A 576,716-nucleotide genomic window follows, 5' to 3' on the forward strand; every position below is an offset into this window, starting at 1 on the left:
ATTCATATCCCTAAATGGAGAACTTCTCCACTACTTCAATGCTGCAAAGAAGACAGGAGAAAAGAAACATCTCAGTGCAGTAGGATCTTGAGTGAAAGGTCTCAAAATTGAAGCTGGAGATAAGTATCAAGGTGAAATAATTAACATAAGTAGCTGAGTACCTACACCCATACAGTCTCAGCTGTATGGAGCATTAGCCTCTTTCTTGGTATTTCTGAAAGTCTGTATAAGTAAGACATGGTCTTTTGGGTAACTGGTTGGAGTATTTCATATACTTGTGTTTGTAGTTTAGAGATACCATCATATCTAAAGGGTACAAGGACTGTAGTGGAGTGATTTTGGTAGAAATTCAGATTCAAAATTTCTTTATGATCTGCAAATGGAAAATCAATGACAGAAAAGAAGCAGCTTTTGAAGCTTATGCCAAGTTCTGAGCTCTTGATGTATATGGTCTTCCTGTGAACCACCAGAGCATTAGAGAGCCCAAGGGCTCCATTTGGGAATGATGTCTGGGATGCAAAATTAAACAGTGTGGCTTTGCCAAAACATGTTCCAAAGACTAGTATCTGTCACTGTAGACTGAAGAGAGTTTCCAAGGAGGGTGGAGAATACAGGTTTGCACTAGTTCCTGGTAGGACCCAATAAAGTTCTGATCGCAGCTGTCTCAAACCCAAATCTGGCCGGCAAGATGATAAGGGCTAGAGAATCCAATGTAACTGCAGAGTCAGATAAATCAGAGTCAAGGTAAATGCCTGTGCAGCAGTTAAGTCATTGTGATTGTAAGCAGAAAAAAGAAAAAAAAAAAAAAAAGACATCCTCCCAGTCTGAGCAGAGAAACTTGCTGCTTTAGTGCTGGAGAAGAAACCAATGGCACCTTTGAACCTCTCTCTCTGGCTCAGGATCATAAAACCCCAACTGGCTGTAAAAGGCCAAATCTGAAGGCAAGAAGATTTTGTTGCCTCTGAGGTGCTGAGACACATTTTTGAGCTTTTTTAGGTCAACTTGTGGCTGTAAAAAGCAGAAGTAGAAGGAACAGGTGGAGGGGAAGTCCATCCTGAGTGTGGAGGCTGAAGACTGATCAAAATGGGTTGCAGAAAAGCACACTTGAAGGTACCTGAGAGAAACAGGAATGGAGAGTTTGGACTACCCTTCCTGTCTTCAGGGCTTAAGGAGCTGCTATACATGTTCTTTAAGGTGAAAAGTCTGAGCTTGGCACATGGTATGCACACATATCCACAGTAATGTGCACATTGACAGTGTCTCAAAAAATAAGACAGGTTTTCCATTTGCTGCTTTAAGCTATGATTAGACTAAGTTATTCTGATCACTTTGTTTTAAACATAAACAGCTGAAGCACAAACAGCATCACAAGTTGTGTATTACAGATAACATTTGAACATTTCTTCTCAGAGAAAACAATTGCTGTTCTCCATTCAAACTATTTGTGCCATTTCTCATGGCGTCCCTCACTCGTTATTACTGACATGCTAAGTAAGGGAAATAACAACTATATACATTTTCTGAAAATTGTTACTCATATATAATTTCATATTTTATTCTGATATGTGGAATATTAAAAAAATTTAAAGCTTACAGTGACTGACTTTAGCTTGTTTAGAATTTGCTGCCTAGGTATTGCAAGCTATTTTATGTTAACAAGAGCTTCTGTGAGTCTTTTCATAGTGTATCTTATCAGGAACCTGACATTATTGGATTTTATAGCTAGGGATGATATGGAAGATCTCTCAAAACCTTGCAAGACAGGGATAGGTCAGCCTAAATTTTGAAACTGTGATATAGATTTTCAGAAGTGTTGGTGTGCTGGCTCCATTTATCCAGTAATCTACTGTCAAACTGTAGTGTCCACATATTTTCAAGTGAATGAAGAACTCTTTGCACTTAGTCTGAAATGTTTACATACTGATGAGCAGTCACTGCATCCCACCCTGACGCTGGCTCTTCAGTAGGTTTAACTGCAATGCTTCAAGCCTCTGCTCTGTTCAAGAACTGTTTGATCCTTCAGGACTGAATTTGCAATTTGAGGTTATTATCATCCTACTCTCGCTTTCATGATAAGCATTCAACTCTTTTCTTAGACCACTCTTGCTTCCATTCCCCAAGCTTGCAAACCAGTGGGAATTAATTATACCTAGAAATGAGAGAAAGAAACATGATGAAGAACAATTGGCAGAGTCAATTCCTAGGCTGGCTTGTTCATAAAGAGCCTAAGATCAGACACCGTTTGAAAACGTAACAGATTTTGACTCAGTAAATATCTGGACAGTGGGAGGAAGGGCTTGCCATGCCTCATCTCTCCAGGAGGTTATTGCTAGAGGAGCTGTAGGCAGCTGTGTGCTCAGCTTCCACACAAGGTTTGCTGCTCCCACCCCAAGAGCACGGTCCCACCACTGACTGCATGTCGTCTGTGGGTACCCTGTTTCTCTGCCTGGTGAGTTTGAACAGCTGAAGTGGTGGAGCTTTAGCATGACGTGCTCCTGTATTTCTACAGGATGCCAGTAGAGGGCAAAGGTGACTTTAGGCTTGATGTGAGAAATAACACGAGTTGTCCTGTAGAGCCGAAAAATCGCATGAGTTAGGAGAAAATGCAAAAATAAGTGGGAGTTTGAGAAAAAGAGGTGTTCCGGGGCTGCTTTCGTAGCATTTTAACTTGCCTTACACCCGCAAGTTTCCATGCGACAGAGGGAAGCACTCCACAACCCGGGCTCCAGCCTTGCCCATGAGTGGCGGTGGGCAGCCGACAAGCCCCAAGCTGACAGAGCACAAGAGGACCCAAGGGCCATCAGCCCCAGGCCCCAAGCACCCCGTTTGCTCTCAGTATGCCATGCACATGGACAGGACAGGCCCTGCTGGGTGTCTGCTGAGAACAGAGCAGCTCTGTTACCCTGCTCCGGCCCTCGCTTCTCCATCAACTTCCTCTTCGCCTTTCCTGAGCAGCCTTCTTAAGATGGAATACAAGGAAAGGTCTCTCAGCAGTAGCATGTGGTGGCTTGTGGCAGCTGAACAACTACCCCCTTCCCTTTTCTTTAACAGGAAAGCTTACATACAAGAGTAAATAAGGGTTTTTTTGGCTCTAGTCTGGGGAAATGCACTTTGCTGTAATATAAACAATCTTTAAAGGTCTTGTAATCCAAAGAACCCAAGAAATTAAGACTCAGAAATGTAGATCTTGTTAAAATCCTTTCCCCAAGCTGAATAGAACATGATTTAAGTCACGAAGTATTTCAGATAGTCTCTAACATACGTAAGCAAAGCACTTTTTTTCTCTTTTCCCTGAAATTTCATGTCCATTGATTTGTTACTTCATTATAATATGCTACTCTTATATACAATCAAATCCTAGGTTTCTGAGAGGATTGTTTATTCTTCTGCTTCAGAAACAGAAATAGCTTAACATTTTGTAAAATTGTAGAAGTCTGTCTCAGGAACTGATGTAAAACCTTTCACACATAAAAAATAAAAAAAAAAATCAGGGATAAAATTGGAAGTGAATTGTAAATAAGCTCCTTGTTCTTTTTCCTGAGAGAACTGCTTTTATAAAACTTCCCAACAGTCAGAAGTTTTGCCAGTTCTCTCACCCACGAAGAGAGTGACGTTCTTTTCAGATACCAGTTGCTACTTTTTAGCTGTGGCTGTGCAAAGCATCTGTGCTATACCAGACAGCAAAGCCTTTCACAGGATTTGTTACCTCTTTATCCTTCCCTTCTGTTAAACAGTGGGGTAAATGAGTAGGGACCTGCTACACAGCAGTGGAAGGTTACTGAATACAGAATCCAGAGGACTGTAATCAAGACACAACATTTATACAGGCACGATAACTGACGTACAGTACAAACATTTCATCCAACTCAAAAAAAATAGATACATGTGGTTGAAAAGCCATGGAAGCTGAATAAGGACTGAGAAGAAAAACTAGGCAAGGAGGACAAATTGTTCAGGGAGAAGCTGCATGAAGAGAAAAATCCTTGTTTCTTTTCAAGAAGAGAAACATCTGGAATACACTGGCCTAGGCACAACAAACTTAGCCTTAACACTATGATAACCAAACACTCAGCAATGGAAAGGGGAGCCAGGCAATGAACTAGAAAATCCCATACAACATCATTTTCCAGGGGCCTTCACTACAAATGAAGCTCAGGAAGTAGAACTGTAATGATATGAAGTCCCCCCATTTTCTCATTATTTACCAAGTTGTTTTTTTTTTATTTTAGTACACTTGAACCATGTTAGGGCAGCTAGTTGATCTTGGTAAGTGGACAAGAACACTTTATTTCTAAGACACATATGAAATATTGCAGACATCCAGTGTACTGGCTAACACTAATCATAGAATATAAGAATAATGCTACAGAAAGATCAAAGTATAATAGACCTCTTAGAAACTAAATTCAGAAATGTAAAACTGAAAGAGATTACTGAATCTGTCCTTCTGTACCAGGCTCAGTAAATGTAGTAAGACCATCCCTGACAGCTGGGTGCCTAAACTGCTCTCAAATTCTCCAATAGTTTGAAGTCTACATCTAGACAAATGTATTGCTCTTGCAGTTAGAAAACATTTTGTAGTACCAAGCTCAGTCTTGTTTATTGCAGTGTAGACTGATTTCTTATTTTGTCTTTCTCCAGAGTCTTCAGGAAACAATGTAGTTCCCCCCTTAGCACTCTTCAACAGCCTTTTACCTGTCAGAAAATTTATATACCCTAGCAGTTGTCCTTTCTTTTTTTTTTTTTTGTTTCCTAGTCCAAATGAACATTTTCAGCCTTTTCTAACAGTTCTCTCAAAGATCACATTTTTTAAAAACATTCTTCTTGTAGCTGTGATATGGACTTCTCTCATTTTATCTAAATTTCCCTTAGAATCTGATGACCTGAGCACGTATTATATTCTCCCTGTCCTAGAGAGTGAATAATACCTCCCATTTTTTACATATGCTAATTCTGCTCATATATTCCAGGATAGCTCTCATCCTTTTTGAAGTCTTGTTTGGTACTGGATCTCTTATACCTCCCAGGTCATTCCCTGCACTAGTAATTCCGAGCCAGATCTTTTATTTGATTTAACTATCTTTATAGAGTTTCGGATGACTCTCTTTAGGTAGGAGGGTGGGATTTTAAAAATCTCCTTATCTGGGTTCTATCCTGACTCATACTGCTTTTTTTTCTAATTAATTCCGTTTTTAGTTTCTTCATATTTTGCTGTTCAGAGGCCTCTGCACCCAGGGCAGTAAAAAATTAAAATTAAGATGAGAACAGGAACTAATTATTTCTACTTGCTAATGAGGAAAGAAAAAGATCATGAAATTAAACTTCAGAGTGTTGCATATTGCACATAATAATAATTAAACTGGAAAATAAATCTGCCAGTGAAGGTAGTGGAAGCATCACCAGTAGATCTCTCCAAGGCTAAGGCTAACTGGCTACTCGTTGTCAGCACACAGTTGTATGGGTTTGCAAAAAGTCCTAAGTTACAGAGGAAAGAGATCTGCCCATGCTCTTTGGCCTTCCAAGGCTATAAATAGCACTGAATAGGTGAGGAAAAACTATGCTTGTGTTAAGATCCTCCTGTGAAGGAGACCTACCTAGGTTCTGGTCTCATCCTGAGGGAACCAGTACCACTGCCTCCCCTGGGAGAAGGTGGGTGAGTGGAGAAGCAGCAACAAGAGATGAGACACCTCATCATCTGGAGCAACAAGGAACAGGTCATCTCCTCAAGTAAATCTCAGCTGCCCTCCTGAAGACAATCTTCTCCAAAAAAAAAAAAAAAGATTGTACGCTTCTTATGAAGAATATGCACATCAGTTTTGGTTTAAATTTTACATAGTGAAGACCTTCATTCAGAAGATGTAGGTTTAGCTCCTTTTAACCCTTGAAGATCACTGTGCTGGTTGACTGAAAGAGAGGGAACTTTTCTCCCTACTGTTTGCTTCTAGAGAGTAGATACTAATTTTTGCTCTCCAAACTCCTTTCCCACCAGGTGGCATATGGCAGAACATGCTCTGTCCTTCTCCCTTGCCAATTTGTCTTACAGAGCATGACACATCCTTTGTGCAGAGAACCTAGAGTGCGTAGATGCTCAGAAGGGAGGGTCATTCCCCTCTTCTCCTCCTTCTCAAAGCCCTAGATGATGACTTTTACCATCTAGCCCTTCTTCTCATTCCCAGGGTTACAGTTTTGTGTACAAATACAAATGACTTTGCTAGTGTTACCTATCCATAGTACTTAAATATGACTCCTCTGCTTCTGTTTTTGACTAGCCAGCCAAGGGGTATGCAAACTGTGTCAATGCCACTGGTTACTCTTCTGGGTGCCAGAGGCCCCAGATATTCATGATTTCTTCTTCCACATCTGTAGTCAGTTGACTGGCCCCATCTAAAAATGTTCCATTTTTGCTTCATGGCTCCAAATGCACTTGAATTAAGCTATGGTACAAGGTTGCAGCTACACCCATGCTATGTGCTTGTGCTTTCATGCATGACTACTCTTCCATAAAGTCCTTAATAAGACAGATGGTAAATCTATTGATGGGGGCTTCTGTGCAGATGTGATATGAGGGCCTATTCCTGCTCCTGCCCTCTTACTGGCATTTGTGGGCCACTTACACTCAGGTGTTATGAAATACACAAACTGTTCCTGACATTGATCTATGATATTTCTAAAGTTGCAGTTTTGGCATTTATTGGGAATAACTGTAATTGGAAAAGTAGCACATATGGATTTCTCTAGTGTTCAAAAAAATTCCACCGTGGGAGTTTTCTGTACCCTAAAGACTCAAAACGTAGGCTGTCTAGGTTATATTGGTTGCCATCTGGCTCAGTCCCACTCTTTGTTTTCAGTCTCCAGGCCATTATGTCTTTAGTAAATAATCAAACATATTTTGTTCTATTCAATATCTTTTCTTCAGTTGCATTGTTGATTAGGAGCCAAAGGTTTATTTAAACAGGTGATAACTTTTCTGCTTACTTGGTGTTACTGGAACATAGTTTTAGGTCACATCTGCATGACAAATGCAGTCATGTCAAGTAATCTGAACACACAGCAACAAAGTGAAGTGTTTCTAAGGCTTTGAGAGCCTCCTGGAGAGTTCCAGTGAAAGAGGGCTAAGATTTCACTGTGCAGATAGGTTCACAGTTTGTGGTCATGAAGTGGGACCGGGGAGTTTAGGTGTAGTGGTAAAAGGGAAACGGGGTGGGAAGAAGGAGAGGGGCAACACAGAGCTGAAAAGGGTGCAAGTACAACAGCTCACATGAGGCACAGCCTCTCTCTAAAATCTGTTTCGAATTGCAGCCTCATTAACAAGTCTCTGCAAGTATTTAGATAGGCTTGCCTTGCCCACTCAGTGGCCCACTCGGTGCCCTGTGGTGAAGCTCTACCCTTGCTCTTCCCAAACCACATCACTGCAAGGCTAAATCCACAGCAGATGATAAAAATAGCACAGCTGAAAAAGTGCAAAAGCATGAGCTTCTTCACTGAAGCAAGCCATGACCACTCAGCTGGGTGCCTTGGTTGTTCAATCGCTACCTGTCTCTAGCTCAAGCAGCTCGGGCTGGCACTCTTTGAGCCGGGGAAGCAAGATCCATCTCCTGGCTGTCAGCCTGGAATGCCAAGTGATTGCCGTGTCCTGCCTGCAGGCAGCCGTGACGTTCCTAGGGGCCACAGGAATCGTACAGGGTGGATGCAACCGAGCAGAGGAAAGGGAAAATTACGACATACAAGCAAGGAGGAAAGTGGTGGGAGCCAGAGGAGGCAGAGAAAAGGGGTGGAAGTTGTATCCTTCCATGAAAAATGAATTGGGTCATTATTGAGTAGGTTGGAGTAGAAGATTCACGTTGAATCTTGTTGTTGTTTTAAAGAATGGTCGCTTTGCAGTAAATAAACTGCAATAACCCCAAAGCCTTTTCCTCCCTGTCTGTGCCAGAGGAAGCTAAGTTTATCCCGAGTGTTTCCAAAACCACATAGCATTCGAAGGCACAGGAATATATCGTGTCAGAAACTTTTAAATGAAAGTCAGTTAGAGCTTCAATGTCTTTCTACCTTATTTTTTATTTTTATTGCATTCTCTGAAAGAAAAAGTCTGTCTCAAGCCTACACATTTTAACAGGCTGCCAGTTCTTTCCTGCAGCTTTTTCAGCTTTCAAGTATTCATGCCCCCATAACATTACACTTCTTAGTTACTGATAAACATCATAGAACTAAACTCCCTCAGAAAAGTCAGCATCACTTGGCCAGACAACATCTTCAGAAAAGTGTTTAAAATGATTTGCCTGAAAACTTATTTCCTAGTGTTTTAGAGCAAATCTCCAGGTCTCTGAATTCATCCTGCACTTGATCTGAATTGTGTCTTTTGCCCTAAAAAATTGTTCCCAACTCAAAATGCTCACTTTAATTTTGCTTGAACGACATGTACTGGGGTTATCAGAGTGGATGCTGAATACCGGCCTCTCTCCTCCACTTAAGCTGCTGTAAATGATGAAGAACTTGCACCGCAGAACTACAGAGAACTTTGAGCTTGAAGTTTAAAAATAGGTATTCTCTTTATTTTGCCTTTATCTGATACCTATCTATGAGAGTAGCTTGATATTTTACATTAATTTAAAGACTCGGGAGCTTCAGATTCTGAAGAAATGCAGCATGGAAAAAAAAAGATATTAAAGCCTGTCCCGCTTTCCTTTTGTAAATGCCCTCCTTGTAAGCCTTTCTCGCTTTGAGTTAAGCCACCAAATTTCTACCATTTATCTAAAAACTGACAGCCAAGAAAAACAGCCAAAGAGGGAACTGTCCCCCCTCAAATGTCCACAGCAAGCTGCATACTCCTGCTCTTGTGTTCATTTCCCATTCTAATCAGCAATTAAAAAGCAGACCAATTAGCTTGCTATTTTTCCTTCCTTTCCTGTTGTGCCAGAGATGGGGTTGGCAAAAGTCCCAGGCTGAGAGGAATAGAAAATATCAAAAGAGGTTGTCTGTGCCTCAAGTCTTGATTTGTTCCTTTACTTTTCACTAACTGCCAGTGTACCACAGGTAAGAAGCAAATATGAAGGCTGCCAGAGAAGGACAGCACAGCTTTATGAATAAACACTTATCCGCCAGCTTCAGACGTTTGTGGTTTCTATTTCAACCTGAACACGGATGAATTTCACATTCAGGGATGCACATATTTTTCAGTTGTGCTCAGCAACCAGGAGTACTTAGGAACAAGTGCTCCCCTGCACCCAGTTTATTTTGATCAGTGTTAAGTAGGGCCCAACCCACAAACAAGCACACAAAAGGATTTTCGTCTCTGATCTTAACAACATTAGGAATTAATTATGATACTTCCTTATACACCCAGAAACTTAACTAGACAATAAACAAGAATGTGATCAGCAAGAACCCAAAGCTGTAAGTCCATAAACCAGTGCAAAGCCTTCAACAGGATTTTTGTTCTCAGTGCAGGACAATGTTCATTCATACTGTGTGGTCATTCACCTGAAAAGGCGTAGCGTGGTGCCACGTGCCACTCTTACGTTCCAGTAAGATTAAAAGTGTGTGAAAGGACTTGCTTTTTCCTGAATAACTAGTGCATAGATCTAATTGGAAAACACAAGTGCTTCTGTTCAGCATATTTAGGGAACCATCAAAAAGAATTTTCCTACATTTTAGTATGGGAAATTTCAAAAAATGTCTATGGGGAAAAGAAAAAGTTAAGTTTGACATCAGATATCTTGTGTTTTAAACCCCTCACTCTAATTTCAGAATTAGTATATTCAGATTTTTGATGTTCTGTCTCTGTCATTCACAGTCTCACCCTAATTTAGAAAAAAGGGGGGACAAAGCATATTTTCCACAACTTTCTCCTTCTTAAAAAAAAAAAAAAGATAACATGCAAAAGATGAGGAGTGAGTTGTCAACACTTCTACTCTGTCTTATAAGCAGCTAGGAGAAACAATAGGGAGGCAACTTCTGGCACCCCATAAAAATAATCCTAAAAATAAAATCTGAAAATATTCCATTCATGGTTGCTTCAGTTCAGTTTGTAAATTCTGAGTGATTTTTTTTTTAAGTATTTCCATCAGAATATTTATCATATATGAAAAATCTTTTTCATATGTATATATATATACTTAATAAGAAGGAATTCTGGCTACAGGCTGTACTTGGAAACAAGGAGATGAGAGGAAGCCCTTCTCACTAGGATGTGTTACCTGGTTTTCAGAGCCCTGTGATTTGAAATAGCAAATTTCCTTGGCCAGTGAGCTGAAAATTTGAGTGCATTTTGTTTTGGACCTCTGCGCTCCACTCAGTCCTGGTAGTTCTCTGTGCTAGGAGGGCGGTATAATCCAAAATAATCACTACGTGAATTTGGTTTCATTTCAGGACACAAAGCACCTGCTTTGACACATCACTGTGTTCCCACAGAACATCATCCCCCCGCATCACCTCCATCAGTCTAGTTTTTTTGGGAACCAGGGCACAAATCAGGGCAATAAAAGTTGTCAGCACACCTCTGAGCCCTTGCCTGCATGGTGAGAGCTAGCAGATGTTGCTTTAGCTGCATCGCAGCAGAAGGTATCTACCAACATGAAAGTGAAAAGCAATCCCTTAGCAAGCTCTGTAAGTATTTCATGCTGTGCAAGACCTATAGGTGACAAACACGTCTGAGCTGAGAGGTAAACAAGGCATTGGCCTGCCAGGAAAAGGCAAGGCTGAGTGCTCACTATGAGCACATCGGTGAGGTGTGCTGGGAAGAGCAACAAATCCTAATCCTCGACACCCACAGGCTCACTAAGCCCCACTCCTTGTAGGTGCCCCTTTTCTTCCAGTTAACTCCGCTCCTTTCCTGCTCTTTTTTCCCCCACCCTGCAAGGGGACATGTAATAGGACTGCCTGAAAGTTCGCTGTGGGGAGCACGTGGCCGCATGGGTGAGATGTTGGGTGCTGCAGCAGGACTGGGGTTGCTTCCACCCGCCTGCCCCCCGCTCCCCCTTGTTCCTCAGGCATGGAGCAGAAATAAAGCCACAGCCTGCTATAGGGCTCCAAAGCTCTGCAGGGTGTCTGAAGGAAGCATGTCCTCTCCGCTTGCAGGTCAGGAGAATTCTCCATATTTTTTATTTTTTGAACAAAAAGAAGCCAACATCTAATGAACACTGTACTCAGCCCATCATGTTATTCCTAGCTATATAGGAATAGAGTATTAGTTTTCTTACCAAGCTAAAAGGTTGAAGCTAAAAAAGGTTAAAAACAAAAGCACAAAAGACCCTTTCTGAAAGGCACATGGTATAAGTCATGAATTTAAAAGACAATTCTTCCTGCTCAAGCTGCAGAGCAACAGTCCTCCCCCGCCTCCCACTAGATCCTTGCATAAGTGTTGAAAAAGAGATTTTACAGAGTCTTCGGGATTTAAGTCCAGCTATGGGAAGCTGCCCTGAAGAAACTGAAGTAGCACTTTCCTGTATAAAATGGCCCCAAACAGAAGCTCTCTACCTACTGTGCCACTGTCTTCATCTCCCAGAACTAAAGGTTCAAGTTCTGTGTTTCCTTCAGCTACAGATTGCTGGTTATCACGTTGCACCACATATTCTAAAGACTAAATTATAAATAAGTGTTCAGATTTCAGTTTTTCTAAGTGTCAGCTGGTCTGCGATTATATCTATTAAGCTATTGTGTTCAGAGGAACCCACAGCCAGGCATGGACCATAAGAACAGGCGCGTAACAGATACAGGTTTATCCTGTTTTCCTACTTCTTGCTACCCTACCCCCTTGAAATTACTCTCTACCAAAATACCGAGGGCAGTCGGTGAACAATACAATAGTCTGTGGACTCCAGCCTGCTGGGAGCTGATAGAAACGTTATCAGGTGCTTACCAGACTCAGTTATGTCCTACCCTCGGCATCATGAGGGGACACCACCTCCCTGGCTTTGGCTGTTGCAGGCAGCAGCCACCAGCCAGGTACCTCTTCCTCCTCCACCACTTCTGTGAACTCTTCTGGGGAAGGAGGAAGACTGGCTACCCTTACTCAAAGCACGTCAGCCTTCACCTTTCCCTCCTGTGCCTCATGCATCGCCCAATTTTCCTAGCTCACACCTCAGGGATTTCACCCAGTTGCACAGAAGCCAAGGTTCAGTCTCCACTCCCCCAGGTTGAGGCTGTCCCAGTTTCTGCAGATGTCTCCACCTCTATCGTGGGTATCACTGACTCACATTTTGCTACCCATTAAGGCAGGCGGTTATATTTTCTAAGGCATTTTAAGGCAACCACTGTAGTTGAAAGACTGTAAATACTGCTAGACCTCCAGACTATGAGCACTGCTGCTAAAAGTCTTGTGAAAATTCACTAACAGCCACTCAAATATTTCAATAGCTCTGGCATGAGATGCAGACATTAGCTATAAACATCTCTTATTTTATCATAGTACTGATCAATTCTAACACTTCCTGTCTCACTGCATCTTCTTTAAAAATAAACAGCCCCTTGAAAAAACACTGTTGTAGAATAAACTTTTCTACCCCCTTCAACAGCTGTCCCAAATCCTTACCGTATAATATTTTGCTACGCTGTATTTAACTGCAGACTAGATGCTGCTGGTCACCAATACTCCATACAAGTGTTGGCACCTGCTTGCATAAAACAACTCGCTTTATCGGCTCCTTACACCTTCAAGCCCTTTGGAACAGGACCAGCCTCATCTGTGAGATGCATTACAACTATAGGGAGCTGTAAAAAGAAATTTCATTTCTCGACTGAGAGGGTAAATTGTAAAATTTTTATTGCAAAATATTAAAATAAATTACATTTTACAAAGACTTAGCAAATATTTACATACAGTGTGATTCCAGTGACAATCAGCAACAAAGAATAGACAGACAGGCATATTATGGAGTGATAGAGTCAGAACTGTACAAACTTCAAAAGCAATTATGAAAGACAAGCTAATTTTCTAAAAGGTAAATCCATCACAAGTGGAATGAATCCAACGAGGCACAAAAATCACAAGTCTACAACAGAACTCCTGGTTTTCTGTTTAGGTCAACAGACTTGTATATTGCTTTTTGCTCTCCTCATCAGCAACGCTTGTCTGTCTCTACTTGTACTCTCCAAGCTCAGCTGGAGAAAAATATCTCAACATATACAGCTGTGTCACCATGGATCTGTTATCGGTCTCTATGGTTTTATTTCTGCATGTTTTGTGACATCTATTGCCAGCAACAGATTCACAAATCATTAGGTTCAGAAAAATTTAACACATCACTTCTTGTATTTCCTCAGTGATTTCGTACCAGTGTATCAGATGTGTTAGATTACCTGCCATGAGATATGTATCTGAAAACTATGCCCTTCTGGTAAAAACAGGCTTCAATAGCACAAGAAAAAAGCAAGAAGTGTCACAATCACGTCATGAAGGATGGGGTAACCTAGTCTATAACATTTAAAAGGGCCTTTATAGGAATAGATTTTTGTCACATTTCAAGATTTATTTTTCTAGTTTTTGAAGTATTGGCTCATTTTGGCAAAATTAGTAAGTTACTATTGTGAATGCAGACCTATGCTGCACATCATGTGACTGGAAATACAAGCTACTTATAGGCAATAGATAGAAAGAAGAGTTTTCACTTCTACTCCATCTTTTCCTTATATGTGCTTTTAAATTATTTAAAAAAAAAAAAAAAAAAGACTCCCCTTTCCTCTCTTTCCAGTAAGAGATCTGCCTCACCTATAAAAACTAATTACATAGTGTTAAGGGAGCTCCTAACATCACTAGTTAGCCAAATGAGATCTTACATGGCATCCAAAGAAAATGTTTCCAGGTTGACCAGATAACTGAAAAAACTACAAAACCTTACCAAATAGCACTAGGGAATTCATTGAAATTAATCGGAGGCACTTTTGAGGCTGAAAAGCTCAAAATCCAGCCTGGACACCCCTCTAACTCACTTTTCTCAAGACATGGAAGACAGGCAGACAAAAAACTGTCTTGCTTAGCACTTCGGTACTTCTGAGATGGCACCATAATATTAAAACCCTTGGGAAATGGTTCAACTTTTTGGAGAGCCAGCATGAAAATCATGTGCCAACCAAATCCCTCCAGAACACTGAAAACAAGTAGGGCTTAATGAGACCAATTATGTTGGCCCCTGTAAAGATTATTTTTCCCCCCAGTATTAGAACTGCATTAAGGCACATGGTGGGGATGTCTTGAGAACAGTTTTGTGAGGTGTGATCATGTTTCCCAAAAAAAAAGTGGGAATTTTGTACTTTGTTTTAATAAGTTTAAACTATTACTTTAAACCCCATGATGCTGATTATACATACAGTCTATGCTGACTACACTGGGAAAGGCCAAAGAGCTGCATCTAACATGATAATATGAAACAGATCCCATCCATTCTCAGCTCTGGCATACAAGTGCACTTCACAACGGAGAATGGAGAATCTGGGTTCCAGTGTGCAACAACCCTCCCAATCAAAGAAGCCCAGCCAAGTATCTGGGTCGTATTATTTCTGTCTTAAAGAGAAATTTATTCACTTATTATTTTGCAATGAAGATCAGACTTTGACTATGCTTTTCCATTTCATATGATTTCAGCAAGCATTTTCTCTCCTTACTGTCCTGTAGCTTTTTAACTGTTGCTAAAACTTTTGATCTTTGCATCAATAATGGAAGACAAGTCGGAGGACAACAAAAGCTATATGGAGTGCTTTTTCATTTTCTTTCAACCTAATATGAACATTTTTAAATTAAAAAAATGCAGGCTAGACTTGTTACACAAACACCTTGTGTATCAGGTATGCCATCTTACCTAAAATTTCTTAGGGTTACAAGGTACAGCTGTCAACCACAACCCTTCAGATACAAAGAAATAGTTGAAGAAGGGCTTGGAGTCATTTTAAAAAAATGCAGGGGTGGGTGTGTGCACGGTGGGGGAGTCATTTAGAAGTAAGTCAGAATCTTTTTGATAGCACATCTCCCTCTTTTCCTTCAGATGCAATAACATAATGCAATTAGATTTTAAATTAGAATCTCCCCAAATTATCATCAAATACATACTAACTACTGATTTCAATGATGTTGGTTCCACATTTTTGTCGGTATAACAGGCTTGGCCCTAGTTCACTTTCTATTTGAAAAATCTCATATACGTGGAAGATGCTGAAAAGAAATCAATACAGACAATCTCTTATTTCACAGCAGGCAACTTCAATACTTCTTGTCAACAGGACATCCAACCAGACTGCCAGTTTCCAAAGGAGAGGCCGGCAATTGAAGCTGCAGCTCATATTTGTAGTTATTAGAAAAATGCAGTAATTCAAGATTAGCACTGTAAGATTCCATAAGCTCATTTTACAGAGCTAGCAAGTCGGCCAGCATTACACTGAAAATGAGAATTAAACAACTTAACTGTTCACTGAACTTTGAAAACTTGAGGACATACTGGAATGACTTAAACACAGCGAAACTATACAAAATAACAGAACTTGAGATGTTAAGGTTCAAAGGTCTTGGCTATTTTCTGTTCCAAGTAGATTGGATACAACCGAAGTCAGTACCTTTTGCCAATGCATAATCAACAGCCTCATTTGAAAGAGTTCTCCAGGTTAATGCAAGGATACGGAAAAAGAAAAGGAAAAAACATGGTATAATTTTCTTTGCAGCCAAAATGACTTGGGCTTAAACGTTATGAAAAAGACATATTTCCTTCTCAATGAGAAGCCCATTTCCAAGCCACATATAATACTTTCAGGAGCTTAGAGCCAAAGTCCCTTTCAAAAAGTGCTTTATGGCCTTAAGTCACTTGATCACATCTCAGCTTTGCACAAGACTTGACATTGTTCAGCCTTCTTGAAAGTGGGATAGAATAACCATTGTATATGCACATAGATCAGGCTTTAAAACAAAACAAATAAGCAAAGTATAATCAACTGTTTCAAAAATCATCTCTCATTCAAGTCTAGTCTGAAGTACCAAGGCAGGGAGGAACACCAAACAATACTGACTAACACATTGCACAGGTCAGTAGCAGTGCTGCAGGTCCCTTCTGATAGGCATTAGGGCGTTTAGAGAATATCTGCATCTCCAAAGGTGATTTTTTTTCCCCGCAGAAGAGCAGTGTCACTAAAACTTCACCTGTACATAGATACTGTATAAGGTTCATTCAAGTATTTCCTCTAGGAAATGGACAGTGGAAGGACACTTTCAACATTAAGAAAAGTCTGTTGCATCCTGCTTGTGCTCGTACATGCTTTGATCAATAGGTTTTCCAGTCACCTTAATCTTCAACAGTTCTGGGGCTGATGTGCAGTTTAGCAGCCCAATTGGTGAGCTTCATCCCAGAGGATTTTTGCCTTCTCAATCCATTCCTTGGAATTTTTAATTTGAATATTTTGTTCACGAAACTACAACTAAATTTGACAAGCACTGACATATTCCAGACAGATGTTTTAGAAGCTTCCTCCTCTCCTCAGTCTGCCAGTGCACCCCAGCTCAGATCTGTGTGCCTCTGGTATTCCATCTAAAGTTTCTCATTAAGAACCACTAGTGGTTGCACCATTTTTTTTTGTGGTACAAACTTAACAATGGGTAGTAAAACAAAAACAAAACAACACAACACAAAAACAACCCTTGCTTTCATTTTTGATCAAAGCAGGATTCGAATCCAGGTTTTCAGAGTTGAAGGGCTAGTGGAGTAACCGAACACATTTGATGCCCAAACCAGTCTCTTTGCAACAGTATAGTTAAACTCCAAAACTAATTCCTCAATGAAATGCATAAATGTAGAGCAGGTCCAGTGTATTAACTAGTCTTTTCTTGTCTACTTTGTTCAAGAACCATAAAATCCCGAGACTGAGCAGGACTCCTGATTCAACTGTTATTTTACAAGTCTGTTCAGATAAGCAAAGCTGATGGGCTCAGAAACCAACTTAGGATAGGAAAAGGACACTGGAGGTCATTAGTTTGGGTCTTGCTTTTGTTTTCAAAGAGACAGGAGAAGTTGCAAAAACATGCTTTTCTCCTTGCTCCATTAATTTGTTCAATATGCACTGACCATTTTCAGAAAGCCACTGTCCAGCATGCTTCACGTTGCAGCCTTCACATTGCTTACTGTATTATACTCATTCATCAGTTGTTCATAAGGCACAGAAAGTTCTAGCTCGTTGTTGGTAAAGGTAGATTCGTCAGAGGATGGGAATTTTACCAGTTTTTTTGCAGTTTCAGGTTCCTCTACAAGATTATCATCCATGGAGGATTTTGAAGTTTCCTCATCATCTGAGATATCTTCCTCTTCATCATCATCCTCATTTACAAACGTTATATTGGCATTCTCAAATATTAAGGGTCGATAGTCTCTGGAATCCCATACTTCACCTTCTTCTTCACTTATCCTGTCTAGCTGGTTTACAAACATGGTTCCTTCTAGGGGGCTGTCTCCAATACGTTTATCATGCAGGTGTCTGAGTACATGACCATTTTGAATGTCCAGGGAAGACTCCTCATACTCAAATGACTCTGTTTTTGTGTAAGTCACCTGAGCATCTTTACTGGTATTCTGCATATTTTGTTTGGTATTTTCTACTTTGATCATCTTGTCATTGTTTGTCTTCAGGGCCTTCTTCCCAATTTGTTTAATAAGATCATTGTAGGTCTCTTCCTTCTTTGAAAGGAAGCTGAAAATGTTCACATCCTTGGAGGTACCCATTTGAAGGGGTTTTTTAGACCTAGGATGGTTGTCAAAAGACTCTTTTCTTTTTTTCCTCCGTTTCTTGATTGCTTTATGAACCTCCACAAACATACTGACCTTCCAGTTGACAAAGAGTGAAAGCCAAGCTAGTCCCAGATAGATCCATAACTCCACAAAGTATCTGTAAAGGGCATGATAGTTTGCATCTGGATTTACGCCTACAAAGAATTAAAAACAAGAACATTATTGAAAGAGGACTCACAGATGAGAAATTTTAAGTTACTACCCTGAGAAGCACTCCATTCCATACAGTCTGACTGCTGGGCTACAACATAAAATGACAGCACATGCTCCTTGTAAGCTATAAAAGTAACTTTTTTCTTTTTGAAAAGATATAAGCATTCCCCCAGCCCTTAAAGTACAGGTATAGGTACTTTGCTTGAGAAAAGGATCAGCCTCAGAATTCCACTTCCCAAGGACCATCTCCAAAGCCTCAAATAACATAGCAGACTTTAGAGAAAGACAGGATTTATGAGGTAGACACCAGTATGTTCAGCATTTCCTGTTGACTAGTTCTAGACAGCTGCACAGAGAGTATCACATAGCGCTGATGCACTCTGCTTAGGTGATCCCCTTTAAAAATGCTTAACTGTCATAGTGGATAGGAAAGCTCCATGCCTGAAATAGGGACCTGGGGCAGCTGAAAGAATGATCAACTCCAGAATTTGGCTCCAGACTAAGTAAAGGTCTTAGGTATCTAAACTAAGATGGAAGAGCCAGATGCAGTCCATTGGAGCAGTACTCAGATTTTATTGAATCTTATGTTCAGAAAAATGTTTTTAAAAAGCTTAGAAAATAGTTTTTAGAATTAGTTTAGAAACAGAATTGCCACACACTGTGCATGCAGTAAAATAATACATAAAATATAATTACTTACCAGCAACAAAATCTCCAAATCCTATGGTGGTGATAGTGATGAATGAGAAATAGAGGCCTTCAATGTAGTCCCATCCTTCAGTCACCATAAAGACAAAAGGAGGAATAACTAGATGGACCAAGACACCCCAAACAATGAAAATAGCTGTGCATGTAATTTGTGCCTTCCTCTGCAAAGAAAGAAGAAAAAAGTCAGGGAAAAAAAAGTAATTAACTTTTCCTTCCATGGCATAGAGCATCATTTGACAGTATCAGTCATTTCAGAGTTTTGTACTAACAGTTTATCAGCTGTAACTGAAGGTTACTGATTGAAGTGAACACAACTATTTTCTACAACAGTTCATTTGTGCATAGAGGGTCAGGACTGTTTATGTTGCTTCTCTCCTATTTATGCTTCCTACCTTTTGGCACTCATCTAACCTCTGCACAAACCCTGCTTCACAAAGCTGCATACACACGTTTCACCATCATTTTCTGTACCTTCTTGGGTGTTGAACCAAGGCAGTTGTTGCTGTTTCTGAAACTAGGGCCCAAACTAGTCCCACCCTCCTCCATACACTCAGTCCCTGCATTCTCTCCCACCTCTGTGCAGTTAGAACTGAGACAAAACTTGTCCAACACAAAAAAACACCAAGTAAAGTGCTTATGTTAGCACAGAAGCAGGTAGGAACAAAGCAGGACAGCTTATTTCCATGCCAGAGGAGCTTGTAGGGAACGTTTGTGAAACTAGAGCCTCACCTATATTGATCCTATAGGTTTCTCATGTATGGAGATAATATGTCTTCAAAGAAATTACAATATTTATTACCAAATGCTTCTGCAAGACCTCATTTTCTTAAAACTTCTAGCGGAATTGACATACCCAATCCACCTCCCAGTTATTTCATGCAACAACCATTTGGGAAATTCTTATTTGTACAAGTGTTTGTTTATTACCACAATTAGCAGATGAATTAAGCTTATACTTTATGCATCAAAAATACACAGCAGGAGAATAAACAAGCAGAGGACCTTACCAGGCTTACTCCTCTTTTTGTCAGAAACTGGCCTAGCCTCTTTGCACGTCCTCCAAAGAACTTCCCCAGAGCACTGATCCACGTCAAGCAGAGAGGAACTCCAAAGAGCCCATAAAATATGCAAAAGAGACGCCCAGAGGGTGTCTTTGGTGAAACATTTCCGTAACCTAAAAGAGATAAGCATATGCACAGTCTGTCTTTGTTGTATAGAATTCAAGGCAATTCTACCTATACATAAAACAACATTGCATGGCCTTCTGCTGTATCAGATGCTCCTTACTTAGCTGTCTATGAGAACATTAGCCTACTCCAGCTGATCTTCTGAATCTGGATGCCTTCCAGTGCTACTTCAGAAAATGTGTATTCCATTACTGTAGGCTGAGAGGAGTACTACATTTTAAGTGTTCCCTGGATAGTGTGCATCTTTTTCCTTGACAAGATGAGATAAATATGAAATAAAAACTCATCTCAAAACCTCTAATAAGATTCCCCAGCCTTGAACAGTAATGTTAAAAGCTCAAGTTTGAATCAATTTTATGAAATAAAACCTCAAAATTCACCCTGAATTTAGCTTTCCCATGAAAGATCCATTAATGCATATTTACTTTGTGACCTGTTACCTTCCCAGGGTAAGGGTTTGAGAGTTAAATGGAAGGTGAGCTGTGACGCTGCAAGGCATTTTCAATTGAATTTCATCCTTTGCTGATCACAGAACCCAAAAGGACATTACAAACTCAAAATCAGAATCCTTCCTGAACTTGTGCCAGATTTTTTTATTTAGGTTCCTGACTTCGTGTCATAAACTAGATTATAAGATGGGTATTGTGAGTTTCAAATAATGAAAAACACAGTACTGCATATGACCTAACAGCAAGGCTTCCATTTACATGTACCTCCAGCCTTCTCTGGTTATTTTGCATTTCTGTTTATGTTGTAGGTGTAGCCAGGGTGTACCAATACCTTGTAGCAAAGATTACTCCCTAAAAGATGGCAATGTACCCTCTGTATGTCAATGCAAAGGGTTTTATAAGCACAAATCAGTAATAAGATTTAGAAGACAACACTACTTGTTCCTTGTCTTCTTCAACAGTTTAAAAATAGTCTAGATTGTTCTGTAAGCCAAGAACACTGATAATTCAGTAGCTGAAGAGGATGAATGTGAGCAACAGGACAGTTATACAAAAACCTTATATGCATGTGCTTTAAATATTAGTTTAATGAAATGTCTGGTAATGCATTTGGTTAGGGACTTTATGATTTGTTAATTTAAGTGCATGAATGAATGAATAGAACTGGAATGACCCCAGTTATCCCCATCAGCACCTTGACTCGGTTACTTACGAGAACAACACACTCTTACATACACCCATGAGTAAAGTGCCCCAAAACACTTTTCCTCTACAAACCTGTGTATTCTACACAACTCCAGCCATAGCAAGTTTATTCAGTGACTAGCCTGACACAGAAATGGAAAAGTACAAGCACAGTGGCTCATAAGGAAAACTACAGTTAGGACAGTTGATGTAGCAAATGCTTACCGATTGTAGTGATTACAGTAGCAGCAAAGATCACAGCATTAGGCCAGTTCCAGTTGTTGAAAGTGTTGTTCCCAGTGATGGCAACCCCCTGACCAGCAGCATTTGACACAACCTGTAGGAAACAGTTTACAGTCATTCTTGGGAAATCCTGGAAGCCTGAAACAAAAATGTGTCTGTCCCTCTGGGATTTTCTCCCTTTGTTTACACTTGCAAAATGACCACATAAGTTTTTTGTGTGTGTGGGGGGGGGGTTTGTTTGTTTTGTTTTTGCTTTTTTTTTTTTTTTCAAAGGCCAGCCTAGTAAATTAACAATTCTATGAAATATGAAAAATTTGCTTCAGCTAGTAAGAAGTAGTGCAGATGCTCTGACATTTAAATAGGGGCTTTAATCAGATAAGCTCTTACTTGATTTACCAGTTTAACCCAAATGGATCTCTTCCAGATGCACAACACACTCCTCCAGGCTGAACTAGCATTTAACCTTCAGTGTAGTTCCTGAATTTGGTTTAATGTTTGGGACATCATCAGAACTACTACCCATTTCAAAACACTGGTACACGTCCCAGCTTGACTCAGGTATGAACAAGACGTCACAGAATCCCTGGCAAAGAGTGTGTGATTCATGTTAATTCACCTGCTGTACCTGGCAAAGTCAGACCATCTACAAGCCAACGTAACACTGTATTTTCAGTGAAGAAAGACAAATCAACACTTTTCCAAAAAAATTAATGTAACAAGACTAATTGATTTTGAATTTGGTCCCCTTTTCATTCCCCATCTTCCCCCATAGGAAGGGACTCTGAACACAGCCTCCCCTCGCTTTCCAAGACTAGACTGTAGAAAACACACTAATAAAAGAACCTGATGACTTAACACACAAAGTCAAAGCTTCAGATCAACACTGGACATCTTGCTGATTTGGACGTGTATTTCTAGCTCCCTGAAGTGAAAGAGAAGTACAGTTTACCACATTCTCTCCTGAAAGTCCCTAGTTATATAAATCTTTCCTCTGTCACATAATGCTGCTATTAAAGCCTTATTAGCTTGCTCTGCTTTTTTCCCAACTGTAAACCAAGGTGGTCTAACCAAAACTCTAAGGCTACATCCACATACAGAGGTGAAGGTGCCACCAAAAGATGATTCAGAATATTATCTTACTTTCCATATCTCTCCCTTGATAAGTTTGAACACAAAAACTAGCTTGAGCTAAATATCTAAAATTAGGGGTTATATTCATATATATATATATATATATATATATATGAATATAATATATGAATAATATATATATATTAATGAATATATATGAATATATATTAATTAATTATATATATATTATATATATATATATATATAATGCTCATTCTTTTAACATGACAGGTGAGGTTTACCTTAAACTGGTAATAACTTACATAGGGGCCTACAACCAACCCTTCCTTCCTTCATTTGCCCCTTCCTTCCTTCCTACTTGATTAAGATCTGATCTTGGACCTAGCAAAGACTCAACACAAAGTTCAATCACTGTTAAAAACGTACACAAGTTAACACAAGTTTTAATTATTCTTGAGACTTACATATCACCACCCTTCTTCTGTAATAAAAATGCCCTCAAAGTGAATATATTGAGCATATACGAGATGCAAACAATTTAATTAAAAATGCACTTTCAACACACAAGCTATTATGGAAGATAAAAGGAGAAGCACTGAAAGTGAATGAAGGTACAGAACTAGACCTTTCTGCTGGGAAACTGAAGGTGTGCGCAAAGCTGCATGCGGTCTTTCCATAGCCTCCAGGCTCTCACCAGAAAAGGATGCAGAGAGAGTTCTCACCAAGGCAGTCATTTGTCAAAAGAAAATAGCACTTAAGAAATAGCCCTAAAATGGGCAGTTTGACAGCAGGCAAGTAAGCCACCCCCTTCCAAAAAAATATTTGAGGCAGCTATAACAGATCACAAAGTTCAGCTGAACAGAGACCAAAGTAACTTCATTGCTGCCACGCTCTGTAGATGAATCTCCTGAAAGTCCCAAAAGACATCCAAAGCACCCAACAGACACAATCTGTGATCTATCATCCCTGAAAAGATGCCTTGACTTCTTCCACTGTCCAGCAAAACTGCACGAAATGGTAATATCAAACACCAGTTCTCCAGTTATTTTCTGCTGTAAACTCACTTGGATTTTTATTTTTTCTCACAAAGCAACTGATCTCATACGAGACGCACTGAAGTATGTTTCCATTGTCACTGGGCCATTATCTCATTGCATTACTCCACCTTCAGTTCATGAGCACAGTTCCCCACTAAGTATGTACAGTTACTTCAAGGTCTGCCAGTGTTTGAGGTCTGGAGGTGGGAAGGGGGCCCAGATCCGAGGGGAAGAAGCTGCTGGGATGGGTAGCACAGGGCTCCCCTTCACACCCAGTCATCTGGCATTTTGGACAAGATAGCAGCTCTCTGAGCCATATAAACACTTAACATTGGGAATCACAGCTACTCTCCAGCCAAAGCTGCCACCTCCTTCTTGTCCCTGTTAGCACAACTATCTGCTATTAGCATATGATTGTCTGCAATCTTCAGTCTAGCCTTTTCAAGTTACTTTTACTCCCAGCTGCAGGAACAGAGATGGTCACAAAAAGAGCTTTAATAGCTTTGGTGCAGCAGGGAAAAAGTAGCTGCTTTCCAACAAGCAAAACTTTTGCCCATACTGAAATGATTAAATATTTTGGCTTCAACAAATAATACAAGTGGACACTGTACAACTGAACAGCAAATATGTTTGCTTTTTTTTTTTTTTTTTCCCCTTGGTAAATGTTAGGCACTGTCATAGACACCTCTATTATCATAAGCTAGGATACACAATATCCCGGGTTGCCTGCATTGGACTTCTTAAACTACGGAAAATTTACTTTTAAAGGCCTTCACATACAAAAACAGAGGGTGAGGAGGGAGAAGAAGAAGAGAGCAGATTGTTTAAGTGCTCTCAATGCCCGGAGAGATGTCATTTAGAAAACACATTTTAAAGTATGCCCAAATTCAAAAGCTGAAAATGGTTTGCTAACTCGGAATTTACATGTCTCTTTAGACCCCACCTCATGATGGTTTAGTATGGAAAAAGTGAAGAACAACTTATTTTCTGTCAAATGACTTTTGCCTCACATCAGTCAAGCCTCCTCCTCTCCTCCGTCACTCCCCACCACCCCAATTCTGTACTTTGGCAAGCGAAAAAGGAAAATAAGATCGCTTGTCCCTAGAGCTATTGCTGAGAGTAAACAGACATTGCAACTGCAGAGCGATTCTTAAGATGCAAATAAAAGTAATGCATCTTCTGATAACATTACCACAAGCAGAAACCAGGAGGTCATCTGAATATAATCAAGCAGACAATTTGCACATTTGCAGGTACATCCCCAACAGACAAACCCCAGGACTGCTTCACTCCAGCTCTGTGCGTCTCCTGGGTTTGGTGACAGTTTTACAGGCTCTCTGATGATCAACTTTGCTCAAGATTTACCAGAGCACACAAGAACTACTTGTTACATCTCCTGTGTCTCGGGCAAAGGAGAGGAGCATCTCAGATGCTTTGGGAACATACCATTTGCATCCCCCTGTACAAGTAACAACATGACTGAGAAGTTCCCAAAACCAACTTGAACAGAGAGAAAACAGAAAGAAACAGCCTTGACCCACAGAAATATGAATACGTTCCTACCTCTGTTTATTCTGCTACGCCGTTTTCTGCTTGGGGGCAAGCCCAGAACAGCAGCAAAGTCACCCCAAACTGGGAAGCCACATACTAATATATTTCTTCAAGTTGTTTTTCTTCCTAATGGCCTGTCAACATTTGCTAGGGCAAGTCTCTATGGTGGCTTAAAAGTTTGCAATAGTCAGCCAACACATCTTGGTCTTCTGGTCTTTGTAATAGCAGGAGGCATGGTGAGTTTGAAATTTGATCGGTAGCACTACAAGGTAAAATCGGTCACAACAGAATGACATTTAGTCCCTCTAGAAGTAATGTGAGGGTATAAAACTAAAGGAATTGGCAAATTGGAGTCTGTCTGCATGCTCAGGAGGGAGCACTATTGTAGCTATATGGAACGTGCCATTTTACTTCAGCTTCTTACACTTCAGAAGAAAGGAAAATGGGACAGGACTGTCACCTTCTGCCATTTGATGTGTGAAGAAATACACAAATATTTTCTTCTTTCTAGGAAACATGTTTAGCAGGTGGCTTCCATCCAGTAAGAAGTCCCGAGTAAAATGTGAAACCTGTTAAAAGTCAGTTGTACAACTCCATTACAAAAATATGACTTGCAAGTAAATTCTGATCTGAAATCTCTTTAGAGTGGTACCTTTAGTTAAAGATGTTCACCTCTAATAAGAAAGAGATTGTAAAGAAGGCAGCGTACATACACCATTTTCAGACACCAGTACTGATTTTTGAACTAATTCATCATTATCTAAACCCAGTCATATTTCAAATTCAGTCAAGTTGTTAAAGCTGTAGTTCACACAGAATTATCTGAATATGAGTTTGAATGCATTTGACTTTTCTGTCTTAATAAGACAGGAGAGAGATGGATCATAAGACTACCTTTGCTACAGCAAAAAACGACTTCCCCAAGTACTAGCAGTTATTCCTGCAGTCTTTGGCACAGAAGCAATTCCGTACCAGTGCAAGAATCACAGAATGGTTGAGGTGTGAGAGGATCCACGTGTGGTTAGTGATGTTATATTAAGTTAAGGACTGCAGTAAAGCTGTGATACAGATTTTGCATATCAGGTAGGCATAATTTTATATTTGGAGTGAAATCCTAGACACTTTAGTAAGGATTGCCTGAATTTGATAAAAATAAGCAATAGGAAAAAAGAGAACTTCTGGGGTGCTTATGGCCAAATGAGCTAAACACACAGAAAAATAATCAGGCTATATATACTAGAGCAATAGATCCTGCCCACAGGCACCCTATTACATACAAAAAGAACAGCCAGATACTGCTTAGTGCCAGGTCTCCTTTGAAGAGGCTGAAGCCTCTGTGTTATTCAAAGCATTCCCTAGAGATCCGACACATAAGCCTAAGGGTAGCTTTAAAGTTCTCTCAGTGGTATGAACAATTCCCCTTTTCTCCATAAGAAAGGGGATGTGATTGAACCATTAAGCCCGACGTGAGAACCGCTGGCTTTCATTCTACTCAGGAGTATTATCATGTGTTTCCAACAACAACGGCAATCACAACTGTCTGGTGCATCCAAAGCAGAGCATTAAAGCAACAACTGATGTGTCCTTTCAGGTCTCCTGGTCTTTATCCCCACTTCCGAAAGACTGTGAAATCACCTTCCTTCATCTAGGTGTGAGCATTTAATGCACAGATAAACACTGAGCACTACAAATCTACCAAGATGATCTTCCTACAAGGCATAAAGCTTCAGCAGCAATCTCATTTTTCACGTTGACATCCAAATCTTACACAATCTGAATAAGTCAGGAAACTGTGGAGTAGTCATTTAATCACAGGTATATATAATACAGACAATTTAGCCATGCATAATAAAATTGTCCAGGTTTATAGGGTTTAGATTTACAATAATCAGATGAAACTCTATATTGCTGTTCCTTTTTAAGCAGTTTTTTAGTTTTAAAACCAAATTTAGCAGCAAAAGACTAACGTAGCAGGATTCAAGTCTACTGGCAATCACGGCACTTCTGTGTTGCCTTTGATTTACACATGGCATTTTAGCAGAAGAGTGATCTCTTCTGCTAGTCAAAAATGGAAGGAGATCCACACACAGAATGAAAGCTACATCTGCTTATATGTAGATGCCAGTGCCCACCCTGAGATGAGAGAAGTCTAGCCATGGCTCCCAGAACAGAGTCCTGATCAACTTTGCTTTTGGACTTCTGTGCTGGTGAAGTCTCCTTAATAACAGCCTTCCATAAAGGAACCTACAATGTGCAATGCGGTACAGAAGAAAGGCACAACTCCAATAAACAAACCAGAACTAGCACAGAGATCATCCAGCAACCTCCAGAAAGCCCAGTTAAATGCTACATAATACCAACAAAGAAGTATAGGTGACATTCACAGTCTATGTATAAAACGTGTTGAGAGATCACCTCCAGCTACCTGAGAAAAAATAAAGTGGTGCAAGAAGCTGTATGGATATTTTTCACGGCTTACAGAATCAACAGCGAGCTTTGGACTTCTTAAATGACTTTAAAAATGAATAAATAAATAAATAAATCCATATCGTGCAACCTTCACACCTTTCTTAGGCAACAAATTGACTACATTTTTTGCAGCTACCTGGCTTATCTGGCTAGAGCTATAAAGCTACAGTAGCAGTCAGCTGTTTACAATAATCAGATTTTAAATGCAATCAAAACATATTTAGTCGTTGATGTTTATCTTTGCAATATTTTTTTAAAAGTCTCTTTTTTTTCTATGCTTCAAGGCCAGATCTACATTACACAGTTTGGCTGACCTAGATAATATTGTCTTAGGATTACATGTAAATAGAGAAAAGAAGTACACTACATCAGTATTCTTTTTCAAGAGAAAAAAAAACGCCCATGTGTGGTCAGACCTAGACTGACAGAAGAACTTCATCGGACCCCTTGTGCAGGCAGGCAACACAGTCACCATGGCCAGAAATGTCCTGCTCTGCTGGCATATTGCACTTGGACATCTGTTTGCATATTAAAAGCAGCAGAAGCAATTTCACAGGCACAGCCTGAATTTGTAAGTACCGTACAGCTAGATCAAAAGTAGTAGATTCACAGTCAAAATAGGAATATGCCACGAATAAAAAAAACAAACAAACAAACAAACAAAAAACACATAATCTGTTGTTTTGAGTTGTACTGGGGGGGGCGGGGGGGGGGGCGGTGGAATAAAAGAAAAAAGATTCAAGGCAACTGCCTTCCTCCTCCCCTTCCCTGATGTGTCCTGACTGAATGGAGGATAGTGCACGGAGAAAATATTTTCCTCACTAAAGTCTCTTGGCAGCATGGGGTTTGGGTAAGGAAAGGGGAAGGGAAGCCAACTATGCAACTAATGGTTTTACCAATGAGTACGACTCAGAGAAACTTTTTTCCCCCAATCACTTTTCATGTCTGGATATATGAGGTATATACATGTAATGATTTATGAAATTTTTCTGTTTGAATTCTCCAAAACCTTCACATTAACCTATATATTCTTGAAACTACAATATTTCAAGCCAGCCTTTGCTTCCAAAGATAGCTGCACTACTGCTACGAAAACCTTGCTATGCCACGATGCTCGCTTTGGTAGCCAGAGACACAACGTGGCAGAGCTGCAGAAAGACAAGAGAATACATGTAAGTAAGGTTAAATGACTTGATCTAGGTAGCTCAAATGGCAGCTCTTCCAGTGTCATCTTTAGGAGGGCTGCTGTGTACAGAGAAACCAAAGCTCATCACTTCTGGGAGACATATGAAGAAAACCTTCAAGGGAACCAAACCCTATGGCCCAAAATACAAAACAGCAGCACCTTGGTTGGACTGGCACATTTCTGCCAACCACGTGGCATCTGGCAAATTCTGTACGTAATCCACCCAGCTCAGGAGTTCACAGGAAACCATGGCTGTAACTGTCTACCCCTCCAGAAGAGCTCTAAGTCACCAGGAAAGCACAGACCTGTAGTTCCTAGAATCCTTTTTTTCCCCACTCCCATCTCTAATTTAGGACAGGCTTATCCTGATAGCTCACTTGGACTCCTAGTTCCCAGCTGACTGAAATACACTGGCATATGACCAGGGCCAACAGAAAGGGCCAAGAGAACAAGCCTTTCAGACTGCCTTAGCCACTTTACAGTCCACGCAGGACTATGCTAACTAGCAGGACTTTGGATGCTTGACCTTTCATTTCCCTCTCAGCATTATCTGCGTTTGCAATATGAATTTGATGTTTGTCAGGACAAGAACTATGCCAGATGTGAAAAGAAGACTTTTAGCTGAGTCCTGGATTTCCTACTTCACTTCTGTGGGGAATGGTTTGCGACCTTTTTTGTAGAAAGAAAAAAAAGACAAGTGAACCATATTGTCTCGATCTAACAGGCAACACCCTTGTGTCTTGCTAACCTGTCAAAGTTTTACTGTCCTTTACTGACCTATGCAGAGAGTAGAGTTAGAAGGCAGTTGGGGCAAAAGGTGCAGGATATGAGTCAGCAGCACCTGCATGAGAGAAGGATGATGGGGGTGAATAAAACAAGAAAAATTCCACATTTGTTAAAGAGGACATTGCTTAACTGCACAAGTCTGATTCCAGATGAACTGAGCACGTTTAAGTGAATCCTCAGTTAATTCAGCTACTGTGTTTGGCATTTCTTTCAAGCTGTCCTCCATGAAAAGTTGCCAGGTTCTCCAGACTCATGCAGATCCTAGCACTTGTACAGTCTATTTTAATGAGTGTAAGATCCAACATCGAAACAGGAACCTTTTAATAGCATAATGTGATTATGGGCAGTAGCCACCTATCACAAGTCAAAAGTTGAAATTTAGTCAAGCAATGGGAAGTAGTCATTGAGGGAATAATGTCAGCTTACTTCTAAAAGAATAAAAAACACAGCCCTCACATTTGGCGTTGGCAGATGCAAATAATAAACCTAAGCAAAGGCATACATTAACAGCATCTGAAAAGCCAAAGAGACCAATATTAGCATACAAGATTCCTTCCCTCTTATCTATGAATTGAGCTAGAACAAAAATAAAATCAAACTCTGCAAAGCAAGTGTTATTTCCACTGTTTACATTCCTACGTAGAACAACTACAAATAGCAGGGGACACAATTTTTCTCCTTTCTGTCATACGCTGCTTTAAAAAATGGTTTATTAAGTGTTGTTGCAAGTAAAAACATATTTTGCATTTTTTAATCAACAGTTTAATCTTAAAATACTGTTCCCATCAAAGGGCACACTTTTGAAAGTTACAGCTTAAAAACAAAAATCCTGGCAAAATATGGGTTTACATACTTGAGGGGAGGGTTTTCTTTCCAGCAATGCCAAAATTTAAGCCTGAACGAGATGGTATTTTCACACTCCTACTGACACAGTAAATAGAATGTCTTCAGAGAAAGGAAAACTAAGTTCTCCTTAATTCTTCTTCTTACTTGCTTCAACATATCTGTTTTTTTGTTTGTTTGTTTGTTTTTAAAACAAGGCAATCATAAAAGTTATTTAAATTGGCTAAAGGTGATTTTAAATGATCTACCAGTATCTTAGCATACAAAATAGAAAGTTACATATATAGGTCAAATGCACTGTAGGTACCACATTTTAACCAAAAGGATTATTAAAAAAAGATTTAACTTGCTCTGCAGAAAAAGTTTAACTCATCTTGTTGATGCTTCGTTTACCGAAGCAGCTTCTCAGTGTTTCATGCTATTTATGCAATGGTGATTCCTTACGCACATACAAGTTGCAGATCCAAGACACTTTACAGTTATTACTTTCCCTTCATTAGGCTTAACTTTGGTCTGTCAGCAACTTGGACTTCCATCTAAGCATACCTCTTCTTACCCAATAGAGCCTCCAGCACATGCCACTTTATACAGAGCTGTCCCTACATCTAAGCCCAACATTTAAAGAATGCACGTAAATACATGCCTGGTTTTCACTTTGCATAATTCTGTTACATAACAGGACAGCAAACTAAACATTGTTTGCATCTGTTAATATAAAATACAGCACACCCAGAGGGCCCTCTTGATTTACTAATTAGTTTGTTTTGTCACAACTCTTTATTGAAAATACTGGGGAAACTCCTGTTCCTAGACTTCAGTGTGCCTAGCACTAATTCATTTATTTTAGCAGACTTACTGGTTTTATTAGCTGGAGAAAGCACAGCGTGGGCTATGTTGTCATGCATTGGACTTTGAAACCAGACAGATTCCAACGAAAGCCTGTGCTATGAGGAGAGCCGTGGATTACAGCTGCTGATTCCTTTACATCTACTGATCAGCCAGAAAACAGAACAGGCTGTGCAATAAGATCCCTGAAGATCAGTGCTAAACATGGGCATACAAAGTAAAACAACACAGAAATGGCCTTTAGCAGAAGGAAAACACTCTCACCTAAGTGATTGCATTACTCTGCTGTTAAAAAACAAACAAGAAAAAACACATGTATGTCCTTCCAAAGGACATGAATGACTAAGCTTGAAGACTAGAAAGCACTCCGATCTAAGCCCTACATACTGATATGCTAGAAAATGTTGCTATTTAGTGTAACTCTCAGGAAGCTACATGTGAGGTTTATTTAGGTGCTCACAACTGAGGAAGAACACAGAAATATCCCAAAGCAAACAGGGATTGCTGAACAGCAAACATTAAGATGCATCAGAAGCAGCATGGCCAGCAGAGTGAAGGAGGGGATTGTCCCCCTCTGCTCTGCTCTTGTAAGGCCCAACCTGGATCCTTGCGTTCAGCTCTGGACCTCAGCATAAGAAGAACAGGAACCTATTAGAACAAGTCCAAAGGAGGGCCACCAGGATGATCAAGGGGCTGGAACACCTCTCCTATGCAGACAGGCTAAGGGAGCTGGGGTGGGAGATGAGTGGTTAGAAAGCTGCCTGGCAGAGAAGGACCTGAGAGTGTTGGTTGATAGTTGGCTGAATATGAGCCAGCAGTGTGCTCAGGTGGCCAAGAAGGCCAACAGCATCCTGGCTTGTCTAAGAAGCAGTGTGGCCAGCAGGTCTAGGGAAGTAATTGTGCCCCTGTACTCGGCTCTGGTGAGGCCGCACCTCGAGTACTGTGTTCAGTTTTGGGCCCCTCGCTACAAGAAGGACATGGACGTGCTCGAGAGAGTCCAGAGAAGGGTGACGAAGCTGGTGAGGGGTCTGGAGAACAAGTCTTACGAGGAGCGGCTGAGGGAGCAGGGGTTGTTCAGCCTGGAGAAGAGGAGGCTCAGGGGCGACCTCATCGCTCTCTACAGGTACCTTAAAGGAGGCTGTAGCGAGGTGGGGGTTGGTCTATTCTCCCACGTGCCTGGTGACAGGACAAGGGGGAATGGGCTAAAGTTGCACCAGGGGAGATTTAGGTTGGATATTAGGAAGAACTTCTTTACTGAAAGGGTTGTTAGGCACTGAAATGGGCTGCCCAGGGAAGTGGTTCAGTTACCATCCCTGGAGGTCTTTAAGAGACGTTTAGATGTTGAGCTTAGTGATATGGTTTAGTGGAGGACTTGTTAGTGTTAGGTCAGAGGTTGGACTAGGTGATCTTGGAGGTCTCTTCCAACCTAGATGATTCGGTGATGCTGTGATTGTTCAGCCTGGAGAAGAGAAGGCTCCAAGGGAGACCTTAGAGCAGCCTTCCACTACCTAAAGGGGGCCTACAGGAAAGCTGGGGAGGGACTTTTTGTCAAGGGGTGTAGTGATAGGACAAGGGGGAACAGCCTTAATGTAAAAGAAGGGAGGTTTAGATTAGATATTGGGAAGAAGTTCTTTACTCAGATGGTGGTGAGGCACTGGCACAGGCTGCCCAGAGAAGCTGTGGATGCCCCATCCCTGGAGGTGTTCAAGGCCAGGCTGGATGGGGCTTTGGGCAACCTGGTCTGGTGGGAGGTGTCTCTGCCCATGGCAGGGGGTTGGTATTAGATGGTCTTTAAAGTTCTTTCAACCCCAAACCATTCTGTGATTCTAAGATCTCTCTGAGAGACAGTTTGTCAGATAAGCTAATTAATTCCTACTTGCACCTAAGTTATATCAGGTCAGCTGTTCTTTTCAAATTTTACACTGCCCAGCCCCAGAATAACCTGCAAGTATGGAGAGAGTTTAAACAAGAGCATCTTTCCTATGGGCTAGTGCACTATGGCATACAGGCTCCTGGACTTTTCAAGAATTTGAGGAGTGGAGTTTCTCAAAAGCACTTGTGTTTCTATGCAACGCAATCAGAAATAAATCTTAAGAGATAATACTGTTACAGGTCTCTACCTTTATTAGTGTAATGGCCTAAGAATCCATCCTGCCCTTGCAGAAGGGACCTTCCTTCTAACTATTCTCCTAAATAGAAAGTTGTTGTCCCCCCCATCTCCTCCCAAGCACTGATGGCAGGTTTTTCCTCCCCCTGTAGCATTGTTATTTTAACTCACCACCAATTATGCATATTAAACTAGGCAGGAAGTTCTCAGGTAGATTGAGTCTCAAAGGGAACAGAGCACAGACTTACATCTGGGCACTAGATTTTGTTTTACGTTCTTGCAAGTGCAACGTATGTGTGAGAACAGTATGAAAAAGCTAACATTTGTAACAGAGACCAATCATCAAGCATTTTTAAATCCAAAACTACTAGCCCTGAAAGTGTGGAGAAGAGGGGAAATAATTTTCTCAGCCTGCAAAGGACGTTCTCAGTGAAGATAGCACTGCAGGCACAAGCATATTAAGCCACTGTTCTCTTACTCCACACCCTACCTAGCTGGAAAAAAAGACCAGGGTAAAGAATGCACATTTGTCACAGATAGGGACACTTGTTACTTCATTCTTCTAAGTGCTCATTTGTTTTCTTGTTAGCTTACAATTTAACCAGATTAAGTGATCCTTTGAAAAGGCAATCTATTGATTAACCCATATTGTGCAGAACAAGTCATGCTCTTCAAGAACAATCTCAATTTATTAACCAAAAATAGCTCTAATTGGTCAGAGACCGGGAGGGAGGGGAGAGGGAAGAGGTTTATACATGTAAAATTAAAAGATTTATGATTTAGTCTGGCTTCAGCTTGTTATCAGAAGGCCATGCAATAAATCAAGAATTTAGAGGAGACGTAAAGAACATCTTTGTACTTGCTTGAACCTGAAAAACTCATAAAAAATTCAATTGTAGCTAGTATTTATGAGTCCAGAGGCCTCAAGACACAGTCCAGTGGAAACAATTTGTGAGTCTACAGTCAAATTAATTCCACATTATTTCATGGGTATAGAGAAGGTAAGCAATTGTGCCAGCAACTCTCTGCTTGGAAAGATGATCAAAATTAGACAAAGTATGAGCATGATTAAATTCACAGGATACAGAAATAAATAAGTAATATCTTGGACATTTCTATAGTGCCAGCATTAGGTCTTCTGAATATTCCACTTTCCTCCCTCTGTCTGCCCATCCCCAAATTAAAGCCAGATGTTCGTGAGCTGACCATTCCAGTAGTTAATATAGATGTAAATGCTGATCTCTGCACTGAATTCTGCCCTACCTACAGCTAGCCCTTATGTTGCTTCTATGTGAAAAAAGTGAGTCTTAGTATTCCTGTAATGCACTGCAACACTACCTTCTCAACGAGCCTTATTTACCTGGTCAAACAGCATCTTTCACTGCCACCCTGGTAACTAGAACCATCGCCTCTTCACTCCCACCAGGGTGAGCACCAGCTTTGCAAAGTTTATGCTCTGTATGGAAAGTTACAGCTCAGTAATAAATCTAATTGAGAGAGCTTGCCTGAGGACAGGTTGCTTCCCAAGATGCAAGTGCACGCTTGTTTTAACTTTTGTCCTTTGGCATGTGGAACAAGGACTAATAGAGTGTTAAAAGAAATGGAAAATATCCCGGGAAATGATCCCCACTAACATGACAAAAGAATTGTCTCTTATGGGACAAAGAAGTGACCAAGGAATAAATGTACCACTTAACACCCCTGGCTTCCCAACTTCTACAGTACCTGCAAAATAACAGAGAAAGTAGTTCCAGGAAAGGGCATTGATTTAACAGAAACATACACAACATGATCACTTGCCCACAGAAGAGAAACACTGGAAAGTCATCTGATTTGGCTGAATTACATCCTCCCACAAGAGACAGCAGGCTGGCAAAATGCAGTTTAACATTTGTCGAGTTGGTACAAATTCCTTTTCCAGTCTATGCTGTGGACAGAGGCTCTCCTTCAATTAACCTAAAGTAAAAGGAGTGTTCGAAAACTTCTATATCTTGAAATTGGACCTTATTGCCCTTGAAGGCAATATGGGTTTTGTAATTGATTTTATTTAGAGAAGATAAGGTCTTATACAGGTAGAACATGGGCTGCGATAAGCTCCAGCAGTGCTGCAAGCACAGAAGTAATGACATAGAAATAGTGACAGAGCAGTCAGCTGGCAGACTGGCCATATCTTCCACAGTTCCAGTTTCCTGGCAGCATCGCAGTCCTTATAAATGAAAGGTCCAATGCCATCCTTGCTGTTACCTGTGGACTTGGGCACCTGGTAAATCTGGTGACATTAGAGACTTTGACATGCCTTAAATATATAAACACCTTTTTCAGATATTTATTGCATGGCTGATTTGACAGGCCTACAAACAGTCCTGACCAACTGTACACAAGTAAATTGTATTATTTTGTTAGTTTCAAGGAACATATATCTTAATGAAGAACCTTTTTCAAAAAAAAAAAAAAAAGATTTGGTATTTTAAAAGCCTGACTTAAGATGTTCTAGGCACCCACCACAATTTATTCTGCCTTTCCTTTCCCATTCCCTGACATATACCAGGAGCTGTAAATGCAAGGAGAAATACCTGTTTTTCATTACATCTCAGGCACCCAATCGTACATTTTAGGCATCTCAAAAACAGAAACACATCAATAAAGAGAAAAAAACAAGAAGTAAATGCTTGAAATCCCTTTTCCTTGATGTATTACTGTCATTCAGCAGAGCATTGGTGAAACTCTGCTGGCATGATTAGCACACTTCTAGTCATCCACCTTCAAGAAACGGGAGCAGAAGCAGACGGGACAGAATGAGGGGACTCTTGTATGGGCCAGTCAAAGCAATTTGGACTGCAGAAATGTGAGCTGAGAAGGGATGGCAGTGCTGTCTTTGTACTAAATCAGAAACAGGAATGTAAGACAATAAATAAAAAAAGCCATTTAAATGAAAAACAGTGTTGGTAAAAGAACAAAATAAATTGAGCATGATCAAAATTAAACTGTAAATTAAAACAAGTTCTCAACCTAAGTAATAGTTTTTAATCAACTCATTAAGCGTGGTAGTGTAGATGAACTTCCTCATCTAAACCAAGCTCCAGCTTAACAGTGGTTGGTTATGTTTAATGAAAATATTTCTATGATGTGGTGTTGCAGGTAAGATTTCAGATTTGAAATCCTTATTACAATTACAACGCGTTGGGAAGAGTATTATTATCCTACAGTAACATCCTCTTAGTAACAAAGAAAAGGAGTACTTCAGACAGAGGTTATAAGAAAGAGTAAACAATGTCACCCTTTTCTGTGGCACCGTTCAAAGGCATACAGGAGCTTATTCTCAAGGACTGGCATAGGCTGAGATAAAAGCTGAAGAGTAAAACAGGTTACTTGGGAAGAAACAACCATACTGATAATCAGAACAATAAAACTTTAGCAGCACCAGCATGATTTATATTTTTTGTGGAAGACATCTAACAAGCTTTAAAAGTTTCTCAATAAGGCCCAACCAACATAAAATACTTGTTTCCTTTACTGGGTACACTAATGGTTCTACAAGGTGAAGACAACACCTCCCTGATTTTGTAAAGCCTTATCATGAGATCACATTTATGAGAAGCACAAGTCAAGATTACTGATTTTGTAGTGATAATTCACACTTGTTACTTGTACAAAGTGCTACTTTACTGAAGGTTTACAGCCGGCTGTTACGTCCACTGCTATCGGACAAAACACAAGAGCTGTCCTCTTCAGATTAAGCAAATTTTGCATGAAAATATTCCAGCTGATAATGTAAACAGAAGCCTAATCAAGGACTGCAGTGGAAACACTGCACAACTCAAAGAAAAGTGGAGAAGGGTAGGTCTGCATCTTTTTGTTTCATTAAAAGCAAAGCAAGAGTTTCGCTTGCCCTTGCAGCTTTCATTTATAAACAACTATTTTACAAAATAGTAATTTAAAAATAGCCAGCTTCAGAAATTTTCAGTCAAAAGGCATATAAGCACTTTTTTTTGTAAAAAAAAATCACATTGTGTACATGTGTTTGTGGAAACCTACTGTACTTGGTCCAACATGGATTTGGATAACGCTTATTGATTTCATGGTCTGCAACAAGTTCTGTGTTTTGCCTTTTTCTCTGTCCTCATGGAAACTCCCAGTTGTATTCCCAAACTACCTCTAATGAAAGGAATGTCAGCGTCTGAGGCTTCAGTTTTCACACAGCAAATTCAAGAATGAGGCCACAAAAGGAGGTTCAGCCCAAACAAGGCTGGACCTAAGTGCAAGCCTTTTCGTCCTTACCAAGGGGAACGAGGCCAAACAAGCGCTGCTCATGTGACTTTACAGAAAAGCTGTGAGTAGTCAGGTCTTTGGAGATATTTCGTGCTGTTTCCGTGCCTTAAGTGTGTAATAGTGAAGCCTCTTGTGGCTATATCGGCAATTTTCATTTGTAGATTGCATCATGTAACCAAGTCCCTAAGAAAAGCAAAGAAGAACTTAAAGCCACTGTTTGGTCAGAAATCAGGTAGTCTTAAGCTGTTACAGGGTGATTTTTTTTTTTTTTTTTTTAGGCAAATTGAACAGTTATTGTTGAATAGCTAAAGTTTCCCCTCACTACCAATGCCTCTCAAACACAGCATTGTAGAAACTTAGACTCACGTGTCTTTTGCAGGTTTTAAACGGTCCAAATGACTTCATTTGCCAGTCCCAAGGAACTACAGAAGACAACCTTCATGTGCAGAAGTCAGCCAGCAGATCCTGCTGCTAGCCTTCTTTTTGCATTAAGAACTAGCTAGCAGCACTCTTTAATAGTGACCTCCCAGCCCAAATGTGTGAAAAAATGAGACTAAGAGCAACGTATTGTAATGAGAGAGAGAATGAATTCCCCTGCAATAAACCCAAGTTCCATAATATCTTCTATTTTAGCACAAATAAAATCATATTGATACTTAGGTGGTAAGAGCCCGTTAAAAAAAATTGAGCTCTCTTTACTTTCATTCTGCAGTAAAACTAGGTGTTACTGTTTCCTCTGGAAAAAAAGTTCTAATTTGTAGGGATATTAACCTCTTGGAGGCATGTCAATATTTTTACAGCATGCACTGTTTAAGACCTGGTTGTGTATCATGTATAGCATGGACAGTTAATTTTCCTATAAGTCATAATTCATAGGACAAACAATGTGAGGGATATTAATGGAAAGAGATCAACAAGGTTATTTCCTTTTGTGGCTTTCTGCAGAGTTAAATAATAAGTGAAACTCATAATTCAGCAAATTAGTTAACTGGAACGATTTTGTCATAGCAGAATTGAATGCTAAAGCTTACCTAATTGTGATACTTGCAGATCCCATGCTTGAATGAACTAAGTGCTCTTTAACCTTATATCCCCCTTTCACTTATGTGCAATGGACTTAAACACCGACAGTTTTGAAAAGGCAACTGGCATCTTTGAAAGATCATGACTACAAAGTTTGACATTTCATATGGATTTTTTTCCCACTATTAATTTCAGGACTAGATTCCAGTTTAAATGAACTAGTTAATAAACTATTTTGATGAAAAGCACATTCATTGCTTTACCAGCATTCCCTTGCTTTTGTGATTAATACAATTATAGAACTGTTTCCTCTTCACTTTCCCAAGTTCCACATAGACATGTTTTGAAGACAAATTAACTAAAGGTTACTGCTGCATGAGAGCTGCAGCTGTTCTGCAGATGCTGAGTGCCACAACTTTTCTTTGGCCTCAGAAGATTACTGTCATTCAGAAATAAAACATATCAGAGGATTTCATAGCTTTCATTAATACAGTTTAACTTTGAGGGCTCCTGTGCAGATACGGTTATACCACTCCTTTCCTTGGTTGGAAAAAAAGGTATTTAACAACTCTTACACTGCATCTATTGCTTCAAGAAGCTGGAAAGCAGTAATAGCAGATTAGGCTTCCTTCCTATCTGAATACATACATGGTGACTGATGGAGCCAACTCCCCTTTAGAAGGGCTTTGGAAAATGCTGTTGTCCCCATTTTACAGATAAGAAAGTGGAAGCAGAAGAGTCAAGAGTTTAATCTATCCCTCACACCAGTTGGTGACCTGTGTAAGGCAGGGTTAGAACCAGACCGCATTTACATGAGGCTATTGCAACAGAGCTGTTACCGATTGCATAAATAGATGCTAACCCACACAGCAGTCTGAATTTCCAGAATAATGTTTTTCTGCTTAGCTGAAATTAATTTAAGTAGATTTAGGTTAAATCAAAACAATAATCCTAGTGTCAATGAGAACAGTTTATGGAGATTAATTTACTAGCTGGAGAGATGTTGGACCATATCTTTGTAGTGCTGCTTTTTATTTTTATTATTTTCTTTCTACAGGCAAGGCCTCAAGACCTAGAGCAGCAAACAGATCAGTCTCTGCAGATTTTACCCACCTATAAAATGGCATAAACTGCAGTATTGCAACAGAAAAATTTTGATATTTCACAAAAGAAGTAAAAGGGGAAGTTGAGTTTAGAGTGAAGCTTCATTCCCACAGTGCCTTCAGTGTAAGAATAGTTCATTAGTACAAGACAATCATAGGTGATCCAAGCTTGATAATTTTGCCTAAAAATGTTTTTCAACTCATTGAATGAATTGCAGCATAAAGTAATATTGCATTAAGAAGCTTATTATACCATCCCTCTTCCCCCCCCCCTCTTTATAGCCACGTATAAAAACATCCATCAGGTTAAGAAAATCCCAACAGCTTCTAGGATCAAAAGGTTACAGTCTTTTAGATTTCATTCCCCAAATTTCTATACAACATTAAAAGTCTTGCTTCTGTGAAGATAAACTAAGAGGTGCTGCTGGAGAATGCTGGTAGCTTCACACATCTCATTTCCTATTTAATAGTCCATCTTAAGGAAAAAGAAGGAAAAAAGCAGGTTCTGGTAAAACAACTTATGCTAGTCTGACACTTCAGTGAGCATACACATGCTAGAATAAAAATCTTATTTTTCCTTTGACAGCATCAACTCAATGAAACAAAACTAAAAGTGATCAGACTTGGGTGGAGCAGAGCACTAAGTATAATGTCATTTTTTAATCAAGCGGACTTCTGAACTACACAACAGGAGCAAGAGCTGCGCTGTAACACTGCAGACCATTAACTCTTTGGGGGCATAACCTTTACTAACTCACCTCGTTAAGCCAAACAAACAAAAAGGTTTCCAGGGTAGTTTTAAGTCAACCAAAAACTTTACATAACCTCAACCGCACTGATCTCTCTGCCTGTATCATTCCATCAGACAGCAGGAGGAGGTAAGGCAAGCTTCCAACATCAACTTGGACAGGATGCTTTGTAAGAATAGCAAGGTGATGGGTTTATGTTAGAGGAGTAGCAAGGGAAAGAAACTGCCACAGAAACAATATTTGCTTTGAGACTTCTGTTATTATGTATTTAGCTTTATCCATGGCATAACTTAAAACAGAATTTGGTTATGTACTACAAACCCCCCCCATCCATCTCAAAGATCAGTCTTGAGCTAATCTAGCATTGAAGGGAAGGAGAAGAGGCTACTCTGGACAAATGTTTTCAAATATAAATACAGAGATCTGCCAGCACAGTTACGGCAGGATATGAAGAAGCGTGATCAGTAACTAAGATAACTGTGCTGAAGGGGAAGGGCCTGATCTAGACACTCTCAGACCTGTAACAGAGTAAATTCCCGAGCATGTCTTGTTCCATGCGATGGGGGTGTGAATTTGACTGGTAATAACATCACTTTGTTGGTAAGAGCTGCCTAGGCATCAGAATTTTTCTTAAACACTGTTATAACAGCATACATAAAACCTATTTTTGCAGGAATAGCAGAACATCAAAACCACTTGTACACTGGAGCAGTCTTTTCTATTTTATTATGTTCAATGCTACACTGTTATGTACACAGAAGAGGATCTTCCCATGTGAGCCTCCAATCTGTAACTTGGACCAAAACCAAAATAAACAACAAAAAAGAGTACATACAGAACTAAAAGATTATCAATTTTTTTTGAGGTAATATCACATTTAGTTCCTGAGCAAAAACTGATGGCAAAAAAGTCACTACATATATCCTGTATAATGTGTATTGAACAAACAAAGTTTTTCAACTGAAAAATCTTTAAGCAAACTTGTTTCACAGCTTGAATTTAGCTTGAAAGTTCTCAATTGTTTTTGCTGTAATATTAAGCTAGCAGGTCTTGGTGATTAATTAGTCTTCAAATTGAGCTTTAGCAGTACAAAATTTTTTCACGCTGTTTTTAGATTTTTCACTCCCAGCTACCTGAATATCAAGCCAGCTTTGCTTACACTTTGCAGTGGCAGCATCATGCAAGCTAGTTCGTTAACTGTGATAAGGACGTTTGCCATGTCATTACAATGCTGTTTTACATCTTACTACTGAAATCAAAAGGAAGATGGGAAATGCTCTAACAATTACCAAAATGAGAATTTCCCCACTAAAAACACAGAGAAGAAAATGAGTTCATATGATGCAGAACTGAGAAGGTATGGGAGCCCACAAAGCCCAGCTTCAACCATCATCTACACAAGGCATCGGTGACTTTGGAATGAATGAGGACACAGCTATTTCACCTACTGCATTTTACATGTAACAAGTTGTATCCATTATTCACTCAGTTTCAGCAGAATTACTGCACAGAAAAATTCTGCTCATTTGGTACAACTTTAATCCTACCTCACACTCACCATGCCCCCGTTATCAAACTACCAAACTGCACACATCCAGATTGAAAGTTTCCCATATATTTGCAGGTCACTTTGCTGTGGTTTAGCCCCAGCTGGCGGCTCAGCACCACCCCGCCACTTGCTCACTCAGCCCACATGGGATGGGGAAGAGACCTGGAAAGGTAAAGGTGAGAGAACTCAGGGGTTGAGATAAAGAAAGCTTACTAGGTAAAGCAAAAGCTCCGTGGACAAGCAACACAAAACAGGCAATCTATTTGCCACTTCCCATCGGCAGGCAGGTGTTCAGCCACGTCTCGAACAGCAGGGCTCAGCATGCATCATCGTTTCTTGGAAAGAAAATGCCATCACTCTGAACGTCTCCCCCTCCTCCTTTCCCCCTGCTTTTATTACTGAGCCACATGGTGTGGGACATCCCTTTGGTCAGTTGGGGTCAGCTGTCCTGGCTGTGTCCCCTCCCAGCCCCTGGTGCACCCCCAGCCTGTCAGCAGACAGGGCAGCTCGAGGAGCAGGAAAGACCTTGGCCCTGTGGGAGGGAGGTAATAAATAGTCTATGCCCTGTTATTTCTCAACTGCCCCACCCTGGGGATGTACAAAAGCCAAACCACCCTGCTATCTTCTTGCTACTCTATTACGAGAAGAGGATCAGCTTCCCAAGAACTGAAAGCTGTTACCAGTTCCTCAGAAGCTGGAGGCAGAGACACTTGCACTCTGCTAAGCAGAAAAACCTCCAGCTTAAAAGCTGCTTAGCATCCAAAACGCTCAGAAAGCCATCAAAACCACAGGAAAACTTCAGTTACCTTAAATAAGTGAGACAGTTTTCTAAGATGCACAAAATTCAGCTGTAAGTACCTAGTCGACACTCAGTGTGAAACTACTTGATCCTCACTACGAAACAAAAACACAGCTGTGGGGACATCTGCCCAAATTACCAACTGTCTATACTGTAGCAGAGCTGAGCAAACAAAGCCAAGGCACGCTCAAAGTGTGAACTGTTATCTTAGATTTAAGAGGTAAAACAAAGACATCCAGGTTCATTTCACTCATCAAGTTGACAGCTTTAGGACCTTGTGGAGACTATGTAAAAACTTCATGAGAAACTGCCTTTATGCTGCAGATACAGCCAGCTAAGGTAGTACCTTGAAAATCTGGTGCCACCATAGTAAATTACATGGGGACACAACAGTTACCTACTGCCGAGCTGCTCTGATAGAATCAAATTCAAAGTTGCGTCTTCTTCCTTTCCTTCCCCTTCCCTCCACCTCCAAACCCACCAAAAATAAGTTGTAAACACGGAAGTATTATTCTAAAAGGGCAAATTGGCAGTGATCACTCAAAAGAGGCGAAAAGCTTTCAGACTGCACTGATACCAAGGAGAAAGCGTAAATTTCTAAACATGAACTCCAACGCCCTTCAAAAACCCTTGTGCCAAGGTGAACGCTGATTACAGAATTGCCCTCGATGACTCTGCAGTCACGTACGCACCACTTACACAGGCCTGAAGGCTGAAATTCTAACTTAACCAGCAAGTTATCATAGTCCAACTATTTAAGTCGGTTTTAGCATATTAGCACCCCAGTCTGCAAAGCTCCTCAGCAGTAACTGTAACAGCTGCATCTGTAGCAGAGTATTGCAGCCAGACAGCTGCAAGAGAAGCCGTGGAAGAAGTCAGTACCAGCACTAAGACCTCCCTGTTCCTTGGGTGCCTGGAGGAGATTAATTAGCCTCACGTCCCTTGAAGGCCAGAGAAAACATACTTAGAGCTGCTGTGTCTCTGGCAAGGGACCACACATGATTCTTGAGCAACTTTCCTTCAAAGAGTTTTTTTTTTTTTTTTTTTTTTTTACTCCTGTAGAGCAGGTTGGGAATAGGAGCACTTGGAAGTTATGCACAGAACTCATCACGTTACAGCATTAGTGGATAGGGGAAGAGCAACTGACATCATCCACTTGGGCTTATGCAAAGCATAATGCATGATGGACAGCACTGATGGACATTGGGCATGGGCACTGATGCTGTCCGTCATGACATCCTTGTCTCTGAAGGGAAGAGATGCCATCCTGAGGGACCTGAGCAGGCTTGAGGTGGGCCTGTGAGAACCTCGGAAAGTTCAACAAGACCAAGTGCAAAGTCCTGCAGCTGGGGTGCGGAATCCTAAGCATAAATACAGGCTGGGCAGAGACTGGATTGACAGCAGCCCTGAGGAGAAGGCCCTGGGGGTGTTGGTTGATAAGGAGCTCAACATGAGCTGGAAATGTGTGCTTGCAGCCCAAAAAGCCAGCTATATCCTGGGCTGCATCAGAAGCAGGGTAGTCAGCAGGGCAAGGGAGGGGATTCTCCCCCTCTGCTCTGCTCTCATGAGAACCCACCTGGAGCCCTGCGTCCAGATCTGGGGCCTCCAGCACCAGAAGGACATGGATGTATTGAACAAGTCCAGAGGAGGGCCACCAGGATGATCAGAGGGCTGGAGCATCTCACCTATGGAGACAGGATGAGGGAGCTGGGGTTGTTCAGCCTGGAGAAGAGAAGGCTCCAAGGGAGACCTTACAGCATCTAAAGGGGACCTACAGGAAAGCTGGGGAGGGACTCTTTGTCAAGGGGTGTAGTGATAGGACAAGGGGGAACAGCCTTAATGTAAAAAAAAGGGAGGTTTAGATTAGATATTGGGAAGAAGTTCTTTACTCTGAAGGTGGTGAGACACTGGCACAGGCTGCCCAGAGAAGCTGTGGATGCCCCATCCCTGGAGGTGCTCAAGGCCAGGCTGGATGGGGCTTTGGGCAGCCTGGTCTGGTGGGAAGTGTCTCTGCCCATGGCAGGGGGTTGGAACTGAATAGTCTTTAAGGTCCCTTCCAATGCAAAGTATTCTGTAACTCTATGATCACTGATGACTTTGACATTTTAGCCAGGCCACCAAAAATACTGTACCATAAATGACTATTATTTCTACCTCAGGACCTTCACAGAATTACTTTCAGGTTCCATTAGCTATGTCACTTGTAAGCCACCATCATCCAACAACTTCAGGCCTTCCTCTGGAATCCAAACTTCTGTTAAGGAGCGTATACCTTTGCTATTAAAAAGGGTCAGAGTTCAGAGACCTGTGATAGGTCCAGCTGAGACTTCTTTATTTGCACCTGTTGTAACCTCAAAGAGGTTGTTGCTGGGTTTTGTTTCTGAGCAGCTGGAAATTGCTTACACAACATTTGCAAGATGCTGGCACAGAACAAAGTCAATTTAGTATTTGCCAATTTGCTCAATGCTATCTGCTTCAACCTTTCTGCTAAGGCAGAAATATAGTCCTACAGATGGGTACAGCAACAACTGATTCCACAGCGAGGATTAAAGGCAGGTCAATCATGAGAAACACTACCAGTGCCCATGTTGGTAGAAAAGGAACATGCAATGTGATTTCAGACTCAGCAGACACTATGATATACCACTTGTTACTAGTTTCTTGCTCCCTTTTCATCACTCATATTTCTTCCTAAGAAAACAGTGTATGACACTTAAGTTTAAAACATTTCAGAAGCTACTTCACACCCAACAGTTTCTTTGATCCACTGGAACTCACACAACACACACACACACAAACAAAAAGAAAAAAAAATATATAATAATTTCCTTACTCATTTGACTGTAAATGTAGCCGCTAGGGTAAGGCATGCCTGCGAGGGATTTCTCCTGCCTACAATTAAGATGTTGGTAAGTACATAATTAATACTGTAATATCTAAGACCTCTAATATAAAAACATGATAAAGTAAGATGGATGGGAACAGAAAATAAACTGCAAGTCCGAAGTTTCTTGCTAAAGCACCTACTGTTTTACAGAGAATCTAATAATACCAGGTCCTGCTGTTGAGGAACCTGAATCAGAAGACAGGAAACAAAGTAAGACAAAGTTACGCCTACAAACTTATGCCATCCCTTCAACAAACAGATCTAGTAAAGACAAGGAGTACATATCGCATGCTATGCTTTTAGGGGTTTAATCTGACTTCAAGTACAGCTCTCCTGAAGATGTCTGTAGCAGCATAGTGGTATTTTAATTTAGATGAACAATACACAAGAGCACAAGACTCCCAGTTGTCCCCTATCAATGTCACGCTTCTAACTGCGGAACAGGATCAGAGCATATAAGCTGAACTCATTTTGGACCAAACTAGACCTGAAGATATACTCCATGAAGAAATCTAATACATGTGACCTACTTGCTTGTGAGCATTCAATCCATAGGATCATACAAGAGTCAGCAAGAAGTAAAAATCCCTGCAAATACAGACACTCATCATCACGTCCATGGCACCAGACATTTTGTTCTCCGGGTCTGCTCTTATTGAGCTGCACTACCTGCTGATACAGACAAAACTTTAGAGCATTTGGTTTCTAGTTTTTAACAAAAAATCATAATGAGACCTTTTTGAAACACAGAACACAATAAGAACAAAAAGATTATCCCAGTGGCATAAAAACTAAATAGATTTTATAACCTTTCAAAAGCCCTTTCTGGATATAGTTGGTTCAGTTGAATTTTATTATATATATATATTATTATTATGTGTATATGTGTGTATATATATATAATTATACATATATATTATTTCAAGCAGTAGCATTCTTTCTTGCTTCCCAGCTAACCAAACTATTGACTGCCACTTGCAATCTTGGTTCTGGTTTTACACCGCTACATTAACATCTACATGCAGTGCCAGCATGAAATGTGATTGCTTTGAAGGTCAACACCCAAAGAAAAGCACAGCAATTCATTTTGTTTAATTAACATTAATAGCAAAAGCAACAAATTGTTTTAAAATGGAAATCTACACGAAGTCATCATTACACTATTTTCACTGGGTACAGAAGACATCTTGCAATAACAACACGTACAGTATGAAGCAAAGCAGGGGTTTCATGATCTTTTAGGACAACAGGCTGTTGATAATCAACAAATCTACTTGCACACCATGCTCTCTAGAGCAGAGCTTGCCAGAAAACACACCTAGCAGCAGAAGGTAACATGTCAGGTAATACAAACATTCCATCCCCAAAAGGACAGAAGGACAACATACTAGAAGCACTCAAGGATTAAGTCCATAGCAGGAAAACTAGAACTTCTGATTGATTGCTATTGCTCCATCAGCAGAGAGAGTTGCAGCATATGCACTATCATGTTTGTTTAACTATGTTCCAAGAAAGTTTAAACAATGTAATGGTTAAACAGGGAAAAGCCTGGAGGGACAAACAAAACACAACAGACAAGCATGCCTGGTTACATACAACTTTGCATGGAGGTACACAGAGAAAAGCTATGGCATGAAGGACTACTGGCCTGTCCTCAGTTTTCCTCTTCTAATGCTGCAGCAGCAATAACTCACAGGCTGAGATGCCACAGATACACTGTGGGCAGCAGTCCTGCATTTTAATCTCCATTCATCGCTGCTGAACTTAGAGGATGCAGAATTGAAGTTACACATTTGGAAGCATCTGGCAATAGCTATTTCTCAGGCATAAGCCTTAGCTTATACTGTCAAGTTTTCATGTAAGAGGTATTAGGTACTGCTGTTAACAGCTTTGTGGTTAAACATTTTAATTGGCAATCACTTGCCCTTGTCTGGTAGCTGCTCATTTTTACTTCGTTCAGCCCATATGAAAGTCTTTGGAGGACAGATTGTCTGGCATTTCAACCAAGAAATGCAGTATACAATTAGTTTCCTTCACCTTCAATACCTTAGATAGAAGGAATCAGGAAGTAAAAGCCCAAACAAACAAACCCTAGAAGCCTGAAACCTTTCTAATTGTATTTGTGCACCTCCCGAAAAACAGAGGGGAAGGGAAAAATTATTAAAAATATGCCTGCATTAACTTTACACGTGTGACCAAATCACTCTACAAACAATGAGGAAAACCTATTAGTCCCATTATTGAATGTTGAACTAATGAAAAGCATTTCAAACTTAACTTTTTAGAAAACTTGAGTTTGGAAGTGCACCTGTCAGTATTTGCAAGTGGAGAAGATATCATGGCTTTAAAAAAAATCAGAAGAGAAACTACTATTAAGCCACTTGAGGTTATTTCCTTTAGCATAATCCTCCTGTGTGCCAAGTATATCCTAGCAGAAGCTCTCCTTGAAAGTCTTCTAAATGTTTGTTCACAGCACTGGGCTCTAAGTCTAAACATTTAGTTTCCTAAAGCTCTTTGTCAGGCCTGTTTACAGTCATGTATATTTTTCAAATAAAGACCTCAATTATTTGTTCTTATACTCAGTAAGTTTGTGTGCTTCTCCTAAATTAAGCCAGTTTCTTTTTTCTTTTTACTACTTTTTTTTTTTTTTTAAAGTAACCATTTTCACTTCTCTTTAAATTCTTCCCTTTCTTTTCACCAGCCTTGAGGTTTATCAGTGGGAAGCATTTAATTTATTGATGACTGTGGTGGGCCAGTAAAAGAGACTTCCCAGTAAACAAGATGTAGCTCAGTGTTGCAAACCTTTGCTCATATGAATAGTGACATGAGGGTCAAGAGGGCTCCTCCTTGGATGAATAGCTCCTTTATCATTAAGCTGATGTTTCACAATCAGGATGGAGCAATAAAGAGTAAAAGTAAGGAACTAGAGAATAGGGAAACGACTGCATTGTCTTATACTTGCTTCTGTCGTCAAAACTCATTCCTACAGCAGGGTAGGCAAAGGTGTCATCACTGTGGGTCTCACAGCCTTCTTCCTCTTCCTCCTCCCAGAGTCCCAGGACAGACTCTGGGCCACAGCAGCAAGGCAAGGATAAACCATAGACTTATATCAACCAGCCTCTACACAGTCCAGAGTCAGTCACTTTTAACATAATAGTCTAATGTACTCCAATAAGAGTTTAAGGAGTACTTCCATTACACATTACAGTTAGGGTAAGTAATATGGCACTTAAAATAACTGAAAGCAAACTGATTCTTCACATGACTTCTAGGTGCTCTTTTTAAGCTTACTTTTAGACTTTTAGGATTGGGAGAAAAAAGACTTTCTTTCTAGCATATCCTAAAACACTCAGCTTGTGAGCTTTGTGAAAGTGTTTGTTAAACATTTCAATAAAAGTTTATTGCAGTGTATTTGTACTGTAATCAGGTGTTGTGAAATCTTCTATTACAGAATGCAAGCTTTAGACAGTATTTGACATAATACAGCCCCCTTAATAATCACTTGAATTGTTGGTATAAACATACCAGTCCGTACATGAATTGAGAGTCTGTGCTGATAAAAACAAAAACCAAAAACGAGTAGGTTAAGTGGTTAAGATCACCCTAGACATCTAACTTTGCAGCCATTCCACACACTTTCTATTACACTTACAGCTAACATAAGGCTGAGATGAACACATGAGCTAACCTGGGTGGGGAACAAGGGCAGCAGAGAGATCTGTCTCTGAATAAGTCAGTCCTTGTCACCTTTCAGCTTGCTTCTGTAAACAAAATTGAATTGTTAGTTCAAGTTGAACATTTCTTGGCATCGTTGCATTTTACCAACAACCATTTAACGTCTTATATCTGGTGATATTTGCTAAAAAATTTTATCTAGTGTGTTTTAAATTGGGATATTAAAGAGAATATCAGAGAAGTAATTAGAAGAGCTGAATGTGGCTCCACAGAACATTAGTGGGCACCACAAGAAGAGAGATAAAAGGCTTTGAAATGAACTTAAGGCCATGAAACAGGAGGCAAAAGCTGAGAAATGGGTTAAGTCATGCAAAATCTCAGGAACTAGTTCAGGGATTCTATGGAAGAAGCTCAGAGAAGCAAAACAGAAGTGTGGATTAGGAAAAAAAATATATGTTTTAAAATCAACAACATTCTGGATGAATTGTAAGAGAATAAATTTGGAGGGGGTTAATATAAGAGCAGAGTGATCAGGATTTGCCAAAAGAGACAGAGATTTATAATGTTTAAAAGAATTAGCAGAACCCAAGAGAAAAAGCATAGATAGTGCTTGACAAAGCACTGTTACAAATACTATTTACAGTATACTTCACAGCTTATTCAAGTTGAAATCCTGATGCCCTTACATTTTTTTTTCTCCCCTCTTTGTATCAGCTGGGCTAGATTTCACCCTGCCGTTCTCCTCTGTAGGAAACGCTACTTCCCTCCTCACCACTTCTCACACAAAATGAGAACAGCAACAAAAGTACAAGTCTAGATGAAAGCAAGCAGAGAAGTTTCCAGTTACCAACAAGAGTAAAAGAAGAGCGAGCTATGTTTTATGTTTTAGCTAAACTGGGCTTAAGAGGACAACAGAATATCTAAAAGCGATCATCAGACCAGCAAGGTCAGACATGGAAAGTAAGGTATAATTGGAAGCAGTACAGAGACAAAACAGAAATACACCAGGAGCTAACACACTGAAGAGGGAAGGCCCTCCTCACTGAGGTGTACAGAAGTACTCAAAACAAATACTTTGATCTGCCCACAGTTTGCCTTATACTACTTCTCCTCACTAACTCTGCACCCATCACCACTCTACAACATGCTATAGTCCATCCTAATGAACTAATCAATAACTTTTTCCCTGGTCATTTTATATTTTAGGAAAAAAATCTTTCTGCAACTTCAGGATCAGTTGTGATAAAGGTCATGGAAAAACACTAGCTAAATGATTCCCTCATACCAACGTCAATTTCATCCTAAACTGAGCGAGAGTCTGGATTCTGAATGATATCTACAGCAAGTCAAGCACACTAGGTTTAAGGTACACCCCAATCCAAATAAGGTTTTTCTCTCGGGGATCTTGGACAGGTTTAGGATAACCTAGACTAAGATTTCAGTGAGATTCCAGTACAGCAAAGGCATCCTCGAAAGCACAGCACGTCTTTCATTTTCCCGACATCCCTCCACAATTTCAAGCCTCCATCCACCATTCCACTCCATACCACAACACTGTATTTAATGGGGGTACTGAGACGGTAACAACAAGGAAACTGCCAACAGAAAGCTCTGCTATCTGAAGCAGACAGAAAGCAGCCACCAACCGAAGGATGAAGACTTAAACCACAAACTTTTAGAACCAAGAACCATACCCTCTTCTAAGCTTGCACAGTATCAATTACGCCAACAGTCATGAGTCATTTTCCCCATCTTCTGTATTTTAGCATTTTAGTAGACTTTTTAGCGAATTTAAAAATAAAGTTTTTTTAAAAATCCGAAACACAATGAACATGAGGTCTAGTCAATATAAACATCTCTGAAATAAAGTCCCAAAGGACTTATTTCCACTGCTGGAGCCCCGCGTATCTAAGCAGCCTATTTTCCACGGTTCACCGTTGCTGGCCACCATCTTTTAATGGACACCACGTCCATTAAAGGACACTAACCAAGTTTATACTACTCTGCGATTTTATACATACTATTCATTAATAATTAGATTTGAAGAGGCGTTCTGCCAGATAAGAGGGAGAGGACGATTAATCCGCTCCGCATGCTTAGAAAGAGGTCTTTGGGCTGAAGTGGAAGAGGGCTGCAAGCATCCCTGGGTGCGAGGCGCTCATCCCTGGGCGGCCTGAACTTTCCTTCAGCTGCCCCGACTGACCCCTCGGACCTGCACTCAGCGCCCTGACAACTCACAACGAGGGCATTCAGTACGGGGGAGAAAACATGGGAAATAAATAAATAAAGTCCAGCCCAAACAGAAGACGCTCAAGACGCTCGGCTTCACCTTCCCCTCCTCACACACGAGGGAGGGAGCCCCTCCGGGTGGGCCAAGAGCCGCAGCGAGCACCTCGGTGCCGGGCTGGCAGCGAACCGGGGGCTCCCTCCTCGCCCCGATCGCGGGCCCCCGGGGCTCGGAGCTTTCCTCGAGGAGGCTCCGGGCTCGGCGGGGACGGGACCGCCGCTGGCTCTCCCCGGGGAGCCCGGCACTGCCCCTGCCCTGCTCCCGGCCCCGCTCCCGGTCCCGGTCCCGCCCCGGGGCGCCCGGCGGCACCTGCTCCCGCCCGGCCGCCAGCCCGGTACCTGCAGAATCTTGTCCAGCCCCTCCTGGCCCAGGCAGGGGAACTGCTTGAGCAGCTCCGTCTTCTGTCGCTTGTAGTCGTCGGTGGCCGAGCGCCAGTGCGGCTCCTCCAGCACCTCGAAGATCGCCGCCCCGATGGACAGGTAGAAGATGATGGCCGAGGTCAGCAAGGGGCCCCTGTCCACCATGGTGCCGCCAGCGGGGAGGCGAGGAGAGGAGAGAGGAGAGGAAGAAAAGGGCCGGGGAGGGCGGGCGGGCGGAGCGCGGCGGGCGGGCCGGGGAGGCTGCCCCGCGTTGCGGCCGTGGGTGCCCGCGGCCGCCCCTGACACCTCTGCCTTGCCCCGCCGTGCGCCGCGCCGCCTCTCCCGGCCGCTGCCGCTTTCCCTTAGAGCCTTCCACACTCCCCTCCCACTCTCCTCCTCCCTCACTTCTCCTCCTCCGCTCCGCTCCTCTCCTCTCCCCCCGGCTTGCCTCCTTCCCCCGTGGTTTTTTTTTTTTCGTTTTTTTTTTTTTTCTTTCTTTTTTCCCTCCCCTCCCTCCTCAGCAGCGATTTGAATTTGGTGCCCTCCCGCTTCCTCCCCCTCCGCCCAGCCCCAGCGTGCGCATGCGGGGCTGCGGGCGGGGGAGAGGCCGGCGGGGCGCCCCGAGGTGCGGCCTCCGGATGGCCCCGGCTCTGATCTCGGTCCTAACCCCTATCCCCCATCCCCATCCCAGTCCCGGTCCCGGTCCCGGCCCTCACCCGCCCGTGAGGGGCCGCGCCGGGCAGAGGAGGGTGCGCGACCTCCCCGCCGCCGTTGGGAGCGAGTGTGGGGGCCGCTGAGGTGAGCCCGGCCTCGCTTCCCTCAGTGACTTTTTGTTACCGTCGCTGTTACTTGACTCATCCTGCCAGGTTCCCCGGAGGTTTTCGTTTTCGACGCTGGAAGGTTGTGAAATAAGGCGTTCGGCAAAGCGCTGGAGGAGAGGTGGCAGCAGCTCTGAGGAGGACAGAAGAGGGGGCGGCGGGCAGGCTTTGCCCTTGCCCCGGGATGTTGTCCGTGGGTGTTATGGACCCTTCACCACAAGAACAGCATCTCCCTTCCATCATGCATTTTGTAAACTCAATAAAACACACGTTTCTGTATGCACCCATGCGTGTGGGCCTGTGAGTTTCCATGAGATGTTCAAGCTCTCTGGGTGAAGTTCACCAGCTTGCCGTGATCATGGAGCCCTTCCCAGGAGCCTTTCATGGCCACGCTCCTCCACAGTCGTACATCAGGGCTGCTGGAAGTGGAGTTGAATGGTCAGAGAAAGATCAAGTCAGTGACAAGATAGAGCTGTGTGTTACATGACGTGGCAAAGGGCTCCTGGTGTGCATGCAGTTCGTGTTAGGAATGCTGTTATTGTGGCATAACTTAATTCCCCGACTCCCCTAGCCCTCTTCCCCCTGGACAGCAAGAAAATGGTCAAAAATGCAGAGGTGTCCAAAGGATTTTTAGGTGCTTAGGTATGTCAGCTGGAGTCCACACACCAAAGGGCTGAGGTTAGCCTGCTGAAATTCTCATGTGGCCCTAACTGAAATGGGGGGAGGGAAAATGGAGAAAACTGGAAAGAGGAAGGAAACAAGGAGAAAATACACAACAAAGTATGAGAAAGGAAAAAGGAGAACATGTGGAAGGCAAAGGAACTGCCTCGGTTAGGAGGTAGCCAGAGACACCTATCTGTAAAACTTTGACTCATGCCAAATGGATGCTCTTGTGAGACTGCCCACAGAAATTTACATGGCCCTTAAGCAGTCCTTCCTACTAGCTTGTACAGTGCTTGATGAAAATACATCTGCCAGAGGTTCCTGGCAGCTTAAAAAGCAGGACTGGAGAAACCACAAAATCCACAAGCATGTTACGTGATCAGCATCGCTCTTTTTTTGCATGGGATTCCCCAGTTATGTAAAGGCAACATTAAGAAGACAAAAGGATTGCCAAACTGTAGTAGTAAAAAAAAAAAAAAAAAAGTAATTATGTGCTAAAAGAGATCAAGTAGAAGGTGGCATAATACACATTTTAAAAATAATGAATGGAATAGGGAAATTACAATAACTTATTTTAAAGCAAAAGTGGGGGGTGTTTCATGAAGTTGTAAGGCAGAACTCTTAATTAAATGGAAAAGAAGGATTTCATGATGCATGATTTTTGCAGGAAAATTATTCCCAGGTGCTATCATTTGGCCCAAGAGCTTTGCAAAACTTGAAAAGCCATTGGCCATATAAATGAATAATGTGAGCATCCATCATTGCCTTACTTAAGGATTTAAGATTAAAGTTAAAAAGGGTAAGGTATGTAAAAACTCAAAGCAAGTGACTGAAAGCATTAAGCAAGATGTTTCCCATAGGGTGAACTATGATATAATTCTACTTCTGGTGTTCTCGCACCTTCTTCTGAATCACCTGCAAGTGGTTAGGATATTCCAACAGCAGGAACAGTAGTCTGACACGTTATAGCAGTGTTTCACTTGTGTGTTCCTGACCCTGAACATCTGTGCTTCATAACTGGAAGGTATTTGATTAAATTTTGAAAATGTACTCTTCTCCATCTGTCTCCGAGTCTCTAAAGGCCCATTTATACCATTGAAACTCTATCTTAAAGGGATGAGGAACGACACAAATGACCCTGAACCTACTGCAATTATATAAGCATGGATGAGAGCGCTTTCAGGCATTTTATAGGAAGTTTGTTTGCAATTTTGATTCAACATTTCTGCTTTCCACTCTAAACTCTCAATCACTGATTGCTTAATTAGTGCTCTCAGTTACTGAGTCAGTCAGTGTTTAAAAACAAACAAACCTGTAGATCACACACCATTTTTCCCTGTGTTGAAATGCTATTGCACTTGTTAGACTGTCTCCTTGTGTTTCTCCAAGTTCCAAAGAGATGATCCTGGTAAGGATAATACTGTTTAGAAGAATAGTTTATTCCCCAATGAACAGTAGCCAACTACTCCTGCAGTTAGTAGTCATTCTCTCAGTATCAACAAACTTCTTGCAATGAGGTGTTTTACTTCTTTTCTGCAGAGCAAATTACAAGGCATTTTTTCATGCTGCTGTCCAAGCAAGTGCGGCAAGAAAGAATGTTTCTGTAGCTGGCCTCTCTTTGCACCTCCTGATTTAAAATGCCTCTCCTGACCTCATAAAAGATCCCATATCCTTTTATTCATGGCCCTTTTATACTCTCTGTTTCCCTTGGATTAAACAGTACCCCTATTGTTAACCCACAGCACCTGCCACATAGGCCCCACAGCTTTTCATGCTAGCTAAATTAATGAAAAGTCTAGGGTTATTCACTCAAAGGCTTTTAAATCTCATTAAAAACCGGGGGAGAAACAGCAGATAGCACTCTGGTGAGCAATACTACAAGTATCAATCATTTGTAGTATTTGCATAGGTCATTATTCAGGCTGTCCAGTCCAAAAGGAAATCTCTTTCATCCAAGCTGTATGTCTAAGACACATTTGCTGTACAGATGTTTCCTAGAACAGCCCGAAATGAATGAATAAATGTCAAAAAATGTTTTAGATGGAGCAAATAGAAGACATTATTTGGGCAAAGGGAACCTGTCATGTAGTGTCAAAAACTGTGTATTGAACTGAGTACAAACAAGGAAAAACGATTAGGTCTCTTCAAGCCTGTGCTATTTTTCACTTGGAAGTCTATTTTTGGCTCGTCGATGCCCCTGTTCTAAATGATAGCTGTCAACTCTGCATCTTTCGGTTTTCTTCATCCATCACAATTTGGGCACCTCCAACATCGCTTTCAAGTGTTACACATCTAGCCATAGTTTTAAGTAAGCTGAGGGGTGTACTATTGTGACTAGCAGTTCTGTTTCTTTAGTACAGTTGGGTGTGTACAGAAAGGGTAAGGCTGGTGTGCAGATGATACAGAATTTTACGAGACATTTGTAGAAAGTTCAAAATTTTTTCCATGCGTTCATTCACACCTATTGGACTAAATATTTATACATAGCACATTTTGTGCCCATGTGTACCATGAACATACAGTAACATATTCTAAGTACAAAAAAGAATAAAAACCTTACCAAAACAATGCACATACCACTGCAACAGACTTCTTCACCCATGGGCAGATAATGAGTGAACAAACACCACATGACAGATGTTAGTCATACTGCTTAATGAATAACTGGTGATGAGTACAATACCTGTGTGGAATGGCTGTAATGTGTTCAAGGAAAAATACACATTTGGACAGTCTCTTTTGCACTGGGATACCCACAGTGTTCGAGAGAAATGTCTTCATCAGGAAGTCCAGATATTTCAACATTTTTTCGGTGTGTACTTCCTTGACTGCCTTGCTCCTCAGCCATCCACAGCTGTCTTGGGATCTTCACAACTGGATGATGAAACCTCATTTCCTTCAAAATATTTTACAAAGAAAGACTCTGGCCTTGTATTTCGACTTTCCTGTGGCCTGAATCTTGCAGCTGAATGCTGGTAGTACCAAATGCTTCTGATAGTCCTTGACTCGGACATTCATGCCAGTGATGTGGAAAGTTCAGAGTACAGCTTTATAAAAAAAAAGAGCTTGGATAGTTTCAGTTCTGGACAGGGTTTCACCATCACGATACCTGGAGCACGTTAGTATTCTAGATGGTGTGCTCAAGACTGGCTGAGCACCATGGCAACAGATTAATGCAATATTCTGTGATTTTGTTATGTAAAACATCACTGCCGGGTCTTATTTTGGAGTGATTAAGAAGGAGTTAAATTCTATTTGTGTACAGTAATATGGATGTAACATTCCTCTGAGTCTTGCTTCCCAAACCAGTTTAAATTTGCTTGCATCTTGTGTCACAGCACGAAAAGGCTTCTCCTGTGTTATGGTGAATGTACTGGGCAGACCACAGGGCAGAATTCAAGGAGCCGTGGCCTCCCCCGTCCCCCACTGGGGTTGCTCAGTGGCATGTCTGTAAGCCAGCTTGTGCAATGGAGGCCCTTGTGTGGGACCGGGCAGTTCCCACATCCACGCTGGGCTCCATTCTGTGGCCGGCATGTAACCCTCACGTTTTGTTAGTCAACGTTACCACCTGCTACAAGGAGCTGTTCCCACCTACTTCTTCCCTTTATAGAAACAGAAGTTGCCACATTAATTTTAGCAGAGGAAAGGCAGAGAGGTTGATGGCTTTTCTTATCCATCTTGAGCGAATACAATCTTGTAGATAACAAGCGAGGACAGTTATACACCTCAAAAACATTGAAAAGGAGCACATTTTTATCATATATTCTATTTGTTCAAATCCTGCAGCACCAGCTTGTTAGGTTAGCCTGGGTCATAGCTGGGGGAAAAAAAAAAAAAAAAGAAAAAAAAATTTGAATGAGCAAGTGAGAGAGTGGGTTACATGCTGTTAAAGAAATATATATATTTAAGAATTTTTCTGTATGGACATTATTTGTTTTTGTGTGTGGTATCTTGTGATGGAAGAAGGGTCACGACCCATGCTGTCTCTAAGCACGTGCTTCTTCCTTTGAAGCTGAGTCCCTGGCATAGTCTACCTCTGCAACCTATGAACCCCTTCGCTTGTCACATTACATTGTCCTTTCTGATCCCTCCTCCACTATGTGTGGTATCAGAAGAAAAGACAGCAAAGGCTGAACCGTAACACCCACAGCTGTCCTGCATGAGAGTCACAATGCAAGCTGCTTGTGGCTCATAACTTACAGTTTGTAGCCTCCTGGACCATTACCAGGAGACATGAGGAAGTTCTGGAGGGAACTTGGATTTCAGGGTTTGTTGCCCTCCAATGGTGGCTTTCACATGCCAAGACCCAGTGCAGAAGTAGCAAGCAAGCCAGGTCACCAGTAGATATGACTTTAGGGAGGCAACCTAAAGTTAGAACAGCAGGAAAACCTCCACCTGGTTCTAGTGCCTCAGTCAACAACCAGGTTGTTGTCACGGCTGCAGGCAAGAAAGCTGCCTGCAGGCTCTAACTTACACTGGGCCTGGTCTCAAGGTGAACACCATGCTCTAGGCTCTCATTGGCTTTGCCGGGATGCGTTGTGGGGTCACAGTCAATTACAAGATAATCCATGACTGGAGTGGTAAGGCAAGTCAGCTGCTGAAGGTTTTCCTCATTTTGTGTAGCAGTTAGTACTGCTCCGTTCTTCTTTCTATCCAGTGGCCCTGTTGGTCTCAGAGCAGAGCAAAATCTGAGGAAACTGGGAAGCAGTGTGTGAAAGGAAGCAGATTAAAACTGGCCACACTGCTGCATGTGACAGCGGTGTTCCCTTCAGGAGCTCTTGGGGAATTCCTGGTAACTCAGATCGGAACAAGGTGTGGGAGCAATGAGGTGTGGGAGAGGCCTGACAGGAATCAGAGTTGAGGAAAAGCAGAGAGTATGTGAATAGACAACCTTTAACGACACCTAAGGATCTGCTAAAATTGTGAAAATCTTCGGAGCAATTGGTGGGGAAGGGGGAGAGAAGACAAAAGGTGAAGGAAACTTTAAGATGAACTGAGGTGGCGCTCTGTAAGGCACCCAAATGGAGGTGAACACCCGTACCTGCTTCTTTCTCTCAAGAGGAGTGTCTGAGCTGGCCAGAAGACCCCAGCGTATATTGCATTGCCAACAAGGGTTATAGAAACTAATGGTTAGCAGACTGTTAGAGGTTTCACAACTCACTCCCATTGAATATTAGTTATTTATTTTGCCAAAGAGAGAAGGGGAAAAGGGGAGGAGGAGGAAATAAAAACTACATAGCATGGTTCAGTTATTTGAAAGGCTGAGTCAGTAAGGAGATGGGTGAACTCTGTAGAAGGCAATGCTTCAGTCAGGAGAGAAAAGTCAGTGCTTTCCTTGCATGTATTTAAAATTTCTTTGGAACAAGGAATCTACGCAAATAATGTAATCTGTAAACACTTGCACAGTTTATCAGCCTTTGCTCAAAAACTCTCACTGGCAGGGGATACTTGCAACGATAGATTCCCCAGGCTGGGAGCTTGCCTCTTGGTCTGCCTCAGCTTTTCCTCTTGCTTCACTCCCTACTCTCACCCCCAATCTTTTGCAATTCAGTGACAATCACAGTTAATAGAAGGTGTGTCTGTGATCCTATAAAGCAATTTGCATCATCATCTTTTGTGATGAAATTTTCACAGGGGAGGAGGAGCAGCAACATTTTGCCCAAGTTAAGGTTACACTGGCAATATACCAAGCAGCCCGAAGCACTTAATTTTCATGAGAGATCTGATTACAGCAGCCCGTATTTGAGTACAGAAATTTGTCCTGCAGAATCTGCAGCCCCAGTGCTGCTTCCAAGGTAAGCCTAAGTGCAGTCTGGAGCTTAGAGTCTTGCATTACAGCCATTGTGTCACAAGCACATGGACAGGCTAGGGTTGTCTTGCTGAAGTTACTGTACTGCAAGTACAACAGACAACGCGACTGCCACCTCTGCCTTACCACAAACATCATTTTTCTTAGCTGGGTTGAAGAAACTGCATTGCTTTCACTAAACAGAAGCCACCAGAACTTGACGGTTGACGTTAACTGTGTTGTATGTTTTTTCAGTTTGTGTCTATTATAAACAGATGACAATGCAACTCTCATTTTAACTAAAGGAACTGATAATTGACACAGCGCTATTAAAGCATAACAAACATGCAATGTCTCAGCCAGTTGAATACAAGAACTGTCAGAAATGTCTTTCTTCTGCTGGGCCGCCTAGTGCAAATACAGCCTTGCTTATTAAACGAGGCCTCATTTAGTTTTGGGCTTGTCTCAACACTAGTTTTACAAGCACTTGGGACAAGATCATTAAACCCGCATATATCAGCTGAAGACCTGCCTCTCAAATTTCCTCCTAATGCTGGGAAAGGCCCTAGTTACACAATAATATATTAACTAACAAATAATTATTCTCAGCAGTGGGAAGTGAGGTATTTTGCAGCTCTCTGGTGGAGTGTTCAGATACCTTATATGAAATCTACAGAGATTAAATTCCTTAGCCCTTCTTTATAGTTGGACAGCTTGCAGGGCATGCTGCAATGTTGGCATCCAAATCTGCTTGGGGAGCAATGTGGAAAGATTAAAATTGGAATACCCATTATCATGATAATGTGTGGAAATCTGGCATATCTTAACAGAGCAGTGTGGGAAGGACATTATTGGGGCTTATAAGTAAGGCAGAGAACAGATTTTGATACCTAACATCACTAATACAGAAGGGTGGGAAAAGCTGTTATGGTCCTTCATTGGCAAGGCACAGTGGGGATCATGTTATAGCAGGGGATGGCTGGGCATTGTGAAGGAAGATGGCATTGGAGCCTACAGGAAGGGTCGTGCATTGGTGAGAGCTCACACTAGCAGCTTGATAGTTTGCCCAAGCAATATGTACTCTTCAGTTAGTCACTGCACTGAATTATGTTTTCAGTTGTACCTTGTGGAGTGAATAGCAAATAACTTTAGACTATAACACTGTCCAATCTGTTCCCCCATATGCACTCCTCTTCTTTTCCAAAGAATACACCGTACCATGCAGTAATGAGAGCATTCAAATAACAATGGAAAAAATGACTCTGATATTCTGCTGAACTAGCTTGAAAGCTGCATATCCAATTCTCTGCCTTTTTTGGTCAGTCTCTTTACACCATTTATGCCTGGTTTTAAACAGACTGGATACGATAAGAGATTCCAGCACACCTGATCCAATTTTTAAGCTGAGCTCCACAGAAAGGCAGACATTATGCAGTCTCAGAGGGGAAAAAAATAATAGTAGAACTTTCCCTGCTCCCAGCACATTTATATTTCTTAAAACCATCAACATGATACGAGAGTGGGAGGTTATACATGAACAGGAATGCAGGACACAAGAGATCATGTCTTTCTGTAGCACTATTATCTCACATATGGGAGGTCACTTCCAGGCAATATATCAGAACTCACAAACTGTCTTCTAAGCACCTGTGAAAAACCACTGAAACCCGCACAGGCCACCTGCGAAGTGCAAAACCATCAGCCAAAATGCCACATTCACAAAGCTGAGCTATAAAGTCCTCTACAGTCCTCCAGATTCTAAAGGTTTATTGTTCTTCTGGGGTGAGCTTCTGGCACACAACTTATTCCCTTTAAACTCTGAAATGTTCTCATATTCTTTTTCTTTTCACCGTTTCCTGTCTGTGGCCAATCCTGCAGTCAGTTTGCCTTCTGGCTGGATAAACTGCCTCCGCTGTAATCCCAACACTTGCTGGGCCAACGGAAAAGATAGTGGAGCCAGATACATAGGATAAGAATGGTATGGACATTCTCACCACAGGGTTGTGCATAGCACAATACCGAGTGAAGTTCTTCCTTGTGCGCATGGCCATGATACAGTTTATACAGCACTTGAGCTCTACTTAAACCTCAGCTTGGCTGTAGATAACACACAAATCTTGTGTTATACTTCTGCATGTGGAAGAATTTTGATTAAGGATTATTTAGGGGGAGTAGAGATCTTTACTTTTTTTCCTTGCTGGGAAGTACCCCTAAAGCCATTGTGCCCACCGAACTGCAAAGATAAAGAATGGACATTGCAAATACTACAGGAGGGGAAAGCTTTTACATCACTCCTCTGTCCTGTTTAAGTTGTCCGCCTCCATGCATTGTTCCTGCTTGGGCACTGCAGTTTCTATTCAGAAATGTTCCTGCTTGAGAGTTTGCTATGTGCAGCAATAATTAACAGAACATTTGTCATGTTCAGAGCCTGGCATGGTGCATTGTTTTGCCTTTCCAACCTGCCACGAAAGGGCTCAGCTGAGTACAGTGGCTGCAATGACATGGGTCAAGGCTCCCAAGTATGCTCGCTGAAGCAAATGTATTTCTCAAAAAATAGTGCTTCAGAATAGGAGAAGCAGAAAACAGCAAGCATTTCACTGAAAAACAAACTGCCTATAATTCTTTCAGTTTTTTTGTTCTCCTTTTGGTCTACAGAGGAACCTATTTCCTCTGTTGGAAGGAACTCTGTTTATGCAGGGGTCGGGTACAAGTCTTTCATGCCTCTAAAATCTTCCACATCTTATAGATAGACAGGTGTCATCCTGTCTTCTCAGACACTTTTCATCCTTGATGCAAAGCAAATCTCACTCAACCCTTTGCAGACCTCTGAACTGTCAAAGGTCCGGAACAAAGAGACACCCTGGTAATTGCATCACGTGAGTGGGGAGGAGGTCGGAGGGAGTCATCACTCGAGAATGCATGCCCGCATGTCAGCTCCTATACAGGATCTGGCACTGGACATGTTAGATCACGCATGGAGGAGATGCACAGGGCACGCTGCTGCTGGCAGATGCATGCTGCTAAGCAGGGTTGCTTTGAAGGTAAGTCCTGGCAGGGTCTGTTCCACCTGCCCCAGCTCTGGTCTCATTTACCTGTGGGGGTGCCACCAGGAGGGATGAGCACAGTGGAGGAGCAGCAGCAGAAGCAAATCTCACCCTAAACACCTCAGGCTCAGCAGGGCTCCTCTTGCCATCTACCAGTGAACCATCTACCATCTACCATCACAACCACAGAAATAATGACCAAGGTTGACCGTTCCTTTAGAAAATGTAGAGATTTCATTTTGTCATGGACTGAAACACACATCTTGGATGTTATTTCACTTGCCAAATGGCTGTAACCTCTCAGCCTTCAGTTTCTTTTTACCAGATCAACCCAACACCTTCTCTAATACCCTGAATATGCTGTTTTGTGTCTTACTGCTGTAAGGCTAGTCTATTTGTGCTAGAACAGAGTTCTCTTCATGAGAAACCGCTACCATACAGGTTACTAAGTTCCTTGTGGCTTCCTCACAAAGCAAATATTCTTGTCTTTTCCCTAGAAAAACCTTGAAACTGTCAAGGGATTAGTGTACATTAAAGAAGAAAAATATATATATATAGTGAGAAGGTCGGAGAACACAGGCACTCTTTGGGTTCCTGTGTGGCAGAGCCAGAGTACTGAAGAACACTTCTCTTCAGGCTCAAACACATAAACTGTGGCTCTCTGTACTCTCAAAGTGGTGCCAGTAATTGCAGAAGTGTGGAAAGGGAGAGGAAATCTGATGGCATCAGCCAAAGGAAGGAGAGGCATTGAGATGAACAGTGCCTCTTCAACCAGCAAGAAAAAGAGGAACCATCAGCTCTGTTTCTGTGCTCACAGGATGCTCCTCCCAACCTCAACTTCATTTAAACTTGTTTTCTCAGAGAGGTAGTTGCACATATCCAAAGTGAGGATTAATTTGTGCCACAGAAAATGAAAGGAACCCCTGCAGTCAGGAGGAGAGGGACGTGAGAAAGAGCTGAGTTTCACTGCCCTGCATTTTGCTTTGAACTTGATTAAGTCCAGGTACATTCGGAACCAGAGCTTTGGAGCAGACCCATCTCTGTTCTCAACTTGCTGAGACTTTGCTGTTATGGACTGTTTAATCAAAGAATACTGTGTGCAAGATATCACTCAAGGTAAAAATCATAGAAACAAAGACTATCCCAAGCTGGAATAGTCTCACACAAGGATCATCACATCCTACTCCTGTGTGTAGAAATGTAGAAAAAGGAGTTGCAAATGCAGTTAATAATTTCATTGTTTTTAACACTTTAAATAATATGGTTAAGAAAGCTTAACCATAGCTAAAGTGAACTTTAACCATGTAGCTCTGCACACTGGTACAGATAACCATGTCATAAGCTCAAGCACTCTTATGTTAAAGAGGTTAAAACAAGCTGGAATTGTCAGGAACTCTTTAGTTGTGGACAGAATGTATTTCAGCAAGTGGAAAGAAGTACAAAGTGATCAAGGGCTGAAAAAGCTTTTACTCTGCTCTGAGTTTCAAACAGAGCAAAATTTGCCCCAAAAATATACTGTCAGAAGCTCTTTGAAGGAATATAATATTAGAAATGCAATTATGAAATACTTTTATACCTCTTATATATTGGTCCTAAAATAATTTCTAAGCATTATTTAGCACTAACTACAGCTTTGTGTTATGTGAGTGCATTTTCCCAAGCACCTCTGACATGGTCATGTGAATTATCCTACGTCACAAGACTTAGGAAAAAAAAACAAAAAACACACAACAGTATGACAAAAGTGGACAGGAAAGGGGAAGCAAGAGAAGGACTGTGAGAAAAGGGCCAGGGAATCCACCAGGACTGGATTCCGTTTGTGCTGGATAATATTTTCTGTCACCATCATTCTCACTAACTTACCTCACCAGCATGATGTCAGGTTACATATTGTTATGGCTCTACACGATGTCTTTTTTTAAACTGTTAGTCGCCTTCTCTTTGAATGCTCACCAGGTTCACTCAGGGGGGTATTAATGTCTCCCCTCAGAGAAGCCCAAGCTGTATTATAATGCTCTAGGAATAGTTTCTGAACTCAGTGCCAGTTGCTGCTTAGATATTGTAATAGGCTGCATCTGTCAAACCATCCTTTTTAACTTTCCCAAGCAGTGGATGTTTGTGCAGTCTTTTACATGTATATAATTACAATGACACATGATTGAAATATGCTTTAAAAAGTAATTTTATAGTAAGCCTTTGTATTCTTACTCAAGAGAGGTTACTTCAGTTTCTGTCTTGTCACAAGAACCTTCCATATGGGAGATATATGGGTCTTTTCATACGGGAGAAAAATTAGTAAAGGGAACGTTTAACTAAGGAGATGTTGCGAGATGAGTGACCATTAAAGGCTCTGTCTGACAAATCAGGGAAATGATTGCCGACCACTTGTTGCTCTGGGAAAGATGTTCTGAGTTTCCCCACCCAATAAAGGCTGGGTCCGAATATTTGTTGTCAGTTGCTAGAGAGCCTGTAACTTGACATAATCAGGCGCTGATGTCAGGGCTTCATGGCTAATACTGAGCTAAGATCTTGCCAGCATTTATAGTTAACCTGTTTGTACTACAGATTGATAGCATGAAGCAAACTTAAGTCAATGTTTGCCTCTACTGTTAAAAGCGAGGAGAAAGAGAGAGGACAGTTGGTGGCTCAGAGGGCTTGATAGCCAAAGACTAGTGTCCTTGTAAATCTGATAAATAACAGACAGTCCAAATTTTTGTAAGAGCTCCAAGGTTTCCTGTGGGATTCCTTTAGATAAGAATTTGAAGGGCACTGGTCACTTCTGAAGGTACATTCCCCTCTCAAGGTCCAACGTATGAGGAGAAACAACACTTTTTTTAAAAAAAAAAAAGAGAGAGATAAAGGATTTGGCCCCTCATTGCATAGGGATGGACTCTCTACAGTCTCTACAGTAGAAGAAGCATGCCATCAGTGGATGTGTAAAGCAAGAAGAACAATTAAATATGATAGTGGTGAGTAGAAACATAAAAAGCAATGGAACTGGGAGGAAAACAAAACAAAATAAAACACTGCCATAGCCTCCTCACTCAGAATCATGCCCTAAATACACAGTACTGTCTGAAAGTAGTGTGTGTAGTAAAGTATCTAAACACACACTTACTGCATACTTATTAAATACTTTCCAGATCCAGCATAAAATCCTTTAATAGGGAAGAGGTGCCAATCCTGAACCTGTGATCAGAGCTCAGGGTGATTGTCTTAGAGAAGGTTCCTGAAACCTTCTCGCCTCAGGTCCAAAGACTGCTCAAATGTTTAGGCTCAAACTAATCAAGTTTAGTACACTCTTGACAGATTATTTTCTCTCTTTCGTAGCTCTCCCCTGAGGTATATTAGTCAAACTCAGAAGAACACCTACATTGCATCCACACCATTTGAGGTAGATTTTAAAATTGTCCCCCACCTGAGCACATAAACCTAGTAACTGTTCAATTACTTATGCAATTTACATGCATAGATCAATTTTGCATTCATAGATGGATGGGCATGTGTATTAAGGAGGGGAATCTGAAAACAGTTCTATTACATTCATTTCACCTAACAAGATTTTATCATATTAAATTATAACCCTGAGTGTTTATATAAAGTGTATATATATATACAAACAAACACAGAATTTTTCTGTGTTCACTTTACTTCTGAAGCTGTAACAGCGCTTAGCCAATTGAGAATTTGATGGTGGAGATCTGTACAAGACAGTCTTTGCTTGTCACATTTTGGGAAAGTGGGAAAGTGAGTGGGGCAGCAAGACTGACAACTTTTTCAAACTTTTCTGTCCTGTGAAAATGGTTGCTTCCATACTCTGGGTGTTTGCATTTCAGTTCACTCATTACTGCAACTTTTACTCTTTTTTTTTTTTTTTTTTTTTGGTAATACAAATGTTCAGGTTATGCAATGCACTGTTCAGATTTGATATTGTCAGAGTTTAGAAAGGAAATGTGTCACCAGTCCCACTGGCCATTTACTGGCGCTGAGTTGTTAGCAAAGCAATGCATGTGTGCTGAGTTTCTGGCACCAATTTTTTGTATTATTTTTTTAGAGAACAGACAAACACAGTTCTGAGTTTTGCAGCCAAATGTAGGAAAATAAGGCAGCTTAACATTTGAAACTGCCAACTCACTGTCAATACTATCAGTTGCTGTAGTATAATCACAAATGAAAGTACTTTTGCATGATCAGGCCAGGATAAAATTGGGTGGTTACTATAACCAACAATTCACTTCGCCTTAGAGAATTCAACAGTCATTGATGCTTCATGGAAACAGAAATATCTTCCCTACAGTCAGATGCTCTAATTACAATCTTCCTGTTTACAAAGCAGTTCCCCAATATTATTTTCAGTTTCTAAGGCTAAGAACTCCAGAAGAGGTATTTTTAGAAGGTATCCTACATTTCATATTCAGTGGTCAGGTTGAAGTTTAGGTAGCAGTAATGGCACACCTAGACTTTTCAAATTCTTCTTAGGAACCACAGAGCTACTACTAGGAGTTGCGAATGTGGCTTCGTCTATATGCCTGCAGACATGGGTTTATATTATAGGCTTATAGATTTATAGATGTATAGATTGCCTTTCAGATAAAGACCATTACTCAATATAAGATGTTAAGAATTGATCAAACCACTTGACTAATTCTCCAGTGGCATCTCCCCAGTATTGATCTAGTTTTGGATTAAGGGAAATGTATTTAAATCAAATTATGTTACCACATGGCTTTTAAAATCTTAATATCAGGGATTCCCAGCAAATGTTGGGAAAACAAAAAAAGATCTACAAAAAGAACTTCAATCATAATCCCAGAAACATTTCAGTACTTTTTCCTTTTAGAAAAAAGGGCAAAAGTACACCCCCCAAATTAATGGATCCTCTTTGCACACACATACTCATAATAACAGAAATTTAGGAACGATAAAAATTAAAAAAAAAATAAAAATGTACCAGTGAGCAGACACCTGGTGTGGCACTCCAGCCAACTAGCAAAAGGAAACTTGATTAACTGAGGTGATGAGGGCTCTTTTCTGCCTCCTTAGAGCACATTTTCATTGTTTGCAAATTTCCAATTCTAACGCCCTAGAAGGTGTTAGGAGTCAAAAAAGTCTTTGCTAAAGACATTATGTTTCCTTTCCTCCTATACTCTCACATTATTTAATCAGAGACTGATGCCAGTAATCCAAATAAACAGAAATAAATAGCTCACTGTAAAACATCCAAGATGCCCAAAGAGTCCTGAAGGTGAATCAGTCTTAAAACACTAAAGCTGACAATTGCACTTGGCTCCAGAACCTCACAAGAACTAGAAAACTATTGTTTTCCCTTTGTAGATCACTTTAAGGTCAGGGTATGCTACTTCACTTGAAAATTTCAATTCTAAAAAAGGAATTGTCAAAAAGAGTATTAATCTTGCCCACTGATTATTTCAGAAGGAATGCTGTTATGGGTACTCTCTGTCCTTTTCTGGCTTTTGGCTGCTGCTGGCTGCCCTTGCTTTTATTGCTGGGATATAGCTTTATCATAGGAGCTTGCTGTGTTATATTGCTGCTTCCTACTGGTGTGCTCTTCTTTAATGTCTTCAGTTACTGTCTAATGTTTATGCCATTTGCAATATGTGAATGGAAACTGAAACCAGGACATGAAAGACATTGACAGTATAGTTAAAGCTATAAATCTATACTTTCTTTTATTCCCCTACTTCTTCTTTACTATCCTCACGTTTATTTTATTTTGTTACAGCAATGTACTACATTTGTGTTTACCCTGAAAGGGCTTAAAATTTTGGGAACCCTTTTCTTAACTAAGGAAGTAGGAATGCTTTTTTTTTCGGTTTGTTTTGTTGTGTTTTCTTTTTTTTTTCAGGCAGAGCAAGTGTTTTTCCATCCAGCACTATCTTCACAACCTCATGATGTCTTTGACAGATGAGATTATTCATTTCACTGTCTCTGCTAGTGTGGATTACTTAGGTTTATTATGATATTTTGGTCAAAGGCATGACTTTTACCAGCACAACCACATAGCTGAAACCTGTAGGAAGACTGCTACAGAAAAAAAGCATATATCATGTTCTGCTTTTTCTATTGTATTGAAATACTCTGATGTAAACATTTCACTGCCCATATAACTTCATCCACACTTCAGAAGACAGTTGAAGAAGTACAATCTCTGGGTGAAAACTTGGCCCGAATGACTTTTTCATAATTTCTTTTAAACTTAGTTGGCTATCCTGGTAAAGGCACAATTGTGATTCAGTTCCATTATGTATACAGTTTTGTTTAAGTGTTTTCTTAAAAATAAATGTATTTTAAACCCTGAGTTAATTTCAGATTAAGTGCTTTACTGCATAGGAATTTAGGTAAGTGCTTAATAGTTCTGTTGAATCAGAAGCCAGTGAGTTAATGAATCCTTACATGCTTTTATAAGTTCTTCTTTTAGACTACATATTATCCGGCTCAAGAACTACTGATGATTCAGCACAATGATTATGACACTTATTTTTTACCAGGAAATGCATTGAATGATAGCATACATTTAAAATAGAACCTATATTATAAAATCCCCCACTATATGCTAGATGGATAGAATCAAGAAATGGAGTACCCTTGTACTGAGAAGGTAATGGTCTAAAGACAAATGGATAACAATATTCATGGGAAGGGAAATAATATATATATGTATTAACCATAAAATCTCTGGGAGGTGACCTGATACTGAAGGGAAGCATGGCATTAGAACCTAAAAGACAATTTTATCTACTCAGACTTCAAATGAAAAGATTGATGAGAATCTTTGTGAGAGTTACCTTAAATTTTTGATAGTCCTTCTTCCTTGCAAACAATTTTAGGTGATCTTCAAGTAGCAGCAGAGTTAAATTAACATGTTGGGATAAACTATGTGAATATGTAAAAGGTGACTGGGAAAATGTAACTGTTGAGAGTAGTGAGAAATCTACAAAGTAAAAGGGTTTTTTTAGAAAATATATACTCAAAAGACCACAAATATTTCAGCAAAATATTTTCAGTGAGTTTTAGATGGAACACAGGCTGGATCCACTGGCAGCATTTGGATTACTCAGAATCCAACCAGCAGGTCTGCAAAGCAGTCAAGAACTTGGGATTCCAGGTCTTTAACTCCATGCCAGCATCACGTGGCTGGTTCTGCAGCCCTGTGGCTCTGGTTTAGCCTCCAGGCTCCTCCAGATCCCCTGCTATCAGCTCTGCTTTCACATTTTGTTTCAGAACTAGTAGTCTAAGTTTTCCTTACTCCCTGCCTTCCGGGTCAAGTATTTTAAGTCTTGACAGGGACCTTCTCTGAGTGTCACTGCTGGAAATATGGAAGTCTGTAAAATGAGGTCTCTCAGGAGAAAAGGACTTAAGGCTCCCAGAAGTGGTGGGTGATCACATTGTGCCACATCAGTATTCCCATTTTAAAAGTATGTGACACCAAATGATGTCAAAAGCGTTAGATGCCAATGGTATGAATGATCTTGACAGTACCAGTCCTACCTGATCGTGCAGCGTAGGAGAAATTTTGATATTTGTATCTTTAACTTCTTTATTGAGTGTAACCCTTTTCTCTTGCAGAATTTCTTACAGCTAACTCTAGTAGAGAGAGATTGGGGAAACAGGCACTACATATGCAAGTCTAGGCTCTGGTAGATAGAAGGAACAACAATTAAATTAATGAAATGCACGATGATTCAGAAGTTTACTCATTTTCTACTCAACACTTGCTGAAGAACAGAAAGTATAAAGAAGATAATGGGAATTTATCTGTGCTAAGGACTAAGGATTTGTTCCTAGATACAGAGAAACCATCTCAATTGAAACTAAAGTGCGACAGCTACATCTTTCATCCCAAACAGGGTGACAGTGAGATCTAGTATGTGGTTATCAGAGCAAGCTGTTGCTGCCACTTCTCAGCTAAGATAGAAAGAAATTTTACCAAAGAAACCATCCCAGACCACTTAGCTGTAAGCATAAGTGTAGATACTACTTTTATTGTTCCAGGTGGCAAATGCTCACCATGTGTGGACAGTCTGATTGTGTACACTGTGATTTGAAATCAGCTAGACATATCCAAGCCCTCCACCACCACACCCCCCCCCCCCCCAAAAAAAAAGGTGAAAAAGAATTGAGGTCTGGCTGAGCAAACAAGGATTTAAGACTGAGATTTCTCATTTCGATAAGGCATTAGCAATCTGTGTCCAAAATTAATTTTATTCTCCCAAACAGTGGAAATAATTTTGCAACTAATATTCACAAAAATCTAAACATATGTCCTCCCTTGTCCTAACACTTTCCATTTCTTGGAGCAGTTCTTTGCGTAAACCTACATTAACACACCTATAGGTATGTTAGGCAAGTAAGCCTTATATTGCTATAGAAACTGGTGTTAAACCAATGTAATCTGAGTAGACATAGCATTCTCTATGTTGATTTAGCCTCATTTAATTGCCTACTGCCTTAAGCCAAATCCTTGAAGACACTCTTAACTTCTTACGTATTAGGGTATACTCTGTCTAATAATTATACTTTTCTTTTCTGCAAAGAGGCTAAATCTTCAAATGTACCTCGGTGATTTAGAAGCCTAAGACTCCCTTTAGAAACAGCTTGCATGTCTAGCAGCCTCAGTTTTTTTCAGGATGCTAAAACTTAAGCTTATCTTGAAAATACTATCAGCAGTCTTAAAATGGCATGAGTCTGCACCTGCATTATGCAGCTTAAAGCCTTAGATTAGAAAACAAGTCCAAAGTAAATATTTAATTGAGGATAAACAATTAACAGTTCAGAGAGATCAAAGGGAGAATTCACACTTCTGACTATGATTGTTTAAACTTGCCCAGCTGCAGGTTAGGAACAGTGACCACGTCAAGGTTGCCTTCACAGCCAGAAGCGACAGGAACTTTATCATTTAAGCAATCTCAGGTCTCTAGGCATAAGATCTGTGGAGAGACCTGAACTCCATGTTAGCTATACGTTTTCCATGCCTGGGGATTTCTAACATCCCTTTTAATAATGAGCTCCAACCATAAAAGCCAGTGGTATCACAAATTCTTAAACTGTCAGTTATCTGGTATTTGCATCTCTTGTTGAGGGGAAAAAGCAGAGTGTGGAAGGAGGAAAGATGGCATGCAAGGTGATACCAAAGTCAAAGAAAGATCTGCAAACTCAAAGGCTGAAAAGTCAGCTGCTAATCTACCCTTTAACACAGAGACTCAGGAAAAGTTAGGAATGGGGAGATATCTTCTGGCAGTGTCAATACACTGACAAAGCAAAATGTTAACGTGGCTTAAGACTGCTTAATGAGGATAACTCAGCTTCCCTGCCTTATACATTCATTTGATGAATTTAGTATTTTCATCTTTTACCTCACTTGGACATAATGGTATCAGCTCAAAATCTGAGACTCAAAGGTACATCATCATCATACATTCTCTGCTAAACTTAAAGACCTCAATTTGTAACGTGAATAACAACAATTTCAATATTAATCCTAGCTTTCTGAAAAGCAAGTGTTTTTCAAAAGAGATGATTTGAACAGAAAAATCATCTAAACATCTACGTAAGAGACTTACAAGATATCCTTTATCTGTGTCTTGCTACTGGAACGTGGCCAAATGTATCAGGTCTTGCTGATGGACTTGGTGGCCTCACCACAACAACCCTTTATATTGTGTGCCATGAAGCTTTGGAATTCTGTTCAAGGCTCCGGGACAGCTGGGCAATGCTGCTCCAGTTGTTGTTCCTCCCCAGTACACCGCCTCGAAAGTATTAACAGCAACAAGCCACTTCTCTGTCAGTAGCAAGGACAATCACACAATAAAATGACCGTTGAAGGTCCAAAAGACCCCTAGTAGAGTTGAAAGCAAAGACTAACCTGTGTGTGAAACAGTGTGAAAAGTACAGAAATTACGTTTTTGGTTTTTTTTTTAACAGTTCAGAATGGAAAAGTCAGGCCTCCAAAGTCATGATTAATACAAATGTTTGTGTTCTTGTGCATGTTGTACAGTCTTTATTCCTGGTCTCATTCACTCAGCATGTATGCCAGCATGAATGAGAAGACATAGTAGACAGCTCCCATGTTTCCCTAAGATTACAAAGTCTTACTGCACTAAGGCTCTACTTCACATCCAGCATCACTCTCCTGTCTCATTGCCATGGTTCTTGTGACTGCAGGTATTCTTTACCTTTCCTTTTATCTTAGGATAGTTGATGTACATCAGTTACCCTAAGGTTTTTTTTTTTGTTTTTTTTTTTTGTTTTTTTTTAAAGATAGAAAAAGCAGCTTTTAGCACTGAAGACAAGCCCTAAAGGAGATCCTGACAAGCAATCTGTCTTGGGTGTAATTTCCAGATGGATCCAGTGCAGAAACCACATTCCTGAAACTAGTAGATGAAAGCATGGCAGCTGACAAAGCTTAAATTTGTGACTCAGGCAAATCTGTGTTTACCCAGGTAGGATTAATACTCATACCAGCCAGAACTGCAGTCACTTAGTGCCAACGTTAATGGTTCTGGGGTTGTCCATCTAAACTGACTACTTGCTCTGCTGACTGCTATGAATACACCATTGATTTCTTCATTTATTTAAAAAATGGCAAAACAAACACTCCCAATACAATCTGGGCTTTGACTTGCTCGAGGACTGAGCTGGTTCAGTCAGGTTATGGTAATTTGTCTGTTGACATTATTCTGATGGAGAAAATGCCTATTATAAATAGGTTCGTTGCTTCTCCCACTCTAGTGGCCTCTAGCCAAAAGTATGGTCTGATTTGGGCTTTAAGAGTTTGCTCTGCAGATGCAGTGCAGCTCCAAACACTTTCTAAGAGAAAATTAATTGGACATACCACTAAGTAGAACAGGGAATCTTATAAGGTGAAATCTTCCCACAGCTCAGTAGAAGAAATGGGAGACCTGCATCCTTCTGTAGCTGGTGAATTCAAAGCCTATTCTGCCGCATGTGCCACTGGAAAAGGATGCAAATAGTCCATAGACCCACAAGCAGCCTTGGCAGTTTCATAAATAAGTAAATAAATTAATAAATAAATAGACAGGTAAAAATAAAAATAGTTTAAAATTATTATCTTTAAACCAGGTCATTTCACAAAACAGGTCATCTTGCAGACACACAAATATTTGTTCTAACATAAGGAAGAAGAAGGGAATACAAGGCTAGAAAGGAGAGGAGAAGATTAAGATTAAGGCAGCCGAAACTTAAATCATCTCAATGTGCCTGGAACCCTACTCAGAGTTTCAACATATGCTTTGAGACCACTGAAAAATGAACTGAAACTGTGCATCCTTGTTGAGCTGATCTATCTGTAATTTTAATAGTTGTATCAGAGAAGCCAAACCTTATTTATTTACCAGGGTCCCTGTACCCTTCAAGTTACATCTATCGCTAATGAACACCTTACTCAAAACCCCTTTCCATGTTTCTTTACAAACTGTTTTTAGGATCAAAGATTGCAGCAATAAGATGACACATGGTGACAAAAAGGAGCCAGAAAATTCCACCCATCTCCCTGACCCCTCTGCTTACCAGTGGGAACCAAAAGTAGGGAGGCACTCTGCTGTGCCAGGTACCAAGCAGGTTGTCCAGGCATTGAAAAGCATGATAATAAGAATCAGAAACTCTCATGGGAAGAGAGATTGGGAAGACTTATATTTTCACAGAGTAGAGGATGTTACAGGAGAGAGAAAAAAAAAAAGTATGTGTAATAAGGCAAATGATTTGGAAAAGGGAGACTAGGAACTAAATGAAAGACACAGGAGAGTATCTGTGATCTTATACCCCATTATTTAGGCCACTCTGGAGCAGATGGATTTCCATCTGCCTACTACATGCTTCTTCTGCCTGCATAATAAACCGCTGGCCTGACCTCTGTCTCAGGTGGGCTTAGACTAGCTGGATGTTCAATCTGATTTCTCATAGATATTCCAGTGTTCTTCTAATTGAACAAGGCTCTTCACTCAAGGTTCAACTCTGATTGCTGCGGTGATATTTAAACACATGTTTAAATGATTTGTTAAACCAGAGTTTATGTTGGTACCTGTTCAGGGCACTGTAGAAGTTGCACCACTCTTAAGAACAGACCTCTGGCCACTCTGGATGGGAAAAGATGCAGGCACATGACTGTTAGCTCTGCTGGTTTGATTAGCATATGTTAACCACTTGGGTGGATGTTTATATAAAACCATCTGCTCAGTTAATCTGTGTAACTATCTGAAACAACTCCTGAGGTCAGTCTTTTAAACAAAGGGATTGGGCAGATGGTCAGCTTTGCAATGCAGGTGGAGCACTAGAGGTTTGAGGAAGCAGATATAATTCCAATATAAGCTTGAATTACCCACTTTTCTTGCAGTTGTTGGATTGTTAGAGCTATTGCATCAGTTCCCAGGCAGTGCTTCTAATAACCCAACCATATTAATTCATGCTGCTAGTAAGATCTAGTATCTGAGGCCAATCATTGGGGTATGTGAATTTGTAGAATAATTTCACTGCTCAGCTTCCAACTACCACCCCAAAGCTAGTGCCTACTGCCCCTTCAGCTGAAAAAACAACAACAACAAAAAATCACAGAACTATTTGAGTCCCCTTCTAGAGAATGTTTAAATCTCTCTGCTTAATTTGCATTGCTATGTCTGTTATTATGCCTGTGGTCATCTACTGTACCTTAGCTGAAATGGGGTGAAATTAGCCTCTGAAGACTGGTAACTCATGTTGAGCATGAAAATCACAGGAGAAAAGGACAAGCCTCGTATGGATTTTTTTATTATCCTTGAAATCTTACAAGAATGTGGGAGCCAAAGGGAAGGTAAATAGTTAAAAATATTTGTTTGGAAATGAGGTTATCTATTCACAGAAACAGAGAAAATCAGCATGGCTTTTCAGTAATTTTTTTGGTGAGTATTTTCATCAGACACCTCTACTAGATGGCTGTCCAAATAATTGGTTTTGTGGCTTGGCAGTTAAATAAAAATCTGGGGGGAAATTCAGCTGGGATCAAACATAATTCTAATCTTCTTGCCAAACAAAAATTAGAAATTGATTTAATTTGACATGTCATGTTCCAGCTGAGACGAAATATTTCATTTGAAGAACTCATACAGAAGTAGAAATATGGAGAGAAGGAGTAGCTCTAGGAACTGCCTCTAGGGAGGCAGTTCCCCCTTTATTCCGTGTCTCAAGGGCTGTCCCACTTACGTAGGATATGAGCGATTCAGATTCATCTCTGTCCTGTGTCTCCATTACTCATTTCCCAGCTGAGTGGCATAATCAGCACATATGGTTAAAGAGCAGCTCTCCAGTTATGTGCTAATGCACCTTCTCTTTGCTTATTCATAGGAGCAAGGACTGGAGCTCCAGCCTTCCAGGGAGTTTATCACTCACCAGGTGGAAGCACATTCCTGGATACTTTTCTGTGGTCTTCCCTTTGTAATATTTAAAAATTTTATGCAAAGCGGAGTTGTGGTACTAATCCCTGGGTTTCTCACAGCCCAGGCAAATGCTCTACTCCCAGGCTGTCAGATAAATGTGATATTTGTTACATCCTCCTTTATCTTTGTGGTAAAAGAAGAGGAGGATCAGGTTCTGGCCAAGTTATCTAATGATTTCAAACTGAATTTGTAAGTAACCTTAGGATAAATATTCCAAACACACTTTGCTGAAAGTTTGTCTAGCTCCAGTAATTTGTTTGCAAACTCTTGGAGAAAGAATGCCTGCCAGATATATTGTCTGGCATGGGAAAGCTCAGAGGATCCAAGAAGATGGATTGTGGTCAAAACGTTTTAGTTTTAACTTCTTTGAATGTACGCAGTATATAGTAGCCTGCATGAATACAAGACTGTTACACGAATTAGATATAAAATATATTCATGGGCTTGGAAAGACAAATTTAATGTAATATTTGCTTTAAACTAACTGTTACTAGCCATTTATGCACTTCAGATATACAGAGTCATATTTCCTTAAAAAAATATTCACACAAATTTGTTGGAAATACAGTGATGATTCTAGCCTCTAAAATACAACATTTCTGTACTCCTTGTCAACCACAATTGTCATTTAGCTAAATTAAAATTGAAGGAACTGTATAGAGAAGACAAATAGAGGAAATCTTTAAGGGGTTACTTGAAAAAGATCTAAGAAGGCATGCTGTCTCATGTGTTGCTGATGATGCACAAAAAGTCTCTCTGGAAAAGTTCAAGACAGCGTCAAGAATGCTGGCATAATTAGATAAATGACCAGTGCCTTTGGGGCACTGATGTTTTGTTACATAGAAAAAATAGACAAGACCAACACATGCATTCACATGTAGTAGGAATGAGTAAAATATCTAATACTTTCTTAATCTCAAAAATCTAAGCCAGGAGACTTTCTAAAATATGCTGATAGATCACAAGATAAGGAGGGAAAAGGGGAGCTTAGAGTGGCTTTCATCTTTTTTACTATTCCCCAAATCAATCAATCAATAAAATGAAGTTGTATTTTAGACCACACTGGAAAATGACTGCAGTCTACTGCCACCAACCTTAGACACAAGCTGAAACACAAAATCTGCTCAAAAGTCATATCAAGACCTTTCTGCTTGGATGTAACGTTCTAAAGAGAACAAGGGCATAGCTGTATGCTGCATATTCCAGGTGATGAGTGGTGGCTGGAAGAAAAGAAAAACAAAACAAAACAAAAGCATCTTCTGCTTTGTGTATAATTCTAGGTTGCTAACATTATGCTTTGAACAAAATACCAGTGCCAGCAGCTTCCAGCAAATGGAAAGTCACCATAAAAAAAAATGGATATCCAGTCCATTGGCCAGCCAACATACCTGCTCAGCTACAAGCAAGAAAGCCAAGCAGTTGGCCAGTTCCCAAAGAAGCTGGCCAGGCTGTGAGCCCATCAGGCAGTTATACCATTAGCCAGGCAGCCAACTTGACTGACTTCTGACAAAAGCTTTCCAAGTAGCATTGTGTCTCCAGGAAACAACAACAATAATAACAAAACCAAGAAGTTAAAAAAAGTGAAAAAGAGTTATTTTCTGGAAAATGTGTTTTGGTGGAAAAATTGTGATCAGGTCAAGAGCCAATTCCCTCTGAGGTGCTCCAGCAGACTCCATTGCCTGAGGCCTGGAATCATTACAAAATATTGTGGATGCCAAAAGGGAGGTACACACTGGAAATACGGTGCATAGTGTTGAAGGACCAACCCATGAGGTGAGACAGTAGTAGGATCAAAAGGCTAGCCACAGATAATGAACAGAAGCCTACCCTCCCTGCTAATGGTACTCCACTAAATAAGGAAATACTGTTGCTCGTATTCTCATTACCTGCTACTGCTTTTACCCATGAGGCTAAAGCACTTGGGAAATTTTGCCTCTAAATTTACATTCTTGCACATGTAAGGGAAAAAAAAATAAAGAAAAAAAATATTTGCTAATATTTACAAACATATAAATGGTATGTTTGATATAGATCAGGAGTACAGCAGGAATCACATACGTCTTAGGCACAGCTGACTGTCACCACAATCCAAGAGCTGGACATTTTATTTCTGTAAAACAAACCCTGTATTATTACTTACCCTTGGCTTGCACACTTGTGTGTCCTGCATTGACCCTCACTGGGGTGAGTGTTGGATATAAAGCTTCTCTTCTTGTTGGCTTCACCGTCATCTCTTTCTAAATGTTCCTTTTATGGTGACTTTCATAACATCATAAAGATCTAAGAGCTCTCACAAGACCTTTATGGGACTTGATAGCAAGAAATAAAAGGGGCCATTGAACTGTGATGGACTACTTATGGGCCTTGAGTACCTTGTGCACTTCCACTGACAGAAGCCAGCATGAATATACAGCAGAGATAAGACATTTTCTTTGCAGCACAAATCACGCAACCGTGACAAGCTAGACACTAAAGAGCACTGTGTCACTGAGAAATAGAAACTGTAGATTTAAAGAAACTCTTCATAAGTGCTAAATATTATTCCTGCCCTGATCAGAATTCACAAATCCTGCCACATAACCAAAGGCCATCCAGTTTCCAGGTCCCAGAGGGTCTGCAGTTGGCATTGGAGCTTTCATTTTAGCCAGGGCAGACCTTGGCAGTATCCCCATTTTCACAGTTGTGTAATAGAAATACTTTGCATTCTTCTTCCACCTTTTATCAGTGGATTGATCTCCTCTAAAGACAGTAATGAATCAATGTTCATAACGCCAATGTAAATTGGGATTTGTTTTCCTTGTTCTGCAGATGGGAAAGAACGAAGAACAAAGATGATGCAACTTATTTAAAGAAGGCTTGGGAGAGCGAGACAAAGAATTCAGATCTGATATCCAAGCCACTGCCTTAAATTTTCTGTCAATACCCTTTCAACTTCATGCTATGCAATAAACATTCAAGCTGGGCATAAATACAAAGAAAAACTGTAGCTGCTTTTAAAAATGGGTACCTAAGCTCATGTGGTCATAGGTAGACATGAGGTGTACTAAATGTTCAGGACATCTTCAGGCATGTGATTTCACTGTATCTGTGTATTTTTTGATTTTTTTTTCTCATTTTCTAATAAGCACTTCTATGTGGGTATGCTGTGTTTTCCTTCCATGGTAGGCTGAAGTGGAGTTACCTCTAAAAGTTCAGAAAATATATGTGCATTTTTGAAGGTGAACTCCGGGACAGGACATTCAGTGCAGCTGGGCATCGATGAAGTATAATTAGTAAATGGAATTCCAGCCTCACCATTCATAATGTCCAAAGGGACAAGCAGAAATTTACCATCTTGTTAGTTAACTGTGGTAGCTAATTGTAATTCTAGACTATGTATATAGCAAATCCTCATATGGAGAGTGTGAGGTTTGATGTTTGAGTTCTTTTTGTCTAAGATCACTAATGGATTAATTCAAATGTGTTGCCTAAAGATCCCTGTTGAAAATCAAGGAGTGGGAGGTGTTAGGGACAAAATATATGGTTTCTGTTTTGTCAGGCAAGGTTGTGGGACTACTAAGGGACTTAAGTAGCACAGACAGGAATATGCCATTGCTGACATGCAATTATGAGCTACAACTATAACGGATCTTTATACAAATCTGGAACAGTGAACAACACGTCCAAATTTTCCACTCCTTGTTTTTGCATTTGTCAGAGAAATGCTCTTCATAAAGACTAGATTTCTTCTAGCCAAAGTATACAGCAATACTAAGCAAAGACTATCTCAGATAGATCCCTGTAAATACTTGTCTCATCAGAATGATTGTGTCTGCGCTTTTGGTTCTGCAGACACATTTTAATTTTGTTTATCTTAAGGCACATCTACACTAAATAATGGAAAACAGTTCAGCAATTCCTAATTTAGCATGCCCATATGGCTCTGTGCGGAGGACAAATGCTCAAGATAGTTGCTCAGGACCAGAAGCTGAGCGAGTAGGAGCTGAGCAAGCTGCCACAAGAGCAAGGCAGTGGCAGAGCCAGGCTGGGAGACCTAGGGTCTCCTGGGAGACCTGAAGGTAGGAGGGTGGAGGAGCTGGAGCCTGAAGGTGGAAATGGAGGGAGCCATAGGAATGTGAGAGACGTGTGATGATGTGTTGGAAGAGGTTGTTGAGGACTGAGATCTGACAGTTTAACGAGGGATAATTCCAGTGTCCAGAATTTCAGCGGCTGTAAGCACCTGCAGGGTGGCTGAGTGCCCTCCAGCTCCAGACAGCCACAAGCAACAACAGGTCCAGCTCCTTTCCTAGCTCTTTGCCGTGTGCCATGGACATGGCACCCAGATAGCTGCACAAAAACTAGTGGTCCCACTGCAGACACCTGAGACGAGATTTAATGCCATATGTTCCACTCACGAGCCTCACGACATATGTTGTTCACTTATCTGCAGCCTTTCTGCATTCAGCTGGCTATTTGCTAGGTACGTGTGCTTTACCTGCCAGGAATCCAAAGCATTCAGTGGCGTGCCAGCATCTGGGCAATTCCTGCCAAGCTGGAGCTGCCCCTGGCTCTGCTGTTATATCCTGTCTGAACAGCTGCCAGAGCTTTGGTCTTCGCATTCTCTTGATCCATCTCAATTCTCAATATTAGTTAGAAAGTGAGCTGAGGGCACGTCATTCTGTGCCTGTTTGAAAAGGTCTCTGTGCTTCCTATGCACTATGTGATTCTCTTAGTTTCATCCACCAAGTAGCAGTGGTCTTTATGTGACCACATAAGGATGGCTTGAGAAAGCCACCCTAATTTAACTTGAAGAGTAAGTATTGCCCAGGCAAAGCTGTACCACTGTAGTAGGTGGGCCACTGGACATCTGGACACAAGCTCTGGGCAGAAAGAGTGGACACATAGGGGAGGACATGGAAGTATGGAGCTAATAAAACAGATATCTAAGCTAGATGCTTATGTGTGTGTTATTAGGAAGTCTCTGGAGCATAATTCAGCATGCCAATATTGGATGCACTGGTTATGGAATTGCTTCCCTGGGCAGTACTCCCTCTGGGTGTCTACATGAGGAAACTGTATCAAGTTTTTCATTAGCTAATTATATGAAGGTAATGAGAAAAAAATACACCACATAGGCAAGTACTTAGACAAACCATTATCTCTACTTAAATTAACCACCAATATTCTGAAATAAGGTTACCTACATAACCTTTTATGTTGGTACAAAATCTCTTTTAAGTTATATGAGAGTAGCTTTCTCTTGCAAGCAATCCACGAGTTTCATTTTGCAGTATAAATGAGATCCTTTGTGTGGTCTTTTATTGTCATTGGTTTGACATTTTTTTCCTTTACAAGATCTTGAAATCTGCATATTTCCTGATTTAGATTTTAATCTTTGGGGCAGAAATCATGTTTGTGGGTGTTCGTACAGCAGAATTGGGTCTTGCTTTATGGCTGTGGTTTGTAAATGTTACCGCAATATAAATAGTACATTAATCATTAATTATATTGTTGATACATTGCTATGTCCTGCGTGGTGGCACTGTCTATTACTCTTTGGCTCCTCACAGAGATGATGTCAATACATTTCCATAATCAAAACATTTGTCTCAAGTCATGGCTGCACTAGATCCTCCTGGAACAGATTCAGAAACAGAGGCTTTGCATTGTGAACTTCAGATGCCTAAGGTAACACCCATGTCACAGACTGGTAGATTTTTCATAAGGTTAAAAGTACTAGCTGAGGTACGTGCATTAAGCCATGTGCATTTATACACAGTTTGATGCATCTGAGAATCTCCAACTGCTTTGCCAACATTATTTGGCTTCCTATAATGTACAAAAATGTTATAATCTCAGTTTAACTCCAGGATAAACTAGCAAGTTTTGTCAGCACTGTTACAAAAAAATAAGAAAGTAGATAAAAACCTGCCTGCTTGTTGCTTATAAGAAATGAGTAAATGCTGGACTCCACAAATTGAGTACAGATATATAGATATATGCCAATTTTTTGTGATAGCTAATGACTAAAGCATTGAGTTTTTTGACCTGAATTGATGTGATCGTCAAGGTCATGCTGGAAATTTGTGGATACCAAAAACAATATAAAACAAAACCAAAACGAACCCCCCAACCAACCAACCAATCAACCAACCAACCGAAAACCACCAGACCTCCTAACTCAGTAAATTACAATTCCTGAATTACAGCCACTGATGGTGCATTCCACAACAGCATTTAACTATATAAAGAGCAATGTAAGACAATTTCCCAGCTATCTGAGGCAAGTGAGTCAAAGCTTATCCAAACTGCCTAGGGATTAAGAGCTTGGACTCAGTTTTGTAGTGCGGGTTCCTTAATCTCAACAGGAGGATTGGAGGTGTCCACCAGGAATGTCCTTTGCCTGATGACTGGCTGTCCTGCAGAAAGGGAGCCCCAGGTTCAATGGCCCTGAGGCTGAGGATGGCCAGAAACTGACTGTGCAAGTGGTAGCTGCAGGAAGGGGCTGTTCTTCCACTTCATATATTTGTGTTCAAGTGCATGACGGAGATGTCGAAGCTCAAGAGCCAGTTTCAGGTTCTGTCTCACAAAAGCTACCTCCATAGCTGAGTTAAACTACTAAATTAAGAGACAGAACTTCAGACACATCCTTTTTTTCATGGTTTCTTTTCGCATGGCTCAGTGCTTTGTATATTGGGATGCCTGTTGCCAACCTCAAAGTTAAACATCTGCCCCTGCTTGCTTGTTGTGTTGGACACCTAACTCAGCACCAGGGGTTCCTTTCCCAGAGGTGGGTACACACAGTTTAGGTACCAGGCGTCACACATCCCTAAAACTTTTTAGAGAGGGTCTTCTAAGATTCCTCAGAACCACCATAGCTCAGGTATACAAAATCCTTCTTTGATATAGGTCATCTAGAAATGACTTTAATACACAGAGAAGATGCAGCACTTTAATCATCAGGGAAAGCAAGAAGTAGCTGTGGAAGAAATGACTGGACCTTCTGATCAGGGACTCAGAAGACCTTGATTCATGTTATTACTTCTTGCACAGTAAAGTTATAGGCAAATCTTGTCTCAATGCCTCAGCTGACTACTGGTGTGACCCACAAAAAAAGTGTGAAGGATGGGAACAAAGGTCAAAGGCAGAAGCAGTAGTCTGAGTGATTATAATTCAAGTTAAAAGAACTACTCACACACATAAGGAGAAATTACTGCTAACAAGCCCCACCTTGTATAAGGCTTCCTAATTTGTCCAGGCACTGTCATATTACAGCAGTTTATTTGCTTCTGAGAACACACTTGGCAAAATCAGTAGTAAATTCTTTGAGCTTTACAGGGAAAAAGGATCTCCACTCTGGAGCTGCGCCTGTCTGACCCTTTCCTTTCTGACTGTCACGATCATCTGCTACTCTCTGTGCCCCAGTAACACTATGTGGCTTCATATGTAAACCACAGTTCTGACTCACACCACTGTCAGGCTGTCTCCACATCAGGTGTCTCTAGAGCGGAGAGGCCAGGTACAGCTATTTCACGGGTGATGTGAAAATGCTGATCAGCAGAACATTAGGACCTGGATGAATGTTTGATTTCTTTTCCAGTCTTATCAGGCAAATGACTCCAGGACTCTTAAAATCAAGGTGCAAGAGTAATTCCATTGTTTATTCATTATTAGAAATAACCCTCATCATTCAGTAATGTGTTGATGTTTATCAGAACAGGTCAAGTGTGGCCATGTGTCTGGAATGGATTGTAGCATAAGTGTTAGACGTTAGACAACCAGTGAAAGAAATTAAGAAAATGGAGGGAGGGGAGAGGTAGGACAAAGGTGACATTTTTCAGCTGGGCTGCTAAAGAATGTGAATATCTAAGTACTTTTCTTCCATTTTAAAAGTTTGCTTCTGGTAGATAATATTAGAGAAACAAGATTCTGGGAGAGGTCTGGAAGGAAAGATTGCATTCTTAGTAAGTAAGGAGAAGGGGAGGTGTTTCATGGAGGGGGTGGAAAAGAAAACACAAAGGTGAGATCAGCAGAGACTTTTCACCAGTGAGACTTCATTTACAGCATGCAAACTACCAGCTGGCCCTTGCTATTCATTTAGAGGAAACTACAGAACTCTTTAATCACAGTCACCCATTTTATAGTGGTGTCTTAAATTCACATGCTTATCATATGCTGCAAATGTACTAGAAGATAATTAACCAACTCTAATGAACCTTGGCACAATCAAGTATTCTCTTCCAAGATTCAGCTGGGTAAAGGTCACTGATTCTGAAAAATTAACTCCTTGATCTAATAAGACCCTGAATCACCTCTCACTTCAAAGCTGAACTTAAGAAATCCTCAGATATTGTTTATCTATCTGTTATGTAAGAGCAAGTCTATCCTGTCATTTAATTTAAGCTCTTTTGCAGCATCATTTTCAACATAAAAGTCGCCTTATTCCTCATGATAAATCTTAAAAATATCTTCTCTTTCTGCTCCCACAAAATTGGAACATTTAGCATTGAAGTCCTGTAAAGATAAGGTGCTCAATCTTATTATTGGAAATCACAGTGACATTACAGCAGCAGTAGAGCAGCAGCAGCATGCTGGATGCCCAACAGAAAATTCATAAGGGAAAATTCCTACCACCGTGGAGGCTGGAATACACCCAAAAGCAGTGTGTTATGCTGTGCAATCTGGTTTTGCACGCAATCTAACCCTAACCAGTACAGAGAGATGGGATTGCATGGGAAAAGTCTATGGTTTTAAAACATTTAAGAGTACAAAGTAACAGAGGGTGTTCGGGCACTTGAAAGAAGTAGGAGATTTAAGCATAGTTGCAATGAAGGGGGTGAAGCATATGATTAGTATTAGTGGGTAGAATTTAGAAGACCAGAAAAGGATAGACACAAAGGAAGCGCATGAAGAAGAAGCCTAGGATTAGGTGTATGGGAATATCATGGGTTAGCCTGTTCTTTAAAGATGTTCAGACTTGAATTCTTCATATGAGCTACTGGTAGACAGTCCAGACTTGTTTGATACATACCCAGGTGGAAACCCTGATTAATTCTGCCTGTCCCTGACAAGAGCCCTAAAACCCGGACAAGCACAGCAGATCTGGAAGGCCTACAGTCATCAGAATAGCTCTGCTTGAACTAGAGGTGCATTTGTTGCAGGATTTAGCTCAAAGTTTCCAAGTCGTACAGTGGTTATCCCAGCTAGAGTGTATCACTGTCCCTTTAAGGGAAGCAATATCAGCAACCCCAAATATGTCAGCCCCCACTCCTATAAATAACAAAAGAATCACTTGGAGATTGCATAGCTTCCTTCATATTTAACTAGTTGCCATAGCATCTCTGCTGTAAAACTATGATAGCTACAGCTGCCTAATGGGTCTCGAAGCTCTGTCAATTGTGTTTCTCTCTCTGCCTGGAGAAAAGTAGGAAACTAAGCTTCAAAGAATTTTCTTGGAGCATAGCTATGACTATCTGATAATGTCTCGTGCCTTTTTAGAAAGTCTTTAAAGTCTTTAGAAAGTCAGAAAAATACCAACTTATGAAAACCAGGAATGAAGAATTGAGGTACATGTTCAGGCAACCTCTACTCTGCCTGGCTTGCGCAGCCCCCATCACACGAATAGCTCCCATCCCCTGGATGCCTTTGAACCGTGCAGGGGGATGTGGTTGCACTTGCCTTGCAGCCAAATTCCTGGCGCACCTCGCCCCAAGAACACCAGATCTCTTACATTTGATAAGCCCTTTGCCTCTCTTTTATAGTCTGTTCGTCTTTATGCACTTGACGCAATCTAACCCCACGCTCACCTGTCATTAAACATATCATGCACAGACAGCTACCAGCAAGCTGTTGACATCCTCATTTCTACCACCGAGGTGTCTAGGAGCTCTTGAAGGTACACAAGACACACAAAGCCCTCCTTTGATCAAATGAGGGTCCTGTCAAGGAATTTGCTCTCCCACCCCGAGATGGGAATGGTCCATCTGGATGACCTTTCAACACAAGTTGCAGCTGTGTTGAAAGGCTGTGACAAATCCTTCTGGCTAATCACACAGGGAAGGTAGCTGGAAGATTTGCACCTAGCCCCAGTGCTATTGACAGGAAAGGTTATGACTGTCAATGTTTGGTGGAAAAAATCTTCTATTGCCATTTTTTCAGAAGTGGGAGTTAGACCTCAAGGGATGCTTGCTTTCAGTGCATGTAAGATCTGTCAATGAATTTATGAACCTCCCTGATGTGAGAGCCGGGTGAGGATCATGCCTCCCACTCTACAAGTACTAAAATGAGGCAGAAAGTTGAGCTAGGAGATGGTACATCATCAAAACTTCATCCATGTGGTGTAAAGATTAGAATAACGGGGGATCTCAGAATTAGATGTACACATTAATTCTAACTAATACGGTTTGAACCCATAAAGATTCTTTTTCTGCTGATATTTTTTATGAAGATACCTAACCCCCAATAACTCTAAGGTAAACCTTTTCTCAGCACTGTTGTCTGGAAAGAAGTGTTTAATCATCTGTCTCTTAGAAGTATCTTTTTTTTTTTTTTTTGCATAAAAAATAAATCTTTGCATGAGTTTCATACTTTAAAAGTCTAGTAAATACAGAAGAGCATATGTATGTCTCCTGACTACAGTTCAGTTCTTCACTATTTTAGACTTCACCCTGCTTTAGGAGTAATTGCTTTTAAACTCTATGAATGGTAGTTTGGGTTTCCTCTGTATTATGTCAATGAGCACTTTGAAAGCTCTGTCAGCTAAAGAAATTATAAGCAAAACCAACTGTTCAGAACAATAAAAATAGCCTCTTGCTCTGCCTCTGTGTTTCCATCACCTGGTTGCTTGCTGGAGGCCTCTTTCTTATGAGTCACTGTGATCAGAACAGTTTGCTCAGCTGGATTATCTACCAGAGCTCAGGCTATGTTATGAGCAATATAAGTTATAAATTAAATTATAGGCAATGTGATGCAACCAAATATTTGCATACCACTGAGTTATATGCTCTATAAATACATAAATACAAACAGCCATGATGTTTTCTTTGTGGTCACATTGGTTATTTACTATAGTAGGTGTCAGTTTCTAGAACAATTAAGATATCAAGTAAGTTTAGAAATGGCTTGTATTTATTTATGTCGGTCAGATGTGTGGGTAATATTGAGAAGTACCTACCATTAAAGGGCACTAACCAGCATTGCCTTTTCAAAGCTAAGTCTGCTAGATGACAGCAATACCATTCCTGAGTTGTTCTCCTGGTATTTCAATTCTTCGTTGGTACATAAGAGAACATTCAGGAGCTGTTATTTGTTTTCCAGCTGTTGTGGGCACCTAATGAAAAGCAGGAGGAAAACTAAGAAGATCATATGGAAATTGCTAATGAAGTAATATGAGCACCTTTCCAGTAAATATATGTTTGAGTTTAATGCAGCAAACAAACAAAAACCCACAAGAGCCAGGCATTCTTCTGGTCTTTGTTCTCTGATTTGCTGCTAATGCCAAGCAGCCTTGAACAAACCCCTTGCCAGCCTCCTCGGGTGAACTCCTGGCAGCAGGGCACCGTTTTTCTATCTTCATCCACCACGGGTGCATTTCAGAGACACAGGATAGGCTAGTCCTGATTTCTCTGAAGACAAGGTGGTCTGAGGAAAAGAACTGGACAACTACAATGTATTGTTAGAAAAGCAATATGTGGGTGTGCTAACAACTAAGTGTTCAGCTTCTTTGCCCACTCCCCTTTCAACACAACAAAAAAGCAACAAACACGACAGAATCAGCACTAACATCATCACTATAGGGTTATCAGCATCCATGATTTCCTTCCTATTTACCACATTTTGAAGTAGAATCACATTTTAAAGCAATGCATGGAGTTAGTCAGCGGATGAAGTACTTCAAATGATTAAGTCCTAATTGTGTATTAACTACCTAAAATACATTTTAATATCATAAAATCTCATTATGGACTTAATTTTAACGACCCTCCAGCTAGTACCAGAACTGAAAGCACAGCTGTTTTCCCAGCTATCTTCATGGTAACTGGAGCACAATGATAGACTCTTTGGCTGTTGTAAGCTTTTTGTCTGAGATTTTGGTGTGTATCTGAATGCCAGACAAAGATGCAGGCATTGTTATTCTTTTTGAGAACTAGATTGGCCCTTTTTTTTTTCAGTCAAACTGGAAAAAAAATGAAAAAAAAAAAAAAGGCAAATAACCCCCAGTATTTTGTCTGTTTTGAATTACAATACCTGTTTTCCTCTTTGCTTCTGAGGTAAGCTGCAGAGGCAATGTCCTGCAGAAATAATTCACTACCAGTTTGAACCTGCCCTGGGAAAGATTTAAACTTCTCTTTTCAGAAGATGTGTGCCAGCATCTTGTGCTGGTACAGTACAGAAAGAACTGCATAAGCTTAAGCCGGAGATAAATTGGTTGAGCTAAAATGAAATTCTTCAGCTGGATTTTACAGAAGTTAAAGAAGGGAATTGTTGCAATGGCTTCTGCCATCATTATCTATTCATTTGTAAACATGGATTCCTCAAAAGTGTCTAACACTTCCCAGCAGCAAAGATTTAAATCCAAGGGAAGATGAAGCCTTTTATGAGCAAAGCGGGTAAAGACATTCAGGCAGCAGAATGTCCACAGAAATAACTTTCCAGCCCAGTGGCTGGAACACAAAACCCTCATGAAGGAGTGAAAAGGGAATACTTTTAGGATTCCTAACATCTCTCAGTGTCATCCATTCACGAGCTGTGATGTGGCTGACATCTGTCTCTCTTTCCTGAGGTATTGTCCTGTACTACTTCATCAGGTACTACTTCAACATGTACACTGATTTCCAAGCTATGATCTACCATTCACGGCACTTGGACCAACGCTATCTGTAGGGATTATCACATGCAACTGCAATGACATCAAAACAATTATATCTATTTTGTTATTATTAACTATATCTATTATGTAGATATAATTTTATGAAGAAGCAAAAGAATCATGACCAATGTCCTTTGCCTTTGCATTCAAAGCACATGTTTGGTCAAATATCCAAAGCCTGCATGACAGAATAACTGATCCCTTTTCATTCATTCCTAATAAGTTCAAAGCAGCCCATCTGGAGCAATAAAATTTGTAGGGTTGCTTTGGCTTCTGCAGTGGCTTTGTCTCCGTGACTTCACTTGCTAACAAATTTTAACTTACCTCACAAAGCACAGTGGTTCCCTAATAGTAGTGTAAATTGCATGTAGGAGTTATAGAAAGCTTTATAGACTAGTTTTCACTTTTAGATAACTTTCAGATCCTCCTTCTCTTCCAAAACAGAGAAAGGAGGGCAATTATCTTCTTTCACTGGAAGCAAGACAGAGCCCGTGATTAAATTAGGTGTGCTAAGGTAGGTAGAAAGAGTTAGCAAAGCCTACCAAGGCCAACTTGATGCCTGTACTGATGGCAGTATGTGGGGAGGAGGACTACTAAGAAGTCCACAGTGGCAGAGGCTGGGTTGGTGATGCAGGAGTCTGGGAGCACATGAAAAACTTTGAATTTTTTACTACAAATGTGCAGTTTTTAAACGTGAATGCCATCCCTAGCTAAGGATCAGTATATCCCTGCGATTTTTTTTCAAAATACTTTTTTTTTTTCTTTCTGTTTCAAAACACCTACAAAGTCTCCCTTGGCTGCTGTCTGTCTGTCTGTGCAGGGCTGGAGCAACACACTCCTGAGAGCGGTGGCTCAGGCCGAGATGGGGCTGGAGCTGCCAGACCTTCTTCAGAGCTCCAGGATCTGGAGCCAGCAGAGGAGTGTCTGGCAGTGACAGCACAGCATTCAGCTGTGCAACACCCCTATCCTCCTAATGCATTTCACACTCAGCAGATTGAATTGCTTTGGTCGTCTCATTTATTTTTCTTCCAGCAAACAAAACAACTTTTTCCATCCTTTTCCTTGACAAAGAGTTTTGCCATATGCTCCAAATCAATTGCAACCTTTCTGATGCTTTGTTACCGCCCACATCTTGGGCTGCGTTCAAAAAAATGGCAGCTTAAGCATTTCTGTTTCTGCTTCAACCAAACTAAAATTGAAACATCCTGTTCACTAATTCAAGGGTTAATGTGTCTTATCACTCCTCTCTTACTCTGTATATGAGCTGCCTCTTAACTAGAACTGAACCGATTCCACGCTGTAAATAACATCTATCTGACACATTTTTGTCTTTCTGCATGGATAGTTGTCATGAACAGAAAGGAATTTGCTCATATTCATTCACTGATCAGCATTATTTAATGACTTAAGATTCCCTGCTTATCTTTATTTGATTTAAGGCTGCACTTCATGCATTTCTGTCCCTTTCAATGTGCTGCCATCAGTTCTTGTGTATGGACACAGTCGGCTGGACTAGGGGGCTGGTCCGGAAGCAAACAAATCCTCCTTTTTTTTTTTTTGTAGAACTCATTCTGAGCAGGGGCTGCTCCCATGTCTGCTTAGTGAGCACTGCCATGGCCCAAAGGATGGGTCAGAGGTAGAGGAGCCCTCTGCTTTCAGTGGCAATGGGAACTTACATGAGCTTCAGCTTCTGTCCAATTCTGGAAGTATCTCTTGGGCTGTTATCGTTGGAGTTGGGTAGAGCATAAGATATCCACGTACCACACCAGCTGCTAGTGAGGACGTATTTATAACAGCAGAACTGTCCTTCATTCAGGTATGGTCATCCACCTATCAACAAACCCTGCTGCTATAAAGCACTTTGCTCTGTGAATAATTGGGTCAACCCTAGGGTATCTGCTGGCACAGCACATACTGATGAGGAATCATGCCCCTTTCCTCCCCATCTGATAAAAGTAAACACACAGAAATCTGTTGGCTAGTTCAGGATCTGATTTATTTGGTAGGATAGGGAAAAGAAGGCAAATATTCAGAGCATGAAAACTGCTTTAACCCAAGATTTTTATCTCCAGTACCTCAATTCTTTCCTTCCCCCTCTTCTGCAAGAATGCAGGCCACTGGGGAGGTCACCTGTGCCCAGAGATGATTAGAAGCAATGCCAGTGTGGTCCTCCACACCGCACATCTAGCCCTGGTGTACAATGACTATTGCTTTGTAATCCCTAGCTGAATTGTGTTTTACAGGTACCTGGCTACTACTTTTCAACCTGGGTTCACTGAAACTTTACAATTCTTTGATACACTTTTTATTTCAGTGCCTGTGGGCACTCATTAAGTCATTATTCTAGGAATGGAGAGTTGCACTTTCAAGTTCCATATTCTCTCTCTCTCTCTCTCTCTATTTTTTTTTTTACTTATCTGATATTTGCTGCAAATTCACTTTGTTTCTATTAACCCACTTGAATTTGCTGGTGAGAACTTTCAGTAAAAGCAAAATAGAAAGGAAGGAAAAGAGAAGGGATGCAAATGCAGAAGAATAAAAGAAAATCACATCTCTACTGATACATATGCAGTCAAAACAAAATGTGATAAAGAAGGAAAAAAAATTAATTTGGGTGATCTAATTTATTTAATTCAATTAATTAGTTTAGAACTATAAGGTTAATCTCCAATAGGAAGACTGTCGGTATAGCTAACCTAGTACAATTATATTCAGGGACAAAATCAATTACGTTTTTAAATGAAAAGCCAAAGAACATTTTTCCTCTACTACTCCAAGTCTGCTTTTGCAGTATAAGAGCAAAAGCAGCCAAAGTAACCTAACTTAGTTCAATTTACATCATATGATAGAAAAAGTTTCTGTCACATTCTAAATCATAGAAGTTTTTTAATGCTCTTAGTACTTAGCTAAAATACATCAAAAGTTTCCCCTATACTAGTCCTCAAAGATACACCATAGGAATGTTATATGACTGCAAAGAGAAGAAAGCAGTTTTGATGGAAAGAAAGGAAAAAGTGAGCCATTCACTGGAAAATTTGAGAACAGCTGAGTTTGATAGATAACGCCTTGGGAGGAGATGAGAATTCTCCCCACCTCTTCTCTTCAGCTCAACACCCAGCTGATCCCAGCTGATCCAGTGCAGCTAAAACCTACGGAGCAGACTCTGATTATCTTTCCCTTGCTGCCTGGAGTGTCAGGAGTTAAGTTATTGCTGTTTGTATAGTCCTTTGGCTTCTGGAGACACAGGCCCCATAGGAGTATTACCACTTCAAAGAGGCTTAAAAAAATGATGAGCCAAAATGACAGGAGATAGTGGGGTGAATCTGCACTCATCTGGGCGAGCAAAGACAGAGATGATTTGGATTCATTTCAGGTTACTACATTGATAGGGGAGCATTCGTAAGTAAAAAACGCCGTTTAGGTTGATTTCAGTCCAGCATTTGTTTCCAATGGCCATTTTCATACATTTGCCATTGACCAAACATAAAGCCTAAAGATTGAAAGCCAGAACACCTGATTGCATGGATTGAGGTTTACCTTAGTCCTGGAGTTCAGTTCCCTAATGTTTTGTTCCACAAATTTCTCAAGAATTCACTGTCCTTCAGGCAATTTACACATTGTAATTACCAATGGACTACACAAGTGTAATGAGGAAGCTACACTAGGGTTGATCATGCTAGCAAATTTCTAGTTTCAGATTTAGCAATTCTGGTCCACCCTGGACAGGTTATAAATATATAGATCAGAGGTGCAAGGTTTTTTTTTGTTTTGTTTTGTTTTTTTTTACCAGACAAATGTTTATTCCAGTAGAAGCTATTGTTTCTCAAGCCAAGTCTGTATCATTATATTTATGATAAAGCGTGGGGAAAGGTTGCTTGCTTTAACTATACAAATACAGTAAAAGCTGCAAAACAACCCAGCACCAAGAAGCCTTTGCTCGTTGAACCTCCTTTTCCTTGGTGCAATGCTTGTTATGCTGCCAAGATTTTTTTTCTTCAGTGTAGATAAGGCTTTATCATCCTTCTCTTGAGTGCCAAGTGGAGGGGCAATTGCAATTAACCCTTTTGTTGGCTGAAGGCAACTGCAGGGAGTGTCCCTACACTTTCCAGTTTTCATAAGCATCAAAGCTGGAGAAAGAAATGAGTCTCTGCCTGTTCTCTAAGCAATAACAAACATGGAAGAGGAATGCTGTTTATTTGGTGCAGCTGGAAAGAATGAAGATGATCTTCTTCCTTTATCCCTTTCAGGAATTCAGACCGCTGTTAGGTAACAAGAAAGCTATGCTAATAATTTTCCACCTAAGTAAGCAAGCATTTCACCACTGATGCTCCAGTTGGCTTCTCTGCTGCCACCAAGATGCACAGGTAATGGATGAAGCTCGTATAGTGACCACAGATCCACAGAGAAACTTTTCTGCTTAACTGCACTAGAGCGATTAATGCATTTAAAAACACTGAGACGAGGAATATTCAATTCCCTTTTAAATTTATGCATTTTTAACAGGGCTAATATAACTTCAGTGTTTAGATTTAGGACAAGATCCACTGCTAGATTGTTTTCCTTCCCTTGTATGGACTAAATTCCTTTTTAGGTGTAAAACTGAGTTTTCTATTCTTCAGGAAGTGGTGCTAAGAAGTGATGTTTTAAAGTTCTTTGGTCAGCTTTCTGTTTGCATTGGACTCAGGGACCTGGGGCTGGGAGTTGCTCTCAGCATCACAAAAGCTGGACATTAGAGACTGCACAATAAAGTCCCATTTGGCTTTTCAATTTGGCTTTTCCCCACTAGCACTGATGAGGCTGTCTCTAGACAGAATGGTGCAGGCAGTCCCAGGGCTGGTCTGCTTGCTCTCCAAGCTGCCTGGACATGAGCCAGTTCTGGTACAGAAGCAACGGCCTTAGCATGGGACTTGTGTCTGAGCTCAGCCCCTCTGCCTCTCAGCAAGGCTGCTGGTTTGGGCACAGTACCGTGCTAACATCACTGCACGGTTTCAGTTTAGATCTGGCAGCCAGGAGAGACCATGGGGTTAGCAGATGTGTGGATGTTTGCACTGGACTGAAGCTGCGCTTCAGTTTCATCTTATTACCAAAGGGCTTGGGGTTTGGTTTTGGAGAAACCTGGGAAGGCCGACAGTGATATTTGGTTTGGGGCAGGTGGCGAGCAATGTGAATGTATTCCAAACCACAATGTGAAGACGATAATTATGAAAAAGCAGTGATGTGGGGGGTAACGTGCTCAGTAAACCAACCCATGAGCCAGTCATGTGGGCCCCACTATCAGAAGGCTGAGGCGTGGAAGGGAGAGTCTCACAATGAGTTATGTGAGTGCCAGCGGATGTTAATGGAGGTCTGGAAGAAAAGGACCATTGTAAGCAGGAAGTAATACTCCTCATAAAAGGTTCTTTGTCACTCCATAAGATAAAACAGCAATCAAGTTTCAGGAACCTGGGATATTCCTTGTAGCCGTGTCTGTGACGGGTTAGGGCTGGAAGAGAGAAACTGCATGGGGAGACGCTGAAGTGCTCTGTCATTCCCTTTAACATGCAAAAAGAAAAGACTGGTTCAGGGCTAACAACCTCAGTTCAGTGCTTCTGTGATTGCAGGTAACCCTGTAAGACTCCTCTCCTCCAAAAGACTCCACAAGCCATCTGCATCGTGACCTACCACAGACCTTTCTACTCAACCCTATGGCAAACCTCTGCAGAGAAGACCATGACACAAACTGGGCCATAGGAGGACATCAGGGTATCAAAGGGTGTTACTAGTGCCCTGCATTTTTGCCCTAGAAAGTCTATATTCGATAAAAAAATATGATGAAGATTCATGAGTGTGGCCCTATGTTATGGCACTAGACTATAGATAGATAGACAGAGAGAGAGAAAAAAAAAAGCAGAAAACAGTTTTTGGCAGGCTGAACTGAAGGAAAGTTCCTTCCAAACCCCATATTTTGTAAGTGATAGACCTTATTCTCATTCCGGTGGCTCTTAGATTTTCCAGTGCTGGTCCTGCTGGGAGTAATAGTGCGTGCCACTGGCCAACTGGCCAAACTGGGGGTTGCCAGTAGAAGGCAGGGATGTCCTCTAGCCAAGTGACAGAAAGAGGGAAACTTCTGAAATGGGAAAGCTGAGCTGTTATGTTTCAACCTTCAGGAGTCAGTTTACTCCTCTGCAGTGTGGGTAGACATAAGGGAAAAATACAGTATTTTCCATCATCTCGTTCCAACCTTTGATGTACTTGAAATTGGGCCTGTCTTATTCTCTGCTTATAGCTGTTTGGCAAAATGGCATTCTGCTGTTTGTGTTTCTGTAACACAACTCTGTATCACAGTACAGCCATTAAAGCACAAGTCACATTTTCCCTCAGGACCTTTGCCTGATAGACCGTCTCCCTATCATGGGAATAGCCCACATCTTGCCCTTATCTCTGCTGAGTCAATGTGGCCAGCCAGCGGTTCAACACTGACCCGCCAGACCTCGCCTTCAGCTGGAGCCGGGTGTTGGTTCATCAGCACTCTCTGCCCAGGCTGCACTTCCATGCTACGAGGATTTCAGCAATGATCCCATCTGGGAGCTCCTGCCCCCCCATCCCATCCATCTCCAGCTGCTCCTTCACACCAACCCCTCCGCTGTGTCATCACACCGCTGAAATGAACTTCAATAGAAATAGCTCTTTTGGGGAAGGGAAAGGAAGAGAAACACCTATTTACAACTCATCTCTGCCAAGTGGTCTAGTCATGGCATGGCCTCAAGAACAGGGATGTGTAAGGGACCAGTCTGTAGGGACGGGGCTCCCCACACCACCACAGGGCAGGGCCACCTTCACCTAGTGCCGGTGCCAAAGCTCTTACTTTGCTGGATGATGGCCTCTCTTTGTGCTCCTGCTTCTTCCAAAGGCGAGAGGAAGGGGAGGAAGGAAATTGCTAATGGTCATCTTGTCAGCATGTGCGAATTTGTAAGAAAGTCGGAGTTGTCAAGGAACTGTGACGTACTGTTAATTACTTCTTTTTGTTTGACTATAAATAGCCTCAACTCCCATTACCAGGTTAAGGATAATCTCGCACTTCATTATAAGAGGAATGTCTTTGCTCATGGTTTTGTTATGTGGAGGGTTTCATTAAACATGGGCTGAAGTAGTACACAAGGAAAATAAGTAAATCTGGGTGTGAGAGTGGGAAGGGAACAGCCAGCTTCAAACAGGAGGGTGTACAAGTTTAACAAATGGTAGATACTGCAGAGATTCAGTTAAACAGTGCAATTGTGCATAAGGACATTCTGACATTGGCTTATGTCTTGTTTACACTGGATGTATGCCACAGGAGTCAGATATAAACTAAAAGTACATGTCACACCAAAATCATAGCTTCAATTTAAATAAAGCAGCCCCTTTGAAAGACACATGCTTTAATTCTCTTGTATGTCAGGAAACTGCATCTTCTTGTATGATCTGATTCATCTGATTAGTTCTTGATATGGCTAGGACATAACTTGATCTTGCATGAAATATTTTTATGAAGTACCTTTTAGCCAGGTACTTACATCTTAGTGCAGCCATGGTAAAATCTTCATCTACAGAACAGTTTGGGAACATAACTAAAATCAATCTGAAATCTGATTGTGCTGTAACCAGGTTTAGTGCAGTGTGTGAAGTGAATTGAATGTCTGTCAGCTGAAAAATGTTAGAAATTGAACCTACAGTATGGTAGGTTTCTTTGGTCTGTAATTCGCAAGGAAAACATGCGCAAAGCAAAAAAGAGGAAAAAAAAAGTCATAAAGTCACAGCATGTTATTCAGTGGTCAATTAACAAACAAAATCATTTGCTTGGCTGATGGCTGCTGACAGTTCTGTGGTTGCAATAGCTGGGTGGCCCTTTTTAAAAGTATATAAACAAACACTGCACATTCTGATATGGTTGGGCCAGAGTGTCTCATAGCAGAGAATACAGGATGCTTGCTTTGCCAGCAGACATTTCTCAGGCTTGACTTCCCTGAGTTGGTAATTCCACTTTCAGAGTGCATAGCCATGGGTTGAAACAATTGTGGTCTCAGGACGTGAGGCTCTGAACTAATACTTACTGGTTTTGCTGGCTCTAAGAAGTTTTAAGATATTTTGGAGCAGCAGCTCAGCAGGTGAGATCTGCTCTCCTGCAATCAGTTAGGTAGAAATGTTTTCTTGTCCTCACGGCTCATCCATATCAATTGTGCACTACCACACGACCCTGCAGAGCACAGAAACTGGTACTGATGGAGAAGGAACTGCTGCCTCGTCATTTCAGATAAGGTAGAAGATGACAGAGTGCAATTTCCCCTCCTCTGCAGCCCATTGTGCATTTAAATTACTGAAGGGCCATTCTGCTGCAGTATTCAGGGCATAGTAGGAGCTGGGTAAGCAACCTGGAACTTGTGTCACCTTGGAGATGAAATGAGGTTCACAGACTAAGAAAAGTTCACCAAAAGGAAGACAAAAAAACCCATGTAATGGCACACTTTAAAAGACTGTCTACAGTAGGTAGGTAAGGAGATAGGAGCCTATTTTAAACATTGTATAATTTCTGAAAATAAAAGAAATGGAGATGAAAACTGTCTGGGCTGATAGTGGTAGTTATTATTTGGATTCAAGTTTGTTGGCTGCTCAGCATTACAAAAACTCTTTGCGCTCAGGAGTGTGGTTCTGCTGTTTTGGCAGGCTCTTGGCACAAGAATGAAAGTTATTTCCTTAATATGAGGACAGCATGAGGACAAATGCCTGGAATGGTGGAGGTCTGGCTTCAAGTCACTGCTTGCTTTGGGGGTATTTGTGTCATGTAACGCTAAGCACTTCACTGTCTGGGGTCCGCTATAATCAATGACAAGAGATAACAAATCCTGCTCTCCATCACTTTGAAAGAGCTTATCTCTCCCTTGTGACAACAGAGAAAGCCCAAGAAGATGAGCTAACTGACTTCGGCTGCAGTTTTACATTACAAAGCATTTCACAGCTATTCTGGTTTAAAGCATCATCTCCTTCCTCTCCCTACAGACCCCTCCCCAAAGATTTCTTCTCTCATTTACACCCCATCCAGTGGCACGCTATCTCTTCAGCTGTGCAGCTGCATTGTAAACAGCCTTGCGCAACCACTTGACTTAGAAAATAACACAAAGAAAATTATTTTTCGGATGGATTCTTCCAATGTGGTTCCAGAGTGGCCACACAAGCAGCTCTACCAGCACAACTGGTGCACCCTGGTCAGGGGCAGGATAAGGCAGCAGAAGGAAGAAGCAACAGCAGTGGCTGAGGGTACTCATAATGTCACTGCACTCTGAGCTTCTGGAAAACATGTCCACACTCCTGGGGCACGTCCCAAGATGTGTCCAAGCCCCTTTACCAGGGTTAAGCTTGAACAAGCACCAGCCCCTCTCTCTCTATTTCTTGCCATTGTCCTTGTGTTCGTGGGAAAGAAAGACAAAAATCTCTTCTTCCCATCCAAATAATGATATAGAGGCAGAGATGTGTTCCTGTGCAGTGGGGTGGGAGCAAGATCCTCCAGTACCTGCTGTTGAATCTACAGATATCTGTTGTGAGCCAGGTCAAGGGACTAAAATTTAAGTTGAACAATTTCAGTCCTTAGACTTATGTCCTTGGGCAGACATTTGCTTCATAACCTTCTCTTCCCATATCAAACTGGAACAATAACACTTTTGCAACTTTCCAACTCATAGCAAGAGCTGCTATGAGGCCAGAGGCCAGCAGATCTGTGACGAAGTTCAGGCAAACTCGGAAAATCTAGAAGAAGACTGTAGTGTCTTCAATGCCAGATTTGCTGATAACACAGTTCAGAGTAAGCAGGAGCCAATTTCTGCTGGCTTCCTCTCAAAGGCAGCCTCATGACAGAGCTTTCTTGTGATGTGGCTTTACTCTGTAACTGCTGGTTGTCAGCCTCTATTGTAACATCGTTTTGCAGTAAGGCATCTGTTGCTTGGGGGCAACAGAAAATGGATGCTTCTTACAAGTAATAGAAGTGCCATTGATTTTGGTGAGGGCTGTTATATGAATTATAGAAACGTCCCTTCAGACTTGCACACTGGCACATGAGGCAATGAAAATCAAAATTACCCTTTTAACTGCAAACATGTAATGTGCTGGAAAGGGGATCAGAGTAGTGGGAGTCAACTAAAACAACTATGCAGTCATGTTCTGAGATACTGCCAGAAGTAATGTTTGTAGGGGCTTTCAAAAAAAGAAGGGAAGTGATGGCCTGAGATTGATTATAGGCCCAAAATGTATCACAACAAAAGCACCAATTTACAGCAGAACTTTTAACTCCCTGATTATAAAAGAGCACAAAACCCAGTCATAAAGTTTTAAATAGCAACAAAGTCCCATGCTTTCGAATTACTCTGCAATTCAATAGCTACAAAATATGTGTATAAAGTTCTATGATGGGAGGACAGCAACAGATCTTCAAAAAGGCTTCTACAATGTGCACCTTCTCTGCTGCTTGAGCCAGTCACTGGATAAATAGGCATGTACCAGGTGCAAGTTCTTACTTCAGATCAGCTTTATGCAGAGATGTGGTGAAATGCATGCAGAGAGAAGCAGAAAAGGGTGAGCAGCAGTTACCTTTGTGGTTCTTTGTCACTTGACCGCGAATCTGCACACCAGACTGCACTATGCCCATGGAAAGAGCACACGTCTGCACCTTGCTACAGCTGAACAACTTCCCTCCACCAGCAGAAATAAAAGCACAGTAAGCCAGCTAGAGTGGTCTCTACTGAATAGCTGGACTTTTATTTTCTCAGTCTGAAGAGTGAGCTAGTACAAATGTACCCAGCAACACTGGCATTGCAAACAAGCTGGCCAAGAGCACATCCTCTGTGGACATTGGCTTAGACTCAGAAGAAGCCATTCACAATTTGTAGGAATCCTTGCAGCAATGCAGAATTGTCCCACAGCATTGTCTGCCCTTTTTTATGTATGATCGGGAAGCTAAAGGCAGTTCTAATCACACAAGCATCAATACAGAAACAAACACCAGTGATCATCTCTTTTTATTTGGTTCTGAAACACACCCAGATTTACCCCAGGGAGCTAAGACACTGCCACACCACTGTGCAGAGCTGCTGCAGACATTCATCGCCCATCTGGAAGTGACCACCAGAGGGTAGAGGACTTGAAAAGCTATTGCATCCCTGTTGATTTATCTTCTTTTCAAATGGGACTTCTGCTTGTCCAGTTGCCATTTTAAGTTTATTTAATCATAACTAATACATTAGAACTTTTGCCTTAATTTCCTTACAATACCAGTTTCTCACCAGGACCTATAGTCCGGACATCATATTCAATGTGATTGTTTATTTTCATAGGCCAGTTGAATCTATATCTTGCAGCTTCTCACAAATAACTCTTCTTACATAGCTGAAGTTCTCCTCCAGGCTATCGTTATCTCACACCTTGATGATTACTATTTCACCTTTTTCTTTCTTCTTTCTTCTAAAAGCAATTTCTCTTGAGCCTTGCTTAATTCTAGAGTACTAATGGCTTCACCCCTATTTAATGCTACAAGGAGTTCATAGAATCATAGAATCATAGAATATCCCGAGTTGGAAGGGACCCATAAGGATCATCAAGTCCAACCCCTGGCACCGCACAGGTCTGCCCAAAAGTTTAGACCATGTGACTAAGTGCACAGTCCAATCTCTTCTTAAATTCAGACAGGCTTGGTGCAGTGACTGCTTCTCTGGGGAGCCTGTTCCAGCGTGCAACCACCCTCGTGGTGAAGAACCTCTTCCTGATGTCCAGCCTAAACTTCCCCTGCCTCAGCTTAATACCATTCCCGCGGGTCCTGTCACTGGTGATAACGGAGAATAGGTCCCCTGCCTCTCCACCCCCCCTCGCGAGGAAGTTGTAGACTGCGATGAGGTCCCCCCTCAGCCTCCTCTTCTCCAGGCTGAACAGGCCCAGTGACCTCAGCCGTTCCTCACATGTCTTCCCCTCTAGGCCCTTCACCATCTTCATTGCCCTCCTCTGGACACTCTCCAACAGTTTAATGTCCTTTTTGTACTGTGGTGCCCAGAACTGCACACAGTACTCGAGGTGAGGGCGCACCAGCACAGAGTAGAGCGGGACAATCACTTCCCTCGACCGACTAGCAATGCCATAGAGCATGTTGCCTCAGCAGAAACATACCTTATCATGGAAGTGCTCAAAGGACCCATCTCTTACTAGCACTCCAATCCTGAGATGACTTTTGCATATTATGTTTGGATCCGTGCAAGCCTGTGGATTCTGCCTGCTGAGTGGAGTTGCTGCCAGTGTCAGCATGCAGAATCAGTGCTTGAGAAGAGACCATTACAGAGAGTACCCACAGTGGTACCGAGGACTGCAAATAATGATAAAAAAGTGGGACAGAGTTTAGAGAACAATGCAAAAGATCTGATGCTTCTGCTTCTTTCAAGATAGTCTGAAGATATTTTCAAGAAACAAAAGTTCACTGTGAGCTCAAGCGCTCATAGGTTTATATAAGGAACATAGGCACATACTGTCCAGCACATCCCCCTTTGGTTGTGGCCTTGTTACAGCACAAGGATGCCTGCACAGAACACTAGCAGAGTTACTGCAATTGTGTAATTACATTGATAAGGAAATAGCAGTAAATTTTTGCATAGACAACTCCTAGAGTAATCAAATAACAAATGTTCAATCTGTAATGAACCCTAGAGTGAGAATTAAATTGAACATAAGAAATTGCTGCATATGTTGTTGCTTCTGCTTCTTAAAACATCAGATGTTTGGTTTTAATATTGCTTTCTACATCCGTGCCCTTGACTATGTAGGCTGATGTCCAACTTTTTATATATATATATATTATTAAACTCTGTACAGTAGCATAAAAGAGAGAATCATTCAGCCCTTTGGTTGAAAAAGAAGTGTAGGGCTGGAGAGGCTGCTGCATGCAGTGCAAAGCAAGTGGGCTGTCAGCTGAAGCTCTAAGGCTCACTAACATGGTGGGATTGTGCACTCCAGCTCCCGAGTAATGAAGCTGTTGTCTAGTAGTGCACAGGCTGATGAGGGTTTGATACTGATAAACACCAAGAAGTAGTGTGAAGCACTGAAGTTATATGGTGGAGGAGAAGAAATAATAAACAAGGCACCATAGTTTCTATATATCAGAGCCTTCCCCCCACAGAAAAAAACCACCACCACCACCAACAAAACACCCAAGAGAAAACAACAACCTTACAAGAATGGGAATGTGTCAACTACAGAATATGCAATACCAGGGCAACCATCAGAGATGCTGAGGGCATTGCAAGTGAGCTGATAGCTCTTGTTTGTAGCATGAAGTTAATTACAGAAGGGAACCTCTGTCCTAACACCGAGGAAACGGTCCTGTTGGCAGAGGTACCACTTTGCAAGGATGCCCCTTCAAGGACTTTCTTGCTTCAGGGCATCCCCAGATTAGGTGAATGACAATGACATCACCAAAACTTTGATGACCCAATGAGAGCCAAAGCAGAGAGCTCACTGCCATGTGGGAACTTTCAGGTTTCAGGTCTGTGTAATCAAAACTGCGCTGCAGCCAGGAGGGGAGGAAACTGGGCTCTGCTCTAGCATTGCACTGCCAGCCAGCTAAGGACAAAGTCCTAAGCAGCTGTTCTTGTGTAAGACATCTGGGTTTTGGCAGCTTTATATACAAAAAAATATTTGTAGCTAATTTCTGGGCCAAGAGATAAGATGAACAAGAAAAAATTGAATTAACCTTTTATTAGAGAGATTAATCATTACCAGTCCATGAGGCTGCTGAAAGGGGATTTTCTGGACTCAAACCCTAGGGTAGGCTTTGAGGGTATTAATATAAGGTGGAGTACAAGGCGTCATATCATCAGACACGCTGGCAAAGCAGGATGAATCAAAGGATGGGTCAGGGTGTGTGTAAGGGAAGTGCATGGGAGCGGCCCTTTGCGTGAGAGAATATAATGATTTAATATTTTGGGAGCAGATTTAATTCACTGGAACGTGTGGAAGCTAAGGCTGCTTAGTGAGGACTGAATTTGAATTTGGCCAACAGGAAGAAGCGTGGAGGTGAGAAGAATCAGTCTTGGGGGCAGGAAGGTCTTCAGTCACCACGAAGGAGCTAAGGCAAGCTGGCTGCTGCAAGGACTCCCTGCCCCAGCTCCATGGGTGCAGAAGATAAACCTAGCCTGGGTCATCACCTATATCTGCACTGTCATAAAAGGGTGTCCTAAGACCATTCCCGTGCTTTGCAGAGTGCTAGCCAAGAATGACATTCAAAACCCCTGGGAATATACCTGTCACGCCTTTAGTTTGCCACATCCTCCTAGTCCGTAAGACTAGCTGAAACAGGCAAAACTCTCCTAGACACACGAAGGAATTTGGTCCCATTTCACATTCAGAAGGAAACAGACAGTTAGCTTTGCCTTCAGAAAATCAGGCAGTTTCTAGAGAGGTAACTTCTCACTTTTGCACTAGCACTGGTGCAAATGTCATTGTGGCTGAGGGAACACCTGTGTGGTGGCATTTGTCACTGTGTTTAGCTAAGCTGATCATCTAAGCTGGAAAACCTGTGACTGTAAATATGAGACCAAATAGCATATGGATAACAACCATTAATGGACGATTTTGCACTGTGCATGTGTATGCATGTGTTTGTGTGGGTGGTGAGTGCATACAAGATGTTCCTGCAGATTCTTGTAGAACGGAAATTTGAAAGTGGAATTGAAAGTGGTGAAATTGCTGTGTGCTGCATTAAAGTAAAAGAGATGGTGTGCAACCAGATGGTTCTCCCAGAAGTCTTTGCTATAGACTGGTATTGGCCTCAAAATATTAGTAAGATTATGCTTGCTGGTAAATGTCCATACCAAACTGATGATGCATTAAGGAGCAGTGTTTTTAATCAATAAGTGTTTGTTTATCATGTTGATTTTATTCTCCCCAGCATATTCACTGTCATAGTGAAAAGATCCTAAGATGAATGAGCTCCAGCATCAAAAGAAGATGTCAGAAGAATCTTTAGAGTTTAGCATCTTCTTATGTGGATTTGGAGGCTTTAGACACTTGTTAAATTTTGGAGTTAAAAGAGAACAGCTTTGACTGATGATGCAATGTAATGTTGGGATTGCAGGAAAAGAAGTTCCCAGCAGAAGGCCAGCACACAGATGTGTCAGATGATACTGCATTCCACACACTAGAAGTCATGATCTCCTCACTGAGCCATCAGCAGCTTTGCTTCGGACTTCCCTACATTTGAAAGCACTCAGACACACTGGGAGAAGTTCCAGTCATCGTAAATAAATTTAGCCTATTGCTAAAAAGCTAGGAGGTGCCTCAAAATCATAGCACTTTTACAGTAAGTGATAGTACCAGGGCTCTTCACCTAGAATTATATTCTGCCAAACAACATTAAGCTAATTAAAGAATAGAGTCTGGTCTTTTAAAGTAAGTATTTTACATTCTGTGTTTGATTTAACGGGGCAAGGGAACTTATATGTCACTTAACAGTTAAGGGTACTTTCCTGGCTGTTTTGTTCTCTGTTACTCTTTGGAAATACACATAGGTATGAGCCCACGAAAGGCTATCCGGCCCCACACTTAGAGTCACAGAATCACAGATGAAGCCAGGCTGTAAGGCACCCGGAGGCCATTGGGCTGCCTACCTCCTTGTAGCAAGGCCAGCTTCAAAGCTAGGTGAGGTTGCTCAAGGCCTTGCCTGGCTAAGTTTTGAAAATCATCCAGGACTAAGACTCCATTGCCCAAGGCACCTGTTCCAGTGCATAATCACCTTCATGATGAAATTTTCTTTCCTTATATCAAGGCAGAGCTTGCCTTACTGCAGACTGCATCCATTTCCACTCCCACCTTTCCCAGTTCATCTCCAAAAAGAATCTGGTTCCTTCTCCCCTATATTCCACGTGGTAGTGGAAGATGGCAATTAGCTTCTCTTTTCAAGGCTGAACAAACCTTTCCAACTCAGTGTCTCCTCAGTGTCATGTGCCCCAGCCCCTGTCATGATCCTGGCACTCTGCTGGACTCCCTCCCATAAGCTGGGCACAATCCTCCAAACGAAGCCTCATGAATACCAAATAAAGTGAACTGTCTTGCTGGCAAGTTTCTTGCTAAGAAAGATCTTCTTTCATGCCTTTCCTGGCGAGGGGTGTGACATTTGCCTTTCTTCTTGTCATTGGGGACCTCATCCAATTGCCATAATCTTTCAAATATGATAAAACGTGGCCTTGCAATGACATCAGCCAGCCCTCTCATAACCCTTGGATCCATGCCGTCCCGGCCCAAGGACTTGTACATGTCCCCATGCTTATGCTGATGCATTTGTTTATGCAGTCTCTGACTTAATCTTCCTCCACCATTAGCAATATTCATCTCTTCCAAACTCTGCCACAAGGCATACAGGTCTGGGAAGCTGAAGGCAGACTTTGACAGTGAAGACTGAGGAAAAGAAGGAATTGAGATCTGCAGCCTTTTCTGTGTCCCCCGTTCCCAGGTCTTTTGCCCCAAACAGCACAGCATTCTGTCTGGTTTTCCTTTTACTGCCAATTTACCTACAGAGCTTGCACCTTTTATGTTAGGATTGTTCTGATCTGGTAACATTTTCTCCTGGGGAAGTTTGAGCATCCAAGCCCTGCAATAAATTTCTAGTTTTGAAACTCTCGTCTGGTTCTGGCGTTATTTCAATAAAAGTTTTAGTACAATAAAAGAAAGCAGGAGGCTGTGAATATGAAATATCTGCAGAAAAAGATAGCTATGGACCTAAACAGACAGTCTCTTGCTGAGCTGTTACCAGATTATTCCTCACATAATGTTAAATAGTTCCTTTTTAAAAAAAAAAATTTCAAAAAAAAAATCATTATGCACTGAAAAAAAAAACAACCAGCCATCGACTCTTAACTCATTCCCCAGACTGTAGCTCAGCACAAAAAGAAAACACAGATGTTTCATAACACAGCTGTAGAGTGAGCTTTTCCAGGTTTGAGAATTTGGCACCCTCCTGCCTCTTTGGGACCAGAAGTAACGGCTCAGGGTGGATGTGGCAAAGCATGGGTGTTCATGCAGCCCCAACTGCACTGTGGCAATGTCATGGAGATCCGGAGGTAAGGATGACACCCACCAGCAAAAGCTCCTAGGATTCAATAGGGACTGAACTGGAGATAATTTGTGCTGGGGGATTTGATTTTTAGGTTATCCCACAAAATCGTACGTCATTTGCAACTACTTAAGTACTCAATTCACAGCCTTTTACAGGCTACCCAAGTTAGAAATTTGACATAAGGGAATGCACAGGGATTTTTAGCCGTTTAAGCCCTTTGTAGACTATATGTGGTAGAGAATGGGTGCAGCTTTTGCTCAATCTCTTATACATTGGTTGTAATCCATTTGCCTGATGACTGCTGTGACCATTGTTGGTATAGCTGTAAATTATTAATTGCCTCAAGAAAAGGAATAAGGCTACTATTATCCAAATGGATATTACTGAAGCAAATTGCCTTGATCATTCCTTATAGGGCAGTGCTGTAAACATGTATTTCTTCCTGGAGGCAGGTGTATCTAGTGACTGTGGCTGCCCAACACAAGGTTGCTTCATACATGCATTCAGTGATGAGACTGAGAATCTCACTGCTTTACAAAGCATCAATTTCCAAACCCCTTCCATTCCACAACTGCAGGTAACATCTTGTAACCTCCTTCATGTATCAGTTCCTGCAGCTACTTCCTTTTGAATGCAAAACCTGCAGTCTCCCTCCCTACCTCTCCCAACCCACATATGGAATGTAACACAAATTCAAGTTCATGTGCATTTAAACACACTTTTGTCATAGCTAAAAAGACCAGAAAGCTATTTAATAACAGTAACCAACTAAATAAATAAATGGAATAACATTTGCTGTTGAGGGGCAAATTACAACTGTTAGGGTGAATTCTCTTCAGTGTGTTCTTGGAAATTATTAAGACTATTTATCAATTCCCATTGCTCTTCATGAGAATGAAGGATCGTTGATGTTTCATGGTTTCAACCATATGATGTTACAGAACCAAAGTACAAACAAGATTACCTGCTGTACTATGGTACAAAGATTTCCTCTGTGAAGAATTAAGATGAATAGAATTAATGATTTGTAGAAAGGGAGAAACTCCAGTTACCAGGCAGATCCCTTATTCTGTAGCCACTAGAGTTTATGCAAGGAAGCACAGCAATGCACTAAGCTTTCTCCCTTTGGGACCATGGAAATGGATCAGTCTTATCTTTTTAAAGTGCTTTATCCAGATTTGTTTGGCACAACGAATGGATACTTATTGATTTCTTCTGAGCTTACAGTTTTGTCATAATAGGGTCAGATTTTTCACAGGGGATTATTTTGTCTTGAGGGACAGAAGGGGACAAGAAAACAACACAACATTTTTAAGAATTTAAGAATTAAACATTGCTTTTCTGCTACAAGAGAGTGCGATGAAAGCATGTTTGATTTGCTTCTAGAAAATAAGAAGATGAAGAAAAAAAAGGTTTGGATCAAGCAGAAAAGAATGGGATTTGCTGGTAGCAAATAAACAGCATTTTTCACCTCCTAAAATACCTACCATGCAATTTGAAGACGATATGATAATTATGAGCACTGTGTTGGTGCCCAGAGAGTTAGAAGAAAGGAGCCATACTGTCTCTCACTGGATAATTAACCTTCCATTACCATCCAAGAGGGTGGGATGAGATAAGCTGTATATGTGGTAGGTGGGAGGAGCAGAGCAAAGAGGATCAGAGATGTGCGAAGGCAAGAAGCTAATAGGTATGGAAAAATGAGAAATAAAGTTTTACTAAAAAGAAATGCTTCCACTCACTGCCTCCTCTTCTCCCTATGGCAGGACATAGCACTAGAAACTAGGATGTTCTCAGCTCTCCCAGATCTACACATCTTTCTTTAGCAATGCTTATGTTCCAGACCTGTTTATTTCCTAGCAAAATCTTGTCATTGCCCCCAAGGAAATAAGCAGTTCTGATAGCTTCTATCTCACTTGTGGGGTTAACAGAGGCTGAGAATGTAAATGCAGCTACAGAAATCTACCGCCTGATTTTTTCAAAGCACTAAATCATGTGGCTGTTGTTTGATTCAGTAGAAGTTAGACATGAAAAGACTTTAGAAATGTCCACTAACCACGTGCTACCTTTCCAGGCACATATGTGCCTTTAAAAATGAGACACTAGTTCATTTCTAAAAGTGATATGGAAATTTAAGGTTATGCTTTATGGTAGGTCTCCAGGGAGAAAGGTCAGAGGAGTTAGGCTGGGGTCTTTGCAAAACCTTTGTAGGTCTTTCTGACTTGCTTTCATCTTGCCTGGTAGATCAAGTTGGGTGCTGACCAAGAAATCTGAACTTGATTGTTCATTGATGGAAAAGAAAAAAGTCTGACTTGCATAAGACTGCATAACATCCACAACTCAGGGCCCCTGTTTTGTCTAGAGAACAGCCGTGCCACCTCTGACATGGAGTGCTCTACCCAAACTGCCTAAAGGTTTAGTAAGTGTAGAGTAAGGGGAGCAAATATTACAAGGTCCAGATTATGAATAAGAGATGCTACACACAGGAGAACTGATTCATTTTGTCTGGCCACCTCTGTGGACCAGAGGGAGGTCTTTCACAAGGACTCACTTGGCTTGGCTTTGTGTCTTCAGTTTCCCAGGTCTGCTTTATAACAATAAATTCAGGGTCTATATTTTATAAATAACTGCTTTACGTTCAGTATATTAATCCTGTTGAAAGCGCAGATGTCCATTTCTTTAATGGAATTGTAATAATAGCTTGTCTTCCTTAGAGACCGGCAGAGTGGTGTGAATAAAAGAGCTCTGCTAGACAGCAAAGTATGCCAAATGGGCATATTTTACTAGATGAGAAAACAGCTTGTCACTTCTAATTGTTCAAATTATGTGTGATTCAGTTCTTCCTGCGGTTATTTTTAAAATGTTGTTAAGAGGGTATAATGCGCAGCTAAGAATAAAAAGGGTGTGAAATTGCTAGCTCCCCTGGTAGGTGGGTGGTGATAATGAACATTTCATAAAGTTCTTGTTAACAGATAAATCTCTGTAGCTCTCAGGAAGTCTCTCATAGTGTTAATAGTCTCTCACTAAAGTAATGGTTCTTATAGAATACAGGTTCTTATACATGTTTTTATCTGTTGCCTTTTTTTAAAAATGATTTTCTTTTAATTTTCTTTTGCTTAATGATGATTTATAGAACAGAGCTAAAATCAGAATGAGGGGTCAGCAGTCCAGGATATGAACCATTGTGCAGGTGTCTCAAAGTGACATCTGAAACTGCTGGTCAGGGCCCCAGGGCATGGCCCGCAGGTGGCTCACAGGTCATGCTGTGGGCTTGGCCACGTGCCTCTCTCTCACCATGAGAGTAGCTGCAGCAGACACTCCGATTACTGCAGACCCCATAACAAGTCTCATTTTCACAGCTTAGTCCACAAATCCAAATTTTGGGAACTATTGACTTAGATCTTTTCTGGCCTTTTAACTACTGTTGTTCTTACGTGGGTATACAAAAGGGCTGCTAAAGTAGCCAGATTTCTCTGGGATATCAAAGGATGTCAAAGGAAACCAGATCATCCTAACTAAGATGTTGTGCAAGATTATGTACTTATTGCTTATTTATTGAACAACTACAACTGACAGGCAGATCTCAGCCCTAGGCCTCTGCATAGGCAGGGCCTGGAGGGGCAACAGTCCTGAAGCAGGCCGTGTCAGCAGACTCCTCTCATGCCAATGAAGTTTTAGCAGCAGAGCTGTGCTTTGTCAGTAGAGCTTGTCTTGTCTCTGGGACTTCACCTGCTGCTCTTTGACCAGGCCAAGGCCTGGTCATTTCTTCTGTGGTAGAGAAACTGCTGTTTGAAGCAGAGGCTGAAGGAGGGTAAAAAGGAGACAGAAGGAAATGGGATTCCGGAGCGGAAGAAGCAACAGGAACTTCAATTCCACTCAGGCCATCACAGCACCCCTGGAATAAGATGAGCTCTTTGTGTGGACAGGGAGTGAAACCTGTCAATGCTAAGGGGAACACCATGTTCTCACATGCGTGGGTGCTCACAGGGATTTCCTGCACTTCTGACATAGAGGCATTTACAGACGGAGTGTATCAGTCTCGTAAACATGCCCTAGTCTGACTAAAAGGCTTTGTTTGCTGGACTCCTGCATGGCCTTATCCTGCTGACCTTTGTTCTTGTTCAGTTAACTGACATGGTGGATAACCAGAGCTCCTTCAGTCTATGCCATGCCTTGCTTTGCTGGCAGGTATCTTGCAAATCTTGTTACTGGCATAAGTGCAAGATTCCCACAAGCACCAGAGTTTCTGACAGTGGGTCATGCAAGTGGTAACTTTTCCAGAATCCTGTAAACATAATTTCTTCCTGACTTTGGGTCTGGCACTATAGAGTTCACTTCACAGGGTGACCTCCACATTTGTACTCACCTTTTGTGTAGGATCTCATCCTCTGGGGGAGCTTATCTCATTCAACTTTAGATGTTTATGATGTGAATCGCTATCTGAGGTAGTCATGCCAAGCTCACTTTATAGCTAATGGAAATGGATACTCTTATAGTGAGATTTATCTGCAATCTGCACTTTATCTTTTCATCAGCAACGTAAGAATGAAATGAATCATGACTTAGCCATGTCTTTTTTTCTCTCCATTAATTATCAGGACTTGGTACCCTGTTCAGATGTGTCTACATTTAGTTGGTGAATCTTGCCCTTGTGACTCCCTCTGCCAGGTGTCTATAACATCGCCTCGTTGTAATTTAGTTTGCACTGACAAATTCATAACTAAAATTCTCATCAGGTAGGTCTAGCATGAGGTTTAATGAGGAATTTTCTTCCCGTGACCAACTTGTCTGGGTATTGGAATTGATCTGACCTACAAAGCAGACTGAAAGAGTTCTTGGGGCATGGGAGTAGGCTAACATTAAAAAAAAAAAAAAAAAAAAAAGCCACAGCATGTCTCTTTACAGAAATCTGGATCACATGTGTTTGAAAAAAAAAAAATTGCCCTAGGTTTTCCCTGCAGCATGAAAAATGAGTTACAGCAAGGAAGTGTATAGTAAAATGTTAAGACTGGAAGAAATGTCATAGAGGCAGGAGTTTTACTCCTACCTGTGGCATTGACTTTGTGGCCTTTTTCAGATCACTTATAGCCAGCCAGTCTCCCAGGGGATAATGTGTACTTGCAGCAGAGTCAGTAAACAAATAAAATGAATTTTCAGCACCTTGAAAATTAGTCTAATGAAAGTCTTGGGCTTAGTGCAAAACTTTGGTGAAAAACAATTTAGAGAAATAATCTGAGGCTTAATTGTCACAGCCATAAAAGAGTCTGTGATTTACTTAGACAAAGACAAAAAATAGCAAACTCAGTCCTAACCTCACTGATGTCAACAGTTACAGCTAGCATGACTGGAGTATCCAGACTTTGTTTTTAACCATTAGTTATTCCAAGCACCCACAAAATGCAAGGCACCTTATGGACAATTGGATAGATATTCTTATCTTTCTTTTGGAAGAACTCTAGCAGCCTCATACATTGGCAACCTGCCATGCTCTGGGAATGCACCATTCAAGAGCCAGCTACTTGTATATTAAAGGACTTCGGCTCTCCACCCTGTTCTGTAGCAGTCATTCTTGGCATCTGTAATTTTTAATGTGCTAGTAGCACCACACAATCTCTGGTTGGCAGCAGGAAAGGGAGAGGTGTTTATGAGAGTACAAACTGAACAAAATCTACAATATCATTTTTTTACACAGCAACTTGGGAGGAATGAGGAAATAGCGCTTACTTTCCTTAACTCTCTGGTCATCATTCAGGTTCCTGGTTCACACTCCAGATAAGGGTTAAATTATAATCCAGGGGCAAATGACTTTGAAAAGAGTGATTCATTTACTATGCTGAATAACCGATGTTTGTTTCATGGACAGAACACATCACTGGTCAGATTCATATCTCAGATACTTGAGGCCCCTGCTTAATGGTGTCAGGAAACAGCAACGTTTGTGCCCAGATAAAGGGATTCAGGTGGGTACCCCTGTATCTCAACTCATCACCAAAATTGTCATCAACAGAGACAGTTTTAGAGTAGGCAAAGTGAGTAACCTCTTACACCAGCTGAGAAATTAGGGGCAGCAAAAGTGCTAATTTGCAGACATGAAATACTTAATATTCACCAGTAATAACTGTTTATTGACAAAAAACTGCAAAGTGTGAGAGTGATGAATCTTATTCTCTTAAAATATTATTGGAGTGTTAAGAAGAGCATCAGCTGCTGTCCTGCCTTGCCTAGAAAAGAGATTCAAACCACCACCAGTCATGGATGGTTCTTGTCAATCCAAGAACACACAACAAAAGCTGTTCTCAGGAACCGGTTAGCAGCTGGGGATAACTTGAGCTTTATCACTTAATCCAAGCCATGCAAGTGAACTTTTTGCGCACACACAGCAGGGGATTTAAACAAATGCACAAGCAGGAGCACAGTTTAAGACATACCCTGAAACTGTGATTCCATTAACTTGAGTACTCACATCCAGTAACAGGCTGTGAGTGAAACCCATCAATCTGAATAGACAAGATGAACAAAGAGAGGTCCCAGGGTCAGGCAGTGGGTCAAAATGAAAATGGAGAACAGAATCCAGACCTCTCGACTACCAGCCAACCACCCAGCTCACTGGTGTGCACTCATTGTCTTACCACTCGCCTTTGAGGTTAAAAGGAGACATGATCTGCCTCAAGTAATGCAGGCAAAGGAAAAGCTGGGATTTGGTGTACAAATGCAGAACTTTTTGGTGTAGGTTCACGCATAGGCATGCATGCTTTTACAGCTGAAAATATGATCCAAATTGATCATTGGTTTGTGTGTGTTTGCATATTTGAGCAGTCAGTCCCAGCACTCATGAGTGATCCAGGAATAATAAACTAATCCATGGGTAATTCACTGTTCAAGAACAATAAAACCTTCATACTGCCAGTTCTTAAGGGCAGCTCTGTAGTATCAAAAGGGCCTGCATAGCCCAGAATCCCCAAATCACCTAAAGGCAATAAATACGAATAGCTGGTACATATGACTTGCCCACCAACAGCATGACAGCTTGTGCAGTTGCTGTCTCTAACAAGTACCCCTCTCATCCCAGAGTATCCAAAAATTCCCAGCAGAGACAGGAAAAGCCTGGATAAGGTAACTCTACTGTTGCAAGGCTGTGAAAGACTGTAGAAAGCAAAGGGAAAGAAAGTCATGTTGAAGGCCTGCTGCAAACAACATGTTTTGTCCTTGTATCAGAGCTTCTGAGGCCAGTAACAATAAGCAGTGGGATAAGAGCAGGCCTGAGTCTGAGCACAGTAAGTAGAGCAGTGAGGAAAGAGAGCTATGTTTATGGCTGTTGCATGTAAGCCATTCAAAGGAAAACTAAGGATTTTACAGCTTGGATAACGCACACTGCTTGAAGCTATATAATGCTACCACACACCCTCATTTCTTACTCACTTTGTAAACTCTGCAAGAAGTCAAGTTGAATTAGATTTCACCACTGCTTCATCAACACCAATGCACTTTGCCACTGGCGTTACTTGCCTGCTAAGTAGCGATTACCAGACTCTTGCTACACAAAGCATCCTTGGTTGGGAAACCAATGGGTGCTGCAGGGCCTTCAGGGTGTCAGGTGTGGGCTCTGTAATGTCTGGCCTGCCCCAGGGGGAAGCCTGTCCCTGTGAAGCAGAGCAGGCGTTAAGTGACCTGAAGGAGCCTTCAGCAGCCCTATAGTAGCCAAAATCTCAGGACAGGGACTGATTTCAGGCCCCAGGGGAATATCTTGTCTTTTGGTGGGCTGATCAAGAGAAAGGGGTAGATCTAAAAATGTCACTGACATCATGGTTTAATTGGTATCTGTGTGTTTTGCTCCAGATTTTCATTATCATTATCACAACACCGTAAGCCATCACCAGTATCTTTAGTGAATGCTGTCCTATGAGAATATACTCATACAGCAGCTTGCTCCTTTTGTGCTTCCGTCTGGTCAGGTAACCATGACTTCTCTGCTATGCTCAAGTCTTACCCATTAACCTGCTCATTCATCCATCCGCTTCCCAATCTATCCACCTTTAAAATCACTTAGAAACTGACACAAGAGCATTCACTCAGATATTGATGTTAATTTAAATGAATCAATCTGGATCATCCCCTTGGGCCTGACTCTCATTAATATTTAAAATCACATTTCACAGACCCAGGAAATGGAAAATTGGATCTTTCCAATTAAATTGACACTTTCCATTAATGACATTGTTCTGCTGTTATTATTGACAGTTCAGTGCAGCAGCAATCTAACCAGCCCAACATGTTGATTTCTGCCTTTTCCAACACTGTGAAGAAAATAACCTTTAAAGACAAAATATTTTAACTGAAGAAACAGAAGAGGCTGAAGTATTTAATGCATCTATAAAATCTATATATATATTAAAAATAAATAAAACAAACAGAAATAGGACCCACACATAAGGTTATTTACTTTAGTGCCTTATGGTGTTATCTCTGAGCTGATTTTTTTCCTCACCTGCTTTTTTCATCTTTGGCGGTGCTAAAATTGCTATGTCTTTCTTATCTTGTCTTGATTACCCTACACAGAAAAAGTCCATGCTCAAAAGATACTGGATAGTAAAACCTTTCAACAGTCATGGAACATGGTAAACCAAGAAAGAACCAAAACAGGTATATTCCTGTAACTTGTATTTCTACCTTCAAAAAGACCAGGGAAAACAACATAAATCAGGTTTGTCTAGCTTTTTAACAGCTGGGTACTGCATTATATGGTCAGATAAATACACATTTTAAAACCATTTGATTAAAAAAGAGAAACTGCTCAGGGTACAGATAGACTCATCAATGGGTTGGAACTGGCTCTTGGGCTGCCTACGAGCACCCCTGTAATTTAGGATATACTATGCAAATGAGAATGTGCACACCCCATGTGACACATCCCTTGAACATAAGAGCATGGAGCTACTGAACTATTTCAAACAGATAGGTGGTCTTGTCCAGATCTAGTGCCTGCTTTGTGTCACAGGGAGCTGCTTTTGTTTCAAGGAGTGTAGCATCTGCATCAACAAATGAGAAGGAAATGCAGAGGTGTCCCATCTTCATTGGGAATGTGTAAATCACCTCTATTCTTGTCTTGGGGCTTACATGGGAGGAGTCCAGAGCTCCTATTTAGCCTCTGGTATGAGAAAGACTGGACAGCTGTGACTGCCGTGATGTCTAGATGTCTTGTGTTAATGAGTCAACTTCCAATTAAGCTGAAAATGTGATTGTGGGCCTGCATTCTTGGCTGCCATAAATCTGTTCAAATTTACATAATCTTAAAATACTCACAGTCTGCTCAGTTATCCCATCAAGAATCTGGTGTATATTTAGTGTCCTTCCATTATCTTAATCTCTAGAGTTTATAAGGTAAGGGGGAGGAAGCAAGGAGATTGAGTCTGCAAACAACCTCCAAGATAGCCACAGTTTAACTGAAAACTTCACGATGGGAAAGTGGTTGAAGTGATACTTGGCTTTTTAAAACAATTTACGATCAGTGCTGGGTTTAAATCCTCCCTATGATACCTCTTTAGGAATATTAGGTGCACAGGAAGGCTCTTAAGAACAGCACTCTCCATTGAGTGGTAATGAGTGGGGGTGACAGCAGTGTCAAGTGATGCTTGCTGGCATGTCTGCATCACACAGTGCAGCCTGGCTGCAGAGGCACCCTAAACAGCTGGATTGCAGCGAGCAGCACAAGCATATGCACTTTCCAGGAAACCTTACTGCTTTTAAGCCAAATCCGGTTTCTCCAAAAAGCCGCCGTGCATCATACAGACATGCCAGCTTGGGAAAGAACAGGTCACTGTTAGTCCATGTGCCTGCATTGCATGGTATGGACATTACCATGCCTGTTACAGTTCCCCAAATGACCAGCCTGTTAAAGAAGACTTTTAAAAAACTTCTACCTCCTACCAAAACAGAGCACAGAACCACACAAAAATCCCAGGTGAAATGTGGAAAGAGGAGATTTTTGAACACATAGGGGTAGAGGAATAAATAGTTTAAGCACAGAGCTTACATTTTGGAATGGGAAATCAGAAAAAAAATGTTTACAAAACGCATGAGTAAAGAAAAATGTTTGAGTTTTTATCTCTTTGCAAAGAAAGTTATTGGCTTGTATTGAGCCTTTCCCTGGGAGTGTTTGCAAACCAAACATTATGCAGCTGCCAAGTGCCTGAAAACCAAAATGTGAAACTGACCTAAAATAAAAGCAAAAGCGAGTGCTTTATTTTCATCAACACAGAAGAAGAGAAATGAAAGGCCAAGATGCAGGGCGAGTAAAGACCTCTAGGATGTGATTAATGTGCGCAATGCCAAGACCACCTCTACAAGCCACTGAAAGTTATACACACTGTTCAGGTGAAATTTGTCCTACCCTAAAAGTGGGTCAGTCAAATCATATCCCTGAAGTGCCTTTGACCAGATTATATATAAATGCCTAATATTGGATGACATGACTGCTTTGCCTAACCTTTAACATATATCAATCTGCAACACTGTAACGCCCCTTCCAGTTAAACTAAGCATTTCAGAGAAAAGTAGAGAATAAAAAAAGAAAGAAGATGTTAGAGACAGACAAGAGAAGGGAAGGCTGGATCTGTCATGTGTTATCTGTGCAGTGATGGTGATTTCCCAAGTTTCCTGTACACTATGGATTGTACTGAAGCTATGTCACTACCTGTCACTCAGGGCTCATGCCTACAGCCATACACTAGCTAGAGCACACCGTGAAATGCCTGATGAAGTTTCAGGTGTGCTCAGATGTTTTTCCCACAGAAATGAAATAGATGGGAACTAGATTACCTCTGGGAAACTGGCAGTCATGCCACCAGTGTCTCACTTTCTTCCACAGCTGTGTGGATACTGTAACCAGCTGGAGACAACATCTAGCTTACTGAGCTGTGTGGGTGTTCACAGGGTGCTTGCAGTAGTCGGTACATTAGTGGAGCACATTACGGGGCTTATTTCTGAAAATATCACGCAAATCTTAAATAGTGACTTCTCTCAGTATTTCTGGGAGCTACAGAATAGGGATCATTAATTCCATTTTATGACTGGCAAAGTTGAGTTACAGAGAAGTAAAAGTCTAAAGATAGTCTTCACTCTTCCTTCTACGTCTGCCAGCCTAACTATGTTGGTCAGAGATTGAAGGCAGCAGTTATTCCAACAAGATAAGCAACCCTTTATGTCCTTGGGGAAAGTAGTATGAGCTTTATACTCATTAGGAGGGTTTCCTGGTATAACAATACCAATTGGAGTTAACTGGCAAATACTTCCTTGTGCAGATAAGGTTTGAATTATTCCAGAAGCACGTTCCTACAACATGATCATATATTCCCGCCACTCTGCTTCACCGTTTCTCTTATACATAACTTACTGCATTCAAAATCCTTTTCCTACCTTATCGTATGTCCCTGTGTGTCTGTGTGCATGCAGAGTTTCAACACCCCTCATTGCTTGGGTTAGAAGTGCCCTGACCCACAGACAGTTAGCAGACTGCTAAGCCAAGATCTGCAGTAAGCCACCAGTGCTTGTCTGGGCAAAGGGGTCTGGGGCTGCAGACTTGAAAGTTAGCGCCTGTGTTTGTTAGGAAGTGTGAATCAACAGATGATCCCATGCTGAGCAGATCTGAAACCAGATATACGGTCAGTCACACCAGGCCCTGCTTAATCAGCTGGTTTTGCTTGGAAATACGATAAGGGAGGGCAAGGCTGGGAGACGCAGCTCCTATTGGCAGTCTCTGACAGCTCCCTCGTATTGCAAAGCAAGTGGTGTGGAAGATTATAGGTGCGAAACCTGCTCACCCGCCCAGAGACTGCACAGTTTGACTTTTTTTTCCAGCACGTCATTTATTTGTGTAATGCCATTGCACAGTTGTTCCAGCTGTATGTAGAGCTACATTCTTTAAAACAGATCGCTCAGGTCTGATGTAACTTAACCAGACGCAGCAGAGCTCGACCATGCTCTGCAGTTCTACATCACAGCTAGCATCCTGAGGGCCCTCCAGTGGCAACCCCTCCAGAGGTGCCTCGGTCCCCTTGTTTAGAGGCTAGACACCTTCTCAAAATTGCTACTAGCTACTCAGCAGGTACTCACCTGGGATCTGGGGCCAAGCCTCTGCACCTCCTAAGATGCTTGGTACCCCGAGGCATCCTTTTCAAGCTCTGCAGGTACATTTGTAGCATATGGTGCAGCTATTTTACAATCACTGGATCCTAGACACCACATTTTCACGTCCCCAGACCTGCACAAGTGAGCTCTAGAGTCAACCACTGCCTCTCTCTCTTCTATCTCTGCAGTGAGTATTTAGCTCAGGAGGTTGAGAAAGACTTAACTTCTGCCTAGCCTGGGGCCTTAGCTGTGATACAGGTTTCAGTTCCTTGATTTTAATCACACAGAAATATGAACGTGTGTCTCCTTGACCTAAGTGATTTCCCCAACCTTTTGGCTGCTGGCTGTTTTTTGAGGCATCTCTGGTTTCCACAGACAGAAAAGCCACACACAGGTGCCCGTCTCTGCCGAAGGAATCATGGCTGAGCGCTGTGTGGAAATGGGGGCCTGTCTGAGTCAGTCAGTCATTTCTGCACGCAGCATTTTGCTCTTTCCATCTGTATTATTTTGCCAGCTTGCATGGACAATTCCTTGCTAGGACAAGGGAGGTCTCTGGTTATATATGCAAGCATTCCCATATGTTATATGGAGAACATGCATACCTTTCTCAGGGTTAAGGGCTCCACTCTGGGACAAGCCCACCTAATTCCAAGCTTTTACAGTGCCTGAGGACCAACAAGACAACAATATCTGTGAGAGCAATTCCTTACATTGCTGGCTACTGCTATCCAAGCACCGGACTATTCTTTCTCTTCCTATTACAGTCATCTCCTAAGGGCTAAATATGCATAAGGATTTAGGCATGTAGTGATTCACCAAGCAGCAGAGAGGGTAGGTAATAATTCCCAACCTTACGGCCAGGTTAATAATTTATGAACAGTGAAACAGCTTCAAGAGTGGCTGAGATGGCCTGCCCATGAACCTTTGGCAGATGGATTCATGTTGTACTGCTAGCTGCCCTACTTGAGGCAGGGTGCTGACTTGAAAATGGGTCCCTGCTTCCCACATATGACCCCCAATCACTTTTTCATTTTTTCAAAACAAAGCACCAACTTTGCATTTAACATCTGTACATAATCCAGATTAACAGCACTTTACAATGCTTGAGTAAGACTGGGGTCCTGTCCACATAGGTGTTTTTTGTTTGTTTGTTTGTTTGTTTGTTTTGATTGGCTTAGTTAACTCCATTATTTTCCGGCTTCAGTGAATTCCACTGTTAGCTACTCCACGCATAGCAGGGAATATTTGACTGTTACCCTGAGAATGTAAAGTTTTATACAGGGTGATGCAGACAGAGTGGCAAGTACCCATATTTGTGAGACCATGCAAAAATTCTGTGAAAGGTCTCAAATTTTCCAAAGTCCAGTATCATAAGAGGAAAACTGCTCAATACACTCTTTTGTGGCTACTAGTTATCAGTATTCTATTTTGTCACATTGAAAGACATCTTCATATTCAATCCTCATGTCTTCATCTTATTGTTCAGCTGAAACATTCAGTTCTGAGTTCAAGAGGCAACAGTATCATAGAAAAAATAGCAAAAACATCCAGAATTGCTGGATTTCAAGAGAAGTCCCCAGGGAAAGAATATTCCCTGCTCGGTTCCCCAGATCACTCACTGCAGTGCAGTACTTCCTGGATTACTGCAACTAATGCTGTCTCAGAAGAAGACAAACTTGTGTGAATCCATCACCACCACCTTCCTTCAGGCTTTAATGAAGCTCTGAAGTGTTGCCAATTCCTTTCGAATCTCTGTAAATTAAATGAGTTTGAAACATGTCTGCAGCCAACGCCAAAAGCTTCAGCTTTCCAGCAAATTACAACCAACCTGAAACAAGGATAACTGAGACCGTCTGGCTCTCCTCATGGAGAAGACAAGCAGCTCAGAGCTGGTGCAGATAAATGGGGAGATCTCAACCCTCTCCAGGGTCAGGGTCCTGAAGTTAACATCACAGAGAGAAGAGAGCGGGAGTGGGAAATCCTGCAAATCCTCTGCTTTTCACCCTTCTTTGCTTTTTATGCAATGCTGGTCCCAGCATAGCACGGAAGAGGACTCTGCTGCACGCACTTCTTTCTAGCACAGGAGAAGGGTTGGAGCACACAGAGGAAAAGCAAGGGAGCCGGGCTGATTTTAGCCTGGGAGTGGTAAATGAACTCACTCAGGAGCAAGACTGATTAGGCAGAAGCAAGACCAGAAGCAAGGTTGAAGAAGAAATGCTTTATGAAAAGGAAACCATGAGAAATTATCTTTTTTGCTGGCAATAGGTTTGGAGCCATGTGAGGAATGTGTTGTACGAATTAATGGGACCTTAATGTAACTGGGAACACTGGCAGCACCATTTTTTCTTTCTTTCTTTCACACAAACGCGCAGACAACCTATTGTTGTGCATTGCAGTAACAGTTCAAAATTCAAAGAGCAAAAGTCTGACTCAGGACTTTTTAATCTCTGGGCTTGATAGTGCTGTAAGACTTCAAAAGTCCTCTCGTTCCAATGGTGATGATGCTCAAGCCTCCTTATTAAGTGAGATCTGAGATGGGGTATTATTTTGGGTGTACCCAAACTAGTTATGTTCTATTAAAGTATTGACTTACCTTCATTGTCTTCTAAGGAACAATTCTCCTTTATTTTAAAGCCCATAACTTAGTAGTTTCCTCATTTATTAGAGATTTTGGAAACTTATTTTAACTAGCTTAACGTATGTTATCTGTTTATCTCGGAAAACAAAATAAAACAAGACAAAAAACATGTTTCAATCTCAGTCCTGAAAGACAGTAATTTTAACGCCATGAATATTGTTCCATTGTAATCGCCTGTTTTTTTGAGAAACTTTTGAATTTTTGCACATAGCATCACAGTGACAGTTGCCTAGATGTTTGGACTCAAATGCCCTTTTAACTGCAAGTTTCCAAATATTTATATTAAAGAGTAAAAAAATAATAAAAGAACATCTAAACCCAAAAAGGTTCTCAATAATAACCACAAAAATGATCTGTTCTGATGCTACCTCATACACAGCCAGGATTACTGCAAAGGGGAGATACTACCAAGCATGTTTCCCTAAGCCATTCCCTAAGGAATGGTACTGAAAGAGACTTTTTTTTTTTCATTTCCCTCTTCTATCTGCCATAATATTTATTTATGGAGACAGGTACCAAGTTCCTATTATAAAACATAATTACATTAAAATGTTGTTGTAAGTAGCCATCTGTACTAATGTAAGCCTTTAATTTAGAAAGTGTAAATCAAAGCAAGGTACAATTTACCTTACCTGAAGCATGTCAGAGAAGCATTGAATCCTTTTGCTGGAACCTGTAGGCTGTCTTGAAAGTTGAATGTTTCTGGAACAGCACAACGCACTCTAAAGATATGTAAGAGACCTCCCCTCCAACCAATTGCATCTGCTCTGTGCCACCCTTCCTATAAAGCTGTTGTCTGACTGAGATCTCTGCAAAAGAATTAGGCTCTACAAATAGCCCACAGAAATGGGATCTAAATCTTGGTTGATAACTGCAGAGATAAAGGAAAATTCTGCAAATTTCTATGAAAAAAACGTGCTTGAATAGACCACCCCACTAAACTTACTCAGATTGGAAAGATCCATTTCTTCTATGGGCCTATCAAGTCTTCTGTGAATGCAACCTGTACGTTTATGGAGATAATTTGAAGGCAGTGGCAAACCATGGACTCTGAGGAGGAGGGTGGCTTGACCTTGAATGCAGAACGGTTGAGGTTGGAAGGAACTTCTGGAGCTCATCTGGTCCAACACCCCCTGCTCAAGCAGGGTCATCTACAGCCAGTTGCCCAGGGCCACATCTAGGTGACTTCTGAGTATCTCCACGGACAGAGAATCTACCACCTTTCTGAGCAACTTGTGCCGGTGCTCGATCACCCTCACAGTAAAGACGTGTTTCCTGATGTTTAGATGGAACCTCTTGTGCTTCAAGTTTGTGCCCATTGCCTCCTGTCCCATCACTGGGCATCTCTGAAAAGAGCCTGGCTCCATCCTCTTTGCACCCTATCTTCAGAAATTTGTGCACATTGATTAGATGCCCCTGAGTCTTCTCTTTTCCAGGCTAAACAGTTTCAGTTCTAAACAGCTGGGATATCATGTGTAAGATAAGATATCAGTCATTAAGATAAGCTCTCATCAGCCTGCGCTGTGAGAAAACGACATCCTGGATTTTTATTTTTTAACTCAAAGACCAATATGGAAAAAGGTTTTGCCTTTTTTGTTCTAATACAGGGATCTTATAATACTGTAGCCAATTAGATTATTAAAAACTGCACAGTTATTAGCAATCTGTACTATGTTGCTGTAACATCTTATTACATATTTCTCGACATATCTCTCCCCAAGGGATAAACATCTCTTTTGGACTAGCTGAAAGAGCCAGCATGAGAAACAGAGGCTGAAGCCAGGACTTGTCCTTTGAGTTGGGGAATGAAAGAGAGGCCTATTTTCTTGCTTTAAGGGATTCATTTCCTGGGAAACTGTATAAAGGTCAGAAGCGTATTATGCTCTATGCGATTGTGAAAAAGTCTCTGGACACTGATGTTACATAAATATTTACAACTACTATTACTAACCAAACCTGTTTCCAGCCCCTATTCTTCCCAAGGAAAAACAGAGGATAACAGGGAAGAATTGACCTGTGAAGAATAGTAACAGTGAAAGTCTAGCCTGAAATCACTACTGGAAACTGCATGTTTATCTGAACAGGAAGAGACATTATAAAAAAGAATAAAAATCAAGGAGCATCTGTAATTTTCCAATGCAGATTACAGAAGGCTGCAAGTCAGCTGTGATAACAATGATAACAGCACCATGCTTTTGTTTTCTTTATTTTACCCTTGAGCAGATAACCTTTAATATTTTGGTAGAGTAGACACATTGGTGATGATGTTTTTGTGATATTGCAAAACTCCATTTTCTCTTCATCCCTCTGGGAACAAATTCATCCATGTCACTTAACCACAGCACAGCTTTATAAAGAACAGAAAGGCTAGAGGCACAGCAGTTTGTGAGGACTCAGATACAATAATATCTATTGTTTGTATCAAAAGATAGCTGCCAAACTGTCAATAAAAGGATATTCATAAATGACAACATACTAATTTGGTGTCAGAGAACTCCAGCAGAGGTGGTATTTGGCCCATTGATTTTGTATTTTTTAGGTGATCTGGGACACAAACAGGCAACTTGCAGCTCTGGAAGATCAATAAGCAGTTCAGATAAGCCTCCCGTTAAGTATGCTGTATCAGAGAGTTAGTGGCACAACTGTGCTGGTGAAGAGCTGCTGGGCAGCTGTGGAAGGAAGTGAATCAGCATCATTTGCTGGAGCAGATATTGAGTCACTGAGATCCAGCCACATGCTTAGGTTTGTTGATGAACCCTGACGCACAGTGGAAGCACTGAGATTTATGAGGAATTACTGTTTTTTCCTTTTTTTTGGGACTACTCCTAGAGTTCCTCTTCCTTCCAGCTCTCAGAATTGTTAGCTGTCCTAAGGCAACTGTTTGCACTTCGGTGGGACCGGAGTGCCTAAATCTCTAAAGAACTTGTGAATACCTCACCCCCAAACTACAAATACATGAGAGTATTGAAGCAAATCAGATTAATATAACAGACGTTCAAATTGAAGAGAAGAAACTCTTTTCAAGCCAAGCCTTCTTACAGAAGAGCAGAATTGGTAGAAATCCCCAGGGCCTGTGACATTTCAAATTAAACTTGAAATAGATTTAGCATAGTCATTCCCATCGTTTGACAGTAGAAACTCCTACCACCTTCTAGGCATCCGGATTTTATGATACAAATCTATTTGCTGAGTTTTGCACCTGGAAGAAGGTGCAAAAGATATGTATAAAAGGGCATCATATTTTATGCTGTGTGATCTTGATTCACTTACGTTTAAAAAATACACTTTGGCCTTACTGTGGGCCAGCCCATTATGAACTTAATAAAAAATACATTGTGTATCCGTCACTGAAAATAAACAAAACACAGGAGAAACCAAAAAGATCATGCAGAAGGCTGTTAATGAATTACCCAATGTTCAAAAAATTCAGTTGTATTTATTTTGCATTGATTTTCCAACTACAATCTGAGATTTCCACTACCTCCCTTTTGTATCTCTGCTGCCTATTGAAACAGTACTTGAGAGACCATTTATCATTACAGAGTCGGCAAAAGGCTGATGACGAAAAGGCTGACAGACCAAATTTGATCTAGCAGATTCCTTTCCTGCATTTTCTTCTATAATCGGTTCTACCACATACCGACACTCAGACTGGCCTACTCAGGGAACTATTTTTTTCATGATATATGTTCCAGAACTTGTCTTCTTAAAGACTGCAAACTTTTCATTCACTGCATTGCTGGGAATCCAGATATGTATATTTCTAAGTCTTGAGCCCTATACCCCAACAGGCTGTGCTTTCTACCCACTTTTTTCTCTCTGCGTGGAATGTAAGTCCAATGCAGAAGCTTAAGGCTCACCCCAAATACTTCTGGTTTCTTGGGTTCTCACCCAAAACCTTCTTGTTTATTGCTATGGTCAAATTTTCAAAGTTAACACTCTAGGATGCAGGTAGCACAACAGGGCAGCAGAAACACATCACCACCTTTGGCAAGCACATAGGTGATGAAGCACACTTGCAGTCACTGCCAGGTTCTTTAAAATAAGATTCTTCACTGTGCCTTTTGGCAACATAACATTTCCTTCCTGTATTAAATGACGTTTCCTTTTCTAGTTGAGGTATTTGCAAAATGCCCTACATACAATTGGAGGCTTCAAGAACTTTGCACACAAAGAAAAGGACAAGGGGTAGTGCTGGGTACAGATGTCAAAATTTACCTCATATATTGAGATGGGAGGGTAGGTATTATCTATGTAAACCCACTTTTGGTTAACAGTCCTGTTGGTAATTCTTGGTGGTGCTGTAAAAGAAATATTTTGTTACCATTGTTCAATTCAGAATAGAAGCATTTCAGACTCAACAAACAGGTTTGCATCCCTGTGTGATCATCAGGTCAGCTCCATTCCCACATTTCTAAGCAGTGAGCTCTGGTGCACCGAAATATAAGAGACACCAATAGTATGTTTCTTCTCTAAAGTGCTTCTGCAGGAGCTGTGTGGATGTGACATTCATCTGGTCCTTTTGTTTCTCTGTCTTTGTCATTGCAGCTCTCCACATCATGAAGTCCTGTCATACTGTTTTTGCCATCATCCATTAAGTCTTCGGCCAACTCTGTGCTCTTCTTGTTACACTGACAGAAGTCACTGGAGCTCTCCAGTAAGTTGATGCAAAATTTGATAACCAGTGCTAGCCAGGCCATCCCAAAGAGGATCCAAAGAGAGATTACATTCTTGTACCAGCCTGGATAGGTGCGGTCTGGGTTCATCCCTACAACAGAATCACCCAAAACATTTCTACATTGAATCAAGACTACCTCAAAGGAGACATTTCATGTAAAGCAGAGACAGAGGACAGAAATATGACCTAATATTAGTGATTTCTATATAGACCCAAGAACTGTGAAGACTACACATAAAAAAAAAAATTCAAAATTAGAGCTATACTAAAGAGAAATTGTTCACGTATTTAAGTTCATAGTTTCTTTTCTCCATTTATCACTCAGCTTTACAACATTATAGTAGTATGTAACAGGGGCTCCCTTCAAGCAGAGAGGTACGCAGGTTTTATGTACTGGTGTACATACCTTGTTAAGACAGATGTGAGTGAGTGTCTAAGAGAAGTAATGACCCAAACAGTACTAAAATCTGTAACAACAACTGAGCCTTGGAAGACAGCTTGAAATTATGTTACCTCTGCCTGATTGCTCAGTTAAGTAGTCTGTGATCCTCTTGGAGCAGTCATATTTTTGGTTACAGTTCCCCAGTGTTTCGTGCAAAGAGGCTTCTATGGGCTAAACTGGTGACTGTAGTAATATTAAAAATAATAACACAGGCAAAGGAAAGGAATGAGGAATGAGCTTAGTCTTATAAAGTGCCTGAACAGCAGGCTGGGGCACATTAAAAACCAAGGAAAGATACAATGCACAAACTAGAGGCAGCAGAGTCTCTGCATAGGCTTTTTCTCTACTGCTCCTCAAGTCTTGTTATTTATTTTCCTTACCTTAAAAAAGTTTGGCACTTTATAGCTGAATACCTGCAGCATGGCAGATACTACAAAGCACCTGATTCTTTTGGGACAGAGCATGAGGAGTTAACACGTACAACATGGTGCCTCTGTACGCCTGAAAGTCACACCCTGTCCCAAGTTGCAATGAAACTCACACATAGGGCTGGGTTGAAACAGGACATCCACAGAGGCAGGTATTATTTAGGTGTTTATCATCTGTGACCAGTCCTATGTAGTAATCCTATCCTGTCATTCCCTGCACAGACCAGCAGGTCCCAAATTGCGGTCCATGAACTGCTATGGTCTACAAGATTATGATAAGCGGTAACTGGTCAGTGAAGCCACATTAAATTATTTGCATTTGGTATTATTACATAGTACAGAATACATTGTACATATTCTATATACATTGTATGTATTTTCAGTATAATGGAACTGCAAGGCATTTTGAGGTTGTCACTAGCCGCTGATAAATGTTTGGGAGCTACCAACCACTTCTGTGGTAACTACTCTTTGGGCTGCCTTTCTGTATCAAGGTGAATTTCTGCCAGAAGGAGTATTATATTCAACCTTCAAACAAGCACCTTTCATCAATGCTAAATTCAAAGGTATAAAATTTGTTAGTTTCTAAATAATAAATGAAAAAAAGAGAAAGACTATTTGAGTATTCCAAAGAGAATGCTTTATCCACAGAGATCATCTGCTAGGTGCAGGCTTGGGGATGAGAAGATCAGAAGTTTAGGACCTTTGTGGCACAATTATTCTAACAGAAGGACTCACTCAGTGTGTAAATTAATAGAGTTCAGGGCCAGTAAGAGACGCTATAACAATATTACTAAATAAAACAGGCTAGGGACCACTCTGTAACTTCAATTCTAAGTGCCACAGCCTGGCTCATGTTTCTCCAAAAACTGCAGCTGTGTCCAAAGGGAACAACAGGGCATCACTCCTAGCATGTGATATCCCTCAGAATTTACCTGGCCCAGAACAGTGCCAGGAATCACAACAACAGGGAAACAGTGTGACAGTCACAAAATAATGCATGAACTCATGCTCTGGCCTTGCTTATTTTTATGTAGAGACATAAACTACAAACACAAGATTGTAATGCCAAAATGGTCTGGCCTCTACATGCCACAGGTCACAGACATGTATTCACTTATTCCCATATGAACCTCGTTTATCTATGCTGGTATGTTAGTTACAAAGGTACCACAAAGGTGAAGGTATGCCTGGAAGTGAGAAGGTGTACTAGAGAAGAACTTCAAAAGTAGTTATCAGGAACTGAGAGAAATAAACCTGCTGCAGCGCCAAGTTCAGAAGCATCTATAAAATGCTGAAGTGGCTAGCTTCTGTTAAGCTCTGTTTGGATACCCTTACCCAAGATAAATTGATTCAAGCTAGTTAGAGCATGTCTACACAAGCTCTAGTCATAACTTTGACACGTTATAGACAAGTTCTATGGTAACACCACTAAATTGTCTAAGCACCGAGCAAGCACTATGAAGAAATGAAAATTAAGAATCCATAGTAAGGTTTTTACGTCTTTCTGTCTCCCAGGGATTCAAGGGTGCATGTGTTTCTATAATCAATTTCTTGTTAATGAGAAAGTCTTTATCAAAAAGGTGTGTCCTGTGTTTCAGCAAATGCATCAGACGTTCGTCCAAACCCATTTCCTCTGACAAAGTGTTTTGGCAACCAAAACTAGACTGTGCCTGGTGCCTGACAGTCTACACCTAAGTGACTTATGTTGCCTTTTAGAAAGCAGTTGTCTGGGGTTTTGACGAGGGAAATGTTCACTATCTGATAATGGTAATGAAGAGTAGCATCTGCTTAAAACTGAACACCACTGGTGCACTGGTGTGCACCAAGTGCACCATCAGCAACTGCTGTGATTATGAACAGCACTCCAGTCTGGCATTGTACTCATTCAAGAGACAGATCACCTGAATGCTGGAAGATTAGTCATTGATATGGAAATGATTGCTTTGTGCTTTCACATGTGGCATTTCTATCTCAGAAATCATGTCTTCCCCAACCTGTCCAATACTACCACAACAGATTTATCATCAGGTGTGTGGATTGCTAACGATGTAATACTGCCAAGGAGAAAATTTGATAAGCCACACTTTTTGCTTTGATGTTGAGTAGGTGAAAGGAATGAAATTGGAACTACTCACCAATCACATAATCTCCAAACCCAATAGTGCTGAGAGTAATGAAGGAATAGTAGAAACCCTCTTCATAAGTCCAGCCTTCTTTGTCAGAGAACAACAAGGGAGGTAGCAGGAGGAACAATAACAACCCAGATACTAGTGCACAGGTCTTCATCAGCAGGGCAGCTTTTATCTAGTAAAACACAAAGGAAAAAAAAAAAAGACAAGATTTACAAGGTGGCATGGAAAGTAGAGCTCACTTTTTCTGGTTGAAAATGATGTCGGACTCCATAAAACCACACAAACATTCAGCACATTCCACTAGAATAAACAGGATGGCTCTCCCAGTCAACAGAAAGTGGTCATTACTTTCATGAGTCCTAGATTCATGCCATTTTAAAACCTATTTCACAAATGCTCCAGCATAACCTACATATGTAATTCTAACCACAACTGATGATAAACAAACAAGCTATCCCAGAATGGGATATCCGTGAATGGCTCTATGGCTCTGGCAATTCTGTTGCTGTAAGGGAAGCCATTCATCACAAAAGTTCCATCATTTAGTAAATGTCCTTATCTAACACCTTATAGGGCTGTCATAAACTAAATTTATTTATTTCCGGTTATTCCTGAGTATTATTGCCTTTTTGGCCAAGAAGGTAGGCAGGCTGTCCTTGTTAGTCAGAGGATCCCAAATACGAGACAATGCTATTTGTCTCCTGAGCTTCATTGGAGAAGCATACCTGGCCACTGCTTACCTTCCAGTGAAACATCTCCTCCAGGCGATGGGCACAGCGCTGAACCCCCAACAACATCACCTGCCCGATTTCATTCAGGAGGACAAGGTTCAAGGGGATCCCAAACAGCGCAAACAAGATGCAGAAGATTCGGCCAGCCACAGTGCTGGGGCTTAGGTTCCCATAGCCTGGATAGGGAGGAATCAGGTGTTAAATCTACAATGTTCCCTGCTTGCTCTCCTCCCTTAGAGGGGGTGAACCTCCATCTTCTACAAAAGTTAGAGAAGGTCACTGTTCCAAAAGGACCTTTTTTATAAATAACTGTAAACTACATCTATTGTTTGTCATATCCTATTGCAGGCTGGAAAATAACATTTCTTCCCCTGCCAATTTTATTTAGTTCCTTTTCCATTTACCAGTGAATTTCCTCTCCCCTACCCACTGCCCTGGCTAGGATTTGACGTAAATGCAAAACTTCCGTTTAGTTCAGTTTTTCTAAGCATTGTTGGCATCGGGTTTGCTGGTAAATGATCCTGCATGGCTGTCAGATGGTCTCCGAATCAAAACAATACTGTTTTAATAATACCTTTGTCCCACAGGACTACTGAACTTACCACTGCCTCCTTGCTTACAATCCTTTTTGTGCCACAAGTATAAAATACTCCTTATTCTTAAATTATAAAGTTGTTTGCCATGAGCCAATAAAGGCAAAGAATATATATATTTAACCTGAGTAAAATACTTCAATTTCAGACATAAAGGAAAAAGGCATTTGAAAGTTTGGCATTTTTTTTCCAGTTGCACCAATTGATCTAATGGAAGATACCGCCTAGCAAGCATAGCTTTACTTATATCGTGGCTCAGACAACCATGGCTTCAACAACAACGCTGCAATATTTGTCTTTATTCCCCACATTTTCTCTATAAAATATCCTGTAAATCTGTAGACTTACACTTCTGTAATTTCAAGTGTTTTATGCCATGAGGAAAATCAGATCTAATTTTATTTGACAGGATGCTTTAAAGACGAGGAAAGGACTAGCACATAAAGAACACTTGAACAGTGACTTAACCAATTCAGAGACCTTGACTAGATTTCAATATCACCTTCACTCATTAGCAATTTGTGTATCTCCATATACAAGATTGACATAACCCGGCTAAATTTATCTTTTTGCCATGAATAATGCTATGACCTCCCAGCAACACACAGCTTTTGGCTTGGTGGAAACCTGGAGGTGCTCCCAACAGTGATGCCTTACTAACGTGCTTGCAGGTGCTGGAGCTCTGGGACAAACAAGCAGCCCCCAGGAGGGAGAGGTCCAAGGGCTGGGCTCTGTACATGAGAAAAGTGGGCACAAACACCCACCGTTGGCTACACAGGATCCCATTCCTTCATAGAATCATAGAATATCCCGAGTTGGAAGGGACCCATAAGGATCATCAAGTCCAACTCCTGGCACCGCACAGGTCTACCCAAAAGTTTAGACCATGTGACTATATGCACAGTCCAATCTCTTCTTAAATTCAGACAGGCTTGGTGCAGTGACTACTTCTCTGGGGAGCCTGTTCCAGTGTGCAACCACCCTTTCGGTGAAGAACCTCTTCTTGATGTCCAGCCTAAACTTCCCCTGCCTCAGCTTCACACCATTCCCGCGGGTCCTGTCACTGGTGAACTTCAGTAATCTCCACCCCATGCTGACTGCAGTAAGCCACCGACCAGCTACGTAGAAAGACGTGCCACTATGAACTTGTGATTTCTACACATTCTGCACTGAGCTTTGTACTGACAAAATCTCTCACCATAGGCAATTCCACAAACAGTTAATTATGCATATACACTAGCAAACTACCCCCAGAAAAATGTCTGGCAGCAAACTGTTTTTTAGTATGTGTTTTCACCTCTTTCCTATCCCGACAAATTCTAAACTTTACAATCTGAATGGCTTCCCCTCCAATAATTTTAGGTTTGAATATTTTGTAAGTCTCTGTTTTTAACGTACACGGTAATGCACCAAAGCAATGCCTCCAACAGCCTGTGCCTGGGAAGGGGGAGAGCCCCTGGGAAAGAATGGGATGCTGTTACGTAAGTACAGGTTGTTTTGAAATAAAGTCAAACAAAGGGGCTAAATTAAGACCACAAAGCAGCCTTAATTCCAGTGCTGTGTTCTTCACTTACGAGCAACTCTACGCTTTTATGCGCTCCCCCCCTCCATGTAATTGCTGACAGTCATGTCTGCTGGATTTCACCCTTTCTAGACTAACAGGTGTGAGACAACGCAGGCAAGTAAATCAGACAGATGTTCCCGTGAAAATGAATTTGAGGGACGCATGCCTTATGTGATCCGTGCCACACTGACTATGCCACATTTCAGTGGACTGGTTCCAGTTTTCCTCTTTCATGATATTTAGGATGATTTGCAGGTTGGTCTGGACTGACGGGACAGAGCAGGGTTGCATTTACTGTAAGGCTGAAACCTGAAAACAAGTCGCGTACATCTATGGACAGCCTTTCCCAAGGGCTGTTTTCTTCTTCCCCTTCTATATCAAGTTAACAAAGGCTGTGTAAAGGCTTGGGCAGTTCTTTTTACCATAGCTTTCCAGGTTATCCAGCCTCTGGAGAAGAGGAAAAAAATAATAAAAATTCAAGAAAGGGAGGAAGAAAGGTCCATAATCTCATGTCACTGGGTGAAGCACAGGATTCTGGGGACCCCACATAGTGCTAAATAGAGAGCATCTAAGGTTAAGCTGTACATTGCATTTAATTTAGAAGAGCAAATTCAATGATGTAAGAAGATCCAGTGTGTACAAGAAAGTCCAGCACGCCAAACACCAGACCTGTTTTGCATATGATTTATCTAGTGCCCTTGGGCTCAGCGGCTCAAGACAATTTCCTGAAGACTTGGTGAGCAGCTGCTGTAAACATGCCAAAAAATCCACATCCCCTTAGCCTTTTAGACAGGATGCAAGGTTTGATCAAACAGCACAGGAGACTTGAGATTACGTAAAATAGCTAGCAATTTATATCTGGCTGATGATTTACCCTTGCTTTTGGGCTAGACAAACAGGTATGAATATAGCTGTATGTGAACCTTAGTTGTTATAAACCTCAAGCAGGAACGGATAAATGGGAGTTATTCTCTTCAGTAAAGGGAATGAGGGTAATTGGTGTTTTATACTGCTGTGGGCTATACATCAGAAGATCTCCACCAGCTTCAAGGACCAAAACAAACTACACTGTCAGCAGTGTCACATCCCTCACAGACCTGCTACTGGGATCTCACCTCGTGAATGCCTGCCCCAGGGGACACTGAGGGATGCTCACCAACACTACACAGAAATCAAAGTGCAAGCGTTTTCACTGAAGCAGCAGGAGAAAATTCCTGTATAGCTGCTTTCATTTTGAAATAAAGTCCTACTTAATCCTCCTCCTCAGAAGCAAAATAAGAGTGTTTTAATTTCTAAACAATCATATCCGCTTTTACTCATGTGCTTCTGTTACACGCCTTCAGTAAATGCAGCTTCATTTCCTACTACATTCCTGTGCACAAGGGATTCAGAGGCTCTGAGTACTTGTTAAGGGAAAGAGACAGGTGTGATTAATGGAGTATTAGTGAAGTATCTCTAAATTCACAGGACCATATCCCACTTGGAGAGTCCCCAGTTCAGCAGATGCAACTGCTGCTTTCCGCTACTGACAATAGGTGGCTTTTTCGGCTCCTGTTCTCACTGCTCAGCCATAAAGGAATATCTAAAGCAGAAAGCACTTAGACTGAAAAAAAAAAGTGGCTTTTGTCAATTGCAAACAATTTGCAAATTCACCAAATTTCAGCTGGTAAAAAAAACCAGATTGTCACAAAAAATCAAGTGGAAAAGACACTTCTCTAGCCAGTAACTTTATCAGCGGTTTGCGCATTCAAACATGTTTTGGGGGAGACTTTGGTTTAATTCTTTCTCCTACCTGAGCGGATAGAAACCATAACTTCCCAAAGGAGTGTCATGATCTCAAGGTGACAAGATGTTCTTGTGTAGGAGTAGGCAAGCAAAATACTGCCTCACCTGTTGGCAGTATTTTGCTTGGAACACACAAACACTCGGCGAAGCCTGGGAGCCAGGTACCTTGCCTTACATGACTGTCTGATCCACAGGGCTGTTGGGCAGTCCAGTGAGGGATGCCAGTGCTATAATTACATTATTTTGCATTACACATTTAACTACTCTGAGAAAGATGCTCCACTTGGCAGCTGAGATCTCCGGTGAGCCACAATCCTGTTCTCCCAGGCACAGAAGAAAACTCCACACTCTCTCCTACACCCTCAGGTAGCTCTCAAGCCACCAACCTCCTGGCAAGAAGTATACTGCCAGCTCCTCTCCTAATGCTTTTCAGAAGATCTAAACTTTTCTTTCACTTGTGCTCTTTAGAAGTAACCTGAATGTTTTAATTCAGGCTAAATGAGAGTTGTGTTCACGGCAGATTCAAATGTTGCATTGAGTTAAAAATAAATATTAAATCCAGTTTAGATGGAGAAGATGTCAGTGGTGACAGAACCTCGGGAACTGTGTCCAATAAGGGAAACTTCGTTTTAATCCTGGTAGGTTGAACCAGTGGGTATGGGGGAGATGCCCATCACTATTCATTTTACCTGGTGCTGTGATAGAGACCAGTAACTAATACACTAAAAACATGTTTTAGCAGAGTTATTTGGCAGTTTTGGCCCTTTCCGGTTCCAGGCAACAGCAAAAACTGTTTGCAGACTCCTTGAATATGTGACTCAAAACCTTCTGTGAAAGGCCAGGAAAATGCTTGAGATGAGTACTGCAGTCTTCTGTTTGTTATATTCACACTGTGTATACGCTGGAGGCTGTGTAGTATGCTTAGTCCCAACAGAACAAGATGGCATGTGGTCAGGAAAGCAGACTGAATTTGTCGGTTCTCAGGAGATAGCTCAGAGGATGTTTCTGTAAGCCTAATCTCCACATGCCTCGGTGACCTCCCATGGACTGTTGTGTTGCATCGTTACTTGGACGAGCCCCTGCAGCAGCTCTGCTGGTGCTAAGGGCAGGAAAAAGATCAATGCATCAAAGGTGCAGTGTTCTTCAATGAAGAACTCCTCTGCACATAGTTGAGTGTCACAGAGGGTTTAAATGTAAAAAATGTCCCTAGGCTGTTATTCCACATTTTAAAGCATGTTGATGTCTTAAAGTAGTTAACTGGTGGACTAAAGGGCACCCATTCCACAGGAGCTCCATCACATGCTAGGCAGCAGTACAGAAGGTCAAAGTCTTAGAGACAAACTCTTGCTGGCCCAAAGCCCTGTGCTGCTAGGAGTGCCAGGACTTTCCAGCCCTGAACTGGCTGTTCCTCCCCCCCAATAGGAGCCATTCATGCAACATACTAATTATCTGCAACAATATACCCAATATCACCCCTCACTCATCAACTGTCTGCTCCTTGCCTCTTTGCTAGCTCCTTCGGGGGGTTGCTGTGGGGAGCTTTCACACTGTGCTAACCAGAGAAGGGAAGACAGAAGGAAGGTCTTCACTTTCCTTTGTACTGTGAGATGGTTTATTTGCTTTTACTGCTTTGTTTCATGTTTAATTCATACAAATGAGTTTTGCTGTCAGAAAATGGGAAGGCAGCACTAGTTAATAGTATCCACTCACCTAAGATAAAGCGAGACATTCAGGCTATGAGAAAACAATATTCTTCCTTCTCTTAGACTACCACAGGTAACCTCAATCTCATCTCGGTCCTTTCCCTTCCATTTTTTCTGAGATTACACCACCCTGTGGTGGTATGACTTTAGGAACTTTAATCTTGTGCCCCACTCTGAACTGGCTTTAACCTCAGTCCTGGTAGTCCAAGCTAACTAGGAAGAGAGTGAACAGAGAAGAGAGACTGCCAGTAAGGAATAAAGACCTTCGAGGAATAAAAACCAACAGCATATTACCTTCTCTTTCTTTAATTCTGTTTAATAGTACAGCTCTAAAGGAACTAAGATAATTCTCCAAGACATTAAAGAGAAAATTCCTATAGAAAAACCTGCAGAAAATGAGATAATGTACAGGATCTGGAGTGATGTGACAAGCAAATACAGCAATGAAGGATGCACAACAGTGGGGAGAATGAATTGGAGAAGGCCAGGACTGCCAATCCCACATTATCAAAAATTATAAATGCAGTTCCATTCAAGTTATGAAATTGGCCAATAATTATGTAGGCTTTGGGGCACTTTTGTTTCATACACGTCTCTTCTTGGAGCCTTCAGGATTAGAGTACCAAGTATGTCCAGCCTCAGGTCAGAATCTTACTATGCTTTCTAAGCAAAACTCATGTACTGCTTGTAATTGCTACTGGAAATTGATGAGGCTCTGATTTAAATGGAAGAGGGGGATAACATAGCATAGAGAAGACTGCATCCTGAGTCACAGGGATATAAACAGTGTCATGGGGGAAAGCAGCTAGTGTCCCTCAGATGATGTCAATAGGGAAAGAAGCTATCGTCCTTTCCTGTAGCCTAGAGAGAGTTCTGATGAGGACTTCAGAGAAACACGAAAACCTCACCACAACCTTCTCAAGAAAAACTTTTCCACTGTGTCAGCTCCTACATAGCTGTGCCTTCCACATGAAGCTTCTTACTGTGAATCACTCTGCTGAACTTCACTGAGTTTTTGGGAAGGACTTTGTCTCTTTGCTTGACATCACAAACTCAGCCTTATTCTTAAGCCAGGCAGTGATGTCCAGGTCAAGAAGGCTGCACCAGCTATTATCTCCAGAGCTTGTATAAACTTGCAAAGAGGATTGTTAACTTAGACTCAAGGTGAAGGTCTGTGAGGCTGTGTGGGACTCCCTTCTACAGCATACTGTCATCTGCAGAGTGTTAAGACACTAACCTGTACACAGTTAACAATTTAAATTGGAAAACAAAGAAACAAAACCCCAAAATCAAAGGCCCAGTAGTTCAAAGCTATCTGTGTAGAGATGAACAATTGCAAAGTTATTAGCAAAGCCCCTAGAATCACAGTTTAGGCTTTAAAACAGTAAGATACAAGCAGCTATAACATCTGGTATTTTTGCCCCGATATGAAGTTTTCCCACCCCACCACCCTAACTATGGGGGCAAGAAGTCTACTTAAATAAAAAAGGAAAAAGAGCAGCTTAGGCTTTCACAGAGTAACAGCCAGAAATGTTTAGTCCAGATCTTTGCCAACATCACAAAAAGCCCTTATATTTTAACATGACAAATTTGATTCTCCTTAGGTGTGGTTAATTTAAATTAGACAGTTTAGAATTTAATCAGTTTTAACCATGGAGGCAAGCAAAACAGCTCTAAGCAGATGCTGCTTTGTACCGGAGGCCGGAAGGAACTGCCCAGGCTTTATGCTGGAAACCCACAGGCTCTTCAGCCGTCTGATGAGGCTCCACTGCCATCATCTGGTACAACCCGTACCTGGTAGTAAGAAACGCCAAACAGAACAGAATGCATGCAAAAGAGCAGGGCAGAAAGATGCTCTGGATCACGATAATTTTATTTTAAGCAAAGCAAAAAACCACAACATCCTCTGTGTTAGCTGTTGTTTTGGGGCTTAATGTTCTGAAGTCAATGCATCTTCAATAACTATCAGAGATAAATCTAAATAATGCTCTACGTGGGTGCACAAAGAAAGTTCTGAATCTAAAATGTATTTGAAATTGAAGAGAACTGACAGATGTGACGTAAATCAGGAGAACTGATTTTTTTTAATGTATTCAACGACTATCTCACCACATCCTCTTCCCCCATGTTTTTTAAAATACTGTGTGAGAAAACGTTTTATAATACATAGTGAGAAAAGATGTCAGGGCAAGTTATTAATGGTTTTGGGAACTGGTGACATGCACTGTCAATAATTAATAGGTATGGTGTAACCTAATGCAGATACTAAATCCATTTTATTGTTTCCATTCTCTACCTCCCCCATCTCTTCCCATCACTCATTCATAGCTTCACATTACTCATTTGCTTGGAACTTGACTTAACTGAAATGTTTCATTTATCCAACTATGGGACTTCAATCTACACATGCAGGCCCTCAGCCAATACAAGTAGAAATAAGAAAGAATAAATCGTAAATAACACCTCCAAGGATTTAGCATTCAATATTAAGTTTTTCAAAATCCTTCCTTCTTCTTGTAACAGAAAAAGCTCATTTCAATGTACAATTCACCTCCTACCTCTTAGACAGCACTAGGCTTGGGAAAGAGATAGAAAAGTATAGGGAAAGAGGTTGTGGGGTCTCCTTCCTCAAAGATTTTCAAAAGCTGCCAGGACACGGTCCTGGGCAACCTGCTCTGGGTGCTCAAGCAGGGGTTGGACCAGGTGACCTCCAGAGGCCCTTGCCAACCTCAACCACCCTGTGATTCTGTGAGACAGGAAGTATAGGTATTGCAGCACCCTGAAGCGATACTACTTCAGGACCAAAAAATTGAGTAACTTAATAGGGATATGTACTGAGCTAATTATCCCTGCATCTAATTAGAGATCATTACTGCAATGGCAATAACAACGCATTCTTAGTTCTAGGGCTAGTCTATTGCATGCTTACCCATTGCATGACACAGACAAACTATAGAGTGCTATGATATAGACAAGCTATATGAAGTCCCATAAGGCTGGACAGTATCCGATAGTACACGTCCTCATTCCTGCTCCTTTCCCACCTATAAAGCTGCCCTGTGAGTGGGGAACTCTTACCAATGGTGGTTATTGCAGAGATGGAGAAGAAGAAAGACCCACTGAAGTCCCATCTGCCCAGGCTGGTGGTGTTTCCCTGGAGGGTTACACCGCTCTTGTAGGCCTCGATGATACCCTGCAAAGAGACAATAACATGAGATCCCACAAACTCAGAAGAGCCAAAAGCCAGCATACTTACTGTAAGCAAAGGGCATCTACAGAATAACAAAGTTGCATGTGCACATGGTGGATCATACACATAAACGTGGAAGAGACTGGAGGGCAAGAGTTGCCTAGAGAAAGCCTAGCCAGTTAGATAGTTATTGACCACCCTACAGCATACAGGCTAGGGAGAGAAAGTGTTTCCAGATGGCATATTCTAAAGGCAGAACCCTCAGAGCAGCAAGTAAACATGCAAACATAAATGATACATGCTGGATACCTTGTCTACACTGGGGTGGAAAGCATGTAGTGTAACATATGACAGAAACTACACAGAATGGCCAGTCACTAGTATTCAGCAACCTGTCCCCACCCAAGTACTCCAAGTATGAATATATGATTTGGATTAGCAGGATGCTCAATTCTGTTCAAACCACCTGGGAACGACTCAGATGTCATTATGGCAAAGTGTACAGAACTATGCCAAAATAAGGTAACAGACATTTTAGCAGCGCCCACATCTGACTATGCATTCTCACACCAATAAAGTTAATGACATTGATGTGAGTTGTGTTGAAAACAACATCAGTCACAGCACGTACACTAAGCTTTTCACACCCACTGACCAACAATCTTTTGGAGGCGATTTCCTTGAATGCAAAGTGTAGTCAAAAATAAATAAAATTCATCACCTCTGAGAAAGACATGCAGATACCCAATACCGCTATCCCTTCCCTAACTATAAGAATGCTGGTAAAGCTTTCATCATTGCTAATAAAAGGAACCAGTCTCAGGTTAGAGGGCAACAGTTGTAAGTTTTACAAAGAAATTGTGCTTCATGCATCCATCAAGCAAACCAGTGCCTCAAGCCCGCAAAGCAAAGCAGTTTTGTCCCATTTTACTGATGAAGACATACTATGCTGTAAGCAGTTTCTGCTGTCGTACATGGCTGTGAATTAAAAGTAGTTTCCAGAGACCCAGTCAGCATCTTTATTATAAGAACCATTATCTTTTTTCTCCAAAGCTACTAGTTCTTGCACTAAGAAAAAGGAACAGCTCTTAAGATCAACATATATTTTCTTCCAAATAAGAAACACCATTTGATAGTCATTCTCAGACTTATCTTCATTTACTCATAACTGAGGGCAATTTAAACAATTCAGGGTTGCATCATAACCTATTAAAGTCTGACAAAATGTTCTTCTGCTTTTCTCTGCACAAGATAGAGGAGAGAGCCCTTACTCTGAGAAGGGCTAAGGACCAGATGCTGTATTACGTTATGCTTCCTTCAGTGAATTGCTGCCTTGAGTGGAGCAACACATTTTTTAAAAAAAAAAAAAAACAAAAAAGGGGCGGGGGAGGGTGGAGGAAGATGGAGAGAAAGATTTTACATCAGGAAGTCTCCAGCAGCAGGATTTGTTTTGCATAGATTGCATGTAATTTCCACTTCTTCCACAGCCACTATCTGCACTGGGGTTCGTCAGGCTGTCTGGGATGCAGGCTCTGACCTTTCTCTGTTCTCCACCGTCTCTGATGATGTTTGACCTCAGGTTTAAGAGCAGCATAAGCAGTTCTGCAGCCAGGAACCAGGGTGCCCAAGAATATAAAATAACTCCCCAAATAAACCATATAAGAGAGACACTGAAAACTTAAATAGATGACAAACCTGTATTTTCCCTTCTCCCCATGAGAAACTATTGGCTAAATCTTAAGACAAAAAGCTTGTTATTCTCTCAAACTTTCCTTGTGCAGCCTGTCATCTCAGCAGTTCTATATATTTAGCCCTGAAGACGTATATACATGCTGGAATACCAACAGTGTAGCTCTCAGATAAATGATCAGCTTGATTTGATAGATGCATAAAGCCCCTCTGCGTACAGCATTTGTTTTCCATTCTCCCGCCTAATGTCCTGTTGGTACGAGCTCAGAAGCTGACAATATTACATGATATCAAATTTTTAAAGCCAGAAACTTCAGACACCTTAACTCCAGAGAGGATAAGAAACTGTGGCTGAATTGGCCTAGAGAAGTGAAAGTTTCTCCACACAGAAAGCGGAAATCAGCACACTGCACAGGATGTCATGTGAGAAGCAAGTCGCAGGAACCAAGGCATTAAGTGCTTAATTTCACATCACTGCATCACTTCAGTTCTGCATGGTTTAGGACAAGAGACTGCGCAGGCGTAAGCACCCATGCTAGCTTTGCAGTGATTTACAACAGTGAAATGTCTGCGCTGTGTTAACTTCTCCTGAGGTGGTGCTACTGCCAGGAAATACAGAGTTTGTCGCAAGAGTCTGCAGGTAGGTTCAAGTGCTTGAACTGAATGGCACAATGATCCTGCACTCACCTCTGAGGAGCTCACTCAGCTCTGAGGAGCTAACACACAACTCACTCGCTGGCACAAAGCAAGCACTGAGCCTGCAGTGCCCACTGCTTCTGTTCCTGGGGTTGAGGTACTTCACATACTTACAGGAGGTCTTTAAGAGCCTTCAGCAGTAAGCCTCTGGCTAAGTATTTCCGTGTTAAATCTTGTTATCAAACATCCAGATGACATGATAAACCGCAAGGATCACTGTGACTGTCACAACCTGATATGGGGATCACTGAATAATCATGAAAATCAAAACCACTTGAATAAACTGTCACTCCCAGGAGAAATGTCAAGTTGAATACTGGCAGGATAAAAGAGATACTGATGCAACCCTGAACGTGGAGGATTCTCAGAAGGTGGAGAAAACGATATATATATATTTTTTAAGTAAGACTGTTTTATTACAATATTCAGAGTCAACCTCTGATGCACAGCAACAATGTTGGAAAACAAAGATTTATTCTTCTGAGAAGAGCAGAAGTGATGGAGCTTACAGATGTGCCCATATAGGCAGATTTGTGAAAGAAATCCACAGATGGCTATTAATACACAAAAATTACCTCTGGCACAGCAAGTTATCAGATCGCAAACTCCTGGAGGCTGAGGATTCAGAGAAATATCAGTGCATACTTGCCCTAATTTCACAGGCTTCTCTAGACATCTGCTTTTGGTTACTGCTTTTTTTCCACAAAAAAAAAAAATTAAAAGTGGTTTATCATTTTTGATAGAACACACAGGAGAAACCAAGGTAATAAATGATCAAGTAGAACAGCTGGGTTCTCCCAGCTTTTCCCATTGAAAAAGCACTGATATATCTCTGCTGCTGATTAAAAATAACATAAACAAGCCACCACCCAAAAAAACAGAAGTATTGGCCTGTGGATGCAAGACAAAGAATCGAATCACATACATTAGGTGACATCTGCTTGGTCCCTTTAGCCTGGCTTTGAGAACCAGACATTTCCTGCTTTGCTTTACATTGATTTGGGGGAGAAATCCTAAGGGTTTTTCTTTTTCTCTTTATTAGGTTAATCATTTATATGGTGTCTTCTGTAAAATCTGATGCATTAAAAAGTACCTAGTAGAAGTAGGGTTTCAAATCCAGTTTTTGAAGAAGTGCTATCTGCCTGATCTAATATACCAGTCACCGTGAACACAATCCATCTTGAACTTGTGGAGCTTGGGCTTGGTATTTCGGGAACTTGAAAGGTCTTGTGTGTAACTCAGAAGTATAGGAAGGAAGCAGTGGGTGGTTAAAATAGTCAGAAAAAAAACAAAACAAAAACAAAAACCCAGAACTCAGTTCTGCTTTAGTTTCTACAGACAAGCTTCCCCCCTCTAAAATAATAATAACTTGTGGGTCACAGGCTCTACTACAAATACTTTGCTGACAAGTCCTGTATCATATTAAATCTCCTATAGAGGTTTCTATGGAATTGCTATAGGATTTATAAATCAGGAGCTTTGAGATTATTGGGCTTCATGAGTCAATGAAACTTTGGAAGCTGCCACATTTTCTCATAAACTAGGCTGCTCTGTTTCTTGATAGTACCATGCAAAGCCTACTTGCACAGTCAAGTCTTATTGTAGCTGACAATTAGAAAAAAAGGCATGAATTAAATGCAGATGTCTGTCCCATCACCTTTGTGAATAAGCATGCTTTGGGTTACCTACATTTAGCTTCCGCCCTGGTTTTGCTCAACCACGAGCTCTGAAGTTTTCACTGAGGTACATCACAAACTAATGCTTGCAAGTGCACCCTTTATGTTAGATCATTACATCCCACTACAAATTAAAGCCTACCCATCCCACCTACACCATCCCACTACAAATTAAAGCCTATTTTCATGTGTCCTTCTGCAGGGAATTCCCTCCTTTAATTCCAGCCCACTGGTAACTCCATGAGGAAGCTGTAGATTTCTGCTGACTCCCTTGTCTAATGTGTCTCAGACATATCAAACTTATTTTAGAATGGCAATAACCTTCTTTCCTTCTCTATTCAGTTAGAATAACCATTGCTGGTTCTTCCTCCAGGAGCATCCAAAAACAACAGAGTCCTAATTTCCTTATTGCAGTTAAAGAAACACAAATAAAAATATATAAAAATCACCGCTTCATCCTGACTGCCTTTCAGCCCTTTTCAGCTTTGGGGCTGTACTTTCACGAACAACTGACAATGAATGCTTCACTCCTCCTGTAAAACCATTACCACATAGCTTTGCCCCAACAAACTCAATGTAGCTACAGTCATATCAGAAAAATTAAACTACCTGTTTGAATTACACTTCCAAAAGAGTTTTTACTCTTCAGAGAAAAAAAAAAAAGAAACAGTGAGGAATGAGGTAGCCTATTTAAGTACCTCCAGAAGCTTAATACACACAGCCTATGGAGTGTATTTCTCTTTCAAAATTTCTGAGTTACATCTTTTTCTTTCCCAGAAGAATGTAGGTTTATTCATTTTCCATTTTCTGTAGAGTCACTCTTGCCTTCAGCCACATCTTTTTTCTCATTCACCGTGTGTGCTGTGTTATCAGTTCTGGGCAACTCCTGGCTTATTCACTTCCTCTTTTCTAAACCCTCTTATCACACATGGGCCCTTCCACCACCAGCTCGTAGCTACAGCACAGCTTCTGATCAGCAAGGGCTGCAAAATGGAAAAACATTATTTACTCTGACCTCCTTAATGCCAACTGAAAACTTCATTCTTCACCTCTGTGCTGATTCAGGCGAGCTGGGTACAGCTTTCAAAAAAGGCACTTAAAAGTCAGCAATAATGCATGTGTATACGTGAGCCGAGATACTACCTTACCTTGCAATCTTTACCTTCTCCAGAACATTATGCTTCTCTTTCTATAATCTTCACAGCAAAGAATGAAGTTTTATATAAATGATTAATCAGACTGACTCTGATCTATCTGCTGCCCCCCTTCCCCCCACAACCCATAATAAGATATAAAGTGACACGAAGGAACATGAAGCCATGGAAGATGCATGACCATTCAAAGGATGTCCATGAGAATTCCTAACTCTTCCTGGACTATGCTCAAAATTTCTCTCATATTTCTGGGCAAAAACTTTTTACTGGAGGGAAGTATCATGGAAGGAGTCATACAAATGACCCTTTTATAAACTATGGTTCCAGTCACTGTTGTTGTTGTCCTTGTGCTTCTGAACTACAGCATTTTGGCCAGAGTTCACAGTAAACTTTAGATATCTTCGTAGGCAACAGCAGCATTTCCTAATTGCATTTGGAAGCAGTTCTCCATGAAGGCAAAAAAGCAAGAGAAGGGACTGGAGTAAGAAACTTCACTCCCAAGTTTAGTTGAAGCTTACACATTCTTATATAAATCACCTTCTCCAGAGAGTATATGGCCTCCTGAAAGTTGTGTAATTTCAGATTGTAAAGGTGAGGAAGTGTCTATCGATGAGGGAAAGGAGGCATTTCTAAGGCACCAAACTATCATTTAGATTAATGACAAAATATAAACTCACAAGTATTGTGCCTCAGAAATTATGTGTAATGTTTATATATAAACATTCATTTACTTTTCACAGAATACCAGCTGTAATCAGAAGGAAATATAAATGTTAATCTTGTCTCAGATTGTGAGGACAAGGGTCAATTAACTTCAAAATAAATAAATAAATATATTATGGATTACACCATTCCCAGCTATGAGCTCTGATCCCCTGTTCTGGCCTGGAGTGGAAGCTTACTTGAATTCTGACCAAAAGAAAAGCAGGCACAAGATTAATTACGGATGCTGGATTATAGACTCCAGCTGCTTTCTTTAGACTTTTACTGTCAGTGCTGGGTCTGCACTAAGGTTTCTAGAACCCACATAGGCTTACTCTTCTAAGGGGAAGGATCGAGAGATGCAGTAAAGAACAACAGTGCTACAATCAATGCTACCCTGAACCACTAACACTTTTTCTGAAAATTAAGCTTTTATATCTAGGAAGACTGTGCAGCATGATTCAAGGGCCAAAGCACTGTTATTGCTTCCCAAATCCAACAACACAAGTGACTCAAGAGCTGAGATGCAACAGAACTAAATAGGACCTGGTGCATTGCACTGCCTATGTAACCTACAGGACAGAGCACAGCAGGTTGTGTTACGTCATCTGTGTAAAATTGAGAAGTTCTTTCTCTAGTAGTTATTTTCCTTTTAGTTGCTTTAAAAAGGATGGGGATGGACTATCATGGACAAGTAACTCTAAGAGTAACCTGCATCTTTGAACAGCTGAGAAGATGTAACATCTCTGATAGGCACCCCCAGTATTTCGATTGCTGCTAGCATGGTGTCCCAAATCCACCTTTTTAAATACAGGTACTTGACATTACATAATTGACCAGAAGACCTAAGAGTGAGTCAACTCACCAGAAACAATGGTGCATCCGTAGATTTTCTCCTTACCTTTCAAGAAGTCCAACAATGTACCACTAGCCTATTGCCCATCCTGCTTTATACAAGTTTCCTACAAATTTTTCTCTAAAAACTTCTGTCAAAGGTTAGCAGATAATGTAAGCACTGAATGCAAAATGCGCATACTCTTAGTAACATAACCACTGCTCTTGTTAATTAACAGTTAATTTCCTTCTTGGATATGGGTCTGGGCAAAAGTGTACTGGCTATAACTTAATCAAAACTGTAACACATTTTGATAAGAAGGTAATGAGAAAGAGCAATTATGGAGGATTGACCTGTGACAAGCCAATGGAAATTTTGACTACAGTGGGTCCTATAAAATTATCACTACTCCACAAGACAAGGATCCAATGCTGCTCCATACAGTCCCTTATCACTAACTGGTGATCTCTGCTGCTCACGCCTTAATGGTCAACCAGTGCCACATCATCTGTGGACAAGACGACTTCAGTAAACTGCATTTGCAGGTTTTTATTTCCTGACAGCTGGCACAAAACTCTGCTGGTTCAATGTCAGCATAATCCAAAGTATTGATGAGGATCTTCCAGTCACATGGGAGCTAGTTGCTCTTTTAATCATGAAATTCATATGATTCTAGATGTTGACTCTGGAGATAACAGTATCTAGGTCCACCTGCAGGCTTTTAGTTTATGGCCTGCCCTTTAGAATTAGGTCCTTTCCACTACACCTTCAATCTTGCCAGGCAAGAGTATTTTTAGTTTAGCTCACCTTTGATTTTTTCCTTCCCAATTTATGTAAATGACATGGCTTAATTAGCCTCTTGCATCTATAACAATAGAAAGTGGGTAGAATAATATAATACAGGAAATAGCTGTATTAGGGGATAAGGTTACAGGAAAAAAAAAGCAAGGACAGCATGAAAAGGATATCCCAGTAACAGGCCAACACAGCAAACACAGTGCTGCAAGTCTGGCCCTATGCACAATCTTCTGACAAAAGAGATGTGGAAAAGCACAGTGCCTATAGCTACATCAGTGTTTGCAACCACTGACAATGCTGCAGGAAGAAGAGCATGTTCGGGGGACAGCTCAGCTGCAGCAGTGCTATGTATACTCCTCCTAGGCAGTAAAACAGAGAAACGCATCAAGCTGGGCAGTGTGCCTAAGACCTCTCCCCCACAAAGGTTAGAATGGCTCTCAGCTCCACAAGATGCGACAAAGCAGAAAGTGCCTTCTTTCTGTGCAGCCTCACTCATTGGACACTTCTGGAAGGGTTCTCAAATCTGGAATCAATATCATTCTTACCTGGACTGCAACTCTTGGATAACTTTTTTTCTCCCCCAGTGGAGTCCAGTTACTGTTCTTCACTGTACTGAGGGTTCATAATCTGAAATCTGCTTTATTACATCCGTTTCCACCTTCTGCAAACCATGTAATTTGGAGCTTCCTTTGATGTGATCTCACATTTTGCCACATAAAGACCACCACCACATTTACAGTAACAAGTCAGATATTGCCCACTTTGTATGTTGCCTAACGTCTCTCGAGGAACTGTTTACTTTTGTTCTTGGTGAACAAGTGGTTGTATCATAGACTTTGCTTACAGTGTCAGAAAAATGGCCTAGGGTTAGGTAGGTCAAACCCAAACATGTTTTCCCTGAGCAGATGTTATTGGGTGCACAGTAGAGGGACATGGGGCTGGAGTCTCTCTGTTCTCCTTTATGCTGTCCTTACTCTAGGCATAAATAATGAAAGCCAAGAAAAATGCAAATCAGTCTTCCCCATATGCACACACACAGACATTCATGTATGTACATAGCAACACGCATGCATGAATTTTTTTGTGTGGTTATACATAAACCAGTTGCACGTGCTACCCTCAGTTATTTAGAAAATGCAGAACTGCAGAGCCCTGCAGGGGAGGAGCCAGACAGAAAAAATAGCTGTGGGAAGCATGGACCTACCACTACAGAGATCACACACACTGTTCTAACGCTCTCTCCTCTGCTGTTCAGTTTTTGTTGTTGGTCTGCTATCTCCAGCTCCTTCTCTCTTTTGTTTTGCTAATTCGAAAATTGCTTCCAGCCCAGAAAGATCTAAGCCACCGAAATAACAGGATGAGTTTGCTAGTTTAGCCACCACGGCATGGTTTGTTTGCCTTTCCTCCTGCCCATCCTCACACAATGCTCTCATGCAAGCTCCTCAAGGCAGGAGCTCTCTGCTGCTCTCCATCTGCACAAGGGCTGGACGAGTAGATCTCCAGTTGCGGCTGGTAACTAGGAACTAAGCAATAAATAGGTTGTAAAATGATGTTTGTACATTGCTTCAGCAAACTGGGATTTTATTCCATATTGGCTACTATGCACTTTAAAATAAACATAGAGTTTAGAATTATCTATGATGAAAAGCCATATGAAAATAAGAAGGAACTGCCAGTAATGTCAAAGCAATTAAAATTCACTCACTGCTTTATGTTTTCACACTCTTTATATGTCTTTCTTATTTGCAAATAATCAGCTGTGTATCTAGAATACAAATTTGTTATCTGAAGAGGGTTATTGATGCATTGCCTGATAAACTCTGTATTAAGCAATTTACTGTACAGGGATTTTTTTTTTTCCTGAGCACACACAGTAAACGAGCAACGTGTCATAGGAAATTAAAAAAGAGCACAGGAAAGAAGCAATCCTGTGGATTACCTATTTAAGATAAATTTCTGACTGTGAAGGTTACTGAAAATAGCACACAAAGCCATTCAAATGGACTACAGCTTCTCAAAGGAAGAATGCATGCACAGACATTCTATATAAAATGAAACAAAACTTTCTACTAATGTCCTCATCCAGGGCTTGCTCAGATCACAATTAAATACTCACATGGCACAATAAAGCAGTGGCTGGTCTAAAGGGATTTGGGTGGCTGTCCTAATCTCTTGCCTACCAGACAGTATCAAGAATTAGTAGAGGTCATCTTGCAGTGAAACAAACCATCAGAATGACATTGGAAAGACCTTTCTACCTACTCAGTTGAGACTACTTTCCCTACTACTATCACCTCGTTACTCTCATTCACCCGGGGAAACCCCTTGCAGCCCCATAGGCCAGCACAGAGTGAAACTCAGTCTGGAGCTGCCTCCATGGAATGCCAGGCTGGTCTGCTCTGATGCATTTCTCACACCTCCCAGATGAATTATTTCAAAAGGCTATCTATATTCCTCAGCTGGAGCTGTACACATCAGACAATATAAACAAGTACCATAGTACCTTTCAAGGGGTACCATAGTAGCTTTCAAGGGGCCAAATTTGAAGACCGATGACGTGATCTGCACTTTCACTCTGCTACTGACTGCCGTCGAGGATTTACCACCTAGAAAGTCAAAGGATGAGAGCCTGACACAGGTTCTCAGCACAGTTTTGTCTTACTGAAACTCCTGGTAAGATTATCTGCTTGCTGTGTTTCTAGTTTATTTATTTATCTCTGCTGGAAAAATAAAATAAAGTGGTGGAAATATTTATCTTTTAGGTCCTTTGAGCTCTGGTGACCAGCTACCATGCTTCCAGCCACTACCAAACACCGCTGGCACCCTCCACCCCACTTTTTGTTTTTCAGTGCCTATTCGAGGTAGGCAGCAACCAAAAGAAGCAGCATATAACCAACTACCAGAACCCACTGATCTAGAATGGTTTAGGAATATATTTATGACATTTCAATATTATAGGCTTTTCTTTTTTTCAAACAGAGAGTGAACACAAAGGCCATTTTGCTTGTTTCACTCATTTCTGTACCACAGGATGTAGCTGCTTGTACTTCGGTGAGATTGCATTTGGTCCACCTTCGTATTTTGCAGCCATCCTTAAAACATCCCCAGAAACTTTTCTAAGGTTACGTCTGTGCTGCATTACCAGGATTTTTTCACTTCCCTTTAATTAACAGGTAGAAAACTGATGGAGGAGGGGGGAGAAGGTTTGACACCAACACAAAACCCAATCCAATTTACCACACCAAAGCCTTTCCGTTAGAACTCATCGCTTGGAAGCTGCCACAGGGTATACATAACTCATTCTTAATTACTTCACCAGCGAGCCTGAACCACTTGCAATTAACACCAGGTCCTATCCCACCACCACCACCACCACCTTCCTCCTGCCACTTAAACCCCAACCAAAGGCGGCGGGGCCGAGAGAAGCTCCCCTGGTAGCCCCCCTCTTGGTGGCCCGCCTGGTGGCCTAGCTCGGCGAGGGCAGGGGCTCACCTGGATGAGGCGCTGCAGGGCGGCCCCCCGCAGGCAGGTGTGGTTGGCGAGCAGCTCCCAGTGCTGCTGGAGGAGCCGCCGGGCCGCCTGCACCTCGGCCGGCCTCTCCAGGGCCTGCAGCACGCCGGCCCCCAGCCCCACGTAGCCCACATAGGCCACCAGCAGCACCGGCACCCCCAAGCGCCGCCGCCGAGCCTCCGCCGCCCCCATGGCTGCCGCCGCCGAGCCGCCGCGGGGCTGAAGAAGCCGAGGGCGGGAGGAGGCCGCGCCCGGCCGGCCCACGGCGCCTCCCCGACCTCCGCCTCCTCGCCGGGCGGCCTCGGAGCTCCCTGGCCCCGGAGGTTCCTGCCCCAAGGCCGGCTGTGCCCCGAGGGAAGGCGGCCCGGTAGTAAACGGGTCCCTGATAACGGCTCTGCCGTACAGGCGATGGGAGGTGCCGCCCGGTTCTCCCGCGGGGAGCAGCAATCCCTGTGGGTGTGTGAAAAGTTTGTAGTTCACCTGTTTTGGTGCAGTGTGGAAGCTGAGGGGGAATAAACGCACTAAATTTCTGAGTAGGGTGCCGTGATGTGCCGTCTAAAATCTTCCTACGCTGCCCTGCGATTTTCTTGTTAGTGGAGTGTTTGTGCTGTCACAAGTAAGGCAGCGTTCAAGCAGGCTCAGTACACCACTGACTGGTTCTGGTAACGTGCTAACATTTTTTTTTTTTTTTTTGGGGGGGGTGGGAGATGCTTTAAGCTCATGATTTTACTGACAAGATGCAGAATTGCACATGCAAACCTCTGCCAGCGTGAAACTGGCGATGTTTTGCTAGCCCAACTCCTGCTTAGAGACTTCATCCTACACGTTCATAAAAAACAACCAACCAACCAACCTTGTGCTGCTCATTGCTCAGTCTTAACTCTACCTTTTCAAAGTATTCTTCACTGAATGATGTTTAAACTGAAAAAAGAAGTCGTAATATATCACAGAAAGAAAAGATATTAAAAATGTACATACTCAGTTTTCTTTCATTTAAGATACAGAAATAGACACATGAGCTGCACTTTCACATTATAAACATTAAAATCAGACAGTTTGTACAAAGCACACTACTAAATATAACCCTGTTGAAACATTGCTGACTAGTCATAGAGCATTTAATGTTTACACTCAAATTATGTTAAACAAATTACTGGTGAGGCACAGGGTTTGTAACTACAAGCAAGACTGCATGCAAACCCAGGGCATCAAGCATGTGCTTGCTAGAAGGAGTTTGGGGAGGAAGAGATTAAAATTCACAACAAATCTTTGAAGAATCTTGTAATATTTTAACAAACTGACTGGCTCATATTCCTGAATATTCTCTGCAATGTCACTTTGCAATCAGAAATAAAGTGTTGTACACCTGAGGAGGATATGTATATATCAGCCTTCTATTTTAAATCTCCAGAGAGACTGGCTCAGATATTTGCAGATGATGTTCTGGTGTTGTCTGGAAGGTACCAAAATTTTGGAGGATGAGAAAGGGCTTGCTGAGTGAGGTTAAAGGGTAAGTGTAAGCCTGGAAGAAGGTTTGGTTCTCGCCTTGCTCTGGGCTGCTCATGATAGCTCAGGACAACGTGCTGCTACTCTACTTCACAGATGGGATGTGGACACTGCTGGGACACTGCTTCTGCCAGAGGCTGCAGAGCTGAGTTCACGTCCTTCAGAAGTGCTGTCTTCTGCGCGGCCAGGCTGAGCATCTTGTAGCTGGTTGTGTGGGCTCCATTCTGCGCAGGGTTTCACTGGTAAAACAGGCTATTAAGAGTCCCTTTGTGCACTCCTCTGGCTCCTTGTAAGCTGTCATGACCGCACAATTCTTCCAGATTATTTTTCTTAGCTGGTCAGTTGATAATTGTTGACCAGCTTTTTGTTAGAGGAATAGTACTAAGAAGCACTTGATCCATCCATGCACAAGAACTGGGCCAGTGCTGCCAGTGTGTAGCTCAAAATAAGCTTTATTACAAATGTACATGACCTTTAGGAACTTCTTAAGATCTTGAAAAATTGACAAAGAGAGAAAGCAATTTCTATTACTTGTATAACAGAGGGGAGGTCATCAGTATCTTTTTCTTCTCTTTTCCAGTATGGCCAGATGTTTGATTTGAGTTTTTTGTTTGTTTATTTTGAGTCTTCTGGCAGGCAGCTTGAGAACTGCTGCAGCTACTGTCAGCCTTACTAAAAGCAGCAGGAGCAAAAATTTCAGAAAATAGTCTCGCTGTGCTGCTATTTTGTAAATCAGTATCAGATACAGGGATAATTTTGTGGACTGAGGTAAAAGCAACCCAAACTCCCTGTGGTCAGATGTCAAGTAAGAAAGATTTTAACAAACACTTTGCCAGTAAGTAGTGTATGCATGCTTTTTATCCCTCATAAACCTCGTTATCACTTTTTATAGCATGCAACATAGTGTAAAACAGTTTATATCATCACCTTTACACTACTGAATGTTTTATGGCTGGCTGTGACTAGATAAAGCAAGGCAGCATGGAAAAAGCGAAGCGAAGGAAACCGACTGGTTATAAATTCAGTAGAACTTTGGCTTTGTCTTTCATACAAACAGACCAGAAATGTCTTACAGTGTTGTCACAAGACAGGTACAGAGTATAGCAAAGGTGATGATGTTATGAAGTGCATATACAAATGTTATGTCCAAGAAGAGAGAATCCTGAAAGAGTATGTTTCTCAAGTGGTTTGCAAAGATCCAAAAACCCAGACAGGATAGAGGTGTCAGTGACAGAGGTTACAAAAAAAATTCTTGCAGAAATTCATGGGAATGACTAAGGAAGATCAACGCAGAGACCAAGGAGATAGAATCTGTGAGGTAGGTAGGGGTAAGACATCAGGAAAATCTCAGTTGGGATAAGCATTGGAAAACTCATTTTTTAAATGAGTAAACTACAGATGGCTTTCTTACATGCCAGCATTTCAGATTTGACAGCCAGGCTGCGCTATTCAGGAGTCAGCAATGAACACCAAAGAAAGAAATAAAGAAAGCACTAAGTCAGATGCAAGAGCAAGCATCTGTTGGACTCTCCTTAGAAGTCAAAGTCTAGGACAGAAAGTATGTGAGAAGAGATTTGTAACTTACACACAAGTATTTACATGTTTTAGGGACACTTCCCCAAAATGAAATATCAAAGTAGCTGCTGAAAAGCTGACATTTGATATTACTGTAGCCTGCCAGCCATAGATTAGCCTGGGCCTGGTCTGCATGCCCAGTCATATTTCACTCACACTTTAACATTAAAGTTCCATTTGTAAATGAGTTTTAAAAGAATTAGTTGGTGGTTAATACGAGTTACAAACATACTGAACAAATAGCAGTGTGTACATAATTGTGAGCATATCCATAGAATGTGTTAGTGATGGTTATAAACAATCTAGTATGGTACTCTGGGTGAATGAATAATTGTTTAATCAAGTTTCTGTAGTTTACTTTAACATGAAGTGTGACTATAGTTTTCTGTCTCAGTGACAAGCCTGCTATAAGGTGTTTGGATGACCTCCTTTGGCTTTTCTGCCTCTTTGGAGGTGGCTGCTGCTACTTTTGTCTTGCAATAACTGCGATAAAGTCAAACTCCCTGTTCCACTGCTAGTGCACCATGCACGACTGAGGGTCAGATTTAACACAAGAGCCTATCAGCCTTGTTTAGAGGTAAATGGACAGCATCAGTTCTGTACAGTGCACGGTAGTTCTTCAATGAACTGGCCCAAAGCAAATGACAGACTCTAGTAATATTTGTAGTCTGGCTGGAAATAAGGAAATCTGCTTGCATTGAGATTTAGTTTAAAGTGCTCGTTTTGGGTGGCTGTGAAATGAACTTGATAAGGACTGCTCTGAGCCGTCAGTTCTCTTTAAACAGAATTGTAACAGTCCAGACAGTGCTGGATAGACATAAAATTTGAGAGAAACATTTTAGCCCCGGAACTAAAGAAATGTTATCATTTTATATAAAAGCTGCTAATTTCAGATGATATCAAATAAATCTTAATTGGATGGATGCCATTAAGCAGGTGGACATTACTGTTGGTATTTCTTTGGGGTTTTGTTTGCTTTCTGCTTGGAAATGAAGAAGGATTTCTGTACCTGACTTTTTCCACTGGCGATTCTTGGTGACAGCACTTCTTATTGGAGCTGGGAGGCAGTCACCCTGGATTCCTTGAATACAAATGGCTATGAGAACTGAACTGAATTCTAATAGAAAAAAAGAAAGGATAGCAATTGCTTACTGCAGGAGAAGGTGCCTTTGTTGAGTGAGAAGTGCAAGATGAATCCTGGAACAGTTTTACCATGTGTGCTACTTCTCTGAAGGTTTTAATTGGCTCATGCCCTGATGAAAGGTGCTCTTTCAAGACTTCTCTCTGTGTACCTTGCTCAGGTAGGTATGTGGATTCTAGGCTGCTCAGGTTCATCTTCCAGTTTGGTTGTGTCTCCTTCTGCCAAGCTTAAGTCGGGCTTGTGCCACTTCAGCTGAAGGAATTTTTCCATCAAGTCAGCTCCCACGTTGAAGACCAGAGCCAGCCAGGCCAAGCCAAAAACAATCCAAATTGCAGTTAGGCTCCTGTATAGTGGGATATAGTGCTTGTTGGGGTTTGTGCCTGAAAAATCCATGAAACTTCAAGTATTAATCTTGACTGCTTTGGACAACATACATAGTCATAACCTCCCCTCCTCTCCCCCGCAGGTGTGCATGTTTACCAAGTTTGTGTGATCTATGGGCATTTTTTATCAATTATTATTATTATTTTCTTTTTCTTTTTTGTTCAAATTTCAGGTTAAGATTTGAACAGTTGGCACCAAATCTCTGAAATTGAGGCTATATAATAAAAATAGTCACATCTACAGTTATTAGGTCTGAACAAAACCGAGTGTTCCCAGCTGCTGACAAAAGACAAACATTGTCTTGGAATCACACTGCTGAATCCATATTAGCCAAATTTTACTCAAGAGACACACAGGGGATCTCATCTGATTTCTGAAGGTACGGTTTACTACCTCAGTGATATAGTGATTTCTTTTTGTAGTGTGACATACTTTGGTAACCAGGGTTCAAAATCACTTGGAGAATATTATTTGGGAAATGCAGCCATTTTAAGTGTTTATGAAAATCTTAACCCCTAGTTTGGTATTTCCACGAAATGAGCAGTTGGTGCAGCTGATACAGATGCACAACAGCACTGTAGCCATCCATTTAGTCTCTGTCATCCAGGTCATTGTGAAGTTCCATAGTGTCCATGGTCAGGGTGGGATGGGTTTTTCTCCCTTTCTCTCCTTTCAGGACATAGTTATGACTTCTAGGGTAAGAGAACTACCCCTTATGAAGTAACCGATCCTTTTTCTTTGTTTGTTTGTTTGATTTTTTGTTTGTTTGTTTTTAAATAAGCATACTATATGTACTGTGTTAAGAGCATTTATTCAAATAAGTGGACAGAAAGGCAGCCCCTCACATGTTTCTATTGCTATGCTTCAGCCTAAATCTTTAAAGACTACGTACTCTCACAAGTTTTTTATTATTATTATTATTATTATTATTAATTATTATTATTATTATTATTTTTATTTCTTCCACAGCTGTCCTGTGTTTGTTAGCAATATTATCCATACTGTAAGTACTTAGCATTTTATATCTGACAGGATTTTGTATTGGGAATGGTAGGCAATTGCTGAAACAGATCACTATTAGGAGAGCATGGCTCAAAGTCTTAATACTGACAATGAGATTTCATTTATATTCCACCTATCACATGTGGTTTACATTCATACCAGCCTCAACTTAGTCACTGCTGAATTGTTTGTTCAGTGGCATACATGAAATGAGTTTGGTGACTCTCAGCTTAGCTGCCAAGAGAAAAATGTCCATGTCATAAATCATCTCATTACTATCAGCTCTCTTTCTCATACCATATTTATAGTGGAATCTATGCTCTCTGTACTTAAGCTTATACTACAGTACCAAATCTCAGCAAAGCACCTCCCAGCGAGGTGAGAATACAGGTAGACAGATAAAATTTACCCATGTTAATCCTTATTATTACCTACTACGTAGTCGCCAAATCCAATGGTGCTCAGGGTGATGAAGGTGAAGTAAAAGCCTTCTCCATAGCTCCAGCCTTCTACGTAACTGAAAACCAGTGGTGGGAACACCAGAAATAGCAAGGTCCCTGTAGTCAGGAAGACACCCACTGCCAGTGTTTGAACTACCTGAAAGATAAAGGGAAGACGGCAGCTAAATAACAGTGAGCATCTGTTTAGTGGAAATTGCTGTTTTGCTCTTAATCACAAACCTGCTCCTGCTGGGAGCAATGTCCAAACAGGGAAGGATAAACCAATGCTTCTGTGCACTGCAGGCTGACCTTGCTGTTTATCCTGCACACAGATATTGTACCTAACCACAAATCCAAAACAATCTCAGAATTAGGAAAAAAAAAAAAAAGATTTTTTTAAAGCTTTTTGCAACGAGTTTTTAAGTACACTCAAGTTATATTTTCAAAATTACTATAGCAACCATAGGAATGAAATGCTCACTTTATATTTCCATTCAAATGGAGATGCTCTTGTAATCACTTGGATCCAGTCTTTTAGGAAAAGCACCAAGTATTGCATAACTCATGATACAAAGATTGGCAAGAACAAATTAGGGTTCTCTTTACTGTGACTGCTTCCAAAGATTTATAAAGTGGCTTGCAAGAGCTCAGCCAAAAATATGTTTGGATGAAATTTGAGTGAAGTCAGTTTGCCTGCTTTTATTTTAAACTTAGAAGCATTCAGAGCAGAACTGTTTTCTGTCAGCACGGGGTAGATCTGTGTCTCTCATTACAAACTGCCTTTTGGGAAATGTTAAGGCCAGCTAAGTTACAGCATATGTGGCTGCACCAGATAGATACACAGAAAGGTCTGCGGATGGGTTGTGACAGGGGAATGGCCCAGTGGTTTGATCTAAGAATTGAGGATCAGAAACTCATGGGTTGCCAGGGAACACAGTCATGGCTCTGGTGAACTTTTGACTAGTGCTGTATAGTCTGATGCAAACTCATTGCAATCGTTTAAAAATGCCCTCAAGGGCATTCAAACCAGAGCAGGATTTTCTATGCATGTGCCTACTGTGACATGATGAAAAGCCAAACCACTTTGTTTATAAAATGGAAGATCCAGGTATCTTTTTATTTATTTATTTATTTATTTATTACCTCACTCTGTATTATCCCACATATAAAACAGTTTGCTGAGCTCAAACTAGGGAAACTTGGCATGAGGCTACTGGGTGACTTTGACAAATCACTTCTGCATTATGTACCATGTCTCTCCAGCTGTATAATAATCCTGACCTCATTTGTGAAGCATTTTGAGAATGACTTATCGACATGTTATAGTTGATTTCTGTTCTCATTTAGTTCATTCCAGAAGTGTGATAGTATTTAATTAGATAATAAAGATCATATAAAACTCTATACTGAAATTCACACTATTACTTTTTACCCTGGCTTTTAAGAGCTTTCTGGTACCAACATATAAGGTAGAGGAAGTAAGTCAGGAATGAGGAAGAATTTATTTTAATTAATTTCCCAAGGCACGATTAAATTGTGGTTAAAAGGAGATTAAACAATTTCTTGGGAGAGGCTTTTCGTAGTGAAGAAGCAGATAAAGGTCCAAAGCTTTATCTGTTCATAGGAGGTACCCCTCATTGCCAACAATGAGGTGATGATTCAGTTGTAGGTAAAAAAAAAAATAAAAGAAAAGATCACATCCCTGAATTGCCATTGAAAATATCAGGAAAGATCTAGCTAATCTAGCTATAGTAGCATGAAAGTTCTTCTGGTGGAAGAGCTGCATGTATTTGAGGAACAGGCATACGTTAAGTCAGCTAAGGAACTTCTTGCTCATATAAATTAACTTTGCATTTGGAGGTACCTATATGGCTTCACCAGAAAATCTTTCCCAGTGTAGGTAGAAACTCTGAAATGTTTCAACATATCTAACACATCTAGTCTCCCTTTTTGGTAACTAAAGGGGTCAATACATTGAACTTTTACTCAGAAACATGCATTAACTTTGTTACAATTGAGCTTCACATATTTTATATTATCAGTGTTTCCCTTATTCCAATACATCTGGACCAGTTCAGTGACTCACCAATAAATTATAGCTAAAGAGAAGGACGATTTATTTACATTTCAAAAAAAAAAAAAAAAAAAGGAAGGAAGTGCTAAATTACTGGCACAATCAGGGAAGGTAATTCAGCCAGATTAGCAGGCCAATAAAAATAGTTTGTCTTTGCACAATGCAGACCTAGATTCTGAGATAGATACCAGCATAGGCAAGATAATAAGGGCTTGATTCAGCAATGCATGTATGTGGACGTTTTCTGCTAGAGTCACCACAACTTAAAAACCCGGCTCAAAATTGAGGCCACGCTTGCTTAACAGTTTTGCTGAATCAGGGTCTAAAAAGGCAAATCTGGAGTCCCTCAGGCAAAAGGAAATTACTTTAAAGCTATCATATATAAATACAGTATATCAATTTTCTGATATAGAGGGCAATGTAATTGCTGCAGTTCAAAAAGATGTAAGCACTCTCCAGGAGACCCAACCTAGCAGCCTTACTACTATCTAAAAAACAGTTTTTACTAGTTTTGAAACAGTGGAAAAAAAAGATAGATTGATTCATGCTGTACCTGGGCACGGCCTGGCTTTTGCACCCATCTTTCCAGCATCATCAGATGAGCATTGAGGCCTTTCCCCAACTGATTAAGGAAGGCCAGGTTGAGCGGCACCCCGAATAAGGCATAAAACACACAGAAAACTTGTCCTGCCACGGTGCTGGGGGACCGGTTACCATAACCTGGAACAAAAAAAGGAAACGGCTACATCAAAAGACTTCACAGTCAGGCTGCAGGCCATCATGGCAATTTCCTAGGCTTGGAAGCTTACTTCTATTAAGCTTCAGGGACCTGGAGGCCTGTGATTTTCCACAATGAAATCTGCCTACAAATTGCCATAGCTTATGATAGACCCCTGTGCATTTACTACTACTAACAGAACATTTAACAAGGAAAATATTACCCTTAGCAAGTACTGCGACTTTCTTTAGGTCTCTGATTTTGTAGTAAGTGCAACTGAGTGCTTTAAAGCAACCTCAGGAGGTACTCTGCATGTACAATATCATATTGCCTGTGCCAAAGAGGTACTTGGCTGTTTTTGCAGGTGTAATATGCTGGATAAACAAGCATAACAGGTATAATATAAAACTGATAGCAAAACATAATCCATAGTAGTCAAGTTGGTCTTAGAGGTGTATTCTGTCCTCCAATTTTATTTTTCTGTGGGCTTTACAGGACAGATGGAGGAGCCCCCAGCTTATAAGAAAAAAAGAGTTCCTCACCTATAGTGGTGACAACAGTTCCTGCAAAAAAGAAGGAGTTGCTGAAGTCCCAGTTACTGGGATTTGTAGAGTTTCCTTCTGGGTTGACCCCTTTTTCCCATGCTTCCATAAGGACCTAAGGCAGAAGAGGTTAAAGGAGCAAAGATGAGCAACACATTAGAGCAGATCAGGAAAAATGTCTGGAAAAAAAAACCAGCAGAGAAGTAAATGCTGCTTTCCATCTTGAGCAAACAGAGCAATAAATTGTGCAGATAACTGAGTAGAGTGACTAAAATGACCTGAGAGAGGTCTTATGCTGACATGGTAAAACACTGAAATAGAGCTGGCCAGGAACTAGAACTCTTATCAATGGAGAACTGGCCTTTGAAGTAGGATTGATTCCACAACTACTTGAAGGCTAAGGGGAGGGGAATGGAGGGTGTCCCCAGACACATCAAACTGGGAAAATTAAGTGAAGTTATGCCATAAAAAATACAGACAGTTTCTCTCCTTTCCTTCCTAGCATAGTCATTGCACTCCAATTTTAAATTTGGGCACATGTAAATTCATGCTTGTACCTGAGGGGAAGGGCATGGGGAGCATGCTCATTTCTATTTCCAGCATGTAAGTACTAGTGAGGATGGATTACTTTTTTAGCTATGGCTTCCCAGTAATTTTCAGCTGATACCAGGCTTCTCCTGGTTTGGAGATTAGCTAATGAAATATACTTTGCCATTCCAGATAGCTCTTACCAGATGATAAAACTACTATGTGCAAAAAAAGATCCAGCTCCTATTTGTCTATCAAATACCTTATAAGCTGCCTTAGTGAAGAATGTGTTCCTTTGTTCTCCCTGAGGATACTCTGTATGAAACAGGTTGCCTTCTGCTCACGGGCTGGAGTTTCAAGAATCCTTTTTTGTTACATACCAATTTTAAGTCCAGGTCACAGACTTCATCATCTTGCCAAATGCCTGAAGGACTTGTGAATTCACACTCTTGCTTCCATGGAATGTTTTATGAAGCAGGACATGAACAGAATTCAACAGCAGCTCCAGCCTTAGATGGTTCCATGAGCATTAGACCAAAGATGTTCTTTCTTGATTCAAATATTGACTACTGCCAGAAAGATTGGTTATCTGATGAATGTATCCATGACAAGGTAACTGATTTTGCATTGGTTTGGCAATATTAGCTTATATTATCTGTGCTGGTGGATTGGGGATCCTAAATTTAATAGCTAATGTTATTCTTCGTTAACAGCATTGTTCAAGTCCATCAGATAGGCCGGCTAGGCATCATCGTATGTGATCTCATGATTGAAGAGCCAGAAGAATTTCTTTTCAGTATGACAAAGAACTTATCCATTAAAGGCCTGGTTTCAGAATGGGAAGAACTTGACACATGGTGGTAAGTCTATTACTAGTGATAATTGATATGGAAATAGGAAATGTGGGTTGATTCTCAGATTCCAGGATTTAGTTTTTAAAAAGTGGAAATAAGGAAGTACAAATTTGTCAGCTGAGTGGACTGAATCTAGTGGCTGTGTCTATGAATACTGTCACGCTTTTTAGGCTGGAACTTCTGACATTATGAACCGGCTTCCTTGACCATACAGATAAAATGTACAGTGAGACGATTGCTTCCCTGCACTAGTTTTAGAGTTAGAAATTTCATCTGGAAAGAATTCTATTCCCTACTATTTGTAAGAGCTGGACTAATTTCTTAACAGGGGTTATAAATGACACGTGAGTCATTTATAGGCAGAAGACTATTGTTGAATACTCTGAAGCTTGGTGCATTGTAGCTGATAATTTGGCGCCCTCAACCGGTTTTGTTTGGAACAGCTGACGTGTGAAAATGTATCTAACTCAGCTGAGAGGCAGCAAAATGTGATTGTCTGAGAGGCCCAGCAGTCTAAGGAAGCTCCACGGGAGCCAGAGAGGAGGATCTGGGCATCCATGAACCCTCCCTAAGGTTTGTAGGGTACCAGAGATTTAACTAAGCCTTTTAACCCTATAAATTATCCCAATTCGGTTTAGAATGAGATTCAGGGTCTTCTTCTCTACTGTTGTTACCACAGAGCCAAGGGAAAAGTGGGTAATACCACTAACTGGTGTAGCTGAGCTGGAAGAAAAGCAGACTTTTCAGGCATGTAAGCTTTTGAAAACTCCAGTCATTTCCTGGAGAAAGCCAAATGTTCCCCAAAAACATGTCACAGTATTAGTCATCATCAAAACATTGTCCTTGTAGACAGAGTTCAGGCACCTTCTGTTCCCTTTTTGATCTGAACTTCACTGTTTGCTTACACCCGTTTATAGAATCTAGGTTTTTATGTTGATCTGAAGCATGTGCCTTGGTGGAAATCCTCTGATTCAGACAGTGCAATCTTGCATCCTGTTCAGTGTTTCTGTCAGCTTTAATGACCTGAGAGATAGAGTTCAAACCATTTAGGCACCTAGCTCTGTGTCTGGAGAAATTTTGAGCATGAAGAAAGTGATAATTCAAGGATTTTTGCCCATTTCTTACAATACTAGAATGACAGGATTTGTCCATAAATAATTTGAGGAATAGATTAAAATGTAATTGAAGATGTCATTGATAAGTCATATTGAATAAGAGCTCTTTAGCACTTATTATAAATGATAAATAACACAGCTTATGATGGCTGACTTCATCTTTTGTTTAGAGGCCTGGAAGTGCAGGACTGCCTTCAAGTGCAATAGATGATTTCTGGTAGTAAAGAAGGGCAAAATCTGTGCAAGTTTGGGCTGAAGTACCTTGGCAGGGCAACCTACTTCTTGTAACGTTTTTGTCCCCATGCATAATCTCCATGCAATAATTACTGTGGGAGCTACAAAACATGAAGCTGAAGGTATTATAAGGTAACAAAAAGGTTCATTAGCCGTTTTGCAGCTTTTGGGTGTTCATGAATAGATCAAAATAAAGTGGTATGGGAAGGGGCTTGAGAAACCACTGCCTTTCTCTTGTACAGTTAGTCCTCCAATGTTGTGTTTAGCAGATCAATTTATGACATGTTTGGCCAAAACAGTATAATTACTTCTAACAAAAATAATGCTTGAGCCAAAATCATGGGAGCCTGTTCCTCTTACCTGTACGAACTGCTCCAGGGCTTGCCTATCCAAGCATGTGTAGTTCTGCAGGAATTTGAGCTTCTCCAGCTGAAACTGGTCTCGAGAGTGGGTCTCTGCCTGCTTTTCCAGCAGCTGGAACACCATAGCACCGAGGAGGAGGTAAAAGAGATACCCCAGTACCAGCAGTGGAGTCCAGCTGTTCTGCCAGTTGGGTACTGTGAGAAAGGGCATGCTGCTGCTGCTGCGAGTCCCTGCTTAGTACTTACTAGGTTACTGTCCCAAGATCTGCACTACCCCAGGCACCCTGAAATCACACACTGGTGTTCCCAACAACGGTGCCAGAGATTTTTCTAACAAAATATGGGTATCATGCCTATACAAAATGAGACTAACAGGTAAATTTTATCCCTCCACATACTTTCTCTATCCAGAACAAAAGGAGAGCACTTATAGCTTAATAAGAATGTGAATCATAGCATTTTCCTCTTACAAAAACAACTTTTATCCAAAGATCTCAATGAAATTAATGAAGCCTGACACAAACCCTCTGAGATGGGCACTGTTTTGCAGGCTGGGAAGCTGAAATAAAACTGGCTTAATGACTTACCCAGGGTCATATGAATGTAGAGCCACAAATAGACTCTGAAAATCTTCACAAGTAAAGCCTTACTCTAAACACTAGACTTCTGTACAAGAAAACACTATAAACTCTCTAATTACAACAGACTCCCCAGAACTAAGAAGACTATGGAGCTGAATAAATGGAAAAGTCAATAGCTGCCGTCTGTACCATAAAAACATTGCTGGTACCAGTGAAAGCAGCGTGATGAAGCTCAAAAACATCCTGAATTCAGCCTGGTCCCAAGACAGAGCTTCTCTTTCTTTCTTAACCAGAAAAAGATCAGCCCCTCACTGCCTTGCCTGCTGGTCCTGGACTCTTTGTCAGATGATTCCACACTTCAACACCCCTTAGTCCACACAGTTAGAGAAGGAATCACTCATGCCTGCTGCTTTCAGTCTCTGTATTGTCCTTTTATGTCCAAATGCATAAGGGGGAAGGAGAGCTTCAGGTTAATCGTTAGCTAAAAAAGTATCAGAGACTCACTCCTGGGAGCACTGATGATTATCACGCACTGAAAATGAGCAGGACTTGCATATTTTTCTGTAGGAAGACCCTTATGGCTAGAGTCATCCACGCCAGACTGCTTCTGAAAAAAAACTCTTACACAGAGCGAGAAGGCCATGTGGCTAGAGCTGCAATTTTGTTCAACTCTTTCCCATTAAAATGTTCTGGGTACAGACATCCCCTTTGCTTAGTATTAAGAATTGTTTTCCACCTACCTTCGAACAAGAAGTAGTGCTCAGAGAAAAACAATGAAAAAATGTTTTCCTTCATATCCTTATCAGGGAAATCCCTGCCCCTTCCACGTGAACTGTGCTCCTAGCCTGCAGCCAGCCCCCACCCAGAAGAGGATGACCGATTGGCAACAGAAAGCTTCTTGGCACTGTGGGAAGCAAAGAGTATTGTGGAAAACTCCCAGAAGAACATCTTGGACTTTGTTTGGGACCGCTCTGTTGCTGTGACTGGGGGACAGGAAGCAATCAGTAGAGATGTGCAAAATGTAAGGACGCAGAGCTTTGGTGCTCTGGCATGGATTTTTTAGCTGAACTGACGCACGATAGCTAGAAGTTACAGTTGCATTGATATTGCCAAGCACAACAACATTATGAACCAAACTGCTCTGATGCAACCGAGATATCCAATTTACTTATCACTGATGGAAGACCTTCTCATAGCCTGTGCTGAGGATGACTGGCAATTTTACATCTGGAGTATCTAGCAAGAACTAGATACTGTCTTCCATAATTAAAAGGTACAGCTTGTTGTTCCGTGCCTTGTGAAATATTATGGGTAAATGAGCCTGGGATGTTGCACAACTGCCTATAAGACTAGCAGGGCTGTCTCTGGTGAGAGATCCAGATGTTTGTTGCGTTACAGTTTGGAAGACCTACTTCTGCCATTCCAAGAGAATGCTAGCCTACTGGTTTTCTGGAATGGATGCAAACATATGCACGTAGCTGGGCTGAGACAGATTCCCACAGTTGAAGTAGATTTCACAATTAAAGGTACTAAACTATTCAGTTATTAATGATCAGATAAAGCACTGAACCTTTATTATGTCCCATTCTGCTCTATTCAGTTCAGTTCAATAAAGCATTCTAGCTGCTACACTTAGAAGTCTAAAGTATTATGCCTTAAGAAAAAAATGTCTGCCTAGACTTAGTTTTAGGATCTTAATTTTCTGAAAGCTTTGGAAATTAGTCACTAAAATTTTCAAGTTGTGCTTACTGCTAATCATAGAAGTTTGGATATTCCTACTTAAAGTATTTCAACATTAGCAGTGTTGGACAAATGAAATGATTTCTAATAAGCTTTCAGAGGAGGTGTTCTCATCTTTACCATGGCTATTTGAAGAGCACTTAAAAAAATAAAAATCAATTAATGGGAAATAAACAGCTGGAGAGAACTTTGAGAGGCACATGGAATATGTGATAAGATGTGTCCTGGAGATGATGTAGAAAGCTCTGCTTCTGCAGACAGAAGCAAAAAATAAAAATAAAAAATCGATTATATGTGCACTAGAAACTGAAGAGTAAATATGCAGTTAGGGATGAACAACTTCATAGCTGAATGACCATATAGATAAATGCAAGAGCAAAATCACAAGCACATGTTTAAGAAAGTATTTTCACAAACTTGCACAGTTCCACAGAGGTAAAAAGAATAGAATAGCATGTTCTGAAAATGTGAAAGGTAACAGTCTGTAAGTCACTGATGTTGCCATATTTACTCCCACTGAAAAGCTAAAGAAATATGTATCTGTAGATTTCAAGTTATGGAAATCATCAATATTCTGTCTGCAAAACTTTTTTTCTTTCTTTCTTTCTTCCTAATTTTAGGTTACCACATTGGAATAAAACAAGATTCTGTGCAGTAGCCCAGAAGTTATGTCTTGTCGCAGGTAAAAAGAAACTCAAATATATAAAATTGAAATTAAAGAGAAAACTCATGGTTTCTGAGTGAGTTCTAAATCCAGAAGAGTGAGCTCAGCATGCCTTACCACATTGGAAATGAAATTTGGCTTCCAGGTAGAAAGACTAATAAATAGTATACCAAAGTAATAGTGTTAGCAGATCCCTTTTGATGATGGGATGGCAAAGCACCGTGTCTAATCTAACTTCTCTTATGGTTCTATAATAGTCTTCTGACTAAAAATAAGTAAAAATCGAGTCCACAAACTTTAGAAATAAAAATTCATGACAGAAAAAAAAATGTTCTTGACTGTAGCTAAACTTGGAAGTTGACTGTTACTCAAAGGTCCTACTGTTCCAGTGCTCCCTGCCAATGCTAAACACAAGAGTGCATTTAGTCTCAAAGCTACGGAATGAATTCTCACAAAATGTATTTTGAATCCAGATCTGAATCTGACCTCCTTGATTAGTTCTTCAGTTTTCCTATCTTCCTCCCTCAATGCTATTGTAATAGATGACTTTCCCCAGAGAAAATCTGAGCCCTCTGGAAAGGACAGGTACCAAAATGACACCCTGGCCTACAATCAAGGTCATGAATGACCTTATATATATTACATGGAGCAAAACAAAGGATTCAGAGTTCTCCAATTACTTCACCTATTGTTGTTACAGTTCCTAACAATTCTTAAACATGTACAGATAATAAATAAAATTAGGCCTAAAATAAATGACATAGTTTCCTCACTCTATGTTTCAAAAGCCAGAAAAAAATGCCATTGTGATCAATAGGAGAATAATTTATATAGATACAAATAAGATTTTCTAAAATAAGTAATTCAGTGTTTGAAAGATACCTTGGTTGAATCTGTCATCCTCAAAAATCTGATGAAGGATGACTTTTAGGACTAGTTTTCCTGAAAGAAACTTCTCTGAACAGAACTAGATGACAAACTGGATGCAAAGATCCAGGGACCCATTCTTCTTCAGGTTATGCACTACAGCTTGAACAACTCATACATGGAAATACTGAATTGTTTTGAACTCGTCTTGCTCCTTGAATGATTTATGACAAGTGCTAAGGAAATTATTTAGGACCATGTTAAATATAAATAGCAGTAACTTAGTGCATTTCTTCAGGCATGTCACTGCCATCTGGCAAGTTTCTACTTCTGATTTTGTTCCCACTCCAAATTTAAGCCAGTAATTTTGACTTACTGATTTACACTCACATAGGTGAAAACATGGAGCATTTTCAGATAAAGGTTGCCTTATTGGTGAGGTTTCAAAGCAAACATTACAGGAAGTGAAACAGAAAATAATATCGGAAGATCATTTAACATTGATTTAAACAACAATAAAAGTGATTACTATGAAATAATCTAAAAATAGAAGTACAATTATTGTGGTTATTAACAATGAACTTTGAAAAGACAAACAAATTCTGTACAGAGCTACCAAAAAAGCTATATCTAGCAAGGCATTCCCAGATTTTCATCTTATTGACATCATTTCACCAGATGGATATTTGGTACAGGTTGCACTTACAAGATCTTAACACTTAATTCTGATGAAGTGCTCTGAATTTATACTACTAACATAAAACACTTGCATCTTATAATTTATCAAACCAATAAACCCTCTCCATGGGAAGATATTACAATATATACTTACCCTGTTAATGTGTGTGAACCTCATTATTCCACTTCAAAGCCTCTTTCATAACAAATACAGAAGTGAAAACAGGAGATTGAATTGGGTGTGTCCATCTTCCAAGCAAAATAAACTCAACATAAGGTTATGTCATTTTCTCAAAACTGGTGAGCTCAAGGGTTTCACTAACATGGCACCAGACTGGGCATAGCTCCCTGGCAGATTCAGCATGAATGAGAACAGGCCCTTTAGCCTTCATTACAAATCTACATCATAACCTGTCCCTCCCAGAAACTATATTGTTGTAGGAGATGTCAGTGGATGTCTATCCTCTCCTATAATAAACCATATGGAAAGATTGAAAATGCCTTGAAATGAGAAATGAGATGAACCACAATGTCTGGCATGAATTAATCCTGGAAGTATCTGTATGACATCCAGCACTGTACCACTACTGCCCCAAGAAATTTCCACAAACAAGACTGGTTGGATTTGCTCTGGTTGAAGATAATAAACATATTGTATTTACCATATAAACATTTAAACAACCAGCAACTAGTTATCACTGTGAATAGACAGGAGTTGGCCATGTATGAGAATCTCTATACTTTGTGACAGTATTTTAAAGGTGGCTTAGGCAAGACTCAGGTCCATTATAAAAGTGGGCCACAGACTATTTCTTCAGCATGGTAAATGCTAAGGTTATTTCCAATTAATCTAGACATTATATGAAGATAGATTATTAAAACAAGTAACTTTGTTAATCTGTGGACAAACAGACTTTCTTGAAGCAATGAATTCTTTCATGAAGAGAAAAGGACAAAAGGACTTGTAGGGGAACCCAGTTGCCTTCTGACAGCTATAAGGCCATCAAGAAGATGGAGCCAGGCTTCTCACAGCGTGGCATAATGGGAGGCAGAGACAATAGCCATTACTTTAAATAAGACAAGTTCAGACTGGACATATGGATTTTTATTTATTTATTTATTTATTTATTTATTTATTTATTTATTTATTTATTTTTGGTGGTGAAATCATTGGAACAGATTGCTTAGAAAGGTTGTGCAGTGTCCATCCTTGGAGGCTTTCAAGTTCAGAATGAACAAAGCCCTCAAGAGATTGGTTTGCTGTCATAGCTGATGATGCTTTCAGCAAGTATGTTTTTTAGCTTGTGATATCCCTTCCAACCTGAATCTTCTTATGGACCTAAAAGATAATCTTTGAAGAGTAGAAGCATTTTTTCAAAAAAAATGTATGCTTTATTTCTTAAGACTATTATGTATGAATCAACAAACTTTTCCTTCCACAGGATACTATGGAAATATTCAAAAGAAGCAAGAAAAGGTTTCTGCATTTGTATTTATTTATATTGTTTTCTATTATTATTTTTTCTATTTTGGATGCATTCTTGCTGAAGCTCTTATTATATATTTATGTGTATAGTCTTAATCTCAGAGCAAAATCAGGCATTGCAATCTCTCCGCAAATCAGGCATGACTTTGCTGATAGTGATTAAATTTCACATTGATTTTACAATATTGTAAAAAAGAAAAACAACCAAACAGAAAAATACAGGTGAGCAAACACCTTAGGTGTGGCAAACTGAGAACAAAAGACTGGATATGTAATAATCAAGAAACAGCAGTGTAACATTGGTCTTACCAGGATAATACTGAGATTGTTCTCTTAACCAGTTACTGAAAGCTCTTGGAAATGCTTCAATGTCAAAATAAATGGGCTATTGTACCAGTAATACTCCTTTGGCCACCTCCAAAAAAATTCACTGTAATGGAGATTTTACTGAAATGAGGAAAAGACAGCTACTTCACCCAGCAATGGTTTGGAACCTCTGGTTGGTTCTTCTTTAGCTTGCTGGGTTAGATGGAGGCAGGATGGTGGTCCTTAATGAAGCTATATAAAAATGAATTCAGTATGTATATAATGGAATGTGTATCTATAATAGAATGACCTCTGAAGAAGAAAAATAAAGACAAACTTCCTGGCAGAATTTGGGCAGTATAATAAAACCTCCAGCAAAGCAGACATATGAAAGGGGGAGATCAAATCCTCAACTCTCTCTTCTTTTCTCAAAGCAACAGTAGATCTGACTTTCATCTCACCTTGTACATCCTACAGGCTGCATAAAGTTTACCAATTTATGTGGTAGTAGTGCTTATTTTTACAGAAAATTGAAATGCAGAAAAAAGTATAACTTCAATATTTCTTTATTGATTTCATCTTAGTTGTTAATTTGATGGATATCTTCTGTAGGTTTGAACACATCAATTCATGATGTACTTCTTAATAACTATAAATTTGCCACCGAATTCAGTGTCAGCAACTTGAGGACATACATCTTTGAGATTGATATGAGACTTCTGCCAGTATACTCTTGTGTTTTTATATGACCAACCTAACCCCTTCCAAATGGGTGACTGTAAGCTTATTGATAGCATGAAAAACAGCAGTTTCAGTCTGAAAGTATGTATATCTCAGAAGAATTGACTCTGTTTTGCGTTGCATTTTTGAACTTGTTTTGGCTTGAAGAGTAAAATAAGTTATTGCGTAACCAGGTATTATGCAATAAAGTAATATTGAGTCAATAGTGAAGTTATGTTGTATACAATATATAAATGAACTTAGATTTTCACATCTCATCTTGTTATGTTTTATTTGTACAATTATTTATTTGTACAATTTATTATGTACAATTATTTGTTCATTTTTGCTATAAGCCCATCAAGTGTCACTGTTTAGTCTGAAATCTGGATATTTTGGGAAGGTTTATATTTTGAATAACAGTGTATTCAAACGGAAGAAAAACATTTTGGAAAATTTAAAATGTAGAATTTATTTCCAATAAAAATGAATGTTCATATTAAAGTACAATATCAGTATTTTAATATCAGTATTTTAATAATCAGATATGAAAATTATTATTTATTGGGGAAAAAATAAAAAGCAGAAAAAGGTCCAAAAGGAATTTTGTAGGATTTTGTAACTACTATTTTTTCAGACATCTCTAGATGCCAACTAGATGTAAGCAACAAAGCTTTATGCAAATCCAGAGACAAAACAAGTCAATTTCACCTGAATTTCTTCTCAAGTTTCCAGTGCACAAAGGAGAAAAATACCAATCCATCAGTAACAATAAAAGTTCCCCAGACTACAGATGTAATGCTCTTATTAGATAATTTTAACTTTTAGAAAGCATTAACACATTAGATAATTTTAGTATTGAGAAAACTAATAATAAATTCCCAATAAATAAACATATTCAGCAAACTCCCGATCAGTTTTAGTTTTGCTTAATTTTAATGCAAGCTGAAGATACTGAGTGCAAATTTTCTGATATCATTCCCTTGAGAAATGGATTTCACTGTCAAATACAAGTCACTCCTATTCACTTTCTTACCAGTTAAATCTGTACATCCAAAGTAGTCATTTGTACCTATTTCTAAACAGAAGAGGAAGGTAAATAATAAAGGTCTTTAACAGATTCTAAAAGGAAATTGTGGACTGCAACAAGAACTTCATTTGTTCCCCAAGCCTGAAAGGAGATAAAGAATACTTTAGATTATATTACAGGATGTGTTATCAGTTTTAAAAAGAACTTCACAAATGCAAAACAAAAGAATGGAAAAATAAGGTATTTTAAAACTTCTAAGTTTTAAACTTTTAAAACTTTTAAGGCAAAAAAAAAACACAAAACAACAACAACAAAAAACATCTACTCTTCTGCATTTTCATTTCTCTACTTCAAGACTGACCAAGGCAAAAAAAATCATATATTTGCAGAGTACTTCTTTCTAAAAAGCTTTCCAATTTTGTTGTTACAATGCTTTACCAATCTCAGCAAGCCCCTGTGAGTGTACCTGCTTTAATTCATCTCTGGTTAGAAAACAAATGGTAACAAACTACAAACTGAGCTAATCTTCCCTGAGACCTCTCATTATCTCCTTTACATTACTGTCACTAAGGATATTGAGCATTCCCATGCTTTCTGTTTATGAAACGTATTTTCCACTCCATTGGCTTCTGCACACATTTATCCTCTTTTATTTATTTCTTTTTTTTCAGCTAATGCAAAGTGGGGCCCTCAGTTTGCTTCTAAGATATTGATATAACTGTTTGTAAGAGTCAGGATCAATAAAGGAAGAGCAAAGGAAAGAGCAATATGTTGACATTTTTTAGACCTAGTGGACTTTGGTTTGGCTGAACTTATGCCTTCTCACTTTGTTTCCTACATGGCACACTGTGTAATAATCATGCAAGGTGTACATACATTTGTGTGTTAATGCAGAAATTCTTATTGAACAACTCAGCTGCAGAGAGCTGGACTAGGAGTCAGCACACAGCTTCTGTACAAAGCTGTCTGACTAAACTCAATGGCTCTGGCACAATTATTTCTTTCCGTTTTATCTTGTAGATGTTTGAGATTTATTGAGGAAAAGTTCTGTTTGAGACCAATAATACTTTATTTTTCTTTTTTTCTCACTGTATTTGCTCTTCTTCTACCCATCCTCCCTACTTATCTGCACTTTACCTATTTTTTATATATATATATATATATATTATAAACAAAACCAAGTCCCCATCCCCACCTCACTGGAAAAAAAAAAAAAAAGAAAAAAAAAGTACGACCCTCAAGTTCTCATTTGCTTTGGATGCAACTATTATTGGAAATTTCTTGTAGCATACAACCCTAAAGAAGTTATTGTGACTCTCTTCTCCTTTTAGTCTAGGAGTCTGGAAACAGGTCAAGGAAGAGTGAAGTGATGACAGACAGAAAGAATAGCCGAGAAGAGGCAGTTAAGCAGTGTTTGAGACAAGCTCAGAACCTTGCTTGAGATGAAGCAAGAAGTCTTGTAGTTAAATACACCCCATGTGAAACTTTTGTCCCTTTAATTTCATGGAAGATCAGAGGAGAAAGTGGTGAGCAGTCTGAAACCTTGGGGACTCTACCCGGTCGTATCCTTTACTCCGTATATTGTGCCAGGCTGTGCACACAGGAAAAGGGAACATGTAGCACTATTAGAGATATGGGAGTAGGGGAGGCAGTCACTTAGACCATTTTCTTATCCCAGTTAGAAAAGCTACCTCAGCACTTCATAAATATCCTCAGGTTTCATCGTGGTGCTGAACAGCAAAGTACTTCCTTAGCGGTCCTGGTCCCTTCATCTTGCTACATCAGAATTAACAAACTTTTTGATCAATGGCTCCTGCTCCATTTTTCAGATCAGGGAAGTCTTCCTTTCAGTCCAGTAAAAGAAGCCTTTAATCTGCCAGGTTGACTCTAAATCCTTCTCAGAACTTGCTGCTGAGCTGTTTCATATCTATGACACATCAGGTCCCCAAGTGTTTATAATATGCAGGTCATATTTATGAATCCTCTTTACTCTTTCCCCCCTGCTTAGTGACTGGTTGCGCCATTCAGCTCTGCACTACCAGGATTGTCAGAATAAGTCAGAACTTCAGAAGAATTTCTGAAATTAAGTCAGAAAATAAGTCAGAACTTCAGAACTTCAGAAGGATTTTTAAAGTGTTGACCCTCCTTTGTTCTGCAAGAATACTATTCATGACCTTCAGGCCAGATAGTTGTCAATGTAGATAATGCCTAGTCCCTTCTGAAACTGATGTATGATGTTAGGTAATAGCCTGTGGCTGAAAAGCAAGCAGGATGGAAAAGGCATTTGAGAGAGATGTTCCTAATATGGTATGATTTAGGAGATAGATGATCACAGGACAAGATGTGCTTGATAGATTACTGTATACAAAATGGATCAGATCTGGACACTCTAAAGGCCTGAAATGTTTGTTGTAAGACACTTATCTCTAACCTATTTCTGGTGAGCTGCCTATAAATTCAACTTAATTTCATTTGCAGAAGAAACTTGACAACAGCTTTTCTAAATAAAGACAAAAGGGAACCCAAAGCCTAAGTGTGTTAAGTGTTTGCTTTGGATGAGTGTAAGGGGGCTGTTTTTTCAGCCACTGTGTGTTTACCTGACAGTTTTACCTGATAAGCAGTGTGATAACAAAACCCCACTTTGTGACAGTGCTAACACCATCTGCCAGGTGCTGATAGCTTACTGAATAATGCTGTCATCAGCGCTCAAGTGCTGATGGAAAGTTATTGCTTCACTAGCCACTATTGCTTTAATCTTCTGTCTAATTGGTTGCTGCAACTAAAAACTATTACTCAAAAAAAAAAAAGAAAAAAAAAGAAAATCACAGATTGCTTTTCTTTATAATAATGAATTTCTTTCAGGCTACCTTGCAGCACCACTATTGTGTATTTAGTGCTTTCTGCTTCCTGCCAATTTTACTAATCATACTGTAGAGTGAGCTAACTTTATTGCCTGCCTATGATTTCTCTTAGTAACTGATTTGGTGACAAATATCCATAGAAAGTTTTACTAGACCTTGATATAATGAAATATCCTTTAATAATATACTCTGTTAGACACAGCGGGCTAGTCTGCTTGATGAAGTAGGGTGCAATGAAATCATTTGCATAATCTTTATTTGTTGTTAATTATTACAGCTAAATTAGTACCAGCTGAAAACCAGGCCAGATAGTAAACAAAGATTTGGAGGTATTTAAATTACTGAGAAACCACATTCAAGTGCATTTTCAAGTGTAAATAAATACACCGTGCTGGCAGCACAGACACGCATGATGGTGGTTGGTTAAAACAGGCAGCCTTCATAGTTTTAGGTTGCAGCATTGAGCTACTAAAATAAATACATGTGAAGAACCTCAAGGGTTTAGAATGGCTGAGGATGTAATGTAATATAACTTAAGCCAGAATCAGTTCTCACTTGTGTCAGTGTAAATGTGGACTAAAGCTATTTTGGCTTTAAAATGCTCTACTGGAGATTTTTGTTTGGCCTCCTATTTGTTTTGGCAGGATTTACCTTTCTTTTGCAGGATGTTCTGTCTTGCTTTAATAAAAGCTAGGATGTCAGCATCAGTCTGGCTGTCTCCAGTTAGAGGAATAGGTGTATTTGAACTTGGTGAGGTCCTGAAATGAGAAAGAGTATTTGTGGTTTTAACTGAGTAAGGTTATTTTTCTGTTGCTTTATCTCTCTTCTTCAACATGGAGGACTTTGTTTTCCAACTAGAGATGTATAGATGTTAGAGAGGGCATGGTTCAAAGTAAAATCAAGCTCAGGACACCTAAATGCTCTTATGTAGGCTCCTAAGATCAATTAATAGCTTTTTAATTTGCTAGGGCTACATGCTGATTGGTTATAAAACATCTCACAAAGGATTAAAAATATTTTACTGCTGAGTCAAAGACTTACCACCAAGTGGAAAGGCCTTGCATAGTGAGTTTACCAAAGAAATGATACAACATGCCATATGTTTGTTTGTTTCAGGAAAAAAGGCAGCTATTTATTTGAACAGATAATTAGTATCTTTGCCTACTGTAAGGGAATTAAGGTTTCATCCATACATGGCAGTAAACAAGCACATGATATTCACGACATTTGCTGACAGAGGCAACTTCTTTGTGCTGTTAAGTCTCTGGCCCGGACCAAGCCCTTGTATCTATGCAGTTAAATCACTGACTTACATCTGCTTTTGGATAGACCCTCTGGTGGTATAAGATGATGTAGTACAAAGAAGCTATTTTAATCAGCTAAGAATTTGGCCTGGTGTCTTTAGCCTTGTGTAAACATCAATGTTAGAATCAGAAATATAGTGATAAAAACTACAATGTGAAAGCACAAGTGGAATTAAAGGGAGAAAAAATATTTTCACATACCCCACCTTTCTAATTATAGTTACTTCTGATGTTTCTTACTGTCTATTGCAGTAAAAAGTAATTGTGCCTAGCACAAAACAGAAGTCTGACATCCTTGTCTTTGTGCTACTAATTAAGTCCTCAGTCACTGAATTTGTGAACCAAAACAGAAAAAAATGCAGAAATAACAAATGATCTCAATAAAATATCTCTGATGTAATGTACAAGGAGAACTCAAAATACCAGCAAAGGAGCAATAATACATAAATAAAAAATATACAATGTATTTGAGAAAATGCTGTCTAAATTCCATTTTAACTTCCTTTCTTCTGTTTTTTTATAAGCATAAATGCAATTTTAAAATGCTATATTTGGGGGGATGAACTCTTCCATATTTTTTGGTGTTTTGGAAAATGAATGAAAAAAAACAACACCTTGTTGTTTGTTCTTACTTCTGCAGTTGGAAAAATAGTAACTTATCCATATTTTCCTAAGGGCATTAATAGACCTGTTGAGCACAATGAGAATGTAACTTCTGGAAGTATACTGATTTGGTATGATGTTTTGGTGGGAGAAAAGAACATGGAAATGAGCACGTTAGAAAAAAACTAAGAGCTGTCAAAGAAAAAAAAAAGGGAGAGAGAGTAGTTTCCACTTAACTGCTAAGCTAATTTTCACAAAGCGGTATGTCTTTTGAAAAAAACATGATGTTATTTTTGCTGAGCCTGACACACCCAGGCTGCTGCTATAATTTTATTATACTAGAATAATTTGTAGGAGGGAAACTCAAAATATTTTAAGGATACACAGGAAAACTTATCTAAAATTTTACAAAAATTTCAAAAGGACAAAATCATGAGAATGAAAATTTTCTACACAGACATTGCATTCCGTGATAGTTATATACTCTGATCTCTCTTTCTTTCAACTGTTTATATTTACTCTTTCAGTCTCTTTCTCTTGCAGGAGAAGAAACAGTCATGAGGATTCATGATCTCATGGGGGTGAATACCTCAGGCCAAAAAGAACCCATTTCTTTCCTATTGATAATGCACCTATGTGTGTAAAGCTATGGGACAGCTTGTGTTGTTTTGGAAGTTGGAGGAAAACCTGCTATTTCCACCTTTTTGTGTGTGTGTGGTTTAAAGAGACTGTTTTTACAGAGAGTGATAGAGGCTTATCCAGGTGTTGTATTACTGGTTTGCATTTTCCTCTGAATAACCTTTCTTACCTTGTTTTTGAAGTTGAGTTATTAAAATTACTTGAATTGTTTTTCCCAGATGTCTCTTCATTAAAGCTGGCTCTTGTGGTCTCTGAAAAGCTGGAATGGGAGCAGAAATGAAAGGTAGAATATAATCCTTGTAGAGGGAATGTTAGTACATGCTAAGTAACCACAAAGAAAAGTGTTTTTCAAGCTTTTTTTTTTTTTTGCCTATATTTTTTGTCTATATAAAACTCTTGTTTACTGGAAGAAAGAGTGCTTTCATTTGAAGCCATGTGACGATTAGGTTTATGTAGGGAATGTGACTACTAAGGAATGACACATAAACTCATAAAGATTATGCTTTTAGTATTTGCTTTCTAAGCAGGGCTTGTAAAGCACTTTGATGTGCCTGATGGAGATACAGTTTGTAGAGGTATATTTAGTTCTCAAACTTACTATTAGCCAAGTGAGGCCTTAGCTCATTTTCCATTCTTTCTTTACTCAAGCAAAACTATTACTGAAATTGGTGGGAGACTGAATAAAAACTCAGTGAGGACTTGTTGATGATAGCCAAATATATTGCAAACGGCTGTTGTGCATTTCTGTCCCTGCAGATACCATTATCAAGGAATCTCTCAACTAGGAAGGAAGATTTCTGCCGTGGGATATCAGGGACACTCTCTCTCCGGGTGTTTGTGAACACTGCTGTATCTGGTGACAACCCTATGAGAGTAGAAACGGAATTACTCAGTTTTAGGATTTTTCCAGTAGATGGCAGGATTGTCAAGTTCTTGCTTTTCAAATTCTGCAGTAGTTTGTTCATTGTTGGCGGATGAATTGATATTTCTGGCACAGAACTTGAAAAAGGAAAGAAATTTATTACTAAAATTTTACTGTATTACACTGTGCCAGGTTCACTTTTGCAGAAGATATTGTGCCCAAGAGTATAAGTCATTTTCAAATGAACAGCTTTAGGTTTAGTGAATGTTTCTCTTTAACTCCTCAAGTCCCATACCATTCACACCTGCCTAAGTGGATTAAATAACATCAAGACTCAGTCTAATTCAAGTAAAGAAATATCATATTTAATGTTAATAACATTCCAGACTTTATTATGTGTACATATTACAAGAGCTAGGAAGGATGTGTGATGTTACTACCTACTATGCGGTTTAACAATATCTGGGAACTCCAGATTGTAGTTCTGCTTTAGGATTTCCTGATTTTTTTTTTTCCACTGATTTGGCAGTTCTTACAAATGAAGTGATCTAGGGCCTTAAATTCCATTTTCTATAAGGGCTCTGTGTCTGTGCCCTTAGATACCTACGTATGATGGTTTAATAAATCTTAACACATCATCTTTGTCAGGGAGTGTAGTGTTAGGACAAGGAGTAATGGCTTTAAGCTGAAAGAGGGTAGGTTTAGATTAGATATAAGGAGGAAATTCTTTACTCTGAGGGAGGTGAGGCACTGGGACAGGTTGCTCACAGAAGCCATGGATGTCTCATCCCTGGAAGTGTTCAAGACCAAGTTGGATTGGGCCAAGTTGTCCCTGCCCATGGTAGAAAAGTTGGAAGCAGATGATCTTTAAGTTCCCTTCCAACCCAAACCATTCTGTGATTCTATGATCTGACCCACGGCAACCATCCATGATTGTGTTCTTTGCCTGCAACAAATGTAATGTGTAATGTGACTTAGCGTGATTCTTTTTCATTGCCATAAGCTTCTTTGCTTTTTATTTGCCATGAACTGAATGTGTAAGTTTATAAATACCGTGATACATCAGCTGATGTAAGTAATTTTTATGCTGCGGTAATTTATATGTCTGAACTCATGTCTCATTCATTGAATTCATTGAGTTTCAATGAAAATTCTTCTCCAAAATTGTTAAATCACTTTTTTAAAATGGTAATATTAAAAAAAAAAAAAGACACTAGAAGTCTGACAAGGTTTAACCTCTAAGGATCTCACTTTCTTTCAGCTGGACTCCTTGACCCAGGACAATATACCAAAACTTGCCTTAAAGAGCTCTGGGAGAACAAGGCACCCAAGGAAGCTGATATTTAAAAATTAAACTAAATATATATATATATATATATATATATAAAATTTGATTGATTGAGGTGATGCCCTGAACCAGGAAATTAATATTACTGTGTTCAGAGATGGTCCTGCTATTCTGTCTAGGGAGTGGTTACAGCCAGACATTTGTCTGTGGGATCCAAACTCTTATCCTGCAAGTTAAGGAAGCTTTTTAATGACTTGAGATGTTGCTTCCATGTAAGAGGTTAATTATAAGAGTACTAATCTAACAAATGAGTCTTTTAGCTCGGCAGAACTCAAAGCCTTTTTTACATATCATAGTGATTGCTCTAAGCCTTAGGTTAGAGGGATGGTCTGTATGGGGATAATCTGCACCCTTCATTCTGAAGCTGTGACAATTTTTCCATGGCATTGCAAGATAGGTTGAATAAAAAGGGGATGAAAGAGCGTAATTTCCTTGTGCAGTAGTTTGTATGCTCAGATTCAGTAACATTTAGGGTGTGCAACTTCCTCCTAAACTCTTTTCAGAAGCCAGTACTCTCCTCTTTAATCTGAGTATTAGATGCTTTTCCAGTGATGAGAAAAGGGGAAATTTTGCTAATACTGCTCCAAATTGAATGGAAATCCATTATGACAGATTTGGGTGGGGGCAATGCGTTAAGCCTGAAGGACTGGGCATCACGGGAGTCTTAGGTGTTGATGTCTTTGCATGAAAACTACTTTTCTAGCTGCTAAATCTGAGAAAATTTTGCATTGGCAAAGAGGTGAAACTGAAGGTGTTAAGGAAAACTGAAAGTAAGAAGTGTTTGGTGACTCAATTTTCAAATGCAGTCAGCACTTCTTGAGTCTGGGTGCTTGACAAAGCCAGAGAAAACCATAGGTGACCTAATTTACTGTGATGATAGTCCTTCAAGCAAGAGGTCGGTGTAGAGATCTCTAGAGGTGTCTTCCAACTAACATTTCTGTAATGTGTAACTTGGCACTCCTGACTCACAGTTTTGGATTTAGATGGACATATGAGCTGTAGAAATGCAGTCTCTATATCTGGCTCCTAAGCTCTAACATTATTCAGGTTCTTTTGACAATGTATAATTCCATTTTTCATTCTGAATCTTTTTTTTTTTTTCTTGAGCCGAATTCAAGCTGTCTCAAATCCCTGTTTCCGTACTGTTTCAGTAAATTTCATGCTTTTTCTGGAGATTACAGATAGTTGACAGATTTCTCGATTTTTTTTTTTTTTTTAAAATCTTAGTAGATGAAGTTTCACCCAGTGGGTGACTTGCTTTTCCTGTTTGGGTCATCTGTTGGGAAGGCATATGTCTGGGTTGGGCATGGGGCAGCAGCTGGAGAGATGTACACAGTGCTGCTGTAGTGTCTCCCTTGCTGTGGGATCCCAAGGGCCAGAGGCAGCTGTCCTCTGAGCTGATCAACTCCATCTAGCACTCAGGGTGGAGAAGCTGGAAAGATGATGTGTGTCATTGTATGAATGCTTGATTTGCCAGTGCAGCACTGAATAAAATGGAGAATGAGTGTTAACTTCAAAGATATGCAACCTCTGCATTGTTAAAAACAAATCAGCTGCAGTTCTCCAGTCATCTGAGCCTTGGAAGTGAAGGGAACAGATGTTCTGTTTAAAGGCAGACAAAATATATTTAGCAAGATTAAAGATGCTTAAAATCGGAGCATTTCTGTATTCGGTTACAAAATCAAATTTGGCTTCACTTGGAAATTCTTAGATAAATTGTTTGAGTTAAATTGTTACCAACATTTGAAAACCTTTGAAATGTCATTAATCAAACATGTTATTCCCACATTATATTTTATCATCATGTAACACTGCAGAAAATTGGCAGGAATGAAAAACAAACAAGATAGAAAATGCTGCAAAAAGTGCAAATGTTTCAATTTTTTTCACACAGCACTAATATAGGGAGTAAATTTTGCAATCCTAAAGTATTGTTCAGGACAATAATACTAAAACAACTGGTGGTAGAAGTCACCAAAGAATGTGAAGTGTTGTCTGAAAATATCTTCATGTCACTCTGGGGTTTGCTGGAACAGGACAAGTGAGATCAAGTAAAAGGGAATGACTGAGGTTAGAATATCAGTGAATTGAAAAGGAATGGATTCCTTCCGAGAGAAGAAAACAATCCAAAATTTTTAGATTTGAGTAAGTATCCAACATTTGCTTGATTGAAGGGAAGTACAAGAACAGTTCAACACTAGTGAAATTAAACATTCAGCAAGAGAAGTAACTTGAACAGAAAAGGTTCTGATAAACTTCTTAAATGAAAGACAACATGTTAGAGGAATGTGCAAGGATGAACAAAGACTTTTTGCAGACTTGACAGGAAGCCACTGAGAGACATAAACATATATACAGTGTGAGTTGCAGTTAATACCACAGCTTTATGGTAGAGATGGTAGAGAGAACATGGACAAGTAGGGTATATTTGGAATGGGTTGCCCAGGGAGGTGGCGGAAAGGAAAGGTTGGACCTAGTGCTTACGGACATGGTTTAGTGGGTGATATTGGTGGTAGGGGTATAGTTGGACCAGATGATCTTGGAAGTCTTTTCCAACCTTAATGATTCTATAATTCTATTCTTTTTCAAGTTCGAAGGTGTTCCTTTTGGATAAAATTCTTGATTATTTTATTCCTCTTCATTTCTCTTTGTCCTGTGACCCTGGGATTGCTGGTTAGACACTTTTCTATGTGGAATATAAAGATGGGTCATTCTTTCTGTACTTTGCACAGTTGTTCTCCTTTTTAAGTAATATTTTCAGAAAAGATGAGATTTAATATTTCTACAAGCTTCATATGAAGTATATGCAAAGATAAATATAATCTGGAAACCTGTTGAATCTATTCAACAGGTTAATGAACATGAGCCTATTAGCTTCTATACATATATACAAACTATTGGTTTCAGCTATTTTATGTATATCAGATTTAGTAACAGGATTAACCTGTTCAATAAATGTCCTTTCTTATGCAGACATGTTTTTTCTCATCCCAAAACCCACTGATGTCACCCTACTCACTACTTCAGAACTGTGGTCACTGAAATCAGTGAGGTTTTTCTTCTTACTCTAGTGGGAGTAGGATCAATCCAACGGTTTTCAAAGCTTACCAAGGCAGAAATGCTGTTTAACTCCTTTATAACAAACTCATTTTGACACTTAACAATTCAGCCCCCCCCCCCCACCCCCTTTTTCTTTTTCTCAAATGAAAAAGAGACAAGTTTGGGCATGGATTGAATGCCTTTTATATGTGTGTATCCTTCTTAAGCCTCACAAGGATTACTAGCTTCCCCTCTCTGTTATTTTAGTTATAAATTGATTTAATATAAAATATAATTTGAGGCTATCTCATTCCCTTCCCAAGGCTTAATAACATAACCAAGGTGTGCCATACAATAACAATCCATAAGAATTAGGCACTAGAAGGTGATCAAAAGATTTTGTTCAAACAGACATAAATCTCAAGAAAGATTATGACATATACTTGTATCCTTGATGTGCTGAAATAGAAAATTTATTACTTCTAATCCTAAAGTCTGTATTTATATCCATTCACACTAAGAAGTATGTCTGAGTAGTTTTACTGCATACTTATTCTGTCAACAGCAATCCTAGATTTCTGACGTGCAGCCCAGTTTTAGATCTTGTATCTATTGAACACACCTGTGAACTAAATTCCTTCTTGGAAATAGGTTTTATTTACACATTATATTGTATATAATTTATGTTGGTCTCTGCTTTTGTGATCAGTTATTCTGCTAGGTGAAGATAGCAATATCATTTCAGAAAGAGACTGTTGATTTAAGGTGAATTAGAAACAAAGAGCCATTTGTGTCTTGGGACTATGTAACAGAGAGGAGAAATTGTAGCCTAGACTCATCCTACATAATCATGGGAGCTGGTAAGTAAAGTTCCTGTGTCGACTGGGGTCAAAGAAATCCTTGGAAAATAAATATTTTACTGTTTTATACTCTTAGAGCCCATGAAATTGGAAACTGCTACTCTAAAATGTTATTGCCTCAAGTAGGGGGAAAAGTAAAATTTCATGCACAGTAGGATGTTAAGCCTGCAGCTCTGCCTCACAAAAAGCAGAAATAGTACTTCTAATTCCATATACATCATAATTGGAAATGTACCTGTGTAAAATATGTTTAAACAAACAAAATAAGATTGGTTCTCTGGAACTGTAAGAAGGAAAGATCAGTTAGCTTTGAAGGATCATTGCAAGAATGCTGATAGAAATGGTATTAGATACGGGAAAACAAAACTATATACTTCCTGACTCTTTCTACAATTTCAGTTCAAGAAGATGAATGCTCTGGGTCTGTGATACCTATGTAAGGACCAGTCAGCCAGTATCACTGAACACATCCATTACTTAAACACAGAAAAACTGTTTAAAGAACATGAGAGTTTTTCTAAGAGACCATGTGGGACACTACAGGACTCTGAAATAAGCTCGGCAGTTTAAAGGCACGAGACATTTTCCCCTGTTCTATTCCAAATACCAGATAACCTTTTCTGAGATCTGTCCCCCAGTAATAAACACAAACGATCAAGGCATTTGAAGGAAAAGTTTAAAATAAAAATATACAGGAACCAATTATGCAATTTTGCTTCTGAGATGGAGCGAGGATGTTGGAAGAAGAAAGCACCACTCATGGAGGGCAGTCTCCCATCGCACTGAAAAGCTCCTGAGGCATTATCATATGCTCTTTTTGATTCTAGCTTAAACTGCAGAAGATATCACTGACCTGAGCAATGCAGTAGTACACCAATGAGAAGTTGTTGTTCCCAAGAACAACAAGGCAAAGAGGTTGTGCAAGAAGTCCTTAGTTTAATTCAGTATGAAGTTAAAGAGTTCAAATGACAGTCATGGATTGTTTGAGCTAACTTGGCTGGCTTTGTGCTGAGCTAGACTAAAAATGCTTTCACATTCTGTTCCATCAGCTTTGCTGTGGGACTAGTAACCTTCAGCCTAAAACCAGAAATGAACAGCTCAAATTTGGTCTTAAACCATGTCATGCAAAGCAAATAGCATCTAAATCTTTAGAGAACACAGAATAAGAATTGAAGCAAAGTCAAAAAAACTAGAGTTGGTTTTCATCAGCTTGAGACATTTGAAAATGCCTTCTTAGACATCCTTAGAGGATTATTTGTTTCATTCTCTCTCTGCACTGATTATGGGGAAATTACTGTAGATATACAGGAGTTTACAATAAAAATTAAAATGTATTTTAGTTTTAGGCAAATCAAAAAGTATTCATTATTTAATGGCATGTAGGATATATTATGTTTGCTGCAAAGCAGGAAATATCATTTGAGTATTGTTATAAAAATATAGGTAAAGCTACACGTCAGAGAAAGATAAACAATATAATGAGAAGGAGGGAGAGAGAGGCAGAAAGTGAAAAGGAAGGAGATTGTCCATGAGCATAGAAACCTGCATAGTCTGGTATGCATTTTCTCATACTCTGCCTTGCTTGAAGGCTATGAAGGATCTGTTACTGCAAATTTAAATTAGATATTTTGAAATCCAAAGTGATCAATGATGAAACAACTGACATAATTACATTTTTGTACTGCAGAGGACGCACTAGTGTTTTACAATATCACATGCAATATCATTGTGGAACAATATGCTGCATAAGTGTAGCACCAGGACATCTTTTTAAGAACAAATCTAGGCTATATATAAAGTCTATTAATTAATTAATTTTGATTTGCAGGCTCCTGTATACCTTTCAAAGGACATATAGCCTCCTTGTGCAGCAAAACTGACTAATAACAGTCTTTATTTTCCTAGTAATCTGTCATGGGATCCTTGGTGATAGGTTTCCAGGGTCCCAAGACCAACAACTCAAAAGGACTCAGTTACAATAAGCTACCTTAAATATGACTGCAAAACAACTGAATGATAAAAATTCATTTTCTACACAGTCATTTTTCTTGTAACTGGAAATATAATTTCTGAGTGTGATATTTGCAAAGCATTCTGGTGTACTGCAGTTCTAGTAAAACTACATTTTCTTACAAGTAAGCAAGGAAGAGAAAAATGACCAATTTACCTGTTAGTTGGTAGAGACTGTGAAGATTTGATAAACTGAGGATAAACTGTTGTGCTATTCGGTGAGCTGACCAACTCTGTTTTTCCCTGATGGACCTAGATTGAAAAATAAAATTATGTAGGATAGGATTATTTTAGAGCACTTAATATTGGACTACAGGTCTCAGCAATACCAAGGCAGGTCAATGACTCATTCAAAAAACACAGTCTGAATCACATAGTATTTTCTTCGCTTGAGCAAACACTTCTGAACAAAGAGAAAAGTGTTTAGGATTGGTTCAAGTATTTTTAAGCTCAAGTTACAGGTTTTTAATATGTAACAGCACATGCTCTCTGATTTGAGTTTCTTAGCGAGCTCAGATATATAGACAGGTCAAGATCCAAGATATCACAGATTCACAGATTTCTCTAGGTTGGAAGAGACCTCAAGATCATCGAGTCCAACCTCCGACCTAACACTAAGTACTCCACTAAACCATATCCCTAAGCTCTACATCTAAACGTCTTTTAAAGACCTCCAGGGATGGTGACTCCACCACCTCCCTGGGCAGCCCGTTCCAATGCTTAATAACCCGTTCGGTAAAGAAGTACTTCCTAACATCCAACCTAAAACTCCCCTGTCGCAACTTTAGCCCATTCCCCCTCGTCCTGTCACTAGGCACGTGGGAGAATAGACCAACCCCCACCTCTCTACAGCCTCCTTTCAGGTAACTGTAGAGAGCGATGAGGTCGCCCCTGAGCCTCCTCTTCTCCAGGCTGAACAAGCCCAGCTCCCTCAGCCGCTCCTCGTAAGACTTGTTCTCCAGACCCCTCACAAGCTTGGTCGCCCTTCTCTGGACTCGCTCGAGCACGTCCATGTCCTTCCTGTAGCGAGGGGCCCAAAACTGAACACAGTACTCGAGGTGCGGCCTCACCAGAGCCGAGTACAGGGGCACAATCACTTCCCTCGACCTGCTGGCCACACTGCTTCTTATACAGGCCAGGATGCCGTTGGCCTTCTTGGCCACCTGAGCACACTGCTGGCTCATATTCAGCCGACTATCCACCAATACTCCCAGGTCCTTCTCGGCCAGGCAGCTTTCCAGCCACTCATCTCCCAGCCTGTAGCTCTGCTTGGGGTTGTTGCAGCCCAGGTGCAGGACCCAGCACTTGGCCTTGTTGAACTTCATGCAGTTGACCTCAGCCCATCGCTCCAGCCTATCCAGATCCTCCTGCAGAGCCTTCCTGCCCTCGAGCAGATCGACACACGCACTTAGCTTGGTGTCATCTGCAAACTTACTGAGGGTGCACTGGACGCCCTCATCCAGATCATCAATAAAGATATTAAAGAGGACCGGCCCCAGTACCGAGCCCTGGGGGACTCCACTAGTGACCGGCCTCCAACCAGATTTGACTCCATTCACCACAACTCTCTGGGCCCGGCCATCCAGCCAGTTTCTAACCCAGCGAAGCGTACGCCAGTCCAAGCCCCGAGCAGCCAGTTTCTTGAGGAGAATGTTGTGGGGAATGGTGTCAAAAGCCTTACTGAGGTCAACGTAGACCACGTCCACAGCCTTTCCCTCATCCACCAAGCGCGTCACTTGGTCATAGAAGGAGATCAGGTTCGTCAAGCAGGACCTGCCTTTCATAAACCCATGCTGACTGGGCCTGATCGCCTGCTTGCCCTGCAAGAGCCGCGTGATGACCCTCAAGATAATCTGCTCCATGAGCTTCCCCGGCACTGAGGTCAAACTGACAGGCCTAATATCAATCCCATTTTTTTTCCCCAGTTTTTAATCTTCTACTGGTAAATCATGAGAAGCTAAATCCTGGACCTCCCCTGTTAGAGGACAGTGGACATTGTGTTCCAGTGGATTCAAGATTATTACTTTCAGTGATTTTCAAAATCTAAATTTTTAGACAGGAGGGTCACTGAAATATTCTCTTTGCCACTAATACGGTTGGGGATTTAAATTTGAAAAGTACTTTGTAATATTAGCTTGAATTTAAGCTAGTTTGATGGTGCTTTATGGATAACTAAGTTCCTCATGTTAAGTCTGGTATTTATTTTAGACTATTTTCTTAAAAGTAGTTTAAATTTTTTACTCAATGAAATTAAATAAAATACTGACTAAACACTTATTTGTTTATAACAACTTTTCACCCAGGAGTAAATATTTTCTTCCAGTTAATAATGTGATATGGATGGATTGCACTTAACAGTCTTTTTCATTAGGCTGATGTGCATCTCATGGCAATGCTGTCCTGTGAGATGCCATGTCACTGCTTCGAAGTCATTAGAAAAAGTGTCTGAAGGGAAGCTCTTAAGAAAGTTATGTTGTTTCGGTTCTTCCCCCTCCAGACCCTCTGTACTGTCCCCTGTGTTTGTGAAACTGTGTTGCTGTCTCACTGTGTTATGAACTTCACATACACTACATCTCTTACAGAAGTGATTAAATTAGATCACAGTTTCTGCTAGGTTCTTAAACAGGCAATCGTGGTCATGGTGGGGCTCAGTTAGATGGCAAGAGCACACATGCTCTGCGCTGACAGTTGGTGATCTGGGAACTTAAAGCTGAAAGATTACAAGAGACTGAAATATTGCTTAAAAAAAAAGAAAAAAAAGATTATATTTGTTGGGTTTTGTCCATATTACAACTATGACTGCCATTTTCTAATATACATGTCATAAACCTGATGAAATCATAGTTTTGCTAGGATTGAGAAGGTTCTATTTTCCAATCTCTTCTATTCATGTTATGTTCCTTCATAGTCTTTGGCATTTTTGGGACCATTCTTGGCTTTTATTCAAGTTGTTTGGGAGGATGTCAGAACAGAAAATAGAACAGAAAGCGAGGGTTTTGCTTTGTTTGTGTGAACTTCATACAGGCATAATTCACATTAGCTTTGTCTGGTTTACATTGGAATGAGTAGAGGTGAATCAGGCCCCAAATCTCATCCTTCATACTGCTTTCTATCTAGTCAATTAAGTATTTCTTTAAGAAATGATTGAAGATGTCACATTTATGTGAAAATAGAAGAAATACAAAAGTGACTTTATACCTGTAGATTTGCCGCCTCTTCAGACCACCAGACTTCAAAGTCTTTTTGCAGCTTCACCTTTGCTTTTTCCATGAGAAGTTGTAGGTGCTCAATCTCTACCTTCAGCCCTTTCAAGCGATTGTACATTGTTTTATAACTAATTTAAGAAGAAGAAAGGTTATTGAAGATTTTCCAACACATCTCATATTTTATGACAGCTTCACTAGACAGTAGGTACAAGAAATTTATCCAGAAAAAAATTATTTCATTGAAAAAAATTACTGAAGTTCTAGTGTGACCAAAATTGATCAACAATTAAATACAGGTTCAAATATGTCAAGCTATGCCTTGATTCCCCGTCCAAACAGAAACTAATATGTAGTCAAAGATTTGCTGTAGTATGAAACAGCCAGAAGCTTCCTCATAGGTCACACCTAACATAAATGATAGCAAATTACTTAGAACTGATATCCTTGCATCTATTTTCCTTTTATCCTCTTAGCTACAGCTACATTAAAACAAACAGAAGGATTGGTTGACTAATTCATATTCTGTATATTATTTACACTTACTTAGTCCTGTATAGACAAAAGGTTTTCCTTGGGTCAAGGAAGGCGAGACATTCATGAATCTACAAAGATGTTTCATAGTACATTTGGATTCAAAGAACAAAGTTTTAATACTAATCCTCAAGAGGGACATAAAGTCATTTTATTAATTTTTGACCTTTAGCCCTATCATAAAGGTTTTCCATTCGCTTACTGTGGCATCTTACAGACAAACCAACAGAATATACATAAATTTAAAAGCTACCTGTGCACCACAAAGCTAACATTTTTTAATATGTCAGAGAAAACCTTGAGGTTAACTGTATGTATAAAACTGTAATATAATATCAGTATACTTTATCTTCTGAAGGATGATTTGAGGCAAAAGTAATACCTTTTTTTCTCTTCCTCAATTTGGGTTCGAAGTTTCTCTTCCACTGGGTCAAGCGTATTTAGATCTTCAGAAGGATTAGACACAGCTAGAGAAGAAATGACCAGAGCAATGAGCATTTGATTTCTAAAGAAACAACTTCAAATTAGAATACAAGCTGGTTTTAAGAGGTAGGTAATGAAATAGAGGTCTATAGCAGTTTTTCTCTTCTGGAAGTGTTTTTTCAAATTCTTTGTTTAGGCCTTACTTAATTTAAGAAAGACTCGATAACTTTAGTGATTTACATTGTTTTGATTTTTTTGAATATTTATTTTAGGTATGAATAAAAATGATTTTGCCAGTCCATTTAAAAAGTTTGGCTTTGACATAAAACCCTAAATGAATGCATTTAACCTGATAGTTATGCAGACAAGTAGGAAGATTCAGCAGTAGCTGTGCTAGTGCCTGGAAACAGAGAAACATAAAGAAAAGACAAACACTGGAGATGTAACTTTGGTAAACAATAAATGAAGTAATTTTGATAAGCAATAAATTCAGACAATTTATGTGAAAAAGAAAAATAGCCTGAAACTGTGTCCGAGAAATTTTTCAAGGCAGAGGAGAACTGCATAAATACTCCAAGATAATTTAGCCCAAGTTAATCTAAGAAAGCCGCTCAGGATTTCCCTGTCCCACAACAGAGCTAGTTAGCATGCAAAACACAACACGGTTCTTCTGAAAGACAGCAAAACAGCCTTTCCATCGTGCATTGTATGAACTGGGTTTATTTCAGCAGTGAAAGGAAATGTATAATTACCTACTAGTATTACAACAGTTTCTATTTCTAGAATGAATGAGAATAGTTTAAGGTTCCCAAGAAAACATATTTAACCTTTTTAACTGAAGAAAAATGAAAGAAACAAAAGATTTGCTGTACAATACATGCACGTTTCCATCCCAACCGCTATTTCTGCCAAGAAAATAAATTCTATGTCAACCTGTCATTAGGCCTAAGGAGTGCAGCCTTTCTTCGAGGAATGGAATCCGTCTGGAACAAGAGGGCAGCAATGACCCCTCTCTGCCTGTCAGCACGCCAGCTATAGCCATTAATCTTTTGTTGTAGCACCCTGTAGCCTAGTACAAATGAAACCGAAAAGCATTTTATTTCATTTAGAGTACTTAGGTCAAGCATGTTAAAACAGACAGCCAAGATGGACAAAGTCCATGCACACTTCTTGTTTCATACAGCTAAAGGCTTTGCTGGATGTGCAGACTACAAAAGAACGATAGGGAGAAGACATTTTGGTAGAGATGGTACCCTCAGAAGATTAAAAAATAAACTGGAATGTTAAAATGAATACAGAAGTCAGGAGATACAAACAACATGGCAGAGGACATGCTAGAAAAAAGGCATTATATCATGTAGTATAACTGAACACAACAGATGATGAGAAGGCCTTAATAATCATGCCAGAAACTTCAAGGAAAGCAGTAAACCTATCAATGATTTCAGGGCATTGGTATTTTCTGATTTGTCATCCTCAGGAAGAAGGCGTAAAGCAGCAAGGCACAGAGCTACGCAAGATGCTCGAGGGAAGACAAGCCCTGCAGAGCTCCTGAGGGCTGACATTTGGTCTGCCCTTCATGAACACGCAGCATCCAGGCTTGAGAGAAATGTGCTCTCGTGGAACAAGCCAAAATGATTTAGGGAGTTACTGCCTCCCAGATGAGCCATGCTCACAGACCATGTGAGCATCCTTAATGCATTCCATCACGAAGCCAGCCAGGCTGAGCTCGAGCAGTGGTTGAAAGGGACTCTCCTGGGCACGCTGAAGTGCATTTGTCTTATTCACACAGTCTGCCAGGGTGTCTGAGTTCAGGAGGTGAGACTCCCCTATAATGAAGAGAGATAATTTAGTGTGAAAGACAGAAGCAACTTAAAATGTCAGTGCTGTTTTTGAAGGGTGAACTTCCCTACCTGAAAGCATCAGCAAATTCTGCTAGTCATTACAGAGCAATGCAGGACCATAATATTGTGGCTTTTCCTCCCTGATTTATTTGAACATTGTTGTGGTTTAACCCCAACAGGCAGCTAACAGCCCCTTGCTCACTCTCTCTCTGGGTGTGATGCTGGAGAGAATTGGAAAAGTAGAAGTGCAAGAACTCATGGGCTGAGATAAAGACAACTCACTAGGTAAAGCAAAGCTAAGCTACATGGCCCAGCAAAGCAAAACAAGGAATCCATTCGCTACTTCCCATCATCAGGCAGGTGTTCAGCTGCTTCCAGGAAAGCAGGGCTCAGCACACGTAACTTTGAGTACTTGGAAAAATATTTTTGTACTGGATCTCAAAGGGCAGCCTTAGGCAGAATTTGGTGACGTATATAAAAACACCAAGAAAAATATTTTGCTGATGATGATTATACTCTGTAGAAGGGATTATTAGGTTGTAAGTTATCTGCAGAAATTGTAATAAAGCCTTTTATGAACAAATAAAGTACCTCTGTGATGCAAAGGCCTCACCATTCTCAATCCCGAGTGTAGCTACGCATGTTCCCTCTAGGAAAATGTTGGTGATGAAAACAAGAAATACAGCTGTGGACAAGGTGAGCTGTCCAAAGTTTTGTATACATACACAATAGAAAGAGATGAGTACACTGCAAGCTGATGTGGCCCTGGCAGCAAGAGAAAGCACTGGATATTTCATCAAGCAAAGGGCTAAAACTTATATGTCCATCAGTGTGTTCCAGTCACAAGAGCAGAACAGATCTGATTGCAGTGTCAGGTGAAGAAGTCCTGTGGTAAGTCAAGTCCCAGGACATGCCTATTTGGGCGCTGCTTTTTAAGTTCTCTGATGCATTTTCCCATTCTATTGCAGTCTCCAGGTCAGTTTTTTGTCATGCCTGCTCATTGCAGCAACATGCTTGTGAACTGAAGGGCATTCACTCTAGAGACAAGACATTTTTGAAACTGCCTACTGTAATATACATCAATGAACACGTGGATCTTTCCTGATGTTCCAAGCAAAGGAGATCTATGGTCTGGTGCAGTGTTTTTCAACCCTCTTGTTTGCTGCTGCTTCCCTGCTACTTCTTTCGTCCCCCTCACTTTCCTGAATCCATGCTTTTGGCCTCTTTGCGCACCTGGGCTCCTGCTGCTGACACCTCGCAGCCCTCTCCTCCCACCAGCAATATCAGCTACAGCTCAAGCTAGGAAGCTAAGGCAGAGGTTACTGGCTCAGGTTGTGCTCTGTATCTCACATCTAAATAGTAGCATTCCTCAATAGGCAGGCTCAGATATTTAAAATAATACAAGAGAGACAAATGAGTGACTAGACAGTAAAATGCACAAAGCGTAGTATTTGCTTAAACATAGAAAATAGATAACTAAGAAGAATTTATTTTTGCTACAGGTTTTTCTTCCTCTAAAGAGCTTCCTTTTTATTATATATCTCCCTGTCTATATAGAAACAGAAAAAGTGTATTAAAACATCAAATCATTTTATCTAGGTTTCAGACCCATGTTTCAGGGATGTAGAGGATGCATAGTGTACATGTTTAGAAAAATATTGCCTGTGTATATGCAAGGGGCTTCTGCTGGCTTACTTCTATACAATTCTGTACAACAGAGTTATTTTAGCAGAAGTCAGCAGCGTACTCCTGAGGAGTATTAGTTCCTCTACATTAGTGTAACTAGACATACAACTGAGAGGCAAAGCTTATGAATCCTACATTCGGGGTCTTTTATTAACTGAGTACTGAGTAACACAATGCAGGGAAGAGGTTTTGACAGTGCAACATTTGGTAGCAAAACAGCTAGCAATATATGTATTTATCTTTAGGTTAACTGCTCTTGTTCTGTCTTCAAATAAAACCCATTTGGCAGAATGGACACAGGACACAACTGATACCAGCTGCCTACTTAAAGAGGAAGGTGAACCCTGCATGAGTTGACAATTCATGGCATAAAGATTTTTTTTTTTTTTTTCACAAACAATATTGTAAGAGGCATATTAATTTATAATGTTTTTACTTGAATGAGAGGGCCAATTCTGGAGCAAAAGAAGCAGTGAATTTTACAACACTTTCCACATTACCAAATCACACAGTACCAGAAAGAAATGATAGCACCTGCTAACAATCTGTCTGTTTCAAAGCATTATAGAAAGCATGGATGAAAAACATTATTTCCAGTATGAGATACCAAGTGTAATCACCATAGTTTACTGCAAGCAGGCAACAACTTGAAATACTCTGACAGATTCTTGTCTACAGTCACAAAATTTTGCAAGAAACTCTCTGTGACCTTGAACTTTATATTCTCTGGGGCACTCATATATTTCTCAACCTGAGTATATCCTGGAAGTCAGACTCCTAGGGATTTATTGTCCTTGTGCCTCAAATAACATTGTGCCCTGCCCTCCATCTGTACTTTTGCAGTCAAAGATTTTCATTTTTTCACTGGATAGTCTTGTGTTTATCTACTTAAATTTATAGTCACTTGAAGTAACCAAATTTAGAATTGACTTCAGTGTCCAGTTAATATTTTTATTGCTTTATTTATCAGCTTTGCAGCTTTTGGCAAACTCAGGCTTCAGTTCTTTCAAACTGCAGCATATGTTGTCATTTTAGCTTTTTAAAGAGCTACCCTTCGGTTGCTATTCAGGATCATCTTGCAAGCAATTCTCCTGTTCTTTTTTCTTATTCCTCTCCTAGGACATGTCAACCTATGTTTGTCACCAGGCACTACCATGTGTACCTTATACAAAAGCAAAGATGGGTATGCACAGTGAAACTCATGTGCAAATGGAAAATATCCTAATGTCTGGAAGAGTTTATGTTGTGGGTTTTAGAGCACTTTACCCTTAATCCTAATGTAATAGATTTTTAAAATTTTGGCCAGGTGGTCCTAAGCATACCTTGGAATAAACTGTCTCATTTTCGGTGTTTTATAAATGTGTGTGTGTAGGGGGGGGATTAAAGTATGTGTATTTTGTTTATTCTTATTTTTATTTTAGTCACTGAATTTAGAAAAAGGATCCATCGCTATGCTCTTCTCTATGTGCCATTGTATTGTTTACTGTTTTACTGGCTTAAGATTGGCTCAAGCAAATTGACTTCCAATGCACACCTGGAAAGTAGAGATTTTTTTTTTCCAGTCTCTTTGAGCTCTTTTGTGTAAATACAGACTCACACTTCAATTCCCTTAAGTCTCTTTTTTGAAACTAGTCATCTGTGTATTTGCTCCTGAAAATACAGGACACATGAAACAGAAGGCGTTGCCTACACTTCAGCTGCACTCAAGCCATGAAGGTTTCTGAAACCATTGTGGCTAAAAGTTCCCTGTTGGTTTCCAAATATACAAGTGCAATTTACTGTGAAGAAAGAAAGAAAGAAAAAAAAAAAGCTTCAAGTTTAATTTGTTCCATAAACATCACTTGATTTAGTGGAATAGTAATGTAGCTGGGTCATAGTCTGGAAACCCCTACTAATTCAGATTCTTGCCTAAATGCATTTTTCCATTAGATTACATAAGATTATTGTTGCATCACTTATGTTGTTCATAGTATTAGACAAAGGGATAACCGATATTTGAGGTGGAGACAGCAGTTATTAAACAGCACCATAACTATTGCAAAAAGAATGAGAAATACCTAAAGGTGATAAAGGTATAGTCATCCTGAGTGTCACAGCACGTAGTAGAGATACTGAAGCTTGGTGTGCCCATGTGTTTTGCTGAGAACCCTCAGATAAGCAGATGTACAATTCTCAGTTCTGGTAAGAGCCAGACTTGCTGTGAATGAGCAATATGCATATGCATGCACAGTAAATCCTATGCTTGCACATAACATTTAGGAATGCAGTGCACACAGTAACTGTGTTATCAATTCAGTAGGTCCAACATTTTCTAAAACTAGTGGGTATTTAACGTGCATTCTGCGTGGAACTCCAGCCATGTTTGTCAGTACAAACACTTATAACAATGCACAAAAGCACCTATTTGGGGCTGTACATTGAATTTATAGCAGCAATGTCATTCACAAAAAAAAAAAAAAAAGGAAAAATAAGCATACATGTTCTATACTTAATTGCTTCTGTTTAAGCTGTGTATGGGTAGATGGGTCAAGCAACTGACATGTCACTTCAATTCACAAAAAAGAGGTTGATTCAAGTGTCAATACTCTGAAATGTGTAAGGAATCAAATCAAAGTAGTATCAGCCTGAACAAGTTTCATCTTTCTGCTACAAGGTATTAGTAGAAAACATTTCATCTGCAAGAGAGAAGTAAAATGGAAAAAAAGCACAGCATTGTTAATAAAATCAATATATCATGACCTGAATTTAGTAAAGTATGCAATAAAGACCAAAGTACTGCAGAAGTTTTGTTTCCACTCTCCAATTTAGCTAAAAGAAGCCCTCTAAAAAAGTTTCACAAATCCTTTTGTAAATGTTGGTATGAAGTGGAAGTTTTCTCAAAAATTTCTGAAGCCACAACCATAGGACTTCATGTCAGCAGAAACATTATTCTTAGAGATTCATGCTGATATTTTTCAGTGTTCTGGCACGTGTACTAGACTAGAGCTATATACAGCTTGCACAGTTTGGGGGACCAGAATATGTTTCTGGGACCCTCTATCCCTGTTGTCCACCTTCATACTTCACGCCAAGTGCCACACTTTTGCTAGTACTTCCATGCATATATCCATCAGCTGTAGGAGCTGAACAGTGAGGCTCTCAGTGCTGGGCTACAAGATGAAGAAGGTGCAAGAAAAAATATATAAATATTTACTCATTTCTCATCACTCAAACAGGTCTTTTGTATGAAGGAAAGGACATTGTGTTTAATTAAAATGTCCTGGTAGTTGTCAGCTGACTTATACTGTACTGCATATGAGGAGACAATCCTGACATTCAGAAACAATTATAGTTCATCCAAAAGATTTTTATCTGGAGAAGTATATGCAATCTCTGCATGTTTGTGGGATATTATCATCATCAGTAACTACTTGTTGCAAGTCATTATTTTCTTTTGATCTTAAAAATTTGAAAAATTTTGGGTAAAGAAATAGTGAATTTATTTCTTCTGGCCATTACAACAAAACAAAAAATGGAAGAAGTTTTGCATCAGATTTGTAGCTTGATCTGAAACACTGAATACCCCATTAACACTGATATTTGTCATTCACGCCTTTGTCACATGATTTACTTGATCAAGTAAAGTTGCTATTGCCTTTACATTTACCCTTAAAAAATCAAAGCAAATACAGATGTGAAAATAGCTTCATTGGTTGTTTACAGTTCATTAGATTACAAAACTGTTTGTTACATGGACAAAGAGCTCTCAGAGCAAACCTTTACTGGTACCGAACTAGCCTGCTGCCCAACAACCCACAGGACATGGCCTTTAACGTACAAACTCAACTTTATGTAATCAGAAGGAAGAAGTTTGCAGCTCCTTAACTTGTAAGTTACTCACAGTTGTTCTACCAGAGCCAACAGGGAGAGACTACTTCAAGGTGTATTGGAGCAAAACTAACTTAGGCATAGAATCAGTAGACAGTGCAAAAAAAACATTTTTTTTTTCACTTGGTCACCTCAAGTCATATCTTAGAATCACCAAAACACTCTGGTTGGGAGGGACTTTGGGAGGCTGTTGCCTCAAAGTTGGGTGAAAACTGAATCAGACTTGGTTGTCTAAACACGTCTTGAAAAGTCTGAGGATGGAAATCCTGCAAACCTCTCTGAGGACCCCTTTTAACGCATATAACTATCCTCATAGCATCTTTTTCCTAATACTTTAATTTTGGTAGACTAATTAGAGAATCAAGAGCTTCATCTCCAGATTCTGTCTCTTTACCTACTAGTCACCTAAAGGAGTCTCTAAATTATAATGCAATTCCCTCTGAACTCATTAGTGTTTTGGAAGAAATATTTATTGCAAGAAAACTTAGAGACTGCAAGCTGTCCTAACAACAGCGAAATCTTAAAGTCGGTGTCAATAAAACTCAGAACCGTATTGCTGTGCTACAAGTTCATGACTCTTAATAAAAATATCACTTGATCCAAAGATGTCTTCTATTCTTTTTTGAGATCTGATAAACTGAAGCTGAGTAGGTCATGTGGAATAGAATATGTGTTCCTTAATAGGAACACAAAAACAATCTCAGAATTTTCTCTGACAGTTCAGAACAACATTCTTGCAAAGATTTCCCGTAAAGATGCAGTGCTCTCTTCCTTGAGGACACAATGAAAGAGAAAACTCATGGCTGCCTCTAGAATTTAGCACTGCAGCTAGTAAAACCTGATAAAAAGAGTAACAGAAATACAAAGAAGCAAACAAAACTAGAAAACAACCTAGAAACAGCTAAAGAGAAACCTACTGAAAGAAAGGTCTGGGTGGGCTTGAGGCCTGAAGGGCCAGGTTTAAGAAGAATTTTCTTATTATAATACACTTGTACAGTTTTGAAAATTCATTCCTACATAACACTGGGAAAAACAAAGAAACAAACAAACAAAAAACCATAACACCTGACAACAAACGTCAAGTACTATGGCATGGGATCCACTGCCACTTGTCTAGCTGCTGCTTCAAAACCCTGTTTCTTTTTCTGGATTGTGATCATCTTCACAGAAGAACTTAGTACGTACAAAAATACAAAAGCTCTGCAAGAGCTCCTTGTATTAGGCATAGATGGCACTGAAACTAAGCCCAAAAAAAGAATGTGAGTCTGAGAGAGTAAGTCTGTTATGGTGTGTAACTTCACAGTTATCCGAAGCCAAATTCTATGCTGTTTTCCTGTGGGACACACCTGGAATAATTGCAATGACTTAGCTACACTACAGTAACAAGAAGCTACAAAGAACCTCTAATCTACTTAAAATATCCTGTGTAATGACTTAAATATGTATTCAAAATTCATTGTCCATTAGCATTACAAGTATTTGCCTAAAAACTTATTTAGCAAATATTTCTAAAGACATTTAATATGTTGCAATAATTAAACAAAGCAAATTCAAGAAGATCCTTATCATCAGCAGAGTAAATCTTTCCTTTTTAAGAAAGAAAAGAGGCAATGTTTTCTGAATTTTCAGCCAGCTTTGCTATTTATATCTTTGTCCTAGTAATTGTGAAAAATGATCATTTTCAACAAGCACAATTTTACCAACATTGTCAGAAACAGAAAACCAAAAATAAACCTTAATGCAAAGCATCTCTGATTGTTTTCCTTTGAAATAATAGAAAGACCTAAGAAATCCATCACTAAAAAGAGTGGCTTTGGAACCACTAGAGGACACCCTAGGAATAAAATCAGTGCCCTCCACGCACAGGAGCAGTGAACTTTTACAATAAAAGCACTGCTGTTGGTTGAGATTTCAAGCACAAGTACTTGAAGAACACAACACACTTAAATATTATGCATAACAAAATTGTGAATTTCTAAGAGAAATCTTTCCTGTATTCAGAGACCACTGGAAACTGACTATACTTTCTTTTCCTATTTTTATCCCTAAAAATAGCATATTTTATGGGTTGAAAATACATGAACAGACCCACACGGTTATCTCTTGTCACAAAACAAAACAAAAACCCTTAAAATTCTGGACTTCAGACAAACTGAATATTTCTCCAAAGGTCTTTTTTTAGACTATATATAAGATACCATTTTTCAGTGCCAGGAATGATGGCCTTAAAGCAGGCCATCTATTATTTTCCATGGATTGCATTGGACTTGTGTGGGAAAACACAGACTGCCACTTTTCTCAGCTTCTGTCATTTTGTGATTGAAAACACTTGTGCCTCCTCATTTCATGGCATTAGGACAGATCAAGACTCTGCTTCACATGAACAAAGTTAAATGGCTTCTCAGTTACAAGATGTAAAGCAGTGCAAGAAACAGAGCTCATTTTATTTAAATATGGATTTATTTAAATAAGAGATTAACTCTGATGCAAACCAGCAATTTGGAAGTGCTATATGCTTTCCATTCACACAGATCACAGAAGATGAGTTCAGGACTGTTATTGATTATTAGTCTAGTCAACTTTATATATGTCTGTGGGATGCTTCAATGGTTGCAGGGAGGATTTTCATACAGTTCCTAAGCATCCCCTATACACTTACCAGATATAAACCATGGTGGCACAACCTTTCTAACGACATGCACTATGCCTCATGTGGGACAAGTGGGAGCAGCAGTTCCTGATTCTAACAATCCTGGTTCTGATAATGCTGTTCTTTCACTTCTAATCAAAGAAAGGCAAGGAAGTATTTGAGACTCTAAACCAAATGCTAGTATGCATTTTTCTGGGATTGAAATGTATGTTATTTTTGACTCACCTAGTCATTTTATTTTTCATGAAGAATATTTTTTTTTTTCCCTCCCTAAGGAAGTTTGTTCAAAAATGGTCTTGGGAATAGGTCTTCCAATAACAGAAGAAATATATGTTCTTACTTCTAAAAACAAAGTTACAAAACCTGGAAAACATACTTTTTTTTTTTAAATAAAATGTTGATAAAACTGGGCCTTGATGCTGAAATCGTTACTAAGGTTGCAGATTCCTTACAAAGACCCACATTTATCATCTTTATCCATGTTAGATATTGCGTTTTTTTTCCCAAATAGCTCTACAGAGAATGATGGAGTTGTGCAGAAAGAGAGAGATTAATTTGGTCCCAACAAATTTCTCCAGACACCAAAAGGTGTTGCCCCTTCAGGATATTTTCAGGGGAATCCCAAAAGAACTAATAGGTTGCTAACAGTTTCAAAACTTTTATTAAAAAAAAAAAAAAAGAAAAAAAGGAGGCTAATGGAGAAAGAGACTGATAGGAAAAACATTTGAAATGGAAAGCTGCAAAACTGCATTTCAATTAAGCTCAGAAAGTAATTGTGATTATTGCTAAAGAGGGGCATGATATGCTGAAGATGATGCATCATTTCACCTTGATTTAGGAAATGTTTCAGGCTGCACATTATGAAATTTCTGTGTATGAAACTCTGTCAAGATCTGTTTGAAGCTGACAGAAAAGCTGTGGGACTTGCAGATTTAGTAAACATTTCTGTTGATATGGGCACATGAGCCAAGTGTATATTCATGAGTCCTTTCTAACTTCCAGAGTTAACACAACAGAGGCCTCCACTTGAGATGCAGTTGAATATACAAATCTTTATTAGTCTCAGTACAGTTGTTTCTGTTATGGAAAGTTACTGTACAAAACATGCCTTTGCCAGCATGCATCCCAATAGGACTGTGTTCCCAGTACGGTATGTCATAGGTTTTCCTGGGTAATCAGATGGTTCCAGTTTAGGATTCAGTCTCCTCCCACTGCTGGTGAATGATGTTACATTAGCCTAATTGTCTATTTGCAATCACATTCAATCAATGTAACACCAGAATAAGATAATGAAGAACCAGGTCCTTATTTTATTGAAGTGCTAGTTTAAAGTATCTTCAGATAATGATATAATAAAAAACACACAATTGCATTCTAAACCATTGCAAACCCAGAGGAAGCTTTTATTTCCAATCTTTTCTTCCACCTTTTCCAACCAGAGGCATCCTGGTGACTCACTGTTTTTGCTCTGTCAGTACTTCAGTGCTGTGCACATTATTTCATTCTAAATACTACCTAAAAATGCAGTTAAACATGCAGAAGAAGTGAAAAGGCAGAGGAAAGAATCATACAAGCCTTTAAAGAAGGAAAATTCAGAAGTGAATGATATTGTGGAGGGAAAAACTTGAGAGAAGACAGAAAAGGGGAGGAATGGAAGAATGGGGGGAAAATTAAGGCAGGAGGAATTAGGAAAAGTGAAAGAGGAGATCAATGAGAAGGTGGAAAGGGAAGTAAAGAACAGCAGAAAGAATATGAAAAGAGAGAAAAAAAAGTATCATAATTTTGGACTCAATCTTGCCAATTCTTACCCCTTCAGACCGTATGTTACTCTGAAAGGTCTTACTGAATAAAAGAAGGTATTTGCATAATGAGGTATTCTTGTCATTAATAAAGATGGAAGTGACACTGAGAGTGAATCCTTGCAATTTTACACAAAGTATTCAATTGTTTCTGGTTGTGTACTGAAAAACATGGAGTACTCTCTTGCCTCCAGTGAAACCTCCCATCTATTTGTGTCCTTTGTTAACTTCCAGCATATGGTGTTATAAAAAAGAGAGCACTAAGAACAATGGATAAGTAGTGGAGTTATCCTTCAATGAGAAATTCACATCTTAAGCACAGCCATCGGGGAAACAGATCTACACTGTTTAAAATCCAACTAAAATAGCTTCTTAAAGCATTTTAACTATAAAATGCTTTAAGTTAAGGAAAAAAAAAAAAGGCAGCTGGAAGATGTTAACTTAGTTTCTAATTGAAACAATGGTGTGTTTTATTTCATGTTGGGATTTCAACAGACTCTTAATTAGCCTTTTTACCAGACAGTTTTCATTTAAAAATATCTTGATGACATTCTGGTCATCAAGAAAGATCTTGGGAGACTTGACACCTGTTACTCCTTGGAAGAATATTCATCCAAATACGCAGGCAGGCAAATAGTACTCTCCCAACTCATAGAATAAATATTAAGTCAAAATATCCAGAGCATTTAAAAGAATGAATAGCGAAGGGGAAACAAAAGTCTGCAAAATACTTTGTGTGGTCCAGACTTAGTGATGATAAACAGATAGCAATGTTCAAAACAAAAGCCAAAAATGCATGTGTTGCCTGCTACGTTATGGAATACTAAGAGAATATTTACAATGTGAATGTATAGCTGATAAAGTCACTACTATGTCATTTCCTAAACACATGAAAAAATTATGCTTACCCGCTTTATGAAAACCAGCTTAGATAGTTATTCAAAACAGCATTTGCAACACAAATGTCTATATATTAAGAAATCAGTATATAAGACATACAAGATGTCATCATGCAGATTGAAACATGCAGAAAGTATATCACTTCTTATTTTTTGGAAACATCGAATAAGGAATTCTAATAAACAGCATTGCTATGATTCATCTTGGTGTAACTTCTCAATGTGACATCATGAATAAATAATATTAAAAACAGTGAATTAAACAAAGAATTCCATGTGATAATAAATTTACCACTTTCAGGCTGAACTTCAGACACTGATCAAAATAATTTGAGTTTGACTTTTGGGCTTTATTGACATGGGTAGCATTAGTTTTCAGTGCTGATTTTTACATAAAATTAAAAAAGAAAAAGCGTATAAAATACTAACATCAACAGAGCTTGACATGTACATGGATAAATTAGAAAGAGAAAGGGGAAACTACTTTATTATTTTGCAGTAATTTGTTTTCCTGACTTTTGTGAGGAAAGCAAGCACCCAAATTTCCTCTCTCTAATTAAGAGAAAAATATTATTTCCTGTGTTATGTATACCATTGAAATAAAACCATAAAATGCATTCAGGTCTGAGTTAGCTCCATCTTTTACATGAAGAAGGTCCATGACATCATTTTAAGGGGTTCTTTTATGGATCTAATTGAGGTGGGCTTAACTTGTTCTTGCCCCCAGGAGGTGTTTTTTTTTTTTTTTTTTTTTTTCTGTTACATTTTAGCTGCAGTTTACTGTTCCAGAAGTGGTCTGATATGGACACTCCTAGGCTGTTTCAGTACAAAGTCAGTGGAGTCCACTTAAAGCACCTTAAACCAAATTTGGATGAGTTTACTCTTATGTGAACAACTTACGTAGACACTTATAGCTTCACAGCTGTGTCAACAGAAGCTGCAAGGAATAACTTTTCAACTTCTATAACTAGATGTAAAAGAAATGACCTGTATATGCCTTCAGTCACTCTTGGAATGAGGAAAATTTAAAAAGATGTTAGATTGATGGCTAACTAGAGGCTCAGTTTTAGGACAAATCAATATCTGTTAGTGGGAATCCAAGAGTCATCACAAAGGATATAAACACACACAAATAAATTTAAAAAATGCAGGGATATTAGACCTCTCTGTTCTTGTTTTGGTCACCCTGGTAAGATTGCTTTTACAGTTAGAAGAAAACAAAACAAAAACACCAAACCAAAGCTTTTTCACCATTTTTTTCTCACCACATATAAAAGAAGATGCCTTTTGAGCCAAATCTCTGGCAAAGTTCACAGACTCCATGTTCTTTAAGGTATTGGCTATTGTTGCAACATTGTGGCATAAACTGTTGTTAAAAGTACAACCTGCCCAACAAAAAGATTAAGCCAAAGGAGATAACTTGTGATCCCTGTTGCTTCCAAGTGTTTCAGTCTTACCTAGAACAGCTCTTTGAATATGCCTCTGGGTTAGCTCTCCTTTCAGATGGTCTGCAAAAGACAAAAATGCAAACAGAATTTTAAAATGTCAAAAATTAATGAAGTCATTGCTTATTTTCCACCATTTGAAATCCCACGTGCAGTTGGCCAGTTTAAGGGGATTTCGTTTGATCCATAGGACAAGTGCTTTTCTGAGCTCTCCTTGCTGCAAGTAAGCAGGTAGGCACAATTTGGCTCTATGTACCCTAAATTTAATTTTGTCCAATATGAAAGACTGAAAATGAAGCTATTTACTGTCAAGCACTTTCACAGGATAATGAGCTCCTGCTGCTCCTGCTACAAAAGAAGTCCAAGTGAGGTTAGAAGACATACAGAATTCCAAGTATTTGTTTAAACAGACTTGTAGACGCTAGCAGTAGAAATGAGATATTAGGTCATCCAGTCCACCTCATTGCCAGTGAAAAATTGGTTCCCTACAATCCATTTTTTTTCATGTTTGTTCAACTCAGTTTTAAATATCACATGTGCTAGAGCTTCTGCAAGTTCCACTGCTCAGTGGAACTCACTGTACAGATATCACTGGTGTTTGATGGAAACTTGACTTAATTTCATTATCTCATTATTCCTAGCTAGGATCTCATGCCCTGTATAATTCACCTTTACCCTTTTATTAATTTCCTCCTTGATCTATGACACTGTTCCAGTTCACCAATTATTTCAAACCATAATTAGATTACCCCATGGGAAGACATTATTCATTGATATTAATGTAAACAATAAAGGAAAAACATAACCCTTAATGTGCAGCTTCAGAGTATATGTGTTCTGGGGGGGAATGGATTATGTCTTTTAAGGTTTGAAATTAAAACAATTGCTAAGCAGAGACTTGTTCACAGTCTTTACTAATCTATACATCTGGATACTAGGAATAGAAAAAAATATCCATGATGGATTCATTTTTTTTTTCCAGTTTGATGACTATGTGCATCATATTAGCATGTATTCTGAACTAAAAACATCTTTATTTATTAGTGAAGACTTATAAAGTAAGCTAATCAGAGCAAATTAAGTCATTAAGTGCTGTCAAATGCTTAAACGGAGAATGGAAAAAAAAAGACTTCACAGGTCATGAGGATTAGACTGCTTTATAAGTACTAAAGAACTATGAATAATTAACCTTCTCTAAAGAATTAAGAGAATAATTCTTAAGTATTCAGCAGCATTGTGAACAGGTATTGTATGCAATACATTACAATATAACAGCCAAGTTATTTTGTTTTGTATGGTTTTAGAAAACAACCCCCCCCCCCCCGAAAACAAACAAACAAACAAAACTACCTACTCATAACCTCACTACCTACTATAAAAGAGATATTGCAGATTCCCATTTTGCTGCACAGTGAGCTTTATTCTTTTCAATTAGTTCTAGTCTTCTCTATTAGTTCTTTAAACTAGTGAATTCTTCTCTATATAAAGTTATCTGTAATATTAAGAAAAGCCTTCAGCTACTGAGAAACAGATTAACTGAAAGAACTAACCTCACATACCCCAGCTAACCAAATAAATCCTGTCTCAGCTCTAACACAACCAAAAAAAAGGCATTCAGTTAAGTAAGTTCCTGATTTCTGTAACAAAACAAACAAAAAAAGAAAACTTGATTAATCATTTTTACAGATGAAGCTTATTTAAATTATCAACACTTATATTATTTGTGCTTTGAAAGCTTTATAAAGCAACAAGACTGAAGTCAATACTCACTGAAAAGTAATTAAACATAATTTTTTACTCGCATTGCTTTTTGTTATTCTGGATATTTAGATCCTTGTATTGTACTGTATCAGACATGGTGATGTTACTCACTCTATATTGAACCATGAGTCAGTTATGAAAATTCATAGCAATCTTGTGATTCATCTCAATGGATTGACCTTAACTTAGGTTTCTCAGAATGCCAACTATACATGTAACCTCGTGTAAGCCAACTGAAAATGAAGGTGACTTATACATGAAGTTCTCTATCTTGTCAATATGCAATTTCAATAGAGTTATTTCTCTTCCTTTAACCTTGCTAGAAACAGATCTGCAACAATCCAAATGTTTTGCATAAACTTCTGTCAAGCAGCAATGAGGTCAACTGAAAAAAAGCAAGTAAAACAAGTCAATGAAAGTAAGGCTGAACTACAAACTGATATATAACAGTCTTCAGTCAACACAAATACATGGAAACAGAAGAATATAGGAGCTGTTTCTTTTAAATGATTATAGCCAAGAGGCTTCACTTTCAATTACCAAGAATTTACCAGTACAGAGACAGCTGGGACAGAGAGCACAGAGGCTGCAGAAGCCCTACGTTTATGGCAAACTATTTGTTAGCCAGCCAACAGTGTGAAACTGTCCCAAATGCTCCTCCCTCCTTTCCTTCTAGCCTTCATACACTTCTGCTCCATCCATGACATGGACCATAACATGTAAGACATCTTGTCCTTCTTATATTTGGCGACTTTATGAAAAAAAAAAGAGAAGTTGGAACCAGACCACCTATAATCATAGGGGAACCAAAGAAAACTTCTTTGGCTAGGAAAATTTCAGTCTTACCATTCTTATAGCAAAACAATTTTCTTTTTTCTTCTATAGAAATAGAAAGGTCACATTTGTCTGAATCACATAGTCCAAACTGCTTATTCAGGGAGCAGAAACTGAACTTCATTTCACAGAAAAATTCCTGAGGAAGAACTATAATCGTATTTCAGGAAAAGCAGCCCAAATAGGAATTTTGGTCAAAAGATATGATGTTATAATGAGGCACCTGACTATAATTCCATACCAAGACTTAGCCAGATATGACTTAATCTTTCAATTTGTTTTAATCCAATTTGAAATTTGACTATTTAGATTTCCTTTGGGGAAAAACAAAACAAAATAAAACAAAAATACCCACACCTCTTGTTTACATAGAAGCTCTTATTTTTAACAAAAAAGTTAACATTTTCTGTCTATGCTTTTGATTAGAATAATCTTGTTCTGTTTGTACTACAAATACTTGTGGAGGAGAATGAATGTTCCTGACCTGCTCTACTTTTCTCTCTCTGAGAACACCATCACCCCAACGCAAGTTTTGAAGTTCATAAGTGACAGAATTAGGGGATGATTCCAGTACTCTTGCCTTCCCATATAAACAAATGGAAGATTTCAATCTTTAGTACTGCCAGTTCTAAAACCTTCATAAACAGAAATATTTATCCAAAGAAATATGAAGAATCACATTCTCATTTAAAAACAAACAAACAAAAAAAATCTTCTGATTCCAACAGTGTAAAGTTGTGGACAAGGTAGTGCTCAAATGTGGTCTGCAAAAATTGAATTTAAGACTTGGCGAACATCTCACAACATATGGCTAATTATGTTTCCTGAAGTTTCACCAAACAAGAAGTTAAAAATAGGTCTGCAGCTGATATAAAATATTTTTTTTCCAGTGGAGTCATTCTTCATTTGGAGATAACAGTCCCAATAAAATGTTGAATGCTGCAACTCCACATGTTTTGGCAAAAAGGTAGTTTGGGGGAATTTAAGAATTCACTCAGCATGCAGCCAGCTGTCATTAAGGCTGTGATGAATCTGTTCGTTTTGGCCTGTGTTTCTGGACACATGTACCATCCTGAGGTGTAGTAAAGAGATGAACTGGTAACGCAGAACTTCAGCTTTGTGACAGAAGACAAAAGCAAGGAGGGAAATGGAGAAGACAAAATGGAATAGGGCAGTCTAATTAGGAGTGATGTAAAGCAGAGGAAAGTATCCTATATGCTAACTAAATGTCAGAATCACTAACTTGAATAATATGCTTCTCCTGTAACTTTTTGTCTTTGTATTCCTCCAGACTATTTCCAGGAGCTAGAATTATCTTCCAATTTATTTCAGACAATGAATGCTTTGACAATACTGAATACAATTCAAGCCAATACAAAAATTAGTATGTAGCAATTAAAAAAAATATTGATTTAAAAATGTACATTTTTTCAGCTTCACTTGAGTCCACCTTACAGGTTTTAAAGCTTCTCTTATGTTTAATCAGACATTTAATATAATACTGTAATTTTTCAAAGACTGCTAACTTAAAGGATAAAATATGGGACAAGCTAAGAGTACACATACTACCCCAACTTCCTCCCTTTGGGAATATTGGTATCTACTATTGTGGGTAGACCTTTCACTTGTTGCATGGTCTCTTCTGACTTAGCTTTTGACAGGCTGGAGCCTTAGTCAATAATCTATCATCTCCTGTTTTATTTCTTAAGCCTTTGATATAATTTTACAACATTTTCCAAGTCTGTGTTTAGCTTAACTTCCTGGAGATCCTGAAATCTTCACACCTTAGTGAGGGTACTGTATCTTTTTCTTTCTTCATCTTTAAATCTTTGTTGTCGTTACACAAAATATCTAGCAGAACATCTTCCTATGCACTCAAGGAACCTCCCATTCCTGGAGATTATCCACCCACCTAGGACTTTTGGGGCTCCTAATGATGCTCTGAGGCCCTAAGCGTTAGATCTATGTTTAGTCTCTAACAGTCATAACAACTGTTTAATTCAACTGAGGTTATATTTTCAAGGCACAGTGCAGAGCTATGTATATCTGAGTCACAGCTGACTAGCTGGCCGAAACACTAACACAACTTTCACCCATGACAAAGCCACGCTGAGAGAGGACTGTTTTGAGAGTTTCTGCATAATGTTCTAGTGTAATTAGACCAGTAGAGAGTGCATTTTTCTTTCACTGTCTAGTGGTTGTCCTGGATAGCTTGCACAGACCCACAAATCTCTAAGTGGTTCAGACGTTAGTAGGACAAAATAAGCCACAACATATAAACAAGTGTTGTACTGTCTCTTGGCCTGCAGAAGTAGGCAGGTTCACTGTTAGTAATGCAAGGTCCCTACATATGCAGTTAGACCTACTCTAGGATCTGTGAAGACCTACTCTAGGATCTGGATCAATTGCATTTGATTAATAAAGTTGTATGCACCCACTTGAGGAGGACAAGGAATCTTGCTGAATGAGAACATATTGAAGCTGTATATTCAGCAAATCATCTATGAGGAAGGTTTTAGAGATGGAGAAGCAGGGTACTCATATAACTTCCATAAGCCCTGTAGGGAAATATTTTCAACTGAACTTGAGGCCGGAGTTTTAACAGCTTACAAAGGATTTCTAAAATATCTTATCTCTACTCAGGCATTTGACTTGGAGACACTGAACTCAAATGGAGATACTTGAATGAAGTAATTTCTCAAACGAGGAAACTTCAAATGGAGATAGTTATTGGAAATCTTATCAGATGTATTAGATACTTTTGAAAATCTGGTGCTGAAATTTTATAAGAACACAACATATGGTAGTAAGTATCTGTCAAGAAAAGTCATGGAAGAACAACAAAAACATCTATTTTATCTTAGCATCCCACAACAGTAACAGTAGGCAAGCTGTTCAGCCTTTTTCTGAGCCAGAGAAATATTTGGGGCAAATTCTGACTCTTCTTTATATCACTTGTCCTGCTCCAATGGAAAAAAAAAAAAAAGGGTCAAATAGTTCTTTGAGGACAACTTGGGAAGGCAAAATAGTCTGCACTAGCAACCTGACTCAACACTGTTTCTGAGGCAAGTGATCTATTCTGGAATACAAGGTTGGCCAAATCTCCGTGTACGCTGACAAGCCGTAACTTTCAGAAAGTCTCTGTGGCATCAGGAAAGAAAAATCACTACTGAAGCACTCAGGGTCTTCTAACAATAGCCAACATATTTTTCAAGGTAAGATGAGGCTCATTAGTATTAAAAATATATTAATGACAGTACTTGAGCAACATATCATAAAGTATAACCCGCGGCAGCAGATTTCTGCCTTTTGTTCACAGAAGAAATATCTGCAGCAGTCTAAGATTTAACTGGCTTTCCTTTCTCCTTCCGCCCCCCTTTTCTCCCCTCCCAAGGTTTGCTATCAAAGGTTTCTGACCCCAAAATAGAGGAGGTAGAAGCAAGAATGTGCCTGTGTTCTGGCTATTCCAGCACAGTTTGGCAACTCAGCAGAAGCATATCTTCATTGGCAATTTAAGCTGTGACATTATCAAGTTAACTGGAACACGTGAAATACTACTAAACAGTCTTTTGCAGGCTGTGCTAGTCACAAAGGAGTAGAAACAGTAAATGCCAGCAAAGAGATTGGGCAGACCACTAAGAGCAAGGTAAATGATGGTATTTAGTAGAACTCATCAGTCAGAGAACCCCAGAAAGACAACAGGTTCAGAATTGGAAGTACAACTTCCACCAAATCCATGGTTTCAAAACACAGTCTACACTCAGCACATAAACAAACACATTTGGAAATGTACAATTCTCCTAACGTACTCTCATTCTTTGAAATTTATCTATCACAGATTCAAATGCGTACATTTTATTATGGTGTAGGCTACTGCACGTTTTGAGATTATTATTTAAAATGTCTGACTGGGATATGGTCCCTTCCTTGCAGTACTCAGCATAGACAGTAACAGTTTATATCAACAGATTTAATACCTTCAAGCATAAAATAATCTACAAACAGAAAGCTTCTTATGAGATAGTCCTCTCTGCCACACGTTGCTGTAGGATAACACTGCACTTGACTTCACTGATTGTTTCTTGAGCTGCTCAAGATATAGTACTCTAAATTTTGCTCCAACTCCATTTCTAACCTCCAGACTAACTCCCCTGCCTCCCCGTTTCCTACATGTTCTTGTTAGTTCTGGCCAGATTACATCATAATTATTTTTCTTACTAAAATGGGTGCTTACACTTTCTGATTGATGGGCATTTCTGTAACTGTTCATTGTTTGGTCTGCATTTCCATAATGACCTTTATTCCACATTTTTTTTCTCCTTTTTTTCTGGCAGCCTTTTGTACCTCCTGGTTGGTACACAAAAATGTTTTGATAGGGCTACATAGCAAACCTGTACAGAAACTGTATTTTTCTCATCATAGCATTTGGGACCTCTCTTTTCCTTTTAGTACAGATTGTCATAGGCTCTGTAGGCCTGGCCTACATCCCAGCCAGACCCAGTACAATTGTTGAGGTGTACTCCAAGTCCCTTTCATCTAAACAGGGGGAATGCTAGAATGTACCACAGACCCATTTACCCAAAGGCATAGGAAGCGATATGGAAAGTGCACATAAATTCATAACAGTATGCATATACAATACTGGGATATCTAGGCTAACCAACAGAAAACAGTAAGTGCTCTGGAATGCAGTTCAGCATCTCCTTGAAACCGGAATTCAGAACTTGGATGCCTTCTGAGTTTAGAAACAATTGCTCAGAACTGTATACTATCATCCCAAAGTTGGCTGTCACTACTCATGTGTTTTCCTTTTTTTTTTTTTTTTTTTTTTTTTAAGTTGAATTCAATGCTGCCAAGCATTTTTAGCCAAGCATGGGTGTTTATCAAAAAGTACTCTCCAGGAGACTTCAGCAGCAGAACATGTAATTTCTGGATTCTCTATGGATAGGAGATAGGCACCTGGACAGTCAGCTCAGTCAGTATAGCAGTACTTCTGTATGCACTAGCAAAGGCAGTTTGTTGTATTTCAGGAATAAAAGTGGACTAGAATCTTTTTTAGTTTCTCGATAGCTCTCCTGAATCCAGGTGTCTGAATTTCCTTTAAGCTATACCTTGAATGTCAGAGTTTTTTTTACGTGTTGTCCAAAGTTAAGAAATATTCTGTGCATCTATCTTTTCTTGTATGCTGGAAAGGAGTCAGAAATGATGCACATCTGGAAGCTGTTGCTCTGTTGTTTATCACATCTATTTGTTCAGGAATTAAATATTAATCTGGCCCCAAAAGCATGACTGAAAAGCAATGCCATATGGATAAGAAATCATGATCTGTGAATTAGTGCTGTGGATGCTCATCTATATGACTAACTACAAGTTATCTCTTGATTATTTCTGAGAAATTAATGTGAAGATAAAGAATGATGAAAATAAAGTCAGAGGAACAGCTTTGTATATGGGTCTTTTTGTTGTTTTTTTTTTTTTCTTTTTACCAAATGTCTAAATTTAAGAAGCTTGAAAATAAGTAATAGGTCTTAGAGCATGAACAGGCAAATTCAAAGACAAGATATTTTACCCCATGCAAGTTTTCTGATAATTATACCTCAGGCTTAATTAATATTTTGAACAGAGAGTGAACATACCCAGATAGAAGATAGGCACATTTAAAAAAAAATAAAAAAATATTTATTTATTTATTATTATTATTATAGTACCTTTGTGGCTTTGTGATTTCTGTGCACTAACTCGATGTCCAGTTTCATTCTGTGATATTTTTTCTGGCCAGGGCTTTCCAACAGAAAAAATAAGTTCAGCAGTCCAGGCTTCACTATATACCTTCACATCACTTTTCAATGTTACTACCTTACCCAAGCAATTGCCCTGGAATTGAGCTCACATTGCTGTGAGACTTCTGTTCAGATGAGACACACCTAGACTGAAGCTAGGATCAGAGCAGATATGTCAGAAAATTCAAAATAAAATACATATAATACAATTACGGTGCTGGAGCTGCTTAGCTATGCTATCATGTTTTGAGGGCATGTCAGGTTTTCAAAGTGATGGAGACAAGGTCAGAGTAGAAGTGGGTGTGTGACAGTTTTTTAATGCTTATTTATTGTGATAAATACACCAAGCTCTTGAATGGTTTTTATTTGATTGGTTTGTTTTTTGGGCAGGATGTGTGGGGGTGTATTAGAAGCATATTAACACCCTAGTAAAACCTGGAATAGCTTTCTGCAAAAATATTTTATATATTTAGTGTTTTGGATGAGCCTAACCCTGCTTCTTTAATTGCTCAGCAATTTAAAATGCATCCTGATTGTATATAACTTGCAGAATGACATCATCAGCTCTGAACAGAAGTCTTCCTTCAGCTTTAAGAAAAGTGCATGAGAACATTTTCATAATACAACTATTCACTGTTGATTGCACTCCTCCTGCAACATTCACAACCAGCTGTGGCGACATCACTAGTTCTACATGATTTAAGAACTAGGTTGACTGGGAAAAAAGCTATTGTATTTCAGTACATGTAAGTATGTATGCATATACTGCAAATCTGCATCAATGCTGGCCAGATGTGTAAATGAATCACAGGATCCTATGAAACACAATTTTCTATTTCAGTGCTCATGAAGGAGAATCATTCTTCGACAGCGTAACTCTGAATGAGCTAATGGGTCTACCATCTCCAGAGTTTGAGGGACTGATTCCTCATTTCTAAATTCTCAGAATACCCAGTACTAAATAAAGACACTATTAAGGGAAACTTTGTGTACAAAAGAATGTTGGAATATTTTAAAAATTATAATATAGTGATCTAACCTCTTCTCTCTTAAAGAGGAAATTTAAAAAACTGACAGTGTCAGAACTTATTAGCCTAATAAAGTAGCAAAATGGAGCATAGCAATCCAGCAATACTAACTATTTTCAGTCTGTAGACATACTACAACCAGAAAATCTGTTACTGAGAGGTACTTTTCCAAGTATATAGTCACGGCAGTTCATAACTTGATTGAGTCCAATGAGCTCGGTCCATTTGGTTTTAGTTATTCCAGTGAAAACCCTAAGTAAAAAGTGTTTACTTAGGTTCTTCCTGAGCATAATTTTTTCCCCTGAAAATACTTCTCCTTCTAAAGAACAGAACATCATTTGTAATAATTATAAAATGAAAATGTTTCCTACATATGTAGATTCCAACATAGTTCCAAAGAAAACATTAGCATCTTAGGCCTGGAGTGACTGTTACACTAATAAGGTTCCTCTGTTTAAAGAATAGCACATCAGGGGAGCATAATAGAGCTGTTCAAATTAATTCATTCAGTTTGGTATTTTCTGAATAAGTCATTTGACAAATCATGTTTTCTCATTCTAAGGACCCATTCAGCCTATGCACTGTTACCCAGGAGCATTGCCTATTGTTTGAAAGTAAAAAAAACACATATGTAAGCTACACTGAAACAATGGACAATATTTTGCATTGGCATAAACATATGTATTACCCCCTGAAGCCAGAAGACTTGTACCTTCCAAAACAATTTCATTTTTAAAATTTCCTAAGTGCTGCTGCAAGGACTATTTTGCATTACTGAAGATAGTATCCTCTCTCCTCTTTTTACAGGGATAAGCAGAAAAAGGAGCAAGGCTGTCATAAGGCTGCTAGGGCTCCTTAATTCTCTTTTCAGCCTCAGATCCAGCAGATCAGGGGAGACAAATCCTGCACTAACAAAGGACTGACAGACGGATAGCAATAACATCGTTCCTTCTGTCTCCTCTGACACCTACCCACGCATGACCTGGTGCTGGAGCAGTGGCAGCGCAGACAGCTCTGGTACAGCTGCCATCAATCTAGGTGCTCCTGAAGTGAGACAAGAATTAGACCTATGATATTTACATTGCCTACAGTAAGTGTAACAAAGATGGATTGTCTCGCCTGTTTACAGAAAGGCAAACTGTTACTTCACAGGCTACGATAATGGACTTTGTATTCTTGTCTGGTTTCCTTCCTTGTTTGCTCATCTTACTATCAGTTTTCTGGGGACTGTCATTCAGCTAAAGGTATTACTTTATTGTTCATTGCTTAATCGTTGGTGTTAAGAATTACATTAATCAAACATAACCTCACTACTCCAACACAGTATGAGTTGCTGCTCCTATGCTACTTTGCAGTGATTTCTCTTGAGATTCTAGGCACAAGCTCTCACATAAATTAAAAATATGATTTGTTGATTACAAACACAGCAGTTCATTGACTACTCTGATTCACTACGAACACTGAAAGAACGACAACAACAAAAGTATTAACATGAACCTTTAACTAATGAGAAAGAAAAATATACTCCTGTCACCCACCACTTTATATTATGAGCCAACTGGCTGCTCCTAAAACAAGAAAATAGATTATGGAGATTTTCATCACAGCTCTAAGTCTGCCCAAGATGGTAGTAACCAGCTACCATTTTGTAGCCAGGCCTGTGGGAAATTCATGACACCTATTCTACCTGCATGGCACCTTGAGAAAGGAGATCATATCAAAGATGCTGAGAGAGATCACAGGATTTATGTATTGTGCTCTACAGGTTACTGGCTGAACTGAGACATAGAAATCATGCCTGAAGTGAGCTGAACATCAGCAGAAAAAGAACTTTAGTGTAATTGGGGCAAAAGTAAGTTATACTTTATTATGGAAAGAAGGAAATAAATTGAAATGGAAGGATTTGTAATCAAATGGAAAAATAAGAAGTAGCATCCTGTAAAGCAAAGTAAATCACATTTCTAACAAAGAATGAACTGCAGATGGTGACAAGGTGGTTAAGAAATAAAATCTGCAGAAAATCATCTGTCTTTCTGTATTTTTAATTCCACATTTCCAAAAACCAAAATATAATGTTTAAAAAATAGATTCCAAAATGCAGTCATAATGGCAAGATGATCAGATATTTATTCAGAACAAACACACATAGGAACTATGTTTTTTCAGCTTTATGTTGCAAAACAATTGGGCCAAGAAATTAAGGAGAAAGAATCTGGTGACTGTGTCAGCCATGCCGAATGGCTTCAGCTTTAACAGCTACTGCTATTTTTGGTGGACACATAAACATGCCTGGTTTATTACAAAACTACTTTGAAACTGACCTGGAGATCAGAAACAGGCTGAGGCTTCTAGGCACTGAGCCACATTGAATAACATCCCAGCTGGGAAATTACAGCTGGGGGACTGTTTGTCCCTGTGGCCTGTTTTCTCTTTTGTTTTTCTCACAGATGGCTGCAGGTTTTGCAGAGCTAATGTGCTTCGTTATGTTAGTCAGAAGGGACATCCCTCTGCAGTTTATAGCATAGCTGCGCACCCGAGATTAAGTATGGTAGAAACACTACTTGTGTTGCTTTTTCTGACAGAACTTCTGTGTCCTGAGAGCAAGACTGACTCTCTCTCTGTTAAGCAGCAGAGGACATCTGCAACATGCAGACAGCTTCCCAAGAGAGAAGAAATCCATGGCGACTAAATGTACTGAGGCTTTATTTTTCCGTGTATATCCATCCCATTGCTCGAAGAGAAGTGGTGAAACAGTAAGCAGGCAATCTCCCTTTTCAGAGAGCTTCCATTCTCCACTGATGTGTACTTGTCACATCTACTACTTCTTATGGTGAGCTACTGTTTTGGCTTGTTCTAGATCACTGATTTGGCTGTTTGTCCAGAATTTCTCAGGTACTCGGCAGTCCAGCTGGGGTAGCAGCTGCCAGGCAGCCAGAAATCCTGGACACATAACCATCACACATGCAGCATGACACTGAGCAGACTTTGTAGGAGCCAGCTGGGCACATACAGTCAGTTTGACACCTACAGGTGGTGCTTGATGGGTTGCCCTGTGTTTGCTGCACGAGTGCCCAGTTGCACATGCCCAACATATTCTGAGCATTACAGATTTACTGCACTGCTCAGATTTCTGCCTGAAGAATGTCTGGGGCCTTTAGCTTTTAAGTACCAAGCATTGAGTTCCCTTGGGTCCCAGGGAGCTTCTCCATACCAAGAACGGACTCTAATCAAAGAACAAGGTAAACGGCAAATTCTCTTACTGTTCATGCAAGTTTTTCTCTAGTGACACAGAACTCTGTGTAATGTTTAAAGGCACTACACAATACTTCTGTAAGGTGAAATACTTGCTGGTAAAATAAGGAAAAGTACTGGAAAAACCATGCTATACCTGCTGTATCATTCCTGAATACCAGCTGAGCTAATTCTGAAGAATTAAGATGTTAGGAAAGATTTTATTATTTAAAATACTTCATCCTTCTCTTTTGCTGCAATGCCTCCTGACATATACATTTTTACAAGTTGATTCCTATACCTAATGAGCCACACCTTTTATCAAATACAAAATCACTTCCAGTCCACAGAGACTCCTTCAGAGACTCCTTGTGTTTGGACATTGCACAAGACAAGCCACTGATGGATGTTGGAAATTTGCTAAATAGATCCATTGTTTAGACCACATACTCTGTAATATAATTTTTTAGCTAGCTTATAATATTTTTTATACTTATCTTCTTTTTACAGGGAAACTATAGCACTCTTTTAATTTTTTTTTTTTTTTTTTTTCTTTTTAATACCTATGTATGAAACAGCTTCTTCTTTGCTCCTCTTAAAGACCATGGTCACAACCAACATGCCTCTTAGGCATCCTTAAAAAAAGCTCAGACTCCTGAGACTAACTTCTCCTAATTGCTGAGTATCCTCTGCAAATAGCCTCACTACTTAACCATTCTTTTAAATTATTCAACATAACAGATGCTTGTGATAAACATCATGGAAGTCAAGGACATCAATTAAAAACATACCATAAAATTGGCCTATTCTTCCCACTGATGTTGGATTATTATACCCCTATTGTAGAGCAAGAGGACAGATTTTCTTCATGAGAAACAGAATGAAAGGATAAACAAAAGAAACAAAGACGATTAGAACCAGAAAGAATGGCTACCTATGTATGACTGCTTTTCCTTGACATGTACAGTCTACATTCATATGATTGCACGTCTTGCCTCAGCCAACTTGTGCAGCACACATACAATTTTTGTTCCCCTGTCGGTCTCAGAATACCTGAAAATCCCTCAGAAACTTTGGCAGGAAAAATAGGAGGACAAATTCTGACTGCATATATGAGCATGTCTTAAAGAACAACTAACAGACAACTTTTTTTCCTTTGGATGTTTGTACTTCACAATGAATAGTAATAGCAGTTCACAGTAGTAGTCCTCACTGCACCTTTTAAAGAGAGGGCAGTCCCAAAATGACTGGTTGAGTGCACAATCATAGATCGCTCTCAAAACCAGCAGAAGGACAAGCAGCCTCAGTGATATAAAGCTTGGTGAACTTGTGAGTGTGATTCAAGGAGGCAGCTTTGGAGATCTCAAAGGTGGACTATATTGCAACATATTTCATAATATGAGCAATTTAATTTGACTCTTTATATTACTGTCATATCTAATGCTTGTTGTCCTTTATCAACTGGAACAACAACAATAAAGTCAAACATGGAAGTATTTTCAGAATCTTCTTTTCAATCCTTACACCAGTAGAACTCAAACTGCCCTCAGCTAGAGTTTTTCTTGAATGAAGATTTCAAGATTTCAAGTTCTGTGGACTTTAAAGGTCTCTGCTAAGAACAGCAATTCATACTAAGCTACCTGAAGAATCAAACACTGTGGAATGATATTATTGTGTTATCTATTCGTTAAATCTTAATGGTGAATTCATTTATTTATGAGCTGTTTGCATCTCATTTGAATCAGATTTGCCTGTGGAATGGTGAAATGTAACCTTTTGTTTTGTTTTGTTTTTTTTCTCTGCAATTTTTCAGACCTGTGTTGAAACCACTCCTGCTATTTTACCTCTGCACTAGTTATTTCCAGTAAAACCCACTGAATATATATATAACTGATGTAAGACTGTGTAAGTACTTGATAAGTTCTGGAATTAAACTAGAACAGTGAATTATACTAATCAGCAGTTCTGAAGTCTCAATGTTCATTTCTATAAAAGAATAAGTATTTCAAATTGTTACACTGAAGAATGGAACGCATTTCAAAGCACAGTAATTTCTCTCTTATTACAGCCTCACTTCATTCATAGCTGATACAATGTCCAGTGACCTAACGTTCTGACTCAGAACATTTACATTAATATGAAATTAACAGATAATGCCACTTATAATATAGACTTAAAGAAAGCAACATGTTGATTTTGATTAAGTTTCTTTTTATACAGCAAATCATGGCAACGTATTCATTTAATTTAGGTTCCATGCAAAGAATGGATTTTTTGTCAACAGAAGAGTTATATCTTAAAAATGCTGTTTTGTTCGTGCATGACTTCTCTCAACTCTTTCAATCCATATAATCATAGACTAAAATATGCATTACATTCCTACAGTCATCCTTGGGATTAGAGTTCTTCAGTAATTGTTCTCCTTTCTCAAAGTAAGTAATTTATTCCAGCAAGTGAAGCAAGTGAAATACTGAAGATATACAACATAGACAACAGAGTGCTCCCTGACCACCTCTACCTGAAAACATCACTTTACCTTATTTCAGTTCTTATCTATGCAAAAAGCGGTTTTCAGTTCATTTCATAAAGCAGTGTAAGGTTAAAGAAAAACCTTACATAAAATATTCTTGCTTTGCAATTAAAAGTAGATCCATTTTGCTTATCTCCATGGGGATGAAGAATGACCATAAGAAAATAACTTTTTAAAAGAGAATTTCTTGCAGGCAGTAAGATGAGACTACCATCATTACTGTCTTTTCATTTGTGCTATGGCATGTAGTAAAATTTCATCAATTATTAAAATGTGCCAAGTATGTGGAAGTAGAGGTGTTAATCAATGAAGCATTTATTTACAGAGGAAGATATCAAAAACTAAAAGTTTTGCAATGGCTAGTAATATAGCTGTGCAACTATATTTCCATTACTCTGTGTTTTGTCATTTTTTTGTATTTTTGTGCTTGTCTTAATTGCTCTTCAGATAAATTATTAATATGCTTACTGCTTGCTGCTATTGCTGCTAAAAACAGTGGATTTTTTTTCAGCTGTTTCATGTGCCATATAGAAAGAAGAGCCTGATTTTTTAACAATATACAGACTGTTAAAAGCATGTGAGGGTATCTGTCCTTGATTTTTCTTTAGAAAAGGTGTATTTACGTGTATATGACAATAAGAAACAGGCTATGGAAGAAGAAAGAGAAAATACTAGATGATCAAAGTAAGGAAATTGTGTCTGTATGAGGAAGAACTCATTTACTAAATGAACACCAAGTTTTAGGTTTATTGCTGTCCATCCCTAATTCAGAATACTGCTGTTTCCCAGAAGTTTTCAGACAGAAAACATTACATATTGCAATACAAAAATGATGAAGCAGGAATAGCAGCTGTAATCAGAGATTATAAATCTTCAAATTAAAACCTTGTCAGCAGTGGGCTCCTTTTATACCATCATTTTAATTCTCAACTCTACAACCTGACTGCTCATTTTAAATTAAAGTTAAAATAAATTTTAAATTAAATTTAAATACAGTTTCTTTGTTGTATACACTAAATCTCTGCTATTCTCATGAGTAAGAAATTGCAAGTGAGATTTTTTTCTCTCTTCCATAGTATGTATACATACATACAGTCTTGCATGTAGAGAAAAAGGTGTTTATAAATGAAGGTTTTACATTATTTAGGTTCTAGTTAGGTTTTACATTTACTTTGCATTCACAGAAATAACAGTGCAAGCTATAAGACAGTGAGTTGGGATCAATATTGTCCTTGAGCACTGTTACACCTTGTCCTCACTCTACTTCAGTCCTTAATATTTCAGTGAAGATCTCAATGAACTGTGATGTAAAAGGACAATTTTTTGAATAATTTGCAAGAAAATTCGATGAAGACCCTTCAATAATATCGCTTTGCAATACAAGGACATGCCCTCATTAAAGACTGCCATTGGTTTTGGTATCCTATGATCTTGTGCACTAAAATCCAAGGTTGAAATGAGGCAGAGTAGTGCAACATCTCAGCATTCCTGTGGGTATAGCTGCATCATCAACATCATGTGCACATAATCCACCCACCTACCCTTTCTCATTCCAAGAGTGCCTGTTTCCTCACACAGTTATTACTCCCACATGACTTTGCCCTTTCTCTCTCAGCTTCAATTATAACATTAGCCGATTTCTGGACAGACTAAAAACAACAGCTGCTTTCCTTTGGGCATTAAATACCATTTAGTACACTTTTTTTCCTTAGGAAAAAACTAACCTTACTAGTGGTATAAATACTCCAAAACAGACATTTACAGGGATGAACTGGAAACGTTTACTAATCTTAAATGCTTCTAATATGTGGCACAATTTTGTGTATGAGAAACATTTGTAGTCACTAAATTCTGAATGAATGCATTGTTTTAACCTACATGGAAAACAGTGTTTTTAATGTCCCCAATTCTTCCTTGCTCTATGATCCATATAGTAGCACTTTTTGTTGTTATTTAATGATTTGCAATTTGTTCAGATGTCGACTTTTTCTCCTTACTGTCAGAACTTTCACATAATGCTTTCAGTAATGGTATAAAAACAACTTGTTGATAACTGTGTCCTAGAAATAAAACTGTTAACCCTGACAAGGGAGATGCTATATTTCCATATCACTTTATTCTCAAGTATTGTCCCATACATGCATTTTTTGGCATTTATTGCATATTGACCTCCTGAGCAGTTTGGAAAACCTACTCTCTGAAAACCATCTAATGACATCAGTAATATTAGTTATGTTCCTCACACTTAGCTGAATCACCTCATAAATCTGTGATACCACATTACCAAGAGCTCAAACTGGATTAATGGCAGACTGTTGATGTCTGTGGTAGCCAGCTTCCAAACTGCAACAGCTAGTTGCTTCCAGACTTGTCCACAGACTGGATTCTGGTCAGTGTAAACTCTTTATATAGATTCATAGAGGTCATTGCCCTCCTGCTGGTCAAACTGGCCATCATGACAGCAAAAATCCATTCTACTATGCTGGTCGTCTTGCTGCAGAAGGGTAAATATGCATGCACTGAATCTGACCATGGTGGCAAAAACGAAGTGTTAAAACATTTTCTTTGCTGTCAGTATAAAACATAGACTGTAAGAATTACTACCCTTGCTTTCCAAAGAAGGGAAAGTGACACCATCTCAATTCCTCATCAACAGATCTCAAAAGCAGCACCGCAACAACCTGGAAAAGCTCTTCCAAACTTTCCCTTGGCTATGACTGGACCAGGCGAAACAAACAACCAGAGCCAAAAGAGATATGACTAGATGTCCCAGCAGTTTAGGAAGGTTTCTTTACAGCAAACCAGCAATACAAAAATGTTTGCAGTGACACAGCATACTTTTTTCATGAGAAAATATCTTTTTTTTTTGCTTTTTATTTTCTTAGCCAGTGAAATACACATTTTAGAGTTTTTAATATTACACTAGAAAGACAAAAGTGTATTTGCATGTCAGTACTGGCCCACTGTCAATTTCTTCTCCTATGTTGGTTATAGAGTCCCCATTAGTTCCCTGACCTCTCAGTTATTTCTTTCCAGTTTTACTTATGTTGATTCAATTTTGATGATTCTGTATTTGCAATTTAAAGTTTACTCCTTGGTTACATTCCATGGTCATATGTAAACAATTCTGAATATTTCACTCAAACTGATCCAGACACATCTACATAGCCCAAATCCAGTCTTAATTTCTCTGCCTTTTGATGGTGCATTTATGCAGTATACTGATTTGGAAAAGAACTGCCCACCATCCTGCTCCTCAGTGCTTGCACCAAAGCACTTTGCTCCTTTATTTGAGCCTATGGAAATGTTGTGTGACAATGTAGTAAACTGATTCACCAAAATGAATGATTAAAATGACCTGGGTTAGAAACATTTTCCCCTTCCTTTTTTTTTTTTTTTTTTTTTTTAAGTATCACAAGAGGAAAACTTTCATCCTACAAGAAAATTTACCTTCTTATTTCTAGGAGGTCATAGTGAAAAGTAAGCATGATGAAAAATCTGATACATAAATATTATTTTCCATAAAAATAATTTAAAAATCTCTACATTCTTCTATTAACATAAAAGGAAGCAGAATCCAGGAATATGTGGTATAGAAGCAAAGGCGTGTGGTAACCACGTCTCATGTTACAGTTGCTTTGCTCTTAAACTGCAGCTTACATCTAGACTCTGTGTTCCTTAATCCTTTTATGCAAGCTACAACACCAGAAAAGCCTATCATGAAAATCTTATTCCAGATTACTTTTTCCAGCTCTAATGTTCTGATGTGTTTTTGAGATGCTAATGTAACTGAGAAGTGGTTGGAGTATTCTGTGTACTTTTTACTGAAAAACACTAATATTTCCAGTCAGAATGAAAGGATATTTATGACATACAAGTTACAGCCAACTACTGTCACTATCTCAGTATATAATCAGATTTCATGAAATGTGCTCTATAACCTCTGTGGTGCATAGCTTTATACTATTAAGTGTAGCTCAGAAATAACAGAAACTGATATTGATGGGATCTGTTCTTGATTGTGCACAAGGCAGCCAGGAATGCTTTGGGAAACCAAAATAACAATAAAAGTAAACGAAAGATCTAGTTGCAGGCTGCGGATGGCTCTTATTCTTCCTGCCACATTTTCAGTAAAAATTTGGCAGCTTAATAGCCTTACTTAGCATCTTTAATGTTATGTATACTATGATGAACAAGACAAATGAAAGTTTTTTTCAGGCAGCTAAACTATGTTAACCAGTGTAATTGCATTTGGTAAGCTGAGTAAGCCAGAAAGTGTTGTTCTTCATGTAAAGTTTTAATTTTCAGAGAGGTGCTAATAGGCAGACTTATTTACGACTATGATCAAAAGAATGCTGGACAGGAGGAAAGAATAGCAGAATAAAAACCAGTAAGCATGTCAACCAGAGTGCTAATTTTCATATGCAGCATAACGTTACACAGAAAGAATTCAAGGAAGGACTGTATGATATGATCACTCTCAAGCCTCAAACATCGGTATTTAAAAACCATCCACAAAGTACTGCATAATCTGCAGAGATCAGCATATCCATATGGAATCTGCATGTCCTGGATGGAATTTGTTATTTATACAATAAGATTACAGTATGAACTAAATGAAAAGAATATTCTTCCATTTTACGGCCAGAATTGGAAAAATGGAGACTAATGAAATACAAGGTGTATGGAAGGTGGCTGCTAGGTTCCTATCCCCAAGCAGCGCTATCACAGCTCCTGGCACTAAGCATGATGTGTTAGTGTGTGACTACTTACTGCTGGTGTATATTTGGTGTATATTTTGTATACTTATTGCCTGCTTTCAAATGGATTTCAACTTCAGCAAGAGAAAGAAGTTTGACACCCACTGCTGACTTTGGCTCTACCTCAATCTAGGCCAAGAAATAATTTGGGCTTCCTATCATAGATGAGTAAATCCAGGAGACAGAATTAAATCAGGATAATGCAGACTTCAAGATGGAAGCAGAGGAAAAGAAAAGGTTGTATCCTGATCTAATGGTTCATGTTCACACCTTGGTACAGTGATATCCAAAAGCTACTGGCATTATTCAATTATTCACCTTGGTGATACTTCCTGTTACATGATGGATAACATTCATTGTCATCCACAGCAGGTTTAACCTGCTTTTCCAAGTTCATGAGGGGAATAAGCCAACTGACTGATGTTGCTAAGAAATAGTTTGACCAACTTGTGTCAGGTTTCCCTTGCTACCAACCTGTGCAGTTTACAACTGTGGAAAATGTGGATTTGGGAGTCACGTACAGAGCTACAGAACCCAGACCAAGCTCAATATGACTAGTGTTTTGGGGACCTAAGAGTATTACTGTCACCTAAATCAGCTTCTTGTAATTTTTTGAGAGATTACAATAAAACAGAGAAGACGGATAGACTGTGTGACTGCAATGGCAGGGTTTAAGTGAGCTTATATGGACACTGGAGAGACTTGTATTTGCAAGGTGGATATTGAAATTCTACTGGCACTGGCCAATCTTGGGACGTCCATGCACGAGGTCTGTATTGAGGTATGTTCTATCCAATCTGGAGGAGATAATTACGCCTACTGAGAGAAGGCAGATTTATTAAAATGCCATACCTTGTTGAAACAACCCAATATTCAGAATGCTAGCTCAGCACCTGATGTCTATGGTTCTAAATCCCTTCAAAATATCCTTTGTGCAGTGTTTTTAACACACAGTGACAACATAGCTGAGGTTTTCCACATAGCTCACATAATTTGAAATAACATTTATGATAACATCTCTGAGCAGAAATTATGGTGTACCTGAAGTTTCTTGGGAGTAGAATCTGGCAGCAGCTACCCTTCATGACCATGGAGAATATAATCATGAATATGGTGAAAGTACAGAGCAATCATCAGAAGAGCCTTGAGATTTTTGTCCTTTCCCAGCAGTCAACTGCTGTTACAAGAAGTGATGACACTGGATGCTAAATTGCTTTTAAAATTAGTCCCTCACAGTCTATAACTGTAATCTTGAAGAGATTTGGTTCACCTGAACATCAGCGTACACAGACTTGGTTCAGCTGAATGTCAGCATACAGGTCAAGGACCTGATCTCCAAAGACTTCAGTGATAGACAACAAAACTGTTTCACACCGGACATAGAGCCTGGATAGCCAATTGTTAGGAAAGAGATCACAGATTGGGGATCAACAGAACTCAGAAATCACCTAGGAACATATAAAGGTCTGGTAGGAGGATTGGATAAGACCTAGCTTCAGGTTGAATATATCTTTAGGTGACTTGGCTTTGAATAATTTGAACCTGGAAGCCAAACATATGATGTCGGGGCCCTAAAACAAAATACGAAGAACCCCCGTGCCAAGCTGATGGACTCCTCAGAGTCTCTCTAATTAATCTGTATAAAGGAAGTGCAGAGGAATAATTCAACAATGAAACCTTATTGTATCAAAAGCTATATGAATTTACAGATAAAGTATAGTCCTTAATCCATTGATTACACAACTTGGAACAAAGTTTTTTGGATCATTTTATCCTACAGTGAAATTCAGGAAGTCCAATGTTAATACCTTAACTTCTCCTTTTGCTAAATTTCAGGTCTCATTTCAAGTAAAGAGCTGAGCTGTTTTTCACATTATTTGTAATAATTATGTTATTTGGAATAATAATGTTTGCACATTATTTGAGAAAAAACAGAATTGATACATAAAATGATTACTCTTATCATCAGTTAACAATTTATCTCTTTGGAAATATTAATAAAGAATTGATTCATTTATTTTAGAAAATAATTCTCTTTTTGTATCCTCTGAATTCTGCAATTTCATCAGCTATAGATGTAAAATGAAGCTGAAATGGACTCACTTATTTTATTTCGCACTTCATGTATTTTTTCTCCAAGGCATTTAGCTTCAGCAAACCTGTCAATGCAAGCATAATGATACAGGATTATTCAAAAGCATAACTAGTGAAACTATTTGTTCACAATAAAATACTGAATTCTTCATGACATTTTTTTTCTCTGTAAGTAGAACTGGTAGGAAACAATTTTCCATCAAAAAAGATAGTTTGGTCTAAAAGAAACAATTCCGAAAGCAACTAATAGGTTTATAAGACAGACTAAATAAATTTGTAGCTATAAATTTTAAAAAATATGTTATTTCAATTCTAAGAATTGGATTCTCTTATATACTCATATTAGGCTATGATATTAATTTTAATATGCTAAATTACTTGCAATGTATTAACATACAGCTATATAAATATAGAAAGAGAAAAAATCCAAAGTAAAAACAAAATTAGAACATTTGCTCACCAGGAAATTTCAGATTTAAGCATGTAATTTACACATTGCTGATAATCAGTTTGTGATGTGTGAACACGTATGCCCCTGTCACCAAGAAACCTCTCAACAGAAAAATAACAAAGTGTGACAAAACTAAATTATTTTGATCTTCTACAGCTAGTCCTTATGTGAATGCAGCTATTCAAATTATATCCACAAAATCAATTAATCAGGCTTTGGAAAGTCCCTTTTTGTAGTATTCAAGTAACTGGACCTCGAAACAAAACTGGAAATGTGAAGTTTCCCTTGATGTATTTCATGGTAGAGGAATGTAATCATTGTAAATAAAGGACAGATACAGACTAACTTGTGTGTTTTCCTTTGAGAAAATTACTAATTGCCTTTTGTAATTCACAAGATTTGTTTTACTTAATATGCCACATTTTTATCATCCTAGCATAAAGTGAGGCCTTCCATCTTGGGGTAGTGTTTTGACAGGAAAAATTAACTCAGTCATTTCTTGAAGGAGAGACCAAGGGGAGCTCAGCATGTTGCAGGACGTGTTGCTCGTGACTCAGTAGGTGGTTCTCCTCTCAGAACGTTTACAGCACTAATCTACTCACATATTTCTTGAGTGTGCTGTAAAAGAAAATCACCTGTGGCAATCAAATATCACTTGTCCCTTTCTACAAAGGTAGTGATATTAACTCTGGTGGCCTAGATGAGTCTAGTGCTGGTAATTATATTTCTCCTGCAAATATCCATTTTTAGTTTTAAGTCCCCAACTACTGCTGAAAATTACTTTTATATGCCTTTTCACTGTATTTTTTTCTGCCATAACTGGTTGAATTTAAGTAGCAAATTATTCATAGTAAGAAATGTTCATCTGAGATTGTACTTGATAAGAGGTAATGCAACGATCACTTTTTACAACCTTACATTCCCAAAACACCAAATAACATCAGTGAAAGAATCTTCAAAGCATTCTTGAGTGCAAAGTATTATTAGAGAAATTTTTAAAAAGGGCAAACTGAGATACAGCGAGATTAAGTGACTTGAAGAATGTCAAAAATTGCATTCCCATGCAAAATATTTTGAATCACAGCACAGACATCTATCCAAAATTGTTAAGACTGGAATAATATAAACCACGTACACCCAGGCAAAGTATCTTGCCCATCTGCATGCTGGGTGATACTGCAAGCTCTTGGGGAGACAATGTTTCTTATATTTGGACAATACTGACTATAATTGCATCCTAGTCCATGACTAGGATGTTTTAAGATGTTAGTTATGAAAATAAGTAATCATTTCACAGCCAAAAATGTCATTTTATAAAAATTGACTACAGTGCTTAAAAATTTCCAGTAGGTATGTGTATAAACCAATTTACTGATAACTTCCTGATTATATTCAAATCAGCAAATCTTCATGTGGTATGCAAAATATTCTAATGATCAGAATTTTCTTTTTTAGCTTGCAACATGATGTTGCAGTGATGCTCACTTCAGTGTTATTAAGTATTCTGCTCACTGTATGTCTTGCTCCTTAGTAAATGTGTGATATCTAGGTATTTCATTAAAAAGCAGCTGCCTACCAAGCAGAATGAATGCATTTTTATCCTCTACATTCCCTATAGCCTGCTAGAACTTGAGGTTTTATCCTTTTATCACTTTTTTTTCCTCCTATCAGTTTTCTGATATTTTATAGCAGTTGTTGACATCATTACTACGCTTATTTAACTCAGTACTATATAAAGCTGTTTAGGAAAAATGGCATCTAGATCAGGCATTCAAATGCCAAATGGATTTTGCTGTAAGAATCATGACAATCAATTCAATGTACAATGGCGATGTCTGAACCGAGGTTTGTTCAAGGAAGTATCCATTGTAATAGTTTAAAGTGTAGAAGAATGATTTGCTGCATTGTGACCTTTGTTGTAAGCCATTAGGCTTGACATGAAATTCTGAATTGTTATTTCAATGTGTGTGAATGGACCCTTGCTGAATGTGGAGGAAAATTGTAATACTTAATAGTTGAGTCTTCAGCTAATTTGGATGAGTGTTGGTCTAGCCAAAGTAACCCAGGAAATCCGCAAACTGTATTTTTGTCTAACTCAAATAGTGGCAAAACTTAGTCAAGAAATATAACTTTCACCTGGGAAGGCGGGGCTTGGAAAACTGCCCATTCTCAATTAGTCCATTCCCTGTAAAACTGGAAAGAGATGGAATTTCATGTGACCGCATTCAGAACTGCTCATGAACACTTGTTTTCAAGGCTGAAATCAACATGGCTAAATAGCTCCAGCTGGCATGTTCCTCAGCACTTACTATATCTCGCATAAGGAAGGCAGAAGCCTTCAAAGCATCTGTGAGAATGTTATATAATCCTTTCCCACTTAGAACTTGTTTTGACATAAAACACCAAAGCAGGTATGGAAGATTGTGTGAAGATCTAATGGGAACACTCCAAAGTACCTCTTTCTTTCCTCCATATCCCATAGACCAAATACTAAGCTCATCAATTACTTAGAAATTATTGAGGCAAAAGTCCTGTGGACTCTGATTCATGTTCAATGATAGATTTAGCTGGACAAGTTGAAGCCAGATGTCTACCCAGACCTTATTCATAGCTTGCTGCCTTCAAAATAGGAATAGCTGAATGAGTCATGCATCTGTTTCTCAAACACCACAGTTTATAAGCTAGCACTATAACCTAAACTAAAATTTGGCATTCATTTATAACAGACCAAGAAATTCCATCTCTGACTATGAATCATAGTCAAACAAAATAAACAAGATAAACACATAAGATTTGATTCTAATATTGGAAGAAAAAAGGCTACTTTTGATACTGCTCTAATATAAAGTCTGGCATAAAGCTGATATCAGCATGAACAGTGATGAGTGATTGATTATATTGTTATCTCCAAAGAGTCCATGAGCGTCCTCTATGACCGGAGACTGCTCTGTAGGAAGGCTGAATCACGGCTTCTAGTATCTACGAGGTGAAATATTCTGGTATGAAAACGCCAGAATGAATTTGGACACTAACTGTTGTGGAACAAGAATTTTGCCAAGATTTAACTCTTTGAACATAAATATCAGTAACAAAAAATTTAACACTTTGAAAAGCAAATATCTACCTCATAAAGTAAAACAAGACAAATTCAGAGGCTATCAAATGAGAGAATGAGGATATTTAGTGAAATACACAAACATTCACTCATTTCTAATTAGAAGTTATGAGTGACCTAAGTGAAACTCATCCTTTCCATGAAACTCATCCATAGCTACTTAAAAACCAAGTTAGCTGCTAACTAGCTGAGACACAGAAAGCAGGAAAAGAAGAAAGTGGAAAAAAAGTAATGGAGAACAACAAAATGGAAACTAGATTTACATCACATCTGTAAGCTCAGTAGAATTTTACTTCTGGAAATACTGACTAGGATGGGATTTAAAAGGCTTAGTGCAGTATACAATATTGCAGTGGAGTGGCTTAGCTGGGAAGATTTCTTGCTAGTATATTTCACCAGAAAAACACATTTTTCTCCACCTTAGAAAAATAATGCTAAGAGAACACTGTTGTATTGAGGAACAGGACATTACTAAGTTCTCTGGAAGTCAAGTATAGGATGTCCAAATTCCAGAAGTCTGATTCTGTCTGGGCATAAACACAGATTCTTAAGCAGGGCTGCAGTTACTGTTGTACAGAAGAAAAATGAGAAAGAGTTGTTTTTTATTAACTGCAAGCTAAGCTGTAAAAGATCACCTTTTCTATTTTACAAAGCCAATTTCTTAGTACTTCCCATAGGTAACTCTACTAATGGGATAGCCTGAATCTATTGTCTTTCACTCAGACCATAAGTCAGTAAATGAGCTTCAGAGAGAAATTATCCTTAACTAAATAAGCTTCCCTGTTTTTTATTTTTTTATTTTTTATTTTTTTTTAATCCAGGGATGGTACTGAGTTACAATACTGAGTTACATCCCCTGTAAAGATCTCTGAAGTGGTAGATGAAAAGTTTTATGTTTGAAACAGTATTTCTTTTATCCTTTTTTTTTTTTTTTTTAAGACAAAGCAAATATTTTCAGTATTTGATTCAATCAGTTGATTACATTTGATTATTTATACACAGGCAGTTACAGAAAAAAAAAATTGTATATTTACAAATATGTATATTAAAAGAATCACAGAATGGGTGAGGTTGGAATTGACCTCTGGAGGTTATCTGGTCCAACCCCCTACTCAAACAAGGCCACCTAAGAGCAGGTTACCTAGGACCATGTCCAGGAGGCTTTTAAAGATCTCCAAGGAGGGAGACTCCATAATTCATATAGATTCACATCCATGTGAATAATTTCACAGCCCAAGCAACAGCTGTGACCCTCACAGTCAAACTTTCAACTAGGCTCACTGAAGTTCACCATTCAATTAATACAAGAATGGTATAATTAGAAAGCCAAGAGAATCTACCCAAAATACCCAAAGGAAAAAAATATGACAGCTAAAAATAAGTAAGTTGTGAACCAAATACTGCTTGTGGTATGACAGAAGTGGTTATGTAACTGTACACAAAAATATTAACATGAGAGGGCTACATGTAAAGGGAAGTTATGGTAACCTTTAAACATGCGGTGTCCACACACTTCTTCCTGTGCAATTTGAACACTGGCTGGGTAACTGAGTTTTAGTGCAACTGGTGGCTCAGAGACTGCATTCCAAATTACAGACTGGACTTGATACAAATCCAGTTTAATGAACTCAGTAAACTTGGAGCTACAGGCATCTTTACTAAAATCCACTGAAAATGGCAGGGGAAAATTGTCTTGCTCTGAGGTATGAACATTCACAGCATCGATTTCAGCAATCAGCTGCTGCATATTATAGAGGGGCTCTCCAAGGCATGAGTCTGAATCAATTTGTCCTTCAGGGAAAGTAAATCTGGTGTCAGTTTGTGGGTTCTGCCCATCTCTATTACATGTTCTGAAACCAGAAGGAAATACTGGTTTGCTTCATAGTAATAACTATCAGAGAAAATATGGCAAAATTGTTCAACTAGAGGAAATTCTGGACATGGCTCCGAAGTGCTGTGCTCCCATGATCACACTGTAACCATGAAGTGTTCTCTCAATAGACAGCAATGTCAGAAATGACTGCAGTGCAAGTTACACGTGGCATCATCTGATCTATTGATCAGAAGAAAGACATTATTAAATATCCAGTTTACGTGGATAAAACTTTATGTACTTCTAATGTCTCGGCAATTTGTGTCCCTGTGGCTACAAGTCACAGACCTGGGTGGAAAATGAACCAGTTCACAAAAGTGGTAAATAGCAAGATCTTGAATAAACCATAGAGACACGGAGCAGATAATTTCTTGCCTGAATTTCACTGAAGTAAATATGTATAAAATTCACTGACCCTGAAAACAACACCTTTAATGCCTGTTAAGTAGGAGAATTGTTCTATTAACAAAGCAGAAAAAAGCAGACAAAACATGGAGAAGGAAGAGATCCCAGGAGAAAAAAAAAAAAAAAAGAAAAGAAAAAAGGGTTAAGGGGAATATTAGAAGGGTACCTTTGAGAGATCTGCTTTTGACATATCTGATCTAAAAACATTATACTTCTCTTACAGTACAAAGAGGGTTAACACTTGTAAAACTGACAGTGAAAACTACTTTTCTACAATCAACATGATAAAGTCTTGGTGGTTTAATTTTTGAGATGCTTAAAGTCCACTTTATTAAAATTCATGTTTTTAATATTTCACCATTCTCATCATCTTCACCAGAAGATTTTGAAGTGCTTTGCTAGCATTAACAATAAATGTGGAGGGAGAAAGTATTATTTCTGTTTTAGAGCGCAATACTGGAAGAGAGAAGCTAAAGTCACTTGGCAAACAAGATAGGAGCAAGACAAAAGCATCTGTTAAACATCTCCAATTTACTGTCCAATTTGGTGCTGAAGCCAGTAAAGCATTTTTGACAATGGAAATTACAGTAATCAGTTTAGTCACATGAATCTAACTTCCTCTAGATAATTCCTGATTGTGAATGCCATTTACCACATTGCTTTAATAGGGCTATGAAGATAAGATGAATAAAGCCTGTGGAAAGATGCACTGAGATCGCTCATGCCATTTTCATATTCTGTTCAGACTTTCCCTCCATCACCTCTTAGTGCCTTCCAAATATGAAATATCCCCTGTAAGAAAAGGCCAAGTTTCTATACCAACACCTTAACAGAAGCCTAGAATGTTTAGTGTAAAACTACATGTTCCTATCCAGGCTCATAATGAACTCTCAGATGTCTGTCTCCAGCTGTACTGTTGTGACACTCACTCACCTCTGTTTTAGAAGCTGTTTGTTGTCCTCAATGGTTATACTGTCAGCATGGTCCCACTTGAAAACTTCAAAAGCCTCTTGACATCCAAGGGACATCTTTCCTCCTGCCCCAAGAAAAAAAAAAAAAAAAGGAACTATTTCAAAATAAACAAGAGACAGACATTTCATGTTTATTTAACTCCTTTTTAGACAAATAGAGCAAATCAGCCCAAGGGTCTTAAAAAAAACACAATAGACTATGTTCCGTAGTCCACCAACAGGAAAGCATATTTGACAAAAGATCTCTTACATGACAAATTAATTTGTTTTCACTTAATTTCTCTAAAGCCTGAATATTAGTGTTGTATAATTTCTCAAGACAACTTACATTTTTCATAAATAAAACCAAAATGTGAATTTTGTAAGTATGTGAAATATTCTTAAGTATAAGAATATGAGGTATTTTTACAATAGCAAGCTGCACTTTGCTTCTGTATTTCTTTTATTCTTCTACTATATTTGCCCCAAGACATGACTTGAATATTTTCAGTGCTCTAAGAAGAAAAAACATTGGGCTTCTTTTAATTACTGTTTCATGCCTCTCAGTGAACGTCACCTCCTTTTAGTGAATCAGATATTCAGATATTGTACCTACAAAAATGGCTGGTTCTTGCCTTTTAGACTTTCAGCTTGGTATATGTTTTCTTTTGTGCACCAAAAGTTCAAGACCTATTTGCCTGTTTTTTTTTTTTTCAGGATTACTCCAGAAAAGTATGATAGTCTGTATTATTTACCAGTTATCACTGCTGAATGATCTACAGATACAAGAAATCACGTATCTGTATTATTATTAACAAAAAAATTCAAAGGCTACTCACAAGTATGCCTTCCTGCTTCAGAGCTATCAAGAGCCCAACATCCATTGTGTAAACTTTCCTGGGATTTTGCTGTGCAAGAGTTTTCTATATGGTTTGTGCCAATGGACCAATGTTACCAATAACATGTAATGTTTGCAAATTATTTTCCTGGTTACCTACTTTGCAATTTTTGTGTAAGCAGGGATGACATGTATTAACAAAGCATACATAAACTGATGTTGGGCTATGCAATACTAGCTTGCTACACCTTGTTGGAGTCCAGCTGAGTTCGCATGAAAAAAACTGCATTGTATAGTCACTCCAGAATATATTCTGCTGCCCCTCATTGTACTTTTCCTGTAAGATACTGTTTACAGTGAAGGCTGGTAACACAGACTAGCAGTTAGGGTTCAATAATCAGTAAAAGTTTTAAAAACTCTTTATTCAAAATATAGCAGAAAAAATTGTCCTCTGTTTCAGTCAAAAGAATCAACACATCTGTTACTAATTTAAAAATTTTGAGTTGAAAATAGAACCACCAGGAATGTTTGAATGGCAAAGCATGCAGAAACGCTCCACCCTTTTTGAATAAGAAAATCAAAGAAAGATACAGTGCAGTTTTGCTGCTGTGTGATCCAAAAGAGCAAGAGGATTTAGGAAAATATATTTTTCTGTGATAATGACCTGAGAAGATAATGTTCATATTTTATGCTTGCCTTGAAGAAAAATAAGTCAGCTTTGGAAGCAGAATTTTATAGTACATACACCCCATCACTAGCACTAATTTTAATATGCAGCCTGAGCTGACCCTCTAGAATTATTTTTTTTTCCAGAAAAAGTTTGTATTAAGTGCAGAAAGCCATAATGAAATTCACAGCTGAGCTTAAAATAAACAGCGAAACAACCTTATTCATACGTAATACTGCAATGTAAAGTATTTAACCCTTCTGACAATGCTTTGCCTTTAAGTAAGAATTGGAATTAAGTTTGGAAAACAAAAACTTTTATGGTGCTTACAGCTTCTTCCAGGCAGAAATGCATTAACTAAAATTAAAGGTAATCTGATAACAGTTTTCCCCTATTACATTAAGCGGCAGCAGAACTGAACAGGTACAGTTTAACAAAGCAATCAAAAATAGATCTCCAGAATTCTTTGGAAGGGCAAATTTTCCAGTGTATACAGTCCATTTTAAGAAAATACTGAAGTATATGGAACAGCAAACAATCACATTCTGAAAATGGTATCTCAGGAAAGGAGCTTAAAAAGAACCATTAAGTTTTTATCTCAGCATAATACGAGCATAAAACAGCTACAGAACAAATGCTGCAGCCTGTGGATAATGATGGAGACATTTAGGATGATAATAAGGGAATATAGTAATGTTAATAGTAAAAGACTGCAAGAAACATTGGAAGCTTGATGGAGTGGTGGTGTTTTCATCCTGCTCAGTAAAGATTATTCCTTCTGCATGCTTAATGTATTTTCAATCATGCTGTTTACATTTCCTTAAGTGACCTATAATTTCATAAAGTAATGTTGTCTTCTTTCAGATGGCCTCCAAGTGCAAACATGTACTAAAATTATTGGCATGCTGTCTCTCCTAAGCCTAATTCAAAACAAATAAGCTACTTTTTTTTTTTTTTAAACAAGGCTCTGTTGACTTAAGTTTTTCTCTAGCTGTAAACTGATATATATTTATAACACTATATGTAATAATGATATGAATAAAAGCAGAATTGAGAGAAGAAAACATTGATGATAGCACATTGTTGGCAAGGTTCTCAAACAGTTCAGCTAAAACTATTAGTCTCATAGAAAACATTTTCATTTGCTCTTACGGGCCAAATAATTTCTCCTCTCCTTTAACACTGTAGCATAGTGTTACAAAATAAATGTTTGAAAATTCTTATCTAAGGAAGAATCATCATATCCTACAGGGAGAGAACCAGGAAACACATGTCATCAAGTCATTACAATGTGAACTGGAATAATCATTATCATTAAAATAATTCAGACAATCAGAAAAAAAACTTTTTTTCTTCACATTCATGAAATCCCAGTTGGCAGGGTTGCATTAAAAAGTGATATATTTTGCATTTTTTTATTTTTTACACTTTACTGTCAAATTGTGTAAATTTGCTTTAATGTTCAAACACTCAAAAATGTGAAATCTACAGCAAACTCATCATTCACTGCAAATTAAGGAGTACAAATTTGGAGAAAATTCATATTTGATCCACATCCTGAATTTGAACGTTTAAGAATGTTCTCATTAAAGGTTTAATTTCAGTCTGTACTCCTATTCAGTGTACTACCCCAAACTGTATATTAAACAAAACACTTCATTGCAAGGGGTTTCTCCTGGAAAACGTGCAAATTACAGTTGTCCCACTGACCCTGGTAAGTCAGAGAGCAGAATCACAATGACTGCTTACAAGCACTGACCTAGAGCAACAAGAGCTGAAATTACCAAGAAATAGAAAGCATATTGTAGTATTCATTAATGGGCTAAACACTTGAAATTAGTAATAATTCAAAACTGAGCAGAAATGTAATAATTTTGGAGGTGACATAAAAAGATCAAAGGGATTCCAAGACTCAGTCATACACCTATGGCAGTTATAAGCCTACATATCACCAAAGACCCTGGCAAACGTTATGCACCTTCTTCTATCACTAGGGTAATTTATTTTACACTGTTACATATACAAATGCTATTTACAGCCATCCTAAACAACACTCAAAGCCTCTCAAACTCTAAATGGGAAAATAAGTAAAAGGAACATGTAGGGTATAGTGCGGCACAAATGCTCAAATGCCAGGAGAGAAATTATCCCAATTTATAAGTACTGGACTATTTTTAAAGACTTTATTTTAGTGATTTTTTCATAAAGCTTTCAAGAGTACCCTATCTAGAAGTCGCACTTCGAGAGTGCTAGTCTAGACACCTTTTCTTTTTGGTTTGTTTGTTGGAAAATATCTTATTGCTTAAAGGGAGAAGAACTACATAAAATTTAGTGCATAAAACCCACAGAAAATATTTATATCACTCTTTAGTTAAGTCTGGAAAAATGTATCACACTAGTATGAAATTGGTATCTTCTGTGATAGAAGATACCTTATCTGTCAGAAAGCAGAATCACAGTATCCCCTCACAACCCCAACTTGTAGCCAGATTTTGGTCCTGGTATGAGAGTTTCAAGGGAATTGTAGTGGCCCTTATGGCACAGGCTGTCAGTTTAACCTGCAAAAAGAATTAGAAACAACTCTCCAGGAGAGAAGAATCAAAGCTGCAATTTGAGCTGTTCCGAGGGAGGAACATTAAGACTGTGTTAACAAAAGCAAACTCTTAGGAATAGCTGTTCTGACTCTTCACAGACCATGTATTCTGATGAGAAAGGCATCTGTCCACTTTTCTGCCCACATATCTGTTTTGTAAAAACTACTCTTTCACAGTAGAAGACTTCGTCTTTTCATCCTTACCAAGTATTCTGTCTGCCAATACTTGCCAACTCTTTCACTGAAATCAAGAAGAGCAAGATGTCCACTTGGCTTAAAGAAAGCTCTCATTTGAGAGCTTGTCTTGTCTGAAGAATTTCAGGATGGTGGCTATTGTGAATTGTGACTCTTAATTTTTATGAAGAACATTCCAATGGTCAACCTGTTCTTGCTGTTATCTGTTTCCACTTAAAATCAAGTATGAACAAAGGAATTGTGGGCACTTTCAAATGAAACTAAAGACAAATTTAAATCTTTATATTAGAACTAAGGTCTTTGCATGTAAGCAAACTAAGTGTTTGCATGTAAGTGTATTTCACTACATCTTTATCAGGATCCCTCAAGATATCATGGCCAGCTGTTCAGAAAGGAAAAAAGTAGCTGTAACAGAGTTTGGAAATAATGAATCAACAGAAAATAAATACTGAAATATTGGAAAATAAACCCTAAGACAATATACAACAAATACTTTCCTGTTGTAAAGCTCAGCTAAATTCATCATGATGAGCATGTGCATTACATATGACTACCTTCATCAGACTGTACTTCAGAAATGGGAAAGACATAAAACAGGGTTGTTCATGGTACCCCTGCAGTGTTGAACATCAAAATATAGTCTTTGGGGAATTTAAAGCCTCAAAGGAAAAAAAATACTCACACTCAATGAATTAAATAAGACCACACCATAATTTAATTTCTCTGGCTCAGGAGTTTCTTTTGTTCATTTACAGGGAAGAAGAGGGTAAAATGAACAGTTTTTTGAATTTGACTATATTTACTGTGATAGTGCACATTGCTCCAGAAGGTCAGAGTGCACTGCACAAGTGAAAATATTCACTGTGCAATTAACTCACTGCAGCTTGAGTTAATTGGTGTGGAGGTCATTTACTTAGGCATCATTTTATCAACATAAAGATAACTGATGGATAATAGACAAACTATTCTGTATATGTTGAAATGTTTGTTAGTCAGCAGTTCACCGCTAAATGAGACAATGCAAATGCGTAACAGCAAAAAAAAAAAAAAAAGAAAATCTTGTACAGAACTATGGGGACACAAAACAAAGACAAGTACAATTACAAGTACTGCAATAAATACCGTTAGAGGATATATGATCACTAAAACTGGGATTTATTTAAGATAATCAAAATAAAAGTTACATAGAATGCCAATTTTGTAAAAATCAATTTTTAAAAGGTTTATGTATTAATAAATACTATAAGACTAGTAAGGTAAATATCAAAATGCATATCAAAAATAAAGGTTAAATTAAGTATAAACTTAATTTAAAATAAGATAAAATTGATTATTTTGCAGTTCACCAAGATCATAGAAAACCACCACCAACAAAACTCCAAATAACATACGATAGCTGGATCTAATCGTGTTCTTTTTTTCATTTTTATTTTAAGAAATATCAGGAAAAACAAAGGTAAGAAAAATATTTTTCATATTAACCCACTGTATTATTTAATAGGTCGACTTTTGCAACAAAAGCCACTTGATCTTAAATGGCAAATGACGGCCAGAAATCCAGTTTCAGACTCCTTATTGACATGTGGTAAATTTGATACCAGATTGAACTTTAGAGTAATCTCAATGCAAAAGGATTGAAACTATTGAAATCTTTTTCGTTTTCCTTGTCAGAAAAATAAGAATACAAGTTTGCCTTCCTTGTCAAATGCTGCAAAGCACAATGCTATTGAGAATTACAGGATAAAGGAAAACTGTTAATAACAATAAATTGTCATCACCTTCACATGACAGAACACATTTTTTTTCTAGGATGTCTTATTCTCAGTTAACAAGACCATTTTGCACTGATTCTATTTCTGTTACAAGCTCTAATAATTTCTCAGATAACATGGCATGGATTCAACATCCTGTAGAATATCTGCACCAACATTAAGGATTCATGACGTGCCTACTTTATGTTATTTAGTCATGCTTTTGTTTGTTCTTTAAAGAGCCAACAGCCAGCAGTTACCAGATTCAAAGTTGGGGCAGAGTTCTGTCAGGGTGCAGACACTGAAAAACAGAGGCTACTTAGGATGAAGAAAATGTTTGCAGATATCAGCAGTGAGGAACAAAGTAGTGTATCTTTTGATAATAACAAACTTTTCTCATGTTCTGATATCAACACTACTACAGAAATATTTTTCATTTTCAAACATTTTTTTTTTTTGGTGATGGCTTGCATGTTTCAAAGAGGAAAAAAAATAGCTATTTTTTTCAGCTACAATTTACAATCATTTTCTTCTTTCAAGCTGCCTGTGAGGTCATATCTGATTTTATAATACATACACACATTGGAAATCCTTAATTAGTAGGTACAAAGAGAGGAGAAATGAAGCGTGGTAGGCTTGGCAGAAACTCAGGGAATGGATACAAAGGAAAATAAGAAGTCAAACCCACAAGAACTTTAGGAGACCCACCCAATGGTGCTGCCACATCTAAATAAATAAGATTCATTTTTGTCTATGCTGGAATTACAAATCTCAGGTAAATTCTGATAAAAAAGGACATATATCTTATACTACTTTGCTCAGTTTACATTAAAAACAGCACATTATAAATAGAATGTGCTTTTCCCTCTCTTTGTAGGAGTCTAAATCTGCTCCCTTCAACAGTTGGAGTTGCAAAAATTTCACTAAAATAAGACAGGGCCAATATGTTAGTCCATTGTTTTAGGATATTGTGATTCTAATCTCTGATTTTGGTTGCATGTACTTTTTTATTTACAGTTGTGCCACAATGTTCTCTTTGAATTCTTTTGAAAGTCTTAGTAAGGTAAATCCATTTTTTCCAAGACTCTATCTTGCACCTTCATATAATTTATTGCAACTCAACTGGAATATTAGTTACTGTACCACTTGCATTTATGCATGTAAATAATTCAGATGTTTAATTATGTTGGTGTCTGGAAGCTGTAATTAAAAAAAGAAGACCATTAACTTCTAATCTTTAGCGATTAACAGGCTTAAGAAAGAGAAAATATTTCCATCTAATAATTCATTGGATTAATGCAGATTAATATAATGCAGGATTGAACAGAACACCTATCTAAGATCATTTCTTAATCAGCCAAGAAACATGGTGTTTGGAAAAAATAACTTTCTGTCTACTTCTATGGCAAAAGACCAAAGTATAGAATTTAAGAGGCATTGCAATATATAAAAGGCAAGAGAAGGAGGAATAAAATTAATCCCTGCTTCGATATTAATACCCTGAACAATAAACCAGTAGACAAGATCTTGATGAAAGCTAACACCATGCCTCAGCATGTAGAAGGCACATCTTCAACAAGATGAGGAGTTTACTTGATTCTGAACTTTCTTGTTTAACTTTCAAAAATGTGAATCAGAGATGTATGTAAGGTGTTATTGTATCAAGCTGTTATTTGTTGTATCCTCTAATAATTGTGATCTATATCAAGTACGATACAGACAACCAGTGCAGCCTACCTTAACACAGCATAAGAACAAAAAATTGCAACTGAGAGAAATCTCATATTGGACACTGCAGACTATGAAAAAGCTAGAAAAGCATATATAACCATAGAAGGAAAATTTTATGCTATATAAAATGTGCAAGTTTTCTTATTAGAATTAACATCCATTTGAAAGAATGTTATCTAATAACTTCATTTACCTATCAACTTTAGACTACTGTTTTTAAGATGAAGACTTCAGTTAAGTAAAACCAAATTAAATGTATATGTTTTGATATTACTCACACATTTGCCATGTTTCAGTAGCAACAATGTTTGCTGCTTCTGTTTTAGAATGGAAAACAGGCTTTTATGTTCAAAAGTTGTCTGCCTTTTTCAACTACACCAGCATGTCTAAAAAAAGATAGAATACTCTCATTAAGATTTACCTCATCTACATATTTTAGGGAGCTTTGAGCGATACTGTATTTAAAATCTCATTTTCCTTATATCTTTCACAATTTTAGAAAAATGACTGAATTGTGGGATACGAATATTTTAAGATCTTTACCAAATGACAGCCTACATCAATGAAGCCATGACAGTTGGGACCAGAGGCAAGTGAAGCTTTTTGTTAGACACATCTGTAGAGATCTGCATGTATTTTTGGTGCCTTGAGAACTGGCTCCACCACCAATCTTGCCGGTAACACCATAAACCACAAAAGAGGCGTATTTCATTTTCAGAGCAGTTCAACAGAGGAAAAATGACTTGTTATAAACATCAATCTGGTCTTGGAAACTTGCTTTACTTTTAATTCTACATTACATTTTAGCTTTATTCTTTGTTAAGATACTGAGGTTTTCTGAATCCTGTATGCTCTACATCTGTGGAACACAAGAAAAAATTGTCTGTAGTGGGTATGCCATCAATTAGTACCAGATTGGGGCTATTTTAATATTTCAGATTATTAACTGTTCCATAACAAGTTTGTCTGTTTGTTTTCAGCAGGAACACTTTAGCACTAAAAGGTGGGGTGTGCTTACACAGAGAGGTGAGAGAAGAAACCATGGCAGACGCTCTGTGGTAAGCTGTCTTCTTACCAGTCAAAATTCTAAATTAACTAATTTTAAAATTTGGTTTAAATAAAGCTATAATTTTCATTTTTAATAAAACACTTTGATGAATGCCTTTATTCATTTTTAAACAGTTTTACCAAAATCCTACTACTCACTAAAAAACAGGATAAAGCACAGCAAATAGCTGATTCAAGTCCCTTTTTTGCTGATAATAATGACAAATAGCACACATATTACATTTTTAGGAACAAAATTATGCAATACATTACACCTATTTACTCCTAATACTCTAAAAATAAACCCTTCAGAAAGAAATTTCTTCAGCAGAAAGATAAATTTTAACTTGAACATTCTTTGGATGCCATAGAAAGTTCACATAAGTTCACGTGGTTTTGAGTTATGGCCATTAGCAATCACTTTGCAACAAGAGAAATCCTGGCTCCTTAAAAATACTGTTAAATTAATCAAAATAGAAAGCATTTTAAGTATTAACAATCCTTGTGACAATAAACTTGCGACACAAATAAGGCTAACAGTATCCTGGGCTGCACTGGGCAAAGTATTCCAGCAGGTCAAGGGATGGGATCTTTCCCCTCTATTCAGCACTGGTGAGGCCACACCTGGACTTGTGTGTCCAGTCCTGGGCTCCCAAGTACCAGAGACATGGACAAACTGGAGAAAGTCCAATTAGGGGCCACAAAGATGATTAAGGAACTGGAGAACCTCTCCTGTGAGGAAAGGCTGGGAGAACAGGGACTGTTTAGGCTAGGAAAGAGAAGGCTTGAGGGGGAATCTCATCACTGTACATAAAAAATTAAGTGAGGATGCAATAAAGACGGACACAGGACAAGAGGAAATGGGGACAAACTGGAGCCCACTAGAACACAGGAGACTCTCCCTGAGCATCAAAAAACACATTTTTAGTGTGAGGGTGACCAAGCACTGTCACAGATTGCCCAGAGAGGCTGTGGAGTCTCCTTCCTTGGAAATATTCAAAAGCTGCCTGGACATGGTCCTGGACAACCTGTCCTAGGTGGACTTACTTGAGCAGTGGGGTTAGACAAGATGAACTCCAGACATCCCCTCCAACCCCAATTATTCTGTGGTTCTGTGGCCTTGGTCATTAAGTACAGCCTGTAGCCATAAAGGATCCTAAATAGTAGACACACAGACCAGAAGCAGCCAAGCATTCCAAAATATTCTATCAAGAAACTCTAAGTTTTAGTTAGGCTGCATCAAATCCTTAAAGTTACAATATACCATAGAAAAAGAGAAAAGAGGAAAAAAAAAAAAGTGGCCCTAATGTCTTAAATTTCTATGAAACATGCTGAATCCTATACAGAAAAGTCTTAATCCTAAACCTGGCAATTTCTTTTATTTATGAATATGAGTCCAGCGCACTAAATAGGCAAAAGATATGCTTCTCATAAAAGACCAGAAGAAACAAGGTATGGAACAAGGCTGAGCATTCCAACAAATCAAATAAGGTAAGATCAATGCAAAAAACACAAAAAACTAATCACATCTTTCAACACTCTCTCAGAGACAACAAATTGAGCCCTAAAATATTCACACCTACAGGCTTATTTGTAACTACAAGATCATTTCTTTACTACCATATGATTCTTTTTACAATCTTATAATACAAAAAAAAAAATAAAAAAAAAAAATCTCATCTCTGCTGTCCTGCTTGGAAAGTTGTTTTCAAATGACCCACCTGTGATGGTTACAAACCTTCTAATTTATTGTTTCAGAATATTCATTACCATTTTATATTGATGTGATATTTTATAATCAGTACTACCATTTGTCACATGTGATTTCTCTCCGTTTGGTATTTACTCCAAATAGTTTCATAATTCATAAATATATCCCCCTGCAGCTTTCATTTAAAATAGGAAAACGTTTATCTTCCTGTTTTAAAACAACATTTCTACTTTCTTAAAAAGCCTCTTCACCACCATTGATTCATTTTGATTTCTTTGTTTCATACAAGGTGCCTAAATGCAAACACCACTAAGTGAAATCTTACTCAGGACTAGTTAATTGAGCTAATAAGTAACAGCTCTTTTATTAGACTTGAACTCATGACTTTGCAGCTAGTGTTAATTGATTTAATCTCGTTTTGCTTACTGTAATCTACAAAATCATGTATTCCTTCCTGCAAAATGATTCGTCTTTAGTAACTGCAATACCTCCAATGTTAAAACACTTATTTACTTATTTAAAACACAAATTTAATAAGTACACACCTTGTTCTTGTGCTAAACTCAGTAATTAAAACAGAAAACACAACTGCTCTGTAGGGCAACTCCGAAGAACTAGTAACAAGCTTTCCTCATCCTCATAACCACCCTTCCAACAACATATTGTGATATCCTTTTTTGTCATCTAATTAAAAATTGTTTTACCAACCCTGTCATAGTCATGCTTAATTAGTTTGCTATGCAGAAATATATCAAATACTTGGCTTAAACCTAGACAGATTTAGTCTGCTGCATGACTCTTGTCCAAGCTTTTAGGTTAGTTGGCTAAACTCTACTCTTGATAAAATAGTTTAAAAAATATTTTATCTCATTTACCTCTTGATTACACTTTCCTTTATAATCTGTTCCAAGATCATTATTTAGGAGGCCACTGGTGAGTGTTCCACTTTTGAGCTAGAAGATGTGGTTGCCCAAATATACTTCTTTACTTTTTGAACAAGGGTAAGAAACACAGTGCTATTCCTTGGTCACATAGCACCACAGTACAAGTAACGTTCACTTGGGTGGCACATGCTACTTCTTTCAGTGTTAGAACCTGGAGATTTCCCTTCAGACTAGATGGTGTAAATTTCACTTTCCCACCAAAGATATTAATTTGCATCAATTTATTTGAATTACAAATAGATAACCTTACATTACCTTTATAAGCATCCTCAGTTGAAATCTGGCACAAAATATCCAGTTTATAGTTAGTAACTACATTGTTTTTAATCTTCAAGCCATTCTTTGTACATAGTGGCAATATTTTTTTTTCATGGGTAAGAACCAGCAAGTACCGGAAGCAAAAAAAAAAAAAAAAAAAATCTCCACTTGCTTTAGTTTCTTTTGCAAGCTTTGATTTGAACACACTCATCCTCTTTACTATTGTTTTTTTTTTTAAACTTTCTGTCTGGGATGCAACTTTCTCTAATAATAAAGAAAATGAAGTTTGGTGGAAAGTTTTTTCAATGGATTAAAAGACAGGTAGGGTTCAATGCTCAGTTTTCATGATAGAGAAGTTTAAGCAGTGGGGTCCCCCTGAGATTAATGGATGACCGCATTTGTGTTTATCCTGATCACTCTGCTAATTTGGAGAGCAACATGTATACAGCCAAGAGCAAAGGTATGATCCTGAAAACATAACAGAAGTCACATGGAAGATTTATGGTAGAAGTGGACATCATGAAGTGCTTTATAATATACTAGTACTGGGAAAACAAAATGTCTTTTAAATCCTAGACTCTGCTACTGAACATTCCTAGGCAATCTCCATTATCATTTGAATTTGAAATAGATTTGGTTGTGCATCATTTAAGAGACAGTGGTATTTTTGGGCCTCTGTAACTGAACGGTCACTTGGAAAAAGCAACCCCAGGTAGCCTCCTACCTGATTCAGATTAGCTAATATCTCATGGGATGGATAACCTGTGTGTTAATTTAAGGCCTTGAGCTAATTTAAGGCTTTGGATTATGCTTCTCAAATCTGTCTGACAATTGAAAAAAATATACCTTATTCTCAAATGAATACTATCCCCTTCTGGTTACTATAAATTATTTACATTTGTGATGCTGTGTTGGGAAACAGAAGACAAATAAAAACTGTGTTTTTGTAGAAGAAATGCACATCATTGCAACTACAACTATCTCGTGAATTATTTTCTTCTTTGATTTTGTTTAGTCTTGTTACTCCTGCTATTCAAAACATACTAGTATTAAAGCAAGAGCATGGCTCTATAATACAAATACTGCCAAAGATAAAGCAGCCAACTGGAGGGCTAGAAAAGGAAAGGTCCCCTGGATAATGCACCAATAAAGAACCTTTGCACTTTAACATATAAATCTGTGTACTTCCAGAAAGCTCTTGTGTAATTCACACACCATCTCCAAATAAAAAATGTAATATAGAAGTCCTTTACTGATAGCCTTTCTGGGTACAATTATATGTTGTCAGGCACCAAACTTTTACATTGATGGGGGACATAAAATGGGTAGATGTCTTCCTAAAAATCATAGTTCTGTAAATCTTACTCAACTGAAAATAAAATACGTAGAAAATTGTTCCAGTAAATGAAGAGTACCTTACTGGTTTTGACAAGTCAAAATTTTTAATGCATAAACATATCCTTGCCGCATGGAAATTCCAACCACAGATGTATATCACAGTTTTGCTTTGTGCTTGTTAAAGAATTTTGCTCTTGTAGTTTCACAGAAGAAAATGTTCTGATAAAAATTTCCACTCATCTCCACTCCTTTGACACACTAGCTAGCAGAATCATTCATGTGAGCTCTCCCTAACTGTTTTTAGTCAAAATTTGTTTTAAATAGCAAATCTTTGCTAATCTAATAAAATCCAGAGAGGCGAATAGGACAGAAGCAGGAGGTCTGGCAATTAAAAGCAGGGATAGTCACCTCAGACGGAAAAGGGGATGTGTCTATAACTTCAAGGAAAGCTGTGAGCAGAAGCCATATGTTGGACATAAGTTAGACTTCATGGAAGAGAAATAAACTCCAGCTGTATGCTTCTTTTGCCATTCTTTCAAAATAGCTCTGGCTCAAGAAATTCTAGGACAGATCTGTGGCTTTCTTTACATAATAGTTTACAGGCAGCTTAAAAAAAAATTTAAATACAGCTTTGCATTTTAATACAAAATACGGTCAGACCCTACCAATATATCAATCTGTGCAGAGAAACAATCATGTACACTGAATGGAAATATTGCTTTTATCACTAAATACAATAATTGGCAACAACAACAAAAGACAAAAAATGAAAAATATTTTAGACTGAAATATTGTCCAAAGCACTTTCATGTAATGAATGCCACAGAAAGATTAGGACCATCCACCAAGTACTGGAGTTCCACGTGTCAGCAGCAGGGTTGCTCAAACACAAAGGACTTGATACAAGGATTGTTTTGAATGCAACACTGACTTTGAAATTTCCTTTTAGCTGGGGCTAGCATTATTATAGTTTTTTACTTTCTGAACAAAGTGATGGGTTTTGGGACAGAAGGATAGAGTACAGCCTGGAATTTGCATGTTCAGGAAGACTGATAGTTTATTGCGTTTGGTTTTTGTATACTTGATTTTGATTTACTAGTTAATAAGTTAATACCTCTTCTGTTTAACAGGGTGATAGTTTTTTTATTATTATTATTATTATTTAAAATGTCTCTATGCCAGCTTAGGCCTTAGTGAGGTTATTTGTCTTTCAGGCTATATAAATTAATAAGAAATTAATGATTGTTACGGAATATGTGCTTACATGCTTCTAAGTTCCTAACGTGACAATAGAGATCCTATCATCTGACTGTATGCATTGATATCTCACTTTAGGTACCTCTATTTGGTATGACAGCATCTTCGCCCTGGCAGTATTGCAACAGAGATTAAAAATTGTTATTCTAAAGCCACAGCACGGCTGAAGAAGGTTAACTGTGTAGATGTTTTATTTTCTTTGTGTTGATACATAATACATAGAATACTCAACACATGTAACTTCCTGTTTCAGTACAGGTCAAAAACTGAATTAATAAAAAAAAGAAAGAAAAGAAAAGAAACTAAATGTTTGTGAGTGTTTGAGTGATGAAGAATGGAAGGAAGTTGCGTTAAAGTGTTATCAGAGTCAATTGGATTACCACCCATTCCTATCTGTCACCTAAATGCCTCTCAAAGCTTGTGTGAAATAAACCTGGGACTTGTATCTATAAGAACAAGCATGTAAGCACAAAATGATATGAGCATGAAACTTGCTTAGCTCTAGACTAAAAGTAATATGTGGTAATAGTTATGCTTTTATAATGTCCCTAGATTGCCTGAAAGAAGTAAAAACACTTGAGGAATTTCATGAATATTACTCAAATATTTCTGGAATTCAAGTAAATACCCTTGTTGATTCCCCTTGAGCGCAAGAACTCATCACAGAAAACCCAGAAACATTCATAAAAAAACAACCAATAGGATTCTAACAACACATCTGATATGTAAAAGCAGTATTTAAAACTCTCTAAGGCTTAAACCTAAGATGTAATTTAAAACAGGAAAGTTAAGTTCCCCAACTACTACAATCACTATTCTTAAAACCTCACCAAGATAAAAATTAATTCAACTTTTTGATGAAGTTTCCATCATAAATTGACCATAGAGGCAGGAAGTGCATGCTACCCTGTAGTTGTGGGTTGGTGTAGTCTAGCCTGTTAACAGTAAACCCTGCTGTCATAACAATAAATATCTGCATTCAGCAAAATAATCATTCTTTCTCTTTATATGCAGCAACCTTTCCCTATGAAATAAAAGTCAGAGAGCAATTTGATACTGCAGTGTAGTAAAATAAAGCCTGCGATTTAGCAACATCTATTTGCTTATAATCATTTGCAGATTGTTTTCCAGAAACCTATCAGTGCATCGTTAGCAATTTCTTGACCATTTCATGTTTTGTCTTATTAGAGGATGACTACTGCTAGAAAAGTATTTAATCTTTTAAATTTCTTTAGCCTATGAAAGATTATAGTGGTTACAGATTACTTACAATTAGATGGATATGTACACTACACAATTTAACTTTTTTTTTTTTTTTGGCATTCCCATTACTGATCATATAAATTAAAATGAATTAGAAGCTAAATTCCTTACTCTGTAAATAAACATGCATTTCCCACCCCCCAAGTATATTCACAGGAATCAGGGAAACAGCTAGTATGTGTACATACACACACAGATAAGCATGGAGATGCAGCTCTTGTTTCTCCTTTCTTAAAATGTACACGTAAAAAAAAATCAGTAATAGTAGAAGGGAACCTTCTACAAAACATGTATACAACTGTACTATAACATGCCATACATTTCATATCATGCCATGTAGAGAACAAAAATGTTCTCTACAGTGTCTGCTCCTACTAGTTTATTTTCAGGTTTTCATCTTTAGATATTCTGACTATAGTCTTCACAGTATATAAAAAGAAAAGAAAAAATACAGTTACTCTTATGATGCCTAATGTATAACAATTGTATTAAAATCAAGAAAAAATGTCAAGTAATCTGGGTTCTTATGCATCTTTATAATTGCTTTTTGTTTTTGTGTTTCTAAAAGCTCTTGGCTTAATCAAAACCGATGACATTCTTGTCATCGGCAAGATGTCACTGGCAAAATTAATTGCTCACAGAGGCAGGACTTACCTGTTGTCTGACTCATTTCAGTACAGAGGTTTTCTGAAGAAAATTCACTGATTTCAGTAACTATGTTAGGGAACTTCACTTAAGAAATAAAATTATGTTATGCAAAGTATTTGAATGAAATTATATCTTATATCAGCACAATTCCTACTGAAAAGCTGTCTTTCAATTTCTTTTTAACCTAAATTTCTAGCCAGCTGAATTATATTGTGAATATGCAAAGGATCAAAACACAATTTTCACACTACTAATCTCTGTAGCTAAATCTGCTTATGTCAAGACATAGAATTAAGAATGTTTTTGCCCCTTGCAAATCTGTGTTGAAATAAATGACTATCACTAGAAAAAAAAAAAGTGTAATTTTTCCTTAACAGCGAGTACTGTACATTTATCAATGGCTTTAAACTTCTTTTCCTTAAGATCAAAATGTGACAATGTATTATGGAAATTCCTTGTCATGCAGGCTTACTTCAATATTTAAATGTGCTGTATCTTAGAGCCACGAACACTCTCATATTAGGCTTTAGTTAATTAAATAAACTTGCTTAATTTTTTCTTCCAGCATTCCCCTATGTTAAGTCATTTTGTCACTTCTAATACAAAACTTAAATATTGTCCTTCTGTTAACAAATACTGGCCATCATTTAAAGCTGATGCCTGTTTATTTCCGTACACTTAAAGATTGAATAAATGTATGAAAAACTCTGAACTGCCTCTTGCCAGAGCGAAAGCTGGATGTAAATGGGATAAACAAAGAGGTGATTGAAGTAGGGAGGTATTGCAGAGGAAAGGATTCATAATGAAAAATACAATCATTCTGCTATGCTGAACTTTCCAAATTCATGTTGAGTACTTGACTCTTCTTTCTTTTACTCAGCAAATAGCTATGGCTGGGCATGAAACACATTTGTATCCATCTTACTCCAAGAACTTACAATAAATAACAAACATATTATAACCAGAAATGTACACTCATGATTACACAGAATTTTAAGTAGTCAACATAAACTAGATTTTCAAGAAAGCTTCCCAAACAAATTATCTATCAATAAAGAGAACTAATTTCAAGAACAAATATTTTGCAGTAATGCTGACTGAAAATGAAGAGCCAAGACTTCCAAAGTTTTATATTGGTCTCTGCTTCTAATTCACTGTCTTACTTTCACAAATCATTTGATCTGCTCCTCAATGCTAGAAAAACAAGATTTTGCACTTACAGATGGCCTTTGAACATGAAATCTCAAAGTGATCATGAAAGATAAGCCACTCTAATTTATTTTATAGTTGAGGAAATTGGTTCAGAGAGATGAGGTCACTTGCATAAATTCACAAACTTAGTAAATAATAAAGACTGAAATAAAAAGCAGATGTCCTGTATCTCAGTCTAGGATCTTATTCAATGCAATTCATTGTCTCCATATTGCAATGTAAAGCTGAATTGTTTTTTTTTATAGTTTAGATCCACACAGCACTGGAAGCATGCAAACAATAGTGAACACGAATGAAAAACACATTAAACAAAAAGGAATTCCTAAATATTCAGTAAAGAATCAGAAACATACTATGACAAATGTTAACAGAAGCTCATACATTATTCAGGAATATTCTTACTAAGAAGTCATTTAATTTCTTTAGAAATAGCAAGAGTGGCACAAGTACTCAGTGGGCACACCTGCAAACATGACAACTGAAGTTTTTAAGTGACAATTCTGAATACATAATGAAAAAGTGAACACTACAGAACATCAGGAGAACTACAAAACCAAATAACAGATGATTACATTAAGAATAAAATATTGAAAGAAATATCAAAAAGAAGAATTGGAAGGAAAAGCTTCCTCTACAAAACAAACTTACAGTAGCTGCTATTTATGACTTAATAGATACAGTCTTTGCCATTTGGGAAATGTATACATAATGACTACCTATCTTTCCTCTTGCCTTCAGTTGTGCACTGAACTGCTTCCAAAGTGTTTTTTCTTGTGCATATACCCATTAAAAGCAATTTTTAACAACTTGAAAAAGTTCTCCATAAATCAACAGTTGTACTAAGTTTCTTCACGTATTGTCTATTAAAACACAACTAAATACATTATTGAAGGATACATTAATTCTCCATTATTTGTGTACCTTGTAGCATTTTTTTCTATGACATTAAGATTTCTTCTGCATCATAAGTATTTATTTTCCTCTATAAAATTTGGGATTTTGCAATACTATTTCTGAGAAAATGGATTTTTTTTTCAAGATTCCCATCTGATGCCTCACAGTATGACTTATTGCTACTAGATTTTTCAATGTACTGTTTTCTCTATTAGCATTTTTGAAATAGCCCCTAATTTGCTATAACCCTTTACAAAAACATTTGATACAAAACAACTCCTGAACTACTGCTTTTCAAGCTTCTGAAAAATATCTACAATTTGACCCTAACAGTAAGAGCATAACAACATGAAGGCTGTACTTATACTATAGGCAGCTATCCAGCACTGTGAGGAAGGTTGCAGGCACTGTTATTGAAATATTCAGGATATTAGCCTGAAGAGAGTAGGAAAAAAAAAAAAAGTGAAACAAAACCAGCAAGTTAGACAAGAAAACATGAATTTGCAATAGAATAAAAAATAGCACCTGAGCAGCCAGATAAAATTTTTATATTTTTTAGCAGACTACATTTAATGTTACATCAACTCATGTCTCCTTTTAGGCTGAAAATTATACCTGACAACATCTATTCTTTTTCCATTTTTCTAGATTTTACAGCAATAAATATATATTTTACTAAACCTCTGGTTGGTAATAGGCATCTATAACCTGTGTGGTCATACAGCACATTCTCTTGAATCTTAACTACTTTATGTTTGCCTTGCCAATAAGCACTAAATGCCGGTTATGCTCAACATATTTTTTATAGTATTATTATATAAAGAAACTATCAATTTGAAAAAAAAAAAAGAGAGAGAGAGAGAAGAGAGAGAGACGATTCTGTTGTGACTATACCTAAAAAAAAAAAAAAAAAAAAAAGGAGTTCGATAATTTGAGCAAAATTCTTTTCAGAAGTTTTTAGAGGTGATCTTTCCTCTACCCCTTAACATCCCTCTTTTCACTTTCTTTCCTAAAGTCCACATTTTGCAAAAAAGCAGATTCCAGGAAATGAAGTTACTTGTTTGGATATAACTGCCAAAGCCACTTCCTGTACGCATTTGGCAGAAATGCTTGGGTAAAAAAAGCCTTATGACATTTTTCAACCCAACCAAGATGGGCATTCCATTCAGCCACACAAAAACTCAACTGAGCCCCATAACTGTATGCCAGTGTTATATATTGGACCACTCAAAGTATTAAAGTCCAGTAATAATAAATTCAATTGTACATCTGTCAGGAAAAATGGAGTCAAACAGGTTCCAAACAACAAACATACTGACTACTGCATTAATGATCTGCTATCAGCTATTATTCCATTTTGATATTTTGTCGTTACCCCTCTGCTCTCTGTAGTGCCTAGGATGTGAATGTACTATAAAAAGTAACTGGAGAAAAGTCCGCAAAGAGCCCAGATTGGAACATAGCATAAAGTAGTTATTCTTATATTTGGTATTGACACTATTTATGCTGGATTCAACAGCAGATTGAAAAGGAATATTTTATGAAAATTTTAGTTTCTTGCAATTTGTTAACAGGTGCTTCACTAAGCTCTACCTTGCACAATGCCTGTAACAACAGTGAGTTCTTCAGCTGTGACAGCAAAATTCTTCTAAACAAACTGATTAAAGTATCTAGAATGGAAAAAATAATCTGTAATTAATGTGGTTGCTCTCAGTCCACATAAACTTCTTTATCTTAAAGAGTAAAAAATTGCTTAAGGGATCACGATTAGATATACAGCAGTTTAAAATTGTAACACTTCTTACTACAGCTCTCCTAGTTTAATGAAGTTCCATGAAATCTCACATGTGCCCCTGCTCAGGTCCCTCTCTTTGACCTTTAGGTTCTTTTTTTCAGGGGGTTAACAGTGAAATTAAGGGAAGCAAGTGGTCACTTCACAACTATGGTTTTTATTTTATTGTACATGCAATTTCAGAGCACTTATTACCATCTTCTGTCTCTAGTCATTTTCCATTAAATCTTTCACTTGGTTTAACATTTTGTTCCTTAGTAACTCAAATCTTGCTTTCCCCCAATCTTTCTCTAGGAATTCAGTCTCTTTTGTTCCTCATCTCATTCTTAGATTCATCAGGAACGCATCCTAAGCCACAGATCTCTCTGCCCTTTCCAGCATTGTCAAAAATAACCTTTTCCTTTCCTTTTCCTTTCCTTTCCCTTTCCTACCACTTCCACATCAATTTTATCCATCCTTTTTTTAATCCCCCTCCACTGCTTCAGATATTATCACAGAAATGTAATATGCAGCATTAAAGTTACTTTACTCAAAAGACCCAAGACAAGACACAACTTATCCAAGCTTCTTTCACATAAGTATAAATTAAGTGATAACACTAAGAACTACTAACAAGATCTCCCATAGGAATATGAAAGTATAAGTCTCTTACTTTTCACCATTCAGTCTATTTCTTCCTTCTAAAATATGGTGAAAGGCAGATTTGGACAACTGCGGGAAGCCAGCACTACAACACTGAGTCACACCATAGGAAGCCATCAGAAAAGATAGATCTCCAACAATGGCCTGACTACAGATCTTACTTTTTATAATAGATGCCATTTCTGGCAGTTTCCTGAAGAGAAAGATCTGTAATGACTGAATTATTTCTAGGCCAAGAGTTTCATTTCAGAAATATCAGTACAGAAGAAATACTATAAAACTGTGCCGTCACATATATGCAACGATCACTTCTATTTAACAGGCAAGCAGCTACGTTTTACTCCAGATTCAGTTTCTAAATAGTTTCAAGCTGTAGCCCTATATAGAGCACACAAAAGGAATCGAACCTAGGACAACAAGTGCATGGAGCAGTGTAGCGAAGTCCTTCATTTGGAAAACAAACAAACAAACCAAACCCACTATACATACAATGCTCGTCAGTCATAGATGAAAACATACTTATTTATAGTATGTACTCAAATGAACTTGGAGGCTAAAAAATTACAATCGTATTACAAACCATCAGAAAACTTCTTCATCAAGAGTGATATGGTAAGCTCTGCGTAGTTCTTCAAGTTATTCCCATAATGTTGCATAAGAGTTATCTATATCGAAATGTGCGTGCTAATTCTCATTTCAATACCAACCTCAAAGAAGCACATGACAAAAATTTTAATCTAAATCAAATCAATTACATTCCAATATACAGTCTTAATTGAATTTCATTCTGTAAGTATTTAGAAAGTTTAGAAACTGCTATCAGGGTGTTTTTACTCTGAAAATGACCTTAAATGTTTACATCCAGCTTTATTTAAATTATAAATTCACTTAAATTCACTCAAAGACATACTTAAGAACATGAGTGTAGCCTGCAAAGATTCATGAAGGAAGTTAGGAATGGGAAAGATATCCTTTTGACTTAACCTTGCCTCTTGAAACAGTAAGGATAAATGCATAAAATTTCTAACTTGCAAAGCATGGAAACATTAATTAATGTTCAATATGCCACAGGGAAACAACAAAATGCTCATATGTGCTGTCTCAGAGACTCAAATACCATTACTTCTTTACAGAAGCCCTGACAATAAATCCTGCTTGGTCGTGCAATGATGCAACAAATCTTGTAACTGCCTTGGCCCCGTTGTCTTTCTAAGAGCTCATCTTTTCTCTGACTAGCACTCCTATCTTTATAGGTTATGCCCCAAACTCTAGGCCCCCACAATGGCAGGAATTAAAAATATTTTGTGCTAGACTCAATGGACGTTTTGGTCATCAGGCCTTGACCTGGCAGAAGCTGTTGTGCCCAGAAAATGAGCATGCAAAATGTCTAGCTATAAATATGAAAGTTATCATTTTAAATGTACACATGGTCCTTGAGAAACCAGAAGGAGATTGATCACGTACATACAAAGAATTATCACGGCAGCTAAAAATTGGAAGGAATGTTTAATCTTATATACTTATATACTTTAGCATTTCAATTAAAGAATAGACATCAACATGAAAATAAACGGAACCACAACCAGTCTTTGTGGCAGGTTTTACACTTTCCTGTTAAATGCCATTGGAACTGAGGCAGGTATTTCCAGCACTTTTATGTCCAGGAGTGGGTGCTACTATCTGATTTGGCAGTGGCACAGGAGCATGTCCTTAGGACATCTGTGTTCAGGTACTATTTTGAAGTAATATGATTTTTTTTTCTTTGAGGAATACAATGTTCACAGGAAAAACAAGTGATTTCAGCAGACTAGGAGTCAGAAATGACAAGGACTTCATATGAAAAAAGAAAAACAATTCACTATAGCTTTTTCTGTAAAGTGTTCATGACAACAAGAGAAGGATTAGAAATTCTTATGAAAAAGAAAAGATAGTATAACAAAGTTATACAAGCTGTTAAGGAAATTTAAATATAAATTACTACAATGAGATCTCCTGAAAACAGACATAGACATTTGCAGAATACATGGAAGCATTAATCAATGGTAACACAAGGCTGTGAATAATATCTTAGGATATGTTCTCTGACTGTCTGTCCTCTAGAAGCAAATACATCATAAACAAGGACTGGAAAATACATTTCATTTTGTTCTTAGAGAAAACAGATACACAGACCCTTTTGAAAAGAAAATTTTCTTTTCAAGAAGAAAAGATTTTTATCAGTTGGAGACATCCTGTATAATACGTTCTGTATTATAAAAGGTTAGTAACACACTGACTTCATTATTTCAAAGACAGTGAATTTGAGAGAGAATTAAAGTTACCACTTCAAACTTTATATCCCTTTCATCAAAATTTTATCTCCATCTAGTTTTTTTATGCATTTCATATCATATGGCTTGCAATTCACGCATTTCTTTCTGAAATTACCACAAGATCCCAGTAAATGTAGAAGGAAAAAACAAGCCTAAAAACGTGTGAGCTAAACAGTGTTAGAAAGTATAAACCGATGCAAAAAGAAGATAGCATTACAGTTGAAATGCTCCATCTCTTCAGTTAAAAACTTTACAAGTTGCCTATATTCTATGAAAAGCATGTTATATATATTTTATATATATATATACATACAAATATATACATATATATATTTACTCTCATGAATGCCAATAAATCAGTTCTAACTTTTACAGTGAAAATTATTTAAGCCAAACACTTAATAATTTCATACTACTGCTGTGATAAACCATACTCTATATGTTTGTACTCTCTATACTGAGACACAAATATGCAGAAACTCTTTTGGTTTATATTGAGGAATAAGCAGAAATGAGACAGTTTCTTCCTAAAGTAGTCTGCAAATATATATACAAAAAGAAGTTAAATCTCTCCATTCATATTTTTGGGAAATCATATTGTTAGTTCCAGCATGATAAACTGATGTTCTTAAAGGCTTCTATCCCAAGGTAACAGAAAGGCTAAAATGGAAGGAGAAAACAGTAGTTACAACGTAATATGTATAATAAAATAAAGTGTAGATGGTTTCAAACATGGCTTCCAATATTAACAGCATCTGATTTTCGGATTACTTTGCCATATTAGTTTTGCCTAGAGTTGAACTTCCAAATACACTTTTTGAGCTGACCATTATTTGAAGGAATTGTGGAATGAAAATAGAAATTAAAAACATTAAGACTGCAACAGTAAGATAGTTTATCACAAAGAGGCAGCAGCAGCTCAACGGCCAAGAGGTAACCAAGTGAAAAAGGTGTGAAATTATCACACACAATAAAATAAAACATGGAATACTAATTATAGAAAATTATTTACATTATAATTAGACACTAGATATTAGAGTAAAAGATTAAATTTTTCTTAATTTTGAATGCAGGTCTACTAAAAGTATGCTGAAAATCAGGTAAGGAGCTCACACTAAGAGTAGGATTATTTGCACAAATATTTGTCAAAGTACCAGAGGGGGGAATACTGTCTTTCAGCAAATGCTTTGCTCAATAGTCACCAAAAGACTCAATTCTATAAGTTCATTTCCCAGAAAAATGGGAAAAACTAGTTAGGGAGAGAAAATAAACCATAAGCACTGTAGTATGATAAAAAGTGGACATCTTAGAACTTTGTCATGACTAGGTATTGTCTTTCACAATACCAGAGTCAGATACCTGGTTTGAAGAACTAGAATTACAGTTAAATGCTTACCAACATAAGATAGTTTATTTAGCTACACCACGTCAGTTACAGGAGACTGACCATAATCACCTACATCTCAGCGACCTTTGGTTGCACACAGGTTCTCAAAGAACCATTTTAGCTCTTTCTATAACTCTATATAACCAGTACAATTTTCAGATTTGCTTTAATTTACTGAAGTGTTAGACCAGCTCCTACCTGCCTCTAGCAACAAAATGATTGAAGACTGTTATCAATGTAGCTCAGTTGGTTGTTACAGCTGAGTATCTCAGCTATAGGTTCCAAAGACAGGCCCTGCAATGAATATCATTAAGTTTTTACCTGACCTATGAGTAAGAATCACCTGAAGTTCACACTGAAGTCAATAATGCTCCAAATTGTCTCACATTAACCTAAATACTACATAACCCCTTGCTGACATGGCATTATTCTTTTAAAAGTATATTTCTGAACCTACAGGAAAAGTGGCTGAAATTGAACTAAACAAAGGCACAGTTACGAAATAGATGTTCCAGAGTTAAAACTGCAAAAGATAAAACAAGATGTATTGGAGAGAAGTGAGCTGTACAATTTTTGATTTATTCAGCAAAAACATCCAAAGGTTTAAGAGCCTTACCAACTTACAGAAGCACAAAACTGGCCTGAAACATTTGTATGAGTCTTATCTTAACCTGTTACATGCATTACAAATATCAGGAAAAAAATGAAGTTTTGTGGGGCATTTCCAATAATTTCTAGTTTGGGCTTATTACTGAAATATCTGTAGACTTGTCTCTCAAGACAATATCTGTTTTTGTTACACCAGGACATGAAAAGCCATTTTCAAGATTAAATACACCAATGAAAACAAAACAGAACTCTTTATTTTATTATATAGCAGAATTAGTACTATCTGCACAGAAATATCTGAAGATTAAGCTAATACGATGAACTTCTAGTCTTTTGTATTAACCATATGCGTAGACAATGTGCATGCAGTGGCTCTATTAAAAGGCACTCTAGTCACTTGGGACTGACGTTCTTAATAATAACAATATGGAAGAAGTTTCACAGATGTATTTGCCAATCCTGACAGTCAATATATAAAGGAATTCAGTCACCCTTCAAATACGCAGAAACTTTCAGGAGCACATTTTACTTCTAAAATATCGAGAGTTGAAGAGGTTCAGTCACAAAAAGTAAAAACATCTTTAAGGAGTTAGTCTGAAGAATCTAATATCATTTTTAGACAGCCAAAATATGGCTAATGAATCAGGAAGCCAAAAAAGATTTGAAATAGTAGAGAACTTCCAGAGAACACTAGGTTACATTTCAGCAGAGTAATCTGGATAAGAGAACAGTAAACTCACATAAAAATACTGGAAACTTTCCCCATCTAAACAGACTCAAGAGGAAGGCTGTAAAAACTGCCAAAAGCATCTTTAACAAGGTTCCAAACATACGTTCCACATCAGAAGAGATTCCCAGCTGAAAAGTGGAGAGAAAAACACAATAGGCATCTTAGACAAACCAGAAATCTTTTGTAAAACTAAATAAATGTGGGGAAAGAAAAAGCTGTTGATGGCCATATAAGTGGTAAGTGGTTTACATAACAGCATTTTCAATATATAAGATAATACAGTTTCAACATCTCCAAAAAATTAATGAAAGTACTGTAATGATCCAATCCCCACTCTCATTAAAACCTTACAACTTACAAAATCTGCCTTTAATGCTGCAAATGGAGATTTGCAACAAAAAACTCCTCTAGCTCCAAAAAAGCAAAATCTGGGCTTCATCTCCTAAAAATAACTCCATGTTCATATTTATAAACACTTAGTTAAGAGGACAAAAATCCTAACACAGAGAGCTTTATCATAGAATGCCAATTGCAAGAGCTCACTTAACTTTAAATCAACAACATGTATTTATATTTCTTTGTGACAAGGAATAGTCATCTGTTGTTGCTTACATGGATGTTTCTAGAGCCTCAAACTTCTTAATCCATTCATGTTTTACTGTTCACTAATCTCAGTGAGTTTGATTCAAATTCCTTACTCAAGCAAAACTCACAGGGGACTCACTGTGAATTCTGACAATATAAAGCTTTTGAAAGCCACACAGAAGAACGGATTTTGAAAAAGAAAAACACAGAAACAACAAAAAAAACAACACAAGTTAGTCAAGACTCCTATAAACAGACAGTTATCACAATGAATAATATGATAGTCTTCTTCATTTTTACTGCAAACAATGTACATTTAAAGAAAGCTTTTTTTTTTAGAAAGTAATTCTATGAATCTTTTACTTTTTCTTTATTTCACAAGATTAAAAGAAGAAATAAAACTCTGATATTCAAGACAGAGATACCAAACATGTATAAAAGCACATGACATATTCAAGAAGGCAATTAATCACCTGATCACATGCTACAAAACATGTGCTTGAAGTTAGATATGCATTCATATTTATTACAAGAACTGGAGCAATAAATATTTTATCTGGTGACTTGAAATACCAGAAAATAACTTCGTTAAACTTCTCAGAAGTACAACCCCATAACATTGTTCAAAAGCACATGCCGACTGAAAACATTTAGATATTTAAAAAAGCCTTCAAAATAAATTCAGCAAATCTTAGGCAATGAAGTCAGATACTTCCTGCTTGGTCCTTAAACTTGGCAATAAGAAAAATGTACCACAAATAATCATTCTTTATTATAGAAAGCATACATAAGAAGTTAGGGACACAACATGTCTCTCTAAATATTAAAAAAAGTAAATAGTAACAAAAGTTTAACAGTAGCAATGAAATATTCTGAACATCTAACTAACAGCTGGTAGAAGTTCAGCTGGAGAATGAAAGTATTTTTTTTCCTGGACCTGTAGCAGAAGATATAGGACATCATTTCTATTCTCAGAGGTCAGAAAGATCAGTAGCAAGTCTGAACAATGTCCCAACAGCATCAGTGATTAATTTGCTGACCAAATTGCAATAAAATAGGTACATTTGTTTGGTGACAAACAATCTCAGTCATGAACACAGTGTCAGGAGTCTGTCCTCAGGTATTCCAAAGCATCACTAGACCCACAAAAGGCCCCAAGAAACTTATACATTTGCTAAGCACTTAATTTTTCTGGTGAGTTGAGACCTGCTTTTTTCTAAATGAAGGACATAGAAGAGATTATGACGGAAAACCTCAGTCAATCCTTTCCATTAGGGAGCTTTCTGTGGGTTTCCCAACAATAGAAGAAGCTTTTCCCCCAAATTATTACATAAATACATAAAATAGCCAAAATAAATATTTTGAGAAGTCTTAATACAAGCTGAAAATATTTAGCTTTCAGAACTGAGCACTTGGTGTGTTATCATCACTGCTTTCCCACTACTCATAATCACCATCTGTTTATAGAAACCATCTCTCAACTTTCATTTTAAAGTCAACTTGTCAGCCATTCAGTGGGAATGCTCTTTTTCATACATGCTTGCATACCACCAAGCAAAAAATGATCTTAAACCCCGATTGGGTTGCACAACAGATAAGTTCTCCACCAATCTCTAAAAAATCCCCATAACTTTTCCAATAAAAATACAGGAAATGGTTAAAAATGGTCAAAACCTGATACTAACAATTTTTTTTGTGAGACTAAAATAATTCCTCTCAAACCCATCAGCATATTCCTGGGCCACCTGTTCTAGTGGGCAGCATCCCTGCCTATGGCAGGGTGGTTGGAACTAGAAGGTCTTTAAGGTCCCTTCCAATCCAAGCCATTCTATGATATGCAACTATTTGAAGCTATCACTAAGATTTATTGTGTTCTTTGAATGTCACAATATTCACACTGTTTTCTGGTAACCAAATTGTTTACATTTCAGTAGAAAAACAAATCCAGTAGGAGCAAAAATGACAACATATATCTCTTACACTGACAGAATTATGCTACAAACAAGCAGAAGTCCAAGATCTATTTCAAAACAAGACTTATCTGTATAGAAAAAGTGAAAAAAGCACGGTAAAAGTCAAATACAACACAATGTTGTCACTCCACTGACATATACAATGAAGTCTGATTTTTTCTTCTTTTGCCAGAATTCTTCATAATTTGATTTATCCTGAAACTACCAATATATAACAGTGGCACCATCTCCTGAGAAAGACTGTATGTAGTTCTATATTTGGGTTAGGATTTCACGTAAAGGATCTCTACAAGATATAAATTACGAATAAAAAAAAATCTGCAGGAGAAACTTTACAATGAAGTACATTATTGAACTAAAAATAAAAATGTTGAAGCCTATGTAAAGCTCAGGTTATTATGCCAATAATTTATCTTTTCATTTTCTGGAATGCTCATCTGAAACATAGATTAAATTCATAGCCAAAGAGCTATGTCTGTTTCAGATTTATGAACGATATCATGATGCAGTAAATAATAGCAGATACCCAGCCCAGCTACTGAGTACGTTGGAATGTTGTGCACACTTACTCATGTAGTTATGAATGTATAACTTAGAGTGTTCTGTGATTAAGATGGCTATTGAAAAGCAAGTTCTCCTTTTTCATGATATAACAGTTGGACTAAGATAAAAAGCTCTGGTCTGTTCACTCTAATCTAACTGTCTTATGCAATCTGTAAAAGCTCCTCAGTGATGGGAGCTAGCTTGCCAAAATGTCAGCAGCAGGCAACCTTCCAATCTAAACAGACAGTGTCGCACTGTTGCCTTACTGAATTAGAGGAGAATGATACCTAGCATTCCCTCCCAAAAGAAGTCTCTTGGGATCCAAGAACAACAGATTTGACAGCATGTAAACTGGTATAATTTTTCGCTGAAGAATTCAATGCTATTGTCATCAGCAAAATCTAGGATAGGACAATACTAAGATGCTGTGCTTGTGTATTCCTTTGTTCTAATCACCACAGAGAACATCCTGATACAGGCTGCTATATAAACTAAAGAAACAGAAAACACAGCAACAATGCATATGTCCAATTTCAGTCATTCTTATTAGGTCTGTTGGTATCAAACCTCTTGGTTGATAATAATTTACTAATGACATTCTGAATATGAGCCTTTATATTTAAATAAGCAGTTAAGGACATAGCTGTTCAGAATAAAATCTGATTTAACATAAAATCAACTCTTTACAATTTAGTATTTATTAGCAGTTGGTCAATATGATATAGTGGTGCCCAAGACATATTCAGAATGTAAATCTGAGGTAACAGTCTTTGTTTCTCTCTATGATTGTACAGTTACCATCATCAAAGTCTGCTATTTAGATTTTCAGGCATATAGTAGATGGAGAAAAGATAGAATGTACATGAAGTTAAACAATATGATATGTATATCAAGCCTTAAAAGATATATTATCTGAATTTAAATTTCCTCTGAAAGAGCACACACATTCAGTGCAGCATGGATTAAGAAAGTCACACATCTATGTGACTTTCTTATATAGATACGGATAGGATTCTCCCACAGATATTTCACTAAACTAAATATTTCTTTATATGCTTTCTGGCAATTTCCTGGTTTCTTTTCAGAATGAAGAAATGAGATAGGAAAATAGAAAGACATTAGAGACATGATTAGAAACATGACACTAGAAATACAATTTTATATTGCATTAAATCAGACTGTAGAATAGGCACAACAGAATTAGAGAGAAAACCTGCAAACTAATCAAACCATTAAAATAGTTTACTTGATATAGCCTACATGCTGTAAATTGAAATATGCATAAATGAAAACTGTTTTCAGGTATGGAAACTGTTTAAATGATGAAGAATAGCTTTAATATTATACTAAAGGCTCTACTTGGGAGTCCTACCTTGGCTCAGGCCCAAGCCCTTTCACACATCTTTAGCAAATCCTTAATGCCTATAGACAAGAAGACATATGCATATAGTTCAGATGGCTTTTGAAAAGAACGCATAGCTTCAGAATTATGATTATTATTCGCAGGTTTGCAATATGTGAAATATGAAGCTCAAGTGAGAATCATATCTCACTTCCACTTCTCTTCTGTTTGATGAAATGTCAGGACAGAATTCTAAGACAGGTCATCATCAAAAAATTTTTCCAAAATATCAGTCCTTGCCGTGTAAAGCGCAGGAGATACAGCCCGACAATTCAGGCATTTGAGCTGACATACGGGTTCCTACTTTATATTCGAAGATCACTGTTGTACATATACACACAATTGTTGGTACTGTTACTGAGGGCAGTATCAAATGTGAGAATTTACTAATGCTTCTGAGATTCTTATTTAAAGACTAAAGAATAACTAGCATTACATAAATGACGTAATTATACCAGTCATTTGTTGATAAAATACAGCTACTTTCTGCTAACACATTTCTGATGTTATCAAAAGCTTTGTACTAAGAGGAAACAATTCTATTTAGTAAAAATCATTGTGACACCAAATCAAGTAAATTCTTCCTATAAAATGAGAGCATGATAAATAGAAAAAGTAGGAGTCAAATGGATATCTTCAGCTGTTGAGTAATTACAAATGCAAACAAGCAATATGAGAGTATTTTACACAGAAACGGGAAGAGGTATAAGAGTCAGCAAACAAATTCTAAACTTCTTGGTTTTTTTAGAAGATGAATTAAAAACAAACACACAGACATAAGACAACAGATGTAAGATCAATCTAGCCTAGTATCCTGTACAGTAAGTGGCAGCATGGCAGTGTTAGATAACTTTAAAGAATATGTGAAATAACTACTGTAAAAATCCATTATATGAACTGCTGTAGGAATCACCTGAGTTCTTATCATTGGAATGGTATAAAACCTGAAGAAGGAGTTTTAATATTCTTTCTTTTGAAAATCTTTAATATCTTTAAAGCTGTATTTTATCTCTAATTCTTGACTACTTAGTGACATCTCAGTCTCTGGTACAGGGTCTCACCATGCCTTTTGACAGTCTGATTATCCTAGAATCCAAATATCCTGAGTTGGAAGGGACGCACAAGGATCAATGAGTCTAACTCCTGGCTCCACACAGGACCACACCAAAAAATCTGTCATTATGATAATGACTTTTTAATTCTTTCCCTGAACCACTCATTTAAAATACTGCAGAGCTTAATAAAAAAATATTTTTCTTTGCAGAAACCACAATAAGCAGAAATCTTAAGATTCCAATTTATATTTTTTTCCCCCAATATTCTTAGGCTTAGTTCTGGTTCTTTCACACATGTACAGCTCATGGTATGCAACTCCTGTCCATTTATCTATTCCTTGTAACCTCTCTCTCACTTATTGTCTAGGACAATTTCTTTCTCATTCCTGCATTCTGTCTCCACCACAATAATTAACAAGGTCAAATCCTGCTAAAGCCTGAGAGTTTTCAAGCAAAATAAAAACCATCAAAGCTGATTACTAAGTTCAATTACTAAGCAATTTTAGACAATAAGTGGCAATATTAAATAGTTTAACAGATATTCACATTAGGACACTGGCAAAAATCCCTACTTCCCAGCTCTTGTATCTGAATTTTGAGCTGAAGATTCTCTCTTGCAGTTAAAAATTTATTTACAAAAATACATAAAAAAGAGTATGCAGAAGCGTAAGTCATGAATATGTAAAGCAGTTATATATGATAGTAAATAAAAAAAACCAACTATGCAACAGTTATGTCTACAGTTATTGGAAGTTGTTTTATGTGGGTTTCAAAACTAACAATTTGCAAAAATATTGTTATTTATTGTCATTTAGCCAACTCAGAAGATGTAAGGAAATATAACTACAATGCTTAGCAGTTAAGACTTTTTAATTAACCACCATAAAAACTTCCTTACTTACACAATCCATGCTAACTGGCCAATATAATTTGTATTGTTTGAGTTGCTATTTCTGTGAAGTATTAAGCACATACTTAATAAATCCCATGACATTATTTACATGACTAAAGTTAAATACATCTTTAAAATCTTGTAAAATCAGGTTCTACAAATGGTTTGTTAGTTCTGAAAATTTGGTATGCAGAAGAATTTTTTTTTTCCAAAATATTAATATTAAATATTAAAAAAATATTAAATACTGCTTTTGCCTCCTTATCTGTTAAAACTGACTGGCCTGAAATCTAATGATTTGAATATTTATCCTCATCTTTAAGATGTATGAGTCAGTATTTATAACTTCTGGAGCTGACAATGTAAGTTTCTGGGATTTCTTTAATATCTGTGTTAACTATGTACAAGACATTAGAAAAAATAGTTATGAAACCTGGTGAGGTCTGTGGTAATTCCTAAATCTTGAGAAAAGCATTTCATATTTTTGTAATGGTTCCTATCAAAACCTCTTTCTTATTCTTTCACAAATCTACTGAGACAGATGATAATTTTATCATTGTAGGAGGTCTGTAGCTACCAGAAATTACCATGAGAAAGATGGCTTCTGAATTCCATAGAGAAATTTGAAGGTTAAAAGGAAAACTTTCAGTCAGAATATCTATTTAGTGGATATCAGAGCATTAAAGTAACATACCTGCAAATAATATTTTGCCATGAAAGTTGACCACTGCACTTTGCACAACTGGTGTTTTTTCAGAACATTTTGCTTCATTGTTAGGTGGAATTAATTGGGTTAATCAAGTCTGAAGCTTACGTATATGTCCAGGTCTGAGTCCAATACAAAAGAGAGTCATATCCCAGCCATTAGCACTCAGAGCTGAGGGTTTTTGGCTGCCAAAGAATGTACCACTATATCTTTGCACTGTCAAAGCTTTATAATAAAATAGAACTGTTGTAACCATTTGAAATTTTATACTGCTTTGCAGCTAAGGATCTCAATATAGTAACTTGCCTACAAAGAAACTGGGATGCTTAAGTAGATGTGCCCCCCCGTTTTTAATGCGATCTCGATCCAACAGTACTATAACTTATAGTTTTATTATTATTAGTTTTTATCACGGCATAGACTGCTTGTCCTAGTACTGGCTGTCTTTTCACTGATTTTTACTCCCGCCTTTTTTTTTTTCTTGAGAGCCTTCTAGGTTTATTGTATCTACAAACTGATTTGAAAAATATGTAATAGTCTGACTATTCTTCATGAACTTATATTTAAAAGTGTTAGTTTCGATATGAAGATGTATTGAAGCTTTTTATTTTCAAAAACTTTAAGAAATTAAACAAAAGAAAGAGAAAAATATAGTTATTTGTACATTAGGGAGAAAATGCTGTCATTCTCAGAGACACAAAAGAACGGGAGAGCACAGAAACTCGGTTATATTATTGGAAAGACAACTGGTCCCCCAAGATTGGGTTTAAGGCATCCTTGCAAAGCTGTATGGGTTGTATTATTAACAGTTGTTCTACTATTTTTTTTTCTTTACTATTACATTTTTTACTCTAAAGTATTCCTTGAGCACCATAACACAAACATTAAGAAATAATGTTTTAAGGCATTATCGTTATAACAGCAATACATTAGAGAAGTCCTAACGCTACCAACATTACTGGACTAGACTTGTGGCAGAATGTCAGGCCACTGGAAAGGACTGCAGACATATAAGGCCACTTAAAATAATCTAGAAATAACTTATTTATCTGTAGTCCTCACAGAAATATGAGCACAAATTTTAAAAATAAATTAATTGTAGTGAAACTAAGGGAGGGTTTTTATGTCCACATTTTGCATCTTGGTTGTTGAGGACTTTATTGTTTTCATGTCCACTTGGAATATCATGGAATATCGGAATCTGACCCAAAGCTGATTGAAAAGAGCAATGGAAAGAAGGGGATAGGTTTATAGTTACTTTCAGGATGAAAAAGCCATATAATATGCAATCCAATTATATATAAAAAGTCTCATCTCAAAACAAATTACCTTTTCATGACAGAAGTCCATCTAAAACTCATTATCCTAACAGGATAGGAATCAGTTACATTTACTTATTGATTAGCCAAAGAAAATACTTTATCGTTGTAGCAGGTTCCCTGTGCCAACCATCTGTTCCAAATTATTCTTTTTTCAATGAACAGTATTTTGTATGTTTACCTAATATATTTTACAAAACAGCTCAAGTAGAGTAAAGAATGAATAACAAAAATTGGCTTTACTAGGAGATCTTTTATCAGTTACATATGGATGAATAGTACCCATTTGCTGACAAAGGTATGGCACATGGTAAAACTATATTCAGTGTGTTAGCTATCGGAAATGAATGCATTATTTATCCATTCAGCTCTAACTTGTTTGCAAAGGATATGAGTTATTGAACCACTTCACAAATAGTTATTATTTTTAAATACATCAGAACAAGAATTTTGAATTTGTTCTCACTTACCAAGGTCTTGCTGCAGAAAGGTAGCATTTCAATAAAACTATTCACATGCACAAAAATGCAGTTATTTGTCATTTCTGGAACTAAGGCTTCAATTCATTTGATCACGTTAATTTAGTAATAATAACAATAATCACAGTGGTTTATTAAAAAATTAAATAAAAACCAGATGTCAAAATAGTATAATATAAGTAAAATGTTTAAAGACAATCACAAAAAGATTTGTGTTTACAATTTGATATAAGAGCTAGAAGCATAATTACTGAATCTCATTCTATTCGAACATAACGTTTCTCTCCTAGGCTGAAAGATTAAAAGATAAAAGTGTTTATTGATGTTTTAGGATACTGTATGACTAATAATGCCTGCACAGAACTTCTTTCAATATCTACTGTTCTGGTTTAGATTTCTTTTTTTTGTTTAAAGTCACTACCTCCAAATCTTTTGGGGAAAAATGTTATATCCTAATATTTTTTATGAGTTATGCTCAAAAAAACTCTTTTCTGAGAACAAATTTACTTGAAGATTTAAAGGCTTGCAACTGAATTTATATTCCATTTCTGGAGGACCATTCAACAGAGGATTAACATCGGTTTGTTACAGCCATCAGCACCTTGAGAGGGCTATAAATTTAAATCCCTGAATTTGTAGATACAGAATTAGCACAATACTGCTGGTACTGAAAATAAAATTCTGGTTCTGTTACACATCTGAATAATATGCTGAAGATCATACTGAAATAACCCAATAACTGCTCACTTAATTACACTAACCTGTCTGTCTGGAAAGAAAAGGCAGTCTGTTAACTGAAGAGCTGAGATCTTTTGCCTCATTCAGTCTAAAACAGTTAGATGGGCTCCACTTTTCTTCCAAGTTTATAGAAAGAGACTGCTCCAAGGCTGCAGAACCAGCAGAGAGAGCATTAAGCTGGAAAAGAGCATCTTGTGCTTTCTTTTTTTCTTTTTTTAGCAAATTTACTAGAATATCTGCAAGATACATTAAGGAAATCATCAAGGGTTTCTTCTATATAGCAAAAATCTTCTTTGTTTATCCCTAAGTTTTTTTATTCAATGGAATAATTCACATATGAAAGCCCATTTGTGAATGTGAATTTAGAGTTGGGCATATTTTTTATAATCATATCCAGGCAGCCTAGTTTTTGCAAAACAGCAGAATCATTTCTACTAAGCACTAACAAATTCACACATTGACCACAATTGCTGATCCCATTCAATCAGTGCTTGATAAAAATATTTACAGACAAACAGAAATGAAAACTCCAATAACTTATTGACATTGTGTGACACTCTCTTTTTTACTCTTTAAATTCTTTAAACAAAATTTCCAAAGAAAAGAAAAGAAACCCTTAACTTACAGGTAGATTGGCAAGAGTATCACATTTGTAATCTTTTCACAATAAGAAGGTTTACTAAATAATAAATAACACTACATATTTATTAGAAGTATATTTCATAGAAATACATTTTGCGTAACAGCAGATAGAGGGCTTACAATGAAAATTGTTTACATTCAGCCAAAACCACAGGACTTCCTGTGAGATATATATATATATATGTGTGTGTATATATATATCTATTTAATATGGTATTCATTCTAATCCTAATTAAACCACAGAAAATCTAAGTAGTCTTTGGGGAATATTATTAACTAGACTGGGTAGCAATAATAAAACATTTTACAATTCAGTTATGATTGACTAAAAAGCTTCAATACTTCCCATCGCTTTATCACAGTAGTCATGTTATTAAATCTCTAATGATGATGTACTGTCACTTAGAGGCTGCATACTGAAAAATAGTTTTTTGTTCAAAGTTTTATACTTTTATATATATCTCTTATGTGGATTTACCCAACATGCTTCTTCCTTGTACTTCAGCAAACAAAGCCATATATATCTATCAAGTACAGGAGCATTTGATATAGATGTTTAGCTTTTTCTCATTAGCAACTTCATACCAATTAAATCATTTATATCAGGAAGAAATGTTTCTGTACATCCAGAAGCATATCCAGACCTGAAAACTGATATCAAAATTGAGCAATTTTTTTAAAAAAAAAAACAAACGGATAATTCAGTATTATGACTAAAATTATTTGAAAGTGCCCCTTGGAATGCAAACATATTCTGTGACAAAACAAAAATTGAGAAGCTTTCCTGCCACCTCAGTTCAGACTGGTAACATGCTACATGCAAATGAAATAAAAATTAATTATCTTTTCACATAAAAAAAAAAATCTGGAATTGCTGTATATGAAGAATACAGCTGAGTTTGCTTTTTTTTACTTATAACTGTGAAAGCAAGTATGTTACCTATAAATCTATAGGAAAACAAAGCTGTTTTTCAGTTCTCTGCCACTTTCAAATTTTACCCACAGAGTAGCCACAAAGTAAAGGACATGGTGATACTGTGGTCTGCCAACAGCTCTGTCAGCCAGCTAAAAATAACTCCCTACCTTCATCATGCAATGGTGCAGCTACTCCTGTCTGCTGTGAGGCCCTGAAATGGACAAAACACATCTGAGCAGTTTAATATTTTTACATGCTAAAGGCCTTAGCTTTCATTTAATTTTTAAAGGTGCATGTTTTGTAAGGTAATAAATTTATCTTCATATAGCATCAGAATTTCCCATTCTAAAAAAAGGTTTAATTTGCTTGAGGAAAGTGTTTTAGGTGTGGCTTCATCCACAGTATTTGGATCTTGGCTGGACCATTCTAAAGATAAGTGGTGCCTGAATCCAGACTTTTGGTTTGGGTCACAATTGAAATAGAAGCAGGTGCAAAGTAGGGGTCCTGCCATATAAAAGTTGGGAACTGAGTAATTGCTTTAACACAATGGGGTCAACAGAGAGAAATTCCTTTCATACAGCCAACTCCTATCTCACATACAGAAAAAAATATTGTAGCCACATCAGCTGAAACCCAAATATTATTTTTTCCTTCACAAAGGATACTGATCTCATTGTCTCTTTGCTGCAGAAGTTCTTTCAGTTTTTTCAACTCTTCTTTTCCCACTTCTTTGTTAGTGTCTTTTTCTTCAGAGGTGTGTTGTGAGACCATTTTTTTATCAGAAATCTTTGAATGGTTCATTAGTTGCTATCAGAAGAAAGAAACAAACATAAGGTATGCTCTTGTAACCTTACCTACAGCTATGTATTTATTCTACTCTGTAACTGTTTAGCTATGACTGCAAAGGAGAAGGCCTGAGAGAACAAACTCATGTCACCAGTTGACTGTCAAGTTATATGCATTGCATCAAGCGTTGGGCAAGTTGTATTAGTTGATCTTCACTACCAAACATACAAATTACTTTACCCTTTCTACACATAAACTCAAGCGTTCTCTAGCATTACAGTGCTTTCACCATTAACAATACAACTGAAACCTAATTATTTAAAGACAATAAGGTCAGGAATGTCTACACTATTATATCAGAAAACTCTATCCCAAAATACAGACAAAGTATATATTACCTTCTATTAATTTCTCTGTTGTTCCTACTTCAAGTGTATCTTTCAACAATTTAGAAGGGCTTACAACACTATTACGACAGTTAGTGTAACAGATTCAAGGATATGGTATTTTTACTTTTAGTTTTATCTCTTTTGATTTGTCAGAAATAAAGACTCCATAGTACTCTGAATACTGATGAATGTATCTATCCATTTCCAAATAACTTGTAATGGGTTTATTCAAATAACTTGCAGTCCTCTCTTATAAGTTACCACATGCTGAGATCCTTGCTGGGTTTTCTACACAATTCTGCTGTGTTTTTCTAATTAAATTTGAAATTCCTATCATTCCTCCCTGCATTGCACAGTTTGTTTTACCCTTTTCCAATGCCTCTCAACTGTACTACATTTCTTTTGACTCTTTTCAACTGTAAATGCCTTCAAATAATTTTCAGTCCCAGATGCACTTTCACTATGTTTAAAAGAAATACCTTCACACGAGAGAAGCAGTACTTGATCTTGCGCATGTCTGCACCAACATCCAGAGTGCTTTCAGGATCATTATCTTCCAGAAACGTTTCAATTAACTTATCCAACCTGAAAAGACATAACATTTTTAAGGGGGAAAAAAAAATCACAAACAAGCAGACAACTCTTTAAAGAATTTAAAGATCTTTTGACATTAAGAATTAGAAATTAAGAATTTAAATTAAGAATTTAAAGAATTAAGAATTAGAATTCAATTAAGAATTTAAAGATTTTTTGACAAATCTTTGTCAAATTCTGATTCACCAAGCTGACTGATACTAGCAGGCTATTTCCTTCAAAGTCTATGCAATTACATTGTACTTTTGTGCCTGATATTAAAACCTGGATTTGATACTGGAGATTCTACAACTGCATATTAAAAAATACTTTCACATACTAATGCATAGTTTTAGAACTGAAAGCAATGAAGAAGTAATCTTTAGTTCTTCTCACTTATTTTATAACCTTCTGTTCTCCTGCCATCTAATAATTAACATGATCTAAAGCCTGTCCTCTCAGAAAACATAGCAGATGAAATTTTTAGAGGCTTTGTGCATAGGATTTTTAATATCTATCGTTATTGTCAGAAGATAAAACTATTTATTTTTATGTTACAAGAATCAGCTGATAACATAACTTTCACATATAAATTTTCTTGCTCCAAATACCATGCAGAACAACTAATTTTTTGATGCGGATATTTATATGTTTCTCAAAGACCTACTGCTCTTCTGATTAATGGAACGTAGTCAGCATTTCATTCTCTTATAATTTATACTTATTTATCAAGCACCTGACAACATCTTTGTAGGCAGAAGTAATTCTTATTTGAATAAATCAGTCTTCATAAGAAAATCTGGCACACAGGAGCATCCTTCCGCTCTTTCAAAACCAATTAAAATATCTAGACTGGAAACCTACACAAGTATAATATACCATCCCTTTGAGCTGGATGTCACAGCTGTATGCATACAGTCAGATTTTTCTCTTGGATGCTTTCTTATAACCTCCCTGGGTTTTGTGTTGCAGGATGTATGGCAGATTATCCTCAAGAAAAAGGACAGAGGACCTCTAAACCAAAATCAGCCCCTAACCCACTTACTAAGATATGTTTCTGGAAAATAGCAAGTGAAAGTTTGAACTCCATCAGCTGGTTTTTGATTAAAGGCCCATGCTTCCCAACAAATGCCGTAACCATTAAGGTAATACGCAAATGGTGGGCAACAATTACAGTCACATGCCTTGTAAATAATAATTCTATGATTTTAACTGTTTATTTAGGTTACTATCCTCAGAAGATGATCTTAGGTGAACCTGAGTGTGCTGCTGTATCTAAAATAATTGCATCTATTGCCAAACGGTCAGAGAAGAGTAGGAGTTCAGAACTATCACTGTCCCTAGCATTTTTTTGACTAGTTCTGTTCAGCTCCTCTCATAATACTCAAGCCTTCTGAATGTCCCTTAATAGTCATTTATCCTCTTCAATTACAGGATTGGGAATATTATTGCTACTTGATTATCTTAAGCATTTTGCTGTAACTTCATAACCAAAATTTTAGTCATAATAATATTACAGTATCTAAAGCTGGTTGGGAGATCGCCCTGGTTTTGAAACTTCTTTTACTAAGACTTGTCGCATTACTATATTGTAGTAACAATTCCCTGTGAGAAGATGAAACTATGAGATGCATGACAAACAGAAAAAAAAAAACACCAACAACAATATTCTTTATTTTTAGAAGAAAAATACATGGAAACTAGGAACTGTATGATAGTATAACATAACAGACAGGTTTGGTTATTTTTCTCCTCCAGATTTTACCATGACAAAGTGCCTATACTCAGAACAGGGGAAAAAGAACACAGCAACCCTTGGCTAGTTTCTGATAAACCGTGCTCTCCCATTTTCATCACTTTAGTTAAAGAACAAGAGACAAATACATTTTTTATACCAGTCACTGTATTTGCAAAATTAATGAATTTTGAATTTATGGAACACCCACTGAAGACAATGTGAACTTTACATGTGGAGAGCTTAAAAGAGAGGATATTTAAAGATAAATATAAGTTACAAAAGCATTATTGGCATTGATCATCTTCTCACATTAAAAGACTACAAAAACTACTGGGCAAAAGATACCAAAATTCTACTTATTGCTACAGGATTTTTTTCCTCATGAAGAGTTCAACGAAAGAAAACAAAACAAAAAAAAAGAAAGAAAGAAAAAAAAAAGGTCTGTTGTATAAGAGGATATTCTTAGACTCTTTACACACACCATGACCAGGAGAACTAACCCTTCATACATGGAGGCAGGCATTTGTTTAACGGGAATAATAAGTAACTGGGAAAAGACAGACATTTGTACTATTAAGAAGAATGCTATAGAGTGATTACATGGACATGGAGAAAGTCAGTATTTGTCACTATCCTAAGCACCATATTGATTTCAGTGAATAACAGGAAACAAAAATATTTTTTATAACTAGACTGTCTAGACTGACTATATGAAGTCATCTATAAAATGAGCCTTTAATCTTGAACTACAACGTAGAAAGGAGATATTTTACCCTGACTAAGATTACCTGTTTGCTAGGGACTTAGCCATACTCAGGTTACCATGGATTTAGGCTATGGAAATCAATCAAAAAAATTACACTAACTTCCACCGTTACCATTACCAGAATAACATGGCAGAAAGTTAAAATATTTCAAGAGAAAAAAATAATATATAATTCTTGTAAAAAAAATGCTCTATTTTTGATTGCCAGTCAAGAGTCAAAGTTAACTTGTCAAAGTGTAATGAGTTAGACAAGCTGGAGTTATAGATATGACCTATTTCCTGATTCTTATGCTACTTTTAATATGTTTGGCATTTGTGAAAAAACATAACAGCCCAATTCATTTTTTGCTGTCTCAAGGACTACGTGGAAGCCAAAACAGGTCTGAGCACCAGAAGACTGAGTCAAGTCTGAAATAGCAGAATGTAAATCAGAAGTTTAAACCAATTAAGTTTCATTGCCAATTGGTGGAAACCACAGAATCTTCAGTGTATGTTTAGGTACTTTTCTAAAATTTCAACTTTAAGAATTAGAACAAGAACAGACCACCCTAGTCTGAACACTACAGAAATAAACAAACAAATAAATAAATGAAAAGGGAAAACAAACAAACAAACAAAAAACAAAAAGAAGATCCCCATCCCCATGAATACCAGCAGATGAAATTATGTACATTTAGGTTTCCATGTAAAAATTACAATGAGATATATAAATGACATATTAAAAAATACAATGACATATATAAAATATATGAAAACTAGAACACATAATCATATAAATTAGAGCTGTAAAGGATTTAAGAAATTTATATTGGACATCTACAATTACAACTCCAACGCATTCTTCCTAGTCAAAGCATCACATAGAGTCAGTAGTTATCCTCCTGTTAAAAGAAGCAGAGCAAGAAAACCATTTTTGCAACAAGGAAAGCCAAAATGATTTTTGGTTTTCATTCAGTTACCTTCAAAAGATGAAGAGTAACTTTCTCCTTTGCAATAATTATGTACTCAAAGATGGTTACCTAATCTCTGATCCTTAGTTCTTTAACAGATAAATGCATTTTAAACTATTTTCCTCCAACCAAAAGCTGTCACAAGAATTTATGTCTGCAAGTATCAAACTTGAAAACCACATAAAGCAACCCAGCCACGAACAACATCTAGAGGAACAAGAGAGTACCTATCCAGAGAACTCCCTACAAAATCTTGCTTTAGTTGTTCTGGCTCAGCCCGGAAACTATCTACCCTGACCTCTCTTAAGTAGTATGTTCTGTTTCTTGGAAAAGTCATTAATTATAGTACATTTTCAAAAAGACCTGAGTAACCAGTCCTTAAAAGCAGTAATGATGATCTTCTATCATTATGCCAAGGATAGTAGGTTAATATTTGCATGCCCTCTCAAGAAGAAATTAGGAAAAAAGCTGCCCAAAGAAGAGACTTTTCAAAATGGATTTGCAAAAAAGAATGAGCATGCTTGGCAAAGACTATATTACATATTTTAAGCATTTCTATGTTTGTGACCAAGCTGTTCTTCAAAAACATCTTGGGCTGAACATAATGTCCCTATTACACCCACTGCCAAAAGCCAATGGGAAAATGCTTTAGAAAAATCAAAGGTAGTTTTGTATGTAGGTTCTATGACATGGTTAAGGGTTCCAAGGAAATTCATAAACCAGAGGGGTGAAAAAAAAAACCAAACACTTAGTTTTTAAAGCTTAAAATGAGAAACAGATAGGATCAAGCAGAAAAACCCAACCAACATAGAAACATACAAAGAAACCATTCCAATGTACTATTTATGAACACTGTTGTATGCAGTATGAGATTTTTTTTTCCTTCCTTGACTTTATTTATGCAGACTAGAACTACAGCAGTTCTGTTTTTTATTGTTCTTATATGAGAGTGATTGCAGAAGAAATGTTTGTTTTGTTTTGTTATTATACTCCTTTATTATCAACATAAAATGCAGTTATTATAACCTCTTAGTAACACAACCTTTAGTGGCAAAAATCAAATCACCCAACTAAAATGAAAATTAACTAAAATTCATCAACTCAAGGACCTAATAATGAAATAATAATAATAAAAAGCTTAGTAGCAAATACACCTTACTGGAGCAGAAACCCGAATACAGAGAAGGCCTCTAACACCAGGAATTTTGTTTCACACTGGAGAAACCTTTATAGAAAATAATTAGACCTTAGCCGCCTTACTGCTTAGCTTAGGAAGTTGAAGAGCACCAACATCAACAGGAAAAAAGAAAGGATGTAAACAGTTTTTAATTAACTGAAATTCAGTAGAAACCTAGTTATGTGGTGAGCTACAAATACAGGAATAAAAATAACTGAATTGCTTACAAGTCACACTTAATTGCTTCAGTGGAAATATGCAGCATATACCTTTATTTCAGAATTTGATATTCAATTTTAAAGTAAGACAGTCAATTTAAGCTATTTCAATGTCAGAAGAGGCTACAATAATCTGATATACAACCACCTAGCCACAGGACGCTTTCAGTGAAAGTACTAAACTAACATAAAAACAAACACACAACAACAACAAAAGAAACCTGAAAAGTATGCTTGAGAAATGTTAAAATCTTTGATTCTGCATAGAAACAAATATGAAACCAATAAAGTCTTTCATTTTTTGTAATTAATATTGTTAACAAGCAGGCTGCTGCATTCTTTGTAAGAAGTTACACACCATTAAAGGTTTATTAATATTATTACAGCTGCTAAAGTCAAGTGGGGGGAAAAAAAAAAAAAAGAGGGAATGCTAGGTTCTGCTCTATTCTATTCTTAGCTTCTGCCTAGCTAAGACAGCAGGCCTAACTTACACTAACAGGAGCAAGAGTGTACCGAAGTCTAGTGCCAGAATCCTGCTGTATCAGGAAGAATAATTCTTCCAACAGAAACTCCCCGAAGGAGGAAGAATGTGAAAGTATCAAATAAAGACCAATTTTCTGTGAAAAACAACAGTAAACAAAGAATGGGGTTTTCGTTCTCAGTGCTCATCAGAAAAACAAAACAAAAACAAACGAAACAACAACAGCAGAGAAAACAAGAGTAAAAAATTCCCACCAGAAAAGAAGTAAATCATTTTCTAAGTCAATGCCAATGGAAGAGTATCCTATCATTTATGATATGAATTTAAATATCATTTTTATATTGAGTTTATATATATTAACGTAGTACAAAAAGAAAGGCATTGCAATGCTGATTTAGTTGAGTTTGAATAATAATACCAGGCTCTGAATGAAAACACAAGTCTGTTCTTACAATGATGCTGGGATGAACACTTGAAGAAAATCAGTCATAAACAGCTGGGGTGAAAACTTGTTAAACTAACAGTGGTCTCCAATTAGTGACTGTGAATCAGTCACAAAGTCTTGGTCTATCATTCCCCTCTTTATAACATTTTTCCTAAGAACGTAAACACATACAGTACTTCAGATCACAGACAGCTTTTACATTAACAACTTTATTTCTCTTCTGGTACTTTCCACCTTTCAGGAATTCTTTAATGAAGCCTGCTTACCATTTAGACGACAGAAAAATCACAAAAGTTTTCTATACCCAATATTTTATATTCCATGCAATTTTTCTGATAGCACAATTCCAGATTGGTAAGATGAGCGCTCTGCTACTTCAGTTTTACCCATTCACCAAAAAACAGATTTTCATCTTAAAAAAAAAATAATAAAATAATCCACTTCTGAAACAGTCTTGTGTTTCCATGAAGCAGGATGCAAATTACACAGCTGAAATGCATCAGAAAAGTACTCCTAGCCAACTGAGAATATGTTTTTAAAGTTTAGAGCTCTCAATAGCATGCAGGATGCAGGATCTAAAAACACATATTTGGAAGGACTCATTTTGACCTTGTTTCATGTGCCATGATTCATTTCTGGGAGAGCTTGCCTTTTAACCCTGATCACCAACACTGTATATCATCTATCAAAATTAAGTTCACTTAAAGAACAATTAATTTTGTGTGTCAGCCGTGAACTTTATGACAAGCAAAATGGAAATCCAACTTTGTGAAAAATTGACTGTTAACAAAGAAGCTACTGAAACACTTGAGATCAGCAGAGAGGTTCCTTCAATTAAAGAAGTTTGCTTACCTAGACTTTTGCAATAGATTTCCTATAAAATCATGTTATGAGATAACTTGGAGACCTCTAAAAGGATTTTCCTATAGAGGCCAAACGGATAATATGTCTCCTTCATGGCTCCGAAGATGCCATTATTGACACAATTAGTTGTCTGCACATTATCAAGTCTATACTTGGAGGTATCTATAGCACATATCTCACCAAGTCAGGCAACAAGCTTGAGAACCTGGAAAAAAAGTGCCAGCCAGCACAAAACAGTGAGAACATAACTAGGAGACACATACTTTCTGAAAAAAGAATAAGGCATTTTTAGGCCATAGTAGAATAGATCTCCTCCCTCTTGTTCCACCAACATCCCCAAACCAAAAGCCACAGACAGTCAAAATTTGAAGTTCTAAAACACATATGTTATATATTTATAAATATAAAAAGAACAGATGAATAGAACAGGAGAACAGAGCAATATGGCCAACTGAAAAGAGAGCAAAAGCATATTCTTCCCTATTGATGATGAGTAGAAACAAATATTTATGAATATTATACGCAGTTTGCTAATACTATAAGCAGCATTTAGGATTTATATGCTGCCTGTTTAGATAACCAACAGGTTGGTATCCAAAGAGATTACCTAAAATCAATCTGGCAAGGAATTAATCATTTGGATTTTTTTCAATTGTATATAAAGGGCAAAAAATATACAAATAACGCTTCTAATTTTGTAAAGCAATCAAACAGTATCATACCCACAGACAAATTACTAACATTAAACACTTGCACTGCAAAGGAAAGAAGCATACATTTCCTATTACAGATATCATTCTCTCATTAAATATACTGGCGAAGACATTTTTGCTACCTCCTATGTAAAGAGATCCTTCTGAATTAGAAGGCTACAATATGGCACATGTAAAGAGTTTCTACACAGTTGAAAATCATTCATTCCAATGATGAAATGCACACAAATCTAAATCTCTGCATGAATAAATCAAGGGGAGATTTGGCAAGGACTGTGAAATGACCACGACTGTCTCATACAGGTTAAAAAATGTCTACACTAATGTTATGCATGCAGAGTTTTTGCAGAGAATAAACATGTCAGGTAGATAGTAGAGTGTATATGCTTTTCTTCTTGAACAGCATTTTGTAATAACAAAGCAAAAGCACATACATAAAGCAATGCTACTCACTGCCTGATAATATTTGTGGCCGTAATGGTAATAAATAGAGTACATCTAAAAGTACAAATAGAAAACTAAGCTTCAGACTATCAAAAATAAATAAACAAATAAAAATATCTGAGTTGAAGGTAGCAAGATCTTGAAATAAAAAGGAAGAACAAGGGACACACACACCAATCACACAAGGAAGTCAAAGGGTCTCATACAGATGAACACTGAGACATTTCTACAGTATAGATGAGAGAAGTTTTGTAAAGATTCACTAACTGGTTTTAATTAGATATGAGCTCTAAAGAAAAAGTTTTACAAAAAGTATTTAAAGTGCCAAGAGGCACAAATAGATGTTTAGTGGTACTTTCAGAAGCATCTCTGCTGACGAGGCATTCAATGGATTTAAGTGAGAGTTCAAAAATCTGCTACGAACAGACACATTTGAACATATCCTTTTGGAAATTGTTACCATGATTTTTTCAAAATAAAGTAAAATAAAAAAATAATAAAAAAAGGAATCTGACCTTACTGTGCTGTCACAGAAGATTTCATAACACATAAGAGAAAAAAAAATGTCCTCTGGTGAAATACATTGATTCAAGAGGATTCTAAATCAGGCACCTAAGCTCGATGTTAGTGTGAGATATTTTAAACCTACAGTTAAGGTAGCTTCTCTTGAATATTGCCTACACAGCATATGTCAGTCAGCCTGCTAACTTCTGCACAAATCCACTGTCTCCTGTGTTGACATAAACCAAGGTAATACACTTCTATTCCTTCCACCTTGCAACAGAAATTGAACACTGACATCAACAAATAAGAACATTTGCTCTGCTTTGTAAATTAAACCATTGTTTCAATAGCTTAAGCACAAGTAACTGTTAAAACCTCTACAATGTACAACAGTGCAATATTGTTAATGCCATGATAGCATACAGATGTCACAACGCTGGAAGAGAAAAAAGAAAGAAAGAAGTAATGAGAAATCCAGGGTATGAGTAAGATGAACAATATATGAGTGTTGAAGTAAAAAATAGAAGCGTCTGTAATAACATATGTATCTGAAAGAAATAAGGTAAAGTTATTAATAAATTAAAGTGCTAAGCCAGGACTTCCGTCCCTGTTAGCAGAGAATTCCAACTGGCAAAGGCTCTGGGAGCGTGGGTGCTTTGGAGCACAGAACTTTGATTCAAAATCCTGACTTTCTGGGCACACATTGTAAATTGCTAGTGAGCTCATTTACAACAACAACAAAAAAAAATATCCCAAATGATTCAAATGAAAAGGACTCTCCCTTTTACTTTTGGCATGATTCTTACAAAAAAGATTAAAAAGTAAGAATCATTTCAATGTCATTTCAACCTGTTCTAAAGCATAGTACAGAAACCTAAGGGGGTATAATTTCCTTCTGTTTGTGATGTATGATGTTATTTGCTGTATTTTTATTTCAATAGTGCAAAGTGTTCTTTTTTTTTTTTTTCCTTCATCTCCTCTCTAAACAAGGCACTAATTCTCTAGCTTAAAGAAATATTTAGAGATCAGCCCCTTACAGCTGAGGAAGTAGACGGTGTGATCCAAAGCAAGCAATACAGATTTTGGAAGCATTTTACGAACTACATTTTGGACCACTTATGTAGCATAGCTGCATTTTTTATGCCGTGCTTTTTAAATAAAAAAAAAATGAGAGTAGCAGAATTAATGTATGTTTAACATTTATGAGAATAAAATAATAAAACAAAAAATATGACATAATAAAGTAGATCTTACCATTTTACAGAGAATTCTGAAGTAAGAATTCTAGACAGCTGTGCCTTTATTCACAGGACTGATCATTCATAAGCAAAGTCAAGAGCATTTGTTTTCCATTTTGTTGTAAATTTAATGAATGACAATGTGACATTGCAGTGGCTATGATGAAAGTCTATTTGACCTTCTTTTCCCCTTTCATTAAATAAATTAAAAAAAAATAAATATCTGAAGACATTTCTATGATTCAAGTGAGAAAAAAAGCAATGAAGAATGAACTACAGCTTGTTCACAAAATATATTTAAAAATCTAACAATCTGAACTGCAGTGAGTAGCCCACTGACTTTACTTTGAATACCCTGAAAGTAAGCAAGTGGAATGAAGCTCATTATTGTAATAAATGTTTAGTATAACTAAGTCAAGAAACATACAAAATGAAAGAGAAAAAGAACTATGTAAACTTGAATTATCTATATATATGTGTATGCATACATATACACGCCAATATACAGTATATTTAAGTTTAAACAGAGGATATCTTAACTGAGCAGAAATGTCCAAATAGCATTTGAAATATATAATGACTCTAATTATAATTTCCCTTCTGGCCACATTATAAAAGCATCAATCAAAAAAAGATTATTCTCTCTGGAATCCCCTACAGTACTAATCCCCCTAAGAATTGTTATTGTGTGGTGACTCTGAATAAAGTGCAACATAGCATGTTGTACTATCACCTTTGCCATGTTTCTTTTCCTCTTCTGTTTGTCATAACAATCTGATCCATATCTCTCCCAATCAGCAATATTATTTAAGTTTCATTTTACGTGCAAAACTAGATGAAAACCATAGACATTTTCCAGAAATAGTAAATTGTGATTTTATCAGCCCTCACCCAACTCTATACTTTTGTTTGGACTATTCATTTGTATATTTATTCTTTAATTTGTGGAAAGTCTCCAGATAACAAGTAGCTCCAAACTCAGATGGTCAGTCTCAACAAACAGATTTGTCATAAAGATTTAACGCATAACACAGCAAAAGACTCTCATTAGAGACAGAATAGTTAGATGTTATCTGTGAATGTTTGTAAATGTTCTAAAATGATCATGACAGGATGCTCAGACAGACCTAAGCCAGCATGGTCACAAATATTAACCAAATGAAAGTAAGCTCAAAATATATAAAAATATGGAAAGGTATTTTCAATGAAGACGTGCTTTGTCATGCTACTAGTTGATTATATTTTTATCTGGTTGTTAAGTTCACATCGGTTTGTTTACCTGTGAACACTGCATGCAAGAACATGTACAAATGCAAAACTCAGAGCCTGACGTTTACCATTTTCCTGCCATTTGAACTGTCCAAAAAAAAAAAAAAAGATTTTTTTCTTTCAACATTCCATTTGGCATACAGAATCAATAAGCCAGTCCGACTGGCTCATGTATATGTTAGTAATTCTCTAGCAGTGTCTTCTGCTTGAAACTATGTCACCCATAAAAAATTCTGTACACCCAAGTCTGCTTTCCATTTTAAGTTTATATTAAAAAAAAAAAAAAAAAAGAGATCTTTGAACAAGGGCATTATCTGGAATTTATTACTGACAAGGTTAATCCTTTGTGGTCCTTCTTGCTGATTAGTGATTCTCAGGAAATGTACTGTACCTCAGTCAGCAGTATTTAAATTTGGTTCTGAATCTTAATTGCAAGGGCGTTTGTTCCAAGTGAGAACACATTTTTGAAACACATGTACTACATGAGCCTGAGTAAACATACCTACAAGATAAATTTAAACAACTTAAAGTTTTGTGTTGTCCTAACGTAGCTTAGGTCCTTGAAGGCTATTTTCCCTTTCTGTGTCTTATTATAGGTAGAAACTCATTAAAGGCAGAAAGTCTCCTCTGTGCTTCTCTTTGGAGGACTGGGATGCAAAATTCCTTGCTATTATCTCAGGAGCAACCTTTTCTGACAAGGTAACACTCCATATATTGTGCTGTAAAGATAAAAAGGAAAAAATATTCAACTGCTATACTTTTTAGTTATGCATTTTTGAAACAAGGCCTCCTGTACATATGCTATAGTGCAATTTTATGCAGACTGTACATTCTTAGTTTTCCTTTGCATACTTATGTTAAAAACTTTCATCAGCTGTGAACCCATTTCCGCCTATGAGACTACTAATTTCATAACAAAAAGTCAGATAGGAAATCTTAGGAAGTGAGGTTCATGTCCTTGGCATATAAATAAATAAATAAATAAATAAATAAAATCAATGTCCCTACACAAACTAAACAGCAAGAAAGATCACAAAGGAAAATTCACGTGACAGGTTTTTACAATAATGTTAGGAAAGTATATCTTTAAATGAATATATAGGTTATTTATGTGTATCGTAATAAAGTCCCCAAGAGTGGCTCATCTTGTGAAAGACTAGTTCTGTCAGGGTAAAGAGAAACTTGCCATTAAGGTCATTTAATTTCTTATGTAAAGAAAAGGAAAGATACTTCTCTGTTTTTATACAAGAAATTTTTATATAATGCTATCTGGCTCCTCATCCTTGATATGGATGTCGTTTAGATTCTGAATTAAAACAAAACAAAACAATCAAAACCGATAATGAAAAATGACAACATTAAAGGTAGCAACTTGCTACGTATCTCCAGAATCTCCTGGATGGTATGGGAAATTTTTAGCACTGGTAGTTTTCTTCTGGAACACTTCCAAGTTAAATTAAAATCATTGTCAAAATTCTTGCACCTTCATTATCATTAATATACCAAACAAACAGAATATCAGAACAGTTACTACTACTTTATACAGATGAGGCACAGAGATTAAATAGGTCCATCCCATAAGATCGCTTAATTTTTCAAATCTCAAAACTGAATATAGCTATTTTGAAATTTTAGCCCTAAGAAAATATTTTTACATTATACATAGAAAGTTCTTATATTCTGCGCTGATCTTTTACTTAAAGCTGTAAGATATTACAACACATAAATGAATAGCATGTTCAGTAAAAAATTTAAATATTTAGCTTTTAAGACATTGATTAATTGTGTATTAGAAATGCAGGCTTTCTCTTGACATATGTCAAACTAACACTACAGCATGACCCTTCTCAGTACAAAGAATGTTTCTTGAGTTCTACTTAGATCGTATATCCAGTTTTGAGAAATACTGTTTTTTTTATTCTGCACTATTATACAACACTTTTTTTTGCATGGCATCTGTCAGGCATTCCCATCCTTTGCATTTACTTTACTTCAGTTCCTCAAAGCTGAGACTGCAGAAACACAGCCAGCAGCCTCATACAGCTTTTCATGGAAAACTGCCATTCTAACCTGGCATCTAACTTCACTTTATTATTCACTATGAAAACTTTAAAACTCTGAGATGAATTTAAATATTTATGCCAACAAAGAAACTGATGAAAACTATCACCACAAAAGAAGAAAATGAAAAAAACAATGTAAGCCATTACTGAAGCAGCTCTTCTTGTGAAAGCTCTGATGTTCTATGCTTGCCAGTCACCAGTACCAGCTCATCTTTCAACTCCTGGATCTCCTTTTGCAGTTGGACAACCATCTACAAACAGCAAAGTATAAAGAAAGCATCACCTACAAATTATTAGATAGGTTATGAATTTTGCATTAGAAGGTTAAGTTTAGGGAAATATTTACTTTGCTTTTCTCTATTTGTTTTAAACAACCTCTTTTTTTTTTTCCAGAACAGAAATACACCAAATAAGAAATAAGAACTCAAATACATCACGCACACATTTTTTTTTTCTTTTCCATTTATAAAAACAAGAAAAGTCATCCAAACTCCATAAACTTTATGTGTTAGAAGACATGATTGTACAGAAAGACTTCAAAAGACTACTTGCAAGAGAAAAAAATTCACCATAGGAGGAGCAAAAACGTTAGTTTTGCTTGCTAGTGATGAAAACACAAAATAGAACTGATTGAGGTCTGTTAGAAAGAGAACTACATACCAAAAGTGATTTTTCCTTTCCCTTTAGAAACAGAAATTCCAGAACAATATCAGCATTTTAACCTTACATGTAACAATCCACTCTTAATAGAATTATAGCATACAAATTTGCAGGATGTATCAGTTGCTGATACAGCAACTATGTAATTATTAAATTACTAATTTAATTATGAGAATGCAATTGCTTTAATGAACAGTAATGACTGAGAATGTGATCTGCAGAACTGTACTAGATTTTTAAATTTTAATAGGTTATTACTGGAAAATGTGTTTGGGGGAAAATATTTGTATAAAAGACATATTTTAGAAATCATTATCCTCCCAAGGTCAAATTCTACAACTCAAAGACAATATGTGAGTTTAAAACATGAATGAACGAGTTCTTGGTTACTTTAAGATGGATCATTTTAATGATGCATCACCTTATAATGGCTCAAATGCATCAGAAGTCCAATAATATTTATAGATGCATATGAGTGCACTGATATTCAAAACCTTTCTGGACATGGTCCTGGGCAACCAACTCTACATGTTCTGCTTGAGCAGAGGTTTGGACAATGACCTCCAGAGGTCCCTTCAACCTCAACCATTCTGCAGTTCCACGTGCAAAATGTTTCCAAGAAAATAACATTTTCACGAAAAAATGAATTATTCCTGATTGCATACACTTTATAGAAAAAAAGATTGTTGAGACTCTAGACATATCTTCAGTGGATATTAAAATTCCTTCAAATACTTGTATTTCTTTTAATGTTTAATTATAATTTCCTCAACTTTGAATTATTTTACTTAATATACGTATATATTTTAAGCATACATATATTTTTTTTAACTGTAAAAATACTGGTAACATATTTGTTACCACAAATTATGAAAGGTTAACTTAGTCAAAAATACTTCATCTAAGAATCTATTAAGATGGTGAACTGCTAGTTACAGATATTGCAAGAATACTTCAAGAATATTGCAGGCCAAGCATTTTCACCTGATTTTAGATTGCCTTACTCTGGTGTTACATTTTGACACAGTCTATGCCAAGAGTAAATAAAATAAAACAAATTTGTGGATTCAGTACAAAAAAGTAGAAGGTGTGAGTGATAGTACCCTCTCTAAAGTACAAATTTATTAGCATGATTAACCTCTATCTGACAACAACATAATTTTCAGGGTGTGGATAAAATATTGATTTTCAAGTAGTATTAAAGGAAACAAAATTCTACAGTAGGATAATATTTTACCTTATATTTTTTAAATGAATACCAGAGGAGATTAGATTAGACTTAGTTCAGGCTCAACAGTTTGGTTTTCAGTTTAAATTAAATCCTTTGGTCATGAGTGAGAGAAATACAAAGCTAAGTTGCTTAACAAGGAAAATGGGTACATATGCAACTTTTAGTAAGATACAGTGAGGAAGTTTCCATTATGAAGAACAGAGTTTACACAGCAGTCAGACTTACGTTAGATCTACCAAGAGGTATTCTGCACTCTATTTATAAAACATGCATTCAAATTACGGATGATAAATAATGCAAATAAATGACGTAAAATCATAAATTCAGCACTTTACTGAATAATCAGGTTGCACACTGGGAATATACTTTAGGTAGTTAAGATGGGCAACAAATTCCACAGCGAGCGCAGAGCCATATAAAGTCTAGGTACCTGTGTTCCCTTGCCTTTTCCACAAGAGGGGATAGATTTCTAACCCTTCCGAGTCCACTTTTGCTTTATTTGCTAAATGATCCTGCAGAGCGAGACATACCAAACTTGTGGAGTATAGCTCCACAGGATGTAGTAAATGTTCAGGAGCCTGCATGTGTTCCACCTCAATCAGAGGCTTCTGTGGCCATGGAAGGAATGTTTTACATGATTTGCTACTACAAAGCCTACATGAGAAAGACAAAAAGGACAGACAACCAGAAAGTAAGAATTGTTCAGTGCATGCTGTATTTTTTTTTTGGTGTGTGTGTTTTGTTTTTGTCATGTTGTTACAGTTAGAAATTGTTTGGAAAGCAAAATTAAACAAATAAACCCTGAACTTATTTTTATTTTTTTTATCTGACAGCTCTTTCACAGAGACAGAAGGTACGCTGAAATGCATCTATAGTTCTTTCTCTGTATCCATAAAAGCAGCTCTGGCACAACAAGTGTAACCTCATTGAAATATTTCCCATGTCAGAAAACATTGATACACAGCATGCTGACCCAGTAGCTATCATCATCTGCTATAGTTTGCTGAATTGACCAATCTTTAATAGGTGTATTTAATATTTAGAAAAATATTTTTTCTAGGTAATGCAGAAAATTACATTAAATAAAGTAACAAAGATTTATTAATGTAGTAAAACTTATTATTAAAGAGCACATCTTCAAACAAATATGGCATGCAAAGCTAGAGGCATATAAAATATTTCAAAAGAAAGACTAACCAAATGTTAAAAACAAAAACCTAGGGTACATTTTTGTTATACAAACCAAAAGAAGAAACATGCTTTCTTTACGTTGCAATGCTTCATGCTTTACCAACATGGATTACTACCTTTATCCTTCCCTGCCTAAATCCCTGATTCATTCCACAGAGTTCCTCTGCTGCTCTTTGGGATATGAACATCAGCCTATAGGTTTAGTGTGGAAATTCTATTTCTACATCTCATTTACTTGTCTTCCTTTTTTTCTTAATGGTAACTTTACAGACTTCGTTCTTCCTAACTAATAAAATGTTCCTTGGACCAATCTCAAGGAAGGTCTGTACCTGTAGGTTTCTTAGCTTTTTAATATTCAAACTGTTCCAGTGCAGTAGTATGCCTTATTTCTATAGAACTTGACAATAGAAGGATTCTATGAGTGACATCACTACAGCCTTTCTGCTTTACATTTCCCTCCTGTTCTCAGATTTGAAAAAATGAAAGCATATTCTGAAAGAATACATTGAAAGTCTTAAATAAGCAATTACTATAGACTTTTGAAAAACAAAATGAGATGACACCATATCTAAACTTTCATAGAATACTCTTGTTGCAAACATTTTCGTGTAGAACTCTTATTTCTGTTAGCAAAGAAACAAGATAAAAGAGTTGGTGTGGAGCTAGATCATAGTGTATAAGGTCATCTAGTCTAACTGCGTCTCAAGGCAGGGCTAAATAGGTCACATTGCTTCAGGCTTGTCCAGCTGCATTTTGATTATCTCCAAGGACAGAAGGTCCACATTCTGCCTGGGGAGCCTATCTCAATATATAACCACCCTTACGGTGAACATGTTTCCTAATCTTTAACTATTTCCAAATATATAATTAAAATTTCATGTGGTGCAACGTGTCAATTGAGGGCAGGAAGGCTCTGCAGGAGGATCTGGATAGGCTGGAGCGATGGGCTGAGGTCAACTGTATGAAGCTCAACAAGGCCAAGTGCCGGGTCCTGCACCTGGGGCGCAACAACCCCAAGCAGAGCTACAGGCTGGGAGATGAGTGGCTGGAAAGCTGCCTGGCCGAGAAGGACCTGGGAGTATTGGTTGATAGTCGGCTGAATATGAGCCAGCAGTGTGCCCAGGTGGCCAAGAAGGCCAACAGCATCCTGGCCTGTATAAGAAGCAGTGTGGCCAGCAGGGCTAGGGAAGTGATTGTGCCCCTGTACTCGGCTCTGGTGAGGCCGCACCTTGAGTACTGTGTTCAGTTTTGGGCCCCTCGCTACAGGAAGGACATGGACGTGCTCGAGCGAGTCCAGAGAAGGGCGACCAAGCTGGTGAGGGGTCTGGAGAACAAGTCTTACGAGGAGCGGCTGAGGGAGCTGGCCTTGTTCAGCCTGGAGAAGAGGAGGCTCAGGGGCGACCTTATCGCTCTCTACAGGTACCTTAAAGGAGGCTGTAGAGAGGTGGGGGTTGGTCTGTTCTCCCACGTGCCTGGTGACAGGACGAGGGGGAATGGGCGAAAGTTGCGACAGGGGAGTTTTAGGTTGGATGTTAGGAAGTACTTCTTTACCGAAAGGGTTGTTAGGCATTGGAACGGGCTGCCCAGGAAGGTGGTGGAGTCACCATCCCTGGAGGTCTTTAAAAGACGTTTAGATGTAGAGCTTAGCGATACGGTTTAGTGGAGTACTTAGTGTTAGGTCGGAGGTTGGACTCGATGATCTTGAGGTATCTTCCAACCTAGAAATCTGTGATACTGTGATACTGTGATACTGTAATTGCCTGTTGTCCCATCACGGTCTATCATTCAGAAGACTCTTGCTTTGCCTTCTCTGTACCTATTAGGCAGATATAAAGTAACAAGATTCCTTTATTCTTCTCTTCTTAAGGGTAAATAAATCCAACTCTGAGCCTTTACTTATTATATAAGTTGCTCCAGTCCCCTGACCATCTTGATGTCACTCTGCTGGGCCTTGCTTCAGTAAATCAAGGTCTGGACACAACAGTAGGCCTGCTGCTCTCAATGTAGTCTCTCAAGTCCTGTATAGAGGGGAATAACAACTTCCCTTGACCTACAGTCTCGCTAATACAGCAGAGCATTTGGTTGGTCTTCATCACCACATCACACTATTGACTTAAGTTCAATTAAGTCTAGCTGGATCACCAGGACTTTTTCTACAAAGCTGCTTTCTATCTTATTGGTGTCCAGCTGTATTGCTGTATGGGGTTATTCCACCCCACTTAGACTTTACCTTAGTTTAACTTCATTAGATTCTTCTCAGTTGCTCATTTCTTCAGCCTATCAAGCTCTCTAAATACTAGCCTTATCGCCCAAATTACTGAGCACTACTCCCAATTTGCTATCATCTGTGAACTTTTTGAGAGTGCACTCTGTCAAATCATCGAGGTTGCTAATAAAGACACTGAATGCTACTGACCCAGCCACACAAGGGATCATTGCATCACTGATCACACTCTTTTAAGCCTAGCAGTTCAGCCGGTTTTCCACCAACCTTACACAATCCATATCTCATCTCTTTCACTACGGGAATGCAGTGGAAGAAAGTGTCAAAAACCTTACTAAAACACAGATAAACAACATCCACCACTCTCCTTGTACACATAACCAGTCATTTAATTGTAGAAGGCAATCAGGTTGGTCATGGATATTTTACTCTTCATAAATCCATACTGGCTTCTTTTAGTCACCTTCTTGTTCTTCGAGTGTTTGGAAATGGCTTCTAGAAGGATTTGTTCCATAATCTTCCCAAGGATTGAGATTAGGCTAACTGACGTACAGTTCCCCAAATCCTCCTTCTCACCTTTCTTGAAGATAGGCATGATATTTGCCTTTTTCCCATCATCAGTAACCTCCCTGATTGCCATGACCTTTTAAAGATACCAAGTAGCCTCACAGTGACCTCAGCCATGTCCGTCGGCACCCTCACATGCATCCTATCTGATCCTTTGGACTTATCCATGTCCAAGTGGCCTAAGTATTCCTAATGTTCTTTCCCCACTGCAGGTAATGCAGAGAACACACTGCTAGTAGGACCTGGGGGCCTGAGGTTAAACCTTTACAAGTAACAGCTGAGGCGAAACAGCCTTTTCAGTGCCCTTTGTCAGCAGGTCTACTGCTCCACACTGAGCTGCGGGCCTACATTCTCCTTAGACTTTATGTTGATGTCAATTTACTTATGAAAGACCTTCTTCTGACCCTTTGCATTCCCTGGTGGTTTTACCTCCAGCTGAGATTTGGTTTTTCTCAGTTCTATACCTGTCAAAAAGATCATGAAATTTGGATTGCTTTCACCCAGGTGTATTGCCCTTCCAGTGCATTTTGAGATGGTTAAAATCCACTATGCCAGATCACTCACTACACTGCTTGCTGTACCAGAGAAGCCTCATTGACCTCAACATCACAACATGCTCAATGTATTCTGCAGGACACATTAAGTATTCTAATTTCAAAAGTGCTTAACTTACAGCAGCTACCAGTAACTCACAGTATTGGAGGAAAATCTAATTATAAAAAGAGCTACAAGAACCATCGTTCACCTATATGGTAAGTTTTACACAGCATGTACTATGTATCTAAGCTATGCCAAATCTATACTAATTGATGTGACTCAACTACACAAGGGATGGACACTGCAAGTGTCAGGGGTTTTATAAAGGTTCATTTGATCATTTAATTATAATTACCTCCAAAAGAAACACTAAGAAGAGTAGCTATTGTATAGAAAATACTGGAACTTGCATCTAAAAAAGCATTTAAATTAATTAATTAGCATAAAATTATCAACATCCATATGATTGCAATTGTTTATTGAAACTAAAACCAAGCAATTTCCTTCCCTTTATCCCCAAATAACTCTCACCAATCTGGGGTCAACTTCTTCATTAAGAACTGCTTCATTCTTAATAAGAGCAACTCGCTGTGCAAATCTACAGGTTGATATAGATTCCTGGGAGAAAAAAAAAAAAAAAAAAAAAAGAAGAATACTTGCACAATTATACGTTCACAAGTCTAAACATTCTGTTTTAATTTAAAAGCAAAGGCCATTTTCTAAGGAAAAAATATCTTCAACTAGATGAAGTACAGTTTCGTAAAATGCTTTCAACTGTACTTCAGAAAACAGCCCTAGTTATTTTTCTTCTTTATTCTCATTAAGAAATCTTTGATGTTATGGAAAATCAGCAAATAACTATATTAGAAATGGATTTGAGCAGTCTTTACGTATGCACATCACAACATATTTTGGTAAATAAAGATAAGAAAACATAACTATTTAGAATTCATGATGGAATACAGGAGTATTTGAAAACAATACAAAAATCTTAAATCATTCCACCTAGTTCCTTCTGTCCTTCATAACTTCTTGAATTGTCTACCATACTTCATAAAAACTTGACTCCACAAAATATAAAGGAGTTCTGCCAAGACTTTTTCAGTCTGATCGATATTCCGCTTAGAGATCTTACCAATACTTATTTCCTTTGGAAAATCCCTTGGAGGTATCTTTTCATAACTCAAAGATTTATACATCAGAAAAAAAATAATAAAAAACATGATTCATTACTACATGCAAGTCCTTTCTCAATTGCTCCTTGACTTGAGATTACTTAGAGAATAACACATCCTAAAAGATTTATCTATATGTTATTGAAATTTCTACTGACAGGATTATCTCCTGGAAACAACAGTAAAACGTTTTTTTTGTAAGGATGAGAATGAAAGCATACACACTCGAATTGCAAACTGTAATAAAAGTCAAAAGGGCAGGGTCTTTTAACAACTGAAAACATTTTCTTTGAAAATAGAAATAACATACATCTATGTTTCTTTTGTCTAAAGAAAGCGTTGCTATCATGGTAGTCATGCAGTTTCCTCCCAGGCTGTCTCTTAGCACTGAGGTCATCAAAGAGTTGCGATAGGGAATGTGGGACCGATTTTTCTCTGCAAGGGCAATTATTACCTGAAACAACAGTAAAAATGGAAAAGGCTTTTAAACTCACCTGACACAGAAAGAGAAAAAGAAACCTGCTCAGCAACCTAAACTTCTAATACAAAACTACACCTCTGCACCCACTTAGCTGCAAAGCCTCTGGTTTTATTGGTACAATTTTCACTTCAATGTCAGTGTGTTTGTATGTCTTTGTAGGCATTGGACCTAAAAGACCAAATACATTTAATTTTATCACACCTTAGCTTTATACTTTATAGCCTCTCAGAAACATGGAAACAGAACACGATAAACTAAAAACCACTCTCCTAAGACACGGTAACTTATTGAAAATCTTCCTCATATTTTTTCCAGCATAATAATAGACTAAAACATGGAGAGCATTCAAGAAGAAACTTCCTCAACATTTGCTAAAGCATGCTTTTAAAATGACACATTCCTAAAGCACATGGTTCTTGGAGGGGTCAATTCATTTATTTCCGAGAAAATGTCTTGAAAAGTACATACACAAATAAAAGTGTGCACTATTACAATGTACTACTGGAAAGAAATAATTTAGTTTAGAATGTATGTCTTGGCCAAAAAGGAAATGGTACACCTAATATTCTCAGTTTCTCTTCTCAGCTGTTTACATTATGATTCTAATTATTATTAAATGAAAAGCTAGATTACCCCATGATCTATTCAGATACCAACGATTTCAGCTGATATCTGGCCAAGAACTGTACTGAAAACCTGTAGCTATATGAATTGTCCAAGCTATCCTAAACGGTTAGGAGTTGTTTTTCCATCAATAAATGTTACATACCAGCATATATTTTGTTCATACTGCACCAAAGAAAATTGTTACTTTACAAAATTTAGCAGTAACATTTTTGTTGCCACTAGTTTGTGTTAACAGTCTTCAGAAAGTTAAAATTTCTTATTACTATAAATCTTATATTGCCAGCCCTCAGAGGAACCAATACATAATATGAAAATTACTATATTGTAAAGGAAACTGAAAAGACATTCCTGGAGAAAGGTTTTAAAATCTTGTGTATTACAACTCATTGGATGAAAATATGTCATATCTTATAAAACACAATATCTATATTAGTTTCTAATATTGCACAGAAACCTCATACTAATGTGGAGTATACATTAATAAGTATGCTCTCAGATTCTGCCACACAGAGACTACAAACTGAATTGGCAAGATAGGAAAAGAGCCAGAGGGAAGATATCTTATTTCTGTTAAAAATGGCAACCGTGTTACAGGGAAATTCAGATTTTGCTGAGGTTCATGCAAGAAGTCTGTAGCCCAGGAAAAATTCGAACCCTCCACCACTGGCACTGAAAACCTACGTGACCAGTTCGCATGCCACTGTAGTGTCACGTACTAGATTCATATAACACAGGAGACGATGACTTTAAGTCCCTTTAATAAAACCTCACCTAAAGCACTAAATCAGTTTTACAAGCCAATCAAAGAATCTGTAATAGAATGAAGACATATCTGAAAGTCAAGGAAATTATATTCTTTCACAAAGCAACAGAGACCACTGTACAACAGGCAGGATCTGAACAAGGGTCTTCTAACAGCCAACTAAATGGGATAACCTGAAAATTGCTTTATTTTAATGTGGTTGAAAAGAGTGTGTTATTATTCTTCTGATATCAAAAGAGGTTTTCTTTTCTTTCTTTTTTTTTAGTATTGGTAGGTCTAATCTTAACAAACCTTAACAATATTACCGAACCAGGACTGCAATACGCTGATTTAAATCACCACAATTTAAGGCAGAAAGTTATATGGATATGTTAATTAGGAAGCAACAAAACCAGAAAATTATCTTCTCTATGGAATGTGGATAAATAGCAGACAGTGATCTCAAATTTTATGGGCAAAAACTTCAGTTAAGTACAAGCAGCAGTCATTCATTAACCAATAAATTTTTTCAGTATTCTGTAAATGGAGCACATTTTAAATGCCAATTAATAGGCATAAATGCTGTTGCGATTGTCAAACATGCTACTATGGCTTATGGACAACAAAAGCTACCCGGATGTGGTAGTAGGGACTTTTAAAAGTATCCATGTACCAAATTGCTGTGGACAATAAAACTGAATTGTCTCTACTGCTACCGTAGATCAGGTGCATGAGACTATCAGGGCTTCATTTTGCTCCAGACATACAGGCCACCTAGATAAAAAATGTGATTGATTTATTCGAAAATATTTTGACACCTTAAGATACGACTGTGATAATACAGAACTGTGTTCCCATTCTCATCTTGACTCAAAACATTTTCATACGACCATTATGCAAAGTGTTTAGAAATGGGATAACTCAACACTAAAACATCGGTAGATCATAAATAAACAGCTGATCATGTAAATAAGCTTATTTTGAGTTGTTTAGTATTAGTCACTGCAAGATCAGGATTGAATAGCCTGATTCCTACTGAACAAAAAGATTGTTTTTACTGTCTTCAGTAGTCTTTTAGTCAGGATTAGTAAACATTTTTTATTAATGATATGCAATTCCAAACAGAACACAACTTGCTTATCTCCAATTGTATTTATTCTACAAGAGGAGTTAAAAGTTGCATGACAAAATGTTAATATTTTTTTCTTCTACAGTACTTCAGACCTGAGTATCTCAAAATGCACTACGAAGGTTATTAAACTCAACCTCACAGAAGCTCATTGCAATACTGCATTTTAAATACATAAAAATCATACAGTAAATAAAAAAGATCCTAAGCACAATTTGTACAATTTCAAAGAGGCCCATTCTTGAATCATTTACTCTCGTCGCTTATGATTACTGTAACTGACATACAGCCATTTTACTTCAAGGTCAAATTTAAACAAATGGGAGATATGAAAATAAATCCAGTGTAATAGTAAATGACTGACTGCCACCTGATGTGCCTTAAACTTTCTCTGTTGGCAGGTGAAAAACCTCTGATTGTAGAGTAGATTAAATTGAATAAATTTCTTCTTGTTAACTGAAAAACACAACACATGCAAAAAAAATTCTTCCCAGGAAGTGGAACGGTTGATTATATTTTCTAACTATAATTTTGAAGAAATTTTCACACATAGACACACACAAAATTTCCTTTTTTAAAGTATTACCTCAACTGTAAATTTTACTAAATAACACGTGTACTGGAGTATAAATTGAAAGGAACAACTCTGAACTTCAGTTAAGCATTTTTCTTCTCCTTTTATTATTATCATTATTTTTTTTATCCCACTAAGTGACAGCCTCACAGATGAGCATGTACCTTCCCATTGTGGTATATGAAAGAATTTAAAGAAATGTTTCAAAAACGTACAGTATTCTCTAGCTGAACTCCAAAAATAACAAATGTCTGTCAACAGGAATAGTGTTTGCTAGACTATGAAAACAATACTACCTATTCAAATTTAGAAAGAATTTCATTCATCTAACAAGTGAGAGGTCTGAAATCCACACTTAAAAAAACTCAGTGATTCTATCTTAATAGCAGAGTACACACAAAATATATTTCATTGATTACTAAGTGTTTCTTACCCTTGCTTGGAGTTTTATAGCATTAGAATGCTAAAGGTTACAGAAGACCAGGCAGAACTAAATATAATGGGCAGTAAGTTTTTATAGACAAACATAAATGCTATAAATACTACATAAATGCTAACAATGCTACAAATGCTAAGCCAAAAAAGAAACACCTGAAAGGAAGGAATGCTATGGAATATAGACAACGTCTATAATCCTGGTGGAATAAAAAAGAGAGATACTAGAAGGAAAGAAAGTAATGAGTGTAAACAGCTTTCACCATCGTGCTTATCACAATTCACTGAAATTACTAGGCTTCTAAGATGTAACATTGTATTTTTCTAGTTCTAAAGGGATAATGATTATATCAGATCAGTGGAGGGAAAAATAATAATAATAAAATAATATTAAAAAAACACACACCATCAAAACTGTTAGCTAAAGCTTTCTACTGGAATTCTACTTCTTCAAAGTTTCCATTCATCACCTACTTCCCAACACACTCTTAATTCTTTCTTTGTTTCTATTTAACAAAAATTGAGTGACATTACTCAGGATGAGCCTGCTTTTTCAATATTTGCCTTTGCCAAAGAGGAAACATAAAAAGCAAAGTTGAAAAACCTGGCAAAAAGTTCAGAGGAGTTCATTTTCTAATTGTGTGACTAGTAGACACACAGAGATGGCATCTTCTCACTTCCTTAGTTCTGTTAGCTTTACAGTTTTTCTTTACTTCCCTCTAAGTCCAAACAAAAAGAATATACTGAAATTTGTCTGTAAATAAATATAACACACAAATGAGACTTTTCAGCTTTCCCTATATGTGTGTATATATATATATATATATTATATAATAGAATATAAGAAAATACCAGGTAGTAGATTTTCCCTCTTAGAAGCTCCAAATGGCTGTAGAGAAAGGAACTCTTAGAACCTTTCTGCATATGTACATTTAACAAATAGTAACCATCATATACACTGAAAGGAGGATAGGGATTTCAGAGTACCATAAATCAACAAGCTAAATCATTTTCAGTATCAACAGCTGAATGACAAAGATTTGTGGAGACTTATTATTATTGCAGTTGCACCTGTGAATCTTATTGGTATAAAAACAATCACAACAGTTACCCCATCAATATATTAACAAAGGTAACTCCTGTCTCAAAGAGATCCAAGATTCTTGTTGGCTGTGGAATAAAACAACAGATGAGAGAAGAGCCTAAAACTTTATGATATTACAGTGCTCACTTGAACCAAATAAAAAACAGTCACTTCAGTTCAATGGTTCTTGATACATTCTGATTCTCACTGAGGAGAGCAGGTGAAGATCACAAATAAAATTTTTAGCAGAAATACAGTTGCAATCTTGTTAATATCTTTAGTATTCCAAATCAAACAAGAAACCTATTTTTGAAACAGTACCCTGTATATCTAATGTAACCTTAGTGTTTTAACTTTTAAGATTTATCTAAATTAATATTATTTCATTTCAAATGAGGAGGTATCAACTCAAACATATTTTAAAAACTGCACTAAACACAGAGTATTAAGATTAACTGAACATGGGAATCAAGATTACAAAAACATTGTACATTGCTAACAAGGAATGGAGTAAAGGGGAAATTTTTCATACTATTTGAATTTTACCTGTTCCAAATAATGTAGCGACAAGTTGATATATTTGGCTTCTGTCAATAAATGACCTCCAACTCCAGTCTTTGCAACACGCTCTGATCCAGCAAGGTCTACTAAGTGTAACTTGGAACGTCGGATGGTTGCAGATCCAGGTTCCTTGCTGGAGATGTGAATAGTGAAAATGCAGTGAGATCGAGTTGAGGTTTGATTCATTGGTGTCTACAATGAAAAGAAATTAAGAGTACTTAATGTTCACTTAATATATAAATTTAGATTTTCATAGCTTGAAAATCAGGAAATTGAAATCACCATTTCACCTGTAATAAATATGAAAGAAGAACACAGAAAAATGTTTTCTGGCCAAATGCTTGGATAATATTAGTCCAGACTAATTGTACTGCAAGCAAGCAACCAATCATGTTTCTTCTAAGATATTCTAACAGTGAGGACATCAGCAAAGCAGCTGGCCTCACCATACTGATGAATACTCCTAGAAAAGAGCACATAGATCAGAGGGGTTTAATTCCTGATCTCCAAATGATCACCAATCGTCCTGATTTCATTATGCATCTCTCTTCCCCCCCCTTCCCTTTTATTTTTTATTTTTTATTTTTTTTACAGTCAAACTAGTTTGTAAGTTAAAATTGCTTTGAAATATAAAATGTATAATGAACACATCTTGAGGGAACACAGAAAAGAGTTGAGCTTAAGTCTTTTTTATAAAACTTTCAAGACTGTAAAACTTCCCTAAACCTTCATAAATCAACCTTTTTTGATTTGTTCTCATCACTGTTTTCCCCCCACTATCCTTTCCATAAGAGCATAAGAGTAAGACACTCATTAAAAACAAACAAACAAAAAAAAAACCTGTGAATCTGCTAGTACAAGAAAGTACTATAGTACTAAGTACATTATTATTTCTCACCAGGATTTGGAGCAGGTATATGAGTTTCATTAACAACAGAAGACCTACAAGTGATTCTGGCAAATTACATAACCAGTTCTTTGTCTAGTTTGCATATTTCTATCTCATCCAAAATTCATGAAAATGAACAACACAGATTTCAAAGAGCAACACTTTTTCATAGACAGTGCTACTGGAAAGAACATTAATAAATATGAGGTACTATGGTCAATCTGACTAGAAACATGGAGTACACTGTCTTTGGTGTATATTGGATTTTTTTTCTTTACAGCTTAGCTTGACACCTATTTCTTCATATGCTTGTTTGTGGAGTCCATTGTATTATGTACTGTATCTTAACACTAATTATAAATGTATGTTGTGAATAGGTCAATCAAGACATATATACTTTTAATGTGAAGTGTAACAACGAAAGGATAATGACACTTTATTTTAACTACCTGATTTGATGGCTTATTAAATCCTATTGGCAAAATATAAAGTTAGTATTTGCAGAAAATTACAAAAGCACTGGGAATAACTTATTTAATATACAGATATGTACTTGCAGTGCTTCAGTTTCTTGACATGATGATCTCTTAAAAAAAACTGCAGAGAATCTAGTTTATGGTTTTCATTCTGATCATCACTTCTTGCTCATCTAATTTTTTTTTTTTTTGTAGCTATCTACTGGAATAGCTAAGAATAGAATTTTCTGTAAGGCTTTAGATTCACATTTTTACTACATTTATAAAAAAATGAACTTGGCAAACTTAGAATTTTATGTGTCACGACAGATTTTTCACCAAAGGTTTGGCTTTTATATATACATATATTTGGAATAGCTACTGCCATACTTCTTTAACTACACACGTGGAAACTATTGGTCAATTTTTAGACACTACTTCCTTTTGTATGTCTTTAGTGGATTTCTCAATATGTTTGAAATTGTAAACAAAAAATTTAAGCAAAACTCAGATATTTAGTTTTAGACTTCAAATGATCAGACAGCATTACATGTGCATCTTTCTTTTTTGAAAATAACACATAAAGATATTTTAAGCATCTAAAAACTCTTTCCTTTAGTTGTAAAACAAAATGTATTCCTTATTATCCTTATAAATGGCTAAAGCTTTAGAATATGCATTGAGATTAAAGGTTTGCCATACAAATAGTATTTTTATTTATAAACTATTACAAGTATGACAACATTGTTATCTGAGTATAAATATTTGACTTGAGGAAAAATAAAATAGGGAAATAAATGAACAAATAATTGTTGAGTTAATAACTAAATCTATACTTATTATAGCTGTTGAGAAAGAAGGTCTAAAAAGTCCTGGTTAAATTGCACAGTTCAATCTCTTGTCTGTATGTTATTCCTCTAGTATTCTGGAGTAATTGTTTATCTTGGTGTCCCTTGGGATTCTAAATAGATGCACCAACATTTTTTTTTTTTCCCCATAGTCTGGTTTGGTATGAAACATTCTAGATGTTAAAATAGCCTGCAGGTGTTGAAGGTGTTTTGTTAATCCAATAAGTATGGTTCTCAACAGAAAGACTGCAAGTTAACAGGAATAATAACTGCTATATCTCTTTATTGAATTGTCTCCTGTTCAATTTCCCAGCACTTGTCTCCACCCTTGGTCCTCAAGGGTGCCAGCACAACTGCACTGTTTTTGGCAACTGATCCAGCTTAAAAAAAAAAAAAAAGAAAAGACCACAAACCATAGATATTTAACCTGGATCAGTTTCCTGATGCAATCACAGTACAGCTGTGTGAAGCAGTTCTGTTAGAGTAATTGAAAATGGCAGCACAGAGTGTGTGAGCAAGTAGGTGATGCACAGGAATACCTTAAGCTTGCAGTGCTGGTGAAAAATCTGCAATAAAATTACAGCCTTAGCACTACTTTATTTTGGGCTGCTTTTCCTAGCAAGGCCAAACTCAGAGGGAGAAGGAGAAGAGTTTGGGTCATTTAGTTTATACAGATGAGGAATTTTGGAATAATATAGGCAAACCACTGGCTCTGCTTAACTTCCAGGTTTCTAAGGATCATTTCACAATCCTGTACAGAGCATCAGAGCGCTGTTAGGTGATATGCTGCCTTCGGGGGCAAAGCTGAACAAACGAAGTGGCAGTGGCATGGGAACAAAACCAAACAGGTTCAGGAAAAGGTATAGGCCCTTCAAGCTTTGAAGAGCAAGAAAATTCTCCCAAACATAGCTAAATGCAATTATATTAAGAAAAGGTTATAAGCTCTTTCAATCTACTTTATTCAGCATTTCTGATGCCATGAATAATCTGAGCCAGTTTTACTTATTTTACTAGGAGAGCTATGATTTTAGTACTTGCAGCTCTGCAAAGCAGGATTGGATGCTTAATTTTTCCAGCTCAGAATACACATCAGAATTAATATTTAAGAACATTCTTTGCCAAAGTCATGGCAGTGGTCACGCTGTAGTGCAGACAAGTCTATGCCAGACCAAATATCAATACAAGTCTGGCTACGGAAGCACAAGAGTTAAGTAAAAGCTGCTAAATCTCTGCAAGAAGCAGGAGAAATTAGCATACTTCAGAATAAGCATTCTTTTAAGTTTCGCTATGCAGGAAAACCTCATGTATTTCAAATTGTGCTTTTAGTAATACCTGATTAAACTGGGCAGAGGCAAATAAAGTTAAAAACGTATTAAAATAATTTCAGGACACCAAAGGTTTCAGAGTACCAAGAGTTAGCTCAGGGCAATATTTGTCCTATTAGTAATTTATTGTCTATGGAAAAACACAACTTGATTTTTCATGTTCCAGGCACATTCTACTGGTCATTGGAAATTCCATTGCTTTTCTCTCTACTACTTCTTTTGTCATGTAAAATGAATGGAGTTGATTTGGAAGTCATTGGCTAGAATCCTAAAATACCATTTTAATAAAATCCTTCTTCAGAGTGGAAACATGTTTTAATCAATACACCTTTCTACAATATGATTTTATCTCCACTTTGCAGTTTTCATATATAGGAAGCTCTATAAGAACTCTTGAAGGAAGCATACAGCAATTCAAATGTAAACTGTTAAACGGGATGTGATTATGAAATGATAATTGCAGCCATAATCCCCCACACTTTGCTGCTTTCATCATACAAGTAGACGTAAAGCACAAGGCAACAAACTGCTACTTGTCAGCATCTTCAGTCCAAAAAAAGCCATTTTTTTTTTGCAGTCATATATGCAACTTCTATCACCATTCAGCTGTTCAGAAAGTTTGAAAACTGAAAAAAAGAGAATAAATAAATACATCTTCTGGACAGTGTCTCATAGTCTAGTAAAAGGTTCCCTTGGTGGCTTTGGAGTTCATTTTGGCTTTGTTAGAAGTATTCTAAACATATGTATATGAAATCATCTTCAAGCTAATTTGATGCGATGAACGAAAAAAAAGAAGGGAGCGGTCTGGCTTTCCGCAGATGGTTGCTATTGTGAAAGCTATATATAGAATAACAGATGAGCTGCAGTTACTTACAAAGAAATAATTTTTTCCAGGAATTCTGTGACATCATAAGCCACATAAGCAGACTTCAGATTCTTTGTGATATCACGTGAAAAATACAAAGGAATTAATGCCAGGTCATCTGTTGCTGCCCATTTCTAGCACAGTGAAAGAGGAATCCAATAACATATCTTTCAAGATCACATTGTGGTAAAGCAACAGTGTTTGGTCTGATGTTTGAAAATACAAGAGAAATTTCAAGGACATGCAGCCTACTCTCCTTTTTTGACAAGGGCATACCTGTGTCTGCTGAGATTAAATAAGTGTGTAGAAACTTTGTGACTAAAACCATTACATATATTCATACAGCAATTGCAGGAAGGTGGTTTCTAATTAAATGAAAACCTGCTGCATAGTCATATTGCAAGAAGCATCTGATTTGGATGTTTCTGTCGAGGAATAAAACCTCATGAAATGTCCAGAAATTGCTGAAACACAAGTAATCCATCTTAATCCAATTGTTATCTACCTTAAATCCAACTAAACACGGCAGGAGTTCCTCTTAATACTAGAATTTATGTACTTCCCATATCTGTTGTTTGTTGCAGCTGGTATTGCAAATGTTGTTATCACTAAGAAGAAAAGTAAGAAACAGGAGGCTACTGGCCTAAATAAAGTTCTTAATAACTGAATCCCTAAGGAGGAGGGAATTTCTTAAATAGAATGAAATGTATGAAAGGGTGTTTGAAAACAACCACTGAAAACAACAGAAGCTGCTACTACCTGGAAGAAAAATGTGTTGATTATGACTGTCAAATTCACTCAGAGAAAACACAGAAAAGAGTGCAGGACAGCTGGGACAACAAGATTTCACAGGTGATAAATGCAGTCATTCAGGCCCTATTGCAAACCATCTCAGCTTGGCTGTTTATACCGTTTCAGTGAAACCTTTTCTTCTTTGAACCAAAATATTTAGACATCAGAAGAACGTGATTTCCCTGTATGAGTGATTTAGTGACTAGCCAAGGCATAAATGAAGGAATGCTGATCCAGAATACTCCCATTTTCTTGACAGAATGAATGTCTCAGTGAGAATGTACAAGATTTTGTTTTGAGGAATGTTTCTCCTTCCTCTTTTTTTCTTTTGAGGTTTTTGAATAAGGGCAAGTGAAAAGAGAAAGCACTGATAGCATCCAAGGCAGATATCAAACTGACTTTCTCCAGACTCAAGCTACTATCAGATGGACAGCTGCATAAAGGAGTTCTGGTATCTTTAGTCATTTTATAGGTCAGATGGTAAGAAAAGAGCTGCTGTGTACTACAAAAATGATAATTAAGCAATTTAACACAGTCTCTTTTTCTCTTTAAAATTCATTTTTATAATATTCTGATGTTTACACATTATTGGTGTATAGTACAGGACATCAGAAGTCTCTACCAAGGCTGATGGAGCAGAGATTCTTGTGTTGAAAAGCAGTGGGTACATGTGTCTAGTTGATATACACTCTTCAAGTTCCAACAGAACCATGCTATGTCGAAGGGTTTGTGAATTCAAGAATGGGAGGTTCCTTCCTCTGTATCTGGTAGATGATTGAGACTTTAGTATTTCTTTAGTTCCCTTTGTGATTGGTACAGTTCAAGTGCAGTGGCTCTTCAGGAGTATCTGGGTACACTCATCACAGTTGTAATTGCAAATTTATTGCTACAAAAATCAGCCTGGAAATAATTGTAATCTGACACTTCCCTGATTTCAAAACCAATACTTCATCTCTTACCTTTGCATATTTACAACAAGTAGAGTTTCCCAGTTAGGCCACGGTGACTGAGGTAGCTTTTAAAGTAATTATTATTCCCTAGTGAGAATATTATTAAACTTTACATTACAGTGTCTTTTATCCATATAAATCCCAAAGCATTTTAAGGGCTATTCAAAGCAGTATGTATGACACACTGATTGTTTTACCACACACTGAAATTAAAACACCTGTATTGAAACGGTGATGCCATTTGCTGCTGCTGATACTATAGAGCAGGTTTGCAAGGGTGGAAATGACTTGACAACTCATACCAATGAGCAATCTCGGAAAGCACAAAGTTGTAATTCATCTTAGAATACAGCTCTAATATAGGTAGTATACTTTCTTGGCAAAAGTGTCATTTTATCTGGTATGTTCATATGTTCAAAATCTGTTTTTCATATTTCATCCAAGAAACAATGCAAACACTACCAGTGACTCTCTAAATATATTCATGAGGATAATAATGGACAGTAAAAAAAAAAGAGGGGGGCGATTTAGTTCAATTCAGAGGTCACAAGTCAGTCCCCACCACTATCTTTAAATGTTTAAAAATTTTATTCTTTATTGAAAAAAAACATATTTAAACATTGCCAAAATCTTACTGCTTTTCCCATGTGTACTTCAAATATTTTAAATGATGGAACAAATGCTATGTAGCATGCACTGTCTTCCAAATTTAAACAATGGAGAATTATAGTTATAAAACCACGCTGTAAAATATTTCCTTCCTCACTAAAGTGAAGTAATTTTTCACTAGAGGAAAAACAAATGCTAAGAGTACACACAACTGCAGTTTTCAGAAATATCAATCTCACAAAGATTTTACAGTTCTGAAATTAATGCATGCCCTTGGGAGGCTACTGTCTCTACCTTACTCTATTTTAAGAGAAATACTAGAAAAGTACTATCAAATAACTAAATCAAATAGGTTCAGCATATTACTTCAAAGGACAGTGATCACAAGTGCTTCTAGTCACAAGAATTTAGAAATAAACACTTGAGATGAAGGCATATTAATAGTACATATACAAAAATAATTTGCAAACACTACTGAAATGTACGTAAGCTTTTTCAGACACTGTTGCTACCGCCAGTGCCATATATGCAAATTAGATGTTGAAATCCCTTGTTTGCATGTATTTGAGCTAACTAAATCGTAAAGTTGGCTTAAAAATCAAAATATGAGAAATAAATTGACTCGTTTTTACAACCTGTTGCTAAGATTCTTATGCATTCAAATGTAATAAGAGACTGTTTTTCATGGGAAAACAAACAAAAAATAGCCTATACAATTGGAAGTGCTGCCAACAATCAGTTTCTGTTTGTCCTCTTCTCATTTCTCCCTGGCAAAATATAAGAGACAAAAATTTCCTATTTGGATTTTTATATTATGAAGTGTTTACGCATTTGTGTCTCTCATTTTCATTTACACAGTGTGTAGCACACATCTAAACTGGAGCCAAGGATTGGTACCATACTGGCCTATAAACCAATTTTCCACAAATTAGACTAGATTCTTCTTTTTTCCTTCTTATTACCTATATGGTTACATGTGGAAAAGAAGTTTTCTGCTACAAATATTCCCTTAGGTTCCGACACATAATGTATGTTTTCAAAATTACGATCATTTTTTCATGTTAGCACAGTTAGACTTGAGGGCAAAATGCAGCCCTCAACCCAAAAGTTAGACTCCACTAGCAGAGGCATTTAAGAAATTAAATAGTCATTCCTATTTTCAAAACAGTCCTGCAACTTTTCAAAGGAGGATTATATCAGGGATAAAGTATTAGACGGTAATTTTAGAGACTGATGTTCTGCCACAGTTTTCCTATGTGATCCACGACAGTTTTTCCATACCTAAACTCATCATAAAAAAAAAAAGACGAATCAAACATAGTTTTACTTATTTTTCTATTTAGGTTAATTCATCTTAAGTCTTTTAAAGCTTAGTGAAATAGGGTCTTCGTCATTTTTGAGGTCAGGAAATGTTATCATAATTCAATTAAGTTTTAAAAATATGGAACTCTGGAGAAGTTATGTTTGATGTCATAAACCTTCTTTTTTAGACCTCCACATTAACCCCTCATTTCTGAGAACACTTTTTTCATTCTTTTAAGTGATATTATAAACTGCTGCACTCACCTAAACCCAAAAAGGCCAAGTGATAACAGGCAATACATGTTGTAGTGCCTAAGAAAAAGCACCACTCAGAAACCTCTCTGAACTGTGCTGAAATGTACCTGCTCTTATTACAAAGGTAGTTATCTCACACATTGTTCCTAAGTAAAACTTCTAAAGAGAAATCTGAACTTACAAAAGCAGCAAAAGTGACAACAGCATAACATTTGCTAACCCTCCAATCAGTGAATCCTTTGTTACTGGGGTTCCACAGCAACTGCTTAACTCTCTTTTGGTTTAGTCCCATTTTTCAACACATTCTCATGTGTATTTTTTTTTCCTAGCAAGAATTAGCATGCCTCAATTAAAATTATGAAGTTGTAAATTCAAAAATAAAATTCTGTTAAGAAAAATCTCCTTTATTAAGTCATTGAATTGTGTGTCATAAGAGATTTGATGATAAAAATTTTCTAAGGATAAAACAGCATCTGGGTGAAAATCATGCAAAAAAAACACAATACAACAGAAGTTATTAAATATAAAAAGCATAATACAAGCTAATGAAGATTAGGATAATTAGTTCACTTGATCTGACTTAAGCTCTTCTACATATATAGTGGTGCTGGCCATACTCAAAACAAGGAACTGGAACAGATACATCTTTGGTCTGACCTGCTAAGAATATTCTCCTCATTTTACTTCATCTTGACCTTTACAAACTTACGGTTTTCATTAGTCCTGCTACTTGTTCCTGACTTTTAATGTTGGGGATATATTTTCTCTTTTGCCCACACCTTGCAAATATGTAACACAATTGCCCTTTACAATCACTGATTTATGAACCTGTCAGCCAACAGAATACTATTCTTTAAATATTCATTTTCATATGCAGCTCAACTAAACTGAACTGAGAGTTCCTGAATATCTTTCTTGATGCAATGTACTTTCTTTTTATGTTTTCATTACCAACTATCATGACAGGTTTTCAGACATCTGAAGAACAAATCAACGCCTTGCTTATTTACATTTTGCATTGAAATGCATCTTGCCCTGTGCCCAGGTGTGCATTGGCAGCCCCTAGGAACACAGAGCTACCTGACTCCTTCCGTTGCTTTGAATTTCTTCCTCTTCATTGATTTATTATGCATCTCTTTGGTCAGAGAAAGGGGGGAAAAAACTTCTAAAAAATATTTCTAAAATACAATTAGCTGTACTATAGTAAAGTCATGTTAACAGTGCCCGCATTATATAATACACTTCTAATGTTTACATCCAATTTCCAAACATGAAGATATGAAAACAGCCCTACAGATTTATTCGTTACATATGGAAACAACTTACTTGAATTTTCCAGAATGAGCAAAAACACCCTTGTCTTCGCGTATTGGCAAATACTTACTTTGAATGTGCAACACAGTGCCATTTGTTTCTCTACACATGACACCACATGTTAATGCAATGAGAAGAAGAAAGAGAAGATGGCCAACTGTTACTGTAACTGTTTCAAAGGCAATCCAGTACGTCTGTGGGAAAGTCTTAAAATGCTTCCTAAGACTTTTCTACAAATCTGTATGTGTGGTGACACATGTTGTATTCAAAAAAGTCAGTCCGTGTTTTATGAGAAAAACATTTTTGTTTTACTTATTTTAATTGCAGTAAATTATTTCGTCAATGACCACCATACAGATTCACTAAGGAAAAACAAAGCCCTTTGCAAAGTGAAAGCAATAATCAGAGAAATGTTTATTTAATTTCACTGTGGAAATACTCTCCCAAAATAGCAATTTACACATTTATCTCTGAGGATTTCCAAAATAGTATCTCTTGTGGAGATGTTTATAACTGTTATAACAAGTAACACTTGTAGCAGCAGTTCCTACCTCTGCAATCATTCTGTTGGTGTCTCCCAAGAAGAGCAGGTTTAAAGCTTCCTCTTCATTGTTTGCTTGCTGAAGAGACAAGTTTTTCAGATGAACGTTCTGGTCAGGGTCTTCCATTATTGTCACTTTTCTACATGAAAAAAAAGGAGAAAAACTAGAACTGTTGCAAGATGATCTTTGTTCTACACTTTCATTTTGATTGCACTTAAAAGGTGACATCTAAAACCCTCAAACAATCATAAAAAAAACGCCCTAAAAGAAATGTTGATTTTTTTTTTCTAATTCTCTGTTACCTCCTTTTTATTCCTTTATTATAAGCCTCCACATAGAATAGGAAAATATAAAACTTGTACATATTACAGAAGACCTTGGGACTGTTTTGGTGAGATCTCCAGAGGAAGGTGTTAGATGAACCAGCACAAACAAATAATAAGTAGGGGCTTGTCTGCCATTGCCACAGCTATCAAGCACAAATGATACATAAACCATAACATGATCTCGAGATCTCGATGAACAAACAGACATGGAATATTTCAGAATCAACACACCTGTAGCCAATATGTTTCTAATAACTTCACATTTGTCAGGATTGTTTCTTTTCATTTTTCTTTGTTAATAATTACAAGTGTAAATAATCCCTTTAATTAAAAGCAAACAAAAACAGAATGGTTTTACTTATTACTACTGAGGCTAGGAACAATATTAGTTATACTTCTTTAAACCTTACATTTCAGAAAAAAGAAGTTAAATGGAAGCGTCAAGGACACGGCAAAAACTTCAGGAGCACTATTTACTGGAACTCTTTTTCACTATTCTAAACAGCCTTTTTTATGTAAGAAATTTTTCTTTTAATCATATAAGTGAAAGTTAAACTTTATTGCCTTTGCTGAGTAGTTATGAGGGTCTCCTCAGTCAGAACAGTCCACAGTATTCAGCAGGGAAGCCAACTAGTTGTATCATTGAATTTGGAAAACTCCCAGAGTGAAGACTCTGTTAAAAACGAAATTCACTAATGAACTCTGAAGATGATTGACATGAATCCATCAAGGTGAATTACATGTTCTGATTTCCTGTGTCTGGAAGGGTTTCTGCAACATTCACATGAATTGTTCTGCTGGCACATAAAGTGGCAGAAATATAGGAAAAACAGCTTGCCCCACCAGAAAAGCTTTAATGTGTTCACCAGCCTATATTCTACTGCATTTTAGATTTCTGAAGAACTTCAGGAATATTATCTCAGGATTCTACTGAGCCCAAACCACATGGTATTTTGTCTTTCACCAAAAACTCTTAATTGCATAAAGCAATTAATCTCATGTGCGCATGAGTTCACAGAGCACATCACTACAAGCAATCTAAGCAAGAAGCTTAGGTGCTTAGGGACATGGTTTAATGTTGGATTTGCTGATCTTAAGGGTCTTTTCCAACCTAAATAATCCTGTGATTCTATGAACTTAAAACAAGGAAATAGGAACTTTTGTAGGTGTTGAAAGTCTTTTTTTTTAAGATCTTTTTCTGTGAGCAGTGATAAAAGATCAACAGCAAAAAAAAAAAAAAAAAAAAAAAAAAAACCAAAGCCAACACTTTTTAGATTTTTTTATATATATATATATATATATATAAAAGTACATACATATTACATATTACTCAAGGTTAACCACAAGAGGGAGTATAGGCCTTGAGTTTTTACCTCTAGATCATTCTTGCATGTTAATTACTCCATGCTGCTTCAAAAACACACAGGTTTGGTTTTGTTCTGGTTTATTTGTCTTGTTTCCAAGATTTGCAGAAACAATTAAACAGCATTCCATAATATTACCCTTAAGTATTATAGAAATCATTTACCCTCTGATGGTCAAAACATTGGAGTGGATATACAGAAATAATTTGAACTCTTTGCAATACACTCACTAATTTCCAGAGAAAAACACACATAAGGGTAGACACAATGCTCCTATAGTAGTCATAACAATTGTTTTTCCAAGAACAATTGCTTCTGCTTATAGACTTATTTTTGTGTTCTAGGAAAAGACAGCCCTAGTACAGTTGTGAAAACCTGCTTCCCCCATTCAGAGCATAAACTGAAAAGCATAATTTCGCTTAACAATGTTTTGATAAGGTCAAGTTGTATTCTGTTCTCATTCCATCTGTGCATGCATCACACACTAAAGCCCAGAGTAGTTTTGATTAAAATACAATGCCTTGACTAATTTTAATGTTTTGATATTGCATGGTGAGAATCATCTATCTTTTTATAATTTAGGAAAGCAATGTTGTATTATTTTGCACATTTGGGATAGTATTTAAAATCCTAAGGACCTTTTCAGACTACATTTTGAACAATGGTTATAAATAATTTCCAGACAATGAAGATTTTAGCTTGGACAAAAAGCCTTGGAGGATTATTACACCAAAAAGGAAACAGTGGGGAGATCACAAATCCTTGACAACTTCCTATACAATGGCCTTTCAGCTATTAGGATTTTCAGATGGAAGTCCAAATTTGCACATCTTGAGAAGCATCTGTCAAAACTCTCTCTAAAAGCAAAATTCTAAAACAAAAATTATTTATTTTATTGTGCTATAAAGTTACTGTTTAATATGATCATAGAATTTTATAGAACTTTCTGTATAATAATGAAATGTTTAAATTTCATAGCCCTAACTTGGATCTTGGTGTGGAAAACCTCTGTTAAGTTATCCATAATGACTGAAAGAAGGCAGAGACAAGGTTTTGTTTTCTTTATAAACAATCTTTTTCCATTTAGCTTAATGAATGGAATTTGTAGCTGACTAGAAAACCTGTAGGATGGGAACAGCCTTTTTTATTTATTAACTAGGGCCCTTTCCTGCATCAGCTGAGCTCCCATTAATGCAAGAGAGCCTTACACATTGAATGCCTTCATCTATGAAATTCCTGTTACTGGCGAACTATGAGGTTAATGTTTCCTTTAGCTAATTAATAACATCTAATTAATTTATGTAATATAAATAAAAATTAAACCTTTTGGAAAAAAATTACAATTTTTCCCATGATTATATCTGTCTTTAGGACTTAGAACTGAAGAAATCTAAAATAATATCAAAAACTTTATAAATATTTAAAAATGAATGGTTTAGGTAAATCATATATTAGGATATTTACCTTTGACAATAATAACTAGCAGAATATACTGATACTACCTTGGCATAACAGGTGACTATACAGACAGTAATAAATGTAGGAAAAGGATAAAAAAGAAAAACAGCAAGAATGCATCTTGGAGTCTGTCCAGCACAACAGAATAACGTAATGGATAGCTAGTCTATGTGAAAAGTTTGAAGGAGATTTAGGTTTTAAGAATGGCCAAGTTCATCATTTTACATAGCATCAAAAAAGTAAAAATAAGAAAATCAGAACTATTGTTGCCTTTATACCACATCAGAGGATAAAATCTGACAAAATCCTCTGATGTGTTATTCAAGAGGCAAGGTTACAGAGTTATTCAGCCATCAACACAGCTTTCAATAGCAAAGATTTGATTTTCCATTTAAATACAGACCTAAAGCCTAATCTGCATTGCATATGAGACATGACAGAACTACAAGATAACTAAGTATTGGTGAGGGCTGTTCTAACACATCATCTTGTGATAGGAAAACCTTCCCACTGTCTCCAACGACTTCTGCTTCTGAGACAAGAAAAACATTGCTCTATACTTCATGGACATAGAAGTGTATTGATCCTTACCAAGACACCATCGCACATTTAGGAGTTATTGATCCACGCAACAGTTGACCTAAGCAGACGCAGGCCTGTGTTGGGATGCACAAGTTCAGTGGCTGCAGGGTGAATTCAGCCAGCTCATTTTAACACCATAGCCTGCAGGCAGCTCCAACCTGGGACCCGTGCTTGCAACACCTGTCTGGCCTTGCCTTCACCAAGAAGTGCAGCAAGATGTTCTCATGAGAACATCCTTTAGGAGTGGAGTTGTTTTCTTGTAAGAAAACAGTGTAATTGCTCAAGCGACCAGAAGGGAGAGCTTCTCTCCGTGCACTCTGTGCAGCGCGTTGTGGAAAATCCATTCTGGCTCCATTCAATGCTGCACGAACTGAGGGTGCCCAGCATCTAGAGGGATGTTCTCACTGTCAACATTCCTCTCCTCATCCTGTCTTATTAAAGCAGTGACCTTACTAAGCCATTTGTTCTCAGGTCTTTCTTACTGAGATCCAGAAAGAACCCTGCGACCCCCCCTTTTTCTCCTGCCGCCTGGCTCACTGCAGAACAAGTTGTTAGAATTAGGAAATACAATTGGTGGCTCACACACAAACAAGATAGATAAGATCTGTTAGAATTTGTGGGCAGCTGCAATAATATCATTCCTAATAAAGTGTTAGTTGAATAAAATACTTTCATATTTAAAAGTAAATTTGTCTGAAAGAACACAGCAATAATTTCAGAAGAATTACTTCACTCAGATGACTTAGATAAGTCACCTCTGAAACTTTTCACTGACTTCTCCCTACTGGTTTTGAGGAAACAAATCATAAATCATTAAAAAACCAAACACACCACACCAAAATGTGAATGAGAATAAACAATATGTAATGTACGCTAAAAGCATACATTATAAAGTGTAAAGCATACATTACATACATTAAATACATACATAGCATACATAGAGCATACATTACATACAGACCCATTTAAAGTGTAACTTGAACTGTAGTGAACAACACAATCTTTGAAGAACTGATTCAGAACAGTTGTCTGCTCTCTCTTCATTAACAAACAGAAAAACTTTACTTTTCAAACCTGAATATTCTCCTAATCTTTAAGTATTTGGTAGTAACACTTACACTGAGGTCTCTTCATTTTAAAGGAATGTATTTCATATGAAAACAGTGAGCTTGTATTATCATCAACCTCAGAAATTTTATAACACCAGTATTTCTCAGAACACTGAAAATTACAGTTCTTGCAGATCTACATATGGGTGGTGGCCAGTCTCTAGGTTATGTGGTTGGCATATTCACTTCAGAGGAGGAGGGCTGACAAACACTGTTGAATCTAGAGCACGGAGATAGGCAACAGGTATATTGGCATTAAAAATCAGACTGAATAAAATATATAATTTTTCCCATATGTAGGAAATGATTCCTTTAGCCTTTTGTTGTTGTTTTGTTAAGCAGCACAGGAATTGTTACACTAGGTGGCTTAGCTTTAGATGTCAGAAATTTAGAAACTCTTCAGGCCCTTAGGGGGCAGTGCAGAAATAGAAGAAATAGAAGAGTACAAATTCACCTGAGGTTGTTAACTAATATTCAGTCAACCAATATTCAGTTACAGATTTTTTAAAAATAAAAATATTTTAGACTGACCCCATGCAACACAACAGTGCTACATGTTACCAATACATAGTGATATGGATGTCATTACTGATGTTTGATGAAGTTAACTGGTTAATAGCTTAAAGTGTCTGTTCTATGGAATTGAGTTCACTTAATCTATAGTTCAAAAAGCTTAATTTTTCTACAGCATAAACTGGAGATGGATTTTCAAAGGATTCAATATAAACTAACTGGGTTTTTGTTTCGTTAGTTGTGGTTTTTGTTGTTGGTGGTGGTGGTGGTGGTAGTGGTGCTGGTTTATTTTGGGGGTTTCTTTGGTTAGCTCAAAAACCACCCAACCAAACATCAGATGAAATCTTATACCTTCCTGGATCAAAGGTGACTTTAAAGAATTTTGACACACAAACGGGGAAAACACGTATGCTGGCTGGCAGTTTAGATCACATTTTCATCTGCCCACATCACTCCTGATTAACAGTTGTCCGATCTCCTTGGGAAGTAGCTTGTCAACTACCACAGTTTATGGACTGATATTTTAAGATAAACAAGCACTATTTTTAGCTGGTCTTCTAACGCAATAGTGTTGCCTGTCCTAGTCTGGACAGGTAGAAACAGTAACCTGTTAGTTGTCCTGATTTAACCTATGACTATTGGTTTTACAACCCCAGTCATTATTTCTATATTATTATCTAGTGCCAGGAAAATTTTTAGTTCTGAACAGATAATACAAACTATTTCAGAAGAATTTGTACTGATGGGTCATAACTGAAGTGAAATTGGTTTAATTCAGTATCATGGAGCTATATAACTCACTAATACTCTGTACAATGGGGAACCTGTTAGAGGAGAAACCTTCTTGTAAAGTCTTAGAGCAAATGAGGAGCTTCAGAAAATTTTCCCTAATTTGAACAGTCCTGCAAATCTTTTATAAAAACAAGAGATGGCAGTAAGAATTCAAAGTCTTCTACCAGCTGTATTTCATAATAGTAGTATTATAATTGTTTTCAAACATGTAAAAAGAATAATTTCTATTTTCTTGTATAAGCATGAGAATGGGATTGTCTATATTAAAGTAATTTTTTGCATTCTAACAAATAAGTTACTTCAAGTGAGTCTGCAGCTGAATAAGCTGTGTTTTAGCTACAGCTTTCAGCGAAGTTAAAACACTGCCAGCTTTGTATAAGAAAAACAAGTTACAATTGTAAATACACCAAGTATTAGGGTATTTCAAAATGTATCTCTATGGACTACATGTATCATCATTACAACTAAACGTTAAGAAAACTTTTTTTTTCCTCTTGTAGAACTGAAAGTTTACTAGGGTTTCAAAACCAAATTCCATTGAAATATAAATATATGTATATATTAGAAACATGATTACATTAAATCTCATTAATGAGCCTGTCCTATGAACCGCCTTCCTTTTGTAAACTGAACAGATTTACACTGAAGCACATAAACATATTCTTATTTTAAAGACTGTAAAGTTTTTCCACATACATAAACCTGTGATATATAGTGATTATCGTACATTTAAATTACATTGAATCTAGAGTTTGCAGGACTCCAAGGGAAAAAAAAAAATCTCTTCAGTGTAGGTACATACAGAGACATATATACTTATTCACATAACTCTATGTGTATATAGAGAGATATATAAATTATATCCACACATTTGTCAGGAATTTGTTTTCAGAGAAACAGTGATTTTGTGCGAAAGCCTCTTTTCTTTTCATCTGGAAGACTAATTAAATGATTACTCTAATTAAATGATTAAGCATTGTTAGGATGAAAAATTTATTAGACTAGAAAAGGCACAAAGGGTGGCTACACACAAAACACCGACATCAGGATCTGGTATTTCAAAACTAATCATGCAATGATTAGACGCTATGGACTTTTTTTTTTTTTATTATCCAACTTCTCCTTAAACTTCAATTTTCACGCCTTTTCAATTTTCACACCTTTTTTTTCCAAGTACTATCAATGAATCTATTGTGCAATTTTCATAATGTACTTCTATAACATGAATGTCATCACATGACACGTTCAAACCAATGTGCTTATTCTTACCATTGAACTGAGAAGTAATATAAATTCATTAAGATGGAGCTCGAGAGAAGTAGCTACCTTTAATGCACATTGCATCCATCTTCCTTTGCAAGAATGCAGATAACAAGAGTATTCCAAAAGAATCTGCATACCTTAATAAGCTAAGAAATCTTTTCCTTACTTTTTTTTCCATCTTATATACTTGGGAGAATACCAGCAGACTGCTAATATTTATACAACCATAGAAAAAATGCATTTGGCTTTTTATGGTGCTTAAAAACTTGATGATCCGCTGTGGAGTTCAACAGGAAATTATGCATAATATGAACCTTCTAAAGTACCATAAACATAAGTTTTTTAATATTCTCACTAAGTATGTGCTTTCAAACAAACTTGAGTAAATTAGATTCTTCTGTACTTTGCTTACTACCAGTAAAATTCTAAAAGGTCTTAAACACATAAAATGCTCAGAAAAATGAAATATATATTCAGGTAATAAACACTTGATACATTTTAAAGTCTGTATAACTACTATTTACTTTGCCATTTACAAGAAATTATCCAAGTAGCTAAAATATAGTTAACTGTGTAACTACCCTTCCATGCAATTTGTACTTCCATTTTAGCTCAGACTGCTACTATATACTTTCAAATTTTAATCCCTAAATTAACTTAAAAAATAAACAAAAATACTTTAAATACTTTTACACAATGTAAAACATAAGCGAAGGTGTAGTTTTAGTACATTACATGTATCTTTTGACAACTGATATACAGAAATGAATGACCATAGATAGTAAATCCATAAAGCATTTATTAACAGTAATCATCCTGTAGAGAAAATTATCTCATTAATACTATTATGCACACTGTTTTCAGGTAATTATGATTATCCCAGTGTGCTTTATTGCAAATACACAACCAAACTTTTTCCTCAACTTTTCCTTTTTTAAAATAGTCTGAGATGTAACAAGGAGCTATTCTTTAGCATAATTGAATCACCATACATAAAGCAATTTTGATATTCAAAAATTCATGAGTAGTAATAAATCTTCAGAATCTAGTTTTAAAAAATGATTTATATTTTCTTGGGCAAGTAACCCCAAAGAATTGTTTCAAATAAAGTTGTGATTAAATTAATCAAATTTAGTTTAATTCAATTTAATAATTTCAATTTAATAAAATGAATAAATTGAAGGAGTTAAAATAAAATATGACAAAAATAAGTTAAATTAATAATTTAATAAATCTGAATAATTTAATAGCATTAACTTTTATAAGCTGCATAAAAGTATAACAGACTAGTATTACAGTATTACAACAATTCTGGAGCTTTTGGGTGGAATATATTATATATGCATATATTAGAAATGAGTTTAATATGTTAATAACGTAATTAGTTCTTATGACACAAAATTCCATTGATTTTCTGTTATTGGTCCATTGGCAGTTCTCGGTACACTTCCTGCTCTTGTATCAGCAGTGATTAAATTGTTATTTACGTATTTCAGTCATCATCATGCTGAGCAAGAAAGTTTATGGTTCTCAGCATTATTTCAGGGCATTTGCAAATGCAAGTAGTCAACAAGTCACTTATTTATACTATTTACTATTTGCTGAGTTATTTTAAGAATAACACAGGTTATAAATTTTTCTTAGAGACTTAGAGAGTAAGTTTTGAGTTTCCTATAAAGTGTAAGGTCTTTAACCTTGCTGTTCGTACATGTTGATGACCCACCAAGCTTTATTTACTGCCCTAATCCAAGTACTGGTAAGTGCTGGCATCTTGTCAATGGAAACTGTTGTAACAATCATCCATCCTGAAGTAAATATAATGTCTTTTGGAGTTCCCTTTGCCCTTTCCCATCTATTACCTACCTTATTTCATAACTGCTCAATCTAGAAAAATAATTAAACTTGAAGGAAAAGGCCTGAGTATTCTTTCAAGGAAATACTCCCTTTTATACGTCTCCACAGCACACACACAAATGAATACCACATAAAGGGAAAGGATGTCATGAGAAAGCACCTCTTGTTTCCAATGGCTGCCATAGATCTCTTCTGCATAATATTAACTTTTTTTTTTTTTAAAGTTTTACCTTCACTTACTGCAATTTACATACAAAATAACGAACTTTAGATAGTGTTGATAAAAATGAAAAAAAATAAAGTATTTTGAGTTAATTAACACAGGGAGAAGTAGCACAGTTTCAAAAATAAAATAAAATCCCCAAACAATGCAACAGGGCATCTAATTTCTGTTGTTACTGTTCTTGCTGATTCTCTGCTGTGTCACTTACGGCAAATCTTCCAATCTGGAAGCTTCATGTCTTGGGTCCAACAAATCATAACCACATTCATTGTAGATTTCTAAGTAGGAAACGTGGGTTGTATACATTTTGGTGTTATCCTGGATAAGAAAAGTGAAAAAAGAGGAAGAGATATAAATAGGAGCAAGAGCTAGGCCAGAGGACAAACTTCACTCTATAGCTTCTATGTTGCTTCCTTATTGTCTCTCTATTTTTCTAGGTATGGTTTACATTTTCAACTCATGATACTTATGTGTTTTCTGTTACCATGGGCATAAAAGGTGATGAAGAAAAAGAAAAATTAAAAACAAGCAACAGCAAAAAAAACCCTATGCCCATGATTAGAAGCCAGTTTAGTCTGTTTAAATTTATTGGTTCCATATACATATGGAAGTCTGTATACACTTAGAACACAGCAGCCTGCTTACAGAACCATGTAACATGCCAGTTTTCACTTCTATGACAAAAAAGAATGTTATTATAAAGAGGTAAAACACTCATATTATGGGTAAAAAGACTACTCTTAAAAAAAAAAAGGAACAACAAGAAGAAAAAGATTTACTTAATTTAGAAACTTCAGTGACATACTGCTTTCCACTCTCTTTATCACAACTTTTAAGTGCTGTATATGGTCAGCTGCCCTCTCCAATCCTCTTTTTTTCCTGTATAATACATTGCCAAAATACAACTTAACACAACCGTATTTCACATGCAGAATTTTCTTGTGCCCCAGAGCCAAATCCGAGCTACCTAAATCTCAAAATAATGGGATATTATTTCCAAAATAAAAGAAAATTAGTCGCTGTTTTTCAGCAGATGAAGCCATGGTGAAAGCACAGCTTTATAAAGCAATCTACTACAGTTGTTTTGCAAAATACATTGAGATACAAACTTTTCATTTCCATTCAATAGTTATTTCCTGTGTGAGTTTTTTTATTGATAGTGACAGATCACTATTTCAAGGAATACTGTTTAAAAAGATACACTACAGATGGTTGGAAAAATGTAGTAGGAAACTGTTCAAACAGGAAGCTGTAGAAATCATAACAATTTCTGAACAATAAATTAAAAAGATAATCTATTAAAAACAGAGGGGTTGATTTGCCTCTCATTTTGGGAAAAAGCTTTGGTTCCTTGGTTCCAAATCCCACTGTCTCAGTCCAAGCAAAATTTTAAAAGGTCTTGCTTTTTTTTTTTTTTTTTGTCCCTGAATTCACTTCATCCTGTTCTATCCTATCTAGGGATAGGATAGGAGGCAGATGACTCTTCTGCTACATCAGCGCTTTCTAAAGCATGGTTATAGATAAACAGAAATTAAACAAGGGAAAGGCATGAAAAAAAAGGCAAGATGAAACATTAAGAGTGGTGCTTTAAGAAGCACCAAGAAAGAAAATGTACAAAACAAGCACAAGAATATAGAAGCAGGCAGACAGAAGTATCACTGGAGGCACAACTAAGTAAAGTTTTTCCTCCAAAAAAAGGCGGAAAATAGAAACACAAACATATTTATTTTTGTTAAAAGGCAAAAAATAGTTATTTTTCATTCTATTTTGTTTTTATTCCATAAGCAGTGTTGGACAAGGATGTGGCTGTGTTGACACTGTATATTCCTTGTAATTGCCAGGTCACCCTCTTCACTTTCTACAACAGAAGTTCTTGAGGAGGTCGCGTGAGTGCAGCTGGAAGTCTAAGGCAACATGATCAGCCTGCTTTTTTTCAATTCAATTCACAGAAGAACAAACCTCTGTGTACTTGCAATACGCTACATAGATGTACCTGCCAAAGCCATACTTTGAAAGAGACAAGGAAACTACTCAATATTTTTAACCCTTACTCAGGTAGGGCATACTCATGAGACTGAGACATAATCCCTTATGAGTAAGAACTGGAACCAGTATTAGGTGAATGGTAGAGTACAAAACTACAGTGTTTGAGGCTGTCATTGAACATCAATGAGTGATATTAACATCAAAAATATTTAAATTTGTTTAATTAAATACTTTTGTCAAAATGTGAAAATTAATCTTAAATTAATCATTGGCCTGGTGGAATAAGTGAACAGACAAAACATTATACCAGATTGAAAACACATTTCTCTCTTCTTCTCTTCACTTTGCCTCCTATGGTTGTAGGATAACAATTGACTGTGTTTGCTCACATCACTGTTACACATAATAAAAGAAAATGTAGTATCTTGTAAACATAAACTATCGTCAGTGTGCTTATTGATGACACATCCTTTTCATTATTCACTCATTTCATTGCATAAAAACGTCAAAAAAATTATTCTCCAATATTTTGGTTAGAAGTAAAACATGTACATTCTTTTAGGAAAACACTGTTTTGCCTGGAACACCATCAGTTAGTTATTACTGCTTTGCACAGTTCCCTTATATATGACAAAATTAGGATATGTTACTTACACTTTCCCTCCAACCTGCAGGCTGCAGGCCAGTTGGAAGACATTAGATTCAGAATGTCTAACTTAATTTTAACTTCATCATTCATTTAGAAATGTTATTGCTAACATCTTATTTGAGTTCTGGAAGTTTATTAGTTGGGAAGTATCATTTACTTATTACAAAAAGGAACTTAGATAATAAGGAGTATTTCAGGTAGCTTTTTTTCATTTGTATTTATTTGTTTTTATTATTGCTTTTAGATGTTGAAACATTACAGTATACTTGTAGTATTTTAAATGTCACTATTACCTTCTCTAAAACTCAACTGTTGTCATGTTTTCTGTACATAAATAAATAAGCTGCCAAATTAAGTTTCATTTGTCATTTCTGAGCATAGTAAATGCACAAGAAACATAAGCTAAATTATGGTCATGTGTCTCCCTCTCTCAAGTTTTCTGCCTCCATGGCACGATGAATTTTTTGCACAGGAGGTAACAATTGTTTTTTTTGATTCAAAGAAAAAGAGTACAAGATTTCAGATTCAGTGGGGTACAATGATCAGTTTAGTTAATTTTAAGTGCAACTATTACACTTATAATTTTAGCAAAGGAATTTTAATTTCTGTAATCACAAAACTATTTTGAGACTCGTTATTGTTTCCCTCCCCACTTCTGCTGGACACAACTACAGTTGTTGAAATGTACCATTCACACTATTCATTTTTACATCACTGGATTCACCTAAAAAGTAAATTTATAGCTCCTAGGTTTAGCTTTACACTAGAGGCATATGTTTCACCCTAACAGTTATGTTAAATTCACCAATCAAACAACAGTGGCACTGAGCAACTGGCAGGAAAATCTTCTGTAGAGTGTTTAAAAAAAACAAACAGAAAAACATTAAGAAATAACTGGGACAGAACTCTAACACTGAGAAATACTGTAAGATGAGGAAAAAAAGGAACAGACAGAAACACACAATTATATCTAGTAGTTACTACTGCTGAACCCTTTTTTGTGAAACCGAATCCATATTTATACAGGTGGAGTGACTATTTCTCCACTAGAAGTGTCAAGTGTAAAGCACATGCAAAACTCGTTTTCAGAATACAATTTATTACCTTTGAAAGTGTTTTTCTAGTCACTGTTAACTAGTATTTATGTAGTGATACTGTTTTAAAAACAGACTAAAGGATTTTTTTTTTCAGTTTTGAAAAGAATGCATTAGGAATAATTACAACAATAATAATAAATGTTCATGACATTTTTACTATTTATATATAATAACAAGTAAAGATGTAATGTATTATTATATATATATAATAATGTACATATATTACACGTGTAATTATGTTAAGATGTGGGCCTAACATATGGCCACTTTCTAGCCAACTATATTGAATGAATCAGATTATTAATATCACATACAGAAAAACATTCCATACAAGTGCAGAACTGAAGTTGAAGGGAAAACAGCTGACAAGGAAAATTGACACAGATAACTGAACAATTCTATTCTCTTTTGAATCCTGCATCACTGGCTTCTATTTTTTTCATAACTAGATGTATCTAATATTATCATTCTATTATATATTTTATCTAATAAGTAAAACACAAACATCCAAATATACTGAATATTTATAAATGTTTAATATTCATTTAACTATTTTATTTTGAGCATCACTCAAGCACAAATATATTAGGTAACAAAGAATGAAAAAAACCCATCTTTTATACAATATTGTTGGTTTAGAGTTGCATAGAAGTCAGAGCAATTTTTATATGATATGCGTGTAATGCAATGCATACAATACATAAAACAGAGCAGAGCAGTGAAGATAAGACAAGTAAAGCAGATTATGTGATCTGAACGTATATTGCTCCAAGTAAAATAGCATGGTTTTAAAAACTAGAAAAAAAACCTTCACTCATGCCTATGATTTTTAGTCTACTGCAATGAAGCACATAACCAACACTACTAGCAATTTATTATTGCATAACATTTCGTGCCAAGTTAGATGCTTTATTCAGCATTTCTGAAGCAATAATTTTAGGACTTCCTCTAACACTATTATAAAAGCAGCCATCTGCAATATAGCTACATATTAAAGTATAAACTAAAGTATATAAAGTACATAAACTAAAGTATATAAAGAATATTATGTATACACCAGGCATTAGAAATAAACAGAAAACATTGTCCCATACCTTCTGCAATTGATCAAAAATGTAAGATAGAGTCCTAGGAATGATGCCTCGATCGCTGTAACGTTCAGCTCCTCCTGTGATCGTAAAAGTTTTGCCACTGCCTGTCTGACCATAGGCAAAGATAGTACCATTATATCCTGCCAAAGCACTGCAGGATGGTAAGAAAGAAGAGAGAATTAGTATCTATGGCATAATTTATTTTCCACAATCGACTTTGTACAGAAACAAAATACAATTTACAGTAATTCTTAAATATATAGAAGCTGTCTTCAGTAATACAGGATCACACTTCATACTATTTATTCTAGATTCAATGGAATTTATATAGCCTGAAATGACATTCAGATGTGATAATCTTTTTCCACATTTCTTACTTGAAGAAAGGCCTAGCAAAAGTCTAGTTAAAATATTTTTCTCTGTAAATCACCATACTCTCACCATTCCCTTCAACCTGACTTCCACCAAACAGTAGATAAGCTTAAGAATAGTGGTACAGCTGCATGCTCAGAAGGAAATGTCAGACTTGGCTGTAGCTGACATGGAGCTCATCAGCCATGACTGACCAAACAGAACTTTCATGTTATGACAGAACATATTTGGTCCCGATTTTGTGTTAAAAGCCCTTTCTTTTATTGCAACAAACAGAAAGCACTCTCCCAAATTATTGTGATCTAGATTCCACTACTGATAAATCAGTGTAATTTGAAGGAATTATACAGCATTTCTTAGAAAGTTTCTTGTACCATTTGTGAAAAGAGAAGTACATTTTTCTCAAGTAAGGCCCCTTTGATGGGCTGACGTAAAATATAAACACATTTCATTTTCCCTTGATATTAAAACTAAAATTTCATGTATATGTTTAAAATTGCTATTGATACTTATAGTTGACTATCATGTGCTTCCCTTGCACAGATGTCTTGAAAGATAGAATTACTAAAAGTCTTTTTCCACATTTCTGAGCCTATTTCTTGTTAATTATTGTAAAGTGTCCTGACCTTGAAAAATATTTAAAGTTCTCTAACATCTTATACTTCACCCTGTTCACACACCATATATACATATATATATATACACACACATTATAAACAACAAGGTATAAATGATAAAGTACAATTATTTTGAATTTTCACTTCTCTGTGAGGAAAAAAAAAGACCAAATTATCAAAAATTATTAGAATTAAAAATTTAATAGTGATGAAATCTGTTACTGACTGTAATATTCAGACGGCTAACTAAACCAGAAGTCACACCAGCCTAAAGAATATAAAGTCAGATTAGAATACCTCAGACTTTTTTCCTTCCTTTCAGTAGCCATCATTTACAAAACTTTTCCTAAATTTACGTCTCAGATTTTTTTCTACAGTAATTTCAGTATATCTTGAGAAAATATATGTAGAAAATATGTGAAAATATATGAAAGAAAATATAATAAAAAAGTCAAAATATATTTGAAAGGGCATGAAGTAATCCATAAGGAATTGTTTTCATGATAAAGCTTATCAGAGGCAAAATCTACTTTGAATTTGATTTACTATGCTTAAGGACCTACTAATTTTGCATGAAGAAAGCAAAAGGCTAAAATTACTCCTTCGCATTTTGTTTATAAATGAAAAGGGGTAAACAACCCTTGCATAAGAGAAAGAGAACCACATATAGATAGCTGCTGGTCTGGCGCCACAAGACACGCAATGGCTCCCCAACATATTAAAGTTTATTTAAAGGCCTGAGTAGTTGCCAAATTGCTTATTTTAATCCATTATAGTAGGATGACAGAGAAAAAAGTAGAAACACACTGAAAGGAACTACAGCCATCTGCTCCCAAAGACCAAACTGCCCAAAGACAGAGTATACATAGATTTTAGATTCCAGATGTTAAAAATCAAAACAAGCATTACTAGAAAACACCTCATTCATTTATCTTAAGAATTTATAGTGCCCACCACCACAGAATCTGAACACTGAAGACAGTAATGAGTTGTCAGAAGGTAGGGGGTATCAAAAGAACCTCACAGATGGCAGGTTCAAAACAAGCAAGAGGAAACGATTCTTCATGCAAAATGTAGTTAAGCTACAAAACTCTTTGCAATGGGATGTTGTGGATGCTAAAAGTTCACACAGGCGTCAGGAGAGACTAGACTAATTCCTGAAAAAGAAATCCTCTGGTGGCTAATACACATAGAAGTCACCTCAGTTTCAGAAAGTCTCTACACTACAACTGAGTAGAGGCTAACAGAATATTTCATAAAAGTAGCTCTACATGTTTACCCTTTGTTGTTTGTCTTTTTCTGAAACACTGACAGTCAGTGTGAGAGATAACACACTAGGGTTAATGAAACTTTGGTCTAACTCAGTACAGTTGTTCTTCTGTTTTTACATCTTTGTTCTTTGGCTCTTCTAGATCTTGCATTTTTCTTTTTACTCCTTCTCCTCTTCTTTAAAGTTGTTAAAGGTATATTTTTTCAACTACCATGACATGGCTCCTGCAGAAAGCTGTATTTTGCAATGAGTGCCAAAATAAAAAGTGGTAAAGATGTGGTTGCAAATCATTAACTCGAGGGTCCCAGTTCTTCACAAAACACTATTAGGATCACCACACATGTAAACATAGGATAAAGTGTCAAATTACATATGTTATCAAAACACTTACAAAAGCCAGTGAGTTTAATTGATTCATATATATATTGCAGTCTATCAGTGCAGTTCTGAACTGTTTTCCAGGAAACATTGATATGTTCACATATTTGACCTTGCAATGTAAATAATGTATTGCTGTAGTCCAATTATAAGAAATATTAATATTGCATATATGGTTTATGAAGGTGCTGGCTATGAATACAGAGCTGAGTTCCACTTTAAAATCCAAGGTGAAAGGCTCTCTATATAGTATATAGTGTATATATACACACACACACACAAGTGTATATATATATATACACACACACACACTTTATATGGTATATAGAGACTAGTATAGTATATATTAGTACACATAGTATATACTGATATAGTATACATAGTATATACTGTGTATATACATATATAGAGAAACTTTCATCTTGGATTGTAAAGTAGTATGTACATATATATATAAATAAATATATAAAATGCATTCTGTCCAGATTTACAGCACTCATTTCTTTCATTCAGAACGTATTAAAACCGTTGAGGAACAGTCACAGAGAATGAAGCTTATGAACTAAGCAGAACTAAAGGTTATGTCTACGCATACATATGTTTATGAATCAACAAATTTAAAAACTGAAGATGTAACCACAAACGTGTATATAATATTCTGAATACTAGTAAAAACTCTGAATGTGTACCTGTGAATTAAATCATATAAAACCCATGCCTGCTGTTATTAACTCATGCTTCTTTTACGGTACTTTTCTTGTAATCAATTGGAATACAGGATATTTGAACAATGAGGCTTATGGAGTAACTATTATCATCACAAATACTCGTTAAGGGTATACTTTGCTCTTTTTCACTTTGAAGACTTTCAAGTTAAATACTGAACTGCCTTATCAATCTAATTATAGTTTGTTGTCCCAAGGAGTTTTACAATTAAATAGTATCAATATATGTAGGTGACCCAATACCTAATCAATTGATAAATCAAAAAACAAAATCTATTTACTAAATGCTCAGAATTTTTAAGATTGGCATTTTTAAGATCGACATTTATTAATTTCAACCTAAGATGCACAATTCCTTCAGGAAAATAAAAACATATGAGTCTTCATACCCCTTTAGACACTTATAACATTATACTTAAAAAAACTACACTGCGGAATTGTTTATGAAGTGAAAGGCCTCTCACATGCTGAGAGTTAGCACAGTGAGCTGAAAATACATTTTCTCTTTCATCATGAAATGTAATGATGACAGGTACCTAAAACAGTTGGCAACACCATCTCACCATTATGAGATAATAGGAAAAAGTGTATTTTCTACACAGCATCCACAAAGAATTGAATCCATAATCCAAAAGGATCCTTAAAGATTCTCATCTGCAAATTAAAGCTGTCCCTTCACAGTATTGGACCTGATTCTCTACTAGGAAAGGCTGTACAGAATCAGCTGCTCTTTTCTGACATTTCTGCAAAGTCTACTCACCCAGGCAAAGCATGCATCACACATAGGATTCTCTGAACACAAATCACAAAACTTTTTTAAACTTAGCATTTCAAAGTAAATGGGTTGATATGGTTATTGATGGCAATATTCTGAAGGCTTCAAAATATGCATACATAAAAGATCATATACTAGAAGGATAGTTTCATTCATACCCACTCTGTCCACAATATCCAGAACCCCCCTGTATCACAACGTGCATAACTTTGCCTTCCCCCCCCCACCCCCCCTCCAGGAAGCTGAGTTTTAGCATAGTTAAGGATACACTTTATTGAATAAATTGTCTCTTAACTACTTCAAACAAAACACATCAAAGACGCATAATCCAAGGAGAAGCTTTGCTGAAAAGATCTTTCATGAACTTATGTAATGTTGTACAGCTCCCTGTTCAGAAGTTCATGGACTACTTCCAGACACATTAGCTAAAATATTGTTGGAGAAATCTGTCTATGGTGTATTGCAGTAAAGTTGCTCCTGTTGTGATTGACAGAGTTCCTAGAGGGTCATCTTTTTTTCATAATAAATATCAAGCTCTGAACTGTAAGGCCCACTATAGAGGAGAATAGATTTTAAAATACAATGACCAAAACTTGTCCAAATTGTAACTTTGTTTCACTGTGTCAGCAAATTCAGACAATTCATTTTTCTTACATGCTAGAACATGCAGACATGCATTTGTAACACTTGGGTAAATTTAGCGTTCACTACAAGAAGATAAAATACTAGGAAAAAAAGGAAATATTAATGAACCAACAAGAAAACTGTTGACAGTATCAACAGCTAATACCAATTTTAATGAAATAATGACATGAAGAGTGGGCAAGCAACCCATAATTTTTGAAGGAATACTGTTTTACTATAGTCTTAAGTCTTCTTTTATTCTGAAATATTATTTCCAATGTAATTATATGTTCACTTCAAGATGATTTTAACACGGAAAAGAGTTAGATCTTTTCTTACATTTTACTCTAAGAACTGAATGCATCTCTTCTAGTTAAGCACTGAAAAACTGCTGTTGGTTTTTATGATTACAAAAGCTTATGCTTGACCTTACAAAGTTGATCAGCAGCATTTTTTAAACACAAATATGTCCTCCCTATACCACACAACTGAAATCACACTTTTTTCAAATAAAATGTAGTTTAAGCACAAAACTGACCAAGGAGATTAACTTGATCACACTGCTATATAAGCTTAACCATATGTTAGGATGGTAACACAATTTAGCATGTTGTCATGGGACAAGCAAAACATTTTCAAGTTCTACCTGCAACCTGTGACACACTACTGTGAAATTCTTCCACACTAACAATCTTTGAGACAGAAATGGTAATACTTTTCAATATTTAAAAAAACAGAATACTGAAATAACCAGTAGAGGTTTAGAGAGTACACTGAAAAAGATTCCTCTGAAGTACTATATAGCAAGACCATGGAACCAAAGCTCCTTCCAGCCAATGACCACCTTTCCAATAATCTCACTGAGTTCTAGGTGAGATCCACAGTGTGGGACAATTTGATGCAGATTTGTTTTTGCTGGTGTAAATACCTAAACCCACTACAGTATTTAAACATATCTGTCATGTATCAAAAGCACTTCTGGTACTTTAAGAACTCCCAATATGCATTCTAAAAAAGTTTTGAGATTTTTTTTCCATTAATTTGGAATAGTCTTTAGTTTTAATACTTGTCTTGCTTTGGAGAAGAGACGTAAAAAAGCAAGTGGGAAGCTGAAGTAAATGTCCCTTAATTATTCTATTTCAGCACAACCTTAATACTGTTTAATTGCCTTAAATGTGCTATACAAAAGCTTATGTAACGACACCTTCTCAAGTAAACAAATTTCGGCTTTATGGAAATAGAGTTATAACATGTTTTGTCTTCTGCCATTTGGACTTCAAGAAACTGATGGGAAAAAAAATCAATCATTGATAAAATATTGAACCTGTGCTATTTTAAAGAAGTCCCCTTATCAATTGCAAGACAGTCATTAAAAACCCACAGTGTAGAGAAAAAAATAGTTGATATGAAATGGCCATTACATATAAGACAACCAATAAGACTGAAGGTTAAACCAGTGCTATAACACTGTACCTCAAACTATGATGGTCTAACGATATAAGAAAAAACATCTATTTTAAAGAGATGTAGTGTATTTTATTAGACTAGATTATATAACTGTGTGAAAACAAGACAGTGAATTATTGTTTTTTTGATTATTTTAAGGGACCCTGCCTCTTCCCTTGCTAAGCAAAAGCTGATGGTACAATTCTGTACCAATTATCACTCCTCTTTGTAGTACAAACCGATCTATGAACATAGTTAAAAGAGAGCAAGGCCACATTGTTTTTTTCCCTCAAGTTTTCTTACTCAGTTATTAGTTAACTTGAACTCTCTAACTTAGTCATAATTAGTGGCAATTTAAAAACTATGCACATTGAGAAATTAACTTTTTGTTAGAAATTTCAATTTAGATCCCTGTTTAAATAAATTTCTGTTACAAAGATATGTACTGATGTTTTCAGTCACTCAGCAGACATACCTTACGCCTGGAAGATGCATAATTCCTAAATGAAAGGCGTGATACAGAAGTCTAACTCATACAAGCAATTGTACTTAAATTGATAGATCCATTATGTTTACAACTGGTTAACATTCCTTAAGTGAAAAACTCCTCAAGCAGGAGCTTGAAAATTTATGGGTAGCTACAGCAGTTCAAAATAGCATTTAGTACTTTGTCCTTGAGTATCTGAGACAATATAAAGAGCAGCATAAAACCCTGTGACAGCAGACAGAGGTTGAAAGCAGACTGAGGTTGTTTTGTTGTGGTTGGCTTTTCTGAGTACATTTTGTTTTAATTTACCATGATGATCATTTGTTCTATTTAAAGTTTATGAACACAGAACTTTTCATTTGTTTCTGTGTTCATTGTTAATATGACTGCAGGCTGGTTTGCGCCTAAGTATAACAAAGAAGTCTGCTTCCTCTGCTGTTACACCGAGTACATTTTGTTGAATCAAACACAACAGTTAGCATGAAACTACAAGATTTTTTAAAAAAATAATAAAATGAACTGTCAAATGAAGAAGGATGTATAGCATCCAAGAAGAATGCTATAAAGAAACTGGAGAGAGCTTGACAGAACAAAGTTTGTTCAGGTTGGAGCACATAACTCGAGGGGAAGCTTGAGGAAGCTGTTTTTGTCAGTCTGGAGATTAGAAGACCATACACGTACCTAATTGTCTTCTTCCATTACATAATGGATCATCACAGAGAAGAGGCTTACAGTGGTAGAACAAGAGGCAGTGGTCACAAGCTGTACAAGAGGAAATTTCAAGTGGGTATAACAAAAATGTTCTCCACAGTGAGAGCAGTTAAGCTCTGGAAGTGGTGCCCAAATGCATTGTAGAATACCCGTCTCTGGATATTTTCAAAGCTCTACTGGGTCTGAGCAACCTGATCTAACTCCGAAGCTAGTCTTGCTCCACTCAGGAGACTGAACCAGATGACCTACAGAGATCCCTTCCAACCTAAGTATATGAATTTAAGAGAGTATGTTAGCAGTAGGCATAATTCACACAAAAGCATCATCAGTGGAAGGAAAATGTAAACAGTCCTTACCAATCCCTAAAAACATGCCAAAACTCTGCTTTAGTTCAGATCAGTCTCAAAGCATCCGTTTATAACCACCAATATGACAGCCTTTCTCAGGGAATTCAGAGCATTTTGATTCCTTTTTTGTCACCCCAAATCTCAATTCACTACAAAAAAAGCTGAGGAAATAGTGACCTTATTCTCAAGCTTTTGACATTAGCAGATATTAGAGACAAACGCTGAAATTTCTTCTTGGCAATTGGTGGATGAAGCCTATCCGGAACACCAAAAGCCATCACAGCAACACTAAATACGAAGCCTAAGCAAAGAGCTTTGCCTGCTCTGACAATTTCTATGGCAAGACATACCTCCCAGTCTTCAAAAGGATTAGAAAGATCACTTATGCAGATGTGTTTAAGACATCTGTCAGTTTTATTATTGTTTTGCTTTAAAATGAAAAAGTTCAAAGTGAAAGGTTTTTTACTAAGTCAATAATTTGAATAAATAAAAAAAATTTAAAAGCTTTAATGAGAAGAGGCCTTATTAAATAAAGACTAAATTCTGTGAGTGTTTATATATAGATAAGAGAAATGCCTAGGAATCAGAAACAAGTCACAGTTTTAAAAATGAATTACTTTGCTTTCACTAGTTTATTTCAGATTCCTACTATTATTTTAACCTGAGTTCTGAAACTTCATTTTAAGTGACTGGTAATATAAAGGTGGGTGATCATTCAACAGCTATGAAAACATTAGAATACTGAAAAAAAGTGGAAAACACTTTGATCTTTATATTTTCTAAGCCCTCAGTTCTTGCTGCCTTAAATATTTTACCAATACTGCTCTTTCCTTCTTCCTGTCCCAGAAAACTTTAATTCACAATAATTTTACACATAAAATAAATAATTATATAAGCATATCAGTATAACCCTGGCAAAACCAACTCACAGCATGATATTTATGATAAAAAGAAGAACAAATTTAATTTGCAGGATCTGGAAAAGCGGTTTTCAGGGAGGATTTGTCTTTACAAAGATTCAGCATTTAGGTATCTTCTATCATTTGGAGGTCAGATTAAAGTTCTTTGCAATTAAAATAAACAAAGTATCTCAGAATGCCTTTTTTTCCTTTATGCTTTTGCCAGATTTATGGAACAAATCTGCTTTGGTAATTCCTCATATTTCAAAAATAGCACCAATTTCCAAATGTGCATGTAACTGTGTTTCTGAGACCCTGGTGCAAGCGTTTCCTCAGAAATTGCAAAAGAGATTTCCTAAGATAGCAAGCTGTGTCCTATTTTAACTGAAATTCATAAATATATTTAAAATTTCACCCTAAGCACTGCAGAAGATAAATGACACAAATATACTCTGGATCAAACCTATCAAATTGTAGCCTACAATAAGCAGCGTTCTTGAACAAGTCTAAACTGCAATTTAAGCCAAAATAAACACGACTAATAGCTGTTAGAGATGAAACAATGAAGTTTTTTTTTGTTTTGTTTTGTTTTGTTTTTTTTTTTACTTTTTGCTGCCTCATACTTGTAATCACTTTCAAGAACTACAACCATTCCTGCTCCAATTTCTCAATTTAGGGGATATTTTAAGCTATTTTTATTTCTAGCTTACAACCAACAAGTAAGTGTCCTTTCACTGTATATAGATTATATTGGATATTTTCGTACGTAAGCTACCCACATTGGCAATAATACAGCTGTGCTGCATGCCTGAGTGCAGGTTAGCCAAGCCACTGCGTCACAAACACAATGGGGTCAAAGTAACTACTTGGTCATAGAAGCCTATTATTTAATTAGTAAACAATGACCACCTTCCACAAAATCCACAAATAATAAGGTCTAATACATCTCATCAACATTTCAGGAAAACAAAAACAAAAACCACAACAAAACAAACAAACCAGAAGCAAACAAATGAAAGCAAACAACTACTAATAAAGCACAGTTGTTTTCCTAGGCGTTCTTCATTTTAATCATATTAGCATGAAGATTTAAGAAGTCTTTATGAAAATGCCAGCTTTGATGCTGTTACTAGCTGTTGTATCACGTTGATAATAGCAAGTGATTTTAACCTGGTTAGGGAGACATTGGGCCAGGACTAAAAAGCAGGTAAAGTGACTTGTATCACATGGGTCTTCCAGGATTTTAATTATTCAATCATTTTGCATCATGACTTAAATGAGCTGACATTTTATTGACATCTCAATACTAAAACTGTCTTCATGAGCTCACTGTATTGGAAGCAATTATTTTTTCCAGCTACGACACTCAACAACCTGTCGTACCAGCCAACACTATCTACAGAGCAGAAGCAACATGCTGCATCTGATCAAAAAGCAAAGGGGAGGACAGAAGAGAGAAGGAATGTGGGTAAAAATAGTGGAGAAACAACATCCTATACTTTACACATATCCAAAAGACTTGTGAAAAATACTCAATTTCAACAACTCTTTCATTTGTATGAGAACACTTAAAATTAACGTGAGCCCCCGAAGATCTGACATTTGTTTTAGGAGACATTTCTCATCTTTAGTTGAGGATTTTTTGGTGCTTAAGGTTTTTATAAAATATTTTAAAATAAAGTGGTCTAGATAGAATACACTGGGCACTTCCTATTCCCTAACACTAATGAAACTTTTTTTTTTTATTATTTCCATAGGGAGCATAGCTAAATTTTGTTAGTCTACATCAGATTAATGTGGTAGCCAATTACTGCTGCTATTTTTGAGGAGTCTTGGCCTCGAGTATTCTTTTCAGAAAGAAATTTCTTCATATCACAACAGGCAGATTTCTAACACGCTACCTGGATATCTGATATTACTGAGTTAAAAGTGGACTGTCTTGATAACTTAGCACAATTTGTAAGTGATATGTAAATTGCTTTTTCTTCATAAAAACAAACACTTCAGCAAATGTTGTCTCATAATCTATGATCATTTCATTCTGAAATTTGATATTTCTTTCAACTGTCCCACTTAAGCTACATAACTAGCTTCTCCATGTTTTTATTGTTCAGGATAGAGGACTACAGATGGATCACATAGCACATTACATCTCCTGGTTAGGGTCAGCCAGTTTTGAAGGACTACCTCCATAATCTCTTTTTGAAATTTCATCCATTCTGAAGGTGCTTGTTAATGCAAGACACCTTTTCTCCATACGTATATAAAAATCTAGTAGGCAGTAATGTGGAAAAGCACTATACAAGAAAAAAGTGAAGTGAATGTATATTACTGATGATGCTACTTTTATTTGCCAGTACTTTCAAATACAACCTTGAAGTATAGACAGTCCACACAACTTGCTCTTTTCTGAGACGATTTAACTTTCTTTCTCTCATTCCTTGCTTATAATTAAGACTAGTCAGAGACTTGAAATAACTCAAACTGATGCAACAAAGAATGGAAATAAAATACTTTGCCCTTCTCATAAGGAAGCATTAGCATTTCCAGTAGAAGAAATTTCATATGAGAGAAGACTGTGCATCAGAATACAGCTTGGTGGGACAGGGACATAGATGAATTAATGTATATAGCCATTCCAAAATCTTGCTTAGGTAAGATGAGTCCAAATAAGAAAGTTTAGTCTGAATTATGTTCCTTAGAAGATGCACTATGTCCCCAGTGAAGCACCAGGAGATACAGGTAGGGAAGCTATTATCTACTTCAAGTCTCATTAAAAAAAAAAAAGTGCATAATTTGACCCCTCAAGAGAATGAGTTCTACATATATAATTTTTTTTTTTAGGTTCAATTTATTCGGAGGAAAATATGACTTACTAAGTTTTCTGATGCAAAACAATGAATATCCAATTTGATGGTGATTTCTGACTATTACGTAATAAGTAAATAATCATGCCTTTTACTTTCTGTTCTCCTACGACATATTTCCTGCAATTATATTTTGCCTTATTCCTGAAGATAGCTTGTATTCTTACGACTAATGGTATTGAAACTGTTTTAAATATCTGACATGTTTCACGTGTCCACACCCAATATAAGGTCCACATTACAAGACAACTACAAATTGCATCTGATTTGGAAGCATGAAATAGTCTGCAGTCTACATAATATCAGAGGAATATCCCCACTAATTCCACATCTCTTTGCTAGGTGAAATTCATGTTAAGGTACCATATATGAAAAGGGCTTTTATTAGAAACAGAAAGAAAATGTTCCCATTACCATAAAAAGATGCAAATATGTGGCTTGTATCTGTCCCACACAATTAGTTTTAAAAGTAATGAAGAACCATAAAAATTCAGAAATAAGAACCTACATTATCTAAGAATCTCTGAATTTCTTGTACTCTACTACATTCAATACAAGAGGTCACAATTTATACAGAAACATTTTGTTTGGAAAAAAGTTATATATTGCAGAATCTTGTAAATTCAGTCAGATTTCATGTTTCAAGGAATTTCTCATCTAACAGTTCAAATTTCAGAGCGATTATTAATATAAAACCCTATTGAAGTCTGTGAAAGTAAAGCAAATTCAGCATTAGTCTAAATTAGTGTGAATTAGACAGTCAAAAGGAATGTAGAGTTTGAGAGAAAATTAGCATCCTTTTTACTGATTGAAGCTCCATTAATTTGGAGAAACTTGCAGAGAGATTATTTTCCTTGATTACCTAGCTAAACATAAATCCCTGAGGTGTTAGAGAGAGGACAGAAAAAAATGACAGCAAGTCCAAATACTTTTGTTATATTATTTTATTCACAAACTTACACACGAAGAAAGGAAAATTATAGTAACAGAAAAGCAAAGGAGAATTTCTATAAGCATACTTAGTATAGCTAGTAATGTCCTGGTGTGATGTTTAGTTTATACTCTGTGGCTTTGCATTTCAAGACAATCTAGCAATTCAAATGTTTTCCAAACATTTTAAATTACTGGTAAAGTATTTTCTAAAAACTGCTAAGAAATGCATTACAAAATATAGCCAACATTATTTTGCTTAAAAACATTATATTTTTACTGCATTTTCTGTATGAATAAGCGGCAGAAGGAAAAAACAGTAAAGGGCAGTAGGTTGCATATACAATCAGCAGTTCTTAAGATAAATATAGAACACCAGAAGAAACTTAAATGTGCAGCAACAAGAACATTATCATGGAAGCTATAAGATTTTTTTTTAAAAAACATAGGTGACTACTATTAGGCTAGAAATAGTTTGACTGTCTCTAATTTCCATGATTATGTCTGAAAAGAAACATTTCAATATTATTCTTTAGTAAGCCAACATAAATTATCAGCCATATCAGAACTGAAAACAAAACTAATTGAAAAGCACTATGATTTTCCACATAATTTGATTGTATTCATCACACTGACATTTGAAGCACTATGAGAAACTTTCTGTTTTCTGGTTCTGTTGTTGAACTAGAGCAATGCTTAACTGTTAGCAAACTATAAAAGGATGTTATTTATTTCCTCATCTTTTGAGAAAGTCAAAGAGCTAGTGCTGCCTCTTAAAGTTGGCTCTGCACAAAAAAAATAAAAAAAACCCAAGAATATAAATTTAAAATGAAAAGGGAAGAACAGGAAGGGAAAAAAAGAAACCAAATAAGAGATGACTCAAGCGTTAGCAAAACAGAATAATAATAATAAAAAAATAAAGCAAATCACATGCTTATAATGGTTTACAGAGACTGCCACTTTTGACTAAAGAAGTAAATTAAATGAACTAATGTCTGGTGCCTCTGTGAAACCACAGGCGGGATGACAATGTAACTGGATTTAAAGAGAAAAGCAGTGGCCCAACATCAAAGAAAGCAAATTTAAACGGGAGGGGAAAGAAAAAAAAAAGTTGCATCCAATTTTCATCCATCCAAGAACAAACTAGAAAGATTTTAGAGTCCTGAACACTACATTGCTGTTTCTAATTTAAACCATGCCCAAGATTTCTTTTCTGAGCATTCAAGTGTGTAAATGAGTTTTCTCATCACTGCAAGCATTCATGGCGAAGAGCCTCAAAATATCACTGAACTATTTCATTGATACTTTCCTGCTACTTTTCCCTGGCAATACGCAGACAAAAAGTATTCACTTAAAGTAACTCCAACATCCAAAATGAATGCATTTTCAACAGTTTTTCCCTGGAAGAGAACGTCGACTTAGAAAGAAATAAGTAAGAATGACAATTTTGTTACGAAAGTCTGTGGTCTATCGAAGTAACAGTATGATTCTTATTGTCCCACAATGGAAAGGAAAATTGAGTCATTAACTATAGAGTAAAATACATTTCAGCAAAAATTAAGGACTCCGTTAGTCAAGGAACTTCATGACTACGATTACATGTCCAAATACATATTTTTGCCTACATAACGGTAAAAAAAAGAAGGAAAAGGATGAGAAACAGGAATATACTTCAGGTATAACCTAAAAACACAAGCAACATTTTCCTTCAGCATTATCAATCAGTAACAACAAACACATTATTTTGAATATAAGCCTTAACACCTTAACCTTCAGAGATCTCAACATGTTCTTGATTCAGTTAAGGATGTGTAATCAACTTTAGCATTAAAGATAAAGACAGCCATTTGGACATAATTGTACGCCTAAACATGATTAATTTCAATAGCATTTAAGTATTTAGAATCTACAAAAAAACCAAAATTAAAGTCTATATAATGGATCAAATAGATGTATAGAAATCTCGTATCTGTCAACACTGAAATAAAGGAAAACACTACAAATTCATGTTTGTTGGAGCTCTAAATAGGTAAATTAGAACTGGAAAAAACTCTTCCATATTCTAGTGAATATTTTCTTTCCACTCCAGAGGGAAAAAAAAAAGTCTGTCTGTTGCTAGTTAGCTTTGATTCTATGAGTTTTAATGAGGATAATTCAATCTGTAGTGTACAACAAGGAGTTTTAACCCTTCTCTTTCCAAGCACAATTATATAAGATATGTAAGTTTTTACCTGCAGTCATCGTTAAAACCATAAATATTTTAAGTAAATGAGTTAACCAAAAGCTATACATGGTATAGTCAGGTATGCAAAGAAATCCATTTTCCATCAAAGAATAGAAAAAAATAAAGTGAATTTATCTTATTCTAGTAAAGATTCAATTTCATTGGCTGTTCATTTTCACTGTCAATTTCCTTCCTGTTTTGTGCGGGACTTTTAAGAAGAAAACCGATCGAAAAAAGAGCATTTTGAAAAATCAGGAAAACAGAATTATAAAGAGTTAAGCATGTTTTTACACCCAAGGAACAATATGAGAAAGACTAAAGTATCAAATTGAGGATGTCTGTTTTCCTGCAGCAGAAAACTAGTACTGACTTCAGCAATGTGGGCCTAAGCTGAACACAGAGAGCGGAATATTAGAAAATCCACCTGCTTGAGAGTGACATTCAATCCACACAATGAGTAAAGAAGCCTTCTACACCAGTCTTAAACACTTGCCTTTCCAAACTCTGAAATAAGAATCATTTGATTACTATATGTAGGAGAAAAAAATACATATACTGCAAAAATCACCACCTTATACATTAAGACAGTAATAACGAGCAAAAATTGAGAATATAGCCACAGACGCTGGTTCTCAGGGGTATCTAGTCAATGAAACAGGGAGAGAAGATTTTTGTTAGGCTTATCCCTTTTGGGAGTTGGACCAAATGTCCTCCAGGCATCCCTTTACACAACACTAACCATTCTGTGACTCATGGAACTATATTGAAAATACTTTTCTAACACAATACCGTGAGCTTGTATTATAGACAAAAAACTAATGAGACATGGATTTCTATGTCTATGCAACAAGAGCAACAGCAGGATTTTATGATAGAATATTACCACACATAGAACCTCCCCGATTCAGATATGTCAGTATTTAGAAAAATTAAAACGTCAATACGCTTCTACAACAGTGGGTCAAACACTTGCCAGCTCTCCTCCAAGTAATACAGTGAAAGCTATTTTTGACCCTGTGTTACCCCGATTACTTGCAAGAACAACATACCATTCTGCCACTGGTTTGGCAATGCTGTCAAAAACCACATCTTGTTTTGCCTCTTGATCAAAAATTTTCTGAAATCTGAAAATATTAAGCAAATAGTAATTGCTCAGAATCTTAAAACACTGCTTGATTCATACATTTTTGTTTGTGTTTGTAATAGTCAATGTTTACATCATTAGGCTTACATAACTTAGGACAATGTTTTCCCTGTAGTCTTACCCACAGCATGCTGTTGTGCTATTGTATATAAATAGGCTGTACACAGTGCTGCATTGACAAGATCTACACAATAAAATCCTCTGATGAAATGATGTGGCTTAGAAAAAAATAATCCGTATTTTAGATCTATCAAGAGAATCAGTGTTTGTAACTGGCACCACACTGAAACCTGGATAAATAGATTACACTACAACTAAATACAGCGTCCCACCAGCATAGCCAGGCCCCCATTTTCTCATAACTAGTTCCTTCTTTCTGTTGCATACTTACTGTAATCATCACAAGGAAATATTTAACTCTTTTTTTTTTTATACCTCCAATTCCTATACAAAATATCTGTAGTTGTCTTACGGAATCATAGAATATTTGAGGTCAGAAGGGATCATCATCTACAATTCCCATGCTCAAAGGAGGGTCAACTAGAGCAGGATTCTGTCCTGTCAGGTTTAATTATCTCTGTGTATGGAGACTCCACAACATATCCAGGCAAGTCATAGCAGTATTTGATTACCCTCACAGTAAAAAAAAAAAAAAAAAAGTCTTATGTTTGAATAGAATTTCCTGTATTTCAGTTTGTGCCCATTAATCCTCACCCTGTTTACCAAGCACCACTGAGAAGCATACAGCTCCACCTTCCTTACTTTCCCTGATGAGATTGATAAGATCCCCTTCAGCTTTTCTTCTAGCAATTTCAGCCTCTTGTTATACATCAGATGCTCTGGTCCCTTACTCATCTGTGTGTCCCTTTCCTAGGGCCCAAAACTGGACATAGCGATCTAGGTACTTTTCTGCAAACCTGACTTCCATCCAGTCAACTACAACTTGTACCGGTGCACATGGTTCTTCCTCTCCAGGAGCAGGACTCAGCACTTCCCTTTGCTGAACTTCATGAGCCTGCAGCTGCCCCAAGTGCCTTGTGTGGGTGCAGCTCGGGGTGCTGCTGTTGGCTTTCTGGGCTGCCTGCTTCTGGCTTTGCCTCAAAAAGAGCACAAAACTGGCATGTCGAAACGTTTGTCTCCTTTCAGCCCCTCGTGTAAAAGTGCTGCTGGTATGAAGTTCTGAATTGCCGATGGAGATTCCTACTGGCTCATTTCTCTGGTCGCTCAATGTTCCTCTGAACAGCAGCACAACCAGGTTGTGCATCAGCCACCCACCTCAGTTCTGTGCTGCATGCAAATTTGCTGAAGGTATACTTGGTCCCATCATCCAGGTCATTAATGAAGATGTTAGATAGCATTGCACCCCCATATTAACTACTAACTAGTAGTTAGTACCACTAACGACTGGCATCCACCTGGACTTTGTACCCCTGATGACAATCCTCTGAGCCCAGCAGCTCAGTTCATTTCAGCATGCACCCATGCAGACTCCCTGCTGCCTCTCTGCTTCATTTCCTGCTCATTGGGATGGACAGTTCTTGAGCCTGAAGAAGGTGATCCTTGAAAAACAGCTACCTCTCCTGGAGCTCTCTTCTCTCTAGGGCTGTGTCTCGTTGGATTCTTTCAAGCAGGTCCCTGAACAGGTCAAAATTTGCTCTCGTGAAGTCCAGAGTTATGACCTTGCTTTCTGCCTTGCTCCCTCTTCTCAGGATCTTAAGTTTCACTATCCCATTCCCACTGCAGCCAAGGTTTAATATCCATGATCAGTTCTATATTTGAATTACAAGGTGCAGCAGATCTTCTCACCCTCACTGGCTCTTTAACCAAGTTTTAGGAAATTTAGGAGTCAACATACTCCAGGAACTTCCTGGATTGATCATGCCCTGCTTTGTTGTCTGTCCTATCTGGAACAGCATATTCATCTAGAACTTCTCAGGGTATATAGAAAGGTCCCAGGGATATCGGGTAGGTAGAAAGGCAGCATGGACTGCAAGGGATTATGCAGCGTCTACAAGTCAAACACAAAATACAGAGGCATACATTCTATCCTGCTAACCCTTAATTAAGAAAGTCATTCAAAAAATGGTGTTTGATTTCCATAGGAGAAAGTAAGAACAAAGGAGAATAGTGTTTGAGTTGACCAGAACAAACAGACTGTATGCAAGCGTGAGTTTTATGGATGAAAAATCCATAAATCCTTAATCCATAGCATCATTTTTGTATTGCCTTAAGGACAATGCCATAGTATTTCTCAAAACCCATCTCTACAGTTTTTAATAAATTATAAAGACAGAAAAAAAAAATCAGCATTCATAACAGCTGGCTTGGGCATCTGCAATCTAAGATAGTTTTGCATATAAATCTAGTTGGAGAAGACAGCTCCTCACTTCCCAAGCAGAACAGATTTCTTTAGCTTATGTAAAGTGACATCAGGCTGAGCTACAGATATTTATCTGTGGCTCTTTCTTTAACAGTATAAACCAACAAATTTTCTTGATTTGATATTGTAAAAATAAAGAAAGTTTAACTTGGAAAAGACATTCTCAACCTACTTATTAGAAGTGGTCTAGCTTTCTTCACCAGCAACATTTTAAAATGTTGCCTCTAAACTTTCTGTCAAAAAGATAAAAAATATATTTGTTTGATAATACTGGTATGTATTTTCAGTTACTAAAAAATATTTACATTCTAGTGTGATAGTTTTGTTTCTTTCAACAATCTTTATTAGTTTTGTTGTTGTTGTTGTTTGTTTGTTTTAACACTGTTTTGGTTATGTTTGAGACATTGTTTTTAAACAGAGCGTTTAACATAAAGACATCTTTAGCCAGCCTATGCCAACTCATTAGGTCACAAGAAAACAACAATCCTGCACTCACTTTTCAAAGGCAAATTCAAAACAAGCTGTAAGAATGGAAGAACTGATAAATGAAGACACAATCTTTGAAATCAGACTCAAATGTATAATGACATACAATGGATAGGGATAAAAACACAACAAAACACAACTTCATCAAATACTATCACAATCATTCAGCTGTAGAACATAATATGCTGTAGTATTCCTCTTGTTGAGGGAGCAGTATAAGTATAAAGATACCTTCATATTAAAAATTAATTAAAACTTAATTTGGGGAATATGTTTTTCATCTTATTCTATACATCTATTTGTATCTCTACACAGAGATAAGGCTTGTACTTACTTGAACTTGTAGTTCTCCCGTTTATTATTGACAAACCCATCTGCTAAATCATGTGGCACAATAATCTCCAGGCTGGACACAGATTTCTCATCATCATCAACTGAATAAATCTAGTAAGCATGGATACAAATTAACAAAGTAATTTTAGTAATAAAAGAGCACAGCCTTTAGGTATACTATAGTTAATCAGTATTTCAAAGTAATATAGCAAAGTAGAATAATTCTCCCTACTTGAAGGGTCCTTACTACTTGAGCATATATTCTCCTTCAGCTACCATTCAACAAGTACATACAAACACTGACCTGTTTGTTGTCACATAAACATTACACTAAGAAACAGAAATGTAGTCATGTTTACATAATTTGTTTAATAAACCACTTTAATACCAGAGCTGTTATTCACAAACAAAGCATAGCACCCAATGCAAACCCCTCAAAAAAAAAATAAAAAAAATAAAAAGAGGAATAGGTTTGGGAAGACTATGACAGAAGTAACGGAGCTTGTTTCAAAAGCGAATGCACTATTTCTGAGGAACACTTCCATTATTTTTATTATTCCTTGCAACGACAGCCAAATACTGGGTGCTACACATTCCCCTCCTTCAGAACAACGTTTCAGCGCGGAAACCCTGTCACACACCAAAAGCTTTCCCTATGGAGCCCGCCCCCCACCCTCACAAAAGCATTCCAGAGTTTCTGTACTTGGTGATTTTATTCACTCGCCAAGGCTGCAGGGAACAGGCCGGTGGCTCTGTCTCCCCCTTCCCGACCCCTCAGCTGCCCCCTGCCCAGCCGGAGGCCGCCTGAGGGTCCCGGGCTCGCTCTGCCGCCACCGCCACGGGCACCCCCAGCAGTGCCGCTCCCGGCTCCCCCTCGTACCCCCGCTTGCTGCCGCCTCCCCAAGGGCTTCAGCCGCGCGTACACCCGGATGGTTTCCTTCACCATCGCTCCCCGCCGCCAACCTAGTAACGGTAACCACGGCACGCTACCCAGCCTGCCCGGCGGGGAGGGCAGCGCTGAGGGGAGCTCGGTGCCCGCCGGGCGCCATCGCGCACCGTCGGAGGGCTGTGGCGGGGCGCCCGCTTGCTCCGTGGAGCTTGGAGGAGGAGGGAGCCGAGCTGGCTCTCGTCTGCGGGGTTGTAATGCCTGCGTGGCCGTTAACGGCCATTGCCCACAGCCCCTGTCCTCGGGGGTGTCACAGCTGTGAGAGAACCGAGCCTGCGAGCAGCGCCGCGGGGAGAGCGGGCACGGCAGCCATTTCCAGTCAGAGCTGCCCCTGCCACCTGTGCCTGCAGGTGTCCCACTGCCACCTGGCACCACCCGGCGAAGGGCTGGTTATAAACACTTGTAAAGGAAATTGGAGAAAAATACCTACTAACATGCAACATTTATATAATCCAATAGAAAAATTGTTAGGCTAACGGCTCTATGAGGGAAATAGAGGTTACAGGCCTGTTGTGAGAGCTTAGCTTCTGGAGAGGTAACAGGAGGGCTCAGTTATTCTGTTAAATCGTTACCAAAAAGTTACACGAACCACATGAGCTGTTTGAGGGGAACATAGTGGTAAAGGTCAGATCACAGTGGTTCCAAGTCACTGATCTAAATTAAGTGCAAGAGCAGGAACTTTATTGTGGAAGAGAATAGAAATTTCTGTAACTCAGATATGGTAAAAATATGTTGAACTTTTTATTCCAAATAAGAAAAACTAGAGGAAAGGTTTCCTGTCCCAAGTGAACAAATATCTCAGAAAGCATATGAGGAATAAGTAGTGCACCCTCAGGGAATGAAATGGGAAAGTACTAATCACCAACTGAAGTCAAGCGCAAAAGTCAAAAGGGTAAAAATGAAAACAAATGGAAAATATTAGTTCGTGTTTAAATAGAGAGCAAAGGAAATGCAGGACATTGGAATGTGATAATGGAATAAATACTGAGTATCATCTCAGCATTGCTCCAAAACTACTGGATTTGCATTTATTTACTTATTTACTTAGTATTTAAATGGATAAAGGAGAGTGCAGCATTCTTGGAAAACAGCAAACGGAACAGTCAACAGTGTTATTTAGCAGCTTTGCTGGATTGTGAATTAACTTGGTAGTGGACATAGAAACACTGCAGTTAGCTATGTGGAAAGCCAGTTTGTGTCTGCTGCTGTTCAGTAGCTGAAATATGCAGTCGAGTGAATAAGACTATATTGCTTTCAAGACGAAGTCTGATCTGCAAAGAGCTTAGGTGCCCTTCTTCGAAACAAAGTCTGAGCTGTAAACTGGGAACCCGTGGCACAGTGCAGAGACACCCAACTCTGCATAGGACTACCCTGAATATGATGTGGTTGCACAGAGAAGCCAATGAGCCTTTTCAGACTCAAGTGGGTCCCCGCCTAAAAATACAAGCCGAATTTCTGAAAGGGAAGAAGGAATCTTGGGCCACCTGCAGTGTGCAGAAAGATAACAGAAGGGACTCACAGTTCGCTTTTAAAGTACCCCTTTTGTTACAAAGCTGTTTCTGCAGAAATGGCACAGTGCTTTAGTACTATGCTCATCAATATGTTGCTTTCAAGAATGACTTCTTAGCCCAGCAGCGCTCACCTCAGATTTACCACTCTCTAGGCTTACTAATCTTTCTGCAATAGAAAAATTGCCTCATTCATTTGAGCATCAAAATTATCTGTGCTTTCTTCCTGAGTGGGGTATGTTGAATGCAGAATATTGGAGATCGGTGGAAGAATTATAAAATAGGTGAGAAACTAGTTAAAGGTTTATCTACTATACTTTGTTAAGGAAAAGGTTATTGTTGGACTGTAAGAAAGTTATTAGTGGACTTTTGTGAAGAGACGTAATATTTTAATATCTTTGTCACACACAAAAAATAAACAATTTATTTGGCAAAGGAAAAGCAAAGAGGCTCTATGTGTGTGTAGAAATATACTATGGGGAATTGCTGTGGAAGCGAAAAAATCTAAGATAAACGTAAGAACAAATGGAAATAATGTAAATGCACACACTGGAAATCAGAAGAAAGTTAGATGTGTTTAGCTCGACTGGTCCCTTCAAATACTGGAGGAAGCATGATAAAGTTGTGAAAGAGTACTACCTGATCACTTACGTTAGGAGAGGTTTGATACAGAATGTGAAATCAAGAACCTCTATTCCAAAAAGTCTTTTTAAAGATCATTGAAATGTCTTTCTAAAAGCATACTAGGAATGAACAGGCAAATACAGTTTGAGTATTTTCCCTTCTGCCAAGCCGCTTGATGGAAGTTAACCTCTTTAGTTCATCTTAATCATGCTGGTATCTCCATATCTGGGAGAAATGTGTATCTATCTTCTGCATAAGGTCATTGTCTGTGCATAGTGTGGAGCTTGTAAAAAAGAACATGCTCTACCTGCAAGACAGTTGTAATTTTTATGCTGTAGGGAATCTTCAGTCAACTTCATAACTGAAAAAAAGATTTGGAAAAGTGCCTATTATTAGAGAAAACAGTAAAGAGCTGATTACAAAGATGCAAGAGTTGTAGGAAATCTTCCTGTTGATACCAGACAGAAAGAACTGTTTTCAGTATTTGTATTTCCTACAGCTTTGAAAGAAGTCTTGAAAAATGGAGCCTGAAAATGACAGCTAACTATTTCAGATTGTGTACTGGTCTAGAAATTGTATCGTATGATGGAGGCCTAAAATCTTTGCTTTCCTCTGAATTTCCTTTGAATGTTTAAAATCTTCTTTATGTTTTCCTTGGGAAATCACCTGGTACTTGAAGAATTTTCAGCATATGCATTTATTCTAAACCTTAGAGATAAGGGTCGACTTTTCTTCAGTTACAGTTTTTGAGAAAGTGCTCCACAGAACACGAGAAACCTATGGGCTTGAAATGATTACATGACTGTGTATAAGATTAGAGTTACAGGATCTGGCAATTGTGTGTTTTAAAAAGCTCAACCTTTGCGTTCGGAGTTAATAGCTGTAGCATCCTAACTAATCATCTGCTTTCGTTCTTGTAGTTTTCTTCCGATTCAAAAATAATACAGGCCATAGGATACAGTGGAGCTGGCAAGGGCTTGTGTTCCATTATGTCACCTAGCAACTTCACATGCTTCCAAATAAACAGCCTTGTAAGTTTTATAATAGCCCAAACTTTGAAGTCTTTTCTTTTTTTTCCAGAGTTTTACTTTTCATGGACTTTACTTATTCTTGGCAACTATCATGCTGTTTGGCTGAGATACTGATTAGAAGCTAGAACATTAAAATCTTTCCATAGATCAACTGGAATGGATGAAGGGCCAAAACTCTTGCCAAAGTGTGAGTTTGTCTCATCATCCAGCTCCTGGAAGCATTAGTGCCAAAAGTGTATCTTCTACATGACCAGAAACATTTTTTTTTTTAAATGACCAGAATTTAAGATCTGAAACTTGGCCTACATTTAAGTATAATATCAGTTGAATATGTTCTATCAGCTCTTCCAGGAACAGTGCAACCTTTATTTATAAGAGATGTGGTAATATAGAAGTACACATACCTATATCTGAGTAGAATTAAAAAAAAAAAAAAAAGACAATATCTTTCAATATTTCAGGTATGGTCCCCAGACCCTATAACCTTTGCTTTTTTTCCTTGTGAGTTCAGTATTGAAAAAGTGAATGTTTCCATGTAAATTGCCTTGTTCAGCTTCTAATAGTCCAGCCCTTTGAGAAGAGCAGGGATGTTTCTTGTAGGCTACTGTTCCCATCTGTTTCTTAGGAACAGGACTTCATCTTCTTATGCGTTACAGATAGAGTTGGAAACTACTTTAAAATTTCACTGCTGTTCTGATGCAAAATGCATTAATATGTTTCCTAAAAATGTATGTCTTGATAGACTCAGCCAAGACAGAAAAATCTTAAAATATCCTCCTGAGCTCTTTTATATATACATACACACATGCATACGTGTGTTTGTTTATTTGGTTTAGAATAAATCCAAATCCTATGGTGAAATTAAGGCATCCTTAGGTTTCTGACTGCAACTGGCAGTTTTTTGTTAAAGCTGATTTTTTTTTTCTTCTCCCTTCTAAATGGTAAACTGCATTCTTTGTTGCAAACTACAATGTCATAAGTGTTAGCAGGACACTCACATTAACATGCTTTGAATGCAATGCTGATGTTTTCTGCACAATTTCTCTAGCTCCCTCTCACATATTTCTTTAGCATTATAGGGTTTTTTATTCATTATTATGTCATGAAACCTCCCATAGCCTCTTGTTGATCTATCTCTTACCAAGGGATAGATAAAATGCTGGGTGACAGTGAGTAGAAAAGGCTGTGGTTTGTTATTGTTTTGGGTGGTTTGGTGTTTTGTTTTGTTTTGTTTTGTTTTTTAATCTGAAAACTGGTGAGAAATGCAGATTCTTGTGTTCAGTTCTACTCAACACATAAATCCTTCTATGGTCATTTTAAAAGCTTGCTCTTGTTTGAAGAGTATTACAGTCCCATCAGCTTCAACAGAACATTATGAAACATAATTATCAGTCATTGATTTATAATAGTACTTAGTAATCAAAGTTATGGACTAGAAGCTTTGTTGGGCTCTGTGTAAGTTAAGGAAAAGGAGGAAAGAAAGAGAAAGAAAGAAAGAAAAAGAGACAGAACGAAGAGAAAGAAAAAGAAGGGAAAGAAGGGAGAAAGGAAGGGAGGAAGGAAGGAAAGAGGGAGGGAAGGAAGGGAGGGAGGGAGGGAGGGAAGGAAGGAAGGGAAGAAGGAAGGAAGAAAGGAAGGAAGGAGGGGAGGGAGGGAGGAAATATACCTGCACCAAACAGCTCTGCTATGCAGTTTAGGACAGGAGGCAATGCAGGAAAAGAAGGAATTAAAAGGAAACAATGTGGAAAATATTAGCAAAGTACTCAGAGGCTAGCACTCTCCTATCAAGCTGTGATGACTAAAATGTTATAGAATAGACAAGGACCTTAAAAACAAGCAAAATAATGTAATAAAGAAGGGAGAGTTATTGGAGGATGCACAGTCACCAGCAGCATGAACTATGTGATAGCTGAAAGGATGATTTTTGCAATAGCTTTCTGAATGTGTGTGCAGAGGGGAAAACATGACGGAAGGTGATTACAGCCATGGAGTAAAATTCAGTTTTGTAGTTCTGAAGGGCAAGGGTAAAGGCCTGGCTCTGAGTTTCATTGTTATCATTAAATGAAAATTAAGGGTGTGATGCAAGGAGGTATATTGATGGAAGCTCTAGAATATATGTACAAAGGAGAACTCCAGCCAGTAAAATAATCAGCACATCTTAAATAAAGTAAAAATGGAAAGGAGTCAGGAAAGTGAAATATTAGTTTGGAGGCAAAGGGAAACAAAGGTGTTGGACAACTTGAGGGCTTTTGGTCTGACCGTTTGTTTGGATGGAAAAGACTGAAACATGCTCTGAGTGAAGAGAGGGGAGAGTGACTAATTAAGAAAAATACCAAAAGGTAATAGTTGATCTTAGGAGAAGATAGATTAGGAGAGGGTGACTAGAATATGTCACAGGACATGATTAGGTGAGCAGATAGGAGCTTTCGTATCTGCAATGAGATGGAGGGAGTTGTACAAGAAGACTCTCTATAGGGAAACAAAAGTTTGCATCATAGTCTGAGTAACATGACATGGCTAAAACTAGGGAAAATCATACTTCCCAGTTACATTCATCTCAAGAAGGTGCCGTAGTGAACATAGTTAAATACTTACACAGGCTCATTTGTCCATACACATGGAATAATGACATGCTGTAGCCAGGCAGTCCTGACATTAGCACGTTTAGCTGCAGAGCTGGTTATCCCTTTTTCTTAGAGAAGAAAATTAAGACATGGAGAAATTGAGCAATGTGTCTGACTGTGCAAGCAGAGCCTGAAGTGAAAATAGAGAAAAACGGTGTCCTCATTACCAAGCCACTAAATACCTTAAAAGACCACCACCAACCTTCCAACTAAACTTTCCATGTATTTGCATCTTGATATAAACAAGGGGTGAACAGAACAATGTACAAGTCAGTGCGGCTGTGTTCATGTGCTAGCACTGGTAAAGCAGCCCGTTCTCCTGGCATTTGGTTTTTAATACTGTTTCCCCCCATATAATTCTGTGAATAGGTGGGATCTATGCATACTGACTCATATAGCATCCTAATAGCTACAGAAAGCAGTATTTTCCAAACTAAAAAGAAACAAACAAACAGAATGACTTATGGAAGACTGACATCACAGCAATGTAAAACTATGTGCTCTTGAACTGTTTGAAACCAAGTCGAATAGCTTTTATTTAGGCATGTTGCAACAGTATTCCCAGAATTTCTCTTTCTTTTTCTCTTTCTTTTTTCTCTTTTTTCTCTTTCTCTTTCTTTTTCTTTTTCTTTTTCTTTTTCTTTTTCTTTTTCTTTTTCTTTTTCTTTTTCTTTTTCTTTTTCTTTTTCTTTTTCTTTTTCTTTTTCTTTTTCTTTTTCTTCTTCTTCTTCTTCTTCTTCTTCTTCTTCTTCTTCTTCTTCTTCTTCTTCTTCTTCTTCTTCTTCTTCTTTTTCTTTTTCTTTTTCTTTTTCTTTTTCTTCTTTTCCTTTTCCTTTTCCTTTTCCTTTTCCTTTTCCTTTTCCTTTTCCTTTTCCTTTTCCTTTTCCTTTTCCTTTTCCTTTTCCTTTTCCTTTTCCTTTTCCTTTTTCTTTTTCTTTTTCTTTTTCTTTTTCTTTTTCTTTTTCTTTTTCTTTTTCTTTTTCTTTTTCTTTTTCTTTTTCTTTTTCTTTTTCTTTTTCTTTTCCTTTTCCTTTTTCTTTTTCTTTTTCTTTTTCTTTTTCTTTTTTTTCTTTTTTCTTTTTCTTCTTTTTCTTTTTTCTTTTTCTTTCTCTTTTTTCTTTCTTTTTCTTTTTCTTTTTCTTTTTTTCTTCTTCATTTTCTGCTGCTTTTTCTACTTTGTATTATTTCTATTTTATCTTATTATTTTTATTATATTATTTTTATTTTTTTTTTCCTACATATTTTCAAGTAATGAAGGAAAAAATATTTTTTTTTTTATGGCAAAGTTCTTTTTTTTTGGTTTAAGTAAGCCAACTACTATTGCTCATTCAAGTCTCAAATGCCAGATGCTTTTAAGGCTGGGTGATTTTGTCACATGCTGATGCTGTGCGTCTACAGTTGAGAAATCTTATAAATGGGTAAGGGTTGGTATCCAGGGACTGCAGACATCAGTTATTTGCCAATGTGAAGAGGCAGACTTCCTGCCTGAGTCACTACATTAAAATGAAAAAAAAAGGGTTGTTTACCCAATGTCGCTCTTACATCTGTGTCTTGGCCATGGATCCTGTAGTTAGTTGTTATTTAGACTTATCTAGTATGTTTCACTTAAGACTCCCCAAGCATGTAAAAAATCAGTGAGTTTCAATTTGGAATTAAATTCTCTTCAAATCTAGGCTAAATCTAGGACCCTGAGTTTACCAACAGAAGTCACAAGAAGTATTTTACCCATCTTTCATGTATGACTGAAGAACACAGCAGTTACGTTAATTGGCCAAAAATGAAAAAAATTATAATAATTAAAATCCAAAATAGCAAACAACATTTTAATAGTTAACAGGTATGTTGCATTTTATCTCCTTTATTTCTTCACAGAATCAGAATCTTATGATAATCATTCTCAAGAAAATTACAATTGTTTTTGATCTTTCACATGATGTTTATAACTGAAATGATGAGTCATAAATGCAACAGGAATGCCTGTATATCCTAATGTCAGAAAGTGATGTTCCTAAAGACCTTAGAGGTAGCTTTTCTGACAGAAAAACACATACCAGTAGCATTCATTAAGGTATATTATTATTAATCTAATAGTATATTAGGTATATTATCTACTATAGATACAGTGACAACATCAGGAGCTCTGTAGTTGTTCAACTTTGCATTGTTCTGTGTCCCCCAGGAGAGGGCAGTGGTTTGAACACACTCCAGTCGGATTTTTCCAAAGCTATACAAAGGTTGCTTATAATAACTATCAAGTCCTAGATATGATATTTGAAAACATGGGCCAACTCATACACCAGACCGTCTCTGTGAAAAACACGAGTTTCACTTGTACATAAATTCATTTCAAGATTTTCTTCAGAACACAATTTTTATTGCAAATAAGTAGCCCATAGGTACTTGCTTTTATAACAACAGATATGATTGTTAACAGTTACTGTCACCAAAGAAGCTATTCTTTTGTGAACTATGAAAAAAATGTCAGTCCGTGTGTAGTCTAGGGATATAAGAGATGCAATAGTTTATATTAGACAAAATGATAGTTACAAAACAAACAAACAAACAAAAAAAGACATTCAGTAAGGAGTTTGTATGTCCAGAGGCTTGTCCACTTTTCAAGCTGTATAAATCTAATAAAATGTGTAAGGACTCCCTACAATTTCTTTTGTTTTGTTTTATATTTACAGAGGTGAAGTTTGATCCGCTGAAAACATGTGAAAAGAAACATTACTTGAAAAGGAAAAGAAACAAAACAAAATCCCTGTCTACTGCTTACTTTCAGGTAAATAATAGCTATTTAACTACTGAACAGAAATCCACATATACAGAGTAGGATCTGTCACTTTTCAAATGAGATACTCCAGTAGTCTCACCTAAGAGAGTGATTTTGAGTGACCTAAGAAGAAAGAAACTCTCCTTCTAGGTGAGTTACACAGCTAGGTTAAGAAACTAAATTGTCACTAGGAATTTACCTTTTAAGGGAACTCATATTGTTTGCTGTGTCTATTGAATAATTTAAAAGAAAAGTTGCAGCAATAAAACACCATTTGGTGCAAATCACCCATCGCAATAGGAATTAATCATCTTACATTCATATAGGCTAGTCTTATTTTGGCTTAGTTTAAATAACTTAAGAACAGGCACAAATTTAATCAAGTTTATGTATGCTGTTTTCCAAACAGTATATTTAAAGGTGTACTTTTATTATAATTACTACTAATAAGTGTCCTTCTATTATTAGTTATTGAACATTTAAAATTTTTATTCTACAGTTGTGATTCAAGGCTTCACAGGCCTTACGTAGGTCCTAGAGTATGCTAAAGCATCTCCAGAAGCTTAATCTCATGTTGTTGAAGTGAATGTGATTTGGAAGTAGCCCAAATGATGGCTGCAAAAAGAAAAATACTGGGAAGGATTATATAACATCTCAGAAAACAGCTAGACTATCTGATAAGCAATTCTTTAGATTACTTATTGGAGTTTCAGAATAGTGCTGGGTAGAACTGAATCATGTTGGCATAACACTCCTTTGAAATAATTGTTATATGTTACAATTGTTAACTAATTTGTACAGTTATTGAAATATTTTTCTTTACATTTGAAAGTCTCCAGGTGCCAAGTGTGTATCATAATTTTCTTCCGCTGCACATAAAATTACTTAATTAATATTGGCTTGCAGGATTATTATCCTTCCAGCTAATTCCCAGTCCAACTCAACTTGCCTTTTCCTGGGCTTCTTGCCACATTCCATTTTTCCCTATGCTGTTGATGTTATGTAGGACTGAAATGTCGAATTATCTACAGTTCATAAAAGAATCAAGTACCTTAGGCTGTTGTGTTCGTCTATTATTAATAGACAGTAAATGCAAACATGAGTTAACAAAAGGCAAAGGATAAACACATTTAAGACAGACCAGTTCCCAGAGAAATAATTTAAAAACTTGTCAAACAATTCTTGAAACATGGAAGAGTGATGATTTCCCATAGATTCATTGTATATATTCTGGCACTGTAACTTTTGCTTTATATAATATTTTTTAAAAACTTGAATAGTAATTTCCATTGGAAGATCTCAAAGACATTTACAGTTATCAACAAAATCAGACTTGTAACACCAATGTGAAGAAAAGAAGCTGGCTAAGTAATTCGTTGCCAAAAACATATCTTTGCCCCAGTTAGCAGCTTAGTGTTTTTCTGCCAGTACAAGATTTCACAAAATACTTAATTCTCCAATTCGTAATTACTCTCCTGCATTTGGGTTGCTTTTACAATCCCTAGTTTCTGTGGATGCTCATGGCCAATCTCTCATATAAATTAATTATCCTCAGAGGGTTTATTTCTACATGAAGGAAGTCATTTTGTGATCCCTTCTGCCACTTCCACGCATTAATGTACGTACGCCAGTAGTCCTGCACTTCTGGAATGGCTTCTGAGGGCTACTGTGTCTGGGCTTAATATAGAGCAGTTTTCATCAGTTTCAGAGTTGGGGAGGAAGCAAAAGTGTCTTCATCCTGTTTTTTTCAACCAAGGCAGGCATCCATGCTTAGCTGATAATTTCTTAGTTGTGATTCACTGTTCAGTAGTCCCAGCACAACAAATACAGTCTCTTTCTCCAGGCTGACTAGCCCTGTACTACCTTTCAGTCCTCATTGCATTTTTCTACCCATTTAAGCTGGTATTGTTTTTATCTGATCACATGCTTAAAGCTTTGGTCTTTTGCCACCAGTCATAAAAATATCCTTTTTCTTATAATATATAATATTATAATGAAATTACATTATATTGTTTCTAAATATCAATAACATTATATTGCATGATTATTTCATATATAAACCATTGAATACTCACATGCTTTGAGCATTTCTCTTATGAGCAACTTGTGTTTTCATAAAAAATGAATAAAATAGAGAGCAAATAGAAAGCAGCCTTTTCCTCCCCAAAACAAAAATAAGGACTTACTGCTGAATTTTGGAAATTGTATTAAGAAAGAAGAGCGGGATCCACAGCTACCGCCTTCTGCACTTGTATATGTTTAACTAAGTACAGTGTCTGTAAAGCAATGTCTTATTTTTGCGCATCCATTTGACTACTTTGGGCTTCCTGACACTATTCTTGAGTGTGTATCTTTCCTGACCTTAGAAACAATATATTTGCCATCCCAAATAAGAAAAATATAGAGAGAATTTTGTAATTGCCTCCATACCAGTGATTTTCTCTTGTCTGTATGCTAATTCCGTATAACTTATGTTAGTTTAATACGACATGGCATGCACACAGAAAAACTTTTGCCATTTCCTTATGTTATTCAAATGAATTTTTCTGCTATCAAGATATTCAGGAAGACAAGCACAGTCGTCAGAAATAATTGCCCAGTTGTTGTCTTTAGCCCATATGAAACAAATTATCAGAAACCCTGTCAAATCAGGTACTCCAACAACAGAGAAGGATAAAGCAAGGAAAGTGTTCACGTAAGATTATTCTTCATCATCTCATCCAATTTTGTATTGGCAATGCAAGCACTAAATAAAAATAAGTTGTTGTTCTTCAGCTTTTCCAGTCTGAAGAGCTCACAGATCTTTAGAAAGAGGAATGATATTAACTTCACAGCATCCATGTCAAGCACTCAAATCTGTAATACCCATTTTACAGGTGAAGAAACAGACCCAGATAAATGAAGTACTCCAAGACCTAAAACATATGTACATGTTCTGCACAAACTGCCACTTTCATGTCTTGGCTAAGTTGATCCAAATGTAATTAAATTTTTACACCTTCCTATACCTGCAAAATTCATTTGAAAAAAAAAAAAATGTGCAGGAACAAAGCTTTTAGATTTTAGATAATTTCTGCACCTAATCAGGACATGAGTCTTCTAATAACATTTTTTATGACACAGAATTTTATAAAATGACACAAAAAGTCATAAATTTGTTTGTTTGAGCCTGTCACCTTTCCATCCATATTGGAATAATCAAAGGAAAAGACAAATCAAAGATATGTAGCCTATTCTTGATACACTGGTTAAAAAAGTTCTATCTGAAATGGTTCGCTACTGCTAACTTTCACCAATGGCTTGTCTTCTCCTATAAATGGGTATATAAGAACAAAATGGACTAATTTGTAGCACATTTGACAATATGTTGTACCTTGGTCTTAGAATATACTGAGCATCCCGACTTCATTCATTTCAAACTGCTTTGGGACTCTAAGGAACACATTCTGGGTGGGCCCCACTTGGAGTGCTACATCCAGATCTGGGGCTCCCTGCGCAAGAAAGGTGTGGGCCTGTTAGAGCAGATCCATGAAGATGATCAGAGGGACAGAGCACCTCTCCCATGAAGAAAGGCTGAGACAGCTGGGGATGTTCAGCATGGAGAAGAGAAGGCTCCAGGGAGACCTCACCGCAGCCTTTTGGTACTTGAAGGGGGCTTATAAAAAAATGATGGAGAGTGCATTTTACATGGGCAGATAGTGATAGGACACAGGAGAATGGTTTTAAACTAAAAGAGGGGAGATTGAGATTACATGTTAGGAGGAAATTCTTTACTGTGAGGGTGGTGAGGCACTGGCACAGGTTGCCCAGAGAAACTGTGGATGCCCCATCCCTGGAAGTGTTCAAGCCCAGGCTGGATGGGGCTTTGGGCAACCTGGTCTGGTGGGAGGTGTCCCTGCCCATGGCAGGGGGGTTGGAATTAGACTGACTTTAAGGTCCCGTCCAACCCAAACCATTCTATGATTCTATGATTCAGGAGAGCAATGGGCTTAGACATATGACGATTGGTATTCTGGTTTATTTTTGAGAATTTCCATCTTCTCAGGTTTTAGTGAAGTTTTGGATAAGTTTTTATTGTGTGAAATAATCGTGTGGTTAACCCACAACACCATTCCATTACATAATGTACTTACACTAGTGAGATGCTTCCTTTTCCTCTTGTACTGCAGGGACAATTAATTTTAAGCCCCCTCATTTTCTTCTGTGCAGTTGAAATTAATTTCTCAGTTCTGGTCTCTGCGTCTGCTGCTGTTTAAAGACAATGAGACAAAAGAGTTTAGTTGACTCAGATGTGGACCCATTCCTATTACCCACTCCCACTCTCATTGTCTTCTGCAAAGTCAGTATTTGTCGTTGCCTGCAAGATATTTCTTAGCAGCTGTCTCTTTTCATCATGTTACAAAATTAATTTGCCAGTCTTTGTACTCACAGGATTTGAATCACAATTCTGTGTAGTCTTTGTGAAAATAATATGGAAATAGCAAGTCTTTTTTCCTAAGGACAGTCATAGCCGTTCAGTGTCTCATTCTACTTCAGACACAAAAACCTGATGCTATGTGATATTGAATATCTTAAACCATGGCTAAATATACAGATGCTAAGACCCAGGGGAATCAGCATGCTCTTAGAATAAATTTCTAAAGCTGTTTGTCTTCACCAGAAGTCTGAATATGCTGCTATCATAGAGTCACCTCTCCCCAGTTCTAGTCCAAAACTGGATTCTTCAGATGAGTATTCTATCTTTAAACTCATTCAGTTACAAGATCTGGAAAAAAAAAAATAATGGAGTTTAGTAGCTTTCTGTTTAATCCCGTGAATTTACTCATTTCCATAGATTATTGGGCAGGTGACAGAAATATAAGGTTCACAATAAATATATATGTCACATGATAATTTTTTCTTCATTTTTTGGTATTTAGTAAGTGTAAAGGAGACAGAATACCTAAATGTTATGGTTTAATTTTGTTATGTTTTTTTTTTTTCATTTCTTACATTGTAAAATATTATGAAAAGCTTCTTGATATTATCAGTTAAGATTCTGTAGGTAGGCTATCTTAATGCCCCCATCTGCAGCTGAGGTAACCAAGGATGTACAAGGTCACTTTTGGCTGGTCTAGTGATAAAACCTGGGTCTCAAGCATAGCAGTCCCAACAGTTCCTATAATATTTGTGCCAAGTCTTTGTGCTTGTGGCTGAAAGATTGTACCACACTTCAGAAGAAGTCAAGAACTTTCTTAAATTTTAATGCCCCAAAAGACACTCAGGTATGTCATGGCCAGACTGTATCACATCCTGAAATGGCAACTCTGCAAGAGGAGAGTGGTATGGTCACACAACAGCAGCAGAGCAAAACTCCTGTATTCAGGTGACTTCAAGAGATGCTGGTAACTTGTAAATTTGGTAGGATTACATGAAAAAAGGTTTGGGAATTGATTTTTTCCCCCCTATAATTAGCAAATGATATTGAAATAACAACAGTAAAGAGCTTAATCATTGGTAAACCAAAGCACCTGAAAGTGTGGAAGTGCCAAAGTTACAGCACAAACTCTGCTTGCACTGCTAACATTTTGTAGATACTGTTTCATCCCATGCATCAGGCACGCATCAGCTGTGGCTGCAAGGAGAAATAGAATTGTCTTGAGCTAAATGTCTTGAGCTAAAATGCAGGGAGCTGTGTCCCATCCCACATTCTGCCACAGCTGTTTTACATGAGTAGTGGATAAACACATCCCTATCATAATGTATTTCATGTAAGTTCACATGGATTTTTTAAAATTTGATATCTGTCATTTTCCAACATTTGTTCTTCCAGCCTTAGTGTTCTTTTAATGTTGTTAAAAGTGTAATGTGGTTAGCTATAGTTTATTACGCCTTTCAGGTTTGCTGGTTTGACTCTGTGGGCCACTGATATACTTGCATCCACCCCCACAGAAGAGATTTTCTGAAAAGTTGTTTTAAACCATTATAGGAAGTGACTCAGGATAATTGCTAGTCTAATAGGCTCTCTTGGCTTCCTGGAGTATTTTAAATATAAATCCTTTGCAAGAAGAGAGAATGTCTAGGAAATAAAAGAAACAGATGATGCCAGTCAACACTTAAATTTGATACAGTCCACATAATTTAACTCTTCTTCCCAACCAGACTCCACTGATGTTTTATAACATATGGTGATTGCTGTTAACATGGTGTATCATTGGTGCCACTTCTGTCTGTATGTCTTCTGTGTATGTATTTTTTTTCCTCCACATATATCTCTAGCTTCTTTGAAGCATCTGTTCTCCAACCATGCTCAGTCCAGTATGTGTGAGAAAGAAGCCAAGAAACTGTTGTCCCACAAAGCTCTCAAAGGACCCTGGTTAACCTGAATTCACTATATAGTTTTTGGTGGAAAATGAAATAAATCTAAGTTAGCTCTGGGAATAACTAGTTGGGCTGTGATATATTACAAAAATGATGTTTAATTCTGATATTATATATCAGCAGAACAATTCTAGTTTACAACTGTCCAAATAGTCTGGCCTGCTCAATTCTCTTTGGTCTCCTTGACTGGAGCAAAGGAGTCAGAGCTAAGCCACAACTCCCGGCATGGGACAGAGCTCTCTCTTTCCTGCCTCCTGTTCTGCCAGTGGCGGAGGCAGGGCGTGCTCAGCATGTGCTCTCTCTGCCTACCTCCATGTATGAGTACTCTACAGCAAGGTTAAGACTGTTGCTAAACTTAGTTTAAGGAACTCAGTCTATTCCTCAGTCTCTGAGTTCAGTCTGCAGTGTGTGGCAGAGATGCTAGCTTTGTAAGCCTTACTCTAACACTGCGTCACTTCAATTGGAAGCCCTTCTTTAGTTTTGTGAGCCTCATTCTCCCCCAATTCTGACTTTTTGTTGACTTTGATACTGGAAGAAATGGAGTGAAAGATGCTGTCTTTTTACCGTCTGGCTGTAAATACTCATTTGTCTAGTGTCATGCATTGATACTCAGACACTTAACCATCCTCTGCATGATCCCATGTGACAAAGGGAACATCTCACATACACTGTAGTACAGGACCAGAATGTGTCTCCTTCCCCCTTATCTAATAGACAAAGTACAATCCCTTGCGTAGGACATGGCAGTGTCTTAGAATGATCCTTCTTGCTGGCACATGCCCATCTGCAACACAGAACCAACTTCCCTTCGCACCTGGTTACTGGCACCTGGCAAACCATGGTGCTGTTCCATGCATTAGAAGTGAAGGCATCTAGGAGATCTGCAAATGGTTTCACTCTGGTCAGTCCAGTAGTGAATTAAATCTGGGTGCCAAAGTACACAGAGGATAGGATTCCGTCATGTGAAATGAAAGGAAAATCACCGGGTGGATTTAAAAACTACGGCCAAGGCTGTGTGCATCTAAGGACAAAGACAGAGCTCTCTGCATGCTTTGGTGTGTGCTATTCTTTTGAACATATGCCATAACTTTGCATTTCCTGACTTCAGTGGATTGGAAAAAAAAAAAAAAAAACACTGGCTGAGTGCCAAAGCTGAAATATATGCAGAAATAACATTCATAGCAATGCAGTGCAAGGGAAAAGACAGCATCTGAATGAACCTCATGCTTCAGGGTGTAAATGATCAACTGTGGAGTTAAAGAAAGTATTTTCTCTCTTCTCTTCCCCCCCCCACCATTTCTTATGTAATGTCACAGTCCACAGCTGGCTGGATGTATCGTGTTTTCCATTCTTCATGCTCTGAATCATCAGGTATCTACTGCTTGAGGCAGTGTACAGGCCTAGAGAGCTGAATGGTCTGTTCCACTATGGCAGCAAGTCTGGTATTTGAATATGGTTTCATTTCCTTTGGTTTATTATTTCGTTACGCAGCACTAAGGTAGTGACAACTAGAGTGGTTGCTCCTGTGAATATATAACAAAACTGTTTTGGAGCTGAGGAACACATGCTCTCTTGTTTTGCCAGTCATGTGCTAGTGATGCAGAGGGTCCTACTCTGTTCTCTGGTTTTCGGGACTGAGTAGTGCTTACGTTTCTGTTGGTCCTGTGCACAAAGGTGATTTTCACCCTCTAAAGGTGCCTACCTCTAGAATCTTTTGGGAGAAGTACTGTTTTAAATAAATCATGTTTCAAATGGAGCAAATTGTGCTCATGCACACACACACACTCCTAGTCCACTGGAGAAAGTCCTGGTTCTCCTGTATATGAAATAAAATTACATGCTGTCTGCAGATGGGGTCATCATGCTCTTCGTATCATGGTGTTGTGTTCTGCAAAGGGCTCCTGTTGCTTCTTGTGAAAAGAAGTCTTATGTGATTCAGTGTACAGGTTATGAGTATGCAACCATACACAACTGACTATACTTTTTAAAAAAATTATTTTGCGGAAAAAAACACAACAGATTTGTGGAAATACTGACTTAATCTGCAGTAACTGGAATGCTGTAACACTTCTGAGTGGGGATGGATGTTCTGCCTTGTGTATCTCTGAGCTAACTACGTGTTAAGAGGCATGTCCCTTCAGGACAGAAATGAAGTGTGCTACTGGGACGCAGGGCAGCTTTCCCTGTCATTGCCTGTATCATGGGTAGCCAGAGCATTTCAGTCTCTTGGCATTTCAGTCTTGCTGCAGAGTCTTTTGTAATGAAGACATCCCACTTGCAGTTGGGTCACAGTGTAAGACAGGCTACAGTTATTAATGGTTTACTTCTGTGTGATAGTCAGAATTTCCACAGTTCCTCCTTTTCCACTCTTTAGGAAGTAGATGTATTATAATCCTATAAATTCATCAGAGAAAGCAGGAGTCATGGATAAACATCTTATCTTTAGCTAACAACAGAAGTCTTTACTGTGTGTTTGAAAGTTTATTAACCACAGCAGCTGAGTCAGTGAAAACTGCTCAGAGGTGGAACTACCCACAAGGAACAGCTCTGGTATTTTACAGTGAAGCCCTGAATCGTTCTGCCCTTCAGAATTTCCTGCAGATTGTTATGGGACAAGCTGCCAACAGGCAGTGTCTGAACTCCAGGGCTGATCTTCAGGAAGAGTGTGCAGCATGGCAGGGTAGGGAGTCACATCCTGAATTATCCTTGCTAATCTTAAGACGACAAGTGGCAAATGTAATAGCCAGAGGAGACAGTACCCTTGCTTGTTTGATGTTTGGATTGCATAGTTCTAAGTGGGTACTTTCCTTTTACACAAAAAATGTTTTACTTCCTTTGCTCGACAGAATACTGCTTTGGGGCTGAGAACATTTTCTTGCTCCTGAATCTGCCAGATTCTTAGGCCTATCTCATAAGTACAAAAGTGGAAATCTTTTCAGAGAGACACCATTTTCTTTCGGAGTTTTTCTCAAGGTTTTTTGGTCATAGTGATGATATGGCAATGTATGGGGCTAGCTGCCATCAGAAAACTATCAGAAGAAACTTGATTTGGAGCCTTTTGAAGTTGATCAGATGATTTTTATTGATTTGAAAGAGCCCTGGCCCATGCCCAAAGATGATGATAAGAAGAGAGAAGCAGAAGAGAGAAAGCATATGCTCATGAAAAAAATAATCCCCACAGCCCCGCATGGTAAAATTACTCTGCCAGTAAGCTGCACAGAAAAGAGCCTTGGCTTTACATTTTGAAATAGCACTCGCATCTCCAAAAGTGGTACTGGGACACATACTTCTTCTAACTGTTCACAAATGGAAATGATGGGGTATAAAAAAAATAACAGTTGCTTATAATAGCAGCACGTTTGTAGACTTCTCCCTCCAGAAGATGTTGAATAAGTTTTGAACTTCTTAAAGAGGTCTGTCTTTAACCACCACTCAAGGACTTTCAACATATATCACTTCACCTTCGAGCCCCAGTTTCCTCATCTCTTAGATGGAAGTACGGATACTTACAGGCTTACAGCCAAGCTCAGCTCCTACATTCAAAACAAAGAGGTCTTATCAGTCAAAATTTGTCACCACTTGCCTTAACAGGATTATACCATGAGAGCATTTTGCTCCTCAAGTACTGCTTAACATTAATGCTCATACTTCTGCTTCAGTTTTTGCTCTAGCATCTCTTCTACATAACAAGTGGCTTTCACAGCCAGTGAAATATATAGTACTGTACAGTAAGCTGGCATGTACCAAAGAAATAACAGAAATAGAGATGCAAATAGGCAGAGAACAATACAGATCAAAGATCAAATGAATTTTCTGAGCTGGTATTTATCTGAGATGAGACACTTCTAGAAGGCATTTTAAAGTTAGGAGGGAAGTTGGCCCACATGTCTGGAAAAATGTTCCAGCTGAAAGGGTTTAGTGCAAAACTGAAAGAGGATGTGGACAAGATGCTTGAGAGGGCTGTTTTACTCCTCTTTTAGTTAAATCCAGTCAAAGCCTGGACACAGTGGAGGGCTGTGGGCTAGGAGCGAGGCCTCTTTTCCAGGCTTGAAGTGAACACTGTTTAGGCACAGCTGAGAGACTGGAAAATACTGCTTTCCAAATGGGGACTTGCATGGCAGATAGTTACATCCTGGGTGTGGATATAATATACCATGGGCAGAAAAGTACAGGGATTGCCTTTTGCCAGGGACTTATGCAACCACATCTGTAGTTACCCACCATTTCCTCCCTGACCCCCCTTGGAGTGGGTTTCTATCCAAAGGTGTAAAATTTACAAATCCCAAAGAACTGCAATCTAGGCTTTACCTAGAGAAACTTTTAGACTGTTCATGCCATAAATATCTCTTAGAGGCTGCCTGACGTCAGAGGATTTGGAGAGAGAGGCTGGTCTGAAACTGAAAACAGCAGCAGTTCCAGTCTCACTGCAACAGTACAGCCAGCGAGAGGAACAGCAGAGGCATTTCTCTATGTGGATTATAGGGCTGCAGAACAGGGAGGAACTGCACAGAGACACAGGCACTACAGTGTAAGTGCAGCTGCTGCAGCAACTCTTCTCATGTTTTTGCTTGTTTTCAAGAACAAATCCCTACAAGTACTGTTGCTTTTTTTTTTTCCCTTTTTTTCTTTTCCTTTCTTTTTATTTCTCCTCTGAAAGATCCCGAAGCCAGCTTGGCAGCACAAGGATTCAGGTTTGGCTTGGTTGCTTCTCCCAAAGGTATGCAGAGGGGCTGACCATGCAGGCTATTGCATGACTCTGTAAATGGTTTGGGGTGACGGGGGACAAGGGAGGTTGGGGAAGGAGAGGGAAGGACGGATCTTTGAAAGACTAAAAAATTAACTAGAATCCATCTCCGTCATGTTCTGGTAGCAGAACAGCAAAATCCCGTATAATCCCTAGGCAAAACCCAACTTCCTTAGTGCATTTCACAATGCAGGATCTCTTTTTTTAACTCTTTAATCCCTTGTCATATTGTGCAGCAAGTAGCTCCTCTTTCCTTATGGGGAGGTCAGGACACTTCCTGGCTCCCTGACAGTGCAGTCCTACCCCACTTCTGTTTGCCAGGCTCCTGATGGTAAATAATCCTAACGTGAGTATAGGATACTGCTTGCTAAGTCTGACAAACTTAGTGCCTTGAGTCTGCAATAGATTGATATTACGGGAAACCACTGCTTCTGCAGAGGAAAGAGGCATCTCACATCCAGAAACTAGCTGTAACAGGGTGACACATGAAGGAGGCAGCTACTGGAATTAAGGTCTCCTTGTGAAAAACCTGCAGAAGTACTACTGCAGACAGACAGTGTAAATCTTAAGGAAAACTAGTGATTCTTTTTTTTTTTTTTTTTTTTTAATACCTCAGCAACCCAGAGATTCCCAATCCTGCCCCACAGGAAGGAGGTGTTTTCAGTGGGGCACTCAACTTTATTTATTTACATTTAAAATTCAGTGCCATTAACCTTACCTCCTTCCACCCTCACCCACCTGGATGCTCCTCATTCACCCCCCGGCAGAGGTGGGAGCAGTTCTGGGGACACAGCTGTCCTCCTCGGTGGCATCTTTGCTAATCAGACCCTTGACAGAACCAGCTGGTTTTCCCAGGTGGGTGGAAGTGTCTGGTGCTTCCTGTGTGAAGCTGACATACTTAGCCAGCACTTGCAGCTCTAGAAAGCTCTTTGCCAGCTAGAGTGTGCTTGCTGTGGGCAGGTGCTGGAAGGAGAGCTGACACCCTTGAACATAAGCATAAAGCTGGGCTGAGAAGCAGGAGCTAAGTGAGTTGCACAATGTAGAGTGGCACGCTGCTTGTAATTGGCTTCAGCCAACAAGCAGTCACAGGAAAGGCTGTTGCAAGTCACTGCTCCCTGGGCTGAGTTGTTTTGTTGAGAGAATAAGTCTGCAAATACTTTTCCCCCTGGAGGTAGCAGAGTAGGTTGCTGGGGCAGGGGGGAGTGAAGGTGAGGGTGGGGAGGAGGAAGTTTTACAGGAATCACCCCTGCAGAATGAAACTGGGCAGAATTAGCTGTCCTGAAAGCAACTGCAGGCACGTCCCTACCTGTGACTGGGTGGTTGATGTAGCCACTGTGCTGGCTGATGTGATGGGGTACCCTTACTGGGCAGATATTGAAGGTCTAATTGCTGCTGGGGGTGCCACGCCGTGCAAAGTGAGGTAGACTGAGCTGGAGAAAAAGCAACCGTACTGAGTGCGTGTAAGGGAGCCTGTGTTCTCAGAGCTGGGATGTACTTTAGAAGTGGAGCCTCCAGACTTGGAAGGAGTTGCTTTGGGGTTTGTGCTGCTTTACCCTGATATATCAGAATCCCTTTCCTCTCCCTGCTTTATTTCTTACCAGATTTTGTTCGCAGTATCTTAGCAGCTCCTTTTCCTAGAAACTATTTTATCATGTTGGCTGGCAATGTGAAAGAAAACAAATCCTTAAAATCTGTAGTAACTTGTTAGGAACCTGTTTGCCCCAGTAAAAGCCTGAGAGCTTTCACAGCTGAGACAAGTGTGTGAGAGCAAAGGACACTTTTATTTAATTCAGCACTTGATGTGTTTCAAGTGCATTGGGCAATTTAGAACTAACAGATACAAAACTGGAGAAAGCTGTGAGGGTGGGAAGAGGGACCAAGGAGGAGAAAATTCCACATTTGTGGTGTATTAAGCTGACTGCTTCCTTTCTGTTTCAGTTTCTCACTCTGTCCTCCACCCTGGAATCCCACTGGGGAATGACACAACCTGCAGGGTGCTGCGAGTTTGGGAGTTCCTTGTGGGCTGTTTAGGGAAGAAGTTACTCTCTCTGGGGAAAGTATGGGAGGGGAACTGGGAAAAGAGTTACCGATCTTGCAGGAGATAAACTTAGTGTCTTATAGGAAGTCATGAGCTGTCACTCAGCATCCTCGAGTTTCGATTCTCTGTATCAGCCAGGGAATTGCTAGTTCTTCCACTGATGGACACTGCCCCTATAGAAGTATACGAAATAATCACAGTGCAGACAGGGCAGATGTCTTTTCAGTTTTGCTTTGTGAAACAGAAAGCAGTTCCCTATTAAAGTTTATGACAGTCACAGTGCAACCCTGAGGTTTTAGAGGTCTATATTATGTGTACTGAAATGCTGTCTCATGGTTTCAGAGAGCTGAATAAGCAAATTCTCTGAATATCTTAGTGGCCTTACCACACTGTATCACTTGTCTGCTGCTGCTGTTCCTGCTGGTTATTTTGATTGTGCTCCTCACGTAGAGCAGAGATCATTCAGTTCATCTTGAAATCAGTCGCAAAAATTTTCCTTACCAAGTCCAGACATGGCATGCACTGACTGCATTTTTTTGGCAGGGAGGCACAACGAGAGCTCGAAGGCATCTCTCAGATAGTTCTGGTTTTGCTCCATCTGCCTTAATTGCCATAAATTTCCCCCAAGGCCCGATGGAATCCCAGAAAACCATCTAGTCACCTCAGGCCAGCCATCTGACCCGCTGTTGAGCAATCAGGGGACACCATTTCCTGACACTTAGGGGAAGGATGTGTGGGAGGTTTGGCTCTTGGTGCTTTAATTGCTATGAATTTTCAAACCTGGGTCAATCCTGTGGTGATCTGACCCTCTCTCTCTTTCCTGCTCTTGCAGCCCCAGGCGAGCACAGCATGTTCCACAATTAAAAGAAAACCGGCTGCTCTAATTTTCATTGCGTGGAACAATTTGTGTGTATTTTCTTCTGCTTTTTGTTGTGTTATTGATTGACAGTAGTGTCTCTAATGCTTTTCTGTTTCACCAGCCATGCTTCCTAATACCCCGCTCCTTTGAAATGATGTGTTTCCAGAAAACTGGTAGTCCTATGACTCAGGATCTATACTAACACGTGGTAAATCTGACTCATTTCTCATCTTTCTGCAGTTCCATTTAACACTGAAGTTCATTCTGTTTGGTACTACTCTGTGTGTATCAGGCTGAGGACTTATCTTCCAAGCTCTGTGTAGGTATTAAATTTCATAGAACTATGTAAATTAGTTAAATGGGATTTATTAGGATGGGTTCTCAGCCAGTGTAAATAGGTGTGGGGGCTCCCATGTAGCTAGGACAAATGTATTTCATCTGAGGATTTGGCTCAGTGCCTTCATAGTGGTAATGAGTGACCTGAGGCACAGACAGTGCAAGCCTGCTGTCATTTGTACTAGTCAAAGTTTTCTGTAACTCTGTATTGTTCAGAAAACTTATTCTAGGCTTCAATTAGAAGTAAGTTCAAATAGCATCAGAATTTGGCCCAGAGAAACTGAGTCCCAAGTTGTGCAAAGTAACCTGTAATTTTGGCTCTTTATTTTTAGTGTCTCGTTAAGGCATCGAGATGCTTGAAAACTAAGACAGCCAAAATTATAAGCTGCTTTTGAAATGCTGGCTGACTGGCTTGGGCAAATCTACGCAGTGGGTTTGATTCTTCTCACATGCTTTTTACAGCAGTGCAACTCTGTGCAAGTCTGCAGAGTTACTGCTGTTTCACAGCAGCAGAAGTCACAGAGGAATGTATCCCATGTTGCCAGAAGCTCCCATGAGCTTTGGTATGTCAGTCCTGTGCTCATATTCTGTTTTTCTTGAAATATTCAGGATGTGCCCTGCTTTCATTTGCTGAGAACCATGTAGCCACATGACCAGGAACACATCACACGCTAAGCATTCCCGCTGGCAATGCAGGCTCAAGATTTCTTAGGGCTGTGTGTTAAATGTGGGCCTGATAATCATCAAACAGGCTTTTCCCTACAAAGTATTTCCCTTAAGCTTTGTGTCCGGTGTACGTGCTGCCCAGATTTCATGTTGCATGTTAGATTTATATTTTCAATTTTTTTCCCATGTGGTATTTCAACACTTGAGATTCTGGCTTCTCCAGTGATTTCTGTGGTATCAGATAATGTCTTCTCGTAGTAGGAGTTTTCTAGTTTGGGGACAATGCTGAGTAACAAACCTGACCAGGAGAAGTGCCTGTGGTTTTTGGATTTAGTAGAAAAGCTATTCTGAGAGTATTGTAGGCTTATACCAGTGATAAGGGTTCTCAGGAGTTAGGAATTAGAGAGACTTCAGGTGGAAAGAGGGAAGTAGATAAGAAAGGGAGGAGATGGAATTTAAGGAGTAGGGGCTGGAGATCAGAATGATGTGTTTAGACTGCGGGAAAATGGAAAGAGAGGTAACCTTGAGGAATGGAGGAAAACTTGGCAGTGAGGGAGGAATAGGCTCCCTCCCTGAATAACAAGTGCTTACTCACTTCCCAGTTTTGCTGGCTTCAAAGTAATAACCACTGCAGTTGATATTACTGGTCATGAGTTTTGAAGTTGACATTTGCTTTCATTCAGAGTATTTTCCTCTTCACTGTGTCCCAAAATGGCTTAAATGCAGGCAATGCTTGTGCCAGCCCATCTCTTCTCTGAACTAACAACAAAGTGTATCTGTGGTACCCAAAAACTCTCCTCTGTCTCCTTGGTATATCACTTTTTTAAGAAGGTATTAACAAGGAAGCATTTTCACTCTTACAGCTTTTATCCTTCAAGTTAGTGAACAAGCCTGATTTGAGGGGATCCGTATTTTGTTTGCTCTTTTGAGGAAGAATGCTTTTAGCTGCTTAAACAGTTGAATTAATAAGCCATGAAGTCTTAAGAGACTGAAATTTACACAGTACCCCATAGGAAAATGTTCATCTTAGAAGTAAGTCATCAGGTCCAATTTTGCTTTTTAAGGTCTGTGCTGAAGATATGTTCCCAGGGAACTTCTGTAAATTAAAAAAGGAAATACGTGTACTGTAGGGAGAAGGAACATTTCTGCCAATGAGCACAATCAAGGTTGGGTTTGATCATGCAAGTCTACATTTCATGGCTTTGATATCATGCAGCAAGACTCCCTTCTCCCAGGACAAAGCTGTGGGAAGAGATGAGAAATCTCAGGGGATAGGTCCACTGGTAGCTATTAAACATGATTATCTGGCTATACTCCCATCTTCTGGTCCTAAACAACTAAAAGGATTGAGCAGGAGTAGGATCAGACTATATATGGTATTTTTGTTTGCTTTCCCTAATCATTTACAGCTGACCATTACTTGGAGATAAGATACTGGTTTCGATGGACTTCTGACCTGAGCCTTTGTAGTCAATTTCTGTGTTCCTGTGGTCTTCAAGAGTCAAAACACTGTGAAGATCCTTTGATGTTTCAGCTGTTCTGTGCAGGCGAAACAGTCATATTCCTGAAATGTGGGCTGAGGAACCTGACCAGGTACTTCATAAACCTTCAGAAACTTATTCACATTTTAGAGCGTCCTTTAAATGTCAAGAATGAGCATGGAGAAACTGTACTTTCACTTTTAGTACTGTCTGTACCTTCTTGCCAGTGAAAGAAAGTGACTGGCAGCTCTCCCTGTTCCCCATTTCAAAACTGGATTACAAACACTGTCAATTTTTTGCAGAAAGGATTTAATTTGCTAACACTCCTCCAGTTATTTTTAGAAATGTTTTGCATTTTCTTTTGAGTTTAAATATTTCTCTAAATCTTAACATTTCAATCAGGTGTACTCATCAATACGATGATTGCTGCTGATATTTTAATGAATAACAAGTATTGTCAGTGCTTCCATTTTCCAGGGAAGCTCAGAGTTTTTTTTTTTTTTTTTTTTTTTTTTTTTTAAAAAAAGAGTTTAAGGCTATTTTTAGATGTTTCAGGCTGGTCTTGAAAAATCATTAATCTATTTGCACGCTCTTGGTCCTAGGCTGTCATCTGTTTTCTTTCAAATCTCAAGAAGGCTGTGACAGAAATATGTGGGAATTCCATGTTGCTCTGCATCAGCCTGCCAATTCTGCTCCTTTCCTTGTCAGGTCAAAGAGAGCAACCTTTTCAAGAAGGAATGAAACTACTGTAGAACCCTATAAGCATCCTTGCCTCTGCTGATCTGTTTGTAGAAGTTTCCTAGACTCTTGTAACATTTAACATCATGTAACATGATTTCCCTCTAACATGGAACTATTTTGTTCCCCAAAAAATTACAACAGTCTAGTTCCTCTCTGAAAACCTGTAGTCAATATATCATCAGCCACTGGATCTGTATTTTCCATTGATTTAAGATCAAGCCCTTGAGTGCAGTGGGTATGGTATGCTCATTAACCAGATTGTTTCTGATGGAGCTGAAGCAATGCTCTATTTAACCAACATAAGTTAAACCATGAGAATATTTTCTTGTCTGCAATCTTACATTATATCAATATGTGAGGATAAAGGGAAGAGATTTTATATAGTTAGCAATTTATTTTTCCATTCAGCAGTTTCCTTTGAAAAATTTCCAAGCACTTTACAAATATTAATGGACTTAGCACTCCATGAAACTGAGGCACAGCTTATTCAGATGCCTGCAACCTGACAGGAGTCTGCACTATTGTATAAACACTCTCATTGCAGGTAGGTTAGACGCCCCCTCCTCCTTCTTATTTTTCAGTTATGTCTATGTCCTCTGACATGTTACTTTGATGAAGTCATGGCAATTAACTAAAATATTATAACACCTTTGTCATTGTTATCTTTTGTCTCCTACCTTTTAGGCAAACCACATATTAACCAAAATTTTACTTCTCCCAGAATGTGAGTATATCACCCTACTGCAAAGGATTTGTACTCCTCTCCTTTCTTTCTTCTCCCCCCAAACCTATGTTCTGGCTCCCCCAAGCATCTATTTATATTTCCCAATCTTTCTCTTCATCCCCTCCACCCTTCATTTAGGCTTTTGCCTGCATTGAGAGTGGTACTCAAAGTGGTACACTTAGGTGCTTCCAGTAATGACTGCTTGTAAGAGACCTGCCCTAGATAGGTAGAATGGGTTTACTTGTTAGATTAAACAGCACAAAATTGCAGAGAGGGTTTGTCAGGGTATCATTCTTCCTTACAAATGTTGTCAGGAACGGAGCCATCCTTTTGTGCAGACAGTCTTGGTTTTCTCACTGAGTCACTGGTTATTAAACTGAGATGCCTGGACTGTGAGTACCCTGCTTAAATCCATTTGGCAGAATCCTGACCCCCTCCAGGCAGGTGACCCCATCAGCATCTGCACAACAGATGAAAGAAAGCAAGATCTTGACCAAACATGAGGGGACTTTAGTCCTTTGCTACTTTTGCAGCCATGTATACAGCAGGAACCAATTAAACTATGTTTCTAACAGCTGAATGCACAGAGAGACAGTTGGTTTTGTTCTCGCCTGTGCTCTGATCTGTCAGCATCCTCCTGCACTGTTATGCAGGGATAGAGTAATAACCATGCTAGGGCCCTGCCAATATGAACTGTCTTCCAACTGTGCCCTACTGAGATATGAACTTGCCCTCCTTGCTTGTTTCATACTTTTACTGCCCCGAGGGTCAGGCATCCCAATGAGTGAATTTCTCTGGCTCTGTTGTAGAGGCCCTGAAATGCGTTGCCAATGCCAGAAGTACAAAGCTTGACCTTAGCCTTTCATCGTCAGCAGGATTCAGGCAGCCTGTGTGAATGTTACAAAGTCTTTGGCACTCACCATTGCTAAGTTATAGGGAGAAAAACAGATGCATTTTCTGACTAGGTGAAATTTTCCTTGGGGGACCCATGAACTGTTTTCCAGCTGTGTCTGGGCTTATCTAGAGTAGCTTCGTGTACCTGCTGGGGGGCATGTGTTAAGCTATAAATGTCCAACTGTGCCCTTTGTGACACATTTTGTGTTTAAACAGAGGCAAAATTTAGCAGGCAACTCCACACTGCCTCATCTCCTGCTTGCTTACAACGTTGATGTTTAGTATGTTCACATCTATTGGGACATCTCCAGAGGCCCATACTCTTTCTGATTTACACGTCTGTTAGTGTAGCTAAACTACTGTGAAATGGGAGCCTTATCTAAGAAAACACTTACTGTAAATACAAACTGGAGTTGACCCTAATATACAACATCAATATTTTCATATTGTATCACTGCACTTTTCATAAAAAGTGGATTAAGAAAGCTGCTTCATCAGACTTGAGAGTTAATTTTACAATTATTGGCCTTCATTTTTTGCAAGATATATCAACAGAGATAACCAAAGGAATGGACTTGCCTGTACCTACAAAATTTAGATTACACACACATTAATATTTTGCTTTTTCTCACTTTTTAGATATTATCCGTAGCTGTATGTATTTTTTTATTCACAGCACATTCTTCAAAGTAGTAGTAGTTATGATCTTTGTAATCAGGTATCAAAGGTCAGGGAGATGATACTGTACCTCTGTACAATGAAATGTCTAATCTGTTATTGTCAGCTGCTTTAAACTAAGAGTGAGAATGGCTGCCTCACTTCAGGCCATAAAACTTAACCTTATTCTACTTCTCACTGGTGATTTGGAAAGTCTTACGTTAATGTGTGACATAAGTGGGATAAATGTTCTGTGGAGTCTGCTGGACTGCATGTCTAGTGTGCGGTGTCTGGGACTGTAGGAAACAGGACGTGAAGACCTTGTTGTCCTATACTCCCATGAATGCACATGACACGGGATCCAACTGAACATCCTACAGCCCCTGGTGACATATGGGAGTGCAGCAAATTAAAATGGAAGCAGATGGTGAAAAAGTCCCCTCTGTGTGTTGCCTTGTCTTGTCTTTCAGGGATGTTGCCTTAAGTCTTTGATCCAAATAGCCTGCTGAGGAAGTATGTCTCTGAGCTATGATGAAACAGCGCTGGGAACTCCGTGTTCAGTTCTGGGTACTCAATACTAAATGGTTACACACAGTGTACGAGGGATAGGGGGAGAGAAAGGCAAACTTCAGTTATCCCTTGGAGTGCTCATTAGTCATGGTCTTTTGGGATTCTTTAGCTCTTTCAGGAATAAATATAATTCACAAAGAAGCTAGAGGGTGCTTGACAATTTGTTGCTAGACTTGATGACAGCACCTCCAGAGAAATAGGAAATATTCTCAGACTTCCATTAAAAATCCCCCTATTTTTATCTCAGGCTTGCTTCTGCTGGCTGGCCACTGCTATTAATTGCTCTTAGGTGTTTGCGTGTGTCAGGATATGTGCTTTCCAATGTGTTATCTGTTTGTCTGTGTACCTGCCCACCTGTTTGTAATGAAGCAGCCCAGGCTGTGTGAATGCATAAGCTGTATCTTCTAGGTTTCCTCTTTAAACTGTGCGGCCCTAAGTTCATGAGTTCTCTAGGTTCCGATAGTTGCATTTGGATTTCTAAAGCTGAATTTTACACCAAATTTTTGGGGGCTTGTTTCTAGGGCCTGCTTTGGCCATTTGATTGGATCTCACACACTGTATCTTGTGAGGCTGATAAGGTGGGGAATGGTGGGCCGTGTGGCCACAGTGAAGCTCCCCAACAAATGTACTGGTGGGTATCACAAAAAACACTTTTCCCAGTTCGGTGATAACTTGAAACAGTCTAAAAAGTCTCCGTGTAGCAAAGATGCCAAACTGGATTTGTTTAGGATCTCTGGACTTCAGTTATGTTCCGAGTGTCCCACGAAGCCTTGGGGTTACAGTCAACATTGTACAACCAGGTAAACACAGCCAGACTTGAGTTTGTTTATCGGTCACCGTGCATGGTTCTTAAAACACCAAGCTAACTTTTACATATTCACTGAGGAGACACAGTAATCACCGCATTATACTAGCGTCTGCGTATCTGACACACCCAGTGATTTGTTTGCAGACTTTCCCACACCCTCAGAGTTGCCACTTCTTAGTTTGGGTCATTTTTAACATGGCTGTGTCAGATATAATTTTCCCTCCAGATATTTTTGGGTGTAGCTGATTGCAGCAAGGACAGAGGATAAGAGAAGACTGCTTCTTGAAGGATGATGTGCAGCTCACCTGAGTTACATCATTAGAGACCATTAGAACATTCCAGGTTTTGTTGTTTTTTAGCTTTGCTTCCCCACACACACATCTACCTCCTACCCATACAGTCACAACTGTTCTTTCTTTCTGTCCTTCTTCCTTTACCCAGCATTGGAACATGATAGTCCTGAGAATCTAATATGGGCCTAACCAGACCTCACCACACTGAACCACGGGGCCAACACAGGCCTTTCATTTTCTTATTGCCATTTGGTATCAGTAGGAAGATTTCATTATATTCCTGTTTCATCAAGCCTGTGTGCTGTATCAAAAAGTCTGTGTGGTTACGTTTATTAGCATTTTACGATTTTTTGCCTTGACTGTGTCAGATATTGGAGGTGTCCAGCTGGCAAATGGTGTCACAGAGCTGACTAAGTGGCCCCTTGTCCTGCCTGCTCTGCTAACTCTGCTGAGCCAAGCAGTATCTGTCAAAGTACATGGAAGGGAAGGAAGGATTTTGTTTACTCAGGCAAACAAATGAGCTGTAGATGGGAGCGATGCTGCTGCTTTGGCCATTAATTACAGGCTGTACACTTCTCAAGTACCAAAAGCTAAGCAACCTCCACCTTTCTTAATACTTGGATGAGAGACCAACGTCTATAGGAAACAGTGCTGGTAATTTAGAGGCTTATATGAACTTTGATGCAGGTTGTTTTGATGCAGGTTTAAGACTGAAATCTGAGAGGAATTTGATATTAATAGGGTATCAAAGTTTCTTGCCTTTGCTCCACAGTGCTTTGGAGCACTAAATTTGTCATTTCGGAGGTAAGGATTCAAGGTTTGTGTAGCAAAATGTGTAGTTCTCAGGTACTTGTCATGAAGTGCACTATGAATGGGACCCAGTTTAATACAGCTGCCTTTTCTTTCTTGTTTCTCTTTGTCTTCTGGCTGCTTGTTTCTGATTCTCCACAGACCCTTACACTGTCCTTTTTCAAAAAGAAATTGATATAGATCATCCCTTGGACTCCACCTCTCTGTGTCTGAGAGTTATGTTCCACTGGGCCAACTGCAGGACCACATTTACAAAAATATTTATTACTTTTCGATCCTTAAGTTTTTACATTCAAATTTTGTACAATTTGTGACGTGGGTGTCCTCTGTAGCTTCAGCTCCAGAAATGGGTCTCATCTTTCTTAAGTAAGATTTAAACAGCTGCACTTTGGCAACAACAGCTATCACTACCTGTGTAGCAGCGGTAACTACCAGCTGAGTAGGGACTATTGTCTGCTACTGAGGTCATCTCTTCCATTGTAGTGACTGTTTTTAAAATACCACAGCTTGGGAGTTGCTTGGAGTGTCTCTTCATGCGTTGGCTTGGCACTGACCTATGTGGCTGTGAGGCAGTGCTTCTTGGTTACTTTCCTGAGGACTTACTGTGATCAGCTCTGTGCGGTACAAGAGATGGGTAAACAATGCAGCAAGCCCTGCTTTTCCATATCTGCTGCACTAAGATTGAGGTTGCCTGGAAAATTCAACAAGCATAGAAAGCAGCATGCTGGAGTAGTGCCACAGCCTCATCCTTCCTTGTGTGTCAGCTGAATTTGCTGGGGAGTTCTGGCTGCTCCTTTGCACAAATACAGTAATTCCTCTGAGCTCTTACTAGCATGCTCCTGTGAACAGGGTGCACCATACTGTGCAAAACCTCCACATACTTCACAAATGTGATCTAGGTTTTTGTCTGAGGTTTGAGCAGAACTTGACAAGTGGTGATTTAGAGCTGAACAAGAAGCAAGGCTGGAGGAGCATGCTAAATATTTTTCTCGTTTAGCTGAGTTGTCTAAACACGGACTGGAGAAGACGAGCTTGCACAAAGCCTTCTGATATTGACTCTGAGTCAGGCATTATTATCCCTCTTTTAGAGAGTCAGAAACAAGAATTGGCTTGCCCATGCCCACACAGAAATGCACAGCTAGAGTCAGCATTACAGCTTGGTTACTCAGACGCACACGGACGTGCACCATGTATCACACTTCTTCCCACCCTACTTGATGTAAAGTAGGGACGCTTCTCATGCAGTGGTCAGGTGCATAGTCTTTGTTCTGCTGCTGTCTTTCATGAGTATGCTTTTTCTCTTTTTAGTGTAATTTTATTTTTTAATCTAAAAGTGTTCATAAATGAAGTAATTCTAGTCAATGTGTTGTGGTTTCATAGCTGTAAAAATACGGCTCCTTGAGCCTGAAGAGTTTGTAACTGTACAGCTTTCTGTTGCTGGCTCTCCTGGACAAACTGGTGTGTACCAGTGGAAAGCGAGAGAGGACATGTGAAGAGTGGTAGAAGGAAAATTCCCTTGCAATAGCAAAGCACAACACTGAAAATAAGAGAACAACCAATGTAACGGAAAGCAGCAAGTTCTAAAAGGTTTAGAAAACGTCAGGTTGGTTGAGACTTATGTTTCCTGTCTGTTGATAGTTTTTGAATGCGTTTGCCTCTCCCTGGATGTTGGGCATAACTGTTTGTGTCAACTTCCCTAGGCTCAGAGCAGAATCTGCAGGCCCTTTCCTTTAAAGCCTTTGGAATTTACATAACCCTGCAATTGTAGCAATGCAAAATGTGGCTCTGGTTACAATAACACCGGTTTAGGGAACGCAGGGGGAGATTGTAGCAGCAAAGGCATAAAAGCAAAACAAAACAAAACCCTACATGCTGTTTTAATTTTCAGCAGCCACGTGAGAACTGTCCTCCAGTTCCTAGCTATAAATAAATCTCTGCCGTCATAGGAAGACAAAAAACAAAACAGTTCACATTCCTCCCAGCATTTTCTTAAGGGTATAAAATAAAGGAAAGGTAAATATTTCAAAAGCAGAGTGTGTCTGTGCTGAGGAATGCCAAATTGGTACTCAAGGGGGTTGATACTTGCATCAAGTGAAAAAATTTGGCATTAAACTGCTCTTTCTCTGCTCCATCTCCACCAGCTGTTTTGAGAAAATCACTTAGGACTGCATATGGATAATGTGCCAGGCAATGCTTCTTAAGCCCCAGGGGTACACTGCCCCAGTGTCAGCTGAGGCAGGAGCTTTCTTTGCGATGAATGAGGACTACACAGAAGCGTGCCTGTTGCTTGTTCTTCTCGGATGTTATATCCTAGTCCTGTTACGTGTTGTGTTAGGAAGATGGGGACTTGGTGCCAGGGTTTTTCCACTTTCCCGGTTACTTGGGGTTAGGCCTGCAGCTTGCTCCTTTGAAGAGATGCAGAATTAATGGGAATGCCCTTCATGCCTTTTCTCCAGCTTTGAATACTCATTTATTAGATTTAACTTGAAGGGCAGGATGGATAGAATGCTGTATAAAGTACTAGGCATATGTTGTAGAACTGGGAGTTTTGTTGCATTGGCACTCTCTAACCAGAAAAAAAAATAAAAAATCATTTGCACATAAGTGATAAAATATAAAGTATCTAGGTCTACAGTACATCTGTTTTCCAGAAGCCATAGCAATAGCGAAAGCTGAAAGAGGGAAGCTTTCTGGAATATACTTGTACTTCTGGAGCAGCACTGGGGAGCAGATTGGGCATCTGAAGATAAATTCTTTGCTTCCCCTTACGGGAAGGGAATATTGACCTGTTATGCTAGCACTGGAGCAGAAGAAAAGGTGGAGGATTAGCTTGATGATTTGGATGTGGCAACAAAAAAAAAAATCTTAATTTAAGGTTTATCTATTCCTCTGACTGCTCAGATGCATGTAAAAATGTTGAAGTTAGTGAAGACTAGTCAAAGAGGTTGCACTTTACTGCTCAGTTTTCTCTTGCAGTGACACATCCAGAATCATAATTTCTCAAATTCACTACACAATTCAACTGGGGATGAACAAATACCAACACACTTTCCAAGGCAAACTCTTCCTGCCTTGTTGAAAAATTACCCCATATCCCCATGTAATTTTTTCAACAGCATGAGGGAGTCAAGGGGAGAAGTGGATAGAGAATCTTGGCATCAGGTCCTGTCTCTCTTGCATTAAATCTAGCCTCCTCCTACAGAGTTGTGGTCTCAAATGAGATGTCTTATTATGGATTGAGTGGCTTAAGAAAAAAGAAAATTGTTGTATTTTTCCAGCCATCCAGATTAATTAATAGAAATACCAGTGGCTGTACCACTGGCTGAAAATCTAAACAGAATTTTGACTCTCTTTGTTGAGATGAGGAATGGGTTTTATAGAGCTGTGAGACAAAGAAAGAGTGAGTGAATGAATGAATGAACACAGCTGTAAGATGCTATAAAGTTTTTATTTCTGTGTGTTTAGGATGACCACATTATTCATAAGTGGTTGAGCCACGAGTGAGTTGCTCAACTTATCCCAGTAAAAAAAACCTGTGTGCTTACTTGGTATTATCAAAGGATTTAATTTCTGCCACTTTACTTTGTTGAGTCATGTATTTATTCATGTTTCCCTTGCTCACTTCTTTTAGGCGACAACAGCTATTGTAGAAACACTGTCACAACTCAGGATAGGATTTAGTTATGTGGCCACATGTTGATATGGCTAAAATGTGCACAGAAGGCTTTTGAAAACTGTGTAAAGATCATGTGGTTGGGTGGTGAGATCCTGTGGCACTGACAGATGCAAAGGTACAAATGCGGAATCAAACAGCACGATCAACAACGATGCTGTAGAAACAAGCAGGTCTGCTTGATAAATAAGCTTCTAATTATTACTTGTGGCAAAACAAATGTGGTCAGCTGTTCAAATTCAGTTTCAGTGGATCAGAATGGAAAATTGTTACAATTGCAGGTGTCATAGGGTAAGCTACCCTACTTTCAGACTCAGGGATGAGAAGATATAATGCCATGTGAATTGCGTGGCTAAGGGTAGCTCTTTAGGGAATATCGGGATAGACTGACTCATAAAGTATTAATACAAGGAATGAGTGGAGATAACCTTCAGCAGAGAGACCTGGACATACCAGAGAGAGTCCAACAATGGGTGAAGATGATTAAGAGGCTGGAGCATCTGACATACCAGGAGAAGCTGGGAGACGTGAGGCTGTTTATCCTGGAGAAGAAAAGGCTTAAGGAGGTCTTATCCATGTATATAAATAGCTGATGGGGAGGAGTAAAGAAGATGTAATGAGATGCTTCTCAGTGGTGCCCGGAGACAGGGCAGGAGTTAATGGGCCCTAATTGAAACACAGGAAATTCCATTCAAACATTAAAAACAAAACAATACAAATAAAAACAACACTCTTCTACTGTGAGGCTGATCGAATACTGGAACAGGCAGAGAGGTTGTGGAGGCACCATACATGGAGATAATCAAAACCTGACGGGATGGTGCCCTAAGCAACCTGCTTTTGTTGCCCCTCCTTTGAGCAGGGGCTTTGGAGTAGATGATTGCCAGAGGTCTCTTACAACCTCAGCTGTTCCATGAGTCTATGATAACTTACTTGTTTTTTTCTTGTGACTGAGTCAAAACAACTCAGTAACTGTGATCACAGGTGGCACTTATTAGCAGGACCAAGTACTATTTGGGATGAGCTGTCCTATGTCCTCTTAAAATAAGTTATTTCAGGGCAAAAATGAGGAACTGGGGTGAAAGGTTTCTGGAGGGCGTGTAGATTTGCTTCCTGTACTATATATAATCAGAGGTTGAGTAGAGGACTTCACTCTCTCGAGTTTCTAATGTGTCATCTTTCATCAGTATCAAGTTCTCAAAGAAAATAAATAGATAAACAAATAAATCCTGAGTTTGCCCCATGTTGATGAATCTGTGTTAAAACTGATGTCGTTACTTCAGTGGAAAATGGGGTTAATGAAGTGAAAACAAGGCCCTGTGTTTCTGTTATCCCCCAAAGATTACAGTTTCTATGAATAATCTTAAGGCACCCACAGAAGAACTGATGATTTTAATGATGTTTCTCTTAAAACAGCTTAGTTAAATGCCATGGGAAGCAAACAAAGAGAAGGTCACTTTAATGGCATTTCTTAAAATGACAGTACAGCAGCAATTGTGGAATGTCTTGGAGCATAATCATTTGGCTTTAATAATACATAAATAAATAAAATAAGAAAATTAGCTGACTGATAAAAGTAAATAATTCGTAACAGGTCTCCTAAATGTTGGAATTCATTTCTCTAGAGCAGTTGATACAAAGAAGTCAGAGCCATTGGCTCTCTATCAGCTGAAAACCATCTTTGTATATGTTATTCAAACTGCAAGGACAATTTTTTTTTTCTAACAACGATCACTTACGATCATTTCCCCATACTCAAAGTTAAGGGTTGAGTAACCGATTGTCAGTTTCGCTACAATGCAGGTGCAGTCGATGTTGAAGATACAAAGGTACATGTGAGGTAGTCATACTAGCTTTGATTCTACAGTGTACTCTGTGTGGTGTTGAGTACTTCAGCAAAGCAGCATTTAAAGTGCTTTCTTATTTTCACATGCACAAATAGTACCCACTGCCTGCATCTTCTTATGTCAAGCATATACATATCAATCACTCTGGTTTCAGACAAAGTGATTCCACTAAAACACTGGAAGACCAACACTGCACTGAAGTTAACAGAGGCCGTACTGGAACTTCCGTACACGTTTCTTCTATAATTTCTTTTGAAAGTCACTGAAACATTGTAGATGTCTTTCATATCGACAGAAAGCTAACAAACTATTTGCAATTGTTTCTCCAGAAGACCATCTCTACTGTCACAGCAGCTGTACTAAGTCATCTGAAGGTGAACTTTTCCTACATGACGAGGCCTTGAACTGAACACAGAGTACTATACAGAGAGAGAGAAGAACAAATCAGAAACTACACAGATCATCCAGGTTAGTTCTGATTTACAGGATGGGCATGGGAGTGGAAATCCTAAAAATACTGGGAATGGGATTTTAGCTATCACTTTTTGTTCTGTTAAGCTTTCATGATGTTACCTACATTCACCAGGCAAGAGGAATCTTCCACTGATTGCAAGGTGGTTTTCAACACAGAGCAAGGTTACAGCAAACACTTACTGTCCCTAATTATATATAAGCCAGGTGTGTTTAGAAGCAATATAATTCCTAATGTCATCGAAATTGTAAGTTCCTACCCCTTCTGTTCTCTTTACCATGTCATCATTTAAATAAAATAGAACAGAACTTGGATCCAGGCTATGCTACAAGTGTTAGTCGCGCTGTCACTCAGTTTGAGGGACAACATAATAACTTGGTTTTGATTAGAATTACAGTCTAAACTGGAGGCGTTTCTTGTAAGTTAACTCTCTTGTAAGTTGTAAATATGCATATTGGAAATGGTAATTTAGTAATGTTCTTAATTTTATGCTCTAATTTTCCTCTTTCCTTTCTTTTTCACTCCTCTATTCTTCTAGAATGGCCACCAATTAGAAGAAAACTTAGTGTCAGCACCTTCCTCCTGAGTGCAATTTAGAATCCTCCAGGGCTTCAGTCTATTAAGAGCTTGTGTATTCAATTTGTGCGCCGAGTCTGATTACACCTAACACCTCATCATTTTCAGCATCCTTTCTGTTTCTTTCATAGTGCTTGCAGCAATCACAGAGAAAAAATAGTGTGAAACCTCTCTTTCACATAATATTTCCACTGCACAGGATCCAAAATACTGTGAAGTTGTGGCTGATGGTGCGTGCTTCAGCGGATGTAAAGGAGTATATCAAGTAGTAGGAAAGTGGTGAATCAGTTGTCAGGGCTCAAGCTCAATCATACTTCTGCTGAATTGAGCAGTAAGTCTTCTGCTGTTGTCTCCAGAAGCATAATCCTGCCCTTCTGTCGGTATCTTAAATGGGGAGAACCCAGATGTTAGAACTTCAAAGACGGCTGACAGAAAAATATACAAATGCTAAACTTCAGATTCTGTTGCCTAAAACAAAGTATGATGTTTTGCTCACAGCTTTATTTTCCTAGATGTATATGAATATGTATTGAAGAGGAACATGTTTACGCCACATAATATTAAAACATTAGCATATTACGTCTTTGAAATCTTGTGGAAAACTAGTTAATTCTTGATTAGCTGCATCCCTTGAGGTGACCAGTTTATTTTCTGGCATGTGCAGTTGTTCAGGAACAAAGAGTGCTTTTAGTAGCCCAGTGTATGTGTACGTACCTCTTACAAAGAATCAGGGCCAGTACCTAGTTAAATATATGCTGCTTTCTTGGCATATACCAAATCTTCTGGCTCAAGCTGCCACTGATGGAATTAAACCTTGCAAAACCTGGGTGTGTCCGTCTTCATATCCCAGTCAACTGCTTCACAGAGAAAGCAATGTATTTCTTGTCTCCAGAGCAACTCAATCTTGCTGGTAATCACACACATACCATTCAGCACCCCACTAGAACGTAGGTGCTCTGCATTCCCAGCAAGCTTCACTGTCTTGCCAAGTCCAACGAAGATGGCTTACACCTTTCTTCTCCACAGTCCTCACCCATTACAGTCAAGGAGGTTTCCAAGAGAGCAACTCAGCATCCTTTGCCGAAAAGTAAGGAGCCACATTTCCGTAGGAACTTTGTCCCACTTCCAGGACTCCTAAGCATACAGGAATTCCTGTAAAGAAAGCCAAGTATTCTCCAGGAAAGTGTGTGTCACAAATTAGGGCAGCTTCTATGTGATGGAAGTTATGTCCAGGAAAATCAGGGTGGGTTAGCCGTGGTGCAACAGAGGAAAAAGAAAAAACAGCCAAAGCCTCAAAAGCCAGAATAAAGAGCTTGGCCATAGAGTACTGAGACTAAATGTCATTTGTAATTAATTGCTGTATTAAAGTCAGCTGGCTTCCTAATTGATTTCAGCTTCTTACTAAGGGATCAGTTGCTGCCAATTAGTTTGCATGTAAACTTCAGAGGATATGAATAATCTAAGTTTAGCAAGCCACACTGACCATAACTAATAATCTCTCTTGCTCTTCTGCAAAGAATACACAATAAGCAAATGTTGTTCCCTGCCTGGCATCACAGGTGGAGCCAGGACTTGTTCCTCCAGCTGCTTACTTCCTCTGAGGTGCTACAAAGCTCTTAGAAGCATGAAAAACTGGCAACCTTGAAGTCGCTTTTGAAAGGAGAGAGTTTCCTAGGCTGAATAGGAGCAGTGTGATAGCTCCATCACCAGTAGTAAAGAAAAGGATATTTAGCTGGAGCTCCTTGTCTGCTAAACAGCTGTTTCAAGAGCCACGAGTCCTTTACAAAATCCAAGACTGTTCTAAGCTGGCATCAGTCTTAATTACCTTGATCAGTTATAGACTGCAAAGACAGCAGGCCAATTTAAAAACAGCCATTACTTCTACTCTGGTCTTGTGCTAGCCGGAAGTCAACCAGAGATAGAGATCTGGCCTAAATTCTGTCACAAATTAAAAAGTGGAAATATCCTTTGCCTTTCCCTTTGCCTTTCCCAACTTTTGACACTTCACTGATTTTTTGTATCATGTACATTTCCAACTTCTACTTCCTTCGCATAGACTTTGCTTTGATTTTTTTTTGAAGGTCTGTGTATTCATAGCTAGAGAATGCCTCTGTTTCTGACTGTTTTAATGTCTATTCTTGTTTGGGACAAGACATGTTGATCTCGATCATTGCTAATTCAGTAATGGTCAGTACAATATCAGGCATTCTGTAAACACTTGCAAAACTTAAAACCAGCTCTTGAGTCCCTCCCTGCCATGCAGCTAAACAAATCCATGGACACAAATAAAAGGAAATAAATGAATATGCACACAAGTGAAAGGAAATAAAATGAATACAAGGAAAAAATAATTTTACACAGTGTCAGGAATACAATGCATCAGATGCAAGCTAACTTAATAGCAATAGGCTCTGTCACAGTTTCACTCAAACATCTACATGCATGCACATATGTAAATGTACACATACACGTGTATGTACACATTGTGATTAATCAGGTGGAATACAATCTCATGCATTTATTATTTTTAATTTTTCAATTAATAATGACTATTATTTCAGATGAGCATTGTCCAGATCCCTACTTTTTTTTTTAAAGTTCAAAGCATGTTCTCAAACTTCTGGATTAACACAATAATGTGGGATAGGGTTCAAAAGCTCTTATCTGAAATTTATATATGCCAGAATTGTGTAAGTATACCCCCCATCCTCAGTCGTCAGAAAGTCAGTGGGTGTGGAATCTAACCCTCAAATCTGATCGTCTGGTTTGAACCCAAAGATAAAAACAGTTTTAGAAGAATTTTGGAATAATTATATTATCTAAAAGAATGTATATGCATGTCTGTATTGTACTGACTGTATGCTCCTCATTTCAGCCCCTCAGAGGTAGGGGACAATTTTCTGTGGTTCTGAGATAAGGGTAGTGGTGTCCTGTCACCCATGCTACATCCTATGTCGCTGCATGCTACTAATAAAAATAAATAAAAGCTAATAGTAAATAAAAATAATAAATTTACCCTGTGTGGCACACTCAAGAGATGTGCAAAATATTGTGTGTCAGTTCAGAGGCTGGGAGACATGCAGAAACAACTTCTGTAGGGAGGGTGTGAAAACCCTACTAATTCTGTAGCCTGTGGTGACTGAGCAGAAGCCGCCTTTGACCCTGTATCTGCACTGGGTGGTGGTGTCAGGCATGGAAGGCAGCCGAGCTCACAGAGCCACGGTGTTTAATCTCATTGTCAGATGGAACAGGCAGCCTGGCACTGGGTCTGCGCTCACAATGGGCACTGTTGTTGTTAGATTAATATACCCATGTCCTTTTGTGTTAACTATGAATCAGACAAACAATTTAGATCTCCAGAGGTGGAGCGACATCTTACAGAAGCTTTTGCTTCTGCATTCTGCGAGGAATCTGTTTTTGAGCAGCACATCATCTCTTTTGTTTTGGATGTCCCTTTACCCTTGTCTTTTTGTTCCTTTTGGGGCCCCCAAAGGGCTCTGTTTAAATCTATATAAATGTTTGACACATTTGCTTCTTCCAGTTCAGAGTAATTAGATGTGAGTTTTGAGGGCTGAATATCTGCAGTTTGGGACTGATATTTTTCACACATGGGAGCAACTAAAAAAAAAAAAAAAGGCATGAGAAAGTAAGAAACTGGGGGGAAGTCTTTGGTTTGGTGTTGTCAGTGGGTCCAGGACTCTGTGGGCTTCATCCATGGAGTCTGTCACTCTGTACAGATAATACTATAGCTTTTGTTTTTCACTTTGATGGTCAGAGCCTAAAAATGCTTTGATGGTTTTATTTCCAAATTCTAGAGGAACTGCCTGTGTGAGTACATTTGTGCAATCCTGGGATGTAGAACCTATGTCATATGCTGCTCAGAAAGAACAACAATTTTCTTGCCTGGTAGCTTCTGAATTTGTCCCCTATAAGCTGAACAGACCAAAATACTTCCTATTGAAGGTCACCTCTTGTGCAAGGGGATTACTCTGCAGAATCAAACATTTTTGCAAACTGCAACACTCTTCAGCTTTCACTGAGGTATCTGCAGTTCAGTCTGTAGTGATAAAAAAGCTGGCTTCTCCAGCAGCCTTCAACCTGGGCTGTTATTAATACAAGTACTGAATTATATAACACCCCAGTTTAATGTACTTTTCTGTTTTGGGGAAGTGGTCACAGAAAGGATCAATGATTTATCTAGTTGAATGTACTTCTGACTGAATATCGAAGTGTGCAGCAGGATCTGAATGCTGTGTCCTTTATTTTATTTAATATATCACACGTTTCTCCTGCAGCCAGTAATAGAAACCAGGAGTTGTGCTGTAACCATTAGACAATGCTCTGTCAATGGAACATCCAGATGCTGCGGTGAGAGAGGGGGGATGGCTTTCGCATGGGTTTATAAGGACTCTAAGGAACAACATATGTAAGGAACAGCAGATATTCTTAATTTATCTTAACATTTATAGTGGTTCGATCATTCTAGTCCAATGGCACACGCCTGTTTCCTGCTGGGCGCTTTCTGGTGTTTTGCACGTTCCTGTTTCGTGTGTGCAGAGTGATGGAGCACCGCTTTCACTCCCCCCAAGGCCCAGTTTCTCTCCATCATCGTTTTTTTGCCATTCAGATCCCCATCTGCTGCAGCAGCTAACTCTGCCTTCTTGTAGGCAGACTGCCTAGCTGTTTCGAACATATTGGCCTAACCGTAGCTGAAATACCAACTGGAGCATGAGGTCTGCCTTAAAGATGAGTGTTTTGTTAACTTTTAACTAATGATCAAGACAAAGGCCGTTTATCTTGCTATGCTGTATCATAATAAATGGCAGAGTGCTCTAAGTGAGGTTGTGCTGGTAACATGAACCCGCCTAGCCTTTGTCCCTTGGCCTGCCGCTGCAGGTTCGTTTCCAGCTGGGTACAGCTCTCTGGCTCCAGGTCCTTGGCTGTTCGAACGGGATGACACGGGGACAGCAAGAGAAGGAATCAATTCTGCCTCTCCTCTCAACTCTTCTTTCCTCTTCCAGTGAGAAACTGAGGGGGTAGGGGGAAAAAGGGGAGACAAAGCCAGATAGACAGCACTGGCAAGGGAAGGGAGAAGGTCTCCACCTCTCTACAAAAGAACCCACGGCATACAGAAGAGGGAAGAGGAGTGCAGGGGCAGGACTTGGAGGATAGGATGAAGGAAGCAGTGGGCAGAGCTGAGAGTGCAAACTGAGGATTAATAGACCAATGGAAATGTGAGTGGAAGGGGGCTCTGACAGTCATCAGATCTCATCTGCTGTGCATCACATGTGATTTGCATGTGTAAATTATGTAAAACTTTCCCAGGCTTTATGCTGAGAAAGGCAGGAGCATAGCACAGCTCATGCTAGAGGAACGCTGATGGGTCCCTGTGGTTTAATACAAGGTTATTAATGCTGAAGATTATAATTTAGCAGCGTGGCTAAGCGGCTGCTTTGCTTACAGGGCAGAAGGTATACGTGCCAGTAGTTAGCGGATACCTACTGAGCCTGTTTGTGAGGGACCATTGGCACTGAAAAGGCTGGATTCTCCCTTTGTTCAGCACCCACTTCCTTTCACCATAGGGTCAAAGAACAGAACGGCATCACGTCGGGTTGTTATATCCAGTATGTACCTCTCATGTGCTTTCTGTGCTTGGTGAATGTGAGGGCAGAGGGGGCAGGACAGGGGTGATTTGGCTTCATCTCGTTTGGTTTGGCCTGCTGACCTGAAGGGGGACTTTTTCAGGTAACTTTGCTTTCTCCAGTTGCACCGTTACACCCGTATGTATTTGTATGTATATGACTTCGCCTTGCGCTGTGTGTTGATGTGTGTTGTCAGCATGAGAGCTCGGTTATTGTAATGAAAACAAACGACTTACGCATATGGAGAGCAATCCATACGTTTCCACGGGTTACAGAGAGAGATTTTGCAGATGGTGTTACTGTCTCTGAACTTCAGCGTTCCTGTCTCACGGAGAATGCGGCTTCTCCCACTGCAGACAGCAGCACACATGGGCAGACAAATCCCCCGTATTAATCTAGCTGTTAATGTCAGGTGCGGCTGAAAGCGAAGTCAGAAAGCAGAAATGAGGCTGGAAGCAGCGGGTTACACTGCCTTAAAGCTTTCTGAAGGGTGACCGAGGAGGAAAAACTGGGAAAGCAGGGCTTTAATAGTCAAGCTGCATCCTCTCCACTACAGGGGATAAAATCCCTTCGGGATCAAATGTGGGGATGTCGCCAATGGCCAGGGGTGTGCAGGGTGGGAGTGGAGGCGTCGAACTCCTGAGGGCTGACTTTGTGCTGGGGATGGGAAGAGGGAAGAGTGAAGGGAAGGGAAGCAGGCGGGCCACGGCCACACGGCAGCGCCCAAAAGCCTTCTCCGGGAGCTACGAGGCTGCCGCCCCGGGCGCGCCGCTGCCGTGCGGAGCGGGCCCCTTTAAGAAGGCGCAGCGCGGTAGCAGGGGCAGGCCCTGCCTCCTGCCTCCCGCAGCCCTGCAGCGGGGCTGGGGCCGGCTCGGGGCTGGCTCCGGCTCCGGGGAGCAGTTCCTCCCGGGCTGGGTCCGAGCGAGCGCACGCAGCAGCAGCCGGCGCCGCCGCCGCCGCGGCCCCGCTCGCTCCATCCCTCAGCAGCATCCAGCGGCGAGGAGCTGAGCGCTCCCGCCTGGCTCCCGGACGCGGGATGGACGTGCCTGAGCGCTGAGCTCAGCGGCTGTAAAAAGCGAGCAGGAAAATCCACAGCTGGATGAAATCGGTAAGTCAAACGCAAGTCACATCCTCCTCTCCGGGCTGCAGTTTTCCAGTCTCTTCATTTGTAATGCTTTTTGCAGGCCGCTTTTTTTTTTTTTTTTTTTAATCGACTTCTGAGCGGAGCAGCTGGGAAAACATGGAGGCAAAACAAAAGTGTAAAAAAATCTTTGAGCATTTGTCACTGTTTGCTCTCCTGGTTTGCAATCCTCTTTTCGCATTGACGCTTTGCTGCAGGAGTGGGGAAGGGGAAACCGGCAAGTGTTTTTTGCACGGGGGGGAAGAAAGCTGGGAAGAGTCGCAATTGGCTTTTCTCGTGGAGATGATTAAAGAGGGAGATTTGAAAGAAAGACTTTCACGAAGCTTGAAGGGACTTGTCATTTACTTTTCCAGAGTAAAAGCAAATGTCATGTTAAACGCTTCTAAAACGCAGTCAGGTGTGTGGGGTAGGGATAAGAATCCTTTTAAAAAACGCGTTATCGGTGGAAATCTGGATGCAGAAGGACTGCTGAGCAAATGTTGCATGTGTATGTTTAAATTTAACTAAATACATTGGCAGCTCTGGAAAAGCAGAGACATTAAATGCATTTTTTCTCGGCGTTGGACAGAGGGCGCTGTTGCTGCATCTGGCATAACCTTGAAGAAACCAGGGAGCTGGTAAAACTCGTGAAAAATCAAGTAGAGATAAGGTGGTTTAAACAATTAAAACAGAAATTTTTCACACATGAAGAAAGCTACAGCATATAACATTCAGTCAGAGCAGTCAGTGGTTTCAATTTTGTTCCCTTAAGAGTTTTTGTGTTGTTTGTTTTTAAAGTGATGATCTGACTTATGAAGAAAAATATAAATTCTGATGATCAGCTCAGGTTCAGAAATTATAATTTGAATAATGTTCCTGTTATCTTTTCTGGAAGGCATTGTGGGGTCAGCCTGGATTAGAAGGGGAGGAAAAGCCTAGTCTCTTGACGGAAATATTATTTCAGTAATGATGTAGGGTATAACGAAGAACTCTCACTCAATGTTAATCAAGCTGCAGGCTGGAATTAGGCATCTGATACAGAAACATATCCTTTATGTCTAACACAAATGTGTTGCAGAGGTGGTGGTCTAGAAGCTGAACATTAAGAAATTTTAAGCCCAGTCACTGAACCTCTTATTGTCAGGTAGTTTGGGGAAAGGAGAAGGCACGTGTTCAGGCTGGCATAAGCTTTCTTCATAGAAATCCCGGTCCTGCTACTGGGAGAAGAGGCAGATAATTGTGCTATATTCTCTCCATATATAGGGAAGAAGAGTTAGAGAATACAGTAGTAGACTATCCATACTGTTGGGTATGATACTTGCATATGCACAGCTAGGCAAGTATAATGACACTGCTGCTCTGTGGACTAGGAATTTGTGTTTCCTTGAATTAAAGGCTTTAAAAGGAGTTAAGCTATTTATTTTAACCAATGCACTTCTACTGTGAATAGAGAAGGACCAGAGCCGTCAAGTTCCTGTCTCGTGTACCATCTATTTGAACTTGATGTTTCTGTTATGTCCTGGGGCTTTGGTTGTGCCTTGAACAAGGTGTTTCTGTCTGGCTTTATTCCTGTTACTTAAAAATCACTGGCAGCGGAGTGGAAAGATTTGCAGGTTTTGAGTCCTTAATGTGAGGCATGCTGGGCAAAGCAGATTAAAAGAACTGAATGACCGTATGGATTCCAGTCATTCAGACTCGCAATTAGTGCACCTCATTGAGGAGTTCAGACTGCTACTGCATCTGCTGATTCAGTGGAGTATGAGAGCAAAGTCAACTTTCTTAACTGCAAGAGCCTGTTAAACAGTTATTGCAAGTCCACGTGTCCTTGAGATATTAGAATTTCATCAGGAAAAAAAGCAATTTCTTTACACTTGTTCATTAACCACCCACATATGAATGGTCCTTCGAGATGATTTCCTGGATCAAGGGAAGGATTTCCCTCTTCAGCTCATCTCACTGGTGCCTACTAGTTCAGAGATGTCTGCCTGCGGCTTCAGTAACTTAGTGAAGAATCTTTTCTTTTCCCCTTCCCTTCCTGCAAACTACGTGATGGGATTACTCAGATGTCCCCCTTGTATTGTGAAGAACACGGTGCACCCCTTGGCAGGGGAGCAAGTTTACTGAGAATGCATAAAGCTAACAGGCTTCCTGAGGCACATTTGACCCTAACAGATGCTTCTCTTGGTAGGAGGCTAATTTATGCATTGAAAGCATGTCACCTCCACAGCCACTGATGTTCAGCTAAGCTCTTATCAGTTGCATCTCCACTCTGTTCCGTTGGTCAACATGACTTTGATATGTTACTCCAACTGATTTCAGTTCTAAGTAGTTTTCCTACTTGCATATATCTCAAAAATCTGTGTTTTATACATGAAAGAGACAGTTTGATGTGACTGGTCCTGTTTTTACTGTGCTTTTAGGAAATTCACTTTAGGATGTATTTTATTTTGCTCCTGAGTGTTTTCCTTTAAGTTACTTTGTACCAGAGAGCTCATGCTGTAAGTCTGTCAGTGGCTGATTCTGGGGTCATGCAGTTAACTCCTCCAGAGACTTCAAAACATTAGCTTAATATGACATATGTGTGTGATATTTAAAGTGCGACAACCCCACCACCACCTATATCTATGCCAAATTAAAGAAAGAGATTCCTTGAATTGCTTTTTTCAGTGGAGACTGCTTTTTTTTAACCGCCAGTAGATTCTTACGATGTTGGCTGTGACTGCTGTTAATTCTGTGCCTGCCATTGGAGTGCTTGTCTACTACTTGCTTACGTTGACACTAACTTTGCTGAGTGAGTCTAGCCAAAGTAAGACTCATGGTTACTTAACAAATCGCTGACAGTTCAGTTTCTAATATTACTAGTTTGGGTCATTGTTTTGCAGGTTTTCATGTTCTTGTTCATTCAGCACTGAGCACATTATCATAGTCTAATTAATGAAGCTTACTGTAAAATCCTTTCTTTAAGACTGTTTCTGGTTCTTGTAGTGCAGTACGTTACCACAGGTTGGGAAGGTTTCTGATGCTCTCGTACCTGAGCTGGATCTGGCCTTATTCTCCATTGTAGGTAGAACATCCTTTTGCTTTATATAACAGAAGCAAGCTCCCAACTTGAAACCTCAGTTGCATGCCAAAGATTCACTGTGCTGACAGCGTAGTAACCTGCCTTGTTCTCTGATAACAGATTTCACAGATAATTTTTTAAACTGGATAATGATAGAGGTTGGTTTCATGTGTGATTTGTTTGCCTGTCTTTACTTTTGTAATCATTTGGAATTGGTGAAGGAAAAAAAATAAGATTTAATGGCTCTGAAAGTGGAGATGGAAAGGAATTACTGCAGGAATGTGTTCCCCAAAGAATTACTGCAGTGGAGTAGAGACCTGAGCGCAGCTAGTCCCAGCCTTTCCAGACTCCATCAGGTCAGCAATGCTTATGTGCATGAACGTCCTCTAAGGAATTAATTTCTTTCCATCTTCACATATGTACAGCTGTCATCTTGTGTCTGAAACAGTTGATGACTGAGCTGTTCTTTTGTTTTATCTGTAGTTCCAAAATTCTTTTCTTCTTAACCAGATTCATCAGAACCCTTGGAAAATTTCTCTCTGTTCAATCTCAATCCATTATTGAGAGATTATTACTTAAACGTCAAAAATAATGAACAAAAGACTTTCAAAAACTTCTAGGCCTTCTACCAGTTTAATTATACTTGCAAAAACATGGTAGTGACATAATATATCATTAAATAATCACATTTAAATACTGCACTGACCTTGCCAGCCAGTAAATCAAAGCAATGGCGAAATCCCTTTTGTTCTCTTTGCTACACCCTGAAAGCCATGAAATAATCTTCTGAGCACTTAACAAAAATATGTATCAAGCTGATGTCTTCTGGAGCATGAAATGGGGAAAAGAAGTGGCAATTTCTAGACTCCTAGGGACCAAAAAAGGTCCTACTAAGATCCTCCTTCCTATTGTCTAATCAGATAATTTCAAGAGGCCATGGTTTGTAAGGTTCCATATGAGAATCAAAAAACAAAGTGGCAGCTGGCGGTGCTGTTATTTAGAGCACGCTGTGCTTTTCAGTGTCTTCATTGGAAAGTATAAGTTTTATACTCAGGAACTGTAGCTTACCCTCTTGTCAAATGCTCCTTTTTTTGTGGGGGCATAATCTGATTTACAGCGGAACTGCTGACTTTTAAAGTAGAGCATGGAGTGAGATCAGTTTATTCTGACGTCTTCATCCATATCATTTTTAGATTCTTGCTCTCATGCATTGCTCTATTTGAGATCTTTGACAGGGTGAGAAATGTGGGTGGACAGAAAGATCAACAAATAAGGCATTGTCCTTTGTGCCACGTGGTGTACAATTCAAGATTGAGGTGCAGCGGGGAGGCTAAGGGCACTCTTTGTAACTGGCCCTCCCAGTGCTTCTCGTCTGTGCTGGAGCCATTGTTTTAACCGGGCGTTCTGCAGTTTAGCCAATGTGATGTATTACCCAGATCGTGTGTCCAGTTCTGCAGCCTCTTTATAGATGTATCAGGACCTGTAACTTTAATCTGTCTATTAATTGGCATGATCATATAGCTGCGTTTATTTTGAAATCCACAGAAAGTACATGGAGAAACACTGTAATTGCATTTTTCCAAGGGAATCTTTTCCAGCAGCTGATGAAACCTAAGCTCATGCCAGATGAAAAGCTCTTGTGTTATCATTTTCAGTTAATTAAAAAAATAAACCCCAAATCCCTTACAGCAGCAGTTTTATAAATACTGCGCGTATGTGTGTGCATGTATGTGCATGCATACAGGAGTGCATCACTCTTGCATTGACAGCCTGTGCCTCTGACGGCAGTCTGCATGATCATATACTTTCAGGTACAGGACTTAGTGAAACAGGAGAGGTTTACAGGTTCCCTCTCCTTCCCTCTCTGAAACAGACCCAGATAAAATCAAAGCTTCAAAATAGTTTGCATAAAAATAGTGATTATTTATTTATGAAGAAAACATTCTAAAGGCTTAATTTTATCCACTGGTAGGCAAACAAAACATTTTTCTGGCAATTTGAGCAGTGACTAGATGAAATGTGCCCAATTTGTGTGTGCTAGAAGGCAGGAAGTGGGGTTTACTTGAACAGAAAGGTGCATTGGAAACTGTGGCATCCACTACCCCTTGGAATCCACATCGATCTGGTAAGCGCAGATCCCAGTAAGCTGAAAGATTATTTCAAAAAGTCTTGACAGCTTCACCAGCGAGTTGGACTTTTATTGTTTTCATTTTAAGAAGGCAAAAGTAATTTGGTTCTGGTGAAAGGTGCTAAAGTGACAGTCCTGGAAGACCACAGTGCCTTTGTTCAGCCACAGAAAAAGTGATGCCTTGGACCACAGCTGAGTCAGCATCCCCAGTGCTGCTCTCTAGCTGTTTGTTTTGGTCCAGTCAGAGGATCCAGCCTGAAGCTCAGCATCTTTCCAGTTTCTCTGATGTGCATTGTCCAATTGCCAGCAAGGGGCTGACTACTCAGTTTTGGGACTTTCTCTGCCAACAGAGGTCCTTGTGATCTTTTTATTTCAAGTGACAAATAATACCATGGCAAAGTCACTCAGTTATCAGGAAAGCCTTGATTGATTCATTTCACAAGAGCAGCCATTAAACAGTAATGATTTTTGCTTGTTATCCACAATGGATTCAGGCTAGTGACCGGGTGGAAGGACATACTGTATTCCATTCCCAGCTCTCTGAATCGCTCAGTCACCTGATGTGGTTTTTCAGTTCTCCACTTGCATTGCACAAAATCTGTGCTTTTAGGCTCTGCATTCTTTGCCTGATCCAGAGGCCCTTAGGAAAGTCGCATTTAGGGCTTTTGCATTTAGCTCATGTACAAGTCAAAGAATGCAAAGTGTAATAACTTTCTTTCGGGCTTGAAGGTGGGATGGAGGCAGTATGTGTGACTGTGGCGCAGAGGTTGTGGTAGTACCTAGAAGGATGTGTAATAATTTTAGCACAGACTAAACTTTTGGCAGGATGTTGTACTAAAAAAAGATACTATTTGAAAACGTTTCACAAACATTGTATTTTCATGTGTATATATATGTCTTGTTCCCTTTTTTTTCCTGACCTTTAGACAGTAATTGCCCTTTAATCATATCCTCTAGAGGAAAAAAAAATCTGTTGATAGAGCATTTGGTCATAAAAGCCTATTTTTCTTTACTGGAAGCTGTTTTTCACTCTTTGTGCTGGTTATTTTTTAATTACACTTAATTCAGGTTACAGAGTGAAACTTGGCCAGGTAGTTCCAACTTCCTGTTTCACGTTCATGTTGCTAACTGGTCTTTCATTGCCTAATACTGTGCAGTGTTTGGGTTGGAAGCTCTTCAAAGACTTACTCATTTTGAGCATTTTTCCTCTTAAGAAAATACCCCCAAATAAATAAGCTCTAGTCAATAGTATGCTTTTGCTGTCCATCCAGTGTCATGCTTAAGGTGGCTGACTTGTGTATTCCTCACAGGTGAAATTTAAATGGAAAAATGAAAATTTACTCCAGGCAGGTTCTTTTTGTCTGTTTCATTTATCTTTTCAAGACACCTTAATTAAATGGAAAGAAGGCAACTACTGCAGAGTTTTGACTTCGAGCGCAGCAATATAGAGAGAACAAGAGAACAAGAAGTGTGACTCTCAGGATTTGGAGACTTACACTCCTGCTTGCCCCTTTGACCTTCTTCATGTCCCAAGGCCCAGACAGTTTGAATAGCTCAGAGTTATATTTTCAGGTTGTCATCCTGAGAAGGCAACCATATGACATGACTTGTCAAACATCTAATGTGCAAAAGTCTATGAAAATGTATGCAAAGCTACTTCTACCTCAGCAGTATTTGAACTCTCTTGGAAGTCTCACCTCTCGTCTTTACTCAGTGGGTTAACAGGAGTCCTTCCGTACTATGAAAAGATCTCACAGCAACAGATCAGATCTTTACTAAGAGAGACAAATGTTTATGGCCTTTTATGTTGTAACCTTAATTCTCTGGGAACCAGAGCAAAGATCAGTAGGTTTAAGTTCCAGTACAGGGTACTTGCAACATAGCTGTTTTTCCAATCCAGCCTTGAAGTTACTGATTTTGCTGAATTTGCAAACCATTCTGACTGAAAATATTCTAGACCAACAACAGACCAGTGCATCATTCTTAGCACTCAGATTTCTTGCAGTACAGCAGTCACGGGGAACTACTGAGTTACCAAGTAGCTCTAGTGATGCTGCTTTTGAGGACTACTTCCTATGGATAACAGTTGAAAAACCACTGGAACAAACCAGCAGTGCTAGAAGAACTTTCTGCATTGAAAAAATCATGTTCTTTTCTGTTTCCTCAAACGGCAGAGGTCAGATCTGATAAACAGGTTTGCTATGTGTGGACAGGGCTAGATAACTACTGCTGTAAGACAATGTATGGTAAACTGTGTATACAAGAATATATATTGGGATGAATAATGCTGTATGGATATATGTCAGTATGAGACTGATCATTGCATTGTGGCCGTACAGTTTGAAGGGCCTTAGGTAGATTTGATTCCACACATGGCTATGTGTGTGGAAGGGATATACATGAAGTTATCATGCTACTTGGTTTATTGAGCCCCTTATCCCAGTGTCTGAAACTGTGATTTGTTATGCTGCGATATGATCCGAAATAGAACCACAACTCACTGTAGCGGGTTCTTTCAATCCCCTGGGAATGTTTGTCTGGCTTAAACGCATGAAACTGAAATGTGTAATACAGAGCTGCAGCTTATAGATCAACACTGACTCCATTTGTGGGAATGAATGAATACCTCATGTTTGATGTGCTACGGGAGAGTTCACAGATGACTTCTTATGTTACAGTACTGTATTTTTCATGCTTTCTCAGCTTTGTGTACTTTGCTTTTTCTTCTGTGTGCAGAATAGGGTGGTATTATCCTGTTTTTTTCAATATAGAAATAGAATGTGAAAAGATTTCTCCCTGCTGACTTTCTTTAATGGTTTCAGAGACTTCTTTCCAGTAAGATTTCAGGCAAGTCTGGAAGAAGACAGATTATCATTTCTGTACCCATCTGCACATTTTACAACTGTAAGACTTTTTTTTGTTTAACTCAGATTCTTCCTGAATCAGTTGCTGTTTTAAGGTTCTCACTTATCTACCCCTTTATACAGTTCCTTTGACAGCTGTAATCCCTGGATACAGGTCTGTGAAGATGACTTCTCACAGTCTAGTCAAATATTTGCATGATAGATGGGAAGTTTCGCTTCCATGCTGTTCTTTGCAGGTGATCATAGATACTACAGAACTTCAGTCCCGATTCAATCTTCCCTTATGATCCAAATTTTTACCTGAAAATACTGAAGTCCCTAGAGGTGAATGAATTCTGCTCAAAAAAACGAAGTAAAACAAACAAACAAACAAACAGAAAAACATAAATATGCTTAATAAAGAAAGCAGACTTACCCTTGTACTAACTGCCCTGGTAATATTACGGTTCTATTACACCTCATCTCTGGATTTTATTATTATTTTTTCCTTCCTTGGCTCAGCCGAGGATGAGATATACAAGACTGAAAGAGACCTGAGTCATGGAGTACAGCTTTCTGTAATTGCAGAAAATTAAGTTGCAGGGTTCCCTTTGTAAATTATCAGTCTCTTTCGCAAAATGAAATGGCTTTTGCTCTTGTTGTTTCCTATTGGGAAACCATTCAAGAACTTCACTCCTCTGGTGTTTAGAAATCTGCTTCTAATTTCCAAACTAAATTTGTTCATGGACAGTTCATGCCCATTTGGTTTTGTGCCAATGCTGGTCTCTAACTTTAATAGCTCCTCCCTTTTTTTAACAGTCCTCCTGTGATCTGAGAGCATTCTTGACTTTCTCTCCTTCTCTGTTTTTCCCGAAAAAGAGAACATAATTAGTATTGTGCTTCTTATTGCAATGTTCATTATTATCAGTGTCATTGTGCCTTGGTTTGACAAATTCTACAGTTCTGGGAGTGATTTGGTCTTGCCAGTCAGTTCTCAGACATGCAGAAGCAGGAGAAGGTGGCCATTCATGTTTTACTAGGTAGGCAGAGAATATGTTAACTCTGGGATCAGGAGGATGAGATGGAGAGAAGAATAAAGTGGCCTGCATCTTTAAAAAGAGCTTTCACTATGGACTTTATGAAGAGTGACTTGGGTCTGAGAAGAATATGCCTGGGATAGGCAAAAGCGTTGATGCAGTTCTTTCATCCATCCCAACTCTCCTATCCCTCTGCAAAAATCTGTTTGAAATGAACAAGCTGATAACACTTTTGGAGGGAATGCAGTTCACAAATGAGTCTTGGAGGGCAAATTTCCAGCCGTTTCCTCAGAAGGAATGAGGCAAGCGACTCCCAGAGCCCCAGATGAATGCCTGGAATCTTTCTTCTTCAGAGCGCATGGAGAGTCCCTGAGAAGAGCAGAGTCCTGGGGCCAACGGAGAGCTGAAGCCAAAGGCCTGCAGTGGGAACCTCCTGCTGTCAGGATCCCACGCTATGCTGCAGTCGAGGGGCAGGCATGGAGAGGAGAGAGAGCTGAGTATGGTTTGCTATGACCTTGATATGTTCACTTGCAGCTTGCTTTTCTGGGCACTAGACAGTTAGCCCTGCTCAATGGCATCACAAGATCCTCAGAGTCCCTAAAACACTCTTGTGGTTTAGCCCTGGCAGGCAGCTCAGTACTGCACAGCTGCTTACTCGCTCTCCCCAGGTGGGATGGAGGAGAGAATTGGAAAAGTAGAAGTGCGAGAACTTGTGGATTGAGATAAAGACAGCTTACTAGGTAAAGCAAAAGGTGCATGTGCAAGCAAAGCCAAACAAGGAATCCATTCACCACATCCAATGGGCAGACAGGTGTTCAGCCACATCCAGGACAGCAGGGCTCAGCATGCATCATGGTTTCTTCATCACTCTGAATGTCACCCACCTTCTGCCTTCTTTACCCCAGCTTTTATTGCTAGGCACAACGCCATGTGATGTGGGACACCCCTTTGGTCGGTTCGGGCCACCAGTCGGCTGTGCATTCCCCGCCCGCTGGCTGGTAGGGCAGCACAAGGAGCAGGAAAGCCTTGGCTCTGTGCAAGTACTGCTCTGCAACAACTAATACATTGGTGTGATATCACCTCTGTTCTCATCAAAAATCCAAAACACAGCATCATATGAGCCTCTACAAAGAAAATTAACTCTATACCAGACAAGACCATGACAGAATCCATACTTTACTATGTACCATTCACGTCATGCTCAGATACCACACTTTCCAACATATCCTCATTAATTACAGGCCTTTGTTTAACACATAGATATCATTCCCTTAGTCTGTGCACCATCCCTGTGAAATGTCCATAAAATGTTCGTAAACTATGCGCTGTGTTCTGTTAGTCTATGACTTAGCTTCTGTCTTTTAGAGTGGTTGCTCAGGGCAGGAGAGGTGGTGTGCTTCGTGGAGTTTTTGGATGCCAAAGCCAGCTCAGGTTGGGTCACTGCTGTACTTGCCCTGCTTCTTGTGAGGCTTTTCCTCTGTCGGTTTGAGTGGTTCCTGCTATATTACTTCCTATAACATGCAACTCAGATCATGGGGTACAACAGCTTACAGACATATCCATTACAATCTCTACCTCTTGTCATTTTGGACCAAGCCATAGGGTTTAACACTGCAATGAACTCTGCCCCTTGCCCCTGCTCCAGCCTGGGCTTGTCCATTGGCCACAGCCTCTTCAGAGGTATACCTGCTGCGTGGACTTATCTACAGCCACAGTCACTTTGAGATGTACCTGCTCTGGCACAGCATTCCCATTTGGCCACAGTCCCTTTAGACACCTGCCGTGTCATGGTCTTATCCACGGCCAGAAATGTGGGGCAGTTTTCTGGGTGCTCTAATCAAGCATCAGTTGACAGTCCCTCGTTGTTCTCTTTTTTTCAACTCTTCACTTGCTGTACAGAAACTGAAGTAGATGGTCATGACAAACAGTGGTTGTTCTCTGAATCCTGCTGGAGATTTTTACTAGAGGTCCTTCGTCAGGATTAGTTGTATTTTCTCCCTTCTGGATCCTGGGTAGAAGGTTCACACAGGACAGGCAGAGCCAGAAATAAATGTGCTTTTAAAAGGCTATGTAATGGCCATAGAAGGAAACAAATTACTGGATTCAGCTTCCAAGAATGAGAAAATTCCTTGCTTTGGTATTATCTTCCACCCTCCCAGGCAAATGTGATATTGAATACACTTCAATGGGTTAAAACTTTGAGGGCCTGATGCTGGGCATTCCTCCTGTGTTTTCTTTACTTTCTCAGTAAGTATGTACATCTGTGATACTCTGTATAAGGATCAGTTGCACATGCAGCTCAGTTCTTTGTCCACAGCTCATGGTTGCCATTCATCCAAAAGGCCAAGGAAAATAACCAAAACTGTCTTGTTCCAGCAAGGCAGCGTTTCCAGGAAAAAAGACATGCGTAAAATCTCCTGGGCATATGATAGCACTAATGCTGGGGAAAGGGAAGAGTCTTTAAAATCTGTGATAGGCAGTTTAACCAGTGACATGAGAAGAAAGTGTAGTCTAGTCTGAGCAGAAAGTACATAGATCTTAATTCATGAGGTTGCCATATAATGAAAGACCTTTTTTTTCCTTTCTAACTTTTAATACGTTGTCTTGATGTAGCCTGAAGAAGAATTTGATGGGTTGTTTTAAACGAACAGCATCTTCATTCACCATATCAAGATCAATTGAAAGGCTAGGTAAACAATCAAAAGTGTGTATTATGAAAGTTTCACTGTTAAAGAGACTTTCAGTTTCAGTGATGTTTTTTTAATAGCATTGTTTTTAGATCGGCTTTTTTGGCTCTCTGATATTAGCAGCCTGAGATTTAGTTTGCAGGTGATTTTTGTCTTTTAGTCCAGTGGGCTATCTTTCCATTCTGAATATGGGCCTCCTGCTGAACTGTTTTTGTCTGTGCCCTACTTACTGTCTTTTGTCATTGTTTACTTTAGATTTATTCACAGAAGCTTTGTGCACAGCTGGCTGCTTGGTCAGTTCAGACACACTTTGTGGTATCAGCACCAAAGGTATTTAATGTGTTTCTAATGTAAAAAGCAGGATTCCCTTTGACTGGCTGGCAGTAGTCAGTGTCAAGTGTGGGGTCAGGGTGACCATAGCTGTTGGCAGGTGTGGAGGCAGGAAAACTCTCCTGGTGGATCTTATGCAGGACTTTATTTAGCATGTACTCTAAAGAGATTATTCCTCTGAAACACAACTGAGTTTCACAGTTTGATGGGAAATGGACTGGGTCCATTCATGGTGGGTAAGGAAAAAACTGTAGGTCAAACAAAGCTGGCCAAAATCTGGTTTTACTGACATACTGTAGAGCTTTGCCGCTGACTTTGCTCTATTTGTTATATGAGATTGAAGTTTAATCATCTTGAAACAGCTATCTTCTTAATCAATTATATGAGTCTGACATTCATGCCTTGCTTTTCCTTGAAAATATCTCTGTGAGGAGCCTGGAGCTTGCTACAAGTCCTTAATATATGAGACAAAAATCCAAAATACACATAGACACTGCTATTAGGTTATGAACCTGGCTTTAGCCTGGGCATCATTTTGATTTTTCTTGTGAAGCAGGAATATTGGTAATCCTGGAAATGAACATGTTTCCATTTCAACTTTGTGCAGATGGGTGCAATTTCCTTAATTAAGTTCTCTCATAATCAGCATGTAGTTTTGCTTCTGATCTTTTTTTACTCATTACCAAATCTTAATTTGTAGAGAGTGTTCTTTTAAAGTGGTTTTAAATAGAGTTCTGCTTTCCTGAAGCAGGCTGCAGCGCTGTTTTCTGGGCAATGCTTACTGTTTTTTTATTTATCAACATGAACTATACCCTTCCCAACCTGTCTGAACATAGTCCAGTTCTGGGTTTGTTCTGTAACATGGAAAGTGAAAGTTTATGGTACTTTAGCTTGTCTTACATATAAGTAAATGTCTCTTTTAGTGAGATCTCTAGGGCCAGCCTGAAACAAGAAAGCTCTCATCCCAGTTTTTTTTTTTTTTTTAACAACCCAGAAGCAGCTCTTCTTCCTTTCCTCTTGTTTTAACTTACAATTGTAATTTAATGTAATCATAATTTAATTATGAACTCATTCTCTTACGCAGACAGAGATCACAATGAATAACAGATGGTACTCCAGACTTACCTTTTCAAGGCAACTTGTAGGAGAAACTATGCATTACTGCACTCTCCAGTCATTCCTGGGTTGTTGAGTATATGCTCCTGTGTGCTTTTTTGTGTGGTATAGAAGAGTGGTGTGTGAGTCTGAAGACTGGCTCTCTGTCTAACTTTGGTGAATCACCTAACTATTCTGGGTGGGATCCAGACCTTGTTAGAGTTAGTGCCAGCACCCTTACTTTGGCTTCTCTGAGAGTCTATTCTTTCTCAGTGAGTGAGATTTATTTCTATGTAATCATCTGTTTTGGAGCTAGATTTTTATCAAAGTTCTCAGCCATCATGGTCCTACATGTCACAGATGCATGTGGTACTTTCCAAAACTTGACAGTCTGTTAACATTTGTTTCTCTGTCTGTTCTTTCTCTCCTTTCAAGAGTGGGTAGGCTTAAATGGGTGGATTTAATCCATCTAATTGTGCAGAGTCCCTAGGATGAAAGGAATATAATACAGTGAGAGAAATGGTGAATGAGTTTGAAAGCTCCTTTCCTAATTAAAAGGGATGAAATCCATCCTTACACATAACAGTAAGATTGTGTGTATTTAGGGTGGAGATTCAAGTCATTCCATGGAAAATTTTCCTTCTTCCTCACTTTTATGTTGCATGGATACACATGTACATGTAGGTTCATAAATACATATGCTGAGATATACAAAGTTCATGTACAGTTGTCTAACCTCTCCGAATCATAGTGTTTGTGACTATTATTCTTCTGCCTTTCACTGCCCACTTTAGCTAGAACTTAAACAGCCGAATTGCCCCAAATTAAACTTTTAAGGTACTTAAAAATATACTCCCTGGTTTTGTCATCTTTTTTTTTTTTTTTAGAAAAAAAAAAGCTTCCACAAATTCCTGTGTTGCAGTGCTACTATTTTCTTATTTATTTTTTTATTTGTCATCTGTCAGGTTGATGGAAGTGGTGCACAGAGCATATATGTAGAAGTGGCTCAGGCAGACTTTCCACTTGTTCTTTGGCTTTGTGCATTCCATTTCTGTGCACTTAAGTTTCATTTAAATTGTCCTTACCTTCTGTGTTGCTTCAAAAAGTCTTGAACTACATTTTCACTTCTCATGTCACAGACATTGGCTTCCCTTTGTGGCATTTTTGTCTGTTTTTTCTCCTGGGGATGTCTTTAAACTGAACTTGAATGGCTTGAGATTTTGCTTAACCACATTTAACCTGTTGATTGGGCCCTCTTGAAATATTTGTCCTCTCAGAATTTGTAGCTCTGATTAGTCTTCCATTCTCACCTTTCTTCCATTTTTTTTTTTTTCTCCTTTTGACCTTTTTCTTAGCTTGTGCTTATTTGGTTGTGCATTCAGGCCTCCCATCTCAGCCTTCCATGTTGACAGATAGTACAGATTTTCCTGAAGTTCATTCTTCCACATGAACTCTTAATGTGACCTCTGTGATTATGTTAAGGTGATTCTGAGGCAGTCTGCGATACAATAGCTCAGAAAATTACTGCTCTGTCCCACCAAGAATGAGTTTGAATAAGAAAGAGCTTCTGAAACTATCACTTGAATTGATGAATTTACAAGGTTTGATGATTTAAACATCCAAGAGTAATAAACATCCAAGAGTAAGAATAGTGCTTATGTTACAATTAATGTGGTGCAACAGTACTTTGAGATAAAGTGATTTTTACTGCCACTTTAGAGGCAACACAATTTAATTCTGTGCCACGATGGACACAGTAGTGAATACCTTACAGTCTCCTCTTCTTTCCTTCCGTCTCTAACTATTAATATGCATGTCACCTAACACTAAAATGAAGCTATGGAAAGCAACAGCAGTTTTACCAGTATACTATTTTGCACCACTGTTTAGGATAGGAATTGCATGATACACACAGACAGACCTGAGCTAACTTTAGGCTAGGTAGCTTAGAAATTGGTGGCAGTGAAGCTGTGGTGTCATGGACTTGAGAACTTATTAGCCACCTCTGTGAGTACCCTGACTTCTAAGCAGGCTTAAGCAGCCTCTACAAAAGGCTCTGCTGTGATTCCTCTGTGTTTTTTTACTCAAGAAGCCTAAACTAAAGTTAGCAGGCAATAGCTTCATGTGCCACAGTCGGACCTTTAATTAAGCTAGAAATAACCACAAATCCTCATATAGCAAGTGAGTTAAAAAAATAACTTGCTGTCCTTTTTGGGGTCTGTCTTCATATTTCCTTGGTTTTACTCTGCATGAAGAGTCTCTTGCTCTTCCTGTATCTCAGTTCCTCTATGTACACATATCCTCTTCATACCTTGACGCTTCAGAGACGTGAAGGGCTGTGGTCAACTGAATTGTGGCGCTAATACTTTGCATTTGCCTAGTTAACATTCACCAGCATTGACCCCTTCGTCTAATGACTCCATCTGTCTCAGCCTCTCTGCCAACATACCAGGAAATGCATAGAGGAGGATTAGAATAAGTCAGTAGAGGTTGGCAACATAAAGAACTGTTCTGCATAAACTTCAGTGGTCTAGACTGAAAGGCTGGCAATTGGAAACCAAAAGATGAAATAACCTGTTTTCTTTCTCAGCTCCAGCTGTACAGTTAAAAATGATACTAAAGCAGATACTATTTCCACGCAAAGAGAAAATTCTAAACCAATACTGATAAAGTTGAAGCAGCACAGACGTGCACAGGCTAAAACACCCAACCAGACCTGTGGTCACTGTAAAATGACTTCAGAGTTCTTACTGGCCAAATGTCATGTTGAAATCCTAACAATGGTTAGAAATCAACAGCAAATCTTTTTTTGGAGAACTCAGTCCATGTAGGTGTTTTTTCAGGAAACAGAATCTAGGATACATTCAGATGGGGATAAACCTGAATTGGTGATCATAGAATCACAAAATGGTTTGGACTGGGAGGGACGTTAAAGACCACCTAGTTCCAACCCCCCTGCCATGGGCAGGGACACCTCCCACCAGACCAGGTTGCCCAAAGCCCCATCCAACCTGGCCTTGAACAGTTCCAGGGATGGGGCATCCACAGCTTCTCTGGGCAACCTGTGCCAGTGCCTCGCCACTTCAGAGTAAAGAATTTCTTCCTAATGTCTAATCTAAATCTGCCCTCTTTTAGTTTAAAGCCATTACCACTTGTCTTATCGCTATACTCCCTGATAGAGGGTCCTTTTATGAGTCCCTCATGAGGCAATTGAGTGGTGTTTAGTCTGATTTAATGTCTGATTTCCCATTAAAATTAAAGATTGCAAATGGCTCTCTAGATAAATTCTTTTCTTCTTCTGAATATCTTTGTTACTGGGCAGATTTATTTTTCCTCTTTTAGCTCCCAGTTCTAAGATCTTTTTGCGTGTCCAGCTACACAGAAAGCAGAGTCAATTTTTATGCCTAAGATTAGCCTTTTCCTCACCACTTTCTCCTTCAAACAAAAACTTTCTTAAACCCCTGGATGATCAGAAGATGATGATTTCCCCCTTCCTCCTTCACTCTCCCTGCCATGATAGCAAAGATCACGAACAGTGTATAATTGAACACAGTGAAAGTGGAACATTTTCAGTCCATAAACATCAAACGATGCTTTTGGAACTGGCTGGTCTGCAAACATTCCTTTGATCCTGAAACTTGGTGCCTTTATACAGGGCTTTAAATTCATGGATGTTTCATTATGTGGTTTGTCCACGATTCTTTCAGTACTTGCAACTAATGGGGAAAACTGATCATCGCTTTTGCATTGGGGGGTCTAAACACAAAGGTCTTAAGGATAGGCTGTGACTTGACACTTTTAACAATAGGAACCCACTAATTACACTTCTTATATGACTTTCATATCTTCTTCACTGAAGCTGTTCCAAAGCTACCATCCTCTGTAGAAGTGGCATAGAAGTGATGACATGGTGGGGAGGCAAGCATTAAAAATAGCATGACCCAGGGATCATTCCCTCTTCTTCCCCTGTGGCATCTAAGCTTGAAAAATTGTCTGGATTCTTTGCAGTCCACATACTTCAGAATAAAAGGGAGTTGTGTTCTTGTGTTCTTTAACTGAGCTTTGCTTAGAGGACAAAGCAAAAGAAAGTGACACTTGTGTGATTGAGACCAATGCAGCAAGTTGGAAAATCTGATAAAACTGGTGTATTTAAAGTTGCTCTCAATCCCTTGATAATGTGTTCTTTTCTTCTCTAAACACGTGGATAAACATATTTAGGGAAGAATACCTGTCATCAGGTTGCCTTTTTATCTAGGGATTTTGGTGGCATTTTAGCCCTGATAATGAAGAGTTTCCAATACCAGACTTGGAAGACTGGCGTAGGTATTCTTTTGCTGGATTTTGTTTCTCAGTGTTCAGAACAATGCAGAGTGTTTCTTTTCTCTTTCAGTCCAAGCCAAAGCCAAAACAAAACAAAAACAACCACAAAAACAAACAAATAACAACAAAAAAACACCACCAAAACTGTGTGGCTAGAAACAATGTTGACTGATGGAGAGCTATCATCCTTTAGCTGGTTTAACAATGAGCAGTCATACCTTTGGAGAACCCGTCCTTTCCAGCATCCTCTGAAGATGTCAGTCTGGCATTAAGGTCACTGGCAAAGGGGTTAAAGAAGCACCAATATTAGTCAGCGGTAAGGTTCTGTAACATTTGATTTCTGCTGTGAGTTTCTTGCTGTTCAGAGTTGATAGAGATGACAAAGTCATTGTCTCTTGCTGCTGCAGAACATTTGTTAGCTGGAATAATTTCTTGTTACTACAAAGCAAAACCAGCTTTTAATTCTCTGCCTGGAATTCCAGCGGCGCCTGCTGAACGTTGCTGTAATGCCTCAGGCTCCTGTCGTTCCGTTGGTGGGTTAGAAATTGTCGGGACAGGATATGGATCCCGTGGCACAGCTTTGGGAAACCGGAGAAGATAGGTTCTGTGGTTTCAGGGACCTTGAAAATCTTAGATTGGTAGCAGCCCTGAGCAGCCAGAGAAGCTGTTTGCATTTCCAGTCCTTTGTTTTATTAGATGGCCTAGAATGCTCTAGAAAATAATTAATGTCTGTGAAAGAAGACACATCACAGAAAAGCACGGTTTGGGTTCCAATTGAAGCAGCCAGTGGCTTAAAAAAGTAGAAAAGCCATCCAAGACCCACAGCATTGCTTCAAAGCCTCATTTCATGCTGTCGTATACAGTGAAACGTACATAATCCTCTTCTGTTTTTATCAGAAATGACTGGATTGTATTATGTATGTCAGAAGTCCCAGGTTATTAATACAGTGCAGGCAAACTGGATAAGAGCCTGCAGAAGCCTCTGTCTTCTTCCACAGTCATCAAATGACCTCACTGTGGTTTTGACTCTGCTGGAGTTCACAGGAATAAAGATTCCCAAGATTTCTCTTGGAGGATGCTTGCCCTGTGATTAAAGCATGTTCATGCCTTTCAGGGTCTCAGTCTTTATGGTTTAAACCAATTTTGGTAAGCTTGCCACTTTTCTTTTTAACTCCTTTTTTTTTTTTTCTTCTTTTTTTCCTTTCCTTATTAAAAAAAAAAAAAAAGAGAGAGAGAGAGAAAAAAGAAAAAGCTAGAGCTGTTCCTGGAATATACTATGACTTCATGTCGGCATGAGGTGCCAACATGCACATGGAGTGGAAGAGCAACAAGAAAAATGGCTTTTGCAGCTTGGGTGGTATTTGCTACATGAGAAACATCACTCTTTTCTGATTGCCAAGTTGTAGCACTCAGGCTCTAAATCTGTATTTTGTATACAAAAAAGAAGTAAGAATTGCATGTGTGTGTACTTGTGTTTCTGCCCTCGTCCTGCTCGACCAAAGTGTGAACCCCTTAAGAATGCGACAGGGCATGTGATCGCACACTTCTGTCCTGGGATAAATGAACACATGCTCATGCTCTTTATCAGAGATCTGCAAGTTTCCTAGCACGATGCTGTTCATGCACGTCATTATACAAACCCACAAATGCATCCAGCTCTCTCTTCTGCAGAGCAGCGGGAACAGACATTTTTGATTTTGAGCAGGAATCGTGTATCTGGGCCCTTCAGCATACTTTGATGTTTTTGCTGTTTTGAAAAATCCTTACTCAGCTGCTGTGTTGTGAAATGTGGCTGTGCGAGAATCTCCTAACTGTGAAATATGAGGATATTTTATTTTTTTGTGCTGGTCAGCAGTGGGATTTTGTGACCTCCAGTTGATATCTGTACAGTACATCTTGTATGTGTGCATTAGTGAGACAGCACAGTGCCTCCAGGAAATGCATTCTTTTGCAGTGGGCCATATGGGTAGCTTTGCGTGTTTATGATGAAGATAGGAAGATAAGGTTTGTTGCTTGCTCTTTTTCCTTTCTTAAAACTTTTTATTGCGTTTTGTTCCTGCACGTAGTTAGGCATCCTAAAAGGATGCTGGAGATAAAGCAGAGCTTAGCCCCTTAACCAGCATTTGCAGCAGACTGTTGGATTGCTCGAGGTCACTCCTCTGTTTAGAAAGAATAGTTTTTCATACTTGGCTATCACAAAAAAAATTTAATAGCAAACACGCCAGCCTAACTGCAACAGGTAGGGAGTTGGAAACTGAAGTAGTTTTCAACCATATCAAGATGGGACTACTGCATACATTAAAAAAAACACAAACAAGTAGCCTTCTATCCAAGTAGTGCATGCGGATACTTGTCCTGTGTTTCTGGCATGCAGAGATCTTAGGATATCAACAAGAAAATTATAGGCTTCCATGGCTTTAGATAAAGGAGCAGCTTGGCTAGTTACTTATTCCTACCCAAACGAATCCAGGTGCTGGAGGGAGAGAAACGTTCACGTGCTAAGCCATTCTGTTTCAATAGGAAACAGAGAACTTGTGTGGAAACTTGGATAGTCTTCCTCAAACTCAGGGGAAGTAATTAGCGCTGTAACTGTGCAGAAAGCTATTTCTGGCCCATATCTTAAAGGTATTACCAAGTGTTGCTTTAAGATTGGAAAAAGGATGTCTCCAGTGCAGATGATAAAGGGAGGATCATGCTGTAAGAACTCTGAGAGGAAAATATCAGAGATCTTTACCACTGCTTCTGAAGTCTTCTTGCATGAGGACCAGCTGCCCACCTCAAGTATACACCTATGTAATTTGGGGACCATTTTGTTCTTTGGTCCTTGTTTCTGCCCCACTTCCCCCTCCTTCCCTCAGATGCATTCTCCATAAAGGAACTGCTGCTCCCTGAACTAACGGGCAGGCTCTCAGTCTCCAACTTAACCAAAAAAATTCATTTGTGCATCCTTGCTCATCCATCCCTGTCCCAAGTGTTAGTTTGCTGTCCTTCTCCTAAGTGGAGGAGTGCATAAATCAGTGTCTAGTTACCTGGAAAATTGAGCTTTCTATGGCTGCATTTTCTTTCCTTTTTTTCTTTCTTCCCCCCCCCCCCCCCCCTTTTCCCCTTTTTCTTTCTTCTTCCTCTCTTTTTTTTTTCTTTTCCTTTTTTTTTTAATTGTTTTATAAAGGGATTTTTTCAAACCATGCATGAAACGAACACAGAAAACCAGAACTCATAGTTCTCTAGGACATCCCTGTTTTCCTCATTGATGGATTTTATTACAGTTGATAATCCAGGACGTTTCTCAAGACATATTCACAAGTTAGTTGTTCAGCCAAGTACAATGTTCTTCTCTGTGTTTTCTTTAACCCCTCCCTGGTTCCATCATACCTTCTTTTCCCTCTGACTGTGGTGGGGCCCCCTATTTCAGGATGTTACATTGGCAGCAACTTCAACCAAAATCAATGTTGAATCAGTACAGAAAGAGCAAGGTTACAAAGTCCCATTACAGTAGCAAAGTGTAGCAGTTCAACAACTGCCATGCCAAAAGGGACCAAATAATCATTTCAGCTGGAATCTTGTCTCTGATGGCAGCCAATGCACGTTCCCCTGCATTCCTCACACAAGCAGCTTGCCAGTTACAGGGGTAACTGTCCCTGGTCTCAACCTGCGCTCAGCTTGCATCTTGAAGAATAATGACTTTGGCAAGGAAAATAGAGAAGTGTTGTGTTGAGGAAAGGATGAGCTAAACTTCATGGTGTTCCATCATCTCCATCGAACAGAAATTGCAGTTTAAGATTCCCATACTTTATGTTTTTTGGAAGAGGTAGTGTTTCTCGTCCTGTGATCTGGAGCCATTCAGATCTCACAGGAGGTTGGTTGGTTTGTTTGTTTGTTTGAAGTAAAGAAGAGTGGTGGAGAAGACATATTCTTCCTGACTCCTTCAGAGATTGGCTTATACCCTGAAGGTTTCAAATACAGTTTTTCATAGTTTTTTTAATGCTAGTTACTCTGCTTATCTCACATCTCAAGGTGTTCTTTTTCACTGCGTTCCCTTAGCACATACAGGATTTCTTTGGCTTCAGAAATATTTGTCTGTGATGGCGATCACAGTTTGTGCCAGACATAGCGGAGGAGCCTACTTGCTGTTTCTGAGAGGGAACTTCATCAAAACCAAGGGGAACCTAAGGCAATTCAGAAGACTTGCACCAGAGTGCTCAGGCTTGTTCAAAAGCAAAGTGGACAAGGAGGCTGTACCTTTCTAAGAACACTGAATGGTGATTATGGTCAGCCTGGAAAATGACAAGTATCCCTTAGCAGGTCAGCAGGAAAGCCACTTGGTTTGGGTGCCATTGATTGGAGCAAAATAATAGCATCATAAAAATTGGTGGGAGTCCTACCAGGTAGTTGGGTCTTAGTGACTGTAGGTAATTTTGGATCAAATTCTTGGCTCATTTACACCTTGTCATCCCACTGGAGATCAAAGGCACCTTTAAAATACCAAGAAAATCCTGCTGAAGACAAACAAATTTGTTCTTCCGTGACCGAGCAAAGAATTTGTCCAGAGGCATCAAAATTATAGCTGCTGCTTAGCTTTGTGGTAGTGTAGATGTTTTCTGTCTTGTCACAAATACTTACTAGACTGGAAAGAAAATTGCACTTAAGCAGGACTCCTTAATGTTTCCTTTGCGATGTTTGAGAATCACAGCTAGCTAGACTTGATCAACTGCAATTTGGTAATCTACCAGTAAGCAGTGATCGGGGAGGGTGTGCTTGGTGAGCTGTAGAAAGATGTTTTGTGGTGATGCCCATATCCTGCAGATTCAAGGTTGTGTTATATTTACACAAAGGCAGAAAACATTTTAGAAGCATTGTAGTACGGCAAAATTTGTTTTGTGTATTTTTGTAATTATTATTATGTGTGGGTTTCCCCACATGTTAGGAGACATCTGGCCTCAAGAGTCAGGAGAAAAAAAAAAAAAAAAGAAAAAAAAGCTTGTATGTCATCATGCAATGCCAGCTCTGTTTCTCTCTCTATGAGAGACAGTGGATGCAGAAGTTATTAGATGAGATCCTGCAGTTTGTGGTCTGCAGAAGCCAGGTTTGATGGCCATATTGGTCCATTCTGACCTTCATCTCATCTTTCTGTTGGGTGCTGGGGAACAGGGGCTGTCCTTTTATCCATAAAACATGAAACTTAGAGCTGAGTTAGAGTATGAAGCAAAGCATCTCCTGCTCATCATCAGAACACTTGCAGTGGTCCTTTAGAGTAGACTTGTGGAGGGAGAATGGGCTTCTGCAAGGGGGTCTAATCCAAGGGGAGGAGTGCAGCCGTTTTCCTCTGCCCGCTTTTCTTCTGCCATCTGCATTACAGTGTATATATTTTTGGAATGGAAGACCTCATGGCATAAAGCCTTGTGTGTGTAGGTATTGTAATCAGTAAGTAGCAATGCTAGCCTGGGTTGGTGAATTCAGTCCCTAGTATTTCATCTGAATTGAATTTGTTCATCCCATTGCCCACACGTTCACTGTGATACTGTTCTGGGTGGTCCGGTATTAGCAAGGTTTTGGGAAGGTGTTGCTATGATTGGATGATCATAATCAGTGTGTTCAAAGGCAAACTCATTGCTCTGAGGTGAACAAAAGCTGTGACTGAGAATGTAGAACAAGCACAGGAGAATATATTTAAGGTCAGAGAATTTCTGACGCTTTCTCTGGGCTTTTTGCCTGGCCATAGAAGATGTTGCCAATGCAGATTTGACTATTATTCTTTGTAACTAAGCTCCAATGAGAAGCAAAAGGAGAAGCTGCCACTGCTCCAAGAAACTTGCAATATAAACAAGCTAAGGAACTGATAAAGGAGAGTTTGTGGGAACAGTACTAGCCTGAAAAGCAAAAGCAGGACTGGGGTTCACTTTTATGGAGGAGATGTTTAACGCCACTTTACTGTTTAGAGGGGGAAAGGACTAGTATTTCATGAACTGTGGCCAAGTGGGATTTCAGGCTGGATGAGGCATTATTGTGAGTTCCCCAAACGCTTCCTATCTGAGAGGGCTGTCCTGGTGCATAACTGTTCCAGCACACTGCTTTGGTGGAACAGAGGGTTCAGTTCCAAGGTAAACACTTGCTGGCTTCCAGTTTCCTGGGTAAAATGTTTTTCATTCAGTCCTGAACTGCGATTTACCCCTAAGTTCAGTGGGAAGGTGGGAGTGAACCTTGTGCCAGTCTCATTTCCCAGGGCTGAAAGCAGAGGCGCTGCCAATGAATGCCTGCCCTACCTCCTGAAACATACAGACCTCGATGGCAGAAGCCAGGCGAAGACTGAGTAGTTTGGCTCGTGAATGAGCAAAAAGGCTGATGGCATGTAAGCATAAGCATATCTTCCTCCAGGGATGGACTCAAGATCTAGTGCCTCTGCTCTCTCCTCATGCTCTTTTGAAAGATGAATGTCTTCTCATCAGGCAGAGATGGTGGTCAGGGGTGACAGGGTACAGGATAGCAGTGAGGCTTTCTGCTTGCTTGAAGATGTACCTGTTCTGCTGGTAACCTTATGTGCTTGCTCTGTGCTTGCTGTTAGTTTCATGATATCTGCAGCAATGAGGTTTTGAATTGCCTCAATACCTGTCAGTCGTGATCAGTCCAGAATTTCAATGATTAGCATGGAAACGTATGATACCAAAAGCCAATGAGTTACTTTAATATTTCAACCTACACTCCTGTAGGAGAATCCACCAGAGAAGTGTGTGTGGGATGCTTTGTGTAGGGTGTCTAGAAAGTTATTAATGAAGGAATATTTCCATTTGAAAACTTAGAGAAATACAAGCAAGCAAGCCAAATGTTGTTTCTGTTGACACTTGCTGAACAACAGCAAATTCAACTGCATTTTTTTTTAACACCATCTGCCATTGTGTTTTCAGAAATGAAAGGGCCCTGGGCTACTGTATTTGTTCAATCACATATAATATAACTGAGAGAAAAAATGTTCTGGTTTACTCAGTCATTGCACGGATCTCTGGTGCACCTATCTTTGCTGTTGTCTCTACTCACATACCATCAAACAGTGCGGATTTTAGACAGCTTCTTCAATTTTCTTTTTCCTCTGCAAAATCTCAGTTCATAAAACAAGCTAAAGAATGTTAACAAGGGATGCTTCTCTGACAGCTGTGTGATATGGTGCTATCTTGCATGTGAGGAGTATGCATGGAGTCCTCCAAAGTTTGTGTAGACACAGTCCATGTGTCTTGTGAAGACACAAGGGAATTACGTTATAAGCCTCACTTTCCAGGAAAAGTAGAATCTAAGTCCAGGCTTAACTTCTGCCTTGCTGACTTGGTGTTCTTCTTGTGGCTTTCATGCCTCATGTTACCTAAAAGACATGTTAACTGGAAGTTTTGATCTTTCAGTAGTAAGCAGTCCTGGGGTGGAGCTACAGGAACTGCAGCCTGAGAAGAGAAGAAATAAAATAGTATCCAGCAGGTATGGCGAGATGCATTTTGGTTGTAGCACAATGTGTTTATTTTGCAATTTGACGAGAATACCACCAACGTGTTCTTTGATATCCTCTGCTCAGCCCCATACAAATATGGCACAAATAAGGAAAGGGTGATAGGTGCTCTGTGCTGTGCAAAAATGCTTTTGAGTTGCTCTGCTGTTTACTTTGCACGAACGTAGGAATTGCAAAATCTTTCCATGTAATCTTACAGAAGGTTGGGGTTGGATAGTCCAGGATTAGTTGTTTTGAGCTGGAGAGAAGCACACGTGGCTTTGGCACATGCATGTAAAATGTATCTTACAATGTTGCTGGCCGCAGGGGAATTTCTGTGGGTAAATAAGATTTCTGTCTCAAGGGCTGTCCATATGGCCCCTTTCACCAGCACTAATTCCACTTAGATTAACTGCACAGCACGAATGTGGGTCAAAGCCTGGATTGTTGGGAGAATGAGTTCCTGCTTCCAGACTGCTTCCCACAGAAGTACTTGTTGGCAGCTGAGATCATAGTGCTCACACTCTTCACAATAACCCACTTTGAAATGTATTTAGAGAGGGGTCTTGGCAGTCTGCTTGCTGCTTTTCCATACAAAGTGCAGGCCCTGGTTTGTAATCCCACTCGGCACGTCAAGGCATTGCTGCTGGGCCATCATGTTTTCTGACTTGATGCAGCACAAGGCGAGGCGTGTGCGTTTGGACCAGCGATGCCAACCCTTTGAGCCGAGTTTTCTCCTTACTCTTCAGCAAGAAGAGAAGAACTGCTCTCTGCAGTACTGCATTATTTACACAGAAAGCCACTGTGTTGCTTCTGTGAACACTATTCTCTGCCTGCAAGTCAAAGGAGATAGAGAAACAAGGGGGAGCGGGAGGGAACAGATCTCATGGTATCCTTGGCTTGCATGTGCCTGTAGTTCCAGTGCAGATTGCTTCTCGCTTTCTTTTTCTCCTTTGCCTACTCCGCTGGCGGCAAAGGCTCCGCACTCGAGTCGATCAGTGTGTGGCTAGTTTGGTTGTCTCCTATTATGTTGGGATTCGTTAGCTGGGAAATACAAAACCTAGCCATAAATTGCCTGCTTCATAAACTGGGGCAAAGCTACCAGGTGGATATACTCGGCTCTTTGTTTCTAAGTAAATGTTAATTTTAATGTTATTTATTTATTTTCAATTCTGAAGTGATCTTCAGAGTCCGGTTTCTCCTGACACATACCCACATTTTCACCACATCCACTCGTACCGTTCACAAAGAGTAATCTCTTTGACCCAGGCCTGGAGGTGCTTTGTGCACAGGTGACCCTAAGCAGTTGGAGGTATAGGTCAGGGGCTGCAACCTGCCCACAGTGCAGTGAGTGCAGAGGTAAAACTGTTCCAGTGCCACTACCCCGCTGTGTTTGTCACTGTCTCTTTCCTTCCAGATAGGCAGTTTTTTTTACAGTTGACTGGGAAGTGAATTTAAGTCATCACAACACAGACAACTTTGTTGCTTCAGGTGCAGGTGGTGGCCTTTGAGGACTCGGTAACATAGGTGTAGTTTTGATATGAAGATGCTGGCAGTGTGGTTAGCATAGGAGATCTGCATGCCTCTTTCTGGGGCTAATGCTGCAGTTTAGAAGGAGGGGTGAGAGCAGAACTTTATTCCCTGTAGCTGAGGGTGTCGTGGGCAGGAGCACACAACAGAGGGAGTTGCCTCTTGCCTCTGCTGCTGTCTTCAGTTTGGATAGCACTCAGTCACGTTATGCTTGCATGTGCTGTGCCCCCTCCTCCACCTCTGTACATTAAAACCTCTGAGTAGGTATTGAGCAGCTTAAAATTAAAGCGGACAGGGCAAAGGTGGATGCAGCCTTGAGGAGATGTTGAATCCCCTCACCTGTGTCTTGGTGCATGGTTTGGGGACAGTGTGAAGTCTCCTCCCATCCTCTGCCCCCTGTAAGGTGACACAGGACAGTGTGTCAGCCATGGATGTGCCATCAGGCTGCCAGCTTCCTGACTGGGGAGAAGCTGAAGCAACGCAGTGGGGCTGGGTGGGATGCCGCTGTTAGGGCGGGATGGATGGTTGTTGCAGCCTCGTGCTTCAGCAGGTCTCCTCTCCTCGTCATCTCCCGTGGGCTTTGGCAGCCTACCTTGTAAGTAGTGCAGACACAGAAGTCAGTGTGCTTGAGAAGGCCTTGTTGACTTAGTTTAGTGCGTGCAGAAATGATGATAGCTGCCTGTGCTGCAGGCAGTCACACTGTGCAGGGATTCCTGGCAGTTGGGAGAAACTGGGTATAGAGAAGAGCTGGAAAAATCTGACTGGTCTGCATGGCCTAGAAGATGGGCTGTCCCATAAAATAACACGTTTCCTATGCATAGCTGTAAAACACTTTGGGATCATTAAAGAACAAATATTTGGGGGCTAGTTTTGTTTTGCTTTCTTTATGAGAGAGAGTGCGCTTTTTTTTTTCTCCTTAAAGCCTGCTACTGCTGTCTTGAGACCACCATACTAGGAACTTTCTTCAGTGTTTTCCCATCTCTTTCTCCTTCTGAATGCAGGAAGCACAAAATACTCTTCTGGCATTTGAGCTGCAGTTATTTTGAGTGGCTCCAAACAGAGGGAAATGTGTTTCTGCGGTAGTTGCTGCAGAGAAAGAATTTTGCTGAAATGTCTCTCCCCCACCGCCCTTTGGTGGCTGCAGAAAAGAAGCCAGTGTTTGAGGCCCCTGCTCTGTGCATCTGCTGGATCAGTTTAGGCCAATTTTCCCCCTCCCCCTTCCCCTCTTTCCATTAGCAAACTAGATATAAAACAGAAGCCATTGGATAAATAGGAAAAATGTGTAGCAGAGGAAGCCCTTGTGATTAGGGAGCTGTTAACCAGTTATTTCATGTCCGGCTTTCAGTGTATTTATAAAAATGATGCTATTCAGTGACACATTGAATTACTATAAATGGCATTGGCTCAGTTGCTTTCTCATGGAAGCCAGCTTGCACTTTATTTTTAACACGGACCCACCGAATATTTTTAAAGTTAGCGTAGTATTCGTTAAAGATGCTAAAACAGCGGGCGAAGCATAGGCAAGGGTGGTGAACTTTCCTCATGCCCTGTCTCACCAGTGCCCTCCGGAGTCCTGCGGCAGCACGCTGGGAGACAGCAGCTCAGGCAGTCTCTATTCACACTTCTTGGCCAAGCAGGGGAGCCGGCTGACTGATGTGATTAGCGGCAGCTGCAGCGTTTGGTTTGGTGATGTGGGAGCTTGTCCATTAGGAGCTGGCCCGAGACCCAGTAAACTTCGCCCTCCCCCCTATTTTCTTTCCATTGATCGCCAGCAGCCGTCACATCGTTACATGCATTTATAATGTCCTTGTTGAGACTTCAGCGTGTGCACATGGTTTAAATCAACGGCTTCCCAAATAGGGGGAGCAAAAGCACCAGTACTCCCTACCTGCCTCCAACAATATGGTTGTAAACTTCAGGGACAAGCAGAAAGAAAAATACAGCTCATGGAAAAGCGCCAGGAGGTTCTGAGTCTACAGATCATGCTAAGTTTTGGACAAAGAGGTGAGTCTTGCATCATGGTCTAAATGCGGTGAGGCGTAGTCTTCCATACATTTCTTCTGAAACAAATGTCGCAGAACTGAAAATGGTCTGTGTGGCATTGTGGCACCTGAGGCGGATTCTCAAAGCTGTCCTTGTCATATGTGGCATTTGGGCAGGGCTAGTGCACTCGGTGAACGGTGGCTAGTAACGAGCACGTAGAACTGGGGAGGGAGGCCATTGACAGCCCGGTGCACAGGTATTGTCACCGTAGCTTTATTTAGGGGTGGAGTGCAGCTCTTATCACACTTCCTGGAGTTTCTAGGTGACCATCAGAGATATCCTGAAAGAGAGGGACTCTTAACTAATGAAATACTATGAAACTAAAGCATTGTACAAAACTGCCACAGCCAGCTCTAGCCTGGGTTGCAAACTGCAGATCTCATGGATCTCCAAGTTACTTGGAATCTCATGCAAGTGCTAGGGAGCCATTTCCGTGCCAACTCAATCCCAAATGCAAGCATTTATTCCAATATCTGGTTTCCAGTTATATTCCATCAAGGATCAATACCTGTGCAGTAGGTCTACCACGCATAAAATGACAACGCTAGAAATCTAGATTGGACTAACCACTCAACAGAATATTGTACAGCACAGTGGTTTTGCACTGGGACAAACAGGGCGTAGAAGTCTGGTATATCTTTCCCTTTGTTTTCTCTGCTTCTGAGAGATCTGTTGCATCATAGAAAATGTCATTTTCAGAGTATTCAGTCTGTCCTTGGTAGCTGTCCAGTTTGTGTGTCCTGAGAGATCCCTCTTCAAAATATTTATATTTAATATTCTGATTGGAATGGAGAAGACAGCATTTGTTTGTACATTGCTGGGGTGAGAAATAGAGTTCTTAATCATACTACGGGACAGCCTATTTGTTAACAGGCTCTTCTAGTCTGGAAGTTTTATAACCTACTCTCTTGGCAGAGATTTCGTAGCAGATGCATTTGTGTTGTCTCTTCTGATTATTCAGGCGTTGCTATTTAACTATGTAGGTGAAATGTAATTAAGAAGAATAGAAATCAATAATTTTTTGAACTATGTTTACTCTTACTTGTACCATAGTTGACAGCAGAATTTAGTCCCTACAGCCAGCTAACTGGGAAATGGCTTTGTCTTGTCCATGCCTCAGTTTCATCATCTGCCTGATGGGGGTGGGGAAGGAGGTTACAATGTTGCTTCAGATTTCTGTTTACTAAAGAAATAATATCATTTTTGTGATGCAGTAGCCCTTCATTGCTTGTTTTGTTTATTTGCTTGCTTGTTGATTCCTTTGATTTAGTAACTTCACGATTGTAAAGGTCCTTCCAGTACGTTAACTACTTGCACGGACTCATTAGAAGGCACCCTCTGCTATTTCATTTAGGTAATGGAAATATAAGGAAGAGGAAAGAAGAGAAAATAAAAAGTAAGACCATACGTGGTTCAGCATCCTGCTTGGAGCCCAGCATGGCTGCGCTGGAATCCTGCTGATGGAATGTCCTGACATTATGGTGTTTATTTCCACCACAGCCCTGAAATGTAAACAGGACATCGTTGGATGCTAATCCCAGGGACGGGAAATGACTGAGAATCCTGGACTCTTGGGCTATTGGTAGGATGTAAGGAATTGAATTTTACAGGAGGAGTGGCATACAGTACCAGCAGTGCATGAGAGCACATGCCAGAGGAGGTGTTTTCAGGAAGGGTATCTGACGCATGCTTATGGGGAGGAACAAAACACAGCATTGGCATCAATATAGACAGCAATTTGCAGGATATTCGGCATGCTAGGATGCTCTGAGCATCCCATCCTAACAGGATGGAAGCTGAAGAGAGAGCTTGCCTTGAGCTTGAAATGTATACAGATTAAATGGCAATTTATCACTGTGGCATTTATTTTTCACCATGCCTTACAATGCTGGAGTGAATTCAGCTGAGGAACATGGAAATAGCAGAGAGGGAAAAGCAGCAGCTTCTGCTCCAGGCCTGAAGCCCAGAGGGAATGGGGTGGAGGTAGCGCAATGAGGGGAGTGGTGGCTTAAGTGCGCTGGAAAGCCATCTACGTGTCTCATGGGCAGCCCTAAATAAATTAATGGTGTGAGGATAGTATTGAACTTCCAGTCATGACTCCCTCTCTCCTGAAATGGAAAGGGGCATGCCCAGGTTGTGTAGGATGGTGCCTGCTGTGATGTGTCTGGGGAAGAGGTGGATGAGCTGCTATGAAGCTCTTGGCACATGGTGGAGGGCACTTGAAGCTCATGTTGTTGGAAGGAGAGATGCACTCCGCTTTCATGCTGCTAGAAAACCCTGCCTTTTCCAAGCAACAGCTGCGAATCCCTCCTCTGTATTCCCCCTTGTAGTAGCAAAGACAGAAATGTGTTGTAATGACTATAAAGGGAGTCCTTTATGGAGATGGCTGAATGCGTACAGACACTGTAATTCACACTGGCTCTCTAGCTTCCAGACTGGCTGCCTGCTGCCTGCTGTTGCCATACAAGGTCTCCCTAAGTGTTGGTCTGGTATCTGTAGCAAGGAAAGGACCGTCAGCTCTACTAGCTGAAGGGAAAAATGAATCCCGTTTCCTGTGCTTTGAGTGTTGAGCACTGTGTTTCTGCAGTAGCTCTGTGAGCACGGTGTTGGACACGTTGTGCAGCGAGGCGTCATTTTCGGGTGGGCGTCTTCTGATTGTTTTCACGAGCGTCTTGCTGGCTCAGTTGCCAGTGTTGATGCCTTTTGAACCCAGCGCTCTGAATCTCCTATGCTGTTTGGGCTGGGTTTCCATCCGGATCTGAAATTGGAAATTTATTACTTGGAACTGTTTTTTAAAGGTGAAACTGACACCGGTTTCTTATTACTTACCAAGTCCTGAGGGCAGAGTTACATTCCTTACGCTGCTGTAGGTGTTAATGATTTCATCAACTCAAGAAGCCCAGAGCCCTGAACTCTGCTCTTGGCAGCTAGTAAAGAAGGGAAACTGACTTTCAAATATTTTGTTTTTAAAGTTGTTTTTCTTTATGGTGTTTACATTAGCGGGCTGGAATTTGTGGGACAGACATAAAATTGGAACTAAGAGAATTTGTTGACTTCTTAGTTCTTAGAAATCAAACCGATAGTAAAGCCTCAGTAGGCTGCTGAACCTGGTCTTGGCAAGCACCTCCGAAGCTGCAGAAGAACAAGAATCTGCGAGTGGGCCTGTTGTGGGTGCAGGCCTCAGCATATCATTTGCCTGGTATGCTTTCTATGCCTCAGAATAATCAGGAAGGATACTATTATGCAGATCCCAAGATTTTTTCTATATTACTTTCAGTTGCATGCAAATAACTCTCAAACCTTGCTCAAAGTCTGGAGAGATTCCGGGATGTGGGTTTTTTGTTTTGTTTCTAGCATAACTCCTGTCTTGTATCATGCAGGAAGATGGCATTTGGAACAAGGACAGGGATTTAAAATCAGAATTAGTTGGTATTACTTTGGGCTCTGCCACTTGCTTGTTGTAGTTCTTAAGCAGACCATCATTGTCTTTGTGCCTGTATTGTGAATCCCTGTGTCTTGCCAGGTAGCCATGATACGCAAGTTCTTCTGGTTTAGATTTAAATAATTTTCTGATCCAAGAGCGAGCCACTGTGAAGTGACTGCTGTACATGTGACAGACTGCTGTAGAGGTGCTAAATGGAAGGTTACAGAATTTAACATTGATTAATCCCCTCTATTGATGGATGAGACTCAAAAGCTTATCCTTTAATTATTTAAGGAGGTGCTTAAAAGGTGGTTTGTTGATCATCATTTATAATTAGCTATATAGAGAATATTTGGTGATAGCATTCTTCAGGCTAGGAAAATCAAGTCAGGAACCAGGCTCAGGGGATTGAAACTTGGCAGATGAAGCACAAATTTCTAAAGTGAGAGACAGTTTACTGAGGGTTGTGGTAGATTTTCTGTTGCTGGAAATCTTTAAATCAAATGAGATGCCTATTGAAAAGTCATATTCTACTTCAGACAGGAATTAATTTATGGCAATCCTGTGGCATGTGTTATGCATGAGGTCAGCCTAGCTGATTGGTACAACCCTTTCAGCTTCGTAGTTCATAAGATTGTCTTCAGATTTGTGAGTGCAAGTCTCACTGAAGCCAGTGGAAGCAAAATAAACCTGAGGTCAGAGCTTTACACTGCCTTCTTTCACATCCTTCTCACTTGCAGGCTGTATTGGCTTGTTAGCCAGCTAACACGTGGAAATATCCTCTCGCATTGCTTTTATCTACTTAGCACTGCCTTGTGCCACTTAGCTTGCTATGTACCTTCCACGTGTGCCTGTAAATTGCGGGATGTTTCTTTTCAGCCATTGTTTTGTTCGTTTTTTTGGAACTGTGAGTTGAAAGGTGAGAAGGCTTGAGCAGATCTAAAAGGAAGCAGATCAGATTGTGGACACAGCTGGACATTCCTGCTCCGCTGTCCCTTTGGCAATGATTGATGCAGGATATGCATGTGTATTTGTGATGATGGTTTTGTGTGTCTTTTTTTTTTTTTTTTCCCAGTACCTTTCAAAATTAGCAAAAGAAGGGGTCCTTGAATGTGAGGTTGCTCCCCATGCTTCAGACACTTGCCCAGCAGATCAGATGGAGATCCTCTATTTCTCCCCACAAGGCAACTAGCCCAGTCGGTCTTGTTAAAAGTCTCCTCCTGTTGTGCTGTACTACTTGTTCAAAGTGGATCAGGCAGCTCAGGGGTAAAGTAGAACTCTCTATTCCTGACCAAACTAGCAGCTAAATGACTGCTGTTGCTGAAGGACTGCAGCTGGTAATAGCCTACAGGTGCTGAAATGGCCACGTAGGTTGGAAACAAGAATCCCTTGGCTGATTGAGCCACTGTTCTGAGAAGACAGATCAGCTCGTGGTAAATGTTCCTGTGCCTCACGGACACTGGTGGTTAGGCTTTCAAAAGAGTTCAGTATGTCTCGCACATTTTTCCATTGAGATTTTCTCATGAAAAGGTCTGATCTCAGAATTGGCAAATTTTGAAGAAAACATAGAGTTTCCCGAATGTTTCCACATTCTTATGAGAACTGGATATTTCAAAATTTGCGATAAATCACACTAGGAACATGTGTTTATTTGTAACTATTTCCTTCTTCCTTTTTTTTTTTTTATGCTGCCAAATGCAAAAAATCAATGGTGATAGGTTATTCAAAATTATTTTTTATATTTTATTTTTATTCCTTTGGGGTTCAGTAGGAGGGGAAGTGATTTGGTGAAATGGGAAATTTCTTTGGTTTTTATTTTCCTTAAAAACAAACAAACTCAAAAGGCATCTATAGAATTCTGAGCACTAAAATAGCCTTCTTTTTTCAATACTTTTTTTTTTTTCTTTTTTGGAGGCAGTTCTTTTTCCATTGGAGCAGCTCTGTCCACTCTTCTTGGACATCTGCCTGCTGTTTTGTGCTGAAATGTAAGCTGGACAGTTTTGAGAAAACATGTTCTTGATGGCAGGGGCCAAGCTCTGTTTAAAATTAATTCTAATTGTTGAAATTCAAGTGTGTCTTGTACAAGCATGGCAAGTGAAGTTTGCTCATCATATGTATAATCCTATTCTTATGAGTGACAGTGGTGAAGAAGGATCGGCTGCAGAGCAGACTGATAAGATCAGTGCATTTAGAGAAAGGATTTCCTGTGCTTCCTCTAAATAGTAAAATGCTCCTTTTATAGCATACTGTTGAACAGAAAAAGCAACAACTGATTGAGATGTCCTCTTCAATTAATCCCCATTTTGAATGAATGCCCTGAAGGGCCATGTATAACTTGGAGAGGCCATTGCATCTTTGCAGGCATGGTTTCAGGTAAGCCTTTAGAACTGTGTTGTGCCAAATCCCTCTTACTCTTCAGGGACTAATTCCATTAGGCTACAACAAACCCGCCATGCATAAATTCAGCTTCCCCGTGTGATCAGCCCTGCCCCAAGGGACGTTGGGCAATTTTACTGGAAAGCACCTTATGCATAGCATCTCCTAGGTATAGTCTAGCAGGCAAATAGCCTGAAGACACCAAGCGGTGGCATGGTAAAGGGTTGCCTGAAGAGAGAGAACACCCAGCTGTTAGTCCCTGGGGGCCTACTTGGTATTTCTGGCATAGGGGTGCACACAGCCCTGTTTTGGGATAACCTGAAATGTAAGGGCTGCTTTTATTTTTCCTCTGACTTTTAAGTCTTCAGAGATAAAAATCAAGCCGTCTTGAGGGGAGGCACTTTTGAATTTGAAACGGTTATGAAGAAGCCATCACCCAAGGGCAATATCTGAAGCATATCTGAGAGATAACATATGTAGTACAGAAGGGTGACAAGTCAGGGCCAAGTGTACATTCCCTTGGCACATGATGTGTAGGTGAATGGGAAGAGTGTGTTTGATTTCAGGATCCCTCGGGGAGCAGCTTTATCTGCAGCAGTGCTGCATTGGTGTGGGAGGTAATACCCTTTCCTTCTGAGGTGGCTGGGTGGAGAAATCGTGTGTTCAGGTGTGCTTCGGGTAAACCACAGACAAGAGAATAAAGTTAGAAAGTAGAAAGAGAAGGAGAGTGCAAGGGCGTGAAGATGACCTTCTCGCTACTGGGAAGCTGTCATTTTCAGCATCATGGTCTCTCCAGCCAGGTTACTGTGGAGACCATCCCTAGTACATAAACTGTCAGATGTTTGGTGAGCTACATGCTGCTGAGCAGGAAATCATTCACATTCCTTATCTTCCACACAACGGGCTCAGGAGAAATCCTGCCAGAAAGCTTGCTCCCAGGCCTCAGGGAACAGGGCTTGACCTCTGGGAAAAGGTTTTTTCTGGGCTTTACTTATAAAAACTGATTTCAACTACTTTCTGAGCATTTGGCTTGAAAAGCTTCCAAAGGGCAACTACTAGATGGTAGTGGTTAGGAGTCCTGCTGTGGCTAAAATCCCATCCTGTTCCCACAGAAATCAGTGGTCAAGCATCCACTGACTTCAGTACAAGCAGCTGAGGGGTACAAAGGGAACAATTCTGCAAAGCCCTAAACTTCTGAAGAATTAAAATCCAGACTCAAGTTTCTCAATTTGGATAGTCTCCAGGAGCAAAAACTTATTCCCAAGCAGTGAAGTAATGAGGCTGTAGACTAGCTGTCTAGGGAATGTCTTGGAGCAAGCCAGTGCATTAGGAACAGCCCCATCTTACCTGGTATGGGAACCAGCAGACATACGTGTCCTTTGTACTTGTCACCATCTCTGCTGGTGTTAATGCAGGGATGGTGTCTATGCTGTGGATGGTACTAGAACTGCAAACAGTCATAAGTGCTACCAGTCAAGAGCTTTTCTTTAAGGTTGCTTTTATTGGTATTTTGTACTGTGAGTGTGGCTGAACACTGGCACAGGTTGGCAGTTTGTGGGGCCCCCATCCTTGCAAACACTCAAAACCCAAGCTGACACCATCCTGGGCAACTTGCTCTAGCTGACCCTGACAGTGGGGTTGGACTAGACAGCCTTGAGAGGACTCTTCAAACTATTCTGGGCTGCTGTTACCAATATTGCAGCATTAAAACCCAGCTACCTGCCTGTCCCAGCCTCACCTTGAAAGCAGCAGCTGAAGTTATGAGGATTTCTTTTCACACTCAGTTTGTGAACCACGTCTTGACACTTTCCCTTTCCTCAACTCCTTAGGGTATGTAGAGGGCATCTTGACCATATGAATGTTTCTGTCATGTCCCGTCTGGGGTCGGGAAGTTGGGCCATACCTGAAAAAGATCCTTGGTAGCACACCTTGCCTCTAAATGCAGTTTTTAATCCCCCTTTCAGACCAAACCCATGCTTTTCTTGTTCTTAAGGTGGTAGTTTGTCATTTCACACTTTCCTTTTCTCTTTTCTCTTCCTCTACCAGTTGCTCAGAACTTGTTTATCAACTTCTGAATGAAAGGTGTGTCATGTCTCAATGGCTCACCCCATCTCCAGCTGCTCCAAGAATTGTTTGGTCTGCTTCTTAAAGAAAACCTTTCAGCTCTTTTTTGTTAATCTAGGGATTGTTTTTTGTTTGTTTGTTTTTATTTGTTTTTAGTTTTACACTGCAATGTTTACAAAGAAAGGAAATTCTCTTTATAAGAATGTGAAAGAAGCGTTGTTGCCTGAGAAATATATATATATATATTTTTTTTTTCAGTGAGGCTGCAGGCAGTGTGTTCATTTTTGTCTTCCCTCTAGCCATTCTTTTTCTTCTGTCTGTTTCATATAGATTAACCTCTATTGTATGGTAAAATAATGTAGACTTATAACTGTTTCTACCTTTCAGATAGGAACAGAATACAACTTGTACTACTTGGGCATGTGTGGTTTGGGAGTCTAATGGCCTAGCAATGGAAGAGAATGTATTGGAGCATAAGATGGGGCATCAGAGCCTTGGGAGATGAGGCTCTTTGTGTGTATAAAGCTATCGTGGGTTGTAATACTTGAGGGAACCCTGGCTGTTGTCTCATCTCACTAAGGCTTTGAGGGGAGCAAGGTACTCCAGCTATTCTGCTGCGTTTGTTTCAAAGCTCCCAGGTTTCATCCCCAACAACTTCTGAATACGATAAGCCAATGCAGTTGGCCTTTCAGCTTTGTACAGATCCCTTCCCCTCATTCTGCTTGGGAAAACCGTATTGATGGAGAAACACATGGCACAGCACAGGCCAAGCCTGGAGTGGACTGTACATTACTGTACATCTGTTCGTACTGATACGCAACATTATTCTTTTCTGCCCAGGGTAAGTTTTGTTTTTCTCAGGACTGTTGGAAAGCAGGTGGTATAGAGGGTGAAGAAGAGGCCTGAACATTTGGGTGGGACTTGTTTAAGGAAAATTTTAGCACTGTGACCCTAGTGAGGTTGCGCATCCAAAATGCTGGAGGAGAGCCATTAAACAAAGTGGCATAAAATAAACTCACTGTGCATGTTTTCATACTTACGTCCTCGGCTACTTTTGGTGTGTTTATCAAAACATCATGGGCTTTTGGGTCAGTCTAATGGTGGGAATGAGAACAGGGAACGATACATATCAGGACCATATTAAAGCTTTCTTTTAGGCCCTCTATCTTTAAATCTCCTTACCAAAGTAATTCCTTTTAGAAATGATTTGGGTGATGGTGGTGGGGTGCTTATTTATTTTTGTTAGCCTACAAATATTTACTGTGTGCAAACACCTTGCACTGAAAGCAAAGGATATGTGACCAAAGCAGTGAAAGAAGCTTACAGTTTTGACTCTCATTTTAGTAGCTGAGCTTCAAGTATATGTTCCATCAGCCAAATTTGTTATCTATTTTTAATGTGTTTATTCACAAGTTATTTGTGGGAGCTTAACTGACCAGCAGAACAGGAGGACACTGTTCTATTATTGATCAGCTGTCTGACAGCACCTTGGGTTCTGAATGCATCAAAGTTATTCATGGATGGCTGATACTGAACAGCTCATGTGGTTGTTGAGCAGCTCCTCAGATGAGTTTGTTTCCATGGGGTAGTCTGAGAAGTGGTAGGCAGGCGAGAGTCATTTTGTTTAATGAGCTTCAAGGATATAGCAGGTGAAGAAAATCTGCAAATTGAAGTAAGAAGTGAAGACAAAATATTCATTTAAAACCAGCTAAGACACATTCATAACATTTTGGCATAACTCCACAAGTTCTTCAGTCAATGGGAAAAGGTCTGAATCTGAGGTCACTTTCCCTTTTTTGTATCCTCTCCAGTGTGAGTGCTGCTTTTCTGCTGCTGCACTGTGACACATTGAAAATATCTGGGTGAAGGAGAACAGTGAGAAAACTGCACCTAGGTCTTTGCTGGTGGTGAAGATAGGGGCACAGGATGGAGAGGGCTGAAGGTTATTGCAATGCAGTCCATGATGTATTACTGCAGTACAGCACTGAACATCCAGACGGTGGCTGGTAAAGGTGCAGAGGCTCCCCTCAGGGTCCAGAGAGAAAGGGAAGCTTTGACTTTCTGTGCAGTATGAGAGCAGCTTCTGCTTGCAATGACTCTTCCCTCTCTTTATGATTTGAGGCAATTTGATTGAGGTTTTGTAAGCAACATGAGAGAGTATTCCTGGGCAAGGATGGCTTAAGGGGAAGGGTGGAAGGGTAGCTGAAGCATAAACCTAATACTGACACCATGGCATATATTGCTTTGTCTGTGGTCAGGGACTTTTATGATTAAGGTTAGAAACTAAACCTTTTTGGAGTACATCCAGCTGGACAAGAGGTCTGTGCAACACTAACCATGTACATGAACACTTTCTTGCTCCAGTGTACCACCTCAAATTTAGATTTAGATTTCGGCGTCACTATGTTGCTCACTTCTTGAAGTAGAGTGAGGAGAACAGCTTTATAGCCCAAATGAAAAGGTGTTTTATCTCCAACCTAACTGTTTCTTTTAAATCTCAGCTATTAAAAGAAAGAAGTTTCTCTGTCAACACTGCTCCTAGCATAGTCAGATTTCCTTTTCCTTTTTAATCATAGAAATTGCATGGGTGAATGCAGTTAAAAAATAGGCATTCATACCAGCCCCTACTGAAGTATGCACATGACTTGGAATACATTCCCCAGGAGTCAGGAAATGATGATTTGGGTGCTCTACTTTGATGTTGCTAAAATCAGCTCCAGAAGACCTTTGCAGAAAATGAAATATTTCATTTTCTAAGAAAAATAGTCTCAGGTGCCTACCTGGCACAAGTCCGCTGAAGGACATTTCACCAGTAATGAACTGAGTCCAAGTTCTGTTTGGAAGAGCTGGTGTCTTGTTTTACGAGTTATGTGTTTCCATCAGCATTAATAGGAGTCTGTTATAGCCTCAGAGTGGAAATTATATAAGAAATGTATGTTGTTTACTCATCTAAGGAATGAAAGGCTCTTGCAGAACCTCTATAACTTAATTCCAATAATACATGCACCCTGAAATTACTGAAATTATCAAGGGATAAGGTGAACAAAATTTTGACTATCCCTTCTGATATCTTCCTGTAGAGAAGTATGAAATGCTTCTCTCTTCTTTCCTTTTATCTTTCCTCCTAGTTTTATCTACAGAAATGTTTTCTGGGATTCCCTAACCAAGATCTTAAGTCATTCCATTTACAGAGTGTAAGACAATTTGTAACTGATAAGAGATTTCCTCAGGTGTCACCTCGGCCTAAATATTTGAAGAATTGAATACAAAGGCATGAGTACATTTTCTTGACTAAATTATTGGCTGGTTGATTACTGATTTTACCTCCACACCAACGTTTGTGTCCCCAACAGCACACGACTAGCTGTAGTGCTCACACATTATGGGAGCATTCTAGCCAGAAAACAAACAAACAAACAAAAAAAACCTTTCTTCTTGCCCTTTGCTCCATTTCCTGTGATAAGCAGATTCTCTGTTCATTTCTTTACTAACTCAAGCTCAAACTTTGGTCCTGAGAGATACTCCTTCTTGCTTTCAGAACGCTTTCTTTGGTCCAGAGTGGTCAGTTAGAGGGTAGAGACATCTCATTTCCAAGATGTTGTCAGTGTCGGTTCCTCTCTATTAAAAAAGTGTCAAAACTGCTTCTCCAGGTGTATCCAGTCCCAGTACTAAAGCTTATTATTGTTGTTTCCCTTGGGCAATGTTATATTTTCCAACCTCTTTTCCACAGACTCTTTTCCTAACTGCTCTGAAAATCAGTTCCTTGCAGGTGACCTGGTGGTTATCATGCTGGCACTTGATGGTTGAGATCTCTTGCCCATGTAGTTGTACTATTGCAATTCACATGGGGGGAAACTCTTACTGTAGGAACATTCCAGTAAAAGCTGGAAACCTATCCTGCAATATTGATATGGATATGAAATGTGCTTTGGGGATTAAGAAGAGTTAGTGCTGCTATTAGTAGGCCCCATTGGAGATGAATTGTTTCCTTATCGTGCATGACCTCTTAAAAATGTAGAAAATCTTTGTGTGTGTTTGAAATCTCAGCATGAACAGGATATTCTAAGACCTCGTGGAGTCTCTTGCCTGTCTAAAGAACTTTTTTTTTTCTTGGAAACAAAAGAACGTTCCTTTAAACTACTATCCACACCGACGCCCCTCTCTAGACTTGCATTGCTCAGTTTGAGTTGTTTAGTTCTGGGGTTATCCCAGTGGAGCTTTTGTGATTAATAGCTGATAACAGTGTAAACCCAGCACTAAGAACATTTCCTGGGCAGTAGCCACGCTTCTTACAGGCTCCATTTGACTGATGATAGGGTACGCGCAGAACAAGCACTGGGGAAGAGGTCGCCCTGAAGAGTGTCTCAGTGGTGTGGGTTCAGTGTTTGCATTACACATCTGCTGGTTTATCTTCTTTTCAGAGACGGAGCTCCTTCCATCTACAATTTCCTCTGTTTTAAGCATCGCCAGGCACCACTGTAGTGTATTTGTACCCTCTGCTTGTATTATGCGTAGCTAAGGAAAAATATAAATTCAAACAAAGGAATTCAGTAATGTTAGATAATGCCCTTTTCATATCGTATTTGCTGGTCCATTAGCCAACAGTTAAAATTTAGTGATAGCCTGGCAGCCTGCATGCAGATTTTTCAGCTGTATATAAGGTACTTCTGCTTGAATTTGCTACCCAGTCTGCATATGTAGTTGGTCTCAATTTTTTTTTTTCAGAGCTTCTGACACCTTGCAGTTCCACTGATTATGCTGGAAGGTAGGTACAAAGTGCCATGTGAAAAGTCAGGAGTGCTTCCTTGTTCAGAGGGCTTTCTGTGCAGGGGGAGAATCAAATGCTGATACAACTTCGTGTTACTGGAAAGGTTTTGGTGCTGGTTGCCTGTGTCTTCTCGACAGCAAGAAGAAATTGGAGAAACTGTAATTTCAATTTTTTCTTGCAGTGAGAAATAATCTTGCATAATATGTATTTAGTTTATAAATGTCCCTGCACAGTCAGGGCAGAAGAGCCAAGACCTCAATAAGTTTTAAGAAGCAATGTTTGACTGTTTGCTGTCTTTAGTTGTATGTATACCATCCCCAAATTTAAGATGTAATATATATGTAATAAATACTGATTTAAGTGACTTTTAAATATGCCTCCAAAGTATCAGACAAAACAAAATGTATCAGGTAATGATTTGGATCAAATCCTGTGCAATCTATCAAATAATTCAGTGCTGTACAAAACTAGAGATAACAAGCAGTGATACTGGTACATGTTCTGCAAAGTCATGCATAACCATACATAATAATAATGTTTGCAGCCCTCAGGGGATAAAGATGATGTTCCTTCCCTAAGAGAGGGTAGAGTTCTGTCCCGTTTGTATACAATGAGCCTTCTTTTCAAATCATGTCAAAGGACTGTGTACCCAGATCAAGTGGCTGTTGAGAAGCAGGGTGTTTTATTTCTTCCTTTTTTTTTTTTTTTTTTTCCTCTAGTGTTCAGCTGTGCTGGGGAGTTAAGGGAATTTTATAGTGCAGTCTGGTTTTCTGTGGACTGTACTCAAATCTTTGTCAATAAGATGCAAGAGCTTTGGTTCAGAAGTTGAAAGAACTTGCTGTGTCTTTGAGCAGGCTATGGGCTTGCCGCAGGTACTTAGAGGTCCAGGGACAATACCCAAACATCCGCTGTATGCAGCTTCTCTGCAGTCATTAGGCAAATGACTTCTCCTTGGGGAAGAACAGGGTGTTGGTCAGTTACAGTTCTAGGAAATCTTCCCTAGTTATACTTCACTACTTAAACTTTTCTTAATCGTGGACAGGAAAGGGCCTTGAGGTGGACGTGGCCTCTTGCCACGAGAATGTAGGAGACCAGAACTAACAATTCGCAACCTGGAGAAAGCAGTAAAATAGTTGGTAGTGCACGGGTACCACGTTCTTGTGTGCCATATGCTCTATACCATGTTGTCTGTGGATATGTACCGCTATAGAGAAGATCCTCACATTGGGTATTTTAGGGGGGTTCCCCCCATTCTCCTCCATCCTTCCTTTTACCACACTCTTTGCAACATGCTGCTGCTGGCAAAAAGAGCTCACTGATTATTCAAGGAAGGTGGCTGGTTTTTGGTAGCAGTTTCTTTTTCAGACCCTCATAATCACTACCTGTGTGATTCAAAGCATTATCTCTATGGAATTTGATCTAGACATAGATGAGGACTTGTTCACCCTAATGTCATAAAACACCAGCCCTGAAACCTAAAGCAGCAGGTCACAGCTCTGAAACCAGCTTTCAGTGTTGGTGTACAGTCTTCTCCTATAAATATTACAGCAGCCAGAAAATATATTTTATCTGGATACCACTTAAAAATACACACAGAAAACAACCCAAATCCTTGAGCAGAGCTCTTTCCAAATATCCATTCTTCACGAAGACACGTTAGGTTAAAAGTTCAACAATTTCACCAAGCTGCTGGCTTGGAGTCCAAACCTACTTGCGTAATGTTGAGGTTTCAGGGCAATGAACCCACATTATCCCTTGTCAGAATGTTGAACAAAAATAAAAATGCTGGAATAAAATACTGTATGTGACCTTTTCTTAATTTCATTTTCTGGAGTGAATTTATTATTGGTGCCAAATTGACAACCATGGAATCTGAGTAGCTTAAAAAACAGGTATATAAAATCAGTGACACTTTGACCCTGTCTCTGCCTTGACCTAGAGAAACCATCCCTAAGATGGAGAGAGCATTAAAATCTCAAGACCTGTTCCCTTTGTGCTGCATCTAACTGACTGTCTTTTCCATTTACTGGATCACTGAAGAAACCTTTTAGCTATCATCGCAATCAGCTGCTTTTCAGTATATGGAACTGAACTGAAAACCACCACCATTATTTACATGTTTGCAGTGACAATCAGAAATACACTCTACTTTGGCTGTTGCGCTAAATAGGAAAGCAGCAGATCTGGAAAGTGGCTTTCCCAGGTGGCATTGCTAAACGGAAGTTTTAAAGAGATCTGTACCACCCCCAAAAAAGTGGAAAAGTTCACGTTGTCTCTGTTGGATTTCTCCCCAGTTATACCCGTTTACTATAAAGACCAACTTGCTCTTTCCAATGACAAAACTTGAGGAAAAATTCACCAGTGCACATAATTGATTTGCCCATCAATAGGGAAGATTATGCCTGTACACCTACATCTGTGGCTGGCTGTCCGTGGTTATAATCAAGGTATATTTCCAGTCAAGTCAAGCTTTGATGTCCTGTACTGGCCCTGAACCCAATGTTAGAATGGAAATCAATTTTTGTACTCTGTGATGACATCGGACCAGGGATGAAACATTCTTCTGCTAATTGTCTGAAAAAGAAAACAACATTTTACATGGAAATGACCTGAAGTTTGGGAAGATGTAATTGGACCTTTACCATTTGTTTGTTTTTCTTGGAGCACACTGGCAGCTCTTACAGATTATTTCTCTCTCAGCAGAGGCACTCTAATGCCCTCAGCTGCTTATTTTGTCTGGAAAATTTAGGCACCCAGGATAACGATGACAACAACAGCAACATTTTGACTCCCAAATCCCCTGGCAAAGTAGTTACATCATGTCTGGAAATAGTCGGGCAATGACAGAATGGAAAAATTACAATGACTCAAACAAGACAGGGATGCTCTTAGTAATGGGATTTTTTTCATTCATTCTTCTGAAGGTAGGGGTACATAATGCTACTGGGAAACTCTGAACCGATAATCCTTGTGACTAAATCCCACTCTTCCCAATAGACATACTGCAAGATGTCAAGTCCTTAGACCAAGTTATTGTACTAATCTACCCTACCAGTATTCCTGGTCTTTTGGCATAGAGGGACGAGTGCGACAGTTTGTTCTCCAGATCACTCTGTCCTTGGCTTCTTTCCTGAGGTGACCAAAAACTTGGTTCTGGAGTGTCGATATCCTTTCTCTGGAGCTGGTCTTATGGACAGAACTGATAGCTATTACTAATTAGGGCCAGTTTCAGACCGATGGCGTTAAAGACATTTGATATTGTAAGACCTGTAAAAGGCCTTGTGTTTCGTCTTACTGTAGAGGAAATAAGTCTTCTGCGTTGGAACTGTAGGAGCCATGTGCTGGTTCTGGCAATCAGCGTGTATGTCTGCTTGACAGATGTCGTCATGATATATTTCATTTTCAGTCTGTGAATTTATTATATCAGATAAAGGGTTCACCTTGCTGCAGCTTCCAATGCGCTGGTCCCTTGTTTCTCCTGTGAAATTGCATCATTGTCATACTGAACACCAATGGAGAGAAAAGAAAGTTGGAGAGTCTAACCCAGGCTATGCTGTCTAGATCCACAGCTTGCAGAAGAGGCAGTTCAGGCCAGCTCAGTTGGGTAGTATAAATGAAGCTTGGATCACAGTCCTGTCCTGAATTTCATGGCCCTAAGATTACAGTATATTCCTGGGAAGTCCTAAAACCAACATTTTTATCATGTGATTGTTTTCAAGAATAAAATCTGGGTATTGCAGAGTACGTTTGCAAATTCTTCCTGCTGGATGGTCTTCTTGGTTATGATTGCATCCAGGGGTGACATCTGTGGGGTTTGTGGGATTCTTTTCCCATGTTTGCTTTTATGTAGTTTATTTCCCACAGGCTCTTACAATCACAGTGATTTGGAGAAGAACAATGACATACAAACCAACCCATCTAGTGAAGTTAATGCTGTGGCAGGGGAAACCATCACATAAATTCCTTTATTTCATAAAACATAAATTTATTCACACTGGATTTGCAGACACTGCTACATGCTGTCCATACAGCTGTGTCACTACTGGGGTGTGAACCATGGTGTCCTGAACAGATTCCAGTTGGGTGATTACTTTCTGCAAACCAACTGTTTTTATTGTTGTTTGTAGAGTACCATAAATCTACTTGGCACTATACAATAACTGATTTGAGTTAAGTATGTAAGTAAGATCCTACCTTGAAGAAGCTACAACCCCTGTGCCTTGGCTAGGGCAACACAGTATAATTCAGCAAACATAAAACATACACAATGTAGTGCAGTCTTTACAGCATGTGTCATGCAGTGGCTGTCTCTCTCTCTTTTTTTTTTTTCTTTTTCTTTATTACTTGCTTTAAAAAAGAGAGGTCTTTGCAGTTTGAGGAGCATGAAATGGGTACTAGAAGCCATCTAAGAGTTGTCATGACAGAAAGCGAGGATATTGGAATGGTGTGGAAAAAAGTAGAGAACAAAAACTAAGCTGGTAGAAAAGAGTGGAAGAACTAAGGTTAGAACTGAAAAGTGTTGTTCTTCCTTGGCCGACGGAGAAGCTTTTTTTTTTTTCTTTTTTTTTTTCCCACCTCATTTTTTGGCCACTTTTATTCTTTTGCCACTTTTTTTTTTTTCTTTTTTTTCCCCCCATAGAAGGCAATGGGGCAATATTTAATGATATATACAAACAGAAAAAAATGTGGTTTCTGCTGAGAAAGGAAAATTAGGAAAAGTAGGTAACAGTACAGACTTTCTTAGAAGGAAGTGTATCTTCAGTATCTGCAGATGTTACTGAAACTGTAGTGCTGCACTTCTAAAAGACTTGGAAGTAGTGACAGAGAGGGGGCAAGGAAAGAAAGACAGTGGGCTTTAGAATACTGTATTCAAACAGAAAGGTTCCTTGTGTCTAGGGGTATGCAATCCCATTGGATTCACCACCTAAAAACAGCAGAAGGGTTGGGCCTGTTGAGAGTGAGGTGTTGGCAAGCTTGCCTGTGCACAGAATTGATGAATTAGGATGGGAACCTACGGTACAATAAGCACTAAGGAAAATGTATTTCAGCCTCCAAACTTGCTGTTTAGTCAGACATCTCTGCCTCCCCTCTTGGCCAAATATTCTGTATGCTTAGACACTATGGTGATGAAGGATATATGCATATTGGATAAACACTTAGGTTGTTCATTTTAGTTTTGTCTGCAGTTTAATCTGCAATGGTCACATCGCCATTCACAAATGTTGCAGATATACTTGCATCTAAACAATATATAGGATTTTTGCCTTTGGTGTCTAAGAGGACAGATTAGTTTTGACCCTTCAAATTGGGTGGAGTCAGAGTTATAATAAACTAGTAAATTTGTGAAAATAAAGTAACTTCTCGGCAGGTAAGAGAAGGAATGGGTTGGTCAGTCATCGCAGACAGATGTAGGGAATTACTGATCTGTACTTGATTAAAAGGTGGAAAAAAATGTGTAAGGACAACAAATAAACACTAGGAGGATTTGTGATGTTGACTAACTATTTCATTGCTTTCTTTGATTTGGGTTTTGAATCTTGATTTCACTGTTCTTTTGAAATTGGTTTTCTATAAAGGTAAATCATTGGATTGGGAGGGACATGAATGTGCTGGCATTTCTGTGGTATTTTGTTTGCTTGTTTTGTTTTGTTCTTTGGCCATTCCCAAATGAACACAGTGAAAGAGGTGCAAATTAGCCTTTGAGAAGAGAAAGAGGGTTCTTTATAGCTTTTTTGTGTTGGTCAGCTGGTGTCAGGTGAAAGGTAAAACACTATTGGATTTGTGGGCATTAACAGACTAATATTAGTAGTCATTAGTCATCCAGCGCATCCCGAGCTTCATTAGAGAATTAAAAATAAACAGATTTTTGGCAGACATATTGCACTAAGTAGGTTTCTGGATATAGTTACACCTGACAGTCTTCAAATACTGCTTGCGTTTTCTCTCATCCCAGGCCATATTTCCTAGAAAAAAAAATAATACTGAAAATTACATTTCGATTAGTATTTATAATATTTAATGCTATGTATATAGCAGGAGACAAGCTGTAGGTGTGTGGGATATTTTGGAATTCTGAGTTATGTCAGTTTTGATGGGGCCAGAAAAATAGTGAGAGACAGCCTGGGAGCTTGTGCCATGAAGCAGCCCGGCAGGTGGCTGAGACTGAGTGGAGTAGAGTGCCAGGGCTGGCTCGCAAGGTCCTTACTCCACCTTGAGATCTGTCCCCTCATTTTGATGTGGTGTTTGTCAGGACACCCATGAGCTGGCCTCAAAACGTGCAGTGTGTGGCAAGCCAAGCTCTCCCATCTGAAGGGGCCATTGAGCATGGGCTGTGGCCCACAAGGCCTACGTACGTGGCTGTGGCTGCACAAGGCCTCTTGTGCTTTCCAGGGTTTTCCTTCCTGTGATCCATTGATCTGTTTGCTCGGGTCTGGTGCCTTCCTGTTCGACACAGTAGGCAGGTGTGCTCCTCAGGAAGGATTGCCCTCCTTCCTGAAAGAAAGACTTTGACTTAGTGGGTTTTATGTAGTTGGTTATTTTGCTGCTGTTTTGCGCCCTAGAGGCCAGGACTCCTAACTGTGCTGGCAAAAACAAATCAAAGGAGCTAAGTTAACTGCAGATGGAACAAATGGATTGCTTGCACACTCTCTCCCTTTGTCATCCCCCATGCTGCAAATGCCTCATATTACACACGACATCTGTCATGTTACATGTGACGTGTGGAACATGTGCATGGTAATTGGAACACATCATGAAGCCCATAGTTACACCATCTGTGTACTGGAGAAGCAATGTGGTCCAGGGAACTGAGTATAGGATTAGGAGAACGGAACTGTTTCACTTTACCCAGTTATGTACATTTTGATGATTTTCAGCATGGTGCTTATTTTCTTGGTTTCACAATCCAGTAAGTGAAGATGAAGGTAGCTATTATAATACCACAAAGTTCTGATGGCTTATTAAATAGTTGAATAATGTAGAAATGTAACTTGGATTTGGGGTGGTGGTATTGGTTTCTGCTCCAAGTCAGTCCAGATTCAGGTTTCTTTCTACTTTTGCAGCATTGCATCAAATTTATACATTCCATCCTGCTGTAGAAATAGAGATCTACCAGGGAAATGGAAATGGCTCGCTTTGTTTCCTCACCTGTTAGAATAAACTAGTGGAGCTAGTGATTCTGCATCATGCTGTCCCATTCTTCCTACGTAGATGAGAGCCTAGGCTGCACCCACTGAAATTTTGCATCTGGTGATGATCAGTAGGGATTCAGCTCTGGAAGAGAGTGCATCAGTGGTTTCCATTAACGCTTCCTTATGTTGCAAACTGTTTTCTCAGAGCTGTGTGTGAGTTTAGTCAAACCACAGAGTTCTCCCTCTTCTGTTTTCCAAAAGATAGTGGGTACGAAAGTCAGTTTCTCCGTTTTGGTTATCATTATGCCCTGGCTGTTTGCTATTGTGAAGGACAGGGCAGTGAGGTAAAAACTATGATGCTGAGCTCTCTTACACAGCATTGCTGCCGGCACAGCATTTTCAGGTGTCTTGCTCTTTGTGAAACACTGCCCGGTTAGGATATTTTTGCATGAAAAATGTAATTTCTGAGAGAGAATGAAGAAATGAGTGAGACTGGAGAAACAATTAGGAATCTGCAATTGAAAGAGGAGCCTTGTGTGCAGTCAGCAGGGATCCCATCCCATGTGGCTAAAACTCCTGATAAGACTTAAAAAAAAATGCATTAGCTTAATTATGTTTGGTCACTGGGCCAAATGGTTTAGAAATGAACACGTACGCTCTGTCAGGGGAAGAGGACGTTGTTATAATTAGACCTTGGGCAAAGTTCCAGACTGTGACTCCTGACCTGAGTCGAACCACAGATGGGGCTGGGAAGCACGAGGGGGCTCGCTACGAGGCGAGGATGTGCGGTTAGCTGTTGAAATGACAGCAAGTTCTTCGGGTTGTGCAAAAGGGCAAGATAATGCAACTGAGAAGAGCTTGGGAAGGGAGTTATGTTGAATAGTGGGATTCCCTCCAGAGAAAGATTTCCCATTGATTCTCACAGGAGGTGTTTAGAAATGGATAATTGCACGTTTGTTTCATTTCTACAGTTGCCTTGCTTGTAAGAAGTTGAAAGGTAACAGATCTTTCTTTAGGAAAATAAAAATATAAAACTTCTGTTATTTTTGTGAACTTTTAAAAGAATTTTTATGAGAGCTTTGTTATTGGTTACCATTCTGAAAAATGACAGATGTTTGCTTCATCCTTCTTTTTCCGTTCTTGCTTCTTTTTCCCTTTTTCCCTTGGAAACACTGTTTTTTTTTTTGTTTCCCCTCCCCCCCCAGATTTGATTCTTGAAAAAGAAAAGACAAAGAGAAAGAAAAGAAGATAAAAAATAATGACTTGGAGGGTATTGGAAAATGTTTATTTTGTTCAAAACTATACTCACAAACAAAAACCAAGGAGATGTAATTGGTTCTTAAATAGGATAAACAGTAAATATAGGAAACATTTCTTAATATTGAATAGCATAACCAGTTACTTAAGTAAATGCTTCTCTGCATCCTGTGGTTTGCAGCCTTAATCTTTAGAAAGACAGTGCTCCCACCTAGAAATATATATTAATTTATTCAGTCAGTGATTCAATTCTAAATTACCTATGCTGGATTCCTTTCTAGCAGTTCTCTCCCTCTCTCTGTCTCTCTCTCTCTTTTTTTATTTTTTATTTTAAATCCATCTAGATACCTCACCTCTCTAGAATTATAGTGTTGTAGCAATACAGAAGGGCCATGTAACCCCTCCGTGTCAGTATTAATTTCCTGCATGCCTCTTAGAGATGGACCTGGAAAATGCCAGAGTATGGGTTGTGCTGTGGAATGATGTTCTATGAAAGCGATGCACTACAAGGCTTCTCCTTATGTGAGCTCTGCGTGCTTTTGCAAAGTAAGCAAAATTGAGTAGCTTTGTTGAGTGTCTTAAGTATGGATCCTAAGGAACAGGTACCAATTTCATAAAAGCATTGCAGGAACAAGCCCGTGTATTTTTCAGTATTATGGATGAAGAAGGCCTACAGAATGACTGCTCATCTCTGGTGAGCCTGCTTAAGATGAAAGCTCAATGATAAAACATCAGTTCAAGGCATCCTGTGGTGCCCTGACCAAGGCAGTACTTAACCCACAGAAAATGCTGACCTTCATGGCCTTCTCTGTAGTACTTATTTACTGGTAAGGTGCCTCTTTTGGAGGGGTGCTTACCAAAATCTTGACCTGAGCTCATAAAGAAAGCTATTATGGTCCTATTGCTTCGGTGTTTAAGCCAGTTTTTCCAAGGAGGATTCACTCTTCATGCTCCCAGAGGATCCTGGTCCTTTGGTGGTTGGTGAGGAAGTATCTCAACAGTAGATCAGAATTTAGTTGCAACAAAATTGATGGAAATGTAGTTATACTGGATGTAAATCAGGCTTGACTCATTGGTATGAGTTCCTTCCAAACTAATGGTATGTCAAAATAATGGGTTCTGGCCTCATCCATGGCCAGGCTACCATAAAGGACATTGCACTCAGAGAAGTCCCTGAGGAGATGATCTGCAGTGAACAAGATCAACTTCTTCTGAAGTTCTCTCGTGAAATCTTCTAAGAACTCAGGCTTTTAATCTACCCCACTGAGAGGAAATTAAGTTGTGTACATCATTGTGCTAGAACTAAGGACGTTTTGCTTTTTGTGAGATCAGTGTCAGAGGCCAGGTTCCGGGGTTAAGCTGACCTTTGGCCTCTCTTAGTGAGAATCTAATGATTTTATCAATGTGCTGGTGAAGCTGACGTCACACTGCTCTGTTGGGTCCTGCTGAGACATAGCACCCATTGCAAACCTGGCATGGAGAGCAAAGGAAAACAGGCATGCACAGGGCCTGATACCAGCTCAGGCTGCATGAGAGTTGGTGTCCCCCAGAGTGTAAAAGGAGGTGCTAGGTAAGTTAGTTCCAGCACAAAGAAACCTTCTGGTTCTTGCCAAGTGCATAGTGCATCGAGGCTGGGGGTTTGGGGTTATTTTTTTGTTTGCTTGTTTGTTTTCTTTTTTTATTCTTAAGCAAGTGTGCTCAGATTTCTACACAAAGTTTCCCTGGAGAGCTTCTGGCTGAATGCAGTATGTTAAGTCCCGCTATGCAACTGCTGACCTAAAGGTGCTTTTCCTAGCACAGCCACTTAGTCTCTCTGAGAGCTCAAAGCAGCCTTGTTCTGGCAAGCAAACAGGCCAAAGCATTGTGGGGCAGGTTAGGGCAGCAGCTGCTCCGATGACAAAGCTCAGCTGTGTTGCTGCAGTTACAGCATCCAGCATCCTGCGGCTCCGTTCACCTGCCACCTCCCTCGCTGCTCCTCCGCCTTGTGCCCAAGGAGCCGGGCTTCGCAACAGGCTTTAATTATTTACTCTCTAAGGATATGGCTTATTCTGCAGATTAAGTGAAAAAGTGAAGTCCTTAAAAAATATAACACAAATAAGCCCCTGAGCTGTCAAACAACAAGTCCCTTAAAAGGGCAAAATATGCGGCTCTCTGTGGATTGCACAGATCCCTCCTTTCAAACTGCTGGCAGGAGGCTTCCTGTTTGGATGGGCTGTTCACAAACGGTGTTGTGTGGTGAAATCAGTCACTTTCCAAATCCAACTTCAGGCCTCCTTTTGCCTCCCTTTACGCTCCTGATACCAAAGCCCCTCAAGCCTGGGTCCTGTCAAGATTGGATCTGGCAGCTCAAATGTAAATCTGAAAGCATGCATTAGCACTGTGCAATTTCTCCCCTGGATACATAAAGCAGCCCAAACTGGTTACGTGTGTTTGAAAACGTGATAGACAAAATGGTCCTACTGCAATAGTCCTGGCCATAAAGGGATAAGTGAATGTTTGCCAGTCTGCCTCCAGAGTGGTGAAAAAATGACTTCTGTTTTGTTGTTTCATAGTTGATGTTTTTTGGTGTTGTTGTTTTATTTTGATCAAATGGCATGTCTTTGGAGGATTCTCCCATTCCTTCTGGGTAAATACTCCAGTACATACTTTAGTTCCTTTACTGTAGCAGTGAGCAAAACTCCAAAACTGGCATCCAACGATAGCATTCAACCTTGGCTGGTGAGCTTTACTGATAAATATGTCTGCTGGAAGATCACATGCTGAGTTAGTAAAACCTTTTGAGAAACTTTGGGAGAAGCAATTCTACATTGCCATTCAAGAACATGTTAATGGTTGAACTTGATGATTTTGGAGGTCTTTTCTAACCTAAGTGATTCTGCGATTCTGTAATTCTATATTAAAGCTAACTACCTTGTCTAGCTTGAATGTTTATTGTGCTCTTTTGTATCTCAAATCCTTCTATCCCAGCTATTACACCAACGATGACCGTTGTAATTGCAGAGAGCTGTACAGATCCGGTGGAGTCTTGCTCATCTTTTTTCCCCTCTTTTTTTTTTTTTCCCTGCAGAACATGATCAGAAGATAGCATCATACACGATGATCATGGCCCCCCGGAAGAGGAATCGTCATGCGTTGGGGTTTCTTTGTTGTTTTGGAGGTAGTGACCTCCCTGAAATCAATCTCAAGGACAACAACCCCCTCCAGTTCCTCGAGTTTTCTGTCCCAATACCACCAGCAGAGGAGCTCAATGCCAGGTTCTCTGAACTTGTGGTAAGTTTCTGCTGGCAGATTGTTATGTTTTAGCGGGTGGATGAATTATGCAAAAAAAATAACAAATTATAACAAAATGCTTAAATACGGTGATTTATTCTGACAGGACTTTTTCAGGTGTGGGATTGAGCGTATTAGAAGAAACCTTGTAAGTTCTCTAGAGAACGGATCCCTGACAGTCAACAAGGACTATACTGTTTTATTGATTGGCAACATACTGCTGATGAGGCATAACAATCAGGTGACCATGCTCATTATGTTTCATCGGCCAGTTGCCTTTGATCCATGAACTGGTGCTATTGCAGCAGCAGATGTAAACATGAAAAGAAGCAGTTATTTCAGATGAACTTTGTTGTTTGCTTCTATGGTAAATGTTGTTGTGGATTACTGGTAGCAGTCAGTTGCTATTCACGCCTGGCATCAAAGAGCCTTGCTATCTTTGCCCTCTTGTTCAGCATTTGTGTGAACCACTGCAGAGGTCGTAGGACTGTGCTGTTTTGGAATCTCCATCAGAAAGATGATGACCATTTGATGCAATTGATCAGCTGTCTCATCCTCACTCTGAGCTTGGGGGTTATGTACAGTGAGGTACCTGTAACCAATGCCTGAGTTGTGCTACTGAGTGAGAAATAGCACAGAGCATATTGGATCTCAGAATGGAGGAGTTTGCCAAAAATCTTTCAATATTACACTTACATAACATCAGCCCAGTAATTTTTTTTGTATGAGCATGGCTTCAAAGTGCCGTAGCAATAAAAATAGCTATATAATTTGGGTATGCAGGTGGAGGTGAACATATGGACAACTATAGTATGTCAGATCAAAGATATGGACAGCTATAGTTTGTCAGATCGATGATCTGCCCACCTAGCCTAGGCGACTATTTCAAATGCTGGTGAAAAGCAGATGCCCAGGGAAGAATGTAGAAAAATCAGATGCCCAGGGTGCAGCCATAGAAAGGCCTTTGCCAGAATACTCTCCCACCATCTAGTAATTTGAGCTCAAAGCATTTCTTTGGTCAAAGCTGCTTTCTGTGTACATAATAAATTGGTATGAATTTCTTTTCTATGATCTCTTTCTGACATCCCTAGGAGCTATGAAAATGTTTAGCATTTACAATGTTCAGTGGCAGGGTGTGGGAAGGAGATGGTAGGACTTGCAGTTGTTTCAGGAGGAATAGGGCATGAACAGAAGAAGGCGTCTCCTTGCTTCAGACTAACCGGCAGATGGGGAATCTCTTCTTACAAGGGTGGTTCACAAAGTATGGGTCTATATTTAAGTCAGTTTGCTTTCTCTGTGAGGCTTCTTGAATTCCTCTTGGAAAATGCAGCTGACTAACTGGAGAATTGTGTGTGGTGATAGGTATCTGCCCTGAGTAAGAGCATAATCTGTAATCTGCTCTGCTATTTATTTCTGATGCTGCTTAAGAATTGTTTTTCACATGCAAGGCTTTAACAGCTGTGTGAAAGTTCACCCCTATCCGATGCCATTGAAGCATTCAGTCTAGCCTTCCTGAAGATGTCACCAGCAGAGGTGCTTTGCTCCTGATCTTGGCTTGCCCTAACTTGAACTTGTCGCCTTCAGGTCCTAGTGAAAGACCTGTTTGTATTTGCTGCTGGACTTTTGCTTATTGAGAAGGGTATCAGGTTCTACGAGGGACTTGAGTTTGTGGTGGTATTAGGGTGCTTTTAGCTTTTTGCTTTATGGCAAATATTTCTCTTCTATGTGCTTGTGGCAAAATAACTTGCAGCTGTCCTGTGGAAGTCTATTAAATGGTAAGATTTATAATGTTTTCGGTGCAAAATGTAATGACAAGTATACATGATGATCTGCAAAAAATTTTGGCCCAGGAGTTTGTGAGTAGTTAGTCTATGCTGTAACTTCTCAAATGTGCTGACAGCCTGTAACTGGCATATATATTTCAAACAAATGAAGCCATTGAAATAAAAATGGATGAAATTTGTGTTCTTATATTTAATGATAGTACCCTACTCATCATTGCATGGGAAGTGAGCTGGGAGTGGAAAGTGCTACTTTTCAGAAGGTTAATGAAGTATATCACATTTTTATAAAGCATTCAGGTAGGATGGCTATGTGTGTCCGTAGGAGTTCCTGTGCAGGCAGGTGATGTGAGATCAGCAAGAGCTTTATGAGTAGGAGAACCTAGGAGAGAAACAGGGCTAGCAGAATGCAGAATTTGCCCAGAAGGGCTGGTTTGTCCACAGGTCCAGATTAATGCATGTTCTATGAGACACTAAAATAAAACCGGATACATTTGTATTGACAGCTCAGATGAGATTTTAATTGGATTAGAAAGATTCAGTCTGTAAATGTGCCAGTGTAAGTCAGCGACCTGGAAGTGCCTGAGAGGGCTCTGTGCTGCGTACCAGCCTCCCCACTGCTTATCTGTTAGGGTCTAGTCTGGGTGCACTTGTACTATATAAAAGACAGATTTGAGTGTAAAGCTTTTTGACCCAAATCCCCAAGCGAAATAATGACACCAACATCATCTGAGATCTGTAGTGAGAAAATCATTTGCGTTTGCTCCCTGAAGCAGGCCCAGAGGGTAAATCCTCATCTTGCCATCTGCTCTACAAAGGGTATAATGAAACATATTGGTGTTCTTGAATGAATTTTTAAAAGCCCTATTTTCCCCTTATTGCAGTTAAAATCTGGGGCATTGTCCTGTACAAGAGTTAATGACAAGAAGAGCTAAGCCTAGCTGTTCTGGAAAAGCCTCCCCTGTGATGGGTTTTCCAGTCCAGTAAATATTCAGTACATTTCCACCCCCTGTTTGAGGAAAATGGGCACTTTGAGGTACTTCTCTCGTCTTGTGGTCTTTCAATTGGTATCATAAAAATGCAGTTGGAGATGTACATTGTGCAAGAGGAGGAGACTGAGGAATTAGGAACATGTTGGGATCCTTTATTTGGATTGGAATCACAAACACCTCCAGAGCTTGTAAACCTGCTGGTGAAGAATCCGAGCTGAGGCAGGTTTACATGTGTGGACTGCTCTCTTTTGGGGGTGCACCCAGATCAACCAGCCAAGGAATGACAGCTGCCCTAACTGGACTCTTTCCGAGTCAGTGGTTGTCAAATGACAAGCTGATGCTGATCTCAGCTGAAATGTCTGCTCTTGATGCTGCTCAACCAGAAGAACAGTTCTAGGATGGATCTCAAGCATTTGTGTTGCTGCACATGTCTAAATGCGCAAGAAACAAAGCAAACAATTGCTTGTAACCACAAACTTTGCCCCTCAAAGGGCCACTTTCATGCTTCCAACTGAAAGAGGGGAAAACATCTGGCTTTAGCACCTCTTCTTCAATGAACAGGCAAGGAAGAGAAGCTCTACACAGTAGGACGGGTATGTGGAGTGGCCCTGTACCTCATAAATTTTGAAAATGGTCCTACCTGACTGTCAAGGTTGTTCTAGCCAGCATCACTTCTTTTTTCTTCAGTCTCTTCTCAGCTGGCACTGTGTGTACTACCGTCTAGTAAAGTGCTGCTGCAGTTGGTGGTCTATTCAGCAAGTGCCAAGCTGGTTTTGTGCCTGCTGGCAAAAATGGCTGTGCTAAGCACATGTGTTTTTCCTTGCACAGATTTATTGACTGAACAGGAACTGCAGAATAATCTGGAAGAACTATTGCAAGGCAAGGGAAAATCAATTTTTTCATGAAAATGCTTCTCCGACTCCTTGTTCAAATTTGTTAGCAGTAGTGTGTTCTCGCCACAGTGGATTTTGATTCCTTTTGTTCAATATTACAAGTCCTGGACTCTTCTTGTTTGTTAAGATGGTGGGTTGCTTGACAGTAAAGGTGTTGCCTCTATATCTCTCTTACAGCAGCAACTGGATCCCAAACTCAGACCATACTAAGAAGGGTAATGTAGATACTGGAAATTCAGGGAAAGAAGGAAAATTTAAAAATGTTATCACAGAGGAAAGAGCAGTGTAAAGTGTTTGTGCTTTTGATGTTTTTCTCTTTTTCTGTTGTTAGTGTCTGTTGAGCTGGTCATGGTGTTTGAGAAGGTGGAATTCAACATTGTGTATTTTAGGAGAGAAGTGGAGTTGTCATTTTAAGCTGCCATTTTCAAAGTTGATCAAACTACTACAGTCTGCAAACTTGAATGATAATATCCTTATGTGAGTTACCTGTACCATACTAGATTCTTACACTAAGATGTGATAAATATATGCCTTTATCCCCTCAGTCATTGGAGCATTCTGGTATTTAGCTCAGGTAGGACGTTGTCTGGATTCTCCTATCCTGGTTTGTTTCTCTTACATTGCATTTTTGCTTCTCTTACACTGCATTTAAACCTGGATTGTCGTGGGTTTTGGTTTGTTTGTTTCTTTTTTCCCCTCAGAGCCCCTAAGTAAGAGGTTGTGTTGACTTTATAGATTCACAAAAGCTCTTTACCCACTTTACTATTTACAAACCTCCACAGCTTTGCCAGAACTAAACTTTAGACCTTATGCTGCTAGCAGTACCCACTAAGCTACATTAGTTACAGGTAACGAGCAGCATAAATACTTTTGAACTCTCTGTATTTGAAAACTTCAGAATTACCCAGCATTTGTCTTGGTCTGCCTTTATGTTTCTTCTTGTTGATTGAAATGACAGCTCCATATAGGGCCCCGTCATTCTTTACTTGACGAAAGAGGTAGGTTGCTACTTGGGTGAGGTAACCTGCACTCTTCTCTGCCTTCTTCCTTCCCTCCCTCCTTCTCTCTCTGTGAATAGATCTTGTTTTCTGGCCTTACTGAGAAACCCCAGCTTTTTTTGTCATAGAGAAGACACACATCGAATTGCTATGTGGTCCTGATCAATGAGACCACTGAAAATCAAAAATACATGGAACTATCTGAGAATTTGTTTACTTAATTCATCAGAGAAAGCAAAACAATTTCTGAGCAAGGCATCAGTGCAATACATACCAGCTAACACCTTCATCAAGAGCCACAGGGAGATGAGATCCAAGTCGAAATAACTGTAGTAGCAGTTCCCACTGCAAACAGCTGACTTGGAAGTAGCAACTTTCCTTCTTGCTTAGCTCTCCCTTGCAGGCCATTTAATGTAATGGATACAACATAAACCTCAGATGAAAACTAGGCTTCACCACATTGAATAAGTACTCCCATATATCACCAGTCCCACTCAAGCTTGCCAAGTCCTAGCTGTGGCAGTGTTCGTGAGGCCCCTCTTTGGCTCTGCAACCTGCAAGAGTATTTATTGGGTAAAAAGTAAAAGAATTGCCGCTATTGTGAATATAGACTGCCTTAGACATTAGTCTATGTATGTAGGCAGAAGAGGACATCAGCTGCCTTTCTCTGTGCTTATTGACAGGCCTGGAGAACAAAGTTCTCTGTTGTTCCCCAGCAGCCTTCCAGGGGAGCTGAGGGAAATACACGTAGAGTTGCCTCTTCTGTGTCTGGGTGCCCAGCGTGGAGCACCACCTTTCCAGAAAAGTATCCTTAATTTCTGAAGTTTATTTAGTCCCTAGTTTCTCACTGAAATTTTGTGACTTAGAAATGCATCCATAGGCCCTCACTTCAAACCCCAAGCACGTGTCGTATATTGATCACAGTATTTAATCACATTTAAATTCAGGCATGTTGCCAAGGTTTGAATGTTTCGGTTTCACTTTATCAATCTTCTGCGTCATTCTATCTTCTTCCTGGATTTTTTCTTAATACAGGGATTTAATTTGTGTCGCTTGTGTTACATGTAAATCGCAGTTTCAGACTGTACCTCTGACAGGCCTGTGGCTTTGAGTTGTTATCAATGCAATTTTCTCTGCAGCCATGTTTTCAAAGTGCCTTTGTGTCATTTTTCCTGTAAGATGAGGCTCTTTTATTCCCTGTGCCCATCCCTTCTGTGCTTTCCTTTAATGAATGACTGTACCTAATCAGTCCGGAAGGTTGTGTAGTGCCAAATGCAATCAAGATCTGCAGAGGTCCTTCATTTTTATTTGCATGTAATGAGCTCTGACTTCAGCAAACTGACTGCTCTGACTTGCTGGCCTTGGCCCAGTGGAGACTCCCCACCCCAATTATTGCTCTTCTTTTTTTGCACTTGATGAGAATATGCCAGTTGAGGCTAGAAGAAAATACAAATTATGACACTAAGTTGGATTTTTCATGACGGGAGGCTCCTATCCGGGAAGAAGGCTTAGCATTGCTCTATTAATGTTAAGGCACTGTCTCCAAAGGCAGAAATGGGCAGCACTTTGAGGCAGCAGATTGTTTTTCTAGCTGATGGGGGCCAGGCCACAAAACTTTCCTTTCTCTTGGGTTAGTTTGTAGTTGTCAGATTAACATTTTTCATGCATTCAGATGCACTTGTCTTCTATTATAATCATGGCAAAAGTACTGGGTGGTTTAAGGTTTCTGAAGCTATTAGGAGGCTGAGGCTTGGGAGGCAAAACCTCTCCCTAGTATCACGGTCTGTCTGGTTATGCACAGATGTTCCCTTATGTCCAGCATAGTTCTTCAGTCCAAGATTGATACTTTAAAAACGACAACAAAACAACCGTTTATTTGCACATATCCAGGATCCCTGTCTCTTTCCCCCTCTCTTTTTTCCTCTTTTCTTTCAGCTCTTCAAAGAAAATTTTTCATAATGTCAGGCCTGCTTTACACATGTCCCATGTGCAGTACACGTGTCCAAGTCCTGATTCTAACACATATCACTACAGGCAGCTTTCTGGAGTTACTCGGGTCCTTTCACGAGGTAAGTTACGTTTTAGGTTTTGTGGCAGATACCTCTGCCCTTCACACTCACCTAGGTGTGGAGTAGGTGACAGGCTCGTGGCACTGAGCGCAGCACTGCACTCTTCCTCTCTCCAGGCTCCCGTCCAGTAGGCGCAGCTGGTTGGCAGCTCCCAGCTCCCCAGCCAGCTGTGTGAGGAGCAGCAGTTGCTGGGCTGCGGACGTGTGAGACCCAGATGCAGTGAGAGGAGCATGAGATGGGAGCCAGCAAACCATATCTCACACTCCGTGCATGACAATCAGTAGGGTCGTGTAAACAAATGCAAAACCAGACCTAGGCTTACGTGCCGGATTTGGGTGTGAAGAAGCCAGGGGTGCTTCCAAAGTACCTGTGTAGTTACAAGGCTTTTGTGCAGGGATACATTGCTTTGCAGATCTTGTTGCTTTACTGCAAGACTTTGCTGATCCTTAGCTGATACAAAGCAGCTCGGTTCTGCTGGACAGTAGTGGCATTGCATCATCCTGCATTGCCTGAGATTTGGCTTGTGTGGTGTTTTCTGTGTCTGTGGGGCTTGCCGGATGCGGAATATCCCGAGCAGAGCATACTGGCTGCCTTCCTGAGAGGTGGGGAAGGTTGTGGTCATGGTGGGAATGTTTGAAGGGAATGTTCAAACATTCCCTTTGTATATGTTCTGGGTATGATTTGCTTACAGTAGACAGGAAACACCTGAAGAACACCTACTTGCTGGGCTACATGTTTGTAATGGGATAACCATGATGTTCCCTGATTGAGGAAATGCGTATAGTCCATCTAGAGCATGAAAGGAGCAGCTCTGGATTTTGTAAGCACAGCAGGCAGAGATGTAGCTTGGGGTGTAAAAAGAGGGGAAAGAACAGACCCTGGCACTAGAGAATCGATATGCTAAGAAATCTATCTTGTGTCTTCCCTCTACTGAACATTTGGAAACTGTCATGATATCTCCTTAAGCCATTGTTAGGGTGGATGTGTTTACTGTTCAGACATCTGCCTAAGTGTTTCTAATACCTTACCAGCTGACTGGAGAACACTACCATGTTCCAGTACAGCTGCAAGTGCATTTAGTGTTAAGCAGCATTACATATTAAAAAAATAAATAAAAAAAATAATGTAAAGCCTTTCATAATGTCAGGCCTGCTTTGGCCTTTCTCTTGTTAAGGCATCATTAGTACATTTAAGGTTTTGTGTCTCATTATGTCTGTAATGATGAGCCAGGAACTTACTGGACTGAGTCTGAAGGCTGCTGAAGAGATAAAAAAAAAACATAAAGATGATAATAGTAGGAGTCATATGTGCTAGCTGGAAGGATCAAATTAATTTATTTCAACTTCCCTGGACTTTCAGCTCTACTTGGATAGGTACAAAGTAGACAATTTCCTACCTTCCTTCTAGAATTGAACCAGCAATCTTATAAAATTCCTGCCAGTTTGATATCTACTGACTTAAAGTAACAGGTTCTGCCATCTCTAGTGGAAATAGAGCCAGCAGCAGGACAGAGACATCCTTCTGGTCTGCACCTTTGACGTGGCTTCTCAGAACATGATTCTTGCCTTTCTGCAGTTTCTTTTCTTTCTTTACTTCTGCTTATTAGTGTCTTACGTTGTTCAAAGCTGTATTAAATGTCCTACAAACACCCTTTAGAGAGGACATTTGAATTCTAGATTTGGTTTGCTGAGGATGGGTGGGAGAATGGATCAAGTCAGAGAGATCATTTGAGGTGAGAAGGAGCCACCTGGAGATGAATCTGGGAGAAATGACAGAGGAAAGTATTGAGTTACGCAAAGAGCATGATGGCTGGATTGTAACTGGACAGGAGACTGTGATAAGGAGGGACGATGTTTTCCAAAGCACTGAAGGAAAATACAAAGCAAATGAAGTAGCTGTGGTGCTGAAGGGACTGGCAAGAGAGGGTGCAAAGATGGAGGTGGCATGGCAGAAATGCCAGGCCAAGATGATCTTCTGGCAGTGCTTTTGGAGGGAGAGCTTGCATGTTGATGAAGGGAAGCTGAATGACAGATGTGTGTTTCTTCTGCAGCTCAGAGAAGAAGGGTCAGCTCTGAGATGTCTTAGGAGGAATGATTTGTCATTTAGTCTGATCTGAGCAAGAGAAGGGGAGCCAGGTCTCTGTGATGATGAAGACCTTATAAAATTTAAAATAAAATTACATCATAAAAGTAACCACCTGAAGCTGGGGAGGCAATGAAGTTTTCCTGTGAGGAGGAAAGACTGTGAAAGATAGGGTGCGAGTGTTTTGCAGGGTAAGCAGGTACACCTATTGAGGTAAAGTAGCTGGGGTACAGGAGAAACTGTTAGCAAAACAAGATCGAATCAAGAAGTAGATAACAGTAAGGATTATCTTTTTAATGTGTTGAATCAAATCAGTTTCTGTATGTCCTCATCTAATAGCAGTTTATATCAGATATAATAATTGCTCAAATAGCGTATAGTATAGCCTGAGGGGGTGGAGGGGGGAAGTTTACAATTATGTCGTGCTTCTGTGTCCTTCTCTAAGTGGATTTTGTCTTCAAACAGTGCTCAAGGCTGCTTATCATTCAGGTAGTTATTGTTACCTGTTAAGGTATCTGGCACGGCTCTTTTAGTGTTGGTGGGAAATGGCTGCTTTCTCCTGTCGTGTGCCTGGCCTGCAAGACTGCAGAGTGAGGGAAGCAAGGTGCCACAGGTGAGGCTGAGTGGACGGAGCGGCACCTTTTCAGGGTACGAGGTTTTCTGGTCAGCAGTTTCCAGGCATCTTCCTCTGCAGCTGCTGAGGGGGAGCTGTTGCTGTCACTAAATGCAGACAACGAGTGGCCCTTCTGCTCATTGCTCCAGCACCGGATGGGAGCAGTGTGTGGCAGGCGTCGGAAGGTGCTTTTTCTGTCACTCATCGCACCGGGCCGCATCCACAGCTGCTGTCTTTGACATGTTTAGTCCAGAGGAAGTACAGACAGATGTCTTCCACCTGGCACGGGAACAGCGCTTATCCACAGCTTGGAATGTTAGGTACTGCTACTTCTCTAAATGGCAAAGGCTGTAAGCTTGCTGGGAGGAAAACTTATTTCAAGAGCGCTACTTTTTTTTTTTCTTTTTTTCTTTTTTTTTTTTCCAGGGTCCTTTTCCTAGGTCCCACTTACGCAACTCGTATCATGCATTCATGAGTTTGCTACCTGAGTGTGAAACAGGGAATAGTAATGCTTCTTAAACCAGCTTTAGTACAGAACTGTAGCCAGATTGAAAAGGTGCTGAAAAGATGCAGCACGTGGAGGTCACAGGAAGCACAGGATTCTTCCAGTGGCAAAATGTATTGTATTTGAAGATCTCGGGAGCAAATCTCTGCTACTGCATCCTGTTGTACACATTGCCCTGCTCTTTTTTCAGGTGGAATCTGACATGGGATTCTGTAGCCTTCCTGGGCAAACTCTCCTTTCTTTTATGTGTGGACCTGGTGCCATGTGCCAAAGAGCCCCAGCCAGCATCTGTATATTCTAGGCACTTTTATATTAAAAACACTCAAGGGCACCTTTTTATTTTGCAGTTTCCCATCATTTGTTGACCACATAAAGGGAGAGGCTCCCCAGGCTAATAACACAAACATCTTTTGAAAAGAATTTAGCAGTGCGCACAACACTGTTATGCAATGGTTTACTAGGTGGAGATTTGAAGAATAACTTCTCCAAAGGAAATTACAAGGGGAAAGCAGATTGCAGTTTCCCAGTTTGGAAGTTGTCCAGGGAGATCCCTGAGTCATGGAAAACCATTGGGATTGCTTTAGTGGCTGTGTTTCAGCATTACATCTTGTACAGAGAGCAACAGCTGGATGAGTTTGTCGGACGGTGTAAAGTTGTTGGCTTCTGCTCCAACAAGGAGAGAGAACTTTGGGATTACAAATGCTTAACCAAATAACAACAAATCTTCATTGCATTTAGGGGACAAATCTGGTCTGCAAGGCGAATGCTCGTCTTTCTCTTATTCCTTTTGCTATATTTTCTGAATGTTTCTGGTAAGTTCATTCTTAAAAATAGAGAAAAAAAAAATTGGCTGGTGCTTTCTGAGGCCCAGTGATGTCAGTGCAGTAGTTGCTGTTCTGATTATCAGAGTACTTGAGCAATGAGACAGGACAGGGTGTGAGTGAATAACCAAATACACTGTTATGCCTTCAGCTCAGTGTTTGACTGTGGAAACATTCAGTTTGCGAGCAAGGGTATTGTGGAATTGTCCTCCACCTCACCCCAGAGGAGATGAGAGAAGCCTCTTAAGTGGGTGTTCTTGTAGCTGATCTGGATAGATTAATAGTAAATACAGCTCATCTCCATTTATTTAAGTAGAAGTTAACAATTAGCTAAAAGGGGACTGATAGACTGCTAAGTCTATTCTATTCCTGAAGCCTGGCTTGTAGGTGGTTGAGTGAGCCTATATTAAAGGTTGTCTAGCCAAGACATTTAGTCTCCGTTACAATTTAAAGCAGGTAAATTGGGATAGAGATTGATATTTTGCACTGGTGTAAATCCAGGGTAACTTCACTCACTTCAGTAGAGTTAGGGACACATTCTGATCTCTGGTTTGCACTACTAAATCTGGGGTAATTATTGTGAGAGCAAGAGAAGGACTAAAGCCAGCTTCTAGTTTCATTTCTATCTGTCTAAACCTGAACCAATGCCAGAAATGATGTTGATTTATCGGAGTTCCTTTGGTTCTACCCCTGCATTTAAGAGCTGATTTCGAGCATGTGTGTTTGAGCACCACAAACAAAGCTTGATAAGATGTTAATTTTGCTCATGAATTTCTTAACCAACCTCTCAGTTCCTCCTGCCCTTTTACGTAATATTTTATTGGAGATTTAAAGGTCAGCCAAGCTCTGACTTACCCATGTTTTCCTCCATGGGGGCATATGGCAAATAGGATGCGCACAAGAGGATAAAGCTGGGAGGAGAGGAGTAGGTGGCACCGACGCCCCTGGAAATTCAGCCTGCCCTTGGCACGGGGCTGCAGCAGCAATTCCCCGCCCACGTTCTGTGGGTTGAGCCAGCAGGACTGTGTTTGGGCAGGAAGCGATCAGAGAGGTGTGTGCCTGTGTGCTTTGGCACGGTGCTAGCTGTGAATTGCTCCAGCATAGGAACCTCCTCTGAACTCATTAGTATTAAAACAGAACAGAAGAGACTTTGTAGGGAGGGAGAGGGTGGGGAAGCCGGAAAGGTAGCAGTTTAGACGGCCATTTCCTAATAACCTTTCCCACACCTACCTTCCTGTATGGGGTCTCATCTAAAGGACCTTGGCATGAAAAACAGACCCTGGCCCAGGGAGGGGAAAGGGAGGGGGAAATAAGGGCAGGAGAAGGAAGGGAAACAAGGGGTGGGGAACGGGCGCTGTGCTGAAACAGCAGATTTATTGTTATTTAGTGTTATATACGGTGATACTGGGAGCTCTGTTTGAGAGGTGTCTGATACACTGTGCATAACCAGAACATGGAGGTAAATGTGCTGCTTGCCTCAGAGGACTTGGAACTTGTCACGGTGAAAAGATATATCTAGCAGAATGAATGGCTTCAGGTCTGTTCAGTGTGTTCGTTCAGTTGACTGAATAGTGGGACACAGGGTACACCTATCAACTGTGCAGGTTTCACTAAGCTGCAAACACCATGCGTGTTAAAAGGCAAGCTTAAAACAAGGAGAAATTGCATGAAAAAGGGTGGGCAGATAAAATGGGCTTCTTTTCGGAGCAAGTCTGATAATGCAGAATGGGAAGCAGCCAGGTAGGTACACATCTACAGAAAAGAAAGTAAGGATTATAGTGGATCACGAGTGAGCATGAGTCACACTGTTTCTTTGTTTATTAAAATAAACAGTAATAAAAAAAAAATCATCTTCATGGAATATATAACCAGGAATGTGACATGGAAGATGCATGAAGTAATCTTTGCACTCAGTATTGATAAGGTCTCGGCTCGAACACTGTCTCTGCTTTTGAACAGTGCACTTCAAAAAAGAAGTACTTTGACCGGGGATAGCCCAGAAGTCAATTAGAGGAGGAATGAGAGGTCCAGAGGATGTGACCTCTAAGAAAGACTGAAAGAGCTGGCCTTGTTTAGCCTCAAGAAAGAAGACTGAGGAGGGACATTACAACAGCCTTTAATAGGCTTGAAAACTGTTATCAAGAGGAAGGAAAAAATCTGCTCACCATGTCTGTGGTTGATAGGGCCGGAAGTAATAGGCTTAAATTGCAGCAGCAGGGATTTAGATTAGACATGAGCCTGACTATTCAGTTTCCATCCCCATCCCTATCATTGGGCTCGTTCCAATTCACTGACATGGACACACAGCCCATCTTAACAGAAATAGCAGTGATGACAGTCAACTTTTTGCATTGTTGTCCTCACATGCCCACCCAAGAGGAGTATCCATGGAGCTTCCCTCTTGCCATACCCATATTATATCCCTGCATATGTGAGAACGTGTATCTAAAGCATGATCTCTCTGCAAACGTCTGTGTGTGCTTTTGCATAAGTAGGTACTGGTTTTCCTCATTCTTTCTCTTTCTATTTGCCCCAGCAGATGGTTGTCTTATCCACGTGGTTTGCCTGCAAAGGGCAGAGAAATGAGCAGCAGGCAGCTGTTTCTAGTGGCCTGTGAAAGGGGACTGCCACAAGCAGCCTTGCTGCTTGTATGTCCTGGTATGCTGTCAAGTCACAGAGAGGAGTAGGAGTGAGACAGGATTTAGCTCTTCTCTGGGAAGCAAACAAAACAACCCATGATTAAAGAGGAAAAATGGGAGCAGTACAGTGGAGGGTGGTGGTGGCTGTGTTTGCAGGGTGGGGTCCTGGGGAATTAATTGACTTTTTGTTAGATACATTTCTCTGCCAAAAAACAGTGCCCTTGACAGATGAAATTCTTATGCTGAAGCTGAGTCATAAGAATGAATAACTTCTGTGTTGGCAGCTTAGAGGAGAAACGTATCTCCCAGTACACTAACATCAGGTGCTTTCTGTTTTGTAATGAAATGTTACAACTGAGAATCAAGAGATTTGGGCCCCCAATACTGAGGGTGTTTTAAAGCTGCATGTCTTTGAAAAAGCAAGAAGGAAAAGAGTATAGTGGGAATCAAAGCCTTTTGTCTGTCTGCGTTACAATCAGATCAATGGCAGTAGCTGAAACAGAAACATCACTTCTTATGCCAGCAGGCTGTGGGAGAAACTCCTGCGAGCAAGGTGTTTTCGTCATGCACAAATGTAACAATAAAGCATTGTAGGTATGGGTGGGTGATATATGTGTTATATATATAGTTCTAGTGTACTTAAGGTGCAAGTGGCATATGCATCTGCACATGCATGCAGTGAGTGAATGCAGAGGCATAGAAACCCAGTGGCGTTTATCAGTGATCCACTTAATTCTTATTAATTGGGAAACTGATCAAAATGTTGCTCTCCACCCTCACGTGGTGCGTTATTTCCTTGTACTTCACAGAGACAGCTTTTAACTGCAGAGGCTGGGATGAGGTACAAGAGCTTGGTGGGGAGAAGGGTTTTTTGGGGGGGATTCTCTTGCTTTTTTTCTTCATGGATTACCGGAAGACTTGGGAGATAGATCAGGTGTCCAAGTGGGAACTTTGACTGACCTGCTGGTTGGTTAAAATTCATGGCAACCAGCCATGAATTGTGCCAGGCCCTGCTCTGAGACCCTACGGCTGGGAACCACTTGTCTAGAGAAGAGGGCTCTGTTTCCCTCTCTTTCTTTATGCCTCCATCACACTGCTTGCATATATGCAGGGGGCTTTGCTGAGTGCTACTTCTTTTGCACTGGTGTTTGCATCAGTTTGTTTAGTCAAATGAAACTCATTTACTGACGGCTTGGCCGGGCAGACTCTCAGAAAGCCTCATTGGCCTCCTCGGTATCACAAATGGGGAGTCTTCCAGCGGGCTGCCTCTCATCTGTCAGCCTGGTGAGCTGGATTGAACAAAGCCATGGAAGGAAAACTGTAGGGGAACAATCCTCTACTGTCCCCTGGAGGTGATCGCAGTGACTAAATAGGGAAGGTTTGTTATGCTGGATTGGATCATCTACTGCAAAGGCTTGAAGCACGCCACTGACAGCCCCCTCCCTGATCTCTTCCCTCTGCTTCCCCTTTCTCTGTTGTCCCAGAGATGTCAGAGCCATTTATCGCATATCAGCCTGAGCTGTACTCAGCATCGATTAACCCACCAGCAGCTATTCCCTCACAGCGACTACACAGAGAACACGAACCTTCTCTGGGGCCTGGCAGCACATGTTGAATGGTGACATGATGTGTCACAATCGCTGTTTACTTCGTACAGGATTTAAATAAATTCATCCAGTGCATAAGGCCATCAGCTCTACTGTGCTGCTTGGGAGCATCAGTAGAACTGGAATACGGCCTTTCCTTTGGGGCACGGTGACAGACGTGTATAAATGACCTTGTAGAACCTGAGGCAACGGGTATTATATGGTACGGGGAATTTATTACACTGGCAGCAGTGTATTATACTTCACTTTGTAACTTGGGTGGGTTTGATGCTGTTAAGAGACTGCGAGAATGATTGATGAGGTGGGTAAGGGAGAGTGCATTCGTGTGTGACAGGAAAAAGGGTAGAGGGGAATGAGAAAAAGATTAGAGAGGGGGAGAAAAAGTTAAAGGTATGTGTGTGCAAGAGAAGGAAAAAAATAGAGAATAGGGATGTGAAGAGGAAGCAGAATACACATGATGCATTTAACTAGAAGTCATGCAGTGCAAGGTCATAACATGAAAATCTTGGAACTTGCATTTTTGAGGTAGGTATGCAAGCAAGTTATTGAAACAGAAAATTTTCAAATCATGGAGGTTTTCTAGAGTCTGTTTCTAAAGGCACCTTAATATCATTTCTACTTGTTCAGTTTTGTTCCCTGTTTGATGGCTTACGAAGAACCATTAAGGATAATGCTGGCATGACTGAGCAAGAGAAAAAATATTTGTAGATACCAATGCTGTCCCCATCTTGAAAGTGACCTTAACTCACCTGCATTGCAGAATCAGCCCAACTTTCAAGGCAGGGAGTCAGGAAGTTTTTGACTGTCTACATAGTTTATTCTGTAGCTTTGAACTTGCAGGGCTTTTGCACAGCCCTCTGAAGCTCATGGTGCTGGTCACAGGTCAGATAACTGCTGGTCTGATTTGTTCTGCGTGAACATGAGTTTCCATTTTGAGTTTAACAATGGTGAGTAAAGTTTAACTTTTATGTGGAGCATTGCCAGTTTGTGCCATCTGAGAGTTTGGTTCACATGGTGCTTGTTAGTACTGGGACCTGGCTGTCCTTTTGCTGGAGTACCCATCTGCTGCTGAAGAACCAAACAGTGCAGTAGAACTGTAATCAGACAGTGAAAATAGGCAGCTCTGTGAAAAACAGAAGTGATGATTCTATTTGTCAATGTATTACATCTCCTGGTTGCATTCTGTGTTGTAAAGTAATGTTTGGTTTCATGCAAAAGCTATTCCCCTTGGGGACAGCAGAAGGTTTACATTCTTTAATAGTTCTGTAACTATTCTGTAATAATTCTTTAATAATTGTATGAATTTGTAGGCAGAAGTAAACATTAAAAAATGAGAATGTGCTTTTAAATGTCGTTAACTGCTTCCAATCATAAAAGCCATTAAATGTGAAACAGGCCTGAGATGGATGCTTAGAGAAAGCAATGATGGAAAGGATGTGCTTTCAAGAACATCATAAGAGAGACTGTGACCTACAGACAGAAATTAAAAGTATAACTCAACTATCCATAGCTGAAATCATAAGAACTTAATGAAACAAGACAGGTATCCAGCTAAACATCAGAAAATATACAAAATCTCATTTCACTCCTGGCAAAATGTGTGTTGCATCCATGCTAGTGAAATTATCGCCTGTAGTGAACAAAACATATCATGTCAGAATTCTGTGCCACGTTGTACTGGAAATGCTATGCATAATTCATTGCACTTTTATGATTTTTAGTAAGTTTTAGTGCAGATTTTGAGTTTATAGTAAATTAGAACTATGTTTCAATTTCACAGGCATTTCTGATGGTTTGAAAAAAGTTTTCACTCCAAACCAGATGAGTGCTAGGAATTTCTATATTTCTTCTGGAAAGGGAATTCCAAGTGTATTTCTGTTTACATAATGTAAAAACAAGCAAACAAGCCTTTCTGAAAGTTTATTTACACTTAACTCTGTCCCAACCTCCCATAAATGACTGAATGGCAGAGAGGCAATGTATGTCTTGGTACAGAGGTCTTGGTAGGCATTAAAGGTTCTCCAGAAGAACCACTGTTCTGCATTCCCAGAATATTCCTTTTTCCTCTATGTTATTTCATTTCACATCACTAAGAAAAGTTCTGCCCAGTCTAGGTGAGAAATGCCTTTCTGTTTAGCTCTTTTGGGACTTTGAGCGATATCATTATCAAGCCGATGGCTACCAAACATCAGATCCAGCTTTCTCACTTTGATAAATGTTCCCAAAAACAAGGGACATAATGTGGTTTTAAATCCCACAAAATGCTCTTTTATGTTTCCTGCCCATTCTTCCTTCTCACTCCCTTTCTTTCTCTGTCTCTTATTTCCTTGGTTTGTAGCCATTTTGAATGGAGGCCATCTTCCCTTTTGGCCCAAGAACTGGGCTGGAAATACTCGAACCTTAAATCCAGCTCCAGTACATATTAAATGTTTTATCATTGAAATTTAATCTCTCAGTAAAAAATGCCCACATGAAAGTGAAATTAACTGAATGCATCCCTCTCTCAGTAAATAAAATAAAATAGGAAATTAATAAAGGAGAGAAATGCAAGGTGTATTAACTGGAGGTACTTTACATCTCCCTCAGAACAGCCTGGCAAATGTCTTTTTAATCTGTATTTCATGAGAACACTTGCAACATCAAGTATTTTAAGAGCCAGGAGGCTGAGATCCATTGTGCAGGGTCATGCTGGCATGGATTGCTGGAACCGAGCCCTCCATCCAAGGCATGGCAGAAGAGCTGCTACGTCTCTACTGGGAAATGGGCACGGGCAGTAGAGGAGGGCGTTTTCACCCCTTTGTTCTGACAAACCCTATTTTCTTGCCCTCCACGCTTGTTTCCTGGACGTTAGGTCACATCGGCTTCCTTAACCTGGCTCCAGCCCCAGGCGTGATGACTCCATTCAGAGTCTGTAGTTCTCCACTCTCCTGCCAATCTTTGCAGTTCCTTTCTTCTTCAATCGCTGCTTGCTGTTACTGAGCTAAGTCTTCGGCCTTGAAATTCTACATTTTGACAGGTTTGTCTTTGTAGTCATGTCAGAAGCAAATTCATGAAGCACATTACCTTTCAGAAATATATTCAGCTCTTTCTGTAGCTACTCCTGCTTCCCTTGAAAGCAACAAGTTTCTTTACACGCTGTCTGTTCGGATCCCATGTCCAAATAGGAAAATGCTCCATCTGATGAAGGATCTTTCTCAGCTAGGTCGTTGTTGCCAGTGCAGTCACGGGGGTCTTCTCTTCTTCCTGCTGCAGAAAGGGGCTGCGGATAGGAGAGGAAAGATAATTCGGAGGGTTCCTGAAGGAGGGTTCATATCTTTTGTATTTTGCAAGGTTTTGTGGTTCTTCATAGGTTGGGATTTGATTTAGGGTGTAGGTAGAGCAGGGCATGTTATGCCTGGAACCTAGAGCAGCTTTCTGTGTTGTTACTGTGCTCCCTGAGCTAATGTGATGACTTCTCGCACTCTTCTAGCTTCGTTTACCCTCCTGAGTCATGATAAAGTAGGATGCAGACGCCCTTTGTTCTCAGTGGATCTTGCATCCCTTCAAGCATCCTTTCTAAACTTATATCCTGAAAAGAATGCTCTCACGATGCAAAATTGCTTAACTAGAAGTCGCATATTCTCACTGCCCCACTGAAGGCAGAGCGTTCTTTATGTGCCTGATACTGCCAGTGTCCGTGGGAATGTCCAGAAGTCGCTAAGTGGCAGCATCCTGCCCTCCGGGTGCATTCAGTCAATAGGAGCGTTCTTTTGATGAAATGATTATCTTGTGCTGGATTGCTTGAGATCATCATTTTTGAGAACAGGCCAGCAGGCTGGTCTGGTGGGCAACGCTGCTGTGAGAACCAAGCAGAATCAGTTAACCTCTCAGCTTGCTGCTGCAGTGGAATTCAGGTTTTTTATTATTATTATTATTATACTAAAAAAAAGGCTAAGATCATTAAGCCGTTCAATAAAACAATCGTAATTTTTCTAAGAACTTAGCTGAGACCAGCCAGCCCTTTTCAGATGTGTATTCTGGCCCCTTTGGTGGTTCTTCCAAACCTGGCATTTCTGATTCCTTGTCTGCCCCTCCTTTCCCTCCCACATGCTTGACCTCCAACAGCATTCCTTCGCTTGTCTTAAGACCTTACATGTCGTTTCACTCTCCCTCTCTCCCCAAGAATGTGATCCTGGCCTGAGCTTTCTAATTGTGTGTAGCAAGGATAAAACTCCTTGCCTCGCTTGGCTGCCCTCTTGTTTGGAAACTCACCCTAAACATTTCCACATGGTTTGTACTTTTTTTTGCACAGCTCAAGTTTTTTTTTTTTTCTTTTTCTCATCTTTTCCTTTAAACTTCTTCTTGTGTTAAAACAAAACAAAACACTCCAGCTTCTTCTACCTTGGGCTGCTGGCACTGACCTTGCCTTGTTACTGTTTGCATTTCTTTTGTACCTTTTTGCAGCTGAAATCTCTATGGGCTTTTAAATCTGTCAGCAGCCGCTACCAGGCTCAGTGTGCAATTTAGCTCACTGTTTTCACAAGTTTCCCAGCCCTGAAAGCTTTCCAAATGAGCCATTGTTGGGCTGAGTTAAAGAGGTATTGTCTGTGCTTGGGTTAGGTTAGTGTGGGTGCCAGAATCTGCATGTGTGGCGTTCTCAGTGCTGCGATGTCATCTAGATAGTGGGCCCCGGACGCTTCCTTCTCCAAATACTTTCAAATTGATAGGAAGAAGGAATCCCTGCCAAAACTGATCCATTGAAACATTACTGGATGCTTGTCTTTTTATTGCTGTAACTCTCACTTAGACATCTTTGTCTGTCCCTGCTCATGCAGGCTGCTTGCTCTGAAGACCATCCCTACTTAGCACCTGAGATGGCCAGCTGGGACTGGGGTCCTGTTCTGGTCTGTGCCGAGTGAGCAGAGAGCAAGTGTCAGTCTCTGCTGGGATGATTTATAGAGCCATGAATAGGAAGAGAGGCTATTGGTATCTACCTGTTACAGGAGAGGAACCGAAGCTGGGGAATTCAGTGGCATATCCAGAGGGAGCTCCTGACAGAGCTGGGAGTCAGTTCCAGATCACAGCATTATTCCTCATTTTGTTAATGTGAGATTGGCTAGGCTCTAACAGGGTGTCTTCTGCTGAACTCATTTCTCTTAGCAGAGACTGAATTTGCTCATCTGTTTAACCGGGTGTGAAGTTGTGTGGAGTTAGGTCCTCTGATTCTGAACTGCTGTTTGTATATTACCAGGGACCGTGTGGTTCAGAGGACAAGCACAAGGGTACTGAAACCTTTTCAGCCTGTAGGTTGCTGATGACATTACTGCCTCTAGACCACAGTCTTGTGACCTTTGTTTAAAAGATATGGTGACTTCACTGTTCTTGTTCTAGATCGTTGTTAGCCCTGGGAAGAAACAAACCACTATTTTTATCTATCAGTCTCTGCCCAGAAATAGAAGAAAGTGGCACGTGCCGTAAATCCATAGGTAGTTTTAACTGGAAGACCAAGCTGGTACTGCAGTCCAAAAAAAAAATTGTATTGAATTTTTAGCCTTTCTCCAAGAACCTTAAGGAGTGTCAGTGTTATGTAAGCCAGTACTTTGGGTTCTTAACTTCATCCCTTTCATGTGGTCTTTCCCATCCCTTACTAATCACGAGTAATGGAAGTCTGACATGGCAGTTGTTCAGGCTGCCCGCTTCATACATTCTGCTCTGACAGGAAGAGCTTGCAGTAGCAAGGCAAAAATTATGGAACCAATAGTATTTGGGGTTTTTGGGGGGCACTAAGTCTTCTGCCTTTTGATTGAAGGTTAGTCAATGTACCTGATTCAGATTCCTCTCAATACATTAGAAATCATCAATGCAGCTGTTGACCATGTTCTTTTTCTTTTTTCACAATCTCCAGGATGAATTGGATCTTACAGACAAGAACAGAGAGGCTATGTTTGCACTCCCTCCAGAGAAGAAATGGCAGATTTACTGCAGCAAAAAGAAGGTATTACCAATGTCCTGACTGAAGTAGCTCTCCAATAAATTCTGTGTGCATGAACATAATTATTGATACATATCTAGATGTGAATTATAAGTTTACCACTATTTTCTCAACAACATAATCGATTTAAGGATTTTTATTGGCATGAATATGGTACAACTTTCTCACAAGTAGTGTGTGCATGTGTGAGTTTTGAAGAGTTTTTAATAAGTTAAAATCATATGTTGCCCCATGTTGAAGCTTTTATGTTTCTTATTTGAGCTGGAACAAAAGCTGTAGTGGAAATGCTTTAAGGCATTTTAAAAAACTTTTGTAGATTGCTTAGAATAGAAAATTTATTACTGAGATATGTCAGGATGGCTTCAAATATCTGTAAAGTGCATAATAATGATATCTTAAAACCTAGCTTTAAAATCTTTCAGAGCTAGTAGGAAAGGCTCTGCATTGTGTTGGAAATTGAAGGACTCCCTCTTGTCAATTTCTGTGTGAGGTTTCTCCAGTCAAGGTTTTGGAACCTCTGACAAACCAGTGAGAGGGCCAAAACATCAGAGGCTGGTACCTCACACTGGGTATTTTGTCACTAGAAGAATGATGGCCAAGTGAACTGCTGTGAAACTTGTAAAAGAGGAATTTCTGCAGGAGTGGTGGGGTGAACATTTTTTGCTGCTGTAGGAAGGAAACAGGTAATTGGAAGCAAAGATAGCCCTGGTAGCATGTATTCATTAACAGTAAATGTTAGAAAAATAGGTGGTAAGTTCAATAGTTATATTTCCCAAACATGCAAGTCCTGCTATGAAAGCACTAGTCTTTATGTATACATTTGCATAACAGAAGCTGAAAGAGGAGGTTTAGATTTCTATACTAAAGGTGGGACATTGAAACCCTGATGATGATCCTTCCGAGGTCATTGTGCTTGCTAACTTTCGTGTGGTTTTTTATGACTAAATGAAGGCCTTTGGTATCCAAGACTGCTGTCTTGGCTTCTTTCCTCAGCAAATAATATACACATATAAAATCAGCTTTCTTACCATGTAATTAAATAAAATCTCAGTCAAACCAATCACATGGACACTTTGCATGTATTTTATTTTTGTTTGAGATGCATCACACAGGGAACTTAATAGCGTCAAATTAGTTACAGTGCCTCTGAGCTAGAAATAATTCAAGAAGTGCATAAAAGCAGCCTAGGCTCAGTTGTGCTTGGTGTTCTTCATACATCTTCCTGCTAGTACATAGAGCTTGCACGTGGAGGGAAGGTGCAGGCTGCTGTGATCAATGTCTGCTTTACATTTTTGCTGGCAGGCTCAGCTGGCTTTTTCAGCTCTGGTGGGAGAGGATCTATTTGTAGTCGTCTTAGAGAAACACACATTCCATCTCCTGGACCAGTCAGCCTTGGCAGGAAGATACAGGCTTTAATGCATTTAGTATGTTGGTTGGATTCACTACATTACACTTCTTTTTTTCTTCCCTTAAAGTAGTGGATTTGATATAAGAATCCTGAAGACCTCCAGAGTTAAAGGAGCTGCATACTGGAAAATCTTTATAATGCATTTATAGTGAAACCTCAGTTAGCTGAACTCCAGCTATCCAAAATGATGTGCTAACTGAAACACTATACTGTTGCCAGATGTCTATTCATTACATTGTAGATACTTTCAATTACTTGAAACCTTAACTGTCCAACGTTATTCATTGCTTCCCTTCACAGTCAGTCAGATGATCGGTGCTGACACATCTCTCTCTAGCCTACTACCTAATCCACCTATCATTATTGTTCTACAGTGACAGAAAAGCATGTTGCAGCCTTCCCTGAAGTGTTCATAATCTGATTTTAGCCACAAAGGGCCTGATTTCTCACTTGACAGAGCTCTGTCAGCCATACAGGACTACCCCCCAACGAGCTCTGTCTTGCTGATGCTGAGTTCTCTGTTTTCTGGGAAGTGAGGGCTCTGCATCCACCATGAGGAAAAGCTCTGTAACATGGCAAGTGAAAATGCTGTGAACTAGAAGGTCAAGAAGTACAAGTTGAGGAAACTGTTCATTCATTAATCTCAGATACCTTTTCTAGTCCAAAAAATAATGGAAGGTCAGAGCTTCCTAATCTGCTCCAGCGGTGGCAAGATTAGTCAGCAGCCTGAAGTAAACAAATGTCACCTGCAGAAATGAAGAGCACTCCTTATTGTAGGCACACTGTCCATTTTTCTTGGCAGTTAGACTTCAGTTATAGTTTTCACAGCACTTGTTCCCACTGTGCTAGCAGAAAGTCATTATTGTATCAAAAGGTTCATTCCACCTGTTTCTGATACCAGATCTTTCTAAAGAAATGAAGACAGATGTGTCAGTCCATTTAAACTTATATGCTATGGGCACAGCTTGCCAGTCAAAGTTCCTGCATAATCAAAGGAGACCCAGTTCTGGATGGGAGTTTTGTGATAGTGGGTGATATCTACAATGGAGTGCTCTCATTGCATCATACGGCCATGCTTGCTTTGGGCACTGCTGGTCATTCTAGGTTTGCACCTGAAACCTCCAGTACTAAAACCATAATAAAGGAATAAAGATCGCTCTGTTGGAAAATGGTAACATGTTCTCAGTCTCAGCCATTCCTCTACCTTGCCTTTAATCTGTATAGACTGGATAGTGAGAGATACAGTTGTCCATTTGCATCAGAACAACCATTAATCAGTCCCCTTTTGGCACCCTGACACTACCCAAAACACCAGTCCTATGTGTTCAGATTGCCTCTGTCTCTGCAGTATGATCTTCCCCTCATGCCGTACAGTTATAAGTAGAGCCATATGGAGACAGAATGCAAATGATGGCATCCTCCCCCACTTCAGGTACTTTTATTCTAGTTTTGTTTAGGATGATCTTCATGACTTGCCACAGCTGAAATTTAGGCTTATATAAAAGTTAAAATTCACTTCTGTAATTCCTTCCTTTAAAACCTTTTCTAGATCTCCTGTTGTATGTTTTGCAGGAATTAGATCAAGTACTAGACCATGTTTTCAGATGTATTTGAAAAAGGTAAAATTTCTGATGCCAACATTTAGAAAAATACAGTTATTTAGTACTGTTTTACCTGGAGCTGGTACTAAGGTACTTAGTCTAGTTAAATACTGACCAACTAATGATATGGAAAGAAAAAGTTGCCAGATCAATTATTTCATCTGTAAATCAGTTCATATTGGGATTCCATAAAGGATACAAAACTCACATATTGAACTGCTTTGACACGTTGCTTTGGATGCAGCCTGCATTTCTAAGAACGAGGCCTCAGTGTGCAGGCAACAGCTTGTTACCTCCTGTACTATCCTACAAGCTCTTAGACTTTTTACTGTTGGATAGCAAGTCAAGTCGTTTTCTTTTTATGGCCTTTGCCTGCCTCCAGAGGCTAATCTGTAAACCTTCAGATGAGCAGATTTCAGTAGGAAGAAAACATATTTTGCTGAGTTAAGCAACTTTTGTTGTTGTTGTTGCTTTTAACTTCCATGTTTCTTGGAGGAAAATTTGGTAGCAAATCTCTTTCCAAAGTACAGTCAAACTGGACTAACTATACCATACAGCTTCCCTCCAAACAAACAAACAAAGCCAACTAAAAGCTCAGTCCTAATAACTGAGTGTGTTGAACTTTCCTAGATACATTGGGATTATTTTTACTTTTTTGATTTTAGTTGTACTGGATAGTAACTGTATTGAGTTGATTGTGCAGTACCTGTTCCAGTAACATCATTCAAAGTCAAGTAGTGAAACAATAGTCACAAAACTGCAACTTTCTGGAAATAAGTAATTATGGCATCTGAAAAAGTGTACGTGTGTATAATCCTCAAATTGATTGTACTTTTTCTGTTATCAGAAGAAGATCCAGCGAAAAACTTCTCTACAATACCAAAATAGGCTTAAAAAAATTCTGATGGAAAATTATTTAAAATATATGCTGTGCCAGCCAATATGCAGAAAAGAGAAATTTCTTATGAATCCATCACCTGCAATTTTTTTTTTTAATGTTTGTCAATTACATTTTTCATCTATGTGATGAATAGGAAAACTAGTAAACTGAATATGAGAATAGGAGTCAGGAACTTGTTTCTAAAAGTCTTTGATCTAAATTGCTGTATAATTTCAAAGAATTTGTCATTACTATGTTTATATATAAATGCAATTCTCTCTATCTGAAAGAAAGAATAGTAAAATAGTAAATCTAGGGAAACCTTGTGGCAGTGTTCTGGCCATGTTGTCCTCTCATGCCTTTTTTCCCTATTATATACATGTGCCTTGGCTGCACACCACATACCCATTTTTTTTATTTTTATTTTTTTAAGAGACATTCTCAGGTATTTTCTGATTAAGCACTGTTCATTATTTTACATTAACTTAGAAGACAGCTAGGTTTAGCATCCTTGGAGGAAGGGATTTCGTAGTGAAGTGTCTCTACTTGGGAGAGCTCGCTGCAAGGAGCAGGAAGAATGGAGCGGAAGGCACTGCTGTGCATTACACCAGCACTAAAGAGCGTAAGTCCTTTGGACTGAGTCTCAGATCAGTACTTAGGCTGTATTCCAGGTTCAGTATCCCAGATGTGCTTCTAAAAAATGTTTACGCTTCTTCCACCAAACAGCAGAAGATAATGCTGCATCACCCGATGTTCAGTTCCGTTTTCCTAACTTGGAGGCTGCATCTAGCCCTACATTGGCTTCAAAATGCTCTTGGGAATCCTAGCCTTAGTCTAACTTTTAGCAATTTTTCTGAAGGCTTTTTATAACATTAGTAGCTCTATTTCACAAACTCCCACTTTGGTCCCATGATGACTGTCTAACATTAATGAAGATAATGTCTACATATCACTTAATTTTCATTGAGAGTTTCTTTGAGCTTTACCCTTGTGGCTTGCGTTGTCAGCAAAATGACACTATAAAAAGTAGAGCTTGATATTGTGCAGCTGGATATAGTGTAAGATACTTCTGTCCTCTACCACCATGCGCAGGCCTGCCTTCAGACTCCTGCAGAGCTCTAAGCAGAATCCCCAGTCCAACACCAGCCTGTGTTACTGCTATGAACCCTGCTTGAAACCCAGCTACAGTTCCAGCTTCCAGAGAATGCATTTCACCCTCTACGTAGGATGCATGCTCATGTTAAAACTATAAATATGAAAAACAACTTATATACATAATATCAATTCATATACATACACACATATATATACATACATGTGTATATATATATGCGTATAACAAAATTTGTTGGAGGAATCTAAGCTGCTTTTGCAGCTTTTGGTATAAATTAACTTAGCCTAGCAGGGATGAAGTGGAAGAGGGATACAGGTATAAAAGATAGAGTCCTCCTTGATTTGGTGGGAAGCTTTCTGAGCTGAATGCAAATTTCTGTACCTGATGTTTGTTCTAGTGTTGCTCTGCTCTTTGTTTTTACACTGTAAAGTGTAGTATCAGCTTGGCAAAGACGGAGGGGCAGTTATTTTTCAACTAGACGTGAACTGGTAGGACTTTTCTTCCAAAACCCTGAGATATTTTCTGTGCATTTAAGCTTCATGTGGAGGCTCTAAGGCAGGAGGTTGCATCACATCTGTTGTGTTTAGATAGGAGTTCTGCAATTCTTACTGTAGGAAAGGGAACCTGAAGAAATGTATGTTCTTTATAATGCATGGAGATGGTCAGGGGAAGATAGATATTCCCTGAAGAAGAGAGAGAATGGATCTTCATCTGGTCTCATTTAGTGATATAATATACCAGATGAAGATCACACCATTGTGTTGTCTGAGTGTGGGTTTTTGGTTTTGTATTGTCTGATCTGAGCTATGAAAGCCCTTTGGGGTTCATCCTTTCTGTACGAAGAGTGCCAAGCACGTGGTTGTCTTATAATAAATGAAGTGGGTGGTTTGAAGTTGTATTGTTTTCAATTCTATCTTCTTCCAGTACTTTTCCTCTTTGAAATACTTTTAGAGTCTGTTATTGATTTGGAATATTTAACTGTTTTTGTTATGGATTTATAGCTGTAAGGGGCACTTAATATGTCGCTTATAAGTTCCCTTCTTTAGAGCTGTTATTCCACACACTGTTTCTGGGAGCAGAAGACATGAACACACAAAGTGATTTTCTACAGTATTTGAGAAGCCCTTTGTAAGGAATCTCAGTTTGACAAGACTTGGATGTCACTTCGTGAGGGTTTTTCCCCGAGCTTTGCGTGAAATGTTTGGGGGGAGAGGGGTGTTGCTCTCTTCTCTTCATCTCGGAAGACAGGAAAAAAATAATAACACGCGCACAGCACACATGATAGGCTAAAACCAGGAGCAACTGGTAGACAGCAGGAGGCTGAAGAAGCTGTGTGGGACTTGAAGAGCTCAGTGCAAGTGCATTGCTCCAAAACAATGAGAATATCTGATGCACGCAGGGCAAAACCTGCTTTATATGTTGGAGCTGGACAATTAGAATTTATTTCAAGTTTTTGGTGCATCAGGTAACTTTTTCTGTTCCTACTGATGCTTTAGAAGTTCATGGCAAGAATTCAGGTCTTCAGTCAACGTTGTGATTGAACTCACTATTCAAACCTTGACAAGGACCTGAATAACTTGATCTAACTTTGCAATTAGCCCTACTTTGTGCAGGTCCTTTCTGCCTGAGGACCCTTCCACCCTAACTTGTTCCGCGATTCTGTGAACCGACCATAAGCCAAACTAGGATAGCAGCAGTATGGCCCTATAAAGAAAGGGGCAACAGTAAGGCCCTGTGCAATCCACTGTTTCCTGTGTTACTGCTATGAGATGAACTCCTTGAAACGGGCTTTAGCAGAAGTTATTTGGTCCCCTCCCAGTGCCTGGGATCCATGGTTGCTTTTGGTCTGAGTGACTGTCTGACTTCCTTAACTCAGGAGACTGCTGGTGAAACAGTCTGAAACGTGGAACTTCTCAAATGAATTCTCTGAAAATAGCCTTGCTTTCTGTTAGCCTATGGCTCAGTGGAAATCTCGTAATGCTGGTAAGTCGCAGTGGGAGGATGTTGCCCTTTGCAAACCGCAGCATTCTTTCAGCTGGATGTCTGGAAAATGCCAGCAGTTGTGGAGTTAACTTGCTTTTTTCCCACCAGCATCTGTTCCTTTTTCTGTTAACAGAATGACTTCATGCTCAGATGTTTGGGATGATTTGTTAGCTTGGTACTGACATCGGGTGATTTCAGTATCCTTAGTATAGGTATTGAAGATGTGCACAAGGCTTCAGAAATTACTCTGTAAAAGAATGCATGTAGGCTTTAGAGCAGAAAATTCAGAAACTATGACAACCACCAAACAAGATGGGAACCAACAAAATGCACTGAGTGTCACTAATGCAGCAATTACACGTATTTTCTGATTAGTACTGTACTTAGATCTTTTCAGTCTGAAGGAGCTGTTTGATTGATGGCACTTCCTAATGTGTATTGTAGGCTGAAATAGTAGCTCCCAGATTTGGGCAACATTGTTAGAAGAACGTAAAATAAACCTTAGAACAGTATTTCCTTTTACATCATTTTATGCAGAGTAGGTGTTTCGTCTGCAAGAATAAAACTTGAAATTCCTATAAGACACCGTTTCATTTTCATATACTTCCACACAATGAATTTGGGGTTTTTTCTCATCTCACATCAGTATGTTGATGTTGACCCCATTGCTCCTTGTGTGGATCAGCATACCTGAGAAGAAAATTTGGCCATTGGTTGTGGGTTGTTTTAATTATATTTTTATTTCTTTTTCCACATTGTTATTTTCCCTTTTATAAGTACTCCCGAGAGGTTACTTTGAGAAACAATATAGTAGATGTAATGAATAGAGGCACTTCTCTTAAAAAAAAAAAATAGTTTTAGCCCAGATTTACTCTTGTAGCAGTTTAAAGAATGAATTTGGTGTTGAGGAAAAAATGCTTACACAGTTCAGCTGATATACTATTAGTACAGTATAGAATCATGGTACCTGAAAAACCACATTGTAGCAGACATAAGAGGAGATCTTTCCAAACGATTTTTACTTGGTTTATGTTTTCCATGCTGCAGTGCTAACAGTTACAGACTCATTTATTTATTCTAGTATGAGAGGTTATTTTGGGTCAGGGCCTTGAAATTATATATTTATTTACGTATAATCAAAAAGTCTTCTCTTCCCCACCCCCCCATGGGAACAGCATGGAATATTTTTAGTTTCTTCCTCCCTCTGCCTCTCTCTCCGACAATAAAAGTTAGTTGTTGCTTAGAAAATGCCTTCGCAGGTCTTTGGTTCAGACTGCTGAAGACATAAACTCCATAAATTTCCTGTGGTATTTGCTATAGATACTCCAAGCATGTAGAATAATTTGAGTGCCCATCTTCCAGATTCTTCATTTTTCAGGTGTGTTACTAGTTCTTCCATTGAAGTTAGCACTCAAAAATCTGGCCAAAAATAGTTCCGAGTTTATACAGTGATAGCTGGAAAATTGTCATCATAGTGCCTAAAGTTGTGTTTTGCATTAGGCTTGCATTTTGTGGGAAATTGGGCGAGCTCAGTGGGAGCAAATTTGACCCTATCATGGAAAAAAAAAAAAAAAGAACAACCATCCAAAACATTTACCCAGCTGTCATCCTTCTAAGATGGTGTAATTTGCTGTACTTAAAAACAAAAATACTGGTGAGCAATCCGATTTTGCTGTGTGGGAAGTACATGTAAAAGCTGATTGTGTGATTTAGGTGCTGCCCCTGTATTCTGTCCTGTCCTCGTCTGTCCTCTTTTGAAAGTTCTGGGTCTCCACAATCCATGTTTGAGTTGATCCTGCTGATGGTATGCAATAGCAATAATACATGCTCTGTGCAATGTAGTTCTCACCATCCTGACTAGTCTCAGGTGGATAAGCAAGAGCAAAGAATATGTAAATAACGAGTATGTGTCTCTGGTATGTGAGAAGCAGATTTGGCACAGACCAGGGCTCATTTTTCTCTGCATTCTGCATTTCACTGAACACTCACCAGTCCTTCAAAAGCCCGCGAATACTGAACAAGAAGAGTTGCTGAATTTCCTATTGTTTCAGTGACAAGTTTATAAACAGGCACAATGAAGAGTTGTTGCCAGGATCCACTGACAACCATGTTTTCATTACAGTCAGATATGTCAGTTTCAGCTATGCACCCGAATCAAGGTGAAAATCACATCATCTTCCCTGATATTCGGTCACCTGTTGAAAGGCATCTGGGATCCCAAAGGTTTTACAGATAAAATAGGTGAGAGAAATGAAGGTTGGGAGACAAGATATAGTTTTATCCAAGTTTATGGAAAGGGGAGAGACCCAGCACCTAAATGATAAACTCAAATATTTGATTAGCAATTTAAAAACCATTGGTCCCCCAGTCTCTGTTTATTCCATTTGTTCACCTGTCCAACAGCTCTTAACTCTCCTGGTTTTTCAAATACTCACTGAGTTTAAAGGAGGGAAACAAATAGAAAATATGTGGCTACTCTCACCATCCAACTTTGTCATCCCTCTTTGTAGAAGCAGAAGTGAACTAAAGCAAGAAGTGGTGCCACTGGAAGTGCAACGGACATGTTGTCCACATTGCCCACGTTGTTAAGACAGTGAAGAAAAACCTTTTAGAGTTTGGCATTAACTAATTCTGTATGCTCCCAGAGAGATTTGTCCTAGGTAGCTGTGCCGACTCTAGGTAGTTGCGTCCTAGGTTGTTCCTTGTGCCTTTGGGCAGGGCTAGTGACCTTTCATTGCCTTCATCAAGCAACAAACAGGGTGACTGCTATGAATGGTAGGTGACTTTTCATTTTATTTAGAGAAGATTGTAAGTGGTTGCTTGCTGGAGGTAAACAGAGCAGGACAAAAAGATAAACTTTGAGCACAGGCATGTGGCAGGTTCGGTTATGCAGGCTAGGCTTGGTCTGTGGCTTTTCACTGTTGGCAAAAGAATGGCGGGAGGGGGAGGAGGAACGGAAGTGAGGAAGGAGAACTAAAACGGGAGTTTTTCCTCGCAGCCCAAATGAAATAAGTACCAGCAGGGTATAGTTGAAGCAGTGCTCTTGGAAAGGGAGCAAGGTAAGCTAAAAGCAGCAAGCCAGCTGTGGGGTAAGAAAGTCCCTTTCTGTGTTCACGGTAGGAATTCCATTATGAGAAGGCTGTAAGATTGTACAATGAGATGGTCAATGCTAGAATGGAAATGATTTCACAATGTTTTTACATAGCACAGAGTCAAAAGAGTAGTAGGGACAAAGCAGAGCTTGAATGTTAGTGAAACTGTAGAGTATGTCCCACTCATGTTGCTTCTTGGAAGCTGTTGGGATAGAGGCAGGTTGTTGGCTTCACCTGCCACAGGAATTACCGCAGGATCTTGACCCTGACCTCAAGCTCACCACAGGTTTGCAGGGACAGAGCTGTGATCCAGGAGGACAATCTCAGTCCCAGGTCACATGCCTGAAGAGCAGGCTGTGTCATGAGAGATGTGTTTTGCCTTCTCTTGAAGACCCTCTGTGTAAAATGAACCTGAATTGACTTCTAACTAGTAGGGTGCCTCACAGTGGACATTTTCCTTTGTCTCCAAAAGAAGATGAAATGGAGTGAGGGAAGGTTGTCTCCTAAGAGCTCCTTCACTGAATTTGCAGAGAACTCATGAATTGCTTCATTTGGCAGCTCATTATTTAAACTATACACTTACCAACTGCAAAATATCAGTTGATTGGGGCTGGTGGAAAGTAGAGCAATAAGAAGTTTTAAACATGAACACGGAGTTCAATTAATAGGAAAGAATGACTGTAGGTAGCAAAATAGTCAGGAAAATATGTTCAATGGGAGAACAGTTTTCCATGAGAAAGCTGAAACTTTCACTAGGGAGCAACATGTAATACTGGTAGGCTTCAATTTGGCAAGTAAGCTTTATCCTGAGGGTGTAAGGAGTTGCATAATTCAGTGTGGCATCAGCTGTAAGATCTGTAGATCTGTAAATATAGGCAGAATCTCTCCTCTTGGTCACTGCACTATATGCATAAATCAGTGCCTGTTAATGGGGGATCCACATCCTACAGTAGTGTTAAATGTGTTTGCCCAAGGACAAGCACACTTGAGTGATGTATAAATAACAAGGGGGAGCTGATGCAGTCAGCCCTGGCAGCAATTTTACATGTCTGCGTTGATGAGAATGATTAAAAAAACAACAGAAGACGAAAGAGAATTAAACATAAGGACATACTTAAAACTTAAAATGTACTGTGCAATCTCACTGTCATTTAAAGTTCCTTAAAATGGGTTTCCGTCCAGTAATCTGCAGAAGTCTTGTGCTAGGCACAGTTATTGTAAAACTTAATTTTGTTGTAAAAACTTCAATTATACAGTTTATTTAGATCAGTGATTGAGATTTCTGATCTCTCTCAGTTTCAGAAAAAAAATAGCCCTTATCTTCAGCTCATTAAAGTGCACCAGCAACCTTTCCCCCTGACAAGTAGGGCAATCCAGTCCGTTTTCAGTAAGAAACTGTGTTTCTGTGTGTGTGTCTATGCAAAGGATCTGGAATATTTTCTGGAATATAAGAAATAAAATCATGGTCTTCATCTCTATTAGACTGATACTAATTAGAACTAATTATTTTGAAGTGGTTTTGAGTGTTAGATGAGGTTGGAAATGGCACATTATGTGTGTACAATGTGGAACCTCTGCTGTGTCTGTGAGTGTTTGGGAAGCAAAAATGGTGATGGATGGTATAAGCAGTTCAGAAAGAGCATGGATTTAACTTTATTGGAAAATGTTCAGCCTGTGGTAGGGCAAACCGTCTTTCATAAATGATTGATAGTCCATTTTAATTTTTAAAGACTGGTGAACTTGAGCAGCATTGAAACTTCTTTCAGTATTATGAAAAGATTTATAAGAAGGAATCTTCATTCTTCAAAAACTGGATCCCTTTTTCTCTTCTATGCTTTTAGATTCTATTGTATTTTGCGGCAGTGAGTTCCACAATTGGTTTGGCTGTATAAGGCATTTTCTAATATGAATAATAATATGAAGCCTTTGATTCTTCCCTTGAAAGAATAGTTAGTAACCAGCACCAGAGGTCATTGTCAGGCCAGTCAAGTTGCTGGCAGCAGGGCAAAGATCAGGCTAAATAAAGGAAATAACAAAAACAGAAAAAAAACTATGCTCTGTTAGGTAGAATATTCCTGTGTCGTAATCCAGTGAACTGGAAGCATGTGTGGCTATTCCTGACCTTTATAAGAGGCCATTAGAACTCCTCAGTTACTTGCTCCAGCTGGTAATTAATGAGTATTCCATTTTAATAAGTTATACAGTAGATTGCTTTTGTGGCAGAAGGATTATTATCTGCACATCGATAACTTAATTCCAGGGAGAGAAGTAATGTTTGTTTTTCTCACTCTGGATAAATTGTGCTTAAAGAACTTGGGTATAACTCCCTCCTTCCCCCAAACCCTGAGAATATTTGTGTAAATGCTAGTCATGGCGTCTGAGAAATGGAGCAGTGACCACATCTGTCTACTGAATGGCTCGGTCCTACGGTCTGTCCTGTTTCAAAATTAGCATCTCCTGGGACATGGCTGGCTTTTTGGACGCGTAAACTGTCTGAAAAGCTTGAAAGTATTTTAGCTCCACTTCTGAATTAGTATTTCATGCCACAGCAGATCAAACACATTTTTTGTCTTTTAATGAAAGTGCTTTTTATTTATGCAACTTTGGCTGTTCTGAACTGAGACAGATGTTAATGGATGGACAGTGTGTTAATGAACAGGTAAATGTTTCTTTGAAAGCTGTACTTCTCCTTAAAGTGAACTTCAAGAAAAAGCAGTAAGTCAGTCATGGAAAAAAGGGAGAATGGTGATTTGGATGAGAGTGCAGGATGTACGACTTCAGTGTCGATTGATTCTTGGCTGTGCTACAGATTTCCTGTGTGACTGCGAACTCTGTAATTGTCTGCATCCCATTTTCCCTCTTTCTGCTGATCTCACTGAAAGGGAGACTGAAAAACCTAATGCATGAATTTCTTTAAAGACCTTTGACAGTGTGGAGTGCAAGGTGTTACAGGATTGTATTGTATTCAGCATTAATAGCAGATGTTGCAATAAGTTGAGTCATTTTAAAAAGCATCTGAAGGGAGCAGAGTAGCACTTTTGGGAAATGAAACACAAGTGATAGCCATTCTCCACCCCCAAAACAATCAAGTACCCAACCTAGTTAATAGTGGCCAGAATATTCATGTGGAGAGCAAGGTTCACGTACTTCACGTTGAAAGACGCAAAACATGAACATGAGACTGAATCCTGCACATCTCAAACAAACACTTTACCAGCTAAGCTGTTGTTCTGGAGAGTGTGGGAGGGCTTCATCCAGAAGCAGAGAATTTTTCCACGGCAAAGCTTTCACATCAGTTGATGTAAGTCACATTAGAAGTTAAAGTTTCAATGAACTGGAATTTAAAAAAAATAAAAAATCACTGCAAAATCCCCACTTATTCGTAACCAAGATCCGAATTTCCATTGCCTTTTAATAAGAATTATGAAGAAAAAAAAAAAAAAAAGCTACAGGGACTTAGTAATTATGACAAACAAATAACATATTTCAGTTTTTCTTAAAAGATAATAGTTTCTTATGTTGACTTATATTCCATGATTTATATCTTCTGAACTGTATGTGATGATGCTGACCCGATGGTCTTTGTAGGTCCCTCCCAACTACTCTACTCTACTCTACTCTTTACACCACATAACCTATTTTTCAGTTCCATGAGGTACTGGAATGGTGCATGCAGGCTGCTGAGAGGAAGAACTGCATTAACCTTAATGTGGGTTCTGCAGGAAAATTCAATTCTTTGTGACCCAAGTATAAATTTAGGCATAAAGTCTCTGGACAGAATATAGCGTACAAGCTGGAACAGGAATTTATATTACAGTAGCCTCATTTCATATTCTTCATCTGTGCTTGCATGCTGTTTTCACTGATGTAGAGAGGAACTCAATGATAATATCATGGTTCCTTGCCAGCAACGGGTTTTAAACTTCCATTTATCAGCATCAGATACATGGCTTTTTCCCGTTTTGTTCTCAACAGTGCAAAGCAGTAAGGTCAGCTGCTTGCAGCTCTGAAGAGATGGTTTTGAGGAGAAAATCATGTTTCCAGTGAATAGATATCATCCCTATGATAATCATAACCCATGATTATCATATGACATCCATTACATGTAGTATATGTCTTGATGCAACTGTTCCAGGAGAAAGTGTTATTTCAGTTTGTATGTTAGAAAGCTTCATGAATCCTCAGCCCTGGCAATTTCCCACAGGATTGTGTGTACAGGTAGTAGCAAAGTCCGTGCAGTGGTTGGACACCCAGGGATGCCAAGCACCCCCTCGTCCCATGGAGCTGGGATTCGTCAACATTGCATAAAAACAACCTAATATGGTGGAAACAGGAGAATTCTGGATTCAGTGTCAGATCGATGCCTGTTCCTAGCTCTGCTAGTGATTTCCTGGATGAGTTTTAATTGTCATGTCACTCTCTGCTTTCCTCCATCTGCAGGAAGGAAGCCTTGTACTGCTGCTAATTTTATGGATGTATTTCTTAATGCCTACACGTGGTCAGATTTTCAGGAAATGCTCTAGAGGACTGCTTGACATTGTTTGGGGTCCTTTTGGTGCAGTGTGAAATACCAATGCATCTTCACTGGAAACTGAAACCTGGCGCTTGCACCAGAAGAGCATCAGTGCAGGCAGTTTTGTTCAGACTTTCCCTGTGTTGTTTCTTAAAAGACTCAAAACATCTTGAAAGAAGCACTCATCATATATGCAGTGGCTTTCATTTTCATGATCCACTAATACAAAATATTTGGCATTTGCACATGGCTTCTGCAGTTCTAGTGTTTGGTACTTCTAGATTATGTCTGTTATGATGGCAGTCTTTGTATTGTAAGTGCTTGTTCTGCTGATATGGCAGTCACTAAAGGTTTCTGCTCTCTAGAGAACAGCTTGCCCAATGCATCCAGTCTCCCAGGATTCTCAAAAAGATTTTCAGGATAAGCTTAGCTGTGCAGACAATACTTTGTTGTATTTTGTTTCATTTTGATTGGTTCAGATGGTCCAAATACTTGCCCTACTCCATTAAATCCTATTTTGGATGAAGTCAAAAGTTCCACTTTCCACCAAGGTATGGAGCCTGTCCAAATTAGTGTCAAAGCCTTTATAATACCTTGGCTATATTACAGGCTTGTATCATATCAGGGTCCTGTTTTCATAGCAGTTACATAGTTGTTACTCCAGTGAAGAATGATATGGCCCCTTATAAAGTCCACAAGCTGACGTCTGTTTTTTAATGTAATATTTACATTATTCAAGGAGCTAAAAGAAGGCTTTGCTTTAATAGATTCCTTCAGCTGATGTTTTCCCTTACACAGATGGGTTATTGTTTCCAGCTCTTGATGCCTATGTGGCTTTGTATGTTGGGACCTCTTCTTTTTTTTTTTTTTTTTCTTCTTTTTCTGAGTCTCCTGGAACAAGGAAGGGTTATGCCATCATCATCAAGTTGTCTGAATTTTCTGAGATTTTGTTTGAGGATCAAAATCCTGAAGACATTAAGGAAAAAAAAAACCACCAAACACAATAAACACCACTCTGTCATTGCTCCCCTCCGCCCCCCCATTCCCCACTTCTTCCTCCCCCAAAACACATCAAATAAACACAAAAATAATTTAAAAAAAAAAGAATTGCTGTCCATTTTTGGTTTATCTTGCCTTCTCTGTGAGGAGACATGGTACAACAATTTCTTACCATCAGCAGCACTCATCACAATCTGGGCAATGAAATTTTCTCCAATGGCTCTGATGCTACAGGTGTGAACTGGTATCTTTTGTGAAAATGATGCCCAGGTGGCTGTTATAAATAACACTGTGCCACCTAATGTCTTAAGGGGACTGGATAAAAATCTGTATGTCCAGTGAAAGTATAAGTAGTTTTGTGGTGTTTCATAATGGAAATAGAGTACCAGTTTTAAGTATATAAACACATTTATGCCAGTGAAGCAAAACACACTGACATCTGTAAAACTGTGGTCTGAACAGACAGTATGGGGGGGGCACTAAAATTAGATAGGCTTTTCTGTTCACTATGTTGGATCTGCTTCTGGACCAAAACAACTTTAGAAAGTAAGAACTGCAAAGAGGATTATCTGATCAAAATTTTTAACCTCACCAATATACAGCTTCAGTCTGAGCTTCAGGAAAAAAAAAAAAAAAAAAGCTTACACTTGCTGTGTTCCACTGAAACCAATTTTATCCTAGTTCTAACTAAAACCAAAAACTATACCATCCTTATGGGCTAAAAGTTCACACCAATTTGTAGTGGATGGAGAATGGTCAAAAGCAGGATTCACCAAGGACCTTATTTCATTTGCCAGTCTAACCAAATATACAGATAAAATTTAAGGGATCAGAGTATTCTCATCTATAGTTCTGTTTGTGAAATTTCTAATGGTTTGGGTGCTGGTAGGAGAGCATCCAGAATTCTGAATATTTTAGTGTATCTTTCCTGATGTTCTTGATGTCACGTGTCTATACTAGATATGTAGAAAGATTAGTTGTGGCATTCTGGATTTAATATTTTTTCCCCTTTAAATAATACTAGGGAGAAAAGTATTGTAGCTTATTTTCAGACATAATGGATGGATTCAGGAAGTCCTTAATTTGTCTGTATTCGTTTCTTGGAGCTTGGAATGGAGGCACAAGGAGTATAAGGAATGTACGTATTCCCTATTTCAACAATCACAGAATCATTAAGGTTGGAAAAGACCTTCAAGATCATCTGGTCCAACCATCACCCTACAACCAATGTCACCCACTAACCCATGTCCCTAAGCACCAGGTCCAACCTTTCCTTGAACACCCCCGGGGACAATGACTCCACCACTTCCCTGGGCTTCCTGTTCCAATCTTCTTGTTGCTTGTACTCTTCAAAAATTACAGCTGTTATTTGCACTTTTATAATTCTATGCAGAGAGAAAACTTCAGAAGGGCATATGAGCATGCCTTGCACTTCCCATTGGTGGCTTAACCTGGTTCCCTACAGAATGACCTTTACTTCACTACCTCTAGATTAGATCCCCATTTCAATTGTTCTCTTTGGGGTTGATAAGATTATCTTCTAAAAATTATGGTGTATTTACCAATTGCAAGCTTTGATTTATTTTTCCATCAGCAAGGTCCTATTTTGACTTTTGCATGGGAGGTTATAGTCTGCTGAGTGCAAAATGATTGTCAGGTGTGTTACTGCCACTATGTATACTACAGGGAATTCAGGTACTGAAAGGCAGTGTATCAGTAACACGTGGAGTGGCGATTCTAACTGGCTACTGGGAGGGAGTTGTGTATTTCTGTACAGAGCTTGCAGCTGGCAATGACATGGTTGAGAGCCTCTGGGTAAGGATTAAAGGACAAGCAAATAAAGTGGATATTGCTGTGGGAGTCTACGTTAGGCCACCTTGCCAGGATGACAACACCAATGACTTACTCTTTAAGGAACTGAGATACCTCTGGATCAGATGCCCTTGTCCTCATGGGTGACTTCAGCTTACCAGACGTTAACTGGGCATACCTCACAGCTGATACAAGCAGGTCCAGGAGATTCCTAAAACACCTTGATGATAACATCTTGATACAGGTACTAAGGGAGCTGACTAGGAAAGGTGCCCTCCTAGGTTTGTTACTTGTAAACAGAGAGAGTCTCATGGGTGAAGTGGCAATTGGTGGCTGTCTTGGTCATAATGACCATGAAGTAGTCAAGTTTAAAATCTTTGGTGATAGGAGGAAAACTGGCACCAAAACTTCAACCATGGATATGGGGAGAGCAGACTTCAGGCTGCTCAGGGAACTAGTTAGTAAGGACCCCTGGAAAACTGCTTTTGAAGGTATTGGGGTTCATCAGTGCTGATCACCTTTTAAGTACCACCTCTTAAGAGCACAGGAACAGGCAATTCCAAAATGTTGGAAGTCAACCAGGTGAGGCAGAAGGTCAGCTTGGCTGAGCAGAGATCTTCTTCTAGAGCTTAGAAAAAGAAAATGTGGAAAGTGTATGGCCACTGGAAGTGCGGTCAGGCAGCATGGGAGTACTAAAAAGATGCTATTATCCATTGTAAGAAGAAAATTCATGCACCCCAAACTCCATTAGAGTTGAAGCTGGCCAGTAGTACGGGGAACAATGTAAAGTGTTTTTTTAAAAAATATGTTAAGAGCAAAAGGAGGACTTGAGATAACATTGGTCCATTACTTGATGAGGATGGTCACCTCACAAATAGGGACATAGACAAAGTAGAGACGTTTAATACTTTCTTCACCTGTCTTCAACACCAGTAATGGACTCTGGGTCCTCCGGAGCCCTGAGTTGGAGGACAATGACTGTGGTAATGATAAACTCCAACCAACCCCAAACTTGTGCAGGATTTGCTGCTCCAGCTGGTTGCATATGGGACCTGATGGGATTTAATCCAGGGTACTGAAAGACCTGTCAGATGCTATTGTGATATCTCTTTCAATTTTTCAACGGTCTTGGGAATCTGGAGAGGTCCTAGCTGACTGGAAGCTGGCAAATGTTGTTCCAATTTTCAAGAAGAGAAAGAAAGAAGACCCTGGTAGTTACAGGCCTGTTGATCTCACTTCAGTGCCTGGTAAAATTATGGAGAAGTTATTGAAAAACACGTGAAAGACAATGCAGTCATTGGTCACAGCCAACATGAGTTCATGAGGGGAAGGTCCTGTTTAATGAACTTAATAACCTTTTGTGACAAGGTCACCCATCTAGTTAACCAAGGGAAGCCAATTGATGTAATCTTTTTGGATTTCAGTAAAGCTTTCGATACTGTTTCTCACAGTATCCTTCTGGACAAAATGTCCAGCACACAGCTAAACAAAAACATAATGTGATGGATGAATATTTGCCTGATGGGTCAGACTTATAGGGTTATAGTAAATGGGGTTACATCAGGCTGGTGGCCAGTCACTAGTGGAGTTCCGCAGGGCTCTGTTTTAGGACCTGTTCTCTTTAATGTTTTCATAAATGACTGGGATGCAGGACTTCAAAAGTATTCTAAGTAAGTTTGTGGATGAAGCTAAATTGTGAGGAGCTGTTGAATCCCTCAAGTGCAGAGATGCCTTGCAGAGAGATCTTGGCAAATTAGAGGGTTGGGCAATCACCAACCACTTGAAGTTGAACAAGAGCAAGAGCTGGATTCTGCACCTGGGACAGGGTAATCCTGAATGTATGTACAGACTGGGAGTTGAGACCCTGGAGAGCAGCCCCACAGAGAGGGATGTGGGACTTCTGGCTGATGGCAAGTTGAATATAAGTCATCAGTGTGTCCTGGCAGCCAAAAGGCCAGCCATATCTTGGGCTGCATCAGGCACAGCACTGCTAGCCAGTTGAGGGAAGGGATTGTCCTGTTCTGTTCTGCACTGGTGTGGCCCCACCTCGAGTACTGTGTGCAGTTTTGGATGCCACAATAAAAGAAGGACATAGAACTATTAGAGAGTGTCCAAAGGAGGGCTACAAAGATGATGAAGGTTCTAGAGGAGAAGACACATCAGGAGTGGCTGAGGTCCCTTGGTTTGTTCAGCCCAGAGCAGAGAAGGCCGAGGGGAGGCCTCATGGTGGCCTGCAGCTCCCTCACAAGGTGAGTGGAGGGGCAGGCGCTGAGCTCTGCTCTCTGGGGACAGTGACAGGACCCAAGGGATCGGCATGGAGCTGGGACAGGGGAGGGTCAGGATGGATTTTAGGAAGAAGTTCTTCACTGGGAGAGTGGTTGGGTACTAGAACAGTTTCCCCAGGGACGTGGTCACAGCAGAAAGCGTGATGGAATTCAAGAACACCCTCAAGACAATGCTCTCAGACATAGGGTTTAATTTTCGGGTGATCTTGTGTGGAGCCAGGTGTCAGACCCTATGATCTTTGTGGGTTGCTTCCAACTCAGGATGTTCTATGATTCTGTGATTTCTGTAATGTGTCATTTGGCATGGATTTGGGTTCGTCAGATTGCTCTGACAATGGTCAGGAATGGGAATAAGGGAAAAACAGCAAAACTTATTGCTTCATTTGAGAAAGGTCATTCTATTCTTAATTCCTACTGTAATTGAAGGGATGCTGTTCCTTGAGGTGTTTTGAGGTTTTAAATAACTTGTTATTTTTCAAGTCAAAATGAGGCAGCCTTTTGGCTTCATTTTGAATTTCTTGACTCTTTTTTTTTTTTTTTTTCCCTCCATAGCAGATGTTAAAGGCCTTTACTGGTGAATCCCACCATCATTTAAGCAGCAGTGAGGCAGAATAATTTCAAAGATATGTCAGTATACAGCTACAAAATGTAAACCTATTGTCTATAAATGTGCTATCCTTCTACTTGGAAATGTTTAAGGGGTTAAGGTTTGCCACTTAGATGCCAAAGATAATCATGTCTCCAACAAACTTTGTAACTCTTTGTTTAATAACCTTAGCTGAAGGGAAGTCTTTCTTTCTCTGACACACCAAAGTGACAGTGCTAGTATTACACTTTCAGAAATGTTTGTAATAACGGACATAGGCTTGTGGTGTTTATACAAGAATGTGGGGAGGAGATACTACAGTAAAGAACAGTGCAGTGAAGAATCCCAGGTGGTTCTACAGTGGCACTTCATCCTACAAAGACTTCTTGTGTAACCTTATTTAACTTTTTGTTTCAGGAACAAGAAGATCCCAATAAGCTTGCTACCAGCTGGCCAGACTACTATATTGACCGCATCAATTCCATGGCAGCCGTAAGTTACCTCTTCTGCACAGCAGGGAAGATTTCCTATCATAGAGATCTGTTTTTTTTTTTTTTTAAGGAAGAAAACCCAAAAGATGGATATTAGGCCAAGTGCATGACTTGTTTGAAACAGGACTTTTGAAAGAAGAGCATGTGTCTTAAGAAAGGGCCTTGCTTTAGCAGAAGAAAAGACTAGATAACACCAGGCATTTTCCAGTTTTTACTTCAATGATATAGAGTTTTAAATTTTTTTCTACCTAACCTACAAAATAACACTGGGATTAATAGTTTAGTAAAAAAAAAAAAAAAAAAAAAAAAGTAGTTCTTCACATAAGATAATAGCCACTTATATAAAAACAGGTAAACAGAGAAACATAAGCCTGTAACACCTTAGACATCAAATACAAGGCAGCAAGTTATTTGTGGTAAACTGTCTTTAACTGTCCTTGTTCAATAGCTGAGGAAGGTGTGCCTTCCTCTGAAGCGTGCTGTAGATCTGGCCACCAGCACAAGTAGAACACCTGCACGTAGTATTCACTGATCTCCTGTGATATAGTAGAACTTACATTTTGGAATTTCTCGCAGTGAAATATATCTTGCTCACTAAAAAAAAGAAGACTTTACAAGCCACTATAACCCATTGTAATAGGATAAAAGAAAAGCTGCTTTCTACTTTGAGTCATGAATAACCAAGATGATCACCTTCCTTCACACCAGATTTTTTGGCGGCAGAGTAATGGAACAGAAATACTATAGGCTGGTTTTGAGAAAAGAGGTTGAGATTTTGTGCTGGCATGGCATTGTGCTTTGATTTCCTGATTGAACAAATTCACTCCATATAGCCCATACAAGGGCTATTAAGGGAAAAATAAGTATGAAACCTTGCAAAGTCAATGAGCCAAATACTTCTGGTAGGATTTGATCCAAGGCCTTTTGAATCTACTGAGTTTTTTCCATTGATTTCAGTGGCTTTTGGACTAGTCTTTAAATGATCTTGATGTAAATCTGGAGTGAGTATATGCATGTCACTGTTGTAAATCTGGAGCACTTCCATGGAATGAGACTATATTTTGGCCCATGTTTCTAATTTTAAACACATTTTAAGAGCACCAATAAACACCAGCCCTGGTAACGTTGTTTGCATGGCTCAGCATTGAATGACTGATAACCTTTTACTTGGCTTCCAGCCTCGTAATTTACTCTTATATTTGAAATATTAAGAAGATACAGTGGGGTTAAACCCCTGCTTCTGATTTTCCACTTAATTGCTTCAGTTTTAGGCAGGTGAAACTTAGTTGACTTGATTTCACAGGAATCCTATCAGTGGAAAACTGGAGTAACACAGCTGAGAACCAGCTCCAACACGCTTTAAAAGACATGTTCTCTTCATTATTATTTAGACCTCTGAGATTCTTAACTTCCAAATGGTTATTTTGGGTCCCTTATAATTTCAGTCCTAAATTTAGTGATGGAGGTTTTTTTTTGTAAATTTTTTTTAACTTCTTCCAAGTACAGTTGGCTAAGAAGTGGTGAAAGAAAAGCATGTTTCATGTTGCTTCCTGACACTGTCTAGTCTACTTCAGTTTGCGTCTCCTGGGCACTATCAGGTATTGCTGTATTTTAATTAGAATTATGGCAAGAAGTATTAGAGTTGAAATGGTAGCAATAATCACAGAAGTGTTAGTTTAAAATGCTTTAAATCCTGTTTTTTTTTTTTTTAAATAAAATTTAATCTTTGCATCTCCTGTGAATTAAGTACATAAGAATCATTTTACATGCAGCTTTTATGTCTTTTTTGATATAATTTTCTTTAAATATGAGGTTTTGTTCTAAACAGTAGCTTGGCAAAATAGTTCTTCCTATCCGCTGATAAAATGAAAATGGCATCCCATGGATATCATTAAGTATCTTTCTGTGGATTTCAGGAGGCCAAGGCCCCTGCACTCAGGGATCATTTTCTCAGAAGATCTGCTGCAGCGTTACCAATCATATCTGTCCCTGATAGATTATGCTTGAGAGCAATGTGGTGATTCCTGACATGTTTGACATTCCCTACTTGTAACCTTAGACCACTATGTTGGGAAGCACTTTCACAGTAGTTCAAAAAGCCATGCATTTTAGGCACAAGTCTGTTCCCACAATTGTTTCTGTTACCGTGACTTTTTAAATGTTAGTAGTTTTTAATCCTAATTCTCATGAGAGTGTATAACAGTAAAACCGGATCTCTTTGCTAACCCGTAGTACACAATTCCTGTGGAGGGAATGTCCCATCCTTCAGGTAGCCTGACTAGGAGGAAAGGCTCAAGAAGATCCTTGGTAGAATGTCTTCTAGACCCACCCCTAAGAGAAAGGGATGGTTGCTAATGATATCTAAGTTAGAAAGAGGAGCCTCCAAATTTGCCCAGTCCTCTGATATCAACATGCTGGTGTTGACATCATGATGTCAATAAGGCTGGTGACTGCAGGCAGGTTGCAGGCCCACAATCAGAGACCATTTCCATTACCAAGGTCATTGCTACCTTCTGCTGATTCATCAACAGACAGAACTTTCTTAAAAATGCAGCAGCTGCCCTGTTTATATCACAAGAAACTTCCCTGTGCTCCTCTTGCCCTCATCACTCCATGATACTACCTGCTTGGCAGCACAAATAAACACAGCCTTCATTTTACTGGAAAGGAAAAGTTCTGACAGCACAGCAGTGCTTTGATGAGCTTGGCTGTACCTGCATTTCCAGAGACAGATTTTCAAGTGAACAGTGTTTTTCTGGAGAGGTTGCTCAGATGAGAGTATGAGATGGGTGGATGCCCATTCACCAGAATTTAGCAAGAGGACAATAACTTTCCTCGGTCTGGGTTAGGTGACATCTATGTTACTTTAAAATTATTTGCCTGAAAGGTTTTTTTTGTTGTTGTTGTAATACATCTATTCATAGTTTATTCATAGTTTATGATTTGTAGTTTACTCTCTTAGTTTGGCCTCAATATAGCTAGAGATGTGGTGCACCTTGAATTTCAACTGACCTCTTTTATTTAAAGAAATGTTTTAAAATAGCATTGTCTAGATATGTCGTAAGAGGCATGCAATACAATAATTTATTAATAAACTTTAATTTCACTTCTATTTGTTTGGAAGTGATTTCAGTAGTGATAATACTTTGTTAGTTATGATTTAGATAAGACCTAAAGAAAGAGCTTGGTCTATAATGATAAATCAGAATGTCTAGGTTGCTTTTTCACTACTTATTCTGTTTGCTTCATTTTTCTTTTCATTTCTGTGAGATTGGCAGTGAAACTAGGTCAATCATATAGTTCCTTTCTGCTGCTAGTTGATATGTTTATTATTATTATTCGTGTCTCTTTCCTAATGTGCTGTCATTATGGTGCTCTACTTGCCTTCCCAGAAGTTTAGGGTAATGATTAGCTATTAGAATAAGGTGTGAGAATTTACTTGATGCTTTGAATAAAACTGAGATTTTCAAAAGCAATTTCTTGGACTACCTGAAGTTTTACATGTACAGTCCTGTGTGAATGATTTTTTCACATATAATTTTTTTTTTTTTGACTTTGCAAATCAGATAGCTAGATATCATGCTTTCCTGGGTGATGCACTTAATCTGGAAAATTTTAAATATGCAAAATGTGCTTATGAAAAAGATTCATATGTATACTGCCTTTTAGGGACCAGTTGAGGACCTGGCACTATTTTGCTTCCTCTTCCTTGGGTGAAACCGTTTTGGTTAACTGACAGTAGCTAGCTGCATCCTCAGCCCAGCAGATGTTAGTCCTAGAGTACAGTTTGTAGTTCAGGGAAGCAGTGCATCAGTCAGCCACGTTAATGAAATCCAGCCTCAAATAACGACAGTTCCCTCCCCTCTGTCTCCCAGGGACAGTTGTGTTTTCTATAACTCTTGCCGAGAAAGTTATTTCATATTGTAAATGCATGACCGACGAGGCTGTCTTTAGAGAGGGCATGAGGATTTGAGTTCCTGGCCGTGCACAGGAGTGAGAAATGAAGGGCTCTTGGCTGCCTGCAGCTTCAGAAAAGGGGTTTTCTATAATCGCCCTCAGTTGTGAAGGCAGGATTATTTGTATTTGTTTCATTTGGAAATGGGCCTTTTTCACTCTCAACGAAATACTGTTGAGCACCTTCCTGTCATCCATTCGCTTCCCCCCCACGATGGCTCAGAGTAGAAATTAAGCTGTTGTAGGAGTGGGAGCCTTTCAAAGGAGCATTTATGGGCCAAAGGAAAGGTGACCAGATGGGCCATCACCCAAGAAAATACAAATCAAACCCCAAATCACACCCCAGGATTCTGCCATTGAGATTCTATAATGCCTGTTCAGGTTTTCTGTTTATTTTTCAAAGAGGGGAATCATATATGGCTTGGCTTAAGCATTTCAATTTATGTTTCTGGCTGTCGGGGGATGCTGGCAAAAGATAAAACATCATCAGCTCATTTTCCATCAGTAGCGCTCTGTCATTCCATTAGGGCAGGAAATAGCTCGCTCTGTTACTGAGTGAATTTGACTTTAGCGAGGATCAGAGAGAGGACCCCTAGAGTTAAACACATCTCCTTATGCCAGCTGTTCAGCATAAGACAGCAACGGCGCGTAGCCAAATGACCACCCTCAGGATCTGACATATGTTGGCACCACGGGGTTTGCAAAAGCAAGCAACATGGGAGCATTTCCAAGGGAAGTGAGGTGATAGGGTGGGAGAGTTAAAGGAAGTTCCAGCGAGAGGAAGGTTTCCTTTTCGGCATGCTAAATAGTTAAATAAAGATTTCTATATTTCACTGTAGTGGGCCATTATTGTAGGTACTCAGATTCCACCACGGAGAGGTATAATATCTGACCCTTGATAGATAACACTAGTTTAATTGGGATATTCATTTGGGAGGGGGTTCAGAACTGCTTTCCAGATCCCACTGAGCGATATCCCCCAGCGATATACTCCTGCCAATAAGAAAGGCTTTTATCCTCTTTGTTTTACAATTAAAGAGGCTAAGAAGACATTGGTGTAACCTTCGAATTTCCAACATTGTGTCTTGACTGTTTATGAAGCCGCTCATTGAAGTTGTGAGCCTGAACGGTACATGGATGGGTGCTGAAGAGTCTTGCTTCATATCTCAAGGTTGTGGTGGTGCTAAGTGTAGATCTGGAGCCCTGATTTCCTGCTTTTTTACCACTTTTTTCTTAATGGCTTTGTCTGATTTTCAGAACCTTGTATTTTGTGTGTATTCCCCTCATCATCTCTCACCCTAATTTCCAGTGACCCACAGCATCGTCAGTTCCTGCAAGTTGTGTACCAGGGGGAAAAATGACGGATGTAGCTCCCAATAGAAAAACATGAAAATATAAGCTCTAGTTTCTGCGTGCTTCAGTTTACGTGTTAAAACATAGGGACAGGGATTTTATGATGCTCTTGCTTTTTGTAGTAAATGTTTCTAATTAGCAAGGACAAAGTGTTTAGAGAAAATTAATATCTTAAACCAGGCTAAAAAAAAATGGAATAAAGGAAAAGAGTCAAACTTTTGGGTACACAAACTATAATTCAGGGTACTTGCAGGCTGTCTAGTCAACTGAAGAAAAAGCTTTTCTGCTTTGAAACCTGACACAGAAGTCTGTTGTCTTTCCTTTTTCTTTTTTTTTTTTCCTTTTTTTTTTTTTTTTTTAACTCCAAATCCCAAATCCCTCCAGCCATGTCAGTCTAATAAGATTTTGCCTCTCCCTACAAACTTTGCCTCATATATCCATAGATCACCACAGTGGATCACTGTTCCAAATTAGGTACAGTTTTCTGAGGGCATCCTGGCAAGTATGATTTTCGGGGGGTAATGTGAGAGCCCTAGTTTTAGGCAGTGTGGCAAGGCTCTATGCTGCTGCCAGTCCACATGAGCAGCCTCATCTGGATTGAGTTTTGTAGCTGAGGCGCTGCTTTCCTGGTGAGAGGTCGGCAGGCACCTCTCCGTGGGTTGATAGGATAGTTGTTTTTCATAATTCCTGGCCTGTCTCTTAGCTTCCAGGCAGCTCAGGCTTTTCTGATTGTCATCTCCTTTTCTCAACAGATGCAGACACTGTATGCTTTCGATGAAGAAGAAACAGAAATGAAAAATAAAATAGTTGAAGACTTGAAGACAGCTCTGCGGACTCAGCCCATGAGGTAATGTTGTTCATCTTTCATCACAATTCACTGCCTCCCAATGGTCAGATGGGGCACAAGAAGGAGTGGCAAGGACAGAAACCTCTTTGTCTCACCTCACACAAGCGTTCTCTGATAGTTCAGACAATCCACAGAGAGCCATACAGTTCCTGTTCTGAACCTGTGTGGTGGTTTTACCATGCTAGGCAGCTGAACACCACAACCGCTCTCTCACTCCCCCTGCTTAGAAGAGGAGGGGAAGAAGTAAAGGAAAGAACAACTCATGGGTTGAGATGAGGATAATTTAATTAAAGGGGAAAAAAAATTAAGGAAAGATTATTATTAATTAAACAATTTAACTAAAGGGAAAAAAGGGAAAGGAGAAAAGGGAGGGGGAAAGGGAAAAAACAAAACAAGTAAAGGCTGTGTGGAAGTGCAGAGGAAATAAATTACTCTCTACTTCCCACAATAAGCGATGCTTGACCAGGTCCTTGAAGAAGGGCCTCAACACACGTAGCCGGTGTTCGGGAGGACAGACGTTTTCACAAAGAGAGCCCACCCCTCCCCTCTTCTTCCTTTTTCCACCTTTTATTGCTGAGTGTGACATCATATGGTATGGAATATCCCTTTGGTTGGTTTAGGTCAGCTGCCCTGGTGATGTTCCTTTCTCTTTTTTGCCCACCCCCTAGGAGGGTTAGAGAGAGTCTTGATGCTGTGTCAGCACTGCTCAGCAGCAGACACAACACTGGTGTGATACCACTGCTCTTCTAACTACAAGTGCAGAGCACGGCACTGTATGGGCTGCTGCAGGGAAAGTTAACATCCCAGCCAGACCCAGTACAACCTGTCTAGCTGGAAGGGCGCAGTAATGCTGAAACATATAGCTTCAGAAAAATAAAAGACAAATTCTGTTCTGAAAAACATGTGGCAGATCTGTGCAAACACAGGTAAGGACTGTGAAGATCAAACTTACTGACTTCATAGACTCCTGAGCATCTCGTGATTTGACTTATGATGGGCGAGATGTCAGCCTCTACTATGAATTTTGAATTCAAGCTTCCTCTTATCTTTAGTAATGCGAACCTTTTTGGCACAAAGCAGCTAATCTATCTAACTTTACCTGGTTTGGCTTCTTCCTGCTCTGTGTTTAACCGTGGCATGCAGAAGTGTTAAGAGTCTTTATTGTGTACAGTGTCTTTGAAGGTAAGGTCATCTTTGTTCTTCTGGGGACAATGCTCTGAACAATTGCAAACTAGCTAGCATAGAAATCTTTTGCATTTAACACTTAAAAGGACATTGTGCTGAAGCAATAACCATAGTTGATACAATTTTGGGAAATATTCACTTGGTCAAAAAGTTTCTGAATGTGTTTGTATTAAGCCCAAAATAAACCAAATGTGCTTACATCCACATGATGCTGAAGTCATAGTTTCAGAGGCCTCCAGTAATGCCTAATCACATAGGTTGTCTGGAATTTAAAAAAAAAAAAAAAAAAGTAAACAGAACAAACAAATAAATAAAACGAAGAGTAGACCACAGAAAATAATCACAAGAGAATTTGCACTGTAGTTAGGTTGAACGGAAGTGAAGATATTTCTGTGAGTCCTTGCAGAGCTAAGTGCTTATTATGTTCAGCTTTTCCTTTCATGATGTTTAATGTTTCTTCTGAGCAGGAACAAAAGAAAAGCCCTTTAAGAAAGCACTTGGAGAAGGAGTCCTTGACAAGCATCCTCGCTTCATGCAGTTGAGCCTGCTCCTCTGTTGTACAAAGCTAGATGTGAAGGAGACTGAGGGAGCTCTAGGAATTTAAAGTGCTGGAACATCGCCTCTCTGCAGCCAGCAAGCAAATACAGAGAGGCCATCATTATGGCCTCTTCCTTCATGTGTGAATGACAAGATACTGAGTGATCACTAAGAGATAAGTGAATAAGGAAGACAAAAGGTAGGAGGAAGTCTCCAGCACAAAGGAACTTGTGCTGAGATTCAGTTGCAATCACACCTCACGTGTTGTAGCCCTTTGTGGTAGGAGATTTGTAGCTGCAGCTGTATTGCAGGGGGCAGCATCTTCTCTTTGGGCTCACATATGTAAATGCAGTCCCTTAGCCAAGTTACTTCATTATCAGGAGAGCCTCTAGCACTGACTGCATGGAGCTTCTCAGCTCACAGCAAGTGCAAGGTTGAGCACATCACCTTAAACCTTGGTGGTTTACCTCCTGTTTCAGTGGGCTGTAAGAGAGCACAGATTCTGAAGCACAGGGATTCATCAGGCTTTGGTAATTTTAGTCATGCAGGTACAGTAACTGCTTTTAACATGGAACTGGAGAAACAGTAGCCTGTGGTGAGAAGGAGTCCAAGAGAACAACTGACAGTTTGATCCTATCACTATCCTAAAGTAGAGAACATGGTAAAATGCAGCTAGACTTTATGATAAAATGGAAGCTAAAGACAACAGCCACACTCCAAACTCTTACCGGGATTTTTAGCCAAAGACCTGTGCCACTGAGACATTCTGTAGCAACTCTGTTACATTAATTTGGAACTGGTGTGATGTTTCCTCTGAAAGTGATAGCTTTCTCATATCATTGAGCACAGCCAGAGCAGCCAGGCATCTCTGTTCTGTCCAGCTGAAATACTTTGGTGGCCACCATTTGGTAGTTTTACTCTGTCATTTTGAGTAGGATAGCTCAGCCTCCTTTCTGAGAGCAAGGCAAAAGAGAAGAAAGAGAAATGTCTTTTGCTCAAAATCTTGCAAGGTTTTCCAGACCAGACCTATATTGCTTCTGCTGGGTCCCCTTGACAACAGGCTGTTGCTTCATCTGTTTATAATAACCCTAACAAGCTTCAGTACAAGCATCTATGAGCTGCCCTATAAAGTGTTCTCTTCTAAATCGCTGGCGATGGTTATGGGGCTTTTTTTTTAAATAGTTAAGCCAAGCCAAATTTTGAGTTAAGTCCTATGTCTCAACTAATTTCCAGCGACTCAATTCGTTAGCTGCCAAATGGGCTGCGTGCCAATGCCTGATCAACAAGCCAATTTCTTCTTGATGGAAAGGTTGCAGTAGAGAGGCCCTCAGCTCCATCAAATCCCTCTCATAAGCAGTACAATACCCAAGCCTTCAAAATACTAGTCTTTCTGGTTGAATTTGGACATCAAATCCTGTTTTCCTTGCCACTTCTGTTCATCAGAGCTCTGAAGAAAATAGAGACCTAAATTCACATAGGATAGATTGTCTGGAATCTGTTTATGGTGGGTAGGGTACAGAGGGTCTCTGACAATTCACCAGCAGGGTCCTCTGCTTGAATTCTACAATCTAGAGGATCCAAAATAAGAAAAATGCACGTTTGGCACTAGGTTTCATTTTACTGTAGAACTGCATCTCTTCTAGTGTAAAATGCAGAGTAATGGCACTAATCTGTGCCTGTATTCCAATCTACTAGTTCTAACCCCAACAAAAACTGAAGCAGATCTTCCTAAACTCAAGTTCCTTTTCCGCTTAGAGAAAAGATGATAGAAGTATCCCTGGGCAGCTAGTTGGCCCACTCTGAGAAAATCCATTTTGTTCTGGTATTTAGGAGCTGCCCTGAAATAATAAAGCCAGGTTATGTCCCAGCACGCAGAACAACCCTAGCCTTAGAGAACAAAGCCCCCACATCTGCATCTTGTAAGGAAACAGATTTTCTTTTAGGTTTCTAAGAACTTATGACTATAAACAAGTGTGATGACAAACTGTTGGACAGAAGCAGGGAGAGAAGAGCTTTTTTTTTTTGTCTTTTATTTTTTAAATGCCCAAAAATGGAGGTTCAGAAGTGCAGCAAAAGTAAAAACTTACAAAGGTCTGGAGAAAAATAACTTTTTGGACTCACAAAGGAATACCTCCTTTAGTCTGAATCATCAGCACTAACTCCCTTTGCTGTCTGCTTTTCTCCTTCTGTTCAACACAGATTTACCTCTTGTTATTTTTGCTTGATTTAGTCATGTTGCATTCCAGTTCATACTGGAGATGAACATTTATGTTTCCAGCAAGCAAAACCCATTTTGATGAATTTTTCAGCAGTCCAGTAGTTGTGAGGATTATGTGTGTCTCCTGATTCTTTAGGGAAGTGCAACCTTGGCTGTTAGCAGGGTGGGAACATCCTGCCTTCTGCACACCCACAGCATATGATCTTTCTGTCTTTCCTACACTGGATCAAGCCTCACAGGGAAGTTGTCCCCCACAGCACTTGGAATCCATCAGTGGGTCATTACCTCTTAGGCTTCATCTGTATTTGGATGAAGGGTTTGTTATTAGAGCTAGCTAACACATTCTGATCAACACTCTCTAAAACTTGAAAGACTAAAAGGTGCTGCGCCTTTCAATGCGTGTTAAACTGGTCAAGTGAGAGTCTGAGGTGAGGTTAGGCTTTAATATGCTTGTTTAGCACCTATTAAAACACACCCTACTTTATTTACAGTTGAGTTTTTAAGTATGTTAGCCAGAATGCATTGGCAAATATGCTTAACTTTACACCTTTCAGTCTAGAACAAAACCTTACTTTGCAGTGCACAAGGCATATAAGCTGGCAGGTAGCTATGGCATGCATATATAGTGGGGAAGAAGGTAGTTTATTTGCATAAGTTAGGTTTGCCTTTGCACATGCGAGTGCATACACACACACATCTGTGCTTACAGGCAAACACATACACAAACATCAAACAGCATGAAGATTATGGTGCTCAGCCTGTCAGCTGAACTCCCACTTCTTTTTCTTTTCTGTACAGACATTTACACACATACTTCCCTGTTCACATCAAGCAGATCCTAATACTGAGACTGTTTGCCCAGAAATTGCTATCACCATTTCTTACTTTGTCTCCGTACTGCATGATTTCTGTCTTTTCTGGAGAATAGGGGACTAAGTGTTTTGGAAGGAAGGTGAAAGTCATCATTAGATTCCTGCTTCTGATGTCAGCTGAAATGGGAAGGTACTTGGTTTAGCTTCCTATTGAGTAATGCAGCTTACTGGTTGATCTTTGGACTAGGAAGAGCACAGGAAAATCCCAACATTGTTTTAAATTATGTCATTAATCAAAGTCTGTGACACACACCACTTTCCTGCGCATGCCTTCTTTTTGGAATGACCTCATCCAAACAGTCCTAGAAAAAATTGCTCTGCCAACGAATTTAGTAAGGGATTGTACTTAATTGGGACAATGTGATTTTTGTTCATTTCACATTTTTTTCATCTGTTCATAAGAGCAAGCCAAGACACATAAAGGTTGTAGTATCTTGTATGTCTTGTCATAAGAGCAGGTGTTCCATCTGAAAGTAGGTTTTAGGGACCCTTTGTTCAGCTGCTTCTTAAGGATGTTTTCTTTTGTCAGTAGAGCTCCATGCCTTGAGAAAGGTATTCATCTTATGCCTTGCCGCAGCCATGAACTAAGGAGAACAGTAAAACCATGTGCATTATTTTTTTATTTTTGATTTTTTTCCTTTGTGTGTGTGTGCACAAAGGGATTTGGAAGGAATGGCTAGGGCACAGCGTGGATTCACAGAACTGAACCTTGGAGGTAAAGAGGAGCAAGGAGAATTTAAACCAGTCCTCCCATAGTATAGGCAAAGATCCACTCAGCTTTTTAGTCCCAGGCAGGGTTAGAGAAGTGCTATAAAGGCATCAGCTTTGCATTGTCTGATAACAAATTGAGGTTGTGCTTATTTGTGTTCCCAGGAAATCCTTAGCAACTCTTTTAGCCATGAATGTGCTTATTCCAGTCTTTCTTTGCATTCTAGAAGTATTACAGAAATTGAGCTAACTTTTAATCTTTCTATAACCAGTTTAAGTAACAAACTGCTTGAAGTAACCTACTAAATTCCTGCTGCACAATGTGTGATTCCACTATCTAGCCTAGAGGCAGAGCGGCTTATCCTCCTATGATTTGTTAGGGTAGACAAGATGATGCATCCAAAGAATGTGCAGTCAGACCTGTGTGAAACTTGGCAGGCCATCTTAGAAGGGTTCAACTAAACCTTGTTTTCATTTTTGGTGTGCATGTGTTCCTGTGTGTGCTTGCCCTTACTCTGATATTCACTTTGAAATTCAGTTTTGAACAAAATCCAAACCTCAGACTGAAGCTTTGTTGAAAGCACCAGGCTTTGCCATGTTTCTGGTCAAACTGCTGGCCCAAATAAGCTGAAAGTTGGCAAATCCATCAGCATAATGAGCATAGCTTTCAGGTAGGCCCTGAAAATTCCTGTGTGGTGTGAGGTGTAACCACATGTGTCAAGTCCATATTATCCAGGAGATATATAAGTATGTCTAAGGTTTGTCTTGCTGGTGCAGAGACATTAACAGAGATCACTGAAATGTTGGGAGTCTTTCAAGATGGTTCTTCCCCACCTGATGGATATTAGGAACAGCATCTCACTTATGAATAGATAAGAGAAAGACAGCACACTGGGGAATACCCAACAGGGAGAAAGAGGGGCTGGGTAAAAGCTCCAAGATACAGACTTAATAATACAGACTTAAGAATACTTAAGTATTCTTAATTTGTTATACATGTGACAATTGTTAACAATCTTTTCATTTCTTTGAGATAACCATCTACATTATGCTGTTTAGGACATGGTCATGGACATATTATTCTTGATTACATTTTGGTAGATTCAAATTGAATTCACATGGGTTTGTATTCAGGCATTCTAAAAAAAAACTGCATCTACCTGTACGACCTGCTAGAGGAGGCAGGAGGTGAACAGAGTTATCCTAAGAAATGATTTGCAGCCCATTTCATATCTTTGCATCCCCATTTTTAATCCAGGAAACTCAAAATGAAACATTGCTAGAATTATTGGTTTGAACAGATTTGTATAACTCCATCAGTTTCTGTCGACTTGTCTAGCAGGCTGTCTGTATGGTCTAGTTTGAATTTCCGCTATATTATTTCCGTACTCAGTTTCCATGATCTTAATCTGAAGAAAGGTAAATTTTATACTAGAATATGGTAGAAAAAGAACTCCAGTGATCTCAATAGTCAAAATAAACCTCTTCCAGTGTAGGCTTAGTCATTTGTGATTAGGTAACTGAATAATTCTATATTTCCATAATTTGTGATGTTTTTACAATACATATTGCTACTGCAGGTTGACAGAGGCCCTTCTCCATCCTTAATATACCTCCTCAAACGAAAAGCAAACAAACAACAACAAAAAAACACCAATGCAGCCAAGGCCATTATAAGAACCTTCAGAAAACATGTGCCTCTTACATATATGTGCCTTTGCATACATCATGGGATCAGAGTGTGAAGTCTAGACTTCAGTCAGTACAGCTGATAGTTGCAGTGGAACTGTGCTAGTGTTTTCTCTCTCTCTCTCTCTCTCTCTCTCTCTCTTTTTTTTTTTTTTTTCCTTGAATACCTGGGAATTACCCTGTGATCTTCAAGCTAGCCAGCTTTTGCAGATGCTGGGATCACAGGGTTGAATATCTTTTGAATAAATAAATTGCCTTTCGATTGTTTTTGTTATTTTCCCTACCTGCTTTTTCAGGTTCGTGACCAGGTTCATTGAGCTGGATGGCCTGAGCTGTTTGCTGAACTTCCTGAAGAGCATGGACTATGAGACCTCAGAAAGCCGTATACACACATCCGTTATAGGGTGTATCAAGGCACTGATGAACAACTCCCAAGGACGGGCTCATGTCCTGGCTCATCCAGAGAGTATCAACATCATCTCCCAGAGCTTACGGACTGAGAACATCAAGACCAAGATTGCTGTGCTAGAGATCCTAGGGGCTGTCTGCTTGGTACCAGATGGTCACAAGAAAGTCTTGCAAGCCATGCTTCACTACCAAGTCTATGCTGCAGAAAGGACAAGATTCCAGGTATGGGGAGGATGCTTGGACATGAATAGCCATCTCTGCCAAGGAGTGATTTTTAGAGTGCACATATTGCAATATTGCTAGGCAGTAAGAAGGCAATATTTCTCATTGTGTTTTAGGAAAAACACTTCAAATAGATTATCATCTTCCTTTTTTTTTTTTTTTTTTTCTCAAGACCCAATTGCTTGTCATTAATACTGATTTATAATCTCCTGTATTTTACGTTAGAATGGGGGGTTGCTAAGTTAAATGAAAGCTGTTAATCTGTTCATACTCTAACCTGATGCCATTGGGGTGCTAATCATTTTTTTTGCCCTGGAAGCTGAAGCCACAGAATTCCAGGAGCCTCTGTCCTGATTTTAAACTCCTTTATTTAGTAACACAAGAAGTGTGGATTAAATAATGGCAACAGTGGATTAAATAATGAACAATGGAGCACTTAAATTGTCACTTAATAATCAGTTACAAATCATCACCGCCTATCAAATGCTGGCTCAGATATCTCCTATTCACAGAATAGAAGGGAAACTCAATCTCAGAAACCTTTGTATGTCACTAGATTATTGACAGGTTTTTATTGTGGATACTGCTGGCTGTTCTTCTTCCTAGTGAACTGAGCACCTTTACAAAAAGATGCAAAAGAATCTGTTGCTGTGTATGAACCTGTAGTTCCTAAACTTTGGGGTAACCTCACCCATTTGCTACTCTTTCTTAGGGGAAATGATAAGGGTGGTGTTGGACCAATAGGCCCTGGATCCTGGTCTGTGTCAGTCATTACCTTCTACCTCAGTACCTGTTGGTAGATTTTGGGGTACAATGAGCTCACAAATGTAAAAGTGAATGGAGAACAATCTGTGCTCATGAACAGTAGCTGCCAATGTTTGTCATTAAAACTGAACACACTATGAGATTCAGTGGCTGTGACTCAGATCTTCTGTGCTGCTGTGTTAGCTTGCCCTTGTTTGACTGAGTGAGTCTCCTTAATAAGTTCACATGGGAGATAGATGCTGAGTTTACTCAGTGCCTCCTGTTTGAGTCCTCTGTCTTTCTCTCTTTTTAAAATTGGCTTAAAATCTACTAAGTGACAGATAAGTCATTTCTGGGCAGGTGTGGTAGCACACATCTTATTGTACAGCTGAGCTTTTGAGGAGTCTAGTGTAATGATTTGCAGGTGCTTTTGCAAGCCTGGAGACACTTACCAACTCTCACATTCATGAAAGACTAGTTTGCATCAATTCTTTGTCCAAATTATTTTCTGTTAAAAAAAAAAAAAAAAGATACTTTCTCTTCTTTTTTCTTTCTTAAAACAACAAGAGCAAATGATTTAGCAGGAGGGTTGCATTCTTGTTTACAAACACTTGTGTCTTGAAGCTGGGATTTTTTTCCACTACACTCAGTGATAGCTTGAGTTTTAACAGTTTTTCTCATAATTTTTAGGAGGTAAGCGTTCATCCAAAGACCTCCTCCATTCGTCTTCAGTCATTTTCTTCTAACAGAGGCGATATTCAGAACACTGATTGAACAAATGTGGTCATGGTCTTCCTTAGATTTTAGTGGAAGGTTCTCTGATACTCTAGGATTTGTGAGTTAAGAGAGTGCTATATCTCTTTGCCTCTTTCCATTCAAGTGTTTGGATTTGTTGTCCCACACCTGTATCTCAGAATGGTCTTGCAGCTCATTATCAAGAAAGAAGCATCCATTGTAACTCCACCATGGCAGGCCAACTTAAGGAAGGGATGAACTGACTGCTTATCCTATGCCTTTCTGTAAACTTCAAAGATGTAACGTACAATGAAGGTGTAGACAAGCTAGTGAAAGCCTCTTTTTTCTTCATCCTAGTCCTGAATGTAAACTTTGTAACCTAGACTTTTCAAATACTAGAAGAGCTCCTTCAGATTTTAAATCAAACTCTTTTGGGAGATATTTCCTGTATCTTGAGCAATTAGCAATATCAATCAGTATATTTAAGTGTCCAAACAGCTTAGAGCTTGCAGCTTTAGGTTAACTCTGACCTCATGGTGCTGAATAAAAATTGTGGGTTGTATCGTTCTAATTCCACTCTGTTTTGTAAGAATGAGGAAGCGAGGTTCAGAACTATTTACTGGCAACCATCTGAAACATGACCTTGTGGGTAACTTGCTGCTGACAGCTTTGGATTGAAACACTGTTTATTTCCAATTTGCACATGTTCAAGTGTGGTGGAGTGATGCACAGATCATATATTTAACATGGTACCATAAAACGTTGCATGTTCAGTTGAATGTCAGAAGCTGTTGCTGCTCAGTTTTCTAAGCACAACACTTACTACCTGGCACAGGCAGCCAAGAGTAGTCAGAGGCACCAGCAACTGGTAAATTAGTAGAGAAGGAAAGCTGGGACTTCATGTGTGGTTCTTCCTACACTTGCATCATTGCCTGTGTGTTGTTACAACTCCTTTTGTTTTGATAGGGAACTTGCAGTTTTATATTTGTGTTTCTACAGTCAAAATCCAAATTACAGTGAGATTCCTGTGTGATTTAAACAACTGTAATCCCAATTTAATTAAATTGCACTAGGTTACACCAGCTGAAGACACCACTATTACACCACTATTCTAAAACTGTGCTGTAATGTTTTGGAAAGGTTGTCCTTGCTTTTTGAGATGTTCTTTTTTTAAAAAAAAAAAAAAAAATTGAAGTTAATGGAGAATATAGATAGTGCTTCATGTTCATAGAACTTCTACCACCTTAACTTAACAAAATTTCACATTTGGCTCTGAGTTGGAACTCTGATGTAAAATATTGCTTCTTTCTAAACTGCCTTTATGGATTTGACTGAAATTTTCAACGCAATCCTTAACTTCCAAGACGAGTCACTTTACAGATATGGCAGTAAATGCCTAAATACCAGAGCTTACTCTTCTTTGAAACTTCAGTCTTCACTTAAGCAGATGCCTTTGAGTACTACAACTTCACTCTATATCTCCACTGCTCAGTGTGTTCACAGGGCCATCACGAGCAACTTTCTCTTTGTACTTGCGACAAGACTCTGTAATCTGTGACTGAATTTATGTTGTGGCTATTCCTATTTTCTCACATTTGTCATAGCTTCTTGCCTGAGCTGATCCCTTTGCCTTCTTTAATTTTTGACCTTTTCTTTATGCTGCCCTTCTGCCTGGAATAATTCTCCTTTACATGTCCAACAGGCAGTCCACAGTTCCACTTTTAAAATATTCATTGAAAACTGTCCTATTCAGGGAAGTATTCCATCTTTACTCAAATACCACAATAATATAAAGACATTCCTTAAATCTCATTCCTGAGGCAATTTGGGAAAAGCTCTGCCTTTGCTTCACCCAATTTTCATTTGAAATGTGCTTATTAGCCTATAAATCCCGCTCTGTCCCTTAAAGAAGAAAGATGAAAAAAAATTTGGAAAGCCAGACCTCAAAGCAGAAATAGTGGAGTCAGTAGGATGTGCCCTTGGTGTCCTCGCTGGGATTCTTTTCCATCTGATGTATTCAAAGTTGGTGTCATTCTGTCACTGGCTCGCTGTGTGACCATGAAAATGTCCCTTCATCTTGAGTTTCTTAGGTGCTTTTCTTGCGAAGGTGAAGTTCTCTAAAATGCTACAAAAACTGAGAATGAAGAGTCTCTGAGTCATTCATGTCTGCATTACCCTACGTGGAATAGAATAAAATAGAATAGAGTAGGTCAGCTGGAAGGGACTTTCAAAGATCATCTAGTCCAAACTGACTGGTTTTCACTGTGAAAGGAGCACAGTCTTACTCTTCCCTAATTTATTGCCTTTCTGATTATTGCTTTTCTGCTTCCCCTCATTGCTCGTGTGGAGTGAATGCATACTGTTATGATGTTGTAACATGTACTTTTTAACATGCCACATTTTGAGTCAAACCAATGTTGCAAACTCATAGTGCTGTAGTGGCCTAGAAAAGTATTTCAGGACATGCCAGTACCCTTCCAGCCTGGCTTGCTGTCTGAAACACCCATACAGCTGCGGCCCCTTTGGGGAGTAAGAATTTTCCTTTTAGTCTGGAGTGAACATAGATGTTCGATTCAGACCGAAAGGAGCTGATTTCACTTGCTGGTGAAAATATTAACTGGGCTGCTTTGGACAGAACACTCTTGTTTTTCCTCCTTAATGCTACTAGAAATTGTAAAGTTTAAGGTGAAGGAGTAAAGGAAGCTTGATATTGTCGGTCAAAAAGGTGGAGATTAGGAACTTCCTTCCATAGCCCCATTGCCTGGTTTGCATTAAGCACCATCAGTACAGAGCATGTTCTGTAGAGAGAAATCTGATCAATTTGGAAATGTAGTAGAGGAGTTAAAAAGGAACAAATTAAAACCCTGTATTCCCACTTGAGTTGCTTCTGCCCCTCAGGGCTCATCCAAAGCCTTTTGAGGTTTGCTGCAGATTGAATGAAATCTTACTGGATGTCAGTGATGAGGAATAATGAGATTAAGTGAGGAAAGTTTTGCTTAAATAGTAGGAAAAACCTTTACAACCATAAGATCAATTAGGCCACAGAACTGGCTGCCAAGAGGTGTGGTGAAATCTTTTTCACAGGAAATGTTAAAGTGAAGACTTGAACCTTAGCCATTTGCAAAGGGTTAGAGATACTGGAATTTGGCCATAGTGTGGGCGTAGAATCTGATCTTTAGGAATTGCCTGACCTCGTAGTGTTTCCTTCCAGAGCTGAACAACCACATGAGGATGCGCTGTTCTTCAATGAGTGTATTGCAAGCTAGAGCTTTCGTTGCTCTTGCTCTTTGGCTTGCCCCCTTGCCCCTGCGTTCTGCTCCTACTTCAGCCTTCTGAAATAGGAGATAGAAAACTTTAGCTAACATCCTTCAGCCTCTTGATGCTGTCATTCAAGTTGTTGCATAGATTCTAGTGTGCTCCGAAAAGTCTTTAAGAATATATGGTAGGAATGAGGCCTATGAAGAAAACCAGCAAAACATTCCTTTGTTTTGATGCTTTTATAGTAATGGCTGTTTAAATTATTCCAAGACGTGTATGCTTTGTATTTCGGTGTCAAATCTGACAGTAACAGAACTAAATACTCTCATTTGTTTCACTTCTGCTTATTTTGCAAGTTGAAGAGTAAAATTGGGGATGTGGGGGGGGAGTTAAGGACTGCTTAATTAGTCTCCTGTTGCCATTGTCAGAGAGGGACTGGAATGACCACCAGTCTGACTCAGTAGGCCATTTCTTGTATTTTTATGTAAGACTCCCTCCCACTTCTAACAAACTTGGGAGAAGGTTTGCTCTTTAGTCATAGCATGACTATTGGGAAATCATGGACATGGTGGAAGCTTAAATTCCGGGAGAACAGACATACACAGGTGCCGTCTGGCCAATTTAGAAGATGCAGGAAAAAGGAGTTTATGAAATCAAGTGAGCTTGATAGTGAAGTCAACCAAACTGTGCTCAGATATAAGAACAGCTGTTGGTAGCATTGTAGGATAGATCAAAATATTTTTACACAAAAACAAGCAAAGGGTTCACATGAAGCCAGGAAGGCTTTCTTTCCCCAAGGGATGTCCAGGAGGATATTCCCCCTGCTTCTTGAGACATATTTCCATGGTGATGTCCATTTTCTACAGGAAGCAAGATAGACCTATGAAACTGATGACTAGCATGGGAAAGATTTTGCTATGAATGAACACTTTCAGTAGCCAGGGACAGAAGACTAACTAAAGGAAAATGAACTTCTTTACTCAGCATCATAGCTTCAAGATGTTATTTAGATGTATCTGCTGAGCTGAACACTAAGTTATTTTTGTCTTCATTCTCCCTTTATGGCCAGAACTTCTCAGGAAAAGTAAAAAGAATTCCATCTTTTCTAGTGCATCAGCAAAACAAACATCAGTGTGGCATGTTTATTATTAACGCTGGAATGAGATCCATACAATTGAATTGACAGAACTTAAGTGGAATTTGTTACTCTTCCAGTAAGGAAAATCATCCTTAGAATTATGAACTGATCAGAGAAGATCCTGAAGAGACGATTCACAATCATCAGCACAAAGCTATAAGTAGAGTTGCTTCTGTGGCTAATCAGTTCTTACATATAACCTCTTCAGTAAATATTCAGTTGGAATTAATCCTAAATTGACTGCATAGAGCAGAGGCTACCAACATTATTTGCTTAGTCTTTTGCTTTTTTCTCCTCTCTTCTGTCTCTTGATGTTCACAAGATTATGGTGACCTATTTATATGTATGTAGAGATTAGACCAACAGTATTTCTGGGCTAAATATCTCCTGAGTGCTAAATACCCCTGCTATTTGGTTAATAGGGAGACATAACAAGAAAATATGAGTTTAACTGCACTTCCACTTCAGCTCTGTAATTCACCTTTAAGCTGCAGTAAGCGTGGACCTGGGGGTATTCCTGTTATTTGAAAATCCTTAAAAGGAGCTTACCAAGAGGCAGGTAATTGTCTCCTTCATGTGAAATGGTTGTAAGTGAAGGAACAAAGAGAAATCTTCCAAGAAACCTTCCAAATAGGTTTTATTCCTATAGACAAACAAAAAATGGCATTTCTTTAGATTTTTTTCCGTTTCTACACAAGTGCAATCTATCCTGCTGAAATCCAAGAAAACTGAAAATTACTCAAGTGACGTAAGTAGAAGGGGTCTATGAATCTGATGATACTTTTCTGCATGTATAAACTCCCCATCGTATTCCCCATACTGAGTTAACTGATGAGGACACATATCATTCTGTTGCTTTCTTAGATCATGTTGGCAGAAACTGTAAAGGGCATCTGCTTTTCCTCAAATAGCTTGTTTAAAAAAACTTTTTTTTTTTAGGATCATGTGGGCATTTTATTCCTATCACTATTCTTCTTTAGTTATTAGTTATTTAGTTATTTAGTTATTTAGTTATTGTGGCACGGCCAAGACTGCTAACAATCTTGCCTGAAAAAAGAAAAAAAAAGTTATTTATTTAAGCAAGTGTGTAGCAAATCAGAAGATGACTGTTTGCAGATCCCATGAGCAGTATGCAAAATGGTCTAAGGAATTAGATTGTATCATCTAACCTAGTCTATTGTTCTGTTTCAGACATTGTTGAATGAGCTAGACCGAAGCATGGGGCGATATCGAGATGAAGTAAATCTCAAAACAGCTATCATGTCCTTTATCAATGCTGTTCTGAATGCTGGGGCTGGTGAGGTGAGTCATTGCCCTAGAAATTCCATCTCAAATGTCATGCTTGAATTAATTTACCTTGGAAAAGGCTAGCAGATTATGTCACAAATCTTGTGTTCCTGAGTAGATATAGTTTGTGTAAAATAATGCTTAATTGTTAAGTTCAGTCTTACAATGTCTTCATATTATTTCATTCCCCCTCTCTTCTAATTCTTCTAATATAACATACATCACTGAAATGATTGTGGTTTTTGGTTTTGTTATTTTTCTTTAAGAACTGCAAAGCATTTACCTTCTTCATATCAGCCATTTAGAAACCATCTTGGTTTACCTTCTGAAATGTTTTGAAATGTTAGTATGTTTTGACTCAAAGCCAAACTCAAAACATCTTAATTTAAAAAGGTCAAAGGCTTTCAGAAAAGTCAGCTTGTTGTTTTTCGTTCATTAACAACACTTTCTTTTGTGTCTGGAGAATAGTTTAAGCTGATTTCGTTTCACTAGAAGTGTTACTTTCACTTTTTTTTTTTTTTCTGGTTAAACCACAGTAAACAACAAGCTTGTAAGAGCTCTTTCTGGGAGTGTATTTGGCTCTATCTGCAACAGCCCTGTAAAGTCCTACTGAGTAGGTGTCATTTAGCGGAGTATATGGTGAACTTATGACAAATATCTATAAAAACTATGAGGATGAACTGCAGTTCTGTTCATCCGTAAACAGAAGGTAGATCTCTAATTGACTAGCAAGGCAAGCACTCATAACTTTTGTTCTTTTTGGGACATGAAGTGTGCTATCCTTGTGACTGGCCTTGCAGAACTCATTGTAGATACAGGAGGACAGTATTTTTAAGAGAAACGGAGGCAAAGACTTTAATTTTTTTTACTTACTTTACTAGAATCCTGTAATCATCCTGTGTATTTGGTGTCAGGATAGAGGATATTAAAAAACGGAAGTAGTAAGGATTTAAGAAAAATTTTTTAGTGTGATTAAAAGCTTCTGGAACCGTGTAACTTGTTTTCCCCCACTTTATAAGGACAATTTGGAGTTCCGATTACACCTACGATATGAATTTCTAATGCTGGGAATTCAGCCTGTTATTGACAAGCTAAGAGGACATGAGAATGCAACACTTGACAGGTAAGACATTTTCTGAGAACTGTCATTTATCAGCAGAAAGAAACATTGATCTCCTATATTTGGGTTTCAGATTTAAGCACAAAGTTGTCTCTGTCTCTCCCTATAACTGTCTCCCTTTAAGGACAAATCTCCTTTTTGTCTTTAAAATTAAAATCAGCAGATGAAGTAGGAAACACACATGCTAAACTGGAAGTGGCTGTGACAAATTTCATGAATTGTTTTTCTTCTAAGCTGAGGATGACAACCAGAATGAAAAAAGATGTTGTAATTCATTTCTTATATAGCAAAAGTGGAACAAAAGCCTGTCCTGGTAGGAGGGAGATAAGCCAGTTCATTGATTTCATTGAGATTGAGTATGTGTGGACATCATGCAGGTTCTGGGTTTCCAAGATTTTTCTTTAACCTCACTCGTTTTCATGGTCTATCTTGTAACACAACCCCCCAAACAGTAGCACTGGCACAACTGTAAAAGAAAAGGAACCTGTGGTGGGCAAAGGGGTAGAGATGCCAAGCAGGCAAAAGAGGAGAACAGGTAGCTATTTTAAATGTCTTTGCTACTGCACAAAATTTAACATTGAATGGCACCTTCAAATTACTGTGCTATAGATAAATGTTTTCTTCACTGAAACTCTACTTTACTGGCGACCCAGGTTAAGGTCACTAGCAGTTCCATATTTTGCCACAGTAATTGAGGCTGCTAGTGACCTTACATTTAAATCTTTCACAAAGCCACATGCTGAAATAATCCTAGAGCAGGCAATCTGAGCAATTTGACTGAGACACCTCAAGAAGCTAAAAGACCCAATGAACTATTGAGGAGCCTGGTAAAATCTATTTGCTTAACAAAATGGAACATTTTAAAGTGTAATGGCAGGCAACCACGGAAGTCTATGTTTTCCTGTGACCACATTAAGCTCTGTGGAGAGGGACAGACCTGCTCTCAAGTCATACTTGGTGGCAAGTGTGCTGCTGTCCCTTACTGTCTGCTACGCCAAGCCCCTTCCTACAGAGCAGGGCTGGTCTGTAGGTATCTAGGACTTTCTAGGTAGAAATGTCAAGTTTGCCAAAGTATATGGTGAAAAAATACTACTCAGGCCTATGTTTGCAGCTTTTAAGGAACCGTGTTCTCAAATATCTGCCGTTAGGAGTTGCTATAGGGTGATGGAGCTATGTTTGGGGGCATATAATGCTTCTGGGATTCTGCATAAGCACGAGGTTAGCACCAACTGCCTGTTACGAAGAGGGACCTCGCATCTTTGAGCAGGGGGGAGGCTTGTATCTATGTATTAATGCTACAGGGAAAGATTGCATACAGTGCTGTGCCTGTGTTTGCTGAAAAGCTGGAACAAGTAATGTTGGTTTTGGTCTACAACATTATAACCAAGAAAAGAATCTGTTCTGTATGATTCCCTGTTCTTTTGGCTAGTAACCAGGACGTATAGAAAGAGCTTAAGATCTTAGGAACTTGTGGATCTTACAAGTTGTGATGAGAATGGTACAAAGGTTTGAGAGTATCCCAGATGTCTGGATTATGTAGGCTGTATGCCAGGTCAAGAAAGGGAGATGTGCCACAGCCTTTTTCCACATCATCTGCTGTGCTCTGGTCTCTGTGAAAGATAAGTCCATATGCCTTGGTCAACTGCATCTCTCACCAGGTACCCCAGATCCCACCAGAAGCATGCTGCCGTGCTTATCAATAGGTAATGGAAAGGCAGCTGCAAACTCTGCTGTTTATCACAGAATCATAGAATAGTTTGGGTTGGAAGGGATCTTTAACTAATCCACTGAATGCATCTCTACTCCACCACATAAAAGAAACAGCTTGTTAATGTTGCCTGACATGGCATGGACTTTCTAGATGCAGCTAATGTTTCCTAGTTAACAAGTATGGAGTGGACTTTCTAGAATGTATTACCGAAGTAGGCATTGCATTCATCGCAAGTGGAATATCCTTTTTCAATTGTATGTTTATTTTTAGCCACTTTCTTCAACACAGTGACTTAGCACAAGGATTAAAGTACATTTTTACCTCAGCTGGTCATTTCTTTTGGCCTGTTATTGGCCCCCATGAGTTGCTTTGCATACATATTCCAACGCTTTATGTAAGAAAGGCTTGCCAACTTCTAAGTGTTGCTTCTTCTATGGTGGCACACTTAGTTTAAGTCTGAATTATGCCATGACCATTGGTGTTTTTTGGTTTTCTTTTTCTATTTTCTCTTAGGCACTTAGATTTCTTTGAAATGGTCAGAAATGAAGACGACCTGGAACTTGCCAAGCGGTTTGACCTGGTAAGATTTTCTATGGTGTACCTGAACTTGCCAAAGCTGAACATCCTTTTTGTATCTTTGATGCAACTTCCCCTTGTGTTCCCTGAAAGCAATGGTTGGGTTTGGTACTGAGGGTGGCTGGTACTCTTGTTTTCACTGTTTCTCATGTAGCAAGTAGGTGGTCTCTGATCTATGAGCAATTAAAACAATGATCACAGACAGGGATTCTGCAGTGTCTTTGACAAAGCTGCCTTTATTTTGTTTAGCCGAAGGTTCAGGAGCAGAGGTGGTTATCAACACTGTTATGCATGTTTTCAGTCCTAATGATCAAGATACATTCTAACTTCAGACATCTCTATTACAGGAGTATGGGTTCTTTACAGGGCTTGGGCTCATTTCTGATGCTTTTCCCATTAAATCACAGGAAATTCGTGAATGCTACCACCTCAGAGACTGTGGAGAGAATCAGTATTTTAGAATGGGTGGAGTTTGAGATGATCATAAAACAAGGACAGTTTCCACAACCTCTAGCAACAGTAAGGGGCTGTAGGGTCCAGAACAGTTGTAGTTTCCTCTTTCTTTTGAATCAGTTCCTGCCAAACACTGATACAGACCAACAAATCCTTCCCTGCTTATTGTCTCTTATTTATGCCACCAATTCCTTGGACCCAAAGGTTCTCATAGAGTCATTGGATGGTTTGGGTTGGAAGGGACCTTTAAAGATTACTTAGTCCAACTTCCTTGCAATGGGCAGCAACAAGAATCTTTCACTAGATCAGGGGGGTTGGAATTAGATGATCTTTAAGGTCCCTTCCAACCCAAACCATTCTATGAATAATTGTTGCTCAAAGCCCGACCCAACCTGATTTTGGATGCTTTGAGTGATGGGGCATCTTATTTATTTATTTATTTATTTATTTATTTATTTATTTTGCTTGCTCCAGTACAGCTCTTGGTGTCTTGGTGGCTCTATGTGACTTTCTAACCACCTTTCTAACCCTTTGCCTTGGGGATCTTTTCTGTTCTGGAGTAGGTCAATGCATATCTCAAAGACCCATGTGCAAGCTCCTCACTGAGATTATAGCTAGACATTGCAAGAGACTGCAGAGGTCCAGTTGCTGGGAACTTGCTTGTCTCCATGTTGGTCTGACCTTTCACAGTTAGTCAGGTTTTCACTGTGCGTGTTTTTTCTCTGACTTGTCCTTGCACTGCCTTCCCTCACTTCAGATCCACATTGATACAAAAAGTGCCTCTCAGATGTTTGAATTGATCAAGAAAAGATTGAAGCACACAGATGCCTATCCCTATTTGTTATCCATCCTCCAGCACTGCTTGCAGATGCCATGTGAGTACATCACAGTTTTCCAGAGGAAGGGGTGTTGAAGAAATGGGTGCAGTTTTGGCATGGGTGCAGGGTCGCAGTTACCAGGACACACACTGCTTTTGTCCTCCATTCAGAACTTGGCAATGCCTAAGGGACTTAGTATCTTGCACTGATCCCATCCAGCAGATTTTGTCGCAATACTTAAAGCATCAGCTTCACTTCTCTGCACTTTCAAATAAAACTAAGTAGCTGGAGACATTCCAGTTAGTCACTGACAGAGCTCTTAGTGACTTTAAATTAGGAGCTTTAAAAAAGAAAGAGCCCTTGTGCTTCAGATCAGAGAATTCTCAGAAATAGACACCATTTTGAATGTTAACAAAATGCAGTGAGGAATTTTTCTGGTGAAACAATACAGTACTGAAAGCTTTTCTTTCACTGGGAAAATCCACAAGAAGTCTTTGGGCTGCTGTCTTGTGGCAAAATATCAGTAGAGGGCTCCTGAACTCAAACTGAAAAATAACATTGGCATTTGCTTTCAAGAGAGGTGATAGGAATCTACTTGTTAACTGTAATAAAGTAATTCGGTCATGTTTCAAGAGTGTAGCAGCTGCGTGAAAGCATAGCAAGATCACCAAAGAACTACCTGCCTTAATCCTCTTAGGTATCAGGGGCTGGTTTTGGTTACTTTCAGCCATATTTGAACGTTCAAACTGAGAAGTCAATGTAAGGAAGAAGTATGCAGTGAACTTTTTCAGGAGGTAGTGTGGTATGTTTTCAGGCACTGATTAGGTTTAAGTACTGCCATGCACAAATTCAAGCAGTTGTTTGTCCCAGTGGCCTCCTTGCTATTACCATTTAAGACAGTACTTGAGCTTTGGGTATTGACCTGGAGTGTTTTGTGGCAGAAGAGTTAAGTCCTTCTAGGGTAGGACAGAATTGTACTGGAGCAATTTAAAATAATTTAAGGTCTAGGTTATGTAGCTTAGGGAGCTAAAGTGAATTTTCTGTTCCTCTGGCTCTTTTATTTGACATCCGTAGGAGCAGTCCTTTTTGTTCAGTTTCTGTTCTTTCTCTCCACACATTTTGATCGTGTTTGTATGAACTTTTTGTGTTAGTTGAGTTTCACTGATCTGCAGACAACTGAATAACTGAGTACGCAGATAGAACATCTAATTGTTTTTATAGTGCTTGGTCACGATATTACCTAGGTGCATAAAAAAAAAAAAAAACAAAAAAAAACCACTATCAAGCCCCATAAATTTCTGAGTAACAGCCATCATAATCATGGCAGAATCACTTCTAAATGTGTCTAAAGTGCAAGCTGGAGCTAGTCTGTCAAAAGGATTGCACAGCCTGAACGTGCAAGTCAGGCATAGAGTTGCACATGCTTGTTATGTGCTGTTCTAATATGCCTAGTGTTTGTAAATAATCTGCTAACAACAAATCAATGTTAGGTGCTGTGTACTGTAATTTACTACATACGAGATTAATATGGGAACCGGAAAGGAAGGAATGGCAGTTTGTCAGTAGATCTGTGCACTTTGGCATGAAAATTGAAGTTCTCATGAGTTGGTCATTTTCCATACAGATAAGAGAAATGGAGGAAATTTTCAGCAATGGCAGCTGTTGGACAGAATACTCCAACAAATTGTTCTGCAGGATGAACGAGGAGATGATCCAGATATAGCTCCGCTGGAAAACTTCAATGTCAAAAATATAATTAAAATGTAAGCTGCAGTATTATTGTTTGTTTGTCTTATAAAGGTGTAAGTATATGACAAGTATGCAGGTACTTTGGAAATAAAATATCATACCTGAAGAATTACTTGTGTTAATTTACAGCTTCTTGTTGACTTGCTAGTCTTATAGCCAGTTTCCCTCTAACGACGTCTTCAACAGATGTTATTTTCTATCAAAGTCCTTGCCTTCTAATTTCTTTTAATATTAGTTAGAAGAGCAGAGAAAAAAAATGTGATAGTATAACAAAACTACCTCATTTTTCCTTTTTCTTTCAAAATGTTAATGAAAGCTTTCATTGATATTCCCCCCAAAATGTTGTCATTTCTACTTAGATCTGATTCCTCATTAATGAGCACATAGCTTAGAAAGATTTGAAATGGTTGAAAACAGTCCCCATCTAGCACATAAAACCTTTTACCTCTCAGTAAAGCATCTGCATGTGTTCACCCACAGACTTGGCCAAGGGTTCTACCATTATTTTTTCCCATAGGGCGCATCATTTGAGAGGTCTAGCTACATTAGCTGGCTCTCATCTCTACTTCCCTGTTCACAGTCCTTTTTTAGCCAAACTTTTGGAGTCTTCATCCCATCCATCTACCTCTGCAGGTAATTCATGGCCCATTAGCCTTCTGAAATATCCACTGGGTAGAGCATTCTTATAGAACATAAGCCTCATATGAAATCAAGTTCTGTACTAAAAATCCTACAGTCCATCCTGTTACAGGCATGAGTCAAAATCAAAATTGATTTCTCATTATGGAAAATACACTGGTGCTGATCTCTTTTTGTCTGTCTGGATATCAGACTCCATTGTAGAATTTGTGCCTGATCTTCCATTTCTACTTTCATAGCTACTACTCATTTTGCATATCTAATCAATCCCCAGCATGCCCTGCATATTTTCTGTCAGTAATAGGAAATAGCTGTGCCAGTATGAGATACGAGCATTGCCTTGTTACCGATATATTACCCAACAGATAAGCATCCTTCCTCAAGAAAGAAAAAAATAGAGAGAAAAAAAAAAGAAAAAAAAAAAAAGGCGGCAATCCAGCCTTGTATTAATGGTAGGATAATTTGTATCCCACGGCAGGATGATTTTAGCTATGACTTCTGCCTTTCAAAATAAGTATCCTTGGCACCTTGATGGTATTACCTGAAGACAGGCAAATGCCAGGATTTTTTTCCCCAGACATTCCTTTATTCCTCTTCAGGACTTCAAGCTACAAGATATCACCTTTTTAATATAAGCTGTTAACTACAGTAAGGATCAGAATCTGGACCCGGACTGACCACTGGTATGGTCCTGATTAAACGTGTAAATTCACCAGGTTGTCTTTTGCTGATCACTTCACACAATGGCCACTTGCCTTTCAGGCTGGATAGCTCAGAACAAATTTAAATGATCTGATTTCATCTTTCAGGCTGGTGAATGAAAATGAAGTCAAGCAGTGGAGGGATCAGGCAGAGAAGTTTCGGAAAGGTGAGTGTGTCTTTTGTGTTTGGGGATGCAAGAGAGGAAGAGCATGATTCAGTCATAGAGCAGCAGGCAGCAGAGCTAGGCACAATTGGCTGTCCAGGTTTTCCTTCGTGGACTAAACCTGCTTTGTCCCTTCCAGTATATTTTGTCTCCTGATGATCAGTATATCTGCTTCGTAGGATGGGGCTTCCCTCAATCCTCACGTGAAGTGATTTTACAGTCTAAGTGAGACTTGGGCATTGCTCTATTGATCACTGAAGATTACCGTCAGAACAGTCAGACTCCAGTTTGTTTTCTCTACTTTCATTATACATCCCCAGATGAACTGACAGAGTTGTCAACTTTATTTCAGTGTAACCTCCATCTCTTTGGGAACTGTTCATGAGCTTTATTTCATTAGCCCCACTTGCCTGTTCTTCCTAGATCATGCCGAGCTGATGAGCAGGCTAGAGAAGAAGGAGCGGGAATGTGAGACAAAGACCCAGGAGAAAGATGAAATGATGAAGACACTGAACAAAATGAAGGATAAGCTGCAGAAGGAATCCTTGGAGTTGCGCCAGACCCGGGACCAGATGAATGACCTGGTAGCTCAACTTAATGAGTTCTCGGTAAGAGACTGGGATTCTTCCCAACCTTGTTTAAAGCCTGCTAACGAGTGAATGATGAACAAAAGTACATTATGAGTGAAACTCTTTCTATGGTCTGTACAGAAAGAGTTTGTCTAGCCAGATACAAAGATGAATGCTTAGGGGCTGTTTAGCTTTCAGTAGAGACCAAAATCCCTGAGCTGGTGGTTTGGAATGCGTAATGCGTGAATGGCCTGCTCCATTCCTTCTTCTCAGCCACCGTCTCTGTAGAAGCTGCTGAGGCACGCATGTCCTCCTCTAGGCACTATTTTTACTGCTGAGGTGGTCCTGATTGGAGAAATATTTTGGTGGAATAGAGAGAAATCTCCCAGGTATGAAAGTAAATTTAGTGACAAAAGAGGATTCCTGTTGTGCTTCAGGAGGGTCTGTGCCACCCTGGAGCTCTGCAGAAGTGACATTTGCATCTGCTTCTTCCTGCCTGTTCCTCCTTCCATCCCAGTAGTGTGCCTGAGCTTCAACTCCCAGGACACAGGCCTGAAGTTAGATACTGCAAAAAGCAGATTCATTCCCTCCTCCCTCTCCCACTTTGTGTTGGTGGGGCCTAATGACAGGTATTCAGTATTTCAAACCCAAGGTTGAAAACCCAGGAGTTCAAAAGTTCATAAGATTGAACTTTTCTCTTTTTTCATACATAAGGAGAAAATAATACATTTTGGCTTCTTTTACTAGCTTTCTGTGTTTCTGAGCTATTTATGGTTCCCTTTTTCAAGCTCTTCTCCACAACTTCAAGGGCTTGAAACTTTCTCTTAAATGAAAGCTGAGATTCCTCCCTTTATTGCATGGCTTTGAGTGCAGGAGGCTTTAAAGAAAACATCAAATATTTTGAGACTTGTAATAAAATCACATCAGCTGGCAACATGGAGTTATTGTGCCTTTTAAACCGTTTGCTTTCTTTTTCTGTGTTTTTTTTTTTCTTTTTTTTTTTTTCCAGCACGGGGGCAGTATTTCCTTCCCACCCCCACCACCCCCTCCTCCAGGTGGTCCACTGGCTTTGTCGTCTTCTCTCATGTCTGAGAATTTGCCCCCGCTGCCACCTCCTCTGCCCTTCTCCAGCTGTCCCCCTCCTCCGGCTCCACCACCTCCTCCAGGAGGACCTCCTCCCCCACCAGGAGCACCACCCTTCTTCAGCATGGGGGTGCCACCCCCTTCAACAACCACCTTCAGCAGCAGTGGCACCAGCCTGAAGAAGAAATCTATCCCGCAGCCTTCACACCCACTGAAATCCTTCAACTGGGCTAAGCTGAGTGAGGTAAGAAGCTGCAGTACTTTCAGCAATTAATTAACTTTCCTAGTGTGAATCAGTGTTGATTAATGCCATGAATTGCAAGGTCACAGAAGCCAGTGATATTGTGGCTTTCCTTAGGCTGGGTCAGTAGGAGTCACTAACTGTCTTGAGGGAGCCTCCCCACTTCTCCAGCGGCAGCACAACACATCTCCTGTCATGACCAAAGTGCCGGTTAGGTTGAGCTGCAGTGGATCTTGGCATACCGGTGGTTCAGCACAGCTACAGTGGGACTAAATATTGTAAGCCAGAGCTGGACATCTCCAGGGCTGGTATGCCAGAGCTGCCCTCACTTGCGCATGAGGGAAAAGGATGGTCAGAGCCAGTGTGGGCAAGACACAGTGAGGACCAGCTTCCAAACTAGCCTCCTCTACCCTGACAGGAGCAGTCTCCAAGGAGAGAAGGGTGGCCTGTTTCTCCTCACCATTCACTCGTGGCCATGAGGCTATCTGCCCTTTTCCTTGCATGGTTACAACTTTGCCACGTGGGAATAAAACTCTGAAGTGGAAATAAAAGCAGAGGAATTGGATTCCTCCTGTTGCACTCATTTTCTGCTATCTTGGTTGCCTTTACCTCCCTTCCATTTCTCTCCCTATTTTTTTTTTTCCTTTTCTCCCCTTCTCTTTAGGTCTTAATTTTTTTAACTGATTCACAAAGAAAAAAAGTGTCTGTATTGAGTTTGGATGGCTGCCTAGAAACCCAGGTTCTCTTTTAGACTGAAACTCACCCAGGGCCCAACTCAGGCATTTGGAATGAGTGTCCAGGGACCTCTGGAATGCCACAAGAATTCTCTCTCCCCCTCTCTCCTTTTCTTTAAAATAAAGTGAAGTGAAATATTTGCTGCACCGTCTGTGCTTGTCTGTCAAGGCCACGTGGGGGGTGTGGGAGAGAATGTAAAGACGGGGATTTATTTTCCTTTGCAGAACATGGGACTTAGTGCTCTGAAAAAAAAAAGAAATAATAACTAATATATGTGTATATATATATGAATATATATGAAAAAGGGAGAGCCACAGGTGTTTCTGTTTAGTGTACAGTAACTGTAGGCTTATCCTGCCCTCTGGTTAGGAGTGAAGGCAGCTGTACTAATAAAATTGAAGACCTGGGTGGTGAGGTAGGTAAAACGTGGTATTTTGAAGAAGGCAGAATAGATGGAAAAATGGACATAAGAGGGAGGAGTTTTCATTTTGGGGTGTTTGTGTTAGCAGTTTGACCTAGTAAGGTCCCTGCAAAACTGCAGAGGTTGAGGTGAAGAGCTGCATTTGTCTTGTTCTTTGGGGCGCCCTTTGTTATGGAATTAAGTAATTCCACTGTCTGCTGGAGAAGGTGCTGGATTTTGTCCACCTTCATCAGTTATCCTGGATTCCCTGCTTCAGTACAAGGCACTCATTTTCTGTTCACGTGGTTATGAATTTTCTGGATACAAAGTCATGGGTAGGTCAGTTAGCCTCATCTTGCATTTCTTCACTATTGCAGCACTTTCACAGTGTTCTCCTGAACTGTCAAAGTAGCCATACATAAAGTAACGAAGACTCAGAACCAGCATACTGTTGGGGGGCAGCATATCTCCAGTTCTTGAGTATGGGGAAACAGAGGCCTAGAAGTGTGCATAGTATTGTTTTATAATATTATTATAATATTATATAATAATATAATATTATTTTGGTTCATGGTAGTGCTTAACTTCCAGTTCACATGAATGCAAGTTTTCCCCACAAAAAAACAGTTTGAGAAAAAATACATCTGATACCATGTTTTTCTTTATCTTTACAAGCTGGTCCAGTTAGCAGAGTTCAAGGGTATGCTTGCACCATGCAACACAGCAGGGTGCAGTGACCCAGTGCTGGAAACAGAGCTGCACATGAGCTTAGGGCTGTAGCCAGGTCGAATATGTTATTCAGCTCTTTGCGTCCTGTTGAGCCCACCCTTCTCAAAGTAGTTAGTGCAGGCTCTCTGTCCTAAGCTGTGTAGTAAATGTGAAGATGATGCTCTGACTGAGGCAGTCCATATGATTTTGACCCCCTTTCTGTCCATGGAGTGAAAGAAAGCTGACAGAGCCCAAGAGGAGTGTGAATAGGACTGACCATGAGGGATTTGTCCGTGGTATACTTTCTTAGTAGAGGAATCAAGGTTGTTCTCTGGGGCAATTCACATTACTTTTTTTTTTCTTTTTTTTTTTTCCTTCCCAGCGCCAGTACTGTCTTAGGAAGGAAAGGACTGATCTGCTGGGCGTTACAAGAATGGTCAAATATATTCTAACTCTTAGCAGTTGACAATAACAGGTTGTCCACAGTTCCCATGGGTACAATTAGAAAGAGCTTGACTGGAAAGTATTCATGCTTCTAACAAGGAGACTCCAAATCCCACTAATTTCTTCTGGGAATTACAGATTTTGTACTAGCTTTGATATGAGCTGATGGTCAGTGGCAAAGCCATTTAGATGCATACATGGGCTGAATTCTGGTTAAGCCCTTCCACACCATAGCTCCATTCATACAGCACTGTAGCATTGTCTGTGAATTCCATTCATACAGCACTAGAGTAGTGCTGGTGCCAAGGATCTCTGTTTTTCAAGAAAAAGATACTGCAATGTAACTACTGTAATGCCCTGGAAAGATTCCTTTCTTTGTTTCTAAACAGAAAGTGGAGTTTGCTCTCCCAGCCCAGATTTTACACAACACCCAAGATCAAACAGGGTCCAGACATTTATGGTTCATCCAAACAATGGAGTGGCTTCAAGCACTCTGGAAATATGGATTCATATAATTAACTCTTTAATAAATATAAACATATTCATTTGAAGTTGTTAGAGTAAATCAAGTCAACTGTCAACTGTGGTGCTTGTTATCTCATGGTTAGAGAAGAAACATCCCATTATGAGACAGGCTGGTAATGACTCCAGCAAATGATCCAGACCTGGGTGAACTTATGCTTGTAATGTTATTGATTATTCTGATTTCTGAAACTTCTTTCCTAAGAACAGCCTGAGGATCACAGCAGACAATGATACAGAATTGCTGCCAGAGATTCAAACTTAATGGAAAGATTCCTACAAGATCTCTGTGTGAAGCTGCTCGTAATGGCCTTGGTGGTGCCCAGTCCTACGCTGAGATAAAACAGCTGTCTCAGTTAACAAAGATGCCAGAAATAAAATTTTTGTGCACAGTGGATTTTTATTCCATTGAGAAAAAGATCTGATACCAAGAAAGAAATTTTAGAATCATAGCATGGTTTGGATTGGAAGGAACCTTAGAGATCCAGTTCCAACCCCCCTGCCATGGGAAGGGATGCCACCCACTAGATCAGGTTGCCCAGGGCCCCATCCAAACTGGCCTTGAACACCCTTTTTCAGATACATAATGGAATTATGAATTGAAATTCTAAGTTTTTACACTTTTTGATGGTTTAAATTTACAAACATTTGGGGGTTGTCTGGTCCAGTACTTGCAGAACACTCATAGTTTCTATGGTTTCTCTAGCCCTGCAGGACAAATGAAAGGCTGACCCAAAGTACTGTTAGCTTTCACTTTTCTGCGAGGTTGTTGAGGCATGATGGATTTTGATGGCTTGCTGCAGAGTATCATTTGTTCTTCAGGGTAAATAAAATCATCCATCAGATGTAGCAGAGGATAGCTTGATATGATTTCTAGCTCCAAGAAGCACTCCTATTCTCTAATCTTCATTGTTTTGTCCACAAATCGGGCTTCATTACAAAGGTGGAATAACAACTGTAGCAGCTCCAGTGAGCTAATTATTAAATACAACTTACCAAAACTTCATGGAGCTTGATGGAGCAAATGTCTTGTAAATAATTGCTCTGAAAATAAGGTATTTCCTTAACTATTATGTACAACCATTTTGATAGAACTCTGGGAAATGTAGTTTAGAACGTTTGTTTCTTAAAATGGGCCAAGGCTTTGCAAAGCAGAGAAACCACAGATCTAGGTAGACTTGTCGAATGAACGAACGCATAAATAAATAAAGATGGGGGAAAGCATGTTGATTGAGTGACCTCTTCTTTGTTTTTTAAGGAGGAAGAAAGAAAGGGAAGAAGAAATAAGAATTTTCTTCATTTTTAAACTTTGAGTTAGGGACCATAAATATTCTTTCTGGTGCTGAGGGAATCATTTATCATAGCAACCATGTTACACAAGTCTGTTTCTCCTAAAACTCTCAGTCTCTCTGGCTGATGACAAGGCACTATCAGCCAGTTAATCCATAACTGAGTAGGAAGAGCTCAGTGTAGGAAATTATCTGGCAGCAGCAACAAAGTTTTCAAGGGCAGAACTTAGGATAGAAATAGAAAGGACAACCCCATTGCAAGCAAAGGTTGTTTATACCTAAGCCTGCCTAAGATTTTCTTTGACTGGACTAGTTAGCTTGGGTTTTAAGCACTAAGTTGGGTCAAAATTCTGTTTGTGCACACCATTGCAATGAGTGCTGCTTTGGAGTTTGTCTTCATGCTTCATGTAGCACACAAACCGGCTTATATGGGATCAGATTCAACCCGAGTCTTAAAATGAATATGAATGAAACAGGAATCATTTTAACTTCCGTGGTTCCTTTTTTCTGGAAGATACAGATAAGAACCGTTCTCTGCGATCCCTTTGTGAGTCTCAGAACTGCCTGTTCGGGCACCTCTGCAATCCAGTAAGACCAGCCCATTCTGTAGTGCTTTCATCAGTCTTGCCATTCATGGGGAAACTTCACTCCCATGAGGGCTTTCCAGCCTGACAGGTAGATGGGCAAGACTCTCATAAGTAGCTGTCGCTTGAGTCACATCCAAGCACAGCATACAGCTCCCAGTGCCTGCCAAACACAGCATGTAGGCAACCCCAGGGTTCTGTCCCAATGACAACTCTATGGACCCTTCCTGAAGGAGGTCCATACCCCTAAAGGTTGGACGTGGTGCTTAGGGACATGGTTTAGTGGGTGATATTGGTGGTAGGGGGATGGTTGGACCAGATGATCTTGGAGGTCTTTTCCAACCTTAATGATTCTATGATTCTATGAATTCCTGACCACTGGCTCCCTTCAAGATATATTTTTCCATCTCAGTGTTTGATGGGATGATCTGAAACAGGGAGAAACTCAGAGAAATATTCCCAAGTTCAAATACATCCCTCAGGATTTATAATGCAAGGTTTATAAAGCCAGCCTGGAAACTGAGTGAGATTGAACGCCCTGCCTGGATGCTTCTGGCTAAGATTGGCAGTAGAAGCCAACATTGGGATAAAACAAAAATTAACTTTGTCTCATATTCCTTTAGCTGAGATGAGCTTCCCAAACTTGTTTGTTGTGTTGTAGTCACAGGGTCATATTTTTGCTATTATGGAAAGGAGAGCCACACTGATTGCAAGGAGTGATACAAAGACATCGGTGAGCCTATTCAGGGGTACGTGCTGCTCCCATCTAGCACACACTCTCACTGCAAACAGCACTGCAGCAATTTCAGCCAGACAGCCCTCCCTCCCCTCGGGCACTCACAGGCTGCCTCTGGAGGGAGGGTGTTGGTTTTCCTCCACAGTGTCTGCCCCGCCAGGAATTTCCTCCAGAACACTTCACACTTTTATTTCCCCCTCATTTCATTCTCTCATCAGGTGTTTTTCCTTGCTCCTTGAGCCTTGTGGCTTAGCACATTTCCCTCATTCCTTTGATGACTGTGAATGGGAAGTAGAGCCTGTTCCTAATTAGTTCTGATAATGAAGTGTTAATGCACTTTGCTGTGGAGGTGCAAGTCAGGTACTTCAGAGCTGGAGCCTGTGTGAGGGTTTCATTGCCATTGCTTGCTGTTCCTGGCTTTCTCTCCATCGATATTCTGCTGTTTTTTCATCTCCTGAGGTTTGCTCAGGTCTCTTTACAATCCTTTCTGTCCTTTCTCTTTTTCTTTGAATCAACACCTTCCTTATTTTTCCAACTAATAAAGTATACATTAAATGTACACTTTATTAACTAAATGAACTGAAAGACAGTGTGGTCAGGTGTGAAGAGCCCTGAATGGGTGTGAATGAACCCTCTTCTGAATGGGTACTTGCCCAAAGCTTATCCCACTCCACATGAACCTTAACAGTCACCAGGAAGGAGAAAGTAGCTCAATCATTGTGTCCTCTTTGCTGGCAAGGACATCTGTTCTGAGAATATCAGCAGGAGACCCCAAATCCTCTCTTAGCTTAGTGTGACTGCTGATTGTGGCAGGGGGATTGAAACTATATGATCTCTAAGGTCCCTTGCAACCCAAACCATTATGTGATTCTATGATTTTATTATTAGATAATGCCTGTGTTATAAGAGCTTATTTGGTCCAGGGCTGGTGAACAGAAAAATTGGAGGAGGAGTCTGTGCTTTTGAATATTTCCAATTAGTGTGGATGATGCTCTCTCAGACATTTGGGTATAGCTTGTGTGTGAGTCAAAAAAGAACTCAGATAGACAGGAGAGATCACATAACAGGAAACAATTTGACTTCAAAGACTCAGGGCCTTAAAAGTAAAATAAAATCTTAAATTACTTTAACAGGCAGGCAGAAACCACACACCCTTTGGGGTTTGCACCAGAACCTGTCAAAATTTGTAGATGGGAATACATGTCTTGGGTTTGTCATACATTAGTGTCCTTCCTGAGCTTTTTCTTCATGATGATGACACTTCTTTCACGTGACCATAATCATCATGGTCAATCTTGAAAGAAGAATTACTGTAGAATCATGGATGTTGCTTGAGATATGGTCTGCTAGTCTTAGAATGTGGCCTTTCATCAGAGGCTTGCTGTGGTGATTTTTCAGGCTATTTTTTCACACTAATGTTTAAAAAATAAAACAAAACAAAACCCAGCTACACCGAAATGGCATCGGATGTGCTTAGCTAAAAGGTTTTGCTATCTCATTAAAATATGTCCTTTTCTTTCAGGAGAGGATCCATGGCACAATCTGGAATGAGATAGATGATTTAAAGGCATTCAAGGTGCTGGATCTAGAAGATTTTGAAAAGATGTTCTCAGCATATCAGAGACACCAGGTAGGGGTGGACTCTTCCATACCTTGTCTTCCTTGAATTCCTGGAGGAGAAAGGAACACTTATGACAGTGATTTGGATTCCTGCCCACCTGCAGTCAGGCTGCATTATTTGCTGTTCTGTCACTGTTAAAAAATGGCAAGATCAAAAGAAGAGGGGAGGATATAGTGGGCAGAGTATAACTTTCTGTTATCTTAATACTAATAGACAGCTCTGAGACAACAATCCCCAACAGGTAATGCTCAATTTGACCTCAGCAGCCACTGGCTTCCAACAGCTCCTGAGCTTTACGTTCATGCTTGCTAGCCATCTTTTTTTTTTTTGTCTCATATCTTTCTACTTCTCTATTTCCCAGGGAAAAAGTCTGTAGTTGCCCAAGTACTGAAGCAAGGTGACTGAATTAGCTGTCTTATGCTTTGTATCTTTCTTTCTTAAACAGCCAACTGATCCAACTGGCTAGGTGACAGAAACTGTCTGAATGAGAGATTATAATACAAACAGCATGCTTTAAAAGTAGCCATTTATTAGAATGTCTTTTTTCCCTCCTCTTTTTCTTGGAAAGCAAGTCATCTTCAATCCATCTATCTCCACTGAATGAAATTTAGCAGGAGGGGGATTGTACTTGCATTCCCTGAACTCCCCCAGCTTTCATTTGTTTTTGGAATGTGCTTGGAGAAATTCAATCTTTGCTACTCTGCGGAATCAGATCATTGCTTTGGAATTTTAGGAAAAGACACAGACTTAATTGCCATAAACAGCCTTTATGATTAAGCTCTACAATGATGATGGTAACTTCATTGTAATTATTCAGTATCTTAGAATTAACACACAAAACCCTTGTCTTTGGACTTTTCCATCTGTTCCTTTCTTTATCTCTCTCTCTCATTTTTTTTTCTGTCTAATTCAATGAACATAATAAATAACTAATGAATAACTCTTCTGATTTACTAGCTCACAACCATCCAGATAAGCATCCTAATGTCAACTGTGAAGACTGCAATGTTACCCATTGCAAGATGAGATTAATTTCTTATGCTCCTGCAAATAGCTGTTGCTGTTTCTGTAGGTCCCTCTCTTTCTCAGCCTGTGAATCACATTCATTGAAATAAGAACTTGCTTCACAGAGGGAAAGAAAGGCACGGAAAATTGCACTGCTGCACAGGATTGGGTTTAGACCCTGTGCCTACAGCTTAGTTATGGCAGTGAGCTCCCAGGTGTCATGCGAGTAGCCTGACTGCCATCTGTACATCAAGGTGCCATTCCAACATAGTGGTTTTGTGTCAACACATGCCATTTCAGGTGCAAACATTGCAGTTTCCTCACTAGAAACAACCTCCCAAAGCCTTGCCTCCTTTGGTCTCCAAAATCCAAATCCAAAGGCATCGTAGTCTGCAGACTCTCAGAAGCAAAACATTAATGGATGTGTAACCAACCCCTGCAAAGCAGCCTGGCCTATTCAGCCATAAACAAACCTAACCTTAAACAGACCTTAAACCTAAACCTTCCCACTGGAATGGAGCTGTCATCAGTAACCTCCACGAGTCTCAGAAGAGTCCTCTTCAATCCTTATTAAGCACACTTATGACAGTGGCTCCAGACGCTGGAGTGTCACTTATGTAAGCTCATCATATTTTTATGCAGTTAAGTGCATTGCTACCCTTCCATCTTTCATTTTGATTTTACACTGCTAATGTTTTCCTTAAATATTCCATTGTTGTTACTTTAATGTATACTTTATATTTCATCCATACTTACTCCAAACCAAACTGGATTCCAATCAACAAATCCTCATTAATTTTTACTTTTTTTTTTTTTAAATTTTAAGTCCAGGCAACCAAAATTACTTTTGAATCAAATTCTTATGAGAACTTTTCCAGTTGATTCACACATAGTCTTTTCTCCTCTTTTCTTTCTTGAAATATACCACTCTGGCCAAGTATGTGTTTACCCTGGGTTTGTGACTTTTAAACTTCATCCAAATGTCTATAAAGAAAAATGTCAATGCAAAACTCTGCTCTTTTACATCTGAAATGTTGAACGAATTCAAATAAAGACATTTCTTTCTTTGCTGCTATTAACATGATCTTCATATTTTTTCAGTTTCATTTATATTAAACAGCTTCTTTTCTTTCTTCGTCATTTTTTTAATGTCAAAGGATCTTTTCTCCTCTCTCAAGCCCAGTGTGTCATTTTGGGTGCCTATCAGGGAAAGCAAAATTGTCCAGCATACAGAATACTGGACCAAGAGTTCTTAAAACTTGTCTTTTGACTTTGCTCCAATCTGACTGTGTAATATTGACCTTTTGGTTCAGTATATTTGATGTTTTCCTGGAGTATGAAATAAGTTGTGAAACAGTTGGTGTTTGTTACCCAGTGGTGCTGTAAGATTTTTTTAGTGGTTACAGAGTGCTTTTGGCTATAAGTTGTTGGCTATAAGTTGTTAAAGGGTATAATGTGCTATTGAAACAAGTTGTTACCGTTAACGGCAAACTGTGCCTCTGCATCAGGAGAGGAGAACTGACCCTTGATTTTTAACCTTGGCAGTTCTTTCAGTAAGGCTCTGGACTAGATTTGTAAAGGTATTTAAGCATTATCGTAGTTAATGTTTCGAGACCTAAGAGATTTATGGTTTGGAGACCAAATTTATTCTTTTCAGAAAAGACCAAGAACTCTTATTTCCCTAACACCTGCTGATTTAAAATATGCAAAGAAATGCTGAAATACCTTTAAACCATCTGGCCCAGTATTACTTGCTAAGCATTTTATTCTCTTAGAAAACAGTGCATGTCTAAATTCAGCTGCCTTGTTAAACTTGGTATCCTTCTCTGTGACTGATTCTTGGCATGTTTCCTTCTTTGTTATTTGTGGCTGCTGCCTGCATAGGACCTGCTAACTAACCCCTCCTCCTGTAAGCAGGTGAGTATCATTGTCTGCCTTCTGATCCTCTCTTAGCGCTTGGGAAGGTGAAGCACTGCACCGTGCTGTTACAGGATCATGCCTTGTCTCATGCCAGTTTTTCATATGTCCTTGCACCTCTGTTTTCTGGGTCAGGAAGGTGGTAAAAAAAATAAAAATAAAAAAAAATCCTTTGGTTGTATCAGCTCTGCAATAGGAAGATGTAGTTCCTTTCTTTCAGTTAGCTATAACCTCACTGTGCTTTCTGCCCATGTCTCTGTAGTTCTCTTTTGATGATCCTGGGCAAAAAAGACCAGGGACAGAGGAGATGTGAATGTGAACTCTTCCTTCACCACGGTAATAGTTTCTCCAGTGGAGAACAAAGGCACTGTAAGACAGCCTTCATTCCCACTGGTCCCATCTGTGGTGCATCTGCTTTGGACACGACTGAAGTCTTCAGATATGTTCACTATTTCCTGATAAAGAAAGTCTTTCTTTCTGTAGAACAAGGATGCACTTCAGTTGGACAAAAGGATTTGTGCCAACTGAGAGGAGAAGAAGGGTTAGACTAGAGGGAAACCTACCACATTTAGGATTGCCGAAACCCTCAGAGAGTTCAGTACAAGGTTGAAATAGTGTTTAGATGAAGCAGAGACAACAGACTGCCAGTGTGTCTTCATACTGGCTACCTCTCACTTTATTCATCATCTTAAGCAAGATTTGTGGGAGAACTTTAGGGAAGCGCAAGCCTCTCATAAGGGGCATTCAGATGTCATACCTAATGTCTTTATAAGAAAGCAGTCCTCACTGTGAGTGCTCAGGGAACTGTATCTAGAAAGTTTCCTCTGACACTGGAGGAGGCTGATACATAGATCTGGGTCATGAACCTGGGTTATCATCATGGCAATGTGCACCATGAAGCAAGTCAGTGTGGTAGAAATGGTTCCCAAAGTATTGATAATTACTGAAACCTAGCATACTGCCGTGGTACCAGACCACATGTTCTGCAGTTCACCAAACTCAAATTGTATTTGAAACGGTACAGCAGTATGAGAAATGTATCCCACATGTCTAGTCATACCAGTAGTGAATTTTTTAGCTGATATTTGAATTTGCAATTAAAATCTCAAATCTGAAATACTCTTTGAAGTGTATAACACAACATTAGTCCACATGGAAAGTTGGTAAAGGAAGATGGAATAAAATGTAGGGATGTTGTTTATTAGCTTGACAGCAGTTCCAACTGTTCTTGCTTTGTGTGCTTGACTTATCTCACAAAAGCTGGTCACTACTGCCCCCTTGCTCCTCTTTTTTCTGTCTAAGAAAATGCAGATAGTCCATATGCAATCTGTTTTCCTTCAGCTAAACTGGAAATCTGGCTTCAGTAAAACCTGAGGCTTCATCTGCTTTTGCTTACACGTAACTCCAAGTGTCTATAAATATCCCTCTCCTCAATATGAGTTCAAGAGAATATATTTTTAGATGAGACCAGCCCAATCCTTGGTCACTAGGAGTGGGCCACGTCTGAGTAGTTCAGGTGTTCATCTCTGTTGAACCTTCAGGGCTGGGGAATTGAAACGGGATGGAGACTGTTACACCAATCCCTGATGCATGGCTTTAGGGGAAACCATCTGAACACACACACAGTGCGTAGCCAAGCCCTGAAATTTTATTTTATTTTTTTTTCCTTGGGATGGGTGCTGGATAATGGTAACCAGCTGTGCTTGTCTGCAAACACTAGCCAGTGAGGGGCAGTGAAGCTTTTAAACCAGGAGCAAAGCACAGACCTACCAATACCTTTCTTACCTCTCACTGTTCAACAGCTGCCTATCACCCTATTCCCCTGACATCTCTGCATGTCAGATAAGACATCCTGGGGGTGCACTGCTCTTTGCTTTTGTTAGTTTTCCTCAAAAATAACAAACTTGCCAAATGCTCAACTTTTCCTTTCTTAGAAACACTATTTGATGTATCCCATAGAGACACAATTTTTTTTTTCTGCCAAGCTAGACACATTGGGTACCTCCAGCAGACCTCCAGGTGTGTGTGTCTTCAGGTGGTGCACTGTACCTGCTTATAAATGCTGCTTAATATTGGTGGTGGCTCACTGCAACACTTTTGCGTACAGTTATATGTGGTATGAATCCTTTGTATGTCCAGTAGCAACACAAGCTGAGTGTAGCTGGTTGTAGCATGAACTCACATGGCAAGTAACAGTATGAATCTCTCTATGGCTTACATTTAAATCTTAAATATTTGTATATAAAAAATTCTTGAAGTGGGTTAATCAGGAGAGTAGTAAACCGTTCAAAAACATCATATTAGGAGTTAGTAACTAAATCAGACACTAACGGAAGGAAGGCCTGAACTGCAGAACTTTCAGTCCTGGGAGTTAGTGCTGGGAATTCCATGATTGCCATGGTCTTACATCTTTCCATGGGTATCTGCTGCTGATCTCACTCAGAGACAGGGCAGTGGGGCAGATGGACCTCTTGCTCTGACCCAGCATGCTTGCTGTTATGTCCTAAGAAAGAAGACACATTGTTAGTTTGATGGATGGATTCAAAGCTGAATTATACTTGTTAGTTTCAAAATCTCAAGAAATGACAGTACGGGTATCATGGAAATGCATTTTTGAAGAGGTTCCAGCAGCTGCTAGCTGGGAAGATAAAAATGGTCCTGTTTCCAATTTCCTCTTCTCTGTTGGTTACGAGGGAGCTATTATCCAGGATTACCACTTTTTATCATTACCTCTACTCCCTTTAAGGAATGGTGTTAAAAGACACTCAAAGTAACTACAGAAAGCCAATCTCTGGAAATGAAACAAAAGTCTGGTGTGTAGGCAGGACAAGCGTCAGAGATTTCTGGATGGTTAGACTGGGTCTGCAGTTAGTTTCTATGTTCTATGTCAAACATTTTGGATTGGGATTTTCCAGGGTTTTCCCAAGTGGTGAGTTTGGCAATGGGAATATACAGAAAACTTCGGGAAAAGGTAGTTTCTCCATGATTAATGGTATTAATTCATTTTAAAACAGGGGCTAGTTCACATGTAGATGTTGACCTTTTGGTAAAATACATTTGTAAGATAAATGCCATCTTGTCCTACTGTTTGCCTCTCACGCATAATATGGATTGGACTGGCCCAGTGGCAGCCTTAAGAAATGGAGGGAGTTTTTTTCCTCATAGGGCTGCAGCCTTTCAAAAGTGCTGTGTAAACTCTGCAGGAAACATCCACAGAAGGATATGCTGTGACACCACTGGGCTTTACCATCATGTGCCCAATTTTCCTGTCACCCTGATTTTACACCAGAACATCATAATAATACAAGTGTTAGTAGAATGAGTCCAATAGGTTAGAATCAGGTCCAGTATTTTCAGTCAAAGATGATCTTATAGGTGGTAATGAGTTACTTCAGTTTGTCTAGTAATACAGGCTTTACTTACATGTCTTCTGGCCTTCCTGTCTCCTTTTCTCACCACGTGGGTGGATTTTCCCAAGTTGGGATGTTGTGTTTTGGTTTTTTTTTTTTCATCACACTCAGCTAAATCTATCAGTGTTGGGTGAGTAGATAAGGAAAAAACATGATACTGACTGTTTTCCCCCCTTTTGAATTATATGCAGAAAGAGATGGGTTCAACAGAAGACCTTTACCTCTCCACACGAAAGGTGAAAGAGCTCTCTGTGATTGATGGCCGGAGGGCCCAGAATTGTGTCATTCTCCTTTCCAAGTAAGTGTGCTGAGCCTTAGCTCACAGCATATGCTGTGGTCAATGTAGAGGCAAGAGGGAATGAATTTTAATAAATGGACATGTTCTTTTCTCACCTAGACCTGCTGTCTAATACCTGCTGCACTTCAGACAAACATCTCTTGCAGTGTGATAAAAGCACGTGCCTCTGGTGAAGTGTTAGCTCTCTTAATACACACACACATACACACACACACACGTTTTGTGCATTGAAGAGGTAGATAGACACCAAGATGTATCTGAACACTCATCACTAGAAAACTATCAGTACTTATAGGCAGATAAAAGCAGCTGCTTGGCAGTGCTTCCACTTCACTCTATGTGATGTGTCCCCCATGTTTTTAGTATGTCATTTGGCTCTGCTTGTTCTACATGTTGTTTTCTAAATGTTAATGTGAGCATCTCTCTGGAATACAGCAGTGTTGAGAGTGGTGTTCATCTTTGTTGTTTTTGGTGCTTCAAGAGAAAGATGATAAATGTAAGAAGAGAGATTGAATAATTAGGTCTTTTATTTGCAAGGTAGGCTTTGGAAACCATGATCTGTCTTTGCATGCTCCTGCAATGACTCTTATGTCTTCAAATGTTGTGACATCAGAGCTCTCTGTATGGTTTTCATGATTTTCTACCAACAAGAGTACTGGGCTGGATGTCTGTCACTGAGCAGCAAATTTGTGCAGGCACTGATCCACCGGAGAAGATTGCTTTTTCTGCCAGAGAAAGGATAGCAAGGCTGGAGACAGATGCTAGGAAACCTGTGACAGTACTGCACAAGAAAACAGTTCAATTGATCAGCAGAAAATACAGTTTCATGTGATTGCTTGTCTGCTCTAGCAAAGTAACAGTTAAAAGCAAAGTTGCAGCCAGACCACCAGGATTGGAATATGTTCTTTCCACTGCTTAGTGAAAACCATGGAGGCTCTCTCATTATGCTACTTATGTGGCATTAGCCTGCATGTCAGCAGGACCCCTGCCATCCAAACTAGCAAGGAGAGAAGGCTTACATTTCTCTCCTTGCAGTATTTGCCAACACATGTCTTTGCTGGTGTTGGCAGCTGTCTGCTGATGCAGCCAGAGGGATGCTGAAGGTATAGGGGCAACAGGATTTTCATGCTGTTTGACAGACCTGTGAAAGTGTGTCTGGGTTCAGATTAAGTCATGTAAGCACACGAAACATTTCCTAGAGTGGTAACATAGTGTTTGCAGGTGGCTGGGCTGAGGAGGATCCAGGAAGGTGGTCCATGACTCGCTATGACATGAGATGTTTATTTTTAAATATTTGCTATCCCCAGAACAGAAGTGGTATGGATGGCTTCAGCATGTTTGTCACCAATCACCTCTTCCACCATATAAATCTCGCCTAATCCTCTCTAAAGAGTGAGAGAGAGACAAGGGACAGTCCCTGTGCTTTGTCTTCCCCCCTGTTGCCTTCAGAAAAGTGGCCTTGCAGCATTAGCCTTGCTCTTCAGGGTATACAGCATGTGGTCACTCCAGGTGTGCCAGGTCTGCCTCAAGTTGCTAGTTTTGACTCAAGAGTTGAAAAGCTGTGTTTTGTGTCCACCAACTTCTCCACTAAGAAATATCCTGGTCTTATTGTTAGCAGGCCTAGCATGGATGACAGAGATTTTGAGACTGATCTCACTGTCCCTAAGGATCCTGCCAATTTGCATCGTACCCTGTTAGCTTTGCTGTGCTGTGCTATGGGAATGGCCCATCACCAGGGCTATCACTGGCTTAGATCATTTAATGTTTGTAATGGGTAGTGTTACACCCAGGATATCAGAAAGATCTTACAGCTTGGCACAGGATTGCTACTCCTCCCCAAACCTCCTTTTTAAAGCAACTAGAAAAGCAAAAATTATTGGAAACTAAAATGGCACCTCTATCTATATTCATGCCTCTTACTGCTGTTTCGGCTTATATGGATCTATTGTTAAAGACAGCAATTGGGAGGATTGGCTGTAGACAATAACTGACAGGATTATATGACCCCTTGCATTTTTTTTTTTTTTCATTATTCCACTTCTTCCTCCTCCATTGGGTTAAACCCTGAGAGACATTCCCAGACAAACCATCCCTGGCTGCTGCCATGTCCTCGCTTCTCCCGCAGCGCACCTTACACATGCACTTGTGGGTGTGCACACACACACAATGAGAAGCGATTTAAAAATGGTGACAAACAAAGAGAGTTTGTGCAACCCTGGCCTGGAGCTCCAGCATTCAGGTTGCCATAGCATCTGCCAACAGCTGTTTCCAATTTACTCTAACTGTGCATTTATCCCTGTAGTTTATTCCCCCTTTGTTTACACTAAACTGTCGTGTCCTTTAAAGTAAAATAGCTGCATGGGTTGGGTTTTCTTTCTCTCTACTACTCAAATGTTTTTGTTTTACTAACACTGTGTTAGAAGGGGTCAGGCAGAGCTCATATTTCATATGGCCCAACAAGCCAAAACTTAGCTATAGTGAGAAATAGATGTCTCTTGCTTTCTTTCACAGAGAGATTGGAGCATGGTAGACTGAAATGAGATGGAAATTGAATTGTTAGCTAATTTTTGCTGACACTTAACACTGCAACTTGTAAGATCTTCTCCCTGTTCTCATCTCTATTTTCATAAAAAGCTTTATTTCAGCTATTTGATAACAACATCTTTCAGTTTTGCTTCAGTGGAAGGATGTACTTGTCCACGTTTAATGGGGTCTGATGGACCCAGAACCAAGCTTTGTCCCATAGGCCAACTGTAAGGATTTGAACAGGCACAAGATCAGTTGATCTCACATTATTTCCAGTAGGCTATAATTCAACCAAGACATGGAACCATCTGTCTGTGGTGAGTCCAGGCGCCCACCGTCTTCGAGTTTGGCTTTCTTAATGGTGTTTCCAACATACGGTTATTTCTGTCACACTGGAAATCTGCTATCCCTCATGAATTTCCTGATGTCTTCAGTTTCCACCAGGCTGGAGATTTACTGTCAGACTTGTGTGGTCTGGAAGAGCCATCCCAGATCCCTGTACTTCCCTGCTTTCACCTCACAGCTGGAAATTTCTCTGACCTCTCTCACCAGTATGGCTTCTCTCCCTCTATTACTTAAGCAACAGATAGTATTTTCACTGCTCTAGTGTTTTTGTTGTAGCACATCTTTAAATGTTCTCTGCAGAACACGCCTATAGCATGCATCTCTTACTGTGAAATGCTCTGGTTCTGTGAGACACATAGCTCACATTGAACACGGAGGTTGAATGTATATTTATGGAACATTTTTGGACAAGTTATTTTGTTTGAATTCCAGCAAAATCATTATGTCAGAGTTGTTCTGAGACGTGTTTGTTATTCCTGTGGCCCAGCTAGTTAGCAGAAACCTCCTCAAGAGGCTGGAAACAGTAGGAATGCTATGAAAATGTCATAAATATAGTAGCAGGAGAAGGCTACACAATCTGACTACACAAAAATAGTTTTAAATGTGAATATCATAGTCATTAGATACTGCGATCCAGGCTTAGCAGGCAGCTTTAACAAAAGTTTGTGGCTTTTGTGATTGTTGATTCAAACATCTATCAGTAAGGGAGAAGGGACCGGTGCATCATTTCCAACCAGAACACTAAAGAGACCGAGTATTTTTCTCACAGAGCTCTGCCTGCTCAGAGGTTCTAAACCCTTTCAGCTCAGACGTTAACAGGACAAGCTACGCAGCCAATGCCAATCTCCATGTGCTCTTTCTGCTGTGCACCCAACCCCTGTGCGCCTTTCTGCCATGTGGCCATATATTGTTCACCCTTATATCAAGGCAGATCCCAAGCATTATGGTAGTTTGGGGTACAGATCATATCCTGATACAGAAACAGATCATTGGACTTAGCAGTTCAGTTCCTCAGTGTGCTGTCTTGAAAAACACTAGGCAATAAACACTGCTTCTTGGTTTCCTTAAGGAATTTTTTGTTTTTAAGTAAATGTCCACAATAAATGACTTTAACTGCTATCCAGAGTATGATAAACCCCAGGGTTAAACTGAACACGTCAGCCAATGCCATCCTGTCTTAGACCATGACGAGGAACCAGTAGGCAGGGCTGTCACAAAGGATGAACCTCTGTCTCATCAATATGCCACTGTAATTTGGAGATTGCCGAGTTTGTCCCTGCTTTGCTCTGCTTGGCTTGGAAAGATGGCCATCTCAGATCCTTCTCGGTAGGAAATTGAGAGTGTTTGGATGGAAAGTATTTTGACCACTTATGAGCTTTCTCTGAAGGAGTAAAAGAAAAAAAAAGCCTGTTTCTTTATGCACTTAGCAAAATACTTTCACAATGAAATGCTGAAAAGGCACTGGTAGATTTTTGCCCAATATATTGACACAGACGCATGTCCCAGCTGTTGTTCCCCAAACTGTCTTCTTCACTGGCAAGATGTGTTGGCAGCTGAGATAAGGAGATGCAAAAAAAAAGAGGCTTCAGTGTCTTCTGGGTGAATTTGTAGTTAGACTAGCCTGACATTCCTGAATGTTTCTTCTGAAAGTGGAGAGAGTATTCCCAGAAGATAGCTACTTAACATCAGCCTGCAGCTTGGCAGTCATACAGGACCTTAGGAGAGCTCACGAATTAGAGAAGGTTCGCGTCCCAAAGTTTGGGAGAGAATTAACTAGGAACCTGTGTGAAATGAGTTGTGGAGATGGAGAAGTCTGCAGTCAGCAAAAGCTAAGATTTGGATGAGCTGTACAAACTGGCCTTAGGATGCAGCTAAGTATGTGCATGTGTGTGGGGTCATGGTCATGCATGAGGAAGGGGCAAGGGCTGTTTCACTGCTGCCATCTCTACAAGCAGCAGTGTCACAACTACTATTGCTAGCATCTTTGGAAGCACTGTGGTTCGGTTCAGTTAGAAGAGGAAATGGTTGTGATAAATAACAACCAGTCCCTTTCTCCAAGGAAAAAGGAAGAGTGGGAATGCGATCCATGTGGTATGGGATATTAATGTAGCTGCAACAAGATTCAGGGCTCTCTGGTAGCAGGCAGCCATGCTTCTTTCTCAAAAGCTAAGCAAGATCCGAGGAACAAACCCATGAAGTGACTCATGTTTTCCTCTATGGGGGGAGATGGTTAATGAGCAACAAATATTCTGTTTTGATCCATGGGAGGGAGGAACGAAGGGGGGAGGTTACTGTGACTTAAATCAATGGGCATATTTAAGAAGGAAAAATGAGCGAGCGCTGGATGTATGTAAGGGAAGTTGATGTAAAACTGCAACATGTCTCCCAGGCATGTTCAGAGTCAGGCTGCCGGCTTTCTCCGAGAGGACGAAACAATAAACCACTTGATGTCTGCAAGTGAAGCTGGTGTTAAATCAGCCGAGGTGTCCTGGGGAGATTAGTGATGAATTACTCTGCAGAGTCAATAGAGATTATTTATGAAGCCGGAGGGGATAGAGGGAGGCAGGCTAAGTACCATATCAGAAGTTATTTGGTACTTGTTGAGTTTTAACATTGCTTGAAGATGACTCAAGCAGTTGGACTTCCATAGGCTGCCACCAGATGTATGGGTAAGGGGAGAAGGAGGAAGCATTCTCTGTAAAGATCCTTTTTGTTGCTCGTCTGACCAGCATCAGGCTGCTGTTAAACAAAACCACTGTCAATGAATGAATGTGTTGCAACTGAGGAAAGGGCCACAGTGTTTTCTTCTGGTCACATTTACTTCCTGAGTTAGATCCCTGATTTGGTTAAGAAGTGTGAGGCAGAGAGAATACAGCTTGGATTGTACGCCGTTCTGAATTGAGTCATCTCCAGCGGCTGGAGGAAGAGAGCCTGAATCTGCAAACCTTGTTAGAAAGTCATTGCAGGCTTTCCAATAGATACTGGAATTACTGAAATGTAATTTCTGTAGTGTAAATTTCTGGGCCATAGTTCCACTTTAACTTGATGTCTGTCCCACATGAGTTTTAGGCTCTGAGGGATGCCTCTATTCAGTTCTAAATGGAAAGATTTTACGCATCTGCTTTAGGTTCCTCTTTAATCAGTTCACCTGTTTCCGTTTAAAGCAGCACATGTGTTTCACATTACCACTGGCCATCTTTAAGATCTACTGCATGGCTGGGCATGAATTTTGAAAATAGGAGAAAAATCACTTGAGTAACAATTCTTTGGTCAGTAATTCAGCCAGTTTTTACTGGGAAGATCCCTGTTTTGTGCTATTGATGCTTACAGCTCTTGAAACGCATCCTGCTTCCAACGAGGAACAAGCCCGCTTTGGAAAAGTGAGCTTGCTTTGCCATAAATTCTTCTGTACTTGTAATTGGATTGGTAATAATTGAGGATGCACACCTGCAGGCACTGTGACCCCATTACAGGCCTGTAAGTGACTAAGTTAAACTGTTTTTCAGCAGGGGGCTGGCAAGCTTTCTGATTCTCTCTACTGTGGGCTAAACCATCCAAGCCAGATGTTTTCTTGCTGATGGCAGGGCACAGAATCATTCAAGAAATCAAAGTGTTTGTATAACTGTCTGTCCTTGGGGCTCTCAATTATTTTTGAACAGATGATGTTTTAAAGTGTATTTAGTGGTGATGAATGGCGGCAGACAGAGGAGCTTGGAGTCTGAAGTCCTCAGGCTCCTGGACAGAATAGCGAGATCAGCAGTAATGTGAGCTACACCTTCTGTGGCGTTAATGTGCCTCAAACCTTTCTAGTTGGTCTTGTTTACTGCACCCCCAAACACACACACAGGAACTTGCTCTATGCAAGGGGGTGATCAGTGTAATAATTGCTTGAGTTATTTGCATAAAAAAAAACCATGAAACTCACCCTTGGTTTTTTTTTTTTTATTTTTTATTTTTTTAACTTTAGTGAAAGTAGCAAAAACAGCAACAAAAAAAAACACAACATGCTGGTGTTCATGAGTTGGTCTGTTGTGTCTCCTCTGACAGGCTATGTGCCTGTGTCACAAGTTACATGTCCTCTGTGTGAAGGCCAGATCCTGGAAAATAACACTTGCCAAACTGTAGGCACCAAATAGTCTGGACATGTGTATGCGTGTCTGCTAGGAGCCAGGCCCGCACCCAACAAAGGGCTTCTGAATCGTCATGTGGTAATAGGGTTTGATCAGCTCAGGGTCACACAACCATGGACTTTACAATTCATGATTATTAAAGCAAAAAGAGACCCTTCGGCTTTCTGATTGAGACAGTAGGACTTTTGCAAAAGCCCATGTACTGAGGTTTGTTGTTTTGATCTGTGTCAAACTGATGACTCAAAGCTAAAAGTTTCCAGCCTTTCACTGTAAACCTTCTAATCCTTTAATCCTTCTATCTCATCCAAGTATGGCCTGATTTTGTAGGTTTTCTGGAAATTCAGTAGCCTTTATCTTACTTAGCTGGTATCAGTTTGCCCTCCTTGTCAAAAACAGACAAAATGACTAGTTAGGAACAGAGTGCAAGTAATTAATTAAGAGGTGTAATATTTAAAAGCTTTTAAATGTCTGCTGATTCATATTTTAGTTTCCAGCTGTTGGTTATATTGGGCAACATTAAAATGTTTTAAGTTTCTCAGATTTAGTAATATTTCCTGTCTGTACAAATAAAGCTCTTTCTTTTGTTTTTACATAGCTCCAAAAATGTGATTCCATCCAAATGGCATTAGCAATGTGAAATTTCAACATGGAATTTGTTAGCACAGAAGACAAAAACATTCTGGCTCATGCATCAGCCTGCCTCTCGTTTATATTTGTATTTTCTCTTTCTGCTCTTAATTAATTATATTGATTGTAGAAGGCCCATGGAGACTGCAGACTTCACTCCTCAACTATTTCTTTTCACACTTTCCTGTTTCAGTCCCCAGATTGAGATTTTCTTGTGGACAGTCTTTCCTTTATGGTTCATTCAGTTCTGCCCCACTCTGCTAGTTAGTGATGAGGGTGTTGTGGGTTGGGGATGGTAGGACAGAATTTGTTGCTTGCACATTTATTTGTTATCTCCCACACTGAGAACTGCTAAGTTCATTTCAGGCAATCTGTCAAACATGCTCTCTGTTATCACAAATTTTGACTGGTTCTGGTGTGCCCTGGATTTCAAGTGGAGACCTTGAGGATTTTTTTTATTCATTCTCTGTTTTCTTTTAATTGATGACCCCTACTCATTACACACAGATAGACAGAAATAGACGGGAAGGAGCACATAGTTTTAATACTTTGGATAAGATCTTGTTTTTAGGGCTTGTTTCATATCGGATATGAAGCACAGACTTTTCTGTGCTGTCAATTCCTTTTTCATCTGTGACTGCTGACAGAATGAACTTACCAAGCTCTGTTAGGGAAAGATCAGTGTCATTAGTTGTTACCCTGGGAGACTCTTTAATATTTACAAGTAAAGGTGAAATGTAGACTCAACAGTCACTTACTAGCCACGTGGATTTGACGGGTTTTAGTACAGTAAAAACTTGATGAGGGAGGTATTTTGATACAAGGGAAGTTGGAAGCACTTTTGATCTGTGAGGACCTGATTCTTCTTAATCAACGTATAATCTTCAATGTTTGTTTGATTAGCTGAAGGGGATTTAAAAAAAGAAACCTGAAAACATGATCTGGAAAATCTCAATCTTTGCAACATAGCTTCATATTGGACCTTCCTGTGGTTCTTTCGTGCTTTTTTAGAGCAGCTTTTCAGACCTCCTATTTTCTGAATTGTCCGAGTCACTTAAACTTTGCACTAATGGTACAATATTGATACTGTTGAAAGGTTGAAGCTGTCTAATGAAGAAATCAGACAAGCAATCTTGAAGATGGATGAACAAGAAGACCTAGCAAAAGATATGCTTGAGCAGGTGAGAACGATTACAGTCAGCTATATCTTATTCTGAATAAGTTCCTCACTGCCTTTTTTCAGCCAAAGTATGTGGATATATGTACTGGTTCTACTGGTATGTCTGCAGATTTGAACTGCATGCTGGAGCATGAGACACGTTATTTTTCCCAGTGTCATCAAACGTAGTTCCCTCATGTATCCCTCCCTATGTGTTTCAGTTTGAATTTGATCCCTTGGGCTTTTGGATTTCATAACGGTATACTTTTCCTGATGCAAAATACACATGATTACTATTGGTATGGGATTTCCTTTCATGCCCTCTCTTCTTACCTGTGACTTTCCCGTAACTCTTTATACTGTTGATCTTTATACCATTGATCTTTTTCTTTTCTTAATCTCTTCCCTAACCCCTACCCCTCACCCCACTCCCCAGCTTTTCCATTGGGAAATGTCATGAATCAGGCCATGTATGTCAATGGACTCTAACCTCTGAGAACTTGCATTCTTGCTAGAATGGTTAGAAAGGGAGTGAGTGACTTCTGTCCTCTACACTTTGTTCACTGCATAGCTTGTAGGGAAACCAAAACAAACCAAACCAAACACACCATTGTCCAATTTCACCCATTTATAGAGGGTGAAAGATGGTACTTTGACCAAAGATGCATATGATAAAATTCTTTAGGAGTGCACAAAGTTCTCAACTCCATGACAAATGTGATTCCTTCTTTGTGTGCAGTCACAGTATTTAATCATACACAAAAAGCTTTTCCATTTCAGAAATTTATAGCTTGTCATCTTAACTGAATGCTTGCAGCTGCTCTTAAAGTCTCTGCAAGCTTCTGATGCTCCACACCTTTGAATATTACATTTTTGAGGGGTGGGGTAAGGTATTAAAGAAGTGGTGTAAAGCAAAGTGCTTGGTGTGCCTTGCAAGCAGTTTTCTCCACGTGGGTGTGTGCTGAGGTTGTGTGCATGGCAATATTTATAACAAGACTAAAGCACAACTACCACCAGATATGTCCAAAACCTGTCAAAGTATGAGCTTTTAAGGTCAGCACATGAATAGCATCTAGTGTCAGATACACATCTAGTGGCTTGGTTATTGTTTATTGTTTCCGCAGAGTAGGGCAGGCCTGAGAGAGATACATGAGTCTTTGTGTGTGCACGATGGGTAGTTCACACTGATTGGGACGCATCCTGCTCCTGTTTGCAACAATCTAAACTTGAAGTAAGTCTGTGGGAATCAAAGTTCTTTCTGTACTTTCCCTTGGGTAAGCTACAGTAGCATATGGCCTTTAGGATTTGGAAATGGGAAAATCCCCCTTGGAAATGAAAGTGAATCTAATAGGGTCAGGGAAGGATAAAGACAGAACAGCAAGCAGAGATTTAACAAAGGTCAGGTTTGTAGCCACAGCTGCACTTTCTTGAAGTTACAGTCTCATAGCTGAATCAAAGCAATGCTTCCCCATGGTGGAAGAGAAATCTCTCATTTTGGTGTTTGGTTTGTCTCTGCCGCTCCAGCTACTGAAGTTTGTTCCTGAGAAGAGTGATACCGACCTGCTGGAGGAGCATAAACACGAAATCGAGCGCATGGCCCGGGCAGATCGTTTCCTCTTTGAAATGAGCAGGTCTGTTTGATGCATTATGTGAATATGCACCGAGTGCTTCTTAGAAGCACCCGTAATTGTTATTGAAAATGGATTGTCTAGCACTGAGGGGGAATATACAAGAGTCTGTGAGCCAGCATCATACCCTGTGTTTCCCTGAAGCCCACAAATATTACAAATGTTTGCATTTTTTACACAAACTTTTTATTGATAATAAGCTCTCTCCATGCTGTCATTTAAGGACAGCCCCCTAATGACAAGCAGAAATCTGTCTCCTCTGCCTAGCTTGGTTCACACAAAAAGGAATCTCATGACTCTCATATTTTGAGAGTAACGGGAATTCTTCCAGCCCCCTTTCATCTTGACCTCATGCCTTCAGGTCTTCCATATTCCTAACTGTGTGGATTAAGTAGAGTTAGATTTTTGAACTATGTCCATAATCCCATGGATAGACTTTGTGGGACTCAACATCCAACAATTAGTTTATGTAGGCAATGTACTGGCCCTGGTCTTCAAAATATGGTTCAAGTTCAGTTCTGACTTTGCTCTACTTTTTGTGCAGGATTGACCACTACCAGCAGCGGCTCCAAGCCTTATTCTTTAAGAAGAAGTTTCCAGAGAGGCTGGCAGAAGCAAAGCCAAAAGTAGAAGGTATAGTTAAAGCCTCTGATAGGAGTTGGATAAAGGGGCAGGAAAGGTCAAAAGAGTCTTGTCTTCAAAGGAAGTGCTGCTACATTGCATGCTATGGTTGTAAATCCAGTGAGTCCAAGACATATCATGTTCTGGGAAACAAATTCTGTCTGATGTGCTTCTTACACCCATTGACTTCATAAAGTCAGCATTGTGGTTGTTATGCTGTATATATGACCTGACAGATATGTCAATGTACTACCAAGTATTGCTAAGCTGCCAAAAGCTTCCGTGGCCTTTCCCTTCTCAGTCCCAGTCCTTGCACCATCCCTGTCCTTGGGGCAGTTAGGATAGGTGCCTCGGGATGGTGGTATTCTGGAAATGTGTCACTTACAAGGAGGTGCATGGCTCCTATGCAACATCCCTGGTTATCAAAGAGAGAAGGAGAGTGTCTTCTACTCTGCATTTTCAGATGAGATCAAGCCTTCCCCCTGTTCTTTCTACGTATGTTTTTAGAGTGGGAGATATAGGAGAACAGCCCCACTCCTGGGTTCAGAGGAGTGTCCTGTAGGTTAGATGGGGTGCATCTTCCTTCTGGTTGTCCTGGTTCTGGGCATGTGGATGAGGGAAGGACAGTACATGGACAGACTACATTGTAGCATTTACTGTGCAATAGTCAGATGGGCATTTAGGGAAATTCAAATTATGGGTTAACATGTTAAAAACAGCCACTGTGCAATAACTTGTTCATTTTTTCCCCTCTTTTCAAGCCATTCTTCTGGCATCCAAAGAACTCATCCGCAGCAAACGTTTGAGGCAACTCCTGGAGGTGGTTCTGGCCTTTGGCAATTATATGAACAAGGGCCAAAGGGGAAGTGCATATGGCTTCAAAGTCTCCAGCTTGAACAAAATTGCGGACACCAAATCCAGCATAGACAGGTAGGCTAGAAGACCCTAAATGGGTTAGTTACTGTGCTGCTACATCTCCTATCGTAGCAATGAAAGTGAGGAGTTTTTTTGGTTGTTGTTTTTTAAACTCTCTAGACCATTCAAAATAATTTGGCATTTAAGTAGTGCTTTTAATTCTAAAATATTCTGAAGCTTTTAAGACCAGATTTTAACAGAGCACTCAAATTTTGCCATTTCTTTGGACAGTGCACATCTGTTGTTGGATTGTGTTTCTGCAACACTGTGAAAAGATGACAAAATGTAGTATTACACAAATAACTGAAACAAGTTTTGGGGGAAGGAGGATTTCTATGGAATTTGCCCTTTATACCAAAGGTTTATGGCCATGGTTTTGCAAAAAAGAAAACACAAAAATCTCTGACCACAGTCTTACACATCCTGTGAAACATGGGAACATAGGATGTGTTTCTGATGCAGAACTGTCATAAACTGGCTCTCTACCTACACCAGCAATAGAAACACAAGGCATAGCTCAGTGAGACTGAGCTTGGTTGTATCTAGCGCAGTTAAGGAAAATAACCGTTTTTTTTTGTGAGGGGGCAGAGAGGAAGATGGTGGAGCTTACTGTTTATGGACATGGGCTGCAGGTCTCTACAGTGTTACCCCATGTTTTGCTCCACATCCTCATACTGGTTCTGGAAATTAATCCATCTGTGACTGGGAAAGAGAATATCACCTTTGGCTTCAGCAGCGCTAAGGTTTTCCTTGGAGATTTCCTATACTGGTTCATACTAACTTGTACCTTTCTTGACTTGTGAGACCTCCTGAGACCACAGTTGTGGTGAAATGACTTCAGGTTGTGACAGAATAAATAATGGCAGTGAAAAGCCATAGGAAATTCTTCCCTACCTAATAGAGTTTGAAATAACAGGACTCTGTTTTGACTACCATGATGTCCTTTCCATATTCCAAGGCTAATACTTGTGTAGCTAGCATTGAACATTTTTTTAGCCTTAATGTAGCTTGACTTGATTTTCCGTATATTAAATGTCCTCTGCAGATTCTGTGCTCTCTCCAGTTCCCAGGCTCTAGTCTGTGTGAAACAGTGACCATATGCTTTCTCGCCTGTCTGTTAACCACACAACACCCACTTCAATAAGCTGTTAGGGCTGGCTGCTCTCTCTACATGCAAAATTCACTGCTGCAAAATTCACCATTTACTTTACAAATCTTAAACCTGCTCCTGTGTCTTCCTCGATCTTATTTTTTTCCACTCCTACTTGAGCTGCCATTGCTTTTGTAGTAGGGAACCCTCCTATTTAAGTATAGCTGTTTTACTGTAGGAATCTTTTTTGCATCTTCTTCAGTCTTCAGGAATCTCTTCTTCTTCTCAGTGAACTCATTTTTTTCCACATTGCCTCTGAGAACAAATTCACTTCTGCCTTGATAGTTGATATCACTTTAGTATTTTTGCTTGTTTATTCTGTGGAATATACAGGATGAATAGTATAGAGTGTTATGCAATTTTCTTTTCCATTATACCATCTACGCAGATGGCTGGAAGCATGCTGTTGTTTCTGGAATAAATTGAAGTGGAATATATTGCTTGGGGCTTTAGTAAGAATGGTTCATAAAGGGCTAATTCATTTTTGTCTGTGATACTTTTATTTCAATAACAAAACTGCTAACTGCTGCTCTATTGCTTGTTTTGCTCAGTCAAGCACATTTCCTACCTAAATATTTTTCACTGTTTTGCCACAATCCTCACACTTTCCTTTCCTACTCATTACCATCTTCCTTCTCATTTCTTCCTTTTTTTTTTTTGAAAGGAACATTACACTGTTGCACTACTTGATTATGATCTTTGAGAAGAATTATCCAGACATCCTAGATATTCAATCTGAGTTGCAGCATCTTCCAGAAGCAGCAAAAGTCAAGTAAGTCTAATCCTCATGTATTCCCAGAGCTGGAGTTCCCAGTGATTTCTGTTAACTTAATGATTATTTGTTTTCTTTCTTTCTTTGCTGTCTACCAAACTCATGGCCATCCCTTCAGCTGGGGTACCTGAAATGCCTTTGCTGACATCTTTGATGTTATTCAGATGTAGATGACCAGAGAAATTTTGTCCAAAATCATTTGTGTAAATAAACTGACTACTTTATTCAGATATGTTTATATCTGCTCTGTTTCTGAATCAGATATTGTAACTACGCTGGTTGTTGTTTGTAATTCATTCACCATACTCTGTCAGGTCATCTATGTCATGTGCATATGGCTGTACGCTAAATCTGGGGACCCTGTAATGTGTCAGGCAACTTTTTGCAGGCTGGCCACTCCTTGCTGGAGGGTCAGGCTCAGCTCCCAGGGCAGATGTTCTGAGTGCAACCCCCTGCTTCTTCCCAGTAAAGTCACTATCTTTAATGTGTCCACAGGCAAGCAGGATCTGCCTCATCTTACATTTCATACAAAAAGCAACACAGAGCATTAACAGACCCCTCTCCCCTCATTTCTAATCATCTGCTGTGGCTGGTGCCAGAGGCTGGATACCAGACTTGATGGGCCAATGGTCTGTTCTGCTACACAGTCCCTGTATTCCTGTTTAACACTGCTCTTTTTGTTTTATCTGCTCTGTGTCTGTCTCCTGTGCAGCCTGGTAGAGCTGGAGAAGGAAGTCAACAACATAAAGACTGGATTGAAAGCTGTTGAAGCTGTAAGTATCTGAAGGTTTCCAAAGCTCCATACTTAAAATATCTCACTCAGAATCAGGGGCACTATATATTTTATGATAAGAGAAAGTGTGCTTTCTTTTTCGGTTCCTTTCCATTCCTTTCCAGAATGCATTAACCAAGAAAAAACAAATAAAAGCTTCTCATGTGGAGCTCCTGCTGATGATCTTAGCAGACTTAGGCCTAATGAAAAGCTTGTTTGATCTCGGTCTGGAGAGTAAAAAGACAGTTTGACAAACGGCATGCACTGGAAGGAAAAATAAAATTCTTTCTCTTTCTTACTGGGGGATGGATGACTGCTGAGCAAATGTTTCACATGCTTCTTGGAGTACTAGTAAACAGGTAGTGCACTGTTATATGCAACCCTAAAGTATCGTAAGCACTCTTTGGGAAAACAAAGGAAAAGACAGACTAGTTAAGGATGAGGGAGTTGAGCTGTCAAGCAAAGCTGAAATGTTCCAGCTATTAATGAAAACCCTTTAAGCTGGACGTAGGTTGCCTGTTTTTAATCTGTACATAGTGCAGAGACTCCCATCTCAGTAGACAGCAGTACAAACGGTGCATTGATGCAGTTGTGTATATTGAACTATAGAAGTTAAAACTGAGGTTATGGGTCTGAATGCTCCCTTGAGTCACAAATTCACATGTCGTCTGTGATTCCCTTATACTGAAGCCTTCTTTAGTTAGAACGTTGATTTTCTTCCTGGGGAATGGCTCTAGCTTTCCTGAAGCAGGAGAGCACAGTGCGGGACACCATGTTTGGTGCAGGAGCTAGGAACCCTCACATCTGCTTCTTGGTTATGCCATTGACGTATATGTGTGGCTTTGAACAGTCTCATGTGTTTGCCTCATCTCTATGAAGGTCTATATGGCAGTTAAATACCTACCTCTCACAAAGGCTGACATGGTACGTAGCAAAATAGTGTTCACAAAATGCTTGAGAAAATAAAGATTAAACACCAACATTACTCTTTTCTCTCTGTCTCTTAACATCTCCCATTATCTGCGCAAATAAATATGCTCTGCCCCTAAGAACAGAAATCTCTGTTTCTACAAGGAACAAACCCATATGTTCAGTTTGGTGCTGGCACCTCTTGCCTGTTGGATATACTGAGGCACAGGTAATGCTGAAGAGAGACAAGACAGAGGTCTTTGGAAGCCAAGAAGGTCCTTCCAGTGGTTAGCTGTTTCTTGCCTTTTCAACCAGGGTTTCTTTAGCCACACTTTTCAGTGTCCCTCTGTCTTCAGGAAGCTATGTTTCACTTGACTTTTTAAAATCAAGACAGTGTAATGCTAGTGGAGCATTCCAGATGGCTGACTGAATGTCTCCAGTGTCTCAGTGGGGGCAATACTGGTAACAGCAGCAGTTTTAATGCGTGACTTTCTTCCATATGTGCCAGGCATGGGTCCTTAGCACCGTCCTAGAGGAGTATTCTGTCTTCTAGCAGATGTCCTCTGTTGCCTTTGCTGTTTGTCTGCAGCTCCTGCTGCGGGACTGCTGGCAAAGGGACCACTTTTGGGTAATCACATTGGGTGGTTTCTGTGAAATGGTTACCTATCTAGAAGAAACTAAACCAGGACTCTCCAGTCCCCAATATCTGCTTTGAGACAGGCAGTGACGACTTCATTTTCCTTTTACCTGGCCTGAGTTTGGTTTGGATCCTGGGGATAGAGAAAGGGCTGTGGGGCCTACCAGTGGCCTACCAGGCTCTCTGGCTGTCTCCAGCAGTTCATCATCTAATTAGCCAGTGATCCTCCTGGGAAAAGGCAAATCTTCCAACCCTTATTTCTGGGTTGTTGGGGTAAGAGGAAGGCAGCAATGGGAAGAGATACTGCTGCATTCGCAGGGAGCCATGTCTGGGAATTAAAAGTACCTGTAAAGCGAAGGCTGACATAAAGTTCATGACTTGAAGAGAGGCCCAGTTTTGGCTGGGGCAGGCAATTCCCCCCTGTTGAAATGTGAGTACCTACTTCTGTTGTACTGTCTGTGATTGGGTTATTTGTCCTTTTCCCTTTGCAGGCAATTTTTCTTCTCTTTCCTATACATGGGTTCAATGGGCAATCTCTCTTCCCATTCAATCACTGTCTTCCCCCCTCACTCTTTTTGCCATGGTATTTATCATCTGGGGCTGCCAGCACCTCCCAGTCTGCTTGCTCAATTCGCGGTTTTCTGGCATGCAAAAAGCGGCACTATAGCAGCAATAAGAGATCGCTGTCAGGTGGAAGGGGGAGGAGGGGAAGGTGCGATTCTTGATTCCAGTCCAGTGTGTTCTCACCACAGCCTTGGCTCCAGTGACTGAGAAGTTTCTTCAAGGCCCCTTAAGAATAGAAAGCTAAAAATAGTTTCACAGTCAGATGTTCTTAAAGGTACTATTAACCCTTAATTTTCATGGACTTGCAGCTTTTTTGTAAAAATAAGATACATTCCTTTGTCAAGACAGCTATTGCCTTTGCATAGGATGCTCCCAGAAGAACAGCTAAGTAGTTCTTGCTCTTCTCCAAATCAGAAATGAATTCTGTCAGCGGAGCCCTTCTCTCACACAACAAGGAGATCATGACCGCCACTTGAGAAGCCCCTGCCATGACTGAATCATTTCATACCTCCAGAGATCCAGCAGCCCAGACCACCAAGGGCAGCGCTAACTTGTGGTCGTGCTGTTATGACTAGTAGAGGCCATTTCTAGAAGACATAGAGGAGTTTCTTATTCTCTGGCATTGCTCTTGGGTTGATTACATAATCATGCTGGTTACTTTTATGGGTTTTCTTAATTTGGAAGAATTACTCTGCAGGGAAGGACTGGATTTGAAATTGAAGAATAGACCATCTAATCTTAATTTTACTTTGAAACACATTGCTCTCCAGTAACAGTCCCAAGTGCCGTAGTTTTCAACAGTGTGAGTAAGATAACAAAACTATTATACTTACCTGCTTAAGGAGCAGAGGGGGCTAGAAAAGGGTGAGGGACAAGTAGAGCAACTTTCAGCTAAAATTAACTTAAAAATTAGAATGAGAAACTATGGCTGAAAAAAATATGAGTAATTCTCAGAAGCATGTGAAGTGACATTTCCTTTACTTCTAAGGTCCAATTCAGAGCAATTGTAGCATAGAGGCAATGCACTGCAAAGTGATCTAACTGAATAGTGCTCCTGGGACAATCCCTGATGGTGTATTAGGAAAACCAGTGGAGAAGAGGATGTAATATAAATCAGGGAAGGTAGCACTTCTTTAACATGGACTGTTCTCCAGGCACCTACTCATTGTTTTTCCTGTCACTTTTCTACCTTGTGGTCTTTCTTTGTAGCAGTTACATTCTCTTTCCAACTCACATCAGAAGAGAATAGATGTCACATCTGATTTTACATTGTTGATAGCCAATGTCATTCTTTGCATTCATCAGTGCTGTAGAGCAAATCCCAAGGTGTTTCTCTGCATAGATTCTTATAAACCCACTCATTTGGCTCTGTGAAACAATATTTTGATGACCAATGACAGAGAGCACCAAACATACATGTAGCTGAAGTTGCAGCCAGTACGAAAATATTTTTTCCAAACGGAACAGAAGGTCAGATCATAACTTGACCTGCTGTTTCATGCTGGTTTTCCCTACAGAGAAATCAAGACTTTATCATTCCCACTGATTATTCAGCTGAGAATAAAGTTGAGTACCAGATTACCATTTCATTGTCCCCATGAGACTGTCAACTGCACACAAGCTGAGCACAGGCATGGGAGAGTGCCAGTCTTATTATAGTTTAGTCATTTTGAGAAGTTCTGTAGCTTTTTCAGTGCCTCAAGCATGGTGAATAGAGTACAAGAAGTAGTAACATGGATAAGCTTGGTTTAACACTAAAAAACCTGAGCCAGAAAGAAAGAATTTTATTTATTTATTTATTGAGTAGCAGATAAATAGAGCTTAGTTTCCTACGGGATTATGTTCTGTTTTGTTTTGCCCTATAAATCTTATCACAATAGCCACAGTTTATAACTCCATGACTTTTGTGACATCCAAGCAAATGCTTACTATTTAGCAGTGTGCTGGCAAATGTTGTACCAGATATCTTTATGTTCTTCTGTAGGAGAATCACTACTGTCCAGACAGTGCTTATCAGAGAACTAAAGGGAAGATCCAGAGCTAGGAACCATAACCTATAGATTATGCACACGTACATATTTCCCCGAGTATACAGTCTTTTGAGCCACCATGCAAAGAAAAGTTGCAGGGAAACTCACAATTAAAAAATACTAATTCTCTTGCTACTTGATGTTTGCCTGTCTATATCTCTTACTTCTCTTTCAGGAGCTGGATTATCAGAAGAGACGCATACGGGAATCAGGGGACAGGTTTGTTCCCGTCATGAGTGATTTCATCACTGTGGCCAGTTTCAGCTTCTCAGAGTTAGAAGACCTTCTCAACGAGGCTAGAGACAAGGTATGAATACCTTTTGAAAACACGCATTAAAATGGTAGCAGCAATTTCAGATGCTGGGCATATAGCGAAAACTATAATAGACACTGAACATGTTTTAGGCTGAAGTTTTCGTCTTTTCCTAATCTGGTGTATAGCAATTTAGAACACATTTTAAGATTAAAAGAAGGTTCAGTGTACTTGCCCACATTTTGTTAGTCTTCCTTAACATTATCTGGGTGTGACAGAGAACTGTGATGGCGATGTCCATGCCAGGATACCAGGACGCTGCTGTGGTGTTGAAGGGACAGCCTTTTAACCAGTATCTCAAAACCAGGTCCTTTGGTGATCAGATACAGAACTGATATCTTTTAACTTCTGCTTCAGACTTCATCCCATCCTGCTCATTCAACTGGGGCTGTTTGGACTTCATTTTTTTCCTTTAAAAGTGTACCTCTGGGTAGTTTGATAATGTTGAATACCCAGTCTTTTCCACTTGCACTTCTCTGTTTCTGCTTGTATTTGATTGCAAGCACAGAGATCCCAAACATACATGGTTTGTCAGACCTTCTTGGATCCTTCTCACAGAGCCAGTACCAGGTGTGTTACTCTTCAGGTGCTGCTGTGATCGTGTTGTACTTCCACTGTCTGTACCTCCATTACCAGATTTGTACAGCTAAGGAGGTGCTTGCTCTTTGCCGATGATTGGAATCTGGCACGAAACCTCTCTGTCTCTCAGTTGAATGAGGAAGAATTCATAGGAAAAGATCATAAGCATATGAAAATGTTTAGAGAAGAGCAAGTTCTAAAGTAAACGGTATGTAATGGCAAATCTACCCCTGTTGGCTGGCATATTAAAAGTGCTTGGCTTTATGAAGCAAATGTGTTATTTCTTTTGGATCGAGTTGTTTCCACGGCTGGTGTCAGACCTTGCAGGGATACATAGCAGTGTTAAGGGACCTGTTGCATTGTTAATGAAACCTGTGCCTTTGGGTTGGTAGGCCTTAGATTTTGAAGGATAGGCAAAATACAGGCCAAGGATGTGGACAGTAAGAGTCCTCACTCATCCAATCACTCTTCAGTAATGCCATTCTGCAATTCAAAAGCATTTCCTTGCTGTGGAGATACTCTTGGTGATATTGACTCCCAGCTGCAAACAACGGGAGCCACAGGGTCTCAGCTAGAGCTAGCTATCCTGGCAAATGCCAGTGGGGCAGTAGTGATTACTTCGCTTTGAAGACAAAGCTGAGCAGTATAACACTTGCTAATGTTGTAAGGGCATTTTGTGGAGAATAATGTGCCTAATTTTTTCATTGTTGTCGTGTTGCTTGAGAATGTTCAAACCACTTCCAGCAGAATAATGTTCACACCATGCTTCCTTTATAATCACAAAAGCAGTATTTTGCATTCCATGCCTCCACTGAATTTACTGGGGAAAACACAGTTCTCTATGGTTTGGAGGCTTCCATTTTATGATTGGGTACATTTTCAATTTCATTACAGTTCCATTTCTGCAAGTGAATGCACTCTGTCCTTGGCTTTTGGTTTGATGTTATAGATAGAGGTGGACCTTTCTTTTGACACGCTATGGCTTAAAGCCCAATGTGATTTGTTTACAAGGTCAGTTATGGGCTAAGACCCAGAAAGTGGTACACATCCAGCACAGTAATGCAACTTTTGATCAGTTGCAGGAAAAATGTATTCTTTTGCTTTAAGAATAACCAGAGAGTCTCCCTGCACATGGACCTATATGTCTGGAAGTTGTTGCACAGTTTTTTTAGACATAGCCGACATAAAGCCCTTGACGAAAAGAGATGTTTTACTTTAATGACTATAACACGCTTAGGAAATGTTTCTCTACCTCTCCTCACACACCCTTACTATGTTTGAACACATGCTCTTCCAACTTCTGCTCAACCTATGGCTTTCCTTCTTCCACTGGCAATAAGCTGCTTTTGGACTCCTGAAAGGGAACTGTCTGTCCTTACCAATGCTGAGCTATTTCTCATGTTTGCCTCATATTATTTTTCCCCTCCCTTCTTCCTCTTTTTCTTCTTTTTCTTAAAAAAAAAAAAAAAAAAAAAAAAAGCTGGAAATTTTCAACAAACCAGATGTGCTTTGCAAAGCCTATAACATCTTCCATTCTCAGTGGGCTCTCTGTGTTTGTTGAATCAGGAGCTTTTTTCTTACCATGGAAACCTACTCCAACTAGCCAATTAAAGGAAGAGAGGGACTGAGACATCTGATTATTCTGTTCTTTTTTCATTTCTGAAAGCAAAGCTAATAATAATAAAACAAAAAAAAAAAAAGTAGTGGCAGAGGGAAGACTTTTAAAAATATTTAAAGGGGCCCAGGAAGAATTGGTCTAGTTCACAGATTTATTAATAATAATGAAGCCCTAGTTTTAACAGCTGGAGTTGGATATCTTTCTAAATATAGATGTGGCTAATTGACTGCCATGAGCTAATCAGAGCCATGTTTCCTCAGCTGGGACTTAAAACAATACAAATTATCTTTTCAAACCTGGGAAGCTTTTTATTTTTGAAATATCTTTAGTACTGGCAAAAGTAATTTCAGTATTGAAGTTCTGGAAACAGCCCATTACTAAGGTGTGGTGCTGACCTTCTCTGTAAAGGATATATTTCACAATACCATTGAGTACTTTTTTTGGCCTTTATGCTGAAATGGGACTATTTACTGTTAGTAGTCACAGAAAAGAAGTGGTATTTAAAATTTAAAGAGCCAGATTGTCAGATGCAGGCACCCGTTTTTGCAGAGGAAGCTTTGTAACTATACTTATCTTCATGCTGTAAACAGATGGCTTGGTTAAAAAGTGATTGAAAACTTAGACCGACTCTTTAAATAGGCACCCCAGCACAGCTGGTTCTTGTTCTTTTTGTGTGATTTTTTTTTTTTTTTACTTCCAATACCACTTTATAAGGGAATATATAGATTAGATCAAGGGATAATGTTTTCTGCCATTTCCCATAAAAGTGGAAGGTGGGGGCAGAAGAAAGTGAAATTCTGCCCTGGAATCTTTCACCAGTTTTTACATGCTTGAGCAGATGAAAACATCTGATTTTTCACATCAGAAAACAACAGAATGGGGTTAAATTTTGTTTGTGAAAATTCTTCCCTGTGCTTCTTGTGGGGAAGCAATGAAAATGCCCAGGGAGACAAACAGCATCCTCCCATCCAGGGTTTTGTTTTGTGAATTTTCATTCAGGGGCCACAGCGTGGGCAAGGCTGATGAGAAGGGTAGGAAAAATGTCCATCTCCAGACTTTCACATGGCAGCTAATCCCAGGCAGGCAAGGTGTTTGTGTTTATCATTGTGGAGACCAAAGTTCAGACTCCGTGCATGCTTTTAATAAGCTTAGCACATGTATTAACTGTTTTGAAGAGCAGCAAGGCAGTGAAAGCCAAAATCCATTTCAGAAAGTAGCCATTAATGGCAGAATGCGTTGAAGCACATGCAAATACTGTGCTCCGAGTGCCAGTTACAGGCTGTGCACCTCGGTCATTCATTTGGGGAACTGTTATTTTCTGTCAGCCTTTGCAGCTGGCAGAGGAGGAAGGGATCAGGACGGAGATGGAGGATGTCAGGGCAGGGTGTGTTCCAAAGGCACGGGCAGGCACCACAGCCTGCCATAAGAAACAGCCATTTGGTGACCAGATTGCGTAGCTCTTGTGATTAGGACCGCAGATGCTTCAGGGCAGGTCGGTATCTAGCATATTGGAAATGTTTATAGCACTTGTATATAGGCTTTGGGGCTTCCAGAGTCACTGTTGATCTTCTGGAGGAATCCTTTTAGAGCATGAAGTTGCAAAGAGAGCTGGACATAGACCTGCCTGAAACCAGCAGGTTTCTTTCCATTAACTGATCTGAATCTGTCCCGTAAAGAGAACAGACATTTATTTGAACTGCCTTGGTACAGGGTTGGATTCTTTGTAACAGCAAACTTGGGATTACTGTTCTGGGGAAGACAGTTCATGTTGCATGGTATAATTCATTTTTGTGTTGGCTTCTCCCTTGATAGCGGACAGCACAGACAGCAGGAAATTTTTATCATGGCTGTTTTTCCTCCTCCTCCCAGAGCCCCGTTCCTGCCGTTTCCAGAGCTCTTCTGCCACTGTTTAACATTTCGTTGGCAAGCACAGCAGAGAGTGTGCACGCTGCTGTCCCGCTTTCCCTCTCCTTGCTAAAATGGCTTTTTAAAATAAACAACTGTCTAAACGATTTGCTTTGGCAAGGGGATGAATTCAGTGGAAAGTTTGGCAGAGGAAGCAGAGCTGGCACTGAGCTCGTGGACCTGTTATATCATGGAGCTTGGGGGCCCTTATGGTGTGGAAATGAATTTTTTAATGAAAAAAAAAAAAAGGAGATACCAGCCTGTATTACAGTGGAAAACCTGCTGAAACACAGTTTTCCATCTTGCTTTTGCCCATGTCATCTGTCCCCAAATGACTTGAGGAATACGCAAGTTTCAAAGACCGCTCCCTGTGATACTACAGCACGTCACCAAATTCTGGGAAGCGCTGAGCGTGCTTGGGGACTGAGCTCCGGTTTTCACAGCCCACCCAAAACTGGGTACCGTTATGCAGGGAATTTGCTGCTTGTGCTGTGCCACGCTGCTCTACCTGCAATGCCCTGAGCCAGGCAGGACATTGTGAGCCCTGGCGTGCAGCTCGGAGCCTGGGCTTGGCTCCAGGGCTAGGGATGCTGCCTCCAGCTGCACACTGCCCCTCGTCCCACCACCGGTACCTTGTAAAAGCACATGTGATGGCAGCACCAGAGCTACAGGGAAACAGAAGAAGGAATAAAAACAGAGGGGTCTGTTGGAGTGTAAGCAGTGAAAAGACCGTGTGGCTCTCTTTACAGTAGTGCACTGAATAAATGTCGCACCCTATTGCTGTGAACCACTGAGGGTTTTTTCTTTGTCCTGTATCAGATTTGTGGAGCAACGTTTTCTGTTCTTTAACAAATGGAGAAAGTAAAGGCTTAGAGAGGAAAATGAGCTCCCAAGCCACATCATGGGCTGAGATGGCAACTGGAGCTGGATCTCCTGTCCTGCCTCCCTCTGACCTGTCACGTCTTTCTGGAGGCAGCAGAGAAAGAGGGAAAATGTTTACTTCATTGAACTGCAGATTTTTCTACTGCAGTTATTTTGGTACATCTAGCTCATGGATTTTTACCTTTCATCTTTCGCTGCTTTACCATAAATGACTGTGATCTGCTAAGCCGTGTAACTGGGCGCCAAAGTCAGGCTGTTCTCAGGATTCATCCTCCCTGCTGCTGCTCAGAGACCACAGCACCCAGAGTGCTGGGCCCTTTCAGCACACCAACACTGTTCCTCCTCTGGGCGGCTTTGGGGAGGCAGTGTCAAAAACCTCTCTTCCAGTGCGACAAGAATTAGTTGGTGCTGGTAGTTGGGTGACAGGCCACATGAAGAACATTTGCAGACAACACCACCCTCTAATGGAGACTTCTGTGTATGTAGGGTCTAAGAGCCCCAGGCAAGGACCTTTTCCTCTTCAACCCTCAGCCTCCCTAAAAGACCAGGAAACCAGCACCCACAGGCTCAAACCAGCTCAACTCCTGCAGACCCCAGCACTCACCTTCGCTGTGCACAGCAGGGTTGAGGAGCTGAGGGAAGAGAAATGGTGCACCACTGGTACAATAGCTATCTCCTCTGGGCTAACACTGATCTTCAGGCTTCCCAGGAGGTGGACAAGCCTTCCTCCTAGCTGGCAGCTGCAGTCACTGCTCTTAATTTGGGCCTTATTTTCAATTTTCACAGGGGTTAACCACAAATTAAGAGGGAAGATATTCCAAGTAGCACATCTCCCATGAGCAACACTAAGCTGTAGGTGCTCTGTAGGTGCTTAGGCACCAGTGGCAAAGCCTATGTACCACTCAAGTCTTTCTCTGGTGTCTCCAATTCCCTGGCTGATGGCCACACTGGTGTAGGCAAGCCAACAAAATACGGTACATGGAGATACGTTATGCTGTTTGTGGTATTCACAGCCTGTATTTTCTCTGCTGAAAAGCTAGTGCTGGTCACTGTGTATTACTGTGAATCTGCTGCAGTTCCCTGAATATTTGACTGTGTATATATTATATATAGAATAAATATAGAGAGAGAAACTGAGGGAGAGGGAGTAGGTGTGCATACGTGCATGCATTTGTCTTCAGAGGTTTCAGGGAAAAGGAGTTAAACAGAGAAGTAATCTGTTGCTGTTACCAAACCCTGAAGTCCCTCCATGACTTGCTGCTGTTGTAGTGCTTCCTTCAACTCCTGCCATGTTTTGTAGCTCAAAGCAACTTGCATTTCTTCCAACACTTTTTTTTTTTTCTTTTCATTTTCAGAAACTTTGGGTTTCTTTGTTTCTGGCTGAGAACACAGCCTTTTTTAAGGAAAAAAAGAAGCTAGTGCTTCAAACTGCCTCGTGGGCCTGGCAGGGAAAGCAGAGGAGGGGAGATGCTGAATCTCTCGCGCTGTGCCAGAAGGAAGCTGTTTTCCTTGGAGATTTCTTCCCCCTGCAGTTGACTGGGAGACATTGTTTGTACTTCACCTGGTACAGGGCCAGAGGGGTTTATAAGTCCTGCTTCCAAACTCATGTTGTGCTTGGGAGCTGAGCCTGAACTGTTCTTACTCTTTTCCATTCTGCAAGAGTACCTACCTAAGGGAAGGGAAGCTGGGCTGTGTTAGTACAAGCTGAGCACACACACAAGATAATCTGAAGTCAGTCCATAGCCTGGGAGAGTTGGGGTTTGGTCTGGTGACCGTGGATGTCTGTGAGGATGCTCTCCTTCTCAGCGGTGGTGCCTTAAGGTGCGAGCAGGGAAGGCCAGGGCAGTCGTGCACCAGGGCACCAGCGGTATCAGGAGTGTGATGCTGGTGCTGCCTGACGCAGCACGGAGGTGTGTGAGTGAAGGACAATGATGCAGTTTAGGTATGTGTACAGTTATGTAAGAGCTAGCGCATATGTGCTGTAGACAGACTATTTATGCATGCAGTTGAGTGCATTTTGGTGAGTACAGAGGCAGATTTGTGAGCAGGAGGGAGTGATGAACAGAGTACGGGTACTGCAGGACTGATGTCCAGGAGCCAGGGGTTGCTGTGAATTTACCACATCCAGATCAGGACTGCCCTGTGACTGAAGTCCTGCCAGTTGGCTCCCTCCACACGCATCCTGCAGCCTCAACATTTGCCTTTTAAAATAAAAGCCACTTGTGATGTATTCACTCTCTTTTAAGTCTGCCCGGGAGCCCTGGCTGCTTTTCTTGCCCCTCTCTCATGCCATGCCTGTCCACAGTCTCCTCTCCCAGGCAACATGGACTCAGAACTGCAGAGTGATGGATGACATGGCAAAAGGCTCCCAAAAGGATAGGCTATAACATTATTTCTCAAAACCTCTAAATTCAGCCCTTTTAAAGTGGATTTGAGGGGGAAAGGGAAGGTGGGAGGTAAAAGGCTGGGCTACATTGGTAGTTGTTCTCCAGTTAGCTCACTGCCTTTCATGCCCCTGCTGTCCCACAGCTGTGGCCAGACAGGCACCCTCTGAAATTGTGCCATCCCCCTCAGGCACTGAACACTTTTTTGGCATCAGTGGGATAGATGGTGCTCTCCAGCACCATTGCCCTGTGTTGCCCAAAGGATACCCATGAGAGCAGATTCTTCAGGACAGAGGCACCTGCCATAATGAGAGGCATTTTTCTTGCTGGCTGGGGGAGGAGTTTCTGCTCACCACATGAATGCTCCGGGGGTATTGAATTACCAGTGTGGTTACGCATAAGCTTTCCTTGCTGTCTTCACTGGACTGCCTGCCTAATTGTTGCTCTTGTGTTTTCTGCCCCCTTGACAGTACGCCAAGGCACTGAAGCATTTTGGAGAGAATGAGGGCAAGATGCAGCCAGATGAATTTTTTGGCATCTTCGACACTTTCTTGCAGTCGTTTGCAGAGGCAAAGCAAGATCTGGAGAATATGAGGAAGAAAAAGGAAGAGGAGGAGCGCAGGGCACGCATGGAGGCTATGGTGAGAACCTGGGCACAGGAAGGGGTTTCTTTTCATCACCTGTTCAAGTCTCAAGAGAAAGATTGAAGGCACCCAATTCCAGTGCTCATCCCTGTTACTGTTTTATGTTCTTCTCCTTGCCACCTCTATTTGCCATCCTTCTCCTCACAAGCAATGGCATTTTCCTGCTGGATGTCCTGTCAGCTTTCAGAAGCTGACAAAAAAAAAAGTAAATTTGCAAAATTTTGCTTCTAAATTTCTCTTCTTTGGGTTCAGGTACCCAAATCTAGCCCTACCTTTTCTGCCAAGGCAATTTGCAAGATGGTGCTGCCACTGCCCGGTGCCAGACTGTCTTGTTTTCAGGCTGTGCTAAAGCTCTTGGAGCCAGGTCTCCCTTCGTCCTGCCAGCTGGTCAGCTTCCACTCAGACTCTATCATCATCTGCTGTGTGCTTGTCCCCTGACAGTGAATGGTGACACAGCAAATGCCCTGGCGCCTGCTGGAGCCTGCACTGGCAGTGTTTCTCTCTGGCTGGCCTTAACGCCTTGATTACTGGGGTTGTGTTTGCCCTTGATGTGGCGAGCGAGTTTCTGTGCATCAATTTTGCTGCTGGGAGCCTGATGAGTATACCCCCAGAGGTTTGTGTGAACCAGCCACCCCCTCTGACCTCAGGCTTTCCTGTGGATGAGAACAGCCTAGTGTTCCCCTGCCTCCTTCCACCTTGCCAGTGCTCTAACCCTGGCTGCTGCCATGGCCCCAGGCCTCGCTGAGGGGCATTGCTACTTCAGATGTTTGCTGTGCCAAAAGCAGCTTTTTGTTCCTTTCAGAAGAGGTGAGAGGTAAAACTCTAGGATGCCAACAGGCTTCCTGGTACCATTGGACATAGGGATAAAATGCCAAGACTTAGGCTCAAATTCCCTTTCAGCCAGTCTAGAAAGTGTCTGTTAAAGCACTAGGATGCTTTAGTAGGCCTGATGCACCAAGAGAGGTTGCAGTTTGCTTATGAGAAGAATTATCCTGCAACATGGGACTGGAGCACATATTGATGCCTTGGCATTTCCACTAATCTTGGAGCTGAGCAGTGTGGGGGATAACTGAGCTCCCTGGTGCTACCTAGGGAGACTGAGGGCATCACCTTGACAGTGAGACTTATCCATTTTTTTTTGTAAAATCAGCAGTTCTGTTTCATTGCTCTATTTATAACCAGTTTCTCTTTCCAGAGCCGAAGCAATGTTCCTTATTCCCACCGCTGCAACATTCATACATGATCTGTTTCATGGGTTTCTGTTGACATTTTGATATCTCACACAATTTTCCTTTTCTGTTATGTTTAGCCTGTGGCTCTCTGATGTTTTTCCCTTCTTACTTTCCTCCTTCTGCAGGATTGTGACCTTTCTGCCTGTCTGAAAGTAGCTGCCCATGCCCTAAGTGCAGAGCTGTTTGTGACTATAGTAGTGACTGGTTTGTGCAGACACATCAGACTAACTTTAAACTCACCACATTAGGTACTGTGAGCACAGTAGGTGCTACCATGTGTCCTTTTCGCTGTGGGATGGTAATGCTTTGTGTGGCAAACAAAGATGCTACTCATTCCTCATCTCTCCTGCTCTCTGCTCACCTCTGCAGAAGAAGGGAAGCCCACCGTGCTCATCTGTTGCCCTTGGCGTAGGTGATGGCCTTGTGGATAGGATCCTGATTCTTTTTTTTTTTTTTTTCCTAAACTGACACATCTTAGCCACTCCTTAACGAAGTGTATGTAGCGATCTGGCATCTTGGTAAGCTAATCCTAAAACTCTGTCTTTCTCCACAGCTGAAAGAGCAAAGGGAAAAAGAGAGGCGACAAAAGAAAGCGAAAGCAGGAAGCATCTCTGAAGAGACCGGGGAGTTTGATGACCTGGTGTCAGCATTAAGGTCGGGTGAAGTCTTTGACAAAGACTTATCCAAGCTCAAGCGCAACCGCAAGCGTTCGGGGAACCAAGGCTTAGATTCAAGCCGGGAGCGGGTGGTGACAAAGCTAAATTATTAATTACAAGAGAAAGAAAAATAATCAACCGAAAGAAGGTGATGAAAAAGTGCAAAACAAGGAAGATGGATGTGTGTGATGGCTCCTGGCTGACAGCTGCCCCAAAGGATTTCTTTGGTCTGTGGCTAGAAACGTTACCTTTCCATGATCAGCTTTCCTCTCATCCCCCCTCTGTGCTCCTAATTTGAACCATTATAAAAGTGCCTCTGTGGAGCCAGCAGGGTCTGTGACTGGGCCATGCAGAGCTGACAGATTTGCTTCTGGGAGTTTATTGTGTCATCAAAGGCCTCATGGTGATGACAGAAAGTACTTGGGCCTTGCAGACTGCCTCGCAGCTGGAGAAAGATAATTTTCTGTGTGCCAAAGTAAAAATGTGCTACGATCTCCATCTTGCTGATAATAAGCAAGACGAATTTCAGAACAGCTCTGTAAACACCTGTCGCTTCTTCAAGATATAGACTGGCCTTCGGGGGCTTGTCAAGATGTGGTTTTAGAGGTTACAAGTTCCCTCCCTGAATTGGATTTTTATAAGCCATTGATAAGAGCCTGAAAAATGCTTTTGATACCATGTTCTGTATAGTATTTTTGTGTGACCTACGCTGTCCAATGCAAGTGATGCTCAGAAGGAAGTAATTGGTTCTGGAAGAAAATGGAATTCAAGAATCAGGATCAACATAAAACATTTTGCAGAAGTCTGTTGGATTCTGCTTTTCTAGAAACAATTTTCTGGAACCTGTCGATGGTGGAGCCTCAAAGCGATGAAATGTCTCTTTTAGGAAAGAAGCTCTGGCTTTTGTTTAGAAAACTATGCCACTGCCAGGTTGGAGTTACACCTAGATGATTGTGGAGCCTCTTGTAATTGCTGGAGGGTGGGAAGGAAACAGCTGAACATTTCTCATCTGTTTGTGCAAGGTTTCTTAGTGGAGCCCAATGGAAACCGGGAGCTCCCTAGTGTCATCCACAGGTCGCAAGTGGCAAAAAGCAAATGGGGTCACAAGCTGCAAGAAACGGGATTTCTTTTCCACTTGATGCTAGCTGCAATTGCTGTTGGGATGGACTGGACTTTCTGTTAACAGGCTGACCTTCACTGCACACACCCCACTCCTACCTAGGGGAATCACATAATTTAGTAGGATATAAATGGTGTCAAAGGAGAGCTGTGGAGACCGTGGCCTGTTCCATTTAGAAGGGATTACTTCGCATGAACCAATGGAAGGTCCTGTAAGGAAAACTGAGAACTTTTTTCAGGAGGACACAAAATTGTGTAAGCCGAGCAGGCTTTGGAGATGGGTGAATTCATAAGAAAAAAAAGAAATTTGCATTTAAGCTACACGTATGAAGCGCACAGTGAAAAAGCAGAGGACCCCAAGAAGAGGACTGAATTATGAATTTGGTGCATCTTCATGGCTCTAGGAAAGGGACTGGATTATGCGGGCTGTTGTGACCTTTTTTTTTTTTTAGTTTTTTTTATAAAAAAAAAATCTTGTCTTCCTATTTGATTATCTTCCCTGGAGAGGGAAAAGAAAAAAATGGTGATGGATTCTTCCTCCTAGACAAGCAGAAAACAAAAACGTTTGAGAAGAGGGGCCCACCACATACAAACTATGCATCAATAGTAAACAGCGCCAAATGTCAAGGAATCCCAGGGAAGTGAAAAAAGCTCCGTCAGTCACTTTAATCATTTGGTTTGATTTTTTTTCTCTGAATGTCACGTAACCTCAGGCTCTGCACTGAGTCTGCAGAACAGAACTTCCTCTGCCATGCACGCTGCCTGATCAGTATTACACACTACCAATATTGGAGAAACCAACTGCGGTGGTTTTCTGAACACTAAAGTAATTATGTAAACTATGGAAAGAAGCAAAAAAGTCAGAATTTTAAAACTCTAATGTTTCATTGTTTACTGAATTTTGAGTCTCCCACCCCAGAATTTCCCTATTTACGACATTCCAGACTGCCGCGCCTCTGTATAATACTCATCGTAAAGAGCTGGTATCTTACAAGAGCTGGGTGCATTCTCCTCCCTTACTATCCCACTCCCCTTCTGGGATTAGCCATTAACAGCAATATCCATTGCAGCGGACACAAGCACCTTGTAGAAGAAAGACTGTATTTCTTAAAGGTTTTTGAAAGTTTAAGAAAAACTCTCACTTTTTTAATCATTTTTATTTTAAATTACAAAATGGATTTTTAGAAATGTCTCTTGTAAATTATATTAACAAGCTCCTTGCTGCTCCCCAAAGTAGACATGCTATATCCCAGCCCTGTTTTGTTTGTCTTGTTTTAAAGCATGCCATATAACCTATGCCATGTAAGCCATATGAGAGGTGATAATATGTGCCAAATTGGTATACAGTTGAGTTTAGATTTTGATAATCCCTGAATTCCAAAGATGATGTTTTTAGGGATTAGAACATTGTAGATTTTTCCCCTCTTTGTTCTCCTTGGTTTTAGGACTCACCCAGAAGTTCAGGTATAGTGCCAAGGTCAGCCCTGGTGCAAGAAGATGTGACCTGTGGCTCTGTTGAACTTACGGCTGCTTGCTTGCTCCCCAGGTACTTGTTTGATAAGGCAGGCTGTCAGCGTGGCAGTGCTGTTAGAGAAGAAACAGCTCAGGGCAAAACCTTTGAATATAAATACAGCATTCCCACCCCCCCCGCCGGTATTTTTCAAACCAGGTTTGTGGTGTGCTTTTTGCAACTGAAGTCACTTTGCCAGGCCACAGATGTAGCAAAGCAGGGAGAGCACTAAGCCCTCTGCCCGTTCGTGTACACAGTTTGGTCCTGATTTGAAAAGTTGTGTGGTGGTACGCGGCGCTCCAGCCACACTGACAGAGTCAAAGAAAGCTGCTGTAGCTTTGCCACCTCCTCGATTCATACACAAGTAGTAAGAGATTGTGTAACTCCTGTAAATCAGCTGTGGGATACATTAGTGAGACTGACAGACAGCCCAGAGCCATGCCCCTGATTCATTGCAGCTCAGCTTTCCTAGCACTCCACAGCCCCAGACGTTTGGTTTGAATCTGTGATGGTGGCTGAAGGCTTCTTTCAGCGTGCTAAACAGTCTCCCCTGGCTGTGCACTCCATGGTGAATGTTCATGAAAAGCATTTGATTACTCACTGAGGCAGCAGTTATTTCATTGAAGTGGTGACAGGCAGAGAGGCCCATTAATATGTCTACCATATGAGATGGGGCTGGCCACACAGGAGATAAGGAAAAAGTTGGCTCTGCTCTAGGGCCTGGCTTCAGATTTTTTCTGAAGCCAAGTTTGTCCTTGCTTCTAGTCCCTTGGGTGCCGTGAGTGCAGCTATGCTCTGTTCTTCGTATGCGGTTGTGGTAGAGTTGCTTAGCGCTGAAGAAGACAGGAAAATCTTATTCCTTGTCTTCTGGTGCTAACACAGCCTGAGCAGGTATGGCAAGCAGTCAGGAGGTGTAACACTGAGGCAAAACCTCTTCCTCGCACTCTGAGAGCCGGAGAAGAACCAAAGTCTGCTGTTGTCCTTGCAGCTGTGCCTAGCACCAGCATTTTACATGGAAATCACTCTGTCTTTGGAAATAAGTAGAGGAGGAAGAAAAGTGTAACAGAAGGTTATAATCGAGGGCTTGTTCTGCGTTACTCTTCCTACAGAAGTGTAGTTGTTGCTAACTTTATGATGAAGTTCTTCACACCTAGAAGAGGAGGTACTTTCTAATTCTCCAAATCTTGTCCACAGAGGTTTAGTGCTCCCTCATTTACCTGTGTGTTTCTGCACTGTTCTTAAGCAGATTGCATTAGGATGACCCCAGAAAAGACTGCAGAACTCCCCTACACACACACCACACTCCCTTTGGTCTGTGTCACTCTTCTCAGTTGGTCATAAGTCTCTGGCAACACTACAAGGTAAAGTGACTTCAGGGCAGCGAGGCCCTTCCATGCTGTGCAGCATAGCTATCGTCTGGGCACCGGTTCCCTACAAGAGCAGAAGCAGGACCAACGTTCAGGGGTGAGAGACTCCCCACTAGAGAGACAACTTGAGCATCCTTCAGAAGCTTTTCTGTAATGTGTTCACAGTGTCTGAGGAAGGGAAAGGAATCATGAGGGGCCCTGTTGGAGAACTGTGGGGCAGGTGTTTCCATAATGGTCAGCCCCACTGGCTGAATCTTTCCTCTTTTTTAGGAAAGCTCGCACTCTGAGCTGGGTTGCATGGAGAAGCTTGTGTCAGGAGTTTCTTTGAGCGGGAAAGGAAATCAGTTGTACAGTTGATGATGTACATGATATATGCAGTTTTGTTTCTGGGTTGGTTGTTTTGTTGTTTTTTTCTTTTTTGTTTGGGGGTTAAATGATTTTTTTTTTTTAAAAAAAAAAGGTTTTAGGAATCTCTAAGGGGAACCTGTAAATCTGACACCTCTATTTATTTTGCCTTATTTTAGTTTGCTATGTTTGTATGTATACGCTGCATTACAGCAAAGACTATTGAGACCGTGCCAGGGCATTACACCAGCGAGACAGCCGGCATGGCTATTCGGCAGCAAGCTGAGCCCGGTGAGGGGCTGTGTGTGAGCAGCCTTGGTGTGGGAAGGGAGTGAAGGAAAAACTTCCCTTTTGCTTTCATCGTAATCACTCTGCCCCAGTGATACTCGACCTGGGAAAGCCTGGCTTTTAACACATGTGGTGAACTGATGCAGGTGGGTTATTTTACAACACTTCCTAAAGGAAACAACAAACAAACAAACAAACAAAAACTTTATTTCTTGTCATCAGTTATGGCCAGAAGATTAAGAGGAGCTAAACTGCACAGCTGCTAGCTCAAACTTCAACCCTCAGCCCAAATTCTGCCTGTAATGCCAGAGAAGCTTTGAGAGAATCTTAGCTCAGAGCTAAGATTCCTTCCCATCTTCAAGGCCAAGGAAGAAGGATTTTTGCTACTTTCCCTCTTTCCTCCTCAACTCCACCTCCTGAGATTATCCAGGTAAAGAAAATGTTTTGTCAGATTAGTTTTGTACCCATTAAATCTCTAGCAATCACTACATGTTTAGCGATGGCTCCTTGGCTTCTGTACTGGACTTGGGAGATTTCTGGTTGCCTGCCATCCAGAGAGTTAGCCACCATTGGCCACCTTTACTTCTGTTATTAAAGGATGAAGAAGCCAATCTGGGTAACACAATTTGGCTAACTAAAAACATAGACCTAGTTGTTCGTATTAAAGCCATCCGGTACTCTAAGTAGTAGTTTTGATGACCAGAATCTCCTAAAGCTGGCCAGATTATGCTCACTGTGCCTGCTGAGAAGGGTGCCATTAGTTTAGAAAGGTGTTATGGCACCTCATTTCTAAAGAGGGTCTGGATGCTCAATAGATCTTCCAATCCAGAGTCTTCTGTTACTGGGGTTAGTGTAAAATAGATTCAGTATACCCAGTACAAGTTGCTCTGTGTTTACACCAGCATAATTCATAGCAGCATCTGGATCAAAACTCCCCTTTAAACAGCTTTGGCTGTTCACAAGATGTTCCACAGAGCTTGTGAAGGGCTTTTGCAAAAGTCCTTTCAGCTGTCCACTGCTAGGAGCTCTCACTCAGCTCATCTAGAAAAGCCTTTTATGGCATGCCATTCGCAACCTACCCCTCCCTCCCCATCTTTATGCTTCCCCCTGAAAAGGCTCTTTAGAAGCCTTCGCAGTTTTAGGTTGTAAAGGGACACCAGGTACCACACGCAACACTTCTCCCTTCCAAACCATCTCCATCTTCAGGCACCCTCCACCCCTGCAAGCCTGCTCAGCTTGAAACTTGCAGGTCATTTTGGGAGGTGCCCCTGCCTGCTGAGCTGCAAAGTACAGTGCTGCTTACTGAGTGGGAGGCTGCATGCTGCTGTAATGCCTTGGCGTATCCTCATTTCTTAGTCAGTTTAAGACTATAAGTGAATTAAATGTACAAATCCTGTAGTGTCCTTTTTATCTGTATCTTTTTATAAGAATATACTGTAATACTAAAAAAAAAAAAAGCCAAAAAAATTAAAGATATATTGCCCCCATTGTGTCTCAGTAATTTCTTTGTAGTTGCATTTTCTGTGCTTTTGCTGGAAAGTCTTAAAGGTAAGTTGGAGTCTGGGTATGCTTTTTTTGCTTGGCTCTGGGTCTTTCTCTTTGGTCAAGAGCTTGTAGCTCTTCAGGTGATGAAGGCACTGCAGAGCTGGTGAGAAACTTCACAGGTTGTTCTGGCAAGAAGGTGGAACAACACAGGCAACACTGGGGTTCACACACACACACACACACACACAAAAGGTCTGCTATCTAAGAGCTCATAATCCACGTGTGGGCACGCTACTACACCAGCAGGCAAGGCTGCAGGGCTGGCCATAAGCTCACTGCAAGAGTGTGACTGAGAGGAGGAGAGGATGGCTTCAAAGGCAGGAGTTAAATAAGAAAAGAAGCCAGGAGAGCCAACATCAGGCCTAAAGCCTTCAGAGATGCGGGAGGTGAGGGGGGAGAGGAGTTAGATGCAGAACAGCAGGGCAAGCAGGAGGCACGTAAGAGCTAAGGCTAATTTGTGCGCACTTGACAAGCGGGTGAATGAAGGGATGTGCCAAGGAATTCCTCGAAGCTCAAGGGCAGAACCTCGTTTTCATCTTAGACGCAGCTGGTTCATTTACACACAGATCTCCCTGTCTCTGATAACAGAAATAGCTGGCTGACAAAATTCATCCTTAAGCCACAACTTTTCATGTTTATCTTCAGCCCATCAAGGGGTGATGTTTTAACTTTGAGCTCTGGCGAGGCCGGTGCCTAGTTTTGATGGGTGGCCTTGCTGGCTGAGCAGCATACTCCTGCAGTGTGTGGCTTCCAGGGACCTCAAACAAAGCCCCTGCTCTTAGTTCTGGCTCTCAGGTGGGAAGGGCCATGGCAATGAGCAAAAGCAATCAGGGGATAATTGCTTGCACAAGCTGAGGGCCAATGGGCAGCAGGTGGGGGCTCTGAGTGCTGCGTGGGGAGGCTCTTGTTTTGTACTTGTTGAACGGACTCTCTATTTGAGTCAGGTTTTCCTTTGAGTTTTTGCTACAAGGTTCTTGTTTTACAGATGCAAAGGTAGAGGCAAAGAGATGTTTCTGAAATCCATGCAGGACATGAGTGGCAGAGAGAGAATGAAAATGCAGAGACTTGCCTGTCTCCTTTCCTTGTCTAGCAGCTGTGTTGCAGTAAAGGAGGCCAGACCATTGCTTTTCCTCTTCTTGAAGGTCAAGTCTAGCAGCATTTGCATTCTGCTTTGAGCAGCGATGTATCCTACTGGAATTATAGGAAGAAGATTTTTCTTTCTTTAATATTTTGATTGGTTTTGGAGCCTGCAGCAAGGGGCTGCTGTCCTGCCCTACAGGATGGCTCTCCCACAGAAATTTCCTTCAGTCTTCCCATTTCGCTTCTCCTTATGGCCATAGACCTGCCTGTCCTTGTCATCACTGCGCAGGAGCAAGGTAAGTGCCTCCTGAATTTTTTTTCTGAGCAAAGCTAGCATCGGGATTTAGCTGCTGTGAGTGAGTGGCAGTGAGGAGGAGTATAAGGGGAGCTCTTCTCCCTTGCTGGGAAAGTCTGAGGATCTATTATTCATTGGTTTCCCCTTTCTTTAACCTTTGGCTTGTCTTTAAACAAAGATGACTGTTATCTCTGCCGTAGCAGATAGGGAATTTTCTGTTAGAAATCTGCTTAGCCTTTTGGGAACTGGTTTCTATTGCTTGAAAACAAAATAATGAAAAACTTTTGCCCCCTTGCTTCCCCTTCTCCTAGAGCCCAGAAGGTTTTCAAGGTTGTTGTACTAGATTTTGTTTATTTCACATTTCTGTGATGGCTTCTTTCTGTTGCCTCTGAGACGTAGCTGCTGTTTATCTCTACTTTGGTCAGACTCTCACCAGGAGGAAAGGTCCTTTTGTCTGTCTTTCCTTTTGTCTGTCTTTCCTTTTGTCTGTCTTCTTCTTCTTCTTCTGACTTTTTTTTTCTGTACTTCTTATGATTTCTTTGTATTGGGGGTGGGGGAAGGGTCTGCTCTTCTGTATGACCATCAGCCCGTCAGACTGAATTTTCACGTGAGATAGTAATGAAAGGATGCATTAAGAAGGCAAAATGCCTTGCTCACATGTGCTTTGATGAGGGAATGAAGCAGAGGAGGAATAAAACAGGGTAGGATGTCAGTTTGGCATACCTGGTTTTAATCTTTTAGTCTGTCTGTTTCTGCAAGTAAGGATTCTTTCAAAGGGTTAACTTTTGCTTTTTTAAGGACAAATGTTTGTCCTCTCCCCCTGCAGCTGAGCTCCCCTCTTTCTTCCTATGCTTAATTAACAAGGAGGAGCCTTTTGGTTCAAATGGGGGAAGAAAAAGCCACAAAGCCCCATCCTGTCCAGCCATGATCAAAGCATGAAAAATGACATGAATGTGGTGAGGTGTTCCAGCTCGCTTACTGCCTCTCCCTGGGGTCTCCCACTGCCTGTGGTCACTTGGGGCAAGGATGGGGGTGCCAGGCACCCCTGGCCTGCCTAGGGGAGCATCTCCATGCCCACCCTCAGTGCTTTAGGCCAGGGCAGCTGTACGTCTCTGCAGAGCTGGGGCTTAGAAGGTGCTTGCCCAAATATGACTGGTGTATGCCATCATTTGTGTGGCTCACATACAGGGCCTATTCCTTGAGATACTGTGTTGGGTGGTTACTAGTATCTATACTAGTGGCTGTAGACTTTTTTTTAATGGTAAAATTTAAATTGAGCACTTCATTGTGCTGCTGCCACTGTCCCTCCAAGCCAGTCTTTCTTCTTCCTTGGTCTTGGAGAACCTTTGTATGAGTTGGAGGGACTGAGGCAGGCCCTGAAGGCTGTTAATGCAAATCCAAGCAGAGGTCCTGCAGCCGTTGGGCTGTACCTGCAGGCCCGCTGTCACTGGGGTACCCACGGCACCTGGGCTGAAGGCCTGCCTCTGGACTATAAAGCTGGGGTTACTTGGCACAGAGCATGTCGGTGTGACCGTGCCACCCGGGTCTGCTCATCTGCCTGTGAAGTGGAGGCAGAAATCGCTGACAGAGCGCTGCAGTGTGTTGCCTCTGGCACCTGCGCTCTTGTTTTCAGAGATGGCTCAGGTACCTGCTGGGTGGTGGAGGTGGGGGTGAGAGAAACCTTCCCTGTCTCCTCACTGCCTCTGATGAAAGGATGGGTAGGTTTCATGCTGGTCCTGACTCTCTTTCCCTTCACGCCAGCCACTGCCTTAGGTTATGGCAACCACAGGCCCAAAGAGGGTTTGTGGTGTGCTGGGGGCTTTCCTTTGGGGAAGGCTGCTGCATTTTCCTACCACAACAGCATCAAACGCTTGGGGTCACTGCTCAAATGCTGGGCTTAAGTTAATGTGGGAGCCCAGGGAATGCTCTTTGCCCACTTTATTTTAGATGTGGAGTATTGTAGAGTTGAGGCAAGTCTTTGCAGTGCTCATAAAAGCAGAATGTGTCTGTAGTTACATTAGTTAGAAAAATAACAACCAGAAAATTGGGGAGGAAAAAGTATGAAGAGGACATCGTAACTTATTGAACTGTGCAAGATGTGGAAGAACGCTTTTGTCTGGCTGAAATGTCTGTCAGTGGTATCTATAATGTCATGTCTACTGTGTTATATAGCAAGTCCTTTGCCAGTCATCTGCCATCATGGTGATACAGTGGAAGCAGTTATGAGGGGTTACTGTGGTACCTCAGGATTTTAACTGGACAAGAGTTTCCTCAGGTAACATGGACTCTATTTGTCTTCCCAGGCAATTCTGGATCTTCTCTTATTTCGGTTAACACCCAAAGGTAGTTTTTTTTGGCAGGGTTTTCCTTCCTGCTGGGCTTCCAAACAGGATAACAACTGTTCAGTGCCATGCATTGTTCTGCTGTAAGCAACCTCTGCTCCTGGTGCTCCTCAACATTGGAGCCCTCTTCACCTCCCTTTTGTCTTCTTTGTCACTATGGCCCTTTGCTACTTGCCTCAGGAGGATTTGCTGCCCTTTCTTTGTGGCAGTAGCAACTGCTCGAGGTTGGGCTCTGGTTAGAGCCCCTTGCAGAAGATCATCCCTGGTATGAACCTTCTTGCACGTGAAATGTGGCTCATTTAAAATAATAACAAATCGTCTTCCTTTCTTCTGGTCTCTGGAATGAAAGCTTGTCCTTTAGCAGAGAGGTATCAACTTCTGCAGCTGGAGAGCTGAAGCTGGTTCTGGGGCCAGTGTGGACACGTGGCCTCTCACCGCAGAAGCAGCTCCAGAGCTGAGGCAATGTGACATCGGGACCAAGCTGGCTGTGGCCTTGGATGCTGATCTTGTGCCAGCTCCTGGGGTGTCAGTGCTGGGCTGCATCAGCAGGCATGTCTTGGACTTGCACCAGGGTCAAAGGGGGAGACATCAGCTTGATCTTAGCTATGGGACTTGTCCTTGTGAGGCGGCTGCCAGTTGCCAATCTGTTCCTGATTAACCCTCTCCCAGGGGATGCTGACTGGCACATCCCAAACCCAAAATGGGATGGGAGGAGAAAGGGGATAAATCAGATACTGAAACAATCTAACTCTCTCATTTTTAACCCGGGCTGGCATCCTAATCAAGACAGGAAGACAGCAGGAGTTTGGACAGGGATCAGTAGGGCTGACAGTGCTGCACAGAGCAGAACCAGTATAATTATGGGCGAGTGGACATAATCATACAAATAGCTGAGCTCCGATGAGAAGTAGGCTCTTTCCTGAGAACTTCTTGCAGGAGTGGTGGCCAGTTGTCTTCTTTCTTTCTTCTTCCAGTACTTCCCATCAGCTCTGCAAGGAGCTTTACCAGTACTAAATGCCTGTGTCTTTTGTAGTCACTGAAATGGGACCTGGGTTGTTGCCAGTGCAGGTGGATTTTTCTCTTTAGGAGGCAGGGAGGTGAAATCTTCATTAAACAATTGAAAGAAACTGGGGGGCAGAAGTCATATCTGCTAAAAGCAACCATGCTAACTTGATGGCAAATATTAACTTCTCCAGTTATATGTCAGACACAAAGCACTCAGGTCTGCAGATCTGATCATGGGTGCTCGCTGCCAAGTACATGGAGCAATGGGAAGGTTGGAATAGTGTCCCCATCTGCAAACAATAATTTGAGTGACTTAGCAAGCACAACGCGTTGGTCTGGCCCAAAGTCCTGTGGTCAGGTCCTCCTGGGTCGCAGTCCAGGCCTGTAGCAGTAGGACTGTCCTCTTCTTCATGCCTTGGTCCCAGCAAGCTGCATGGGATGCCAGGGACCATTTCCCTGCTCCCTGCCTGTGCCCAGGACAGGGCATGGTGCTTGGGCCATGGGGGAACTCTGTGCACCTGTGAGTCAGTGGCTCCACAGGCACCCCAGCATCGCCAGCACTTCCACCATTTCCTCCCCCTTGCTCTTTGGCCCCCACCAGCCATCCCTGTCTCTTCCATTGCTGGTTCTGGGCCTGGGTTAGGCTTCTCTGCTCTCGCTCTGTGTGGGCCCCCAGGCACAGAGCAGTGAGGTTTGGGGCCAAACCTCACAGAGCTGCCTCTGCCACCCCCAGCAGCTTTGCTTCCCAAATGCCTCAGAGGTGCTCCCAGCCCTGACGGGTGCAGGGGCTCAACTGGAGACCAGCCGGTCCTACAGTGAGCTGCAACCACACGTGTGTGTGTGTGTGTGGAGACATCTTGTCTGAGGGGTGAGGCTAAATCTAGGCCACAGTAAAACCCCTGAACAGCAGCTCCAGCACCAGCTGCTCTGACAGGCCCAAGTACTCGTTTCCCCATTGAGCTCCTTGCTGATGTGGACACGGCCTCTGCGCACGTGTGTCCGCAGGGGGACAGGTGCCAAAAGTGTGTCTGCAGGGGAAATTCTTGCTGGTGCCAGGCCAGGGTGGAGGAACACTTGGGCTCTTCCCTTCTATAAATGGTTATGTTTAAAACAGGTTTCTTAACTTAGGTTACAGCAGTGAGGGATGGATGAGCTTTGCTGTAAGGAGGGAGCTCCCAGCGACCCATGAACTGGAGCAAGATCTTGGCAGGATTGGGTAGGAATTGGGGATCAGGAATGTGGCCTGTTCCCACAAATTGTTAAAGGACTTCTCCCGGCCACACTCAGACTTTTGTCAGGCGTCTGGTGGGATGTCCTCTCTCCTGCAGCAGAGCGAGAGGTGAAGGGAGTGAACTGCTGCAACTAAGACCTCGTCCCACACTGTAGGATGTGGTGGCACCCCTGCTCTCACGTGAGGTGCTCGATCCAAGCCTGGCTCCCCCGGGAGATGCCTCGCTCTTGGCTGAGGGCACGGGGAGATCTTGTCAAGCTCCGTGAGGGAGGGGAGGCCGGGACGTGGGGAGCCCTGCTCCCGCTGCTGGTGAAGCACAGGAGTGCTTGCTCGCCTGCTCCAGCCAGCTGGGTTTAATTTTAGAAACACAGTGCTATCTTGGGGCATCTTTTTCCACGGAATGCAAGTCTTTAAGTAAATAAATAACAGCTTTGTCGAGGTGGAATGACGGCTCACAACCGCACTGCAAAACACGCACCGAGCGAGTCGAGCCCTGTTTCTCTTGCATGTGGAACTACTTTGTGCAGATACAGTGGCTGCGTTGCCTCCCTCCCCTACTTCGACCCCCTCCTGAGCTGGCCATGTGCATTGATTAAAAAGAAATAAAAACACCTTGAAATACCAGCCTCAGAGAAGTGGAAATGAAAATGCCTCCAGCTGCTGGGGTTCAGCTAGAGTTCTCTGGAGTAGGTTTGCAACAGCTATGGTTTACCAGCGATCGGCTAAGTGTTATTGTCCATGCCTTTGCTGCATCTGGGACATCCCAGAAGGATGTGCTCCAAGGCATCCTCGGCGAGCCTTGGGGGAAATAGCAGGCTATAAAGATGAATGCAAGAAACTTGTGTTTAAATACCCCTCCCAGTCTGGCTGGCCAAGAGCCTCCTGCACGCAGTTGTGTTGCTTATGGCTGAGTGTCCTGGGTGTGTCTGTCAAAGCTTGCTTGCTGGCTGGAAAATCCTGTTAAAGCCATTTTACCAGAGCAAGAGCCCATTTGTACTCTCGGGTCCAGCAGCTCTGAGATGCCTGCATGGCATCAGTTGCATAAGCTGTCTGTAACCCTGAAGCCCTGAATCAGCAGGGCAAGCTCTTGAGTTTCCAGTCTGAGCAAGATCTTACTGTGATGGCCTTCCTCTGACGCACCTAAAATCTGCTAGATAGAGCAAATGGTGTCAAAATTACCCAGACTGCTGGCTACTGGCTTTGTTGTGGATTTCCTCCCACTGCATGCTGCTGCTGCTGGGACAATACGGTGGCAGAGCTGACAGGATGCTGTGCTTTTAAGGAAATTAGGTCAGGAGCACCCATCTTGGGTGCATTAGGAGTTGGCAGCAGCACTCTGGGTGCCTCCTCAAAGCCAAAGGGGTGGCTAGACTGTGCCTAATCGCAGAGGTATGAGTGAGCTCTGGCAACAGTCTTTGTAGTGATTGGGTTTGAAATCGGCGTCTGTGGCTTGGAAAAAATTTTATGTAGCATCCTCTTGTCATATGCAGGCAAGGACGCTTGAAGAGGTTTTGCTCTGCCCCTTCCAGCATAAGAAGACAAGCATATCTTGTCCTTCGTATCCCCACAGCCCTCAGCAGGAGCATTTCTGTGCAAAACTGTGATAGGTTTCGTGTGTTTGCTCAGGTTTAGTATGTGAATTCTCTGTGGGGCCTGGGGGCTGCTGGCTGCCCCTTGGCCAAGCTGGTGGCTTCCCTTCCCTGAGGGCTGCCAGGGCGGGGAAGATTTTCCACAGCCGTGGTTCTGCCTGCTCCTCCTCACGGCTGCTCTGCAAACTGCCTGGTTAAGCCATCTCCTCTCCTCCTCAGCCCGTGGCTCCCACTGATATCGCAGGTTTGGAGAAATTTATTTATTTATTTGTTCTAAACCCTAGTGAAGGCCCTTTGCTGAGGGGCCAGACGAGCTCTGCCCATGTTCCCTACAAGGTGGGGCTCACGGCAGCCCTGGCAGCAGCCTGTGTTTCCACTGAACCCAGTTAAGATTCGGTCTTGGCAGGATGGAGCCTTCTGAGCTGCCAGCTGCAATAGGAGAGATGAGACTTCAAGGGCAGCAGAAACGATTCCCTCCCCTCGGCTCCACTTATTTCTTGGATCTGGGCTGAGGATGGCCCCAGGAGCTGATCTGCAGAAGCCAAACGAGCCGCACAGAGCTAAAACATTTCCATTCAGCGTCAGGCCCGGGGTGGGGAAGCACAGAGGCTGTGGGTGGCAGCCGGGGAGGTGGCTGGAGGGATGGGAGGATGCGGCCCCACGTGCTGCCCTGGGACAGCTGTAATTCCAGCTCAGCTGCAACTTTGCACATGGGGAGACTCTCAAGTGCTGGAATGATCCCGTTAATTAACCAGGGTGTTCCTTAAGGACTTGGAAAGCGGTGGCAGTGGGAGGTCAGAGCTGAAACCTCTCTCTTCCAGGCCCTCGGGAGCAGATGCTACCTGGTAGCAGGCTGCGCAGCTCCGCTGCTGGCGATGGAGCCATGCCACGACTTGCACCAGCTGCTAACTGGCCTAGGGCACTAGTAACAGAGCAGCTGTGTATCTGCTGGCATATGTTTTTTCCAAGCATAATATTAACACAACTTTACAATTGCCCGGCCCTCTTGCTGTCTCCCTCTCTTCCTCCCCTGCCTCCTGTCACTTGGGCACGCTTTGCGGCCAAGCTGCCCTTCACGGTGGAACCAGAAACCTTGCTTTTGCTGGCCTTGCGTCTTTGCAGTTGTGTACCCTGGAAGTGTTGTTGTGGGTATAGAGGAGAGAAGTTTGAGACTAAATCTGTGTGGGAACAGCTTAGAAGGATGGAGATCTTCTGGTTTTGAGCAGGCTGTCCAGAATTTGAGGATATACTCCATGCTCTCTTCTGCTGAGGCTATTGAAGAAGCAATTGTATCTGTAACAGACGTTGCTTGGGGAAGCTCAAGTTAGCCATGCAAGGTGAAGCTTGGCAGCAGCAAGATGGAGCAGAAGTTGTGTGCGTGGCACTGGGGAGAGCCACAGCCGTTAGGCAGCTTGCCTGACAGCCCTGCCCTTGCAGTCAGGTTGTGAAAGTGGAGCTCAGCAGTGCTTGGTTTGTCGCACAGCTCTGCTCCGAGAGCGTGTCCAAGGGCATCCAGCCCTTCCAGTAAACTTGTACTCAGCCCCGCTTAACCACTGCAATTTTGGGTACTTTCTCCTCATCAAAGGAGCAAGTAGGATGAGTTCAAAATTAGATATGCTAAACCCAAGGCCTTCTAAACCCAGCCATGGCAGCACTGAGGGAGAGGAAGGTAGAGCTGGCTGGATTTGTGTCTCGGCTACTGCTGCATAGACTTCTTGTGACCACAATGAAAATGTGCTCTTATTATGACAGCCTGCACTGAGCTCACCCAAAGCCCTTCAGGCCCAGCTTGTGAAAAAGGGTTCAGCCACTTCACCCTGTGCCTTTCCAGGGAGTGTGCCAGATGTGTCAGGGGTTGCCATCATCAGATCACTTGATTTTGAGACACATTTTGAGGCGTTAGCATGAAGTCTCCAAAACAACAAAAAAAAAAAACACCACAACTGCTTAGCCCACTGCACTCAGCAACTCCCGTTTTCACCTTTGCTGAAATGCTAAGCTGCTCTTGGAACGAGGCTGTAATAAATGGAGGGAAGTAAACTGTTTCTATTTAACTAATTAGCAGTCCTATGTCCTGGCCAAAGCACACACACGAAGTTACAGGCATTTTTAAGCTGTAACACGCCTGCATAACTGTTGCTGAGGCAGCCAGGAGCCACAAATGAGCTATGGGCCAAGGAGGGGGTGGGATGTAGGGCCAGATTCTGTTCAGTCAAACCCTGTGTAAAGCTGAGTAACTTCAGGGACTTAGGAAGAATTACTACAGGTCACCAGTGGTTTAAAATAGCTAAAAGTTTGTCCCCATTTTTAGTGTTCAGCTGTTGTTATTTTTAGGGTTTGGTTTGAGTGGTTCCCGTTCTGAAAAAAGAGGTCCCTTTCTAAGGTATTTCAGGCCGTGCCTTCCTTCTATTCCCTGCTCTTCTTCCCCCAGCACTTTTCTGAAAGCACTGCTCCCTTTGACACAGTTCATGTCTTCATGAATACTTCGTGACCAGCTTCTGCTGGCTTCCCTTTTAGTCTTTGCATCCAGTTTTTTTCCAGGGCAGTCTAAGGGTGGGGTGGCTAGCCTCAGGATGTGGCCACAAAGGAAGATGCAGGCTGGATTGGCAGTGAACTGACAATAAAACACAAATGGGAAATTAGCTGGGACAAGCTAGTTTTCTGGAGGAAATGACAAATGGTGCCTTGTAAGGGCTGCCACGATCAGCAACGCTTCTTTGTGTTCCAGTTGGGTTTGGTGTGTACGGTGGTAGCGGTGCTGCTGGTGCTCTTAGGGCATCTTCCAGGAGAAGGATGTGGTGGGCTCATGCTTTACTCCATTTCTTTTGATTAAATTGCCAAAAATCGCTTCCAAATTAGAAAGCGTCCCCTAGAAGGGGGGGGGGGGGGGGGGGGGGCGGGCAGTAAGAGCTTTGTGCTATGGTTCCAGGATATGCAGCATTTTGGGGACATTTCAGTCTGTGCTTGCTCAGGTTAAGAGGGAGAGTGCTTGAGGTGCCAGTTCCTTACGTGACTGCAGTACAAAATAGTGCTGTTATATGCATCCACTGACTCAGAACAGGCAAAGGGGAGAAGCTGGGTTAAAGATTAAAGATGAGAGATGATAAATTATGACGCTAAACCTACAGGATTACTTAACTTAAGAAGGCTCAGATAGAGCTGAGCTTCATTCAACAACAAAAATGAAATAGCAAGAGAGCAATCAAGATAACTTACTACTGTGAGGAAGCTACTAATTGCTGACTAATCGTGGCAACTTATAAAGTCTGTCTTGGTGCTCATCCTCAGTTAAATATTTATAGAAGCTTATGGATTAAAACATAAATGTTCCTTTGAATGAATGAAAAACACATTCAAAATCATGTGGAACAATTACAACTAGTATTTATTAAAAACAGTGGACAAAAAAAAGCAAGCCTCCAAAAAGTATTCATCACCATCTTACACCATTGCCCACCCAGCGCCACCAAAACATACAGTGCTACCAGCTCATTTCTCTTACAAAATATTCTGTTGACTTATGCTGGCTTCGTTATCTCTGTGCATAGTTTCAAGACTTTATAGTATAAACATGAGCATAAAATGGCACCAAAGTCTGTTCGTCCGAAGCTTCCAATCGCTCTCAAACCAAGAAAGTATGTAGTGAAGTGTGCGTAAGTAGTGGGATGTGCGTGGCAGTCGTGCATGTGCTTTGTAGGCCCTCAAGTCCTTTGTGTGAGCTTTACAGCATGACAGCAAGCTTCTCAGAAGCTGAAGAATCATGCCCCAAAGCCTCATTTTATCACCACTGAGTTATCTAGTTTCCTTTTAGTTCTCAAAACTGGCTGGAGGCTGGGTGAAGGCAGGGAGGGCAGGGCGCGTTGTGCGTGGTGGGGGTTAGTGCAGTGCCTGTGTGAGGCAGTACCTCAGCAGGTTCCAGACGTGCTTTCTTTTCCAGGGGCTTTGCTTCTGTGCCGAACGAGGGAAGCTGTTGTGTACAGCAGCTCCACTGATGAGTGCTGTCTCTCCTGGCTGCAGCGTGAGCTGAAATGCTTGGTGCTCGGTGCAGCCAGGCCGTGTGCCCTGCAGGGGAAGGCTCCGCAGTGCCCCAGTGAGGCAGGCAGGAAGGTGCTTGGTGCACAAGGTGGTACGGTGTCTTGGCTGTAGGCAGCCTGAAGTTCACCACTCAGCTTCCTCACACAACCTGGGAGCTGTGTGTTCCTCGATGCAGTCACAGGAAAGGTGAAGTACTTTCTTCCAGTTACTGCTTTATAGCCTCCTTCATTAGTTAAAGCCAGGCTAGGTTTCTTCCTTGTTCATAAACTAGAAGGCAACTGGCTTTTGTGTTGTTCTTCAGTTGTGCTTCAGCTAGCAGAGGTCACCTGGCAATCTCCTCAAAAGCAAGCATGGTTTAGCCTCTTCAGGAGCAAGGACCTGCAGCTTCTTGCCTGGCTTGATGCCACACAGGGAGATAACTAACTACTATCTCCTGTACAATGCTAAGTTGACTCACTATTGATTTACAGACAGATCAGTGACATTGATGGAATCAGAACTATAATACTGAATGTAGGCATACAAATGGTTACAGAGCTGGGCACCTCTCTTATCAGGCTTCCCAGCCTCTCTCCTCCTTTACTGAGCTTCCTTAGCAGAAGCTGTAGCTGTTGTGTGCGCCTTACCTCAGTAACAAAGGAAAAGAATCAATCTGCAATGGACAAAGCTCCTTCTGTGTTAACTACTGTATGAGATTTGTAGTGCACAAATAAATACATTTGTAATGTAACCTATTGCCTCCTCAGCTTAAACCTGTGCTTACTTTAAGTGAGCAGGGTGTGCGTGACTGGTATGTGCTTTCCTGATGCTCACATTTTAACCTTATTACATGAGAAGCAACTACTTGCCAAGTTTAAGACACTTTTCCAGTAACCTCTTTAACTTAGAGTTGTCTTTGACTCTGTGCGCATTGAAAGGGAACGCCCTGAATCATATGGGAGCCCACATTAGCCATAAGCACTAGAAAATGAGTAAAACAAAGTTGAAAACATCCTCCTCTTCAATGCATTTAAATTAATGTTTAAAAAGAATCCATCAATATTAACAAAACAATGTTGATTAATATCTAGGATAGTCAATTCTCAAAGCTATTTAGGGCTACATGATACCCCCCCTTCCTCCCAGTTACTTAACATGGGGCCACTTAAATGCTCAAAGGCCAGAAGACTTCATGAAAGCAAGCTAGAAAATCATGCAGGAAAACTCTCCAGGTGGGGCAACAGCACCTCTCCTGCTCTTCCAAGCAAGTGGCTACTGGTCTCAGTCTTGGTTTCAGCTGCCAGGACCATGCAGCTTGCTGCTTACTAGGAGCTGTGTTGTAGGAAGGAAAAAGTGGAACCTTCTGGGGCTTGGTGTGACAGCTTTGTCTAAAGTTAGGGCGAGCTGACACCTACTTCCATGCTTGGTGTAATTAAGCCGTTAAGCATGCAGACACAGTGCCTCAATATATTTGAGTGCTAAGGTCAGAATGCTGCAATATGCTTCCAACACTGCAAAAATTACCTTTCAGATCAGCAAAATAATTCTTCTAACACCAGCAACCTTCTGTTTTAGATCATTTCACAGCATTCAAGGCAGACAGCTGGGCAGCTGCCCTCTTTTTTTTCTTTTGAAACTGACGGGTGGGTATTTCCCAACTGTGGGCAAGGGAAGCAATAGCAATGGAAAGGGACGGGAGCTGCCTCTCTGACCCTAGCTGTTCAACAGCTATAATCTCTGCTGTGTGGTAGGGTCCCAGAGCTGTTTTCTTCTTACTGTCACTATCTAAATTCAACTGGGGGGGGATGGAGGCACAGACAGACAGAAACAATTCTGAAATCCTAATCCTTGACTTAAAAATAGTTGTCAAATAACAGTACTTTCAGCACTTCCTTCGTTTCCAGAGCTCACAGTTGCATGGTGTGATGACAGCAGCTGTGAATATTTCACAGCATGAAGAAAAAGAAACCCTCTGTGGTATAACTAGGAAGCTTTGTTCAAACTCATGGTGAGGACACTGAAACGAAACTACTAGCTGAGTGGAGAAGTCTGACCTCTAAAAAAACACACATCCTCAACAGCTGGGTAAGCGGCTCCTCTGTTCACTCAGCAGTAAGCTGACAGAGTTGTGTGGTATGCCTACTACAGCTGAGTGGCATGGGTTCTGTGAGCAGTGGTTACCTGGAGGGCTGGAGGTGTCTGGATATGCTCTAGGCCCTTGAGAAGTCTCCCCTCTGCCCACCTGTCTTACTGAGCAACTTTACCTCCTCGATCACGATGTCGTGAGTAACTGCTTTGCACATGTCGTACACAGTCAGGGCAGCCAGGCTGGCAGCTGTCAGAGCTTCCATCTCCACGCCTGTCTTCCCCCAGGTCTGGCAGGAGCAGTGGATCACCACTGCGTACCGGGCCTCGTCCAGGCTCAGAGACACCTCCACGTGGCTGAGAGGGATGTTGTGACACAACGGGATCAACTGGCTGGTCAGTTTGGCTCCCTGAATTCCCGCAATCTGGGCTACTGCCAGCACATCCCCTTTCTTCATCTGGTTCTGCCTCACCATCCCAAATGCCTTCTCACCCAGGCGGACAACAGCACCAGCAACAGCCCTTCTTCTGGAATCCGGCTTCCCTCCAACATCTACCATGGTGGCCCGTCCTTCCTCATCAGTGTGAGTCAAGTTATCTGAGGCACGAGGGACCTCGGAGCAAGATGCTGAATCCCTGGTACAGAATTCAGATCCTGGACTTGCCTCTTTGAGCTGACAGTCCACAGAAACTTGGCCAACAGGAGAAGCCTCAAGGCACTTCGTGTCAAATGTGGAGCTCGGGTCCTTCTGGAAGACACAGAAGCCTCTCAGCTGGGTTTGTAGAATTCCTGTCCTTATGTAGCACTGTTGCTCCGGGTGAGATACTGGCAGGATAAACTGTCCTGAAAGTTTATTTTTCATTAATGCTTTTCCCATTTGTTTGGATAAACTTGCTCTCAAAGTTAGCCAGTGGCTAGATGTGTGGCCCCACTGTTTTGAATTTGGGGGATGCTGCAGGGCATCTTGGCGTAGTGGGAATGACAGCAATGCAGGCTCTGAAAAAGAGAAAAAAACATGAGGATGTATTACTAGCTAGGAAGCTAAGTCAAGTCTGCAATAGCTGAGAACCCTGTCAGAGCACTGCTTGGGCCTTCCTGCAGTACAAGAACCTGAAGAAGCCTGCAACCATCTATTTTTCTCTCCTTTCTTACCAGTGCACCAAAATTTGCTGCTTTATTAACACAAACCCCAGGACTTAAGACACCTATTTCATGGTCCCTGACAAAAGGAAACAACTTGTTTTCAAAAAGCATCAACACTTCCTGAGAAACAGCAGCCAAGAAAGCTTAGAAGAAAGCAGTCCTAAAGATAAGCAAGTCACAGCATCTCAGCATCCGTTTGAGACTCTCCCAGTTCCAGTCTCCTTGTGAAAGCTTGGCATTGTAAGTATAAAACTCTAGCCCTCAGGTTCTTGGTTCCTCCTTTCCAAACACCTCCCAGCCCAGGCAGATACTTTTCCTGCTTCCTTCTACTTCTGCAGAGAAGGGTCATGGCAGCACTTGAGGACAGCAGGGACCAGAAGCACCATCTACAGCTCACGGGGTGGCTCTGTGATGGGAACCTTCCTTATTACTGCCAGCTCTTACCGCATTAATGACAGCTGAAGTTTAAGCACTGGAAAAATCACACTCCCCTTATTGACAGATTTTAAATCTACTCAGAGCTATGTTCCAAGTTGAGCTGGCATAGCTCCCAGCTGGCAGAGAGGTAGTAAGCCCTCCTGCCCTTTTCACCATTTAATCCCTTGGTTTTGGCATTTGCACAGGGATTAATGCCAAGCGTCAAGACAGAAGAAGTCTTTCACATGAAAGAAGTGATCTGTAAAAGAAGTACAGAGGTAAGTGGCTAAGTCCTAGTTTCTCAACCTCACTGAGAACCATCCCTCTCTTCTCCTCGAGCCCCTGTTCTCTCTGTTCTACTGTGAGGAACTTGGAGCACCTTGCTGAGTTACCTCTACTGCCCAGACCTACAGCTATTACCTTGGACCATCCATATTGCAATAACAACGTGGGCAACACACTGGCTGTATTCCTCACCTTTTTTGTTCCATAAAAAACTTGTTAGTCCCAGACACTGCCGTAACAAGAGACTGATGCACTTAGCATCTTTCTCAGCTAGAGTACCTTCCAACTGTTGATCTGAAAATGCCAATTATTGAAGTTTAATCAATCATTTTATATAGATTACTGCTGTGATTAAAGCATCTATACAGTCAGGCAAAGGCACTTTCAGGCCCACAGCTGATGGCCTATCCACCACAATTAAGATTCTTGCAAGTGTAGTGGTAATGTGTTTACCCTCAGAGGAATAGGTTAAGTAAACATGAATGTTTTCAATGCAACACTGCTCTGCTGTAGAAGAAGAGAAAACTGTGCTTATTGTTCTTTTCTTTCCCTTTATATACAGCAGAGGCTAATCTGAATATTCCTTTAAAAAGCCAAGAACAAAAAGTACTCTGTTCTTCTGGTTTCCATGATTGGCTTCAAAGACTAAACCCCTGCAGAGTACCTTGTCTCTAGGAGAAGCTGGACTGTGGAGGCAGATGAGTACCTAGTTCCACAGGCTAAGCACAAAGCCATGGGAATAGGGAGGAAAGAGAAGTAATGTTTGCTCAAGTAGAGTAGGAAGTAAAAATACAGCAATAGAGAGTAATGCATGCAAGACATTTGTTTTTCCTAACAACCTACCTTTTCTTTGTTTTATTTAGTCATGTCCATCTTCACACCTTGCTCATATAAATAAAAAATGGATAATTGTTTTCTACAGCAGTAGAAATAGTTTCAGTTGTATTATACAACTGTATGTGTCTGACAAACTGCCTGTCGTTGTATCCTACTAATGCACATGAAAGTTAAGCATGTTAGATTCCAGCTAGCACCATGTCAAGGGTGGAAAAAAAGAAGCCAGGAGCTCCTTAAGGATGAACTTTCCATAACTGAAGCGAACCTGTGAGAAGAACAACCTGCTGAAAGGACTAGTTCAGTGAAGGGAAATATGATACAAACCACATTACAGCAAAGAACCAGCCAATTGCAGTGCAGGGTAGAAGTCAGCTTTGGCTTACTGGGACTAGCAAAACCAATCAGTGATTTCCACAGTGTTCATTAGGTTTCTTTAAATTAATTCCATACTCCCCCCACTGACTACTTGCACGCCAGCATTATTTGAAGTTCGTAAGTAATTCAAAACACCATTAGGAAATCTCCTACTGATTCCCCATGTGGCACAGTGAGAGAGCCTCTGCTCATCTCCAGTTATGGACTCTGCACCACTGATGCGGAGACTGCCAGCAGTTAGTCTCAAAGGGACATGGAACAGCTGGGGAAGACCTGGACAGGCTCTTTCCTATTGTATGTTAGACAAAGTTAGAATACTTTTCAAAAGGCAGTTACATAGGTCTGATCTCTATATACCCAAACATTGCTATGAATGTTAATTTTGGAGTGTTTTTTGTTTTCAAAAATCTTTTTCAAAAGCATCTTGAAAAAATTATGTAGGTTCCACTCTACTGTCAGAAATTTAATATAGTATTTTCCATCATCATCTTTAAATTTTTTTTTTCTTCTTGCAACAAGCGAGTACACACTTTAAACAACAGTTCCTCTTTCCCCTTTTCCTGGAAGAATGTATCTTCCAGGAAAGGCAACAGAAGTAAAAGCACTAGGGTCTTGCTTTAGAAGACAACAGTTATTACATCTCTTGTAGCAAAGCAGAGACCTGCCAATTAATGCATGTTACCCTTCCCAGCACACCAACTTGTTTTAAAAGCTGTGTTTTCAGCTGCATAGTGGCCAACCTGCTCCACAGCATCAATCGGAAGATGAGAGTTTGGGTTTGAAATCAAATATTTCTTTCTTCCACCCTTGCTGTGTTTTTTCCTTTCAGTGATTAAAATAACCACCAGAACAATGTCCAATACATCTCACAGAGCTAGCTCTCTCAAGCATTTCTTAAGTCATCTGAAGATGACAGGTATTTGCAAAGATAGGCATAGTACAAAATAGAGAAACGTAGGCACAGAAGAGGCAGAAACACACTGAAGGGTATTTGCTAAATCTGTAAGAGAATCCTGATTAGTGCTGCTTCAGTCATGGGCAGAGCTTCAAGCAGAAGGGACTGTTAGCAAACAACTTTGCTAGACCTAACAAGGAAAAAAGCTCTTTCCCCCAAGGGCTGGTGACACAGCAGATACTACAGTTGAAGAAGTTATGCTCTGAGCCCTTGCAACATTAGGAGGCCATTTCAAAAGAAAGAAACTGCGGTTTCCAGATACCAAAGTAAAGAAGCAGGGAGATGAGAAAACTTGCATTTTTGTCATGTCCCTGCTTCTACATTATGTGATCAAAGTTGAATTTCTTAATTCAGCAATAAAATAAGCCCTGCATCCTTTATGTTCATATTGCAATTTGGTAAATTTCATAAAGCTCACCCCAAACTGCCCTATTAGTTACTATGTTATTGTTGTTAAGTACAAAGGAAGCAGACAGGAAATAGGAAGCTGTTTCCCTTTGGAAGAAGTAATACACTTTTAAAATTAGAGAACACACAAACTGTGCTGTCAGTCAGAAGATCATATAAGGCTTGGTAGGGACACAAAACCTTTCCTTCTTTTCAACTTCAGCTTAATTTTAACCGTAACTGCATTTTAAGAAACCCCTTTCTCTGCCTAAACCTAAAGCAGAACTGTACACAAGTTAGAATTAAAAGCCCAATCCGCTCTGCTCCCCCAAAGACATAAACCAAACAAAATCATGGTATGTTTATTACGTACTGATTTGTCACCCACCAATCAGGATCATTGGACGGTTTTTCATCTGGGAAATGTTAAACATGCCTAGAAATAAAATAAGGAACACATAAAAATCCTAGCTTTTTAGGGTTTAATTCATGCATCTGGTTTATATATTTAGTTTTCTGCTCTTCACAGTGCAACCTGCACGCTAGGAAAACCAAAGCTCAATAAAGATCAAGGGAACTGAGGGAGGAAGAATCCAGCATGATATTTAAAAACATAGCTGCCACAGTCTCCAAGCATCCAGCTGCTATGTATCTATCGTACTGTAGAACCTTTTCAGAGAACGTTTTTCATCATCTGAATTACAGTCTGTCTAGTACAGAATTCAAACAACTCAGGACTATCTTATTTCTTAACAAGTTACCTATATTAGTTCTAGGGGTAAGCTGTTAACAGCGTTCCTGTTCAAAGAGGTCTAATCACAAAAGGCCTCAAGGATAATACTGAGATTAACACGAGTCAGAGGAAGAAAGAAGGTATCAGATAGACGTCGTTGATGGCAAAAAAGCCTTTACCAGATGGGAGAACACTTCCTCCTCCTTCTCAAATCAGAAATGCAAAATGTAGTGGTCTGAAAGGAAAGGAATCAATCACACACAACCCTTACCTTTATAAGGTACTATTTAATCTGGGTAAGAGCAACACATTTTGCAAGAAAATTTATACTCAGGCTTACAAACTTCTTTTAAATTTGTTTGACATATAACTATAAAAAAGCAAAAGACAGCTGTTACTAACCTGGCAGAACCTGCAAGAGAAAAAAAGGGCCAAAGCAATTTTTTTTTTTTTTAAAGTGGACTATTCCATGCTCATGAAGCCAGTTCACGTGCAAGAGGTCAGAAATCCCAGCTGCAGGCAGATTACCAAAATATGTTTAGGCTCAGATGTGACTGAAATACAGTTATATGATAT

General features: G+C 39.5%; 6 protein-coding genes and 5 long non-coding RNA genes across 23 annotated transcripts in view; 5 read left to right on the forward strand and 6 right to left on the reverse strand.

Annotated features, from left to right (window-relative positions):
- Positions 1–12,740: 12,740 nt before the first annotated feature.
- Positions 12,741–52,233, reverse strand: KCNK5 (potassium two pore domain channel subfamily K member 5). The gene is made up of 5 exons (XM_083828798.1): positions 51,771–52,233; positions 21,157–21,268; positions 19,619–19,785; positions 18,604–18,772; positions 12,741–17,884 (listed from the first exon to the last, which is right to left on the reverse strand). Exons 1-5 carry the CDS (start codon positions 51,954–51,956, stop codon positions 17,064–17,066), a joined length of 1,455 nt encoding a protein of 484 aa, XP_083684924.1. The 5' UTR covers positions 51,957–52,233; the 3' UTR covers positions 12,741–17,063.
- LOC310896481 lies at positions 23,933–49,903 on the reverse strand. The gene is made up of 3 exons (XR_014581533.1): positions 49,832–49,903; positions 49,159–49,231; positions 23,933–45,475 (listed from the first exon to the last, which is right to left on the reverse strand). It is a non-coding gene; the product is annotated as an uncharacterized lncRNA (long non-coding RNA).
- Positions 51,792–52,894, forward strand: LOC310896482. The gene is made up of 2 exons (XR_014581534.1): positions 51,792–51,930; positions 52,658–52,894. It is a non-coding gene; the product is annotated as an uncharacterized lncRNA (long non-coding RNA).
- A 25,621-nt stretch (positions 52,895–78,515) lies between these two features.
- On the forward strand, positions 78,516–110,371 carry LOC310896822. Its single transcript, XR_014581861.1, has 2 exons — positions 78,516–91,795; positions 92,644–110,371. It is a non-coding gene; the product is annotated as an uncharacterized lncRNA (long non-coding RNA).
- Positions 110,372–122,439: 12,068 nt separating this feature from the next.
- LOC310896819 (potassium channel subfamily K member 17-like) lies at positions 122,440–148,897 on the reverse strand. The gene is made up of 5 exons (XM_083829640.1): positions 148,541–148,897; positions 137,387–137,501; positions 128,673–128,839; positions 127,936–128,104; positions 122,440–125,017 (listed from the first exon to the last, which is right to left on the reverse strand). The coding sequence occupies exons 1-5, from the start codon at positions 148,748–148,750 to the stop codon at positions 124,722–124,724; spliced, it is 957 nt and encodes a 318-aa protein (XP_083685766.1). The 5' UTR covers positions 148,751–148,897; the 3' UTR covers positions 122,440–124,721.
- A 4,038-nt stretch (positions 148,898–152,935) lies between these two features.
- On the reverse strand, positions 152,936–161,306 carry LOC310896820 (potassium channel, subfamily K, member 16-like). Its single transcript, XM_083829641.1, has 5 exons — positions 161,032–161,306; positions 157,941–158,055; positions 157,234–157,400; positions 154,598–154,763; positions 152,936–153,160 (listed from the first exon to the last, which is right to left on the reverse strand). The coding sequence occupies exons 1-5, from the start codon at positions 161,242–161,244 to the stop codon at positions 152,937–152,939; spliced, it is 885 nt and encodes a 294-aa protein (XP_083685767.1). The 5' UTR covers positions 161,245–161,306; the 3' UTR covers position 152,936.
- LOC310896821 lies at positions 154,648–162,819 on the forward strand. Of its 2 annotated transcripts, none has more exons than XR_014581859.1 (3): positions 154,648–155,714; positions 159,182–159,328; positions 161,739–162,819. It is a non-coding gene; the product is annotated as an uncharacterized lncRNA (long non-coding RNA). The 2 variants fall into 2 exon arrangements; XR_014581860.1 differs by lacking the exon at positions 154,648–155,714 and adding an exon at positions 158,066–159,080.
- A 3,866-nt stretch (positions 162,820–166,685) lies between these two features.
- Positions 166,686–340,304, reverse strand: KIF6 (kinesin family member 6). The gene is made up of 22 exons (XM_083828484.1): positions 339,047–340,304; positions 338,168–338,277; positions 334,873–334,947; positions 319,155–319,302; positions 314,537–314,646; positions 304,854–304,983; positions 294,684–294,890; positions 289,376–289,519; positions 288,422–288,508; positions 281,628–281,731; positions 268,517–268,622; positions 267,528–267,669; positions 265,328–265,540; positions 229,777–229,879; positions 223,009–223,064; positions 200,994–201,044; positions 186,751–186,835; positions 185,830–185,965; positions 182,789–182,883; positions 174,682–174,771; positions 172,618–172,724; positions 166,686–169,246 (listed from the first exon to the last, which is right to left on the reverse strand). The coding sequence occupies exons 1-22, from the start codon at positions 339,110–339,112 to the stop codon at positions 169,230–169,232; spliced, it is 2,382 nt and encodes a 793-aa protein (XP_083684610.1). The 5' UTR covers positions 339,113–340,304; the 3' UTR covers positions 166,686–169,229.
- Positions 340,305–358,580: 18,276 nt separating this feature from the next.
- Positions 358,581–557,308, forward strand: DAAM2 (dishevelled associated activator of morphogenesis 2). 8 transcript variants are annotated; one of them, XM_083829089.1, is made up of 30 exons: positions 359,745–359,801; positions 361,914–361,992; positions 364,085–364,268; positions 375,503–375,641; positions 424,112–424,151; positions 435,609–435,811; positions 456,696–456,785; positions 477,473–477,547; positions 483,606–483,700; positions 491,206–491,539; positions 498,606–498,716; positions 499,721–499,824; positions 502,046–502,112; positions 503,319–503,436; positions 505,004–505,142; positions 506,577–506,635; positions 507,056–507,240; positions 508,211–508,528; positions 515,466–515,573; positions 518,454–518,486; positions 522,088–522,194; positions 530,919–531,003; positions 532,506–532,612; positions 533,154–533,242; positions 533,992–534,160; positions 535,960–536,067; positions 536,780–536,840; positions 541,155–541,286; positions 549,131–549,301; positions 551,090–557,308. In XM_083829089.1, exons 5-30 carry the CDS (start codon positions 424,142–424,144, stop codon positions 551,303–551,305), a joined length of 3,294 nt encoding a protein of 1,097 aa, XP_083685215.1. In that variant the 5' UTR covers positions 359,745–359,801; positions 361,914–361,992; positions 364,085–364,268; positions 375,503–375,641; positions 424,112–424,141; the 3' UTR covers positions 551,306–557,308. The 8 variants fall into 8 exon arrangements, with proteins under 8 accessions (XP_083685214.1, XP_083685213.1, XP_083685219.1 ...); XM_083829090.1 differs by lacking the exon at positions 364,085–364,268 and having other exon boundaries at positions 359,760–359,801; XM_083829088.1 differs by lacking the exons at positions 359,745–359,801; positions 361,914–361,992; positions 364,085–364,268 and adding an exon at positions 358,581–358,749.
- Positions 557,309–568,269: 10,961 nt separating this feature from the next.
- Positions 568,270–576,716, reverse strand: part of MOCS1 (molybdenum cofactor synthesis 1) — a 32,554-nt gene continuing 24,107 nt past the window's right edge. For 2 of the 5 annotated variants that reach the window (XM_083829098.1, XM_083829099.1), the window contains 2 exons: positions 575,781–575,843; positions 568,270–572,004 (listed from right to left, as the gene is read on the reverse strand). In XM_083829098.1, the coding sequence (XP_083685224.1) occupies positions 575,788–575,843 (56 nt within the window). In that variant the 3' untranslated portion in view covers positions 568,270–572,004; positions 575,781–575,787. The remainder of the gene's footprint in view (positions 572,005–575,780; positions 575,844–576,716) is intronic. The other 3 variants (XM_083829095.1, XM_083829097.1, XM_083829096.1) reach the window with 2 other exon arrangements.
- The window catches only part of LOC310896623, a 19,981-nt gene continuing 15,278 nt past the window's right edge, over positions 572,014–576,716 (forward strand). Inside the window, exon 1 of the long non-coding RNA XR_014581680.1 lies at positions 572,014–572,846. This is a non-coding gene — a long non-coding RNA (uncharacterized lncRNA). The remainder of the gene's footprint in view (positions 572,847–576,716) is intronic.

Source organism: Anser anser, assembly GCF_964211835.1.
Source record: "Anser anser genome assembly, chromosome: 3".
Classification (NCBI taxonomy): Eukaryota; Metazoa; Chordata; class Aves; order Anseriformes; family Anatidae; genus Anser; species Anser anser.

Excerpts from the sequence above, each read along its gene's own strand:
- KCNK5 (XM_083828798.1), bottom strand. The coding sequence starts at position 51,956 with ATGGTGGACAGGGGCCCCTTGCTGACCTCGGCCATCATCTTCTACCTG. Across the intron at positions 21,269-51,770 it reads GGCTGGACAAGATTCTGCAG|GTTGTGTCAAATGCTGCTGG; the intron begins GTACCGGGCTGG and ends TGTTTCCTACAG. Across the intron at positions 17,885-18,603 it reads ATTTGGAGATTTTGTTGCTG|GCGTAAATCCAGATGCAAAC; the intron begins GTAAGTAATTAT and ends AATTCTTTGTAG.
- KIF6 (XM_083828484.1), bottom strand. The coding sequence starts at position 339,112 with ATGGTGAAGGAAACCATCCGGGTGTACGCGCGGCTGAAGCCCTTGGGG. Across the intron at positions 338,278-339,046 it reads GGAGGCGGCAGCAAGCGGGG|ATTTATTCAGTTGATGATGA; the intron begins GTACGAGGGGGA and ends CATGCTTACTAG. Across the intron at positions 186,836-200,993 it reads TATTCAAAGAGCTGTTCTAG|CTGTGTCTAATCCTTCTGAA; the intron begins GTAAGACTGAAA and ends TTTCTTCTCTAG.
- LOC310896820 (XM_083829641.1), bottom strand. The coding sequence starts at position 161,244 with ATGCCCTTTCTCACAGTACCCAACTGGCAGAACAGCTGGACTCCACTG. Across the intron at positions 158,056-161,031 it reads CCCTGGAGCAGTTCGTACAG|GTCCTTATGGAAGCATGGGA; the intron begins GTAAGAGGAACA and ends CTTCTGCCTTAG. Across the intron at positions 154,764-157,233 it reads AAAAGCCAGGCCGTGCCCAG|GTAGTTCAAACACTGGCAGT; the intron begins GTACAGCATGAA and ends TTTATCTTTCAG.
- LOC310896819 (XM_083829640.1), bottom strand. The coding sequence starts at position 148,750 with ATGGGGGCGGCGGAGGCTCGGCGGCGGCGCTTGGGGGTGCCGGTGCTG. Across the intron at positions 137,502-148,540 it reads CCCTGCAGCGCCTCATCCAG|GGTATCATCGAGGCCTACAA; the intron begins GTGAGCCCCTGC and ends GTCTCTTTGCAG. Across the intron at positions 125,018-127,935 it reads GTTTGGAGATTATGTGATTG|GGATGAACCCAGACCGCACC; the intron begins GTGAGTAGTTCC and ends ATTCTGTTGTAG.
- DAAM2 (XM_083829088.1), top strand. Across the intron at positions 518,487-522,087 it reads ACCCCTCCTCCTGTAAGCAG|AAAGAGATGGGTTCAACAGA; the intron begins GTGAGTATCATT and ends AATTATATGCAG. Across the intron at positions 531,004-532,505 it reads CAAAAGATATGCTTGAGCAG|CTACTGAAGTTTGTTCCTGA; the intron begins GTGAGAACGATT and ends CTGCCGCTCCAG.